The 556,296-nt window shown below is 42.0% G+C and overlaps 28 protein-coding genes and 1 non-coding gene across 53 annotated transcripts; 14 read left to right on the top strand and 15 right to left on the bottom strand.

The window, feature by feature from the left end:
• The first annotated feature begins 46,320 nt into the window (after window positions 1-46,320).
• On the top strand, window positions 46,321-53,323 carry znf710a (zinc finger protein 710a). Its single transcript, XM_030095548.1, has 5 exons — window positions 46,321-46,407; window positions 48,490-49,980; window positions 50,781-50,972; window positions 51,433-51,607; window positions 52,045-53,323. The coding sequence occupies exons 1-5, from the start codon at window positions 46,363-46,365 to the stop codon at window positions 52,212-52,214; spliced, it is 2,073 nt and encodes a 690-aa protein (XP_029951408.1). The 5' UTR covers window positions 46,321-46,362; the 3' UTR covers window positions 52,215-53,323.
• Window positions 53,324-54,224: 901 nt separating this feature from the next.
• Window positions 54,225-65,431, bottom strand: idh2 (isocitrate dehydrogenase (NADP(+)) 2). Its single transcript, XM_030095549.1, has 11 exons — window positions 65,213-65,431; window positions 60,040-60,131; window positions 59,452-59,617; window positions 58,655-58,815; window positions 58,426-58,569; window positions 57,104-57,240; window positions 56,571-56,722; window positions 56,324-56,436; window positions 55,839-55,936; window positions 55,664-55,756; window positions 54,225-54,637 (listed from the first exon to the last, which is right to left on the bottom strand). Exons 1-11 carry the CDS (start codon window positions 65,328-65,330, stop codon window positions 54,553-54,555), a joined length of 1,359 nt encoding a protein of 452 aa, XP_029951409.1. The 5' UTR covers window positions 65,331-65,431; the 3' UTR covers window positions 54,225-54,552.
• A 7,007-nt stretch (window positions 65,432-72,438) lies between these two features.
• LOC115391890 (retinol dehydrogenase 13-like) lies at window positions 72,439-78,081 on the top strand. Its single transcript, XM_030096303.1, has 7 exons — window positions 72,439-72,655; window positions 73,695-73,835; window positions 73,917-74,108; window positions 74,243-74,404; window positions 74,509-74,625; window positions 74,706-74,910; window positions 77,458-78,081. Exons 1-7 carry the CDS (start codon window positions 72,583-72,585, stop codon window positions 77,552-77,554), a joined length of 987 nt encoding a protein of 328 aa, XP_029952163.1. The 5' UTR covers window positions 72,439-72,582; the 3' UTR covers window positions 77,555-78,081.
• Window positions 78,082-78,645: 564 nt separating this feature from the next.
• On the bottom strand, window positions 78,646-81,925 carry ankrd34c (ankyrin repeat domain 34C). Its single transcript, XM_030096302.1, has 2 exons — window positions 81,333-81,925; window positions 78,646-80,409 (listed from the first exon to the last, which is right to left on the bottom strand). The coding sequence occupies exon 2, from the start codon at window positions 80,357-80,359 to the stop codon at window positions 78,779-78,781; it is 1,581 nt and encodes a 526-aa protein (XP_029952162.1). The 5' UTR covers window positions 80,360-80,409; window positions 81,333-81,925; the 3' UTR covers window positions 78,646-78,778.
• A 37,954-nt stretch (window positions 81,926-119,879) lies between these two features.
• rasgrf1 (Ras protein specific guanine nucleotide releasing factor 1) lies at window positions 119,880-143,402 on the top strand. The gene is made up of 27 exons (XM_030095325.1): window positions 119,880-120,449; window positions 124,829-124,935; window positions 125,208-125,355; window positions 127,004-127,096; window positions 127,176-127,429; window positions 128,442-128,521; window positions 128,669-128,862; window positions 129,661-129,770; window positions 129,954-130,072; window positions 131,730-131,890; window positions 132,599-132,662; window positions 132,953-133,095; window positions 133,230-133,312; window positions 133,404-133,652; window positions 135,577-135,947; window positions 136,034-136,153; window positions 137,086-137,256; window positions 137,780-137,886; window positions 138,419-138,531; window positions 138,612-138,672; window positions 138,828-138,931; window positions 139,010-139,094; window positions 139,175-139,372; window positions 139,473-139,552; window positions 139,629-139,746; window positions 139,846-139,914; window positions 140,133-143,402. Exons 1-27 carry the CDS (start codon window positions 120,174-120,176, stop codon window positions 140,223-140,225), a joined length of 3,771 nt encoding a protein of 1,256 aa, XP_029951185.1. The 5' UTR covers window positions 119,880-120,173; the 3' UTR covers window positions 140,226-143,402.
• Window positions 143,403-144,743: 1,341 nt separating this feature from the next.
• On the top strand, window positions 144,744-148,099 carry LOC115391228 (pro-cathepsin H). Its single transcript, XM_030095326.1, has 12 exons — window positions 144,744-144,914; window positions 145,089-145,111; window positions 145,432-145,537; window positions 145,639-145,709; window positions 145,802-145,906; window positions 146,564-146,650; window positions 146,743-146,798; window positions 146,888-146,969; window positions 147,067-147,135; window positions 147,212-147,318; window positions 147,515-147,640; window positions 147,728-148,099. Exons 1-12 carry the CDS (start codon window positions 144,848-144,850, stop codon window positions 147,795-147,797), a joined length of 969 nt encoding a protein of 322 aa, XP_029951186.1. The 5' UTR covers window positions 144,744-144,847; the 3' UTR covers window positions 147,798-148,099.
• Window positions 148,100-149,217: 1,118 nt separating this feature from the next.
• On the top strand, window positions 149,218-157,754 carry blm (BLM RecQ like helicase). Its single transcript, XM_030095324.1, has 21 exons — window positions 149,218-149,520; window positions 150,358-151,064; window positions 151,158-151,293; window positions 151,439-151,542; window positions 151,629-151,743; window positions 151,824-152,494; window positions 152,666-152,842; window positions 152,923-153,041; window positions 153,270-153,383; window positions 153,772-153,870; window positions 153,976-154,124; window positions 154,226-154,332; window positions 154,760-154,920; window positions 155,289-155,484; window positions 155,593-155,783; window positions 155,855-155,999; window positions 156,092-156,291; window positions 156,544-156,739; window positions 156,828-156,950; window positions 157,119-157,326; window positions 157,430-157,754. The coding sequence occupies exons 1-21, from the start codon at window positions 149,426-149,428 to the stop codon at window positions 157,611-157,613; spliced, it is 4,197 nt and encodes a 1,398-aa protein (XP_029951184.1). The 5' UTR covers window positions 149,218-149,425; the 3' UTR covers window positions 157,614-157,754.
• A 5,541-nt stretch (window positions 157,755-163,295) lies between these two features.
• Window positions 163,296-214,378, bottom strand: frmd5a (FERM domain containing 5a). 4 transcript variants are annotated; one of them, XM_030095977.1, is made up of 15 exons: window positions 214,039-214,378; window positions 176,148-176,252; window positions 175,193-175,235; window positions 174,611-174,689; window positions 172,370-172,467; window positions 171,519-171,642; window positions 170,512-170,599; window positions 170,291-170,379; window positions 169,620-169,683; window positions 169,394-169,485; window positions 168,184-168,258; window positions 167,291-167,359; window positions 166,992-167,098; window positions 163,726-164,072; window positions 163,296-163,546 (listed from the first exon to the last, which is right to left on the bottom strand). In XM_030095977.1, the coding sequence occupies exons 1-15, from the start codon at window positions 214,138-214,140 to the stop codon at window positions 163,499-163,501; spliced, it is 1,530 nt and encodes a 509-aa protein (XP_029951837.1). In that variant the 5' UTR covers window positions 214,141-214,378; the 3' UTR covers window positions 163,296-163,498. The 4 variants fall into 4 exon arrangements, with proteins under 4 accessions (XP_029951837.1, XP_029951836.1, XP_029951835.1 ...); XM_030095975.1 differs by having other exon boundaries at window positions 163,297-164,072; window positions 169,394-169,476; XM_030095974.1 differs by having other exon boundaries at window positions 163,297-164,072.
• An 883-nt stretch (window positions 214,379-215,261) lies between these two features.
• Window positions 215,262-215,333, bottom strand: trnah-gug (transfer RNA histidin (anticodon GUG)). The gene has a single exon. It is a non-coding gene; the product is annotated as a tRNA-His (tRNA).
• Window positions 215,334-217,862: 2,529 nt separating this feature from the next.
• malt3 (MALT paracaspase 3) lies at window positions 217,863-225,222 on the bottom strand. The gene is made up of 15 exons (XM_030095973.1): window positions 225,186-225,222; window positions 224,916-224,981; window positions 224,701-224,825; window positions 224,317-224,455; window positions 223,992-224,167; window positions 223,710-223,806; window positions 223,237-223,272; window positions 222,885-223,088; window positions 221,511-221,688; window positions 221,303-221,377; window positions 220,997-221,124; window positions 220,072-220,221; window positions 219,505-219,659; window positions 218,760-218,876; window positions 217,863-218,672 (listed from the first exon to the last, which is right to left on the bottom strand). The coding sequence occupies exons 2-15, from the start codon at window positions 224,923-224,925 to the stop codon at window positions 218,346-218,348; spliced, it is 1,917 nt and encodes a 638-aa protein (XP_029951833.1). The 5' UTR covers window positions 224,926-224,981; window positions 225,186-225,222; the 3' UTR covers window positions 217,863-218,345.
• A 2,354-nt stretch (window positions 225,223-227,576) lies between these two features.
• On the top strand, window positions 227,577-238,594 carry alpk3a (alpha-kinase 3a). The gene is made up of 14 exons (XM_030095892.1): window positions 227,577-227,710; window positions 228,139-228,168; window positions 228,541-228,662; window positions 229,064-229,181; window positions 229,275-230,619; window positions 234,895-235,591; window positions 235,881-236,028; window positions 236,570-236,697; window positions 236,780-236,815; window positions 236,911-237,185; window positions 237,285-237,373; window positions 237,467-237,684; window positions 237,764-237,812; window positions 238,218-238,594. The coding sequence occupies exons 1-14, from the start codon at window positions 227,577-227,579 to the stop codon at window positions 238,549-238,551; spliced, it is 3,723 nt and encodes a 1,240-aa protein (XP_029951752.1). The 3' UTR covers window positions 238,552-238,594.
• Window positions 238,595-241,377: 2,783 nt separating this feature from the next.
• Window positions 241,378-247,715, bottom strand: slc28a1 (solute carrier family 28 member 1). Its single transcript, XM_030095899.1, has 18 exons — window positions 247,685-247,715; window positions 246,523-246,602; window positions 246,361-246,437; window positions 246,004-246,095; window positions 245,713-245,902; window positions 245,487-245,628; window positions 245,153-245,266; window positions 244,044-244,121; window positions 243,856-243,936; window positions 243,668-243,748; window positions 243,429-243,554; window positions 242,818-242,948; window positions 242,557-242,725; window positions 242,196-242,393; window positions 242,027-242,108; window positions 241,848-241,946; window positions 241,645-241,750; window positions 241,378-241,507 (listed from the first exon to the last, which is right to left on the bottom strand). The coding sequence occupies exons 1-18, from the start codon at window positions 247,713-247,715 to the stop codon at window positions 241,393-241,395; spliced, it is 1,992 nt and encodes a 663-aa protein (XP_029951759.1). The 3' UTR covers window positions 241,378-241,392.
• A 2,193-nt stretch (window positions 247,716-249,908) lies between these two features.
• Window positions 249,909-260,789, top strand: znf592 (zinc finger protein 592). The gene is made up of 9 exons (XM_030096001.1): window positions 249,909-250,042; window positions 250,489-252,740; window positions 254,276-254,454; window positions 254,535-254,708; window positions 254,798-254,957; window positions 255,639-255,896; window positions 258,024-258,136; window positions 258,520-258,661; window positions 258,750-260,789. The coding sequence occupies exons 2-9, from the start codon at window positions 250,509-250,511 to the stop codon at window positions 259,230-259,232; spliced, it is 3,741 nt and encodes a 1,246-aa protein (XP_029951861.1). The 5' UTR covers window positions 249,909-250,042; window positions 250,489-250,508; the 3' UTR covers window positions 259,233-260,789.
• A 179-nt stretch (window positions 260,790-260,968) lies between these two features.
• nmba (neuromedin Ba) lies at window positions 260,969-261,687 on the top strand. The gene is made up of 3 exons (XM_030096004.1): window positions 260,969-261,197; window positions 261,289-261,469; window positions 261,555-261,687. Exons 1-3 carry the CDS (start codon window positions 261,035-261,037, stop codon window positions 261,568-261,570), a joined length of 360 nt encoding a protein of 119 aa, XP_029951864.1. The 5' UTR covers window positions 260,969-261,034; the 3' UTR covers window positions 261,571-261,687.
• Window positions 261,688-262,610: 923 nt separating this feature from the next.
• kti12 (KTI12 chromatin associated homolog) lies at window positions 262,611-266,161 on the top strand. The gene is made up of 9 exons (XM_030096003.1): window positions 262,611-262,900; window positions 263,334-263,385; window positions 263,461-263,513; window positions 263,607-263,662; window positions 263,757-263,836; window positions 263,928-264,087; window positions 264,197-264,259; window positions 265,195-265,263; window positions 265,986-266,161. Exons 1-9 carry the CDS (start codon window positions 262,750-262,752, stop codon window positions 266,127-266,129), a joined length of 828 nt encoding a protein of 275 aa, XP_029951863.1. The 5' UTR covers window positions 262,611-262,749; the 3' UTR covers window positions 266,130-266,161.
• A 1,343-nt stretch (window positions 266,162-267,504) lies between these two features.
• Window positions 267,505-268,345, bottom strand: ch25hl1.1 (cholesterol 25-hydroxylase like 1, tandem duplicate 1). Its single transcript, XM_030096002.1, has one exon. The coding sequence runs from the start codon at window positions 268,343-268,345 to the stop codon at window positions 267,509-267,511; it is 837 nt and encodes a 278-aa protein (XP_029951862.1). The 3' UTR covers window positions 267,505-267,508.
• A 2,416-nt stretch (window positions 268,346-270,761) lies between these two features.
• LOC115392560 (uncharacterized) lies at window positions 270,762-276,317 on the bottom strand. The gene is made up of 12 exons (XM_030097257.1): window positions 276,196-276,317; window positions 274,307-274,924; window positions 273,720-273,779; window positions 273,560-273,612; window positions 273,324-273,468; window positions 272,861-273,228; window positions 272,548-272,776; window positions 272,332-272,446; window positions 271,556-271,667; window positions 271,364-271,475; window positions 271,042-271,154; window positions 270,762-270,911 (listed from the first exon to the last, which is right to left on the bottom strand). Exons 2-12 carry the CDS (start codon window positions 274,910-274,912, stop codon window positions 270,842-270,844), a joined length of 1,983 nt encoding a protein of 660 aa, XP_029953117.1. The 5' UTR covers window positions 274,913-274,924; window positions 276,196-276,317; the 3' UTR covers window positions 270,762-270,841.
• A 3,869-nt stretch (window positions 276,318-280,186) lies between these two features.
• ch25hl1.2 (cholesterol 25-hydroxylase like 1, tandem duplicate 2) lies at window positions 280,187-281,062 on the top strand. Its single transcript, XM_030095900.1, has one exon. The coding sequence runs from the start codon at window positions 280,187-280,189 to the stop codon at window positions 281,060-281,062; it is 876 nt and encodes a 291-aa protein (XP_029951760.1).
• Window positions 281,063-281,966: 904 nt separating this feature from the next.
• tspan3a (tetraspanin 3a) lies at window positions 281,967-286,883 on the top strand. Its single transcript, XM_030097083.1, has 7 exons — window positions 281,967-282,139; window positions 283,979-284,170; window positions 284,331-284,405; window positions 284,552-284,653; window positions 284,768-284,920; window positions 285,029-285,112; window positions 286,090-286,883. The coding sequence occupies exons 1-7, from the start codon at window positions 282,077-282,079 to the stop codon at window positions 286,180-286,182; spliced, it is 762 nt and encodes a 253-aa protein (XP_029952943.1). The 5' UTR covers window positions 281,967-282,076; the 3' UTR covers window positions 286,183-286,883.
• Window positions 286,884-287,455: 572 nt separating this feature from the next.
• pstpip1a (proline-serine-threonine phosphatase interacting protein 1a) lies at window positions 287,456-294,006 on the bottom strand. The gene is made up of 15 exons (XM_030097005.1): window positions 293,883-294,006; window positions 292,390-292,490; window positions 292,235-292,309; window positions 292,014-292,048; window positions 291,826-291,932; window positions 291,612-291,674; window positions 291,014-291,118; window positions 290,819-290,864; window positions 289,873-289,952; window positions 289,314-289,412; window positions 289,089-289,185; window positions 288,860-288,947; window positions 288,691-288,776; window positions 288,314-288,399; window positions 287,456-288,234 (listed from the first exon to the last, which is right to left on the bottom strand). Exons 1-15 carry the CDS (start codon window positions 293,910-293,912, stop codon window positions 288,103-288,105), a joined length of 1,230 nt encoding a protein of 409 aa, XP_029952865.1. The 5' UTR covers window positions 293,913-294,006; the 3' UTR covers window positions 287,456-288,102.
• Window positions 294,007-294,482: 476 nt separating this feature from the next.
• Window positions 294,483-297,063, bottom strand: rcn2 (reticulocalbin 2). Its single transcript, XM_030097006.1, has 8 exons — window positions 297,017-297,063; window positions 296,519-296,656; window positions 296,315-296,417; window positions 296,042-296,238; window positions 295,860-295,973; window positions 295,652-295,745; window positions 295,411-295,550; window positions 294,483-294,656 (listed from the first exon to the last, which is right to left on the bottom strand). Exons 2-8 carry the CDS (start codon window positions 296,654-296,656, stop codon window positions 294,513-294,515), a joined length of 930 nt encoding a protein of 309 aa, XP_029952866.1. The 5' UTR covers window positions 297,017-297,063; the 3' UTR covers window positions 294,483-294,512.
• Window positions 297,064-298,087: 1,024 nt separating this feature from the next.
• On the top strand, window positions 298,088-353,668 carry scaper (S-phase cyclin A-associated protein in the ER). Of its 2 annotated transcripts, XM_030095685.1 has the most exons (31): window positions 298,088-298,360; window positions 302,985-303,102; window positions 303,958-304,034; window positions 304,322-304,510; window positions 307,258-307,358; window positions 307,776-307,892; window positions 308,376-308,503; window positions 308,588-308,874; window positions 309,362-309,724; window positions 310,972-311,139; window positions 311,257-311,323; window positions 311,425-311,542; window positions 312,019-312,130; window positions 312,571-312,711; window positions 312,814-312,969; window positions 313,061-313,203; window positions 313,817-313,898; window positions 314,005-314,157; window positions 315,309-315,416; window positions 318,539-318,675; window positions 321,560-321,625; window positions 322,009-322,123; window positions 329,195-329,310; window positions 336,636-336,759; window positions 338,449-338,678; window positions 340,320-340,475; window positions 342,380-342,614; window positions 344,171-344,320; window positions 351,282-351,473; window positions 352,131-352,179; window positions 352,394-353,668. In XM_030095685.1, exons 1-31 carry the CDS (start codon window positions 298,193-298,195, stop codon window positions 352,489-352,491), a joined length of 4,464 nt encoding a protein of 1,487 aa, XP_029951545.1. In that variant the 5' UTR covers window positions 298,088-298,192; the 3' UTR covers window positions 352,492-353,668. The 2 variants fall into 2 exon arrangements, with proteins under 2 accessions (XP_029951545.1, XP_029951546.1); XM_030095686.1 differs by lacking the exon at window positions 309,362-309,724 and having other exon boundaries at window positions 352,394-353,667.
• A 1,616-nt stretch (window positions 353,669-355,284) lies between these two features.
• On the bottom strand, window positions 355,285-358,555 carry isl2a (ISL LIM homeobox 2a). Its single transcript, XM_030096472.1, has 6 exons — window positions 358,420-358,555; window positions 357,854-358,043; window positions 357,447-357,706; window positions 357,026-357,312; window positions 356,271-356,438; window positions 355,285-355,703 (listed from the first exon to the last, which is right to left on the bottom strand). Exons 1-6 carry the CDS (start codon window positions 358,475-358,477, stop codon window positions 355,587-355,589), a joined length of 1,080 nt encoding a protein of 359 aa, XP_029952332.1. The 5' UTR covers window positions 358,478-358,555; the 3' UTR covers window positions 355,285-355,586.
• A 2,487-nt stretch (window positions 358,556-361,042) lies between these two features.
• Window positions 361,043-367,792, top strand: etfa (electron transfer flavoprotein subunit alpha). Of its 2 annotated transcripts, XR_003931771.1 has the most exons (13): window positions 361,043-361,138; window positions 362,309-362,458; window positions 362,562-362,643; window positions 362,894-362,976; window positions 363,121-363,220; window positions 363,418-363,528; window positions 363,922-364,023; window positions 364,139-364,207; window positions 364,284-364,366; window positions 365,047-365,112; window positions 365,435-365,515; window positions 367,234-367,387; window positions 367,420-367,792. XR_003931771.1 is itself a non-coding variant. In XM_030095659.1 (12 exons), exons 1-12 carry the CDS (start codon window positions 361,100-361,102, stop codon window positions 367,267-367,269), a joined length of 1,002 nt encoding a protein of 333 aa, XP_029951519.1. In that variant the 5' UTR covers window positions 361,043-361,099; the 3' UTR covers window positions 367,270-367,792. The 2 variants fall into 2 exon arrangements, 1 of the variants encoding a protein (XP_029951519.1); XM_030095659.1 differs by having other exon boundaries at window positions 367,234-367,792.
• Window positions 367,793-368,634: 842 nt separating this feature from the next.
• On the bottom strand, window positions 368,635-396,787 carry tmem266 (transmembrane protein 266). Of its 2 annotated transcripts, none has more exons than XM_030095657.1 (11): window positions 396,417-396,787; window positions 394,102-394,210; window positions 385,352-385,540; window positions 374,650-374,804; window positions 373,418-373,491; window positions 372,527-372,583; window positions 372,201-372,339; window positions 371,109-371,224; window positions 370,698-370,890; window positions 369,367-369,429; window positions 368,635-369,290 (listed from the first exon to the last, which is right to left on the bottom strand). In XM_030095657.1, exons 2-11 carry the CDS (start codon window positions 394,113-394,115, stop codon window positions 368,653-368,655), a joined length of 1,638 nt encoding a protein of 545 aa, XP_029951517.1. In that variant the 5' UTR covers window positions 394,116-394,210; window positions 396,417-396,787; the 3' UTR covers window positions 368,635-368,652. The 2 variants fall into 2 exon arrangements, with proteins under 2 accessions (XP_029951517.1, XP_029951518.1); XM_030095658.1 differs by lacking the exon at window positions 396,417-396,787 and adding an exon at window positions 396,246-396,364.
• Window positions 396,788-398,780: 1,993 nt separating this feature from the next.
• On the bottom strand, window positions 398,781-404,969 carry lactb (lactamase, beta). Of its 2 annotated transcripts, none has more exons than XM_030095332.1 (6): window positions 404,569-404,969; window positions 404,407-404,473; window positions 402,961-403,151; window positions 402,556-402,874; window positions 402,195-402,360; window positions 398,781-402,117 (listed from the first exon to the last, which is right to left on the bottom strand). In XM_030095332.1, exons 1-6 carry the CDS (start codon window positions 404,905-404,907, stop codon window positions 401,586-401,588), a joined length of 1,614 nt encoding a protein of 537 aa, XP_029951192.1. In that variant the 5' UTR covers window positions 404,908-404,969; the 3' UTR covers window positions 398,781-401,585. The 2 variants fall into 2 exon arrangements, with proteins under 2 accessions (XP_029951192.1, XP_029951191.1); XM_030095331.1 differs by having other exon boundaries at window positions 404,557-404,969.
• A 1,931-nt stretch (window positions 404,970-406,900) lies between these two features.
• Window positions 406,901-417,860, bottom strand: tpm1 (tropomyosin 1 (alpha)). Of its 15 annotated transcripts, none has more exons than XM_030095343.1 (10): window positions 417,522-417,846; window positions 417,059-417,184; window positions 416,710-416,835; window positions 413,321-413,454; window positions 413,032-413,149; window positions 412,509-412,579; window positions 411,703-411,778; window positions 411,460-411,522; window positions 411,310-411,379; window positions 406,901-407,759 (listed from the first exon to the last, which is right to left on the bottom strand). In XM_030095343.1, exons 1-10 carry the CDS (start codon window positions 417,633-417,635, stop codon window positions 407,677-407,679), a joined length of 981 nt encoding a protein of 326 aa, XP_029951203.1. In that variant the 5' UTR covers window positions 417,636-417,846; the 3' UTR covers window positions 406,901-407,676. The 15 variants fall into 15 exon arrangements, with proteins under 15 accessions (XP_029951203.1, XP_029951205.1, XP_029951206.1 ...); XM_030095335.1 differs by lacking the exons at window positions 406,901-407,759; window positions 416,710-416,835 and adding exons at window positions 409,505-409,796; window positions 410,651-410,729 and having other exon boundaries at window positions 417,522-417,841; XM_030095345.1 differs by lacking the exons at window positions 411,703-411,778; window positions 417,059-417,184 and adding an exon at window positions 412,230-412,305 and having other exon boundaries at window positions 417,522-417,855.
• A 13,919-nt stretch (window positions 417,861-431,779) lies between these two features.
• On the bottom strand, window positions 431,780-509,508 carry tln2b (talin 2b). 4 transcript variants are annotated; one of them, XM_030095441.1, is made up of 58 exons: window positions 509,408-509,508; window positions 480,460-480,633; window positions 480,270-480,367; window positions 479,954-480,083; window positions 479,151-479,306; window positions 478,627-478,769; window positions 473,525-473,652; window positions 473,193-473,256; window positions 472,935-473,039; window positions 471,006-471,161; window positions 469,820-469,921; window positions 469,643-469,719; window positions 467,872-468,055; window positions 466,637-466,750; window positions 466,195-466,303; window positions 465,400-465,608; window positions 465,075-465,173; window positions 464,214-464,381; window positions 463,565-463,859; window positions 462,099-462,265; window positions 461,080-461,208; window positions 459,786-459,899; window positions 459,549-459,662; window positions 459,308-459,442; window positions 459,020-459,148; window positions 458,374-458,476; window positions 456,645-456,853; window positions 456,093-456,212; window positions 455,414-455,611; window positions 454,850-454,989; window positions 454,206-454,299; window positions 453,644-453,733; window positions 453,401-453,523; window positions 452,447-452,590; window positions 452,102-452,287; window positions 451,831-451,971; window positions 450,936-451,117; window positions 449,687-449,819; window positions 449,470-449,571; window positions 449,174-449,344; window positions 448,412-448,558; window positions 447,502-447,603; window positions 447,239-447,358; window positions 446,389-446,535; window positions 444,250-444,416; window positions 443,622-443,805; window positions 443,131-443,256; window positions 439,937-440,053; window positions 439,219-439,404; window positions 438,621-438,728; window positions 437,893-437,998; window positions 436,864-436,869; window positions 436,295-436,419; window positions 433,641-433,766; window positions 433,493-433,555; window positions 433,229-433,411; window positions 433,024-433,149; window positions 432,371-432,499 (listed from the first exon to the last, which is right to left on the bottom strand). In XM_030095441.1, the coding sequence occupies exons 2-58, from the start codon at window positions 480,593-480,595 to the stop codon at window positions 432,371-432,373; spliced, it is 7,665 nt and encodes a 2,554-aa protein (XP_029951301.1). In that variant the 5' UTR covers window positions 480,596-480,633; window positions 509,408-509,508. The 4 variants fall into 4 exon arrangements, with proteins under 4 accessions (XP_029951303.1, XP_029951302.1, XP_029951300.1 ...); XM_030095443.1 differs by lacking the exon at window positions 509,408-509,508 and having other exon boundaries at window positions 431,780-432,499; window positions 452,126-452,287; window positions 480,460-480,595; XM_030095442.1 differs by lacking the exon at window positions 509,408-509,508 and having other exon boundaries at window positions 431,780-432,499; window positions 433,641-433,763; window positions 480,460-480,595.
• Window positions 509,509-512,945: 3,437 nt separating this feature from the next.
• On the top strand, window positions 512,946-514,573 carry c2cd4a (C2 calcium dependent domain containing 4A). Its single transcript, XM_030096460.1, has 2 exons — window positions 512,946-513,068; window positions 513,179-514,573. Exon 2 carries the CDS (start codon window positions 513,207-513,209, stop codon window positions 514,548-514,550), a length of 1,344 nt encoding a protein of 447 aa, XP_029952320.1. The 5' UTR covers window positions 512,946-513,068; window positions 513,179-513,206; the 3' UTR covers window positions 514,551-514,573.
• Window positions 514,574-556,296: the final 41,723 nt, after the last annotated feature.

Raw genomic sequence — 556,296 nt, forward strand, 5'->3', positions numbered from 1 at the left:
TAAAATTTTTTGAGGTTGATAAAAAAAAAAAAAGGAAAATACACTTGAAAACCTACCAATTCAATTTGGCAACCTACCAGGTCAATTTGGCCTGGAAACACATTAATCTTTCTTTCATGTGAACACATTACGAAGGTAATTTCTGACTTCTCGATTCCCGTCGACCTCTTGAAAGTCTAAGTTTGATCGTTCTCCCACCTCGGCGCGTTTCGCACACAGTTAGCAGAAGTGCTGACAGGTCACTCCATAGAAATGAATAACAGTGGAGGAATTACCGCGCTGTGATAAGCCCCCGTGTTTCACATATTAGCTTAATGGAAACACGCCAGATAGCAGCGCCACGCTACTTAAGAGTCACTGGGGCTGACAGAAGCACCCCAAGACAAGCAGAAAACGCCAGCACCTCACTTGCAACTTCACATCCGTGTGCAAATTTGCACTGTTCCGCCGTGCCGTTCGGATCTATTGCAGATAAGTGTTCTAACAGTATAACACAGAACACCCAGGATGACTTTTTCCTTTTCTCTTTCCTTACGTCTTATGGTCAAACAGCTGCACGTTTTATGAAAACGTGTTCCTACTCGGGCTGCCAGCAATTTCCCAACACGAGGGAACAACCCTGAGACCTCTGCGCGTCTTCGGCATGAAAACCGGCGGTTATCAAGAAGTGGAAAATGTTTCACCTTTTAGCAAAAATGCTGCTGTGCATCTTACAGGCTGTCAGCAGTTGCATAGTAACAGCGGAGGCATGTTCAACACCGGCGTCAAGCATCTGTTCAGCACCGGCGAGCGAAAAGGAAAAATCCTGGAGATCAAACTCACTTGGAGTTTTTAAGCCAAACAGCGACCAAAAAGCGCAACTGTAGTCGGTCAAGACCTCTTTTAGTTCTCTGACTGCTTAGCGTCCATTTTACCGCCTTTGCTTTAACACCACGGATGCTGATTTAAGAGCAATTTTAATACCATTAAAATATATTTAATTCCACAGTGTCTGGCAGTATCAGCCTCTCCCAAATCCTCATTAAACCCAGGCCCATATGATGTTTATACTGAGAGGAATAACTTCAACACGGGCTTTTATAGCGTGCCATATTTTACTCCTTTGATTTATAACTCCACGCTGTATATATAGCTCCAACTTTTACTGTCGAGACTCCACGGATTTTTGCACACCGAAAACTGAGTCTAATGAACATGAATATATTTGCGTATTTTTATGAAATTTCATGCCCTACAGTCGAATTTTAAAAGAGTATTTTGGGGAGTTTGGTGGTTTTGCTCTAAAAGCAAAACCATAACGAGCAGGTTATCAAACTTATTCCAACAAGAAGTGACACATGCCTGCTTCTCCCTTTAGACATCTGGGCAACATGAGAGCATTTTATATGACGCCATCATTTTCATGACGCACGAACAATGAGAGACAAGCAAAGGTAGCCTGAGGTTACGGTTTACATGTATCTGATTATAACTGAGGAAATGTTCAAGGAAAACAAGTGGATATTCTAGAATGAGAACTTAAACTAATTGCTTTACACCGTGAAGTTAGGGAAACACGACAGATTAAAATATTTCCTGCAAATACTCTGCAAAAAAAAGAAAAAGAAAGAGTAAAGTAGAGTAATGAAAATTGAAATAATAGTATCTCCGATTAGCAGCAGGGGTGAATGAACAGTCTGGAAAAGTACCAGCTGATGTGTTGCAGGGTGACCTATAACACACACACACAGGTCACACACACCCTGTCCTCAGGTGAAACACGTAAAAGCTGGTCGTAAAAATAAAAAAAAAACACTGTCATAAAAGAGCATTACAAAATGCATTATGATCTGCAATAAGTTGGATTATCTCTAAGAGGACTGTATAAATGATGAAAGAAACTATATTAAACACGTTGCTAACAATAATTAAACAGTTTACAAAAACTCAGCTTAAAAGTTTCACCAAACTGTGGTTTCCTCACACTTCTTAAACAAAGCTTTAGTTTCCTGAGGGGGCAGAGATTGAGCGACTGCTTCTTTGACTCAATATAAATCAAATCTGTAGGTATCACTGTAAGAGATAACTACAAGTGTTGGCTATAAGTTAAAATTTAGTGTTACAAAGGGTAAGTAAATTCACAGTATTTAACAAATTATTGATTTCACAGATGATGGTAGCAAGAAAGTCATTATAACCACCTGTAAATATGATATTTTTGGGGGAATTCTGTGTTAATCTGCTGTGAAAGGAAAATGACTTATGGGCATAATTCTCATATAACTTTCTCACAGAAGGGCTGACTCACTTATTAGCGCTCACCGTTAGATTCCAACCTTCAACAAGTTGGAATAAAATGAAAACAGGGCACAAACTAACAAATCAGCTGATGAAACTCGAAATATCATGATTGCAGTCTTTTCTCTTTTGCATGAAGGTGGATGAAAAGTGGAAAAGTACCAGAGTGAGTGTAAACCCAGGCGAGTCGCTCATTCTGGTGTTGGGTCTGACGGTACTGGTGTGTCGGACGATGTGTAATATCCCAAGCAGATGATCAATCACGCCATCCCGAGTGTGTGTGTGAGTGTGTGATGTCGCAGTTGTTCATCCTGTGAGTTGTCTGTTTGCGGGGGGGGGGGAAAGGCATTGCTCTGCAGCAGAGAGGGTTTGTGGGATGAATGCCCTCTGGCAGGGAGGTGATGCCAGGGAACAAAACCCCAGAGAGAGACGGCCTTTCGGTCTATGTGACTCACCCCCGGTCCTCTCATTAAACACTCGCATACATGCTTATTTTCTCTATGTCACCGGAGTGTGTGTGTTACTCACTGGTCTGAAACTGCTGCTGAAGTTCCCAGCATTAACAGTCACATGTTCACCACATCATCACACCGTCAATGTGCGACTTAACACACCTCTCTAACATCATGTGGCTGTTTCCCTCAATCATCTTCTAATACGTGTTGATCTTTGGGAATAGAAATATGTAAATAAGTTGATTTTTTTTAATGTGAAACTCTTCAGTAGGTTAGTAGTTTATCAAACCGATGGTGTGGCTCTGAATAAGCCTGTTTGAAATGCAGCAGAGCAAGAGGAACAGCTCGATGGCTCCTCAGGTGGCCCACCAACCTCAGGTCTCCCTCCCCCACAATCGCACGCACACACACATACGCACAAACACACAGCCGTGTCCGACAGTGAAGGGGGCTTTTTTTTTTCTTGTCTCACAGCGAGAAATTTCATTTAGCAGCCAACAACGTCTATATGAATTCTCACAGCTCGCTTCTCAAAGGGGTGGAAAATAATGTCCTCTGCTCACTGAGGGAATGTTTTATTCCAGTGTTTGGGCTGTGGTAGATTTCATTTTAATAAGAGTCAGTGTGTTGCCGGTGTACGTTGTGCCCCCGGCTTGACATCACAGTTGTGATTAAGTAGATTTACTTTAAGTGCTGTTTAATTCACTGGATAATCCTGTAGAACAGACTCGCGGCTCCCGCTATTTTATCTGTACAGTTCATTGATTAACTTTGAAGATTCAATTCCTTAAAACTACATTTATCAATTACTTGATTAGTAGGTGAATTATTAGAATTTACACAGATAAAATACTGAGTTGTGTAAGAAAGAGCTGTCAGGCTCCTCTCCCCTCGTTTATAGGGAGGAGAACACAGTCCCTACGTTTAATGTTTGGAATAAAATCTCCCTGGTTCACGAAGCTTCTGGTCAGGGTTGGTTCAGGCCACCTTGGACCATTTTCTAATTAGGCTGTGGAAGGCTCAGAGTGTCAGGAAGACCTTTATTAAGCAGATCTCCTACATCCTTTAGTCCTCTACATAAATTCATATTATATGTCACTGAAACACTCTTTCTCTCTACTCTGTTCTCTGTTTTCTCTCCCTGAAAAACTGAATTGAATATATAAATGTCCACATTTCTATTTTTTTTAATAGGACATGTATAAATGCACAACTACATTTTTGTTTCGCACATTCATTGTAACAGTATACAACAATTTCTATTCCAAAGCATTTTCCATTATGAATATCAAAACACTTTTTTTTACAAACTTCTCAAGATTTGTCAATTCATCCACATTTGTGTGTCTTTATTTGTGGATTTTAGAGAAAATTCTGGTGGCATCTGATCCCCAAATGATTTTTGTTTCACTATTCAGAATAAAGTGTAATTAACAAAGTGTGTGCATCATTTTTATGCCATTTTGTAAGTGATTAATCTTGGTGCAATATAACTGCAATGTCCTCAATCCATCCAGTGGAAGCAATTTGGGGTTCAGTGTCTTGCTCAAGGACATTTTGCATTGTGAATGTGGGAATGTGGGGAATTGAACCAGCAACCTCTCGGACTAAGACATGACCATTCTACTAATCGAGCCGACTGAGCCAAAGTTGCTCCAAACGTTTATAGCATGATGCTAACAAAGCTAACGGAGGGCGAGCAAAGCACCACAGGACTTGTAAAAGTCAAAAAGAATCAAAGTGTCACTTTAAATCTACAATTAGTGAAGTAAAAACAAACAAAAAAAGCTTTTATTTGAATACGACAGCGCATTTCATTTCTTCATTATATCCGTGGAGAGAATCTGATCACCCTGCGCTGCTGTGGCTGCTTCAGTGACGTCGCCTGTCTTTTAGGTGATACTGTTGAAGGCGACAATGACAAGTGGGACACTTGCTGTCAGTGTCGGCTGCCTGGTAATTACATATGCTGTGGCAACGTAGCCCATTTCTGAGCTCATGCAGAAGTGTAATTGCCTTATAAATAATGTGCAAGGTCGCCTATTTCCTTCAATTACTAATGACCAGCATCACACACACATAGCTGCTTTGCCATGACGAAATCATTAAAAAAACCCACTGTATATCATATATTTTTTAAATTTTTTTTTAATCTAATCCAAGCAGGAGTTCCTGTCCATGATACCTCTTTATCCCCACGGACTAATGAGATAGTGATTCAGAGACGTGTTCATTCATCAGGCCAATTACTACAAAAGATAAATGCTGTGCTCCTAATGCACTGTGTGCTCAGGGAAATGACCCAATCAGATGAGTGGATACTATGAGACAAAAGAAAGTGGAGAAGAGTGATGATTCAAACACAGGGAAAGTCCTGAGGATGAATAAGTTATAAGGCCATCTTCATGTGGGGCAGACGAGGCATGAAATATTAACTCGGCATGTGACACAGCTCCGGAGTTAAGGCGAAACAACTCCTGAAAAATCAACTACTGTACATTTACAACCACCGTGCCGCTGCTGGAACTACTCATCCTCTTCAAAGACAACAACAGTGAGGCGAAAGAGTTTGACTGGGAGTCTGTGTAACGCGCATTAAACTACCATTCATCTCAGAAATCTGCATGCAGATAACACCCACCGCTTTCTTCACCCAGGCTGCATGACTCTCAATGTACACGCCCAGTTTTTATAGAGCAGACAAATCAAAGTGAGCCATATGTTGCGAGGAAGTGGGATTAATTATCATCTGATTTTTAAGCAGCATGTCAAGTACAAGGTGAGATTTTTAAAATGCACAGTGAACCCGACTGCGAGCTCTGAAACAATGCACAAGAGATGAGGTATGATATCATGCCAAAGGTAATTGTGGCTTTCCACGACACATGCTGAATTACCCCTGAGCAAGCAGGCGGATTGGTCTCATCTTTACCATGGAAACCAACACCGCACTAGAGTACATGCACGTACACTGAGAGAGCAATTTCCATGGCATCCAGCACCGTGGCAGCGAGAAGCTTTCAGGGACCAGACCAATTTACTCAGCAGCTAACTGGACACTCAGTCAAACCCTCTGTCTATCACTCCCCCTTTTTTTTCCACTCACTCTCCTCCTCTCTCTCTGTCCTCTCCTTCTTCAAGGAATTTCTTCAGTCATGAGCCGGACGAATTTACCTTTAATCAGCAGAAGACAAGGTCTTGCCGAGCTCAGTAGGAGCGTCTCTCATTCAAGTGGTGACAGAGGAAAAGAAGCTCTGCAGGGATCCCGAGAGATGCCTGAGGATGGAGCTGAACCGGCACTGCACGCACTCATCCACCGCCACTATCAGCACCAGCAAGAGTAGCAGCAGCAGCAGCAGCGGCGGCGGCGGCGGCGGATCGGAAGGGGAGGGGAAGAATATAAAAAAAGGCAGGAGAGGGGGTTGCTCTATCAGCAGCAGAAACATTACATCATAGGCTGCCTCTGTGGAAGGGTGGGAGAGGAGTGGACGGAGAAAGGGAGGTGCTCCTTATAGCAGCACTCTGCCTGTCACTGTCGGGCTCCTCTCCTCGCAGACACAAGCCCAAATTTAATATTTATGATCTGGTAACTGTAAAATGCCCACAGTGGTTAGAGTCAGAGCCATGAAATAACTCAATCAACTGTCCCTAATTGTACACCATCACTGGGTTTTGTTGTCCGTTGTCAGAGTGGATATAATATGATGTGCGCTATAATGTGGATTATTGCTTTGGGGCAAATGTGGTGCCTGTGTGGTACGCGTGTGCCGAGTCCCATAGGAGGTAGTAATCCTATTGCGTGACCAGGGCTTGCTTCACAAGTCATGCCGATATCCAACCTCTAGAAAAAAAGGTCATCCCAGATCCCTCGCAGCAGTTCAGAGCAGATCGGTACAACTGTTGGAGTCCGACGTCTGCTCACAGTGATTACCGTTAAAGTTGGTCGTCACAATGCATTCGGACAGAAAGCGCTGCAGGAGTAAGGCAAAGCTTTTGAGGCACATTTGGGAGGCAGGCACAGCTGTAACGGGGCGGATGTGTCGGTCACCTTTTCCCCCTGCAGTCAGCTGTTAACCACCTACACATCGGTGCGCCACAAACCACCGGCCCAGGCAACAATACTCACAACAAACGTTAGTCAGAGCTACATGGTCCCACTGCTTCGCGAAAAACACACACACACACATACACACACCCACAAGTATGTAGATGCTTAAAAGAGGATACAATTCACTGAGTAACAGTATGCATGCAATCTAGCTGCACACAAACTGTTTTTTCTACAGTCAGAGGTTGTAAACAGCTCCTCAGCCATTTAGTCGGATGGGTGGTCTTCTGGTTTTGACATAAGAGCATGAATTTTTTCTATTTCAGTTTGTATTTTAGTTCTTTGATAATTATTAATGAATGTTTCCAAATAACTTTGCCACTTTCTTATGTCATGAACATTTTTCCTCGTTAATTACCATATATGCTTGCAGTTGACATGTCAGTGTATTAACCATGCAAAATGCTTTATTTATCTGATTGACAGTAAAAAAAAAATTAAACAGTCATAACCCAAATGCAAAAACAAAAAAGGGAAATAAAAATGTATTTATTTTGAATGTGGTCAAAACAATTAATAAGCCATCAAAGTTGTTTTAGATGTATTCTGTGTAGATCTTCTGCAATTGACTTTTTGCATCATTACTAATTAACATGAAATAACTGTAATTTGTGGCTCTGTGAGGGTCGGTCACTTTGCCAAAAACATGGAAAACACCCACCCATCTTTGCAGCTGTAAGACTTTGAGCTCTCTGGTTCATAATATCGCATTCACTGCATGTTCCAATTTGCAGCCACTCTTACCAACCAGTCTTTGCTATTTTCAACACAAACTGAACAGTGGAGATTCTGGACGACTGCTGGGTTTGCATGGAAAGTGTGATGAATATCATAGTCTGAACAATATTTGCAAAGAAGAAAAGTTTAATATACATGAAAATATTAGCATATGATGCTGGCAAATGTGAAGCAGATGTATCTGCATTGTAGTTCTGCTTCAGTACTAAAATGTATGTATCGTTAGAGTCAGATCATGTACAGTAAAGAGTTTCTGATAAAGTGTCATGCAGCATTTCAGTTATTAAAATTATATTGGTGCACTTGAATATATCAGTTTTCTTACAGCATTACTGTATATCTTGACCTATACAACCATTTTGTAGTTGCTTACAATACAAAGTAAACTCAGCAGGCACAGTTCGCAATAATGATTTACATGTATGTTTTTCCTCATGATGGCAAGAATTGATTAAGCAACAAATCGCAAAGCCCAAACAACAAGTCCTGCTTCCCTGCCTTTACCGTTGATAAACTTCAGACCATCTAGCAGTGTTCTGGTCTCTGTCAAGCGCAATTTAGTAAATGTTACTGATGCTGAGGAAGCTGCTTGAAAAAAAAAACATCTTTTTCATTTATCTGGTAATAATGCAAATGGATCTTGACAAAATCAAGCTAACACAAGGGAGATGTGAGTTTAAAGGCGCTGTTGTTCCAGCCTGTTTTGGCAGCCAAGTCCAAATGAAGGTTACCAGTCGACACTGCAGTCAAGATGACACAGCCTGCCCTGAAGGGCAGCAATGACAGAGCGCAGACACCTTTAATTTAAGAGCTGATGGACAGCTGGAGAGTGAAGCCTGGCTCTTACAACGCTCATGGACGTCACACATCTGACAACTGCAATCTGCACTCCCATCCACCACACGGAGGAAAACTACTGGAAAGTTGCTCTGCATGAAAACTGTGAGCCGCCGAACATACACAGTTTAGGTTAGATAAGAAAATGTTATCAGAGTTCAGGCGAAGTCAAGAGAAGGGACACAATGTTAGAAGTTGTTGATCTGTGTGGAGCTACATACATGATCTCAAATACAGCGTTTTGCAACACATGATGGAATAAAGGACGAGTTTATGTGGCTTCCTATGGATGACAGTACAAGCAGAAATATCCAAGCCCACTTCCCTTTTGTCCGTCTGTCATTTTAAAACAGAGCGCACGGCATTCCTCACATGCCGAGTGCTGTAGGCTGACTGGAATGCAGACTGTGAGATTTCCAGTGTGTGTGACAGTATTCAGAGGGTGATGTGAGAGGAAGGAGGGCACCCCGAGAACGTAAACAGCACTCCAGATGGACCTGACCTTTACTAACGCGAATTGGCCGAACGCCTCACGACCGCAGGGGGAACAACGGCCTTGAAATATTATTGCTGTGGCACACAGACGATCATTCAACTTTTCCAATGAAAAGCCTCTCTGCTGCGGAGAGGTTCTGTTTCACTGTTGCAAACAGATTCGAGCACTTCTTGGCTAAAAGAAGGGGAAGAAAAAAAAAAAAAAAACAACGACAGCACTGAGAGACGAGGGAGTGACCTTGACTTGAGACTGTCCTGTTCTCCAGGAAAACAAAGAACCGTTTCAGTGGTTTCAGATTATGTGCACAAGATACGGACGGTAACACAATCAAATGTGAAAGCTGGACAAACCCATTATAGGCATCGCACATAAAAAGTCCAGATGCGGTCACATTTTATTGTTCCCATTTCAGCGTGTTCATTTTGCCTGAACTCATCTCCCCGGCTGCTCCACAGAGTATACTTCACACTTATTTATAATTTATGCATTTAGTCTGCAGCTTCTATTAACAATGCAGGGACTGAGTGAAAATTGTCCTTTAAGTTTAACACTACTACTATCCTAAATGAATAATGAAAACTTCCTTTGCAAAGACTCTTTTGAAGATTATTTAACAAAAAAAAAAGCTACTACATCGACAAAAATGTGTTTTGTGTTTACCACTCATAAATATTAAAATATACTCAACATAATAAGGCTTGTAAAACCACTACAGAAGGAATCTAATTTCAAAATCCAAGTTCAGAGAAGGGTCCCCAAGAGGGTTCAGTGTCAATGAATAATTCAAATTTCGCACTTGCAGGAAGAGATGGTCAGTTGTGATACATGGTGTTGATTGATCGGACTAAACAGCAGCATCTGCAGTCCGCCCCTCCCTTCTCCACTTCCTCAGCCCTGGAGACTACTTCCCAATTAGAAAGATCAAAGGTGAATGGTTAATCCAATACGAAGCCACTGAGCGGGAGAGAAAAAAAAAAAAGAACGAAAATCAGCCATCGCAATCACAGAACACTCAAGTTTCAGGAACGAACAGTACCATCAGGGCAGCTTCATTCCACATACAAAAGGTTGTATTCAATAAGAAATGGCTCCAAGGGCTTATGGGTTATTGACCAAGAGCTTTTAAGCAATTGCTGTAATGACACCCAAAACTGAAAGGCACAAATTAATGCTCACATTTAAGCTCTTTTTCTGGGGACAATCTTTGAAATGCCATACCTCAGAGCGTTGGTTCAGGATATGATACTTCAAAAAACATCCATACGTGCCATTTCCACTTAATAATCAATTTCTGATATGAGAAGTTTCTAGATCGAATCTATTTCTCACTTCATCTGGATTTGGCTGCAGCTATCGAGCACCACTATCCTACTAGATAATGTATTATTTACACTAAAGTGCCCTGGATATAGTTCACTGAAAGCACTGGGCATATGTTTGAAAATGTTCTCTGCTTTTATGTGTAAAATACTTTGCTCAGACAGTTTTTCTGTGTTGATTTCCAGTTAGCTGAAGTGACAAGAAAAAAATGCTTCTCTGGAGTTGTCAAGCACATATTTTACAATTGTGATAGTAAACTAGAGCACCCAGAGAAACGCCGCTGAGGGAGAACATGCAAAAGAATAAGGCAGCAAATACTTAAAATGTTAAACGATTGGCCTCTGTGAATAAATTACGTTCTCTTATGTGAACCATTTGCCTATCCTGTGACCTTTGAGAACACCCAGCGTATCATGACATGAACCAGCTCCCAACAATCACACAGCTATCTCAAAAAGTTTTAAAACCAATCTCAAGTGTGTGAGGAAGTCGGAGCAGATGCTGCCATCAGTGAAGAGATGAAGAGCGGCAGTTGCATCTTGTTTGTGTGCCTTAGAATAGTTATATAATCCCCGCCACAAAGTGTTTACAGCTGAAAGATAACAGAGCCCTGCCCTTGGCGGGGGGGTGGGGTGGGGGGGGGTGGGGGGGGGGGGGGGGGGGGTGGTCTGGTACAGCTGCTCTGATTAAAGCTGTGGGACATTCCCAGTCCAGTCGTAGGACCTCTTGGTGCTGGGTCATGTGTTTGAATAAGGATGACTGGAGGCAGTAAACGATTTACGTGCATCTTTAACTCTTCCTGTGCTACTTTTCTTTTCCATTGGATGTTTGGAATTTAGAACTTAGAATGACTTCTTTTGGGAAAACCAGGCTGTAACATGGGGGGGGGTTCCGATATAATATCATGCTCCTCTACATCTCTACATGCCTGATAAAAATGAAAAATGTGACCCGAATCCACTTTATTCACTTACCTGCTGACCTGGGAGGCAACAGGTAAGTACTCTGAGCTCTTTTGTTACCCCGCCATCGAACCACTCACTTTGTTTACTGACTCTACCTGCGGTATCAGGTTGGACGTTACCGCGGCAACGCTGCGATTATGTTCAACGCGCCATTCACGCCCGACTCTCGTCGCCCCAAGAAACACCGTGTGTTACCACAGCAGGTCGACACACAGCAGACACACCATAATGAGCAAGGGGTCAATCAATCCATCGATCTATCTATCTAAGAGCGAGTGTGTGTGTGTGTGTGTGTGTGTGTGTGTGTGTAAAATCCATCCAGGTCTGTGGCAGACTCTCTCAATCAATCACTTTTTCAGAGCATCTGCATTTCTTCCAAATTACATGGGATGTTTTAAAAAATATCCAGGAATGCAGCCAAACACGATTTAAAATCACTTTTAATTTGCCTCCTCAAACCAGCCAGTATCACTGAAAGAAGACGGACAGTGAACAGGAGGGCAATTAGAACTTCATAAAATGAAAATGATCACATATTCAATGTATCTTCTACTTTCAATATTGTCTTTAAAACATCCGTTTTGCTTTTATGCAGAATTGTGTGAATATACAGGCACTGTGTTGCTCGTTTCGTTGTTCTGCACTGTGCTGAATAAAATATACTTCTCTATCTATAGTCTCACACCCAGAGGAACACTGCTTCAACCACACATTATTGTGTTTTTCTGCTTCCCTCCGAGCTTGGCTGTTTGAAAAATGGTAATTTAAGGGCTCTAGTTAAAAAGCAGGTATGTCAGGAACACGGTAAAACGCAGACACGTTGCTGGGCTGTTTATCTGTGGCAAGCGTCTGTCTGCCGCACTGCTAATAACAGGGTGGGCTTTCAATAAAAAAGCAAATAAGCTACCTCATTTTGGAAGGTGCAGATCATAAGGGACGTACTTCACTTCGACACACGAGAGGATTTGTCCTGGTTTACTCTCATCTGAAATTAAGAAACTGTGAGGTGCAGACCTTTGTAGAGAGTTCTCTGACATCTGAGGAGGATCTCAGGCTGCATATCTGAAGCAGTGAGGATGTAACGATAATTACAGAGTTAATGATGAGTGAGATCAGCTGTGCTCAGCAATAAGTGATGTAACAGCAAAGCAATAACGGAAAAAAAATGTAAATATCTGTTCTAATCCCCATTGGCAAAAAAATAAATAAATATCCCCTCCTGCAAAGGTCAATAACTTCAGAGACTCAGTTAGCTCTATAAATAAATATGAAACCTCTGGATATGTTTTAATGAAATGAGCGTCCGGCACTCAGACTTCAGGAAGCACTATCAGCTGACACGGCGGTGAGGGTTTCAATAAGCTCTGGAGTGGCTTTATCCTCAGTCTATCCTCAGTCGTTTCATCAAATATTTACAACACGATACATGCTAACAGCGCGCAGGTACAAGTACGCAGTATACTTCAGTCACGTTATAGGTACTTTAGCTGGAGGCTGCGTTCAAGGATGTGAAAAGCTAAAATCGAACCTGTTCAGGTACGAGGTGAAAACAAGAGTCTTTCTTCGCCCAACAGAACATCACACAAGTACACACACCCGCATGCACTGTGAAAATTATGATCTGCATTAATATAAGAACTGAAAAGAAATGAATAATCATCCACATGCATTACAGCTATTTTGTCGAAATCAATTCATATTAAAGAACAATCTCAGATTCAATTAGACTCGTACTGATGGAATAGCTGCAATTTTACTTTCATCTACTTAATCTGCCATCTGTGTATTGACGCCTATTATACAATCTATTTTGTTCTTACAACAGATCAAGAGAGACGTGAAAGAAAAACTGTTAAGCTGTTTAAAGAGTGTGGAACAAATACTGATGGAGTGATATTTCTCTCGGCTTCAGCTCGGCGCATAAGCCTGTCTGCGTTACACTGAAGGAGTTCATCAAAACGACACCAGAGAGACGACTGAGATCATTAAACGTGTTCATGTGAAGGAAATTTGCGGATTCAAATATATCCCGACATTTCATTATGACGTTATGTGGATCACAAACTCCTGCCATCAGGCGAAGATGGCTCGGCAGAAACTAGACTTCCTCAGCAAGTTGAAGCAAGCGTGTCTCCCTCATCCCCCGTGAGCGATGTTGATTCATCTCGACCAGCTGTGGAGAGTCTGGTCACCAACAGCTGTACGGCGTGGATCTCCAGCTGTAAAGAAGAGAAGAAGACCTGCAGGAAGCTGCACCTCACCTGTTCTCCCTGCTGCCTTCTGGAAGGAGATAGAACTGTTCAAAACCTCAAGAAACAGACATAAAAACAGCTTTAGCCCCCGAGTGGCCATACTCACCTCCATTAAACTGTAAAGTTGTTTTTTTTTCTTTCAATTTTCAACTTTTGTTTGCACCACAGTAGCTTAAGTTTTGCTGATGTTCAACCAGATATTTAGTTAAATTACACAACGTGTGCAAACTTAGCACCCACGCCAGGCCTAATAATATGCTTACTAGAGCGCGCAGTGCACAGACGATACAGCCACAGCAGCAGCAGCAGCAGTTGAGGCCTCTACTTCAGCGCCTCACCCAGAAATCCTCTCAGGTCACCCCTCTCTGCAGGCCTCTAAACTTAGCTCGGCCCAGAAACAGAGCAGATCAGAGGATGTTTGCCTGCTGCTGGGCCGCGTGGCAATCCCTCAAAGATATGTGACAACTGTTCACATTCTCAGGCAGCGGCACGGACCGCATGGAACCACAACAACACTTCAAATCCTAGCCAAGGCCTCCAGATGACAGAAAACAAGTTATCGCCACACTGTCGGTGCCTTGAAAGAGCTCGGGGTTATTTGTTTCAACACAGCTGCAAATGTACGAAGTCTTTAAAGATCTTCCTGAATTAAGCAGGTCTGAAATCCCAAATATCTCCATTTCTTATATTTAACTTTGTTAATGTCTAACAGTCAAAAGACACAAGAAAATTGTCAATCATCGTTTGATTAATTGCACTGGAATGTGCGTGTGTCACATGGTGATTGGTCCTCACTTACATCCTGCATTTCATCTTGAGAGCAGTGTCGAGGCGTGATCTGTCACATTCACTCATAATCACACCGACTAAAAGCTACATGCACACGAGGATCAGGACACTAAAAGACATGGACAAGATCAAACAACTCTACCATCTGGGACATAAACAACCTCAAAATAACATAACTACGTGCTTCACCCACACACGTTTTCCCATTTTCATGCTGGGGTTTCTTCAGGTACGGCGAACGAAGGTACGAAGGAGCTCAGTAGCGCATCTTGATCGCTGGCATAAATCAATCATTACCCGCAAAGTACTAACAACTCGGGTAATGTGTCACAGCAGCGATAACACAGCTGTGTGTTAATAAAAAGACAGGTGTAAATAAAACAGACAATTAAAAGACAAGTTAGTAACCAAAAGCCTCTGCCAGAACGTGATAGATCAGGGTCGTCCTTTAGTTTCTTAAAGCCACTCACATTATTATTAGGAGGTTGACCTTGTTTTGGACTCTCATCTAGCAGTATAATGCACTTGCACTATCTTTTGTTCACTCATTGATTGTACCATTTCAATTAATAAACACTCACGCGACCCACTGATGTATGTGACGGATAGAGCTGATGATCCTGTTGTAGATCAGCAGACAACTGGCACACAAGACCAGATGGGCCGACGCGCACCACATAAACATTGCTCTAGATAGGACATCGATGGCGTTAATCCCGTGATCAGTGTGCGGTGCTGCCCGGCTCCACAATCAATTTGTGCGCAGCAGCAAACAAAAGTCCCGAGGTGGCAGCGACACGGAGCAGCACTACCGTGAACCAGTGAATGGGAATAAGTCAGGATTTGTGAAGGGAGAGACGCAGTAGCTGAGTGGATTTGCAGTTTTGCAAGCTTAACTGAATCCAAAATGAAAGTAGGCAGACAAGCTGGATGTATTTATATTGTAAATATATGTATTTTTAGAGGATCACCACCATGACAAAACAAAGCAGGCCTCCACGGTTGCTGCGTAATTTTGGAAGTCTAAGTTTGAGAATATGCATCAGCTGAACATTGCATGATCTTGCCCGTGGCATCAACACTCCCATGACAACCATGAGTGTGTACGGGCCGGTTTAAGACAGTGAATGATCCCCGGATTACAATTTCAGACAGTCAATGTGAATCAAGCAGTTAGTTACAGTGAGTTAGTCTGGAGAGAGGAGACACGCCTGAATCATGGTTTACACAAAAACAATGCCAGATCAGTTCATTTATACCAAGACACACACACACACACACACACACACACACACACACACACACACACAAAGGGAGCCTGATGGACCTTTCGTTCTCTTTGCATTTATCTCGTGGGAAAGCAGCTAGAAAATCTACTGCATGCATGGCTCCAGTCTGACCCCGAGGTCATTTTCAAAATAGGAATACTCATCCTCTCAGAGACAAACGTTTGCGATAGATAGGGTTGCTAAAACTCCCGGAGAGTTAGGAGGTAACCGGGAGGAAAGCAAGCTCATTAGTATCCAGCACAACCACTAAAAGACACATTATCCTTAACATGGAAAGAGGGATTGATGGGCACTGACAGTTCAGTCCTGGGTAAAGACCCGATTGTAAACTTACATAAAGGTAAACATATAAAAGCATATGACTATCAATAAATTATTTCAAAATGGGAAGTGGGGGATGGCAGTTTACTTAGACATAAATCAGCCTTTCAACTTGTGGTTTTAGTTGTGGATTACGTAATGTTATGCATGCTAATAAGATTCAAAAGACACTTTAAATCTATTGATTGCATAACCTGCTGTTTCTTTGTTACACACTCTGTTACCTCCCTTTTTGATCTATCAATAAAAACATCTTTATTTGATATTTTTGAATACCTCTTACATTTCAGTGATATCATACAATTATTTTTCAAAAATGTCAAACATAACAACCTGAGGTGCCTTTTGTTTTTTTTCCAATCCAGTTGATTTTAATTATATCGTCACAGCCAACTGCAGCAATGTCGTACAAAGGAGTCCAGCCGAGCCTGCAGGAGATCTTGGTGGCAAGCATGTAAAAATACAAGCGCGACATAGTAAGCTGGAAATAGTCCAGTGCTTTGGAGTTTGAAAATGCCTCTTCAGATTTATGTTACCATGTTTGACACAGAGACAAAGAAAGCCCTGAGCTGGAGCATGCTGTGATCTAGCCTGGTCAGTCTCGTATCTGACCATCTGTCATCGACAGGCTCTTGTGATTTTAGCACCTCCTGTGTATATTACCTCCAGTCTTCACTAAATTCGCCGTGTGCCGCATCCTTTGAAAAGATACGCTCCGACAACACAGGACTCAACCGTCGGGGATTATTTCTGAACAGCCTTCAAATATAAATTCAGAGGGCCGATTTGTTTTTATTCATTTTAGCACCATGCTCTGTGGCCTACAGGTCCGATGACGCTGCTGAGGTAAAGCGAAATTTCAGACTGTAGCTACTGAAAGAAACCTTAAATCCTATTATGATTTCTCAATGTAATTTAGTCCCTAAAAAATATAGATATATAAAAAAATGTGAAGGAAAAAAATGCCATGGTACAAATTTCAGCCGAATAATGTCCATAAAACTGGGAGTCCGTTCCATGGTGGTGCATCTGAAATTGAATGCATTTTAAGATCTGGTTGGACAGCAGTACTCTCCAATCCCCCAGCAACTAATACAATGGCGCTGGTTAAAACCTCTGTGAATCAGAGTGGCAAGACGACCCACTTATTTTGTAACAACAGTGAGAGCAGTGCTCACAATAAGCCAACGCTAGGATAGAAAAAAGGTCTGTTTTCTTAAAAATCAAGAAAGCAGTCTAAGCATAACATCTCAGCAAGAAAGGTCAACACTGAGAGGGAAATGTTTTTCTGTGGGGAGGAATTGAGGTTTCTCAAGAGAATGGAGAGAGGAGGAGTATACATTTTAATTGTAATTACAAAAATAAAAGTTTATTCAAAGTATAAACTAATCAAAATAAGCTAAAGGGCTAGGGTTGGAGTTAGGGTGATGGTTAAGTTTGGAAATTTGTCTTCCAGATTGCTTTCAGTGCTTTCAGTATCTAAAAATCCATGTTAAAACTGCACTGCCGTCCCCAGATTGCGCAGTTGATCGGTCCAACTTGCTCTGAGGTACAGTGTGACTGCTCTTTAAGTGGGAAGAGGGTGAGGTCTGCCTCACTGCCAATGCTTTGATAGCACCACATCAATCACAGAAGCAGCAGCCATGCTGACAAACTCCCACGTTGCTTAACCGTGCATTAACTCTACAACAAAAGACGAGCGCAGATCCAGTTGCACGATCCAATAGGGGTTAAAATGACAACTCTGTTACCTTCAGAAGAAAAGCCTCAACAGCCATGAAACAAACGCCACTTTGAATGAGGGTTTCCTCCTTTATCGGTCCAGAAATGAAGAACAGGTGTCTAAATATCTTTGCTCCAGTGTGAAACAGAACCCAGAAGACTAATAACAATCAGATGAAAATCAAAGTGCTCCACTGCATTTCACATTCTTTGAATTTTTTGGGACGTGGATATGAAAATAAACCGTAGTTACAGCACAGCATAGAGATTTAATCCTCATGAAGTTCAACCACGACATTCAGCCGTTAAGATCTGCATCAACCAACTGCAATTCACGATCAGCAAGTTCTATGAGGACGTTTCTCTTTTGTCAAGGAGAAATCAAGCATGAACATCTTTCAGAGCATTCTCCTATCCGATGGATGGATGGATGGATGATAAAGGCAGCTTGCAAGCAAGAGAGAATAGGTATTTTACAGAAAACACAAAGTCATCTACATTCAAAACACAATAAATTCCAGTGATCCAGCATGTCACACGTTTGTAGGTAGACCACATGTTAAGCTGGCAAGCATCAAAATCTTAAATATCAAAGCACTGAATAAACGCGTATGTTCCACTGAAATGTATTCGACTATACGGCCCTTTATTCTTGTGTCCCGAAGCGACTCCTGAAAGTTGAACTGATATATCACAAGCAGAGCATTAGTGTTGCCCCGGAATATTAATTTCAGGAGTTTCTCTGCTGTAACAGTGACCACATTTTATCCTCCGTCACACCGGCAGAGAAACAATGACGAGAGGGAGAGAAGGGGGATTTTGCTGAAGATGTAAAAAAAACATAAAAAAAAAAATAAAAAAAAAACGGTAAGTGATATATTCTAAGCGCGCAACGGAATACTTTATCAAAGCCCAGAATTAGGCCTGCAGCAGAACATCACACATCGCACAGGGGCCTATTGACTACCAATAGCCTGGAGAGGCCTTGTGATAGAGTTTCTGTCAGGAGAGAGTACAAAGTACAACCCAAGTACAAGACACTGGGAGATATTTGCCTTCAGTCTCTGGTTGTGGATGTTGGATCAAGCGCATATCCACTTACACCGCTGTATCGAGATCAAACAAGACCGTTTGTTTGACTGGACTTAAAGTGGCCAAAGCAAAGGGAGTGGAACAATGTTCCGACACAGGTTAAATCCTTCACTTGTACAAATATGAAGGCCTGGAAATTTTTACTGTTGACTGAAGCAGACTGAAAATTCAAGGTTCTTCATCATAGTTCATCAAAAAATGATTCAAAATGCATTTAAAGTTATTTATCCAAATTCAGTCTTGTAAAACGCATGGTTCAGGCAGCATGATGACGCAGTGTTTAGCCTCAGTGACCCTAAATCAGATAAAGCAGCAACAGCATGTGAGAAGATGGACGTCTCAGTGGCTCTGAACGTGGTGAGCGGGATTTTCACGGGAGAATTAGATTTGTACATGTGAAAGAAAGCCAGAACGGGCAATTACTTCAATTTTGAAGGTTCGTGCTTTGCCTTTCATGTCTGTAAATGTGGGTGTGCCTATCAGCACTTGGCTTCACTGTAATGTTCCAGAAAATCAGACATCAGAGAAGAGTCATGCAGCCATTCTCAGATGAATTCTGGGCAATTATTAACAACTGCAAACAACAACTATTAGTTCTATTAGTGATCTTCAAGAAAGAAGAACATTCATCCCAAGTAATAATGAGTAGGCGGCAGGGTCCACCCTGTATATACTCACTACAAGAGCATACACACTCACATCGACATTCACTTTAAGAGACACAAGTTCAAGTAAAAAGCATATCTTTACATTACGAAAAGAAGCCAAAGTATAACATGCAAACGTCACATTAAAAAGGCTGTGGTCGATAAACAAAGACAGGAAGAAACAATGCTAAACACTACACCACTGTCTCTCCAGAGACAACAAAAGGTAAGAACAAAATTAGTATTCATGATCGTGTGAGTCAGAACAACCCAGACTCAACATGCTGCGACTACAACAAACCCAGCTGTATTGTGGAGGATTTTAACAAGGGTAGTCATCAACGTGGCCCAGTTTGTTAATTATATCATAAATGTAGTGTTAGGAGAGAGGATTTTTTTTTTTTTTTGTCTTTTTCTGTCAGAGACTTAATCTCAATGAGTTACTGTCAATGGCAATTTTATTTCATTCTCTTTTGACCATTTCTAAGCTCAGCTGTTGACAACACACAGCATGGCCTGTAATTTTCTGAGTGATTTCTGTGCCAAATTGCCACACAGTCTAGTCTTGGTCATGATTCAATTTGCACTGGCTGCCAACAGGCAAGGTCTGTAACACCACGGGCTCTGTGTCATCTGATAGCATTAAATAAATGAGTGAAAAAACCATGACATCTGCTTTTTTTTTTTTTTTTTACATGAATTCTATATTTCACCGGTTGAAAAATACAATAAAGCTGAATCTTCTCACAAATTCTGTTTTTCAGGAGCTGCGCTTTATTGTTTATTCTTTTCAGGTCAAGGACAGACTAAAAGAACAAAGATAATCACGAACACGCTTGAGTGATTACATTTTATTTTTATTCACATCGCTATTCTATATTATCTTTAGATAAGAAATAAACAAAATCCAAAACTCACGGCCACCCTCGGAGCTCAGATTAGTTAATGCATGCAAGCGATAGCATCACATTTCGCATCGGAGTGTTGGGAGACACACACACACACACACACACGTGCACACACACATACACGCACATCCCCATATCAAAGAGCCCTTCTTGAGGCTTTGCATAGCAAACAGGTGCGAGATTAAATCAGAAGGGCAGAGACAAAAGCTCAGTGTCTTTTACTCGCCTTGTCACCACTGAAGTCAAGTCAAAGCCTGACAGGATGAACCGAGTCTCATGTTTAAAAGCAAAGCGAGTTAAAAGCCAAACGCGAGCGCCATATAAATCAAAAATAAATCAAATTACGAGTATGCATGAGAGCCAAGTGACTAAAGGGTTGTCGCAGGGGTGATTTTCCATAGGCCGGACGGTGTAGTAAACAAAGCAAATTTAGGGTAATAGTGACTTTTAGCAGAACCTTGGATCCAAACTCAAAAAAACTACAGCGTCCTGGATTGAGGGTGACGCACAAAAGGATGGTTTGTGGCACAGAAAATAAAATATTGCACTTTCTGATCTTTTGTAAGATTTTGGAGCATTATGAAAAAATCGAGGATCTGGCCAGCCTCGTCCTTCAAAGCAGTAAAACTGTCAGTGTCTCACTGTCTCCGACAAAGTCCAACATGAACACACGTTCTCCGAGGAAATGCAAGGTTTTTTTAATTTGTCTTATTGTGGCCTTTTTGAAGCAGCCGGGGTTTGACTAGAAAAAGATGATGTCAGTAAAATAATTCGAATTCATTTCAAATACAGTAAAGGCAAACCAAACTATTAATCGAGCCACAGCCAAACAGCATCTAACGGCAGATTAGCTGAGCTTTCAAGATTTTAAAAACTAAGGGAATTTTAAAGGAATTTTCAGTTTCCAAATTGTATTATTAGACAGAAAAACAAGGCATTTAATGACTGAAAGAATGAGTCAGTCATTAATATAATAGTTATTGGTGGTTGCAGAGTGTCGATAATGTATTTTTTTTAAACTGAAATAATTTAAAACCATACAGTGTAAACATGAATGGACTGAGAAGAAACCGGTCAGTCCTGTTCTGAGGAGGTTTAATGACGATGCTGAAAACTCACTTTAATGAATCATTTGATTCCTAAATGGAATTTTGAAAAAATATTTTCTTCATAGAAGTGGCACTTGGTTCCATTTACTGAGATTAAAGTGCAAATCATAGCAGGCTTGTTATTTTTTTTTCATGCAATTTAGTTAAACATAAGAACCTTTAACTCTGTGTAGTTAGAAAAAAAAGCGAAAAGGGACAATAAGGCATTTCAAAAGTAAAAGAATTTATTCTGTGTGAGATTTAACATTTCCTGTTCGGTCTTGCCTCATTATCTTTCTTCAGCTAGAGTTTGTATCTACTGTATGTTCTTGTGTACCAGAGCCAGAAAAAAAAACCCTAAAAGATAAAACAAAGTGAACTTTTTCAGTGGCATCCCATTTCTGTGTTTGCACTCAGTGACCTGTTTTTGTTTCAGATGGACTCATCGGATCCTTTACCCCGATGTGTGTATTCCGAAGAGCGTCCCTGACTGCATGATCATAAATATTGCATTTGGCTTTAAAGCACCGACTCCTCAAGGAGCAAAAAGAGTAAATCAACAACAAAGTCATGGGCAGGACAGGTCTGCACCTGCACAGCTGGGTGCCGCAGGCCCCGACATTATGCAGAGGAACACAATCTCCAGACGGCACTGCTGCGAGCAATGCCAGCTCAAAAAGAGGCTCTGCCCGAAAAAATAAAAATCACCCTTCATTTTTCCAACAGGACAAAAAAGCTTGGTGGCTTTTGAGTTTTCATATTTTTCCACCCCAGAAATAATACTCTCTCCGTGCGTCCAGTAGTCTCCCGTCAAGGTTATTGTCACACTGCTGTGCAAAGCCGAATCTTAGAAGAAGCCAGACCAATGAATTTTCTCCTTCTGTCCTGCCTCATCTGTTTAGCGTCAGTCTCAGTACATTCTCATGTACACCAAAGCCTCCTTAAACCGATCAGGCATGAAAGCACACTTTATCTATGACTCCCTGATTTTGTAAAGGCAGCTCATGAAAATCTGACTTTTCCGGCACTGCTCTCTGGATGAAAATGATTCGGATGTTTTCACTTCACCATTAGGAGATGAGCTGAATATTCAGTCCCCAGGGGGATGAGGCAATACCTAAAATTATCACACATGTAAATTATGCTGTATCCGAAAGAGTGTCAGCAACATTTGAACAATCGAGCCGCACCGAGGCGGCATTTATTCTATAACCCTCACATCTGATCGTTTTACACTGCGCCGAGGCTTCTTCTATTACGTCCACCCCTGCAAGATACCATCTTATGCTGCACCTACATCTGAAAGTAGACTGCAGTGAATTATGTCATATGGTGATGGATTGGGTTCCCCCTAGTGGCCTCCTGAACACACCTCTGACAAGAGACTGGATTTTTTTTTTTTTTTTTTTAACTGGTTCAAAACCTGCAGAGGAGCAATACAGCAATGAAACTTTTTAGTAACCTGTGATACAATCTTTTGCACAACAGGAGGCGAATAGTTTGAACAGAGGCTCGGGGGCTACTGACTGTAAAAACACTCAGAGATAAAGCAGAAAATTCACAGCAAAGTGAGTCAAAATCAGAATGAATATCTGGTTTGTAGGTATAAACAATAAAAACAAACATCGAAACTCAACTTCATGCTGGAACAAGAAATGCTGTATGTGCACCGGATCACAAAGGATCTGTAATTTAGATTTGAGATATTTTTATGTGGCAATTTCGTGGTATTGTGAAAAAAAAGGTTTTGTTTCTTTTAATGCTTTCTATTTATTAACATTTTTGTTTTCTATGATCCAGAGGTATTCACAGAGCTTCACTTTTCAACAATTTGCTTCAGCCTTATTCCAAAATGGATTAAATTCATTTCCCCCTTCAAATTCTGCACACAACATCCCATAAAAACAAGATGAAAAAAAGTTGTTTTTTTCTTGATGTTTGCAGTTTTAACAAAAGTTAAAAAAAAAAAAAAATTACTTTTTCACAACATCCCCACAGAGCTCTAAATTAAGTTCAGGTGCATCATGTTTCCACTGATCATCCCTTCTTTCTCATCACGTCTTATCTGGAGTCCAGTTGTGCTGCATTCAGTTGACTGGACATGATTTGGAAATTCAATGATCAATATGAATTGTAAACTGCTCCGCAGGCATATATAGTGGAGTTGACCAGTAAATCATACAGCCTGGCGATCAGTTTTAAAATACCACGCTGAAGCACAAGCTGGTGTCACTCTGGTGAGCTGCTGGTAGATGATTTAGTCTTTATGAAGATGATATTAGTCCTAGGAAAGGATAAAGCAAACCACAAAAACATTCTTCCTGTTCAACACAAAAGTGCCTTCATTTGAATCTTAAATTAGCACCGTTACCATTTCCTTTTTGTGTATTTCCAAGTGCCTCAAATATCCTCATGTGTGGCCAGTGGTGTTTTCAGGAACCGGCATTACCTTTAAGACGTACTGACCACGCTGCACAGAGGCAAAATAAAGACTGGACTGTTCAATAACACAGTGTGTTAGTCAGTAAAAGTCTTCTCTTTGAATAAATTTTGAGTAAATGTTGAGTAATTAAAAAGCCTATGAAGCTGTTAAAGTTAATTACGAACCAGATCTGATGTATTAGTTTGTAGTAATAAGGCCAACTGACTGCACCACTTACCATCATTTAATTAGCCTGTTAAGATAAAAGTAAGGAGGAGGGCATGCAGCTGAACTCACTGTCACACTGCGCGCGCGCGCGTGTGTGTGCAGTCCTGAAAGCCCTCATCACAGCGTTTCAGATAAGAACAGCGCTGCCATATCACCGAAGCTCTTCCCTAATACCCAAAAATACCCAGTGATGAGTGTGGACGACTCTAAACACCCCTGCTGAATATTAGACACCATCATCTTCCTCATCTATTGTTTACATCACTGACAACAACGAAAAAACGTTCACTTATATCTTCTCAAACGAGCCTAGTTTCATATACGACCGTCTTTGCTGTTCATTGTCCTTACTTGTTTTGTAACTGGAGGCTGGGATGGTTTTAAAGCAGTTTACTCCTTTCATTGTGTTGTTATTTTTGTTGTGTAAAGCCCTCTGTATTGCAGCGTTTGTTTGACAGTGCCACACAAAAAGAGTGTGGTTGACTGATTAATTTGCATGTTGTAAACTCAATAGCTGAGTGACAGAGAATTAAAGTGGAACTCTTGTTTTCTAACAAGAGAATCTGTTTTTTTTAATCGTGTCGAGGCCTGAATAAACTTTACATGTGGAGAGCATTTTAACATCTCAGCATTACAAACACACCGACAAGTGTTTAAAAAAAAAGAGTACAAGCTGATAATGTGTCCTTAGCATCACTTGTTGATTACAGGCTTACAAGAAGCAGCGAGGGTTTCTCTGTATGTGTGTGTGTGAGTGTGTGTGAGTTAAACATGCCCCCTGCTGACCTCCCCGACGCAGGTGAAAAGCAGTGTGTGTCGTGTGTAAAGGACGGACTGTGCGGCAGGTGTTGTTGGAGTGTGACTGAACCCAAACCTAATTTTAGAGTCAGCGGCATTTGCATGTCAGGTTTGAATTGGAAGTGAAAAGACGTCCTCTTAAACTGAAAAGGTCTCTTGAGAAAAAGCGAAAAGAAAATATCTTCTTCTCTTTTTTTTCCAAGCCGTGTGACTCACATCTTGAATGAAGCGGCGCTATTAAATGTTGGTCTCCCGGTAAGTTAGTTTCACCTTTGAATGGCAAACAAGCACTCAGCAGGCGGAAAATGAAGGTCACTCCGCAGGTGCAATACTGATGATTTTAGTTTCAATATAGGCGTTATTAACAAACTTTCTTTGCTGAGATTATATGAGACATTTAGTGTTGAAACACTCGTCTATGAGTTTTTTTTTTCTTTCAATAGGCTACCTAATTCCTTAAATGTATTGAAATTTAAATTAGGCTTTGACCGTTGCATATATTATCATACTGAATCATAAATAAATTTCTATTAAGATCTATGAAGAAATGTTTGTAATCATTGGTCTGTTCTGTTGTTTCTAGCCAGTGCCGATCCTAAAGATAAAATATTCTCTTCCTAGACGGCACACCGACAGAAGACATCACCCACATTTCCATCTTCACTGGATACTGGTACACTTTAGAATTGATTTTAAGATTTTAGTTAAGACTTCAAAGGCTCGGTTAGGACCGGCTCCTGAGTACAGCACTAATGGTTTCGCTCCATATGAAGCAGAAACGTAGCCTGTGGTCCTCGTGCAGCTTCCTGCTAATGATACTCAGGACAAGATTAAAAGCCGAAAGCAAACGGGGCCTTTTATGTGGTGGCCTCGTCGCCCCGGAACGACCTGCTGGAGGAAATTCATCAAGCCTCATTCCTGTCTAACTCCTTTAAATCTTCTGTAAATAAACACCTCTGTTTAAAAAATAAACTGTAGTGTCTTGTGGGAACATTCCGTTTCCACAGTTTTGAACCGGATTGTGTTGAAACATTTTATTTTAAACTGAATTATGTGTTTCATTGATTATTCCTTTTTTTTTCCAGCCCATCCATCTTATTCTAAGGTTTGAAATAAATCAGACACTTTCACTTGATTTCTTTCTTTCATCCAGTAATGTTTCAAACAACCCACTAGCGCCATCTCCTGGAAATATTAAGAAAGCACATGGATGGAAAGCTTCCAAACTGAGACTCCAAACAGACTCGTCTGCTGCCACTCTCTATAAAACCAAGAACATTTATGACACAATTTTTAATAAAACAACATTCCAACAGAGTATTTTTGTCTTGTTGACGCTTCCACTTCAAGATTGAGTTTTTTTCAAGCATTAAAAGGCTGAAAACATGGGGATATTTCCAGAAAAATGACATGCTGCTGAATGTAAAACCAGCAGCAATCACAGCTATTGTCATTGATAATAATGAAAAGGCTTTATTAGTATACAAACAGATACATTAATACATTAAATCCTAATTGTTGATTTCTGTAGCTACGGTTTTCAATGTTGAATTCATGAATTCATGCTTTGATGCTCAGTTTGAAGAAGGAAGGCAGAATTACTCATTTGAAGAAAAAAAAACAGAATGAACAGAGAGGGTGTGTTGAATTTCAAGAAGCTACTCAAAAACTCAAAAACTGAAGCAGACAAAACAAGACAGAGAGAGAGAGAGAGAGAGAGACAGAGAGCTATTCAAGACCTACAGCAAAAAAAGCAACCGTATTCATGTAAAGTCAATTCTCGCAGTAACAGAGTACTATTTCACCGCTCCTAAAATCTGTTTCAGACCCAGCGAAGCCTCAACAAATAACGATTGAGTGCGTGTGTGTGTTTTATCTCGAGGGGGAAGTGTGTCTTGAGCCCTTCAAAGAAGTCATCTCCCACCTCCCTTCATCATTTACTTTACAGGGAATGACGACACCTACAAGGAAAATGGCTAAAGATGCACATTACCTTCTGGAAACTGGAATAATGCCCACTGTCCCATTGCTCTGGCTGCTGATTCAAAAACACCCATCATTCATTCTGCATCCTAATTTTTTTTTTTTGGATCAATGTCATATCACCATTGCTGATATCGATTAACTAATGCATTTGAAAAGAATCCTGCACATGTAATGAATTGGGTCATTTCTGTATATATTCAACAAAACCAAGCATCTTTATTTCAAGTCACTCACTATAGATTTGTTCCACACAAAACGCTGCAGCTTCCCCGTCTTATGATTCTCTGCATGAACAAGAGGCAAAGTGCAATAGTGGGGGATCTAAGCCATTTTTTTGGTGTATCTCACTCAGTGTGAGAGCTGGTAGTCGTGTCATGTTCAACCCATAGCGGGGAGGTAATCTCTGCCTTTTAAATCCTGAGGAAGCTGCCACACTAAGAGTGAGAGCCCCAGTGCAAGAGGTTATCCAAAAAAAAAAAAAAAAATACGCAATGACTGGACTGTGCGAAATGAGTAATAAAAAGAGAGAACAGAGATTTCCTGAAAAACAAGCCAAAGCCCTCATCACTACACGCTGTATTTGTTTCAGTAGAATATGGTGAATGCTATGTTTAATGTACCCCACTATTCCACCGCTGCCCTCTCTCCATTTGCTACCTGTTCAACCAAGAGCAGATATTAAGGTGCTTTTGCTCACCTACAAAAATAATAAAAAGCATTGCATCATCTTACCTGGCTGATCTTTTAACCCTTAAGTGCCTACTTATGCTTTGCACTCACAGGGTTCCGGCCTTTAAAATGACCCAAAGGCTGGAAAGAAGACAATAGGTCAGCGTTCACGTTCATTTCGAGCACCAATACTTTGAAACAGTCTGCCTGCAGAACTAAAAACAGGACATTCTGTGAAGGTTTTTAAAGACAAGCTGAAGACCCACTTGTTAATGTTTTCCTTTGACTATTAAACTGTATTAATGTGCTTGAGCTCGTAGATCACTTTATGCGCTTTATGAATAAAATTATCATTATTATTATTATTATTATTGGTGTACTAAATTTTGAAAGACATTATTACCTCAATGACAAAAGGGCTTATTTACATTTTGTTGGGATTTTTCAGGTTAATTCAGACATGTTTCTCATTCCTTAAAGAAATGATGATCAAAAACATGATGTAGTTTTTATCTTGAAATGACAGTTTTTGTAACGTTTACTATTTTGAAATTTACAATGACCGAAGTGTCTTGGAGAGCTTCACTATTGTCATATATGAAAATAAAACTGAGTGACACATTAGATCAGCCCACACAGGGCTGACAGCTCAGCTAACGTGTCTCATTGATATGACGACGTGACCATTTTAAGGACGAGAAAAACAAAAAAATAATGCTTGGCTTCCTTTTATAAGCAACTATTTATTTTTAGCTGGAGTAACGAGTAAAGTCAGGCTAATACTTCTGAATGAAATGACGAGTATCTGCAGTATCTGAAGTTCTATTTTCTTTGTCTAAAACCACTGAAAATAATTTCCAGACTCTGTGTTTGGAAATCCTTGTGTCCTTTCTTATCCTCCATTTGTATTCCCATTTGCTCTATTTTAGTGCAAAATACTACATTCGCCTGCAAATTACCCATTTTGCATTTTCTGGTATTTTTCTGATTTTGTGGTGTGAATAAGAAGAAGTCCGACGCATACACAATGATGGTAATGAATAAAAGGCTTTGGAGGAGGCTTCGGTCTGAAATGAAGCTCTACTCCAGAACATCACACTTCCAGCAGCAGCCTATGGCTCCGTCCGTCTGAAAACCAGCTGACAGCAGTCGTAGATAATCCATTGCCTGCAATTATATCCGGTCATGAGAAATATGGCTGAATGGCTTTAATTGTTTTTTGGGGGTGTTGGAGCTCCATCCCAAAAGCAGCCGATTATGAGCTGATTGATGTGTTAATAATTTAATGACTCTGACGCAGCAATTTAAAGTGTAGTCAAAACCCAGTTCTTATAGAAATTTGGTGAGACACCAAACTACTTAAAAGCTTCAGTTTATGTGTAATCCAGGCACCTTTTGTTTCCTGTTCTGTTAAAGGTTTTAGGTTATTTCCAAATGGTTTTAGACATCAAACATCAGGCGCGTTTCGTTAACCGGATTCTAATAGTTCGACGTACTTTTGGGCATGTGCACTTTTCTTATGTGTTTTTATTTATTCAGGCAGTTCAGAGGGAAGCACTCAGGGAGACAGAGTAGAGGGCGCACTGCAAAAGGCATTTCTAATAGGATTCAATCCTCTGCCAGCGAGGGGTTGTCAAACCAGAAGCGGACTGATATTCCTCCCTTTCCCCCTCTGTGTGTAATTATACAAATCATTTTCTGTTTTGTGCATGCAAACGGTTCAGCGATGCCCAAAAAGCTTTACAAAAATTACAAGAGCAGATTTCACAGTGACGACAGAGGTTTGACAGCGCCTGACCTTTGACTGTCCTTCCATCATGTTCTCCTTTGCCACTTTTGTCTTCTGTTTGAAGGCATCGTTGACAGTAAAGCGTGTCATCAGTTTCCGAGCGGTGCTGCTCTGGCCCAGCTGTTCACCGTCCTGTTGTATTTTTTTTTTTTTATTATTAAATCAGGTAAAAATGAGCAAATTGAAAGAGATGGGATGAATGTTGGGATAAACATCAGCAAAGGGCTGCATTGATTTGTAGTAATTATCAGTTTGCATCAATGTTGAGCTGAGAGTTTTGGGAGAATTTCTTGATGGAGTTTGCATGTTCTCCTCGTGCATCTCTGGGTTGTCTCTCGTTACCTCCTGCAGTCCAAATACATGTATTCCAGGTTAGCATTAGCTGCAGGTGTGAATAACCCTGCGGTTGTCTGTTTTCCTGCACTGGCGCTGTGATGGACAGGTCACGTGTCGAGGGTGCGCCCTGCTTTCACTGATAGTCAGCTAAGATTGGTTCCAGCCCCCCCCCCCACACCCCAAGTGGATAAAGCAAGACTGAAGATGGATGGATGGGCATCAGTCAAATCTCTACCTTCAGATGGGAACGCTGCATACCGGTGACCACAAATTTTATTCAATCAAACCCTGCTGAGGAACACTCACTTGCACATGTACCATTTTTTTGTATTGGCTGCAAACGGAGCTGTTTCTAATGTCATGTAATGTCTCTAAGGTTTGTCTGATTGCATAACTAATTCTGTTCCTCATATTTGTTCTGCTTTCTGTTTGCAAGACGGACCCATCCTCCACTGAGAAGTGTGAAAACCGGTCGCACACATCTCTTCCTCTTCAAAAAACACACTTGGTGTCTTCAAGAGTCCATGGTGACACATTAACAATTTGTTGGGTTCACATTCAGTATGGGAACGGTAACAAAGAAGGCTTAAGGCTGACTGCATTGACTCGTCACTTCTGAAGTTTGGGGATTTTGTCACTTCCTGTAGGGCACACAGGGCCTGAAGTGAGTGTACCTCTTGTTATGTTTCTAAAATACTGTCATCAAAACTCACCAGTTATCCCAAGGCCTGAAAGAGCACTGTCCCACAACGTCCTAATCCACCCTGATCCAGCCACCCGGTCTCGGGTCAGGCGGCTGCCTGCCTGGTTTTTCTTGCAAACCGAGACACTCCAAGAGCATCTTCATCTTCTTTTTCATCGGGAGAAATAGCACAAAACATATTCACAAATATGTCAAATACAGCGGTTGTAGTTTACAGTGCGGTTACTTTGTGCCCGATGTATAATCTCCAACTATTCATACTGTTTGGGCATCTTAACTCTCTGTTTCTACCTACCTACAAGCATGAGGGCATTTTTCTTCATTTCCTTCATCACTCTTTTCCACATCGTGACCCGAGCTTCAATTTTGACATCACTGCTTTTAGTGAAATGATCTTTCCACCTACATTTTACCAGAATAAGCCTCAACACCTTCCTCTCATTAAAATAATTGTAAAATGATCATTCTGGTTTAGAGGAATTGCATCATGTAACTACCTTTTCTTCTCAATACTATGATATTCTTCAGGATTGTGAAGGGAGTGTGTCTTTCCCCATTCGCCTTTGAGAAGAAATCTATATAAAAAGAAATAGGTTGAAGATAAAACTATAAGAGATTGCGTTAATTCACATATGGCAGTGCTGAATTAGTTTTTGGTGTCAAGGAAATTAATCAAAATCAGAAAAAAAAATGACTGGAGCAACATTTCTAAAAAATACTGCCATTAGGAGCTCATGACTAGCACAAAAACAGGGATGGAAATAATATCCAACTTTCTAAAATAGGTCACATGTAACTAATTGCAAACCACTAGTGTAACAGTTGCAGACAAAGATCCTGAATTCCTATATAAATCTCCATTTCGTGTAAAACAAAACTTGACTATTGTGGTGGTGCAATGCGGTTTAAGCTCGTTAACTCTCATTTTCGACCACTTACATAAACAAAACAATTACCCCAAATTATCTTGCCAGTGATTTCCTCAAGGCTTAACATTCAACTAGGAGATGATTTTAGCGAGTCTGAAGATCCCAAAGACGAGATTTAAAGTTGTTTTACCTTGGATGCTAACGCGAGTTGAACATGTTCCTGTTGTTTTGAAGCTTCTACTTCTGAGCAGGCGGAGGCGCTATAGCCCATTTTACACTAAAAAACATCGAAAAACTGTAAACTTCTGTCAAAGCTCAAGTGTTTGGAAGTGTCCTTTTCCAGATTGGAAGCAATAATGATCTGGCGTGAATAATAGTCCACATTTACCATTTAATAATTTTGCTTTGCATGCAGATGTCTTCACAGGCCTTGGTGGAAGATAGACGAGGTAGGTCTGCCTCCCTTTTTTACGACAGTTCTGCAAAATGCCTCATAATTGAAACAGTAAGTTATTTCAAGCTAATAAAAATCATGTTATATTATGTATGTGACCTACAATTATTGTTTTAACCATTTTCAAGACACTGTAATAACTATTACCTTATCAAGAAGACAGGGATGTACAACAACTGATCTCTTTGGTTGAACTTGTGTGTGTGTTGGACATTCAGGCAAGGGTTGTTTGTTTTTGTTTTGTTTTTTTTGTTAGTTTCTTCTTTTTTCTTTTTCTGAGAGTCATCATGCTAACCAGAATAATGTCCAACCTGAGCTTTGGGCAGCAGACAAAATCTAACATCAAGGAAAAACCAAACCAAAGGCCCATAAACAATATGATGGAGAGGCTGTCCTCTCCTGAGATACTTTCCAAGCTGCCAAGATGGGCCATGCCAAGTCTTCCTTTCGCTCTTGTTTCATTTGAACACAATATGCTTCTATATCTTATTTCAGTGTCTGGTGGATCCATTCAAGGACATCTGGTTACTCAGCACATTTGTGAGAGAAGATGCCGTGTCTTGAATGTTGCATGTCAGAAGGTATGACAAGTCTCCTGAAGCCTCCTGGTTGCTTCTATATGACCTGGCTGCGACGTATGCGACCTACAGTCTATGTGTAGTTTACCATGTATTGCAATATGTGAAGCAATTTAAGAACGGAAGCTCTAGGCTGTCGAGATCTCCTCAAAATGTTTGATAACCGTTCTGAGGATGATGTATAGACAGTGGTTGCTGAGCAGCTCGCCGGTGTCTGAAACCACCTCACTGATGTAGGAGTTAGTGTTGGCTGCATGATCCAAAACCTCAAAAAGACCAGCTGTTTAAAATTAACAGTCTTACTACAGCGCCCACTACATACAGAGCAGTGACAGTCAGGTATGAGGAAAAGGAAAAGGAGACAGGCTTTGAACTATTTTTACATCTTTTACATGTACTTCCTTCATTTTCGTGTATACAAAGCAGACGCAGCAAGTATGCTGTTGAGAAAAGAGACCTTCTCTCCGCTCCGATCTTGTATATTTCATCTCATCAAAACTAAACTGATGAGCAGAGATTTTTTTTTTTTTCGCCAGAGATCAGGGAGACACTGTAATATATCCGAAAGTATCTTAATGTTTTTCTGCATTTAAATGTAGCCACTCAAAATAAGTTGAGAGATATTTTTGACTGTTGATATTATCAGACAGCACAGTTCAAACATAATAAACCCTTACGAGCTGTTTCTCAGCTAATAATCTACTAAGTAAACATTGTCTCCTGGAGAAATTAACCAAAACATCCTCAAGTCCGGAGTTCTTCTGTCTGATAGAGGAGCCAGAATCATGATAAAAAAGCACATACTGTTCACTGATTGTGACTCAGTTAAATAAGCACAGGGTAGAAGAAATGACAGCATCAACAAAAAATGTCAACAAGGTTGGTTTGACTTGTAAAATCTGAGTAAACCAGGTCGATATGTTTCACATCATAGACAATATTACAGACACAACTAAAACAGATTTACTATTAAATAAAAAATAGTCTAATCTGGTTTTGTGACGGTTTATAAATAGTGGAATTTGTACTGTTCAATCATGTAGAAATCATTCAAACCAGTATTTTCTGCCATGCAGTCATGCTGTTATGATGGTTCAGTTTGTGGTCCGTCATCGTGTTGCTGATAAACTGTAGTGTCCTCCCCCGTCACTTGCGTTTCCATCGCAGGGTAGAGGTCAGCGCTCTTGCTCCTTGACAAGAATTTACCAGATTCAAGGCTGGGCTGGGTTTTTGTGGGGAGTTTGGGAACTCCAGCTTCCTCCTACGGTCCAGAATCTTGCATTTACAGCTAATTTGCAAGCAACTCTAAATTCCTTGTAAGTGTGACTCGGAGTGCGAAGGACTGACTAGTTGAGTTTGTGGATTTGCAGATGATTTCTGGGAGTCTTGCTGAGTCCATGCAGCGGTTTCCACTGGAGATCATGAGCAGACCTGTGAAAAGGCAAACCAGCTCTTTAAAGGTTCTCACTCGAGCCTCCTAGCAGGCTCCGGTTTGAACCAGCCTCTGCTCGTCGCAGAGGATAAGAGCTCCTTTGCTGACCATGGTATTATTGTGCTTTAATGGCCAGCCAACGGCCCTTACCTTAACCTTATGGAGGATCTACGTGCTATTGTCAAGAGGAAGATCAGAGACACCACCCACAGAAGAGCTGGAGCCCACTGTCAAAGCAGCCGTGGTTTGTACATCACGGCGGCGGTGCCACGGGCTGATCACTGCCGTGCTTCTCTGTAGTCATACAGTAATTCATGCAAAAGGAGGATCAGCTAAGCATTGAGTGCAGCCTTTTGAGAAGCCCGATTTTTTTAGAATGACATTTAATTTGTTAGCAATTCATATTTTTGTTTAAATAAAATTACTTGCAAAATTTTTTTCTTTTATCATATCGTGCAGCTGCTGAAATGCAGATTGGTCAAATGTCGCGCGTGGACAGGACTGTACATGTTAGGAGCTGTGTTCTTATTAGTTAAGAGCAACAACAATGACGATCTATCATGGCAGTACGGAGGGAATCGGGGAATCTCATGTTCCAATTACATTCAATTGTTAATGTCAAGATTTGATCAAAAACTGATTAATGGTTCAATTAACAGCAGCAGCCTCCTATTTCCAGGCCTTTATTTTGGTACAGTGTGTGCTGCTGGGTGGAGAAGTGGCGATCCAACAAAGTCCACCATGTCCACCAATTTCCCCAATGAAACAAAAGTGGAAGTTGAGAAAACCGTGCTTGATTAATATCACTGTCATCCGAAGAAAACATTAAGAGAAAAAAAACATGTTATCGGAGCTTATTTTTCTTATTAAAACGTGAGTTCAATTATTTTGAAATCATGTTAAAAAGAAATTAAAATCTAATCTTGTGGCTGAATGTCTTCAGTAAAACAATTACTACTGAGCACTACTTTTGAGCTAAGTCATAGTTTTTTTTGACGAGATAAAAGATGCATAAGTTTGAGTGAGGTGCTGTTGTGTTGCTCGACGGACTGCAGATGAAGCAGTAGAACTGAGTGAGTAATATTCAATAGGTTCAATCGTTACTATGTGTGCTATACTTAGGTATTAAATGCGATTGTTGATTAAACTGACATAATTCAATTCAATTCAGTTTAATTCAATGGAAGCAGCTTCATCGCAGAGTCCATAAACATTACACACATTTCCATTTAAATGGTATTTATTGATGAAACAAATGTAATTTTAGAGGTTCCAAAGCACTCCCTGCAGTCCTATAACACATACTCAATATTTAACCAATTTTGAGATATTCTTATAGATTGTGCAAACCAAACAATTCATTTTAATTTTATTTATGTGGTACCAAATACAACACAGAGAAAACATTCCACGTGAGCGAGGTGGACAGGAAAAACTCCCTTTCGACAGGAAGAAACCTCTGCAGAACCAACCTCAGGTGGAGGCTTTCTGCCGTTCCGCTTGGAGAAGAGAACCGGATAGGACGGAGACAGAGAGCAAGAAGTAACAGATTGTCATAACAAATAGATTGTCACAAATCCACTCACTGCAGACGAGCGAAGCAGTGTCCAAGCTGTGTCGCTCTGTAATATGAAAGATTTTGTTGAAATGAGAACATTGAATTCCTTCTACTCATAAAATGCATGAGTTATCTCAAAGCAAACGGCTCATTAAAATCATAGTTTTAACTCAGATGCATATGAGGGCCAGCATTTAAGTGAGACATCGCAACCATCAACATTTCTATAATTATCCAGCTTTACATATCCTTGTTATTTGATTATAGATGTATTAAGGTGCGTAGAGAGACTACACAGGCAGCATGTTATTTTGTTTCTTTCTTTTATAAAAAGTAAAATTATTCTCGGCATGTACATCCTCTCATCTGATTCCTCTCTTTTTGATTCTGTGCATGTGCCACAAAGGTAACAGAATAATCTGGATGCAATGTATTTTGAACAAAAGCTGCACAGATAGCAGCGGTGAGGAAGCCCTGTCATGTTGAGAAACTGCTTTTATATCACGGCTAACGTTACCCTTAGACTACTCATAAAATGAATCAATACGAAACACTTAACACTCATCAACCAGCTTCGGGAGGCTGTTTTGGCTGTGAGATTAACATTTGCTGCATGATGCCTGCAACAAAATGAAATCAGCAAAATCTGCCTTATGGTGAAAAATAATTGTGGAACAAAATGAACAATTAAGCTTGAAATGTCTGAATATTGTCTGGAGTCTAATTTGGTCCAGTAATCGCTGTAGGTCTGTCTTCGCTTTTCGTTATTGAAAGGAAATGCTGATATACTTTCTGTGTTGATGCGGCGCTGACACAGGTCTGAAAAGACACTCAGATTTTATACACATATGGAATATTTCAAATTTTAAGTGGCTCAAATAATGTGCTGCCAACAGAACAATAGCATTACTCTGTCGAGTCAATACTGTAACTTCATGTAGCAATAAATATCATGATTTAATTTCAAAATCGTCCCACATGTGCAGTCAAGTCAGTGTGCACACCCTTTTTATCACATTTTATCTCCTACAATAGGTTCAGTTGTGTTTTTGCCTCAAACATTTCCATCAAAACATCAATCTTTGTGATCTGGAAACAGATTTGCAGTTTTGATTTAATGACAAAAAAAAGGGTTTTATTGATTACACATCTGCAATCAGCCTTGACCTGTTACTTTAAGGAGAAAGAATTTGCTTTGCACTATCCTTTCCGGACTTTTTGTCCTTTCCTCTTGCCTGTATAATCAAAGCTGGACGCTTGTTTCCTCCAGACGTGATGTTTGAAGGATATTCGGACCGAAAAGTTCAAACCGGAGAATCTTGTTTGTCGTAGTTTGAGAGACAGGCGCCTTTTGTCAAGCTCGGAGCGTGCTGTGTGTTTTGTACTAAGAAATGGCTTCCATCTGGTCATTCTGCTTTAAAAGGATGACTGTTGGAGTACTGTCTGGATGGCTGACCTTCTCAAACCTTCCCCATCTCCACGGTGATACGGTCTGGGTTACACACAGGGTCCTGCTCACCTTGCTGGCCGAAGCCTGCTTTCTCCGATCGCTTTGACCACAAGATCTTTGATGGTTCCAAACATCTGACGATGACAATAGACGGCGGCCACTGAGCTGTTTGGAACCTATGAAACGGCAGCATTTCTGCCTGTACATTTCTCTGTTTGTGCCTTAACAAAATAGTATTTCTCGGATTTACTGATCTTAAAGTTGGCTTTGACATTTGCTGTCAGCTGTGGATATTACTACAAGAGGACTTCAATTAAATTGAGAAACATCAGCAGAAGTGTCAGTGGGAAAAAAAATGCTCCTCAGCTCATGTTTGAGTGTCATCTTCAAGGATGTACACACTTGTGTGCATACTGTATAATCCACACCTTTATTTTTGTAGTTATGTTGAATATTGTCTAAACTCAGCCCAAAATGTACATATAAAGTTCATTTTATTGTCTTTTATATTGTAATTTAAGCAATACAGTATTTGAAATGTATAGTTTTCATTCACTTTATTGTATTGTATTTTATTTTTGAATAACCTGTACAGCAGTTTGTTTAATAGGGGCCTTTTTTTAAGCTTTAGAAATACATATTATTGACTGAATTTGTCTAAAATTTAAATACTTACTCGCATGACAAAGCGTAATTGTATAACTATAGTCAGTCATTACGTGATCCTTCATATTTGGCTCAACACAATTATTATTGTTTGCCATGTGCATCTTTGTTGGAGAGAGAGCTGGAAGGTCAGTGTTTTCAATTACAGATTGTATTACTGATAGGCGGTATCAGATTCTTGACCATGACAGCACCAGTGAACAGAGTTAACCTCCTGCAGGCCGCAAAAGCTGAGAAGCCAGAACATTTCTCCCACTGCAGTCACACAAATGGAGTCAATTAGGGAATAAGTGAGACGTATAGCAAAGTCTTTCAACTACATTATACTCATAATCCTTTCAATTCCATTATTTTAGTTTTTCCTGTAGGCCATAAGCGTTATAAATAAACTGATTGTAGTCGTCATGGAAAATATTAAGAGAATAACATGCATCCTTTGAGCTCTGGGATATTTTTTAATATGAAATGAGTGCTGCCTTTTAATAATGGTTTACTGTAGGATTTAACAATGAAATCATTTTATTCCAGTAAAGAGAGGTGTCTGTATTCTATGACAGTGTAGTTTTACAGATTTAATTAAAGAAATATTAACAGGAGAAAATGGTGTTAGCCAACAAATAAACCAAGTTAGACCTCCTCGGCATAAGGCTCTCCACACTTTAATTTAGATTATAGATACAACATATAATGTGTTAATTAGTGAGATTTAGACACGCTAACAGGCAGATTTTGTTACTTTGGACCGTGCTGTGCAAAAAAACTGTTTCTTCCCAGTCTTTGTTCCACCCTCCGCTACGTGGCTGCTGGCTATAGCTTTTATTTACTATCTTCCTCCCAGACAAAAAAGCAAATAAAACAAATCTCTCAAAATGTCAAACTATTTATTTAAATCTTGAAGTAAACTCCCACCAGTTGTGCATTCATTTCATGCAGTATGCACATTAAAGGGATGTTTTATAAGTATTAAAGGGATAAATCTTACCCTGTTCGCCTTAAACGCTACAAGTCATTCAGTATTAACGACACATGATGTACAGATGCTGTCAGCACGGAAAAGAAAAGATGATTAACGACTGCGAGCGCGCTTCCTGCGCAAATATTTTAATCTGCAAAAATGTATTTACAACACATTGGAAAGGTTAAATGTTTTCAGTGTCGTAAACAGACACAAACATGTATCGCATCTCTGGAACAAACACACTTTGCATTAACTATGATATTAATGACAGGCGCACTGATTATGACTAATGTGAGGTAAAACACAGGAGGTCAAATTATGTATTCAATTTAAAAGGTCAAATCTGTTTGGGTCTTTAACATATTATGAAAAGCAGTTTCAAATAGTCTCTTGGAATGTGTGTGCGCATGCTTGCCTGTGTGTGTGTGTGTGTGTGTGTGTGTGTGTGTGTGTGTGTGTGTGTGTGTGTGCATGCTTGCCTGTGTGTGTGTGCGTGCTTCTTTGACACTGATAGGGACAGGACCTGATTACACATCAACTTGTGTCACAGTGGGTCCAAAAATGAAAGTTTCCATTTGGAAAATCATTCCAACATTGGTGACACTGTGTTTAAGATCAGGTTGAAGTTAGCAATATTTAAGTCTGAGTGTGTGTGTGTGCTTGTGTGATTTCTAACCTAACCTTGATTGCACACTAACACACTAACTCATGGGAAAAAAATTGAGGACTCTATTGAGAAATGAATCCATTCTTGGTTGAGGACATGTTTAGGGTTCCGGCTATGGTTTGGGGTTTGGCTCATACAGGGTAAATGTTCTGTCGATGTGTGTGTGTTCCCAATAAGACACGTGCCAAACTGAGGTGCTCATCAGGGAAATCATTACAATTCTACAATTAGGTGATGGCTTAGGTTATAAGGGAGTCTAGTAGTGATTTAAATTTGAGTAACTGTCAGAAATGAAATCAGTGTATTTTTCCTGTAAGGCATAGCTTCGTGTGTGTGTTGCTTTGTCTCTTGTTACTATGGCTAAAACAAGGGATTCACACAGTCTGATTTGTTCATTTAATGCAAATAAAAATAGCTTAATGTCTCTGGTATTTGCCTCTTCTGTATTTACCAAATTTTCAAACCCATTCTGACCGATTCCAAGTAAACCTTTCTCTCCTCAACATATTTCTCTTCTCATTTTCTTCTTAGAATTTATTTCCACTGAAATGTTGCTGTCTTTCAGGGCTTTCAGTATTTTTTTTTTTCGACGCTTTTCTCTGCCTGCTTTATGCTCCTTTTGCTCTGTATCTTTTTCTGTCTCCCCTCCCTCTCTCTGTCCTTCTTTTTCTCCTTCCTCTTTTTTTTTCTTTGGCTGCTTTTCATTCTGTTTTCTTTCATTGTTTTTCTTTTCTTTCTCGCCTAGGGACCCCATTTTTTTTTTCTCTTCCTCTATTCAGGTTTTCTTTATTCTCTTTTCTGAATAGTTGTGGTACTTTAAGGGGAAGGGGAAGGCGAGGGAGAGGAGAGGGGAGGGAGGTTAGTTTCAGTCAAAGCTGCAGAACAAAACTTCCTCCCACACCACATGCAGTGTCTCTTGGAATGAGTTTGTCACTGACTTGAAGACACACTCCCCCTCCTATGTATACCACCATGGATGACAGCCTTTTACAGTGAATTGGTTTTAGGCCAGCAGACATACACATGTCCTCTGCTGGCCATTGTCCCCTTGTGGGTATCAATGGGGCATGTTGTGAGGCGCTTCTGTGTCCCGGTCTCTGTTTGTGGTTAAGCGGCGTTGGTTCGCTGTTGCGGCGCCGCACGGTGACACTTGATGTGGCTGTGCGTTTAAGCCAACCGCGGCTCGCATGCGGAATACGATTATTCTCCAACTGAGGTGCGTGGAAGGAGGCATTTGCGCTTCACAGGAACATCTTCATTGCAGCAGAGAAATGACAGGCTACCTTACAGGAGGCAGCCCCACGTCGAGGAGCGCTGCCTCCTCGGCGGCTTCGGGTCTCAGTGGGACTCCACTCAGATAAGCTCAAACGCAGTCCACTAGTGAAGCCAAATTAATAAAATCACACGTGCCAGTTTGTGTATCTGTTACTGCTCAGTAGCTGGTCAAATCAAAACAGGAAAAGGGAAAAAAAAAAAAAAAAACGTGAGGAGGGGGAAAAAATTCATTGTGCACCTGAAAGACAAAAGCACAGCAACCAGTTAATCTTCAGATATCATGACAGAAATCATTCCCCTTTCTTTATGATTGTGATAGACTACAGCCTCCTGCACCTATGGTTACACACACACACACACACACGTACACACACACACACATTCTGCCCAAGACAATTTAATGCATGACTCAATGGCATTGAAAGTGGGTTGGATAAATTGGAAATGATTAAAAATGCAGAATTGACAGGGAAACCGATAAAACTTTCTCTCTATAAGTAAGAACCAAAAAACCAGCATGATGGAATGGCAGGCTTGAAGGGGAGAGAAAGGTGAAAGACAGATGAAAGTGAAGAGAGATAAAAGCCGGAGTGAGGAGGGTGTGGGATAAAGCAGGAGGAAGGGAGGCAGAGATGAAAGCAAAATGAGAAAGATAAGAACAGAGTGAGAGAGACAGAGAGGGAAACGGAGGAAGAGATAGATAGTGTACAGAGCAGAGAGAGAGGTAACCATGGAAACAGGAGGAAGGTACAAAAGAAGAGATAGACAAAGGGTTTGATTTAAAAGAATGAAACTTGGACGAAAGAAAAGTAATTCCGACTGAAATTTGTTACCGGGAGGTGGAGGAATAATACAAAGGAGTGACGGCCATAGAGGGACAGTGGCTGCGTCGCCACTGTCTGCTCCAGCCAGTTTGAATTTGGTCGCCTCTAACCAGCACATGAGGCACTCCAGAGACCTCTAGTGTTAATAGGCTTCTGTGGTTCATTGTGGGCCTCACCTTGAGTAAATCTGGGACCGTTTCACTATGTAGGACACTTCCGAGACAGTCAAAAAACCACGTCTCCTTTACGGACGTGGGTCTGACAGGGGGAGCGTATAGCGAGGCTGTACAGTATATTTTATAAGCAGACTTTTTTTTCATGAATCACATAGCGGGAAGAGACTTCAGAGTGACTAAAATAGGATAAAGTACCTCTAAAAAATTCCTCTCCCACCTTACTGCAATGAAAAACTGCATTCCTGATAAGAAGATATGAGTTCTTCACGGTCCGACGTTGTGTTTGCCGACTTATTGAATGAACTTGAAGTACATGTTGAATTCTGCACTGTTGACTATCCCTTCTCCCATTGAATAAATGCAATGTGCCCATATATTAGGATTCATATTTGTATATCAATATAGAGTTACAGACAGACAGAGGGTTTTTATTCTGTGGTTTTTGAGTCTCTTGTGGCTATCCCTCCTTCTCCCTTCCCCCTCTCTGTTTTTCTCTCCTCTCTGTCTTTCTCTTTCGTCCTCTGTCTCTGTTTCTCTCACTCGCTCCCCCTCCCTCCTCCCTCCCTCTCTTGATCTCTCTCTCCTCCTCTCTCTCTTGCTCTCTCATGCCCCCCTCTTTTTCTCGCTCTCTTATGCTCTCTCTCCCTTCTCTTTCTCTCTTTCCTTCCATAGCTCTCTGTCTCACTCCCTCGCCCCCCTCTCTGTTCCTTTTATATCCTCCTTGCTGAATGCTCTTCTCCTCTCCTCCCTCAACTCTGTCTTTTCTCCTTTATATTCAGTCTTTTTTTTTTTTTCAAGCTCTCCCCACACTCCTTTCTCCAATGTTGTCTCCAAGCAGAGCTATTTCATTGCTAATATTCTGTCTTTCCATTTAGTACCCCTGCTACAAAATGGGGAAAGTAATCTTTTATTTAGGGTTTTTTTTTTTTTTGCTTTTTTGCTTTGGCCATCTCTGCCTCCTGTCTTGCGGTTTGTGTAAGAATGATTTCTTGAGTGAATTTAAGACTTGATTTGCTTAAATTTCACAGGACAAAAAAAAAAAAGAGAGAGAGAAAACAAGCAAACGTGGAAAACATCAATACTGAATCACAAATGTAGAGTGTGCTGCAGATTCTTGTTTGTTTATTTGCAGGAAGTTGCAAGTGATTTACCTATAGTCTACCTTGCCTGGGTGTATATACCTCACATTTAAAGTTGCTCGCCTCCACAGCGCAGTGAGTGGGGCCACACTGATAAGCTCTGGACATTTTTTCCTCGCAGTTTTTGTTTTCTTGTCCGTGTGTCCAGTCTGTTCTTACTGACCTTAATGGAAGAAGCTGGAGGCGTGCAAGTAGGGTGTGGCTGCTTTTATACAGTTTTGCTATATTCCATCTGCATTGCTTAGATTCAAGCTGTGTGATTGTCTGTTCTGTTCTTATGAAAAAAGCCTGCTGTGCTTTTTTTTTTTTTTTTTTTCCTGTGAAAGCTTAATTACAGCAGCTAATCATGCTTGAGACTTACTATTATATCAGCACGCCGAACAGAGGTGAGACTGATCCAGCCCTGGAAATAACAGAAGGTGTGTGGGCTCGCTGCCTCAGACACAGGTCTGAGACGAATGGCCGGCGAAAGCATCAACATCAGTCCAATAACTCAAAGTTCAAAACACAGAGCAGAGCGATTCCTCTTTTCTCCTCCTTTCTGCTTTCTGATCATAAAAAAATGGTCACCTGAAGGCTGCAGCTATAACAGCGCTGTACACAAACCTACACGACTTCCAGTTTGCCTGACAGTGAGAGGAAGTTGAATTATAGCCATCACCCAGCACAGCAGCGTCTCACACACACAGCCAGAGAGAGCAAACTCGGTCTGTATGCAGGCTGTCACTGGGCTGGATGAAGCAACAGCACTGACAATGAGAGCTCACTAAGCTGAGCAGTGTGTGTGTGTGTGTGAGTGCGTGCACTCACATAGACTAACCTACAGTGTCTCCGGTATATTGCCATTTGCATTTGGGAGAATGTGTACTTGTAGGTTTGTTTTAACCAAAAAGAAAAAAAAAAAGAAGAAGAACATGACAGAAGGAAAACAGGGAGTTGTCATCAATGAGTCCTCTGCAGTTGTATGATTCATTGAGCTTTTCTCTGGGGTAAAACAGACAGCTGATATCTGAATCTCTAGCACCCCACCACCACCTTTTTTCCCTCCTCACCCCCTCTTTCACACCCTCCATCGCTCTCTCTTGTCGGGGGAAAAAAGGGAAAGTTCTAACTTTGACCTATATCACGGAGAGGATGTGATACCGCGCCGCCTGGTCGCTCTACCTATAGATAAACAACACCGAAACGGGCCGCGTTTGCAAATGGACAAGCAGACGCAGGTGGAAATATAATAATCATACCAACACCGGCGTCAGAGAGTGTGTTGTTTCAGTGCTGTGAACTGAAAGCATGTTAGTGTCAGCAATGCCTATGTGTGTATGTGTGTGTGTATGTGTGTGTTTGTGTGTGTGTGTGTGTGTGTGTGCACTAGTCCCTGATCTCAGACATCAGACAAATGCACACACGCAACCACGTACAAACACACATTTGAAATCCCAGTTGAGGGTTAGCACACTTGTGAGCAGGGCAATGGCTTACTTCCCCCCCACCCCTCTCTCTCTCTCTCTCTCTCTCTCTCTCTCTGAGTCTCATAGGATCACATAGGAACCTGTAGAAATCGAAGAACTGAATGAAATTTTATGGTTATTATCACTGAAACCTTTTTCCACTGTTAGTTTTTTGTGGCCCTACACATGTAAATGTACTCTAAGTGAACGGACGAGCGCGCAGGTTGAGCTGTTATGAAGATTTGGGCCTGGAAACGAGCCAGTATATTTCTTCCCCAAAACTTTTGTTGTCTGTGTCTTTTTCATTTTCCCCATAGGCTAGTTCTGTGTTGTTTTATGTACGTGTCCCTTGTTGTTTCTTCCTTGTGGTTTCTTTGTCTTTCAGCCTCTTATCTCTTTGTTTCTTCCCTTGCTCTCCTTCTATTTTCTCTCCCATTCTCTCCCTCGACTTCCTGCTATCTCTCCCCCTCACTCACACCCTCACTCAATCTCTTTCTCTTTCTCTCTCCCCCCCCTCCCTCGCGCTCACTCTCATTCCCTATCTCTCCCTCCTCCCCCCTCCGCTCCCCTTTCTCTCTATCTTTCTCATTCTCGCAGCACTCCCAGCTGCTGATGATTGATCAAGGTTTTCAAGGTTTGCCCTTTCCTGTTATTTAGTAGGAAATGTTTATGCACAGTGCTCAGTCTTACAGTCACAATTGGCATCTGTCCACGCGGCATTCTGTCGTGCCCGCCCGCACCTATACATGCATGTCTCAGACACACTTTTTCCTCTCTTCACACACTTCCCCTGTGTTTACGTGTGAAGGTAAGGCAGGCTGTGGTATCGTAGAATACCTGTCTAATTATCAGGATCATCTTTAGTGCCGACTACTTAAGCACACAACCTGTACTTAGCCCGCAGGTACTCTGCCGCACTGTTTCTCAACACAGCCTGAAAGAAATCTGGAAGTTCAATAGTTAATGTCTTCCCTTGCTGTTTTTCCTTTTCCTCACTCTCTCCGTCTCTCTATCTCCTTTCCTCTCTCCATTCCCTTTGCTCTCACCCCCCCTCCTTCCTCCTCCTCCTCCTCCTCCTCCTCCTCCTCCTCCACCTCTCCTTCATTCTGCGCCCCCCCCTTCTCTTTTCTCTTGCTGATGGACTCTTCTTTTTTATTTTCACACTCCACCATCCCCCTTTTTTTTCTGCTCTCTTTTTCTCTCTCCTTCTTTCCTCCAGCACACCCCCCCACACACACTCGCACACCACCACCTCCTCCACCACCACCACCACCACCCACCCCACGCTCTTCTCTTTCACTGCATTTTCTTTCAACCCTCCCTCTATCTCTCTTCCCATCCCCACCCCCCCACTCCTCCTCCTCCTCCTCCTCCTCCTCCTCCCTCTTTCTTTTTTCTCTCTCTTTTATTCTTTCTCTTTCTTTTGCCACATCCTTTCTTATGGCCCTGCCGCCTCCTCCCTCCCACCCCCCCCCCCCCCCCCTCCAGCCCCCACCTCCAGTTCTCCCTTCTTCTTCCTTTTTTGCTGCATTCTCTTCTTCCCTCCCCCACCCCAGCTCTCTTTCCTCTCTCCCTTTTTCTTTCTGTCTCTTTCACCCCCCCACAACAACCACCCCCCCTCTCTCTTTCCTCCTCTCAGAGTCACTCCCCTCCCTCTTGCTTCTTTCTTCCTTATTCTCTCTCCCCCACGTCTGTCTCCCTCCCTCCCTCTCTCCTAACTGCTTTTCTCTCCTTTCTTTCTCCTTCTCTTTTCTTTTGTCACTCTTTTTTTTTCTCCTCTTCTGAATTTCTCAGACAGTATACTTCAGGCTGTCTCAATAGTTAATTAGTTTGAATCTAGAAATAATGGCAGCAAACTCTGCGCTCACTGGAAAGTTAAAATTTTAGTATTTCGCAGACATTATCTGTCTGACTGTTTTGCTGCTGATAGACGCACCTCTACCCACTGTCTCTGAGTGTGTGTGTGTGTGTTGTGAAAAGAGTGCGCGTGCCTCCGCGCTTGTTGATACATACATATATATTTATACATCCAGATATATTGTTGTGTGTGCTGTGACATGTATCTGTCTGCACGCACAGAGAACTGCTGATTGAATTTTGTAATTGTTTGTGCGTTTGAGCACATGCTCGTAAAAAAAAAAAAAAAAAAAGGGAAATGCAAAGTATAAAGTGTGATCAAGAAAAGATAGAGCTTGTGTCTCTGTGTGCCTTAAAGAGAAATGTGTGTTGAAGGGTCATGCTGAATTGTATGTAGTGAGAAAGGCAGATAAGATGTGTGTGTGTGTGTGTGTGTATGTGTGTGTGTGTCTATGTGTGTGTGTTTGTAAGAGAAAAGAGGAGAGAAAGAGAAGTGAGATGGGAAGGAGAGGGTGGGAGGAAGAGAAAGAAATGGGGTGATGCTGTGTGTGTGTGTGTATGTGTGTGTGTGTGTGTGTGTGTGTGTGTGTGTGTGTGTGTGTGTGTGTGTGTGTGTGTGGGGTGGAGGGCTGGTGGAGGGGAGGCGGTGGGGGGGCAGGCACAGTCAGTTCTGATAACAGCAACAGTAGGAGGAGGATGAGCCGTGGGACCGCCCCACTCTCCCACAGATATAAATAGGAGGTGGATTTTTTTACTCCACTCATTTCTCCTGAAGGATGAGATCCCTGAAACACCTCAAACATCACTACAGGAACAATGTGGTGAGTTTGTAACCTACAGATGAGGAGGAAGATGTGACAGGGGGGAGGAGGGAGGGAGGGAGGGGGCAGCGACTTGTTTTCAGTTTGTTAGCGGCGTACTTACACTCATGTCCGCGTGCGCGTCTTTAAGGGTGAAGCCAGATTACTTTTCACGTTCATATATGAGTGCTGCAGTGGGAACATCTTTTCAGGGAGAACAGTTGTGTTTGTGTCTCTGCTGCACGTTTCCTGCTTCTCCTCTAATTGTTTGTCCTTAGGTGTCTTTCAGTTGCAACTTTAAATGTGAAAGTACGGACTCTCGCAATTATTACCCTACCTTCTCTGTCTACTTGTCATTTGTCTTTTTCTCTTTCATTTTGTCAGCCTTTCATTTTGCTGTGCTTTTTCTTCACTCTACAGCTCCCCCTCCTTCCCTCCCTCCTTCACCTCTTTCTCTCTCTCTCTCTCACTCACTCACTCACTCACTCCGTCTTTCTGTCTCCCTCTAGCTTCACCCCCCCCCACACCCCCTCCCTATCCTTTTCCTTTCTCTCTTCCCTCCTCTCACATGCTCACTCAATCTCTCGTTCCCCTTCCCTCCCCTCCCACTCCTCCCCTCTTTCTTTATCTTTCAGCCCCTCCATCTCATTTCTCTCTCTGTCTCCCTCCCTCCACTCCTCCCCCGCCCACAGCTCTTTCTCCTTCTCTCCATACCTCCCTCCCTCTCTTTTCTCTCACTCACACACAGACACACACTCACACGCTTTCAAATACACACCCAGTCTCTTTCCTTTTCTTTCTCACAAACACACAGTCTGTCTCTGTCTGACTACTTTAAAAGCAGTAATTATAAATGACGTGGTTATCAGGGCATCCAGGTCTACTCCCCTATCCCAACACACACACACACACACACACACACACACACACACACACACACACACACACACACACACACACACACACACACACACCTTTATTCCTGCTTTCTATCTCCTCTTCCCTTCTCCCTTTTTTTTTCCATCCACTCTTTTCTTTTCTCACAGTATTGTGTCAGGGAAGGAAGCAGGTCCTTCTTGAATGGCAGAGTGAAGGCTTGAGTGCTGTCTGAAAAGAAACCAGGGGTCACAGCATCTCTCTATACATTTTCCTACCAGTCAGATCCACGCTGAGAAATAACCTGAAACCAGTGGCGTGCAATTCTAGCTTCTCCTTTTACCACAGAGGGCCAGCTTAGTCGCACCGCAATTTCTTCTTCATAGTTTCACTGTTCCGCTTTTACAGGCGGCGGGGTAAACATGCACAAGTGGGTCTGAAATACTTCCGAACCATACAATTATTCTAGCGAGTCTTATGCATTGGCCTGGAATACAGAATGAGCTCGAAGCTCAATCGAATGTCTGTTATGGATATGAGACTGCCTGCCGGCATATATCATCTTGTTAAGGAAGCCCAGTGTGGCAGGCGTTATGAAGTTGGGTACGGAAAGAGGATCTGAGTGTCGAGCCGAGACACTTTGCTCCTCGTGAATGGGACAGATTGCCACGGTCACGAGCTGATTCTGGTCAATCAGGCCGTCCCAGGACCCCACAGGAAGTGCTGAGAACAGTCCACGGAAGTCCACTTCCTGGCTGGACCTGCATCCCATCCCCTTGTTGTGGTCATTATTTTTCTAAAGCCTGTCAAGGAAGGAAGCAGGGTGCTAACAGATCTGCCCTATCTCCTCCATCTAATGTGTTGATTCAGAGCAAAGACAGAAGGCGTAGTCCGAACACGCCGCTCACAGAGCAACCGTGAAAAACATCATCATAAGACAGCATCTCCTGAAGTCATAGGAAAAAAGGCTCTGTCTCATACGGTCGTCTGGGGCAATTTGTGATTAAAATTGGATTTCGTCATTATTTTGATATTATAGCAACATGCAATCACATTTTTGTGTTATTAGGAAAGTTATAATCTTATGAGACTGAGGTGGGGAAATTGCATGAGGAAATCTTGTGGGGCAGGTTTTGTCACAACAGGGGAACAAAATGTGCACAGAGCCGTCATCTCTCTGTTTTTTGTTTTTTTTTTTCTGATTTATATGTATGTCTTTTCTTCCAGGAGGAGGAGAGCAGTCACTTGGTGCGAATCTACCCAAAGATGACTGAGGGCCAAGTAGATGTGGGCACACAGACGGAGCCGGTGGTGGTGCTATCTCTGGCTCAGGCTGCTGTTCTGGGCCTCATCTCCCAGAATGAAATATTTGGGGCTACCATTGCTCCTAATGGCTTTTACACAGGGGAGCCCAGAGAGTGCCCCCCTCCTCCACCTGAGTCAGTGGAGTATGAATATGCTGACCAGCTGATCGGGGCCAACGGCGACTACCTGGCGGAGCCTGCCGGCGAGCCGGAGCCCCAACCGCACTGCAGCGAACGAAGACGACCCGGGCCCCGCGGGAGGACCAAAAGGCCCAGAAGCGATGTAGAATTAGAGGGGCACCCTCACAAAGTACCTGGTCCACAGGCTCAAATTAAAGGCGAAAGACTTGAACCCGATACTCCCCCCTCCTGCACTGACGTACACAGCAGGCGTAGCCCTGGCAAGCCAGAGGATTCAGTCACCCAACAAGGTCCTCTGAAAGAGGAGCAGGCCTGTGAAAACTGTCCCTCGTGTGTGAGAGACACGGCAAGGCAGCCAGCGGAGGGGCAGCCAGATCTGGAACGAGAAGAAAGCTCTTCTGGAGAAAAAGACAGGAAGGAAGAAGAGTTGGTGGTAGAAGAGGAAGAGGAAGAGGCACTGAATCTCAAGATTGGCAGAGACACTACCAGTCCTCTGGAGAACCGATATTACGACTCCAGCGAGGCGGCCTATGAGCCCACCGACATGACGCTGCCTTCAGAATATGAGGAGAATGGGCAGGTCATGCTGTGGTCGGACCCAGAGGGTCTCGCCAGACGAATGCAGATTGACCGCCTGGATATCAATGTGCAGATCGATGAGTCCTACTGCGTAGACGTGGGAGAAGGTCTGAAACGCTGGAAGTGTCGCATGTGTGAGAAGTCATACACATCTAAATATAACCTTGTCACTCATATTTTGGGCCATAATGGAATTAAGCCCCATGAATGTCTACACTGTGGGAAGCTTTTCAAGCAGCCGAGCCACCTCCAGACTCACCTGCTCACCCACCAGGGGACCCGGCCTCACAAATGCACCGTTTGTGAGAAGGCCTTCACGCAGACCAGCCACCTGAAGAGGCACATGCTGCAGCATTCAGACGTTAAACCCTACAGCTGCCGCTTCTGCGGCCGCGGCTTTGCCTACCCCAGCGAGCTGAGGACCCACGAGAACAAGCACGAGAACGGCCAGTGTCATGTGTGCACGCAGTGCGGTCTCGAGTTTCCCACCTACGCGCACCTGAAGCGCCACCTGGCCAGCCACCAGAGCCCCACGACCTACCAGTGCACGGAGTGCCACAAGTCCTTTGCCTACCGCAGCCAGCTACAGAACCACCTGATGAAGCACCAGGACGTGCGACCTTACGTCTGCCCCGAGTGCGGCATGGAGTTCGTCCAGATCCACCATCTCCGGCAGCACGCTCTCACTCACAAGGTACTGGCAAGCGCACGCCCTCTAGGTACCGAAACCCAGCGACGTGCCTTTTGTCTTCCAGTTCATACATTCAAAAGGAAAACAAAGCGCATTCAGCCCTCACGCAAATACACAACACCTCTAAACATTTACTCAAAGTAGGGAAATCTCATGATTAACAAATGCACATAGAGGGGATTTAGGAAGAAAGGAAGCATTTCATCCTCTTTCACTCAGCGCCTGCTGTACGAGACTTCATGTAGAAACCAGGGTATACGGCGCTCTGGCATCACAGCCTTTTCACCAAAACCAGTCGCTTTGTAAACATAGTCTTCAAAGACCTTGAGTTTTTTTTTTTTTTTTTTTTTTGTGGCTAACCCCCCCCCCCCCCCCCACCCCACTTGCATGTGTTTTGTGTTGTGTGTCGTTCTCAGAGCTTCTTCCCTTTGTGTTTGATGAATCACCCTGGTCTTTCTCTCCATTTCATTATATAGCCCGTTTTATTCTATAGGCGATGGCACTTCTATTCATGGCGTCTACTTTGTTCAAATTTAAAATAAAAAGAAAAGAAATGTTCAGACTGAGAAAAGAAAACTTTATTCTTTCAATTATTGAAGTTTTTCCTTTCAGCGTGTGGTGGCGGGGGAGCTAATGTAACGCGCACGAGTCGGATCAAAAACCAACATGCTAATACTCAAACACACGCGAGTTGCTTGTGTGATTCCTCCCTATGACTCATTATTTATTTTCCTCTAAAGCACACGTTTAGCCAAATTAATTAAAAGGCCCAAACTGTTTTTTTTTCTCCTTCCTTTCTTCAGGGTATGAAAGAATTCAAGTGCGATGTGTGTGCCAGAGAGTTCACTCTGTCTGCCAACCTGAAGAGACACATGTTGATTCATGCCAGTGTGAGGCCCTTCCAGTGCCATGTCTGCTTCAAAACCTTCGTCCAGAAACAGACCCTCAAGACGCACATGATTGTTCACCTGCCGGTCAAGCCTTTCAAATGCAAGGTGGGTAAATCTCATGCAATTCCGTTTGAAAATTAAAAAGGATCCCAGTTCTGATAGGAGACTGAGTGAAATGCTTTCTAATGAAAGGACGGAACAGATTGGAGTTAAACTGTGGGAGCTGCTCGTGGCAGTACTTGATGGGACTTAACTGTAAAGCTTATGAGTCCTGCTGCGATATTCTACCTTGTTCTCCTTTATGCCAACTCTGCCTCCTAACGACTCACTTGCCTTTTCTGTCAATTCACCGCCCGTTTATGGATCTTTGTTTCTTTCCCCCTTTTTGTAGTAATTGTTTTTGGTATTGATTGGTATTTTACTTTATTTTTTCCTCAATATTTTTATTGCTTCATTGTATGAATTGTTGTTTCGTCTTATGTCTCTTATTCTGTGAATGTTCTAAAAGTTCAAAGAAATCGTAAATGATAGATTTGGCTGACTGTTGGTGGCCTTTGTTCCTCAGGTTTGCGGCAAGTCTTTCAACAGAATGTACAACCTCCTCGGCCACATGCATCTCCACGCCGGCAGCAAGCCCTTCAAGTGCCCTTACTGCACCAGCAAGTTCAACCTGAAGGGCAACCTCAGCAGACACATGAAGGTGAAGCACGGCATCATGGACACCACCATAGACGGTCAAGGTGAGCGGCTGCGTCTCCCATCAGCTGCGGCTGCTTTTGCCCACAGTTGAAATGTAAATTTGTTGATGGTTATAAGTGGAAAATTTCCCCAAGTGGGATCTGTCGGAGGGCTTCACGTCGCATTATTATCACTCCGGCTGTCCCTAATGCTCTTTGACTTGGCATGTACTGTAATCTAGTGGCCGAGTATTCCGATGTTTCTGTCACTCCCTCCTCGTGTGTTTTGTAAATATAGCAGTGCCTGGATTAGACATGCCTGTCTCTATCAGTAGAGACTGATACTGAGGGGGGGGGGGGGGGGGGGGGGGGGGGGGGGGGGGGGGGGGGCAATGCTCCGGCTGTCCTCGGTGTGGCCAAGTCTTCAGGAGGAGCTCTGCCTGTTTGTGTTTTTAGGGCCAGAGCCGCGATCATATTTGTGTCTTTGTTTCCTCCTTCAGAACCTCCCCAAGAGACGGAAGGCCAGGAGGACTACGAAGAGGAGAGCTTTGAATTCAGTGAGCGAGAAAACCGGGCGAACAACAACAACACACCAGACATCGCTAAATTATCTCAAATGGAGTATTACAGCACCTATGGGAAGGGCGCAGAGCGCTTTAGCACTGCATGAATTATTAAAATGACCACAAATTGAATATAAGTGTGAATTAATAAAAACTGGATTCTTTATTTTTGGTCTTTTTTTGCTGTTAAAGGCTTAGTGCTCGGGTCCTTTGAGGACACAGAGGCCCAGCAGACTGCACATGAATATGCACTGGAATCATTCGCAAAGCTACAAAATTTGAAAATGTATACTTTTTATTGAATTGCATATTTTTAATCTCTTGAGTATTAAACAGAATATATTTGAAAAAGGGTGATGGTCTAAAATAACAGTGAGATTATAACTATATACGTTTGTATATGCTGATAGTTAATTAACAATGATCTTCATCTGAGCCCAATATTAAAAGCACACTTTAACTACGAATATAAGTACATATTTTGGTGTTACATTCTGCTTTGTTATCAAGAGAACCTCAGTCTCTGTCACTGGGGTGAACTCACCTGAAGGGTTACTGTACATGTCACTTGCCAAAGCTGCAGAGGTTAATGAGTCACTTCAAATTATACTGTGATAAATCTGAGGTCTGCAAGTAGTTTTAATTTCATTTGAAATGCAGTACTGTGTGAAAGTTTTAGGCTTTATGGGGGCGCTTTCAAAAGGGATGTGTTAATAGATTTTGTCACTTGATTGAAGTGACCGCGCTTTGCCTTCAAAGCACAAACTTGCCCTATCTGGTCCAGATCCTATCTCTTTATGTCGGCCCACACGGATTTGATCATGATGAGATCAGGGCGCTGTGGGGGCCTCATCACTTTCTTAACAGAGCTCCTAATAAACATTAACCGGGGGTTGTTTTCTCTGCTGTAGAGCACATTTCTACACACTCCTGCTGGTATTACATGATGGATAAGTAGCATTTTATTACGTTGGCCTAAAACTTGCGCACAGTACTGTACAGTGTGTGTTTATTGTAAATTATTGTACAGAATGTATCAGTCCTGCTGTACGTTGGCTGGTACTGTGATCAGTGCATTGCACTCAGAACCACTGAGTCTACTTTTTTACATTTCTGCATTAGTAAGCGTCACACTGTATTGATCTCTAGTCTATGAATGTATCTGTTTCTGTGGAATGTTTTACGACGCTAACGAAAACAAACTTTAAATTAATTTAAAAAAGAAAAAGAAAATACATCTGCAACGGTAGGACCCCTTTTACCAAAGAAATGGATCAAATCTCATCGCGACGCAGCATAACCCTTTTTTTTTTTCCCTGGGACATTGGATTTCCTGTGGTCCAATTGGAGATCTTGTGAAATTACATTCAGGTTTCCTCCCGCACCCATCTGTAGATCTCTTCAAAAGATTACCACTAAGAACAGACTGTAAGGCTGCATCTCTTTCAACAGACCTCACCGTTTCCCCCACTTCAATCCATCCAAGCCTTCATAAGACGAGACTGCAGCATTTCTCAAGAGCAATGCAAACCACAGCCATCTGTACCGCAGTGTTTTGTTTTTGTTTTGTTTTTTTAAATGGATGAATCTCAACAGGAACTGTCCCAAAAAAAACTCGGACAGAAATATTAAGTGCCCCAGTGTGTCTGCGAGAGCATGTCATCCATCATGCTGTACACGGGTCTCAAGTGATGAACGACAACCTCCCAACATGTGACAGGGCCGCGGACCTTGTGGAAAATGATTTGGAAATGCTCAATATATTCAGTTTCCCCAGTGCTTAGCTTTTCAAACTTGTAACCTGCAAACAAGGTATTTATTTGCAAATGTTGATATAGTGGATTTAAAATAATAAAAATGCTCATTTTTGAGAGTTTTTTTTTTCCAGCTTCTGCGTTCACTCCGTCACTATTTTAGTGATGATGCAAAAAAAAAGATTAAATAAAAAAAATAAAGGGAAGATGTTCAGCTTAAATGGCTTTCTGTATTAGAACGTGTAAAGAACTGTATGTACAATGTTGTGTACCAGACAATAATGTAAAGTAATAAATTTATTTACATTTAAAATGATTAAGATTTGATTTGTCCCAACAAAAAAAAAAAAAAGAAAGAAAATATAGTGGGTCAAACGAGATTTATTGGCAAGTAAGTTTGACACAAGCTTCAGTCTTGCCCGAGGCATTACACAGTATTGAATACAGTACTTCACGTTACAAAAATAAAACCTCGCGGATGATGGGACAGATAGTTAAGGTGGGCTTCAGGTGGGAGGGACGACGCTCGACCACTTAACCTAGCGGACCACTACACAATCCTAGAGAAGTACTCCATTTTTCCTTCTGGTGAAATACAAGAGGACTTATTGACCTTTTAAGTTAAAAATGAGGTACAAAAACAGACGAGTGACATTGCAATCTCCAGGCTCACTATTCGCTTTCAGGTCCTTCACTTGCCGAGGGCTTTGTCCAGATTTGTCTTGATGGCGTCGAGGAAGTCTGTAGTATTGACGTAGTGCTCGTTCAGCTTGACACTGAAAAGCCCAAAAGCAGGACGGATTAGAAAATTCAACAAGGAAGGTACAAGGAAACAAGACCAAGAAAACAAACGGTGACAATGTGCACACCAAATCCTGCTATTGGCGACTGGAATAAAAAGGGTTAAAACCTGCTTTTCTGATAGAAGTCCAAGAAGTTTTTTGGCCTTTGCAAAAGTTATGAGACAGCTGGCAGGTCGAAATCAGGGCAAATAACACCTGGTTTTATCAAAGGGAATTCCTTTTTATTGAAAGGAAATCTAAGGAAGTCACTCAAGTCATTGTTTGGGTGCAATTATTGGTGTAATGTCACAAAGCAAAAGAGGCTCCGTGGTTCATTCGGCTGCATCCTTCAAATGAGAGCTCCACCTAATGAGCCTTTGAAAGATTGATTAATATGCTAATTTTTCTTCCAAGTGGTCAGGAGAAATACTAGCAAGGTGTAAACAAATTATATCATAATTTACCGGCGCTATAGAGGACACATTTAAATGTTTTTTTCGCCTGACAAAGAGAAAAGCTGCGAAATTCAGCAGCTAGGATTTTGAAATTATGGTAAGTTTGCCAAATCACACAAATACCTAGATCTTTTTTTTTTCTGTCAGCCATTTCATTAGGTCTCAACTTTGTATTTCGTAATGAAATCGCCCCCTCCAAGCCATTTTCTGTGCAATCCAGTGCATGTGTTAATTGCAACATGCGTGCCTTTTACTCTGGGACTCTCAGCTGTAGTGTCCCAAAACCATACACAGTTTCACACCCTTCTCTTTTTTTTTTTTAGCACCGACCCTTTTCTTACACCTCCAGAAGCCTCCCAGGTAAATATGTTGATTACATAACCAAGCTGTACAACTGAGAACTCCATTCAAACGGAATATACCGAGACTCAGCATCACTGCGTGAACAGAAGGCATTGCACAGTCTCTCCTGATTCTTACTGATGTAAATAGACAAAACTGCTGCTTTTGAAAACACAGTGTGGATCGTGATCAGAGTGAGTCTGTAAGCGTGTTGTAAACGTACTTGGACAAGCCGTGGATGCAGCCTGCCAGGTCCTTGGTCATAACTCCGCTCTCAACAGTGTCGACGCACACCCTCTCCAGAGTCTGGGAGAACCTGCGGACAAACCAGAGCTCTATGAGTAACGGCCACGTGACACAACGGGCTCGCCGTTCATTTCCGTTTGAGCAGTTCTTACTTAATCAGGTCAGGATTGCCGTCGAGTTTGCCTCTGTGCTCCAGGCCTCGAGTCCAGGCGAAAATACTGGCAATGGGGTTGGTGCTGGTTGGTCTTCCCTGAAAGAAAGATACAATGTGTTGAATTGATTAAATTCAAATTGATCAAACATATAGGGGTGGATCACAATCTAATAATATATGCTGAATTATTGCAAAAGAGTAATATTCAGTGAGTTTTTTTTTTTAAGGCAAAACAATTCAAACTTATAAGACTGTATTTCACTTTTGACCAAATCAAGCAGACTTGCAGTTATCATTTTCCACCGCAGGATGGCAGTATAGCCCAACAGATTACACAGACGGTTTGCTGCTGTGAGTATGTTTGTGTGAGGCTTCACACAGCTTCTGTTCTCCATGCTTCTGAATGCAGATCCTCTGGCCTGATCCAGATTGTTTTTATTTTCTTTTCCCTTCTTCTAAAAGCACAGGCTGATGCGTACTGACCTTCTGGTGCTCGCGGTAGTGCCTGGTCACCGTGCCGTGGGCCGCCTCGGCCTCGATTGTCTTTCCATCGGGACACACCAGAACCGACGTCATCAGTCCCAGAGAGCCGAAGCCTAAAAGAGGAAACAGTCCTTCAGCGCGGCCCGAGAAGCTGGCAGGCGTTCCCTCCGCGCCGCGAGGATGCGGCGTTTCATAACAGCGGCGTTTCCCAAGCAGAAGGAGAAGAGTTGTTTTCTGATTCTCTCACCCTGGGCGAGGATGTCAGACTGCACATCTCCATCGTAGTTCTTGCAAGCCCACACAAAGGCGCCCGAGGACTTGAGCACCTGGGCGACCATATCGTCGATAAGCCTGTGCTCGTACCAGATCTTCAGCTTGTCAAACTCCGGCTTGTAATGCCTGCACGACGCAAGGACAAAACGGCATTTGATGAAAGTCTTATAGAAAACCAATGCAGAAGTTATTTCTATTTCAACATAGGAACTGAAAAGAATTTCTAAAATTTTAATTGTGATAATTATGACATCCACAAAAAAAATCTCATTATGTGAGAGATTATATTGAGATACGTTTTTATATTTATGACAAACAAAATTTTTGTCAAACTATTGTTTTTTCTGTCTTTAGTTTATAGTGTAGTACTATGTTTAAATGTTGTTTGTGTTCAAAAATAAATTAAAAGTAAATAAAATATGACATAAGCAAAAGAAATTTTTAGTTCAGGTTCAATAAGTCTAGTCTAAAAAAAATCCAAAACCAATCCAGAAGTGAAGCACTCACTTCTGGAAGATGTCCTCGAAGATGTCCTTAAATCTGCCGTCATAGGCTTTCAGAATGGTGTTCTTTGTGCTCATGTAGAGAGGCCACTTCTTGCCAATAGCGTACTGGAAGCAGCTGTGTGCAAAGCCTGTGATGGACTGATGAGGGAGAGAAGGACACGGGAAAAACAGAATGAAACAGTCCACTACTGCTGTGGGTTCTTTATCAGCCGTACAGGGGTTAACAACCTTCCCCTTGTCGAGTTGAAAGTCATCTGCTGTGACCTCTGATGTTGTTAAATCAAACAGACCTGTGCTGATGAAGGCAAACAAAACAGTAGAGGAGCGGGATGAAAGGAGGTTAGACTACTGCAGTGGCTGCCGTGTGAGATTTACAAAAGGCCCTCGGGCAAAGTGGAACAGCTCCATTTCCAGGCATGGAGCGTGAGAGTCGATCGTTTGGGTTTGTAACCTTGTAGTATTGTGGAAAATGAGCAAATTAAACCGTCCTCAAATTGGCAAACATGCGATTTCAGAACATTATTCATTTTCTAATGCAGATGCTACAATGGAGAGGTCTTGATAAATGTACTTTTAATATTTCATCATGGAGAAGACATCAATTTGGAAACTATATTCAACATTTAGGACTGACAGTTACTTCTCAGGAGGTATGAGGTAGACAAATGTGGAGAAGTGACTTTTGTTATGCACGACCATGCAGCTCCACTGTAATTTGATGGCAACCGTGATCAGAAAGGGGGTCTGCGGCCCCTATTATCAATAATTTGCTTGAGGGCCTCAAAGGAAAATTGTGGTTTGCGATATCAGGACAGTTTTCCCTCTTTTTGAGCCATTTTTCGTCTCCAACACCGAATGTAGGAGAAGCCTGCCTTTGAACTCAAGTCATGTTGTGTCTGAAGAAATGTTCAAAAATCAACCATCACTGCCATATTTCACAATAAAGATACATTTATTGTCAAATACTTTCTACCCTGGGTGTGAGCTTCGACAAGACACCGGATTTCTCCCGTTGGTTAGTATCATTCCCGTAGCGTTACATTTGAGTGATACATTCTGAAGCCGTCGTGCTCTAAAGAAGTTCAAAGACGTTTTCGTTCCTGTCGTTACTGCATTTCCGCTTTAAAAGGGCAGAAGTGCTACAAATGTTCATTTCTCCCCTGATGGCCGACACGCCAGTGTTGCACCAGGAGACACGGCCCTCATGGAAATCCTTTTATTTTGATTTCAGAGCTCCCGGAGGACGGAGGAAACCCGCAGCCTCTCTGACCCAGCTTCAGCATGTCTCACTATGATCTGCTGGGAGTGTCGCAGCAGGCTCACCTCGTCTGTGTTGTACATGCCCATTCCACAGCCACCGGCGGGGAAGTCGTAGACCTCCCACTCCTTGCCGGCGCTGCCGTCAGCGGGGGAGAAGATGATCTTGAACTTTCCTGGCTGGTCCACAACAAAGTCTGTTGCTCTGTACTGCAATGGGGGGGGGGGGATAACGGGAGGTTATCGAGGTTTAGGCTGAGAAAAGCAAGCGTGAACAGCGGACCGTGAGACCAACCTGATCACCGAAGGCGTGTCTGCCGATGGTGATGGGCTGCGTCCAGCCTGGAACAAGCCTGGGAATGTTCTTGCAGATGATTGGCTCGCGGAAGACGGTGCCGCCCAGAATGTTCCTGATGGTGCCGTTGGGGCTCTTCCACATCTTCTTCAGGCTGAACTCTGCAGAAACAGACCGGCGTTGAGACAAGACGACAACACTCCCGAAGCAGTACAAACACTCATCTTTTTCAGCACCGTGACTCAAATTGTGAACAACCACTGAAGCCGAGCATTTTTTTTTAAGAAACTAAAACAGCTTTCATATGAAAATAAAGCTGCAGTCAATTGTTTTTACAACATGTGTGCATTAATAAACCAATTAATTTGTGTTCTGACCTCCCGATGTTTAGCTGAATGCGAAAAGCAGTAAAATTAATATGCAGATAAGTGCACAAAGTGAAATAGGAGCGGTTTGACCTTTTCTTTTATTCATCTCTCTAAAGTAATCGGTTTATTATTCAACCTTTTCTAAAATCATCAATCCCTGTCGCCTCATAAACATTGGGAGTGCAGCAAATTGTCTAATCAGCCTGTCCTGCTGAGGGCCGGGCGTCTGGTTTGGCCTGTGCTCAGGTTACAACTCTTCAGTCCATCTCAGATGAACACACTGTGATTCCTACTTTCTAAAGACGTTTTAAACTGTGTTGACACCCTGGATCGTCTGAGTTTGATTCCTTTTAAGTTTTAACTCAATCTTTTAAATTGTCATGTTTAATTATCCATTAAAAAAATTGCAATTTAGGATTCGTTTCAGACCTTCCACTCTGGCTTCGTCGGGTGTGATGGTGGCACATTTAACCGCAACGTTGTACTTCTTGGTAGCCAGGGCGGAGTCGATGGTGACCTGGTCGTCGGTCTGGTCGCGGTACGGCAGACCCAGATCGTAGTACTTCAGCTCAACATCGACATTGGACAGGATCAGCTGGAGGAGCACAAAAAAAAAAAAAAACACAACTTTGATTTACAACCCAGTCTCATTGCAGGAGCACTCTGGTTTCCCAAAAGGGAATTCACTCCATCTGTCTATAAACACAGTTACAGGGATCACTGGAATGGGTAACAGGACAGTAAAACAAATCATCAGCCGTGGAGGCGGGGGGGGGGGGGACCCTCTCTGTGCTGCTTCGTTCCTGAGCCAACAACATCTGCTCCCTCCAGAGGCAACACGCCAGCTACTGAATGAAACATCAGAGAAGCTCCTCCCTCCCATCATGCATATTTAATCCTGCACATCACGTAACCCTTCCCACACATCCGCGCACGTCCGTCTGCACATGAAAATCTGACTCGTGGGCTTTCCCCAGCTCTGACGCCAACAACGTACTCATGCATTCACTTCTTCACCTTCTCTTTAATGAACTCCCAGATGATCCTGGTCATCTCGTCTCCGTCCATCTCCACCACCGGCTGGGCCACTTTGATGCGTTTGTCGGCATCTGTTGAGCATCCAGAGCAAAAATATTTATGAAGAACTTCCTATGCATGGGAAAATACGCTGATCTTATTATAATAAACACGATCTCTCTCTTTCTCCCCAATGCAAACTGAACAGCTGGTCTAGCAACCCTCTAGTTTGAATTACAAATATTCGAGTTTCCAGATGACTTTAAAATGTCAAGTTTTGAAACTGTGATTATATATTTTCCCCAAGTCTGACTCATCAATTAAAAGACAGAAAGAAAGAACGTGAAGGAAACAAACTGGGTATATTTGTTAAACATCTTGACTGAATATGAAGTGTAATGAAAGACAAAAAAAAAAAAAAAAACTGATCCAACTCTCTTACACTATAAAGACTGACTAATTATTTTAAATGAAAACATCCAACCCACATCAGAGGAGTTTTAATTGAGCTACAGATCTGAAAAAAAACACCAGGTCCAGCTTTAAACCAGGAGGTGAAAGGACTCCTCTTCCCACAAGTTCAAAACTATCATTAAAAATACGTTGACTCATACTTACAATTTCCACTAACAAGCCAAATTAAAAGAAATGAGGAAAAAATGATATAATTTTCTTTTGACCGTCTCTTAAATGTGAAGGTTTAATTCCCAGCTTGCTAAAACTAAAATGTATTTTTTGCTACATTTACTGAAAAGGTTCCTATCATTCTAAAACCGAACAGAAAGCCTCGCACGGCTGCAACTACAGTCAGACATTTATGTTTCTGAGAATGAGTTAATTATTGGTGGAGCCAATGTCACTTTCCTATGTTGCCGTTTTCATACACATGCTGGGATTTCTATACAATCTCCTTTACATAACGTCACCACTGGCTTTTTAAGACGATCACTTAACTTCTTTACTTTCCACTCAGATCAGCGTGGATTAGTATCTCTAATCATATCAGCCCAGCATGCGAGTCTTCCCAGCAGGAATACTTCAGTGAAGAGGAAAGTACAGGGGGAGGTGCAGAGGATCAAGTAACTCTCAGACTTTGCAGCTAACTTACTGCGTCCCAGCGCCTTCAGAGTAACTCCAGTAACCCTGGCATGTCTGTGGGAATGATAGCGACACCACTAAATCTTTAATGTTTAAGAAGCTATAGGGGAGTTTTCAGGAAAAACCAGCACGTTTGTGGAGCGATTCGATCTTGCTGGGATTGCAGGGCCTCGGAGACACCTGTTAAAACAGACCCCGCTCTGATCCTGCACTCCAAACACGACAAGCCCCGCTGGGTTCAGACGCATGGTGGCCGTGTGCTGAAAATAGCCACGTATGAAAGAGGGTCGTGACCTTTACGTTGCGCAAAAGCAGAATCCAGATAGTGAAAACGGCGTCTGTGACAACAGAGCTCAGCACAAACGCAGGCTTGTGAATATGTTGTGCTGGTAACCTAACAAGCCATTGCTTATGTCGTCATATAATCTGTAATTACACTCCTTAACTGAACCTGGGAGTTTGTCGTTTTGCCAATGTCCACCATGTGACAAAGGAAACTATGTGAACATGATGCAAACCGTTTTATTTTAGGGATTTGGCAACCAAGACAACCAAGTTTACAATAAGCAATAAGAGGAACAGACTGTTTCACATCTTGTGAGAAAAGTTCAGAAAAATAAAACCAATCAGCAAAAACCAGGACAAGATGAATAACTGAAATTAATTAATTTCTAGAATTATGTGAAACATACAGATCAAATACTCCTGTTCTGACTCACATGCCTGGATTTTGTCAATGTGTAAGAAGTGCATGTCAAATGCTGTGATCTGCAACAGGAAATCTGCTTTATCAGTCCTGACAAGCACAAGCTTTCAATAACTGTGAAACCATTAACCTAAAACATAATTTCTCAAAGGCTTGTGACAGACTGGTGACAGGATTTATGACCACCGGTCCAAAAGAGAAGGTGAACTTGAGTTTAATGAATCTTTTGAGCATACTTTGCCCTTTACTATCTGCTTTTGCAAGTAAAGTCTCCATCGCAGTGCATCCTGGGTAATCTACCAGCTACCGTCTGGCATTATTTCATCCTAGTCTAACATAACCGTGCAAAAAGCAGGGGTTGGCCATCGCAGAGCAGGGGGAGGAGGAGGGAAGAGCAGACGCGAGACGAGTAGATTATGTAACTTCTGAACGTAGCAACGAAGTGAATGCTGAAGGGCGAGCTGAAACAGTCATGTGATCCTTCCTGCCACATCACTCTCACAAGCAGTGCTGATAGGTCTCTGTGAGTTCAGTTCCTCAGTTCAGAGCTTTGGTCACAAGTGGGAAATACACAGTGATCGAAAACAGATTACAAACTTACATATCTGACAGCCACTCATACTGATGTCTGCCCATTCATTTGTATAGATTACTATGTCATATTAAATGTTTGAACTGTCAACTACATGCACAGAACCCAGTCTTCTGAAAGGATATACGAATAGCATTATTCTGACCTTGCTTGCGGTGCCACCTTGGAGTATACGAGCCTTTAAATACTGCCGGTGGCACATGGCACGTCCAACTAATTTTAAAACTGATGTCTGCGGTGCCACGTGCTCTACAGTATTTACATAAGGTGCACTGACGGCAAGCATTCAAAGACAAACCGAAGCAGTGCCTGCCTTCTTCAGATAACCGATTATGTGTCTTCTGTGGTTAACTTTTAACAAAGAGAGGCAAACCTTAAAGCACTGCACATTTAATGCTAGTGCAAGAGCAAATGTAGGCAAAGTAAACAAACGTAAAGGAACAAAGTTGCACATAAGACTGCACACCTTGGTTAAAAGGTCAATCAACGAACTCTTGAACCCCACAAATAAGATTAACCGGTTTGAATGCACATTGTTTGCAAATTAACAAGTCAGACACTGACAGGAGAATTATGGCTTATGTTTGGGAGATCCAACAACCCTGATGGCCAACTTTAAAAACCCTGTAAACTTCAAAAAGGGTTTTGAAGTTTATAGTCAGTAATCAGCAACTTCCGGACACAATGTGACCTCTGATTGCAATAAAAACATTCAATAAAAGCTGTTGAATTTCCACAGTGATTATAAGTCACATGGTTCTGAAACAACAGATTATGCGATCAAAGTTGTCAAACAGACGTTTGACGAGTTTAATCATTTTAACATTGTTGCAAACGTTAGCATGGAAATCTAAAAGTGGAAGTACTGAACATTTAAATTCCATTAAGGCTACTGCTATAGTTGTAACTGTAAATATTAAGAAAACCAAAAAACATGTCTTTTTCCAGCAAAAAAACAAAGTTAACAGAAGAAATCTGCAGATAAACAAGGTGAACAGGTAAACAAGGTGATAATCACTGAGATGTAATCAAACAAAAAAATGGATTTGTGCTACCAAGGTGAATATTATCAATAAAAGGCACTTCTAGGTGTACAGAATTAGTGTTGCTTTGCGTAAGTGGCAAACATGAACTCTGACTCTTTTCACCTAAACTGTGGTAAATCATCAGATTATATTCCTCAAACAAACGCACAAGTGCTGATGTATTGACAGATGTCACGGTAGTTTCTGGGATGTTCCAGAGAGTTTCCAGTATCCTAATGTATTCTTTTATTCACATGTGACATTTTCCACCTCACAGCCAGGCAGAAATGCACCAGGAATAATGACTTATGCTCAAAGTGCAGAAGCATTCAAAAACATTGCTGTATCCGTGTGATGACTTAAGTGTTGAGCATATTATCAGTCCTTCATCTGCAGATTTGGATATGTATGCTCTAAACTGAGGAATCCAACTTCCAACTTTTAATTTAGCAAGTTTCAAGCTGTTTGAATGAATTATTTAAACCCAAGTATTGACCAGCTGCTCAGAAACACTACACTTCTGTGTTCATCTCATCCACCTGAAACAGAAAGTTCCACCAAACAGCTCAAATGTCCTGGAGATCCAGTCACACCTGAGCCCGGGTGCCCTTCACTTGACCTGCTCCTTGAGGTCGTTTCTGTTTGCAAGGACACCTGAAGTTCCTGCGGAGTGTCCCTGCGTCCTGCTGCAGGACATTTAGGATGTCTGCAGTGTACCGTTGTGAATGTGGATCACAAAAAAACAGTAAACCGAGGCTGCGTTCTTCACGACAGTGAAAGTCAACTCTTGAACTCGGGGTCGTGAAAGCGAGTGGCCGCGCGGGGGCTTGTGGTCTAAACACGGACAGCTGTGTTAGAGAGAGAGAAAACAGTGCAGCTCTGCGCTGCATCGAGAATGAAAGCCAAATGGAAACCGGTAAGTAGGACAGCGGCAGCCATTGCTCTGTATGGCGGAGGCTCGTATGCTGCGGCTGACCTTGGGAAAACTTTTCCCAAGTCGTCGTCACTCCGACTTACATAAAGTCTGACAGACAGCACGCGGGTTCGAGTCCCTGCCATGACACAATGTGGTGCTTGGGGGGGAAAAAAGCAATGGCAGTTTTCTGCTCAGCTGTTAGGTAATAAAATGTCCGCGAAGGCAGCTTAAAAAAAAGGAAGATGCGTTTGATTCATTGGCTGCCAGCAGAGAACCGCTATTTTCTCATACATTCACTTCGCCTCGTTAGCGCAAGCAGCGCGCAGACATCTTCACTCATGTCGAAATGTTACTCGGATGTTATACTAATTGCAGAGACACCGCATATGTTGGCGTTTAAATAAACTATTCCTCAAAGTTTGGATTGAGGGGAAGACAAAGACAGACCCCCCTCCTCCTCCTCCACTTTCTCTGCTCGGCCCTCTTCCCACGTCGACATTTACATCCTGATAATTAACGAAAACAACCTGCACCAAAGCGGACACACTGCAGCGGTAAACCGTCGGGGGGAGGGAGGGTGGTCATGAGCATCGGTTGCCTCAGTGCAACAAAACCATTAAAGCTATTAACAGCATCCCGCGCGACGCCAGTTAGCATAGCTACTGCTGCTAGCTCCGCCGGCTTCAAGAGGGCTGATTTCATAGCACCCGATGTTTATCTGATTAACATGCACGATCCCCTTTTTAATGAACGGCGCCTTAACACAAAGCCGCGTTTAGCAGTGAGAGTGTAGTGATGCGGAGGATGAGCGGGTTTTTAAATCTGTGTGCACTCACAGTTTCTTTGTTGCAAAGTCTGGCAATTAGCAGCCGGCGCGAGCGCGGCGGGGTTTCTGGAGAAAGCAGCGCCGGCAGATCTCGACAGAGAGCTGAGGACTTTCAAATATCCAGCCATGTCTCGCCGGCCCGAATCACTTTGCGGTCAGCACACTCGACGAAACTCAGAGTAGAGAGGGGGCAATATGCTCCGAGGCTCTCCTCAATATAGTGGGCAGCAAGCAGCACCGCCCTTCTTCCCTCCCCGGCGGGACGCGCCGCGCGCTACGTCAGTCACATCGACTCAGAGGAGGGACCGAAACAAACAGATCTGGATCGAATAATGGGTTGCAAAAGACCCCACGGGGGGTCTGCATTCACCAGCACGAGACACACACATTGTGGGCATCAGGTACATGGAACAATAGACATGTTTCATTTGACTCTGTAAGCATAAACAGGCAGATGAGCGAGGCTCCCCCCTCATGCAGACACCGGAACTGAGGAGTCATCTCAGGTTACCATTCAGAGAAAGAGCACGAGACAACCTGACGGAAATTAAAACAACCCGCAAGACAGCAACGAGACATGCAAACATACAGCTCAAACAGAAGACAGAATGAGAGACGGAAGAAGAATTCCGTTCACTGAAAAAAACATGTTCAACATATTAAACTTGCACAATGTGAAATTCAAATACATGAAAATGAAAGAACTTGGAATGAATGAATGAATTATTTAAATATTTCTGGTGGTAGATCAACACATAGAAAATACAAACACTAACAAAATTCTGTTCATATTAAATGAACAAGAAAGGTAACAGACTGAAGCCAGTGGCGTATCTATGCCTTTCCTTTAAAGTCTATGGAAAGACAGAATATGTGCAGCTTACAAACAACCAAACCAACAATAGAAAATCATCTAAAGAACATAATATAATAATGCTATGATCAATGATTTCCCCTCTCCCTCATCATCCCTCATCATCTGTCTGAAGTATAATCCCTGATTATTCTGTATTTTACACCTTTTTTGAAAATTAACAGTGAGCCACTACATTTAAGTTCAACACTGAGAGCATCCAACAGTTTAACATTCTCAACAGAAACACAGTAGTTCTCACTTTACATAAAAGGAAATAAGTGATATGAGAAAAAGCTTTCCACCCAAACAAGTCAAAGTATTGCAACCAACCACAGAGACCCAGAAGGGTCAATATTTGACAATAAGTGTGAAATTTACCCTTATCACTATTATTATTATGAGTAAAGGAGGTAACCATATTAACTTTATACATGGTTAAAATGGCTACAATTGAAATAATGATATATTCCCTTCATAATAAACATTCCGGGATGGAAAATTGAGATATACGCAAAGAAACGCCAATAGAGTGAAACCAAGACTTGACCCCATCTGACACATGATGTAAGGATGTAAAAAGCATGAAATAAATATACGACTTATTTTGAGCAGAACTGTAAAACAACCAATGTTCAAACACAATTTTGTGGCTATTTAAAAGCATCTAACATACAGGCAATGTACTTTCGAAACACCATGACATTTAGTAAGGTGACATGGGGCTGAATGACCAAATCACGACAGAAAACTAATGAAAACTATCAAGTGTAGCACTGATCCCTAATGTGAAAAAAACCCACCTGAGTCAGAAAAACACCTCAAAGAGACCTGATTAAAAAAAATGTGTGAAACCAAATGACAAAAAATGTCATTTGCACAGGAGATCACCTGTATGAATCCATAGAGGCCTTCTGTGTGGCGTTTGCATGTGTGAAAGCAAAACAGCAATAAATCAAACAAACCTTTGTCTTATCCTGATGTCTTGGCTCTCAGTGTGAATGGGACACTCTGCGAAAAGAAATCATTTCTGTGTTGTTGAAAACCAGACAACAAAATCCCTCTTCAGTAATTCAGTATTCCAACTCATCCTGAAAAAAACCCCTCATATTTTGACTTTTACTGCTGGCAGATGTCGATCAAAACCTTAAAAGCACTGGCTCGTATAGTTACAGTAAATGTCCAGATTTCGACTAACTACCTGCTGTAATTAGCGAACTGCCCTCTGGAAGGGCTGCCAAGAATGCACGGCGGATGTAACTCTTCGATCAACACGTTTATTTTCACACATGCATATGGGAAATACACTCAGCCGCACCACATAGCCTGCTCCCCGTTCCTGCACCACTAAATTGTGAAATATAAACTCCGACTCTCTCCAAGAGTCTCTGATGATCTTGCAGGTTGCAAACCTGAAACAAACCCCACAATTCCACATCAGTCATGAAATATTGTGCCCTATTATGCCATGATTGTTCTTAACTTTTAACTCACCGACACCGTGTACACTCTTGAACGAAAATAACTCCAATGAACGCACCACCAAACCACGCCCCCTTACGGCAAGCTTATATACACAAATCCCTCCCACACGTGTGAGCAAATAATGAAGAATAATCAAACACAAATATGCATCTTTCTCACGAAGATAACAGAATATATTTTCATCTCTTTCCTCACTGGAAAGTTATACAGTAAATATATCCAGTCCCTGTTTTGTTATCTCTGCCTTGTGAATGGCTTCATCTTTAACTGCGTTTTTAATCCAGGTTTTTTGCCTCATCTAAAAATAAACCAGATGATGTCACCCCGGTTGCTCCTTCAGATTTGGGAAAGCTCCCTCTAGAGCCGCATTGCATCTGTTTTCCCAGCACAGTGCACTGGATTTTCTATTTATTTATTTATTTGGTATTGCGCACTCATGTGTCTACATTTTCTTGGCGGTACAAACTATTTCTAAAAATGTAAAGTACTACATCCATGTGTGCACCACCCTTATCAATACCCAATATTATGATAAGAAATTTATTATATTGCCTTCACCTGTACAGCATGTTCACTCTAAAAATGTCTCATCTAACAGTTGTAGCATGAGTAATAATAATAGATGCATATTTAAAAATGTAATAATAACCAACCATTTATAAATAATGGCATAAGATCATAACGTTGAAAAACATAGTCCAATGTATCTAAAAAGATAATTGTTTGTTATTTTGGAACGTTTTAATCATTTTTAAAAGTTTTTAATTTTGTCCACGAGTTGAAATACAATAGCAAAAGCAGCGTTTTTGGAGTTTCATGCTTCACAAGTTAACAATAAACCAGAAAAGTCGTGAAATATTCCACTTGATTTGTAAAAATTCTAGAATGTATGGACATTTCACTTCTGAGATTCAGTCTTTGGAAATCAAGATATATAGCTTTCCCTTTGCACTCTAATCTGTAACCTCTTTAAAATACACCTGTCTGGAAAATATGAAGACAGATTTGTCACCAGTATTTAAATCTGTGTGAAAACGTCCATTTTTGTTTTGCTTTTTTCCAGTGGTGGAAAATCTACTGTAAGTCTCATCTCGCCTTGTATCAGAACTGAGCTTATGTGTTTAAAAAGACACTTGAAGACTTTATTAGGATCCCAACTCATGTGCAGGATGAGTTCTGGAAAGTCACATTCCGAAATGTCTCAGTAGAGGGCCCTCTAATTTTAGCAGGGGGAAGGTTACCATACTGGGAGACAGATTGGGAAGTGTGCAGCCGTCACATGACAGGTCTGGCTGCGAGCCAGCTGAAGAGACATACGGGTCACCTCTGAAGTGCTCTTAAGCAGGAGAAAATGAGGTCTGCGAAGATAGTAACAAAAAGACACATATACTTAAGCCACAGTAATATCATGCTATCACAACAGTGTCTTAAACAGTGTGAAAAATAACATTCAGAAAATATGACATAACAATAAATACAGATGAAGGACAGCTGTTATAGTACCTGCAATGGTCTGTCAATCTGCATTGAGCCACCAAGGACACCAATAAGGAATGTGGTTATGGAGGTCAGACAGAGGTCAGTTTCGGTTACATAATCCTCCGACTCTCTAGTCACATTTGAACTCATTTAGATGTAAACATGTCTTCACGCCGGCCTCCTTCAGACACTCAGGAAGTCTCCGCTGTCAGGTGTCACCCTGTAAACTGCAAGGTCAAACCTCTCTGCCTCGCACTCCTTCAACCCCGTGTGAGGCACCGCTATTGTCAAAGTTCAGACGAGGACACAACTTATTGAAAATGTCACTCCACTCACAAAGCTGAGCACGAGATGTTTTATTTCAGTCCTCGGCTGTTAATTGAAGCTGTGATCAGGCTTTTATGGAGATTTGAGGGGGCAGGCTAATGCTATTATTGCTGTCATCTCGGTGGGCTGCTGGTGGGTTTCTCCTTTTGTCTGCCTTTCCAAAGACACAGACACATTTGAATGTGCTCGTAGGAGTTCAGGATATCATTTGGTGTGGAAGTGCTTTATATAGTATCGAAATAAGAGTTCTTGTGGTTGATTGATAACTTGTGGGTATAAAAAAAAAATTAAAAAATTAAAAAAACATTGGTTTGGATTGAAAATGATAAATGTGCCCCATCTGCTGGAGTGATTCAGAAAGCACTGAGACTGCATTGTTGAGCCAAGAGGGACCTCTGCTGGAGAGTTTTTAATATCCTCTTTCAGAAATATCGATTTGTTTATGGAGTAACATCTAAGGACAAGTGCTTGCCCTGAGATGACTTCTGCAGGTATTTCCCACAGTACTGTCTGCGATCAACTGAATGAAATTGAACTAAATGAAGTAAGAGATGGATCTCAGCTCAAAAATGTGGCTCAAAAACATGTATTGAGGCTGAAGAAACACATTTCACCATAATTACCTTTATATTCAGTGCACTGTGAGGAAAAATGCAAACCTCAAGAATCAAGGATGGTCAAAAAAGTAGAAGTTACACGTAAAGTTTCTTTGCCTTGAATGAGAAGCTAAATGTGAGGAATATAAAGAAAATAACCTCCGGCTGTCTTCCTTCCAGTTCAAAAAATCCCCAAATATACATATCTTTGGATTGTTGCATGGAAAATAAGTATACTGACAAAGTCCATTCAGGTGCGTGAAGAAGAAGCTGCAATCTGCACGCTGAAAGCCCACCACTGACAGGTTAAAACCGTGACACTAAAGCTCCAGCAGCTACCTGTTCCCAGTGACATTATCTATGCATAGGATGAGTTAAGATTATATGAAAAATGTACAACTTCATATAGAAAAAGTTTGAATGTATATTAAAAAGGGTGCTCAAAAGAGCAACACTAGATTCTGCGCCAATTATCAAACTGGTGAGTATAAATCTGATCTTACACATTTGAATTTTGTACGCCTATTCATTTTTACTGTAATGGTTTCACACATTTAATTCTGTCTGGCCTTATCAGCGGGTAAACCTTCCACAGAGGAAATCTCTAAAACTAGTTGATCACCAGAGTTTTTTACTGTCAGAACGGTGATGGCACAGTCGTGTTTTATTGCTTTATTGCCAAAACCAAGGACAGTCTATCATACGTATATCCTGAACAGACTGTCCTTAACATATTGGAGCAGTATGCATTTAGTTTACACAGATTATTTTATCTCAGGATGATGTTCATGTCAGATTGTTGTGTAAACTAGAAAAAAAAGATGCAGATTTCAAAATTGTTTAGTCTGGTGATTCACATACCAACACGTTTAAGAAAAAACAAAGAGACCTTTAAAAAAAACCCTCCAGCTATTGCTTTCCATCCTTGAGACATTCACAGATTGCTGAGGAAAAAGGAAAAGGAAAAAGGGATGCAATACTGAAAGTGGCTCCAATCCACATTTTTTTATTTTATTTAGTGCCAAAAAAAAAAACATAGTCACTTCAATCTCAAGATTTACAGAGGGGAAAAAAAAGCATAATTTTCAAACAAGCATGTATATATGATGATGGAAAGGTAAATCTCACTCTGACCAGGAAGAAATTCTGGCAGAACCAGGGTCAGAGAGGGTGACTTTCTGCAGGTTCGAAAGTCACCCTCTCTGACCCTGGTTCTGCAGTTTTTTAATCCAAAAGGAAAATTCTTTAAAGGCATTCTTCTAAAGCAACAGAGATGAAAAAAGCAACTGTTTGTGTCCACAGTTTCCTCTATGGACTCGAACCACAGTTCCACTTGACGACTGCTGCTAAATCAACAACATGTTTTGCTCCAGTTGTTTGGATGGGTACATTAAAAAAAGAGGAACTTCAAATTGTATAAAATGCGAGCTGGAGAGTGAAAAATTCCCAACTTTATTGTATAAATGACCCAAAAAGGCCCATGACGTTACCAACAATTAAAGTACAGTACAGTATATGTTTTCAAGGAAGAAAAAGATTGCAGCTTTCACCAAAATTGGGGGGGGGGGGGGCTTTTAAGAAATTTCTAGTGAATGTCTTGAATTAAGTGACAGATGTGCCATGTTTGTAGAACACACAGTTATGGTATGAGTAGCAAACCTTCTAATCCTCTACTGTAGCAAGCAGATATATCATACCATGATGCAGATGATTGTTTGGGCTCTGAAGAGGAGAGGTTAAAGGTCAGTGTCAAGTCACCTTGACTCCATGTCAATCATAGCCATAAATCTGAGTGGAACTATAGACTCAGATATGAAATTCAACAACCACATTATGAGAATAATGAATTCAGCTCACTACTAACCTGTATTTATTTTCAGTGAGCTGGATTATTGTAACAGTATTATTGTATTTTCCTGGTTGAAAAACAAACAAGGTAAAGCAGCTTTTGGTTCCTACGCTCATGACTTGTGGAAAAATGCTTTCTGAACACCTGAGGACTGCTGACACACTCACTTCTTTCAAATGAGATACTTAAACATTCCGACTTGCACAGGCCTTCCAATAAACAGCAGATTTTACTTATTTCATTGCCTTTTTTTCTTAATGCATTTTTCTCTACATTTATTCTTTTTTTTCTGTCTTTTGTAATCGCTTTTTCTTAATGCATTTCTTGATCTCCTTGTTTAATTTTTTTTGTTTTGTTTTCTTGTAAAGCACTATGAATTTCCTTGAGCCCGAATTTGCCTTGCTTGACCAATAATATATGGTTTGATTTAATTCTTGGAAAAATTAAAGTGTATTTTTATAATTGCAGTACACATTTAAAAGCACATCTCTTAAAAGTGAACTAATATGTATTTTGATAAGTTTTGTCAGTCTCCTGCAGGTATTTGACTCGCATTGATAAGAGCCAATAGGATTTCTCAGCGTGTGTCGGTGGGCGGGACTTCCGGTCACGGGCTGTGTTACGTATGTGCGCCGCACCATGAGCTATCTTGCGTGCGCCCTGCAGACAGTTGTTTACAGTGGTCGTGTAGCCCAGAAATTGCAGACATTTAGTTAATAAATAACGTCGCTTTAATCCGACTTGAACTGATAACGCGTCGTTTTATAGTCAGGAACACGTTTAGTGAGACAATGCGGATAATCACGGCGACGAGCGCCTTCGTGTCCCAGTATCCTAAAACTATTGCTGTGATCACAGTAACAGGTAATAAACCCACTAACCTGTCAGTAAGTGAAAGGATGCAGACTCACCTGTGCGCTTGTTGTTTTGGTCAATGGAAGGTGTTACTGAAAGCTCCCCGTCAGTGTCACTGTCATTGTAAACAGACTATTTACTTCCCTATTTAAACCAGCTTCAAATATCGTTTTATGAAACTCTTTGTCAGTGCAAATACAATACGGTAGCGCAAATTATCATTGTAAATGCAGCTTTTATTGTCTAGATCTTCTCTGTAATCGTATACAAACGATATGGAAAAGTTTTGTTGTTTTGTAACTGGGTGTAGCACACTGCTGCAGCTCTGTTACATCATGATCTAGATATGAATGCTGTATGAACTGCTCAGAAGGCAACGAATTTCTCTGCTGAAAGGCGATAGACTAACAGAAAGTGTGAATTCAATGTTCTGTCAAAACGTTGTGGTCTTTGGTGCAATGCAGTGAACTCTAAGCACTGCTACATCTATAATTCCAGTAATAATGGAGGTACAGTGATGTTGATTATTACCCCTTTTAAAGCTGTTGGACACACAAAAGTCTAAAGTTCTGTTTATCATAAACAGACATAGCAGTTCAATCAATCACATCTCTTGAAAATCCATTAAAAAGCCATAAACAATGAGATTTTCATGTTTATCGTCCCCCCAGTACATGTATTATGTGCAGGTTCAAGGATTCCTGGCAGTTCACCAAACTACTATCAGTAGAGGACGATATTTCCAAATGCAGGAAAAAAATCGCCTATATTACATTCTTGCCATGCCGTTTCAGTGAATGCTGCTGTATTTAGGGTCATCAATTGACCTCACATGCTAGTTGGACCTTCGAAGGGAACTGGAATAGTTGGGGAAACTCCTTTAAGCATGGGAAGAACATATTAGCAGCATGCACTTTCTGCACGAGCAAATATTTATGTTATCCACCAACATATACTTAAAACACAAAGTGACGATGAAATGTAAAGTAAAAAACAAAGCATATGACATCAATGACTGCGTGATTATTTTTTTGTTTTATTTCCGCAGGACTTGGGCTATTCGGTGTCAAGAAATGGATGGCTGGTGGTGTGTGTCGCAGCAAAGCCCGCTTAGACGGAAAGACGGTCTTGATCACAGGTGGGAACACTGGGATTGGTAAAGAAACTGCTGTGGACCTCGCTAGAAGAGGTTGGTGATTTTTTTTTGAATTTCTATAGTTTTAACACCTGATCTCTGCTGAAACGTAATAACACATCCGCTGTGTTACAGGAGCTAGAGTAATCCTGGCTTGCAGAGACATGGATCGGGCCAATAAAGCTGCAGAGGATGTGAAAAAGAGGAGTGGAAATGACAACGTGATTGTCAAAATGTTGGATTTGGCGTCTCTGCAGTCCGTGCGTGAAATGGCTAAAGACATCCTCGCCAGTGAGGAGCGGCTGGATGTCCTCATCAATAATGCAGGTGACTGTATGAATTACGTGGGACCACAGACTGTGTGATACATTATTATTCATGCAGCTTTTAGTATGTTCTTGCTGTTTGCATAAGCAGGTGGGAGATGAGCAAACAAACGTTCACTGATGCTCTTATTTTAGGTATCATGAGCTGTCCTCAGTGGAAGACTGAGGATGGCTTTGAAATGCAGTTCGGTGTGAACCACCTGGGCCACTTCCTTTTAACAAACTGCCTGTTGGATCTCCTGAAGAAGTCCGCCCCGAGCCGCATCGTCAATGTCTCCAGCTTAGCGCATGAAAGAGGTACCGTCTTTGTGTTTTCTTCTTCCATTTTGAAGTGAATTTGAGCTTTTTGCCTTTGGTCTGTATGACTCACAATTTACAGTGTCTTTGTTTCCGTTCAACAGGACAAATCTATTTTGATGACATAAATCAGGAGAAGGACTATAAGCCCAGGAAAAGCTACGCTCAGAGTAAACTAGCTAATGTCCTCTTTACAAGAGAGCTGGCCAAAAAGCTACAAGGTACTGAAACACACATTGCTCCTCACCACATGTCGTGTTTTGAATTGTGTCTGCAGTCTTTATTTGTACTCATTCTCCAGGCACTGGGGTGACGACGTATAGCCTCCATCCTGGAGTCATCAGGACGGAGCTTGGCCGACATTTCTGGCCCACAATACCCCTGTGGAGAAGAGTTGTGTTCACACCACTGATATATCTCATCAAGACTCCAACCGAGGGGGCTCAGACCACCATCTACTGCGCCGTGGAGGAAAGTCTGAAGGATGAGAGTGGACTTTACTACAGGTCAGTGAGTGCTTTTAGACCTTTTCTCATAAAAGCTTCAATGTCAGTTTTCTTTTAGAGGGTTTTACATATTCCAGCTAAAAGTTCTGTGTCAGTTCTTTTCATTCTTGTCAAGCACTTTTTTACATTGTTATGAAAAGCGCAAAATGCTTGATTGTGTGCATTTACTCTTCTTATTCATACACATATATATATATTTAAATGCATACTGTCAAAGTAGTCTGAAAGAGGCAGGCTCATTTTTTAAATATGACAATATTTTCTACTTGTCCTCATCTTCTGTCAACTCAGCTCTTGTATAAATTTTTTGAACAATAACATACACTATTTTTATTCAATTTTAAATAGCTTTTGATGGATTAAATTCATTTTTTTTAAATTGTGCTTTGGTAATAAGTTGACCACAGGGACGACTATGCTGGAAACACAGCACTGATTCTACATTATCTGGTCGGTTCAGTTCCAGTGTGTTTTGAATATTAAAAGCAGAATGGCAACAGCTCTATTGTCAGTAGAACAAAATATATCAGGTGAGTAAAGTAAGACATTTTGAGGCAGAAACATCACAAATCAGTTGGAACAACAAACGGCTGAAAAACTAATTGGTGCTAAAAAAAAAAAAAAAAAAGAGTGTCATTTTGCACCCAAATGTGAGATTTTGCAACAAACTGAGTTATGATTGGGTTGAAAACAGTAATTCAGAGTGGCAGTGTGTGTAGAAAATAAGGATGGGTGGATGTTCACCAGGCTGAGAAGAACTGTGTGGAATTGTGGGAAAGTGTTCCTCAGTGTAAAATTGTCAAGGTTTTGCACTCGAAGCCAGTCTGTGTGCCAAAAAAAAGAGAAAGAAAAAACACTTTCAGAAACCACTTTCCATGAAGCAAGACTATGCCAGATGATTATATATTGCAGTGAAATTGTCCGGATGTTGGGCTGGCTCGCTTTTCCTTGAAAACAAAGCTTCTCAGCAGCTACAAGATTCTTAGCAGCAGAAGACAAAAAGGGGACAATAAATCACCCGTAAACTGACTGCACCATTTACATTTACAAATTCAAAAATTTTGAGATAAACCCCAGCTCTCTCTCTCTTTTTATTTTACACAGGCGTCAGTTCGGTATGGTCGTGACTACTGTAATAACATGTAGATTTAAATCTGTTATGTTTTATGAGCTAGCTGCAGGACGGCAGTGGTAATAAAAAACTTGATTAAGGGAAAAGAATTTGAGGAAATGTGAAGCTGTAATGTCGAAATGTGTAATCTCCAAACATCCAAAATGACAAAATTTCCTTAATAAAAGGCAGATAAGTGTTTTCAATTGAGGCTCTTTATATCTACACAAATATACTGTGAACTGTGCTTATCATTGGTGTGTGAAAAACTATCCAATCAATAGTTTTCCATTTTCTCTGATCAATGTTTAATGGTAAAATATCTCACTCTATTGGAAATTAAGTTTTTTTTTTGTTTTGTTTTGTTGTTGTTTTTTTAAGCCAAAGCTTTACAAAATATTCCGTCCTGTTTTTGGTTGTGTCGTATGCCATTTTGTAACAATTTTGGTATCGGGGTTGCACTTGGTCACACCGGGAATCACTCCTGCATTAAAAATCCGAGTCACTGTTTTCTGTGACTAATCCCTGCGGGTGGGTTTTCTAATATCCGTGACAAAGAAACTGCATTTGATGTGGATGGGTCATGTCATGTCCGCCCAGCTTAATGAAGACAGTTTCAAACCTTATTCCCACCGAGTGAGTCGGTCTGAGTATTTAAACCACAACCACGAGACACCGAGCAGCATTAACATTCAGTCGGTTCAATATTCACTCTCTTCTAAATCTGTTTTGCTCTCCACTGATTCCTGAGGGACACATCTGTCCTTTTTAGTTGCTGAATCCTGCACTGTGATCACCAGCTCATCACTAACTTTGTCTGTCATCTGTTTCGTGCTCAGCAGGTAGTGTGGAGTGGGTTCATCGGAGTTTTTTCTTTTTTTAACAGAATAGCTGCCTGCTGCTGTAGGTGAGAAATAATTTGATGAGACCAAAGCTGTGGGCTGAAAAACCAAAGCAATTATCTAAAATAGATTTAAAGGGCTTGTAGAGGCAAGGAGAGGAATCACAGTGTTGGTTTGCAGCTGCAAGGGATCATATAGACACATGGACCAGCACAGTTTGGTGTGCTTTTCATGTGGTGAACAACATTTGAACATTTGATATCAAGTTTGAAATTTACTGGTGTGTTCATACGGCTGGGAACTGAGAACTAAAAATACATAGCTAACAAATCACTAAAGTCTGCGTATTGATATCATCCTGTTTTGTGGAAAATATAATACTGTGAAGGGGGAAGGGAGAATTCTGTAATGGGACGACTCACCTTCCCACACTTTGAAAACCTCTGATCTCTAGTAAACCGCTGCAGTTCCTCTGTTGTTCTACTGTGACCGCCATGCTTTTCCACGATCGATCATTAACTGATGGTGACCTAATCAGCACAGCAGGAGTAGGTCAGTTTGTATATTTAACACTCAATCATGCTCTGATTACAGCGACTGCGCCCCCAAAACAGCGGCCCCTCAGGCTCTGGATGATGAAGCTGCCAAGAAGCTGTGGGATCTGAGCGCCTCAATGGTCGGTCTGGCATGACCACAGTGACACTGACGACGACGACGATGATGATTGTCATCATCACACTACCAATGAACTGCCAAGTGGCCAGAGGAGGTATTGGTGTTGTTTTTAATGAGCATCTGTGAAACTGCAACCAGCTGAGCTCGATCTTAATGTGAGAGACAAGATAAGAAAGCACACACACAAAAAAAGAAAAAAAAAATCACAAGTGATAGACATTTATTCAGAATATACAACAAACTACTTGCAAAAATACTATGGGTTAAGTTTTTTTTCTCCTTTTAGTCAGAAGCAGTGCTTCACAGGTAAGTCACGTGGAAGCGGTGTGATCTTTATGTTTGATTGCCATTAGCTTGAAATGACATTTTAACTGACAAGAGTGACCATTGTCTGTGTTGACGCCGGCCTGGAATGTCTTTTAGTGTTACTTAAATTGATCACGTGAGGAGCTGATGTGCTTAGACAAGTTTTGTATCACTTGTAATAGTGACATTTTCAGGGCTTTTTCCCCCCTCCTGGGCAATAAAGTGCTGTTACATGGAGCCCATCATTTTACCTGTTCCTTAAGGCATATTTTTCATTCACATCATGTATATTCGTCATCGGTTTTCAGTGTATTCCATATGAAACCTACAATATTAAAGTAAAACACATGTTGGTGACAACAACATGAATTAAAATCTTAATACAATAACTGTATCTGCTTGTTCTTTTTTTATGTCTTTATCTCGAAGGCACTTTGTACAAAATTGCTACAAACAGTCAAATTTCATTTTTACTCAAAGCTACATGTCAGACAAGTGCATTACATGTTTTTTTGTTTTTTTTTTTACCAGAGAAAGTCCAGTACTGGTGCTAATTACATATGCACAAAGTGCACTCAAGTGGCCTGCTGGCTACAAATGAACCCTGTATATTCCCTACACGTTACATGATCCTGTAAGAGCTAGTTCAGAGATAAAGTACCATGTTTTGGCATTTACATTCAAAACTGTAATTCAAATACAGCGGATGTTGTGAAGACAAACGATAATAATCCTTCAGGTCGGGTGTAACACAGGGAGGAACTATCTATATTGCTCAGTTTTATATATATATATTTATATTTATATATTAATTATACATTATTCAACATCTAGATGGCTGTGAGTCTACACAACTGAACCTATGGATCCTGACAATTTATGGTGTTTAACATTTCCACCTTCACAATATTTGCTGCATAAACACCATCGCTAACTAATGAGCAACCTCCTCGAAATCAGAAAGCTGTTTCATCTGCTCCACTTGCATAGAGTGCCTTCTCACAAGTTTCTTTTTACACTTGAGGCCGCCTCTCTTTGGTGTGTTTGGTGCTACCGGAGCTATGGATCTAATACCTGTGGCCAGAGGCGAGGAGGGCTTGTTGCTCGCCCCAATGTCGGGGATGGGAGGGTTTGGGTTGACATTAAGAGGAGGCAGCTGTCCAGGCCTGGTGTGGGAAATGTGGTCCAGCAGCAGCGTGCCCGAGCCTCTCCTCTCCAGCAGGCCCGGGGCACGCCGGCGTGCCGTGCTCGGAGAGGATGTGCTGGCATTGCTGTCTAGAGACTCTCTGGAGCTGGTCAACAACGCAAGAGGAGAGGTGTTTAGTTTTCTCCGCTCGACTGGGACCTTGGGAGAGTCCAGCATGGCAGAGTCTGAATAGAGCTGCGAGTCTGAGTCATAGTGATCGTTCCCCAGACGTCTCCGGTGCATCGTGTCTCTCAGACTGGCTGGTCCGCTGTTGCAGCCGCTGCTCTCCTGCTCGGTGGGCACAGTGCTTCGCCGTGCCAACGGCTGGTGCTGGCTGTATGATGGTTTGGATGTTGGAGGAACTGATAACGAGGTTGTCATTTTGCAGGGCTGCTCGCCCACTAAAGGGAATAAGCTATCTTTCCCGTCTACACTGTTCTGTCTGGATAAAGCTGATCTCTTACTCAGAACGAGTCCATTTACCCCCGCAACAACGTCCTCATCAGAGCTACATTTCCTACTCTCCTCCTGAGCGGCAGCAGCAGCAGCCAGGACTGAAGGTGCAATCAGCCCCCATGGCTCTGATTGCAGCCGCTTCAGCTGAGGCAAACGTGCGCGTTTGGGGTTTGCAGGCCGACGAGTCGGAGACGTGGGTCCATTGGCAAGCTTTGCAGCCGCGTTACAGTTTTTAAGCTTTGTCTGGAAACTGAACACTGTGTTTGGCTGCTCTTGCTCAGGAGTCGGAGATGCAGTGACATCGATATCAGAGGGAGAAGCGCAGTACGTTGGTGAAGACCTCTCGTCCAACTCTGGCGACGGAGGGACATTTAGATACTGTTTGGTCGTTTTCGTGCCAGATGGAGACTTGTCTGTGGTGATAATGATTACTTCCTTCCCTTTAGCTTTGCATGCATCCAAAAGTAGTTTTAGCGTCTGCTTATCATCTGCGTTGATGGCATAAACCAGGGCTGAGGCTCCGGTCCTGTCCTCCAGACTGGGATCAGCACCATTGCTCAGCAGGTGGTCCACCACTTCATGTCCAGCCTTGTGCATGCAGGCGTGCATCAAAGCTGTCCTTCCCGCTTTGTCCTGGATGTTGGGGTCTGCCTGGTTATCCAGCAAATATTTCACCAGCTTGGACTTGCTGACGCTCTGCTGGTCAGCGTGAGTGGACATGCAGGCCACCATGAGTGGGGTCTCTCCTCGTTCGTTGCTCTCGTTGATATACGCACCTCCTTCCAAAAGGAGCCTTGTTAGTCTCAGCCGTTTGAGCCAAACGGCTTTCAGGAGGGAGTTTCCATCTGTCCGCAGCTCCAGAATATCTGCCATTTTCCAGCTGGTCACAGATCTTCACAGTATTGAACTCAAAGCTCACAGTCCTGTAAACAAATTGTGGAATTAGTTCTGCTTTCAAATCTGAATCATGTAAATTAAGACATAGTTATCTCACATTTTACTAAATTGCCATTGCCAGCAGGTGGCAGTCTGTCACAACATAAAGATTTTAAACATCATTTACCTTCAGAGGTCTTTGCTATATTGCATAGATTATTTATTTAATAACTGAAATGGGGGGTCGTTGTATACAACATGTACTTTTCCTAAGCGGATGATGCCCGAAAGTCATGTGCACACAAGACAATACTGTAGCACAACTTGTTAGATTCAAACACCTCTTACGAGGAGTTATGGGCTGATAATTAGGTTTTAAAGCCAAAGTTAGCTTCTGACCATTTTTATCCCTCGCAAAGACAGCAGCTTGTGTGTCTTTCGTACCATATTTATAGCGCAACAAGAGCCACCATCATCCTGCACGAGTGCGCAAAAAAAAAAAAAAAAACACCATCCATGTTTATATTTCATTCCGTTGGCACAGATGATGTTTTGGTAGTTTCTTTTTTTTTTTTTTTTCACTACGTGTTTCACATTTAAAGCTAAGACAAATTCATCTTCTTACTGGTGCCGTTAAATAACGACAGTGTGAGACGCGACTGTCGCTGTCCGTGGTGCTGATTTCGGAGAACTTGGCGAGAGACAGACGCGCTTCGGAACACATTATTATTATGTCCAGCGCCCTCTTCTCCATTGAAAGATGCGTTTGATATGTAAAATTAAAGTCCCTTATTAATTTAAAAAATACGAACCATGCATCTGGCGTTGTGAATAATGTGAAAGGTTTATCTAAATCTGCCTCCCCTCTGGCGTTAAAGCAAAAATAGCGACGTAAAGTTGAATCGCGCAATCATTTTTGACACTGAGACATTGAACACAATCACACTTAGAACTAGTGCGTGTCTCTTACCTGCTCAGAGGAGAGCTTTCCCATGTTCAAAGTAACCACTGCTTTGTCATCAGGGAAGATATGAGGGAAATTAATCTGAAAGTTTGCTGCTGTTTCTCCGTAAGATATCCCCCGTTTTTTTTTTTTCTTTTTTCTTTGAATCCCCCTCAGAACCGACTGCTCCCATCGATGCCTCTTATAGTTTAGGTTACAATGTGCCGTCCCTCTCTGGCACCATAGCACATGAGCTGTGTGGCTTTTGTTATGCAGGCACACTACACCAGTCCAATGGGGAGTATTCCTTTCACTGCGCACTCAAGGATCACAACCTGGAGATGCTGCGGGTTATAAATAGCTCAACTTACTTTCTTGCTTGTTGAATGAAACGTGTATTCTCTTGACGTCAGAGTCGACCAAAATAAATTGCGTCTGATGAGGAAAAAAAAAAAAAGAAAAAGAAAAAAAACCTCTGTCCTGATCTTCATATCTGCAGGACACAAACAAAACGAGTTCATCCTCCTTCAGACATGCAAATGCTCTGCGGGGGTGCGTTTGATTTTAATCACGTCTAAAGGACAATTTGTAAATGAAAGCATAGTGTCATGACGGAAATGAATGATGTAAAGAAATATATTAACAAAAAGGTGAATCCATATCTTAGATAGTATTCTGTGCTAAAAATACCAGTCATCTTTCGATTCTGTTCTGCAGTGAGGAACATCGGTATTGGAATAATGGGAGGATTTCTTAATGTCATGTTATAAAGAGCACTGTGAAGGCAATTCAGCTGTTAAATGTGGAATATGCTCAAGATAATCATATGGTTTCTCAAAGCAGTTTCTCGTGTTCTACATGAGCTTTCTTATAAACAAAGATAAAGAACAAGACATCACATTTATTACTGTTTCAACCAGCAGCTCTTTATGATGCCAATTTTTGCCTCTCCTTGTTCAGTTTCATCGCCCAACAAACCACGAAATGGAGCACAGACATTTTGCAGCTATATATATTTACAGTACAATTAAAGAGGCCAAAACTTGTAGCAGCCATCACAGCTATACAGCCTAATAGGGACATTTCTATTTTTAGGTTGCTATGAGACAGCACAGAAGCAGTTTCTAATGAGAACAGTGATGTTCTCAGCCCTGCAAGGAACAGGTAAATCAGACACATACCATTTCCCCCCAACGACAGCAAGGCTTTATGACATTTATGCAAATATATTTAGATGCAGCTGTGTGAAAAGTGGATATATAAATAAATAACCCTCATGCATAAGTCGCTGCTGCCACGATCGACCATTACTCCTTTGACCCCTGCTCTTTTCCACTGAGACAGGGACTAATCACTTTATTACCTATCCAAACACTTGATGTCTCAGGACTCTGGTTGTCAATGCTGCCAGTGATTTCTCACCTGTGATTGCCTTCTCAGTCTCAGAGGACATGTTGTTTACCAGACACATGGAGAGAGAGGTTGTTTTTTTTTTAAAAAAAAAAAAAAAAAAAGAAGAAATAAAAAACAGCACATATGTGGTATCCACCTCAGAAAAATGTGTTTCTTCACTTCAAGAGGTGTTTTGATGAAATAGACTTTGTTAAAACCTAATAAGATTTCTTTCCTTTCAATAACAAAAGCGCAACTTCAATTAAATATTGTTTATTTAATGTCCAGATGAATAAAAAAAGGGGTGTCATGTTTTTTTTCCTGTCCATCGTGATGTATTCCATCATTGATTTGTTTATTTGACAAATCATGATAACAAGAAAGGAATAAGTGGAGTACGTATAGAAAGAATGCAAACAATAGTCTCAAACTGACCTCTCTTTATCTCTCACATTACCATGCATATCTATATATTTTATTTCTTCTAAATCCTTGTCACTCTGGTTAGAAATCATATCATTTTCATTTCTGCTACATTTAGACACATTTCTACAGATCTGTGGGTGTTTAGTTGTGACAGTTCTGAAATACAAACATTTGATGTTTTTTTCACTGGTGTGCTCGTAAGGTGGTTTCAAACGCCGTCAGAGGGACACAGATTTCATCCCTTCTGTGATAAACTTCAGAGGACGGAGGAATTCGTCGACCAGAGAGGGCAGGATCCTCTTCATCTCAACCTGAGCGAGATAAAGCATGTGCTGCGCGATAAGGAAAATGTCCTCAAATCTTATGATCAAAAGCTTCCCAGAGCGCAGTATTACTGAGGCAGCATTCAAATGGAATTCTAATATTGTGATTGGAAATATCCTACTGGCTGTCCACAGAGACACGAGGAACCAGTGATCAGACCGAGGCCAAAGCTCAATGGCTGAGATGTATTCATTAGCTCTCCGAGCCGCACGAACGTCACTGGTCCTCATGCAGCGTGATCCTTGCCCCAATGATGCTGTCATCGGCGGTATATTAAAGGACGAAATAAATAATTAAAGTGGAGAGAATAAGCCCTGTCACCCCTGGGAGCACTTTCCATTTTCAGATATCTTACATCGCAGCTGCTGCTCTTCCTCCCCTCCGTGTGCTAAATATAACCTTTTCTTCTGTCTGCATTGTGAAATTTTTACTCATCAGACTACAGTAATTCTGAGACTATTTATACATCCTGATGAGGTACGTGTAAAAGTTTTGAATAGTTTTCAAATTTGGATCTTGATCACAGAATGTATTAAAAGTATGACGCCTGTATGCCAACATTTCAAGAGTACAGGAAAATGAAGTTAACTCCAAAAGAACACACACAAACTGGATTTGCTAATTTTAGTGGTATCACACTATTGTGTCTATTTTCTGAATCTTGTGTCAGTTAAACATCTGACTTCTCTGATATGGCGACAGCTGATGGGAATTCAGCAAAGATCTCAGCTAAAATGAAAAATGAAGTGATATCCCACCCTGTATTTGACAGCAGCCTCTTGCTACGCGCATGCAGCTGACTCTCAAATGTCATTTACCAACAGAAATAAAGGAATACACTATCGGCAAGGACAACAATACATTTAAAAATGTACTGTATATTAACATGCTATATAATTTTTTGATGGGATTTCTATTTCTCACTGACATGTGGTATGTGACTGTCATTATATGCACATTAGAGTACAATCACAATTCTTGGTTGTTGGATATAAATTTGTGATGAACTGTGTTTAATCATTTCAGTAAGTTAATGTAATGTTGAAATCCTTGCTGCTGTTGTAATCCTATAGTATCATCTCAGCACTATACAGCAGTCCACTAATTAATCTCTGATATTTCCTATATCTTGGATGAAGATGGTACAAATTATGGAATCCAAATAGCTTAAAATAGCAACATAAGCCAGACAAATGTTGCTATCGATCAAATTTCACTCAAGTCCACTAAATGTTTGTTATTTGAAGAAGAACTCAGCACATTAGTAATTAATATAAACATCAATAGTGAACCACCATAACAGTCACTATTGATTACCTTGTTTGGATCTCCTCAAAAAGTAAAGCATAGAATAATACCTTGATGCACAAGGATTCAAAAGTAAAAAAAAAAAAAGCAAATAGCAGTCAAACACACGATAATTTACAAAACTGTTTGTTTATTGTTTTAACACTTTGACATTCAGGCTGTTTCACCCTGTCTGCAGTCATTGCATAAATCATGTCGTTATTGTTGTTTACGTCATGCTCTGCTCATGTGAACTGCACCCCAGAGCTGATTCATGCTTTCTGCACCTGCAAGAGGTCATGTGACGCAAATGTTGTCATTTGCTCAAGTGTACAGGGATTTATTTAGACCTGACCTGCCCATCAAGGCTTCTAATCCAATTCATATACACGCATACATGTGGAAAAATAGAACAACAAAGTCAACAATTTCAAAAGTGAATCACACGGATGAAGTTCTCCACATGGAGGGGATAAAACTGGAAAATTGCATTGAATTTGAATGAATCCTTGTCACGTCTCCTTTGTCCAGATCTGTATCGTTTCGATGCAGTTTTTTTTTTCTAAATTCTAAATGACCTGCTTTTTCTGAAATAATCCATACCTTTTTATATTCTTCCCAACCTTTCCTTGACAGCGACATTTGCATCTTGACACCGGAGTTGATTTATATCGCCCTTTGTTGTGGTGCCGTTGTGATTCCTCCTCCGTGGTGGTTGCCTCTTTAAAGACCGAGTTTGACATTCTCATGGCATTTGGTGTCTCTGCGATTGTATCAAGCGAATGTGTGGGCTGTGGCAGCAATAAACTGGCACGAACCCTGCTGCAGCTTTGCACTGGACTGCTCCTTGCTTCCCTCCCACCTTGGCAGATTTCGGAAAATGCCTCCAGTGCGGCTTAAAAACCTGCCACCCCGCACATGTGCTCCAAGTGACTCTTACCCCCCCTCATCCACTCATGATTATAGTCCGTGAAGTATAACACATTTCCAGACACTTTGATCTTTTCATTTTGAAAAGTGCTACTTTTTCATACTTTAAATCTTGAAATGATCCCACTTTCTCTCTTCCTCTCCCTCCTCTTCTTCATTACTCCCTCTGTTCTTTCATGTTCTCTCACTGTAAACCAACACCTGCCCTTGTGCAGCATTATACAGATAACAAATTCACTGGGTGATCATTGTGTATGTCGTTTGTATCCAAGGAGATTGGTGCATATCTAATAAGGAGTTTGTTACTCATTTTGCAGAGTGGGCACTTTGACGCCCGCCATGGTGAATTTTCTGTTTTAGCTCAACACCCCTCCTAATGAAGCAGAGAGCTTGAGGCTTCAGAATTGGTTGCTTATCAACTCCACACCCCTCTTACTCGGGGTTGTTGCAAAGCCTTTAATTGGATACAGGAATAGGAAGTGTCTTAATGGCCTTGTCAGTAATCAAGCGGTCAAGATATCGCCACCGATGACAGTATTGTTAACATCATTGACAATTATATCAGTGAGATTCAAACTGAGCTCTCCTGCAGTACTTCACGGTCACGTTTCATCCCATCCACTGATTCCACAAGTGTTTTTCCCACAATTTAAGGCGCATTGTTTCAGGCAGAGTTTCACGTTCAGTGCAGCCACTATAGTGAAGTAATTAGTTGGAAATGGATTTTACTCAGATCTGTTCACACCATCAAATAAATATTTTGCACTGTGCCCACCAGCACGTTGAGCGGAGAGCAGAAACCCTCCCCGGTGATGAATAAATCATCCGATGGAAGACCACTAATGCAACACACCATGATCAGTGTAACACTGTGTGTGCAGTGTTTGATGTCTGTATTTGTTAAAACAAAAACATTTTTTCTGGTGGACTGTGCATTTCATGTGCCGTCACACTGATTTTGTTGTGAGCGGTGTTTTTTCACGCACTGTTTCCGAGCTGTATCTGTCAGAGGTTTGAGCCTGTCAGAGTATGTGGGTACATCAGTGTGGATGAGTGGATGTTCTGACAGTGAGTTGGAGAACTTCACTCCTTTTACGGTTCACACCCCTGAGACTGTGACGTCTTTGACACCATGAGGCACTCTGACCAAAATACACCTCCTCTGCAGCACAAGGTGAGGAAAGAGCTTTTTCTGTGTATGTTGTTGTTGGTGTGACGTCAAATCGTCCCTGTCCGTCCTTGAGGATGTCTGCAGATGAGCACAATAAGACATGACAGGATCATACAGGATATTTCTGTCCTCTGCGATATGCATCTCCTCGCGATGACAGAACCAGATCTGAAGCTTCATAAACGTGGCCGTAGGGCAGGAAACCTGCCACCTGTTAACTGAAGACTGAATCAACCTCCCATAAATAATCACATAGCAACTGAATCAATTGCATCAGCTTATGGCAGGCTGAATTTAACCCTCTCTTTTAATATATAGTCTCATAACAATGCTATTCTGTTCTGTTTGTTTGTTTTTTTCCAGGCAGCTAACAGTTCCTCAGGCTGTCGATAGGAGAATGTGGCATGTATAGGTTGGCACAAGTGTTTTGCAGCTGGGTCAGATCAGCTGTGTTAGGAGGAGGGAAGAGCTGGCAAGGTCTGAGGACAAACACAAGCCAGGAGTTATTACTGGGTGTTATATGAAAAGGACTGTGAGACAGTGGAAGCTGACAGAGTGAATGTGTTCCAGCTGTTTACAGACGAGCTGTGAATGATGGTAAAACAGACACAAAAGGCTAAAAATGAGAAATGTTTTTGTGCAACATACAGCAGCAGTTAAAAAAACCCATATATCTTCTTCAGGTTGATATTATTACTGTGGTGTTATAGGTGCTGATATTTGGTAACCTTCTACATTTAATAATTATCAGTTTGGGTTGAGGTACTTCAATATAGGAGTTTCATACAGTTACTAGTTGTTTCTTCACAAAGTAGTGGAATACTTTGACAGAAAAAAAAAATATTGGAGAAGCAACCCATGCATCATTGTTCTTTTACACACAGTTGTATTGCTGTGACACACTGGCTGAGCTGTCAGCACTGTGTGGGTTCGTTTAATGACTAACCCATTGACCACAATGACATTAAATTCAACTGAAGTTGGTTTATTTGGAGTCAAATTGTGTTGCACGTTTTATGTTGGCCTGTATGAGTTATTCAGTAAAAAGTCTGATACATTTAACAAATTTGTCCTCCAATAGGGCTGACATTTTTCTTCTGTGACGCAAAACTATGCCTAACACCTATTTCTGAAAAAAAAAAAATGTCCCAACATGTAGACAGCAGCAGAGTAAAACAGAAAGGTGGACAAGAGTTTGTTTAGAGGCTGTGGACAGTTTTGAGGCAGACCTGTTCTGCCAGTAACAGGACAAAGAGACAATAGCTTAACAGTGTCAATAATTTACAAAGATAACAAGCAGCAAGTTAATGTAAATTTCAGAAATTGCATTATTGAGTAATTTATGTAAACTTCAGTAATCCGGCGTCATTAACGCATTAGTGCAAAAGTAGTGGCATTACAGGAATGTGCTTCTTCAGGACATGTTATTCACTACATTGTCAGCAATTAATAATAATAAGCTAATGTAACAAAATGGACTGGAAAAGAAAAGTTTGCTCATTTTAAAGGTGTTTTTAAATGCAAAAGGACAGCGTGTGCAGACAAAGAAAAAGCAATAGATCAGCATCATACTGCTAAAAGCATAGTACCATCTCCCTCTCTCTCTCTCTCTTTCTCTCTCTCTCTCTCTGTCTCTCTCTTTGAGTGATTTAGCTGACACACTTGGCTGCTCTGCTGGTGTCTGTGTCCTGCTGCTTGCACACACAGGCTGGGCAGGACTTGCATTAGAGTGTCCAACAGGAGGCAGAGTGAGTGTGTGAGGCTCTCTGCTTGAATCGCAGCTCTGCCGGTTTGTAATCTCTTTTCATGTCTTATTTCAATTCAGAACAGGCAGGACAATAACGCACAACCACAGCGAGCTGGCTTCCTGGTCTGTTGGCATAAGCACTGAGAGGAGAATAATTGAAATTCACAGCGCTCAGCTCCATTGCTCAGCAACATTATGTAAGTTTTGCTGAACGTTCACACGTGCGATCACCACTTGGGCAGTCACAAGTGACGATCGCACAAATTTTTAATTTCAGCGGGAATGCTTCACACTCAGTGGACAGGACACAAAGACTGTCAACAATATCACTCTGATCAAACTGGGTTTTATTCAACGTGTTGTGGTGCAAACCTGAGCACACAATACTACAATAGTGCGTTAACAGTGCTTTGTGATGTTCCAGAGGTGCCCAGATCTCTCGTGATAAATCCCAGATGATTTGACAATACTGCTGACACAGGTGTTGCAGAGCGAGTGGGATGATTGGTCCATTTGAAACATCTCCGCAGTCAGCCGACAACCAGCCTTTCCTTCTTTCCGCACAGCACAAGCCAGTTCTGAAGGTCTGGGATTAGGTTTTTGATTGTTGTCACTAATCACACAATTTTCAACTGTTAATGAAGACGAAAATAGCTTCTTGGAGTCACAAGAAAGCTGAAGAGATATGTAATTCTGCAGAAAAGTTGACTTTTAATTTGTTACGACCCAGTGAGATAGTGGCTTCATACCCCAGTAAACCTTTCAGCCCAACAACAAGCAAGTGAAACATTAGCTATCACATAATTTACCATTTCAACAGCAAGAGGACAGGATCAGTGTTTGAACAATCTTTTCCTTCTTTGCTTTTGCCATTAAGATCCTCTTTAGCCCTGTGTCAACAACGGCATGAGCGAAGAGCAGTGTGTAACATATTGGCATGAAGCAATATTCACTTTGCATTCAATGCTTGGACAAGCACTTTGGATTGGAAATAAAAGAGGAGACCCTGTGCGCCACTGTGCCGTTCAGATTATTACGAAGCTGCACTTTCAAGATAAAAAAGTTGTGTGTTGTTGTCGGCGTGAAGGAACGAGAAATTCACCTACATTCTGGTTTTCGGTGTGCTCGTGAGGCTTGTTGCTCGTGTTCCCCTGGGGCAAAAGCTCTCATACCTGACCGAGCAGATCGAGATAAGAAGCAGTTATCTTTGCCTCACAGCACTCATCGTCCCAGAGGGAGATGACCTCTCGGAGCAGACGCAGCAGCCTGGTATTCACTGGAGCCACAGTCTTACCTTTACTTCTGACTTTTATTACAGTCTCTGCAAAATCATGAAGACTGTATGATGCAAATACTTTTTTTTATTAAAGATAGTTTTCCTTTTGAATTAGTTGGTATTTGTTGAAAATATGTCTTCACACACACGGAGCATCTTTATTTTTGTCATTTGTCAAATATGCCTGGTTATGCAGTTTAAATCATAAATAGGGGAAACACAGGGGGATGTTCCCATTGAGAAGGGGGAGTTACTTCCTCCAGCATTCCCTTTTTGTTTTTGTTTTGCTTTTTCAAGAAAAGAAATGTAAAAGGGAACAAGTGGACATTCTAAGAACAGTGAAAACGAATTAAAATGATAAATTAAGATACATATAGGTAGTACACAAACACAAGTTTTACCAGACAACAGTTGCGGCCTGTATGAGGACAGTTTTCACTTACAAAATATTGTCAATGATTAATAGCAAAATCTTTCATTTTGAAACTGCTCAGAGAGTCTGGGATGGAATCATAATTTGCTACTTAGTGTGAGAATCCAAACACCGTGACCTCAGAGTTAATAGTGCCTTCAGCTCTTGATGTGTGAGACTTGGCAGCACTGCTTTACTAGATTTTTAAAATGAAATTATTTGTTGTGTTTTGTCTGGTCTGTGGGTGAAGATTTAATCACTCTTTGAGGGAGATAGATTTTGTTCCCCTCTGACAGACATACTTCAAGAAAAGGATGTGTTTTCCAGTGAGGGGGCCACGGAGACCCATGTTCCAAAATAAGGTTTCAATCATCTGAAGTGAGCTGCTTATTTATTTACATTACCAGTTGTTATGTGATCATTGCTGTTTTCCTAAAATATTGACTTGCGCAGCTTTGTATTTTCTTCTATTTTTTCAGTCTTTGAGCAGATGGAGGATGAACCGGTGTAAGTCCTTCTCATTACACTGGGTTCTCCCAAACATTTGTGTGAAGAGCAGTCGGTTCAGTTTGGCTTCCGGCTCACAGACGCCGCTCCAGTTGGCACGTTTCAGTGACGATATCTCGTCTGCTTTGATGAAGGCACGGTGCCTCGGTTATGTGAGGTTTTCAGAGGTGTTCCACTTTGTTCAGATAAAGACTTCTTATCTGCTGAGTTTGGAGTAAAGCCAGGTCACTGCTTCATTCTGCCGCGTTAACCAGGGCGTGCTGCTTCTGCCTCAAAGCTGGCTTCAAGGGCAGATTCAGAGGTTGAGTTAAGGACCTTTCTCTTGATCATTTATTACATTTTTATTTCAAACATTGTAACATTAATGTGACTTTTTTGGTGTAATTTCTAATGGCACACATCCTGCAGAGTTGGAGACGTCCAGAATGCTGCTGGGATGTTTTCCATGGCACGACTGTGTGTCAGCATCTTACTGCGGTGACTCATGTTTATCATCTTCTTGCTGTTGTGCCTCCTCCTCACATGGGATTTAAAAATGTGTTGGAAAGAGTGCATATGAGTACATCAAATCAAACTCTATAACATACCATATGATTGATAGGTTGGTTGAGAGAAGCAAATACACCACATGCAATTACAGTGCTATATATGACTGTAACACGTGTTTCATGATATTATGAATGCTGTCCCCTGACCCAGCATACGATATTCTCCTCTATTCAAGCTGGATGAATGGTGAATGAAGAGAGACCCTGATTTCATTAGCGCTGATCAAAGGACTGGCGGTGCATTTCATTGTCCGTCTATGTCTCCACAAAATGGTCACAAAGCTTAATCTGCACCAGCTGTGATATCACAGCAGCAGCGCGCCCCAGGACAATGAATTGTGTTTCCAAGAAAATGATGCAGCAAATGAGACATTAGTGAACACATCAGATAATATCGCTCATTCATTTGGATCTTACATATCATTTCATTCTCACCCTCCAACCCAAAAAAAAAAAAAATCAAGCATATATATATATATGTGTGTGTGTGTGTGTGTGTGTGTGTGTGTGTATGTATTTATATACATATATATATATATATATATATATATATATATATATATATATATATGTGTGTGTCTGTGTGTGTATATACACAAGTAGATGAACCCCTGAACTCATGAATTTGAAAGTGTGAAAGGATGAGGTTCTTCTCAGCAGAGATTGAACCATATTGCCGCACCTTCGACTCCAGCTGGGTATACTTTGTCTCACACCGGCGGTAATGCCAGGCGGTAAGCCAGGCACTGCCGAAGTAGCGAGTTACACTTATTGCTACTGTTCGTAAAAATGTCCAAAAATCCAAAAACTAATAACTAATAACGTCCAACAAAGGGAAGAGTCCACCGTGGACTCGGGAGTTTGACCCCAGAAAGGGCAGCACTGGCGCTGCACAAGGGGTGCAGGAACGCTGCATGAAATACAGACACACAAAAAACACAGACTGAGTATCCAGGCGAGACATGGAGACAAGATGATCTGATAACTGGGACACAGACAGAGTGTCTTATAGGCCCACAACACCAGGTGACTGCAACCACACAATCAGGCACAGGTGAACGACATCAGGACGGAAAACAGCAATCAGACACGAGGAGAGGGAGCCACACAGCCTGAAACGAGAGACACAGTTAGAAAGACAGGAGAATACATGAACCATGACAAAATGTTTGACTTAATGCCAGAATTCAAAGTTTTTCATTTCTTATATTGATTAGATGCTTTTGTGTTTTAAGTCTCTATATATGGTCAGATCTTGTCATAACTGTCATTTCAACCCTTCCCTCCAAATCTTTTCTTTTTCCAAATTAAAGGAAAGAATACATACCTGTTCTTGTGCTTGTTAAACATTTTAAATAGGGAAAGTGGTCCATCTTTACTCTTTATTTATTTATTATATAAATTCTATTTGTCTCCAGCAATTTCAGTCATAAAATCATTCATCTTAAAGAAACAGATTCACATTTCTTTAATTATTTTTTTCTCAAATGTAAAAATGGTAAATGAAAGAAAGAAGTCAAGTTGGGCCGAGGCGTCCCCTTGACTCTGAGGTCTCTGCTGGCGGTGCTCCTGAAGCGAGGCCCGCCCCTCACGGCCACCGGGTTAAACTAGGATGGATGAACAGCTCCAATTCTAAAGATCACAGGCTCTGGCTGAGCGCACCACCGGCTGTGGTTGTCTTTGTACCCAAATTGGTAAATAGATATCAGGAAGGGAAGATTTGGGGTCATCACTGTGAAAACAATTACATGCTCTGCGGTCGCACTGCAACAGCACAGCCCCAAACCTGTGATTTATCAAACGCTACATGCTCGACATTAGTGTTCCTGTACAGCTGGCTGCATCGACGTTCAGCTGCTGTATGTCGGATTTGTTTTTTTTTTCTTTTAATAGGAGAAACCCATCAGAATTGGCTTGTACCAGGCTGTTCCAGCATGTGTCAGTGAAAAATCTGCATCACGTGCTGCACCTCCACAGCCATGAGATGTGGAGCCTCAGAGTTTTACATCACAGTTGATACAGACACAGATGGAGGGGATGTGCCCTAAATAAATATGTAAGTAGCCATGCTGAGTGCCTGGTCCTCCTGCTGCTTCCACTGATGCTATTGATCTAATTGCTCATTTAAAGCCCAAATGCCTCATCTGAAACGTTTCCAGAGTCGACTAGTCAGCAAAACACACTCCTGATGGGAGCCGGGAGCTGTTTGGTCTCTGATCATCACATTCACAACTCTCTCTCCTCCACACAGCGACTTTCTTGACAGCTGAAGATGATAATTATCAGATGAGTGATATGACAAGAGGAGGAGGGAGATTTCAGAGTAAAGGTGAGAGATGCAAATGTACAATATCCTTTTCATCTATTGTGAAGTGTAAAAATCGAATCTGGAGTTTTGGTGTTTTTATGTTGTTTTTTTGTTCCACAAATAGAAATAAGATGAACAAGAGTAACATCTTTGTGTATTTTTAGGGATGATGAATGTGATTCCTAATCCAGGACAGTCGGCTCGGGTGTATAATCCATAAGGGACTGAGGGGAGATACTGAAACAGGTCACCGGCACACTGCTTGTGGGGAATGTGCTGATAAAAAAACAGTGTTTATTTGCTTGTGTCTTATGAAGTTGTCCTTTAGATTCCAGATCTTTGCTGCATCTTTGATGATCATAACTTTACTTTAAAAGTGAAAAGAAAAACAACCTTTTTGCACATTTTGACTGAAATTGAAAGAAAATTTTAGTTTCTTAATTTACAAACAAAAGCATTACAAAATTAGAGTTTGTTTATTTATTTATCTATTTTGAACGTCTCTGCTTTTTCCAAATCACCCTGGAAAATAAAAGCCGTACAAAATCGGCCTCACACGGAGAAGGTCTAGAGCGGAGTTTGCGTGTTCCCCCCCTACATGAGTGGTTTTGTTTGTGGCTGAACCTGTTTACTTCCACCGTCCCAAAACAGGTGGTCTGAGACAGACGTCTGTCTCTGCTTTGCTCATATGGAAAGAATGCTTGCAGTTTTCTCTGTTTGCCCTGAGATGGACTGGAGGGAAAATTTGTTGTACCTCAGTGATATTAGCCAGACAGTTTTGCTTCAATAACACCCCAATAGCCTTCAGTTAAACATTTATTCAAATTAGACTTTCAAACACATGTTGAAGCAAAATCCACACAACAGGCTGATTTTCACAGACTCTCAGAAGTGTGTATGAAGTGGTATTGAAAACAGATGAATGTGGTAAAGAAACGGTTAACAGCTGACAACAGGAAATTGAAATTACATGAAAGAAACTGATCTTCCTGTTCTTTCAAAGATGTTCGATTTCTGCTTTTTCTGCCACGAATGTCCTTGCTGTCCTCCAAACCGAAACTACTGTTCAGTTTCCCCCACATCATGTATTGTCATGTTGCGTGTCAACTTTTGCCTCCAGAGATCAATAAGATCTTTGTCTTGATAATGTCATGGGCAAAATAAAGGATTCTCGCTGTCAATGTCTTCCACTATTCCTTTATCCCAACATCGAAGCAACGCGTCTGTGACATTTTTTGACAGCATAGATATAATTGACATTTTTTTGTGTGTGGACACATGAAGAGGAAGATAAGATGTGAGGTATTCCAGGCACGCTCCTGCTGCTGCTGCTGCTGCTGCTGTTGTTGTTGAGTGCTCATTGTTAGTATAGGTTTGGGTTGATCAATGCGATCATGCACAGCCAGGTGTGCAGAGAAGCTCAGTGAGGCACAGGGACAGGGTTTATAAATAAACCAAATAAAGGATGGTGCCGTCAGTGACCCTTGAGATGTGGCTTTGGAAAGGGGGGCTAGAAAGGCAGACGTTTATCCTGAAGAAACTAATAAAGCACTGTCTGTCAGCTGGGAGGTGAGTCAGCCCAGAGTGGCATCATTAGAGAGAAGCTGCGCTCTGATCATGTCTCCGAGGGGAGATGACCATGCAGCACCACACACACCCAGGCAGGACCACCGAGAAACACGCGGAACGAACACCCTCGTTATGCAATCTGTTCCTGCAAACGGCACCTCTGCAGCACACGCTAGATCTGAAGAAGAAGAAAAAAACAAGAAAGAAAGAAAAGAAACACTTGTGGTGTTGCAGTCAATTGTCATGGTGACAATCTCTGGATACAAGAGAGGAGAAAAAAAAATCATTCATCTTATCAAGCACCTTTTGTTGGTTAATTATGTGTTAGATCGCCACAGCTATCATTACACCTGTCTCGCACAAATAGTCATCTGGAGACCTTTCACACAAGTATATTCTTTAACTTTTCAGATGTGACAGCAGGCAAATTACGAGGAGATTGCAGCACTTAAAAAAAAAAAAAATTACTGTTTCCTGAATTAGAAAATGCGACACGTGCACTTCCATACGCTGTAAATAACCACAACGTCAGTTTCTCAATTTTAGTGACTAATAATCACCCTTGTAGGATGGAGAGAGAGAGAGAGAGAGAGAGAGAGAGAGAGAGAGAGAGAGAGAGAGACTGATCATAGAGTCACTCACTACAAACTCAAATGTGGCAACAAACGATGAAACCTTTTTTGTTGTAGATACATTTGGCTTCATTTGAGGGAGTTTTTGGGAAAAAAAAGTAGATTATGTTGCCAATATGGCAGCATATGAACAGGAACTGGCTAATATGCTGAGTTTTTTTTTTTCATGTTTCCTACAGAGGCAACCTCATTCTTTCATGCAATCACATATTTCAGAAGATCACAGCTGTCATGATCAAGACCCATTGTGTGCCTATATTTAGACAGCTGGAAGTGAACCTCGCCCATATATTTTATGTCTTTATTACCACGCAGCCATGAGCGGCTGCATTTTGAAGGGGGTGTCTGAGAATACAAATTCATGTTTCCTGTGACGAACTGCTGATCATCGCTTATTGAATGTTACAAGGCTTTCAAATCACTCATTTATTGTCATATATTAGAAGGATGAAACGTGTCTCCATAAGTGGTTCTCAGAGTGTGAGAAAGACCATCGGTTGGTCAGGAGGTAAGCAGGAGAGCTAGGTAAACCTCTACATCATGAATATTTCTTTCAATTTTTGTGAAGAAATCATTATAAAAAATGTAAGTGGAGAAAAAAAAACAATTGGTTCATCATACAACTACCACATGTTTTCATAATTTCTGTATATAATACAGAAACATTTAAATGACAAACTTGCCTCAGGACTAAAACGTCATACAGTTACAATGACTTCAGACACACAGCTGGCGCTGCCCCATCTGGTGCCCTGGTGAGATTTTATATACGTCGTGTGACTGATGTGTTTGTATTCAAGTAAATAAATCCATGAGTTCTACACAAGGCTCAGTGATCCACGGTCAGTCAGCACTATATTGCTTAATGTCTCTAGAGTTTGTAGTGCCTCCTGTGGGTCATGGCGTCTTCAGCGTTTGAAAAACATTTTGGAATTGCTAAATGATGTGATACTTCAGGGTTTATGAAGCTTCTTCTTTTGAAAATGTAAAGTGAGTAATGGCTATAAGGGCTAAAAAGACATAGCTGAGAGGAAAAAAGTTTTTTTTTCTTGGTGTGAATTTGGTTTCAGCATCATGGTAACTCTTAGCAGCGATCTTTAAAATAAAGAAGAGAATATAGTCACCTGACGTTTGTTTGTTTTTTTAAATTAATATGTTTGCCAGACCGTCTGTCAGAGCTCGACATGTCGAGGCAAGGATGTGAAGGCAGGTGGAGTCAGGTGGTCCATCTCACCTCACGAGCCATCTTGTCACATCTCGTCAGCATACTTTCTCAGATGAGGAAGAAAAAAATTGCAATCTAAGAATCACAGAGCAGCTGGGGACCACTTCGAAATCCAACATTTCAGAGGGAAACAGAAATTGATATGAAGTCACGGTGACCTCGAGTCATAAAGAGTTCAAATTCTTAGATGTGTTTCTTCTCCTTTGTGTATCTTTTTCCATTATTAACCTGACACGTGCACCAAGGAATACCGTCTGAGCCAAACCGGATTTTTCCACCTCTGAGGCCTTATCGTCGCTTTCTTAGATTCCTCTTGTGAGTAGGACTGACGTAAAGGCTCACAGCAATTACTGTCAGCGCTGGCTTCGCCACATGTCAGGCCATAGTAACTGCTGAGCGCCGTATCAAACACATGGATACAAACCAGTCCCAACATGCACAGCGTGGCTCTCCAGGACTGAATCACCGGGCTCCTCCTCTGTGTGTCCTGGACCCACGTTGTTTCAGCGGTGCCCGTCAGTCCGCCCTTCCCTCGCGGTTGGCCGACCGCTGCGCCGATGCTGCAGGTCTGTAAAATGCTGGTTTTGCAGCCGAGTGTATGAGGCGGCTGATGCCTCAGTAAACACTTAGCACATGGCAACAGATGGTGGCGGGGAGCTCCAAGGATCTGTGGGTGGTCTGCTGTGAGTTAATGGGGGTGTGTTACCAACTCAAATTAAGGTGTGCTTTATCTCTCCTTCCCTTCAGCTTCATGATATCAGGAGAAGTCCATTTTTCCTCCTCCTGACCGTCCTGGATGCAATCATATCTCATTAACTGTTTTACATTTTGACCAGTGGGGAGCTGCACCCTGTGTCACGTTGTAGTCACAGCTGATTTGAAGACCATGTCAAAATAAATTACCAGCACATAATAAAATGACGCCCAGATCTCAGCACCGAGTCATAGCCAAATGCACGGCGATACGCCGTGTGCCCTTTCTGCCTCCCGGAGAAGCACACCAACCTATCCTCCTTCGCCTCTATCTTTTTTATTGTGTCGTCATGGTGATGGATTTTCGTCTTTGTGTCTAATTAAAGAGAGCGCTTTAGGTGTATCGACTATTTCAGATCACAGAAAACCTTTTCTTCCGATACCTGCTCCCTGGGTGCTGCAATCAGGTGGGAGCTGGGGGTGGAGAAGGGGGATAGCCTTCCCTCTGATATATATATCTCTCCTCCGAAGAGTTATTTTCATCATCATAAATGCTACCTCGCCAGCAGAATGGGCAAAACACTCTTAAACTATGTTTGAATCATCTAATTAAATCTGGGCTGCTAATGCATCCACATGAGGAGGAAAACAGTAGTTTCCTAAACGACACTGCAGGATTCCAGTGCAATTTTATCAATTTTGCAAATATATTTCGCACATACAAGTACATGGGTGACAGCAGTGAATCAGTGTTCCTCAGAGTTCTTAAACAGCTTTTGGACTCAGCGAATTTTCCATCTTCTGTGTCTAAATTGAAAGCAGAAGTGGTTTTGTGCACTCACTGCAACATGGTATTACAGAATCAACAATACAGTGGCAAGCTGGTTCGCTTCAGCAGATTCCTCTGCAACATTCTGATGATTTTTTAAGTTGCTTCATATGTATATCTATATTAGAACACTCATGGATTTCCACTTCTTTATCGAAGTTTCCCATTAGAATGGACCTTTCCTGCTTTTAATTTGATTCCATTTTTAATCTTCATATGAAAAACTCCTTTTTTTTGTCCCTATTCTTGAAAATGGGATGCAGTAACACACACATGGAGTGAGGGAACCACATCTCCACCACCCCCACCTCCTCTCCTCCTCTGGTTTCTGCACGTCCACATCATCTACAAACAGTTAATCTTTAATTGGATTTGTGCACGTACAGGTGCGTGCACTCAGAGACAACAAGTACCGTCGGAAACAGACAGTTGTCACACGCTGCTTTCTGTCTGAAGTGCTCATGGTTCGCTGAAGCTTTGATAGTCGGTCCTTTATGTGACAAATGCTTTCATAAATAAACTCTGTGTGACCCTCCCTGACAGACAAAGACGTCAGTAAACAAGTTTGTTTTTAGAAAGACACTCGTCTCTGGAAGTGTGTAGAAAAAAGAAAAGAAAATCAAACCCTAATTTATCCCCTGATCGTGTCAGCAATCAAAAATCAAGCTCTTAATTAAAACACATGGTTTCCATGGTTACCAGGAGAATAGGAAGTGATGAGCTTCTCAGGTTCTACGCGGCTTTTCACGTCATGTTTTCCACGACTCCTCTCCGAAACATTATGTAACACAGGAGCGTTAATCATGCTGGTGACATTTAGGGAAGGTATCACCCTATATTTAAAGGTTCAGTCCATTTCCTAATTGTTTTCTTTTTTTAAATATCTTGAACAGTCTCTTTTACAGAGATATTTGGCAATAATTCTGTCAGCTACTCAATCTTAGGTGCTGCGAGAAGAAAAAAAGGGCTTGAAGATGACAGAAGGCTATCCGTGAGAGAAATGAACTTTCTTTTGTTATGCAAATGTAAACACACTATATAAAGGCTTAATAATGGCAGCAGGGACAGAGGAAAGACTTCAAAGCAGTCTCATTGTTTTTGTGGCAGCGCATTATCTTAAATAAAGTGAGCCATCTTTGTTTGTCCTCCTAGAACAGGTAGTACTGTTTAATCATTTACACCACATGAACTCATTTCAGCTCCACACTCACCAGTAGACAGTTTTACACTCAGAGTGTTGAAAAAAATTATTTCCCTCTTGTCTTTTCCCCACTTGCTACACATAATATGCCCTCAGCCTAACTGTAAACACAAGAGGTATTAGAGAACCCAAAAACTATGTCTTGCCCATCAAGCTTTTTCATTTGAAAAATGTATAAACAAATCAAGCACAACCCAGCTGGAGGGTCCTTTACTTGACATGTGAGGATGCTTGAAGCACAAGACGATAATCTGTGCATCTAAAGCCAGGACAGGTCCCCGGATCAGCTTCAGGTGACATTGGTTGACCTTGCATATTTGACACAGTTGATGGTCATTTTAATGGATTTGGCTAATCTGAAATGATTGCATTCACTCTTCTTATAGAGATGTTTTTTTGCAGGGAGCTTTGGGCGGATCACTGGTGTGTCCTGTGTGTAAGACAGTCCCTCCTCCTCCATCTGACCGCTGAAAAAGCGGCTCTGCAAAAATAGTGGAACAATACCCTCTTGTGTTGACTCGGGCAGATGCAGTTCTTCCTCTCTTCTCTGCACTAGTGTGGTTCCTTGTTGCTATTAGCTTGATGTGTGTTTGGAATTTCATAATTTAGATGCAGTGTTGCACTCCACAAAATGTTTGTTAGAAAATATTTGTATGCATTTTTAATGACTCAACTTAAAGAAGAAACATTAAAAAGATGAAGTACAGTAGACCAAAAAAGAGGCTGATGATGATGATGATGATGATGATGATGATGATGATGATGATGATGATGATGATAAACTCCTATCACAATAATAATTACTCAACAGTATATCAAATACTCTGATTTACGGATGTAAATGCACCAATCAAACATTTGTGTTGGAAATAAAAAAATATGATTATATTAAGTGTAACACTTGAAAAAATTTTACTGAAGACATATTTACATACAGATCTTTCTCATGAACAATGAAAACATTTGAGAGGGAAATTCAATAATATGAAAATTAGCTGAATTAAAAATGTGCAGCTTTAAAAATGCAGGCTTTGCTTGTGTAACTTTAAAGGCAAAGGAAACAAGTTTATTCATTCCAGTTTCTTGTATTTCACGTGTATCGAGGCTACTCTAATTACTTCTGCTTCCTCCATGCTCCTTTGCTCATGTACACAAGCGCCTGGGAAACTGTTTCATTTCTTACTTCTTATCATATATGTGGTTGAAAAGACAACTAAGTGAGTCTACATTTTCAGACTCTAAAGTGATTTTAAGATCACAAAATGTGAGCATGGATTAGAATAGAATAGAATAGAATAGAATAGAACAGAATAAAAAGGAAATGCAATAGAAAAATTGTGTTTTATCACAACTAAATTAGTAAAACTTATAAGCATAAAAATCTAATGTGTTTTTGTTTAATTCCTGATAGCTTCAGCTGATAAGTCATAAAAATATACTATCTCAAGATTAGATTTTTTTTACCCATTTTCTCAATGCAAGATCATAACTATTCAATTTACTTTTATATGCTTGAAACTTTAAGGTTTTTTGTGTTATTATTGCATATTTTGCTGACATCTTAACTTTAAACTCACATCCTAATTCTTCAGCTCCACATGTAGCGGTCCGTCACAGACTGCAGAAAGCTTCATGGATGAGAGAGCAGAGCCGTGTGACCCGGTCTCCTACTAATGTGGATTGAGCCCAAGAAAAAAAGCAAACATGAAGAACGTGGCCAAAAGGCACATAGAATTTCCAACGCTTTAATGTTATTAATTCATGTAACACAGAGTGTCCAGTAAGCAGTGATGGAAAGTGTCAGACACATACCCTTATCAGTTCTCCGTCCAACAAACATTTGAAAAATAGCTGGGCTGGAAAAGTGATAAGGAGATGTGCTCAACAACATTATAGTCTGAGCAGCAGTTTTTATATAAAATAGAATGAACAAGAACATAAAAACCACAACAACTTGAGACAGACCTCAGCAATGACTTACACATGTGGCAGAAGAACAAAAAACACACAAAAAAAAGTCATTTTGTCTTTGTCTTATTGAAAATGTTCCTCCAAAGCCATGAGGAAATGCATTCTATCCAGATTTTTGAGATCATTAAACACAAATGTCCTTCAGCTGATTGCTCCATCCTTTCATCATCATAGTCAAAATGCTGTCCAGCTTTGCCGTCCAGTCACTTAAGCTCCGTGTCCATGTAGCGCTCATCTGCCGCCGACAGACAAAGTAACTTTGAGGACACGTCCCATGAGCAGTTTTATGTCCCCGTGGCCCCACCTCATCCCGGGTGTCCTCCTGTCTCTAACTGGCTGAATGCCAACACCCAATACCAAATAACTCTGTTTAAAAAATCATCATCAGCCAGATTCCTCTTAGGTTTTGTCTTAACTGTCATAATAAAGTACAGTAACTAATATTTACTGTTTAATCTCAAGTTTAAGATCCACTTTGAACAAATCAGTGCTCCCTTAATCTCAACCTCTCTATCTGCACTGTATCTAATGTGGGTCCACTCTCCTGTACTCAGTAGAGAAATGACACAATATGTGGTCAAATGAGAGTGAATCTACAAAAACATATGCTGCACTTCACAGTCTTATTGAGCTTTATTCAAGAACAGGCAACATCAATTCGGTGACAACAAAGTGAATAAAAACAGGCATTGAAATCCAAGAATAATTCTGAAACTCAAACTCAAAACGTGATTTTCAGGTTAATAGTTGGAAGCTTGATTGGTGAAATTCAATTTAATTTGATTTTTGGGTTAAAATAGTCAGCACAGCCTTTAATCATTTATTAATGTTTGAATCCAATCCAAAAAAAAAAATAAAGTTCTCATCATATGGAGGCTTGATCATCCCAATGAAAAGTAAAAAAAATATACATATATTGTTTATGGTTCCACTGTGTGACACTAAAAACTGTGGCTTTTTCTCCATGAGACTTTTGAAAGTTCACCTCATGATCTCTCAATGCGACACAATCTTTTTAGATCAGGTTCAGAGAGGATGATGGAACAAATATGTGACAACGCTCTGACCCCTTCTGACTGTTATCTATAGCCTCTCCTGGGGCATGCGGTTGGCAGAGGAAGGTCAGCAGACGTCTCTGTATGCTTTGGTGCCAGTTATCTCTGCCTAGTTCCTCCCCTCGGTGTGAAAAGTCCCGCGCAAATTAGGCACGGCTGACTCGCTTTCTGATCCAGTTCCGGATTTCTTCTCCACACCAGCCGCCAGCAGCAGTCACACGGATGAGGGGAGATCTGCCGAGCATCTCCACTGCAGTGCTCTGCTCTCCTCTGGGATTAGCGGCGCTGCATTCCCACTGTCAGCAGCGCCGGGGCCGTCGCATGAACACACAGACAAACACAATGCAGCGCAGGCCGAGCGGGGGCTCTCCACGCACGCATGCACACACACACACACACGCACACACACACAGTAACAAGTAGAATGAGAATGGTGAGTTACATTAATTTCCTGATAACATACTCTAGACTCAGTTCTGATTACTGTTAACGTAATTCAAACTGTACTCTGAACTCTAAACTGTAAACAAACTAACTTAGTTATAACAAAATTGCTCCTGTAGTTTGTTCACTGGGATACATGCACTTCATGGAATTCTTGGAGGATGTTGACAAAATTTGTTTAAAGATGTAGAAATCATTGCAATGAGACAGCCACAGCGGTCACTCCCTTTTTAACGCCCGGCCTCACAAGGATCGAGCAGCTTGCAGGGGTGAGAGGTCACCATACTGATACTTGAAAATGCCCTCAATACAATGTTCACATCTAATTTAGAGCTTAGCTCATTTGCAGTTAACTGTTCAATCATTGTGATTTTGATGTATGAGAAGAACCTTCACCCGAAGCAGATTGTGATGAAAAGGTCATTAATCACGGAGGAGTTTCTTCATTTTGGTCATATTCTAACTCACTTCGAGGTTTTCGCTCATAATATTCCTTTAGAATAAAGACCAAAACCTTCTTGAGTCCTTCCACATCTGCTGAAATGAATTAAGCCTCTTTCTTTTATGCTTTCACCTCCAAAGACTCTCCTGTCACTCTTAAACTTTCACCTCCCTGCAGAGGTCACATCCCAGCGGAGGGTGCCTGGGGTGACCGTGCCCCCCTGCCGCATCCTCCTGGGTCCTGATTACCATTCGGTAAATAACAATACATGATTAACTGGAGGCAGAGGGGGATTTCCACTGCGCTGTTTTGTCAGCAAACAAAACAGGGACTCAATTTAGAGGAGGCATGATAAAGCTTTTCCTGGGGAGAACAGGTAATTCCCACTAATGACACCCTGAGAGAGAGCGCACGGGGAGCCCGGCTCGACGGGCAATGCAGGAAGAGGTGTTCTGTTCTCAGTGAAACAAGCTGGCTCTCAAAGGACAGGGCGCCACGCTGAAATTACAATCCCCACCCCTATAAACTATGTCTTGTTTGCTTGTAATTCGACGTCTCACCTGCCTGTCAGCTGCCCTGCAGCAGCGGCTGAAGCTCCAGAGCACAGTACAGTACACATCTATGGCTCAAATTAATCTCCAGCAGAGGGCACCATGCATGCTTTCTATTTATAGAAGTTGACTAAGATATCTAAAGGGGATTAGAGGCTTCCGGAGGATGCCTCGCTTTGTTTTCAGGGGGGAAAAGGCCTGTTTTCTCTGACTGTGCACTAACCAGAGATGCTGCATTGGTCTGACAGATTTTGTGTGGAGGTATTGCTGCACTGCAACAGATGCTTTAAAAAAAAAAACATCTTTATGACAGGCTGTCATTGGAATGCCTTCACATGTGTGTTGCTTTCACTGTGAATGCATTTGATTTGTTTACCGAACGCTCTTCTCATTGTGCTGTCTGATGCACATATCTCACATCTCTACAGAGACGATCGCCTAAACCGTTTTGGCAGCACTAAACTTGACTCAGTTGCTATGGACACAGATGATGTTTTTCTTTTCTTTTTCCCCACCTTTTTTTTTTTTTTTTTCTGTCTGTGTCCATGACAACAAAATGGCTTTTACAGGAAATGTTATTCGTTTTAAGATGCCAGGAAGGAGGGGTAATGTCTTCATTAGGTACTGTATGCCAGGTCACTACCATCCAGTCGCTTTCTGATCTTCATGTTACTTTGGTTTTATCTGCACTCTTGCCTGCATGCGCCACACAAAGACAATCCAATTGACATTTCTCTGTCTTAGACTATATCTGTACACATATTCATTAGGCACAGAATACGTAGTGACGTCCTGAAGTGGTTGTCGCTGTCCAAAGACATGCATTTCGTTTGAAGTGATTTCTTTTAAATGAAATTGAGCATGTGATCAGGAAAAAGCACCACAGAAGAAGGATGAATGTCTCGATACATTTGTGATTATGCTTAATGGACTTCATTCTTTTGCTTTGAAATGTCGGTCTGCGGCAATGAGGTCGACAACACAAACAACATAGCAAGGTTACATGAAAATTTTTCATTTAAAAAGCAATATTTTACTTTAAGCACCTTTCAAGTTATCAGAAGATAAATAACTGAAATAACTATTTTTCAGTAATGTGCATTAAAATGAAACATAAAAGAACAGTGACACATTTACTATAAACTATGGAGACCCTAAAGGGGTCATGTCAAGAAAAAAACACAAACATGGACTTGAATCATAATGTTTTTATCCTTGTATAATCATTCATACAAGAGCAAAAGGATAATAGGAGTAATAGGTAGTAAATTTTGACTTCACAGTGATATGAAGTGTGTTTCCATTATTATTAAGTGTAGAATATAAAATATAAGTCAACCTCTGGACTTCACAAAGAATGATTGCACTTCTTTCACATAGCAACACCTACTACTTGTATTTAACCTTTAAAAACATTTAGCATATGATGAGAAACACCCAATGAAAATCTGCCGTTCCACATTATGTCACAGTTTCATAAACGCTACTGGACACTTTTACTGATTTTGATAATTCAGTAGTTGTTTTTATACATTCAAAACAATTTACCTGAATATTTACTAAGTTGAACATCTTCAAAACAGATTATATGTTTAGCTGTGTAATGTCAGTAGGTGTTTGTGACTGTCTGTGAAGTGAAGTCACGGTTGAAGACTGAAATGTCAAACTTTTAAACATTATATAGTACCCCTACTGTTGTTGCTAATAATAATATTTTTTGTTGTTTATATCAAGCTTAAATTATACCAAGTAAACAAATGTAAGAGATTCACATAGTGTAGTTTTGGCTCGAGCTGCTAGTTTCACATGACCACTGGATGGCAGTGTCGAGTCAGCCATCAGCAGTCAGAGGCCCTGTGGCCACCAGGCGCATTATTAGCACATGATGAGGCTGCACTTCTTGTGGGGAGCAAATGCAAGTTACTGCATGAATATTTAAGAGGGATAAAGGAAACAAAATGAGAAGTGCCGTATTCAACACAAGTGGACGTCCAAGGTCATGGTGAAACAGGACGTTCAGCCCCTGCAGCTCTCAACACAGCAGCAGCAGCAGCAGCAGCAGCGGCTCCTCAAGCCATGTGGATAGTTTCAGAGGACATTTACCTGGTCCTGATAACATTTAATGTTGCAAAGGTGTCTGATATTGCTTTATCAGAGGAAATAAAAACATTAAGACAGTGCGAAATGCCTTATGATTAATGCGTTCACGTATGAATCATGTCAACACGTGGGAAAAAGAACAAGCTGGGCAAATATACCCAATTTAACAGTTGCCTTCTCAAAAAAATGTATTAATCTCTACAAAAATTAAAATAAAATAATGTGTTTTTAATTTTTTTTTTTTTTTTTTTTTTTTAAAGCAAATTATTGTTCTGCATTGTGCCTTTTCTGGTGGCAGTGTTGTTCAGTAATCAAACATTCCAGCAGGCTCTGCTGCTACATTGCATTAGCAAGAAGCATTTTTATGATATAAAGCCATGCATCAGTGTCAAACCATTGAAAACCATTCAAGCTAAATGTATTTTTATAATAGCCAACATGTTTTCAATGTTTGAGTTACACTGAAACAACATTATTACCCAAGAAGTTTGCGCAAAAAAAAAAAACATTCTGTTTTTCAGGATGCACTATTTTGTCACGAGATGCTATAGTTAGATTTTGAACTATTCCCTCCTCCTAAATGATCCTTTTCCAGGTCGTCGGTCTGGATGAAGGTGGTGGAAGGAGAAAACCTGGAGAAAGAGAAGCATTTCCACAACATACTGCAGTAAAAAGGGAGAGAAAAGGGGTATTAAAGATCACAACCTCAAATATCAACTCTGCACAGTGTTGCCAAGTCTTGTTGCTATGGAGATTGCATCCTACTGCAGGTGTGAGTAACGACAGAGGAAGTCAACTGTGCTTCCCTCTCTGCGTCTCTCTCTGCTCCTCTGTATCTTACATGGTCCTCACTGCATGTGTTGGCGCATGTGAGAACGAGTGTGTGTGTGTGTGTGTGTGTGTGTGTGCGTGTGTGTGTGCCTTTCCAACGCAGTCATGCTAATAAACAGTCTTTGAAGATTAACCCTCAACTATATGCAAATATGCAAATGCACTGTGTACTTTTTTAAACTTTCTGTGATCTGTGCATGTATTCATTTCAGAGATCGGCGGATCACAATTCAAAGCTCAGCAGCTCTCAGATCTCAACTTGTTGTCTCTGCCGCCACCGTGTCAGGGAGGTCTTTCAAAAGGCGACAATAGAGGATCTCTGGACTGTGCAAATGTAATTAGCCCCCAGGCAGGGTGTGCACAGTGTAGCCTTAAATAAATAGATGCGTGCATCCAAATACTGCTGGGAGATGTCCGGTGGACCGAGATGGCGTTGGTTTGCGACAACAGCGCTGGAAGAAATCCAGACTGAAAAGCCTAAAAAGATCTGACCCAGCAAGATACAGAAGGACTGTTTCCAGAAATGCATGTCTGTTTTTCAGGAGATGCTGTGGCACTTCTTTATAGAACATGAGTACAACAAAAATACACCGAGAGCTTCATAAATTACTGTCTACATCTGCACGCTTGTAACGATAACTACAATAGCAGCTTCATCGCCGGTCATGTTCTCAGATAATTGCCAAGGTGTTTTTAAAATACACATTGTTACTAAAACATCTAATAATTCTGTCAAGAAATACTAGAAATAAGGAAAAATAATAATAAAGCATTTTATTTGCGTGACAGTCGAAAGAGCCACCACTCAGAACTTGAACCACAATTGCACATCCTGCACATGCGTCGTGCCAGTTGAAGTCGTGTCCTCCACTTTGAAAAGCACAAAATCAAAGATTCAATAGATTCTATGCAAAGAAATAAAAGGCGCCTTATTTCATCAGTCATTTTTGCTTCGGCTTTGTGCAATCATTTCAAAGCAAACAGATTCTTTTTCACACTTTGGCTTGTCCATTTCCATCATATTTGGAGCAGTTGTTGTGCACTGCAGGCAGCTACTGTTCAGCCTCCTTGTGGCTTTGTGGCTTTGAGTCTAACCGAGGCAGACTGAGAGAGGCTTATTAATCCCAGGGCTGCTGTTTCTCTCTGAAGGCCACATTCAGGCAGGGAAGGGAAAAAAAAAGTACTCACTGTGTGACATAAATAGACTTCTAATGTTGACCATCTAAATATACAATGCGAAGTGTAGACATTAAGATCTGCGTGCTTGATCCAGCATTGTTATTAATAGGGGCTGACATTTTCATGGTTCATAGCTCAATCACCCTGTGCAAGCCTTGGTGAGCCTGAACATTCGCATTAGAACACATAAAAGCTCCCCCAAGTGTCCAAATTTGTTCATAACTGCATTCAGAACAAAGATAGAGGGAAAAAATAACCATCTGCATGATTACCAATGTTACAACCAATCATGAAGAGAAGATAAGAAGAGGAAGATGGAAAAGAAGAAAGTATTCACTGAACTCCACAGTATGACTGCGATTTATTTTTTCTAAAACTATTTTTGATAATACTCAACTGTGAGGTGTCACAAATTGGCCTTTAAGAGTACGAATAAAAGGGATGCATGCGCAGTTCACGAAAATTAACAAATGATTAAACAAACCTAAGAAAATTGGAATGAACAAATGCGTCTGTGTCATAAGAGGAGCATTTGTGGGTACTGGGAGAAAAGGTGGATGTGTGCAGCAAAACAAGGTGTCTCCACAGGAGGGAAGAGGGCAAACAAACAGACAAAAATCAGGATTTTCAAAGTAGCACTGCACTACACTCAGGTGTTGCTGGTCTTACTGAAGAGCCCGTTAGGCTTCAGGTCATCACAGAGGTCTGTCAACAAAGCTTGAAAAAAGATTCACACCAACTTACAGTCTAGACTGAGACTCAGTGGAGGGAGAACATGCAAACCAGGTATCTTAAGCTGGGCTGATCTTGAAAAACAACACAGGTCAGGGTTTATAATGAAGAAATCTCAATATAGTTTTTTTTTTCCTTCTTTTTTATAAAGTTTTTGGTCCTGAACCAAAAGCAAAGATCTTCTAAAGCAGATCATAAACATGTCTTGAAACACCGGTACACTAGTTATTTTGAACAAAAGTGATCCAAAGTCAATTAAAAAAATTTACATTTTAAAGGACTGATACAAGACCATATTTATTGAGCATTCAGTCCATCCATGAGCTCTCCTCACTTTCTGCAATTTACTGTTATAAGCATCAGTCGAAGCTGACAGTTGGTCAAAGATGGCTTTGCACTCTGGACAGGTCAACAGTCCCACTCAGGGAAAGCACATAGAATAACAAGACTGGATAAAGTTGAAGACGGTTGGTCAGATATTAGCATACATGCACTTTTTCAAAAGCACCACAGGTTACACGATCATGAACATTTTCCTGTGAGAACACTTGAGCAATCTAACCAGTCCTATACTGAAGGCAGCATATGCTGAAAACCTCTGACTCACTGATCTGAAATGAGAGAAGGAGTTTCTAAAATGAATCCAAAGATTGCAGGGGTTAGTAATTCCCATTAAAAAAAATGTTTGACCAAAATTCACACCCTTTACCCTTTGTTTTTTTTATTATGAAACATGTCAGTGAACTCAGTTTTGCTTGATGTTTGATCATCAAGCATTGCTGCATTAGAGAAAGACCTTTAATATAATTATTTTGAAAAAAGAAAAAGGAATAATGTGACTGCTGCAAAACATTTGTACATTCTTTGCAAAACACTTTCAAGCACCCACATTTTAGATTCCATTGTGCAAATTTTGTGCAAATCACAAGTGATTGTAATTCGATATACATGCAGATTTTTATTCTTGCTAGATTTGTGTGGCAAATGTAAAGTTCCAATGCAATGTGAGCCCATTTGGAAATTATATGTGATTCTTGTATCTTCTTCACATTTTTTATGCCAAGTAAGAGACGGCCTTCGATTATGTGTTTGTTTGGAATATAAATTTTGAGTACAGACAAATTGTTGTATAAAGATCATTGAATTGATTGTTTTGGCCTTTTCTTGTGCTTTACTGACAGTGATAACTAAGGATTCATTCCTTCATTTCACTGTTAATGTGAATGCAAGATAAAGGAAGTGATGCAGTGAGGAAGCTTGAAGGCATGTTTCTTTCTGGGCGGACCAGTTGTGCCGAAGGGCCTGCTGATGCACTGCAACAGCTGAGATAATAGAGTTTTTATTGAGAGCACTTGTCAACAGTCCTATAACCTTGCCCAGGCCTGGTGAGCACTGCGCTGTATAGTGTAAGTGATGGCGCTCTGCCAGCGTCAGCCCATTAAGACTCATTAGCCCCTATTGATAGCCCTGATGATCGGCACTCTGAAAGAAGGCAGCCAAGGAAAGGTCATCTGATGGATCTTAATTTGACCTCACTAACCCGCCGCTGATTGGCAGCATCTGTCATCCTTAGATTTAATTTAACAGTGATTGAGCGCTGCGGAGACTGTCCAGGCTATGACCAATGTGAGCTGTCTCGTAGCTGCTGTACTTCAAGATGAAGCCTCCATCAGTCATATTCCCCACCACACCTGTTTCCTGGGCCCAATTCCATAATGGAATGAAGAACAACCATATACCCTGAGTGTCAATTGCTAAATTAATATCTATATCAGTACTCAATCAATCAAGACAGCACAGTACAAGAAATTTGGTCTAATATTACCCAGTGTGCTATTAGGCTTAAAAAGATAATATATTTGTGTAAATGTTACTGTTTCATGTCTTTCCTTAGCTTCAGTTCATGTTAAGTCTTTTGTTTCATGTGTTTTCCCTCTTATTTCAGACCTGACTTCCTCCCCGCTGTGATTATCTACTCCGCCCCTGATTGGTTTCACCTGTTGCCCCCCCACACACACACCTCATGTATAAATAGCCCTTTTCTTCCTTTGTCTCATTGTCAGTACATCTTGCTCTGTGTCGTCATGTACCAGGTTTCTGTGTTTTTCAAGCTTGTGATGATTTTTGAACCTGTGGGCAATTCTTTTGGTTAATAGTGTTTCTGAACCTCTTTGCTGGCGCCTTTTACTATTTATATTTTTTGTACTCTGAGCAAAATGAATTCTGTTTTAGTAAAACACAACAGGTTTTAAATTGTGCATTTGAGTCCACCGGGTCTGTGTCTGAGATTCTAACATGTTGAGACAATTCACCTTATTGTTGTTGGGTCAATCAATTGCTGGCGCGTCTGTCTGGAGCTCATTTTGAAAATCTCCACTTGCCCTCAAGTGATGAGCAGCCAGTGAGGCGGATATATGTTGTGAATGCCAGAGGAAGCACAGAACTGGATAACATTAATAATCCTCAATCCATGCAGTGAGCAGAGGGAAAACATGAGGAGGAATGGGTGTGTAAAATAAGAAGATGCTTCAAGGAAGAAGGGACTGATTATGTAATGGAAGGACTTGTTTACATGTCCCCTCTGAGTTCATATTAGCTGAAGGAAGACACCCTGCCTCTGCTTCTTGGGCTTTGCCACACTGCATTAATGTCTTTATTCATAGTGACTGGTAATTGGCCTACTTTGAGGCAAGTGTTTGTGTCTTATGTAGGGTTGTACAGTAAGAAAAAGGGGATGGCAACCACTGTCCTAAGGTTTGACCGAACTGCATGAGAAAATACAAATGTAGCACTGAAATAACAAGCGAGACAAAGCTGTAATCTGAAACCCCATTTAATGTTATGTTGCTTCTGATAAAGGTTTGGAAAAACATGCCACTTCCTTGACTTCCTCTGCTGTCTTCAGCATGCGCATTTACACAACTTGTCATGCATGACTTTCATGTTAATGTTATTCCACCGGAACCAAGGTAGCTCGCTTTCACTGCTGCATTACGAGCATTACTGTCATCTGTTGTTCAGCAACGGATCTCTGTGCTGCGATGTCTCAGACCTGAGCGGACAAATTAAGAATGTTTGCAGTCACTGTTTCCTTTGTGGATTTTAACCCATGTGCATCATAATGAGAGCTGATCACACCCTCTATGCTACAAGGTCATTGAACTTTGATCAGTCTGTATCTGAATGGGTGAGTTGAACAGTTGAGAAAAATGTTGAGTAATCTCAGATGATCAGCTGGTAGATTTTAGAGGGCAAGCCCTCCCTCTCACACCGAGCTCCCATCCTGCCTCCTTCACCTGGATGGGCTCACATAAACCTCGCTGTGCCCACCTTGCTATGGAATATCCATCCGTGTATTGATTATATTGCAGATGTTAAAGGGATAAGCTCAGCAGGATGCGCTGCCTGTAAAGCTTAGAGAAAGTCATGACCTGCACATGTCCCCTTCCACCATGGCGAAATGCATCCAGAGGAGTTACACAGCACATCTGACAGGTCAAGGTCGCCCCTTTGATTTGTGTCCTGATTTATCTGGTTTCATGGCACATTTATATGAGCAGTATAGGTGAAGGAGCAGAGGTGAAGTTCACACTCCATCATAAACAGTCGGAAGCATCTGAAGATTTTTGAGGGCCTCGTTCACAAGTCTTGCAGAAAACACAGTTAAACTCACTGCGACATGTGAGAAATTCAATTACAGCCCTGCTGTGAACGCACTCCATGTAACCCAGGGAGATTGGTGGAAGCGGCAGCCAGGTGGCGACCCTGTAGGCAGCAGCGAGCACAAATCACAATGGCCTGGGCTGCTGCCAAGAGCTGGGATTTTGCCATCGCGCAGCCCACCAACACTCCAAGAGCAGCTCATGGTCACTCATCACAGACACTCTCCACACGCGTCTCTCACTCGGTGCACTCAGGTCGGCAGAAAGGGATTGCAATACACATTGTTGGCTGCTTTGCTCTATAATTCATGTCCTGCTCCTAGAATAGAGTACTCGAACAGAACGCACTGTTTCATCTGTGCCTGCAAAAATAGAAGCATGCATGTGGGGTAAAAAGCCGCATATTTGCAGATATGACTGAAATGACTGGGATTTATTGAGGTCTGAGGTACAAAAGGCGTCATACTGGCAAAACGTCTGGTGTATCTGTATAGTCATTGTTCGAGGGTTAAGAGGACATCGACGTAAAGATAAGTTGGGGGAAAAAAAATCACTTCAGCGCAGACATGAAATCTGCATGTGTGCAAGCTCAGACCTCCTGCATGTAAGACCGCTTCAGCGGCCCTGGGGGTAACCGACTGCATCCCTGTGCTGTTACGCAACTGTTGGGAGCAAACAAATATGGTAAATACCAAAGTGTTTGAGTTAAAAATGTAGTTTGTCACACAATAAATTTAACATTGGGTGCCTGACCACATGCATCACTGTACATATTATTTATTGTAGCCACCACCCTGTGGGTCCCCACTCCTCCCTCCACTCATGAGCTGTGATTGGCAGGATGGCTAAGTGGACCTGACACAAGGGAATCAGCCTGAGTTGAGAGGGAGCGGCCGTGGGAGCAATGCCTGCCTGCCTGCCACGCTGGAGACTGTCAGCAATACATGTCGGCCTCTATTCCAGTTAAAGTCCAGAACCCGGCTGGATCCCCAGTGAGGCCTGTGAACTGTGAAAGCCACCAGAAATGCATCATGGGTATTTGCATTTAACAACAGGAAACACATGCAAGGTATTCATGTTCTTTACCGGATCACTGTCACAAAAAAATGAGCGTTCATACATTTGAGAGCTCATTTCGTGGGCTACTTAAGGGTTCCTGAGAAGCTATAGTGATCCCAAAAGTGCCTGTTAGTTGTTACAAGTATCATTCCAATACACTCTGAGAAAACATGAGAACTCTGCTCCACTGTTACATTCCAGTAAGTCACTTTGTGATACTTAAAAAAGAAATAGATTTTTAATCTTCTCTGGTCAAGAGTCAGGGGGATGCAGTTTGATAACATGCTTTTCTTCAGATATAGGCTCAGTGCTTTCATTGATTAGTTGATTGATTGATTGATTGATTGATCTTTATTTATTCCAACATGTAATAAAATAAACCAAACAAACTGAATAAAAGATAAGAATAAAGAGCAAATTAAATTAAAAACTAATTAAATAAATGTAGACACAGTAATTAATTTTGATACACGCCATTCTTACAGTCACAGTTAATGACTATATATATACAGTATGTACTTAAGTATAAATCCCTTTCAGAAAATGTTATATGTGATACTGTGTAAAACATGAAGTTAAAAAATGACTACTTGGTGTTAGAGGAGTAGTACCTAATAGTACGACAGGAGAGTTAGTGGAGGGAAAAGTGTTTGAAGAGGGTCGTCCTCACACAATCTGAATTTGAATGATTTTAAATGATGTAGTCTAATTTGATCGAGATATGCTAATGAGCAGATATTCAAATTAGACAATTTCGTTATTTTGAACTTTCCTGACTGAGAAGTTGGCAACAACGTGTTGGTTTTATACTAACAATTATAGTTTTATCGTAACAAGTAACATCTATTGACATGTATGTATTCTCTCAGGGTAGCTGGCTGTTCAGAGCAAATCCCAGTGGAGTGTGGGTGAAGTCAGGGTACACCTTCGACAGGTTGCCAGCCCATCAAAAGACAAACACAGAGAGAAACACACACATTCACACAGGGAGAACTTGCAAATTCAATACAGAAATACCCCATGGGACATGTGGGTGAGGTGAGAGAGCGGACCACTGACCACTGTACAGCCCATACTGATTAAACTGATGGAGCCTTAATGAGATTTAAAACAACAGCAGGGTAGAGAAGTTAACTTCCATCAAGATAGAAGAGAACCATGCATTTTCTCTTTTTGTCATTGGAATAGACACACTTTTTTCATGTAACAACAGTGCAAGAGGAATTTTCTATATTTCACAGTATTCTTGCAGCTTTGGAAACACTTTCACACACTGTGCTGTAGAATTTGGTTCCCTTCTTTGAGAAGGCCTCTACTTCCTATCCCAACGTTACTGCATTGCAGATTTTCCCAACCCCACTTTCTGTATTTACTACCTCTGTACAGCTAATCCAAATTGTTTCACACAACATCATGCTTTAAAGGGATTTAAGATGTCTGTTTGTATGTTTGCTTACTCACTTTCAATCAAATCGGCTGTGACTGCCACAACAGCCAACTTGTTTGTTCCTACATGACAATGAGCATGGGGTGGGGGGGGCTGGATAAAATCCAGAAAGCTGTTTCTAAAAAAGGAAGGAGTAATTAGTAAATGTCATTTGAGAGGAGTATGGCGAATTAGAAGCCTGGTGGATCATGTAATTAGGACTGGCGCCTTTTCATAGGCAGCTCTGGGAAGGACGAGGACACTATGGCAGCATCCTCTGCTGAGTGGTAACAGCACTTTCAGCTGGAACAGAAAACACAGTTTGACATGCACATGCACACACATTCCTTTACAGACACACATAACCCAAACACTCACAGCTACGCACAAGCAGACCACGGTATCAAACACACTGACAGTGATGCATTGACTGTTTTATCACACATGGATGTCATGTTACATAACAATGTCAATATGTAGCTCTGGACAACATTGAGAGCTTTTTGAGAAAAATGTGGGCTCAATAAAACAAGTCTAGGCAGTTTCTATGATATTCTAAAGTATTTTAAAGGAATACTCCAAAGATTTTTGACCCACGCCCTATCCCTATTATTGACAAAGTTAGACAAGCTCGTAAATACCTTTTCTGTGTCTCTTGGTCCAGTGGCTGGTTCCCAGCTGTTAGCATCATAGTTAGCTTAGCTCAACTGCTAGAAGTCAATAGGGAACATAGCCGGACTGACGAAAGTGGACAAAATACTCCTTCCAGTGGTCCAGGGGACGGCGTATTAGCACGTGAAGTAAATCTAAATGGTTATAAAACATTTCAAAAGACGTGTTATCTTTTCAATCCATTAAAATAACGTTTTGATACACACAGATCTGCACAAGCATAGTGCTCCGCGGAAGGATATACTGGCGTACAGCAGCTGAGTCTATGGCTTCTGCTGCTGTGCTCCGGTATATCCTTCCGCGGAGCACTGGACGTGCACAGGTCTGTGCATATCAAAACGTTATTTTAACGGATTGAAAAGATAACACGTCTTTTAAAATGTTTCATAACCATTTGCTAATACGCCGTCCTCTGGACCACTGGAAGGAGTATTTTTGGAAGGAGTATTTTGTATTTTGTCCACTTTCGTCAGTCCGGCTCTGTTCCCTATTGACTTCCAGCAATTGAGCTAAGCTAACTATGATGCTAACAGCTGGGAACCAGCCACTGGATCAAGAGACACAAAAAAGGTATTTATGAGCTTGTCTAACTTTGTCAATGATATGGATAGGGAGTGGGTCAAAAATCTTTGGAGTATTCCTTTAAAGCTGTTCAGTTAGGAGGGGTGAAAGGAGCCAAAGACTGCTCAGGGTGTAGATACTGCAGTCCTACCGCCACAGCATAGTACAACAGGTCACAAGGAGATTGTATGGCTAATAAGAATGAAAATATTCTTTGATCTTGTAGCTTTCAACTCAGTCCCAAAAATATAGAATTTTAATTTAATAAAATTTAATTTAATAAATACAATACATGTTTCCATATTCTGGAAAAGCATTATGTTAAAAAGGTGTTGAATTTAATGTGACTTAAGTTTGAAAATTCTCATTTGCATAAGGATGGAAACTGTTTTCAGAGTAAGACTTGTTATTTCAAAGATATAGGATCCTTTTACACGTTCCTGATATTTTGGAATTGGAAATTCAAACACATAGAGTTCTAATTTTAAAGTTAGGGTAGACGATGTTGTCCAAAAGCACTTTTAGTCATACTGAGTGAAATGCTCCTTGCCCTCTGGGAGAAGTCAATACATTATGTGTACGGAAAAAGGTGTGGAAAAAATCTGACAACTGTAGCGGCCAAAGGACAGTAAAAACTCCGACCAATCATAAGGCGCGGACCGCTCTTCAGGAACCAATCAAATCCCTTCGCCGTTCTACCAGCCCCCTGCGCGTACATTTCAATGGCGTGCACTGGACCTGGTTCAGTGCGCGTGCGCATTGCCAAGGCGCTCTCGGCGCTCGCGGCTCACGTGAAAAATAGAAGGAAGCGGAGCGGGCGCGCTGCGCTCCTATGCACGTTGTGTGCGGGCAGTCATAAAGGTAAATAACATTGGAGGTGATCACAAACTCCGTGTGAGTGGCGCTCCCGCACGCGCGCGCGACGCTTCCACGTCCAGTGCGTTCGCTCCTAACGGGAGCTCCTCCAATGGGGTGAGAGCTGGGCGGAGCCTTGGGAGATGCTACATTCATGCTACATGCTAGTTTTCCAAGATCGTCGACCCTAGCTTTAAGAACTGTTTCATTTTGATATCGAAAACCCAACAAGTCAAAAGGAATTTTAGCCTGTGTGAAATATTTTTTTCTGTATTTTTCTTATGATTTCTTACTTAAATGTATCAACAATTTTGTAAATGCATGGATTATTTGTTTTAATTTGATAGTGGAAACGTATTTCATAATTAATTGACATGTTCTCCTTCCAGCTTCTATACTACTTTATGCAATTTAGAGCTAAAGGGGCTGAAGCCCATATTGGATTAAACTTTAGACTGATTGTTATTCCAATACAGAACAAACACAAAGATAAAGACGGCCACACACATATTCACACTTGCGGTGTATTTAGAGACATTAAGTCAACTAATAATCATCACATGAAACTCCATCGATACATCTCACAGTGACATGAGAGTGCGAAGTGACGGCTTAAGAGTCAAGAGGTTAGAGACAGGTTCAAATCCCACTGTCAACAGGTTTCTACTGTGGATCTTCAAGCAAGGTCCTGTCAGGAACTCGACAGAGCCTAACGCAGACTGATTCAGGGAACAAAGTTCAAAGGGTTTGTTTCTCACAAAGATGAGGAATCCAATAAGGGTCAAGCACAAGCAAGTCCAAAAGACACAAAGAGTCACTGGAAGACTGAGCGTGACGCAAAGTAGACGATCTGGCATCGGACACAAGAGGGAAGGCAGCGACGATACACAGGAGATGGGAGGTAGATCCAGGCGAGGGAATCAGACTGTAATGAGGGAGGGATATACACTGATGAGTAGAGAAATTTCCAAAAGATGACAAGAAAAATCTGTAATAAAGAAAAGAAGGAAGAACTCTGACAAAAACATCCTGCAGGGTGTTCTCTGAACAGGCCATAAGTTCAACATTTCATTTTACTCAGTGATCCACAGAGCAGGATGGACTTAAAAATCCCCCACATTTTAAACACAGCAACCTCTGTTATGTTGCATTTGGGTTTATACAATGCGCACCAACAATGCACACAGTGTTATCAGCTTCTCACATGCGTGTCTATGCAAATCTATTCAAAACTGGGTAGTTTCAGTTGCATGTCCCAAACACTACACTAGTTTATTCCTTCACTGATGTTCACTCTCCTTCCTCTGTATCTCAGCCATATTTTCTTCACATATGGTTAATATTTCACCAGTAAGTGTCTTAGTTGAGGAAAAAAGGGGAGGGGGCCTGCTTGTTGAGGAAGAAACCGGAAAGCCTGCAGGGATTCATTGCAGGATAGATCAGAGAGACTGCAGATAACAATGGAGATGGAGTAATAAATAAATCTCCTCTCTGAGAAGTAGCTGGAGGACTGACAGCCGCACATTAGAGCATGTGCCTTTTAGACAAATTGGTTGCTCAAAGAAGCATATTGGTTGTGTGCTTGAGCATGTTCTATCATTCAGCTCTGCAGCCAATGAGCCTCACACTCATCTGTCAATTTGCACATGATCCTACATGTTTTAGGAATGCTGTACACATTCTTAAGAGATGCTCTGCAGGTATTTTTTAGACTCGGGGGACCTAGATCACTGCAAATTTGTAGCTCCATAAAACAGACTGGCCACAACTTCATCATAACTCACAGACACAGTGTGAGACATTATTTATATTCACAAATTCAACATGGATATTGTTGTAGGGGGAAGCCAAACACTGACTTGAAATCCAATAAGGAAAACATGCAAACTGCACTTAAATGGAGTTTTCTTCTTGCGAGGCCACCCTGGTTACATACAGCATCTCTAGTAACCACCAATATGTTAATATTTTTTCTTCCCTGTCGAATGCAACCTATTTTTCTTCTTTTTCTGTTGAATAGCAGAAAAGACTGGTGCCTTTAAATTGTGCTCATAGTCAAGGTGAAATTTGAAGTACAGTAGTTTGAGGAAGAAAATATTTGACTTCCATAACGTTATGCTGATAATTCTGATTGAAATGCAAATTGGATCTTTTTGGAGGGTAATTTAATAGAATAATTGGAAAAAAAAAAAAGTGTTCATGTTAACTGGCTGTGTTCCATAAAATTTAGTCTTCCTCGGTTAATTCTCCGGTCTTCACTATTCTCTTCTTATCTTGTATCCACTTGATGTTCTTGAGGTGAAACTGAACTTCTGCTGCTCGTCGTCGAGGCGTCTCTGTCCATGGTCCTGAAATCTGCTTTCCCAAGCATGCGTCATGTGACTTCTCCAGCTCTGCCGAGCTCAGCACCAAGCCTGCTGCTTTCTGGAGATTTCACGTGAGAAAAGGACAAAACCTCGAACCTCTTTTTTTTTCCCCTCTCATCTCTCTTCCCTGTTTGTTGTTGTTTTTTGCGTTGTTGTTGGGTTTTTTTTTTTTTTTTTTTTTTTAGCCCCCTCCTCTCCCCGTTTTCCCCCCCTCACGGTCGGATAATGTGGACCTTCAAAGCGCTCGGAGTATGACAAAAGATTTTAGGATGCTGGACTTGCTGCGCTCCTCGGTTTGTTCCTCCCGCTTTACTCAAATGCCAACGCGGTGAATGCGTCGGACGGAGCTGGACAAGCCCGCTGCTCGAGGTCCGCATTCAGAAAGTCAACATCTTTCTCTTTTCTTCATTTGATTTCTCTCCGGAGCGACTTGTGAAGGATGTAACGAGCGATCCACCTTGCGCAGCCCGACTGTCCTCATCAAGATGCAGAAGGGAATACGACTTAATGATGGTCATGTCACCTACCTGGGGCTTTTGGCAAAGAAGGATGGTACAAGACGAGGGTGCTTGAGCAAGAAGAGCTCAGACAACACGAAATGGCACACAAAGTGGTTTGCTTTGTTGCAGAATATGCTCTTTTATTTCGAGAACGAGTCCAGCTCTCGGCCCTCGGGATTATACCTGTTGGAGGGATGCATATGCGACAGGGCGCCTTCGCCGAAACCTTCACTGTCAGCCAAGGAGTGTTTGGAAAAGCAGGTAGGAGCGCGTGCGCGCACGTGTGCACGGTGGTGCGCGTGCAGGCACACAGACACACAAATAGACGTTCACGCGCAAGCATGCACGCACGCGTGCACAAGCCCCACTGTTTCATTGTTTTTTTTTTTTTTTCTCACTTCCTAATAAAACGCACGGGAGCCGCAGCACTTTCATGTCGCTTTAAATCTGCAAAATGCCCCTCAAGTCTATTTAAGGTCCAGAAGGAGAGAGCGTCTCTTACGCACATATTCTTACATCTCCTCGCTCGATGACCTCAAATCTAGTGCAGCATAATAGCACAAGGTTTCCAGATTGCTGTATTGCACGTTATGTAATCCATGCATAGCATTAATGATGAGGTAACAATGTTAACACTTAATGATATCACAGCAGTCCTGGTAAAAGGCAATGCAGTGTTTTGTTTTTGTGTTGCACCAAACCTGTGCATGATCGGTTTTTTTTTTTGTTTGTTTAGATTTTTTTTTTTTTAATGGCAGGATAATTCTGAGCGATGCATGCAGTGCAAATGGATATCAGGCACTTTTGGAGGTGATGCATTCGTGTTGTGGTTGGTCTCTTTATTTATTTAGTTTTTTGCGTTTTATTTTCAGTCATTATGTTTTTGACGTTGCAGGGCGGAGAGTGTCATAGCCTGCCTAATGCTCCTTCCAATAAAACGGGGGAGAGAAAAGGGGGGGGGGGGGGGGGGGGGTGTGTTGTGGTCCCAGGGACGCCATCCTGTGGTGAAAGGACAAAATTGCAACTGATGCTTGAGGAAACAGCAGGGTGCCACTGATCAATTAGTCCTGATCCAGATGACCTGAATGGAATGATTCAGTCTGCTTCCTTTGTTGGAGAATAGATTTGCATTGTAGCCCACAAAGTTAATTTGTAATCCTGTTTGTTACCTGGCTCTGTTACTCTATTACGAGTTATTAACAGCAGTTTATGTAGATTTGCATCCAAGACTGGAGTGTGAAGTATTTACTTAATGTTGCCTGGTATCTACTGGTTCACTGTTCAATCAGGCAACACAACACTTTGGAGCACAAAGGTTAACAAGCTTGTTCGCACTGTTCTGGCTAATAAAGAGTCAGAGGAACATAATGCCGCCGGCGCTCCTCTGCTCTCTCCAGGCTCTGTGCCTGACTCTAGGTAGGGCTGCAGTCCAAAGTGAGTCCGAGCTCTTCCTGTGAACAGCTGCCCTTGTGCTGACAAAGCGGAATGCAACGCACAGGCTAATGTTGTGCTTTCACCGTTGCTTAAGACACCCCCTCCCACCTCCCCTAAAAAAGAAAAACATTTTTTAGATATGATGTCAGCATCGCTGTTGCCTACTGTTACTTTAACACATTGTTATTGTTAATGCATTAATGCGATGTGTAAGCATGATGAAAAGAACTACCCATCAACGCTGCTTTCTTGAGGTAAAGAGACAGAAGAAGGAAAAATGTTCAACATGCTCTCTTCTCTGAATCCTGTTGCAAAAGTGAACACACAAACAGTGTATGACTGACAGTATGAGCAGCTGAGGTGTCTCTTCTCTGTGTAAACAAGCATTCTTCTTATTAAGGGCAAATTAAATAACATCAACCTTTATTAATGTATATTTTTTTGCTTTGTTGTAACATTTCGGCCATCAGCACCTATCCCTACATTATATGTGTCCTCAAATGCAGTTGGTGTGAAAACAATAATGTGTTTGAGCCTGGGGTTTCTATGGAAACCCTTATTTGCATCCTAAAGAATGATGCAGTTGGAAGAGGCGGAGTGACGGAGAGAAAAAGAGCCGTGTGTCGCATCTCTTTTATTAATGCGAGCACTATCGGAGCTAAATTTGTTCCTCTGCCGTACCTTGGAGGGGTCAGAGTCCAATTATAGAAAACAGCTTGCTCACATTGGGTAACGGCAACGCTTCAACCAGCAACATGAAGAGCTCAGTGACAGCTCTGAAGGATGCCTCCAGACCATACTGTAATATGTAGCACTGAAATACAACACTATAGAGACAAGTATTGGTAAGTGTGATGGCCAAATATGAAAAGAAACTAGATGCAGGTAGAGTGATAATGTCAGATTAATTCCTCAGGAAAACACTGTTCTGGATTGTCCATTGGTATTAGATAAACTGTTTATGACTTGGAGCTGCAAATTTTCAGCAGTAGAAGCTGTTTTCATACATGTAAGAGCAAATGTTTGTATCCATTATGAGAGGGTTCATCAGCGCTACGTATGCACATAATAATTCCAATAGTAATGATCTTGGAGGATCCGTGACTCAGCCATAAACATAAAGCAGAATGCAAACAGTGTGCTTAACATGGCCTCACACCAGACACTCACCGCACTCCTACATGGATCATGAGGGAAAACTACAACAACACGCATGCCTCTCTGCCAGAAATAGATTTTCTTTGACGGTAGGATGAATACCTAATGAATGTGAAGATGGAGGAGCAGTCAGCCACAAATAATGATCTGTTGCAGGTTGATAGGTGCCTGTTGAACGTCTGCAGGCCAAATATGACTGTCTGGTCTCACTCCATATGACTAAGGGTTGTGGCTTTTTTTATTTGGAAAGCTCATATTTTGAGGTATTTTTCCATGAAAATAAGAAATGTTTGTAACAAGTGGATAAAATTAAAAAATGTTTATTTAAAATCCATGCAATGATTTAAAAAAGGTTTCACAGTAACAAATTCTCCTGCAACATCTTGCAGCTTAGCGTCCAGCCGTCTTCCATCCCACTTTATTATTGCAACATAGGGTCACAGAAGTATGCAGCTGATGCTCGCTGACAGTGAGCAAAAGCAGGTTACACCCTGGACAGGTCAGCACACACACACACACACACACACACACACACACACACACACACACACACATACACACATACGCATGCACACACGCAGAGAGAGATTCGTGTGTGCAGCCAAATAATCCAACAACTGAACAAATGTTATCAGACTGTGGGAGGAAGAGGAAGTCAGAGTACCTGAATTTATGGGGAACATGCAAATTCCAAAAACAATGTTCAGTATTCTAAGCATGCAGGGGATCAGGCAAGTGTACTGGAATTTGGAATTTAGTGTTTATTGCACAAAAAGTTTTCACAAATATAAAGCTTTTCCACAGGTTGAGCAGCTCCCGAAGCTGTTAACTGTTGACACATTCACACACTGATGGAGGCATCTGCAACGCAGTCCGCTCAGTCCATCCATTCGGAGTTCACTGTCTTGCTCAAGGAAACTTCACAGTAGGAAAAAATGCATCTAAGATATCTCAGTAAGACACTAAACCTTTACAAGACAAGTGAAACATTCACCATTCTTACTTCATATTAAAAAGGTTTTTTGAAATATCATCCATTCTTTTCATTATTACTTTGGTTTATTTTAATTGCCTTGAAAAAATTTGTGGAAAAAATAAGAATCAAATACTGTACTGTCTTATCACAAGACACTGACATGATATGATGATTCATAGTGATTGCCAAAATCACATGTTATTTTACAATGACAAGATCACATTTGATTGTCCAAGACAGTGTAACCAATAATTTAACCATTCCTTGCTTTTTTTTTTTTTTAGAAAGGCAAGAAATTACAGTGCAAAAAAGAAAAAAAATAAGTGCAAGACAGTCGAGAATGATAATAGTTACATTTTGGAATTTCACTCAATTTGATCATGATATTTCTACTCCTTGTTGAGAACTCAAGTGCTGTTTTTGTTGCTCACAAAAAACATTAAAAAATGGACAAAAAAAAATCCACTTCATGCTTTCTTTTTATAATTAAATCAAAGAGTTTAAGCTTAAAACAAATGGAGCCTACTTGCATATACATACTCTATATTCTCCACCAGTCACCATTAGTTCAGTGTGAAAGGAAGAATGTGAATCTTGAGATTGCCCAACACTGGAAAAAAGAAAGAGAAACAGCTGTGAACAACTGTTCACATTGACTGGAGTTGCTAGGAAACAGGTATCGCGCAGTTATGTAATTGGCTGCAGCTCCAGCCTCCATTTCTTATGGCATTTCCTCCTGGGAACCAGAGACATCCCAGGAACAGAGCTGGGGGAGGCTTCCCTCACCGTGCTCCATCAACTGCACTGGTGGGCGAGGAAGATGTGGCTTCCCCAGGCTCTGTGTGGTTTTAAATCACCCGCTTGATGTCTGCAGCGGCGAGGCAGTGGAACCAGCACAAAAGCAAAGGCAGTGTGAGGAAGCCTCAGTTAAGCCTCAATATAGGAGATTTATCTCAGAGGTATCCAGTAATGAATGCTTCTTTGCCTGCAGAACATATAACATGTCGGGTTAATGATAGTCCTGTTGTTTCTAACTGAAACTCCCCACCCTCTCCCTCCCTGTGTGTTTCAGTATTATTTCACAGTCAGCTTCACCCATGAAAACCAGAAGGCACTTGAGCTGCGCACAGAAGATGTAAAAGACTGCGATGAATGGGTGGCTGCAATATCACACGCCAGGTAAAAAGCACATTGTCGGTGGAATGTACAGACATGGCAATTAGAAGCTGAATTAGTCGCTGGAGGGTAAGTACGCTCTGAGTGATGTGCTCGGCGGATATTGCCATGGTTTCAAAAAGTGGGGCGAAAAAAAAAATGAGAAAGAGAAAAACACTTTGTTCACATGAAGAACCTGACTGCTTTGATGTGAAACAAACCCACATGCATGAGATAAAAATGAATTGTCAAAGCATTAAATTTTGTGTGTGTGTGTGTCTGTGTGTGTCTTACAGTTACAGAAACTTGGCTACCGAGCACGAGGGTCTCATGCAGAAGTATCTTCATCTGCTTCAAATCGTGGAGACGGAGAAAACAGTTGCTAAGCAACTTCGACAACAGATAGAAGATGGGGAAATCGAGATTGAAAGGCTTAAGTCGGAGGTAATATTCACTGTGATTTCTTTACACTCAAGAGGAAGGGTGTGAACAAATACAGAGACTTGGTGCGATGTGCAAATCCAGTCCATTGTAGAACAATGCAGTTTAACGCAGACGTCACACTAGCAGCTGAACTTACAGGTGTGCAAGAGGAAACCAGTGTACCTGACCCGGAGTAGGGACCAGATTTACATGCAGAGATAGTTCATTCTAAAGTTGGGGGGCTGATCCAGAAAAGCACATTCAGCCACACCTTCTTTTGCCTGGATTTTGGAATGACCTCCAAAAGACTTGGGGTTGTTACGGGTCAGACAGATGAGATGGAGGCAGTCCATGAAGAGATTAAAAAACAAACAATAACATTTAACAATAGTGTGAAGATGCTGTAGCACCCCCAAAAATCCTGTGCATGCAGAGAGAGAGAACATATATAAAGTCCCTTGCATTAAAATGTGCATTGTGGACTACTGACATGTATTTATTTTACCCACCTCTTACGATTTAAAATATTTTTGGAAATAGTTTCTATGCATAGACCAGAGAATAAAATATCTCCACAACCTCCTCTGGGGAATCACACATCGTATGAATGGCACTAATAACAGCATAAAACCATGCACATATTCTTGTCACATCAGATACAGGCTGTTGTTCCATTCTCGGGACGTTCTGCTTTGACTATTTTAGATACACGTCTTCTTTGGATATCCCTTCACTCTACGGCATGCCATTAAAATATCCAGGAATTTGTCATCTGTGACTGGACTGAACAGTAGCCGAGGATTACATGATTTTCCATGTATAGGCAAATGTGTGGCAGCAGCCACACACAGTATCAGTCAGACCCGCTGTAAATAGACTCGTTGGCACAATAACATTATATTACCACTGTTTCTTACGCAGCACTCTCATTCCTTTCCAAAATTTGTCGGCGTCCCATTCTCGCCTCAACCTGCCAACGCGACAAATAACAGCTGAACCAGTGGGAAAATGAGGGATTATGCTGATTATTGTTGTTTGTCTCTTATGTAGAAACTAGAGTGAGCGGACAGAAAATGGAAGAGCACAGAGAGAGTCGCGTTGAGGCCAGCCGCTCTCCACTTTGCATCTCTTCTCAGAAACAATGCTTCGTGTAGGGCCGTGTTCCCCGCTGTATTCTTCACATCAAATAGTCCTTTACTTTAATGTGCAAATGCATTGCTTGGAATTAAGCTGTGTTGTGAATATGCATGAACACCGCTTTATGTTGCACCTCTTCCATGAATTGCAATGACTGTTAACTCCCTCCCTTTTCCACAGAGTAAGTGGAGACACTTCCTGGAGCTTCACAGTTCAAGAAAACTCCAGTTTGGGTTTTTCTCCCTAAGTAGCTTGTTTATCTCCCACCAACATGCACACAGGACAGTTTGATTGTTTCAGTCAACACGTCACTGATCACTGTGTTGACGAATGCAGATAAAAACTGATAAATGTTATGCAGAGTTACCAGCCAAGTGAGCACAGCCAGTTCAGTCAGGCTAGTGTTTCGGGACTGACAGGTCCGTCCCGCTGACTCAGTCACTTTGTTAACATGATGCCACAGTTTAAGCGAGAAGAAGAGAAGGGTGTGAGTGGGAATGATTGGTCTTTCTCGCGGCTGCTTCCCCGACAGATCGCCGGGCTGCTCAAAGACAATGAGAAGATCCACGCCAGCCCCGCAGCCGCCCCTACCGACGACGACTCTGAAATCAAGAAGATCAAAAAGGTGAAGCACGCCTTCTAAAACCTGTGTGTTCGCTTGCAATGCGCATACAGATGTTGACATGCTGCACGTCCCGCCGCAGGTCCAGAGCTTCCTGCGGGGCTGGATTTGCCGGAGGAAGTGGAAGACCATCATCCAGGATTATATCCGCTCACCTCACGCGGAAAGCATGAGGAAGAGAAACCAGGTTGTGTTCAGCATGGTGGATTCGGAGGCGGAGTACGTCCAGCAGCTTCACATCCTGGTCAACAACTTCCTGAGGCCTCTGCGCATGGCCGCCAGCTCCAAAAAACCACCCATCACCCATGATGATGTTAGCAGCATATTCCTCAACAGGTCAGCTCATCTTCTACCACGAATCTGTGTTCTCACTGGAAGTCACGTTGTTGGAAAATGTTATTTTGTCCAAATCTGTTCTGAGGATAAGTCGAAGGAATCCTCGAGGATTTTACTGTGATTCTCTGCAAACAGATTAGAATTGAATATTTATGATGCACAATGAACCTTCAGAATTGATAAATTCATAAAATAAAAACTTAAACTGCAAAAAAAGCATTGCAGACTTCAGGAAAAATGAGGATGTATTTTGATGTTGATGCTGCAAAGACAAAAACTTACATTCCCACAATATTATATGACAATATTCCCAAAACGGTGGTTCAACACTAATTCAACTATTTCTATGCCTGAAAATTTTTCATACCATATTTGTTGTGGTGTACTCTTCACCTTTTCTGTAGCTTCTTGGCACTAAACACACGTTTGTGCTGATTTGATAGGAGAATATTTGGTTTAGGTGGCCTAATGCAGTTTTTGATCAATCGTTGATGAATGTACAAGTGTATTGTGTGTATCCTCAATCCCCACCATGCCCTGGTTGTACTGTATGCAGAGATGCCTCAGATCAACAGTTTCAAGCCGCTCCCAGTGGTGTGTGAGCAATGACAGCTGTCACCATTGGTGTGTAATGTTTGAGTGAATGATCACTTGAAAGTTCATTAAAATTAAATATTTAGTCCTGCTTTAGCTTGTTTGTAGCTCCGTTTTATCTACTGCATTAAACAGAGGCTTTGCAACATGCAGCATCATCCTGATGAACACAAGTCACACACTCAGAAACACCCGAGTTCTTGGTTTTTGATTTTCGGGTATCAGAATTTTCCTTTTCCTTCATTTAAGTGCAGCCATTAGGAATTATTGCATTTTTAACATGGAAACAGACTTGTTTTTATGTAATCTCTGGCCATCGATGGAGTATTATCAAGATAATTGTATGTTCGTCAAAAAAAATAAAAAATGAAAATGAGTTTTTTATTTGCTTTATTGAAAATATTTTTCTGTTCTTCAGTGAAACCATCATGTTCCTGCATCAGATATTTTACCAGGGTCTAAAAGCCAGAATAGCAAGTTGGCCAACATTAGTACTGGGTAAGAACTGTCTTTTCCACTGTCATTGTTTTATATTGTGCCCATTATGAACTCTATCCTTAAAGTTAAGAGCGATTTAAGGTGAAGACTCCTCATTTTAACACTAAAGCCCCTGTTATTGTTGTGTTGGCATTGATCTCTCTGCAGCTGACCTCTTCGATATCTTACTGCCCATGCTGAACATCTACCAGGAGTTTGTGAGGAACCACCAGTACAGTCTGCAGATCCTGGCTCACTGCAAGCAGAATCGAGACTTTGACAAGCTGCTGAAACAGTACGAGGCCAAGCCCGACTGTGAGGAGAGGACTCTGGAGACCTTCCTCACCTACCCCATGTTTCAGGTTAGTCCTTTGTTTCACTGATAGACACTAAAAATAAATGTGGACCCATTTGTCTGCTGCAGACGTGCAACCTGGATCCAGATTTGCTGTTAGGTTTGCCCTCTCTCCTTTTCTTTTTCTTTTTTTCTTTTTAAAGATAAACCGAAAAACCGAAAAACTTCGGTACTTAAATTTCGGTACTTTGCTCTGGTGTTCAAGTGATCGGATGTTTCCTGTTTCATCCATAAGTACTTAATATATGTCTCAAACCTGACTTTCACATGTGTGAACTGAATGATTGTCATTTAATTAGAAAAGAGTCTGGTAAAATAAAGTCTTTGTTACGGTGGGTCGTTTTTTTTTAATGTAATTTAACTGCAGTCAGTGATATGCTTTAATAACCTTTCCTGGCCATTGTGGATCGGTAGGAGCTTGGACTCAGTGATCTGTATTGTAGCATCTGTGATTAACAACAGAAACAGCAGGCGCTTGTTTTCTTTTGTTCAGAACACCCTTGATGTGTTTTTCATGTCTCTAAAAAGTGGCTGTTTTCAGAGCTCGGGCTTTAATAATGGATCTGTTTTTGGCAAGGTGTGCAGTTTTCCACCAGTCCACTCTGCTGGGGCCTTCTGCTGGCTGTGCTGTGTTGATAATAAATTTTGCTGATGAGTGTGGATTTTGCTCTCTGCTGATCTACTTCTCATTAGGCTGACACGTGTATATTCTTGCGTTTGTATGTTTCCTTTGTTGTCCGTAGCGGCTCGCTGGATCTTCTGCATGAGCGTGACTCAACCTGCGCTTTCTGCTCTGCCTCTCCAGATTCCTCGCTACATTCTGACTCTCCACGAGCTTCTGGCCCACACCCCCCATGAGCATATAGAGAGAAACAGTCTGGACTATGCCAAATCCAAGCTGGAGGAGCTTTCCAGGTAGAAAAATGCGCTTTCAGATCAGTAACTCAAAGCATGAGAACATTCAGGAGAGCTCTGATCATTTTCAGTTAACGTGTAACCTGAAAGGCAACAGTCAAATCGAACAATTCTTCTAAATACAATTCTTTTAATTATTTTTTTCTGTGCAGATGAGAGTGATGTAGTGTCCTTATTTTTCAGAATAATGCACGATGAAGTGAGCGAGACTGAGAACATCAGGAAGAACTTGGCTATCGAGCGCATGATCGTAGAAGGCTGCGAGATCCTGCTTGACACCAGCCAGACGTTTGTAAGACAAGGTAACCCTGACTCTCAGGCACCCTGGAGGCCAGCGTTTCTGCTGAAAATAAATTTCCTTTTTCCTCTGAAACTTCCTGATCTCGCTGCATCGAGGCTGGAGTCGATGGTTTAACCCGCTCGTTCCCAACCTCTTTTGCACAAAAGGTTTTCTCAAAGAAAGGCTGCAGACTGTTTCCCAGATCTCTGAGCCAAATGTCGGTGCCCTCAGCGTCTATTCAACATACAAATACAAAAAAAGAGAAAAACTTCATGACTGCTCTAGATAATCTTATTATAATTTCCCTTTTTTCCTACTATTTGCAAATCTGATTCTCTGAAACCCAGAGTTAGTAACAGGTTGAGAACCACTGTGTCGACCTGATTTCAGCTCAACAATTCAAGTGAAAAGCATCATCGTCACTTCACGGCACTGAACTTTCAAATGAAACCTGAAGAAAAGCAAACAACCGTACCGCTTCACCTATTGGGGAGAGAAAAGTTTCCCTTTAACCCTTGTAAACTGAGCCCAACATTTAGGTTTCTACTCAAAATGTATCAAACCAAAAGGAAAAAAATGTGTACTTCTGTGACCAAATAGAATGGCAAATTAATTCAATATAGCACTACTGCCCAAAATGTTCCAAATGACATGACTTTCCATGCGGTTGGATTTGGAGCTGTCTTCAGAGTATAGTTTCTGTTACACTCTTATTTATATATTATTTTGTTCATATAGAGCTCATTACAACAAAATCATCCCTGAATATTCAAATAAAATACTGAAGAAATAAAACAAACCAACCTACTATTAAATATCAGTGGTGATGATGATGATGATGATGATAGGATGATGATAGAGAAGAAAGTCTAACAGAACAAGACCCAGATCTGGAGAACAGTTACCTTGAGAGCAAAAGAGGGATCAAACATAAACAACAGGGACTAAAAAAAGAAGAAGAAAAGTTTAAAAAACATATAGGAACTGTACAACCAAAGATGTCTGCAGGACGATGAGGAGATCACACACTGAGCTCCCACTGCAGGAGAGACACAGACAAACTAGGGATTATTGATTAAAATAACAAAATAATAATTAGAACAAATTCTAAATAAAAAAAATGATAATTGCATACTTCTTGTTGTGTCCTTTCTTGCACAAAGCCATCATATTCAGAGACACTGGAAAACATGTCAGAAAAAGAGACGTTAGATCCAACGTGGCTCTGAAAGGGAGACACAGCTGGGAATTCACACAAACACTGCTTCATGTCTAAATGATTGGGGGGAAAAAAACATGCATTTCTTCTTCTCTCTCGCCCTCCCTCTCTCTCTCTCTCTCTCTGGGGAACTAAATCTGCCCGTCATGAGAGCCTTTAATTTCCAAGTGTAATTAGACTGTTCTGAGGCACGCTGATGATGAATCTGGAACTGTAAATGTCAAATGTCCCCACCAAGCCTTGATGGATGAGTGCAGGGAAAACAGAAACGGTAGATTGTTTAATGCTTTGTGTCTCATGTGACTAAGAGAAAAAAAACAGAGATTTGATTTATTTAGTATTAACATTTATTCCTTGTACTTGCCTTTTTTAATATATATACCGTATGTGTCTTGTCTCTCTCTTTGCCTTCCTCCCTCTTCGTTCTATTTGCACATACTCCTTTTATTCTTTCTTGCAGGGTCTCTCATCCAGGTGCCGATGAGCGAGAAGGGCAAGATCACCCGTGGGCGACTGGGCTCTCTGTCTCTGAAGAAGGAGGGGGAGAGGCAGTGCTTTCTCTTCTCCAAGCATTTAATCATCTGCACCAGGGGTTCTGGGGGGAAGCTTCATCTCACCAAGGTGGGTCTGAGCTGCTGAGCAGGCAGAGGAGCCGCTTCTAACGTCTCACAGCATGCTCTACGTCACAGCTGAATTTAACGGATTATCGGCGGAGAAATCCAGATGTCTTTTACAGCGACTTTGACACCTGCTGAAAACACATGCGCTCATACAAGCCTGCACACTCGAGCGCATACACATACAAACACACAGTACAGTTTAAGAATAAATTTGAAGAGTAAAGGAGGAAGTAAGAAAATTATTATATAGTTCAAATATGACTACAAAAACGCAAAAAATGTTTGAAGAGTTCTTGGCAGTACTTTTTGAGTGAGGTCTTTTTTTCAGTAAAAGCAAAAATCTCTCTCTTTTTTTTTGAGAACTGTTTTAGGTCATTCAGAAGCCTTAAAATCCAGCCCTGTGTAGACGACTGCACGTTTTTGTCATAGTTATCTGACATTTTCCCTCTTTGTATTATCGGAGCAGGAGACCTAAACTATCCTCAAAAGCAGCGACTCCCAACTTATTTTCTTTCTCTCCAGGAGCAGGGTTTTAAATATTTTAGAAAGTGTTTTTTGTGCTTTTGTTTGACATATCTGTCACTTTTTTCTTCGGTGGTAAGGGGTCAGCAATTGATCTGTGAACTTTGTAATGTATCTGTAGTAAGTCAAGCATCTGCATCATGTGGCGTCACATGGCGTAAAGACACATATTGTGTTGTGTTTGCAGAATGGAGTGGTCTCTCTTATCGACTGCACTCTTTTGGAGGACACTGAGGGGACGGATGACGAGTGTGAGTGTTTAAGTCATGTCCCAGCTTACAGTAGTATCCATGACACACACTGTGCATGATGTTTTCTGTAATGTATCATTACTACCGTGTGCAACGATTTAATAATTTTGCAAATTATCTCTTTAAAAACATTGTTACAAAACATACAGTGTGCGATTTTATAACATTAAAAGGCAGTGTTGGTCATTTTAAGTTAACTTTGATCAGTTTCAACCATTGAAAGCAGCATTTTTCTGTCTGTACTGTGTATTTGGTTGCACTGACCTCTTGTTTTCACTTTCACCTTCAAGCCAAATCAGACAAGAGCGGCCAGGACATGGAGCACCTGGACTTCAAGATCGTTGTGGAGCCGAAGGACAGCCAGTCATTCACAGTCATCCTGGTGGCGTCCTCCAGGCAGGAGAAGTCTGCCTGGACCAGCGACATCAGCCAGGCACGTCAGCTCGCATCGCCGTCTCGAGCAGTCCCGCAACAACCTGAACATGTCGGCCAGCGGCTCGCGGATTCCAGAGCTCACTAACATTCTGTCTGTCCTCTCTTTTCACTTCAACCGCTTCTCCCCTCCAGTGCATAGACAACATCCGCTGCAACGGCTTGATGATGAACGCTTTTGAAGATAATTCCAAAGTCACAGTGCCGCAGATGATCAAGTAAGCTATTCCTCTGTGCAGCTGCTGTTTTTCCAGCCACTTTCTTCCTGATGTTTACCTTTTTTTCTCTCTCTCTCTCGCTATTTTACAGGTCAGATTCAAGTCTGTACTGCGATGACGTGGATATTCGTTTCAGTAAGATGATGAACTCCTGCAAAGTGCTGCAGATCCGCTACGCCAGCGTCGAGCGCCTGCTGGAGAGGCTGACTGATCTGCGCTTTCTCTCAATCGACTTCCTCAACACCTTCCTGCACTCGTATCGCGTTTTCACCACCGCTGATGTGGTGCTAGATAAACTCATCACCATCTACAAGAAGCCCATCAGTGCCATCCCTGCCCGGTGAGTCACCTCACGGTCGGGCAGACTTCAGAGTTGCAAAGTTGTTGACAGCAGATCTAATGGGCTAACGAATTTTACTGGAAGTGTCGGGGATGCCTCCAGGTCACCCGGCATCAAGAGAAGACTGATTTATTAAGACGGGAAGTTTTCTCCTCCTCAAATGTATTGAAACATTGAAGCAATTTAAATGTTCTTCTGCAAACAGCATTGTACCAAAACTTTATTTTCTAATTTTGTGAGATGCACCTGTGATTACAACCACTGAAATTGGGTGTATCTTCATATTTTTAAAGTGCGTTCTTTGCAAAAAAAAAAAAAAAGCTTTCAGAAAAGTCTGGATAACTCACATCAAATAAAATGTAAAACTATGAAAATATGCTCCAACCACACTTTCTCACATGTTCGTGTTTTTATGGAATTGGCCAAATTTCCTTTTCTCTTCTTCAATTTTTTTTAATTCTAAAAGTCTATATCTTAATAAAATCATTACTTTTTCTCAAAATATGCTGAATTAAAAAAAGCATTCTGGGAAAAGCAGCCCCCAAGCCTCCCACCTATGCCTGCAAATATCATATTAAAAAGAATAATATCTTGATAAATTCGACAACAGCTGTGCAACAATAAGAAAGAATATAAAAAACAGAATCAGTTAATAAATCCATGTGTCTTCTACAAAGACAAACACAGAGAGACAAAGTCTCACACTCACATTAATGCTATGATATTGGAAATGAATCAGTAAATTCAAACACTTGTTTTTTTCATTTGCGAAGGCAAGGAAAGAGAACCTGAAGAAAAAAGCTCAAATAAACATGAATGTAAATGTACATTTTACACAAAATGTATATTTTCAAATAATTAATGAGTAATTTCAACCTATCTACCCAAACATGTTGAGTAGTTCATGAAATTTAGCCTTCACTCTTCAAATATAGAGGGAATAAATTGAAAGTGTTCTTGTTGTCTTGAGGATTAAACCTCAAATGTGATTTTTGGATTAGACGATGGACGTAAAGCAGCTGAAATATGAACCAGTGTGATCTGAGTGTTTGTTCCATGTGTCATATGTGACTGAATTAGCATCTAAACGCTGTTTGTGATGCTGGAACAGTTAAGTCCATTGATCTTCTGAGCTTTGTTTGTGTATTCGGGGAGTTTGTTTTGCAGAGAAGCTGCAGAGGAGGCAGTGCAGGACGAGACAATGATTCTGCATCAGTGTGTGTGTGTGTGTGTGTGTGTGTGTGTGTGTGTGTGTGTGTGTGTGTGTGTGTGTGTGTGTGTGTGTGTGTGTGTGTGTGTGTGTGTGTGTGTGTGTGTTGTGTGTCTGCGTTGAAGCAGTAATTGGGTCCGGTTCCTCCTGTTTGTTCGGGAATGTCACAACCGGGCTCTGCTGCTCTATGGCAACCTGCCTCAGTTGCTGCAGGACCCCACCCTCCTCTTTTGCTGTTTCCCCTCATCTGCAAAAGATCCATACTGTGAAATATTGGAAATATTAAAGCGCTGTCGCCGGGACCGACTCGCCTGGAACGAGGACCCCACGGTGGGCTCGAGAGCAGGGGGGGGGGGGAGCGCTCCACGTCCACGCCCTGCGGTCCGCTCTCCCGCGGTGCTTGTCATGTCGCTGTGAGACATCCACACTCGGCTGCTTGTGTCAGCAGTGGCCATGCGCACTATCACTTGCTGTGCTATTTATGGGAACCCGTGAGGTCGCCAGGAGGGTGGCGGGGAGTAGAGGAGGTTTTCTGAAACACTGCAGCCTTGCATCCTGCTCTAAAATGTCGAGAAATGGCTGAAAAGAAACGGCTGGTGACTGAGTTGACTATTGAATAAGGTGTTGTTTTTCTAACTGAGGTCTTAAAACATGGATCACACACGCAAAACTTCAATGTCCTGATTCCAATGCATTTATCCACTCTTAATGCAGGTCCTTGGAGTTATTCTTTGCCAGCAGTCAAAACAGTAAACTCCTCTATGGAGAGCCTCCCAGCTCCCCGAGGGCCAGCAGGAAGTTCTCCTCCCCTCCTCCTCTCGCCATTGCCAAGAACTCGTCCCCCAACCGCCGCCGCAAGCTCTCCCTCAACATCCCCATCATCACCGGGGGCAAAGCTCTTGACCTGGCTGCCCTCAGCTGCTCCTCAAACGGCTATGCAAGCATGTACTCCTCCATGTCCCCGTTCAGCAAGACCACCTTGGACATCAACAAACTCTACGTGTCCAGCCCCATCGCCAGCAAAATCCCCGACGAGGGCGAGGACAAGAAGGACAAGGCGGAGGACGCGTCGGTGTGCAAGCAAGGTCGGTCGGCTGCAGCCGATCAGAGCAAAGCTTGTCAGCCTCATTTCGAAGCTTCATTCCTAAAATTGTCTTATGTTTTAACACAGACCTCTCAGTTCGTGAGGAGAGTGACAACGATCAAAACCAGAGCGATGACGGAGACGCAGAGGCGTCTCCCACCAAGTCTCCGACTACACCAAAAAACATCAAATGCAAAAATTCTTCAGGTAAACTGTGTCCTGAATAGCTACAGTTACATAACCACCAGTCAAATGTCTGACATCCAAGCTTTTAAACTGAACACCACTTTCCACCAAATCAATTTTTTTCGTCAAAGAAGCAGAACAAACAGTGGAACGATAATAATCTTATATTTATAGATGTAAAACTGTCTTTTGTTTGAAAGACTTCCACTCAGCCAGAATGTAAAGGCTACTATGTTTTACATTTCTTATTGGAAACCAAAAACATCATGCCTGAGAGCATCGGTTGTTCGACGGCTGTGGACATGTGGGGAAAGCCAGAGCTTGTCTTCAGTGGGTGTTAGGGAAACTTGTGTCATAGCAACTACATTGAGAGCGTGTTTTCCCTGCCGCCCCCAGTAATGAGGCGGTTTCACTGCAGCCAAGATTATCCCTGTCTTCTAAATCTTGTGACAGAACTGACACAAGAGCTTATAAAAGCAAAGCCTGCGCGGGAATAGTGTGATTTAAGTGTAATTGTGGAGACGTGTTGGATTCAGAGCTGCTCACGATCCGTCTATGTTCCCCGGATTTAGGCATAGCAGAGTGCAGAGAATCTGTTGATTCCTCTGTTATGCTGATATTTGGTGGCTATATTTAGCTGCAACCATCTTGAATATCAAAGCCTCTTGTAAAAGAAAGTCTGGAGGGAAAGTGCTGTGTTGGCCTGTACTGCTCCCTAGTGGAGGCTTGTGCAAGGAGAATCCGCATCTCTGCAGTCTACTTAAGAAAAAGCACTTTTTTCAGTGATTTTAAATTCAAATTTGAATAAATCATGCCACTTTATCTGCTCCAAGGTAATTAGAATTAGCACATGTTAAAAAACACACACACATAATTAGACAACTTGAAGAGTCTTTGGACAATGAGGTTGCTTTTCGCTCCAAGCTACTAATTTGAACAAATATGATTTTCAGAGTTTTCTCTCTTTTCGTACAACAACGGCATGGTGATGTCCTCGTGCCGAGAGCTGGACAGTAACCGCAGTGCCCTGTCCGCCGCCTCCGCCTTTGCCATCGCCACAGCAGGGGCCAATGAGGGCACTCCCACCAAGGAGAAGTACCGCCGGATGTCACTTGCCAGCACAGGTATTCACACCGATCCTCCGTTCTGGACTCATCCAAAGGTTTTTACAAGGTTTACCAAAGGTTCAAGAGGGCGATTCACACAAAAGTGATCAAAATCAAAGCTGCTTTTTGAGACTACACTTTTTCAGTGATACACTTATTGCCTTTATTTCATCATCTTGCTTTTGTTGGCAAAGTTTATTGTTCCTCTTTGTGAAGAAGGTGCAAATGATTTATTCTGTCAACATTAATATTAAGCTGGAAAAGTTCCTGCAACATCTGTTTCTCCAGTGCAATTCAACATCATTCTAAAGGAGCTTCAGTGGCGCAACACAAAAATACTATTTCAGAATTACCACACTGTAGAACTTTTAGTTGGTCATCACCTCCTGTAAGAGGTGGAGGCCTTTGTGTTTAAAAGTAATGACAGTATTTTTTTTTATCATGATTCAGTGACTACAAATAACGAACTGCACTGACTCATGGTATCGATGCATTCTGCTAACTGTTTTTCTTCTCTGTGTCTCACTTGGTGTTTTTGCAGGTTTTCCAACCGATCAAAGAAATGGTGACAAAGAGTTTGTAATCAGACGGGCAGCAACCAACCGAGTCCTGAATGTGCTCCGGCACTGGGTGTCCAAACACTCTCCGGTAAAAATCTCAATACAGTTCAAATATTTACACCGCTCATGACGTCAGCGTCACTAAACAGCAAGAAAACCAGAATCTCAACCTGATCGTTGCTTTTATATACTTTGAAATCCGATTTTATGTATTTTTCTTTATTCCAGCTTTTTTATATATTATCAGCTTGTTTCTTAATTTTCTATATTAAGGCAGGATTTTTGTACAAAACTCATTTTAAGTTAAACACATTCATATATATTATACATACGGTATTATTATTATACATATTCATTACATTATACATATACACATACACATACACAAATACACATGCACATTATATTCACATTAGGTATATATATTCATATCCATATTAATATTCATATTCATTTTCATTCACATTCATTCACATTCATAGTGAAACATTGTTAAGGGCTGAATGAATATATATTTACAAACATCTTCAACATTTTTTTCCCTTCTTATTTTAGTTGTGGACCAGCAGAAAGATTTTTCAAATATGCTCACAGTGCTGACCGAGTTTGTACCTTTGCAGGACTTTGAAAGCAACAATGAACTAAAGACAAAAGTTATCGCTTTCCTGGAGGAAGTGATGCACGACCCCGAGCTGCTGACACAGGAAAGAAAAGCAGCGGCTAATATCATCAGGTGTGTTGCGACTGCTGGGCTGAAACTCATGTTATTCACTGTTTGGCCTGAGAAACTGATCTTCTGCTCTAACCTGTCAGGACTTTAACTCAGGAAGATCACGGTGACAATCAGATCACGCTGGAGGACGTGACTCAACTGGTGAGAGAAGGCTTCTGTGGATTTTCAACAGTTAACCTAGTTAAAGGCATTGTTGATATAAGAGAGCTGGTTTGCAACATTTAATGACATCTAGTGGAGAAGTCGGATATTGGCTTCGGTGTGCATCGTTAATCCTGCAGTGTTGTGTCACACAGGTAGGACAGGGGAAGGCCGAGCCCTTCGAGAGCCACTCCGCGCTGGAAATCGCCGAGCAGCTCACTCTTCTAGACCACCTGGTGTTCAAGGTCATCCCATACGAGTGAGCGCCGCCATCAGCACGGCCAAGAAGAGCGCTGACGATCAGCTCATTGTTTTCTTCCTTCTGCTCACTTCGCAGGGAATTCTTCGGCCAAGGCTGGATGAAGAATGACAAGAATGAGAAGACGCCATACATCATGAGAACAACAAAACACTTCAATGATGTATGTTACAACACAGCAATGGCCTCAACGTTTATGCAGTGTTGCTAAACACAAAGTACTTGTTTTCTGTTTTTCTTCAGGTAAGCAACCTGATTGCCACTGAGATCCTGCGCTGTGAGGACGTGGTCACTCGCGTGTCGGTCATAGAGAAGTGGGTGGCCGTGGCTGACATCTGCCGCTGTCTGCACAACTACAACGCTGTGCTGGAGATCACCTCCTCGCTGAACCGCAGCTCTGTTTTCCGTCTCAAGAAGACCTGGCTGAAGGTTTCAAAGCAGGTATCTCTCCGTCTGTGCTGCAGTTACCACTCTGAGAGCATAGTGTTGCAATGAAAGGCTTTTAAAAAAATGTTTCTATTGCCTTTTTTTTTCTTTCTAGACAAAAGCATTGATTGACAAACTGCAGAAGTTGGTGTCATCAGAAGGGAGGTTTAAAAACCTGAGGGAGGCTCTGAAGAAGTGAGTTCATTCAAGATCAATAAAACACACACACAACACAAGTGGAAGACAAGTGTTTTCTTCTTCTGTTCTCCAGCTGCGATCCTCCCTGCGTGCCCTATCTGGGGATGTACCTCACCGACCTCGCTTTCATCGAGGAGGGAACGCCAAACTACACCGAAGACAACCTGGTCAACTTCTCCAAGATGAGGATGGTGAGGTGTTGTTTAGAGGCTTTTTTTTTTTTAAACAAGAATCTTACTTTTAAAAATCACATGTATACGATAACATCATGTTGCCCCTTTTTATTTCAGATTTCTCACATCATCCGAGAAATCAGGCAGTTTCAACAAACAGCATATAAGATTGATCTGCAACCAAAGGTAACTAATCCCATGTGTTCACAGGAAAATTGCACCATTTAAAATTGAGGTTTTTTCTCAATTCATTGCAATCATAAAGATTTTTCCCCAGAGGGGAAGCATTGATCAGAGAGGGATGTACATCCTGCTAACTGCACTGAACAGCATTTTTTAAAAACAAGAATAATTTTATTTGTAGTCAGCCGTTGTAAGCTTGTCCTTCTCCCTTCATTTTTCAGTCAGCCCAGTACCTTCTGGACGTGAGCTCCATTCTGGATGAAGAAAGCATGTACGAAGCCTCGCTCAGAATTGAGCCCAAAGTGCCCAACTGAAGGGGAACGGGGGTCCTCCGCATTTATTCCTCTGTTAATATTACACACATCGGTTAGCACACGGATCATCATTTGTATAGTTGTACATGTTTTAAGATATTTGCTCTTCTGTACAGTAGGTGTTTAAAAGTTGTTTGACCACACGAAACATTTTATTGTATATTTTCCGCTGTATATTTTCTGTTGCCTCGAGGACACCTGCTTCGACTATTTTTATTTATTTATTTAAGGTGTTTCCATATTAATAATAACAATAATAATAATGATGATAATAATAATAATAGAGGTCACTTTAGTCGCATGCAGCTGTGTCTTCTTAGTGACCAATGACATTATTTTGACATCATGTCATATGTGTCGAATTTGCACTTTCTGAGCACTCGTGCTGCTGGCCGTTGTTCTCTTGGCTTGAGTTTTATTGATAACCGAGTTTTTTCTGCAAACCAATGTAGCATTGTAAAAAAAAAACAAAAAACGAACTGCATTAAATCAGGTAAAAGAGCACAGAGAACACACCTGTATGTAAAGACAGGGAACAATGATCAGTGGACATGACGGCGAGGTATCCAAAGCGTAAGAGTCTCTGTGCTTCCCACAACCAAAACAAGAGGAATTTGTCTCTTTATTTCTGCTCATGGCTCTGAAAGCAGAGCTTTTTCCAGCTGTTTGTGCACCACTTTCACTGCTTTTCTACAGGCAGTGTCAGTGTGAATAAGCCCAAAGGGAGTATAGAGAAATGGAGAGAGAGAGAGATTAAAAAAATGTGTGTGTAACTACTGCAACCATGCTGGCAGCTCCATAGTGTCGTATCGGCCTTGAATCTAATATCAGCATGTTCCAGTCACCCATTAGGAGTTTTATGCCTGCTTTATCCAACACTGGAGATGCAGAAACATCACATGTATTCACTCTTATTTGTTTTGTGGGATGAAACCAAACTGCACGCAAGTCCAGGGAGAACATGCAAACATCACTCATGGAATCGAACCGGGGTTAAATCACTCGCCTCTCAGTGTGATGAGAATGACCGAGCTCTCATAGAAAGTAATAATTCTGCTGATGATGAACATGCTGATCATTAGGAACCCCATCCTTATCCTTTGTGTTAGCATGCTCACATCTGCACCAACTGTCTCCAGGGACATTGATGGCTTTCAAACATCTGCTAAGTTTTGTTTGTGTTTAAAAAAAAAAAGAAGAAAAAGAATTGTACTGAACATTGCAAAAAAAAAAAAAAAAAAAAAAAAAAAAAGAGAAGTGCTGAGAAATTACCAAAGTTGAAATTATTCTGATTGAAACATTGAGTCTTGATATACAGGTGCCTCTGAAAAACTATCACTGAAAAGACTGATGTTTTCTCAGTTATCCTTAAATCAACTAAAAAGCTAAAGCTTAACTCATTTCTTATTGTGGTATTTAAAGCTTCCAGTTAAACAAATTTCCTGAGCTTATCAAACATTTTTTAAAGATAAGTAAAAAAAAAAAACTAGTTTGCAATTTTTTTTTTCAAGTTTTTGCTTCGAGAAACTAATAAGAGAAAATTATAACAAAAACAGTTTAACTATTTCACTTTATGTGTGCTACAGCTAAAATCACTGAACTGACTGTTTGATTCAAATGAAGGGCAAAAATAATTCTACTGTATTGTAAACTTTTGATATGCACGTGTAAAATAACTTTCTTACAGTTACTAACGTCATATGTTAAGACTAAATATGACAACGTGAAACAGTATGCGAATGAACTGGCACAAATACTTCACCTTTAGAGCTCTTCTGTTTTCTGCCCTCTATGAAAAGTCCTGAAGAGTGAGATACAGGTGCATCTAAAAAAAAACAACTGAATATCATTGGAAGGTTTGTTGTATTGTCAGGTATTTCTCCACTAAAAAAGTCTCATACATCATAAAAATTGATAATAAAGATCTGGTAGTATTTTTGATCTTTTTTTATGGCTCGAGCTATAAGATATAAAGCAAAAAAATGCAAAAATAATAAATGAAATTGGATTGTATATAATGAATCCAAACCACAGGCAGTAAACATTTCACTGTTTGAATTAAATTATGTGCTTTTTTTCCCCCTGTTGTCGTCTAATGTTTATAGATGCACCTGCACATGTTTAAATTGACCTGAAATTGGGCTGATATTGAGAGTTCAGATGCGAGCCATCTGATGCTACGGCAGAGTAAGAAGCTGTGTAACAGCATACAGTGATGAAACAAGGTAACTGATGTGAGAATGCTTTGTTCATCCGAAAAAATCTAAGAAAAAAACAAGCTCCCTGAACAGCAGGGTGAGTTTTCCTTCTCATGAAATGTTTCTTCTGTTGTAAGCTCACACTAAATGACAAAAGATCACATGCGATGGTAAGTGTTGTACCTTCAGGTCCAGGTTCTACTTCTGTAGAGTTAAAGGTTGTTGCTCTTCTGTAATTAAAAGACAATCTGTCCTTTTTGCTGTTCCAGTGATTGTGGAACGTGACTGTATATCACACTGTTATATGCATTGCTGTTTTCAAAAAAAAAAAAAAACTGGAAAAAAAAAGCTATGATAAAATGTATGTGAATGACCTCTGCCTGCAGCATTCAGACACTATTTTTGTAGTAGTATATGAGAGAGTGACGACCTGCTCTTTATATGAACATGGGGAAAAAGATATTTTGTACTTTGTTGTTAATTCACTTCACTGAGATGTGCTGTACATTTTGTACATGCAACCCGGCATATTTCTCAATGTGGAACAGTGTGATCCTTTCGACAGCGAGTTGTATCTCAAACTTTAACACGAAATGCTACAGCAGTGTGGTCTTGAAACCATGACTTAGAGGTCGGAGACAACTTCAAAGTGTTTTGCATTTATACTGTAATCCTGTCTATAACCATTTCTGTTAGCAGGAATATAGTAACGTAGTGCTTATTCTGTGAATATTTGTATGTATTTTTACTATGTATGTACAGTACACTTTTGAAGCTCATGTGTTAGGCATGCAACTCCTTCACAGACAGAATAATACTATATACTTATACTGTATACACTTATACATGCACATACTCTTATAAGGTATATAAACAAATAAACATTTTGCTGTTAGCAATACCCAGTGGTATGAAAATTATCTTTCAACCCTCATGTTTCAACAGCTTACAAGAATATTCCCAGTTTTGTAAGAAAATTTAAAAAAAAAAAGCAAAACCGAGAAAGGAAAGAAAATGATGATGATAATAACAACAAATAAACAACAACAACAGAAAAAAATGTTTCCCAGGTACCTCTTGCTAATAAATCCATTTTATCTCAGGGGCATTTTGTCTCAAGTGTTTTTGTAGATCATGTATCGGGTGACATCATGCTCGAGTATTATACAATACACTTTAAAGTAACATCATAAACTAAAGCCTTAATTCAAAAATATGCAAAAAAAAAAACTATCAAATTCTGTATTTTTGAAGATTACATAGAAAACACACTTGTGACATGGTATAACAAAATAAAGTGGAAGAGGTATGTTTCACTATAGGAAGAAAATGAGATATGACAACCTGACATCTTAACAAAGTTTGGTAATGTTTGGCTGCAAATAACCAGTAATAGTTCTTGGCCTGTGGGGAAGTAAAAGGGTTCTACGTTTTCCTAAATTTCATTTAGCACATCTCTGTTATTGATAGTTTATAAAACAGATGGATTCATCTACTCTCTCGATAAGTATCATTTTGACAATAGTGTATAAACAAACATGACACATTGCACAAGCTGTAAAATAAGGAGAAAGGTCACATGGCAGAGGCCTAGGGAGACAAAACACATGTGCAGAAGGGAGCTGCAAAATTAAAGATTAAATAAATAAAAAGTTTTCATGGCAGTTGGGGTCAACATATTTAATTCCATAAAAGGCTAAAAAATATATTTTTTTAAAATTAGGCTGCCTCGCTTTATTATTTATTAATTAAGTAATAAACTGTATGGTCATTACAGAAATATACAAAGACATTTTGTCTGACAGTGTTTCATATAGCAGTAACTAACACATTTATTGATTTATTTATGTATTACTTAAAAGTTAAATTGAAAAAAATGATCATTTTTAAATGAGTTAGTGTAGTTGTGTCATCTGTTACTGCATAGTAAATAAGGGGATGGGGCTTGACATATTTAAATAAATTAATTAATCATTTTTTTTTTTTCAGTTTGGTGGTTTCAGTTTTCCTGTCTCTTTATTTGTTAGTTTGTTTTCCAGACCTGTTTGGTGAGTTGCGAGAAGCACTTTTCATCGATTAAAATTGAAATTAATATAATTATGTAAAAATGAAAATTGCAATTTAAAAAAAAAAAAAAGTGTAGTTCCGTGGCCTGTATTTACTTACTTATATTCCAAGGTAAATAAAGGGAAAATAAGTTAATATAAACTTTTTTTTTTTAATCAATCTCTTGATATCTGTGTGTGTCAGTCTCTGATTTGACTCTTCCTTACTGACACTCGTAAAAGTGAAACCCGCTCACGGTCACCTGATCTACTGAATAAAAACACCCGTCTCTCTCCGCGTGGGTAGACAGACACTCTTGGATTGTTCTGCCTCGTCTTTCACTTTTATCCACAAGCTGAAAAACCTTCGTCGTCGGACATGAGGAGCGTTTTAATTGTCTTCACTTTGGCGGCTGTAACTTCAGCTCTGAGCTCGTCTGAAGAAGGTAAATCTGTGCGATTTTAAACAGGAAGAAGAAAGAAAAAAAAAACCGCACGGTGGTGATCAGTGTTTGTGTTTGCCAGCTTTCACTTTCTTGATCCTCCGAGGCGTCAAACACTTCTCATTAATCTGTTCGCTGCATCAAACACACTTTAATCTTATTATGCATTATTTCCAGAGTTCCAGTCATGGATGGCTCAGGTAGGTCAACCCTTTAAAAACTATAATGTGACTGAAATGCCTTCATGTGGCCAAACCTATTTGGAAATGGACTAAAGCACAACTACTTTAAAACCTAAATTTTAATCATTTACAAGAAAAAGAGTTGTTGTTAAAAAAATACAGTAAATATATAATAAAAAGTAAAAAGCAAAATATTAGTTATTTTACATCCCATAGGAGACATTCAATTAAATCACGTGTCACTCAATACTCCAAATACTATTTAATGATAGGACTTTGAGCATCCACAGTCATATTTCAAGCTGATAAAAGTTAACAGCAGTTTCCTTAATGTGCAGCACAACAAAGTGTACAGCCTGCAGGAGTATTCCCACAGGCTGAGCATATTCACAGAAAACAAGAAGACCATCGACAAACATAACGAAGGAAATCACTCTTATACAAGTAGGAACTTTTCCCATTATCATATATTCATTAAATTATCTATGCAAGTGTTTCCTGGAGTGTATTGAGCTGTGTTTTCTTTTCTTTTCTTTTATCTTCAGTGGCACTGAACCAGTTTTCAGACATGACATTTAAAGAATTTAAGAAGTTCTTCCTCTGGTCTGAGCCACAGGTAAATTCTCTCATACAGGATATCATTTCCAAAGATGTTTGAGATGACTTCTTTTAAAAGAAATGGTTTAATTTTTATTTTGTCTGTTGCAGAACTGCTCTGCTACCAGAGGAAACTACTTCAGAAGCAAAGGACCTTTTCCAGACTCTGTTGACTGGCGAAAGAAGGGAGACTATGTGACAGCAGTAAAGAATCAGGTGACCTTTCAAAACAATCACATGCACTGCTTTATTTAAAACTTTAGGGGAGGAACCAAAAGTTAAAATTAATATCTGGAACAAGAAAACAGTTAATTTGTAATCAATAAGATGGATAGTGAAGGTTATCCACCTAACATGCAGCCTAACACTTGCAGTAGATACTATGTTGAAACTGGTACCGTAATCTAAAATATAAAATCACTGCTCAGTGCTTTTTCCTGTCCGCATCAGAGGTGAGAGTACTAAAAATCTCAGCATAAAAACTTTTACGTTGTATAAATTCCACAGAGTTATAGGACTGTTGTTAAAAATTAAAAATGACAAATTGCACTGCTGAAATCTAAGAAACTTGGAAGACCAAAACATTTACAAATCAGGTGTAAAGAATAATGTTTAGTACTGAATTATGTTGCAGGATACTGTAATTATTTCTCAAACATAGCATGTCTGCTGAGACATCAGGTTCATTGTTTCAGAGAAAAGAAGGATGTGAAATGCTTCAGTTTCTAAAGGGAACCATAATGTTAGGTACTTTTTTTTTCATATTCACTTCCTGTTTGATCATGTGTTTTCATGTCTACCCCTCTTCAAATGCAAGATTACATTGCGTGTTGAATTAGAAGGTTTTTTTTGTTGTTTTCATGTTTAACAAAGGGAGCATGCGGCAGCTGCTGGACTTTTTCCACCACCGGTTGTCTGGAGTCTGTCACTGCGATCGCCACTGGGAAGCTCACACCACTGGTGACTCTCTCACTTCTCTAATCAAACTGCTACTCTTGTGTACTTTTCATCTGCATTCGTTGTTGTCTTTAAATATCTCTGTAACGATCCAGTCGGAGCAGCAGCTGGTGGACTGCGCTCAGAACTTCAACAACCATGGATGTAATGGGTGAGAGATGAGTGTGTGTTTCCTTCCCCTTTTGATTATGTCCCAGTGCTGCTGTGTGCATGTATGATAACATCTGAGTCTGCTTCCAGTGGCCTCCCCAGTCAAGCATTTGAATACATCTTGTACAACAAAGGCCTGATGACAGAAGAGGACTACCCATACACAGCTGTTGTAATTAACCAGCTACCTTTCAGCATAAATTACACAGTAAACACTTTTAGTTTAAAATTATATCTGTAATGGCGTTTTAATTTTTTTGCGTCATCAGGAGGGGCCTTGTGTGTATAAACCACAGCTGGCTGCCGCTTTTGTGAAGGACGTTGTGAACGTGACAGCGGTGAGTGACCATTAAGGTCTTCCTGAACATTTGGTTGTTAATAAAATCAGTGAGTAATGATGTTTTCCTGTCTCAGTATGATGAGATGGGGATGGTGGATGCCGTCGCCAACCGCAATCCTGTCAGCTTTGCTTTTGAGGTGACCTCTGACTTCATGCACTACCGGCAAGGCGTCTACACCAGGTGGGAGGAAGTCAGGAGATAATGTTATGTCTGTTCACACACAATTAAAAGCAAATGCACTTTGATTATGCGGTGCTGTTTGGTGTTGTCTCTGTCAGTTACACTAATAAGCTTCATCAAGATGTAGTTCCTCATTCCTTAATGAAAATATGTGTTTATAAAATCTGGTGTAACTTGTTTCTGTGCTTTACTTTAGCACTGAATGCCACAACACTCCAGACAAGGTGAACCATGCAGTGCTGGCTGTTGGGTACGGAGCGGAGAAAGGTGCTCCTTACTGGATTGTAAAGAACTCATGGGGAGCCGGCTGGGGCATTGATGGGTAAATTAATGATTTTAATCACACGCATGATAAATAGAAGATAATCACTTGAATGGATAGAATAATAAGAACGATTTTCACTTGCAGGTACTTCCTCATGGAACGTGGGAAAAACATGTGTGGACTCGCTGTCTGCGCGTCTTTTCCAGTGGTGTGATTCTTTCACATCACTGCACTAAAGGGCTGAATGGGAGAAGCAATTTTTCTACTGGCATATCAGTTGCCTTTTGTCTGTAAAGTGGGTTTTTTAGCATGATTGAAACTTTTACTTCAACACTATGACAGGACGTATCAAGTAGTCGCATCAAGATCAGTAAATAAAAAACTGGTAATCAATAAAACATAAACGATTAGGTTACTTATATTATGTATCTGTACTGTTGCCATTACATTCATAGATAAAATAAATTCTCTCTGGTGATGAATATTTTTTAAAATAAATCTTTTGTGAAGAGTGTCTTCCCGGGTTCCCAGTGTCTCTGTACACACACCTATATATCAAAATCATTCATTCCTGCTTGCCCTGAGAGATGGGGTGTTTGCTGCCTGCAGAGAGAGGGGTATTACGACATTAACGGCCAATTGGCATCATTTTCTCAGTTTGTTCTCTACCTCCAAGTCACACTCTATGTCAAGGAAAACTGGCCAGATCTCGACTCTGCCTCCACCGCCTATCCTTTTGTCGAGACTCTCCTGCTCCCTCCAGACTCCAAACAGTTAATATCAAAATTTGTGGGTTCTTTTACTAATTCAGTTTCATTAGATTCCATTGGGGAATCTTCGGCTGAAGAATTTCACTCTGAAATATCAGAAGAACTTTGAAAGAGGCCACTGTCTCCAGGCAGTTGCTCTATTTACTTATGTTACCATGCCAGTAGTGGGCCGTCAGGGCCTGCAAGGCCTTCTCTGCTGGCCTAAAAGTATCTGAATTACAGACTGATGTAAATTATATTTTGTCCATAAATAATTAATAAATGATTCCAAACGGTATGTTCCAGTTCCTTTCATAGTTTTCCCGTGGTTGCACTGCTTCCATACATGTTTTTTTCATATTAAATCATTTAACCAATCAAATTTGAGGCATCATCTGTTGCTAGGGTCGAAGAAATCTGCCTGAGGCCTTCACTGTCTGTTCTGATAGCCCAGTAAAGTAAAGTGAAGCGTCAAACAGACAGTTGCTTCAACCAATCAGAATTTGAGTTGGCGATTCAGCACCTTCTAGCTAGCGTACACTAACAACAGCATATCCAGGCCTTCTTATTTACATTCACCAAGAGATAGGTGGTGGTATGCACCTAAGTTCTAAGATAAAACTTTCAAGGCCGCAGACAGTAAGGAATATGAATAACTTCTCAACAGAAGCTTACTGATATAATAAATTTGATTTTTTTTTAGTGGATCCATGCAAGGTGCTCTAACTGCAGTTATTAAAAGTTGGCATAAAACCAGGTATAAAAGCTTTTCCGCTTTTTCCCTCCGCGTCTAACAGGACGAAAACTACATTACCCAGAATCCTCTTTCCCGCTCAGCTTTAACCAATCAGGACTCAGTGAGTGGACTGGGCGCCTAACCAGTCTTCTGTTTGTATCTTAGAACGAAGGAGCATCACTGGGAAAGACTTATGCTGTAAATTAACTTCGCGGTATAGCAGCTTTGATACGCGTTAGTCTCGGAAGACCTGTATCTTCTCACAGCCTGTGCAATGCTGAGGAAACTGGCCTCCACTTTGTAAAGTGAGCTCTGGTGCTTGCGAGCTAGCTCCTGCTAGCTTAGCTACTCCCAACAATGTCTGGACTTCCACAGAATAACTTGAAGGAGCAGCTGGAGAAACACAGCACTGCAGCTCAGAGCAGGCTGTGTCGGGATAAACCTAAAGCTGGGTAAGTGAAGTCCGAGTGCTCCAACGTTGGAACACAAACTAACAGACATCCTCACCCCTGTCAGCTGTGTTACAAGACGAAGAATCGTCTTTAATAAAGTTGTGACCTGAAGATTGTTTGGAAAATCACCCATCGTGCAAAAAAACTTGCGTTTTCAGATTTTTTGTCACATTGATTACAGCTTGCATACATGATACTGTCAAGGCGCTTACAGAGCAACATGAAACATTCAGACTACTGTGAAGAACTGAGTAATACTGTTTTGCCCAGTAAAATGTGGCTCTTCATTCATAAAATAAAATGAATAAAACCACTTAGCTCAATGATTTAGATGAGCTAGTGTCCATCAGTCTTCCTCCTCGTGTTTTGTATCATGCACACTTTCAGTTTCAGTATTATTTTGTCATTGATCATTCTGAGGACCAGTCAGGCACAGCCAAAGGGCCACATTTGGCCCCTGAGCCTTAAATTGATAGTCGAGGTCAGATGTAAATAGAAAAATAAGCTTTGCAATCAGTTCAGCCATATGTCTTTGACTTATGTTTTAATGCTGACATTGAGACATAACTAACTGCTGTAGAAAAAAAATCAATATTGAATCTCATTTAATATGACAAAATTCGGAAATGCTGTATTTGATTTTCATAATTTTGAAACTAAAATGATAGGGGAAAAAATAAACAAGAATTGAATTGATTAAAAATATAAATAATACAAAATATACATGGGAATGTCACTGTTAAAAATAAATGTTTCCATCACTATCCACCCTTACCTGTAAGTCTAAAGCTCCAGCTGATTTTCTTTAACACTTCCTTTCTTTTGAATGTTTTTCAGAGCCTTTTCTTTCAAAAAGAAGTCCCCAGCTGGGATAACCAAAGTGGAAGTTCCTGCGAAGGTAACCTCCTCATATGCTTTGGCGAGCCGAAATGTCAATGTCCCCACAAACACCTTGGTGACTAAATCTCCTTTGACATTTTCAAACAAGCCTGAGAGACTTCAAAAACCCAAACTCCACGACTTCTTCTCAGTAAAATCAAACTCCAAGTCCATCAGTCCAGCAGTTATCTCGTCTCCTGCCTCCTACATTCCTTTAGCTTTATCCAGCAAGGCCAGTGGCAGCAATGGAGTCGACTCCAGCTGTTTGGATGCATCTCCCGGGATCTCGGTGGATGACTGGGATGATCTTGATGACTTTGAAATGCCTGCAATTGCAAAACATGAATCTTTCAGTTCAGAAAATTCAGCTAAGAGTTCTAAGTCTTTGTCATCTGCTAAGAAAGAAAAGCTCGTCCAAGACGCCTCTCTGATGAGCAGCAAAGCTTTTGAAGAGTCTTGTTTGGAAACCGTTGAGCTTCAGTGTGACGCTAACAAGGCTGCAGCTTCACCGGGACCCAGTTTGACTGAGGAACCAGTGGAGTTTGCAGTAGACGATACTCCTGTCAAGAAGATCAGAAGACGTCCTCCTCCGCTTGTTACTTCTGTTTTGAGTGACAGTGAAGAGGAAAAGGATGTGGAGCTTCCACCTTTTGAAGAAAAGACAGGTAACTGTTTTCATTTTTACAGATATTGCATCTGGAATCGCTCGAACCAAAAAACAAAAAAGCTTATATGGTTCATTTTGTTATGCTTTTCAGAAAATAAGAAGGGTGTGATTGATCCGATTGTAATAAATATTGACGACGACATGGACCCTGAAGATGACCTTGATTGCATTCCACCGTCACCAGTCCCCGATGACAGTCCTCATTCAACTCCCTCATTGGAGACAAGGTGAGTTAATTGAGTTTGTCTGTTCTCTTGTGCTACTGTACATGGCTGCACATGGTGCAAACTCATATATATGTATATATATGGAGTTTCAAGTCACTCTTGTGCTGCAGTGAGCGTTATTTAACACTGACCTCTTTTCAAATAGATTTAAACTGTCTGATGCCCAGAACAGAGACAGCCCTGGAGTCTCAATGCGTCCCATCACAGCACTACAAAACACATCTGCTCAGTGCGCCTCAGTCAAAACAAGTGAGTGTTCATTTTTTCCTCCGTGTTTTATTGCTAATTACTTCATTTCTTTTTAATTACTTGTTTCTCATATGAACACCTCTCAGATGAAAAGCTCTTCAGTCTCATGGAGTCCATTTGTGCTCTTGTCGACTCCATCCCCGAGCACGAACTGATTGCTCTGTCATGTGGAGATGAACTTTTGCTGAAGAGGGCTCAAAGGTACAATCATTAAGGTCAAAACACCACATAGTGATGGTAACATTACAGCTTGACTGCAGACATTTTTGTTTCTCCTACAGGAAGAGAATTCTTGCGACTGGTGGCGTGTCCCTGTTGAGTGCACAGCAGCCAGACAGCACAGTCATTTTTGAACCCAGCTCTAGAAAACCCAGCTCTTCTTCCACCTATGGCGCTTCAGTTGTCAAACCGTTCAGCAGCAACTCAGGTTATCTGGACTCCGTGAATCCTCAGAAGAAGGGATCGTCTGTCACTTGTGCGGACTATGACGTCAATCACGCCAGCAGTTTGAGTCACTCGAAGCCCTCTTACTGTAGAGACAGCAGGACTAGTTCTGTGGAAAATTGGAGTCCCTGCGACTCTCCGTCAACCCACAACCGTTCCAAACCATCTTTTAATTTGACTGAGGAAAACGGTCGAGACTTTGGTGACTCCGATATCTTGTTCTCACCCAAGAGGCCAGAGACTATTCAGAGCAAGTCACCGATTGCGACGTTTGCAGCTGCAGAAGATTTTGAAGCGGACGACTTTGACATGGACGACTTTGACATCGATGACTTCAACGACTCTGATATCCCCAATTACTTCGATGAGCCTCCAAGCTCATCAGTTTCAGGACAAAGCAGCTTCAGTGCGACTCCAGCAGTGAAAGAGGGCGGACCAACCAAATCCTCGTGGAAAAAACCCACAACGCCCGTGTCTACACCAAAACCTTCACATATTTCTTCTCCAGGCAAGTGCTTTAAAACAATCCTAACCTCTAGTATTTTTAGTTCTGAACATTTTCTTTATCGTCATAGCAGAAACTGTCATCAACCTGACAGTTAACAGGTTCAGAGTTGAGGTTTATGATGTGATTTTATTTTATTTTTTTTAATTAATACTTGTACACCTCTCTTTGCAGAACATAACTTCAGGAACCCAGCTCACGATCGCTTCAGAGGGTTTAACTTCCCTTATTCACAAGAGATGATGAAGATCTTTCACAAGCGTTTTGGTCTCCATCAGTTCAGGTTTAATCAACTGGAGGCGATCAACGCTACGCTCCAGGGGGAGGACACCTTTGTTTTGATGCCCACAGGTTGGTAAAAGCACACTAGAGGGAGCATCGAAAAGGCTGCAGGGAGGATATCAACGTCTCTTATCTTCATGTGTTTTAAGGTGGAGGCAAAAGTTTGTGCTACCAGCTGCCTGCCTGCATCTCACCGGGAGTCACTGTGGTCGTGTCTCCGCTCAAGTCACTAATTGTTGACCAGGTCCAGAAGCTTACCACCCTTGATGTAAGTTTGTGCTTAAGTTATTTCTCATGCTTTTGAAAATCTTAAAAAAAAAATAAACTGATTGATTCCTGTTCCTAATTGTAACAGTTAAGCAACATTTCTTTGAATTATATTCCTGTCATAGTTTGAAGTTGTGAACTGATATTTATTGACTTCAACATGACTCTACTTTAGTAAGCTTGGAATTGTAGTTATGCATTGGTTTTCTGTTCATGTCGATTATAACAGATTCCTGCAACAAGTCTATCCGGTGATAAAAGTGACAGCGAAGCAGGAAGGATCTATATGCAGCTTTCCAGGAAAGACCCCATCATTAAACTGCTGTACGTCACTCCGGAAAAGGTGAGGGCTGCAGGTTTTGTTCAATTTGTTGTAAATAAGGAAATCTGTGTTTGGAGGATGTTTGTGGCACAAATGGTCAAAAAGCTTTTTAACATTTCACGAGAAAGTGTTGACAACACTTGCAAAGTGGGTATTTCATTTAAGGGAGGAAATTCTTCCAATATACTGAAACATTTGCAGACACAGCACACTAACTTTGAATGAATGTCACCTTTTTCGATCATCTCCGGACTGAATCTCAACCCAGCAGCATAGGCAAAGTTAGCACGTCCACTGCTGGTAATACTGCCAGTAACTATTTAACTAATACTGCTTATCACGTTGGCTCCATTTGCCTTATTTTATTTTAAAATTTGAAATGAATCAGAACTTTCTTTTCCCTCCCAAGGTGAGCGCGAGTAACAAGCTCATCTGCGCCCTCCAGAACCTGTATGAGCGAAGCCTCCTGGCCCGGTTTGTCATCGATGAGGCTCACTGCGTCAGTCAGGTCTGTTCTTTTGCTTCGATGAACTCGCAGTTTAGAGTTTGCTTTTGTTTGCAGCAGCAGTAATGGAAAAAAAAAAAAAATCGTCTCATGAATTCAACCTTTCAGTGGGGCCACGACTTCCGTCCGGACTACAAGAAGCTGCACGAGCTGCGTCAGAAGTTCCCCAACATACCGATGATGGCTCTGACGGCCACGGCCACCCCTCGCGTGCAGAAAGACATCCTAAACCAGCTAAATATGTCTCGGCCGCAAGTGTATGCGCTCCATTTCATGCGGCGTCTGACTTCTGTAACCGTGCATTTTCCTCCACGCAGCCGAGAGTAACCCGCGCATTCCCATTCTGGTACATCCTCAGGTTCACGATGAGCTTCAACCGAACAAACCTGAAGTACTCCGTGCTGCCAAAGAAACCCAAAAAGGTTGACGAGGACTGCGTCAGCTGGATCAAGAAGCACTACCCCCGTAAATAATTCACTACTTCTCCTGATCCGAGTGCTTGCTATTTTCGGATTGCAGCCGTAACTGCCGTGTTAAAAAATTCTGCCACGCTCGACGCGAGCACTGCCGAGTTCTGACAGGTCTGAATCACGACGAGGCAAAGTTCAGTCAGGAATCACAAACGGCAGTCAAGAAGCCTGTTGGTCAGTCAGCTCAGTGAGGCGGGCGTCACCACGGGGGGCATTTCAAACCTTTAAACTGGGCGTAGCAGGAAACATCTGTTGAACAAACTGTCTTTCAAACTTTGCTTCCATGGTGACAATAAGACATGTTATTCTATTCGATGGTGACGAATCTGTGTTTGAATCCACGGCTAACTCAAGTTTTGTCACAGTCGGGTTGTCATTCTCAGCCTTGTTTTGTCAGTAACTGCACTGACTCCGTGTTGCAGGTGACTCTGGCATCGTATACTGCCTGTCTCGTAACGACTGCGATGCCATGGCAGAGAGTCTGCAGAGAGCGGGCCTGTTGGCCTTGTCGTATCACGCGGGGCTGAGTGACGCAGACAGAGAATACGTGCAGAACAAGTGGATCAATCAGGACGGATGCCAGGTCAGCAATCAGCTCAATGATACCGAAGCATGTTTCACACATCGCTTTTGTTTTTGGGCTATTAAACCTTTATTACACCCTCATGTCTAAATAAACCGCATCGAAATGATTGCTTCTTTGTGCCCCTGAGACAGACGCACACACACAAATAATGCATTATTTCCTCTCTGCTGGCTCCTAAAAACCACAGACAGTGCCGTCTCACCACAGTTTGGATCACTAATAACCAGGAAATGAGAATGAGCTGTTGAAATATTTCAGTGTGATTACAGGAAACACTTCTTGGCGACATGTTTTCATGTATTTTGCAAAGCTATCAGGTTTTTTTTTTTTTAGTGAACTTTCTCAATCGACCTGTTCCCCGCCAGGTTATTTGTGCCACCATAGCTTTTGGAATGGGCATCGACAAGCCCGACGTGCGCTACGTGATCCACGCCAGTCTCCCCAAATCTGTGGAGGGTTACTACCAGGAGTCGGGGAGAGCAGGCAGAGATGGAGAGATCTCTCACTGCATACTCTTCTACTCGTACGCCGACGTCCACCGCATCAAGAGGATCATCAGCAGTAAGTGGAAAACTTCACGTCTCCCTCTTTAATGAGGGCGGCGAATACTGTGATTAGCTTCGTGGTTGTGTGCGTCCAAACCTCAGATGTCGTTTGATGTTGTCTCAGTGGACAGAGAAGGCAACAGACATGCCAAGACCACCCACTACGACAACCTGCACAGCATGGTGCACTTCTGTGAGAACGTGATGGAGTGCAGGAGGATCCAGCTGCTCGCGTACTTCGGAGAGCTCAAGTTCAACCAGAGCTTCTGCAAAGACCACCCGGACGTCAGCTGCGACAACTGCACCAGACCGAACGTAGGGCGCGCCTCGCCTCTCGCCTGTGCAGCGCGTCCGCACATTTTCTAACGGCGATCGTCCCTTCGCAGCAATACAAGATGAGAAACGTGACCGAAGACGTGAAGAGGATCGTGAGGTTCGTTCAGGAGAACTGCGAGAAAGTTGGAGCGAGGTTCGGCAACAGCGGAGGGAAACACCGACTGACTCTGAACATGCTGGTGGATATTTTCATCGGTAAAGTTCATGATCATACAGTTATACAGTTAGTTAATTGTTAATCTGTGTGTGTGTCAGTGTTCTCATCCTGGGAAACTTGTTTTTTTCAGGAGCTAAAGCTGCAAAGGTACAGTCGGGAATGTTTGGGGTCGGAGGAGCTTACTCCAGACACAACGCAGACCGTCTGTTCAAAAAACTGGTTCTGGACAACGTCCTGATGGAGGACCTGTACATCACCAATGCCGGCCAAGCCGTGACTTACATCTCTGCTGGAGCGAAGGCTTCAAACGTGCTGTTCGGACACATGCAGGTAACGGGGCGTTTCGTTCAAGTCGATTAAAGTGGATATGCTGATTACATGGTGTTCTCATGTTGGAAAGTGAATAAGTAATTTTTAAACGCACAACTTTGATCTCTCTGGGGAAAACTCCTCACTGGATTCCTGTAAAATCCTCCTTAATCATGCTGTCAAATTCAGTACTGCCAGTCACAGTATATATTTGTTTAAAAAAAAAAAAAAGAGTTTAATAAAGACATTAATTGTGTTTTTGTGCCTCTCCAGGTGGATTTCTATGAGACGGAGAGTGCGTCTGGTATCAGGAGACAGAAAGCTGCTGTGAACAATAAGATCTCCCAGAGAGAGGAGATGGTCCAGCAGTGTCTGAAGGAGCTGACAGATCTGTGCAAGCAGCTGGGCAAAGCGTTCGGCATTCACTACTACAACATCTTCTCCACAGCCACGCTCAAAAAGATCGCTGGTAATATTCAGATTAAATTATCGGAACACATACATTCAAGTTTTTGCCCTGAAACATTGTTGAACTTGTCGCTGTTTGTTCCACACAGAGAAGCTTTCGTCTGAGCCTGAAGTGCTGCTACAAATCGACGGAGTGACCGAAGACAAGCTGGAGAAGTACGGAGCCGAGGTCATTAAGGTCCTGCAGAAATACTCTGAGTGGCAGCTGCCAGGTGAGGAACCCAAATAACCTTACATGTGTTGCTTCTTAAATCCCTTGTGTCCATTTAGAAATACTTACATTTCAGATTTCTGTATCTGTATCAACAATTGTGTGACATGTCAAATGTCTCCAGGTCCGTGTGAAGTTTTGTTGTATTGAAGTGAAATTGTCTCTGCAGCCGAGGAGCCTGCAGAGAGTGGAGGAGACGGGTGGATTGACACCACCCGAGGCCGCTCGGGCATCGAGTATTCGGACGACGACGACGCGGGATCCTCCACGTATTTCCGGAAGCAGGGCGCGCAGGGCCAGAAAAGAAAGAAGGCTCCGTTTTTCAAGTATTCAAAGAAGAAGAAAGGATATGGCAACTCGAGCGCCTCGTCTAAAGGGTGCGTGCTGTGTTCATATCTCATTTCATCTTCTATCAATTGGCTCACATTTTTAAATCTTTCCTTCCTGTATTATTTCTCTCTTTCTGGCTCCGCTGTTCAGGCGCGGATACAGCGGCAATAAGTCGTGGTCGTCGTCCAGGGACGGATCAAAAGCTGCAGGTCGGGGCAGCGGCCGGTCAGCGGGAGACGCGTCGGCAGGCAGGAGACCGGGCATCATGACTGCCCCGATCCCTCAGAGCAACCAGCGGCCCTTTCTGAAGCCGGCGTTTTCACACATGAGCTGAGCTTGCTTTGAATCTCCACTGCCACAAGAGTTTTCCTGCAGTTTTATTCAGAGCTGACGGCGCCTCGTTCATCTGTTTATTTAAGCTCCTCGTGTGGTCTGTTTAAATTTTTGTACAGTTCTGAAACTCTAATGTACAGTTTGTGGAGAATTTTTGTCTTTTTTTTTTTTTTTTTTTTTTACATGTTTTTTCCTTAATAAAAGACAAACAAATCACTGTGTTGTAGTTTGATTTAATCGCCTTAAAAATAAAAAAGAAACAGGCTGAGCTGCAGCAGTTTTTTTTTTTTTTTCATTAAAGTTTATTTCAAGTTTGAATAGTTTTATTTAATGGCACCAGTTTACAAGGGACTATTGGAGAAGAAACAATATTTCATACTGACTTGTACAGAAGGTTACCTACAGTACAAACATGGGGTCGGAATGGATCAGACTTAACAAGAGCTGGATTTGGCACATGGATATATATTCATATATATAGTTGTATATTTAACAGAAATTTAAATGGCGATCTCCAGTCCGAGGGTAGAACGAGGCGGACTACAGAGCACGGCTGTGGTCGCGTCTTCCTGCTGGGAGCGAGCAGAGCGGGAGGGAAAAAAGGTTTTCACTTCATCATCAGTAAGTGTGACGAGCATTCAACTCCCCATTTACGATTGCCCCCGCCCCCCAAAAACAAAAATTCCTGCAAGATTCCAAATGTATTTTCCTTTTGTCTTTCTGAGAATATGTGTAAAAAGAAGAAAAAATTGCATGTGAAAGAGACACAATAAGAGGAACACCTCAATGAACTCAAGTCTGCAAACAGTTAAATATTAACATCAACCTCAAAACACCTGTAATGGATCCAAATCAGTTCTTTAATTGGTTTATCAAATATATGTTCCTTTAACGGTATTGTAACTGCTTTTTGTTGCCCATGAATCCCAGCAGCCGTTATTCATGTCTTATAAAGCGGGGACTCATTCTTCCACACTTTGAAAACCCCAGTGTTGAACTCGGCAGGTGTTTCTGTTATTGTGTCCACGTTCATCAGCAGTACATCCAGTTTTTTTACATTACTTGACCTTGCTTATAGACCAGCCAATTTCTTTTGTTCAGTTTTGATCATTAATCATCAAACCGGGACTCATCTCCCGTTAAGTAAAATATCCAGGACGTAAACGCAGCAAATGTAAAGTGAGGTTTGTCACAGGACAGACCTGCAAAGACAAACTGAGACGTGAGAGTAGCCGTTTGAGTTCAGATGAACGCTGCCTCTTCTTCCTATCCTTCGTCTTTCCTGCTTTGGTAAACTGCAGCGTTGGGGTCCAGGCACGGGGAACAGTCTGCCACTTAATGATGGGGCGGCAAATAAAACAGCAGAACAAACGTCCACACAAGAGGTCTCCAGGGAAAAATCTATCTTTCTTTATGAAATACCATCACTGAATGCAACGACGACGAGACGTCCCGGTGGTCACATCCCTGTTGGAGTCGGCTCAACAGTAATTCCATCAGCGCTTTTCCAGAAAGAACATATTTCACTCATCAAACATTATTCATCAGTGGATTTTTAAACACACATCTCTGTGCTCTTACAACTGGTTATTGCTCCTTGAATGATGCTGCCGTTTTATTATTGTTGCATGTTCAGAGAAAAAAAAAAAAAAACCACTGAAGCTACATAATGCTGATAAAATGTAGGAGAAACACCTCTGAAAACGATGTCAAACAACTCAGGCTGTCGAGACTGATGAGCTGCGGTGTAGAAGTAATAAATATTAAGTATGAACATTAAAAACACAAAAAAAAAAATTGACCCAGCCGGGGGTCAAGCCTACCTCAATGGGGTTTGACAATCTGCAAATAGTTGGAGATGGCAAAAATGTGAGACAAGACAAAAAAACTGTCCTATGACAGCTTAGCGACACAGCAGTGCATTGATGACCAACTAAATGATCTTTTCTAGTCAGAACGGCATTTGCAGTTTGTTGCAGCCCATTGAGATGGGGGTAAATATTCCACATGAGCATCCCCTAAAAAGCCCCGCCGCCCCTTCTGTTAGAAGTTATGTGCTTCAGCTTTACGTTTGCAGTTTGCCGAGTGCGTTTAGAGTTCAAACCGATTCACGCTCTGGTGGTTTGATACCTCCTCCAGCTCTGTGCTGCTGCTTCCGCCACAGATATCTACGGCTTGTGAGAGATAATGAGCTACAGGAGTGGATCCAGCCACAACGCCGAGGTGCGTGCTACTCTGCGGTCAGCTCTGCCATTACTGCGCTCACGTTCACAGACGAGCAAAGAAAACAAGTAGCACCGTCGAGTGGAGCCGCTAAAGACGGGCAGCAACGAAACAGAAAAATGAAAAGAAATACCCAAAACAGCCAGTAGATCGATGCCCTCCGTTCCCATGTTTTTCTTTTAATTCTCCCTCTCTAAGCCTTTGACTTATCGCTTCTTTTCCTGTCTAAAACTCCATTCCTGTCACTTTTGATCCCTCCCCGCCTTCATACAGTCACACTGATGCATCACTTGGTACAGGAGGTAGACACATGTCACAAAAAAACAAACAGATTTAACCCAGAATGCAGCAGACAGGACAGTTGATGCTCCCTGGAGCTGCGAGGCAGAAGAGCCCGACTGAAACATCAAGGGACAGAGATTCTTTTTAGACACTATCCTATAAAATAGATTCATCAATGTCCTCTTGTTTTGTGACAGATGTAAAAAAAAATTAACAAAGTAACTTAAATAAGGTGCATTTCAAAAAATCATGAGTACCATTGAAAAGTTTTTTTGTTTTTTTTTTTTATTTCCATGCTCAAAGTATAGGCTGAAATTTTTCTGGTGAAAAATATATCCACCTATATGAAACCTTCTAATGTTTGGGGACAATATCTTTTATTTTTGTGAACTGAAAGCCAAAATAGTGACCCATTAAGAGCAAACGAATTACTTCATTCTATCAAGTTAAAATAAATACACTTCTCAAAACAAACTTTTTCCATTGGTTTCATATTTTTTGAGATGCACGTCGGGACCACAGTCAGTAGGTACTTCAGAAAGCTCATTATTCATGTGTAAATTACAAAACGTTTTGTACACGACTTCCTGCGTTCCGTCAGCTCATATATTGATATTTCCTCCTGATCGGCCGGCCTTTACGGATGCAGTTGTAAATCGATATTGGGGGCGACACAATCTTTAAAAATAGCTGCCAATTCACTCTGATAACAATGAATGCTTTCGTTTACATTGCTTCAATTACCTCACATGAGCACAGATATTCAACACAGCAGCACAGAATCGGTTTGACTCAATGAAACCGATAACGACAAACTCTGCTCTTCAACACAAGTGACATGGCTGTGCTTTTCTTATCTCCACAAGTTATAGAAATGTAAAAGTAAATGTAAATGATGGGTGAACAGAGCACAGCATATGCAAATATAGAATAAATGAAAATACTGGAAAATATTTTTAACAGTGTTGACCCCGATCATGTTGACGGACACAGAGGGAAATAAATGAAAGGACTAAATCATAGTTATTTATTTTTATTGCTGTCAACCAATAAATAGTGTTAATGAAAGCAATGTCACACTGAACCTTTGTGCTGTAGTGCTGAATATCAGCACAGCTCGTGTTCTTACTACAACTTCTTCTTGTCGTGTATTATTGCTTGAATTAATTTAAGCAGGCGGATCGGCCCATGAGCTTCGACATTCAGGCTCACAGTCGCCTCTTCGGATTCTGTGAAGGTGCAGGATGTAAAATATATGTCATGCCACGTTTGTGCATCAGGTGGCATTTGTAGGTCACGGTAGTGTCCAGTCTGTTTTGGAATTTACAAGCCTCTATCTGCTGTTGCTTTTCTGATTTGATGTGCATGTCTCACAGGAGTGGACATACTGGCTTCAGTAGGTACATAACTGCACATCTGCACCACAACACGGACCGTTGCTTTCTCAAACTAAAAAAATAATACATACTGTACCTATGAGTAAAAATACATTTGGGATTATTTGCAATTTGTGGCAGATTTCATTTGATACAAATACATATTTAATAATGGACACTGAAACTGCTGAAGGTGGATTCACTGCTGGTGGAGCGATGAGAGGTGTGGTCAGAGTTGAGTGGATCTGGATGAAGGCCCTGTTTCTGTATTTTTTTTTTCCTTTTTTTTATTTTTTTTCCCCAACCCCTTTCCACGTTGCCATGAATGCTTCTGACCTTACTCGAAACACAGCGCTAAAAAAGGTATAATTTAATCTTCAATAACAAAATAACATTTCAGTTCTGTTAAAATATACATGGAAAACCTGTCAATATATATTAGGAAACAAACTAATTTGTACAAAAAGTACATCATTATTCTTATTCTAACAATAATAATATAGTATGATACATGAACCTAAGAGCAAGGTTGATATGAAACCAAAATGAGTCATAAACTCTTTACAGGAAGAAATCATTGAAATTCATCAAATTTCAACTTGATGATGAAAATCAGGATAATCGGAGGGGGGAAATAAAACGAGCGAACAAATGAGCACATTCAAAATACGTTGGATTATTATTACTTTTAAAACCATATCAACATTGCACATCTAGCTAGACAGTTATCTACTGGTGCCAGTGATCTTCACACATCCTGAGGATTTCTCTGATCCACCCTGTCAGGTAAAACTACTGGAACTGGATTATTTTTATTTCGACCGTAAGATGCCAGGAAAATGCATTTGAGTGTCATCAATTCGCTTTGAATTCTACACTAAAGTTTTACTGTGTTTTAACAATCCCCACAAAAATAATTGCTGACAGTCAGTCATCCATACTGTTTCAACAAAAACAGAAAGAAAGAAAAATAAAAGGCATTTGGTAATCACCCTGTCTGCTCTGGCTTTCTAAATCAAACTTTCAGACTTCTCCGGTCTTCTCTTGAGGCTGCTGTCGGTCCACACCAGTGGTTTCCAGCCAGCGGTCCAGGACCCCCCCCCTCCCCACCATGATCCACCAGAAATACACAAAATGGGTGGGGGAGGCTTCCAGAAGAATAACCAATACAATAAATCTTCGACCAAATCGGGGGAATTGCTTCATTTTGATTGCTCCCAATTCAAGGATGGTGTGTTTGACAGTGTTCATCATCACACTGATGTTTCACCAGAACAGATATTGGAGCGAGGATCTGTCAGAGGGGGGTGTGGGAGGGGGGAGCTCCAAGGCAGACAGGATGGGAACCACTGATGAAGACCACCTCTGATGGAGATGAATCCCCATCAAAAGGTCTGAAACCACAGTGACTCACATTTATTTGACAGCAAGAGGCCTCTTGACTCTTGACATGACTCACTTCCTTCTTTTAAATACAAATAAACTTTCTTGATTACCATTCGACATCTCTTCTCCTATTGCTAACACATGTTTCAAAAGCAATAAATAATCAAAGCAACGTTCATCCGCTGCTACAAAATCTTATGTTCCTGTATAAAAGGAACTGTCTAGAACTCTTCAGTTTCACTTTTTTTCCTTTGCGTTATTTGTAAAAATAAAATACTTGAAATGATATTTTTTTTTTAAAAAATGAGAAAAAAAGTATCCTGGTTTTGTAAAAAAAAAAAAAAAAAAAAAAAAAAAAAATTAAAAAAAAGAAGAAGAGGAAGAAAAAAATGAACGAAAGCGAAACGAGGAGGTGGGTGGGTGGGTCGGGGTGCAACTTAAAATAGAGAGAGAAGGGGGAGAGAGATCCTGGAGTGGTCCGAGCTGCATGTCTGCAGGAGGAGGATGAGAGAAGCGGGTTCGCGGTTGGGACCGGGCTGCCCTCCGTCACTCCGGAGTCCTAACCGTCTCCTCAGACCCCCGAGCGGCCTTACGGACGCTACGACCTCACTCTCACTTGTTAATGAGCAACCCGCCCACCCAGCGGAGCTTGCAGGCAAACCACCGCCTGAGGGGACAAAAGTATTCGTAATGGAACTGCTCAAATTCGGGGGTCTGGCGGATGTCACTTAAAAATGCAATGTCAAGGTCTGACTCGGTGAGGATGATGAGGAGGAGGAGCAAGACAAAGAGGAGTCCAATGGTCACAAGGAGCAAACGGAGGACACTTAAGACAAACTTATTCACCTGTTCCACCTCGCTGAGGGCCGAGTCCCCCCCTCCACCCTCCTGAGCGGATCTACCGTCCGCGCCAAAGTCACCCCCTTCCCCGTGCGTCGGGGTGCCCGCCTCCGACTCCTCCTCGATGCTGCAGGGCGCGCCGTTGATCTGGCGGGAGACCGCCAGCTCCATGCTGTGCTCGGCCACCGGGGTGGGCAGGACGCTGTCCGAGGGGCTGTAGGCCTCGTCCGAGATGACCGCCGCGCCCTCGCTGGCGTCTGTGGCCTGGCTCCGGGAGCGCGGGATGAAGGACTCCCCGTGGGACACGGAGCGCACCGGCGTGGAGTGGGCGCTGTCCCGCAAAGACTCCAGACCTGGCGGACGGATTCAGACAGACAGAAAAAAAACCTGAATTTCAACATGAAGCCATTTTTATTGAAGCCATCTGGTGACGCGTGTTTTCACTCTCACAGTTTGGACTGGAAAATGAAAGCAGTGAAAACATCACGACATGATCAGCAGAAGAACCATCATCTGTGCTGCTTTATCCAGGTCACAGCTGCAGGGCGCTGAAGGCGATCCCAGCTAGGCTACACGCTGCACAGGCCGCCAATCCATCACACCACAAACACAGACAGTCTCACACTCATGTTCACACCTAGAGACACTTTTAGCCTCGCAAGCATGTTTTGAGAATGCGGGAAGAAATCCATGCAAAGTCCACACAGGAAGGACGGCACCAGATTCAAATCCACACCTCTCACGAGGTGAGAGTGCTCAGCTCTACACCTCTATGCAGCATAAACAAGAAGAAAACGTTTTTTTTATGAAAGTAACATAAAGATGACATATCAGACCAGCAGTTTTCCTGTGTTTTTTTAAATCACTGGTGCACAAAGTAATCCAATACTGCCATAAGGTTTGTTAAATCAACACTAATCCACTCCACTACAGTCTGTCGACAAACATTTAGCAGCAGTTCAAAGAGGAGCTGGTTGATATGGCTGAAAATATTATTGCGGTGGACGTCAAAACTATTACCTATTTATAGTTTAGGGGTTTTTTGCTCATGTTTGGAAGGTTGATCTGTGGTTTTAAACTTTTCTCCATGGCAGAGATCTGCTATAACATGTGGCCAATTGTAAAACTATCTTATCTAATTAAATAAAGAACCTTCAGGAAAAAACAAGATCCTCACAACAGTTTGTTTCACGTGGTGATATATTGCTATACTGCTCATTATCTGTTTTCAGAAATGCCAGAAAAACTGTTATAAACATTAACAACTGTACAAAGCAGCTGTACTGTTTTATGCGTTTTATAAATATGGTGGTACAGAACACAAGAGAGCCTCCATGTCAGTGAAGACGAGGCCTCTGCTGACCATATCACATTCTGCACAGCGTCAGAGCAGCAACATTACACCTTCACTATAAAGAGACTGGATTAAAATTCCGCTTTTGATGAGGAGGCACATCATGAAAAGGAGTTTATGAAACTGTTGGAAAAGTAGGGCAGATTATGTCCAGCATCTAAGCCTCTGCTGACATGAAACTGCTGTCAAGTGGAAAGAAGGCTGGAAGAGCGTTAGGAGCCATCTTTACTTCTGAGGTCATCTGACTCATCTTATCCGGTGTTTTGCTGAAGTGCAGAATGATACGACTGCAAAGAAAAGCGCACACGCCGAATCCACACACCGCTCGACATATAATGCTTCAAAACAAACACAGTAGCTATTTAAAGACTCCACCAATCGTAATCAACAAAACTCAAGAACAAGTGCTGCAGGAAGAAGGCTGCTCCCTCCTCAAACACTCCAAAGAGACTGATTACAAATTCATAAAAACGCAGCTCCGATGGTGAGTTTACCTGGAGCATTGCCGGGTTGTTCGGAGGGCAGCGGCGTGCTGGGAAGCGGAGTGGCGCGGGCCGACTCCTGCTGTCCGGTCAGGGCCGGGTAGAGGGGCAGGACGCCCAGGGCCTTGCCCAGCATGCGAGGCCCCAGGCTCAGCACGCGGACCTTCACATCCCGGTAGCAGTGATTGATCATGCGCAGGTGGACGTTCACCCGGGTGGTGATGCGGATCAGACACTTCACCATGGCTGCGGCGTGCACGCGCTTATCCCGTCCCTATGGTCCCACTCCAGAGTCCAGGCCACAGTGTGTTTGTGGTAAGCCCGAGCTGAAACAACGGGTCTCTGGAGCGGCACGATGATCAGCAGCAGTGGTCTGGCCTGGTTTGGCCCCACCCAAAGCCAGTGACATAAATGGAGTAGAAGACCAAGGCTATTTTCAGCGGCGGTATTAATACCACTGTAAGACACCCAGTCAGCACACACTGGGGGTGGGAAACGTCGCAAACCCACAGCAAACGGCTCTCACAGTAAACCCAACAGACCTCACCTGCCGTGTCCACCACACTCACAGAAACACTAGTACCACCTGTTCTGGCAGGTGGGACTCTAACGCTGATGGGTTGGCCTACACACAAAGACACACATCTGTGACACGCTGCACTGGAGTGAGGAGGCTGTGACCGATACACACTCCTGCAGAGCGCCCCAGCAGCATGAAGCGGGCCAAACAGCTCCCATTACAGCCTGTTGGGAGCGCCGGCGAATGTGTGTCTTCTCAAGAACGGAGAACAAACATGGATTGATGGTGCGACCCAGGTAGTTTACAATGCCACAGTCATTATCCATTCAAACAAAGAACTGCAGTACATATAAATCCCGCTCCAGAGGAGAGGTCAAAGGTCACCTGGTTCATATTTTGTGACACTTGTTCAGTAAAACATTCATGATCAGAAATATAAAGAATTGTGAAAACAACTATCATAGAAAAAATACGTACTAAATTTTAACTTGTGGACAAAATAAGAGTCATTATGATCAGTTTCGTTAATATATAATTGGGGTTATGATACACACTAGAAAAAGAACCGCTGCTCGGCAGTATGAACTACGATTTGACTACTCACTTTATAACTGAATGAAATAATTTGTTAGTCCCTTTATAAAATACCATTTTGAGTCACGCTCCCTGTCAGTCTTTGTGCCTCCCCTTCAGTCTGTTTCTTTCTTTCCATACCAGTCTTATAGTCTTTTTGTTTAATTTGTTCAGTACAATCTAATTTAGGTGCACAGTTAAATAGAAAAACACTTGACTCTGCCTCTCATATATCTGAGAACAAGTAGTCAAAGGATTTTAAGGATCAGTGACTCATTAAAGACCAAGAGTACCTGTAAAAGCACCGGCTTGTTTGTTACTAAAATATCATTTCAGTTCTTACCCTCCATGATAGATATGTGCACAGCTCTCCGTCGTGTGCGTGGTACGCTGCTGAGCCGAGGCCCGTGAGTGATGGACGGACAGCTTCTGCTGGGCACGAGGCCAGCCCTGCACAGCCAAACACACACACAGATGCACCGGCATGAAACTGTGAGCCGCAAACGGAGGCAACTCCTACTGCAGCCAGTAGGCAGCGCTGATATAAAGACATCAACAGAACCTTGGTGCCTAAGAAAATGGAAGAAAATCAAACAAAAGTGTGATGAAACAGTCTGACCTCTTCTGAGTTTATAACTCTACCTGTGTATTTCTGGAGGTTCACGTTTGATTTTGGCACTCTGCTCCATCACCTCTTTTGCCACTCGCCCACTGTTATAAAGCACAAAGACGATGCTCAGGATGAGTTTCATGTGCACACGCACGCACACGTGCATGCACACACACACACACACACACGCACACGAAACCAAGCGCTCTGGTCTCACCCGATGCTATGAGAGCCATTCCTGCAGCGGATGAGAACTGTGCATGGGCTTCATGATTGAGTTAACCTGGTGAATTCAAGCTTTGTTTAGCTGAATTACCACCAGTCGAACAAATGCACACAGTGAGACCCGCAAGGTAGAATATCAAAACAATGATCATGGTTTACCCTTCAACTCTAAAACTCTGCATTGAAATGACTTGAGAGCAAAATGTTAAAGCTGTGATATGTCAATTTGCTCAGTGCAGTATTTCTATTTCAATAACTATACAAAGAGTCTTAAATTCTCAGTACAAAATGCCTTCGGCGCAAACTCCACACGTTACAAGATTCAGTTTCACATCATTTCAAATCGTATTTGTTTTTTGGGATGCATGTCTGCATTATCTGATCTGGGTATATGATGCTCAAAGAAAGATACATGAGGGTTTTATAATGGATAAAAACAAATATAAAGCAAAGCTTCATCTGCAGCTTCACAGCATGTCCAAGGTGATAACTCCTCATGTGACCAGTCTCTTTCATTTCCCCTCTCTGTCCTCCTGCCCTGCAGGCAAATGCAGGCCACCGTCGCAGCACAGAAAGCCACGAGGCCACGTCTTCAGGGAACACTTTCAGCTGGGAGACGGGACATCTGCAGGGCCCCCCTCTTCATCCTCCTCCTCCTCCTCCTCTCCATCATGTCCTGCGAACCTGAGGTGTACTGTACCTGTATCGGAACCGGCTGCCCTTGAAAAACAGGTTGCTGCTGGACACTGTCCGGACCTGGCTGGACTTCTCAAGTCTGAAGGAAGGAAAAAGAAACGACCGTGAAATCAGCGGCAGTTCAACAGAGACGCCTGGAAGGAAACCAGATAAACCTCATGTGAACAAACATCACATCAGCACACAGTTCACGTCTCAAATTTTATCACTGAACAGATAATTTGTTCGAGGCATCAATTGTGATAATTAAGGCCTTTAATTAAAAAAGCACAAAAAACATCTAATCTTACGAAATTACTGTATTTTAGATTTTTATAATATAAGTTAAAAAAATTAACAAAAAAAGGCTTGACATTTTTCTGCTTATGAGGAACTAATGTAAAATACTTTGATGTTTTTCCCATTTTATTTAAATTATGGGAAAAATTAACTTTCCCATTGTATTTTCTTTATTTGAGATGCATTTTTTATTTTCCGAGTCCAAGCAGAAACGGATCAAATGTCCTGTCATTAAATTATGCATGTTGTATCCTTGCACTATAGACACAGCATCCTTAATGCAGCTCCATACAGTATTCAATATGTTTACATTGTTATAGCAAGTGAGGCATTTATTTTTAATGTTTCATTTGCTTTCAAAGGATCATGTGCGCCTATCTGAAAGACAGCGCCTCTTCATCATACGTCCCTCTGTATCTTAATGATCCAGACTTCCGATTAGAGAAAATCCTCATAACTGGAAGGCTGATAAAATATTATCGGTCCGCCGCTGGAGAGTCATCAAAAGGTCACATCATATTTCTTCCACCCATGCACGTGCTGACCTCCGTTGCTTCTCTCCTTCGTTTTTAACCCTTCCACGTGACCCTCGTCAGCGTGACTCGCTACGCCGCCACTCTCGGTGAGCTCACACTGCTTGTTTTCACCTTCCGCGCTCTGGAGAGACCTACGCTATTACTCATGGCTGACACAGGAGAGCCGTATCTCACAGGGAGCGCTGGAGTGCTTGCGGTCTCGTGCCAACGCACACTCCTTTCCAAAAGGTCAACAGCAACCCGCACCCCATTTTCCTGCTGATAAACAGCCAGGAAGGGAAGGGCTCTTAAGGACACAAAGGTGCCCCGGCAGTAAAAACGCCCGAGGGTGTGTTGAGACGCACAGCAGGAAAGGTAAAAAAATGGAATGAAACAAAAGAAAGGATGCTTTAAACTCACTTATAGAAGGCTTGGTTCTCCACTCCACACTTCCAGAGGTGCTTGCATGCCTCCGGAGTGGGCGCAAAGTATGTCAAGATGATCTTTAGGTCCTGCACGTTGGAAATGAGAGACGGCGCAGGACAATATAACACACCGAGACAAGAAGGACCACGTTCTGCAAGACACCGTCCATACAACATGATTCCCCTCTTCTCATCCTACATCCAACAATTCATGCTCTCACCTCCTTCTGATTTGCATATATGTGGAAAGTCTTGCCTTCGAACTTGAGCTTGGTCACCTCGTTCCTGTTCGGGGGAGAGAGCAACAGTTACACTTTCCAGTGAGCGCAAACAGAAAGCCACAGCGTCTTTAAATATTCATGACAGCCACTCTGAAATCACATAAACAGTCACGGAGCCCTGCGTTTGGTTGGCAAAACAAATAAGCGATAATATTCCCCAAAGGCAGGTAATGAAGAAGAAGAGAAACCTGAGTGCTGCTGAAGGCAAACAAATCCAGCCATTATAAATACTGCAAGCACGATGCATGACAGGCCCTGCAGCACTGTGGAAACAGTAACCTCCTCAGTTAAAGAGAGAAACGAGACACCAAAAAGAACCAAAGACTTTCCCCAAACTCCATCTCTATCAATGCTGAAGCTCTTTGAATCCAACTCCGATTTCTGTAAATGCAGCTTCTGTTCAGTAATTAGCCATCTGTGCACATGGCCGCCCAGAGCACTTCTCACAGGTAGAGGCAGATGGAGAAGGTTTGTTGACTGTGACTCTACAACCAGCTGCACCACACAGTCTCTCCTTGCAGAAACATTGTTAAATCTAATTTGGCGAGCATGGATTATATGCAGGGCCGTCTGCACGAAGCACACAGGAGAGCGATGCACGCTCGGCTCACCATTTGAGAAAATGAACTCTCTTGTTCCCCTGAAGTACCACAAAGCCAAATGGCGTGAAGGCAAGAAAAGCTGGGTTCCCCGACACATCCTGAAACACGCACAAAAATTATAATTAGAATGTAATCAAAAAATTCATTATGATGAGTTTGAGCACATATTGAGCACATTTTCAGGCGTGAAGCCCTAATAATAGAGTAGGAACTGCAAAACAGCACTCAACCTTGCATGGATGGGGATCAACACCATATGTCTCCAGCATCTGGGCTTTCTGCAGGAAGTTTCGCTCTGATGTTTCAGGCGTTTGTCCTCTGAGGTTGAGTGCAGGGTTGAGTCAGATCATAAAATAATTAATAGAGGCACAAGATTATTAAAATTCAAGAAGATTTGCAAACTAAGACAATTTCTGAACTTCAGAGTGAAAACAAGATAAAGATGCAGACCGAAACAAACAAACCAAAGAAGATTTCATGAAAATCCGCTGAAGTAACTATGATTTATAGTTTAATAAAAAGCTTCCATTGTTTCTCTCAACTTTCAATATGGGTTTCAAACGATTAAAATTATTCATTAAAAGCAGAATGGTGAGGAAAGAGGCGGCCACTAGTGGGCAGCAGAGTCTCATGCTGCATGTCACTGTGTTCCCACAGCATCAAAACCAGACCTGGTTGATGCAATAGTAAGGCTTTTGTGTCTCAGTGTCATAAAACAGACATGCTTTGGTTTTTCTTTCCCCATTTCTGCTACTGAAAACAATAATAAAGCAGGAATAACAGGACTCGTGAAGTATTTCTGATAGTAATTTTAATAAAACACTTAATGAATGAAGGGAATATCTGTGAAATCACTGAAGATGAGGTTATGTGTGTAGATCTGCTTTATGAGACTATCTTTACTTTCATATGTCCTAGTTAAAGTAGTGACTAGAATTCATCACTTAAAAACAGTAGCTACATAGAGCAGGCAAGCTAAAATTTGAATGAATGACTGGAGTGGATAGTGGAGGATGGAGCGATCTTCTTGGCTATCTGCTCATACATCCAGCAGTAATCTGGCCAGTCAGACACATTAGTCCAGCGCAGATCAGTGTGCTCCTCCATCATTACTGCAGCCACTTATATGAATGTCGAGGGAGGGTCGTCTGTTTGTTCGGCCTGTGAAAGCGGTGGTGTCTGCAGCCATGTGAGACAGATCGACAGCGGAGGTACGCCGGCATGATTTGGTTCTTACATCAGCTCTGTCTTGTGTATGTCTGCAATCCGCCGCTCCAGTTTCGCCGAATGCTTCGGGAAGAACTGGAATTTGGAGCTGTAACCTTCAGGATGCTTCCCCGGGTCGTAGTCACCGATCTCAGCTAAAATAAAAGAAAAAAGTCAAATGTTAAAACAGAGGAAAATAGCATTGTGACTTCTCTGAGACTCTGTGCTGTTTGCTTTTTGCCAGTAGTGACAGTTTATACACACAGCCAGCGTTACTTATGATCCTTCATGCCACACCGCACTCCTCGCATGACCCTGATGCTGATTTCTCTCTGCAAGGAGGAGCTGACCAGGCAGCCCATCTTTAATTCATCAGCCCCTCCTCCAGAAGACCTGCCTCATCTCAAAAGTCAGTGCTGTCTGCGGCGCTGGCTCTGCCGCCAGGCACCGTGCGCGTTGTATTTTTGTTTCTGTGTTTAGGTGTGATAAGATGCCAGATAAACACTTCAAAGATTCAATAATTGAGCGTGAAATCTAGAACACGAAGGAGTGTACAAGTCATTGGGTTGATTTCATACAGGTACAAAATACTCTTTGATTTCTTTCAGGAACCTTGGAGCATGCACCAGTGCAGAAATTACAAAAAAAAAAAATAAAAAAAAAAAAAAGCACACGGCCCTGAAGTAAATGTTATATGTGATCACCTGCAGGCCCAATCCACTTCAAGTGTTTTAAACACACATTAAAATAATTTAGAGACTCTGTTTGGGTGCCTCTTGGTATTTATCAGCATGGCAAAGTACAAAGCAGAGAGAAACAGGGGTTAGAGCGCAGCGAGAAGCAGAGTGGTACAAGTCATTTCCATCTGTCACTTCCCATTACCTTGAAGGATGTGAGCAGCCAGCATGGCTGCATCCGAGGTTTTACAGAGGAGCCGGCCGTGGTAGAGGTCTCTCTTGATTTGCAGGAAGACAAGATATCTACGGAAGGTAATAGTGTTAGCTTCACTGCATATAGCAATACGGATGCTGTTCAAAATACCCATTATCTCTCATAATGCTAGATTTCCTCACGAATACATTAAGGAAAACAACAGCAGCAGGAAAACAACAAACCTGATAAGTCTCAAAGGCTGTATGTTGAGTTCACGTTCCCTATGTGTGGTTTGAATATTTCTTTTTGATTTTGCTGAAATGGAGGTTCTGTTTGGGGGAAAATGGGAGTAGGAAAGCCCTGAGGGGGAAGCTGCTCCCGATGCTGAGCTTCTCTTAAAGCCTCCAGCCGAGTTTCAGACTCACCCGACCAACCAGCCCCCGAAGCGACGACTGTAATGAGACAACATTTGCAGCAAGGATGACAATAATGACAATGGTAATGCCAATTAGTATCATCATTACTGTTCTTGTTGTCAGCGGTGAGGAAACACAGTCAATGGGACGATTCAACATTTTTTTTTTTTTTTGCAGTCAGAGCAGCTTCCCTCTATCAGGCGTGCCCGACCCTGTTCCTGGAGCGCCCCAGTCAGCTCTTACCCTGCTGCAGGACTCACGCAGTTTGCATAAAATCATACATTTAAAAGGACGCATTCTCCATGCTTATCACACTGCAGGAGGCTTCTTTAACAGCGCTATGATTAATAGGCGTATGGCTGATAACGTGATGCTGCAGTTGTGTTTGTTCTGGATATATTACACCACAAATATATTCAGATATGAGCTTAGAGACACAGTCCATCAAGAGCTCTTCTGCCACTTTTAACCAATCCTGACTAAAGCAGACAGGGAACAGCGCAAAAGAGTTTCCTTTCCCGACACATCAACTCAGAGGAAAACATGTACACTTGTTCTCTAATACTCTGCTCATCAATACCTGCTATGAGAAAACGATAATCAGTGTCACTCCTTTCATCCTTCAGTGGTTATGATGCTCACCACATGCGAGTATGATCCGTGTGAGTGATTATTTATTCTCTCTGACTAGTTGGGGCCTGCGTCACGCTCGGTCCTCTCCTCTCTCATATTCATGTATAACACTCAGATATCCTCTTTACATCTTGTAACTCCCCAACACCCCCCCACCCCCTCCCCCAACCCCCCCTCAATCTCCTCCATCCACTCTGTTCATTATGTTCACTCTACATGCTGTCCATATTTCATCCCATTACACCTCTGAGACAGAGTGGACTCCTCTGCCTCCAGTCAGTAATGAATACACGACTGAAAGGAGCACACACACACACACACACACACACACACACACACACATACGCACACACGTTCACCAGCTGGCAGCTTCCAGCATCATCTGGAGGAGGTGTGAAGTCGCTGCTGTTCAACTATTACTGCTTTTGGTACTTTCTTTGAATCCTGCAAAATTATCTTCAATAAGTGTTAATACAGGACCCTATTTAAGACAAATAACCTTGAAAAAAAAAACTCATGCATTTATGCATAAGCGTCTTTATACATAAAAGCCTCACCAAGTGTACTCTCTGCTGTGCTAAAAAATATGTTCCATGTGATACTTATCATAATGTTTTAAACAGTAAAGTACTCTGGCTTTTTAAATATGAAAGGTCATAAATTATGTGTTGGAAACAAACCATGTTTGCTCTGTCTAAAAGTATTATATCAACGGTTTTCTACAGAAGCCCCCTCCAACCCCAACGGTTGCGGCAAAGAATATCTGCAGAAGCTCATTAATAAACAAAAGCAGGAACCTTTGAAATGACAGCATTGGACAGTTCCCGTTATCTTCCCGATATACTCGGGACCCTTGTCTAGGTATTAGTTTTAATTAACACACACAAATGTCGTTTTGCCAACCTCAAGAGTTCAAAGAGAAGCCTCTTGATATGATCTGTGGAGCAGTGAACTGTATAAACCTGTCAAACACCGTCCTGCACATCAGATACCACAAACTGTGAGGATGTCTCATTGCACTACACTCCTATCAAATCTATTGAAAACCACTTTTTAATCTGAAATTTTCAATCTGTACTCAAGAAAATTATTTGAAGCAGCGAAAAAATCATGTGTCTTCAGAGTGAAACTAAAGTGGCTGCAAAGAAAAAGAAAACAGCATCGTCTCATCTAAGGTAAAAGTCACCAGAGGGGATCATACCGAGTGATTTCCTCTTTCAGAGCGGCGGGCTCAGGGGGGTAAAACTTGACTCTCAGACACATGGTGAACGGAGGCTGAGCTGGAGGAAACAAAAGGAAAACATTTAGCAGACGGTTGGAAATAATGTGATGAAAAAAAGTCAAAGAATCATCAGGAGGAAGGAAAAAAAAAGAGAAAAAAGTCTCAGACACTCAGCTGATCAGTCCTCTGACAGTAATTGCTATAATTTATGAGATGTACTTCCTTAGTTATTTAATGAGGACCGCAGCTATCTGCCCTTTGCTAACTAGGTGGGTGTACTGTGTTGTCTTTTTCTATTTGTAGGGTCATCTGACAAGTATATAATTAAAGCAAACTCGTTTATAGAAAGAGCCTCTAATGATCTGTCAACATGAAGTCAAAAATATGAATTAAATAAACTGTAGTTTTCAAAATACACGTTTCTGCTCACCACAACGTGTTTCACTACAAAGTGAGCATTTATTTGATGATTTTATTGCATCAGTTCATGTTCATGGCGACAGATTCAGTTGCTCAACAACAAATTCAGCAATGCATTGACCACAGACACACAGTACTCACCTTTCATTTGCTTTGCAATTGATTTTGTGAACTCCAGCCAGTGCTGCATTACACAAGAGAAACCAGATGAATGCAAATCACAAAACATCCTCTGTGAGTAATCCACACATCAGATCACTCTGCTCACACTCCCAGCACCAGCTGCTGCGCTCTTCAGCTGTTACTAGTGACAGTTTTCAGGGGAAACCTGTTCAGATGTTGCACGGCGTAACAACAGCAAGGTGTGAGCGGAGCAATATGTCAAAGCCGCACCGTCAGAGTTTATTCCAACATTTCTGCCTCCAAGAGAGCAGGGAGGAAGATTATTACATGGTAATACATTCAGGTGGGAGCGTATTCTATCTCCATCTTTCTCGCAGATTTCCCTCTCGCCAACCCGACCCTCCCACAGCAACAACCACCAAAATAGTCCTGAGTGACAGCATGGTAAATGCAGCATCAGCAGGACCCGGCTCCTGTCTGCAGGACGACTGCATGATCTGTTAACATGTTAATAGTTCATGAATCAAGCAGCGCAGCGACATGCCTCACAGCAGACAGCCTGACGGGACCACCTTCAGCCTGAGAGGCAGCGTGAATAAGAGATGCTGCAGAACACAGCTTTTCACTCTGGACCACAGCCTCACGTCGCTAAATCAAATGCATTCAGTTTTAAAAAGGTCAGCCATCTTTGATTTTCACAAACACACAGTAATGAGGTCAGATGGGTGTGTGTGTGTGTGTCCTCTGCTTTAAAATATGTGAATGTCTTGGATGCAACATGAAGGATTCAAACTAAATCCTGACATTTTAGTATGAGAGACTCTCACATTATTTAGGAATATAATAATATTATCCTGACAATTTACTGATTTATATCAGAAGAATAATTTCAAAAGCTCTCATGTTTCCATACAAACAAACCGAACCATGTCCACTCACACACACACACACACACACACACTCACACACCTACCCGCTGCTTGTCCGGATCCACATATCTGATGCCAAAGTAGTCTTTCTCCAGTAGGTTCAAATGGTGGCAGATGAGGTCGAACAGATACTGTCCCTTTGCATCTCGCTGCAATAAACCAGAGACACAACAGAGAGTTAAGCAATCATGTCAGCAGCAACAAATATCAGCACATGGAGGAACACGTGGCCCAAAAATCAAACAGAAAAAAGAAAAAAAAAAATCTTGCTTCCAGAAAGTGTTCCAGCTTTTCTTTTCTTTTTTTTTTTTTTAAATTCCGCCAGAGATATCCTGTATTCATCTAAAATTAATACACAACCGGAGTCATCTGAAGTGTCTGGAATAAACCCTGTCACACAGCTAAAAGAGAAGCTCAAGGACGGGGAGGATTAAAAGTACCCCGCTCTCGCAGGGATTTTGCTTCTACTTTGTGTTGTAAACCTCAAGAGGAATATTCCCACAGAGAAACACACGTGCACGGACGAACTGAGGAAAACCTGAGCCTCGTGTACGGTATCCAATGCCTCGCTCATTCCGTCCTACAGCGTAATCTGCACACCGCTCCTCGATATTTTGAATTAAAACAGGGAACACAGTCCCACAGTAAAGATACAGCTTGAGAAGTGACTTAAAAATGTTTTCGGGCTGCAGAAATTATGTAACGACTAATATCTGTAGCGACTTAAGTTTAGGTCTTTCACTAATCAAACACTGTGAGGATGTGACAAAGACACAAATATATCATCACAAAAAAATATATCATACAAGTCTCATTATGAAATAATGAGTAACAAACAACAAAATGTCATGTAGGAGGTTTCAAACCTCTGCAGTACTTCAGTTTAAGAGGTAAAACTGTGCCTCCTACAACATTTGGCATCTCGGTTGTCGTTTCATTAAGTTTATTGTTTCATTTTCTTTTTTAAGGAAGCACAGTGCATCTGATCTAACACACACACACAAAAAAAAAAAAAAAACCTCATGCGCTACAGAATTTGGGACACTTTGCACGAACACTGCGTGGTTCTTACACTCAATGAATCTCAACTTCCAGTTATGAATCAATACATCAGCAGCACACGCGTGAGCTAAATGCAGTGAGGTTAGAAGGCAAGTGATCCATCAGTGTCAGTGAAGACAAGATGTTGTTAATGATCAATGTGAACCGCCATGGTGGGGAAACCAAGCTGGGTGCTGCGCAACACGCCTGTCTCTCAAAGAGACGTTGTAGCCAAGAACCAGTCACCTGCCAGGGAGCTGCAAACAACAACTTCACATCTGTATAGATGACATTCTCTATGTACTGAATATGATCTGTCTTTGTTTTGATCAACCTCTGAGCCACAAAAGCAGGCAAAAGCAGGAACCGCTGTGATGGTTCAAGTGTTCTACCTACAAGCTTTTAGCATCTTTAGTCACTTACTTAATGCGTTTACATACTCTTATAAAACACCGTCGCTCGTTTCCATGTCTACATCGTATTAACGGCGGTCTTGAGGGCCCTCATGTCTCGGCCCTCATCATAGCTCATCAGAAGGTCAGCTGAGGTCAAGGGTGAGCGGCCACACTCATCCTCCCTCTTCCCGCTGCGTGCTCGCTCGTCCTGCGATGGCAAATGAAAGCGTCCCTGGCAGCTCCCTACTCCAAGTCATTACTCAGGCTGCAGATAACAGGCACTTCATTAGGAGAAAGGCCTGTCAATGCTGGGCTTGTCGCTTAACGGCTGTGACCGAACGTCAATTTGGAGCTCCGCTACTGGAAGTAAGCCGACCTCTCTGTCGGAAGAGGAAGGGGCTTCGCGGGTGCTTGCCGCTGTCACTTCAAGATTATCACTTATTTGTAATATTACTAACGAGTCTGACATGCCTGCTAAAAACAGAGCCTCAGAGAAACCGGAAAGGAAGGGACCTCGAGTAAAAAACAGACACTCAAACGACATCGGCTTATTAAATGTGAAGTACAACAGTGGTATTGTTTGCATTTAGTGATGAGAGAAAGACAATTTCCTAAGCTTCAATTTACCAACAACCAGCTATTTGATTTTCTTGTCGCTGGGAACATTTTTCTGTTAATCCTCTGCATAAAATCTCATTTAGATCTGAGATACACACATGTCTTGCATTCAAAGTACAACTCAAATGAAAAATATGTATGTTTTCAGAAAAAAATGAATCTGATTTGTTATTTACTTCTTTTACTGAGATGAGAAACCAGAAAAAGGGAACCACAAAGAGCCACAAAGCCAAATACATTAAAGAGGGTTGCGCAGCAGAGAGTCAGAAACGACATCTGCTCTTTTGTTAGACGGAAAGAGCAAGTTTGTTAGCATTCAACAGCACTCCCATCAACCTCCCTCCCACGCCCCCCGTTCCTTGCTCTGAAGTGCTCCCCACAAAGCACATCTGCATTATTCCCCCCGCTATTCTCTCTAATTACGAGATGGAGGTGATTGCAGGAGAGAAAGGATGTCCTGAAATTTCTAATTAATACTAATGAACAATTTCCTCGCCTGAACTGGTATCTCAATATAGCGCCGCTGGAGACCCGGAAGACTCACGTGAGGTTTCAGCAGCTCTGACCTGTGACAGAAACAGAGCCCGATGACCCTGTTTATAAGCTCCATGAGTATCGGGATAAATGCACAGACTTTATATGCCTTCAGCTTTTAATACCACTGAAACCAAATTCAAACATTCCTGCAACTGAAGAAGTGTTTTAATGCTCCTGTGACTTGGAACAAACATCCAGCTCGTACAAGAGAAGCATCTTCTTCAGACAATTTAAATAAACAGCTTAAGACTTACTTTAATGTCCCTACTTTTAATCAGGCTGCTGGTTTTAGGGCTTTTTTTCTGTTCTTGAGCCTGATTTCAATCGACTGTGTGATAATGTTGGCTTTCAAATTACTTTCTACAATTTTATGTACTTTGATCATGTTTTATCATCTGTTAATACTTTTCACTGGGTTTCCTCAATTTATGTAAAAGCAGGGCAGCACTTTGCATGTTGTCAAAAATAATAAGAAAAACAAGAAGAAAATGAAATAAGTAGTGGTAGTTTACAATTATTCTTTTGAACTCTTTATCTCACTAAAATTAATAAATGTATCAACAAATAAATAAATAGCAACAGCACTGTTATTCCTACTTGTTAACCTGCAAAAGTTTAGCCAAAGCTGGATTTTTGTGTAGAGTTTTGTGAGCACTGGGCTCCGTTTACATAAGAACCATCAGCAAGAAATCATTTCTGTGTTCATTTGAAAAGAAGAATGTAATTTGGGAGACAATCTCCTACAAAAGACCAGATATTTAGAAAAGATTTCAAGCCCTAAGATGGAGAATACATAAACACAAGAGACTTTTTTTTTTTTTTTTTTTTTTAATAAAGTCTACACACAAAAGTCATGGTGAGCCAGTTGAGGAAATGCATCTCACCATGACCATAACAGCATCTCTGCTTAACTTTTCAAATAATGTAATGCCCATTATAATATATTTGCCCAAGCTCCTCCAGACTTAATGCAAACTCTTAATAATGAAAAGTAAAGGCGAGGGAGAAGATGGATGAGTCGTCTTCACATTTTCAAGAGTAAATTTCATACGTATTTATAAGAATGTACCTCACGAAAACATCTCTCAAAGACACAAAATAATTAATAAAATCATTCTGATGTGACACCCTGACTGAAAAAAAGGCAGTAGACCTGAAGATCCTCCAGTGTACAATAGGCACTTTTATTTCAGATTAATCATTAAAATGGTCTCCATGTCAACGCAGGAGCACAGACCATTAATAAAAGATTGAATCACTTTATCGTGGGAGAGTCGAAACACGATGCCATTGGCTGTGTGTGTATGTGTGTGTGTGTGTGTGTGTTTAAAGGTACTTCAATCCCTGAGGTGATTTCTTTGGTTCCATAAGTAGATTACTTTCTTTTGTCCCAGCGGACTGAGCGATAGCGCTGGTGAACGTGTCAGACCGATTCAGTCTCCTGACCGAGCCGCTCAAGTTCAAGTCGCGACCCCGTCACTTCAGCTGTGACTGAGAGCGCACGAGAGGGGCAACTCGCAGTCACTTACATTTATTATGAAGATCTCTTACAGGCTCTCTGCAAATCATGGCACTTTCCCTAAATTCTATGTGTCATAACAAAAAGAGAACGCAAAGCAAAATAAAGTTTCAACTGCCTTCTGAGTAAAAGGTGTTTGAGAAAAAAAAACAGTGAAAATTTGTGCATTTCTATTAATTTCTCATGTAAGCAAGCAAGTGTGCTTGTTTTTCAAACCAGTCAAGAGATTGGATACAATCATGAAAGAAAGAAATGAAAAAAAAAAAAACCCAAAACCTTAATTTACCAACAACTGCAAAAGTGTGTGATGAACAAGAAGTAGCTGGGGTTATACACAAAAACAAAATGGATGAAAAATGTCATTATCACCAGGCTCAAAAGACATTAATTTCATCAATTAAAAACATTGATTTGGCATATAGCACAGATTTTATCAGCTTTGTTTTTTTTTCATGATTTTCTCAGCTGTCACACTTACTGTTCATGAGGCGAGAAGGATAAAACCAGAAGTTCGTCACTCTGTCCCCAGGCAGCAAACCAACATAAGAAGTGAAAATAACAATCATATCATAATACTGCAGGGAAGAAAACTGTTACTTTCCAAGCAGTGATGAAGCCCAGTGCTCATAAAAAGCTGAAATGAATTGATTTATCTCCTCAAGGTATGAAACCAATTGATCAGCAGATGCTTGGACATTTGCTGTCTCTGCAGTAGCTCATCTAAACTGGGGCTATTATCTACGATTATGCAGCCCTGGGCAGCTGAAGGAGACGCCAAACAAACTAATAAACAGTGACAGAATATCTCAAGATAGATTCAAATCTTTTAGCCAGACAATTTCAAAACATCGATCGACAGAAGCAGAAGCAATGTAGAGGATAAGACTGACAAAGACATCATGATGTCGGACGCCCATTCGACAGAAACACTGACCTAGAAAGGTGCACTCAAAGCACAAACAGATTTCTACTTAGCATTTGGCTCCATATGAAAAAAAAAAGGGTGGTTTTAAGAGCGAGCGCTGCTGCCGCGTGAGGCAGCTGTACAGTAATGAGTCGACGCTGTGAACCAGGGAAACGTCTTGCAGCGCAGTCTCACACAGCGAAAAGTGGGACATCAAAACACGGTGGGAATGTGTGAGGATTTGCCCCAGAAATGAGGAGAATCAGGAGAATAAGAAAAGCAGAAGAAAGCTGTGGATGGAGAGATATGGATAATTGCTTTTAAAGCTTTTCAAACAGACGATCGTTTGAACGGGTGGTGTGAGTTGGCATTTAAAGGGGGGGATTCACGAGAGGGGAATGTTCTATTCAGCAAAACGCGGCGGCGTCTCCTCACACGGCTCAAACACGATTCATAATTGATATGTTTGGTGGTGCCCTTGGATGACATTGTTGGCAGACATACTCAGCAGCTCAGCAGCCACATGACCCCCGTTATTAGACTTCATTGCACATGAAAGCAGATTTGAGCGGTGACCCACCTTCATGCCACATAAACCAAGCAAACCACATCAGAGGTGTGTTTTATGGGTCAGCTTATCCAGAATGATGGAAAGATATGCTGTTATTGTGGGGGTGGGGGGAAGACGTGTGATAACAATGCAATTAAAAATGCATTGGAGACTCTTTTTTTTTTTTAAACAGACCAAATTGTTCAGTTTAATCATTGCAGACATGAATTAGGCCTTTATCTCTAATTGATGGTTTGAAAAAATTTAAATATTTGATATCAGATTTTCAGGAAAATATTTAATCAAATTCAAACACATTCTAGCTATTAAGTTCAAGGAACAGTGGCGTACTGATGTACAGCAAATGTATTTGGGTGACTAAAGGTGAACAAGTTTTTTCTAGTCAGCTCTCAGGTTATGTCTGATCACAGCTGAAAACCTTTGAAAATGTTCATTTTCTATGTTTTTCATTGACTTTCACTGACTTATTCACTTCCATTCGATTGCATTTTGAATTGCATCGTCCAAGTTATGGTCACTGAGGTTTGGAGCCTATCCTAGCTAATAATGAGAAGAGCAGGTCACTGAACACACACACAGTTTAATGCCATTCATTAATCCAACAAACATGGGGAAGCTGTCCGCCTGCCTGGGTCTGGTAGGATGGGAACTGCACCTTTATTTGATCAGAGATCGTTAAAAAATTATTCATGTTTTATAGTTACATAATGTTGTAAATTAGTAGTAATGTAGTAAACTTAATGGTAGTAAATTGACTGATCTCTGTTTAACCTTTATTTCTTGTGCTTGTGTAAAAAAATGCACAAAGTCCCAAATTTGTATTGCGAAACACGTCACATTTGCTGATATGCAAGCAGAATATATCCTGATCACCTGAGAAGTGCTGAAGAAGAAGCTGTTATGTGTGTTTTCCAACGATTCTGCGGCTTCCTGCATGTGCGAGGAAATTAATACGGTTCTCAATGAGGATTTCTGAGTCATTAGTCTCCCAGCCCACCGCTGATGGGTTCCGTTGCCAACTTTGCTCTAATAGCCTTTTGTGCCACATCTCTCAGTTTCACATGCATCTTCACATTTTGGACAAGACTTTTTCACAGCACACCCCCTATACCCCGCTGCGCAGCGCGCGCATGTAATGACTACATATACGGATAAAACAAAGACAATTTTAACACCTCACCATGGGAGAGGCCTTTTTTTTTTTTTTACTGGGAGGAAAACATGTCTGGCTCTTCCATATATTTTTGGTGATCTTGGAGATGTTCCCTATTTCACACCAATTCACTAAAAGCTGTGACAAATGCCCCCAAAAACAGAATGAGCAGCACAATCGGTGTAATGATTGGGATTAGCATACAAACAATGCTTCATTTTCTGGCATTTGCTCTGTTCTGGGACTGATGCACTAGTTCGCACTCCTCACATGTGGTGAAAGGCTCTCGGGGACTGACTCAGTGTGGGTGATTTAAAACTGTATCAGCCCCTCAGACTTGACATTTATTCTCATGCACTGTTAACCTCCGAACAAAATGAGAACTGGGCAGTCTAACAGCACTCTGGATTATCATATCTCCCTCTAGGTTCAGCTCACAGGCATGAAGCATCATACCAGACAGGAATATTAGAGTTTGCTGGCAGGGACTCATTCACACGTGGTTTAATGTCTGCTTTTTATCTGTGAAACAGCCATAAGCACTGCACTGCAGATCTTCGAGCAACAGCAGTTGTTATAGTGACTGGAAGGCTTTAGAGTGTGTGTGAACATTTCAGCTTGAAATAAAGTACAACAAAGCATGCTCTTTGAAAGTGATTGGCGTGAACTCAGTTTACCGATGATGTGGCTGTCTTTTGGTGTCAGACATCTCTGTACATTTGAGGTTTTCTCGCCACTTTTGCATATGATAACAAACATCTTGAAAAAAAAAAATTGAAAAAAAGTCGTATTGCTGCTACTTTAAGACTTTACTGACAGCCAGCATTGTGTCTCACTCCATCAAAAGCTGTCAACTCATTGTTAATGAAAAGCTAAACAGCGCAAGTAAAAGAGCAGGAAGTAAAGAAACTCCCATGAGAGAAGATGATAGACACACTGATTTCTTTTTCTCACTCAAACCTTAATTTCCCTTGGATTCCTTGGCCTTTTATTTTTTTTAATTATAACAAAAAAAAAAAAGATAATTCACAGTGTATTCTTCCATTGTTAAATGGACTGAATAAATCTGTGTTTGAAAGTGACAGATAAGATGGGTATTTGTTGTTTTCTTCTAAGAAGACAACAAAAATTGTTAAATCATCAGATCAGAATCATTTTTACTTCTAAAAACTTGTAAAGAAGAAATTTTCAGTCTCAGTTTGTGTAGAGTGAAGATGGAGCTGCAGGGGTACCGTCGAGAGAGATTTTAGTTCCCAGAGTTCTCTCCTCCTCTGTCACTTCAGGTTAGGATAATGTGAGGCTACCTTGTCGAAAACAGTTAACTGTCTGAGAGCCTGGAATCACGGCTGATCAGAGAGGCGTTGACAGGAGTTGTCACTTCTTTTAGCATGTTTGATAAATAGTTTGAAAAGAGCATGAAGTCAAGATGAGGCCGGGTTTCAGTGCGAGTCTGGAAAAACATCAAAAGTAGTAAAACTCTAAGGTGGAAATTGTCAAGGATACCTTCTTTTTTTTTTTAAAATGCAGTTTACTGTCTAAATGTCGTCTTATGTTATTCTGTTGTTTGCTATTGAGGGATTAAGCTAAACTAAACTAAGCTAAACCTAATAGCTGAGGCTTTCACGCTTGCCTTTTTTAGGTAAACTGAGAAGAGTTTTAGTAGTTTTGCAGGATTGATATAACCATGACATTCACCCAAAGAGCTGGTTTATAACACTGGCTGCAGCCGCTCACTGATGCAGCGCGCACCAGAGTGCAGACCAGCCGCCTCATGCACTGCACACGTTTGAGGTAAAAAGGTTTATGTAGTCAAATGATCCATCCAAATATAATTTCAGAGTTGAAAAGTATTACTTTGCTTTTGCTGACTTGTGATGATATCAGCGTTTAGTGTCAGTGTAGTTTTCTGAAAATGCAGCCACTCATTTGAAAATTCCATCTTTTGCATTGAGACATAAAATATAGTTATAAGAACCACAAGAAACAATCATCCCAATCATCTCTACTGTTGATTTGTATTTGTTATGGTATCACATTGTCATGGTCATTCAAAATATTTCCTCATTCTAGTCTCGACTAGTTTTTACCACTGTACACTTAGGTGACCCCACCATCACCGCACCCTGTACAATTATTAAAAAACACAATATATGTGAAATACAGTTTCTTTGTTACTTTCTGCAATGAGTTTCTTTTCTCTTTGGATGAACTTGGGTTTAGACTCCGTCTCGGGGTGTTTGTGGTCTGGTGCCGCCTCATCTCGCACAGTTTCACACTTTCATTCGCCAGTTTTTCCACCACAAAAGATGCATTCAGCTCTAATTGTGTCCCTGGTTTCATTGAAGGCATATTCCATGTTACTCTCTTGGTGCTCTCGGCTTCTTTTTGGCAGATTCACCTCTCTCTTGAGCCTTGAACATCGTCTCGCCAGCTGCTAACTGTTATATACCTTTGTTTATATTGACACTTTTAAATGGTATTTTTAAAATACATTTTTAAATAAATGATGCACTTTTAATGTAACCACCTTAACTTAGCAGTTTTGTGACAGAAATTAAATAAATGCTGACTCAACCATTTATTTATTTATTTTTAATATGATATCCTTTAAGGTTCAAGAGGACCTTAAAACCCCACATGACCCCAGTTACAGCTGATACAAAGCTGCTCTTTAGTAGACATGGAAACATAACACTCAAGTTGCAAGTTCCAATGTCGAAATGAGTTCTTTTGTCTAGCATTTGCACCGAAGTGGTAAAAGCAGATGTAATCACAAAACTGAAAACCTCAAATGCATTAAATTCACATTTGAGTCCACTCTAAAATCACATCTTTTGACACACTGGATGTTGTAGTTGCACTGCCAATCCATTGCTCCCAGGGAACCTGGTATGCTGCTGATCACAAACAATGATATAGACTTTATATTCATTTAATAGTGATTCCTACAGTCTCGATAATGTCAGTGCAATGGATGCAAGATGAGAGGTTCTTTTTCTTGTGATATAACAGGGAGATTAAAAACATCCTTGACTAATTGCAGACATTAAAACCATATAAATGTTTCAAACTCTGTATTTAATCAATATCCTGAAAATCTTAGCAGAATCTACTGCAGGAGTTCCTAAACTTTTCTGTTTTCAATGCACAAGCGCTGCACTGACAGCACTGTAGCGTTTTGACGGGCGCCTTCAAAAAACAAAACAAAACAAAAAAATACTGATGCAGTATTCCCTGCTCCCTCAAACGCAGAGAACAAAAGAAGCTTCAATATTTGACAAGACTACACGAGCAAACATTTGACAGAGAGATGCAGTGATTGGACTGCCTCAGTAAACTCAAAGGAAATATTTAAGTGAAGGGAAAATAAGAAGCAAGGCCTCAATATCTTTTTGGGTTAGCTCAAGCTTTTGTGGAGTGAGTAGGAGGAAGCTGGATGTTTTTTTCTGCTTCGTTGATGAAGAATGTAATTTAACGAAGAAGATTAGAAGATAATTTACGTCGGAAAGGCTTGCTGTGGAGGCACGGCAAATGATCATAGCAGTTTACAGACACTCGAGATGAAATGCAGTTTGTGTAAATCATCTGTAATGTAGAAAGTTTGGCAATTGCAATTAAATACCTAATAATAATATTCCCTTATTTGGCTCTGGCTTTCTTTAACAACTATGGGCAATAAAATCAGCAACCATCACGGCAGCACAGTGCGGCCCGACAGTACCATCAAGACCGGTAAAATGATAAACTAAGTTGTATTTTAAACTGCATTCAGATGTCCTGGTTGTTGTATTTTGGTTCCACTCAGCTTTCTTTCAGTATCTGTGTGAAGACATCCCACAAACCTTTGTTGACACCAGAAACAGTCACAGCCTGTTTGACCTCTCTGCAGTCCAGTACTGTCATCTATCCACTGCAATATGCACATTTCTCAATATCTGGCTCTGCATATTATGTAAGAGTAACACTCGGCAGCGGCGAGCAGACGTTAGTTAATTGACTGGTAAAAAGATAGTGAGCTCCATTTCTCCGACTAAGCACCCTTCAGCTGTTTTAAATGTCTCGTGTTGAGTAAAGGGGCTCTTTGTGCTAACAGTTCACCCTCTCCTTTGTCTCTAGAGCCCCGGGAAAGATCACTTCCCAGCGGTGAATCCAGCCATAAAAACGCAGAGAGCTGTTTGGCCCCGGAGGCCGGCTGCCTGTGCACACAGGCGTGAACGGCTCACCAGCGCCCTGTGTGTCAGAGCTCCAATGCACGCCCAAAGGAGACACAATATTGTCACCGAATGATTCAGAGAAAGGACACTGATGAGAAGGTTACGCCCGACTGGCTGGGTCATCAAACGGTTTAGCATGGAGACTAAATATGGCCTCATATATGTAAGATTTTGATGTTTGTCATCAGGTGTATTATTCTCAAACAAATCTATAAAATACTTGAGATTGTAAAAGAACACAGTGTATACTGAGAGCAAAACTACACCAGAAGTCTTTGAATGAAAAGCATACTGGGAACAGAGGACTGCTGCGGGGCAGCTGCCGGAGAGCTGGAGGTCACGGACTTCGCTCAGGCACACACAGCGATAACGTGTCAGCAGTGGGATTTTAACCTGCAAACCTCCAAACAGATCCGCACTGCTCTCGGGCACAACCCGCCCTGCTGGTGATTGATTCAGATGCTGCAGTTTAACTGAGTCAAAACGAAGAGGAGGCGATTTTCTATTTCTAATAAGTCGAGCACAAATAGATCAACAACATGGTTCTATATGTCCAAACATCAACACTGAGCAAACTAAAATAAAATACAGCTAAGTTGTTCATTGGCTTATTTTTTTAGATTCACAAAAGCATCACTTTTACAAAAGATTTACATGGCTGCATGGGAGGGTTCGTGTGTGGCACAATACTAACAGCGTGAATTCATGGCAACATGTTGTTTTCTGTGCAATTTTCCAACAACACGAAGCACCGATGGTTAAGAAGTTCTTGAAAACAAACATCAATGGCTACAAAAAAATCAACTGCAAAAATGATCTTTTAGGAAAGGTGGGCTAATGGCTGCAAAAAGGGTGTTTTGCGTCCCTCATACACAGAGACACCTATCATTCAATCAATGTACATTTGTGCTTTGCATTGCAGCAGGTAATGACCAAGTACTCAAAGTGTTTCCACGTGGTCATGCATGACCGTGACAAACATTATTAATATGCGAGTACGTCACCTGCGCGCACAGCTCAGTAGTTTTCAATCAGCTGGCATTGCTTCATTTGCTGCAGGTTCCTGAGTGTCAGCCACAGCGAAGTCCTCCGCAGCTAACCTTGTCTGGGGTTAACCATGGGAGAAAAACGGAAGGAGCGGAGCGTAATTGGTTTGCATGCTTAATTAAAAGCTGGTATTTTGAGAGCAATCAGATTGTACAGCTAATATAAATTAAGCCTCTTAGGACGGATCTCCAGAAGGGAAGTGAAAAATAGCACTTTCAAAGACAGCTGTGAGAACTCTTTTGGCCGCCTTTCAGTTTGAGAGCTGTGCAGCTTAGCTTCCGCTCCTCCAGGGTGACATGGTGCTGTGAGACTTTCAGCTCTCGGAAACTTTAGGTTAGAAACTTTCCAGACAATTGTATGATGTCCAGAGAGAAGACGTGACGAACACAGAGCAGACACTGCAGAGAAAAGTTTCAAATGGCGAACTGTCCAGGGTGAATCCTGCCCTCGGTAGAGAAGATGGATGGATTTTTTTTTTTTTTTAACTCTTATCTTGCAGTTCAAGGTGACAAAAGCAACATTTAAACTGAAGAGGGGTTCAATAGTTTGTCAAACTATCCACAATTACAACCAGATAAAATAACTCAAATTGATCGTAACAGCCTAAATACTTTGTTGAAAGTGGCACGAACGGCTCTTTTGGGGATGCAGACCTCTGATAGATCACACTCTGCGGAGAGACAGCATTTTATCAGTTTTCACTCGGCCTGCTGTTCATGTTGTTCCTCATGAGCTGACCAGGCAGCTGCTCACAGTGTAATAAGCCATGGAAGATGAGCTGAGCAGAAACTGGGATGCATGTTGCAGTATTATGGCCCGGGATTCTGAAAAGGAGCACAGAGCTTTCATGTTCAGAGCAGAGGGCTCAGAATAATTCTGGCCCGTACCAACCGAGCATTAGGTGTTAAAAATATTTCAACTTTTATCAAAACACTGCTGTGCTTCAAACACAGTCTCATAGCAACAGCAGTGTCTATGAGCAGCACTCCTTACAAGCCTCTCTTACTCAAGGCTACACTCTTTACTGAACACCCTTTGAATGAATAGAGCCGACTATTTGCAGGACACACACGATGTAAAGATAGCGCCAGGTCCTCTGAAGTGATGGAGTCTCAGGATCATCTTCAGTTGTCTCCCACACAGCTTACGTAAGGTATCGATTCGAATGTGCCAGACTTCAAATGGAAAAACAAGTGAGCAAGACACAACTCTGTATTGTCTTTTCGAATAAGATATTATTTTCTAAAAAACAAACAAAAAATACAATTGAAGCAAGATTCATTTGACTCAATTTTCTGACTTCAGCAAGCAAAAAAATGTTTTTTTCCCCAAATGCCAAACGTTAAGAACCTCAAAGTATAAACATGAATCGAGGGGTTACATGACTTAAGCTCTTACACTGTACCTAAAAAAAGATTCTTTCCCACTCCGCTTTCCAGTTGTTGATCAATTTACAAAGATATTTCAACCTCAAACTACTCAAATCTACATACAAATTGAAGGTTATGCTTAGAAAACGGCTGAAGGACGAATGTTGCTCATCTGTGCTGCGTTTTGTGGCACTATTCATTATTGTGATACCTGGATGGACACTTTGGAAGCATGTATGTATTATAATTATATAACTGTACAAGCTGCCACCTTCTCCAGCTGTAGACTGCAAAGAGATTTCGAGCTCAGTGGAACATTCTCACCGACGATCGTAAAAGACACAGGCTTAAACATGAAGCAAACAATAATAAAAAGTCCTCAAAATATTTAAACGCTATATATGTTTTTAAAAAATGAATGTTGGCGTCTTGAATTTAAAAGGATTTTCTCACCATAAAAAGGGGTAAATAAAAAAAAAAAAGAAGAAGATCTGATCACAAAACTGAGAATAAAAGAAAGAATAGACTAGGAAGAACAATATTATTGAATGAATAACATCATATGTAAAAAACACAGTTAAAAACGATCTTATAAAAAGTTCTTTGATCACGTCTGAATGCAGTAATCTCGGCAGTCAATTGGAGCGGTATAAAAGAAAGTGACCCCAGCATGTCATCTCTTTGAGGAGTGTATATCTGTAACAATCATGTTGGCAGAGCCTGCAGACTCTCTCTCTATTCAGCTTCTGTCACACTTCAAGTTCAGTCATGCTCGTTCGGCTGAGCCCAGTCATCCTCTAAACACGCAGCACGCAGCCAAATGCTCTTTCAGGCAATTTGTGCTGCGGAGTGACACAACACAACTTTCAGTTACATTTTACGCTAAACAGGACTGCTGCTGCTTAAGCCACCCAACTTTCTCCATCTTTGGATCACTGAGTTGATGATAATTAGATGCAAATTCAGTGATGTCTGAAACTTAAACCCATCAGCCTCTGAAACTCATCAACTCAGGACCCGATCCACTAACGCTATATGCACATTTATAAAAAAACAGTTTGAAAACGTGATATTGCGTGCACTGATCTGTGGAAGCTGATATATTCACAGAAATCACCGAGGAAAGCTTCAGACAGATAACACCAACTCTATAATAGATGGAAACAAATGAACATGGAAGATATACATTTTCCAGCATTTCACTGATGCACAACCAGGGAATAAGCTTGCAAATCTCCCAGTTGAATGCTTGTCTATACGCGGGATATCATTGTGCTTTTTCTTAGTTAGTCATGTGCAAATTGTATAATGAAAGCATGAAAGCAAGAGTGTGGAATTCTGACGGTATCAGAGTCTTCATGGAGTACCAGATGGAAAACGGTGTGCATCACAGAGGTTGTTTTCCTTGAAATCACAACATTTCCATGCTGTATTCTCCACTTTTTTCCTGCAAAACAAACATCAACTTCTAATGAGGAGCTCAATTTCCTCACTTTTGAAGGAATGAGTCACTTCCACTCTACTTTCAACGCGGTGGAAAATGTAGACTTATCAAAAAGAGAGCTTCTTATATTCCATCTACAAACATCTAACCCAAGATAACATTAGTTAGAAAAAGATTCAAGAGATCACTTGACACTGGCCAAAACATTGGTAGGAAGACTTTTCTTATAATGTCTGCACAACTCAAAGTTTCCAGTCTTGCAGAGATGATCAAAAGCTCAGCACGATAGCTGTTTTCGTGCAAAGCAAAATGCAAATATATGTTGTCATATTGCTGTATAAGTCTTTTATGAAGCCCTTAAAATTCTGCAATGGGTGTATAATATTCAGCAGAATGGAGAGAAGGTCACTGCTTAATTCAGGTTTCCACTTCTGTAGTCAGAAAGTTAGGACTGTCTGCCAATAAATAACTAGAACCATATTGATTATCAAGCTAATAACTGACAATTACACTGCTGTCAATTAGTATTTTGTGAGTGACGTAGTTTTTTCTAATGAGAAGTTAACTACAAAATCCATATGGAAGGATCTATGTCTAATCTGAGGAGATTCCTGTGTTAAAATACTTTTTGGAAGTTAAAGGGTGCTTGATTTTGTAGGTCAAGGCTTCTTGGATACCTTGACTGGTGCAACATGTGACTGAAGTAGGCCAGTGGATTGATGCTGCAGGTAGAAAGATGTGGGAGTCCACAGAGTGACAGAGTTGAGATATGACAAGGACCCAGAGGGGAGACGGGAGTGCAGGTGCATGCTGGTCCACACTGCCCAGTTTGGACCTTGTCAATCTAACAAATAGCACTTTGGCCCTGAAGCACAGTAATCCATTAAAAATACATTAAGTTCAGGAAAATCACTCAATATCAGGAAAAATACCTTCGGCTGCTGTTCCACATTTCCACCAGTATAACCCGTCATCGAAGGCTAAGACTGCAGGAGATGGAGGCCACAGTTTACATGATATGGATGAGGTATTTCCTGTCTTTATGTTGTTCTCAATCTGAGGATCGCACCAGTCTACCAAACGATTGCACCGAACTTGAATTAACTGGATCTGACACCTGTTTTTTTTAAGTTAGTTTTAATTGAGGAAAAAACTAACTTGTTAGTGCATTTCTGTCAAATATCTACGGTAAACACCTCAGCTTCTCAAGTCAAAGTCCACTCGAAAAACCTCAACGTATGGCAGCAGACAACTGAAGAGGATGGTTCATCTCTGTGCCCTTTTCAAGACGGACAGGTCCAGGCAGGAAAATCAAAAAAGCAGAACCATCGGGGCTGGTTGAGCAAGAAAAAGGCCGGGTCACTTTCCAGTGAGCGGCCAAGAGGAACAGATTGCTTCTGCTCTGCATGATCACAGTAGGGACTTTCCTGAAAGGGGTCTTTGTTTGCCTGGGGGGGGGGGGGAGCTAGAATGGCATGGCTTGGCTGCACAGGGTGGCATGTGGTCTGGTGTAACGGGGACTGGGGTGGCGTGGGAGGGTGCACTTTTTGCTACCGGCCCTTTTGCCCCATGTCTTTGCAGCATCTACTCAGTCATGCAGCTCTGGGAGCCATGATGTCATGCAGTGCTGCAGGCGGTGGGCAGCCTCCCCGCTGGGTCTCATAAAACATACTGCATAAATTCAGAGGCGGAGAGAAAAGGCTCAAATATACGTTTGTTTTATGCTGAAGAAAATTCTGTCAACAAAATTCCTTTTGCTGTCTGAAATGAAAACATACATTGCCATGCAATTGCCATGTAATTCCCTATGTGAATCAGCAATGTATCTACGTTGTGCCTACATGCACATGATCATTTCCCGCAAGTCCAAGTGGATTGTTGTGTTCAGAAGACCATGGTGCAATTGCAATCAGAAAAACTGCAACACGAGTTAAGAAAACACCGTGTTTACAGTATCAACGTGGCGCTTACATCTCTTCTCAAAAGCAAAATGTGGAGATAACCTTCCACATAACTAAACAGCAGGGTTTACCAAGCTGATCATGACATTTACAGTGGTGTACCGAGCAGAGAACATCAATCACATCAATATCGCAACCCAAGCACGATGGTCCCCAAAGCACGTGTCTCAGCGATATCATCACCTTCTTCTCCCACTGTGCTGCTGCTGCTGTTCCCTTCAAGATGGATGAGCTCTTATGAAATGAAAACCACACAACCAGTAAGAGGAAATCCTCCATAGTCAGCAAAAAATAAAAAATAAAATAAACCCTGCAACTGGGATGTGTGCTAATGGGTCTGTCAGCATATCTGAATTTATTATGTAGCTGTTGGATAAGTGCACAGCATCAAAGTGACAGAAATAACACAGGAGAAGAGGGTCTGACTGTAAGTAACGGAGTAAACAGATACATAAAGTTGTCAAACATATGAAAATACCTACACGTGTTCACGGGTTGAGCAATATTTTACACAACTATACATATAAAATATACGTACAGATTGTTTTGAATCTAAAGATACTAACACCATGAAGTCCATTCAAATACACTTTAGCCAGTTCAACAATGAAAACGCTGCATGTAAAGTGCTGTGAATGAGTCAAGTGGATTGTATCTATTAATTTATTCTCTATTTTCACTGGCAGCGTTCCGGGTGTTAAAAAGATCGCACCCTTGCTGAATTAGAGGTAATCACACACAGGTCTACATCAACGAATACTGTAAGTGTATTTAAATAAAAAATTAAGTATTCAACACATAAAATAAAGGTATTCATCAAGTTTAAATGTTAAAAATGTAATGTAATTTTAAGTAGTTTTGTGATTCCAGCACTATGAAGACAGACTTGCCAAGCAGTAGTGAAAGTGAAAGCTGACCATGTACTGGTACAATTTTACACTTTAATGAATAACATTATTGCCACTGCACGTCGAAATGCAAACTATCCAACTGAGATGAAAAACATTTTAATGGAGGCATCTAATATCAAATAAACAGATACAAGCACATTTATCAGTAAAAACTGGAGTGAGCACATGGTGAACGTTTCCCCTATGTGCCCAAAGTACTATGTGCATTTAAAAAAAAACAGCAACAAAAATGGCAGAGTAGGTCAAATGATGTAATTTGCTAACAAAGCTCCAGATCATACCATCTTTCAAGACCAACCAACCTACGAGTACGCTGAAGTGAACAGCTGTTAACGAAGTGTGAGAACGTCCTGTAACCACAAAGAAAACTGTGGTGCAGATCGTGATGAGACAGGTAATCTGTCTTATGGGTTTCAGCTGAAAGCATAAAGGGTTGACTTCCAAGCGTGAACACAGCCGAGCTGTTTCTGTCCCACTAAAACAACACAGTCACTAAATAATCTGCTTAATCCGGCCAATCGGGGCTCTTGTTTCTTTTTGATATCCCCTAATTAACAAATATTTCATACTGAACTGTAATCCTTCTGGCATGAGTGTAAATGAATACCCATTCTTTGTCATTTATCTAATTTAAAAAAGAGAAACACTGAGGTGGGGACAGCACTTGTGGAACTTTTCTTTTGCAACAGGCATCTGACAAAGCAGCAAAGAATACACAACGCTAGAATGGGAAAAGACAAAGGCGACACACATGCGTAGGTTTAGCTTAGAGGAAGAAAACAGAGCAACACACACACAATTATACAGCAATCCTCTGCAGCTTGCTGTCTCATCTCGTGACAGTGATGGATGAGGCCATACTAATGAGATCTTTAGGATGATGTATCACCTATTGAAATCCCAACACACATCGGTCTTAATGTGACAAACTGACACAATAAGTAAAATTAGTCATTAAAACATAGATTATGATAATAATGGATAATACACAATACTCACTTGGAGATTAACACAGCAATTAGAATCATGAGATTTTTTTTCAACAGTCCTTTATAAAAATAACAGAAGTTGAAGCTTCCTTGCAAGATCTGGATGCCGGGTCGTTAATCATAAGGCTTCATGCTTTGACTCGTATGCTGTGATGCTCTTGAGTAAGACCAACTTGATCCCAGTGTGGTAAATTTAACACAATATCAGCAATGTGTTCATGTCAAGAGATAGCTGGGATTTTGCTCAGTGATCTTGCAGAATAAAGGCAATGTCATAACACAATGGCTGGAGGTTAGCGCAGTCCCTTGGCGCAAATGCAACCTTGACTTGAATTCACTTGAAAAACCCTTTCATGGCAAAAGTGCTCTAAACCGTGCTGTCGAAGCCCAGTGAGAACTGGATCTTCAGCAAACCACCAGCCTTGAGCTCAAATTGCTGATCTCATTACTGCCATGAAATCAGGCTTTTTAATGATTAGGGCCCCTTTTCAGCCTCCCGCGGCTCACGTCATCCATCTGCTCCACTGGGACTCGGGCCTACTCTCCTAGCCTTGAGCCTGCTGGAGCTGGATTAGCAGAATGTGCTAATTCTGTAGCCTTCAGGCACTAATTACTGTACCACAACAAGCAGATTTCTATCTGCAAGCTGTATTGGTCAGTCTGGCGGACGCTGTCTGTCGGTGTTGTTTCCAGGTTTTTACTGAAATGTTTAATTTGAATGTAGGAAGAAAAAAAAGAAAACCAGGAAAATTAAAAAAATAAAAAGACACCACCTCAGAATGTCTCAGACAGCTTGCATACCATTGATCAAGCAGGCTGAAGACAATATGAACAAAAACAAATCACAGGAACCATAATTGTCATCAAGTCTTGCTCCGTTACAATGGAATGATAATGACTGCGGAAAGAAGAAGAATGCAAGGATGAAAACGCGAGGGCAGAAATATGGAAACAGAAAGAGTTTGGAAGAACGTTACACAGCACACCTGGGGAGCAATGACGAAATAAGCAGTTGCTATGGTGATGAGGTGCTACAGCATCACAGAAACACAAGGACGGGAAAATGTCATTTTTCCTGTGCAGAAACACAAAAGCACCAAAAGAATAAAAGAGCAATTTACGCCACAAGTTAAAGCAGGTACAAAACCGTCTGGTTGTGGAGTTCTTGCGTGAATTTAAGAGAATGATTGACGGATCACCCGGCATGTCTTTCAAAACCAGTTAGTGCATGAATCATGAAACCAGGCAAGTTTCACACCACAAGGATTAATTTTCACACAGAACATATGATACAAAAGTAGCAGCATATCTTCATGCCTCATTGGACAAAATACCAAAAGTGGAATGTTTTTCTGTAATCCTCTCAGGCGAGCAGTTATATAAAACATCTTGATTGAAGGAAATAATCCACGACTGGGTTTGAGAACAGGGTCACATCACAGAGAAATAAACCTGCGGAGGGGGGCTCTGATCTAAACTGCGTGTCAAAGGAAGTGAAGATGGAGAGAGAACTGCTACCAAGCCGGGATCAAACCTGCACAGCTGCAGCTTACCTTCATCTCTCTCGCTGTCGACACTCAGAAAATCTGCTTGGTCTGTGTGAAATGATTAGAGGGGTTTCTTCAATTTCCAAAGAAGCAAAAAAATAATTGCAGGATAATAGAAGCCAGCTTTTAAACTCCCTCATATTTGACTGTAAGCCGTGCTGTGACCTTATTCTCTAGAAAGTGTGTAACGTTCATCTGTCTCTCTTTGGTGCTGACAAACTGAGGGATTTGTGGTCAAGCTTAAATAATGTTTTATTGCTGCTTTGGCAGTCAACTGTGGCCCCTCTTCCTTTCTCTCACTGCCTCCCCGCTGTGACTCATCAGGCAATAACCTTGACAAACGACCTCCAACACCCACACTCAGCATCGCAGCACTGATAAGATTTTACAAAGCACTTTGCAGTCTGTCTTGATTTTCTTCCATCTGTGATCTTTCCAATTATGTCGGCCTCCAAGCATTTATATACTAATCATTCACATGTGGGTTGTTGCAAAACCAAGCAATTTTTTTTTTTTGCCAGACTACCGGTGGCTAATTGATTCTGTATTGGGACTCCTGGTCAGACGGCACAGCCAAGCTGACCAGCGTGTCAATCTAGCATATTTGACTCTCTCACTATATTTGCCAATGGCACCTCTTTATGCACGGTAAACTGAATAAAGATTACATCAGTCGTGAGAGAGAGAGAGAGAAAAAAAAATAAAGGAAACAATGCCAACGCTATCTGTCACCAGTACACGAGGAAGAAAAGTGGGGCAGTGCAATATGCCAAGCATCGTCCTGCGGGACGAGTGCAGCTCGCAACACGCCTGCCAAATATCCTTGTGCATATTTGAACTGGGCCAAAAAAAGACTCCACCGGAAATAATAACCTGTACTGTAGGGGCGAAGCTGTGTTTGGGTAGAAATGAAACAGCTTGTAGAAACCGCAGGTTGAACGACTCTGTGTGATCGATTAGTGGCTGTTCGGTGAGAATGAAAATAAGACACAAGAGTAGCCCACACACTCTGAGAACAGTGTCACATTGCAGAGCTGCTCAATATCGGTTTACAGCAGTGTTGTGACTTCTGCGTAACAGTGACAGTAGCACCACTGCTTTTGGCAATAATGTTGGAGAAGTTTGCAAATTCATTAACGTACAACATGTAAACTTATTCACTACATCTAAAAACACTTGCATTTTTTATTATTGAATGTTTTTTTTTAATTGCATTTGGAAAAAGAGATGCAAGCTAGGTTTTCAGCAGATTTGCTGCTGTTGTTGTGATGAGAGAATCACCACAACCTGTGTGGTTTTTTTTGTTCCAAATTCAGATTCATTTGCAGTAATGCTCTGAAATACAGATGTGGACAAAGTTGTTGGTACCCTTTGTTTTAATGAAATAAAAATTCTCAGTGGTCAGAGAAATAACTTGAATCTGACTAAAGTAATAATAAAAAAAAAATTCTATGAGAGTCAGACACTGCTTTTCAAACATGCTTCAACAGAATTATTTAAAAAAATTAACTTAAGAAACAGGCCTGGACAAAAATGATGGTACCCCTAAAGACTGAAAATGATGTGACCGAAGGCAGATGTCAATCCAAGCTGTGTCCACTAATTAGCATCACAGGTGTCTGCAATCTTCTAATCAGTCATTGGGCTCATATATAAGGCGACAGGTAGTCACTGTGCTCAACATGAACCAGAGGAAGCAAAGGAAAGAGTTGTCTCAGGAGATTAGAAATAAAATCATAGACAAGCATGTTAAAGGTAAAGGCTATAAGACCGTCTCCAAGCAGTTTGATGTTGCTGTGACTACAGTTGCACGTATTATTCAGAAATTCAATGTCGTATGAACAGATCAGACAAAAATGGAAGTTTCTGCCAAGGCACATCAGCTCTATGTTCACAGAAGGAACACTGTCCCTACTGTGAAACAGGGAGGAGGCTCTGTTATGTTCTGCGGCTGCTTTGCTGCATCTGGCACAGGGCGTCTTGAATCTGTACAGGATACAATGAAATCTCAAGACTATCAAGGGATTCTAGAGTGAAATGTGCTTTATTTCTTGTGGCAACAGGGTGGAATCCAGGCAAGACCCTCATTTGAAAACCACTTTTTTTTTGCAGGCTTGGTCACGCGTGGTGTTATTTGCAGTAAATCACCCGCAGAGCGCGTGCAGCGTGAATGCATAATGTAAAGTGTAAGCATGTATGCGACCGGATCTCAGTAAATCTGGTCATTACACTGACCCACACATCACTGATGTCTCAGATAATGCGTCACAGACACACAACCACAACACAATGAGCATTAATATGACAAACCTAAATGAGAGCAGCAATTAAAAGTAAAAAGAAGCTACTTCCACAGATTACTTTTCAATTGAAGTAAGTACTAAAACTGCCACCTCTTTTTGACAATGAACTGATAGTTAATTACTTATTCTAATCAACTTGCACTTCAGTCAACTGGAACACAAATGTTGTGAATTACTGTTACATGACTGATTTGATATAATTTTTAGTGTGATCCATGAAGGCCAGCAGTCAGCAGTCAAGATAATGGACACGGAAGTGAAGTGACAGCTTTTCAGTAATGGTTTTCTGGTCTGTAAGCAGTTTTACACGCAATGGGTTGGCTGATTTCTGAAAGATTACTTCATGCTTAATGCATCTATGGTGTAAATATAAAATATGCTGTTAAGTGATGTCCTTCGGTAGCAGAGAGCCAAAGGAATTAAAAAGGATTTGTTTGAGTCTGAACTTCTCACCGCAACAGCTCTGGTGGGACTGTCTTTACGTTGTTCTCAATCTGAGGATCGCACCAGTCTACCAAACGATTGCACTCAACTTGAATCAACTGAATCTGACACCTGTCTATTTTATTGTAAGGTTTAAATATTATAACATTGCAATTTGGAGCTATGTGAATAAAACCAAAGTAAAATCTGTTGTACAGATTTCTGGGTCTTGGGTTGTCAATTTCTTTTGGGATATTTATGTAAATATTCAAGGGGCATTCAGAGATGAAAATGCTATTCTTACATTCTTTCATGACCATAAACTGTCATTATTTCTTAACATTTCAGAGAGCTCGTAAATTAAATTAAATTACAGTAAATACTTCATCATGTTATCAGGAATATCTTACCATATCAACTCATTTAAGCTGTAGATACTAACAATCAAAGTAAAATCTTGCTCAGCTGTCAGGCCTCAGCTGGTAACATCTGGCAGCAGTGTGGCTGGAATGTGCATCTGTGCATAAAACAAAAAGATCCCAAACTATCTCCACAGCCTGCGACGGCACTGCAGAGATCACCTTATAGGAATGCAAAACATCCTTCCTGCAGTGGCTCCTGGTGACGCTAAACGCAGTCAAACGTGGCAGGAAAATAACCTCAAAGTACATCTAAGGAGGAAGTGACCTCAGGGTGGCTGTTTCCATATTGGCATTCAGCACGGATGAATACAGGAGGTCTGATCAAGTATTTGTGTGGATGTAGGGCGCTTTGATTCCAAGACAACTGCTGTAGTGATGAATCAAATCGAGGTATTGTTAGGAGGGGATGAAGTGCGGAGTGTGGTATTGACTGCAAAGTCCGGCCAACAGTCACAAATTCAACAGGGCCTGACAGCTGCGGAGTCATTACTGCACCATTTGGAGAAGGGCACTGTCCTTGGCAACGTCTCAAACACATATTGTGCCTACATCGCACTTCACATGAATGAAACCTCAAAACTCTGTGAAATGTCACAGATACACTGCTAAATTTCTGCAAAAACAGCAATAATCAACCTTGATTGAAGTCATTTAACGTTGTGCCGTTCACGTGACCGACAGTGCAGTGTGACTTTTCTTGAAACAAAAAAATAAAGAAGAAGAAAAGAAAAGAAGGATAGAAATATCTTATTCAGCCTCCTCCTTATTCCAACACGAAATCCATAATTCATATGTTCCTTCATCTATTATTCAGCCACTTGCAACTTTAAGAACAGTCTGGCTGAGCCGATGATGTAATTAATGCAAAATAACAGCCAAAGTACCACATCATCCGTTTCATCTCGTCCCCGGTGGCTGTAATGGTGACTGGTACAGTGTCTTAGTGCGCAGATCAAAACTTCGCTGTCGTCTCAATAAGAATACCTCTGGCGAAGAACAGGTCAGAGGAGACTCTTTTTAATCAAACCTATGGATTACAAGATCTGTAGTCAATAATCTGAGCTGGATCATACTTCCTTCAGACCACAGCTCCCCTCTGTTACACTATCGTTACACCTCTTCTTTAGCAAGGCAGCAGCAAAAGTGTGAGAGTGCTCACACCAGCAGAGAGAGGTAATCCGACGTCCTGAAGGGTGTTCCTGGGGGTTTTCTATAAAGCCCTGCTGCCACTCCTCTGTTAGTTGCCCTCATTAATTATAGACACCAGTAAACGTCTACTGTATAAGAGGCCTTTCAGGAAAGCCCGAAGGACGAGGGAGTCATAGCAGTGGTCATTGAAGATGTGGGGAAACTCATTCAGAGGGGAAATATGACTCTCTCCTCAACACACACACACACACACAGTGGAGGGATTAATCAACTTCACTATGATCAGTATGAGCAAAGAACAACTGGATTCCCCATTAATGAAAAAGAAGTATGTTTACACCTAGTTAACAAGGATGCAAACCTTCAAATCAGCCCAGAAACACTGAGATCAGAATGTGCATAAAAATTGCTGGAGACTGATAAATGATAAGACTTTGAAATCAGTTTTTTTTTTTGTTTGTTTTAATTTGTTAAAGCACAATCTTCTGGGGAAAAAAAATCTTAAAAGCATGAATTGTTCTTAATAATACACTGAGGCTGACAAATCTCACTGTTCTGCACCCGACGGAGAAAACAAAGAGCACAAAAATCATGGCACGAGAAAGAAAAAAAAGACGTAGTACATAGAGATCACTGCATGAATACTAAACTACCAGGTGAAATTAATTTTGATGGATAAGAAAACTTTTAATGAAACAATTAATTTGTTAACATGGCAAGAGTAGCAGTGGAAATCTCCAGTGACATAATGTCAACACCACAACCAAGACCTCCAAAATCATAGAAATAAGAGGGTTTTTTTTTGTTTTTTTTGCTTTTTAAAAGAAATGCACCCTATTTTATGATATATTAATTCTTCGGTCTCACAGCAAGTCCACTTTTCGGTTTTGACAGCACATTTTCTATGTCTTGTCTATCTGGCAGCTGGTTTCTTTATTTGTTTGCGTTTCATTAATTTGCAGGTTTCCATGTTTCCTGTATCACATTTCATCCATGTTGTGGTGTCACGGTTCTGCCTGCTACATGAGCATCTGCATTGTGTCTTCTATCAGGGAAGGAGGACACGGGCTACGTATTATGTAATGTGGAGAGCATCTGAGACTCCTTTGTTTGTGTAGAGAGAACATCACTGCAGCACCGCATGAGCAACGCAATCAGCCGGTGATATATCAGCGAATCTTGGCGGAGCGTTTTTTGCGTGCGGGGCACCGGCGGATCAGATATTGATGGTCACAGATGTGCTCATGATTCATTAGCTTTGCATTGTGCTGGAGGCATCACGTGGGCAGAGGTGGCGAGGTGGAGTTCACTCTCTCTGTACCTGCACTGAAGAATCGCTGGTGGTTAAAAATAGCTGAGCTCAACACAAACCGAACCACGGCGTCATCAGTTTCCCCCCCCTGCAGTCCACGGGACGCCCATTGATCACTCTGCATTGATTAGAGAGATTTCTCAATTGTTTGTATTCCAATTAGAAAGCTGGTGTGATATATGTACTGTTAGGAGAACTGGCTCTTTTTGTGATTAGAATGTACAGCTTTGCCTCATTATGATCTTGAGTAACTAAAGAAACAAATTTGTTCCTTAAAAAAAAAATCCTGCAGACTTTATTGTCCAATCCTAATAGATTTATTTGATGTAAAACACTAAAAGCTATTGCAGAAGCCATACAGCCAGAAAGGCCTGAGGCACACATTTCTTTTCTTCTCCAGATGATTTGGGAGACGGACGCACTGAGTAGCTGTGCAAACAGCACTTTATCCCCCCTCAGCGGCACCTGCCTCACACCCTTGGGGCAGTGGGGACGTCCACAAACAGCACTTATTGAGAGGGAAGAAGCACTGTTGAAACAAACCCCTCCAGACTGCTATTCTGCTGCCATATGGCACACCTCTGTCTGCGCGTTCAGCCAAAACAAAGACAAAGCTGTCACCGAAAGCTGAAAACGACTCCCAGTGTTTTCTCCTCCGACAAATTTAGCAATTATTTTTTTCAGTCCATCACAATTCATGCTATGAGCACAATACACACAGAACAAGGAAACACTTGTCTAAAAAGCCTTTAATCAATCGTAACAAAGGGTCATTTTGCAGCCATAAATGTAGCCGTGTTCTTTAAAAAGGTTAAGATTTGGGTTCTGTTTAATATTTTCAGGTGCAAGGAGATTAAAAAAAAAATGTATGTGCATCTAATATTACTGGACTCTGGTATTACTTTGAGCCGCCCCAGCAGTGTGTCTACAGGGACATTAATGTGAGATCACTTACTTTGTCAACAGATCATCCAGTCGTACAGCTTCGATTAATAACTGATGTGTTGACAATTATTGGTCCACAGAGGATAAACCATATTGAATCCAGTGAGTCTGACCTTTATGGAGAATTTTTGTGCCTTGGAAAACTGACCACATTTCCACTAACCACGTTTGCGCCCCCAAACTGAAAGCAAAGATTTTTTTTTATTATTTTAATCATCCATTGCCCAGTTTGTGTAAACGCTCATTTTCAATGACCATAATCATGATATTATTGAAACACACAATGGAGGACAGTCCACACTGTAAATGTATTAAAATCTATTTGAGATAAATCTTTGGTTTAAACAGAAGTAAAAAAAGACATTCAAAGACATTAAAAAAAAAAACAGATTCTTTCATTAAACAGAGGAAAATTGCCTTTTCTTTAGTATATTTCAGCTATCATCATGTTGAAATCTGTTTTATCCCGCTCTAAGCTCATTCAATAGATCACATTAAAACAGAAAATCAAGTGTGCAGCATTGAAGCGTAGTCTTGCTTTCAAAATACAGAGTTTAAAAAAAACAAACTACCATTAACAAATTTCTTCTGTTCTTCCAAATATGGCTGTTATAGATCAGTGCTGAAGTCCAGGACCCTCTGGGGGGTGACAGTAGTCACGTCCAGAGACTCAGAGGATGTCAAAATTAGATTTACACGTCAAAGGAAAATACATAAGGACACTTAATAGAACACGGAGCACAAATGAGAAAGTGCTGAATGCTTTCACTTCGAAGGCCTCGGTTTGTGTATGTTGGGGAAAGAAAATTTAAGACAGTGAATAAAGACTAACCTCGAGTGTTTCTACAATCAGCAACTATAAAAACTTATTAAATGTCCATTTTTAATCTTGCAACGATGACTAAAGTACAAACTGAGAGACTCGGAGTGTAAATCATGTGTTGTGTAAGAGAATTAAGAGTTAAAAAATTTTCACCTTTCCAAGGAAAATAAAAAAGCTGAGTGAGTGAGAAGCAAATGAAGACAGGGTGAAAATTAGGACGAGAAGGAGAGGATTTCGGAGGGGAAGACACCCAAACAAACCATTTCTATTTTGGCTCACTGTCTAAAACATGCAGACACACGATTTAATAAATAATGAGAAGGATTTTCTTTAAATGGTTTCTTGCAGCCGACGCAGGGGGAAGCCTGGGAAGCTCACTGTGACATTCAGCAGCCATCCTGGTCACTGAGATCCAGGGACTGGCGTATTTCCAGAGACGACTCAGAAATACATTACAGGCAAGTAATTGAGAGAAACGATGTGCGAAAGGTGCAAATTGCCAATAATTTCTCTTTATGATGCTGTTACACGTGTAATTTCTTATCGAGCCTGGATGGTAAAGTGACTGCAGCACTAATGACTCATTGTGCTATTTTTTGCAGAAAATCACAGTTTTCTCCAAGAAAAAAAAAAATTGAAGCATACTCACTACAAAGAAAAAACCTGACGAGATTTCCAAAAGGCTTCATCTGTCTACAATCAGGAGGGAGGCAGGAGCTGAACTATGAGCAAAAAGAGGGAAACACCCCTGAAAGGTCACCAGTCAGTCACAGGGCAAACAGAGCGCGACAGACAGACCATCACACTCACACTGACACTTGCAGGCAATTTCGGAGTCGCCATTTAGCATCAAACACACGCTTCGGGAGTGTGGGAGGAAATTGGAGCAATCAGAGAAAAGTGTAAATGCACAAGGTAAGTGTGCAATTGAACTGACAATATTCTTTCTGTGAGGCCAGAGTGCCAAGCACTTCACCACGAGGCCTCCATCTGTGTCAAGCAACATTTATTTAATGGTTTCAAATAATGTTATATTATAAAAACTATATTATTTATAGCTAGATAGCTAGCTAGCTAGATAGATATATAGATAGATAGATAGATATGGTTTGTTAATATCCTTTTTAAATAGTACCACAAGCAAATTTTATTCAAATCATTTTACATGCAGATAAATACCTCAAAAAGAGGAATTAAAGTATTTATAGCTCTTATAGCTTTATAACAGAGCTGAATCTGACACCATGGACATGTCTCGCTTCTGAATGGTCACAAACTTGGCTGCAGCGGGAATGGAGGGAGCTGCAGGTGTTGTCAAATCACAATACAGATGGAGGATAAAACTCCAGGCTCAGTGGTAACAGCCGGCGAGTGAATCCCTGTCACTTAGTGAATAGATTTCACAATTTGACTGCCAGAGCTCAAAATACATCTATGATCTTCTGTTACGAAGCTTATCAACCTTTCAGCTCAACTGTGTCAAACCTGTTTTATGTTCTGATCTCGAAGCTGCTTTTAGTTTTCAGTCACCAACTCAGTAAAACGAACTCCGAGAACTACAGGATGGCTCCAAATAATTTCTTAAAATGTAATTTTATTCTCATTGATTTATTTTTTCCTTTAGCCATTTAGTTTACGGATGTTGTGGTTTTTAATTCACCAATACTTATTGCCTATATTGTGATTCAGTATTTGTTCATGCGGAGAACCTTATATAGACTTGTTGCCAAAATGTGACATAAAAATAACGTTGCTGCAGAAAATGCATTGTGCCATGAGTAAGAAAACCTGGAGTTGAGCAAACAAAGCAAGCAGAGGTCTGCTGCTTGGTAAAAATCCAAACACAATCCTGCTGAAAGCACAACAGTTTTGATACTATCTGTGTAGTACGCAATAAAAAGCCAATGAAAGACTTTAATTAAGCTGTCAAACGGAAGCGTGCTCTTTCTGAAAAATCATTACAAACCGGGAATCGAGAATTTTTAATATCAAACACCGCTCTGCTGTTACCAATTTTAATGAAAACACTTTTGGTGAAACCAGAACCTGCATCGGACAGCTGTCTTTGTGTCTGTTGTGTATTTCCACTGGCCTGCCTCTTTGTCTACTGTGTGTGTTCATCTCTCTCCTCTCCAGAGACACTCATCTCTTCTGACTGTTGCGCTGACACACACACAAAGGAAAAGGAGACCGATTGCATGCATGAATGGCCGTTAGTGTAATCTGCAGGCCCAGACACACGTGGGACAACGGGAGCCACCCATGCCTTCATTTGATGCCAAGACGGAATACAATATTGACTGATGGATGATAAGCTGCGAATATATTTATGTAAAGAAAACCTGCATTGCTTCATTTTGTGACTCTCTCACTTCTGTCTTCTACCGTCTTAAAGAAAAACAAAACACTTTGACCAAAGAAAAGTTAAATAATTTAAAGGAAAAGTCGATTCAGATGTATAAAACATTCAAAATTTTTTTTTTCAAGTCTACATGTAAAAGGAACAACCAGTCCGTCTAATTTGATTTCAGCGTCTTGGTGCATCACTGCACACAGCTGTCTCAAAGCGCCTCCGCTCGTTGTCCTTCTTAGGTTTTATTAGCGAGTTCATTCAACCGTGAGCGACGACACACCTGAGAGTGGGCGCACACCGGCACACAAAGCATGAACAGAGCTTCCGGTCTCTCTGTGCAGCTCATGTAGCTCTCTTCAGAAACTCCAGACACATCTGTGTGTGCATTAAAGGGTCTTATAAACCCCTAAGAGCTGCACACTCACTGGTGAAAGTACTGATAGCTTTTTGTAATGACCACTTTCATGATGAGGTTATCGCTCATCTATCATAACACAATTCTGATTGTGGAATCTCTGCTCTTTGCAGACGATGCTGTCATTCTGGCTCCATGGCGTGAAGGAAGTTCAAGGAACTTGACCAGCTTGCTGCTGCATATAAATTGGTCGGGATGCAAATCTGAACCCAAGAGGGATTGTTAGATCAGGCTAACATGCAGATTCAGTCCTTGTACTCGACTGTTGAGGAAAGAGGCAGCTGAGCAGTAAAGCGTAGCTCTCGGTGTGGAGAGGTCAGTCTGCTACCCCGCCCTCACCAATGTAATCCATCAAAAGAAAAAAGGTCACAGATACAAGCAGCTGAAATGACTTTTCACCACTGTGTAGCGAAAAGTCCTCTCTCTCTTTTTGACGGTCGGGAGCTCAGTCAGTCACACTTTTTTCACACTTGGGCACATTCGACTGCATGGAGAGCTCTCCCGGTTGGTTTCAGAGTGGCTACCAATAGAAGACGATCGTTGTCAATTCATGCAAACGGAGCTGATCAATAACATGTTTAAACTCGACATTACTTCAGCACCAACAATGACCCAGTTATTTTGGATATGCCATCGTATGATAAAAACAAATTAAATCCAGTTTTTGTCAGTTCTTCAAGTTCCGATGCTAGCACCAAAGCTACGCTTTGAAGCAAGAGCCAGTCAATATCAATCCATGAAGTTTCAATAAAACACTGCAGAGACAAAAGGGATCAAGTGTTATTTAGTAATCTTAATACTCAAGTACGGCTGAATCAAATAGTACTCGTTACATAACATTATAATACACTGATTTTAGCTTATGAAGCACAAACACACTTTTTCCTCTGCAGCAACAACAAAAAACGGCTATGCACACTTTTCCCATCACCACATTGTTGGCAAAATAGTGTAGTAAATCTGACAATGTCAATCATTTTTAATGTGCCTCAATCAAAACATAAAACTTAGTCATGCACCTGAACTTCTCAACCCTGCCTTCATGCTTTGTACACATGAGTGGTGACCTGATCGGAGTCACAATTACCCTCTTCAAACGCTAAATTCCAGGGGGACAGAAACCTTGATTTGAGCTGCATCAGCAAAATCAATTAAACCACAGTTCATATGAACATTGCAATTCAGGAGGCATGTGAGTAAAAAGGGATGACAAAGCGTGTTAAAGAAGCACTTGATCAAAAGTATGGCATGTGTTTTTCAGAAATTTCCATGAATAGGATTCAAATAAATGTTCATTGTATTTGATGGGTCATCCCAGGACGGTTTGAACATTGACAGAATCTAGATGTTACTGTCTCAGTATATTTTGAAAGTCTGACGAGCTGAGAATGTCATCAAACCGCCTCAACAGCAGCGCAGAGACAAGATCTAACAAGGGCACAACGAGTAGGTGTCTGCTAAGGAGGCATGCATGACACAGAGGCATGAGAGGAAACACAGGACAGATGGAAAAGAAGGGGCGGAATCGCCGTCATTAGTTCAAAAAACCCTGCAGAGAAGCTGCGTGCAGCTGAACTGCAGGCCTAATGATATAGACGTAGAGAGGGGTGACCTGTGGAGCTGCTGAGGGTCGGATGAAACAAGGTCATAGCAGGAGGACAAAAGGCTGAGAGGAGGAATACATCTCATGAATTAGAATTTGAAAAAAACTCAACAAAGCCTCATCTGAAAGCTGAAGAGCAAATAATCCAACTATAACTCAGTCATTGTCAGCGCTACTCTCATTATCTTTCACTACTTTGCGGGCTGGTTCGGATACTACAGACCGTCACGGCTGTCGGGCTGCATCACATTTCAGCTCAGCACCTGTCCTCTGAGCCGAGGACACCCGTAGTATTAATCTCCATCACAAATCAACGATTGTATTGAAGAGAGTGATCAAGGTTTAGTCAGAAGGAATAACAGTGATGGACTTACAATGATGGAATACTTTGCTTTGTGTGGGCATAAGACTCGTCGTAATCAATCATTAAACTATATTGTGAATTATGATAGATTACCACTGCAACCTACAACCAGCATGGTCTTGTCATTTTTTTTCTATGTTGAATACAGTAGTGTGAGCGTATCCCCGTGCTTTCTCTCATTAGTCTGCAGAGGCACAGAGCCTTGAAGTACAGAGCAAGACAAAGGCCGGATTCTCTCATACAGCAGAGCCCAGAGGCACAAAGACAAACAGGAGCAGGGCAATGAGGGAGAAGAAGAGAGGAAAGGACAAAAAGTGAAGTCTGGCTATGCAAATCAGCCCTGTGAAACCTGTTTCATTAAACTTTCCGAACTAACGAAGCCCATTAATACGCTCACAAATGTAGTGAAATCACATTTTTGCAAATGGTAAATAATTCACACACTCATTTTGAACTTCAATCTGTGATTCTTCTCCATTTATTTAAACAGAAAAATGAAAGCTGAATTCTAATTGAACTTTATTCGTTATGATCACTGTGACCTCTTTTAGCAGTTCACTGCAATGCTGTGATGATCGACCTTCTACTGGTCCCCAAATATAAACATGAGGGCAGTTACACAACCGAAACTGCTCTGCACAACACCAGTCTCATTATAGCGCATAATCCAATATCCAATATTAAAGCTGCTCGTTTGCCCTCTTCCAGTAAATGCGAGGCCTGACATAATACCGCAATTAAAATTCTGTTTGATACTAAATTGCGCGCACAAACTTTCTGAGGCATGGTTTTGAAACGTCTGGTATCTGATTAACTCTGAGGCTTGTTGTGACGGTGCATCAGTTTTATGCATCATGACTGCAGGTTGCAAAACATCCTTCATTATGCGCGATTGATCAAAGCTTAACGCGACACTGTTTTTGCCCGTTTTTACACGAGCAGAGCAATCCCGGCCTCTCGCATTTTCACTCCCTGCCAACAGTCGCACCGCGCCGTGCAAACTCATTTATGAGCCCACTGAAGTATGTAAATACAACCAACAAGCCGTGCAGTCTGTTGGCATTACTTTGGCTGTAGGCTGTCGCCTTTTTAACTTCAACCAGGTTCTGAGATGAGGGTGAGGCCATCAGCCCTGCTTTGTTTTTAGCCACTTCTCTCATTGGCAAAACAGTCACAACGAGGAAATGCTGCTCTGGCAGGGTGCTTAATATTCATGCTTTCAGGTGGAGAAGAACCTCAGGCCCCCTCTCGGTTTCTCTTTGTCACACAATACATCCCGGGCAGCACAATGGAGGGCTCAGCAGACTGCTCCCGACACACTGACAGACTGCCTCCATGCTCTCCATCAAGCGCGCACACACACACACACACACACACACGCACAAAGAGACACTGGGGAATATGAAAGGGCCGGTTGGTTAGTCTGGGGATCTGCAACCTTCACATGCATTATTATTATTATTATTATTATTATTATTAAGCCTTTCTGTAGTGGCTCCCTGTAGCTTTTACAAAATTGTGTTGGAATAAGAATATTAATAATGTTTTTTTAATTTTCTGGCCCCATCTTAGGAAGGGATTCTCATCTTACAGTTAGAGGTCCAATTGTTACACATAAATAAAAGAATTGTGCAGTAGTTAGTTGCTCCCTAATATCTCACTTGACTGCATCCTTGAACTGCTCGTGATAAATTCTGAATTTCTTAGTGCACCATTAACAATGAATAAATATAAATTAAAAGAACAGTTAAAGTAATCTTCCAAACTAAATCGTGTGATTCAACAAGTACTGACTATTTGTTTTCACGGCCATTGATGACAGTTTACTTGTATATTTGATATTTGGAGAGGAATACAGGTAAGCAAAAGTTTTTTTTTAAAGCTGCAGCTAATGTAAGTATCTAAAACAGCTAAAAAACAGCAATGAAACGTTCGTGGCTCTTACTTGTTCGTGGGTTTCACGGATGCAGTTCTAACGGTTTAAGACCAACAATGACAAGTTTGTAACAAAAGCAGCGAAAGACTCATTTTGCCAGCTTGTCTGTTCTTTGTTTAAGCTTTCTTTTGAAATTGGGAAAACACTTTAATTCCCGTGTATCAATGGAACACAGGGGCTAAGACTGAGCAGTGCATCCAGATGACACTCCAGCCCTTTCATCACCAACAACATCACTAGTAAGAAGCTGCTCACACATATCAAATCCGCATATCGGGGAGCGGAGAAGGCTCGATGGTCAGGGCTGCCCCGAACTGCTCTGCCGTGTAGAAAGACACTACACTGATGTAATCCTTAATCACAACCAGCCGTGCGCCACAGGTTCAGCAAAATTGTGACGCCAGAGCGCACAAGTGATGTTCTCCTGAGATTACTTCTCATGAAACATTCAGCTGCAGCACACATTTTAATCATTCATATGAATCGCAGCAACAGTACTAGCCATCGTCTGAGGACACACACCTGCACACAGATGTGCGTGCTCTTTTAACCATAAAGACTCAATGCACAGCGCGCCGTGGAAAGGACACTCCTGAGGGTGTAAAGTCAGCAAAGTGAGAGACCTTCACGTGTCACAAATCTCTGAACTGTCACTCTGCATCAGTGCCTTAAAGCTGGCCACGTTCACTGGTGATATTTTTATCTTGTTTAAGTAAATACTGTGTTTATGCAGTCATAGATAATGAAACACGATCTGTTTGATGCCAGCGAGTTTCGAATTGAAGCGTCCCTCAATACAACCTGACAAGCCTCCTTCGCCCGGCAGCCTCCTCAACAAAATGGAAGCAGATCCAATAATGAAACAAACAAACAAAAAAAAACATGCATATATTTTTCATTTCATTGAAGTGATACGTCCCAGACAAAACACTGTCTCGACAACCAAAGGAAAACAGGCAATTATCTCTGTATCTCAAATGAACTGTGTAGTTTTCTGCTTTTGTTGTGCTGCTAATTAATGGGAAGCAAGCACAACAAGAGAAACGCAAGTAACTTTCAGGATACGTGATCTACTTCCATGGCAAACAGAGAAGACATATAAATCTGTTGTTTTACAGCACAGTACCCCCCACCCCCCACCCCCCACACACACACACACTTTAAGGTGAAGTCAGGATAAACAACCTGCATTTTCAATTGTCTTGCACTTATCAATAATGCAGCTAAAAGCAAGTAAATTGGAATAATGTTTGAGTTTGCCTCAGGAGAAGAGCTACACAAATGTGAGAATAAATAGTGGGTGAAGTCTTGGTTTTTCAGAAGTGACAAAAATGTGAAGCACAGCCGATACCGAAGCTGACGTTTGGCTGCAAACTTGCATTAAAATCTCAGTGCGCAAGAGGCCTGAGGGCAAAAGAGGATTTCAGGCACTTCCATCAACCTGCGACTAGACGTGAAGTTAATCTAGGGAGCTGCGCAATGATAAGTGCTCACTTTTCCTCTTCCAAACATAGCGGGGAGATCCATAATTCATTACAGCAAAACCTAAGTTCATGCATTACCGCTGCAGATGCTTTAAAAAGACATACACACTTCTTGCCCTTCTTTCAGTACCACTGTTTTGCTTTAATGCGTATCTGTTTAGTGGGTTTAATCTTTGCTTTAAGAGACTTAAGGGATTTTGTGAACAAGCGCTACCTTATTATTGTCTGGGAATGGGAGAAAGTAAACCTGAGAAAAGAAAAATCTTTATATAAAGCCTTGAAAAAGTTGATATGAAGGATCAGAGTGTCATGAAAGCCAGTCTTTTGGGAATAAGATATGTGAAACAGGAAAGGACACGTTAAAAAGGACAGTCGGAGATGTGCAACAGACGGAGAAAAGGAGCTTGTGAAAGACTGAAAATATACGGCCTGCCTGTGACTTAGCATTCTCCTGCTCGGTTGTCCCGGTATCCGGGGTGATTGTAGTTTTTGGCAGGCCTTAAAGCCTGCAAAGGAAGGAGGGGGGCAAAGTTTGAACTAAAAGGGGAACAAGCAACAGCGATGTGGCCAGTCAGGTGGATTATTCTGCTCCCTCCCCGGGCCTGTTTAGGGCGAAAGAAAATCAGGATGCCAGACAGTCACGGCGGAGCTGGAGCGTTCTCCCGTTTCACTCCGCTCCCCTCCTTCAGCCCTCGTGACGTCAGCCACCCAAACCACACGGCTCTGCTGCAAACAGCACACCTGCTGGCTTCACAGTCCCTCTGGCCCAGCTCCATCTCCTGCTCTGCTATCCAAAGCAGAAATGCAGGTCTGTTTACAACCTGGGCACACACTCACAGTCCTCCAATAATTGCAGTATCTATTTCGCGCTTCCTCACGGGGGGAAAGAGGAGAGGCTGCTACGACGCCCGATGATGACAGAGATTAAAGTGACAAGAACTGTGTACGTCTTATTAATGTTTCATTGATCCATATCACAGGTTAAATGATTCCTGGAGAGCTTTTGGAGTGTCTACACGTTGCTGACTAGTCACCGTATTCTCCCAAGAGTTCCCCGTCTCCCTTTAGAACAATCGTTCAGTCTGATGATAAAAGTGACAGGCCCTCTCACCTGCAAAATTTGCATCTTTTTAGAAATCCAGCGTGAGTAGAAAACTACACAATCATCAAAGTGAGGCTCAAAGGAGAGACACAAAAGGGAGAATGTGTCTTATCAACAGAACGGGTTTTTTTAAGTTTCAAAAGAATGTACCAACGCTGACAATAGCAATAGAGAGTTCTTTACTTGAATGAATTTCTAATGCTAAATGAATTACCTGCAGATACAGATAAAATATGAAACTGCAATGGCATGTTTGAATAGGAGGGGCTGCATGTTGATTTAGTGATTCACACTTTCCCCTCACAGTTTGATTCTGGACTGTGACAGGTGTGTGTGAGTTTGCATGGTCTTCCTGTGCGTGCATGGCTACTCTGATTTTCTCACACAGTCCAGGAACAAGTGTATCGGGTTAATGGATGTTTGAGAATTTCCTGTAGGTGTGTATTAAGTATGGCTGTCCAGCTCTCTGTTTGCCCTGGCAGCCTGTCCAGAGAGTACCATGAAATGGATAAATCAGAAATGAAATTCCATGGATGTTTGGATATGCTTCTATCAGTGTATTACAACTTTGAGTTACTTAGAATGCATGTTTTATTGTGTATGCCCATAGCATTCAGGGGAAACTGCATGATCTCACAGCAACTGCCTAAAAGCAGTTCAGTAAGGCACAATAACAAGCTATATGACAAGAGTTATGCAAGAAAACAGACATACTGAGTGATTAACCTCAGACCGTGTGGTATTTTGGCAGCCTTCCTTTTGATTATGAGGGTATTACTATGATTGTACTAGAGTCCCAAATCTTGCCACCGAATTCATTAGTGACTGAAGCAATAATGGGTCACGAGAGGCAAGCGTATTTATAATTTGAATGGGCAAAAAAAAAAAAAAAAAAGAAAAAGAAAAAAAACGAATCAGACATTTGTGATCTGTGTCTGGGTTGTGTTTTGGTTGTCACCAGCATGCATGCAGTCACTCGCTGTCCCTGGACTCCTGCACTTCCTTTTTCTGTCTGCCAGGTCAGACACAATCGCAACACGATCCGGGGAGCCGCGCGGAGTGAATAAACAGGTGACTAACCTGAATGGTGCACGTATATTCCGTATCGTCCAGCAGCCTGACCGTGCAGTTGTATTCCCGCTCGAGATTCCTGATGCTGCCACTCATGAATCGGCTCAACATCTTCTCAGAGAATCGCCGCTCTGCGTCTACGGGACCAGAACAATAAACTCAACAGCAAGCGTGCAAGTGAATGTCACATTGACCACAATCCCCGGTCCCCGAAACGACCAGCAGCCACGGATTGAGCCACCGAGGCGTGCACCATTGTCGTCCCGGTAAGTTTCGGTGCGGCGGGCCCGTGCGAACAGCAGAATCGGAGGATGCCCGCATCCAGATCCAGATCCAGAGGCAGCTCAAGCCCTGTTGTGTGTGTCTGTGGTCGAGCGGAGGATTATCTCCCACCATTCACCGCCGCCACTTGAGCAAAGCGGGCGGGTCCCAAACAAAACTGACGTGAGAGGCAACCAACTGCAGCGCGTGGCGTTTTCTCTGGTTATTAACTTCAAAATCTTCCCCTCTCCGTGCAGCTTCTTCTCATATTTGGAATAAGATTTTATTTGTGCAGCATTCCTCAAATAATGCATTTAAAGTTTGCATTTAATTACGGAGACATCAAAGATTAATTCTCCTTAAAGTGTTAAATTCCACCCAATGTAGACACTCCTCACAAGGCTGACAGGTATAAATAAATGTATGTTTGCTATAAATATTTGAAAGCAATCTTATGGGGTTCAAAGGCAGTGTCAGGTCACAATCATCCTTTACTCTAACATAACCTGTGAGCTTTTTCCAAAGCAGCCCAACATATGATGAGATTGCCTGAAGACTCTGGCCTGAAGGTGTCAAAGTGCGTCCTCTGTCAAGCTGGACGGGTTTTATTTTTAACGTGTTATACCGCCACCTGCAGGCCGTACCTTGTTATTGCGTTTCAATTGTTGACAGACCATCAAATATTGTGCAGTTATTAGGAAGACGCCACCAAATATCTTTAAAAGCTTCTGGGAAAAAGACATTGATTACTTAGCTTAAGGTAACTCTGGTATTATTTACAGCACAAACCATAAGCAATAATTAATGATTGAAAGGCGAGTTTTGAGAGCCGGACATTTGCGCTGATGGTCATTGTGCTCTTCTTTTATTTTTTTTAGAATCGCAAAATTATAAGAACTATAACTTAGTATAAATGCAAATTTTAAATAAAGTAATGTGAAAAGAACGCCCCGCACCGAATTGCTGGCACATGCCGTGACCCGGATTCGAACCGGGGTTGCTGCGGCCACAACGCAGAGTACTAACCACTATACGATCACGGCTCGCTAACGGGGACTGGTCCTGCAAGGCGAAACCTCCGGTATATCTACACGACACACTTCAATGCTCAGCATGTTCCTGGAACGGCGTATTTCAATGTTTTTCTCCGTATTGACTGGTGAAACATTCTATTTCTTCTTTCGTGACATTACCTAAAGCGTCGGTCAACATTTTACGTGTTGTTTCATTTCAGGAGCTGGAGAATTTCACCTAACACTGTTCTACTTGTATCGTACTTAAACCTAACTCGTCACATGTTGCATTAACCTGCTTCACATTTCCCTTGCTAGTTCCATATTGCCTGTACAAAAAACATATATCTATTTATTTATTTATTTATTTATTTATTTATTTATTTCTAAGTAATTGTTCTTTCATAACTCTGGCCCACCAGTAATTCCTTTGGCACAATATGTGACAATTACACACGTGGACAAAATTGTTGGTGCCCTTTGTTTAATGCAAGAAAAAATCACAGTTGTCAGAGAAATAACTTGAATCTGACGAAAATAATCTAAAAAGAATATATGAAATTTAACTAATGAAAGTCAGATATTGCTTTCAACCATGCGTCAACAGAATTATTAAAAAAAAAAAAAAAAACTCAAGAAACAGCCTGGACAAAAATGATGATACCCCTAGAAATGACTGAAAATGATGTGACCAAAGGGACATGTCAGTCCAAGGTGTGTCCTCTCATTAGGATCACAGGTTTCTGCAATCTTGTAATCAGTCAGTGGGCTCATATATAGGGCAACAAGTAGTCACTGTGCTTTTTGGTGACATGAAGTGTACCACACTCAACATGGACCAGAGGAAGCAAAGGAAAGAGTTGTCTCAGGAGATTTGAAAGAAAATTATGGACAACCATGTTAAAGGTAAAGGCTATAAGACCGTCTCCAAGCAGTTTGATGTGGCTGTGACTACAGTTGTACATATTATTCAGAAATTCAAGATTCATGGGACTGTAGCCAACCTTCCTGGACGTGGCCGCAGGAGGAAAATTGATGAAAAATCAAAGAGACAGATAATATGAATGGTAACAAAAGGGCCCAGAAAAACTTCTAAAGAGATTAAAGGTGAACTTAAAGCTTAAGGAACATCAGTGTCAGATCGCACCTTCCGTCATCTTTTGAACCAAAGTGGACTCCATGGGAGACACCCAGGAGGACGCCATTGTTAAAAACAAATCATAAAAAAGTCAGACTGGAATTTGCCAAACTACATGTTGACAAGCCACAAAGCTTCTGGGAGAATGTTCTATAGACAGATGAACAAAAATGGAAGTTTTTGCCAAGGCACATCAAGTCAAGTCAACTCAAGTCAGCTTTATTTATAGAGCACATTTACAAACGGCTTAGCCGCATCAAAGTGCTTCACATAGTGCAAAAAAGACATTAAAAGTGCATAAAATTCATAAAAAGAATCAGAAAAGCAAACTAAGACCTAGTTGAAGGCCAGCGAAAAGAGGTGCGTCTTCAAGTGAGATTTGAAAATTCCTACGGACTCGGCTGCTCGGATGTGGGGGGGGGAGGGAGTTCCAGAGTTGAGGGGCCGCTATAGAAAAAGCTCTGTCCCCCCTAGTTTTCAACCTCGACCTGGGGATGACAAGAAGGCGGTGGTCAGCCGACCGTAGCGCTCTGGTCGGGGTGAAAGGGAGGAGAAGATCAGCCAGGTACGGTGGGGCAAGGTGGTGCAGAGATTTAAAAACTGTTAAGAGAATTTTAAAATCAATGCGGTAGCGGATGGGGAGCCAGTGGAGGGAAGCAAGAACCAGAGTAATGTGATCGTGTTTGCTAGTGCAGGTGAGGAGTCGAGCGGCCGCGTTCTGGACTAACTGCAGGCGGTGAAGTTGGGCTTTTCCTATGCCGGTGTATAGACTATTGCAGTAATCCAGGTGGGATGTGACAAAGGCGTGGAGGGCCTGCTCTAACCCTGCCTGGGGAAGGTACGCTTTAATCTTTGCCAGGGTCCTCAGGTTAAAAAAGCTTCTTTTCACAACTGCACTAATCTGGTGCATCAGCTCTATGTTCACAGAGGGAAAAATGAAGCATATCAAGAAAAGAACATTGTCCCTACTGTGAAACATGGAGGAGGCTCTGTTATGTTCTGGGGCTGCTTTGCTGTATCGAGCACAGGGTGTCTTGAATCTGTGCAGGGTGCAATGAAGTCTCAAGACTATTAAGGGATTCTAGAGAGAAATATGCTGGCCCGTGTCAGAAGGCTTGATCTCAGTCGCAGGTCATGGGTCTTGCAACAGGACAATGACCCAACAAACACAGCTAAAAACACCCAAGAATGGCTAAGAGGAAAACATTGGACTATGAATATGGATAAAAACACAAACTAAAATCAAGTATGGGATTTCTTTTTCACTCTGAGCAAGATCACTTTAAGGTATTTCCGGTATTGATGACATTTACATTTACAATACATTCCACTGAATACCTTTTTGAAGACTAATTCAGCTTCTAAAATCACTTGGGAGCATTTGTATCGTTGTAGCCTCCAGAATTCATTTGATAATATAACCCCGTGAGGGGTTAATGCAATACCAAGAAAATAACCAAGGATTTATTGGAACAATAAAAATATAAATTATTTATTCAATTCACCCACTTAATCATTCTCTCCTCACACCTTTGTCTTAAAAGTTGCACAGAATGGCATACTACAGTTTTTCCATAACTTTGAGAGACAAACAGGAATAAATGTAATCTTTATTAGATAAATTAGCAGAAAATAGTTAATTTGGCATCCAGCCTGCCACTGATTAAAAAAGTGTCATGTTTAACAAACAATACATTTATGGTGAATTAAGTTTACATTGTTAATATATTTAGAACACTGAGGTAACAAATGAAGGTTGGTTACACCAACCACAACTAAGCTATTAGACACTTACTTCTTGTCATCATCAATCACAGAAATGTAAAGTGTATGATCAGGAACTGTGCAAGCAGAAACATTTTTTCATCCAGTATTTACAAAAGCACGACCAGAAAGTTTTGAAATCAAAGATTGAGGTGTTGCAGCTCCGTCTCGTCATTCTCTTCAGGTTCATTGCTCCGTGTGATTGCAGCTTTAGTAGCACATTCTGCTTTTCTCGTGAAAGGACGACACTGGCCAGCCAGAGTCTGATGCAGCCGGCGTTTGCTGTTTGAAACGTCCATGCTTTGAGCGCACACATCTTGTGTCTTGTCCATTGCCGCTTCGTTTCTTCTGTAGAGTTTACAGGATGACACCAGAGGCATTCCTATGTCCACCTTCTGGCTTTCTGTCTGCCGTAGACGACTGTCTTTGTGAGTATAATGTAAATCCACCTTTATGATCATCGACTCCTAATAGAAGAAAACAAAATACATTTAAGATGTACAGAAGTAAACACCTCATGGAAGTGATATTGGGGAACATCACTGACTGCATACCTTGAGCTTCTGAAGACTGCAGAGTCTCAGAATGCAGTCTGGGTTATCAGTTGACTGAAGTAGTAGAGAGTCCATTTCCTCTGACCTGCCTGACCTGGAAAAGATGTCTTCCATTGCCTAAGGGAATCAAAACAGCAGCAATTTTATTATTTATATTTTGGCAGTGTTTGAGTACGATATCAAATTCTATATAAAAAAATAATAAAAAACCTCTTGCTTTTGTGTGTTTAACACTGAATCATGACAATGTTCTAACAAATGACAGATCAGCCACTAGATGTCAGTAGAGTCCAAGATTAAGCTGTCAAGCCAGTGCCGTTATTGCACAAGAGAAGTGCAGCAGTTCATTATTGCTACTTCCTGCTTTCTCTGCATTCAAAACATGTTGCAAGCCTATATTTGGGCAGAACTTCCTCAGGCGTGTGAAACGGAACTGTGAATAGTCATGATTGAGCAATCTCCGCTGGCTCATGGAAAGCGACAGTACCATGAGCACAGTGGAATTTATGATGCCGACACAAGTTGCAGTTAAAAACCCAGTGGTGACTTTCATAAAGATTGAGCGCAGGCAGACACACACACACCCACACACACACACGCAAACACACTGTATGCTCATTTTTTTCCCCCATACTACTTTTTGTCTCTCCAATAAAACTGCCTTTGCATGTAGTCACTCTTTAGTTCTCTGGGTAAAAAGTGTTGACAGTTTTACAGTAAAAGTATAAAAAGTATAAATACTTACAGGTATGCTTCTCAGGGAGACAGTGCAGTCCTCAGTTTGAGTGCCCAGAGTCTTGATGGTTGCAAAAGCTTCCATGACGTTGGAGAACAAAGCTGAAAAGCTGACCTCCACTTCCACTCCACAGAGAAACACCAGCCGTTTCTTCCGCGGTATCTCTGAAAGGATACGTGAAAATGAAGATGATAAAAGATTTGCACTGAACAATGTCAAAAAGCACATTTTTTCATTAATCAGAAAATTACACACTGTAAAATGAGTCAGTTTCCCATTTTGATTCGTCACAACCAATGACATGCTTCCTAAATGCAACTGAAAATAATACACTCAACCACAGTGTCTGTATGTGTCTACAGCTGTCACATGTTGTAGTGTCGGTGGTGTGAAGAAGCCTCAACTGAATGATCGCTCATTCATAAACCACTCAGTGGTTTATGTGACCAAAAAAAGCTGTCTACATTAGAGTGACACACTCATATTTCGAACTTTCTCCCTGTGACAGTATTTCACCCTCCCTAAAGTAAACAAACAAAACAAAAACGTGGCTATGAGAGGGTTTTCTCCACTCACCATTTGCTTGTCTCCAGCTGTAATCTCGCAAGTGCAGTTCTTTGGTGTGGCCGGCAGACTTAACTTGATCTGCCAGGGATCGAGGTTCCTTTAGTGTGTGTTTGATCTCCACCGCCTGTTTGCCTGTGACCAGAGGGTCTCTTCCTAGATCTACAATAAAGAAACGGCAAATCTCCAGGTTAATGTAGAGGCAAAGCAGGAGAACTGTAAAGATAAACTTGAATTATTTCCCATGGTTAATGAGTTAATTCACAGCTTTTATTGAATTATTTCCCAATTACACATGAATACAAGTGAAGAATTTAAATTTCCTTTATGTTATTAATTCATTTGTTCGTCTGAATATGTCAACCTGCACACAGATTGCTGTCAGCAGGGTGTCCTGTCCTGCTCACACTGATTTGTGAGTGACCCCTGGAGAGCGGTGGCACGGTGTGCCCAAACGGCAGAGCAGCTGTCTTGGACTCTGCCGCTCTCAAGTTTCTTGCTGTTCTCCAGCCAACAGTGTGAATTTCCAAAGAATGAGGTCACACGCTAATGATACCTCGAAAAATCATTCTACCAGACACCCGTCAAACAGACAAACCCAGATCTAAGACAGAACAACACGATAATTCCGAGACCTGCTATATTTACAAGTCCTAAGTGAAAAGCATTAACATGGGTTCTAGTAATTTTGCAATGTGTCTGATGTCTATCCAGCACTACAAGAACTGCTTGTTCCCTTCACTTCATCATTATTCATAAAGTGAGTAAAAATAAAAGCCAAAGAATTAATTATTTATACCTCAAATTGTAATAATGTCAAACATAAAAAGGTTCAGTTGCACTGTTCATCATTCCCAACTAAAAACCAATCCCGTCATAACAGCCGAGATTATTTCCTGACATTCTCCAAAATAAAACCAACAAAATCAGGACTCACCTTCAGACACCTTCTCCAACACATGCGTGATTTTCTCAGGTTGGAGGATGTGTCTGTTTAGGTACTTTGTGAAGATTCCAGTACTTTTCCCTCCATCCTGGACCTCAAACGCCTCTGCATCTTCACACCTGCAATGTTCATGAACACGATGTATATTCAAGCTAAGTGCTTTAAATACATAAAACTTGCTATTCACAGAAACAAAATATATGTATAATGTCACCGGGGAAATAATATTTGTATTTGTGCAGATAAGACTTGATTTCATTCATGAGTGTGTAGTTTAATGAATGACAAGCTACATACGTTGCATAACCATAAACTGTGTTTCCTCTGGGTTTCAGTGGCATGATGGCTGAAGGTATGCAGTCCTGGTTGTACCTAGAGAAATTAAAAAATACATAATATGAAGAAGGAATCCAATTATCTGCATTTCATTAAATTATTAACTGAAATACATGCTGACATTTATGGAATGAATGTATCACACTGGAGGTCATTGCTACTTTCGTACCATTTTCTGCAGGTGTCCAATAAGACAACACTCAAAGCAGTGAGCCTTTCTTGCATCCTGAGCATGATTTTCTGCACACAGACACAGTTTTCAGTCCGGTACGGCTGTGGAGCATCAACAGACACCAGGTAATTCTTCCCAGCGTGCTCATACCCATGGCCCGCATAGTAGAAAAGACCTGTCAGGAGTCACAGATCACAGTGTCTTGTTATCATTTTGTACAATTGGTGCAGTTGTGCAATGCAACAATGATGCAATTCAGTCAAACAAATTCAACAAGGACAGGTCAGGCAGAGGAGCAAATATATGTTCAGTACTGTTTGTTTCAGAACGTGTATTATCAGCCGACCAGCTTTGTTATCAACAAGCAAAAGACAGCATATCAGTCAGCGTCACAGCAGCATGACCTGTCGTTCATATAGTCACGTTCACACAATTTCATTTTACAGCTCCATAAAATCTGTGGGTGAGTTGCAGCAATTTATATATAACTGTACCCGCTTACTTCCTCACACAATACAATGAGTGGTTAAAAGAGTATGTTATGTAAATTAGTTCCTATACCATAACAATGCGTAGCTCATTGTCGTAGACAGTAAAATCAAATAAGTTTATTTTTTTGCCGACACTGGCTGCACTCTAGAAATACATTACCGAGTTGATAAAAGTGTTACAAGCACTCAGAAAGTGTCAGACAATCTGTCTTTGCACTCTATATCTGCCCACACAGTCCTTCAAGTATGAGTATGTATAAAGTAGGATGTGATTAACCACCCGTGGGCTCATGGATTCTGACAAGAATACAACAGCAGAGAACGGAACAAGCGAGGAAGTTACACTTTTTCAGATCCCGAAAAAAAAAAAAAAAAGCCATCAGCGTTTACTCTAAGGGCAAAAAACTCTTGGCAAATGGCTAACATAACCACAGAGGAAAACAGCAGTCCTTGGAAATAACATGTACAAATATCTACAGCACAGTGTTGATAGATAATAGTTGCCCTGATTCTCAAGTTACCTCAAGTTATCAAAACAATGAAAAAATGATTAGCTGACATTAAGAACTAGGCAGACAGCTACTCCAGATTTGTCTGACCATTGAAGTTGACAGATTTAAGATAACGTGGTGAGTTATATGGACTGGGTGACACTAAGAGTGAATCACACCCTCATCTTTGCTGTCAATATTAAAATGAGTTACGGGTATCTATTTTATAATCAAATATTGTGGGGGCAGAATGGTGGTTTAGTGGTTCATACCTGACTCAAAGTGAGACTCACAGCTTAATAGAGCGAGAATATCTACAGTTCAGTCTCAGGCCTGTCTGAGTGTACATGCGAGAATGTATATGTGTTTTGGCAAACAGTCTCACTCACCATAAACCCCCCTGTCGAGGAGCTGAATAAACTTGTCAATGGCAGCCAGCATCTCGCCCCTCGTGAGATCCAGCAAGGAAACCACTCTGAAGCCCAGCTGCTGCAGGAGGTTGGCCAGCTCGTGCACATCCATGATGGGGGCCATCAGTGGTGGGTGGTTGAAATAATTCAGGTTACCAATCAGCAGTGCGACTTTATCGGTTGCTAAAGTAAAAAAAAAAAAAAAAAAAAAAAAAAAAAATCAAACATATTTCTTATTATCAAAATAGAGGGAAATATCTATAATGCACATTGTGGGAGTCTTTCTCTTTTGGACACTGAAAATAGCGTGTCACAATGCATTGATTTCTACCTGTAGGTGCTGGAGGAGGAAGTTGATCACGCTGCACTAGAAAATGAAAAAGAGTTAGAAGGTCATTATGAGTTTGTCAAAAATCTGAAGGGGAAAAAAGGAGACGTCATTAAATCTTATAGTTCAATTTTTTTTTTTAAATATCCAACACAAAGCACAACATTATTACGCCTTGTAACACCTCCAAATTAGTTTCACTTTACATCATTTTCCTGTTGTGTGTCTTAGTCTGACCAAGTGCTATTTGAAGCCATACAACTTCCTTTTATAGCTTTCAGAAATGGGAAAGTACCTCCAACTTAATGGAAACGGCTCCAAGCTTCAGAGCTAACGCAGTCATGTGTGAACTAAATCAGATTGCTTTAATACTCCTTACATTTCAGGAAGTAAAGTCAGAGGAAAATACTGCGATAAAAACTGGGAAAAAACAGATTTTTACTAAGCTGATAAAGACAGTTTCAGTTCTGACTTACCGACGTCAATATCAGCTGGTTCACTCCACTTTTCTTCAAGCACGTTAGATACTGAACACAGGTATGATCCTGCATTGTCAGCTATTGCACAGTCAATCTGAAAGTACACAGGGATATGCTGTTTACCTTGGCGTATGCCTATTCCCTCACATGTTTGTTTATTCTACAGGAAACCAATGCTCTTGGCTAAATATTAACGGGGTTTTCAAAATGAATTTCATGCTCGGTGGATGATTCAAAGTGTAAACATTCACTCGCAGCAGTGGGCAGTTGTTGGCTTACCTGCAGCGTGTCGCTTTTGTGGTCCTTTATTAGAAGTCCATTTCTGTACCACTGGTACTGTGGAGCAGGAATGCCGAAGGCAGCACAGCGGAGCGTGAATTCCGCTCCACACCGAACGGTCTGTGACTTCGGGTTGATAGCAATGTGTGGCTCACCCTGCCAGTCCACCGGCAAGCCTGGTGTTTGAAAAGAAATGGACAAAAGAGATTAAATCAAACAGCAACAGAATAACAATATTTAGGAAAGACATTTCCATGAAGGTTGAGCCTCTGTCATAAGTATAGTATGGAGACTATGTAATGACCACAAAGTCATAAAGAAATACCTGATTTATCAATGTCCAACACCTTCACTTTGACCCATTCAGTGAAAACGTAGTTACAAAATGGATCATTCACTCGGCACACAAAGAGCTGGGTCTTTTTAGCTCTGAAGGTCAGCTCTGCTTGAGTACCGCCACACACCTTGGGGAGAAAAGAAAATCTCTGATTGGAAATTGCATCTGATATGTTACTCTTTATGTCACTGATGAAAGATCAAAGTAATTCCTTGAAGAGAGACCTGACTCTGAATAGCACGAACAAAAGGCTCCTCTGCAGATGTGGCAAAATGCCCATTACAAAAAAAAAAAAAAAAACTGGATGCAAGTTGTTTTGTTACAAGGAAATGCTTTGTTTCAATTCCTTGCTTTCAGGTCTAATTCACATACTTCCTTCACTCCTTCAGTGAACCACTGGTAGCTGAGGATGTTGGAGCCTTCAGCCTGGACACGCAGAGTCACCTGGTGGTTCACAGGTACGCACATGGAGACAGGGTGGCGCACTATCACAATGTCTGAAACACACGAATATTTTTTTCAAGGAAAAAAAATGACATCTATAATCACAATAAAGCTGTACTTCACTTTAAAAGCATTCCACATACCTGAAATCATTGTTTCAGCAGGGCTTGGGCCGACATCCAGTCATAAATGCATCTTCTAAAAACAGACTGGAGAAGTGGCATTCATTAAAACAGTGTCCGTATTCCAATCACGTGAAAAATGACTGAAGTTATTACATTAATGTCACTAAGAAACAAGCGTGTATTTTCTCTCCTCGTGTCACCAAAGCCCTCATTTCTGGTAAAGTCCGCATTCCGTGTAAAATGTTCTGTAATAAATGAACTCATTCACCGCCTGTCCACATGTTTTACCTGCCGTCAGCCTCGTAGCAGCCGCAGTTTGTTTTCCTGTTTCTCAGTCAGTAACTTTGGTTTTATACATACAACACTTCCCTTTCCCGGAACGTCGTGGAAACATTACCGTAAAAACTATATTGGAGGAGCAAAAACTAAAAAAAATATGTTATATACTCGATAAACACTATTGAAGGAATTACATATTTCATTCTTTTATTCATTTTTTAAATGCGATTGTGAATTATGATAAAGTCATGATGATCAACTTTTGGTTTACAGGAATAAGAATCGAAGGTGAGCAGCTTTTCGTGGCATTACAGTAATACGTGTGCGCACACTGCTCTTACACATGCTGATGAATCAAAGCTGATTTCACAGAGAGATAAAGTCCTGCCTTTAAAAATACACACTTTCACCCTGTAAGATACACAAATTCAGGGTTTCAATCAAGACTGTTTGATGTTGTTCAGCAGTGTATTGTTTATATAACCAGTAGGCTGTTAAGTTAGGTGTAATAAGACTTTCTATTTTCTTAATGCTACATAACATCTTGTCATCATATTTATTTTATTTAAAAATTTTGAGGGGAAAAAAAAATTTCACTCTTAGGTTTTATTTGATTCTTTCATTTCCATTATTTTTTGTAGTTTCTTAGTTTGTAATCATCAGGATAATGACATATGAAAAGCCAATGTGGATCACAAAACTGACAGAAATCTTATTTATTTCATCCTTTTTAGCAAAAATGCCAATATAAATTATTTTTGCAAGATTTCTATGAATTTCATACATTATGGAGGACTACAGTCCAACGTTTGAATATGCTATTTACACAAAAGTATTTTAATATCAGTTACTAGACACCTTGAATTGTTTTCATGGTCACTGTACGAGTGTCTCGTATAAATCAATCAAAATATTTTGTAAACAATATTTAAAAACATGAAGAAAATTTGCGATATAATGTCAAAGCAAGTGGTCAAAACAAACCAAAGCCTTACCCAAGCCTTTATTTACTCACTATTTTTAACTCGGGGGGTGACAAATGCAAGGAATGAGGGTATTGCCAAATACGGCCACATTCTGAATAAAGTGTTGAGACAGTGATTTTCCATGATATAAACAGAAAACAATAAATCTTTCAATCATCTCTTTAGTCGTGTTTTTTTTTTTTTTTGTATTATTTGAAAGTCTTTACTGCATATTTCCTTACAGATTATTGAAGATTTGTAAGTGTGTGTAATTTAAAGTGTCATTGTGTCACTTTATTGAAATGTGGCTACTTCAAGAGGGCACACTTGTTTGTTCAATTTATATTTCATTTGATTAAAAAAAAACACCTAAAAAGTCTTTATTCTGTAATTTTAAGAAGAAAAAAATTCCACAAATATTTCCTCTTTAAATCTCGCAGTTAAGGAAAGTTTTTGCAACTTGTTTTTGTCTGATTGAAACATGAGCAGCAAAAGGAGCTTCATGATTCAACCATGTGTTGCAATGCAAAGTGAGGGAGGGAGGGCCGTACTTTCAACACTCACGAAAAGCATAGGGCACTGGCTATTGGCTGCTAACAGCTACGTCATGAACCTTATGGATGTTTGTCACGTTCATATTTTATCCATTACAGTGTCCTGCCACGGGGAAAACAGTGTTTACAACCACTGGAGTCGGATCAGAACAAAGCAATAGGAATTTCACATCATGTCCATTCAAGACATAAGTATTCTTGAATTGTGTGTTGCGGTTTTAACTACATTTGATCCAAAGTCTCTTTGGTTTTTAGGCTACTTAACTAAGTCTAAAGTCTAGTTTTGGAAAATTGGATGTGCTCTTGCACCTATTTGTGGGCCAGCTATAAATAGGGCCCTGCTGGCAACACATGCATGTCTATGATAGGCGGCTACAGATTTTCTTCTCAGACTCTGGCTCCAAAGCAACATTTGCACCATCTTAATGGTAAGTTGGATTTTTTTTTTAACCAAGTTTTGGGGTGCTTGAAAAACTTTTCAGCTGTATTTTAAACAGGCACAGCAAATAACGTGTCTGCTTGTAATGTTTGACCACTAACTGCCTTTCCCCAACCTGATAGCCAATCCTATTTTTAACTTGCTCCAATGTAAGTGCTTTGCTTGGTCAAAAAGGACAAGCATGGACTCTATCTGTGTGCCTGGGTTTTGTATGAACAAATAACCTTCAGTGTGTGCTCAGTGAGTTTCCAGCTGACTTTCTTTGTCTTTATTTCACATTGTTTCTCTTTTCTTTCCCCTTCATCAGGAGCTTTGACATGGATACCACACTTGATTTTAAGCCTTGATCTTTACAAAGACGTGGAGGTGAACACAGTGGTGTGCTGCGGCTGACACGTTTTTTCCTGGATTTTACATTTTTGGTGAATTGCATCAGAGAACAATGACTTCCAGGAGACCAATGACCCGTTCTTTTTCTGGCAATGGGAGGACGAGCAGCTTCAGTGAAGAAGATGGCAGCAATGGCCGTTCAGAAACCCGCAACACCTACCTGTCAAATGTTAGGCCTGAAAACAGGTACATAACCTTGTGTGTCACTGATTTGTTTGAGATTGTTTTCTTCTTGGATTGTTGATTTTTTTTTTTTTTAATTTGTTTGAATAAAGGAGTTTGTAGTGCATGTTGGCCAAGAAAGAGCCAAAAGGATCTGAGAGATCATGTCATTGGAACCCCCCCAAAAAAGCTTAGAATGTTTCTTTATATTTCACTCATGAGGCTTAAAAAGTCAGCAAATAAACAGTGAAACAAACCTTTTGGCATACTTTAAACACATCACAATACATTGGTCACATGAAATGCCACATGCTCATTTTCACAGCATATACATAGTATATCTGCAGTTTCCACAATGAGGAGGGCAACGATAAAACACTTCTAGGAGGTCTACCCATATTCAAATCTCAGTCATTGACTGACATTCCTTCGTTTGCCTCCTCTCTGAATAGCTATTCAAGGTATTCTCGCAGGCCCACGAGGTAATTCCTACTTTAAAACACTCCTCCCGACTAACAAGTTAACAAAGCAAACTGGTGTACCCCGAGAATGACAACACAAATGTTAACAGTGATGTCAGTGTTTAGTTTGTCCAGTGATTTTTGCGTTGGTTTCATTGCTGGATTGATAACTGTCTCTTGCTTGACATCTCGCAAGTTTCTGTTGTCACTTTTTCACATTCTCGTCACTACCAAAAATTTCCATTAACATCTATTTTCCCTGTTTAAGTAAGTGATTGGAATGCGTTGCTCAAAGGTGAAAGAGTCACTCAAATTATTGAAGTGAACTGTTAACCTGTCTCCTGTTTTTGGAAAGAGAAAACTGCTCTTTAATGCGTTAGTGTCTCTTTCTAGGAGCACATTGTGCAGCGTCATGGCTCAGCTGACCGAGGACATACAGCCGTCTTTTGAAACCACCTTGAAATCCAAGGCAGTATCAGAAAACTGTAATGTGAAATTCACCTGTGTGGTATCAGGTAGGTCATGTTTATCATCATATCAACTCTCATTTTTATTGAAATCTTTCACAATCATGTGAGATTGATATACGGAGATCTGAGTCAGCTGAAAACAGATGAAATAATTAAATTTTAAGCCGCCTACTTAACTTCTTGAAAATCACTGAAACCCTGAAGGCAATATCTTGTTGGAGCTGGTTTTTCTAGAAGTTCTGTTCAGCCTCAGGCTAATCCAGTGGGTGGACTCATCCAACAGCAGCAGCTGTTCTCATGTGACACAACACAGCATGATGCAACAGCTAACTAACCACACATTCAGGCCCCAGCCTGTGGACTGTGTTTTCTTCTTTCTAGTTTTGAGCTACCCTTTAGTGTAAGCTTGCATTCATCATGAATTGACATTATATCCATGCTTACAGGATACCCACCTCCCGAACTAAAGTGGTATAAAGATGATATGGAAATGGACCGGTACTGTGGACTCCCAAAGTATGAAATCCGAAAGAATGGAAAAACTCATACTCTTCATATTTACAAGTAAGGTTAATACAAATATACATTTTTAGAATTTAGGAATTTTCTGAATATCTGAGGCATGTAGATGATGTTTGTTTTCTGTTTATTTTCAAGCTGCACACTGGATGATGCCGCTATCTATCAGGTCTCAGCCAGCAACAGCAAAGGCATCGTTTCCTGCTCAGGAGTTCTGGAAGTTGGCACGATGAGTGAGTTTCAGATCCACCAGCGGTTCTTTGCTAAGCTAAAGCAGAAGGCGGAGAAGAAAAAGAAAGAGCCTGAGGTACAGACCAAGAAGGAAGACAAAGAAAACATTCGGAGGGAGAAACCACAGAGCAGCCCAGAAGCCCCCCCAAGGAAGCGATTGGTCCCACCAAGAGAAGAGAGAACATTGGTCAAGGAGCCTGCTGCTGTGGAGCCACTGGGAGCTGCTGGAGAAACTAATGGGATTAGCTCAAGAGATCAGGAAATGGCCCCTGTGGCACCAAAAGACAGTTGTCTACAGGATAAGGAACCCCCATCAGAAGACACTTTGGCCAAAAAGAGAATAAAGATGTCAAACGGCATAGATAGTAGCATCAAGAATACTAGTAGCACAAGTAGTAACAGAAGCCAGGTGAACGGAAACGGAGGGGAAAACTGTTATGATGGAGGAATGAGTTTGGCACAGTTCTTGTCTGAGACCCTCCAGTCCCAGACAAGTGAGGACAAACAGACCTCACCTCAAGTGGAGAAGCCAAAGGAGATGGATACAACTACAGTAAACTGTAGTACGGAGGCAGATAATGATCAGGAGAAGATAAGAAAAAAGAAAGAACTGGAGAAGACATTGCAGGAAGAATATGAGAAAGAGAAAAGAAGAGAGCAAGAGTTGTTTATAGAGAGAGAAAGAGAACGAGAGAGGCAGGTGGTAGCATTTCATACAGCTTCTCACAGCAAACATGCTCCAGAAAGCAAACATCACAGCAAGGGCCATAAAGATCATGACCATCACAACATCCATACTTCCATCTCCTCTATGTTTCATTCAGTCAAAGACTTTCTCTTTGGCAAGAGTAAGAAGGAGTGTCACGGCTCTCAGAATTCCCTGAATGACAATGAAGACCGGTATCATGAGCACCCGCTCACCTCAGTACAAGCCCCTCAACCGGAAATGCCGCCGTCGTTTCAGCTGCAGCCCCAACATCACACGCAGGCAAGCACACCGTCCACAGAGGAAGCCGTGCCAATGGAGGTGGATCAATCTGAAGAGCCCTCACGCAGTACGGATACAGAACAACAATCAGGATCACTGGAGCCAGTGAAGTCTACACAAGAAGATGGCGTTCTGCACACAGACTCTCCACCAGTTCAGTGTGAAACTGACGGTGCTGTAGAGGCCCTGCCAGTTTCTGAGGAGCCGCAGAGCGTCTGTACAGGTGAAGAAGCCTCACCTTCTGCGACTCAGGCTCTGACTCAGGTATGTAAGGTCGGGATGGAGCAATCTTGCTACCCTTGTGCTTGTCTCAACTCTTTCAGTTTCATTTGTGTGACAAGATCAAACATAAAAGGTGCTTATTTGGGTGAAAAACATGAGATTTTCAACTGTGAAGGTGTTCTTGATAAGGATCCGATAAAAAGTGTTTGATATACATACATGATTAAATGTTACTATGTCTTGACAGTACAGAAATCTTGGTAATGCAACATCTTTAAAATTGACAGTTGGATTTGACTGGTCAGCGATGGTGGAGTGAGGCGTGTTATCTCTGTGAAGTTATTCTTTAACGGCCCTGACATCATTCAGGAGTGATTCATGAAGCAATGCATTGTGGGGGGGAAAAAAAAGAACCTAATGGCAACTTGTTCTTAATACATGATGTGGGGGTGGGGGAAGTTGCGTGTCGTGCCACACACTGTCAGATTAGGATGCAGAATATCTCACATGTCGGCTGTGATGAATGAGACCACAGAGCGCCGGCGATCACGATGAAACCTGACGATTAGGAGTGCGTCTAGCGTTACAAACACGGCTTTGTATGACGGAGAACGGTGCGGTTTGGATGAGCGGTAGTATAGTGAATCCTGTGGCAGGTCTCAGCATGGGAGAAAGGACTCGCAACAGTGGCCACATTCCCCAGTACACCCCCACTTCTGTCTCAAAATAAACCTCTTCCTGATGTAGACAAGAGAGAGGAACACACTGTCACTTCAGTGTGAACAGTTTAGAATGGCGCTGAATTTGTGTTTGAGAGTGTTGTCTCAGTTTATACAGCTGTGACGATCTTAACACATTGTGGTTTAACAGTATGAGACCTCCTGTGACTTGCACACATTTTAGACCAGAGAACCACATAACATGTAGATACGTGTGCAGCTCTTAAATATTTCAATGAAAGTTTTCAATTGTTGCTCCGTTTTTTCATTTAAACTAAGCTGTGAAATAAGGTTTGACAATATTATGATTAGCTGTGTATAAAAATTCAATTAAAGTTTTTTTTTCTTCTTTTATCAGTTCCTTCATTTACAAAGTGAAAGTATGATAGTAATACAGTATGTTGTATCATTTTAGGGTTTCTTTGAGCTTGGATTTTTTTTTTTTTTTTTAACTGGTGTATGGCAAAAATACCAGTACCAATACATGTCATGCGTTGCTGAACGACACGTGGTAAAAGATGAAGTAATTGCGTTTAAGTATCCACCTGCTTGAGTAACTGAATATCTGTAAAGTGGAACTACAACTAAGCTAGTTCTATTGTAGGTATTAAGTCTAAGGCTTTATGGATGACTGATTGGAGGAAGTCACAGCATTTTTTATGAACAATGTTTTCTCACACGAGTGCGACGGCTATTCATACATAGGTGTAGCTGTGACAAGCACTTCATTTTTAGACTGAATGTGACACCGGTTCCTTTCCATCGAAAGCAGAAACTTCTTTTTTTTTTTTTTTGAGCAGCCACCACCGGCCAAACATGCTGTCACGAGGCCTCATGTGGTCACATAACTCTTGTGTATACATTTTAACGACATGTACTGCAAAAAACAGGAACTGAAGATGCACAAATATGTGTATGGCTTCTACTACACACACAGGCACGCATACACAGATAGATAGATAGATAGATAGATAGATAGATAGATAGATAGATAGATAGATAGAGTATGAAAACATTTAAAGGTTTTGTCAATCTCAGGTTTTGTTTTTTTGTTGTGGCTTGTCTTCTGTCAAGATGTAATCCATCGTTCATTCACAGCCTGCCAGTGCATTTATGTAAACAGCACGCCTATGTCAACCATGCGGGAATTCCTGTGAGAGTGTGTGTGTGTATGTGTGTGTGTGTGTGTGTGAGTGTGTTTGCATCTTTCACCAAGGATAACTGGTTGACTTTCAATCCAGAGATGTGAAAGTTAATTTACAATACAATTTTGTCATTTATATAAATCCTGTAAGCATTTTACTTTGTAAACTCTCACAGTTTTGTCAACCTTGCATGTGGTGAGAAGAATTAAAATTTCCTGAAATATGTTGAGAGGTCACAAAACAAGGCCGTGTCAGTCTTTTGAAGTTGTTCGCTCGTTCTAGTTACCGTTTACTTTGCTAATAACCAGTCAACTTTGTCGGCTGACTTCAGGTTTCTTCCTGTCAGGTGAGGATATAAAGCTGCTGGGACATATCAAGTGCGTCAGAATCTGTCAGCGTTCATACCCTTGTTGATTTATAGCAGAGGAATTTGTCTCAGTCTAAATGTGTCACACTGTCAAAGGTCATTGCTGTAAGTTAACTCTAATGAGCTTCTTAAAAACACTTTGGGCTTCTTAACATAAAATGAATGTTTTGAGTTTTTTTTTTTTTTAATTCAGTAAAATGAAAAATTTCCTGACATATTCAGTCAAAACGAAAGTTAGTTGTGTTTTGAGGTCATTTCAAAAGACAAACTTTGCTGTAGCTGCAGATTCAATGACTTTCTAAAATACTTTCTTTGTTTTTCTTTCTATTAGACTGAAGAGAAATATCCAGAAGTTGCGTCATCTTTTAAAGATTCACCCATACACCAAGCACCACCGTCCCAAGAAGATTCACCACAGCCGAATGTTGCAAGCAATGAGTCCTCGCCATGGAAAGATAATTCTATTTTTCCAAAAACCCAAGCCCAAGATGATAAAGAAAACTACCCCACAGCCACCCTCTCTAGTTTGGAAGATTACAGCGCTCCCCCTCAGAGCATTATCTCCGTGGCAGAAAGCCTCAGCGTTGGCGAGCCAACCACAGAAACTTCGCACAAGGAGGAAATAAGTGTTGATAACAGTAACAAAAAATGCGAATCTGACACAGAGGAAGGCCTTAGTTCGAATAAGTTACATGGGGAAGAGAAAGACGAAGTGAAATTGAACAAACAGGTACGCTCAGATATATATAAATCTGAGATTACAAGATTAGTCGGATCAACATTTTCTCCAGAAGACCAAATTGAGCCGATTGAATCTAAACCATCTGATGAGATACTTCTGCCTCCGTCTGGCGTGGCAGGATGTCGGGCCGACGGAGATTATGCAGATGAAAAGACCACTGCAGTCCCGGAGAGTTTAGAATTGGGTGACCTAAAAACGCAGTGCACATGTGCCCCTGCTCCGTCAGAGGAAATCACAGAAGACCACAATGCTGATGCATTACAGAGTTCAAACCTTCACGAATTTGTGCATGAACTGGAAAAAGTGCAGAGTAGTGATTTATTAGTAAAAGAGTTAAGGAGAAATGTGTCTGACTGTGTCGAGACAGAAGAACAAGTACATGCAGGAAGTCAGAGTGTCGAGGTGGAGAGTGAATGTTTGCAGACTGAAGCAGAAAGCGGACCCGTAGTGAAGGTGGAGGATGTCTATGAATCTAAAATCTATTCAGTAACACAAAAAAATGAGAATGGTGCAAATGTTTTGGAGGATTCAAGTAATAATCCTCATGAAGAAAACGGTGAGAGATTAGAGAGTTGGCCCTCAGAGAATATTCCTTCTGTTCAAATCCCTGCTATTGATCAGAGCTCAGATATTAAATCAGTTGAGCCCAATTTCACCCCAAATGATCATTTTATAATCCCCAAAATTGAAATAATGGAGCCAGAGCTCAAAGAATGTACTTTACCTTTAACAATATTGGCCAAAAACCAGCCAGAGCTGACAGATTTGCAAAATTGTGATGCAACTCTTGTGTCAGCGGTAATGAATCAAGATCAGAGCATGGAAGATTCTCCAAGCTTGTTTCCCACACAGAAAGGTATGCAGAATAATGATCTTCCCTCACCTACGCAAAGTGTGCAGGAAGCTGCTCAGTTTTATGAGGCAGAAAAGCCAGAATGGGTGGATCCACATGGGAAAAGCAGCAAACAGCTCCCCCAGTTGGATTTTGCATCAATTCCGGTTATAAATGTTTCATGTACCGATGATAAGGAGAGTGAATCATCTGTAAGCACCAATATGCCAAATACACAACAGGATTTCGACCCTCCAAAACTGCCTTTGTTTGTGGTGCCACCCATCTCTATCACTTGTCATGAAAGCGATCCTGAACTGAAACTGCCAACTCACAGAGAGAAAACAGAAACAGAATCTTCAGATGGCATGCAGGGGACAAAGTCTGATGTTGGCAATACTATAACAGTGACGTCAGAAAAAACTGAAACTCAAAGGCAGGAGGTTGAGGAAATGTCAGAAAATGTGATAAAAGAGAACACCCCCATGACTCTGTGTGAAATTACAATACAGAAGGTTGGTGACGGTGTGCCACCGGTCTCTCAAAGGACAGAGGAAAGCTCTGTACCAGAAATCTCCAAACCAAAGCCTGTCAAGGATATTAGAGTGGAGAACTCAACTTTAATTGAAGAACTCCAGAAAAGGAGAGGGTCTGTTGAAAGGCTCACCTCCAAACCCCCAGCATATCCGTCACTCAGTCCAGCCAGTCTCCGCAAATTTATGTCCAAAGCCGCGCCAGACTCGGACAATGAGGCCGTTACCTCTGCGGGCGACAAGGCAGAGGATGATCTCAGTGGAGGCTCGACACCAACATCATCCCTCTCCTGTGAAAGCAGTCCCAGGATGAAACGCAGAGACAGTCTGACGCTCATACGGTCCGCCACGCCTGAGGAGCTGGCCTCCGGCGCGCGGCGCAAAATCTTCATGCCGAAACCTAAAGACGACGCAGAGGCGTCGGTGTTCGGTGTGCTCGATGCACAGGGCAAGAAGGAGGGTTCTTACATGTCACCCAGCCAGGCTCGCAGAGCAGCGCTGCTGCAGGCTGGTACGGGACAAAGCACCCCACCGATGGAGCGGCGCTCGCCGCTGCTGAGCCGCCGGAAGGCCACCTTGGAGGTGCCCAAAGTCATGGAGGAGCCACCTGTCGAGGAGCCAGCCAGCAACAAGCGAGAGGACAAACCAGCTGAAAAGAAGTTAGACCCACTGAAAGGTAAAAGTCAGTCTTTGTTTATGCATGCAAAACATGATGTTAAGGAAAAGGAGGAACAATTTCACTCATTTTCACACACTTTCTACATCTTTGCACAAGTGCATCTCACTCTGTCGATGTCTGTTGTCTGATGAAGAGTAAACAAAAAAATGAACCGTACTAGAGGCCTCAAACAAATTTTGAAAAACATGGCGTGTGATAAACAGTTGAAGCATCAGAATGTCTGTTCAGCACGGCCGGCTGCGTCTTGACACTGAGCATATATTTCCTCTCTCTGGTGCGCCTCCAGCTCCACAGGTAATCCGGAAGATCAGGGGTGAGCCATTCCCAGATGCCTCGGGACACCTGAAGCTGTGGTGCCAGTTTTTCAACGTGCTCAGTGACTCCACCATTAAATGGTACAAAGATGAGGAAGAAATACTTGAGGTGAAGAGAAGGTAAGGCATGAAGTCTGATTATTGCTGTTACAGTCCAGCCACCTGATACAGCAAATCACATGTTCATTTGTCTTGTTGGTTTTTTAGAAAAAATAACTCTCACCTCTTTTTTTTTTTACTATAATTCTGTGGATTTCCAGTCAGAAATGACTGGCAAACCCTGAAACTGTGCGTGAGTCAAAAAGGAAACAATAATACTTCCAAGCAGGATTCCTTTGGGCCTCAGAGTACATCGCGTGGCCCTGTGTTATGCTCATACACTCACTGCAGAGATGTCCAGCCCATGTGACTGTGAAACCCACAGCTGTGACACAGCGAGGTGCATCTCTGGCTAGACACAGAAACTGTAACCTGACACAATATTTTCCCATCTCCAGGGAGCATTAAAAGTCTATATATGTGCCGGTGGCTGCTGTGTCAGCAGACTGCTGTCACACAGTGCGATCGTCTGTCTCACAGCGACACCTTGTGGGTTGATGGTGAATCTGAACTGGGATACATTTCTTCATGATGTTTTTATTTATATTTTTTTTTCTTCAAGTGGTGGTGATGAAAGTCAAGTCGCACTGGCAATTGTTATGGCATCCAGCCAAGACTGTGGCGTGTATGGCTGTACCATCAGTAATGAATACGGGACGGACACCACCGACTTTCTGCTCAGTGTCGATGGTGAGAGACAGCAATCTACATTTAGCATCAGATAAATTGTCTACCTAATGTCTAATACTGTGTGTGATTTTTTTCCCCCTAGTTCTGTCAGATATACTACTCAAAGATGAATTGGAAGGTATTGTCTTGTCTGGCTACCTTTGTGTCACATCAGCCCTTTTAAAGACTTTCTATAAATTACAACTTGTAACTCTATTTCTGTGCTTCCCTTAGTTGGAGAGGAGATAGAAATGACCCCGATGCTGTTCACTAAAGGCCTGGGTGACTGCGGCAGCTGGGGCGAGAAGTACTTTGGCCGCATTATGACTGAAACGGTGCACATGGGCGAGGGCTACGCTCACAAAACCAGCAAAGCCAAGGTCATTTATGGTCTGGATCCTGTCTTTGAGTCAGGAACCACATGCATCATCAAAGTTCAAAACCCCATTGCTTATGGAACCAAGAATGAGAGGAACCTCTCAGAAAGAAATCAAGACATTACAAAGCAAGTGAGTATTTTAACAGTCTCAGAATCCTAAATAAATTGCTCACAATGAATTCCAGTAACTGCAGCACACACTTTTTGCTTCTTATAAATCGTTTTTCAGGAATGTAAAGTCCAAAACATGATTCGAGAATACTGTAAAATCTTTTCGGCTGAAGCAAGAGTTAATGAGAACTTTGGCTTTTCACTGGAGTAAGTACAGCATTTCAAGACAATCATTTATCCTTGTGTAAAACATGAAGCGCATCTTGTGATCACCCTGCTTATGTCTTGTGATCCCCACAGAGTGACTCCCCGGTATCTGATGTACCGCCCTGCAAACTCTGTGCCGTACGCAACAGTGGAAGCCGACCTTACGGGCGACTACCTTAAATATGCATGGATGGATCCTCAGGGCAAGCTGTTCACACAAAACGGATCAGAGGTGGAGCAGAAATGCAGCACCTTCCAGCACTGGATCCATCAGTGGACGCACGGCAATTTGCTCGTCACTCAACTGGAGGGTGAGCCATAACCAACCTATGTGTTATGTGTTTATAGACACAATAAATTAAAAAAATGCCCTGTGTTTTATGTTTGCAGGTGTTGAAACAAAGGTTACAAACATCAGAGTTGTGACAAAGTCAAAAGGGTTTGTATTGCATCAAAAGCTTATTATTTTGTTAACGCCTGCAGTAAAGCAACAATCAATCACTCGATCAAACTTTATTTATACACCATCTTTTGTGCAGTTCAAGATAATTTAAAGTGCTTACAGACAAGTGATAAAATAACAAGACAAAACAAGACAGAAAGAAAAAGGCAATAAAGATATGCTAAGAATAATTATCGAAATGGAAAAAAAACTGAATTGCAAAATATCTGCAGGAATATAAATAAATCAAACTTTAAAATAAAATCAAGGCAAGGTAAAGTTGATGCTGAAAAATAGTAATAAAACTAATTTGAAACAGATGAGAGACAAATTAAAAGCAATCAAAAAAAAAAAGGAAAACGACTGAAAAATCTTCCCAACTGGGTGTTTCCTTTATTTCAGATATCAAGGACTGACTGAGTGCGGCTCTCCTGAGGTGTTCGAACAGTTCCTGACACAACATCAGTGCAACTACTACTGCGGCCTTCTCGGCCTGCGCCCACTGAAGTCCATGGACAGTCTGCAGCAGCCCGCCAAGATCAAGGGCTCCAGAAGCCCCCTGCTCAACCGCAAGCTGGGCGGCAGCAGCCCACAGCTCCAGCGAAAGGGACAAAGCCCTCAGCTGTCTAGAAAGCCAAACTCGAGCCCAAAAGCTAGTAGAAAGGCCCAAGAGACAGATGAGAGTAAAGCCAAAGCCAAGCCTGCAGAAACTCCTGACGCTCTTGAAATGAGGTAGGAGGGGAAAAAAAAAAAGGCTGTTTGTTTAGTTTAAGTTGTTTCTTGCCACTGATGAAAGGCAACAAGGACTTGAAGAGGAAGAGTTAAGATGGGGAATAAAAGTGACTTCTTAAGCTGGAATATAGCGTTGTAAAAGAAAAAAAAAAATACTGTGAACTTCCAATAATGGCACGTCCAGCCTCTGTCTGGACAGTTAACTTCTTACAGTGACATAAAAGCTTTATGGCATTTGGAGTGGCGAGCACAGCGCTTTTTAAAACCTCACAAGCAACAGAAAGTGAAGACTTTTTCATGCTTTGTTTTTTTTTGTTTTTTTTTTTTTTTAATACCAGTGGAGAAAAGAAGCTGCGGGTCACACTAAATCTGACATGAGATTGACTCTAAACCCTTTTCTCAGAGTCTTATCAGCTCTATGAGTCGACACCTCTCCAAGCAACATCTGTAATTCAAGGCATTCAAAAACACTGAGGTTTAGTATGGAAATAACCGCGACCACAGAAGGTGTGTATGTATTGTTCATGAGCAGAATGTATTGTTGGGAAACACTGCGCGGTCACCTGTGACGTCTGGTCTGCGTGCAAGGAAGGAATTGTATTATAGAGATTATAGTTATCACATAAAAAAAGAACAAAAACAGGGCCTTTGTAGCTTTTCTTTACACAGCAAAGTTGAGCTCATGCTGTGAGTTACAACAATACAATTTTTAGATTTAAAATGTTAGTGTGCACTTTGTTTTTGCATTAATTTTTCAGGACTTTATGTCTCTATGTTTATTATGGGAGGAGCCCTCTTAACAGTAAATTGCTCACAATAAATTCCAATAATCACACTTTTTACTTGATTTAAATCTTTTTATCAGCAATGTGAAGTTCAAAATGTGATTAGAGAATCTTTGTGACTGTTGGTTTATATACTGCGTTTTTGCAACAGTTTCTTCAGTCCTCCGGAATATGGTGACAAATCAAAGAGCCACAAGAGGATTCCCAGTAAAATCTTTTACTATAGTATGCTCGTGCTTGCAAATGAGCCCGTAAAGGAGGTCCGCACAGTTTCTAGGACTTGACCTATGGAACCTAGTCTATAAACAACAGGAAACACAATAACCAAACCAAGCAGACTCCAAACTTTAAGATGACTATTGATCACTGTATGTAGTTTGTTTTTTTATTATTATTAGTAGTATTATTTCCTGCAGAGAAGAGCAATTTGTGTTAATTTTCAGACCTAAATCAGTACTTGTGTCTTTTTTTTATAGGTTTTAAAGCCATGACAGTCAGCGGGAGTGCAATAGCAGTGTCATGTTTTCAGCTTTCTCATGGGTTAACATGGGTACCGAGACAAATTCCAACAGTGGTCTGTCGTCACATAGCACATAATGATGAGCCAGCAACAACATATCTTTAGGAATTCCCGTCATGAATTCTTGGTTAATGATCAATAAGAGCCTTCAAAAAGCAACTCGCAAACTTCAACCGATGTTATTTATGAGTTCACTGATTGCATGAAGCCTTATGAATGAAAAAAAAGCACGGTTCAGGTAAATACATAACTAAATATATAACTAAATATCTGAATTAATAGCAAGACAAACGATAACACATGCGTGAGGGGGCGTATGAGTGATTGCGTGGGAGAATAAATGTGTGTTGTCACAAGTGCGCTGTCTTTGATATGTTACACCATGTCAGCGAGACCTTCTTTTTTTAAAAATAAATGTCTAAAACAAGTATGTGCATAATTTATTTTTGACTCCTTTTACGCAAAATTGCAATTGCATCAATCTCAACATTCTAGACAGTTATTTTTTCACTTTTTTTTCAGTATTTACATTCATAAAATTGTTGATGCATGTATATTCCCTGAGTTACAATTCATAAAGCTGTTCATTTTAACCTGGCTTTACACAGAAGCCTAATTTTGAAGTTTTATACAGCGTTATACATGACAGGTACATTCATCTTCAACATTCCTATTTATACTTTTGCATACTGCAAATGTCACAAGTATATACAAATATGGAGAAATGTGAATGAAAGAACAGACATCGAGACTCAAACTTTGAGGCAGAAAAGAGAATCAGAGACAAGTTTGTAAGGTAGTGCAGTATAACGTTTGTACAGCAATTCATGTATAGATATCCTGCACTCATTTGACTTGTCATTAGTGTATTAATCTACATGGAGCTTTATCCTATTTTTACACGATTCAGTAGGTCAAGTAGAGTAAAATAAAACATTTCTTTCAATGAAATATAAATGATATGTTTACTGACTGAGAGGTTGGTTTGTAATTTGAGATGTTGTGCCATGTTGCCATCTTCATGGTTTTTATTCTAAAGGCAGAATTCAGACACACCCTTTACTGTCAACTGTTATATTTTTAAGAAAAATATCATCCTCAGTGAACACTACTTATTACACATTACATTGCTTCAAGGTTTTAACAGTGTAATTTCACTGTTATTTTAATTTACCGGTTTAGATTCTTGTGTAAATGAGTGTGTATTAATGGTTGTGTGTTTCTCTGTGTTTGGCCTTAGGCCATATTCTGCTGGATGAGCACCACTTTGCCACAACCTCATTTTGAAAAAAGTGGTTTTGGATTAAAGCCCATCAAAATGGAAAAGATGGCCCCATATACCAAAAATGTGGTTCACAAATGTGCACGTGTATAGCTGCCACTCAAATTATTCAGAGTAAATTCAACCGGTTAAGAGCGTTAAGGGTGTTATACATGGAAACATGTCTGCCAGCATGTCCCGATAAAAAAAAATATTGTAATTTTTAGTGTGTGAAGTTTCTAAGTTCTTGCTCGAGGTCTCTGAGTATGTTGTTCCCCTTTAGCAGACCGCCTCAGAAAGACCACAACACTTACAACACTCTGTAAGAAATGCTGTTGCATTGACAACTGTGCTCCACGATCCTTCAAATGAGATGGTACCGTTGTTGACAGTGCTGCAAACCAATGAATTACACTCGTCAGTGCAAACAGCAACATAACTGTTTAGACACACATTAAAGAATATCAGCTAAAATGAGCTCTGTTTCCCAGCCCCCAGAATACTGTTTTCATTGGAAATGTTGGCGCATACCTTCGGAAGAGATCCTCACAACAGCTTTGGATGTTTGGAATTGTGCTGTTAAAAGCTGATTCCTGAAACAGCCTCAAACAGTCAACCGGGGGAACAAAGAGGAGTCCTGAGAAAGAGAGAGAGAGAGAGAGAGAGAGAGAGAGCAGTTCAGTTTGTCTGCGATATGAGATGCTCTTCAGTTTGACTACAGAAAGCAGATTTACCTGCGATGCAGGCGTTGACGAGCGATACGCATGTGCCGGTGAGCATGGCTCTCATAACCAAAGCTGAGACGTCGCCTCTTCTTGATGGGCAGATGGATGCTGCAAGCAAAAAATAAAACTTGAGAAGAATTTAGGGTAAAAAAAAGAAAAAAGTGACAATGACGTGACGAAATACTCACACAGGCCTCCAATCATAATCCCCAGAGAGCTGAAATTAGCAAACCCGCACAGAGCATAAGTGGTGATTATTTCTGATCGGATCTGAAACGAGAAAAACCCTGTTGAGTGGTTTTGCTTCATGTGAAAACACTGTTATTTTTGATGTTCGGCGATCAACTATTTACTCACAGAAATCCACTGTCTCTCCCCTCCGATGACTTCATCGATACCACTGAGTCTGCTCGTCTTCAGTGCAGATAATTTCTCATAAGCCACAAACTCGTTGAGGAAGAGTTTTGTGCCAATAAGTTCAGCCACGGTGAAACTCTCGTCGTATGGGATTCCCATCATGAAGGCCAGAGGCATGAACAGGTATGAGCAGATGAGCTATGAGGACAAACAGAAAACGGTGTAAGGATTATATTCAGCTGTAGATAAAAGCCAATAGGTGAAACAATGAATTATTCAATAAAAACTGATCTAACTGTTAAATATATAGGTTTGCAAAATAAACTATGCCATTGCTTGTTTGTCTTTGACTAAAGCATACCTCAAATGTGACTTCAGGATATCCCACCATGCCTCCAAACCAGCTCAAAGCCTGGTTTATAAATGCAAGAATAGCAATGAAAGCTACCAGGTTCGCTGCGATGTTTGCAACCAGACCGATTGAGGCAGACGCTCCACTGCTGGCAGCCTCCAAGATGTTCTGCTCATCACTAGAAATTGAGGGAAAAAAAAAAGTCATTCAAATCACAGAAGTAGAGCAAAAACACGTGCGCGGTAAAGGGAGAACGTAGCAGGTACAAACCCACAAGCCATTTCGATACTCTTGTTTGACGTGAAGACGCTCTTCTCTGTCTCTGGGTAGGACAGCTTCGAGATGGCCAGAGCACAGGGAGCAGCCATGACAGAGGCAGATATCAAGGAAGATGCATCAATCTGGACAGAGACAAAGCAAATTATATGAAAAAAAAAAAAAAAAGTCTAGACACGTTGGATATGAGTCTGTTTTGAAAAAATAAATTATAAACCTCAGTTTTAGTTCAAAATAAAAATATTGAATGAGGTTTTGTTGTGTTTTTTTGGCTACAGTTGAGATAGGCATGAGAATTAAAATTCATAAATAGCAAATATACTGTATATAGATAAGGGCTGTTCATAAAACACGTCTTATAAAGAGCTTAATTATGCAATAAAGTCACAACTCTCAGTTTTTAGATAAACTGTTGTCTTTACTCTGTCATTTCCAATTAAAAGAAAATGGAATCAATCAGGAACAAGCATTTCCTCCAACAATATAACTTATTTATGTTTTTCTCTTCTTAGTAAAACAGTTGTTGCATTCATTTTTGTGAAACACATTATTTGCTAGTTGGAAAGTGCTCATTAAATACTGACATGAAAAGAGTTTAATCTCACCCCAAATGAGATGAATGCCCCCATGACACTGCCTGCGATCGTGGCAAACCCGGCAGTCATAACGGCGTGGATCTCGGATTTGGTCATGTCCTTCAAATAGGGGCGGATCAGCAGTGGCGCTTCAGTCTAATGCACAAGAAATCACAATTTGGTCAGGACTTCTTCCAGTTTTCCCAAAGTGTAGCGACACTGCTGGTTAAATAAAGCACTGTAAAGACATAAAACTCTGAGCGGAGTACCTGCCCAACAAATATATTGCCTGCCACGCTCAAGGTCTCCGTTGCAGATGTTCCCAACGTTATCTGCATAACCCATGAGATCTGAAAAGACAAAAACAACATGGCTCTTGGCTACATTATAATTCTGCAGGTGTAAGCACACCCACACCAGGAAAGATACACACGATGCTGTGCGGTTAATGATTTACCTTCGTAATGACCCACTGCATTACGCCCAAAAAGTAGAGGATCGACATCACGCTACTGAAGAACACAACAATGGGCAAAGCCTGAGAGGGAAATGCAAAAAGTTCAGTTTTTTTTTTACAGCATTTCTTGTCATCTTGGTTCAGTTTTTAATTCTGAAGAGGATTTAACTCTAGACTTATGCACTTACTTGAAAGGCAAAAACACTTTGAATCAGATCGGGCCCGAAAACAAAGCTTGAGCCTGCTTTTGTATAATCCAGGAAGGTCTGTAATCACAGGATAAAAATAAAACTCTAATTACATCGATTTAATCACACATTTTTTTCCCACTTTCCATATTTACCTGGTATTTATTACACTAGTGGTTATTAGAGTTTACAGTAGGAAGCAAATTTGCCCTGTGGTGGAGATAATGAGCATAACTAAGCAAATAAAAACTGATTAGGGAAGCAAATCTCAGTCTTGACGTCGTGTTGACCCAACCCTTGCATGACTAAAGAATGAGAATGAACAGCATAATAAAGTAGCTCTAAAGATAAGAACATAGGAGACACTCAGGTAAAAACACTGTGGCCTGGGAGATAAGATACATACAAGCAAAGTCTGCTGTGCAAACTGAGAGCTGTGAATCAGCAATAAAAAAAAACTCTGAAGAAATAATGGATCACACATTCTCCACTCACACTTTCTCTTTTATCGTTTGTTGTTCATGTACGTAATAGATGAATGGCTCGAATCAAATCAGCTGGAAATTAAGAATCTCAGTTCCAGATGGTGATTAAATGACATTTTGAATCTTTGAAGTGTAATTCAAAAAAAATTCTTGAGCCGCACTGAGAAGCAAAAACCTGGCCAAAATGACACAATATTTCATTTCTAGCGAGAAATGTTTCCACATTTGAAACCACCCTTTTGTGCATTTCTGCATAAGATTGATACATATTATTCAGCAGCACTACTGATGTACTAAAAATGTATTGTTCTATCTCTGTTTCTTCTGTTCGTTGGCGCAGTGAAGAATTAAGGAATACATTTATTTATTGAATTTACTAATAGCAAAAAGAAAAGAAGAAGAAGCAAAGAACTTCTAAAGTTGTTTTGCACTTGCATGGTCATACTTGACAGGGATTGAGCATAATAATTAACTTTGAGATTAGCTCTTCGGTTTATCAGGACACAAGCGAGTTTTTGTGCTGGCGCCTCCCGGTTCCTCTTTTTATTTCTTGGATAGCGCCCAGTTATTTATGATTTATTTTTTTTACTGTTTTATTCACCTGAGTGAATCTAAACGTAATACCTGTACTTGTGTTCCAAGCCACTCGAAAGCAATAAATCCAGGTTCTGTCCGTATGACAAACAGGCCGATACAGAACTGCAGCCCCAGCCCCCAAAACACAGGCCTCCATGACACCTATAAAAATAAAACAGAAAGGAAGTATCTTGATCATCTTTTATCAGCCACTCCCGATACAGTATTGAGTTATTGCAAGGAAGCACTTCTGGTAAGTCTTGATATGATAAGACGAGGCCAAACGATGTATCCAAAGTCTCAGCTCAACGCAGAGATAGAAGCCATTACGAAACAGGCGTCGCCAGCGGTCACTCGTCCCTCAGCTCGAGGAGACACTCACCATTGTCCTGTGCGCGGAGAGGAGGAAGACCAGCACGACATACATGCACACGCCGCCAAAAGAGATAAGCTGCTCGGGACGCTGGCTTGTGTCTAAAACGAGCCACACCACAAGCAGAACCAGAACCACCAAAATGAAAACCCTGTGAAAGACAGCGAGACACTCAGTGACATGTTCCATAAGCATGTTATCACAGTGAAATTGTACAAATAATGAATCCATTCACCATTTCAGCCATCTCAAGTTGGCTTTGAAGATTTTGACGACAGGCTTGAAACACCGGCTGATGTTTTTTCCTTGGTACTTCTTCACAAGTTCATAGGATTTGGCGGCAACAGCCAAGCTGGTTAAGACGACGAGAGCGATGGCTCTCTGGAAATCCAAAACACAGGCTGCAATAAAGTACGCCACGTAACCTACAAGAGGAGGACAGTTTGTTGGGTCAGAGTTGGTAGAATGGTAGAAAAGTCCATTCTGCACAATAAACAGCGCTCAATGAAGAGACTGTCGATATTACCGGCTCCGAGGACGCCCAAGACAATGGCTTTGAATATCCTCGAGTGATCTTTGATGTAGTTTTCTGTTGCATTTATCGGCTGAGCAACTTTGCTAAAGTATAGAGCAAATCAAAAGGAGAGTGGAATCAGTTTTCTTCTTCTAAATGAATACAAATCATATATTATCCATTCTGTTATCAGTTTCACATTAAATACATTCACTCCCTACAGTCTCACAGGTTTTAAGCTGCAAATCATGAGTGTAAACATGAGCAACACTGCAGAAACACAATGCTGTAAACCTGCTGCATTACTACAGCCAGAGGTATTAAAGGCATTCATACTGTAATGTTGCAAAAAGCTGCTCGCGAACACACCTCAAGTATGATCCCAGTCCCTTTTTCTTCTTCTCCTTTATATTTTCGGTGCTGCCACTATCAGTAATATTGTCCTCCTAAGGAAATAAAAATACTTTATTTTTCAGAGGAAAGAAAATATCAGCTCATTGATATTAGAAAATAAGAAAAATGGATACGAACCTCTAATTCAAAACCCTGGTTGTCCACACCGTGTCCATTGGCACCGATGACACTTTTGAGCTGTACATTGTTTTCTTCCACTGAAAAACATAAACAAAGTTCATCTTTATCCAGCAGCCAGTGTGAAAATGCTGTTAACTTAAACCGTCAAGAATGCCAAACAAGTCTGAATGCACACTGAGATTTAAAAAAGAAAAAAAAAAAAGGCTTAAAAAGAGGTCTGGGAAGGTAAACAAAAATCCTGATCCGATACAGCAATACAAACAGCTTCATTCAAGGCAAAGCAGAGCTAATGGCTTACTTATTGCGCCTCCTCCTAAAGCCGGCCGTCGAATGCCTGCGCTGTGAAACACACAGCAGGAAAATATACTCTGCCCTCGATGGAGCTTCTTATCATTAATTAACAGACACGTTACGTACTGCTCTGATTTCAAAGGAAGAATGCAGTGGAGGCAAAAGCACCACGCAACAGAAAGGATTTGTATTACAACACCTGGTTGAACGTGAGTTTCGACATGCGCACCATTTGCCAGATTAGTGGAACAGCTGATAGAAACACTTGAACACTTGCCAGAGTGTAAAAGGTTATATTCAAAAAGACATGAGATAATGAAAGGAATGAACCAGGAGTGTCCTCAGCTGTGGCTTTGCTCAGCACATGATTCATGGAAGTTAGGAAAAAGTCTATTGTTTGCTCAGAGAGCATTCTAAAAGTAGATCTGTCACAAGCATTTGAACCGTCAACCCGATGAAGAAGTATGAGTGGCCATCACGCAGACACATTGTCGCAAGAGGGATTTTTCATCATTTGCACATTGATTTCAACTTATCTAAATAACTCAGTGTGGAGAATAAATCATTGCTCCACACTGTCATGTATGATATTACAAAACACATTTGGCAGAACAGAAGAAGAAGAACCTTAATACTCATGATTGCATGATGGATCCCATTTCAAAGCCTGTTAGAATTTGAGTTTAAAGTGATCTAAAACAGCATGCAGTTTGAATTTGAAAAGTAGAAAACATCTCCAAATGAGGATTTACACAGGGAGCCTTACAATTTCCATTGGAATAGAAACTTACGAACATACAGTAAATAGAATAGAAATAACTATATTGTGATTTCAGGGGACACCATGTTGAGGGTAAAATTAACTTACATTTGATGTCAAACTCATTTTGTTTATGCATTGTTGCGATTAATGACCACACCGATTTTTTTTGCTGGACAATCAAGGGTCCGCAAAATCCTCTGCAGCAGTTATCTGCTCGATTGATCAGATAACGGTGTAATCTGTACTTTATTTTCAGGGTGATGGTTCATGAATGGATATCAAAGCAGCTCCTTGTAAATTCTCCCTGCAGGTCAAATGTGAGCTGATCACCCACATAAAGATTTATGATTCCTTTCAATGAAAGTTTTTTTTTTCAGGGATCGTCACACTCAGACAAGGCGCAGGTTGTCGGCACAGTGTTTCAGACTCAAAGTGCAGGCTGTTGGGTTCCAGTATGCGTTTAGAAAGCCTCGCAGACACTCAAATCGACAAGTTAATGAGGTGAACAACTGATCTTGGAGCACAGCATGAAGAGAATTGGTTCAGTCACCCAAATTATTCACATTTTCAACATCTCATCGGCTTCCCAATAGGCTGAACGTAACTGCTTAGAGTGGCAGTCAGAGACATTACTGAGACACACACACACTTGTTTCACCTGCAAATACACTTAAAGGCTCTTTTTAGTTTTCCATGACAACAACACAAGTAACACAACAAATCTGAATGAACCCTCATAGGGCACATATGTAAAGTCAGATGTTTTTGTTGAAGGGTATATTCATGTTTCAAGATTTTAAAGCCAGTTTTACAATAGTGCATGCAAGTTATGCAATCAAATCTTTTGCAGAGGACTGTGTAACTGACCAAAGACACACATAGTAAAGTTGAGGTAAAAGATTTCCAAAATGCTTCAAGGCTGCCTGTAGATTTTCATGTGCAAACAATGACAAAAAAAAGTGAATTCAATGTAACTAAGGAGATTTATTGAGTGGCTGCGTAAAATACTGCAGGAGTTTGTTGTGTGTGTACCCACCATCAAGCACCATTTCCCATAATTCATCATTTTTAAAACAAATTCATCAATCATGTGCATTAGCTGAGGGGTACTTTGCTTAATCAAATGGATCAAGCTCTATGATGAGAAATACCACAAAAAAATACTCATTAGAACTATTTTAGTCCTATTTCATTCAATTCACGATTTTTTGTCCAGAAAGAAACATTATAAAGAAACGTATGTCACAGATATGGTTAATTCCTCACCATAAAAGAATAAGGAGACTAAAAAGATATACTTAATTTACTGGATTTTGGGAAATATGCTTCTTATAGCAGGAGAATAAAACAATATCATGGATCTCCTACTTATTCTAAAAGCTGAACCATCCTATCATAAACAAATAATAATTTGCGATTATATCAACCCATAAAGTGCACAAATCACAGGTAGGCACCACAGGAAAACTGTTAGGAGTACCACTTTACCGCATTAAGGGTTGTGTCAGGCCACATGCTAGACTTGAATATTGCATTGACCTTCTACTGTATAAAAGCTTTTTTTTTCATCTTTAACTGTAGAAAGTCCATTATAAATGCTGTTTGCCGGTCAATTCTCGAAGCGTTTATTGAAAACAAACAATGCCTCATGTTTGTAATGCCTTGTCATTTACGACCCATCAAACAAACAGTGAAGGTAACACACAATTACCTCTGTTTACACTTTGATAAAACGCTCTAAAGCGGGGCTGGCAAACCCATTTTCGTTCAGTGGCCACATACAGCCCCATTTCACAGTATTCCTCCTATAACCATTGCGTTTTGGCTTGCAGTGACAGCATGGCGTTTTACAGTTTGATCGTTTCCTGGGCCACAGTAGAGCCTCTTGCTGGCCAGTTTTGGCCCACGGGTCTCATGTTTGACACTCCAGCTCCAAATTGCCTGCCACAGTGGCTGTTAAAAATAACAAGTTTTAATATTAAATAAAATATATTAAAAAAAATACTTGTTTACATTTAAATGCAGTGTATGATTCTATGAATCTTTGTTTTCGCATTTTTTTTCTTTTTTTTTTTTTTTTTTTTACATATTTGAAAAACAAACCAAGAAAAGATGCAGGAGCCTCATTTAGAAACACTGAGGGCAGGAAATGCAGCTGTTAAAAACATGAAATTTAAAGCATTCGTTACTTACCAGATACATCATCAGTATTTGTGCTCCTTCACTTCAGCCATCAGAGAGGGATTTTGGCGTCTTGACTCCAAATGTTTGCCGCCACCTCGAGTCTGACAGGCAGAGCCGAGGGCTTTAACAACCCGTGTGACGAAAAGGAAAACCTAGCTAGCGTTGGTAGCTTGTAGCCTTAGCTTTGAAGCCCTGAAGCAGCTGGCTAACTCCCAGTGCACACAGTAAATGGCTCCAGAGCTCACTTATTTGAGTTGTGAAACATAATCGGGTCCAATGGTGAGTGCTCCGTGTGACTTTCCTTGCTATTCTGTGTTATTTGCGCGCTAGCATTGTGCTAACAGAGATAGCTAACCCGCTGGCTTGGCTCCGTTATGTGGCTATATTGTTTGCTAGCTAAGCTAGCAAGTTTTATCCTGTTCGTCCAGTGGTTAGGTGGAGATTTGGTGACACCAGAGTGTCTCCGTTTTGAGTGCGGATATGTTTGTCAACTGTGTAAATGCACGAAGTACAACGAAATGTCAACGATTAGCTGCAGCGACACATTTGCAGTAAACGATTAGCATGCTAGCATTAGCATTTGAGGTGTTTCTCGCCTTTCTGGCAGCTACTTGTCACTTTAGGAAAACGTGTTTTTATATGTTGAGAAGTATTTAAATTAAGCGTGCGTGAGAATCGAGCTTCAGCCGATGTTGTCATAAATTATTGTCTTGTGTTTATTATAGGTTTATGAGACTGTGCAGCCATGGGTGACATGAAAACCCCAGATTTTGATGATCTTCTGGCAGCCTTTGACATCCCAGATGCCACAGGATTAGATGCAAAAGAGCCCATCCAGGGGAGCCATGAGGAGGCGGAAAGTCAGCTGAAACACCCCGGGATGTGCCTGGGGGACAGCCTGTTGAGCAGCCAAGCTGTTACAACAGCAGACATCCCTGCAGTAAGTGTTATTGTGAAAAACACAAGTCGGCAGGAGTCTTTGGAAAGTTTCGGTGATAGACTTCACTCAGGGCCACCTTTGCAAAATGGATTCAGAGGACAAGAGACCTCTGTGGACTCTACAAATACCACAGATCCTAACTTCTCTGCATCATTTGTATCTTCCTTGAACGGGGAGAGTTCCAGAGAGCTTCCCGGAGAGGCACCTATACAACACAAGCCTGATGGAGCGCCAGTGTTTTCCCGTTCCGTTTCACACTTCAGTCCTGTGTCCAGTCCAGAATGTGAAGACACTCGGTGCGATACAGATGAAATCCAACCAATGCAAGGAAGACTCTGTTTCTCGGAAGCTTCGGGTTTTGTGGAACCTTCAGTCCCAGACAATCAGAAGAAAATGGACCTCAGTGTGTTTGATGACTCCACCAAGGACTCCTTCGTGCCCAATGATGTTCAAAAAAGTAGGGCAGAAAGTACTCGGAGTGACGTCTCTGACAGTTACAAAAGTGAAAAATCTGTTACAGTACACAGTGCTTTAACCCCTCCGGGTGAAAACCAGAGATCTGTTGACACAAACTGTAATTCAGGAACTACAGTGGATGCTTCAACCTCTGTCTCACATGCCAAATCTCACACATCTAAATTTTCATCTTGTCTCGAAGCACTGGTGGCTCTGAATGCTAGGAAGGACCCCAGCGACCCAACGAGTGTCAGAGAGTCATCAGCAGTTCAAAGTGATTGCATTAAACCGAGTCCCAAGGTGCCTCTCTCTCCACGAAGCCCAAGGAGCCCACTTGAAGTAGTGAAACGAATGATGAAGCCCCCCGATAGCCCTGTGAGCATCTACAGCGACAGCAGCGGCAAAGCCTCCCCTGCGGTGGCATCAGGATCGCCCCCTGTGATACCAAGGGTCCGGATTAAGACTATTAAAACCACATCTGGGCGCATCAAACGCATGGCCACGAGTGTGGTACCTGATTCGGAAACAGATGAAGTGCATTCAGCTTATGAATCTTCGCCTTCGCAGAGCATAATTAGTGAGGATTCCTATTGGACCGTGTCTCCTCACCACTCTCAAACTGCCGAGACCAATGTGGGGAAACAGGCTAAAGGAAACCCCAGCGGTGCGTCAGCACCCAAAGTTTTCCACAGGAAGTCAGAAGACAAGCCGAGAAGGACAGGTGGGAAACAGTCGTCGGCAGTATTGAATCGTACCGGTGCGGCCAAGCGAACTGTTTCAAATCAGGTGAAGAAACCAAAGAGAGTGTCGGCCTCAGCGGGCCAAACTACGAGCACAAACTTCCTTCCAAAAGCCATGCACCTAGCCAGTCTGAACCTGGTCCCTCACAGCGTGGCTGCTTCCGTCGCCGCACGCTCCACCTCCCATCAGCACAGCCAGCCCACGCTCTCCTCCACGGTGTACAGCACCGTACCGCTGGTGCATCAGGTGAAAACGGCCGCCGCCCATCCCCACACGCCGGTCCAAAACACGGGAGCGGGAACCTTAAACAGACTATTGCATCAAACCAACCCCGTGCCTCCGTACGTGCCCAACTTGACCCCCCCGTCCGAGAGCAACATCAGCCTCCCGCCACACGGATACCGCTGCCTCGAGTGCGGAGACTCCTTCGCCGTGGAGAGGAGTCTCTCTTTTCATTACAACAGGAGGAGCGTTCACATCGAGGTGCGGTGCGCCCACTGCGCAAAGACCATGGTGTTCTTCAACAAGTGCGCCCTGTGGGCTCACGCGCGGGAGCACAAGAACAACGGCAAAATGATGCAGTGCACACACCTGCGCATGAACCCGATATCCGAAGGACAGATGTTTGTTCCCATGAGCGCTGACCCGGTGAACGCGGGCTCTTTCACCTCACTCCCACCGTTACCACTCCCGTCCTCTCACAGCGAAGCCGTCCTGCCTTTATACCAGGATGGAGTCCACCGCCACCCGCGTGGCTGCCCGGAGTGCAACCAGCAGTTGCCAGACCTTAAAGCATTTGCAGGCCACTTCCAAAGACTGTCAGGAGATGTTGAAAAACTGGTGAGTAGAGTTTTCTATAAAACAATGGCGGATGATATTCTGTTGTTGACGTTGTGAAAGTGGCATCTTTGAGGCTTGTTTTCAGGACGTCGTCGCATTTAGTTAACAAAGGAGTGACTTCATCATGTGAAACAGGTTTGGTTACAAATCATCAGATACTGCAAACCACACAAGATTGTAACGACCAAAGGAAGCTGCTGCCTCGCTTTCATCTCAGATATTTAAATGTACTATTTGAAATTGCGGTACTTTTACATGTACTTACATTTAGGCCACACAAGCATCAAAAAAAGTTCCAAGGTGGTTTGTTTGTGATTGCATGTGATGCAGAGGCTCCACAGACAGCTGTTGGCCAGAATGCCTGAGATCATCCTCTAACTATGTCTGAAGTTTATCTGCCGCCATCTCTAAAAGCCACAGCTGCTAACAACTAGTGGAAATGCAGCATAAAGTTACACCACGATCGAAGTGACACCAGTGCCGCACCAAAACAATAGTTCTCAGATGTAGAACAATGAACAATTCTTTATCAGCATAATTTATGAATTTCCTAAATGAACTCGGGACTTACGGAGATGATAACATTCTTACTCATCGAGCAAGTAAACTTACTGTGAAACCCAAGTTTGTGAAATCTGTAATGCTCAGTGTAGCGAATAACACATTTGTTAAAAAAAAACAGCTGAAATGACACTGTCAGCACTTTGAAAGGTACACATCGTGTGTGCTTAGTATATAATGTAATAAATCAGCAATTATAAACCATTAAAAACCAGATCAAAATCTTTGAGATGGTAAATGAAAACACTGGTAGATAAAGTGGTAAACCACGTCATCAGTGGACTTGGACTACCATCAGTGGTGCAAATGTCTTGTGATATTATGATTAATGATTCAATAATGCAGAAGTTCTTGAAGTCTCTCTGAATTGCTAATGACAGCGATGGTGGTGGGGAAAATGCTGTTTTGTAATTCTTGGTTTTACAGGCTGGTAGTAAGAACTGACACAGCCTCAGCATTAACAGGCTGACAGTTTTTGTTTGAGATAGAAGCAGCGGCCCTCTTTGTTTCCTGTACAGATTGATTCAGGATTAAACTGAGACGTTCCGCTCAGCCGACTAAACCATTCCATGAGTTTGCGTTTAAAAAAAAAAAAAAAAAAAAAGTTTCCAGTTGGGTTTTATTTATACGGTGCCAGTTAGAACAAAGCCACCTCGCTGCACTTCTTCATCCCAAAAATGCAGAGAAAAACCCCAACAATTCCACACGAGCCACAGTGGAAAAGGAAAAAGCAGAGAGAAACCTCTGCAGAGCAAACTCCTGCAGATCCAGACTCAGAACTGGCTGCGCTATTTGGAGTTGTAGAGCAAACAAACAACAAAATGAAGTTCTTTTCAGACTCAAGCTAATTAACACACTTCAGATATGACTTAACCAGGAGATACTGCAGGACGGCCTATCAGAGACAAGCGCATAATGTTCATGACATGATTTCTTTTTTAATTTTTTGCACTTGTTTTCTTTTTGTACCACAGGTTTGTGAAATGTGCTCCATGCTGTTACCCAACAAGTGCAGCTTCAGAGCCCACCAGCGTCTCCATGCCCATAAGTCCCCTTACTGCTGTCCCGAGTGTGGCGCCTTGAGTCGCTCTGCAGACATACAGAAGCACGTCAAGGAGAACTGCCTCCATTACGCCCGCAAGGCCTGGTACAAGTAAGTGATCCAGAAAGCAACTCTTAATTGAATAACCTTTAACGTGAGATTAATGCGTCTGTATTTCCTTTTCCTTTCAGATGTCTACACTGTGATACGGTTTTCAAGACAATTCAGTCTCAAAAAAGTCACGCGGAGGAAAAACACTGCGAAGCCGTTCATAAGTGCACCGGCTGCACGGCGATCTTCAAGACCTTTGACGGCTGCGACGAGCACATGAAGAATCGCCACCCTGTTACAACAGTAACCTCGAAGTCAGTCAACACCTCATGACCAGATTGTTAAAAAGTTATAGATTTGCTTTTATTGGGCATGTTTAATGGTTTTCTCCCCCTTTTTGCAGGTCGGTGTTGCAGTGTTCGTGCGGGAAGGTTTTTAAGAAAAAGCAGGCGCTGCATGATCACTTCAACCAAAGTATCCATAAGCGTCTGTCCTGTGTCTTCAAATGCCCAGAATGCAACTCGGTCTTTTCACAGAAGCTGCTGTTGATGCAGCACTTCAAGGTATGTCCCCAACGGAAAGGTTTCTTTTCCTTTTCCTTCGTTTATTTCAAACAGGAAAACTTCAAGACATTTCAGATTTTTCACATTAACTGGAAGATTCAAATCTTTGAAGTTTTTGGTTGTTTCTTGCGAAGCAGTTATACCTCAATGAACAATTTATCTTTTTTTTACACAACATTTTTAAAATGACTCAATTCGCGTGGATACAAAAGGCTTTAAAAATAAAATATACAATAAATGGAATGAGGAAAATTGCTAAAATGAGTATCATTTCTAAAGAGGGGTGCTTAAAAATGAGAACACTGAGCACACAAAACTGCTTACAAAAGAGATAAAATGGCTACAATGTCCTTCCTGTGGCAATTAGATACTATAGCTTTTCTCTGTAAATAGTTTTTTACTGTGTTTTGTTAATTTCTTCTTTTCTGTGCTCGTTTCAGTCACTGTGAAGCTTTGTGCTAATAATTATTCAAAAGACTTATTTAATTTTATCCTGTTTTATTTGATATTCAACTTTATTCCCATTTATTCTACGTGGAAAGGAATTTCCCTCTAGGATTCATAAAATTTCTCTTTTCTAAAATGTCAAAACGGTCTTGAAAACACTAGAAAAGAAACGTGAAACTTATAAAATCAGGTACGAAAACAGCTGAAACTGTGATTCTAACTTTTGCCGTGCAGACTGTCCACGCTGGGATAATAACTATGGAGATGGAGAAGAACCGCGAAGTGGACGCAGCTGAGCAGGACCAGGACTCACATCCCGCTCAACAGCAGAAGAGTCACTCGCTTGCCAAGCGCACGGAGAGTCCCAGAAAGAAGCCCGAGCGGGATAAAGGGCCTCACGTGAAACTCACCTGCTGGACTTGTGGCGAGTGTTTGCAGAAGTTCCCCGACCGGGACTCCTTCGTCGCCCACATGAAGGCCAATCACAGAAAGGTAAGGCTGCGGGTTATCTGTGGGACGAAGTGAATCATTTAAAAGAAGGGTTGAACTTAGGTCTAGTTTGCGTAGCGTTTTCCTTGACTTTCCTGGAGAATGTGTTTTACAACGAGTCTGTCTGTTGTAATAATCGGAATCAGAAATACTTTATTGTACCTCAAAGGGGAATTCCTTTCCGTCACAGATGCTCCTTTTCGAAGGTCAAAGACAGTAGGAAAGCACAAAATATATCAATCAATTTAACATAAGTACACATATTAATAAATAAAACAAAGAGATAAATCCAATGAGTGTTCTTCTGTATCTAAAAAGGATAAAATACGGTGTTTTAGTACTGCGCATTATGTAGCTTTTGCATATCAAGTAGTTATTGTGAATGAGGAGTTCTACAGTCTGATGGCCACAAGTATAAATGATTTCCTGTGACGCTCTGTGGTGCGTTTTGGTGCGATCACTCTGGTACTGGATGTACCACTGCGACTAAAGGCCTCCACACACTGCAGGATAATTGGGCCGAATTTTGCCCCGATCTTCTCCTCCCGATCGAAGCCGACAGGGTCCGATTGTCGGGAGTATGCAAATGAGTTCGGGTCCGATCTTCGTGTAGTGTGCGGTGTGTTCCGAGAGATTTTTTCCGGTCGGAGCCTGTCGGGAGGCGTCGGAAGGGGCGATCGTAGATAATGAACATGTTTAATATTTCCGATCGCAAATCCCGTAGTGTGTGGTGCGCTCCGAGAGGCGCCGATCAGCTCCCAGTAGAGCTGTCCACACCCTCGAAATAAAGCTCCTTGATTGGCTGAACAGCTCCGTCTCACCAAGGTGCCGCTGCTTAAAAAAAAAAATCCCCTCTCAGCTGTCAGAGCTTGGGACATGAATATATGTCTGTGAAATATATCCACTATATATGACAGTGAAACAGAAAAGCCAGAGCTCCTAAACTCAGCCGTGCAGAAAGTGGGTCTGAATGGAGGAATCCAGGAGCGATGATAAACTCCGATTTGATGCATTCATCTTCATCTCCGCCAGTCCTGCAATAATCCCAATGTTTTAATTCATCTCAATTATTAACCATCACGGAAGAATGGGGAAAAAAAAAAAACTTGCCGCTGACTCCGTGCCTTCAGAGACAGAGTGGACTATAATGAAACTTTTCCTAATCAAAGCTCGTGTTTTTATTCTGATTTAAACTATCAAATATGTGGACAAAAAGAATGATTTAAGATATTTGGTGATTTAAAAAAGTAGCCTTTATTTGTCATGGACTGCTAATAACTTTACTGCTCCACTGGGGAGTAAAAAGTAAAAAAACAAACAAACAAAAAAAAAACACACACAGAGATTAATAAGCTGAAGTATTATCAAATGTGGAGGGTAAATTATAAGAAAATGATCTGAAACTGTTTCCCTCTCCTGTACTGGAACATTTAAATCTTCTGACAAGGCGCTAACAGTCTGTGCTCGTGCCGCGGGGGGGGCTGGGCTGACAGAGCGATACCGATGTGAATGAATGAACTGAATGAATGAATGAGTTCTCAGTCACGTTGGACTACGCAAGATTTGGAAGAGTGAGGAGCCGATTCTCGGCTGAAGAATCTGCTAGTGTGTGGTCTGCTCCAGAGCGACACCACACACTCGACGATCAGGAGAAGAAGATCGGGTGCGATCTGTCCTCTGTTGTCTTCTAGTGTGTGGTCTCTCAATCGGGGAAGATTGAAAAAAATCCTGTAGCGTGTGGCAGCCTTAACCAGCACATTGTGGAGTGGATGGGACACATTATCCAAGATGCCACAGACTCATAGAACATCCTGAGGAAAGTCCTGCAGATGTTGAAGGACCTCAGTCACCCCAGAAAATAGAGGCCAGTCTTCAGTGTTCTTAGTCCATTCCAGTTTATTGTCAATATGTAGTCCAAGGTATTTGTAATCATCAACCATGTCCACCCCGGCACATTAGTCCTCCTCATGTCCACAACCAGTTCCTTGGTCTTCGTCACATTGAGCACATTGGTGGTACACAGTGACAAGCTGCAGCTGTTTTACATTGTTCGCATTGCTTTTTGTGGATTTATTCATTCATACATCGCACCCGTACCTTCAAACCGAGTCCACTGTTCTCTGTCAACAGTCAGTCAAGAGGTTTTCGTGCCACTATTGCGAGAAGGCCTTCAAAACTGCAACCATCATGAAAAGACACATTCGCACCGAGCATAGCGGGAACAAGAGGACCTACACTTGTTGGTAAGATTTGAAAAAAGCAGTTTTATTGATTTTTCAGGTGATTTATTGTTGAGTTCTTTTTGTGTAAGAGCGATGTGTAAATTTACAAAGGGCCAAAAACTGCAGAGTTGCATGAGAGGAGACTCAAATGCCCGTCCATCATGGTCCGGTGTTCCAGATGAAAATAAGAGCCTGAGGCTGCACATACTGTGAGCATCAGCACTTTGCAAGGTCAATAAAAAGACAGAGCTGACTCTGATGACGCCTGCTGGTTCCACGTGTCCTGATAGAAGCTGCTCAGCCCGGTGAAAGACAAACAGTGGAGGAACAGAGCAGCTAAATGTGGATGAAATGGGCGTCAATGTAGTGGCTTATGGAGTGCATTTCTTTAATTTTCTACACAGGTATTGCACGGATAACAAAAAAACCTTCAGAAAGAGTGTAACGCTGAAGAACCACATCAGTCTTATGCATGGAATTAAAAATCCTGATCTGGGGCAAATGCCAAAGTCATCCATCCAGGAGTGCAAAAAGGCTTTTGGGAAGGTAGACATCTGTAAACAAAACGCATGCCTCTAAAAATACAAATGCTCTGTAGTTATGACTATTAAGTGTGTTGTTTTCTGATTTTCAGGGGTTTAAATCAGCAGGGCCCGCTGCGGGCCCGCAGACAGAGGGGCCGGAGCATGCCGGCGGTCTCGGAGCTTCTCCTTCAAAGCGCCTCAAAACTCAGTTCCGCTGTTCAAAGTGTGGTTTTGTCACAGACGACGGCGCACAGTTCCAGCAGCACATACCTCAGCATAAAACCGACGAAAACACTCCCCAGTGCCTTCACTGTGGCCTGTGTTTCACGTCCGTGCTGTCTCTCAACAGACATCTGTTCATAGTGCACAAAGTCCGAGACCCCGCGGACTCGGAGGCAGGAAAAGAGCAGCGGCAGCAGCAGCAGGTGGATGTCAGGGAGCAGGAGCAGGATAATCAGCCAGTCCGATCAGCCGAGGGCGACGCCGTGAACGACGGGCTGGCGGCAAGAAGTGAATCCGAGCCGTCGCAGGAAGAGCCGCAGAGCCCTCACTGCGCCAAGAACACAGACTGTAACTCAAAACTGAGGTGCTGACGCGCTTCAGAAACTGCTCCGTCATCTTGTTCTAGAAGTGCAACTTAACAAAGGACACACAGTGTTTTCATCCGGAGGCGGCGCAGACAGCCTGGGACGTTTCATTCTGACAATTCAATTAAGGACTTCAAAGCAGTTGCAGTATATTGATGCAGATCCTAAATAAATAACAGTATTTTCATAATAAATTTAATCTTGCATGTTGGTCACATATTAACCTTGCCTTCCAAATACACCTATGCTACAACTGAAGTTTTTTTTTTTTCTTCTTTTTTTTAAGTTTTCAGCAAATGTTCCGTCCACCCCAGCCGGAGACTCAGGAATGTCTGTTTTCAGTTGCGTCGTCGTTTAAGTGAATGGGGTCGGCTGTTCACCGTGGTAATCAAGAGCAAGTTAAATCTCCTAAATTTAGCGTGAAGTATTTAATCCAAGCTACAACATGCACATACCCGGATGTGTGTTCACATTAATTTTTCACGTCGTCATTACTTTGCATTACAAATCTTGACTTTTCGCTCACCGTATATTGCAGAAATTGGTGTAGTCTGAGCATTTTAAAAGCAGTATGTCTGTATTCATGCTAAACAGTTAGGATCTCAAGTGAGAGCACATGTTATGATGGAGTCGTCCCTCCAATCAAAGCCTGGTAAAGTTGGGCTATAAATACAAGCTAAAGCTTAATTTGACTATTTAAATACTCTTCTTTTTTTTTTATTTGTTGTCTAAATGTTTGTGAGTGCATGTATTGTTTCAGGTTGTTGGGTTTTTATAGGTTTGGAGGAAATGGAGGTATTATATTTGTGCTTCAGCAGTATTTAAAATACCTCAGCTCGCCAGAAATGTGTTTTCTTTCTTTCTTTCTATTTACTGGCAAGCGAACAGTCAATGTTATGTCAAATCAGGGTACATAGTTTTGGATAATCTAGAGCAGTTTGTGCGAGACGTTGCTTTGCAAATCGGAACCTGGCGTGACGGCGATCCAAACGAGACGTTTGGCACGCAGACTCGGCAGGTTCTGCTTTGTGAATCAGCTCCTCTTGTTTTGTATCGACTAAAGTGACAGTTCCTACCTCCGAGGAAAATGGCAGTGATTGTTAAGCATTGAACGACTTCGAGAAGTTGCATTTATTCTCAGTGCAATGTAGAGATTAGTTTCTAGAGTATGTATTATCCCCTGTTTTAAAAATTTTATAAATTGTTTTTGGGAATGATATTATGTCTTTCTGGTCATATTGACTTATATTTGCCTATGTGAACTTTCCTATGAAAGTGCTGTATGAGCTCTTAAATCCTCTGCGAGTCCTTAAATGTCCACGCTGCAGGGGCTGTGCTATCTGTCCGTCGTCGGTTCTTTTGTAACGTTTTGTCGATTGATATTTGTACTTTTGATACCGTGCTAACTGAGGACTTGTATTGGAATGTAATGTGTACATATAGTAACCAATGAAACCTGGATTCACAGCATTTCTTAAACCATTACACTTGTTCGGCATGCAGTGGCCTATGTGCCTTTGCTGTTTTGTTTACTTTGCAAATAAAATGGAGCATTTAATTGGACGCCGGCTTGTGATTTCCTGTCTCCCACTGGCTTTTTGTGTGCTTTGCAGTGAGGTCATGCACTCTTCGATCGTCACATGGCACTCTAATGTGCGCCCTGCGTCCAATAAGCAATAACTCGGGGTGCCATTAGAATATTTAGCCCGTCCTTTCTCAGTATAACTGCCTGTCCCCCCCGTAGTAAGAGAGGCGCGAAGGGGTTTTAATTAACTCGGACTGAAGCTGCGAAAGGCACGTTTTCAAAGATGAAAGGCGCTTTGACAAAGAGCTGCAGAGGAGGATGCCTGTCTTCTTTCATCCTTATCTCATACGTCGTCATGACCGCTTCAATGACTCTTGATCTGACCGAGCTGAGAAACAGAGTTTCAAAGCTGAAAGTGAATCCAAAGGGCAATCTGTGGGCAACAGGTAGGAAACCGAGCATAAATATTAAAGACCGTTTTTTTTTTAGAATGCATTCTGCAGTTTCGACTGATTTTGCATGTTTTTGCTTCAACAGGTCACTTCATGGGGAAGAAGAGTGTCGTGGACAGTTCGTTCATGGAGTCTGCTTTTCAGAACGTTAAAGCTCCCAATGAAGCTACAGCAGTTCGCCCTCTGCAAGGAGTGGAAGACCTTCAAGCACAGCTCCTCCAGATGTTGAAAACTGCTCAAGAAACAAGAGAAAAGGCACTGGACATGTGAGTTAGTATTCATGGTAATATGATCATTGCGTTTGAACAGTGTGCTGAATGTCTCATTGTGTTTTTTGCTCCATTCATTTAGAGGAGATCCTGCTTGAGGAACGCTGCTTCCAACAGATGTTACATCCTAACTGTGATCATCTGATTTCACACTGATGAAGAGGAGAAGAGTCTTAAATTTTGTTTAAAAAAATAAAAATACAAGCTCTGATATAAATGTTTCTTTAGTCTGATATAACATGTTTGATAACTGTATTCTTTTTTTAATTATTTTTGCAAGGTTTTTCTTTGTCAATCGTTTATTCTATTAAAAAGAGCAAATTATAAATTTGATGTGTTTCATTTGTGTTCTTTGCATGATGGCCAAATGACTGTCCATGAAATGAGCAAAAAAGACTTAATCTGAGTCTGTGAATTTTGATATTATAGAACATTTATAGAACAACTTTGCTATCTAATTTGCTATCTAATTTGATCTCATAAGACATGAAAATTACAAGAATTACAGAACACAAAATATTGTAAAATCAGATGTTTATTCCTATTTTTTTTTTTTATCTTGAGATATGTCTAATTAAATTTTAAACAATGCTTGAAACTCAGTTGATATTAGAAATACCTGCAATGTACATCAAATCAGATGGAAAAAGAGGAACAGAACATTTATACTGTTTGTATAAATAGTTTGAAGACTTGGAATTGCAGATGTGAACCATTCACATGTTTTCTGGACCTGAACAAAGGTGACACAAGTATGGAAAAATATAAACAATATTAGTAATTTTTCGGAATATGAAATTCCAAACGTGTTATGTACCTGGGGCAAATTAAAGACAGAGTCAAGACAGAAAGTACATACTTACAAGAAAATAATCACCAGGAATTTGCTCAGTGCAAATGCCCTAATAAATAAGAGTGGCTGGAATTGTGGTTTATTTGATAGAGAAAATTGCCTCTATATTAAGACTAAAACAGAATACAAATCATCTCATTTTTTTAAATCAATAAAAAAATCAAGTTGAAATTGTTGTTTGAAAACTATACAATTATTGAAATACAACAAAAAAAAGGCACTAGATAAAAAGCCTGTTGATGTGAGCGGAATGTAGCTGCTCTTCATACTTCCACCAGTAGGTGTCAGTGTTACACCGTCACGCTGAAGGCAAACTGTGGAGCAAAGCAAGAGGAAGAAGCCACGGCTTACAGCTTCCGGCATGTGAACCGTCGTGGGTTGTGCTTTTCTCAGAGATAAACATTTTTAAAATAGACGTTAAGTTATGCCGCTAATAGTGATGTGTGGCTACCCCTGTAGTGGTAAAACACAAAGGGCAGAAGAACTGAAGGGGTATTTTGAAAACAGCGGCCAGCGGAAGGTTCACATTGTGGGAGATGGCGGGCTGGACGTGGACAGAAACACAGTTTACTCAGGCAAGTCGATTTCTATCTCAATACAGTCTCGCCATCTGCTGTTCCTCCCTGGAAAGAGGCTGTGAAAAAATTAATAGAAGGAAGTGAAGGACAGCAGGTGATAATGTATTTCTGTCTGTCCAGGGTGTGTCACCAGAAATTCATGGTGCATTGAACTGAGTTTGAGACGTGAATTTACTTTGGCACAATCCTGACACAACTCTACACTCTATTTAGGAATGCCTCTTACTTCAGCTTTACTGTTAAATTCTCCCATATGACACAATTTTACATAAAATAATAACATCCAGCAAATGAGAGACAATATTTATTTTTTTCAACATATTGAGACGTATTAAGCCCGTATTAAGCCCGTATTAAGCCTGTATTAAGACGAATGTGAAACAGGTTTTTAGAAAGTAGTCCTGGACCTCTTGCTGTTCTTTTGTTTCAGATTCTCAAAAGGAGAAACATGTCAGAGCATCTCTGAAAGCTGAAGTCGAAAGGTGAGTGTTCATGTCTGTTTTTTACAGAGATCTAACACTCATACCCCTATCCAGTAACATTTTTTCTTCTTTTAGGAAGGTCAACAAAGACGACATTGTTATTTTGGACTCATTAAATTACATTAAAGGTAAATCTGAAAAAAAAGGTGTGATGCACTTGGTGAAATTTTGATTCTCAGTTTAATATTGGGATTTCTGTTGAAAACTGAAATATGTTACAGGTTATCGCTACGAACTGTTCTGCCTCATCAAACATGCACAGACACCACACTGCCTGGTGAGAGCAATGAAGAATTGACTTACATTTAGAGGCTTTCTGATCTTCCGTTCACAAATAAAGCTCAGATATTTCTTTGTTTATTTTGATGAAGGTGTACTGTTTGACATCACATGAACAGAGCTCGTCATGGAACACCAGCCGAGACGCCGCTGAGCAATACAGCCAGGACATGTGAGTTAAAAACCTCCACACAACTTACTGTGTGACACTGACTGGAGAAAGAAAATCAACTTTTTTTTGACTGTGTCTGGTCTTTTTAAAGCTTTGACGCGTTAGTTCAGAGATTTGAAGCACCGGACTCCAGAAACAGATGGGACAGCCCTCTCTTCACCATCCTGAAAGACGACACGCTTCCCTTTGAAGAAATTTCTGATGCACTTCTCAAAAGAAAAGCACCCCCACCAAACCAGTCGACCCAGAGTGTAAATCTCAGATGCTGTTCATTACAAGCGTGCACTATTCACTCTTTGTCATCCAAACATTGTTTTAATATGACATTAAGAATAGATTTTTTTTTTCTTTTTTTAACAGCAACCATTGTCCTCGTCAAACTTCTTGTACGAGCTGGACAAGATCACACAGGAAATGTTAATGGTATGTCTGCACTTCCTTTTTGAATTCCTTGTCATTTGTAAATCCCTCAGACAATCAATTTGACAGAATGAAAGCGCAATAATGGCACAATAGATGTGGGAACGTGCTGGAATTTTTTTTTTTTTTTTTTTATAGGGCAAGCTCTTTAATGTGTCTTTAAAAACAAACTTCATTCGGATCTATCTCTTTAGATATTCCTTTTCTAAAATCTAAATGTTAAGCAAATAAATCAAAATTAAAACATGCAGGAATCAAAATGAAATGGTCAAGATGTCAGCTGTTAAAAACCTATTGTTCAGCAGTGAAGACTGGACTCAATGCTGTTGATTTCCCTCCATCAATACAAGGCTAACAGGCTTTTATTGCCCACTGACAGTTTCTCGGTCAGTACATTCAACTAATCTGCGTGAACATGGAAATTCGTCACTATTGACCAAGGAGCTCTGACGCCTTTGATGAGTTTGAATTGGCGCTTAATGATGTGAAAACTCCTGATTATCAGTAAACAGCGGCGTCTTCCACTCAAAAGAGGCACTTGTTGAAGGCAATTTAACTCTGTCATTGACTTCTTTATTTTTGGAGCTACAATTTGGATTCAGGCGATTTAATATTGATGATAATGTTAAACCGTTATTGTGTGAGCCGCTTGTCGTTACCAAAGAGCCTCCAAAATCCACCACACACGTCGCATGAATGTGCGCAAGCAAGAAATCAATGAAGCAGAGTGATAACTTACTGGCATCTGCAACAAAAATCAATGAAGTCAATCGGCAGGCAAGTGTTTTAAATACCTAAGAAATGACCTGTGTCTTTGATTTGCCATGGAGTAGACTCATTTCTTATTGGGTCACTTGTCTATTTCTACACTAATGTTTGTTCATGTCGATTTAATGTTTTGAACTATTTGTATTATTAATATTACATTTTTTTTTCAGGCAATTTTTGATGCACAGAAGACGAGTGTCCCAGGGGATCTGATCTCATTTCCTGGCGCTACAGAGAAGATATCCTTTTTTTTTCTGCTTGATGTACGCTCCTTCACATTTACTTCAAATATAATGCTTTGATTTATCTTTTAGTAGTTGGGCTTCAATATCATATCACAATGTGTGTGTATGTGAAAGTTAATGGCTTTCTGGATATCTGTTTCACCTCCGTTAATGTCTGCTGATTCATGTTTATCTCCCGCCTCCTTTGTGGAGTCACGTTTCCTCACCCGTGTGCGGCAAAGCCCCGAGTAATAAAAGACTTGTCAGAAGGAGATGCAGGAATGGGTGTCCATCAAAAAGCTCAAATTGGAAAAAACCTCAACCAAGTAGCATGAAAGGTCTTCGCCTGTAAAAGCATGCAGGAGATGATTGAGAGAAAACTGATTATACAAATGAGTGGATGTCTCTAGGCAACAGTGTTGTGTCTTTTACTTTCATGTGTTTTTTTTTTTTTTTTCTTCTTTCTCCTTTGAACGTTTTGATGTGAGCAAAATGTTATTTAAAAGCACATTAGGTTCTGCACCGGCCAACCTTTCACGACAGGACAGTAATTGGAGTCTGAAATGATGTCAGTAACAGTCAGCACCTCGCGGCTCTTTGTTGTCCTGTCCTCACTGAAGGTTGAAACGTGATGCTGTGACCTTGAAATACTTCTGCTTGATAAATTATACTTTTGTTTAGTGAAAAAAAAAAATGAAAAAAGAGATGAGCTTAATGTCCTTAACCTGATGTTAAACATCGAGCTGACCAGAAGCATCAACATGGCGGAGCTGCGGAAACTCCGCCGTCAGTTCATCAGCTACTCGAAGATGCACCCGACGGAGAACACGGGACAGATTGCAAACATGTTTGTACAGTATTTAAATAAAAGTCTTCACTGACATTTCATTAAGATGCCTTGTTTTTTGTTTTTTTTTTTCATCTTGAACAAATAAATATGCACACAGATCTGTATTGTGATGTTTTCATACCAATGGCCAGTTTGTATGCTTCTATGGAAAACATGAAGGTGAGATCCCACATCGTTGTATATAGTTCAGGGTTGTGGGAGACTGGAGCTCCACGCAATTTCAATCTCAACTACGACCAATGTAGAGTCACCAGTTAAGAATGAGCAACTTCAGATTTCTACCTGCAGGAGTTGATGATCAACATTCTGCATGGACTATTATTCAAAAGTATAACGTTGAGAGACAAATTCCAGAACTTCTCTAAATAGGAATACTTGGTTCCAGTGCTCAGCTGCATGGCAGCGCAGTCGTTCGCACTATTACTTCATAGTGAAAAGGTCATAGGTTCAAATACTGGCTGTGCCTAGAGTTTGCATGTTCTTCCTGTGTGTGTTTTCTCCAGGTACTTTGACTTCCTCCCACAGCCCAGAAAATGTGTTTCAGGTTAATGGGTGATTCTTAATTCTTAGCATTGGAGCCAGTCCCAGTTGCATCTTGAACAGGTATAGACAGATTATTCAATGTACTGGGCCACAGAGAATTTGTTGCCAATAAAATAGAGTGAAAAGCAGCAGTCCACCCCATGAGCAATAGAAGAAACATGGGTTTGGATTGTAGGATGAAGTCAGAGAACCTGGAGAAAATCCAACTGGGTGAAAACTGAAGAAAAGCCCCGATTTGGATCTCTTCCCGGTGCCTCTGATGGCGAGGCTGGAGTGACCACTGCTTCCACTATGTAGTCCATTTGGCTGATTTTGCAAATTATGACCTAATATTGACCCTAATTCCTCCTGTGCTTTGCTTGACCTCTGAGTTTGTAAGTTTGCAAACAGTCGTTTAGTTGTTCATGAACTCTTTTCACTTTGAGGAATTTCTAAGCAAAAGTTGCTGATTAAAGTTCGTTCAATGGTTCTGTATTCATAAGAAGATTGCCAGAAAAGTAAAAGGAGGTTGTTGTTAATTACTGTTCCTACTTTAGGATAAGTTACAGAACATTCCGTTCACCCTATATGATGGCTTATGCAACACTTAAGCTGGGGAAAATCCATAAGGATCTTTCTGATCACAAGTTTGATAGAAATGAACAGTAGTCTCAGATTGTTTGCAATCATGGTGCTTTTATTGAATGACAAGACAGAAAATACAAGTCTCATTTGACATGACATATAATACATGCAATTAATACAGCAAGCACAATGTTATTAATGAGGCAACAGTTATTAGAAAAATATAGTTTGAATTTTACATAGGAAAATAATGTAACAATGTCAAGAAAACTGAACAATTTACACATTTTACAAAATAGCTTTTCATTGGTTTTTCACGGTCTTTTTCTTCAGAGGCAAGGCCGTGCCAAAGATTCTGTCCCAGTGGCTGAAGAACGGTGCGTAGTTGCTGCTCGGCTTCTGGTGGTGCATGTCGTGAGCCGGGGCGCCTCCCAGCAGGCCGAAAGGCACCAGGTGGTTCAGGGTCCAGGGCAGGTCGTAGCCGATGTGGTCCTCGACGGACATCCAGATGCTGAAGACCATGACGCACCACGTGGTCAGCGGGTGAACGTTGAGAAGGAGAGGGTCCTGGTTGCTCCAGAAGCCCACCGTCATCAGCTCGGGGATGCTGAGCTGCTCAGTGGACCAGGAGAACGGCGCGTTGTATTCGTGGTGGACTGCGTGGATCCAGCGGTACAGCTGCTGATGCTTGTGATGCACAAAGTGCCAGATGTAATACTGAGTGTCGAAGAGAAGCAGCACGGCCAGTCCGTCAATAAATACCTCCGACACAGCGGGGGCATCCTTTGGCATGACGGGCGCAGGAAGAATGAACACGCTGAGTAACACAGATGGAAGAACAAAGAAGATGTGGTTGTACAAAGCTGTCCGGAAGCTCCTGATCATCATTTCCACTGTTGGCTTCCTGTCTGGTTGGATCTTGTACTGGTGGATCCACGGAACCCTTTCTCCCAAGAGGTCCAGCACAGCGAACGGTATACTGAAGAGGAAGTAGCAGGAAAAGGCCACAAAAACGGGAAAAAACGGAGACGATATGAGAGGCCGGTGGTGAAAAAGCAGGTAATCCCACAGAGGCTGCAGGAGACGGTCCGAGGTCCTGGAGGGCAGGAACTGCAAAGGGAGCTCCGTGATGTTCAGCATCTCTGTGATGTTCAACATCTCGGCTGGAATCGTTGGGAGGCTGCTGCTGCTGCTGCTGGTTCTGCTGCTGCTGGTTCTGCTGCTGCTGCGAGTCTGATGAACCCAGCAAAACTTCTGCCTTATATAGTGGCTTTCCAAGCGAAGGCGCCTTGTGCTCGGTCACACAGCGCGCCGGCTTAGGTTTTCAGCAGCCCCGCATCTACAAACAAGCGCTTACAAGCAGATTAACGAACGCGCTGACGAACATGAGTCAGACACAACAGAACACTGAACTTTTTCCAACTGGTGAAAAGTTCGTTTTTTCAGTCTGTACAAGAAAGGAGGACGCAGACATGAAAAAATAAATAAATAATAACAATAATCTATAATGACCAAGCTCTGTTTCAGACAGCGAACTCCTTCTGTGTCACTGTCTGCACAGGGTCCTGTCCAGGGTGTCACCTCAATAAAGGTGTAGAAGATGAATACATGAATCAAATCATTAGTGCTGTCAGTTTTAATCGCATTGATCGCAATTTAATCGCATTGATCGCAATTAATCGTGATTAATTCATGGAGAACTGTCAACAATTAACTTTTTTTAAAGTTGAGATTAATTGCAATGAAGAATCTAATCCTCATAAATCAGTCCCAATGTCAGGAAAAAACACTATTATCCTCTAGTTCTTTTCTTTGACCCAATTGGCAGACCTCAATGGATTAATTGCGATTAAAATTGACAGCACTACAAATCATCATATAGCATGTAAAGGTGCATCAGTCAAACTGAGAGAAAATTGTGTGAGTGCTGTTTGCACCAATATTTTGGTACTGATGCGACACAAAGCAGTGAGATATACATTTACATGAAGGTGATGCATGCCACCCTGGGGTCAAGGTATTGCACATTGTTTGATGGGAAGTTTTCAAACTCATATTTGATCACAATAAAGAATTCTATAATGAGACATTCTGAGCTGAGAAATCTTTCATGTCTTTACTTTAAAAGCCGTTTATGTTAATTGACTTCTCTGAACGACGCAAATTATCCCATGTCGTCTTCAGTCGACAGTCAGCTGCAAGCCGCAGTGCGGGATATGTCAGCATGTTGAGAGTCAGGAATGTCCGAACATTCAAAAAGGAAGGCCAGATCTTATCATTTGAAAGTGTCTGAAGGTCAACAATCCCTGTTGGCATTATTGACATATCTAACAGCTCTTCATTTATGAACTCACCTGCTGTAGAAGTTTTCCCAGGTTCAGCAATAAACATATCCACAGCACAGCTTCCTTCAGCTTCTTCTCAAGTTGTCTTGCATTTGTTTCACTCTCTGATAACTTCTTGTATGAATTAGTTTTTATCTTGTTTCATCTCTTTCCATTGTTTCCTTAAATGAGGCAGCAATATAGTTATTTTAGCTACAGTATATATAGTTGTTTTAGATTTGTCCCCTTAAATATTGTTACCATGGATGTTATACATAGGAGGAGATAACCTTAAAAACTAATCTGAAAAAAGTTTGTACAGAATGTCAGATTTCATTGAAACATGGACTTTTCAATCATTTTAATTTGTGAAGCTTGCTTTGCACTGTTTAAGGGTCCAAAGAAATCGGCAAGAACATTTTTAACAAACTTCAGGCCTTCCTTGATGAAGCAGCCAGAGTCAGTTTTGTGGAATCCCTCTCAAAAATCAAGGTGTCCCCCTCCATGTCTCACTGAACAGGAAGAATTGAGGGCAAAATGGGAAATGTGGCAAAAGGAAGCAGACGCCATTTTTCTGCTCTAGACTAAAGCTGTGATGTCTGGGACACAACCCAGTTCCTCAGTTCTGTGCACACTGAGGAAGTATTTGGGGATTACAGAGGAGCTGAGGGCAAACGCCTGGTTGGGAAAGCTGACACAGTAAATACAACTGATGGCCGTCCAAATCTATTTACACTGAAACCTAAACAACTACTTAATTTAATGCAATTTTCAGGAAAATGATGCAAACGTGCTTCTTTTAATCAAGTTTGCTTCACATTTTTCCCACCCAGTTTCAGCCTTCGCCAGCGTAGTTGACAGAAACTAGACCGTTTGTGTTTATAATTGACCGTTATTAATGTATTGGGAAATGTTACGAACCGGATGTTGGGAGGCAGACGGAAAACTGGAAGGGTTCAAGAGGGCAACATCTACTTCCCTTCAACACTGTATATGCCGTTATTAGCGGATTACCCTAAGCTCCACAGACTAGAAAGGACTGTGCTGGGTGCCAAGTGTGTAATATGATCAAATGACCTGCATGCATTTCCTCTCTCGCTTTGCAGGGCTTCAACAGTTAAGTCCAATATGACAATGAACTAAAAAGTATTTCTTAAAAAAAAAAAATCGGGCCAAATTCTCTGACATACATCATTCATCATTTCAAAATATGACAAAGTCATCACACTGAATAATCATAAAAAGTATTTATTGTGCAAATAGAGAATTTCATTGAAATCATCGTTCATTCTTCATGTGGAAAGGCTCCAGTTTACTTCTTTTCACCGGCTGCCCTCCTGGAAATTGTTTTGTTGGTGTTGGTGTACTTCTGCCGATCATTTCTGGAGAGAAAATAAGAAAGAAAAAAAAAACAGGCTTATTAACTAAAAAAAAGTGAAATGTTTCTGCTGACTCAAGTTACAGCAGTTGAAGTGGTTAAGATGTAGATCAGATGTCATTCGAGATCTGTACCTGCTCATTTTGGCTCTGTTTCTGCAGCCCAGCCCTCCCTCCCAGTGGCTGGTGCGTGTTCCTCTCGTCATCATGCTCCCACAGCTGATGCAAGGCTTTCCGTTGCCGTATGGCTGCAACACAGAGGATGTTGAGGATTAAACCCAAAAAAAAATATTTTAAAGCCTTCCCCCTCTTGGAAAAACCATATAAAAAGGCTCAAAGAGCTCCCTGTCCAGCTACAAAAGGATCATTTTCAATACACATTAAACAAATATTTTACAATGTTATTCATGGAGACATTTTTATTGAAGAATAAGGAACGGTCACATCTCAAACTCACCTGTTCTTTGGCGCAGTAGCCACAAATCATGCGGGAGGCCAGCTCCATGGGGTGGTCCTGGTTCTCATCGTGGCACACGTCGCAGGGGTAAGCCCGGCCGCAGCACGGGAACCTGACAGCAAACGCACAAAGCCGCCATGAAATCCAAAATTTGACTTGCACATGTTCAAAGACTTACAGTGAAGCCGATACCTCAGCCAACGATGGCTCTGCTTGTAATGTTTGCACGTTCCTTTCTCTGGCAGTGGCTTTCCCTTTTGCACAGCAGGATCTCTGATGGTCCTGTAATTAAGGTTAGTTGGAACTGAAAAATAAAAAAAAAGAAGATAAAAAGCATTACGTTAAATTAACTTCACAGGTTCATTTGGATTTTTAAAAAGGCTAATTTCAGTCAGTAGAGAGCAAATCAAAGTGCTTCACAAGTGTTCCATTGCATTCATGAATGTGACGTGTGTACATCCAACCACATCTCATGAAATACAATATTATTGAGAGGTTACCTGTATTTACAGCTAAATTTACACTTAAAATATATGAACAAAATAAAAAAAAGTCAAGCATTTTTCATGTTTTCATTGAGATCACTACTAAAGCAATAACAAGAGCATCTGACCACATGAATTTTGAGATAATATATTTCCACAAGACTGTAAGGAGTTGAAAAATACAAGCCTTTAAATATTTCTCTTTCTGTCAATCACATGAAAACATACTGAGGGTTCACTGTTTGAATGAATGAAATTCGGAAGTTTTTGATGCTCCTGTATATACAGTATGCATGTAGACACACACACCAAAACAGAGGAATAACATCAAACATGAAGAATAATGCACGCCTAATGCAATTTAATAGAGAAACCCAATGAAAGGTAGCTATGATGTAAGATTACTCAACTATGTCAGCTGGCCGTGGTGGGATCTTAGACCATTACTAATCCCTTTGATAGCAAATGTAGGTGAGCCCTGACCTGTTTTGTTGCTGCGAGGCTGAATAAACTGGAATCTTGTGCTCTCAGCCAGGATGCTGAGTTTGCTGTGGCAGTGTTCGCAGTTCAGCTCCTTGGTTTTTCCATAGAAGACACTCTGGGGGAAAAAAAGAAATGTAAATGAAATCTGGTTTTAGATCACAACAGGGTGCATCACCCAGTGTTGATGCAAAGTGTAGGTTGGGGAGGTTTCTCCACCTGGAGAGGGCCATCCTGCGAGCAGCTGAGGCACCCCACGGTGAGATCACAGTCCTGAAGCACAAGGTCGGTCGGGGCCGCGTTGTGCAGGTCCAAGTAACCCAGAACATCACTGTAATGATGGAGCATGCAGGGCCTGAACGCTGCATTTATGCTGGCGTTGCAGTTCTCACACTGAGCTGCGCAGGGGGTCCTCCCATTGAGGGTCAGGTCTGCTGTCACCTTGCATCTGAAAACAAACGCACACAAAATAAGGTCACACGCCACTTTTTTTCACTCTGACAATGAATAACTTAACTTTGATTTTCCTCACCTATTGCACTGAAGACAGACGGTAATCTGATTGGCGACTAGCGTGGCTGTGTTCTCTCCCATCCTCAGACCCAGCAGCTTCATCTCGGTGCCTCGGCGAGGATCCTGAATCTTAATGTTCTCCACCAGACGACTGGCTTCCTCCTGCAGCTGCTCCTCATCGCAGTCGACACTCTCCTGCTGTTGCTCTCCTTCCACCGGCCCCTCACTCTCTGGATGTTTAATCTCTCCTGCATCACTGGCCTCTTTCTCTGTGGCCGTGGCGGCGGTGTCCGAAGCGGCCTCCGACTTTTCAGACGCCGTCGCCTGCAGCTCCTGATAGGTGATGAACTGCAGTCCGGCTTTCTCCAGATCAATGTCTTTTTTCAACTGATGGAAACAGAAACAATATTCCAACATCAGCAAGTGACAGACACACACTCCCAACTTGCTCTAATTTTCTGGCCACGTGAGTTCGGCCTCACCTGCCTGGCTCCTTCAGTGAACAGTCTCTCCAGGCTGCGATCGAGCCAGCGCAGGAAAGGTCGAAAAAGCAGCTCCACTTTTCCCATAAGCTGATTGGTTGCGTGTTTGGCCTGAAGCCACTCCTGCGACGACTGCTGCACATGTCTATCCGGTCAAAGTTTAATGGATGAGGCATATTGCTTTGATTGCCAGTGGAATGAATTAAATATTAACATCACTGAGGAAAACAGAGTACCTGGCCATGACTGGTGGTAGGTCCTGATCCAGTGGGACTTCCAGTGTAAAAATCTGTGGGAAATACATCAAAATGAAGAGATGGTTTTTTTTAAAGTCAAGTCTTTTATTTGATGTCGTTCAGCAAAACCAGAAGCATTAAAGCAAGCAGTAGTCTTTACCTCCTGGGGGTAATTGTCTGGGAAGCTCATCATGATGTCGATTTCTTTCAGGTCAAAAGGCTGAAAGTTAAAAACCAAAGTTAGAGTATTGCTGGATAAAAAGTCACTGTGTCTCTGTAACATCCTCACCAACCAAAGTATTGGGGAAAAAAAACGGTGCCTGGTCAACCTGCGGTTAAAATATTGGCTGGCCTGCTGACTGACTTCAAATTAATTCAAGGAAACTTTTGGCACTTGCTGACACTGCAAAGGATTTCAGGGATTAGAAACACCATAAAGGGGATTTAACTGAGAAAGTATAACTTTTTGACGACTTAGTTCAAATGAGTCAGACTTTAAGCACCGCTTTGTCTCGTTTCTCAGGTGAAAAAAAAAGCCTGAGTTCAGTCTTGTTTTCACTGGTTCAACTTCGCAGATTCAAATCCTGGATTATCCTGTCCTAATTACCAATCACATTATCAAACTGAAATCATCACAAGAGCTCTCATAGCGTTGTATGAATTGTTAGTATTCTCTGTCTTTAAGTGACTTAGCAGCAAAACATTACCAGATTGATGTGAATACATGTTGAAGCAGGAAGTGTTTACCCAGTCTGGATCGCTGGCCTCCACAGTCACACGGTAGTAAGTCACTTTACCATCACTGCGTTCTTGAATAATCAGCTGATCTTTGGGAAAACGTTTCTTCAGCTGTTGGATCTCTGTTTCTCGGAGCTGCTTGGCAATGTCTTCCGTCAGGTCACGAAGCTTGACGTCCTGGAACGGGCTAGGGCGAGACACCGGCGTTTTCTTTGGTGCGGACGTGGTTTGACTCGCGGCAGCAGGCTGATCCTCCACCGAGGGGAACTGCGGCGGATGAAAGAATCGACATCTGTCCTCCATGGTGCAGTGGCCCGAGATGAAATAGCGACAGGGTCGACGTGCAGCTGCTGGCACAACAACGGGTTTGTGAAGAGGAGGTAGCCCATGGCCTACATTTCCAGCAGGTGAGGTTGTGGGCGTGGCCTCTGTCCTGCCGTCTGCCCGGACAGCCTTCTTTTCATTCATCCTGCCATCATCTATAACGTGCAGGAATTTACATCTCTGCCCAAAATTGCAGTGACGTCCTTGAGAGAAGAAGCGGCACAGTGGTTGCGTACTCGGAGGAGGCTTGGATTCACCTTCTTCAGTCTTCTCTCCATCGCTATTCTCCATTTCTATGAACACCTGAAAGAAGAAATGAAAAACATCACTTACAGAGACGTATTTAATGGTGACCTCTTAAAAAAAATAAAGCAATAGGAAGCTCGTTTCCTCAGGATTTAATTTAAATGGTGAAAATTCCTGAAAAAGTTTGATTCAGTGCACAAAACCCTCAGAATTTTAAATCATATATAGTTATATAGCAACTATATAGCTATAGCTATATAGTTGCTTCAAGAAGAAAATTCATTGAACATTTTACATTAACAAAAAGAATCTTGAAACAGGACAAACAGTTACTGCTTGCAAAACAACAGTGAGTCAACCTTTATATGAAAGACCTTTGGAGTTTGCGTGTGGCCTGTAAGGAGGGACACCAGCGTAGTCAACTATAATAAAATTCATATGTGAAGGTGGATATATCACAGGGATATTTAAAATATTTATCTATTTTTATTTCACCTTTATTTATACAGGTGGGCCACATTGAGATCCAGGGTCTTATTTTCAAAATAACATTTCAGTGTCAAAAACAACACACAGAAATTGCAGTTCATTCCGCAATTTGTGTGTTTTCAGTTCCTTAATAGAGAAATCTGCTAAGTCACTGTGACTAGCACAACTTTGATTCTGGCCTCTGCCAGTAATTACATTTTGACTAGGCCAAAGAAAAGCTGGATAGAAGTTTAACAATGTTAACTAATTATTAAATTCCAAAAAATCAAAAGAGAACCGAATACAATTCATTACACTGTATCTATAATGACAGATGAATGGGAAATACTTATCTGCATGATATCTTATCAGTTAATAATACAGACACTTTTCTAAACAACAACCAAAAGAAACTAAAAACTGTCTCAGCAGTTCATCTATTTTTGTTTATAATACTGATGTACATCAATAAACTAGAAGATAATGGAAAATAAAATAGTTTTAATTAAAACTGGTAGAAGTTCACATATTTTGGACCTATTACGAAAGAGGTCAACTATTTCAAGACCTCGTTTTCCTTATTAGAACTTTTACCTTTTTGTACTAAAAAAATCCGAGTGACAAATTCAAAGTAATAACACTCATTCAAAATCAGGAACATGTACACGTTTTATTATTGCACATGACTGATGGGGGATTGAAATAAGTTTAGTCTTGATTACGGCCCGTCTAAAGATAGGTTAAATAGCACAAATAACAACAACATGGGCCTCCTGAACTAAGACGGCTAAACTTCACACGCAGTTGTGTTTCTAACACTCCTCTCGTTGTTCACAGTTGAAACAGAAACATGACATTACCTCAGTTAAACACAAATCTCCTCCGGAAGTCTTTGTCCCGCTAACTGATAAGACAGGAGCTTAATATGAAGCTATAAAGATCGTTTGGAAATGGCTTCACTTTCTGTCAGCTGGAACTGTGCCACACACAGCGCAGGAAGTTTACGTCATTACATGCGACCAAAGGGTTCTGCTGTTTGGGGATCCAAATATATCCATGACGTGACCAAAGGACATTGCATTCTGTGAGTGTTATGAAGAGATTGGTCACTAGGTATTGAAGTTGCTCAGACTATGCGAAGAGTGTTTAGCCCCCTCTAGAGCTGAGGAGGGTCAAACGCTACTCGAGTTTGACGTTTGATAAAAAAAAAAAAAAAAAGGTAATTTATTCTGGACATGTCAAAGCTATGATATAAACAAGATACAATAAGATAAAAAAAAAAATCTAGCTGCCTACATACACGTATAAATATAAGCACAACTCAATATTTTCAAAATGAAAATCTATAGCCTATTCAATGTACAGAAATCTAAATACTTACATGAAAACACATAGAAATACACATACAACACATACATTACATTTTTATATTCACACTTCTGAAAAGGGGTAGAAAGAAGTAAAACTTAACCCTATCACCCTATTAAGTGAAAAAAACAACCTTAAATTTTAAGGGATGGAACAACTGATTTGTACAAAATTTACTGTCATCAGTTATAAACTTCCTAATTCCCAATATTTTCAACAAAAAAAAAAAAGTATGAGTGAAGCGTATAATCACATTTAATTATGTTTTCAATATTTTGCCACTTGTATGAAATATGCATGGTGAAAGTAAGTTTGCTGCAGTGATAAATTATACCATATTCGAGAGAAAAATTCATAGACACACACACACACACACACACACACACACACACACACACACACACACATGACTACTGCATTGTCAGTAGTAGGTCAGTAAGTCAGGAGGTCACCAGTTCATTACGGGGCCAACACAAAACACACAACATCCCCCACAGACACTCACATCTGCAAGTCAAGTTAGAAACGCCCTGACCCAGACTCATAATGAGACCTTCCAGTCGTGAGGCCGCAGAGCTGACCGGCACATCACCCTTGGCTGATGTCATGTCTTGGCATTCAACGATCACCTCGGCGTGACTTTATTCAGACAGAACTGAGCAGTCGCAAATGCAGGTCGACCTTAATTCCCCCTGCGCTGAACATGGCCTCTGTGTGGCAAACTTGGCCAGCAGTAGTTCTGTCGGCAGAACTGGGCAAAATCTACAAAAGAAAAGTACGTCGGCCAATGGGTCTCGCCACCGTCTCGCTGTGGGCTGAGATTGCTGACCTCAGCGTGACACCATCGTGAGTTCACTGAAAAGAAAGGCGCTATATAAAACCAGTGCATTATTATTATTATTATTATTATTATTATTATTATTATTATTATTATTATTATTATTATTATTATTATTATTATTATTATTATTATTATTATTGATGATTCTTAATATCACTTCTAGTACTCTCATAGTCTACTTATTTGGTTTTCAATTAAATAAATGCCTCATCTAATGTTTCGTATAGGCTTTCTGTTTGTATATTTAATGTTAACATTTTCGAATTGAGCACAGTCTTATTTTAACAATTTAATTTGCTTTCATAATAAATATGAAAGGTTTATTGATCCCTTCTCTAATATCATAGACAACCTTAGCTGTGCATGCAGTGGGCTACTGGGTGGATTTGCTGGGGGTCAAAGGGGTTTTTGCCCAGGTACTCACAGTGGTAGCCAGTGAGCAATGGGATTTGAACTTGCAAACCGCCAATTTCAAGCCTGCTTTTCTAAACTGTAGGTCAATAACACCTTCTTACTTATTGTATTGGTCAATTGTAATAATAATAATGATAATAACAATAATAATAATAATAATAATAATAATAATAATAATAATAATAATAATAATAATAATAATAATAATAATAATAATAATAATAATTATTATTATTATTATTATTATTATTATTATTATTATTATTATTATTATTATTATAACAATAATAATACAGAAAGACTGCAAAAAAAAAATTTAACTAACAAAAAAAAACCAGATAAGAGAAAGGAGGTCTTGAATATAAGGTGGTAGACTGAGCATCAAGGTGTTAAGATTACAAAGGCAGGATATCACAGTTGGACTCAATAATCATTAAGACTGATGTATTTCACTGGCTAAATGAAAAATACATACTATTACTTGAAGCATCCGGTATAACACATTAAAAGTAGTTACAAACACTCAACAAATGAACAATGAACAAATGATCATAATGCTTTATAACCCACTATACAGCTTAGGGTTAGGATTATCGTTAGGGTTTGGGTTTGGGTTAGGGTTATAAAGCATTGTAGTCATTTATGAGCGTTTATAAATGTAGCTATACAGTTCTATAATGTACTTATAATGTGTTATACAGGGGTGCTTCAAGTAAAGTGTTACCCTGTTTTTCTCTTAGGTCTTTTTGGAGCCATACAAAGTAGGTCATTTGCTGTGGCACGTGTGGCTATTTAACAGTGTTGAGAAAGAGGGACACGGCAGGGCGACGTTTCTGAGGCCAAAGTTTTATTAAGGCTTTTTTACTCACAGCAGCAGGATGTTCAGGAGGTAAGTATAATTTGTGTTAGTGCCATCAGGAAGAATCTCTAGATAAAGAGTTGTAGACGTCACACAGCTATCTATCTATACCCAGAACCTGACGTAATTCTACTGTACTTTTGTTGGCCTCCATGTGTTTACACTTTGAAAAATATTGTTTTAGTTTTTATTTTTAAGAAGATTCCAACAAATACATTATATGTAATTTATTTAGGATTCTGGCCTGAGTGAGTTCCAGTTAATTTCTTTTTTTTTTTTTTTTTCATCTTTTCATGTTACTTCAGACAATATACGCACTATTTCTGTCTTTTTCTATTAAAAATTTGGTAACACTTTACTTGAAGCACCCCTGTATAACACATTATAAGTATATTATAGCATTGTATAACTATAGTTATAAACACTCATAAATGATCACAATGCTTTATAACTTCAGGACCTAACCCTAACCCTAACCCTAACCCTAACCTTAACCCTCATCCTATGCTGTAGAGTGAGTTATAAAGCATTGTGATCATTTATGAGTATTTATGACTACTTATAATGTGTTATACCGGGTGCTTCAAGTAAAGTGTCACCAAAAATTTCTGCTGTATTGCAAGACTAACTGTCTGGCACATCTTTGAAGTGCAAATCAGCTCATCATAGTAAAGTCAGTTCTGGTCTCATGGCCTCAGACCAAGTAATCTTCTCTGTTCATGTCCTGTTAGATTTCAGCATTCGATGCAATTGACCATAAGTTATTTCCATAATTTGGAATATAGGAACATCCCGAAAATAGTTTCAGCCATATTTATCATACAGAATCTACTTTGGCCACGTTAATGATGATTTTTCATGTCAGACTAAAGTTAACAAGGGAGTTCCTCAGGGCTCTGTGTTAGGACTTACACTTTTTACATTATGTATGCTTCCTGTAGGGAATATTATTAGGAAACACTTCATTAATTTCCATTGCTATGCAGATGATACACAAATCTATCCATAAGTGGATCAGCAGGAGTGTTTCCTGTTTACTGTCACCCGTTTGCTTGCTGGTATGGAATAGTTGCTTTGTTTTTGTTTTTGTTTTTTTGTCTGTATAGGTGCCTTAAGATGACCAAGTTGTTTTTGGAGCTTTGTAAATAATCTGAATTGAATTTCTGCAGTGTCACAGAAGAAGGGGTTGATGTAGCATGAGGCAGGCTATATGTTACCTGTTACCCCAGTGAATGAATAATTTGTTGCGCTCCACCGTCACTTGACACCACACTGACAGTGAAGCACAAGCATACACCAACAGGGTGGATGCTGTCCTTTCTGACTGAATCGCCTGCATTCCTCAGATTGTCATAGGTTTTGCGTCAGGATGGATCTTGCAGATACGAGTGCACATGCTTGGATGAACACCCTTGGAAAAGAAAACTTGCTGCAGCCAATATGGGACAACCTGAGACTCAACTACAGGGACTACTTGAGATCGCCTCTCTTCCCTGTTGTACTGACAGTTTCCTCCTACTTCATCATCTGCATCCCTTTCCTTGTGTGTGACATCATGGGAGACAGGTGGGGATGGGTGCAGCAATTCAAAATACAACCAAGCCGCCGGCCGACGGCCTCAACGCTGCTGCACTGTGCCGGCGTCACCTTGTACAACCATGTGTTTCTTGTGCTCCCAGCCTCAGTGGCCCAGTGGGCATGGAGACCCCCCGTGGACCTGCCGGACCTGGCCCCGTCCCTGCTGGAACTGATTGCCGGAGTGATAAGCAACCTGCTGCTCTTTGACTTCCAGTATTACATCTGGCACCTGCTCCACCACAGGATTCGCTGGCTGTACGTTACCTTCCACGCCATCCATCACAATTACTCGTCCCCCTTCGCCCTCGCCACTCAGTGTCTCGGCGGATGGGAGCTCGTCACAGTGGGTTTCTGGACCACCCTGAATCCTGTGATCTTAAGATGCCACCTGCTCACCACATGGGTCTTCATGGTGGTGCATGTGTACGTCTCCATAGAGGATCACTGCGGCTATGACTTTCCCTGGTCCACGTCACGTCTGATACCGTTTGGCATTTATGGAGGGCCCAGCAAGCATGATGTGCACCATCAGAAACCCAACACCAACTTTGCACCACACTTCAGTCACTGGGACAAAATATTTGGGACACATGCTGATTTTAGCTTCTCCAATGCTAAAAGCTGTGAATTAAAATCAGCAACCACCTCTCAAATGGAGAAAACATGAAGATATAAGAGTTTTAAAGAAGCTGAAAATAAATGTATACGTTTCTCACAATAGCATGCTACTATTGACATTGTGAAAGTATTTTTCTCTTGCTTTATTGACTATTAAACTCTGTATTCCTCTTTCGATCAGCTGAAGATTGGAGTTGTGGTGTTAGCTGCTCTCAGATCTGCATATATCAAAGAAATCATAAGCAGCCTTCAGGCATTTTCTTTTTTGAATTCAGTTTGGATGTTCTCCTTTGGTGTGTTTAAGATTTTGTTAGATACTCAGGTTTCCTCCCTCAATCCAAAGACATGCAGAGGTGAACTGAGCTCTATAAACTGAAAATCGGTGTAAACAAATTCACCTCTAGCATTCTTTCCAGGTCTTTATGCTTTACTTATTGATCAAAATAAAAATGAAATCTGGATTCTTATTTTGGTAACAGCATTTACTGTATTTTTTTCCAAGGTCACAGAACAAAATATTGAATCAAAGACAATTATGAAATGTTTTCCGAAATGTTCCTTTATCCTTTCTCATGAGTCATGTGTTAAAAATATCAATAATAAACCAAAAAAAACTTTAAACTACTTGTGTGATGAATCTAAAAATAGATCTTTCACAGAATGAACATTTCTTTTTTTGAGACGTGTGGACTTGGAATTTGAATATATACCACTAGATGTCAGCAAAACACTGCTGTAGCAATGCTGCAAAAGTAAACATAATGCTTTGAAAATTACCAAAAAATTATAATAATAAAAATAAAAACACTTGTTTGCGCTTTTAAGTAATATATGTAAAACTGGTCATTCACTTTCTAACCTACTGTGTTTTTAGCGCGTGCGGTCGAGTCTGTGCGTACACAGAGACACACACAGCAACCAACACATACGTATACACACACACGCACACACACACGCACACACACACGCACACACACAGAGTGAGAGCAGTTGGTGGAGTCATGTCTGAGTAGAAAGCTGCAGCGTTTCCCGGCTCAAACAGCGCAGACAGCCCGTGGCGGAGATGGGCCAGTGTGGCATCACGTCGTCGAAGACCGTCCTGGTGTTCCTCAACCTCATTTTCTGGGTAAGAGCGCAGTTTTGCGCCACTTGGAAACATGCGTCACAACGCAGCAGCTTGCTAGCTTAGCAGTGTGTTTGTGTTTGTGTGTGTTGGTCTGTGTGTGTGTGTGTGTGTGTGTGTTTGTATCCGGCTGCGGTGGCCGACCTTGTCTCTCTTCGGGAAGGGATTAATGTGAAGAAGTGATGGGAAAAAAAGGGGAATTTCGGTTGGTTTTAGCGTTCCTGGGTCTACAGTGTGCTTTGTTTTGACGCTGTGGATTGAAGCGTGTGTTTACTGTGATGTTGAAGTTAAACTTCCACTTTATGACATGATGACAGAGCATCAAAACACAGCTGAGATCTCACTTCAGCACTAAGACAGACCACTAAGCTGAATCTGTCCTCTTTTTTTTTTGTTAAAGGTCATTTTAAGTGCAATTTTACTCATGAAATATGTTACCAGATGCGCAAATAATGCAGGACAGTAACTGATTACTGCACTTTTATTGGAGTATTTTTTTCATGTATATCATTTTTGCTCATACTTAAGTATAATTTACACCATGTAAGCAACTTTTCCAGTCTTAAGTCACTACTGATCACATTTTCAATACATATTAAAATCATTATTAGGTCAGTTTTTTTTTTTTTTTTGCCAACAGCTTTATTTTGAAAGAGAACATTTGTAATGTACCTCCATTTGTTTTACTGTATCACTTGAATGAGAAAGATTAAGCATCTTTCACACAAGTGCAGATGATACAATATCATAGACATTATATTCTTGGACTATCATCCCATCCAGTCATAGTTAGAATGTAATTTACTTCAAGGTATGTAAAGGCAATAACTTTTTTTTTTCTGTCAGTGTCAACAAGCCATCTATTGATTTAGTCCTCAATGTAAAATGCTCAATTACTACAAAAAGCAAAGGGAAAACAGTCACTTTTATAGAGGTGTGATAAGAAAATCTTAATTTTTCAACTTGAAATATGAAACTGTTTAATCATAAACCATTCCTCTTAGTAATAATACATGAATCTCAGGTCAGCAAAAGGTGAAACTCTTGGCCTCAATTTCCCTACTTGGTTGCAAAAAAAAAAAAAAAAAAGCATTAATATGAATGGGCAGCCTGTCTGCTTGGTATTGCAGCTGTTCTTATGTTCTTTAGATCAGAGGTGAAGGTCCTGTAGCCATGCATGTTTTTAATATCTCCCTGTTCCTTCATACCAGTATCTATAGTATTGACTGTGCCATCACAAACCTTGCAAAAAGCCTGATTGTCAATGATTGCTTATTACAATCAGGTGTTTTGAAGCAGGAACCATTTGAAATGGTGGACCTCCAGGAATATCAACTGCTTAGTTCATACGCTTCGTCAATTAATAACATTTCAGCCTGCAGTATGTGATCTGGCCTTATAACGTTTCGAAACGGTTCAAAACTGTATCTATAAAAATAACCTGTCATTACCAAATTAATTTAGTAGAATAACAAGTACTGTTGTTTGACTGAATTAAGACAAGATTACAATTTATAGCATTCACAAGTTGACATAAGAAACTTAAAAAGACCACATAAAACAAAGATTTACTATAAGATGTTAAAGACTAGTAGTTTATAATGCGGTTAATTATAACGTTCATGCAAAACCATGTTCTCAGTTTCAGTCCACCAGATGTTTATCAGAGGTGCTGTTCAACCCAGACTTTTATTTACACATTGAAAGAAGACACAACTGAAAAAACAAGACCTGTTTTTACAAGATTACTGCACCCATGAGTGATGATCGCTCCACACTTTAGAAGCCAACTAGTGAGTGATAGAACCCTTTTCTTCTTTTTTTTTAACCCGTCACCTTTAGGCTGCTGCTGGCATCCTGTGCTATGTCGGAGCCTATGTCTTCATTACATATGATGACTACGATCATTTCTTCGAAGATGTGTACACTCTGATCCCGGCGGTGATCATCATCGCTGTGGGAGCGCTTCTCTTCATCATCGGCCTCATCGGCTGCTGTGCTACAGTGAGAGAAAGTCGCTGCGCTCTTACAACGGTCAGTACTGGCTAGCAACTGTGATTCTAAAGAGTCTGAATACATCAGAATATATATATTTAGATTTGATCGAATGCAAAAACAAAGCAATCACAATAAAAAGTGACCTAAACGTGCATCTCTGCTTTGTGTGTCCTAAATCTTGAAATTCAATCCACAGTTTGTCGTCATTCTGCTGCTGGTGTTCATGACAGAGGTCGCTGTGGTGGTTCTTGGATACATTTACAGAGCAAAGGTGAGCAGTTCAGATACAGTTATTCTCTACATTATTGCCTTTCTTGTCACTTGAAACATCAGATCTTCTGTTTTCTGCAGTGTTGACTCTTGCATAAAATGATCTGCCAACAAATGTATAGTCTTAACCCTCCTACTCATTTTCAGGTTGAAGACGAGGTTAATAGTTCCATTCTGAAAGTTTATGATGAGTACAACGGCACCAACAGCAACGCGCAGAGCCGTGCCATCGACTACGTCCAGAGACAGGTGAGGACAAATATCGTGTTTCCTCCCATTGCCTGCGTTCTGGTGTTGTTTGCCTTCTGTGTCAGTTTGCAAATAATTGATGCCGCCCTCGACTTCTCTTTGTTTCCATTTCAGCTTCAGTGCTGCGGAATCCACAATTATTCAGACTGGCAGAACACACCCTGGTATAAAGAGTCCAAAAACAACAGCGTGCCCATCAGCTGCTGCAGAGCTGATGTTGGACTCTGCACAGGGTCCCTCACTCACCCCGATGACCTCTACCAAGAAGTACCGTCTCAACTGTCATATCAATGAAAGCTGTTTTTAATTGATAGATTTATATGCCTAAGGTTGACTATTGTGTGTGTGTGTGTCTGTGTCTGTGTGTGTGTACAGGGTTGTGAAGCTCTGGTTGTAAAGAAGTTAAAGGAGATCATGATGTACGTCATCTGGACCGCACTGACATTTGCTGCCATTCAGGTAATTAAATTGTGTCGCGATATCATCTTCCATACATTAGTTGTCACACACAAGGCTCCATTAATGGGAAAATGTATTCCCCTCATTTCATTCTTGTGCCTATGGGCTGATTGATTATTTATCACTTCATCTGTAAATAATCTCCTTTTGCTGGTCAGTTCTGTTGCTCGAGGCTTGTGTCACGAGTTCTATAGCCTGAATTTCTGAGCCACTGTTGTGGAAATGTAGCTATGCTACTGTCCCCTCAGCAACAGCAGCAGGAGGAGCAGCGCTGTCCTGAAATATACTTTTAAAAAGTCAATCAGATCTGGAACACTCCCCCCCAGTTTGCAGAGCTTTTGTCAGAATTGCATACACACACTGAACAAAAATATAATTGCTTCAATTTTTCGTGAGCCGAACTCAAACACAAAGACTTTTTTTCTGTGTACACAATAGGTCTGTTTCTCACAAGTACTGTTCACAAATATTTGAACAATATTCAACCTCACAGGTGTGGCGTATCAAGACAGGTGCGCCTGAAGCTGGCCACTATAAAAGGACAGTCTAAAATATGCAGTTTTACTGTAAAGATGGGGTCAAAAAAGTCAGCCAGTGTCTGGTGTGAACATTATTTGAGAGAAATAGGCCCCTTGGGTACACAGAAAAAGCCTTGGGTGGTCTTTTTCTATGTCGCACTAACACTGATCCATTAAGCTGATGACTTAAACACACTCTGGTGACCCGTTGTTCGTGGGATTTGAACCTGCAAGCAAGCAAATATGTTTCCTGCTGCATTGGTACTTTGTGTCTTGAGCAACTTTTTGTTCGATTTCTTTTTTTTTTTTAATTTGTTGCATTAGTTGGTTCTTGGCAAACATCTCCAGGCAGATTAGTTTCTGGCATAGATTAACCTCGCTATTGTTTAGGTCATGAGCGACAGAACCGACACGTTGAGGCCTGAAAAGAGTGGTAACCGGGTTGTATCTCTCCTGCAGATGCTGGGGATGCTGTGTGCGTGCGTCGTCCTGTGCCGCAGGAGCAGGGATCCCGCCTACGAGCTCCTCATCACAGGAGGCACTGTTGCATAAAGGAGGAGGAAACATTTCTCACTTTAACACTCAAAGTAACCAAGTTTTTTTTTTTTTTTTTTTTGGTGAGGGCATGAAAATGACGTTACAACACTAATCTAAAGAGTCTAACCACTTTTTAACTTATTTTCTGAAAAAAAAAAAGCTTCCAGACAAACGTATGAGAGGCTGATGTTTTTCTTACCAAAATTCAAATCCTTGTAATCCCATGCGGAGGCAAATGTGGACAGGGTAATATTCTCAGTTTAGTCTGCACTGTGTGTACAGTTCATCCATGGTATTTTATTTTATTTTATTGAATGATTTGTATCGTTTCATCTCCACTGTTATCACCATCGCTGCTACTCCTCTAGAATGACTAGTTTTACCTCACCTTTCACCAGCATCACTCTCTGAAATAATCAACACTACAGCTCAAGTCAATAGCACGGCGTGATTTTATCTGTAACCAGTGTATCTTAGCCAGCTTTTGCCGATGACTTTATTTAAAGAATCAAACCTTTGGTATGTGAAATATTTAAAGTAGGAATTGAACACTTGACTTAGTCTCATTGCAGTTTTGTTTGTTTTTGTCTTGAGTGTTGACTTGTCGTAGTCCAAGAGTTGGATCTGTTGCTGTGAAGCGGAAGGCGAAACCTAAGAATGTCACTGAAATGTACCAAAAACTGGAAGTTTGAAATTAAATATGTTTTCTGATCAGGTTCCTGAGTGCTTTGTCATGAATTGAATTTTTGTCCTGAAAAAGACACAATTACAATGAAAGAAGATGCCGTTTCAAAAAAAATCCATCATTCCCAGTCTGGCTGTCCTTGTTTTTAATCCACTGTAATGACAAACCTCAGAAATAGTCTGTTACAGAGGAAATATAGGAGACAAACACAAGGTTAAAGCAGAATCTGTACCATTTTTAGTTTATTAAAGGAAAAGCAGAAAGTACAAGGATTCGTCTTTCACATCAAATAAATACAGTCTTCTTTGCATTCAGATTACAAACAATACACAAATAATGATATATAAACCAGCTTTTCCATTTACAAGGCATTTATATATAAATAATCTCTAAATACAAAATGTGTGGTGTGATCATGTGGAAGTTAGAAACCCTCCCAGCTGTCGGTGGTATGAGAAGCACTCAGCACCAACTGGGAAAGGATACATGGTGACTTCAGCTTTCTACCCATGCCAGTGTGTCGACAGAATTCTTTCGTCCTATTTGAAAAAAAAAAAAAAAAAAAAACCTTGTGGAAAACTCAATAAAATTTGGCACATTAGATGGAAGATATCAGGGTTTAATCCTCAGAGCAGCGATCTGTGCGCTACTGTTGCTTTTACAAAATGTCAAACAGTTATTTCAGTTTAATTTTTAAAATGGCTACAGAGCAGACGGTCTTCTGTAAGGGCTGTTACATACTGGTTATTTTACCACCGAGACAGGTAAGCCAAGAAAAGAAAGAGTCTCAAAAGGAGTAGTGCCAAACTGAAAGTGGTTGTGCTCGGTCACGCTGCGTGCTGCATGCACTTCAAAGAAGGTGTTGCTTTTTTTTAAATGTCTGTTATACAGAGGACTCAAATAAGCCGGCGTACTTGTGCAGCTGACATACTTTACAATGAAAAAGGATAGTAAGTACAACTTCATTTTCATGAGTTCACCCGCTCTAACTGATAAAATTGAATAAATTATCCACAGTTGCTAGTTGTATCCATTTTATTTCAGAAAGTTTATAAGCTGCGTCTGCTGTGTTTTTTAAGGTTAAACACAGTTTGTGAATCCAGACATATTTGATGAAGTGGAAGGTTTCAGATCCTCACACTTTAGGCTGAACCAAGTGGAACCAAGATGCAGATGTAAGAACTGGATCGAACTGAGACGGCTTGACGTGCCGGGTGTTGAACTGTGTCAGCTTCACAGTGGAGACGAGCTCAGTCTCTGGAGAGGTAGGAGCCAGGAACCAATCCAGTGAGGCCATTTCTCTTCACCGTCCACCAGCCGTCCTCACCCTGGTCGAGGACGACCACCACGTCGCCGGCAGCTATCGTGAGTTCATTTCCCCCCTGAATGATCGAGACCAGAGACCATCAGCTGACGAAGGTGAAGAGAAACAGTTGAGAGTGCCAGGGTTCATGACCTGACCTGCGCCACGTAGGGGTACAAGGCCCTGTATTCCTCATGACGGCCTGGAACGCCAGGAATGGATGCATAGACGCCGTCTGCTGTTTCTGCAGAGGAGGAATAGTAATCACTGACAGCTGTGGATATCACATCTCAACCCATATTGACCTTTCAGTCTTTGAAATGTTACTTTTCTATATTTCATCCTTCCCCGACTGTAACTTTTAATCTGTTAGCTCGTGCCACTTTTTATTTATATTTTTCTTAAAAGCAAAACTTCCCCCTAGAAGAAGAAGAAGAACAAGTGACAATCATGATGACTTATCAGAACTTCACTGGCGTCCACAAAGTGTCATCATTTAGATTACGGTGTTCTCAGAGCAGCTTTGCTCCAGTACCTTGAGGTTGTGCAACCCGTTCATTGAGGCTGAGTTTGGAGCCGCATGAAGAGTTTCCCTGCAATAGATTTGAAAACCTAGAGAAACTGCAGAAAAAAATTCTCAGTCAGAAATTGAGAGAGAAAAAGGAAGCGTTATCCTTTATTTGGTAACACAATGCAAGTCTCACCCTTTCATGACTCCCTCCACAAACCCAGCGCTGCCGTTTCTCTCCATCCTGCCATTATACTCATAGTAATTCTGAAATTCAATGGGAGCTGTGAACACACCCGTGAAATTCAGAAAATGAGCAAACGCATCATCCTGTTACATGATGTTCATTATGCAACACATGGAACACTGGCTGAGAGATAATATTGAAATTTCCGGATGAGGAAGCTCCTGGGCCGAACACACACCTGGCGGGGATGAGCCTGTGCAGTTTGTTTCCACAAAGTTGTTGTTGTCTGCGGTAATGTCACACTGTTCCAGAATTTTCCGGACGTTCTCGTAGCTCTGGAGAAGCAGTGTGTCAAAAAAAATAAAAAAAAATGACTTCCACATTTTTAGCACGTTGTACTGACGTAATTACACGTGTAAGCGTGTATTTGTGTGTGTGTGTATGTGAAACCAGCAGCACCCACCTCGTCGTCCTTCACACACTGCATAGATAAGTGGTTACAGTGAATCCACATTGCGTTTCTTATTATGCTGAGGCGGTCTTCCTCTTGCAGCTGGAACATCTGCAACATAACCGCACGTGGTCTAAAATGAACCCAGCAGTGTGTGCGCAGGTCTCACACAGCTTGTGCAACAACGGAATAATCCAACACGTCGTTTAGCCTCTCTGCAAATCTGGACTTCAAGCTTTCGTGAGATTATTTGACTCAACTCAAAATACAGATTTTAATGTCAGTTCTCATTTGCTTTTCTTCTAATGGATTTGCAAGTTTCATATTGATAATTATCACCAACAACAGACTTCAATGGGAAGTTTAAAGCTCGCCAGTATCTGAAATTTCTGATATTAGCACACAGAGGAAAATTTAGTTGCCAGGAAGTTGTATTGATGACTCACTGTATCTGCTGCTATGGGAAGTATTACACATTCTCACTGACATAACGGGCAACCGTTTTTCTGGGTTTATACTGATATGACGACTGTAGTGAGTTTGGAAGTGCAAGGTGCTGTAGTTGCCATACCTCACATGTGTTAATGTGCGTTGATTCCCACTCTTGACGGATCTTGTCAAGTTGTGCAACGTTGGACATGTACTGCTTCTCTACACACCAATGAAACAACAACCAGAGACTCGAGATCAGTGACAGCAGCACATTGAACTTTATGCTCATGCCCTAAAGCAGCAGTTTTTACATCATTTACACCATTTCTGTTGTGTTTATTTAGAATAGTTACGTTTAATATACACAGCAAATTTCCCAGTGTTGAATTAACTCTGAAAGTGTTAAGAGTGGTCTCATATATACACTGTTGTAGTGTTAAATGTAAGTGTTAAAATACACACTTTAAAGTGTTCATTTAAGAATTAACACTGTATAGAGTTAAATAGGAACACTGGTCAACAGAGAGGAATATTAATATAACTCTACAGAGTGTCAGCATTAGAAAATTAACACTGGTCAGTGTTGAGATTTTAACACTACAAAAGTGTATATATGAGACCACTCTTTAACACTTTCAGAGTTAATTCAACACTGGAAAATTTGCTGTGTAGTTTCAGTTAAACAATTCATCTGTAAAACAGTAAGTCTACAACTTCCACCCTGCATTCTCTACAACTCACAGATACAGTAAATGCACGTTTCCTCATTGGTGGATTTTGTTTGAAAGACATTTTCTTCTTCTTTTTGTATATTAAACTAATATTTCACTAGTGCTCAATTGTTTGTAATAAATCCAAAAAGTTACTGTAAGAGAAAGACTCAATTAAAGATTAAACTTATGATTAAAGCTTTTTAACTCTTCTTTTTATGGATGCTATTCAAATGTGCTCAAACACATCAGATTGAATTATTAATAGAGTCCAAGAAAAGAGAGAAGTTAATGTGGCCACAGTCAGAAAAAAAAAACCCTTCTGGTAAACCACAAATGTTGTTCAGTGAACCTAAATGTAGTTTTGCTTCTTACCAGCGTCCTGTGAAGCTTCTCTGCATTGTTTGGATTTGTTGTTCAGCTAAAGAGCAAGAGAGGGTGCAAAAAAGAAAGAGGAGCGTATTTATTTCAGCCGGCCATCTTCTGCATCACCTCGGTCATTCGTGCGAGGATCGAGGGAAGATGGAACCATGAGTCCACCACAAACAGACACATGAGGAGCAGGTTTACCTTCTCTATCTGTTTGGGCGTAGCTGTGGGAGTGTCACCCAACTTCTCAGCCATTTGCTCCGCCTCATCCGCCTCCCTGCAGCGCTGCTCGTAGGACTTTTTAGACTGGGTGGGGAAGAAAACAGAAATCATAGGAAACCATAACCACCCACAACACCCATGCTTTGTTCTTCCAAACCTTCAAAAGGAAAAGGGAGGCGGCAGAATGATGCCTGTCAGAAAACAAGCGTGTCATGCGTGTGAAACAGAACAGGAGGGGGGAAAAAAAAAGTAGTAGATCAAGTCACTTCCTTCCTCTAAGCAGAGAAAAGCATGAGCAGTTTGTCTTAACGCAGCCTTTGGAAATTGTTACTTCCAGCATGTTTAAGAGGCCTTTTCTCAGCTGATCTCATGATCTCTCTGAGCAATTTCAAAACAGAACTCATTGTAAGTGCAAGAGAAATGCATTAAAACGACAGTAGCAATCTGAAAAAACATGATGAGGATCTGGAGTGAGAGATCAAGAAAAATTGTGTAAGCAAAGCAGGAACACTCGTGGTTCAGTGTGATAGACAAAAACCACAATGTTAAGGTAAAAACAGGCATGAATTGATCTTACTTCAATTGTTTTCTTGTAAAAGGAGACTTTTGACTTTTGCACCTTCTCCATAGTGAGTTCAAACTATTGGAGAAGAGGAAGAGGGAGACACAGAAAACCAGTAAACGTCAATAACTTTGGAGAACTACACTGAAAGAGGGTTTTACTTTTAAAAGAGGAAGATTTCATTCTACAGTAATGGAACAAGATACTGTCAAAGTAAAATAATGAGTACCTTCTTTCTCTGTTCTTTCTGTCGCTCTCTGAACTCCTCCATCCTTTTCACCTCGTCCTTCAGGAGCCCAGACAGCTGGATGTGAAGGTTACCGACATTTTCAATTTCTGGAAAAACAATTGAATGACCATAATGAACTGATCTACATATGAGAGGATCACAAAATATAAAGAGTAAGGCATGCTTACGTGTTTTCATTTCATCAAGAGATGCCCTCAAAGTGCTGCAAAAACAAAATGAACAAAGGTCTTTTTTTTTTTCTCATTTAAGAAAAAAGGTTTCTTCACTGTGTCATCGTTCTGTGATCATTTTAAGTGTCTTCATTCTGCATTTGTATTTGTGAACTGCAGCACTGACAGTAAATTCTATTCTAGTTTCTTCTGAGGTGACTATAAGTGGAGGCGCCTACCAGATCTCATACAGGCCTCCTGCTTTGCGAGCGATTGCAATCATTTCCTTCCCATACTTCTCTTCAGCTGATGCCCTGTATCAGCAATTAAAGGTAATACAACAGATGCACATTTTAAAAACAGAATCTTGTGTTCTTTTTCTCACATAGCCCACCTCATTTTCAGGAGCTCTTCAAATTCTTTGCAGGTCCTCCGACCGTCGTTGAGTCTTTGAATTATAGCCTCAAAACCGGCATTGCTGGTAAAGTCCCCTCCCTAGGGCCATCAACACACCAAATAATCATGCTCACATTTAGAAATGTTGTCTTTACTATCTTTATCGAAACCATATAAACATACAATTTGAAAATTTTGAAAGTAAATTCAGAGTAATCCTGTCCATCAAAAAGAAAATGTTATATTAATGGAGGCAGAGGTAATGAATTACTATTATCCACATCACTGTAATGAAATAGCATAGGTTAATCTACATTTAGGCTTACATGAGTGATGACTATGTTATTACCGTAGTCATTTATCATTCACTTTTTATGGGCAAAACTTGTTGAATGTTTCTTGTTGAACAGACTGGTGGCGTTGCAACTTTCCAGATCCATGAATGCACCACTGAGCACAGTTGAGATCTATATTACTACTTTAAAATCACCACAGTTTCAATCCATATTTAAACCTTTTAATGTGCATTGTGAACCCAGTAGGTGCATTCTTAGAACAGTAAATGTCTGCTTATTTTCACTGCAAATTGAACTGTCTTCCTGCTACTGACAATGTGATAAAAGTTTTAAAAACAACTGTGGTGTAGTAGTGTTTCAGACGAGTTTTTTTTTTAAATAATTTTACTTGACTATTTTTTATAAACACATTTTCACCTTGTCAAGATCTCAAACATCAGAAAAAAAATAACTTTCAAAAAATAACTTTCAAACAAAAGCTCAAGATCGATTGTGGTTTCATTTTCAGCAATATGGAAACTTTGCGAAGGAAATAAACAAAAGTGAGAAAAACCGCAAACGTCCATCCTTACGTTAAATGTATGCATTTATTAGTTATTGTTGAGTGAAAACAAAGAGAGAGGGAAGCATAACTAACTAACTTCTTAATAGAAACGGACTGTGATCTGTTTAAGCTCATTTGTTTCAGGCTGCCAGTTCCTGATAGTTTTTTTTTTTTCCCAACATGGTAACACTGGCGAGTGGTTCTGCTGTGTGCTGTTGTGCACACACACACAAACACACACACACACACACACGCCTAAAGGTGTTGGAGACGTTTGACAAGGTACGCAATATGACCGTGTGGTGGAAACAAGACGAGATTGATTAACAGGAAACACTGAATTGAAAGTGTTGGCGTTCAAAGTTGGTCTTATACAGAAATAGAAGGCGTGATGAGAAACGGTACTCGTTACTCTTCTCAACATTTGAAACCTGTGAGTTTCAGAATGACAAAAAGGCAGTTAAAAAAAACATCCTCTCAGACAGAAAGGGGATATTAAAAACTCATCATACTTATCCTAAAAATGACATTATTTCAGAGTAAAACAGTAAATCTAGACAACACAAATACAAAAGATGGCAAAGAAAACTCCGCTTATTCATTGTTCATGTTGTAACTTCACTTCTAACGAATAGCTTCATGGTAACTCACCCAAAAGGCATCTTTAAATTGTAATTTCATCTCGGCGGTGGTTAAAAACCGTCCCAGACGAAGAACAGTCAGTGTGAGCGCGCTCTGCGAGTCTCTGCAGTGCAACGGGCCGCTGCTTGACGCAAGTGAAATGCACTCAGGAAACACGCCTGGCAGTGCAGCTTTCACTCACTTACTCATTTGGTTTAAATGAGGAAGGACTGCTTTTATCACGGTTGGTCGAACACTAACTTGCAACATGTGATGTATTAACTGGTTGGTTCAAACAAAGTGTCTGCTTTTATGGATTTTTTTTCAGAAATTCAACAAAAAACTACAAAACATTCATAGTTCAAAATGAACTATGTTCAAAACTACAAAACATTCATAGTTCAACCTCCCTGGTCTTCAAATGCTTGTGGGAATTAGACCAAAAAACAAAATTTCAATAATATCTTGCAGTCAAACCCTTCTAATAGATGGGATATGTAAATTTTGACAACAATCATTTTAGAGATGTTTGTTTTTTGAATACAATTCAGTTTTGGTAGAGTTTGGGACAGTTACCAGGGTTACGCTTGTTGCTGCTGCTTCACACCTTCAATCAGACAAAAAAAAAAAAAAAACTGAGCACTGTAGAAAACCAAGTAGTTATAATTCATCGTGTGATGTGTGAAGCTGCCTGCCATAATCTGTCACTTCACTGTTCATAAATGTTTCCTGATTCTTCAAAACTTCAGCCTCGGAGATCTGCCCGTCTCCATCGAGGTCCATTTCCTTGATGAGGTGAAGAGCCTGACAAGAAAAACATGGAAATCAGTAAATCAGAGGCTATGATACCACAACGCAAGAAGACAGAAACAAAGAAAGGATAAAATGACGCATAAAGACTGAATCAATATTTAACACGGACTTGTTTAAAGTTCCTTTTTTCCTATCTTCATGCTGTTTGCCAACACTGATAACAGTACATGAAACAATTTCTGTGTATTGATTTCATTCATAGCTCTGAACATATAGTCATATATATTGTGTTTTCAGAGCAAGTTTATTTGTTTTCGTTGTGCTGAAAACAAATTCCATTTTAGAAATGCATGTTTTCACAGAATAACTGATTGAGAAGGTGTCATGTTTTTTTTGCACAACTTTAAGATTTAGTCAGCGTTGACTTGTCTGGTTAGTTTTTTTTCCTGGAAAAATACCTACGTTGTATTTGTTTAAATAAGAATTAATAATGCAGGCTTATTTATTTTACCAGGTTACCTGGTAATTTTACCTGGTAAAATAAAGGTTAAATAAAATCCAGGTTATTGAACAGTTCTCAATACTATTTCTCATTTCCAATAACCCGGAAAGGAAAAGGTTGTCACTCTATTAGCAGGAAGGTTTTCAAGCTAAAACCATAATAATGTCACTGTGGCAGTAATACCACGAGATATTAAAAATGTACCCAGAACATCATACATCCTTAGTACTTTAAATAATTTCTCTCTGGAATTAATAAAGTATTTGTATTCTGTTCTAATCCCCAAATATTTACAGCACTTACTTCTTCTCTTGCTGAACCATAGCTATTCGGTGCAACCCAACGGAGCTGCTCGTCTCTGTTCAGTTTGCCATCCTTATCCTGATCGTAGAGCTCTTTGAACCGCACCGTTTCTTCAATCTCCCACTGAGAAGGGGAATCATCTGACAAAAAAAAAAAAAAAAAAAAAGAAATACACCGAGCGTTACAAACTAATGACATACAAACTGGAGTTTTAGTTTAGTAATATTCTCCGAAGCCTTACCTTCACCACGGACATCTCCAATAAATTCACTCAGAGTGATGAAACCATCTTTGTCTGAGTCATATTCACTGAGAACATCTTCAATAGCAAAATCCTATCGGACAATGAATCGAAATCAGCCTTTATTCATATGAAATACCAAATGACTCTTTCAGTGGATGGTAAAATGCATTGTAGTGTCAAGTTTGGCGAGAGAGGAGGCGCTTACAGCCATGTGATCCACTTCAGAAGGATGTGTGAAGGCAAGAAACTCAGTTACATTCAGACCCGGCTTGCCGTCCACATCAGCGTAATCGAACGGTCTTCTCTCCTTCAGGTGGAGCTAAATGGGGTACGAGTCAGTGTTAAAGTGAAGACATATGAGGAACAAAGTACGACAGAGCAGCTTACGTGTCTGAGAGACTCTTGCTCGGGATCATTCAGGACAGCATTTTCATCAAAACTGATGAGCTGGCCGTGAGCGACCGTGTTGTATTCCTCCCACGTCACCACACCGTCCCCGTTGATGTCAAACTCAGGGAACCGCTCCTCTGCATCATCCAGAGCATATTTTCTGTAGACGTGCTGAATCCAGAGAGTGAGCTCCTCTGAGGAGAAAACAAACCTGCGTAAGATCACCCATGTTGTATTTTCATTTGCTTCTTTTCAGAAACATAAAGTTACCTGCACTGAGTAGCTTGTCACCATTCGTATCAATCCTTTTTACAATTTCCATCATCTTTTTCCTCTGATCTGCGTGGCTCAGGCGCCTCACCTCTTCGGTGCTCTACATGAAGCATAAAATGAGTGGGATTAGGAGTAAACAAATGGTAAACGAAGTGCACGAACAACACTGAATGGATTACAATGCTGAAAAGACAAAACAACCTCCTCTCCTAGCAGCACACTCATGTCATGGTCAGGGTTGTGCTGCTGGCCAATATAATGATCTTCATGCAGGTGTTTAGAGCTTCGTCCAAACCCCAACTGGAGCAACAGCAGGACCCCCAAGAAAGTGGCTGCCATCTGTAATAACAGAGGTAATAGAAACGGAAAACATTACAGACTCTGCGACCTGGCGGACAGCAGGTGCAAGGTAAAATGCAGTAACTCACTAAATCTACGGATTCCATTACTGACAATGAGATTGAAATAAATGCATTGGCAACAAGGCTAATGGAGACACTAAAGTTGTTAAAATTTCATGTATATATTCAGTAAGTTGGAGAAGATAAGACATAGCGATGTAAAAGAGCTGCAGAAAGGCAACGACGTTAACTAAAACGCGTATTATCAAACATTATTATAAAGAGTCAAAATAAGTAGATAAATCACGGACTGTTTTAAAACATACATATAAAGTGGACGATGGTGTTTTGGTGTTACCTTGTAAAGTTCCCCGTGCAACTAAGTGATGTTGACGGAAGTGACGTTCCGGCGGAAGCATGCACATTTGTCCGGACACGTCAAAGTATAGGTTTTCTCATTCTGCAAAATGTGGAAATAAGATAAAATAAAAAAAAAAAGAAAAAAAAAAAAAGAAAAAAAAAACCTTGACATATGACTCAGATGAAGACTGTCTTTACCCTAACGAAAACACCCGTATGTTGTGACAGTGACAAAGACCTTTGGATGGTTGGTGAATTTCCCAAAACCGACTCACTGTTTTCCTTTATCTTATTATTAAAATTCTTCTTATGTTATTGTTTTATTTGGATTCAAGACGTCGACTGGTTTAACTGTCTAAATTGACTCAGGGTCTGAAATTCTGTGATTCAGTCAATGATTTCAGAACAATCAGTTTAACTCATGGACACCATTGCTCTCCTCCCAACAGAGGAAACTGTCAGTTAATTTTAATGCCTGAAAGTCATGAACCAGACATTTATTTTAAATTTTGATGACAATAAATCAGAAGTCCTGATGCTTGACCGCAGTGGCTCCTGTGAATTAATATCCTGTGAAGTAAATGAGACACTTTTAATTTACCTGGTTAAACCTAGTAGCTTTGTGACTCCCCTAATTATTAAGACCAAAAAAATATTAAATTATAAAAAATCAAGAGGGATTCGAGAACCCACATTAATCGTTGGCGCCCCCTCGTGGATGTTAGGTCCCCTTGGTTGGGAATCACTGAACTAGATTAAAGAAGCGTTCTTTAATCTGAAGGCCCAGTCCTGCTTCCTGTTGTTTGAAGATGACTTGACACTTAACTGTGAAATCAACCAAACACACATGAAAATCCCGCCTGATCGTCGTGGTTGCCATGGTAGACAATTCGAAGTCCCGCCCAATCAGAATGTGCTCCGCCCTTTGCCCCAAACTTTCCCGTAGGTGATTGGCTGTTCAGTACGTCAGTTGAAAGCTTCTGTAAACTTATTGGATAATCGAAACGCCAGTCATAAATGTAACCTCGCCAGGACTTCCTACCCTGTTAGGTTGAACTCGATGTCATGTATTTATCTGACATGTTTTTTCCATCAGCTCTGACAAGAATACAACTTTTTAGTTCGTAGACATTTAACAATCACCATCTTAAGCATAGGAAATTAGCAAGGATCGATGTCCAAAGACAACCGCCACGATGGGCGACGGCGTGGCGCTGGGCAGCACCGCCTCGGCCCGAGAGTTAGCCAAGGTGGGGACGGGAGAGAGAGGTCTGGCAGCAACAGCTCCGGCTCCTCTCATGGAGGGGGCAAGAGCAAGAATGCATCCATAACTGCTCTAAAGGTATGTAACTTGGACTCGGTTTGCTGTTAACGGCTACCATTTAGCTGTTCATCTAGAAATCGTTCAAATGCTGATCTCAGCCTATGTACCCTGAGCTTCACTTAGCTGTCAGTCCCCGAGGAGAGAAAATTAACGTTTTTCATTTGTCCTTTACCTGCTTGAAGGTGAGATATTGGAAGGTAAAGCGAGACTCCTCAGCCCCTTAAAGGTTTTGGGATGTATTGTCGGATCAATGGAACCAGTATATGGCACTCAAAGGGAATATAGTACAGTAACTCAGGAATGATAAAAATCAGGTTACAATAGTAATGATTGACAACACCACTGATGTAGCAATTTTCAAAACATGCTAACTAGTTGGTTCTCATAATCAAATATGAATCTATAATCTGTGAATCAGCAAGAGGACACAAAATGTAAAAGGAGCAAATTAGTCTTTTTTTTATTTAGAAGACTCACAACAAACTGAGGATGAAAAAATTGGGATAGTGTGTTTTAAAGAAAAATTTAGGTGAGAATTAAGTAAGTGGATTCTTGCATGATAACCTCTGATGGATTATTGAAGAGGATGCTGAACCCAGCACTGACTGTCAGGCGTGATTAGGATTCTTATTAGATTAAAGTTCACTATAAGGAAACTACTACTTATTGAATAAGTTTGCTGTGCTGTCTCACAAGCGTTCTAACTTTGCAGCAGTTGTACTCATTCAAACCATGTGGGTTTGTTTGCCTTGTCCCTACACAGCCTCTGAGTCACCGAGTGCAGAGTCCAATCATATCCAGAACATCACTTGGTGTGGCTAATGCGTTGTCTCCGACCCTGCAGCTATACCATCATCAGTGGCATCACAGGATGGGGGGCAGAGAGGCAGGCCTACTGTTTGCACGACTGCACAGTGTTGGAGCAGAAGGAGAGTGAGAGATGAGAAACAGAGTGAGGGAGAGAGAGAGTGAGTGGGGGCTCTGATGCAGAGCAGGGAGCGATGAGGAGAGAAGCTGTAAATATAGGAAGCCGCATGCAGTGGTGAGCAGGGGAGAGTGGCAGACAGATAGGGAGCAGCGGGCAGCCAGTCCGGGCCTAAGAAGTGGCTGCTAACTCAGCAGAGCTCCAAGGAGCTCAGGCTAGATTACAGCCAGAGCAGCTCCGGACAGAACAGACAAAGTGCTGGAGGGAGGACTGACCGGGCTATTGAACACTGTCGCCACTGGGAGAGGAGTTGACACAGCTGGACAAGTTGCCATAGCAGTGTGGACTACACAGTAGGAGTCTATTTTGGTCTCGCTGTCAGATGACGATGTCACCTTGCACAAGTGGCGGGGCTGGTGAGGGGGAACAGGTTGCCTGAAGTGGGCTACTAAGTATGTCAGGAGTGGATAAGGACGAGGAACCTGCTTACAGACTCTACTTCTATTCCGTATGTATCTGTTTATACTATGATCTTCAATGTATCTCTCTCTCTCTCTCACTTGCTTTGGTACTTATGTCTTACTGCATCTGTTTGTAGACATTGCCGATAGGGCAACCTTATACTTGCCTCTTACTCAGCATAGTCTAGAAAATAAATGGGCTCTCTATTGCATGTGTGAGTATTGCCCGGTCAAAAAAGCCAGCCAAAGTTATGCTTCAAGGTGCAACTCGGACAGCTTGTTTGCAGCTGATTAAGTGGATCAAGAGAATGTTTTGCCTGAAGGCTGCAACCGCAGATAGCCATCAGCTGCAAGTAGGTAAGGTATTCTCAAAACGCTCGTCTGTCATCTGGTGGCTGCCAATCCCAGGAAACAGAGAGTAAACATAGTCTTTCAATAGGTTACGGTGTCCTGATGCTGACCAGCCCCAGTGGCTCATTTTTGCATGCTTGTGTTGTTTGATGTTCTTTTATCTCTGCAGTCTTTTTCGACTTGGCAAAAGAAATCTCAGGCCACTTGACGTGTAAAGAATTTTGCTTACCAAAACTAGGTCAGCTGGGTATCTCCCTTGGGGACATTAAATAGTATCAGACCGATACACGCATGCTGTTACTGTATGTGTAACGCTTGGAAGAGCCATGCTCGCATTACTGCGTTCGCCTTGAAATAAAGCCTTCCTTTCTGTGTTATGTCTCAGTAGCACTTGTTTCCTCAAACACAGTCCAAGTGTGGCAGAATAAAAATGTTGCAGTAGGTTTGTTGTCTGAATAATGGTGCTAGTGAGAGACAGCCAGAAAAAGAGAGGAACGGTGTGTTCCATGACTCATTTACTATTAAGAGAAATACTGGCTCTCGGTTTTTATGTCAGCTTCAGCTAGCATTCTGGTTCAAGTGCACACCTCCAGCTTATATTGGTCTTTAAAAAAAAATTGAGTTTGGTCTGTTTTTCGTCTCCATTAGATTAAATCATTTATGAATTGTGCACAGAAGTGGTACAGGCTATTCTGCTGGGAGAAAGAGCACAGAGTGGAAGATTCAGAATGATAACACTGAAGTCGATATCTAGAGGCTTGTTTTGTAACCAGATTGCCTGGAATCATAACATTTCCTGATGGACGATTACTAAGACAAAATGTACCAGTGGATCCATCCTTCTTTGCACTTGTTATTGCTCCTTGTTTTGCATATTTCTGTTGCGCAATAATGCATGAGCCGTCCAACCAAACTGTTACTGTAAGTGAGAAATCGTTTCCCTGTGAGACGGGGAGACAAAAAGACGCTGATGCTGTGCTTCATCCCAATTTCCTGTGGAGAAAGGCAGGCAGTGAATGACATCTCACAGCATTTATTTAGTTTCACAATGCCTGCTTCACCCGGGGTTAAAATCAAGTTCACTGATGCATATTCAATGTGTAGGTCAACCATGATGCATGCTGGGCACGGAGCGGGGTTAGCGCTTCTGCCTCTAGCTGTTGCTTGTCACACAGCCTTTGCCAGTAGACGTCCGCCATGCACTCAGTGCTGCAGCATTGTAGCTTGAAAACTATCCTGCAGCCACAGTCAGGGATAATACAATAAGTTACGTAATAAGTGCAACATGCTGTTAAAGTTGATTTTTGCTTGATTCATTCATTATCCATTAGAACTACCTATGATGTTTATAAATACCTGGTGCTTAAGTTAAAAAAGATTGTTTGCCACAAAACTGAGATGTGTTGATTCAAATATTTTTTGCTCCTGTAGATTGCACCTGCTGTTTTTTTACTCTGAAAAGTCTTAAAAGGACTGTATGTTTCTTTTTTTTACATTTTTGTAAGATAGAAAACATCACAAAACACTGAATACTTTACATGATGACATTAACTATTTAAGGGACACTGAAATATGCCTTTGCAGATGGTACTTACTGTATTGTACACATAAAATCAGTAGGTTAGATGAGTGAAGGTAACCATAGCAACAGCACTTGTCCTTTTTGGCTGTGTTACTAGAACTTTATGATAACAGTTCGAGCCCATGAGTGTCAGTACTTGTAATTGTTGGGTTTGCCGATGTTATTGATGCATGTTTGTGGGGAAACTATCAAACGCAGATGTTATTGTTCTGACCATACAAACAGATTTAAGCTGTGTCATTTTTTTCTTTTTGAAGTATCAATGATTTGTCATTAAAGATTAATATCACAATGACATAATTGTAGTAATTGGTTATTGTATAAAAATATATTTAAAAAAGAAACATTTTTTTTAATCAACAACACTTGAAGTGAGCTTCAAAATTCAGGTCCTGTGAAGGGAGTTTTAGAGATGAGGTTAGGAAAGGTAAGAAATTACGGGAAAATCCAACCTAATTAAATTCTGAGTGCCTTATATAAATGGACTACAGTGGCCACGGAACATCTCATCTCATCCCATTTATATCAAGTCAGTGTGATAGCATAGCTCTTTTCTAAGAGGTAACAAAACACTTCACACACTTTTCCATCCTAGCTTTCTTTAAAATAAAAGAAAAAGAAAAAAGGTGCGACTGCTTTGCAAACGAGAAAGAATGATAGTGGAGCATTAATGCTATTCCACCAAGATCATGTCTGAAGTTTGATTTTGGTCAATCTTCACCATTCTGCCAAAATTAACCTGAAGTTAGCTAACTAGATAATTTCCTTTTTCTGACATGTTTTGTTCCTGAGCTGCTGCCCTGAGCTCCCGAGGAGGCAGCCCTTCACACTTAGAAAAAAAAAACAAGCTCATTGATGTTTAATAAATAGCTTTTGGGACTATTGTTAAGCTCTGGTATAGATTGATAAAATGCGTCAGGCTTTGGCTACATGGCTAACACGTTATAACTTTCTCAACATTCTTTAAATTTTCCACGAACAAGCTTTATATGATTAGTTCTCCAGCTGCCTCAGTTGTTGGTTTTTACGCCACCATCGAGTAAAAGACTGATGGGATTCAGGGTTTCGCAGCATGTCATGTAATGAAATTGATTTAGAAAAAAAAAAAAAGACCATTCCCTTAGACATTTTATCAATGTTGACACACTTTGAGTTTGTCATGCTGTATGGTGTCTTTCTCAGAGTTTCCTAATATGATCAGAGCCTTGTTTTGAGTGACATACATTGGCGTTGAAAATCACTTTATCCATCACAGCTCGAGTATAGCAATGAAAAGAAAATCTCGTCAGGCTTGATGTATGAAGCCTCCTGTCTTCTCCGCAGGCCTCTTTCCAGCGCTCCAACAGCCATGACAAAGTGCGAAAGATAGTTGCCGAAGAAGGCCGGGCGGCTCGTAACCTCATCGCTTGGAGCGTACCTCTCGAAAACAAAGAGGAAGAAGGTTGGTAAAACAAAGCCCTGCCATGCTAGTGTTCCTGTTCTTATACCGAAGGTACCATTCAATTCAGATGTCTAATTCATATCTCAAGGCCAGCGGAGGAAGTTTTATTTAGAGCATTTACAGTGAGCGCTTTTGGCAATGTCAGCAGGAGACTGTGATCTCACTCCTGGAGCATGCTGGGTAGTGTAATACAAGATCAGATGGGAAACAGTGAGAGGACCTATGTTTACATTTGTCTTTTCTATTTGATCATATGACATATCACCTCTAGGTCTTGTCACCTCAAGGAGGAAAGCTGATAATATTCAACTTTAAAATTTTATACGTCAAATGGAAGTCCCTCTTCACTTTATGAAGAATTTATATTAAAAGAGACTTCTTTTACTGCAGCCTAACCTACTTAAAACCCCAACCAGAACTCCTCACTTTGTCACTCCGACTCCCCTCCTCCTTTGTGGGTCAGTTTCAGGACGTATTCAAGGCCTCTTTTATACTGGGATTGAATTGCAGACTTTGTCGTCACAGCCTTCCACTTTGAGGTCTGAGTGTGGTTTGTTCTTTTAATATGATACATCGTCCAGTTCCGATCAGTCAATCATTTGTAGACACGTGGTTTTTGTTGCGTTGACTTCATGGTTACGTTACTGTAGGAACATTTTCCATTGTTTCTTCCTTATGGTCTTATCTGTCTGTTTTATGTTTAGCACTTTGGTCAGCTGTTTTCTTGAAATGTCACAGATCCTCAGGAATGAAGCCTGGTTAATCATCCAACAATCACATAGTTTTGTTGTTGAATCACCTTATTTTGTTTATTTAATCAATAATGAAGGGTAAACTTCTGTTTCTGTTGCTTAGCAAAGTCCAAAGGCAACTCCAGTGGCAGCTCCAGGTCTCAGAGGATCAACTGTGGACAACAAAGAAACAAAAAACAGGTATTTCCACCCACTAGAGGGCAGTCTTCACCAGTCAATCACATCCTGTTCTTCTCTACCTCTTTTGCTACAAATACTAAAATCAAGTGCCTCTTTTTTGAGTGTAATGCAGTTCTCAGTTTTTGCTTTATGAGAGTCAATCTGGGGGGAAAGATCATTATCAGAGGACAGAGGAGCAAGTGCTCACACTTTAGTCTTTGAAGTAACTAAATTTTTGTGCACTCCTTTCCCGCTGCATCAGTCTGTATGGGACACTATAACATTTAACTCGTTGTCTCTCTGGACAGAATGCTGGTTTGGAAACTAAAGCAGCCCTGCTGGAAAAGGGGACAGAAAAGAGTCCCACCAAGGCCAGGCAGCCCCGCAAGGTGGACCTGCGAGCTCGCTACTGGGCGTTCCTCTTCGACAACCTGCGCCGGGCTGTGGATGAGATCTACGTCACGTGTGAATCTGATCAGAGTGTCTTGGAATGCAAGGTTGGTCCGCCTGCTTTTAGATGGGGAAATAACAGAATCCTGAGGCTGAAATCTGTTTCACAGTTTCAGGATTTTCAGGTCTTTATGGGTTCAGTGTGAAGTTTTCGTTGAGGTGAATCCATGAACACTAGAGGGGGACATTGAGATCTTAATGGGATTTCTCTCACACAGTCTGCATTCCTCTTGATTCCTCTTGGCTCTCCAGTCTCCCTGTTTTGTCATGATGAGTATTTACTTTTAACAAATGACTTATGTAACTGTCAAAGCCATAAACAATTTTCTATTTGCTTCATTTAAAAAAAAAAAAGATTAACAAGTTTTATGTTGTAAAATGTGCGCATCTAAATTTTTTTAACCACACGAGTTTTGGCGCACTAGACCTTGTGCGACATTCTGATTGTTGGTCATACTTGAATGATATTGCCTGGCCCGTGTTTCATTGATCCTTCTGCCATGTTTCATGAGGCTGTTCGGGTGACGGTCTGCGGTCAGCAGCGCAGCCCCGTTCCCTCTGGTGTGGTCGGCTTGCTGACAGCGCCCCGGCGCAGCTCCCTGCGGTGCGATAAGCACGCTGTCAGTTGTCCATGTGTCACACAACAGGCTGCGAAGCATGTTTGGTTTTTTGTTTTTTTCCTCCATCCCTCTCCTCCACCTACCACCGTATCTTTTGTACACTTTAATGCTGTCTAATGGCCGTGAAGCAGGGCGCTGCTCATAATCCCCCATCTCACCCAGCCCGGGTTTAATGGACGCTGATGGATGACGGAGTCATCTGGAGGGGAAGCAGAGCACTCCGATTGCCCCCAGCCACAATCCCCCGGCGGAGCTGTGGGCAATCTGCATTATGTGCTCTCACACAGACAGCCCACATTGTTCAGGCTGCTAACTTATAAAACACAAACACGATCGTCATCGCTAGGAAGTGGTGCCGACTTCTCCGGCATGGCCTGTTACTGTAAGAGTTTATGTAATTTTGAATAAGTTTCTCAGTGCCGGGTCCGTTATGTTTACCCAGTCAGAGGGAGGTTGTTCGCACGGCAGAATTATTCAAACATGCTTATAAATGAAGCTCTGTAACCCAGCACCCGCTGGCTCACGAACCAGCAACTCTTCCTTTGTTTTTTATCGGATATGTTACACAGAGAAAGCAGTGAAAGAATCTATGAGTGCAGTGAGGTTTTTAAGTAAAAGTAAGGTGAATAAGTCCTTGTATATCTTTACATATCGTCACACCTCTTATAAATATGCTTAACTTTTTTAAAGTTTCATTAAAGTTAGAGAATTTTTTTTTTTTTTTTTGTCATGGTTTTTGTAAAAAGCAACATTCACGTGCTTCAGTGCCCACTGTGGAGTTGTTTCATTCAGTCTAGAATAACTCTAAATCAATGTATAAAGAGCTTGTAATATTTTCTAAATGTCAGCTGGTTTGAGAAGTGTGACGTAACTTAATAATCTTCTCAAATATTGAAATTCAACACTCCTTTAATCTTTGAAACTTTTGTAGTTTTTAGAAAATTAAGTCTTAATTAAAACCATGATGTTGGTTGTTCAACCTCATCAAAATTCAGGTTTTCAAATTTGGATTTTTTTTTTTTCATTCAGGGTTTATTGATTCTGTACTTGAGGTCTCTTCAGGTATATTCTTCTGAGCCTTTCATTGGTGTTTTAAGATACGGACTGCAGGTTTTTATTGGTCTTCTTACTTTATGGCAATGCCTCTTTGAAGGTTAAACATTCATCAGCCTCTTCTCGTAAAATGTTCCGTGTGGGGTATATTTTGGCGAGTGTGTCTGTTACCGTGCTGTAAGTCGCTTTATGGTGCTAATAGTCGCTGTCGGTCTGAGATCCAGAAAACCTCCCTCCATCTTGATCGTCATTACCAAATGAACGCCGAGCCGCGGCGCTGGCTCTGGCGGTTAACCAGCCCTAATCAGCAGACCTGCTGCTGGACACATCTTTCACTGGCCTGACTTGCCTATTAACTAAAAGCACTGTGGAGCTTTACTCTCAATTACCACTCCCTTCACGCTCCCCATCAATCAGCCGTGTCTTGTGCGTTTCATTAGCACTCTGGGGAAGAATAACCTCCTCACAGCCTGTCGCCTTCTGGATTACCAAAACTGTGGTCCAAGTGCAGATAACAGGCATTGTTATGAGAAATCTGCCGTTTCTGTTCTCTTTCAAAGATTTCAGTCAAGTGTTGCTGATGACTTCTGAGTGTCAGCTTGAGATCTTTGTGTGGTCTTTTTTTTTTTTTTGTCAAGTTGAAGTTCTTTGCAGGAGTACAAGAGCTGAATAGGGCTGAACTGCCTCTTCATTTGTCAGTTATATCACTTTCATAATGTTCATAATATTTTGAGAGTATTAATCTTTTTGTCTGTATGGGGTTTTTTGGCGGGGAAGTTTGGGAGAGCTGGAACCATACGGTGACACAAGCTTAATCATGATTAGTCTTGATCACACTTACCATAAATAACTGCCTGAAACAGATATATTTGTTTCACAAAACAAACAAAAAAAGTCATCAAATTTCCCAGAGTGAAGGAAAAACATTCAATTATCTGTCTCAAGTTTACCTCTGGCTTTTAGGTGTACCTGAGATTAAACAGGAACCGAGGAAAACACACTAATAACCACATTTATGAATATGTTTCTTTTAAAGACTTGTAGTGGTTTTGCGTAAGATATCTTTTTCTTGTATTCCAGTAATTTTCCTTTGTGCTTGTCCCTGTGTCTTCCATCTTTAGGAGGTGTTGATGATGCTTGACAACTACGTTCGGGATTTCAAAGCTCTGATAGACTGGATCCAGCTTCAGGAGAAGCTGGAGAAAACAGATGCCCAGAACAGGTGATTCAGTGCCTCTTTGTCTCGTTCACTGTCATGTTAAGTAGTAGAAACTGGAAGCGCCCGTGTCTGGTCCCTGGTCGCGAGTCACAAACAGATTGGATCAATAGCCTTGGCTTTAATTCAAAGAGATCCATGAGTTTATTGGCTTCTCTTTAACACACTGACCGCTGCAGCCGTAAATTGACTAAGAAATGGAAGCCGCCGTGCCGCCTCCCAATTCGTTCATTTAAAGCAAACTGTTAATCAATAAGACAGACTCAAACTTATACATGCTTCATTTATTCCTCACATTGCGACAAGTGCATCGACCTGTCGAAATGATTCGCCAAATGCGAGCCCAGTTTCTGTGTGTGTTTAGCTACGAAAAATTCAAATAGCTGCAGTGTTGATGAATGGTGCCACTTTCACCTTGTGCAGGCCGCCCTTCTTAGCCTGGGAGGTGCGCAAGATGTCACCGGGACGCCATGTGATGCCGAGCTCCACCACCGACAGGATGGTTCCCTCTTCAGGGGCACGCCGCACCCTCAACTTCAGGTGAGTTTTACTTTTCAATCCTGTTTTGTTTTGTTTTTTGTTTATCTTGAACAGGCGCAGGCAGCTCTATCTGTTGTGGAAGAGGTTAGAGAGTGCAGAAAGTGATCATATCAAGACAGCCAATGACGGCTGATGGTGAAGCATTTCTTTAATACAATTTGTTGAGTCTCTCACTTTCGGCCCTCAGAATGGGTGGAAGGTGTAGATGAAAGTGTCAGTTAAAGACTGCTGAAGCATCGGTTCAATATGTGCACCGCTTTGTAATCTGATCCAGCAGGAAATGGATATTGATCATGAATTAGGCCCGTGCTCCACCGCAGGCCTGTGCTGCCTCAGAATGGAAGCTTCTACTGTTGGGTCAGACAGACACTGTCATCAGAAGCGTTACAGAAAAGTCTACCTCCTGGCAGTAAAAGATTCACCTTTCAGGTGCAAGTTTGATTGTTTTTAAGTGCGTTCTCCATGTTTGTGTGTCTTCATCAGCGGTCCCCCATCAGCTCTGGCTGCAGCTCGACTCTCCCACACAGGTCCCAGCTGGGCCGACCGGGTGAAGTGCTCTCAGTCCGTCTCAGCCTCAAGCCAACCGACCACATTCCCCGCTGAGAAACCTGGTAGGAAATCCCCGTCAAAGCCAGACGTTCTACCTAGTGAACGGTTACGACATCTCCTGGATTTGTTGTTGTTGTTTTTCCCAGGTAAAAAAGATGCCGAGGGTTGGATGACCGTACAGCGGGGACGCACAGCCAAACCCCGCTCCGCCACCATAGCCGCCAAGGTCAATCCTGCCTCGGCTCACATGGCACCAAAGCAGGAGAGCGCCAAGTGCAGCCAGTCGCATCCGACACAGCAGGAAAAGCAGCAGCTCCCTCCCGGTAGCCCCCGGGACAAGGACGTGACTCAAACGGACAATAAACATCCAGTCCCTGCGGAACCCAAGCCCTTGGAGGAGGCTGAACGTCCAGTGAACGGGCACATAATGGAGGTACTAACATTCAGCACCGTGCGATGTCTCGTTGCCCGAGCTTGTCCCTGGATATCAATTATTTACAAGGAGCAGTGTAACACTAAACCATTTTATCAGCCGTATTTGTTTTTGTTTTGGGCTCCGCGGTATTCATAGACGGACTGTCCAGACAGGCATATCCATTTTGATGGGATTGATTGTATACTGACATTTCAGGGACAGAAAGTCCTCTCATTCATCTTATAAATACTCAGACGATTCACCAAGACACACTTGGTAAGAGTGTGATCGGTGGATTTAGAAAGCTGCAGTCCCAGTTTGCTCAGTTTAAGCATTACTTGATGTTTAGGGCATGTCAGTGGCAGCTTCCCTGCATGGTTTGTGTTTTAGCCGTGTGAGCATTGACTGGTGTGACGACTTTTTATTACTGCTCTCATGAACTGCTTGGAAAATATGCATGTGTTTAATGAAGACTGCGTGTGTTTGTGTGTGACTGTCGGTGCAGCCCCCAGCAGAGAGCGTGCGCGACTCGGGGCAGTGTGTCGACGCACCCTGTGAAGACGCGCCTCCCCATATAGCAGCGCTCACCCCACCCCAAGCCCCAGAGTGCACCCCTTTCACAACCACACTCCCATCAGCAGACATGACCTTATCAGTCCCAGTCCCAGTCCCAGTCCCCGCTCCGAACCTCGCCACGTCCCCAGATCTGCCCCAGACGGACGGGCTCACTGCACTGTTGACCTTTGGGGACAGTGCGGCTGAGGGGGGCGCGTCTCAGGGCATGGCCACATCTGCTCCAGGACAGACTGAGGCTCCCATGGCAGCGGTGAAACTGGAGAGTGTGCTGGACCCCACAGAGCTTTCTACTGTGAGTGCTGAGAGATGGAGGGCTGGGAGGGCAGGGATCCCCCCGGGTCCTCCACCGCCTAAACAAAGTCAGTCTTAGGAAGCCTCCAGACAAAAAAAAAAAAAAAAAAAATGCGCCGGCAAGACCGCATAGCTCTCTGTAGTGTTGTTATAGTACCGTTGACTGTCAAGAATAGCTGCGAGTAGATGGCTTTTGTACTCAAGCAAGTACTTCCAGGGTATTTCCCAAATGTATTTTCTCAACTTGGATTAGCTTTATTAGTGCTTTTTTTTTAGGATTTTGTACACAAAAAATGCTTTAAAAGAAACAACCTGGCGTTTAGTGAACGCTTGTTCTGCTATAAATCATTATCAAGCATCATGTAATGCAGAGTTCCTTGCACACAAACAAAATATATAAACAAAAAAAAAAAGAAAACTGCACATCTATCTGTAAGATGTTCAGTGAACAACACTTTACTCTAATTTCACATAAGATGTAAAGCATAAATTACATGTTTTCAGTAAACTTGTACTCATTTACAGTAGATTTAAATTCATTGCTGGCCCCAGGTTATCTGTGAAACGCCCTTATTGTTTACATGTCACTGAAAATCACTTAAACTCTCTGAAACAGTTAACAGCCAAATTAAATGAGCAAAATCATAGTTTACCTCCTTCCACCATCTCTTCATCCTCACTGTCATTGTGCCCTGCATGACTTTTGGATGCTTCCTCACTTGTGATAATTGTGAATATTGTGTGGTGCAAGCTGTGATTGGGTTTATAGAGTACATTCCTCAGTGCTTGATCCATGCACCCACATACAAGTCAGACCAATTGTTTTGTAAAAAAAAAAAAAAAAAAAAGAAAGAAAAAGAAAAGAAATCTTCATAGATCACATGAATTTTTTTTTCTCCTTTTTTTAGTAACACTTTGAAGATTCACACAGTTATCAGAAAATTACACATCAGAACTATCCTCTATTGATGAAGAATGCTTAACATTATAGAGTTATATTTAAGAGGTCTTTTGGAAAGAATATTGTTAAATAGCTTCTAGTAAAAAATAACTGATGAACACAATATAATGTTAATCACAACACTGCATTGGAGGAGAAAAACACAAGCTGGCCCAGGATTATTGTGGTTGCTTCATTTGAACATGAAGTGTGAAAAGTGTGTGAGGTGGAATCTGTGCCGTGTGTGTGTGTGTGTGTGTGTGTGTGTGTGTGTGTGTGTGTGTGTGTGTGTGTGGGTGTGTGTGTAGCCCCAGTCCATGGCGGAGGTGCTCGCTAAAAAGGAAGAGCTGGCCGACCGGCTGGAGAAAGCCAACGAGGAAGCCATCGCCAGCGCCATCGCTGAGGAGGAGCAGCTGACCCGAGAGATTCAGGCCGAGAACAACGAGCTGGAGACCGACAACGAGAGCGACTTCTCCGTAAGTTTTTTTTTTCTTTTTCTTTTTCTTTTTGAAAATGTAAAATTTACTTAAGCGTTTAAAAAAGACTTTTGGATTTTTACTGTACTGCGGATCAACGAAACACTTTTTCCACAGACTGGCATTGGCAATGGAGGCTGTGGAGCCAACATAGACTGGAGTGACATGCTGGCAGATTATGATGGTTGGTTTGGGGAAAAAAACCCCAATTTTTTTTGTATTTTTATTTTTTTCTAAAAGCAAACACGACACTGAAACATGTTTATTCTCTGCCCTGCCCTTTAGCTCGAGAACCGTGGCGTCAGAGTACCTCATGGGGGGACATGGTGGAAGAGGAACCTGCACGGCCTCCTGGACATGGGATCCACATGCACGAGAAGCTGTCCTCACCGTCACGCAAACGGTAGCGAGCATTTTTTATAAGCTGTAATTTTGGGTGTGAAAATATAATCAAACCTGCGGAATGAGCTTGTAGAATGTAGAAGGCTGTTAAAAAAAGAAGTAGAAGTAGCAAATACAACCTGGGTTGAGAAATAATGTGTAAAATGAGTTTGACACCCAGCAGTAGCTGATATCACATCCTCTTTCTTTAAATAGAGTTTTTTTTCTCTCTCTTTTCTTCATTTTAGGATAGCATCTACACAGTTCAGTCCGTTTTTTTCAGCTTTATCTTCAACCCTCATTTTCAAACTTCTCACCCAACTCTGACAGGGATTTAACTCAGCGTCATGAAAGTCAAAGTCTCATGTTACATTTCAGGCCCTTCTTTGTTTTCGGACTACCTCCCAGACTGTCTGTGCAGACCCCGAGTGAGTCTGTCTGCTGTGGACGTTGTTGATAAGGAAGGAGATGAAAGATTTGTTTCCATATTTTCGACAGGACCATTGCAGAGTCATGGAAGAAACATGAGGAGAAGCAGCTGAAGGCGCAGCAGCTGAGGGACAAACTCCGGGAGGAGAAGGCACTCAAAGTGCAGAAGCTCTTGGAGAGGGTGAGTAAGCCGCGCCGACGACGACGGAAAGCACCTTGAAGAAACCCCATGCAAACTCAGCTACGCCTGGCTCGCCAACGAGAGGTTCTGTCAGCGCACAGCTCGATAGAATTATCAAATATTACGGCCCCATTCAGTCACATCCCGGCCAGCTGGCCGCAGGCAGCCATGAGGCAGACCCCCAGCCAAAATCAACAGCCTTTCATGAAGTTTGTTTTTATAGTCCAGACCATAGCAAGATGAGTGAGTCCTAGAGTAAATCAGGTTAACCACATAAATACGTGAAGTGGTGCGTATTCTCATTAATCCCCACACGGACTTGCTGGAGACTGTCGAAACTCAGACATCGATTGTGTGTGTGTGTGTGTGTGTGTCGTCCTGAAGAATGTAACCTTCATTTTTGTTGTCACCACTCCTGTTTCTCACGTCTCTATTTGCAGGAGAAGGAGGTGAGGAAATGGAAGGAGCAGTTGTTGGAGCAGCGGCGGAAGATGATGGAGGAAAAGCTCCTTCATGCAGAGTTAAAGAGAGAAGTACAACTTCAGGCAATTGTAAAAAAGGCCCAAGAGGAAGAGGCCAAGGTAGAGGAGAACACCGCCTGACATGTCGCAGCTTGAAAGAAATTTCATTCATGCACTTTATATGCTAGACATCCTTCTTCACAAGTATAAATTTGTGTACAGGTGAATGAAATCGCTTTCATCAATACTCTGGAGGCTCAAAATAAGAGACACGACGCTCTGGCGAAGCTAAATGAATATGAACAACGCCTCAACGAACTGCAGGAAGACAGGCAGAGGAGGCAGGAGGAGAAACAGGCCAGAGATGAAGCTGTGCAGGTAATCCCACCATTTCATTCCAGTCATTCAAAACGAAATCACTGCATTTCACAAATGGTTACATGTCCAGCATATACATCTTTCTACATAGGAGCGTAAGCGGGCTCTGGAAGCAGAGCGGCAGGCAAGAGTGGAGGAGCTGCTGACGAAGAGGAAGGAGCAGGAGGCTCGCATCGAACAGCAGAGGCAGGAAAAAGAGAAAGCGAGAGAGGATGCAGCGCGGGAAAGAGCCAGGTTTGTATTCACTGTGGGAGTATCTGGTGGATCTAGGAAGGATTCAGACCCCGTCACTTTTTATTTGCTCTATTAAGTTACAAATTGAATTTGGAAAAATGGTTAGGAGTGTAGCTCAGTCCAATAATTTGTAGCTATGGACCATTGACAAATGTTTTTGAAATTTTGAGATTGGTTTCTGAGATAATTGTTTTCTGATCCATGATTTGTAACTTGCCTTGTCCTCATGAGTTTTCAGGGATTCTGTCCTTGCTTATAATTTGTGTTGTCGTAATATGAAAGCTATGTACAACTTCTGTCTGGAACATGATGTATCCTTTCGATTTTTACTAGAACTTCTTTTTTGTACTATTCTCAATGCTAGTTATAACAAGCAAGATAAATCTGACTCATTTCAAGCTTCACACCAGATACCTTCTTTCCAATGATTCATGATCAATCCAGAAAAATATAGTTTCATTTGTCATTATAGGTTATGTAGCATGCTTTGCGTACAACCTATTAAAGTAATTTGATTCATGAATTCACCGTACATATTTAGGTAGCCATACCAGCATGAGACTTGCATTGAATTTCACTGCCTTGACACAGTTTTCCTACGTTCCACCTGCAGGGACCGAGAGGAGCGCCTGGCTGCTCTCAGTGCTGCTCAGCAGGAGGCCATGGAGGAGCTGCAGAAGAAAATTCAGATGAAGGTCAGTTTGTCCCATGCCACCGTGTCTCTGGAGCAGACATCCTGCAGGAATTGCACCCCCTCCCCAAATTCACCGTATGACCCATGGTTTCTGGTTTCTCGGCCAGCATGACGAGAGCAGCCGCAGGCATATGGAGCAAATCGAACAGAGGAAAGAGAAGGCTGCCGAGCTCAGCAGCGGACGACATGCGAACACAGACTACGCCCCCAAACTGACGCCGTACGAGCGCAAGAAACAGTGCTCACTGTGTGGTGTTGTGGTATGTAAATCTTGATCGCATCGATCTTTGCCTGATTTTTGGTGTCTATAACTCATATGCAGCAAGTAGATTTTTTTTTCCTGTGGAACTTTCTACATGTTTTGTTGCTGTAGGGAAATGTGTTGAGCATTCTTTTTCTTTATTTACTCAGTACTTCAAATGCCTTTCAGCATTTTTCACACATTCCTGGTGATAACCTGTTTTTCATTGAGGTTTATAAGATTTATGCCTGCGTGCGATTATGCATTTTTAAACATCAGGCAACAGATTCACAAGCAGACACGTTCATCTAACTGGTTACCGTGGCAACAAGGGTGGGACACCTTGAGTCTTCGAAGCAGCTTGAGATAAAGGGGAGGGTCAAGGGTGGAAGAGCGAATCTTGTTAAGATGTTATATGACCTTGGTTGACATCTCGACACCGGAGATCACCAGCAGGTCAGCTTCAAGCACTTTATTTAATGATATTAAACACAAACCAACTATAATGGGCCTTATTTCCAGAGAGAGGACAAATACAGTCCCTGATCTATTTGGTCTATTGTAGTGGCTATTTATTAGAGCTGCTCTACATTTATTTAGAAAACTATTATGAGTTCAGAGTCGTCCTAAAGCAGCCATTTCAATATTAATCACATATATCATGGCTTTTTGTTTCAGGGGGTTATACTGTTTGCCTTCACAGCTTCATCAATTCGTCTCATCACACCTAAGAGTTTAAAGAAACTTGCACAGAGGTTATTTGAAGATATCTTGGAGAGCTAAACAAAGATTGTCTGCCCATCTAGTCTGGTTCAGGTCCCCCCGGGCTCTGTGGGGGCCACATCATCACTTTCAGGACCCCACATTCCTCTCTTCTTCTGAAGGCAGGTCCTAATAAACAACGGCCGTATGTTTGGGGTTGTTTTCATTTGAGGCCAATCAGAGAAATCCCTGCTGATATTACAGGATGGATTAGTAGTGTAATATTACATCAACTTTAAGCTTTTTGCACAGTGCTCCAATTGTCATGTGTTAAGATGATACAAAAAGTATGAGTGAAATCTGACTTAGGATATGTATTTTTTTTAAGCCATTCGTCAGGAATAGAAGTTCAAGTTCCCTTCTACGTAGCCCGATTCACCCTTTCCTGACCTCTGTTTGTGTTTGTAGATCACCTCAGAGGTGCACCTGTTCAGCCACACCAAGGGCAAGAGGCACCAGCAGGCGGTTCGAGACAGCAGTAGCATCCAGGGACGGGAGCTGTCCGACGAGGAAGTGGTGCGTATCGCCCACACAGGGAACAAACAGCCACTCGTTCTGCCACAGCGGGCGGCCCCCCCGTCCTGCTGCTCCAGTCTTGTACAGAGACAAAGAGATGCAACAGCAGTTGCCTTTTTACGATATGGTCATTATTATTGTTTATGCATCCTCTCCTATACAGCCACGGCTTTGTGACGTTACAAATGAGCCTTGAAATGTACACAGTTAGGGTTCAGTGCTTCAGTGGAAGGCTGACATCACCCTCTTGTCTCCAGGTTTTTCTTTTTTTTGTCATTCAGTTTTTTTTTTTTTTTCCATGGGGAGGCAGCTCGTTAATGCAAGGTAACCTCTCGAGCTGCAATATGAGATTGGCTTTTCAGCAGAGCTCATTGTGGAGCTGACATCTGTTGGTGCTATACGCGGCACCTTTGGCCCCGGCAGCTCCTTCATTCAAGGCTCTCTTCAGTGAGGAATAATTGATACCCTTGTCTTCCTTTCCTCTAAATCATTTCCATTTCAAACGTAGGTCATTTTTTTTCCCCCCTGCTTGACAGTATGATAAACAAGGCAATGGAGAGGAGCACTTTACCGATATAACACTGTAAATTGTACATCTGTGGACCATACGTCATTTATATTTGCCGTGTTTTACATTATGTCAAATTTGGAGTGGCCATAATAGTTGGATTAGTTGCATGGTGTCATTGCTGCCAGCAGCTTTTCCTCAAAAAACTCCCAGAAATAATAAAAAAAAAGGATCATTATGGTTAAGTTTATCACTGCATTGGGCCATTTTAAGATTCAAATGTCTGCAACTGCTTTTTCTCATCACAGGTGAAAATGAAGAAACCATCCAATAGGTACACATTCAGAGACGTTGTTTGCATAGAAATTTGTACCATTTTGTTATTTATATCAAAGCTCATTTTCCTCTTCACGGATTCATTCGAACCCCTGCCAACTATTTTCCAGACTGTGGCTCTATAACTCTTCCTGCAATGAAAGGTTTTTAATTAAAGTGAAGATGGTTGGTTCAGCTGTGAAGGGGTCACTTCATAGTTTTTTCAGTGGGAGCCGGCGGAAAGTGCCCTGTGCCTTCCTGTTTTGTCGTTTTCTCTCATTCTTCCAGACTTGTGATTTAAATTGGAAATACTATTATCCTCAAGGCCATATCGTTGTGTGTGCACAGAGCTGGAGATGTAATTCTTTTCATTCATCTTGTCTTTTGATGTAAAGCGATGCAGGTTGTGTCTTATACTCATGATTTCCTATGAAACGCCAAAATTTGTGTTTTTACATCTCTGAGGAATGCAAACACCATAAAGGGCTCGTCACTGAAGCCACATCAATTTTGAGAACCTTGATAAAATGTCTAAAATGCTGCTGTAGCTTGGGCGCCATTCAGAGTTTAGAGCTCATCTATCATCTCGGCATAGTGACAAGACTATAGAGCATTATATTGAAGTATTCTTTGAAAGCATTTGAATGCTTTTCAAACAAAAACACCTTGGTTTTAAAAGCAATTAAGAGTTCAAGTCAAAAGCCTCTTATCCAGGTATAAGTTTTGATTAAGTAGACTGAGTACGACTTGTGCAATTTTAAACTGTCGCTGGGTGCAGTTCAAATCACCAATGACAGTTCAAGCTTGGGTGATTTGATGATTTAATTTTGTTGTATTGTCATAAATGGCTCTCTCCTTTATGCCAAATGTAAGCCTGCCGTAGAAGTATTTGTATTTGACAAAAGAAGCAGTGCCTCTTTTGTGAAAAGTTAAATTGTGTCATCACTTGAAAATGTTGACAGTGAGATTGTGTTACTGACACCAAAGGTCATTTCTGGCAGTAGGTAGCTGCACCCTTGGGAAAGCATCCTCGTCGTTATGCGTCAACTGACAAACACTTGTTTGTCGTAAATGCTGAAAAACTAAAATTTATACTCATAAAATGAACCCTGATTTAATTTGCAGGGGATTATCATCTCAGAATCAGCCTGTCGCTCTCGATAATTCAGATGTCCTCTGTGTAACCGGCGTGGTCTGGTTTTTAAGGTCATTTTTGGTCGATATGATAAACTCCTTAGATTCACTCGGTAGTTCTACTGCACCAGTTTACCTCGGCTCACTGCAGTCGGCTTCATGACGCCTGCTTTTAGTTTTTCGTTTAATACCTCTCAGTGACAAACCTCCATTCACACAGCAGGTGCAGGGAGACTCACTAAACTGTCTTCCTTCCCACACACAGGTTAGCTCGACTGCTGAATGGAAGCCCTTTATCTAGGGCCATTCTTTCCTTTTGGGGCTGCTGGGTGACAGGATAATTGACTAATTAGTTTTGTGCACATGCATCATGCGGTTGAAATTGAGTTACCCTCTCCTCACCCCCCCACACCCACCCCCCCAAATATCAGAATCATCTGACAGGGCCAGACAGGAAACGACACCTCCGGGCCTTTCACATGTCCGTGTGTGGGCAGGTGTCCTCTAAAGAGCAATAGAGTCTTGGGGGTAATTACAGGATCTAGTGGCGTAATTGAGACATGTGGAGCTATTTGTTGGACCTTGAATTCTCTGGCACTTCCTAAGTATGCAGTCTCCTCTGACGCTGATATTTGCTGGAGTTTCATTTTAATTTTGACAAAAATGTCATCATGTCTCATAACGTAAAGCACAGGTTAAAAGTAACAAAGCTTTATTACAATATGATGCCATATTTTAATCTAACCGATTGAATGATGTTGATTTGTAGTTTGAAAGTGTTCAGAATAAATGAAAAAAGTTCGACATAGTTCAGATTTTGTGTAATGTCTAAGTAATTTGATGTTTGAGTTGGTTTATGGGAGAAATTAACTTTGTGTGCAAGTTATCTGTGAAGCACCTGTGTTTATAGTCAGATCAACTGGTTTAAAAGTCAGAAGTCAGTCTGAAGGTCGTCATTTAATAACTAGATACTTTGTGTGATCGGTTTGTGGAATTTAATGAAAAAGAAGCACAAACTTATAAAATATATAAGGCACAATAAAATTGTCATTTAGTTTTATATTTGAAGTAAAAGCCTATTTACTTTGGATTATCTGTCTGTGTTTTGATTATAGGGGTCACTAATGTTTTTTTTTTTTGTTTTTGTTTTTGTTTTGTCCTCCAGGAGCACCTTTCCTTGAAAAAATACATCGTGGATATTTTGACAGACAGTTCCGTTTCTTCTGAGAGCATGAAAGACGTAGAGGAGCGGCAGAAGGCGCGAAAGAAGGCGAAAAAGCTCCGTGCCAGAATGAACTCCAGGTAATACGTCTGTTTTCTCCTCATCTCTTTTTCTTAACCATCCTCTTACAGATCCTGGAGGACAAAACTGTGCCGGGATATGTTCTTTTTTTTCTTTTTTTTTTTTTTTTTATGAGTGACAAGGAGATGGAAATAAGATGTTATGCGCATCCTGGCTGTCAAGGTAACGCTGATGATCCTAATTTATGACCACTCTCTGTGATTGGGGAGCAAAGCTGGGAATCGATCCGTGTCGTCCCCCCCCCCCCCGCCGGCTTTCACCTGTAAAGAGCTTTCCTTCAAATTGCTGCCAGGACATTGCCAAATCTGAAGTCCCGCTTGGTGTACAGGATGCAGGTTAAAGTCTGCGTGAGCCATGACTATTTTTCTTCTCCCGAGTTATTGATTTTTAAATGAAGTATCAAAGAAAATCAATAGTAATCAACAAATAGGAGGTGACGCCGCCGTGTGTCAGAACCTGGACCTGAGCTCAATCAATTTAACTGGCTGTCGTGGAAGGCTGGGAGGGGAGTGGAAAGAGGAGCTGTTGACAGTACTTACTGTACGATGCTATTCATAGATATTATTGGAAGGATTCCTCTTCAGACAGGTTGACATGGATCTGTGGAATGTAAGTTGCTCGCAGCAGCATTAAACTCAAGCAAATATTGAAGTGGAAGAAAGATATTTTCGCAGTGTATAAACACAGTTCAATGTGTGGGGAGCATAATGATGATAACTTATGAGTTTCCACTACAGCTTACTTTTATTTTAATCTGTTTCCATTTAAATGAGTTAAAAATGGTTTTTGCACATTTCTTTTTCTTGGCAGTGCTTCTCTCTCTCGCTGTGGTGTCCCTCAGAGGGAGGCCCGCTTTACACTTGAACATATACAAATGTAAATGTGCTCTTTTTTTACCCTAAACAAAACACTAGATAAGACAGGTGTGACTGAAATAACTCTTTCTCTCTGTTCCTGCTCTACTGAACCATGTCATGAAGTCAAAAGCAGGAAATTTAAACAGTAACTTCTTTTGTCTGTGGTTGTTTGACAGATTTATTAGTGAAATTATCTATAAAGTTAATGGGGTACAGGTTTTGGTTTAGATTTCTCATAGAAAAAAATAAATCTCTGCGATATTATCTCACATGACAGCCATGAAACACTTATGAATTTCAGCAGGTCCTACAGTTTTTCATGTTGTCACATGTCCTATAGTGAGCGATCCTCTAGCCTCTATTCATAATCGATTTGTAGAATAAGATCATTTATATGTGCACGTTGTTCATAAAATGTATTTATTCCATAGAGGCGACGGCAAGCTGAACAGCCATTCTGCCGTATAGCCTCGTTCTCCATGCAGCTGGGTTTTGGCTTTGTGAGGCTCAGCGGTACTGAGAAAGTGACAACATGATCTGCCTCTGTTCACCATCACTCGCGCACCAGCATAGCCGAGACTCGCACTCAAAGCAGCAGGCCTTCAGAGGTCATAAATAACACAGAGCCCCAGTAAACATAAAGGTGAGCTGCTTCACCACTGGGTGGAAATGAACCGTTTTATTGGATCGCCGTATGGTGTCCGTAAAACCCCAGTGGTTCTCACAGGATTTTCCGCAGCGCAGTTGTGTCATAAAGCAGTGTATACAGGTTTTATCCTTGTTTTTTTTTTTTGTTTTTTTTTATCCTTCCTCTGAAGTTTGGCTCGCCTTCCGTAATAATAAATTGTGCAGAAAAGAAAACAAGTTTTTGAATGTTAATGTAAGAGAGCTGTCGGTTAATGTCAGGGTGAGTCTGAAACCTTCGAGCTAATGCCGCCACTTTGAGGCAGGCTCAGTTCCTCTCGCTGGTGGCTCGTGGTTTGTTTGGCGGAGAACAGAGTGGCCTGTGTGCGTGTAATTGCAGTTTTCATTTGCTGGTCTGTCTGTTTCAATGCATTTCTGCAGCAATAGGAAATAGGTGTATTTGGGGGAAAAAAAAAAAAAAGATCTATTGTGCTTATCAACTTAAACTTCAGATTTTTGCTCTCTCCCTTATTGCCGATCATAGAGATTTATTACCCATTTAACGTGGCCATAATGAATTGCTCAGCGGTTGCTCCCTGTTTAACCTGATTCGGTATAAAGCTGCCAGAGATTAATATTGGAATATCAAGAATGACAAACAGGGCAGACATAGTTCAGGCCCTTGTTAAAGCCAGCCTCTGTTAACTATTGATTCTGCTCACATGATGCATAAAGGGACTTTGCTGGGAATGACAACTGAATAGTCTGAACACTTGTAGATATTTTCCCTTGGTCTATTTCTTTCTCTTTTTCTTTCTCAATGTCTTCCCTTCAATATAAACTGACAAATCCACCTGTCGTCTTCCAGGCAGTTGATTGTATCGGTGTAGACACAACTACCCGGAAAGTGCTGTCAAACTCTGATCAATAGTTACTTATCATGTCTGGGAACGCTTGATTGACAGAGAGAGATACACACGCATAGAGTTAGTTTTTCTATGAATCTGGCTGTTGGCCTTATTCCAGAGAGATATCGGTGCCCTAATGACCACTCAGGAGGTGACATTGAAAGTCCTGGCTGTGTTTTGCTTTTAACCTTCATGAACTGTTTGAGTGCAATGAAAAAATGAAACTGAAAAAGGCTGAAAAATTAAGGTAGATTCAAATCTTGGTGATGCAAAGGCTGCAGAGCGCCGTCTGTCCCTCCAGGGTCTGTGTCTGATTATTTTTAGACAAGTTATTTGGTGATGAGTTGACAGGCTAAATAAACAGACTCTGTTTGAACTGTTTACTCTTTCTGGTTTCACTGTTTGATCCTCTGTGTTTCTTACTGACTGCTCACTTTCACAACACTTTTTTTTTTCTTTCTTTTTTGCCTTTTCTGACTTCTCTCTCTCCGTAGGGCCAAGGAATATGAGATGTCAATGGAGGCAAAGACTCAGGTCCTCGACTCTCCATACAAAGCCAAGTGAGTATTTCCTTTTTGTTTTTTTGTTTTTTTATAATTTCAACTATAATTTATTTTCATGTTTAAGTGTCCAACTAATGATATGCAAGTTTAAAACAATTTTTAAGTAATTGAACCATTTTCTTTTTCTTTTTTCTTTCCTTCTTCTGGAGATTATGCAATAAAAAAGTGCCTCTTTTTGTTCCCCTAAATATCACTTTACCATCATTATATATAAAAAAAAAAATCCTTCTGTTGAAAACAGATATTCTGTTTAATATTTAACAAAAAGCCTGAAGATTGAAAAGAGACAGGCCTGCATTATCTGATGACTGACGGCATCTTGTTGTGGTGGTTTCAGCTGTTCCAGACTAGGTTAGTGGTGACTTCTCGTGTGTGTTCAGGTTGCAGCGCCTGGTGAAGCAGCTGCAGGGCCAAGACAGCGGACAGTTGGCCAACAACAAAGCGTCTGGTCTGGACAGAACTCTGGGAGAGATTTCCCGCATCTTGGAGAAACAGGTAAAAAAAAAAAAAAAAGAAGAAGATTCATGATCCTGTCAAGAATATTTGAGTCATTTGAATGAAAGTTGCTTTGGTGGGTCATGCCAGCCCCCTTTGGCGTGTCTCGCCAGCGATGAGTTAAGTTTTCGTCGCCGCTCCCTTTGTCTAACCCTCCCAGTGTGGAGTATCGCTTACCCCAGACCGGGCTTTTGCCTTTGGTTATTGGCTAATGGAGACCAGATCAACAGTGTTTTCTCTGTGCACATGGTACCAATAGAGGAGCTTCCTCGCACGAGAGCAAGCATTGTCTCCTGTCTGCGCAGCTTTACACGAGTCAGATGTCGCCAGTTTAGACAATGGTAAATTGGATTTCTAGATAAAATGTCATTCAGAAGCACAACTTCATCCACCTTTTTAGATTTTGATTCAAAATGTTTAAATCCGCAAACTATAATAATGAACATTTATAGCTGCAACACCTGCCTCTGAAATGTTGTTTTAATTAATTAATTTTTTTACAGTAAAATGTCAGTAGCATCAATTTGAGTCAAGCGAAGGGATTAAAACACCTGCCACCATGTTTATGATGAGGGAAATATACAGCCCACTTCCTGAAACGAGGCATAAATTTCCCGCTCCGTCGAGGTCTGCGCCATCATAACATCCAACTGTGCGCGCTCCCGGGTGTGAGGATAGAGAGATGACGGTGTCCCGTCGGTGATAAGAGGGGCGGCCGGAGAGGCTATTACCAAATTTCCCCAGAGAGGCAGAGAAAGCGGAGGCGGAGGTGGGTGGCACGGTGTCCTGTAAGGAGAGAGGAGGAACCAGTGTGATGCGAGTAGCTCACAAGCTGTTACTACACGAGGACTCCTCCCCTCAGCTCCGCACGCTCCCACAGGGAGGTCAGAGGTCAGTGGGCCACAGGAGATGTGCTCCATTCAGCAGCGGAGCCGCTACTAAGAGCCAGATCAAGACTGTCTGAGACATTTCGGCTGTGTTTTTTTTTTTTTTTTTTTTTTGCCTCAGTTTGAATGCTCGTATTTAAACTTGCCTTTTGTGCGTAGATATACACACACCCAAAGTTTTGTTGGCCGTAAACGGCCAATCAGGCAGCCAGGGGAGCACCTCCCTCTCTAATCCTGCGACAAAATCAAATAAATAGTGTCTCCATCAGCATGGCTGTCTGGCCCCTGAGTCACTTCAAGCCCAAGCCGTTTAGATTATTTGACCTAACAAGCATCTCTCATGTCATTGACTCACCTAGAGATTTGTTTTTCTCCCTCGTATCTGATTCAGTCTCCACTTTCTCTGCTAATTCCTTGGACAACACCCGACATCCCGCTCCCCCCCTCCTCCAGCACAACTGTTCTGGCCCCCCCCCCCCCCCCCCCCCACACACACACACACACACACACACACACACACACACACACACACACACACACACACACACACTTCTCACATCTCCTTTGCTTTCTAGGCCACGTCTCGTCTCTGACCCCAACGTGTTTCTCCCTCAGTGGCCTCTAATGGTTTATTTTGTGTCATACCTGAATTTTTCTCTTACTTTAAGTGATTGAGAAGAGCAATTTTCCCAATGTGCTGCTTTTTTTTTTTTTCTCTTGCTGCACACTTGCCTTATTATAATCCGCCACTGCCCAGAGTGTTACTGCTTTCACTTGAAAAGTATAACATATATGACAGGTAAGAAGTGCAGGAACACATTGCCTATGGAGCCAATGACTGCAGACTGTATTTACATTTTCATTAGGTAGCTGTCAGAGCTTCGTCGGGCCGGCTGGAGGAGTATCTGGGGACATGGGGGGGGGGCCAGATGAAGGGTAGAGTGGCAGGATAACAGTGTTTATTGGTTGGGCCTCCTGCAGACTTGACAGATAGAGCCCAGATCTGCAGCATCAGGACTCAAAAACAGCTTAAGTGAGCAGCTTTAGTTATCAGAAATTCCTTTTTGAGCCAGATATTTCTCTCTAAGTGTTGCTCTGCCGTTGCAGTACAACTCAAACACTTAAATACAGATAGGCATCAACTTGAAGTTGATGTACTGTAAGGATTTCAGTTTGATCAGGAACATATTGTGACGACTAAATGCCTGCGTCATATTATCCCCATATGGGGTGATGATGATATGCAGTGGTTGATCACTATCAGAAGTGGCCCAGTGATGGAAAAGGAATGAACCAGCCCACAGGATCATGCATAACCGAGCTCTTTGGCAGCTCAAACTGCTGCGGAGGTTCATTCATGCTGGATCCAACAGGAAGTTTTAGAAACACTCAGTGCATTAATATGATTTGCATACGGGGCTGCAAACGGGGAATCCTCACAATATGTAGACAGGTAGTTGTAATATTTTAATCTCATTTGTTTATTTATTTGTACATCTGTATTTATAGTTTGTCTTGGGTGTATTTCTTTCCAGTTTCAAGCCCAAAAAAGTACATCGGACTCTGTTGTATCATGTGATCAATGAAGGGATGGATGCAGAGTTTAGTTATGTCTCATCGTGGTATAACTAATTTAAATCGATGAGGAATTGTTTTATTTTAGAAATGATTGATTTCAAGCAGAGATGTGATTTTGCTCTACTCTGTTCTGGTGTCGCTGTGTATTTAATTGCTGGCTGATATTTGTTTCTTTAAAGCCTCATTTTGTTACTTTACTACAGCAGTACGGCGCATGGGGGGAGCGAAGCGTTTCAAAGCTTCTTAGTTACAACTGAAATCTTTCTGTGGTTTCTGTGGCGAGTTTGATTTTTCGCCACAATGAGCTTTGATTAATCTTGGATCATTTTATAGAGTAAACACAGATTGTGCATGTAAGGCCAATGTGGAAATGGATCATTTTGCACAGACTATTGAATCATCTTGTCATTATGTCCTGTAAACACACAAGTTTATACTTACAAGTTTAGACTCGAAAATGTTTATTCCAGCAGCCTTGTTGTGGTTTACAGTTGACTTGGCTCTCTTGTCTCATACTGCCGGTCATGTCAGTCGCCCTCGCCTCTTGTCATTTAGTTGCGAAGGAGGAAACCTGCGACTTAAAGGGGCGGATCAAAGTTAAAGTCCGTCCCTAATGAACTTTACCATTTGTTGTCCATCTGTTTGTGGGCAAAACGACGGCGACCCGCTCTCCGCTTTAATTAAAGTGTCTGTCGCGAGGAGACAACAAAGGGCAATTTAGCAGGTCTGCTGGTTTGTGGACACTGTCACAGGGATGACCAGCTGCCTCAGTTGCCCCATCAGCTGGAGGAACAATGGTCGCCCTGGACGATAATTGAATAAAATCTCCCCTGTTGTATTATTCAGAGGGTTTCTCTCTCACTTTGTCTTAACGCTCAGACTTCGTTGGTGTCTCCTCCTTTGTTTTCTTGGGGGTTTTTGTGTGTCTGTTTCATCTGATTAATACCAAGCAAAGTTGGAAGGTTCTAAGAGAATTTTGGGGGTTTGGAAAACATGATAGTATTTGGCATTGTCTCGTCAAGTGCAAACATAAGTATAAATGTTTGTCTTGAATAAAGGGTTTGCCAACATGTTTTTTCAATATTTGTAGCTAAACTGAGACCAGGAACGTTGTCTGTTGAGCAGTTATTTCGTGATTATTCATTGATCTATGCAAATGAAGATGTTGACTGATAGTGTTGCAAAGTAAAGTTTTGAAAACTTAAGGTCAAACGGTTTTTCCAAGGTTGAACTTTCCATCTGAAATGTGTGACAGGCTCTCTCTGCATTGTGCTTGATGTCTTCAGGGGCGATGCAGAGAAGAAAAAAAATCAGTGGGTCAGAGGAATGACTTAGACTGGAGAATCCCACATGGCCATTTCTAGATAAACACTTTAAGACCTCCAAACTTTCAGTAAGTTACATATAATGCTGTCAGGAAGCTGGCCAACCACCTATGATAACTTTATCTGCATTTTACGAAGACTACAAATACATTTATTTCCTTCAAGTGTTGGGAGTGTCCTTCTCAAAAACTCTAAGCTGAGGATCTTTATTGTAGCTGTCTCTCGGGAATGTTCCTCAATCCATGCTGATCGTAAATGAAAAGAAAATACTGCGTATTATGTTGGGTTTGTTGGCCAATATGTCTTACTGTGCTCATACAAGGTCACTGTAAATTAATATAAACATACTTTCGGTTGCCTTCACTGCTTGTTGCCTGTGTTTGTGATGCAGCACAGCAGCACAATTATTACATTTTTACAAAATGTTATTGTTTGTTTTTGAATGCTTGCCCTCATGCTAACACTCTGCTCCAGTGCTGTTGTCTGTGGCCCGGTTCAAGCACAGACCACCTCAAGACGGCGTGTCAGGTCTTTTGAACTTAATCTCTCCGCCCGCATTGTTCCATCATCACAACAGATAAATCTGTCAGCGGAGCAGGAAAGGAACTACCTGTTGTCTGGTTTTGGCAGGAGGCTGCCGGGACGGGGCAGGCCCCAGTTCACCCCCCCCTTTAATACACTTTGATAAGCTACTATGAAAGAGTTGCCTTTTTTCTCATTTAGCCTGGAAGCTTTTAGGAAGGTGTGTTGATAGGAGGGTTAAGAGAGCGGTTAAGCAAGCGCAGTGATTGATACCTAATTGATTAGACATGGAAACTACTGGAAACAGAGTGAGAAAGTTGCTCGGGGGCCTTTAACAAACACTGCTGCGACTCTTCAGACTGTCTTTGAAACATTTCTCATTATGTTAAAGTCTTTGGAGTATTTAATGTTTTTGTGTCAAACGGCTAAAAGATTGTTTTGGTGCGTCATCCTGTGGAATCGGGGCGCGAGTTACCTCAGCAGCGGCCATGACTGACAGATGAAGAGCTTATCTGTAATTTGGTAAAGCGCTCCTCTCTCTATGTGTTCAGGCTTGTTAGCGACTTCCCATCTGTGGGACAAAAGCTGCTGTGAAGTGGCTGGATTTTCTGGCTGTCACAGCACCGATGAGACGGTAACCTCATTAGGAGGAGGAGGAGGAGGAGGAGGAGTGACCTGCAGTGGAACTGCTCCGTGGAGACGGCCCTCCGTCAGCAGCTCCCCTCCGGTTCCTTCCCTCCCCGCCGCTCCAGGCACAAACATGCCCGCAAGTCAGCGCTCGCGTCTGGCTTTGGACTTGTTGACTTTGGAGCAGCAGCATCCGACCTGCTGCTGTGTTCTCTGTCATCACGGGGGGAGTTGGGGGGCAGGATCTCATCGTTTACATGTATTCATAAATCCTCCCTATTAGGCCTGCACAATATATCGTTTGAACATCGCCATCACAATGTGCACATGTGCAATAGTCACATCGCAGGATGTGCAATATTTTATTATTATTATTATTATTATTATTATTATTATTAACTTTTGTTTTGCTTCGTAAAAGCAGCAAGGTGCTCCATGCTCTGCACAGCTGCACTCTCTTCCTCCCTCCTGCTCGGCACTCACCGCCCCCCTCCCTCCTCCACAGCAGAGAGGAGAGGGGAGGGGCCGCTCTCAGGTCCACTCTGAACACAGGCGACATGCAGGAGGAAGCGACGAAGAATTTAGTCCTCAAAAGAAGGTCAACATCCCAAATTTGGATGTATTTCGACTGTAAAAAAAGATGATACAGAACAAAAAAACGTTCTCTGCCGACAGTGCCTCGTCGTGGTTGCCTCAACACGAGGTAATACGTCAAACCTGTTGGACCATTTGAAACGCCATCACAAGCTCCTGTATTTCCAGGACCATTACAGAAGCCTTTGCCAGCATAACACCGTATGATAGGAACTCCAAACAGCATCGACAAATCACGAATGCAATAACTTTTTACCTAGCAAAAGACATGGTGTCATTGAACACAGTGGATCGTTAAAGAGGGATTTAAAAAAATGATCCGCACGCTCGACAAGCGGTATGAAGCACCACGTATTTCTCTCAAGTGGCCATCTCCCCAAATACAGCTATTCAGGTCATCTGGTGAAAATTCTTCTATTTTTAATATTGCAATATATATTGCAATATATTGCAAGCCCCCAAAAAATCGCAATGTCAGTTTTTTCCAATATCGTGCAGCCCTACTCCCTATATTACATTCATTCCAGAGGTTTCTTTATTTCTTTCTTTGTGAGAATGTAAGATTTAGCTTAAATCTTGAAACTGGATTTGCTTGTCTGCTTAGTGGATGGTGGTTTTTTTTTTGCCATTTTTCGATTTTTTTTAAGAGATACTTGTGTGTGAAGAAATAACATGCAACCTCTGATTATATGTTTAAAAGAAAAAAGATAAAGATGAGCTCTTTACCAATATCAGTCAACTCTCTCATCATTTTGCCTTGTTGCTTTGGAAATGTTCTCTGCCTTCTTGGTAGCAAATGAGGCATTCAGTGAGGTTACAGCAGCTGCGATGTGCTTTATTGCTCTTAAGAAAACTATGATCTGTGAGCCATGAAATATGAAACAGGATCTGAACAGTGTGACAGGTGAAACATCTCCTTAGATCTGAAGCAACCCGATTTTACAAAATGATCTAATCTCAGTCAGTGAAAGTGTGAAGCAAGCTTTTCTGCAACTGTGAGTAGTTGGAAAAAGTTTCCATGTCTGAGTTAAATTCTCTGTCAGACCTTGAAATAAAACAAATGCAAGTTCTTATTCATGCTTTTTAACAATCGTGATAAAGAAAAACATCAAAAAAGTATTTGATGTTTGTCTGTATTTTATCAGAACGGCTGTCTTAATCTCCCGGTTCACTAATTGGCCCGGTCGCGGATCACCCAAGTGGCATTTTCTCTGTTTCACTCAGCCTGTGGTCATCCGTCGAGACCACCCTGGTGTTAACAGGAGCCTGCAGAGCCTTCGCCTTCCTCTGAAACCTGACTGTCGGGGGGGCAGAGTCGGGTTGTGCACTTTTGAGATTAAACAGGAATACTTTGGGGATCACTTTGTTTCAGATTTCAATCCCTCGCTCCTGTTAGAGAAAGAGAGGGCCCTCTCTGCCGAGAGCCATGTAATCCCCCTGTCCAGCCAGCGGCTCCTCGTCCTCTGACTGTACTCCTGTTTCCCTTCTGGTTCACACTCTGGTTCTCTCTCTCTCTCTCTCTGCCCATGTCTGAACAGAACAATGCCGACCAAGTCGCCTTCCAAGTGGGCGGCGGCCTGTCGGCTCTGGAGCAGATTCTGCAGGTCATCACCGCTGCTTCCACACCCACTGCAGCAACCCGTATACCTCTCAAGTGAGTACAAGCACACATCCTCACTCAACATTTATGCTTAAATCCCAAACAACAAGCCTCAACTTTTAAAATTACACTTCGGTTTTTCTCAAATCTCCAAATTGAGTCATTTGCCATTTGAAACACATTTACCGGTCTTGACTTGTTTCTGTTTCAAGCCAGCAGGGTGAGCTGTCTGTTTAGGAGAATTTGGTTTTAGAAATGCTGATCAAACATTATATTTGGAGAGCTTTGCTGTGTTGAGTTTTTATGTAGTTTTAAGCGAAGTTAGGTTTATTATTAGAAGAGGTGTGATTTGGTTTTCTGAAACATTGAACAGCCTGTAATATGGATTTCCTGCTTGATGACCCAGGTAGGAAGGCTTTTTTTTTTCATTTTGGTTTTAAATATGAAAAGAAATTTTAATTAATCCTGTTGTGTAACACTTATTTTGATTTGTATCAGTGCTACATGTTTATTGGTAACGGCTCCACTGGCAACCAAAGTGTTATTGGAGACGTGTTGAATGGAGGATTTAAGTTAAGCTGGCCTTATTTGTAGTACATTTTTTGTACTGTTTATCCTGTTATACATTTGTTTCTACACTATATAATTTAATAATTCAGTTACAAAAATTGATGATTTGATTTAATATTGTCTTTAAACTTTACTTTCTTCCTTTAACCTACATGAAATCAGGCATGCAGAGAAAACAAAGATAACTCAGGCTATTTATTTTCCTCATTTAGATAGTATAGATTGCCGTTATATTTCCTGCTGTAAGTTAAATTAAATCTTGTTTTTTGACAGTTGGTCCCTCTACTGTACGCCTACAGTTACAGTTGTCGTTCTGAATGGAATCTCCATGATGGTATCCTTCCGCTGACCCCATCGGCAGCGCCGCTCTATTTTCGCTTTTCGTGATTGTTTGGCATAAATGGAGTGAGCTAATCCGAAGTAACCTACTTCATCACTGTTTATAGTTGCTTCATCTCAATAAATTCTCCTAAAAAGTACAAATGAATAGCAGCGCCGTCCTTCAAGAAACGGGCGACATTTCCATCCCTGTAATCAATTTGTGTTCATTCTTTTCTCTTGGAAACACAAAAAGCACATGTGCCTCATCTATCATTTAGAGTGCAGAGTATTTTTGAGTTGTGGGTCTGGCGTTTGCATGGCCCGCCAGTAGATAACCTCGGAGAGGCTCGCTGTACTCGCAAGTGGGACTCCGTAATGGACTCGAATGGCCTCGCTCTCCCATTCATTAGCATTTACTGGTCCCCGAGTCTCTGCTAATGGACAAATGCTTTTTATATTTAAAAGGCTTTTAAAGGGCATAGCTTGTATATTGATTTTTTTTTTTTTTAAGTCTCTCTTTCTCAATCATTGTAATCTCAGGGAATTTCAAGCAGACTTTTCAATCCTGAGAAATAATATCAAGACTGAACACAAACGATTTGCAAGCTGAGTTTGTGAGCGCGTCTGTGCAAAGCAGGCCGTTTGTTGACGCACACGCACACAAAAGTTACTTCATCTTAGACATGCAGCAGTAGAGAGAAGCATGAGGAAAATTAAGCGTTTATTGAAATAATTTTTTTTCCCCTTCAATCAAACTATTTGACTGTTTTCATTTATTCATTATTGAAATGAATCATAAATAAATAATAGTTTTAGACTAACTTTTATTGAATAATCAGCCATTTCCCAGGACTGAAAAAGAGCCGTTGTGGAAGAGTTTGAATCACCAGAAGTCAGTCAGACAAATTTACAGCACGTACATGTGCTGTTGTGGTTCTCCTACTTGTTAGGAATTGTTCTCACTTGTGGGCGGAGATTTGGGTTCCCCGATGGACAGCACAATCTGGGGGGGAAATAAATGAGACAGAATTATTGGCACTCTAGATTCTTACTTTTCCTCCACTTGAATAAAAGATGTAAAAAAAAACAACCTATGTACATCTATTATCTAGAATTTCAGCTATGTTTTGTGAATATTACATTGCGTTTTGGATTATATTGGTCTTGTTTTTACCGGCTAAACTCACGCCGCAGTTTCACTCTTGAGCTGCTCTGTGCTCTGCTCCTGTATTCAGAGATATTCCCTTTCACTTGTTAGTCGGAATCAGATGAAAAAAGAGTTAATGGAGATGTTAAAATCTGTTTTAGAGTCAACATTCAGAGTTGTAAAAATGTGATTTTGTTAGTCAAATTGGGGAAACTTCCTGCTCTGTAAAATGCAGTCGAGGTCTCACTCCTCTGGCGTCCGTCAGGTCAGCGCAGCCGGTAGCTCCCGGACGAGATGCAACACAAGGACGCAGCCCAGCTGTCAGCTTATCGCCATCCGTCATCTGAATTGCTGGGTGGCCTAATGGGCCGCTATACAGACGCTAGCCCCAGAGTGCGCTACATTATCTGTTTACAGTGATGCCGGCGTATTGATCACCTCCTCCCACCAGATAAGCAGAGTGATTTACAAAAAAACGGCAGCTGCCGAGATGCTCCCGCTGTATCTCTCCCCGAGGAGGCCGATTCCATCTTGTTACCATTACATTAATGAGCTAATTCCTCTGCGAGGCTCCGCTAATGTTCTGGTGTAACCCTGTGGTCGCTGGAGTGACTACATCCAGGTTTATGCAGCCACTGTCATTAACTCCAGCTGCTCAGATAGAATCTCGGGGAAAACGCACAATAAAGCCTCAAATATCGGCATAGAGAGTGTTCGTTTTGGTCATTTTCTCAGACGCTTTGTTTGCATCAGGGTATTCATTTTTTTTCCTATTTTTATTAAAAAGTAGGATGATCGCTAAAAAAAAAAAAAAAAAAGTATCTTGTTCTTTTCTTCGACAGTCAAAACACTTCCATCCACTTCCACTAATATTTAGTATAATAATTCAGTCGTACCAATATTGAAAAGTTGATTCGTCAATATTCTGCCTTTGTTATTTTTTGATATTTTTGATTGAAGGGCCACTTTAATCAGGGTCACTGACTAATTAAATACTCTTTTTTTTGTTTTTTTTTGCACACTTGTGGGGTATTACAAATTGCTGGTATTTCCTTTGCAGATGCTTTTTCCTTCTGTGTTCAATAGGGGTCAGTGGAGAGAGGAGGAGCAGAAAGACTTGTACACTGGTTGCACAATGCTTCACCTGTTATTTAAAAGCCAGACAATGAGAATAAACAACGACTGGTAAATTTTAGCAGTTGTGGGTGACAGGTGAGCTCCACGGAAAGGTTTCCGAGTCCTCGGACATGCGTGTTAACCCAATTTGTCTTCCCACCTCTGTCTCACATGACCTGGTGTATCCTGTGAAATCAGATCTGCTCCCTCTGGTTTTATTTCAGGATGTTTTCCAGCTTTCGTGTGTGTATGTGTGTGCGTGCACACACTATTGTGCGTAGTGCAGTGTGACGGCTCATCAGATTTCTCCTCCTTCATACCTGGCCAGTGTGGCACGACAGCCAGAGTGGATGTCTTGGAAGCACTCAGGGTATCGGAGAGATCAACAGCAGAATCAAATTAAATGTCATTTAGATAGCAGTGAATGAAGGGATTGTTTGACAGCACAAGGAAATGGACTTGCTCCTCACCTTTTATTTTGGCTTAGGATTCTTTTTCCTCCCCTGTTTAAGAGGCAGGGGCTCAACCCGATCTGGAAGTTAGTCAGATTTCTGCGACGCTGCTCCCGTCAGGCTCGACTGCACACATAGGAAACGCACAGAAAGGGCGAGGAATGTGAGACTCGGGTTGAGGAGCACAGATCTCAGGGTTGATAACTTCAGGCAGTGACAAAAAGCATAAAGAGCCTTTTACATGCTTGTTGTCCTGTTGTCAAGGCGAACGGAGAGTAGGTCATTTACCTTGATTAATGGTCCTGGGTGAAAGATGGACACAATCCATAACTGCCTATCTCTGTGCCGGGAAAGCAGTGTTTATGGTTGTTACTCTGATTTATTCCAGAGAGGAGACATGCTGGAGAAGTCAGCTTCGGGAGCTGCTGCTTCATTTTATTCTAATATCGTTTCATCATCTATTACCCTAAAAGAATAAGACATTTTATGATAATATATTAAGTTTTAGATTTAGTTGCCCCTTTTACACATTTAATTTCCCAAAACATCCTTTTATAGAGTACAGGCCTGTTGGCTTTCAGCCTCTGCGGACTCATTACTTTTACCACTTGGCTTCATTTCTTTATGGATCTGCGAAACTTCACAGATAACGGTCAATCCTGGATGTATCAGGTGAACTGTTTAGCGAAGGTGAACAGATGACCTTGCTCACTCTTGTTTTGTTTTTTGTTTTTTTTGTTTTTTTTTATCGGCATCAGATCCCTCTCCCGTGTCCCCCCCATTGAAACCTTGTGACAAAAGCTCATTGCTTCTTCTGAAACGGCGATGCCTGTGGCGAGGTGAGCTAGATAACAGTTATGGTAATTTCAGGAACAAGTCAGGCATAATCTCTCGGGTGAAACGGGAAACCCGCGGTGATGCGGGAGGAGGAATGCGTCCCGCTTTGACAGACTGGCACACATCAGTCCCCGCAAAGTTTTTTTTTTTTTTTTGGTGCAACATGAGAACGAGCGGCGTGGCACTTTACCAAATTGTTCTTCAAAATCTTTGACTGGAGCTGTCATTGTGGGGTATTTAGACAGTGAGATTCCCACAGAGGTTGGACTATCAGGTGTCATGCTCATCAAGCTCAATTAGTGGGGAGGAAACCAAAGACAGATCACCGCGGTGCTTCATTGTGCGAGCCGGTGTAAGGGCATAATTCAAACATGCCTCTGACAGCCTCCCCATTTGTTCCGAGATGACCAAAGACAAGCTTGATTAGCTGCGCCACAAAGCAATTGCATGCTCATTACATGAGCAGCTGAGTGAATACAGGGCCCGATGGGTCTTGCCAGAAGTCAAGTGATTTAATTACAATATACACGTCGGGCCAGGGGGCGAAAAAATACAGTCCTGCCGTGAAATAAATCTAATGTTGATTTGAAGTTTTATCGAATGTTTGAAATATTTTTGATGTAGGTTAAAACCTCACGATGTAGTTTAAAAAAATCTCAAAAATCCCACCATTTTCCAAGGATCATGAAGGAAATTGTTGCTCATGATGAAAATAAAGACGAGATGGGTGATATCCTGGTCAGTCACAGATTTGGAACTCCACAAAAGCTAAATAGGGATCGCTGCTGTGCGACATAAACAAAAGCTAAACCTCCACTTGAAGGCGTCAGAAGAAATAACTGACAAAAGGCACATGTTTGAAAATCATTGCCATGAGTTACTAGGCCAGCAGCGTTGTTTTTAGTGTCGCTTTAGCGGACACCTGTTGAAGCATTCAGAAACAGTCATTCACTTTTATCATGTGGTGCAGAGTTTAAACTGTCTGTGTCCAAGTACACCAACACAAAGTATAGCTTTGCCCATATGTGGGCCATGTGTGACTTTTTCTTTTAATGGCCATGAACAACAGAGAGTAGATTGTCTTCAGATAAAACCCACTTTGCACCTAAATTTAGTGTGAGCAGTTTTATCTGACTTTTATGTCACAACAAAGAAGATATTGTAACATATTTTCCAAGTGGAGTGAAGTTTTATTATTCACTGGAGGCTATCGAGATATTTTTGACAAAATGTCAGTTATATTTGTTTGTTAACCAGTTTTATTTTGTTCATACAGTGCCAGTTTTTGTTCATTTTTCTGTCACAAAAGAAATCTCAAAAACACAAGAGTAAGTTTTTGATATCTGCTGTTTTCTAACACAAGTGTTCTGTAAATTATAATGAAACGTTCCTTGTGTTTTGTATTCAGTATGTCATTTTACATACACTGAGTGAATCTGTGTTGCCTGAATGGCATTGGCCAACCTGAACTCTGTCTGACTCTTCTGAAGCGGCTCTTTGACAGTAATCAAGTTCGTCCTGCATCGCCATTTAATCTCTGGTAGATCATCTGATAACCCTACCATTGTGCGCGACTTTACTCAACGACGACATGTTCTCAAATACCACAACACTCATTTCAGGAACAAAAAAGCAACTCCTGTCCTCTCCAAGAACGCACGTGGCAGTTACCACAGTTTTGATAGGCTGGAGAAAGCATATAATCATTTGTGAAAGAGTTGAGAGTTGTCGTTTTGGTATTTGCCTAGCGCTGATCTGTTTCCCCCGTGCGGAGTCGGTGTGAATGCCACGCTGCACACAAAGTGGAGTTTGTTTGAGTTCTCCTGTTACCTCATGTCGTGCTGCTCGCCGTTCACCGTAAATACACTCCACCATTAATTAACTTTTCCGCTGTTTTAATGACAGAATGACAGCATCACAAATACAGCTGCCACATACAGCTTCAACTTAATGTCTTTTTTTATCGTTTTTTTTTTTTTTTTTTCTTTTGTTCCAGGTGAACAAAGGTTTGATAGCTGTCTGAATATACAGCTTCTCACATTAACACCTTATTGTGTTGGGGTAGTTTTTCGCAGCAGTGTTTGTAATGATCCTGCAGAGCTCCAGATCTGCCCACGAAGTAAACGCAAACCAGAAAATAGAGGAAGTTATTGACAAACTTTGGTGAACCTCCACCTAATCTGTTTTCCCCGACTGTGCCAGCGTGGTTTCACTGAAAACGCGCAGCAGATGTGAAGGTTCGGCGGATATCAAAATGTTTACCAGTTGAAATAAACATGGCCTACTTTAGGCACTGGAGAGACGGATTCCTTTCTTCCAGCGAGCAGATAGGACACGCTATTCCTCCATTGGCTAAAATATACAGTTGTCAGAAAATATTAACTGATGAAACGGGGCGAGGGGGAGTAGCCGTCACAGCAGAGTGATTGGTCAGCTATCTGAAGCATTAATCTTCTCCGGGCTTGTTTTAAAGCAGACATAATACAGAGGCACGCCGACTGGCTCGGCGCGGGCCGCTGCCTGGCGGCTGCGAGAAGCCGCTAGAAGAAATACTTTTATCTCTGCAGCGGAAATGCTGCGCCGTCCTCGCCACGGACGGGACCGAGATTGCACTCGGCACCTCTAAAGGTGGCCCTAGTGAGGGGAGTTTCCACACAAGTAGCTGATATGAGTGTTTTATTCTCCAAATTAACTTTCCCGCTCGGGCTGTCAGTGAGATATGCTTTGACTGGTGAAGACAAACGGCACCCTTAAGGTACCACAAATAGACAGGAGTGTGTTTGGTTTCCCTTATGCCTGGAGATAGTCTTGTCACTGCCTGGGTCACTTTTACATCCCGGCACTTGTTTCTGTAACAGATTGCGAGAGAGGGGAATCGGCGTGCCCCGGGGTGTGTTTAGCTTTTGACCGGAGATTTGTCATCTTTTCCGTGTTAGGTCCCTCTGCGCTGCTGTAAACGTCTACTACCTGGCCTGCTCCTGCTGCACCCTCAACTGCTCCTACGTGCTCTTTAGCAACAAGATAGTCCTCCTCATGGATCTGCTGCTGCATCAGTTAACGGTGAGTCTGCGCACCCCAGTACAACGCAGTGTTTATGTTAATGTACATTTTGACAAACCTCTAAATATGTCACCTAAATAGATAGATGACATGCTTTAATTATTTAAGATCTAAATTTAACCCATTTTTTCATATTTTATCAATGAAATTAGAAGCAATCGTAACGCATTGAGTTTTCTCCACTACATACTCTGACTACATAAACTTTTTGGATGAATTGTACTTATGAGAGTAATTTAAAAGCAACAGATTTTTTTTCTTGTACTTTTGTACAATTTCGGAGGAAATACAACTGTTATTCCTATTATTTTGGACTTAATGCTACGCATCACCTTAATTTTTGATGACAATTTATTAAAAATAATGTTATTATCTGGTGTAGAGACTTCCCCCAATGTCACCTGACTCTGTGACCAATCAAACCAACCAGGCAGTCACGTGACTGCAAATAATTCAATATCACGTAGCCAACTTTGATATACTCAAATCAAACATGAAGTTTACTCAAAGATGGTTTATAACTTTATTCCTCCATATGGATATCAACATATTTCATCTTGGAACAAAATAGAAGAATTAAAACAACACAAATTCACGTTACATTCTTTACTTAATAGTTTCTTGTTTTCATTAGATGTTTCTGGTCGCACACACTGTCCAAATATCTCAGCTGCTTTCTGTAACTACAACAGTGTTAATGACAGTCGGAGAAAGACGCAAACAAACGAGCAACACGCCCACTGTCCAGCCTCCACACACCGCTGAGGGAATGTGAGAGCGCAGTCGGTCAGCGAGACGGGCCGCGCCGCGGCGACATGTCAGCCCAGATCCTTCAGCACTCCGCATGAAGGACTGTAAACATCGGCTCACTCCAAACATCCAACGGTGGCGGCTCGCCGGGGTCGCCTGCGCTCTCCACACAGACGGGACGAGGCACAGGCGCAGGGCTGTGCCGCATGCATGAACTCCGCTGGGGCTTCCTTCTCCAGTCGAGTTCCAATCCGAAGCAGTCATATTTCCTTAGGGCACGCAGGGAGAGGTTCGTCTGTACTCCAGTTTATATAAAACATATCCCAGCAGTTGCTCTGCTGACTGACATGTCCAACAGCACCGCAGGAGATGAACTTACTTTTGTCCTCGCGTTCAGCACAGATTAAAAGTTGAGCTCAACAATCACACTCCTGCTCCGGAGTCTCACCATGTCTGCCTTTTAGTTTACAACTCTTAAAACTCTGACGCATGTTTTGCCCCTAAGTATTTTATTTATAGGCGTGCATGGATTCGTGTGCATGTCCGTGTTTTGGTATGCGTGTGTGCGAGCAACGGAGAGAAGCAGTGGGGGTTGCACGGCCATATGAGCACGCTCCACTTTTAATTAGATTTGTGGAGAATGTCGGTGGATTTACCTACGCTGTCAGCATTCACCCCGAACCTTAGACCGGGTTCCACATTTACAATGGTCGGCCCGATTCTGGGCTTATTTGCTGCCAAATATTATGACAGAAAACAAGAAAGCTTGTCAAATTCTTCCTATGCTTTTCGACTTTTCACACATTGACTTGTTGCTATATTGTTGTTTATCTGATGACATTCACATCTAGTCAAATCTTATCCTTGTGATGCTTTTTCTCATGCTTGAGAGGGATGATAGTCCTCTTAATAGCTCTCCTTTTGTCCTTCTCTGAACAGCTGTACGTCCCAGACGAGGACAAGTCCATTTTTGAGCGCAGCGTGAACAAACAAGTCTTTGAGGGCTTCACTTCGGGCCTCCTTCAGACTATCGCGGCCATCCTGGAGTCCCTGTGGCCGCCCATCTCCGAGTCTGGCCAAGGTGAAAACGCAAGGATTTCCTCCCCAGATGCCAGGGTCAAGAGCTCTGCCGCAGAATCCTTCATCACCCGTACACAAGACTTAATCAGGTATTTTCCCTCCAGAGTTCAGCGCAGCGCTCGGCTCTGCCATTCGTCCTCCTCCATGGCACCTCTTTTTCTCATCTCACAACCTTTTTACCCCCTTTTAGTGCGTCCTTCCTCCACTCCTACTCTCCGGGGTGAGAGTTGGTCAACTTCTGATTTCCTGAGCTGCGTGCCTCGTGTAAAGAATAGGCTGACAAAATGTCAGATGGCTTGGAAAAGCTCCAAGCGGTGTCTTGTTAGAATGGGAGTAGTGTGAGAATGAGGTGTATACTGGCATCTCTCCAACTTTTTTTTTTTCCACACATTCAACACCACATTTTCAGTTTAAAAAAAAAAAAAAAAAAAAAGAAATCTTTTTCTCAGGGAGGGGGTCACAATCTAGCATAAACACCGAGCGTTTGCAAAGCTTTGAAAGGTCCCCTTGAACCTGGCGTTGGAGCTCGCCGTGTGCGTTTGGCTGTAGGAGTCGGGGCTCTGATGGAGAAATGTGGACTGTGAGGAAAGGCAGGCCCGGCCTCGCGAAGCCTTGTGGACTTGTGCAGCCTTTCCACCGGCCCTCCCACAAGCCATGATTCATCTGGACAGAGCAGCTGCACAGGCCCACCAATCTCATCCACTGACCCAGTCGTAACCCTCAGAGACAAGGGAGGGCCTGAGAAAAATCGTGTCGTCAGAGTGGTAATCCCAAGTACGAGCGCAAGATTTACCTCAACTGTCTCAAAATGTATATGCGAGGAGGGACAAAAGATCAAAACATTTTTAGCTTTTCGCTACACCCTCCATTATACCGTCCCATATTTCACCGGAAAAGGAGATGGCCGTTTCCTTTCTGCTCATTACCAGCTTCTCACCAGGTCTTTCTCTGCCTCTTGTTCCTAACTGCCGTTATGTTTTCAATCCACGATCATGAGGAAACTCAAAGTGGCAAATTCTGACCACCTAGCAGGTTGTCAAACAGAGAGCAGGTTTCTGGGCAAAGTCGTAAGAGTGAGGAAAGATCCTTTCAACCCGAGTTAAGCTGTGGAAGAGGATGAAGTCAAAACAATAGGATTTAGTTCAAGTGTCAGATGACCTGCAGTTTAGGTCGAAAACGGTCAGAATCGCCTCTCCTTTAGGGGACATGAGTGAGTGACCGTCGGAGTCGCGATGAGATGAGGAACAGTGACTCAAACGGCGACCATAACACGGACTTGAAAGTCTTGACTGGCCGCTGTAATGCTCTCTAAATTTCCGTAAGCTGTCGGTACCCAAAGGGCCCCGGCATACCAGAGCTTTTAGAAGACTATCCACAGGTCAGCAGACTGTCAAGGGCCCATGGCTGTGCTGGCACAGGGGCCACAGCAGCCCTCTAATGACACTATTAGCAGTGATTTGTGGCTGAAAGAGTACAGGGAACATGATCATGAGACCTGTCATTGGCAAAGACAAATTGAAGATATCACAGTAATAGTAGGGGGTGGCAGGCTTAGGTGAGGTATTGGCTTTCAGCCGCAGCGCTGTGTAAGCTCGCACAGTAACAGCCTTTGTTTGCCTCTTGGAGATGAGTTCCTAACTGAGAAATCCCCATGTGCAACTTGTTTTGACAATTTAAGCGCAGTTGCGATAAAAATGTTTTTCTCTTCTTCTTTTTTTTAATTTTTTTAGCTATGTGGTAAACATGGGACTGATCGACAAGCTGTACGGATGTTTCTTATCGGTCCAAGCTCCTGTCGACGACCACCCCAAGATGTCTTCCTTCCTGCAGCAAGCCTCGGCCCTGCTGCACAGCATGTGCAAGCTGTGCTTCGTTGTGACCGGACGGTGAGTGCGTTGGTCTTTAAGCGACAAACTCACACCCCTCTTTCCATTCCTCGGTTCTTTACTCTCTGAAAGATCCTTTACAAAAAAAAAAAAAAAAAAAAAAAAACCAGGCTCACGGTTCCTCTTGTTCCTCTGCGGTCATCCAGCTCGCTGGCGAAGCTGTCGTTACTACTACAGATAGCGATAGGCATCTACTTGACCTGGCGCTCCGTCGCTCACAATAAACCTTAGCCCGCGGTGCGGGGGGAGCCCACCCACATGCGCCGCGGTGACCTCCACTCAGAGAGGTTCAGCGGCACCGCTGACAGAGGCTAAGCACACAGTCACACCGGGGGACATCAGCAGCACAACGCCGACTTCAAAGGAAAACGACTGCTCATCACGGCCGTGGGGTCGCTTATTACACGGTTTTCTGTATGATAATATTAGAAAGGCACAAACAAAATCCTTGACTTTTTTTTTTTTTTTAATCGAATCTAATGTTACAACCTGTTGGTCAGTGTGCAGCTACACCTTACCATTTGTGTTTCAGGTAACACTGACTTTCAGGACATGATGATCAGACCATCAGCCTGTGAACTGTCTACTACTTAGACTCTGTGCATGTCATATATAAGCGCTCAATGGGCCAGTCGAACTTTCGGGCTCTGCCAGTTGCTGTGTCAGAGGATTATAATGGAATTAGAAGGCTGTGTTCTTGCCTAGCAGCATATTTCACGTAAAGCCCGTTGGCTAACATCAAGTACCGGCATGCACGGTAGGTTCCATTCAGAGGTCACACGCCCTCCATTCTACACGCCTGCAAATCACAGCCGGTGCCGCAGCGCTAGTCTTAAATTGTCTGTAGGTATCAGCCAAGGGTTTAACCTAGAGTTCCCTGCATCGCATCTGAGCATCCTAAATAACAATTTTCTATTAATTATTTCCATTTTTTTCCTTTGTGTGTGTAAATCTTGATAGAAGCTCTTCGGCTCTGCCCGTATTTCTTCATTCGCCAAAGCCGTTTTTTTGCTGTTTAGATCATAAAAGTGAAATTGACATAAGTTTAAAATGTGGCCAATTCCTACGAATTTTGTTAAAGTGTTTACTTAAAGAAAAACTTAAAAGACCGAGCATGGTTAAGTTGATTTAAAATCTCAGGCTCGTTGGTTCCCTATAAATGACCTTATAAACCAAGCCTTGTTCTCTTCTTTCCACAAGTATTATCCCCTGGCTTTGTTTTTAAATGTGATGTGCAGTTAAAGAATGATGTTGCCAATCTTTTTAACCAACAGGGTGGCTTCTCGCTGGGGCCAAACAAACATATCACCTTGAATCCTCTCAAGCAGGCTTTGATTAAAATGTACTGGAGCTCTCAGCACCTTGTCAGGCAGCTCAAAGCAATCTACCAGCCTGAAATCACTGCCATGAGATTCACGTCATGGGATTACTATGTTTACCGAAGCAGGAGTGGGAGCGGAAAAGCCGATCTTGAAACTTTAAGGTCCCGCTCTCCGGCTGGCAGTTAATTGTGCCTGCTAAGGCCAACAGCGAGACGGCTTGGAAGCTTTTCACATGCGAAGAATGAAAAAGCGATACACCGTGAATAAACCAGAAGCATGCACAGAGCAGAGGATGGACTTCGGCGCAGCGGACGTCCAACATGTTAACACGCAACACATTTAGGACTTGGTGCTCGTCCACGCTGAAGGAGTGACTCAGGTCAGGTAACAGCTGCGCTAACAGGGTCGTATCTCCCACCTCCAGGAAAGTCAGCGCTAAGCTGTTATTTGTGGTCTCGTTCTTTGGATTTTTCCGATCTGAGAGAAAGAGATACCTGGATGGTATTTCTGTCTCTGTTCATTGATGAACCCGTCATTCTTTCATTGAGCTCCGCCTGCCCTCTCTCCCCCTTTCTTTTTTAGTTCTCCCGGTAGTTTTGACAATAAACGCCAGGACCCGACAGGCCTGACGGCCCTGCTGCAGTCCACTGACCTGGTGGGAGTGGTGCACACCCTGTACTGCATCCTGCTGCACAGCTTCGTTCCCGAGTCGGCCTTGCAGAGCCAGGAGCCCTACGCGCCCAGCGTCATCCAAGTAGCTTTACAAGGCATCCGCTTCCTCAACAGCTTTGCCCTCCTCGACCTGTCTGCCTTTCAGGTATTAAACACTATCTCGAATAAACCCATAAAAACGCATTGTTTTAACCCTCCCAACATAAACCATCCTGAAAATTACACACGCTAGATGTAGAGGGGTCTATTGTGCATATTTATATTGAATGTATTTTGTGAGCAATAAGAAAACGATCAACTTTTTAGAAAGTGCTGGATAAAAAAAGTTCAGTTATATCTTAATATCACAACGTAAAGTTTTAAGTTGCTTGTCGTTTTATCACAAACAGCAGGGCGCCGTAGTGCCCATAAACGTTTAATCATCTTCACCAAATTCAATAAGCCTGTATACATTTATCTGATCAATGCTGGTTATATTGTTAGGAGCTATTAGAAGAGCAGTTGATCTCTTCAGGACAAAGTTTACCCGTGGACATAAACACCAGTGACCTTTAACCCCGGGTCACTTTTTTTTTTTTTTTTGGGAGCTGCGCAGCGCCCGGTGGGTCAGCGGTTAGAAACGAGCAGGAGTGATTATCACTGTATGCGGGGCCATACATTACCCAGGCCGAGGAGGAGAGGCCGACAGCTTCACTGTGCTCAGTCACGGCGCAGGCGGAAAGCCACGAGCGCCGCGGAGGATGCTGTTAATTATTTTAATGCCTCGGGGTAATTACTTTGAAGTAGCCTCCTCTTACCGACCCGCCGCGATCCGGCAACTCAAAACAGCTGGAAATTAAAGCTTTTCGCCGCTGAAGTTTTATGAACATTTTAAATAACTTTTTTTTTTTTTTTCTTGGCTGGGGGTTGTAATCACCTTGTGCCTCGCATTACCTCATCGCAACGGCAAATACGTGTTTGCAGCCGACGGCTGATCAAAATTCAGGTCGTTACCTTTCCCCGCTGCTGCATCAGCTCCCAGTAATGCATTCAGAAGGGAATTTCTAAAGGCTCCAACGCAGTATAAATAACCCATTTTCGCAGTGGTTGCATTTTGGCAGGAGATGCTTCTACAAATCAGCGAAAATTGAAAATCATTGTTTGGAAAAAAAACAAAAAAAGGGAAAAAAAATAGTGTAAAAGAAGCACATATTCAAACCAGATCGACTCATGTGTTCAGTGGTTTTCCCATTTTCCAACCTAAGATTATTTTTCTTTCGTAACATTTATTGTTGAATAATATTTGTTATTCTTGCAGCATTTTTTTTTTCTCTTTAAGTCAATTTACCTTCTAAATTGAAGTTATTGCCCTCAAAACCAGCTTAAACTTTGGTAGGTATTGTGTTTGTGGACGTGAAAATGCAAACACACCCAAACCTCCAGTGCAAACCGTGATGATCTTATGGTGCTCTGTCACACTGACATGTTTAATAAATACTGTCTCTGAGCTGCTCCTAGCGTCTCATTTCCGAGTAGGATTGGGGTATTTTATGGTCGGACCCCCGTTTAATTTGCTTACACAGTTGCGCCACGTACGGCACACCCCGCCAACCAGCAGAAACACACCGCCTTTATATTTTTACACTGTTCGGTTGTGACAAGTTTGACATATTATGGACAATCCGATGCGTTCCACTCACACGTTGTCTGTTGGCCTGCCAGTCTGTCCTAGGAGCCGAGGGTCTCTCCCTGGCTTTCCGGCACATCGTCAGCTCCCTGCTGTGGTATTGCACTCAGCACCCCGCTGAGGAGCTGCTGCACGAAGTCATCATCTGCGTGGGATATTTCACTGTGAACCACCCCGATAATCAGGTAATCCAGCCGCAGCCTTCACCAGCACGAGGGTTTAATACTCAATAAAGCTCCTATAAACAGCAGAAATATGCAGCATGTTGCTTCAAAGGGTATAAGTAGCTGCTGCAGCTTTAATTCAGAGGTTATATTGAAGCATGTACTGTATAAAAAATTCAGTTTATGAACTGAAACTGCTTTTTTAGTCAAAGAAAAAAAATGAACATAAAAAGACACAATGAAAAAGTTATCTAAACAGTGTGACTTCTACATGTATTTCAACACAATCTGAACGATTTCATTTTATTTATATTTTAAGTGTTGACAATCAGGAAGGCAATCCTGATTTTTGAGTAGTTCAAAAATATTGGATGTTTTCCATTTTTTCTTAATTTTTTGAAGTGCTTGAAACATGTGAGTGGAGAAATAGCTGACAAATCAAGAAACCGTTCACTTATTTTATTTTAGATGTTCCTGTTTCGTTCTAAGCTCAAGGAATGGATCAGTGAATTAGGTTTGCTAAGTCAGTCTGAAAATGATTCTTTTCCTGCAAATATTTTTTCCTCAATAAAATGTCATACATACTGTTAAAAATGTGTTATGCAATTTGTAGTCTGAAAACAATATGTGATCAGTGTAAGTACATTATTTTGACAGGACATTTCTAAGTCCTTAACTCTGAAAGGTACAGCAGCCTCTCCGCTCATTGGTTTTACTCAAAGCACTTTAATTTAAATTTGTGATCGATTTTCTGTCGTCTCTATAGAAATGGCCTGAGCACAGGTTTCATTTCATCCGCTCCGTTGTTGTAAAGTGTCCGTTGAGTTGGAGGAGCCCGGTAATATCATCTTATTATTGTTTTCCTCATCTATTATTGATCGCAAGAGGGGTGTAGTTTGGTAATTGTAACAAAAAGCACCGGTTTAAAGATTAATGCCTTGGCACCTTCCTGCTCTCGGCCTGCGTGTCTTCTGTTGTCCTGCGGAGTGACCCATTGTTCACTCCCGGTAAAGCGAGGCGGCGCGCAGGCACTGTTGTTACAACTACTTAGAGTTGGGGGGGGGGGGTCTCCTCTCCGTGGAAGTGAGCAGGACGTGACGGAGCAGGCAGACGGGGCTTCTGTGCAGCCGGCCGTCATGCATGGCCCATCGTCAGACTGCTGGGCCCCTGATTAGCCGCGCCACAGTCGGCTGGGCTCTGATTAAGCTGAGCCGGACCCACACGGGCAGCAGCCGCCACTCCGGCCTCCGATATGTCATTTATATTCCCACGCTCACAATAAACCTCCGTCACAACACTCGACATGCCAGATTTTTTTTTTCTTGTTTTGTTTGTAATTAAACATTTCTTCTCCTGCTGTGCTACATTACCCCCCCCCCCCCCCCCCCCCCCCCCCCCAATCCCCAACCTAATTATTCTGATGTACAGGATTAGCATTTGGCGGTCACTGCAGGTCTCATTTGCATATTATATTGAATAATTGGATGAGGACGGATGATGAAATTAGCCATGCCACAGTACAACCACAGCAATGCAAACAGGCGGCTCCGTTAACAGCATTTCAGGAAAATAAGGTCTGCTTGTATTTAATTAGATGCAAAATATGTCGATTCTTTGCAAGTGTGGTTGGAAGAAAGCCACAAAAATCTTGTAACCTTTTGGGACAAGGTTGGAAATCTGGAAGTATATTTGAGTGTAGATTGTCATGAAAAAAAAAAAAAAAAAAAAAAAAGATCCCACTCCTCACAGAGTTGATCTTTGCCAGTGGTCCAGTTCCTGGAATGCATCCATTCAGCTCAGCACCAAGATGGATGGCGCTAAGGAGAATATTTAGAGCAGCTTGAGCTTTTCTCAAGCTAATGTAAGCATTGGCAGGACACAAAAGCGGCCCGACCCGAGGCCTGTGCGGTCGCCGAGGCTGCTGATTCACTGTCGGCGCACACCGGCTTTTGTTTATATACATGCTCGAGAAATAAGGCTGCTCATAAAAAGCAGAACTTTGAAGACGCACTACACACGGTGATGTATTCCCTCTGGTCTCAGGGGCATGAATAATTCACCTTGTCACACAGAAAGCCATTGGGAGAGTGACATATGTAGGCCCGTGTGTTTTTATAAGTGTGTCTGTGCTTGTGGGGGCCGCTGAGCCGTGCAGCCATATGTTTCACTGTCTGGGAAGAAAAGCAGAGCAAACTATTTTGTAACTGACATGTAACAGTTTGTCCGTTTTTGTTTTTTTGTTGTTGTTTTTTTTTTTTTTTTTTTTTTTTTTCCCCCAAAGAGAAAGGCGGCGGTAATCTCCTTGTCTCCAAATCCAGTGATTCATTTGTGATTCACGCAGAGTGATGATGGTTGGAATCTTCAGGCTGACGAGGATTGCAATTGTGAGCTGGTGACACGTTAACCCGCCTGATTCCTGTCTGGGACGACTCTTCTCTTAAGAAAACTTTTTTTTTTTTTTTTCTTTTCAAGAGCTGGAGAGTGGCCACACACACGCAAGCAGAGTGAGCTGCAAACAAATGTTTTAATAACAGACACGTGCATGCATACGCACACACACACAGGTCTAATTGGAAGTAGCACAATCGCAGAAGTGCAGATACTTTACTACTGGATTTAGAGAAATAATACTCAAGTGCAGATCGTTTGCTCCGTCAAAATGAATGACAGTGTCTGTGCTTTCTGCTCTTTACGTCTTTAAATCATTGCATCTCTGCATTTAAAACACAGAGAGGAAATGTGAACCAGGGTGTCTACAGTTTAGAATTAAGAGAAAAGTATCAGCAGCAATTTCACCAAAAAATCAATTGAAATGTATTTAAATGACGCAATCAGGGAAACTGTATGAAGGTTGAGAAGAAAGCTTTTTTAAAAAAGTATAATAAACTCTGTATTGTTTTTCTGACTGTATTATAACAATATTTATAATACTTTTAACTTTATTAAATCAGGTCTCCCTTGGCTTTGCAAACAATAGATATTATAGATATAACATTATATTTTTTTGAATTGTGTCTTTCGGGTCTTCTCCTGAAACGGCCTGTGTTCGGTTTCCAGCCTCAGCATCCCACACACCTTATCCACGAGGGCCACTCATCTTCCACCTATTCTCACGGAGGGCGTTTCCTCCGCCCCGCGGCGCCCCGAGCCCGGCTCTCGGCCTGTAATTCCTGTTAACCTGATGTTGAAACTCTTCCTTCAGCAGTCCATTACTGCCAAGACAACCAAGCCCTCAGTGCCTGCAGGGTGAGTGCAGCTCGCGCAGACCATGGGGAGCCAGCAGCAGAGAATACACACTCAGTATCACCCAGCAGAGTAAACAGAGGGCAGGGAAGCACACACACACACACACACACAAACACACTCCACTCACCAGCAGGAGAGAACTTGATTGTTAGCTCAGTAGATGATTTACACTCCGCTTCAAGGGTGAACGCAGGTCCAACTGACTTTAAGTGAAGCTGAGGACATTTTTATCCCTGCGAGCCTTTCAGTGAGGAGTTTCCATCCGTCTGCCGCGCTGTCGTCACGTCGGCCTCCGAGCTCGACTATCAGCGGTCGGATCTGGGACGGAATGACAGCGTCGGCTCATAGAGATAAATAAGGAGTTATTCAGCTTTATTGTGTAAACAGGAGGTTTTATTGGATTTTAAAACGACTGACAGTTTCCCCCCCAAACATCAAGTTGGAGTGTCTTTGTCAATGTCTGCGTCGATGGCAACTGATTGTCCAAGGGCAATATACACAGCGTCCTGTGCACGTCTCAGTAAGCCGTCGCAAAAAGTACTAAACATTTAATTGACTTGGTCCGCTTTGTGTTGGTTCCTTATCACTTCCCCTGGATCTGGTTTGTTTTGCGAGTTCAAGTGTCAGATATACGGCTCTGTTCTGACTCTGGTTCCTCCTCAGGTGGTCGGGCAAATGGAAATACAAAAACCACATAAAAAGACATGATTCCGGAGGCTGCTTGACCTCTCTGTGGCTTCCATAACTGGACTCATGTTGCATTTTTTTATATCTAAATATGTACATTTTAGTGTGTGGAGCAGGTTGGAAGATGAGTGTAAAAAATATATATACTGTATATATATATTTTTTTTCAACTGAAAAGAAAAAAAACCCTTTATAGATACCAGAAAGAGTAAAAAAAATTGTATAATGACATTTGTTAATCGGCATAAAGTTCATGATCATTGGGAATAAATTAGGAATGTAGTAAATTTTACTTAAAAATGAGGAAAATCACCTCTAAATATATGTAGAAATCTGAGAAACGGTTTAAATGAATAGCTTGATTTGGATCCGCTCACTCTTTGAACAGTTCTGTTTTTAAGTTTTTTGATTATATAATTGAAATTGATTTGAAATTCAGCTGTCCACTGAAAGGTGATAATCAGGTTTTTAAAGGGGAGATACTGAATCCTGCTCTTGGTAAGCTGAAATGAAAAAAAAAGTAATCAATAATTGCAAATAGTCCTGGATCTTCTGTTTTGGAGAGAAACTGATGAACATAAAAAGTACTAAACGCGCCTAAAATCCTGAAAATCGGCGGTTCTTCGTTCCTCATTTCATTCATGCCAGAATAAACTCCAGTTTTGCAATACGCCACAAAATTGTACATAAACATCTGAAAGCTGTGTTGTTATTTTAAGGTTAAAATGTGTTTTGTGGCTTCAGACAAAATGCATTTTGCAGCCAGAGGAGCTCTCCGGTTGAGGAGGTTACAGAAGCCTGCGCTAGTTGAAATTTCCTCGAGTCGCAATCGGAATTGAAACATCTTTCATGCTGCAGAATCTTGTTTACATGCACGTTATGTCATTTCAGATTTATCCTTTCTTGCCAGGCCGAACAATGTCGGCCTCCTTTTTCTGCTCTGGCTCCTTAAATTGTGCTTTAACTTGCGTTTCCGCCTCGTCGGCGGGGTTTTCCTGGAGTCTGTTTGCTTCAGAACATTAACTTCTCCCTCTCTTTGTTGTCTTTGTGGACAGTGAGGAAGTTATGTAATGGAAGTGTCATAAAGCCGTTTGAAAGCGCCAGGACTCGGAGCTTAAGGAGGACCAGAGCGGCCGGGACACACCGAGTCTGTTTCTTGCTCCAGACGCGTGGATTCAGATGCTTGTTGTTAGTTTTTACGACGTCGGGCCTTTGAGCCGCAGATGCCTCAGCTGAGCTGGGAGAAGTAACGCCGCGGCTTAATCTGGAGCTGGAAACCTCTGCAAGTCCCCCCACCCCCACCCCCACCCCCACCCTCCTCCCGGTGTTGCTTTTCACCTGGCGGAGGCGTGGAAAGTTGGCAGGCGATTGGGTTTCTACCTCCAGACTCTCGCTGCCACCAGGCTTTGTTTTATGTCTCCCTGCGTCAGGCACTTGAGGCTGGACAATTTGTTTAGGCAGCCGAAGATGGAATCGCGCATAGTGGAGGGATTATGAGATCGCCGGGTGATTTGTGAGCGGGATCTGCTCGGAGCTCCAACTCAAACATCCAGGACCGGCTTGCGGTGTTAAATTATGATACCCCAGCATAAACGCTCCGGATTAAAAGAGAAGAACGGGGGAGACTCTTTCACTTTTGCAGACTGAAAAAAAAAAAAAACCAAGTCTTGGCCTTTCCAGTCAATTCAGCCGCAGAAATTTATGAGCCCTCAAATGTCCATTTGGTCAGCGTTGCAACACAGAGATAAAATATGGAGATGTCAGATTTAGTTGGGGGGGGGAAGTAGCACAAAATTGCTTAAATTACACAGTGTGAAAATAACCTAAACAGCCCGGGGCCCGCCTTTGTCCAACAAGTAAAGAGTTCCTCTCCTTCTTTTCTTTCTTTTTTTTTTTTTTTTTTTAATTCTTCTATTTTTAATGTCTTCTTCTCTGAGCCTCATGAAGTTTCAGTGGATGAATGCAGTGCTCTTTCAGTGTCCAAGTATTTGCGATTCATAAAAGCCCAGGCTGTTTGTCTCCAGTGGATGGATCCTCCAGATGAATGATGACAGGAAGTGACACTGTTTTCTGTCCCTTTGAACCGGGCAGCGCAGAGCCACTCCGAGAGGCTTCACCTTGAACTGATAAAAGCGGTGAATTATCGCTTTGTTTATCCCGCTGCGCGGACGTGGGAGTGCATTATCAAAGGGGAAGAGTATTAGTGAGTGTATTTTTAAAATCTTGTAAATCTCGTGAATTTATGTGGCGGCGACTTGGGGACCTCACCTCGCCCTTCTGGTTTCCATTTCACGCTGAGCCCCCCCAGGCCTGCGCTCTGTACCTGCAAAAGCAGGACAGGGTTTTGTTTTTTCTTCTTCTTCTTCTTCTTTCTTCGGCCAGGATTTAACGTGTTGACCCTCCAGCTCTCAGATGAGTGCTGACGGTGGCCTGAAGCTGGAGTGGGGGGGGGCGGGGGATGACCAGAGCTTCTAATCAAACGGGGCTGCGAGTGATTTGGTTTTAATGCCGGCGGTGATTGACGGGCTCTGACGGAGAGCAGGATGTCAGCGGGGTGAAAATACCCTTAATGGTATTGCTCATTTTTGAGAGTGGGGGGGGGTGGCCGCACCGCTCCCTCCTCAGCCACCCCCCACCCCCACCTTCGTACCCTTTTTGCCCCCAGAATGCCCTCTCAACCCCAGCTTCACTCCCGCTTCCACGCCAAACTTGAAAGTGAAGTTTTAACCACTAACGATGACATCGGTTCACGTCGCTCTTTTTTATGTTGCAACAGCAGCAGCAGCTCCGCCGTCGCCGTTTCACGGCGAAACATCCCATCATTGTGTTTTACAGCCTGTAATTGTGCGGTGGGAGGCTGAGCCTCCCCTCCGGTCTCCTCCTAATGGCTGTTTGTGTGTTGTTTTAGTGGCAGATTTACATGTGGGAGGGGCTCGGGGCGGCGATTTACAGCCAGCGGTGCCACCGGCTGGCTCGAGCGGAGTGACTGGCAACTGCTCTGAGTGTGTGTTTCTTTGTTTGTGTGTGTGTGTGTGTGTGTGTGTTCCAGGTGATAGTGCAGTCTGGCCGCCAGCCCAGCGTGTTGCAGAAACTGTGTCAGCTGCCCTTCCGGTACTTCAGCCACGCACGGCTCATCCGAGTGCTCTTCCCCACCCTCATCTCCGCCTGCTACAACAACCCGCACAACAAGGTCATCCTGCAGCAGGAGATGAGCTGTCTGCTGCTCGCCACCTTCATCCAGGTAAACGCGGGGACGCCGCCAGGCACCCACAGGTGCAGAGTAAAATGTATTCGGACAGCACATTTTAAAAGAATAAAACCTCTTTCCTTGCTTTAATTTTGAGGGGGGGTTTTTTTTGGACTCAGATTCTCTATGTGAGGTCAGTTTCTTTAACATTCCAGAAAAGAAGCCCTTCAGGTCTCTGTAGCAGACAGGCCGAGCTCCTCACTAAGACGGATGGCTTCCTTCACAGTGGATTTACCTGCCACTGGTTCAGCTCCCAGTAAACAGCCCCGTCTCCTTCATCTCCCTCTGACAACAAGCGCCGCTCCACTCTGCCACCACCACTGTTTAGACACTGATTAACTCCCATTCAAAGGGAGACAAGCCATTGTCAATTTCTTTCAAACAAAGCAATAATGCATGGCGCGACTTAACCTCAGGAGCATTCCTCCTCCTCCGAGCGGGACGGCTCAGTCCGCGACGGCTTAGTTTGGCAAATGAATCACAATGAGATGGAAATGTTTCTGCCGCTTTAACTCCTCCTGAACCTCTCTGTGTTTTTGTTTACTGGAAGCTCTTATTGAATCAGGTTGGGACGACACAAATAATTTCATCGTTACATAACCTTGCAGTGTCTACTCTTTGATGCTTGCTGACATGTGATATTTCTTCCAGGACTGTGCTGCAAATGAGAAGGAGTCAGAGAGCAAAACTAACAAAACGGGTGAGTTATTCTAAGTGCATCAAACAAATAACAACATTGAGTTTCATCGAGTTTAGATAAAGAGTTGGTTATTGATCACCTTAATGTCAGATTTTGGATTGTGGCCGTTGAGACGTATCTTTTAATCTCAGGACAGCCATGTTTTAAACTTTCCACTTGCTTATTAAAGCATCTGTGATACTTGTTGAACGCAGTTGTTGTTTTCTGTCTGCAGTTTCCCAGCCTCTGGATTACTGTGAACTGTCCAACCGCTTTCCCAGAGATCAGTGGGACTCGGCGCTCAAGTTTTTCCTCAATAAGCACGAGGAGTGAATAATAACCCATCACAAAGACTCTGACACGCTGGAGGTTTCCTTGATTTTGTCGGTTTCTTTCTCCACGACTTAAAGTCTGCACAACAGTTCCATGTTTTCTTCGGCCTTATTTGTATGTTGGCGCCTCTGTTTTGATTTCATGGAAATCAGATTGATGGTTGAATTTTGCACAAAATGTCTTATTTGTGTTGCAGTTGAAACAGATTCACATCAAGTCCATGTCGACCCTGAAAAAGCCATGTTTTTCTTTTTTTTCTTTTTCCTGCTGTAGATAGAAATGGTTCCACTTTCCGAGCAGTTCCAGTCTAAACCTGAAACATTTACTCTTCCTGTCATTTTTAAGTTTGCCAAACATTTTCATCTGTGCATTTTTTGTTAATTTATTATAAAATAACTAATTTCTGAATGTGAAAGACCAGAATGTTGTTTTCTAGTCTGCATAAGGCCAGTTCTGTGTTAAATGACCTGCCTTGATTGCGAATATGTTTCAAGATTCACTCCTTGTTTGAAGGCACTTTGTTACTGTAGGAAGGATTTGTCAGGAATTATTTACCTTCATTGTCAAGAATAAAAGTTATATGGTTGTTTTTTTGTTTTATAAATTTTGTTCTGTGCACAATAAAAACATTTTAATATAACTGTCACTTCTAAACAGTCGTTTCCATTATTGTTTGATTTTTTGGAGTCCTATGCTGACTGATATGTTTACAGGATTTCTGGTTTCATGGGTGATTTGGGGAAAAAAGTAATAAACATGTATACATATATGTATTGACATTAAATCCTTTTTGTGTTCTGGTTTCTTGGTCCAATTGCATCTCAAAAAATTAAACTCGATTGGAATTTTATTTCTAATTTGATTCAAAAAGTGAACCTTTCACAATTTTTTTTTTTAGCACGCCTGAAATATGTTAATATGAGATGAGCTAAGAATATTTCACATGAGTCAAAAACTGAAAATAGTGTTTGAAAGTATTGCTATATTTTATAGTTTTGTACATTACATATTTTATATTTAAAAAAACTTGAACTTGTCTTAACAACTGGACAAACCTTCAAATTTTTACTGCAGCTCAAAATGAGAAGAATGTCGAAAAATGAAATGAAAACTTTCACTGAGGCAAACTGCTGAACTGTCCTTCAGCTTGTCTGTTCATTTGGAAACATCTGGAAAAATGTGTGAGCTCTGCACTGTTTAATGTCCTGTCAGCCAAATCTAATAAAGCTGTTTATATCATTCTTATGATCCTGACTTAAGGTATTTATTTTAAGATTTATAATAAGCATATAAGATTTCATGTTTATCATTTCATAGCCTTGTGTATATTTCTTGATAATATTTCTACTATAAATAGACACAATTATCTCCTTGGCTTGAATTTTAGATCTTTTATCAGTTTTTTTTTTTTTTTTAGTGTTTGTGAGTCTCCCCTTTCGCTTGCTGATAAAAGCTGATCCTCCCCAACAAATTGTTGAGGTGTAGTGTGTCAGTCTCTGTTTGACCTGCCTGCTCTCTTTGTCCAGCGGCTATTTGCCGCTCAGGATTCCTGCAGGAATGAAAATAAACTGAGGACACGCCAGGATGCGTCCGCGGGCGCGCGGCGGTGCCCTCCGCGTGCAGGTGATGCCAGATGGAGATAAGGAGGCGGCCGGGCCTCCGCCTCTCCTCTGTCTAGACTTGCAGCTCAGCGTGGGCCTCAGGTAGGAGACACTGTTCAAATAGGACCGTTTGATCCGGATGACTGGAGCAAAACTACATTTTACTATTATTACATTGGGCACAAAAAAAAATGGCTCCGGGCTGTATTTAAATATCCAAATCAATAGATTGCAACTTTTCTTTGTCCCGTTCACTGATCCATCACTCAAGGGACAAATGTTTAATGATACCTTGTCAGTAATTAGTCAGCGAGCCTTCCAGCTCAAAGACAGATCAGCTCTAATTATCCTGAGTAAAGTTACTAACTCGTGGACTACAGGGGAATTTTCAGCTTATAATCAATACAACTTTCTTTTTTTTTGGGAGGCTATAGGTTTTTTAACCAATAGATCACTATAAAGGCTGCAGGACTGATCCATAACTTTATGTGCATCACTTTGGAGATGTTTTTAATAAAATGCTGTTGAGTTTGTCTTTGCAACTCTATCTATCTATCTATCTATCTATCTATCTATCTATCTATATTTTGCATCTATCTATATTTTGCTCGTTACTCAAACAAAAAAAAATGTAAATGACTTGTTAATTCTAAAATAAATTTCTTCTAATTTTTCAGTCCAATAGATTCTCTAATCGTCTTGATGAATTAATGAGTGTGCACATTAACCCAGAACGCCTCCTTAAAAGTCACATTTTGGATATTTCTAACAGTAAATTTCCCAGCTGGCGTTAATTTGGGTTTTTTTTTTTTTTTTTTTTTTTGTCTAATTTTCAGTCATAAATTTAAAAAAAAATTAAAAACCTCGAATTTTCAAGAAGTGTCGTTGCTTTACAGGCAGCAGGTATGCGCGTCTAGATATTTCCATTTATTTTCCCAACCTTATAAGTTCTCCTCTGGTATATTTAGGAAACACTTGGACTTTGCATGCAATAGTCATTTGTTTTATTTATTGATAAGATCATGTACGCGTCCTCAGAATAAATAATAATAACTTATTTTCTGGAGAAAACGCCAACACTGCGCGCCTCTCTGTTTCTCTTCTGTTTCAATAATTTACAAGAGTCAATAACAAAAACTTACAAATCATGCACATCTCTACACGCGCTGTGAGAGTCCAGGCGTCCGGAAAAGACTCACGTATGTTTGAATCCGATCACATATTTCCATTATGTCCAGTTCAGGTATTGGCATCGTGGTAAAGGAGGTAAGGCGTCCCGCTGCCACAGGCCCATGAGCAGTGCGCGCTCCCGGATCCACAGCTGTCACATCCCCACTCGGACCCTGAGCGTATCCGATGATATAATCCGTCTAGAAATCCTTTCATTTTTTTATTTTTTGTATTTTTTTTTTTTCTTGAGCGTCATTGAGGGGTCTTTGCGCACTTTCTTGCGGGTGAGAGTTTGGCGCCCCCCGGATGACCCCGGAGGCCTCCTCACGTGTCCACGGGGCTCGGCACCATGCTGTTCGGTGTGTCCGGTAACTGCGAGGACAGGGAGGTCACGTCGCTGCCCGAGGAGTTTCCCAGAGAGCCGGATTCAGAGAAAGACACCTGCCGGGGCCAAAGCGCGAGACAGGTCAGCGAGAGATGGCGACGATGGCAAAGATCTCCATAAGAAAAAAAAGCAAATTTAATAAAAATGCATGAAGTTATTTAGAAAAAAAATACGATAACATCAGATTGTTCCTTAAAGTAACATGTGAATAAAGATTTTTCAAATTCTCCCCCAAACTGCGACTTAAAACACGTTTGCTTATCAACCTCATGAGACCCAGCCATGATCAGGAGGTTCCACGTGGTTTGCACGTGTGTGATTTACACAACCAGTTTGATACACAACACTTCGTTTTGGGGTGTTTGATGGCAGCCTGGTGCGGAAAAGTGTGTCAGTAGCTGAATTTGGAAATGCAAATTGGTCCGTCACTCCAATCTGTGTCATGAAAACAGTTCAAACGTTTAATTTGCCTCTTATTTACTTTCTTTTGTTCCTCCCCTCTCTATCCGTGTCACTGCACACCTGCAGACTTAAAATGTTTCAGCATGCACTGGGATTTAAACTGTTTCGGCATGCACTGGGATTTAAAGTGTTTATGCATGCTGAGAAGCCTCCACTCCCACCAGTTGTTGGAAGGCGGGCTGGTCCAGGTCGGTCTGCAGGGCGAAGTCGCTGAGAGTTTTCCAGGGAGGCTGGTAGGTCTGCACCTCCACCGGGTTCCCCTGCACGCTGCTCTCGTGCCGGATCGGACTGCCTGCCACCAGGGGAGTGCCTGTCAGGCCCTGCAGGTTCTGCAAGAGCAATAAAAACACGACTTTCTCTCAGTTTTGGGTCAGAGATCTGGTAAAACGTCACATCATTGTGCTTTAAGCCAAATTATTTAACAGTGAGGCATTTAAGAAACACACTTCCAGGATATCAGATAACAAGAACATTACGTTCAACTTTGTGATTATTAAATAACCATTCACCTTTTGTAAATACATATTTTATATGAGCAGCTTCATTGAGAACTGGAAATAAAATTGCTACGATAAAGCCTCAACATTGAATTAAAATTATGATAAGAGAAATTAAAAAAAAAGTGAAAACGCTTGTAACGAATAATTTAATCTTTTTATCTAAATTTCACTAATATTATTTTCAGGTTCAGTTTTTTCATTAGGCATAAACTTTTATTTATTTCCCTTCATTTTGTGGATTTAAATGATCACATCATGTTTAATCTATACATTATGTGTGTTGCAGTTTTATGCATCTTATCTTAACTGATGCATGAAAAGCGCAGAGTCCCTGTCTTTTGCCTTGATACTGAGAAACAAAATAATGCAATGTAAAAAAAAAAAAAAAAGAAAATTAAACAAAGGCGATCGCTCACGGTTTTGTCGCTGTGCTGCTGCTGCTGCAGCTGCTTCATCAGGATGGACTTCTTCTTGTCTTTGCAGCGCTTGTTCTGGAACCAGACCCGGATGACCCGCGGGCTGAGGCCGGTCATCTCCACCAGCTGCTCCTTCATCAGGGCGTCCGGCCGCGGGTTGGCGTTGTAGCAGGTCCGCAGGGTGTGGAGCTGCTTCTCGTTCAGCACCGTCCGGACCCGGGTGGTCTTCTCGGACTGCTTGTGGACGTGGTTCCGGTGGTGCGGGGGGTGCCGGACCGACACCGGCTCTGATTGAGAAATAAAGAAAAAAATAATTAAAAAAATCAAAAAAAAAATCAGAGGCTTGAAATTAACTAATATTTATGGAACTATAAAAAAAAAAAAATCTTTTTAAAATAAAAAATAAAAAGAAAAATGGTACCGGAGATGTGCAGCGGTCTGCCGTGGACGCTCCCCGGGCTCAGCGGGCTCCCCGCGGCGGCCCGCTCCGCCAGCAGGCCGTGGTCTGCCCGGCACAGCAGCTCGTCGTCCCGCAGGGAGAACTCGTCCCCCGGCAGGAGGTGTCTGCTGCACATAGAGCACCGGAAACACTCCATGTGGTAGACGCGGTCCCGGGCCCGCATCACCAGGTCGCTGCTGCAGAAGCCCATGTTACACTTTGCACATTTGATGCCAAACAACCTGAAAAGGAGCACGGAGATGTCTCGGTCCCATGCATGCCCAAGCATATATCTGCCTGTTTTTATCTCAAATAACGTATGCATTTTTATTATTTAGTTAAATAACATTATTAAAATAAAAAAAAAAAAAAGTATTTGAAGTCCACACCTTGCATAATCTGTTTTACAGTAAGTTTTCCCGTCGCGCACGAAACAAGTGCAGTTCTCGTCCAGGTACTGGTTGCACTCTGCGCACTTGAGGCAGGCAGCGTGCCACTCCAGGTCCGGGGAAACTCTCAGGATGTACTGGTCCTGGATCTGACTTCCACAGCCCACACACATAGCGAATCCCGACTTCTCTGTGAGGTGAGGGAAGCATGAACTGAATAAATCCCCCTGACAGTCCCTTCACCTGAGGGAGACGCTGGCTATTGTGCAGGGATCACAACAAAAAGCACTTTTATAAAGTGGATGAATTATTACGAGGCCACTGGAGCTAAAAATACACCCCGGTGGATTGAGTTACTTTGGATGCATGCGCCACACATCACATAAGGAGTTAAGTATAGCTGGAAGAATATTTGTAGTTTTTCGCTTTGACAAGTTGCAGATTTTTAGTAGTTTTCTGCAAAAAAACAAAGAATTTTTAGAAGATCATCTGAAACATTCGGGTGTAAAAGTCGAAATTTTCAAAACAAAACAAACAAAAAAAAAAAAACTAATGATCGGGCTTACTTTTGGAATGATCCCCCATATCATCCAAGAAAGAAGTGTTGAGCAGGATATCCACCATACAGGAGCAGGAGGCGGCGGGGAGCCGGCGCGCGGAGGAGAGGAGCGGCAGAGGAGACCGTCCCGTCCCGGGGCTGGACTGGAGGAGAAACTCTTATTCCTCCTCCGAGAGGTGGAGAGAAACAAAGATCATCGACCGGTGACGTCTGCAGACCTGGACCTCTGCAGGTCCGAGGAGAGAGAGCCATGCAAATCCTCCAGTCCTCTCCTCCAGGACCCCAGCGCCGGCTCTCCCCCCACATCCTCTGGGCTGGCTGACTACAGTCTGTGTGTGTGTGTGTGTGTGTGTGTGTGTGTGTGTGTGTGTGTGTGTGTGTGTGTGTGTGTGTGTGTGTGCGCGCGCGCGTGGCACAGTAGTGACCATTTTTACTCTCACCTCTCTGTTACTTTTACTATACTCTTTTCAGTACTTTTTATTTACATTATATTTTCCTACTTATCTATTATTATGATCTATACCCTTCATCTATTTCTTCACTTAGTGATCAAATCCTCACTTGTAGTCATATTCTCAGTGTTGTTTATTCGTTACCCAGCGCTACTCCCATATAGTTTTACGCTTATTTTTACTCCTATCTTTCCTTTCACCCATAGCCTTCTGTTTCTGTCATTCGTGTTGTCCAATTTCTTTTTTTAGTATTTTTTTCTGAGTTTGTAAGAATTTGGATTTATAAAGACATGATACACTGTCACCTCCTGCATTTACCACGCTCCTCTAGTGCGTCCTCTAGTGGACAATACAATCACATGAGAGTAGACTGGGTTAGAATTACACTTGGATTTTTTTTTTCACATTTGTGGTCTTCATTGTTGTTCATATTTCCTTTATGTACAATATTTTATCAGGTCAACGATTAGGCAAAATTTATTGTATAAAGGACCTACATAATTGTGATTTAGTGGATTGACCATTCACAAAATTATGATAAGAAGTGGACATTTAGTTTTCTGTCCTTTGTTTCAAATTGTCAGGGGAAACTTGTGCATATCGTTTGTAGTTGTATTTCTTTTGAAAAGGACAAACAAAAAACGATGGAATAAGCAGGTAATATTTCTCTAATAAACACAGCATGATTTTTTTAGGTGTTTTGTTCCCTGTTGTTATAGCATGAAAGACTTTAAACCCAGCAGAAAGTTATGTTTTGATCTCCTAAGCTGTTTGACAATATTTGTAACCTGGTGTGGCTTTATTTGCTTTCAGACAAAATTATCCAGCCTCTGAAGATATGTGCTATATTGACATAAAATGTAGCTAAAAATATAAAAACAATGGCTTTGTCTTAATTTTAAAGAAACACATGTGTTTTAACTACCGTTTGTTCTAATCTGTGTGTTTATGGCATTAGACATACAGTGTTAAAACCTGCTTTTAGACACCAGATGCATGTCAAAAACTAATTATTCACAGAGAGAACTGGGGCATGTTGAAGAGAGTACCAATATGTTTGTAAACTGTTTTAAGCAAGTTTTGTACTTTGGAGTTGAGGTTACAGATAAACCTTTCTCTGTCTCTCCTGTAGCTCCCCCCCTCCCACCCCTTTTTCCTTTTTTAATTTAGTTATGTTAATTTAAAAAGGGACTTTTTCTATTCCACAGTCGCTAATGCTTGCTCATGTGGAACTGTACGGTGCTTAGAAATGACTGTTGTTCGCTATATAAAGCTGAATTAAATTGAATGTTGAGTTGCGGTATTCAAATTACAATTTCATAATAATTCAAATTAAAGTGCATAATGTGAAATAATGATATTTTCATTAAATGCTCATTTATTGTGTTTTGTTACAAAATGTTGCTTTAAAATGATACAATGTTGCCAATTCCACAGTCAGGAACGTTCTAAATGACGTCATCATCTAATTAGCATAGCCATTTGAACACCTGCCAAATTGAGCTGTGTTATCAAGATCAGTGGTTGGCTTTAAAAAAAGAAGGTGTTGTTATTTTGATTAACGAATAATCTAGTCATTACAGTCCCTGGCAATATGCAGAATGCTATATACAACTACAAATTACATTTGATTGGTGTCTTGTCTCATATCATCACTCAGCAACATTTGCATATTTAAGGTTCATGCAGTATTTCCTGTTTGCAATTTAATCTGTAAAGCGTATTTTATTAATCATATGTTCAGTTTTAAAATAAATAATTGAGCATGCATCTTCCATTATAGGAAAAAAAAGAAGAAAAAAGTTCTATTAAGAAAAAAAAAATATTTACACTTTTTTTAAGTAACACATTGCTTAATTCGCCTAGTAATTGGTTACTTTTAAAATATTATTACTCAGCTACTAACTCAGTTACTTTTTTGAGGTAAGTAATTACTTTTTAGAAGTAACTTGCCCAACACTGCTGAAAAGAAGCAATCTGAAAACATCCACAGTGCACTAATATTTCCAAAATGACATGTTTATTTATTTATTTTTTTTAAAGATGTACTAGCTTGAAGGCAAACATATTTCAACTGACTGGAAAATGTTAAAATTGGAAATGATTATAAGAACTCAAGCGATTGTTTATCTCTGGGAGGCGTGTCTCTTTGAAATATCGCGAGAGTTGCTCTCAGCCGGCTGTTGACCTTTGGCACAGTTTATTCTGCAGTGTTGAACCAGCAGCAGATCCAAGATGAACCGAGCATTCAACAAATCCAGCCTCAAGCAGCTGGTAAGAGCATGTCTCGTCTTTTTATCCGTCTTTCTCTCTCAGACACACACACCTTGTTCACTGAATTCAGTTTGTCAGAGTTTAAGGTTTCCCTCGGAGTGTGCAGCAGCAGCAGCTGCTAGCTGGTTAGCTCTCAGCTCTCAGCTCTCAGTTCTCAGCCTCCTGCTCGACGTGCGGTGACACCAGCTTACAAACACACGTGGATTTATTTATTGATTTGATCCGACTTAACCTCAATTTAAATTTCACGCGGTGAAACGGCTCGATCGAGAGGGTTATTTTTGCTTTGTTTTGACCTGAGTGCTAACTGGAGTTAGCACAGGTAGCTTGTTATGAAACCTTCACCACAACAGTTATGAAAGTGCCACTCTGTCAATGTCAGCTGTTACTAAAGTGTCATCCAAAACAAAAACATGTGTCCCCATGATTAAAGTTGTCAGATTAAGTGTCAATCAGAAAAGTGTCAGAATTTATCTACCGACTCCGCTCTGTTTGAATGACCTCTAAACACTGATAAGTTTTGTCCAGATGAGGCTGGTGGGATCCTGCTTTACTCTGACTGATCTGGACTGTTTGTCCTCATGTTTTCTGCACATTTCGAAATTCAAAAGACGGATCCCACTAAAATCTCGTTTGACATGTTGACATGAAATGCATACACAATTCCAGACAAAATAAAAGTGGTGCTGTTCTGATTGTGAGGTCAGTTTTGGGGTCAGAATTGTTCTGAATGAGCAAACCAGAAGTTGAATCTTTTTTTAAATTGGTCGATATTGATATCTGTCCTAATAGAGAAGAAACCTCACAATGTTACGTGCGTTCATGTTCCCACTCAGTATTAGTCAATGTGTATCTTTACCTGTTTAGCTGATAATGGTGACAGATTGTAAACCTTGAACATGGCAATCGTCTCCCCGCATTCATGCACAACTTTGCATTAAACTTTAAGTAACAACTGAGTGTCTGTATCTTGTTAAAAAACTCAATGCTCTGTATTAATCTTGGTAAGGTCTTATTGATCATATATCGATTGGTCAGGGTTACATACTGTGTAGGTCTGCCTGAGACAGTGCCGAATTTTCAAAGGATGTGAATATTACAAAGCAGTATCACTGAAACACCTTCACATTTGATTTTTGTTACCCAAGTTGTTTTTTTCCCCCCAAACAGACCGGCCTCCTCCAAAGGTTTCAGAGCACCTTGGTGGTTGCAGAGCACAATAATGACAAGTTGACACCCATCACACTCAATGCCATCACTGCTGCCAGCAAACTCGGAGGAGAGGTGTCCTGTCTGGTTGCTGGGACCAACTGTGCAAAGGTATGCAACACAGTATGGCTGCACTTGTTGTGATGTGTTGCCTTGTAATTATTTTATTATGTTGTGTTTTCCAGTGAAGTCAAGTGGCTTTCTGTCTTCTCAGGTTGTCGAGCAAATCAGCAAAGTACAAGGAGTGAAGAAGGTTTTGGTGGCCCAGCATGATTCATACAAAGGTGCCCTGCCCGGTGAGTGAGACACGATGGCTTCTTGGTTGGCTTTCTCGATTGTTTATTTATTTATTTTTTTATATATTCCTACGTATTTGCAGCTTTTGACTAAACAAAGGCATTAAGGTTCAGGCTCCAGGGACTAAAGGAAGACATAAGACTAGTCGTCAATTATTTTCTCCGCTCCTGTTTAGAACTAAAATTCTTCTAGCTGAAATTTAACCCACAGGCTGTCTGATTTTTGTTTCTGTTTCTTCTAATCTTATAGAGGAGTTGACTCCATTAATCTTGGAGACACAAAAACAGTTCAACTTTACTCACATCTGTGCTGGCGCATCTGCTTTTGGAAAGGTAGGCTACTGTCACTTCCTTCTATTTGAAAATATATTTGTTTTTAAAAACAGAATTTTCTCTTGTATTGATATCTGATCAGAAGCTCTGACCTTCAGATGTTCTTGCTGATGTGATCTTGTTCTCTTTCTCTCTCCACTGCAGAACCTTCTTCCCCGAGTGGCGGCGAAACTGGATGTTGCCCCAGTTTCTGATATTATTGAAATCAAATCTCCAGACACTTTTGTCAGGACGATTTATGCAGGTAAACATTCAGCATGTTCTTATATCGTCCACATTTAACTTTGTTATCCTCATTTATTATAGTATCAGTCAAACAACATTGAATGATCGTGGTAAATGAGCCAGTTTGAGTTTAGTTTTAATGAATCTCCTTCAGTTATATGTTGAGTTTATGTTCTGCTGACCAGTTTTAAAGCTGATAATGTTTGTATCCAACAGGAAATGCCCTCAGCACAGTGAAATGTAACGAGCCGATCAAGGTGTTCACTGTCAGAGGGACGTCTTTTGAAGCAGCTGCCATTGAGGGTGGAAGCGCCGCATCGGAAGAAGGTAATATAAATCACCAATTCTTCTTCATTTGGAAGTTGTTTAACAATATGAATAACCAGGTCAATGGTCAGACAACTGATCCACTTCTCTACCACACACTAACCATGATACAGGTGCATTGCGAAAATTGGAATATAGTGGAAATTTGGAAGTTTAACCATTCAGATTTATTGAAAGGAGGATTATCTGTTTTAGTTATTTTACATACACTCAGTTTTGAACATGAAGTATCTCAAAATATAAAATATTTCACAAAATCAGTGTTTTTCCCAGTTTTGTATGTATATGCACTGGCTTGTGTTGTCGGTCAACGCGCAGTGAAAACATAAAAACTTCCCGGATTGTGATAACAGGCGTAGCTCTTCAGGAGTTTTTGTTTCTCGTTGTATTCAGTGTCCTCCACCTCTCCCTGCGGGGTCTCCGAGTGGCTGGAGCAGAGTCTGACCAAGAGCGACCGTCCAGAACTGACCAGCGCGAAGGTCGTGGTGTCAGGAGGTACGTGGTCGTACATCTGAAGCAGAGACACCAGTTTTCTCTGTCATTTTTGACTGGATCGATCACTTTGTCGCTGCATTTAAAAAGACGAATCTTTGATTTTATTCGTTTCAAGGAAGGGGCTTGAAGAGTGGAGACAACTTCAAGCTGCTGTACGACCTCGCCGATAAGCTGAATGCTGCAGGTATTCACTTGTCATTCGTTACTTTGTGGCCGTTTTTGCTCAGTGGTTAATATTATCGTGTGTGTTATTTTGTCAGTCGGTGCATCCAGAGCTGCCGTAGACGCCGGATATGTCCCCAACGACATGCAGGTTGGACAGACTGGAAAGATTGTTGCACCCGTAAGTTCCTTCCTCTTCTTTTTTCAGTTAAAAAAAACCTAAATTTCATTCTCTTGATAGAGAGTTCAAAGGTAGGTAACTCTCCAGCCATCCTGCATGTGGAGTGTGTGTAGACTTGTCCAGTTTGATGTTGGTAGCTGCACTTCCCCAGTAAAAAGGTTAAGTTCCCATTATGTGGTCCAGACGGGTTTCCCCAGCTGTGATTATCCACACATTAGGCCCTGCAGAATGTACATGATGGCACATTTAGCTGTGTAAATGAATTAGCCGATCCACTAAAGCAGAGTGCAGTGGATATCTGCTCTGAGCCTCAGACGGGGCCCGACCCTCCAAATCGCATTTTGTAAATGTTAGGACAAGCTTGTGAAATTTGGTTAATTGGATATAAATTAAATCTGGTTTAATGTTTTAAGAAACTTGAAACTTTCACAAACTTTATTCATGCTGAGTTTTGTTGTTTTTTAGTAGCATTTAGTGTAGGCATGTGTTAAATACCATTAAGTGGTCGAGTTTGTATTTCTCTGTGTATAATCCTCATGTCACAAGACAATTTAACTCTCACAACAGAGATAATCAATATGGTGTCTTGTAGATAAAGTAATGGTTGCCCCAGCATGCTCTGATCGTTCATATTACAGCTGGTTTTATTTTGCCTCACTGTCTTCTGCTCTTGTCTGCAGGAGTTGTACATTGCTGTCGGGATCTCTGGAGCCATCCAACACTTGGCTGGAATGAAAGACAGCAAGGTAAAAGTTCCAATTACAATGTTCTGCATAAAAAGCAGGAAGTTGAATTGCTGCATTGATGCAGACTCTTGATATCTGGATGAAGACGTTTTGGTAAAACTGCAAGGCTGCTGGACAGTGGCGACATGTCTGCACCGAAGGAAATGGATAGAATGTGGTTATGTTGATGGCAGCTCTGTCAACTGTTTTTACACAACTCCATGAACATTTTCTATTTTTTTGTGACAGTTAAGCCTAATAATATGTTCTTTTTTCAGCTTCTTTAATAAAACAGAAATCCTTCAAAATAGTCAAATGTGCCTTTTTTTTTTTTCTTTCTCAGACTATTGTTGCCATCAACAAGGACCCCGAGGCTCCCATTTTCCAGGTGGCTGACTACGGCTTAGTGGCTGATCTCTTCAAGGTAACCATCTGGGATTGATATCCCTCCAATAGAGTTCCCGTAATCTCACATTGGGGAAACAACCGCGCTGCAGGTGGACTCGCTCTGCCTGCGCCGCGATCGTCACGTCCTGAGTGACAGTCAGACTATAACTTTCTCATTGATAAATTTTGCACGATGTCTGCACGGCGCTGAATTATTGAGTCCCCGACTGAATGTTCGGAGCGCGTCGGCATCTCCGAGCGCACAGAAAATGCCTCAGCCCCTTCTTGCCAGGTCATTTATGCGCTCGGTTGCCTTCTTGTGTCGAGCTGGCACCCGGGGACGGCGAGCCAAGCGCGCTGGCACGAGCCGCGCCGGGTCCGGCGCGACCCGTGAAAGCCTAGAGGGTTATATTTTCCTCGTGCGTCCTGTCGGTCATGTTTTATTTAGCCCGCCTCTGTAGCGCCTCGGCGGCCCAGGTGTCCCGACAAACTCCACAGAAGTGATCAGTAATAATAGCTGACGGCAGCGGAGTTGCGACCCGCCGGGGGGAATCGTCTTACAGGTGATCACTCCTCAGATAACTGATTAAAATGGATGGGCTTTCTACTTTTCCCCCCAAATGGACAGTTGATACCCTGTACCAGCCGAGGCAGAGACGGGTGATTCTGCTCCGTTGCTCACCTCACTATGCGAGCTATTTGAATCATTTTGTGCTCATATATTTACCTCTGAGGTCTTTCGGAGTCTGTCGTTGTGGAGGGGAAGAAAAAAGAGGACTCTTGTGTTTATTTATGAGCCAGATGTCTCCCTCGTTGAGTTTCACCCTTGCATTTATCAACCTTTAAACACTGATAAATGTTTGTATACCTGCTGCTTGGGGATAAATCTCCGCAGCATGTTTTACGGTTTGTGTAATAAACACACAAATGTCATATTATGGAATGTGCTGGTCAGTATTTCTCTTCCAAACTTATAGCATGCATGTTTTTAAACCTTAAACATTTCTGTTCTTTATTTATTCGCTTATTTCTTAAGTTGCTATGTTAAAGGTATGACTACTGTAGTCATAGCAAGATAAGCAGCTAGACGGTGTAATCTTTTAAATCTGGCATCATGTCTGTCCTCAATCCAATCAGAAGAGAGGGAGGCGGAATAGTAAATACATTGTAAATTTAACTGCAACACAAAGTGTCGAACTGAAGACAAAGTTGATACGACTCGCTGACGCCTAATAATCAAAACGAACAGAGTCAATAAACCTTCCAAAGCGGGTCAAGTGGTCCCAGCAGTTGTTGGTGTAGATTAAAAATCAGTTGAGTTCATTACAAAACTTAAGCGACTCTGTCCTCTTTCCACTGCAGGTGGGGGGGAAACGCCTCCCTGTGGTAGCCTCACGACTTGAGTGCGCAGTTATCTCTGGGCTGATAGTCTGGACCCTCATTTCAATTAAAGTTTGGAGTAGAATGAATAGTGTGGTTCTGCATAGTTTGGTCTGTAGGAGGCGCCACAGTCTCCATTCTGATGAAACAATGACCAGCATCAGCAGTGGGTGATTAGAAGTCGCTGGAATTGAGATCAGAGCACTTGGAAATAAAACTGATATGAAAGCACAGGATTTAATCAGCCAGGATAACACATGATAAACACTGTGGAAATTGATTTAAAGTAATGAAAACTTTGTATAAAAGTGCCCTACTGTCCCTGTACAAAGCTGATGAATTATCACAAGTTCCTCCCGTGTTGTCTCTCCTCAGGCTGTTCCTGAGATGACCGACGCTCTCAACAAGTAAGGAAGCAACACCAGCTGAAACCTGCAGCCGGAGCAGATCCGCAGGGGACTCCCGACAACCGTCCCGGCCTTAAAACACTTCTGAAGCTGTTCCTCAACATCTTCTCTGTAACCTGCATCAGATAAAATCTCAACCGAGGGGAAAAGCGTACATACCAGTTTTTATAAATACTGTATGTGTTCAATATCAGTGGGTGATACGTTGTACTTACCTTGGCAGGGCGGTGTTGTTTTGCTTTTGGTAGTACAGCTGTTGTAATTTGTATTTAATTTTTGTAGAGCACGGTAAGACCTCTTTGGGAATGCTTGATCCTTCATCCTAACATAAAGCTGTGCTTGCATGAGCGATGCCTTTTGGAGAATAATCCTAATAAACGGTGTAACTGCATACCACAGACCTGTCATTATTTGCCATGTTTTCATTTTATTGGGTTTATTTTATGTTGCAGTGCTGCCTCCATAAACGTAGAAAGGGTCTGTTGACAGTACAATAAACAGTTTGCAATATGGTGGCAAATCTGAAAGATTCATGCTTTGATTTACTTTTCAGTGTTTCGTTGTAACTTTCGAGTCCCTCGCTCAGTTTTTCTTTCTCCCACTGTGATACGATGGTCAAATCCATCCTTGTTTATTTACAGCTTCCAAACAATATATAGATTTTAAATGTCATTGCAGACCTGAATGATATGAAATCTATCATGTGCAGGTAGATTCTTGATGTCGGTCGTGCCGCTGTCAGCAGAACGCGGGTAAACACCGACTCGGCTGGGTCCGGTCAGCTTCCAGTCATGGCACCGGGATAAAAACTCGCATGACTCACCCGCCAGTCAAAAGTCTGCACTCTTTTCCACTCACAGAATCAAGATACAAAGTCGTCAATAATATAGAAAGACAAAGGTTAGAAAGAGTGATCCGATGTACCCTGCAGCAGTCCTTCAAAGAGGACGATACGTTGTGAGTTGGGAGACATTAGACTGACAAGCGAAGCGGCTCACATCCCTGCACTTGAAATCCACAGCTTGTTTCTCGGCTAAACAGATATAGATATCTGCGTCTCACCCCAGAAAGCATCAAGTTTCACTTCCTACAAATGAAGTTATATCAAAAGCCACATTTTCTTGTCCGGAAACTCTGGGCTTGAGCCCAATTGCTGGTTTCTTTTGGTAAAAGTAAGTAAAAGTGTATTTTTGTGTGTGTATGTGTCAATTCCTGATATTTGTTGCCTGATATTGTCTGCCTTCCTCTGCTGTCCATGCTGCAGGAAACTCTCCGCTGCAGCGCTCCAGAGCTCCAGAGGACGACAGACTTGTAGTTTGTGTGCCACTGTCTCCCAACAACACGGGAGTTTAATTTTTGCGGCTGAAACCAGAAGTGTTTCGGAGTCCTATGTCTCTGAAAGGCGGTTGACTGCGGAGTCCACCGGCGCCATCATCCGGTACTTCTCCTCCAGGAGAGGCTCGTTGGTCTGTAGGTGGATGACGGCCTTGGAGTGGAGCCCCAGCCGGCTCTCCTGGTTCCTCTTGTTGTAGATGTTGACCCTGTGCTCCAGCTCGGGGCTGTTCTTGGTGGAGCCCGTGGGGCTGGGCGGTTTGAGGTTGACGGGGTCCAGGCCCTTCTGCGTCAGGCACGAGTCCTCGGTGAGGGAGGAGAGCAGCTCCTGCACCACGGCGCTGGGGCTGCCCCTCGGCTGGGTGCCCAGCGCCAGCGGGCTGCTGTAGGGCGGAGGGTAGCAGCGCTGGTCGCTGTAGTCCGTGGAGGTGGAGGCCTCGCGCACCGTGGAGCTGCAGTCCATGGAGGAGCCCAGCGTGTGGCTGCTGATGCTGTGCTGGCGGGCGCTGAAGCTGGTGCGGGACACCGTGGTGGAGGAGGCCTCGCTGACCGAGCTGCCCGTGCGCTGCAGGCGACTGGACGGCGCCGCGTCCGCGCTCACCAGGGAGGACGGGAGCTGGCTGGGGTTGTTGGGTAGGTGCACGTCTATGGCAGCTGTGGTGATGACGCGGGCCGGGTCCGGGATCCCCGTGTCTGCAAACACAACACATCAAGTTTCAGGACTCCAAAGGGCTTTCCTCCAGGGCATGAACCTGAAGCAGGAACTCACCGCTGCTCGGCTCGCTGTAGTACTGACTGATGTAGTTGTTCATGTCGTCTTGACCGTGGTGATCTGGGAGGAAAGCACCAGTCAGGAAAGTTACCAGCTCTCCCATTAGAGAGGGTTTTAACATAGATAAACACATGAAATGATTTGCAGTGGTAATAATGAGTCTCGTACTAAATACTACATTGATAAATCTCTTTTTGATTTTGTATTATGGCATTATAGTGTGTTATATACCCTTAATTACATATATGAATATTTTTAGGAATCATTCAAATGAAGGTTTAATTCAAGGTTTGATCTGCTCATTCATCTGTTCTCAAAGTCTTGTGCTGGTTAGATGTTTTTAATTGAGAATATTTGTCTTTATATTTAGCCTCTGGCTGGTGTAACTTCCACAATAATGGTTTTACTATAAAGCTGATTTTCCTTATTTTGATTAATCCCTGTTACACTGACAATAAATTCAAATTTAAAACTGTGTGAAGAAAATAGTTCATAACTTTATCCTTCACCTATTTAGAATCAGAAGAAGACATATTTTTTTTCGCTCTCTCATCACCTGCAGCTCTCCGTAGGGGAGGTCTGACCCACACTTTGGGAACTGCTGTGCTGGGAGATTAATTCACGTATTGTTTTTGCTCTGTTTGACTGATCTCTTATGGACTAAACCAGTCAGAGTTTCTACTCAGAGCCATCTAAAGTACCTCAGAACAACAATTTATGTTTGTGTTTCTACAGGGGCCGGCCATTGTTCTCAGTTAGACGTGACAAGGACCATCCCGAGATGATCACTACCACATGATCTGGTTCAGGTCCGGTTAAGAGGCTGTCTGACAGGAAAGCAGCGTGGTGCGGACGTATGGAAGGTCGCACTGTGATTTATAGCTTTGATAAAGGAAAAGCCTCGGCGTTTTGAGCCCTGACATCACCTGTGCTGAGAGCGCTTTGTTGCTTTAAATCCTCTAAGTTATGACCTGTCAGTGTGCGGGAGGTTTATAGTCCATCTGGGCATGGCACCAGAATTCTGATGTGCAGTTGAGGACGAATACTTTGAGAAGAGGACACCAACACAGTGTCTGGTAGCTACTGTTAATAAGTAGTCACACCCTCTTCTCAGTATATTCTGTCCATGAATGCTGCTCCTTTGCATCAGAAATCAAAGTTCTAATGAGCTTTAAAACTTCTCAGACACGAGTTAACTGGGCTTGCTTCCAATATATATTCAACTATTCGTGTGTGATTTACTGCAGGAAGTAGGGCCTAAACTCTCTCATGCACAGAGGCCTCTGAGAGCCTGTAGTACAAAGACGGCGGGTGTTCCAGACGGTTACCTGCGGCCCCCCCAGGCTCTCTGGCTTTGACCGGCCTGAGATGCTCGGAGGCCCCGGGGGCCAGCCCGTCCACCTCCTGGAAGCTGCTGCTCTGTTTACCCCACATGTGGTGGATCTGCATGGCCGCTTCACGCTCCGCCACCAGATCCAGGTCCTGCTGGGCCAGGTGGGCCCTCAGCTGCCGGATTTCAAACTGATAGAGAAGCAGAAGGAGAGAGAAAACTTTTATTTTGACACACACGCACACAGGATATTCTGCCTTAACATATTCAATCATAACCATCACATTATGTCTCCTGAGTTTAGAGTGAGTATTTGCTTTGTTGTGTGGCTCTTTGCTGCTCTCTACTGGCTTCATGCAGCTATGAGTTGGTTTAAAACAGGAAGGATGAAGCAGATAGGGGGACTTACGGCCTGTTCCTGGCAGATCTGAGTGAGGCGATCAAGCTGTTCCTCCCTCACTGCCTTGGCCTTCTCGTACTGCTGGATCTCCAGCTCCATTTCCACCTTCACCTGTAGCACATAAGCTACAGCAAAAGAAAACAGCACAATCAGTTTGATTACAACTGTATCTGTAATTGTAAGAAATGAGCATCTGAAAGTGTTTTAAAATGTGTACTCTATATTATTCAGTTTATGAAAAGGGTGTGTATGACTTGTTTATTTTCCGCTGTAAATATAAAGATTAAGTTGGAGATTTCGCCTTATTTCTGTTTATTCGGTGCAATTAGTAAGAAATTCAACAGGTTCCTGAGCAACTTCAGTGGTGTAAAGGAAATAATGTCCAATATTTCATTTTTAGTGTGGAAAACATACCGAAACATATATTCAAATATATCGACTATTAAGTAAAATTTTGCACTTCCTGGCCACTTTGCACAATCACTGACATTACTTCCAGCCAGAGACATTTGGGAGGGACGCGGGGAGAACAGTCATATCCCAGGATGCTCCGTGGGGCCATCACGAAAAACATTTGTGCTTTTTAACTAAGTTGAAATTCAGTTGAATAATAACCACGTAGTTTTTAAATGTGGAAATAACTTTACAAGTGAGATGAAAGCTTGCACATTTTTTCAGGAACATGCATCAAAGAGTGTTCATGTTTGGAAAGCTCTTTCACACCAAAATGCTGTGTTCATGAAATATTTGTGTCGAGGTGATGCTTCACAGTTACTGATTATCCTCATGACATGACCTGTACTTTAGTCTAAAACCACATGGGGGAGCAACATGATTACAAACAGAATTATGCTCATTACATAAAATGCCCTTCATGCACCTACGTGAGACAATAATTTGCATGAAGAATCTGTTATTTGAGAGCTGAAAGCACAGCTTCAAAAAAGGAGATTATGCTCAGCTGATAAAAACAGAAGCAAAAGTAACAGAGCAAACAACCTGAACGGAGCAGATCGTGAAGAGAGCACATTGCGGTATCTGTATCTGTGACCTGACAGTAAAGGACGGGACTCGGGGGACGGCCGCCCCTCCCAGCCTCACCGTCAATGATCCTCTTGACCCTCCAGATGCGCAGTGTGATGATGAGGCCGATAGCGTCCCAGGGGCTGCTGGGCCCGTTGGCCACTGTGGAGGCCACCATGGGGGCCAGAGAGAGTACGATGACAGCTCCATCAAACACCTGAGAAACACACACACACACACACACACACACACACACACACACACACACACACACACACACTCAGCAGGTTACAGTTACGCATCTGAAGCTGGAGTAGTCGTCACACCGCGCCGTGACATTGAGGGAATGACACTGCAGTGAAAGGGGCCCCGAGTCAGGACTAATGGGACTCCTGGGAGCTTACCTCGACTTTGTTCTCTATGTAATCCCATATCCCCAACACCACGATCCTGAACACCGTCTGAGACAGACAGAGGGACGGGGACGGAGACAGAGAGCAGGGTAAGACAGAGGGCAGCATGGGCAAGAGAGTGAACGATAGAGGCAGGCTGCAATGTGTAGGAAGTATCAATAATGAACCTGATTACAACAGTAACCTCTCAGTAACTCCCCCCCCTCCTCAACATCATTCAGGGAGAGCAATAAGGAGACGGTGCATTCAGTTCCCTGTGCAAACAAACAATCCTCTTCATCCTCATTTGAGATCTTCAAGGTTACACCAGAGCAGAGAGCATTCAGCGTGCTGATGCCACGGCTTCACAGGGGCTTGCCTTCATCGCTCAGTGAATCTCCAGCTAAGCAAAAGTTAGCAGCGACGTGGTCAAGTCAAAAAAAAAAAAAAAAAAGAAAAAAAATCAAGAGGAATTTGGCAAGCTGTAACACAAATGGTAATCAATACAGCACACCTGAGGCCTCGAAATAATTTGAAACCAGCATTACAGAAAAGCCCCATCTGCATTTTAAAATGTTTGTGCTGTGAATCAATGGACGAACCTGAGAGGGGCGGACCGTGCCAGCTCCAAGACCAGCAGAAATACAAGGATTTTCACAATATTGATCCTCCATGCATGAGTTCTAATCTGTGATTTAGGTGCACTGTTGGTGGGACTGCATGCAAGCTCATGTATACTAAGCACACACTAATCATGCTGTGAGGGCCTTTTTGATTAGTATTATGAAAATAATGTGGGCACACCTCACTGACCCCGCATCCTGCACAGCGGAGCATTAATGGATGGGCCGCTGCATCAGCTGGAAGTGAGACCGGTTTTGTGTTGCGAGGCTGAGAACTCACCTCGGTGAAGAACACGGAGAGGATGGCCAGGCTGATCCAGTGGATGATGCTGGCAAACTGGAATGCATTATTGACTGAGGAAATAAAGCAAAATAAATGACACCGATATGTTTCCAAAAAACTGTTTATGAGCCCTGAAGAGGTGAATAAACACTGTTGCTGCTGACAGGGTGTAGTAATGTACTAAAAATGAACACATTCATGCACACACTCATCCATAAATGCACAGACACCAGCCTGCAACAACCTCATAAATACAAATTTGCCACTTGCCGTACATGCATGTGTCTGTGTCCTGTTTATTCATCAGGCTAATTGTGGACAGACTCAAACAGCGCTCAGCGATCAGCGGGGGCATTTCTCTTCACGCGCCACAACTCCCCCCATCTGTCTTTGTTTGCTGTGCTCAGTGATCTGTCTATCAGTCCATTCGTCTTCCCTCAGTCATCCCCATAATCTTCCACCGGCCAACTCTTGCATAGCTAGATTTCTTTGTCTGCCAGCTAGCCCTCGCACATTCGTCTTCCAGCTCCTTTGGCGTGGTCCATCAGTTTGTCTCAGGAGAGCAGTGAAGACTCCAAATGGATTTGGATACTACTGAAGCAGCACCCTGTGCACGGGCCTGTGACATCAAATAGACCATCACCCCTGACCTTCTGCTTATGATGGATGAGGATGTTTCCACTGTGCCAGATGATACAGATAAAGGTGATACCGGGGTGACGTGGGTCAGACGGGAATTTCGACCACCTGACACCCTGCATTAATGGTGGAATACTAATGGGAGGATTTTTTTTCCCCCCAAGACTGTGATTGATCACAGCGCCCGGTCTCTGAATAGATCATCAGTGACACCGACTCATTAGACGTACGGCAGGAGAAGAGCAGACTGTTGGTTCACCTTTCTGCTGCATATGATCATATACATTTGCATTGATTAATCTTTTTTGATGCACAAAACCAGACTTCAATAGTGCAATATTACTCCCCACCCTTTTCAACACTTTTTTCCTGGCATTGCAGTGTGTCCACGGTGAGCCCATTAATGGAGAAATATTTCAGTTTAATCAAGTGATAGCACATAATTTATAGAGATGTTTTATGTAAATTGGATTTATTCTCAATAATTTGATGGGAAAAACAAAAAAAATCCCAGCGATGCTCAGATTTTTTTCCCGCAGTTGTGCCACCAGTGTCCAGTGCTCTCAGCATGTCGGCCGGCCGTCACTCACACTGCAGCAGCTTGGTGTCGATGAGCAGCTCCAGCATCAGCAGCACCACCACCAGGATGACACAGGCCACCAGGAAACAGTTGAAGCCCGCGGACAGCAGACACACCTGCCACAGCGCTGCCCTCCGGCCGCAGCACGGCTTCAGCCAGTTTGACCTGCGATGGATTCAGACACACACATACACACACAGAGGAAGAGAAGAAGATCCGATGAGGAGCTGTGGTTACAGAGATAGACGGAGGGCCTCACTCTGGTGCTATTTTGAATATAACACTGAATGCAGATTGGACAAAGCCACATGCAAGGTCGGATCGATAAAACACCAGAAACGTCAAGCTCAAAGTGTGAGGCGTGTTCAACCTTGACTTAACTCAGCTTCCTGTCAGCCAACGCGACTCTAAATACTTTCAGCAGAGGGCACAATTCTGCATACTAATCACACACACTAGGATGATGCATACCTTAAGTTATTTACACCTTTGCACTTAATGTGAAAAACAGATAGCAATTCTATTACCTCTGGGATGATACACTATGAAGTAATGTTCTGCATTCATGGGCTCCTTGTATGATCAAGATATTTGTTTTCAGTACAACAATACCTTCATTTCACACTAATGTCCTTTCAGGAACTGCAAGTTAGATTTAACATAGTGCATATTTTCAACCTCGAATGCCAATTCAGATTCATATGGTAGACTCAAAGCTTGGACTAAAGACTTTTATTTAGAACTATCTTGATTGGAGAAATGCATGTAACTTGACATGACAACTGTGTGACCCATGAGCAAAACTACTTAATTAGAGTAATGCATTTGGAATTTATCGTTTCCACCCTATGAAATAAATTACAGTAACCACAGTTTGTGTCTGTTTCTGAAGGCAGATTGGATATTTGTCTTCTTCCCATCAGACAATCTATCAATCTATCTTCCAAACACACTTCATCCAAAAGCTGGGTACACAGTAAGACAAGTCACCTCTCCATCACCACCAACTTTAGAGTCACAAAGCAGCAAACTACCATTGAGATGAAAACAGAGTCCCCAGAAAAAAACCCATGCATGCACAGGGAGAACATGCAAACAAAACACCATAAAAAAGTTTTCTGTACTTCACACCGTCCTGCTGCTTCACTGGGTGAAAAGAAAGGCCTCTATGTGAAACTGGCACGCTGGCTTCTAGCCATCTGGACGGCTGTTTTCTAACAGCCTGGCAGGTAGTTAGCTGACTGGCTCTCCCTGTCGCTCTGGATGACTGAATAGCATCGGCTGGCTGGCAGGACTGACCACATCATGCAACTCCTCTGTGTGTGTGTGTGTGTGTGTGTGTGTGTGTGTGTGTGTGTGGGGTGGGGGGGCTGCATGTGCACCACGTGGAGAGAGAAGCCAAGGATTTGTTTGCTTGACTGAAAGACGATGGGAAATATTTTGACGATCTTGTGTGAGATCAACAGAGTCAATGCTTTATTTTCCCATTGAACTGGAGTGTGTTGGTGTCCCTGGTGTGTCTATCCCATGTCCAGGCATGCCGCATTTGAATACGTGAAGTGTCGGACCTGCTTTAAATCCATCGTTACTCTCCCCTTCACGCTCCTCCAATCAGAGCCAGACCGGCCGAGACTCCCGAGGATTTATAATCAATAAATAATGACAAATCTCCAAGAGTCACACGGGGCTTTCCCTTCCTTTTGCAACGCTGCATTCCACACACACACATATTAATCAGACGTACCAGAGAAAGAAAGGCGTGTGTGTGTGTGTTTGCGTTGGATTTCTGTCCATTCTCAGAGGCAGCAGCGCCGTCCTTTGAAAATAGCTGCTATCTGTTGTCACCTGTCCCCCACAGAGGAAAGGCTGCGGGCAATGTCCGTCAGAGGACGAGAGAGAATGCAATTTATTCTACTCTCATCTCGCTCGAGCTGAGAATGAAGGAGGCAAACACTGAGGGAGGAAGTGGGGTCCAGCCAGTTCAAAGGCATTGGGATTCATCCAAAAGAGAAGTGGAGAGAGCGCCAGGGAGGAGGGAGGGGGAGAGCTGGAGAAGGAAGAACGACAAAGAGAGAACAGAGGGAAACGCACACTGAGTTAAAGGGCAAGTTCAGATTATCATTTACTGAGTTCTTTCTTTATTTATTTAGTGGTGTCCATATTGAAATGACACACTTAAGTTTAATTTGGTTCAACTTGCATTTAAATATTTTATCTTAGGTTTTGTCATGTTGTGTCAAAAAGTAACTGGAAACATACGTTCTTAAAGTAGCCTTAGCTATTATTTCTTAAATTTGGGGAGTATTCATGAAATATTTTGAATTTTTAAAATTCAATTTTAGTAATGTACCATTTCTGTTGACTTGCATCTAGCTTAGAAAGATTATATTAACGATATTGTAATGTACGTATTTGTTGGAAGTGTTATTATTTGTTGTTTTGCACTTTGGGATTAGAGTATGTTAAATATTGCCCCCAAAAAGTAATTTTCCAACTTCCAAAATATTTTTTTTTTGTAATGTCACTAATATTATGATTTAATTCCAGGTTGTGTGATTATTCTTTTCTTCACTCCATCTCTCAAAAAATGGCAAAATGTTATGGCCCTGAATATAAGGATCAGACTATCTAGTTACATGTTAGAGTTGCACCAGAACCTCCAGTGGACCACGGCCACATAAACTTCTCCATCCTTCACCAAGGTCAGCTCTGGGCCTGGAGCTTGGTCACGCTGTTGCCAAAGCTCTCCCAGAGGCGAGCCGGAGCGCTCCGCTTCCTGCTCCAACCCAGTGTGCCAGCCAGCGCCCACAGATTAGGAGCTCAACACCTCGGATGACAAAGAGGCCGTGGAGGGTAATGGTGTCATTAGCAAATACCAACGCGACTTTTCTTAGCACCGATCTGCTCCCAGGGAACAATGTCGAAACCCATCTGCCGGTGGAAAGGTGCCAAGAAAAAGAAACATTCACCCAACGATGCGGTGCGCACGCACAGTCGCAGGACATTTGTGGACCATTACTTAAAATACAGAATGAGTGGCGCACTCTCCGGGAGGGACAGCTCACTTAACTCCAGGTTTGAAAAGCATGATTTAACTCATACTGTGTGGAATCATAATTCATTCAGACCTCTCCCACAAGCCAGACAGAAAAGGTATTAATTTAATAAACCTGTAAAGAAAAACCCTGTCTGGAAGCAGAGTAAATGGCAGTGATGGATTACTCCGAGCTCAGAAACTTAATTTTAGGAAAATCACTTTAAACCTTGAACGCTGAGGACCTGAAGTATTTATGAGGAAGTCGGGCTGCTTCCGTGGTGATGTGGTGCAAGCCGGGGAAGAAAATCACCTCACTCTCCATCGGGGTCAAGGCACGTTTCAATGAGCAAGCGCCTCAAGTGCTGGTCACGCGCGCAAATAAATGTATGTGCACAGGCAAACAAGGACGCTGCGAGTGGAGGAAATGAAAGCGGCAGGGCGGCGTACACAAGTGGACAGGTTCATGAAGACATCAACACGTGAGCGGCTGCGGCGCTAACACACCGGGGGGAGATCGAAGCGAGCTTGGCAGCGGTGCAGAGAGGGGATTAGATCATGAGGCCGATCGATGGCGGCCTGTGATGGAAGTGATGGCATGCTGTACATGACGCCGGCTGCTGAACGGCCGCCGCAGCCGGACAGAGACATTAAGCAGAATGACTGGCAGGAACGAAAAGTGTCTGGTTGCTCTGCTGGGGCCCATTCACACCGACGGGATGAGCTTTTGGCTCCGTCCCCGGCTAAGTAACTCTCAGTGAGATCCGATCGCAGGGAGCATCTCTTTCATTATACGATCTGCTGTAATGGAGAGAGGATAAAATACAATGTAAACTCATTAGACGCAAGTTAAATGGAAATTAATTCAGAGAGGTGGGGCTCTGTTTGTGTGTGTGATTGTGGGTTTACAGATGGAGCAAGAAGGAAGGGGAAAGGCAATCAACTCCTCTGAGGTATTGATTATAGCAAATAAACACGCACACACGCTCACACCTTCAAAGACAGGCTATCACTTCTGACACTGTTCTGTTCTCTAAATAATTGTTGGCAAATCTTCATCGAATTCTTTATCTCATATTCACTATGATAACTGCTCAGTGAAAAAAATGCAAGTCTTTATCTAAATATGGCCTGTGCCTGCTGCAACACAACCTCAATTAATCATATTGGAAGTCTAAAATGCTGATACGATCAATCGATTGATGGCAAAAAAAATACTGAAATACCAGTGAGTAATTCATTGTAAAACAGCATTTTAAAATAAGGTAGAAAAAAAAATCAACAACTGATAAATACACAGAATGTGAAATCTATACATTACTGAATAGAAATATTACAAAGACGCTACATAGAAATATTTGGAAAAACTTTTATTTCCATGTATTTAGAGGGGACATGTTCTAATCTAGACATAAAAGACACAAAGTAGCTGATTGTGCTAAACGTATGTTGCACTTCAAGGTGATTTGAAGGAGTCACCAGAAAATCTGTTTATTGTGTTCCTATTAGATGAAGAATTAATAAAAGCTCCTGAATGGAGTGTGTGTCATTTGATATTTGGCACCACTTTACAGAAAAAAACTGGAGAATGTGAATGATGTGTGTGTGTGGGCCTCTATGCACCAAAACTAAACACTGACAAAACTGACTTGACTTTGTGAGGTCCTGAACTCGTGAAGGTCAGTGTTAAATAAACACATCGGGGGTATTCCAACTTGATTCGGGTTTGTACTGTAGGTCTGTTCCCAATTTCCTCCCTCTGCTCAGATAACAGCGTAGCTCTGTGATTCACCCAGTATAAACTTCAACCAATTCACACCAACCTGCTGAACTCAGCAGGCTTGGGCAGAGGAAAATGGACCACAACTGTGAGCCTGCAGGCTATGGAATAGCAGAGGTTGGAACGTTTCATTTCATTCAGGCTGTTAAAATAACTCCCTTGACTTTACACAGTCGAGGAGGCTTTTAATCGCCTGCATATGCATTTATTTACTTACAAGTTCAATTTCAAAAATGTTTCCATGGCGTGTGGAAAACGTCAATAAAAATGCAGTTTATTGAGTTTCTCAGGAAGCCATATTTTATTTACTGTAGGCTACGGTTGATCAATCCAGTGATGAATGAAAGACAGTGCACTATTTCATTATAAAAACAACAACAACAAAAAACTTTAGTTAATTGAGAGTTTGGTGGTAGCATTAAGTCTTAAAGAACTGGGACGGTGCCAAACCCACCATTGTGCAGCGTTCTCTCTTCTTTTCACTACGGTCAGTAAAAATTAAGGAAGGGAGGGAATCAGCTGCACAACAGATTTGGGTCTTTTTCACTGGAGATTTATTTTATAATGTGCCGAACAATTTCCGCGTTGCACCTTCACCTAATTTGATCAAATATGCCTCAGCCAAATGGCATTTTCTGATTTTTTTTCCCACTTCTTTTGATGCTACAACCTCAACTTGAAATTTTAGAACTGCACTATGAACTGTCCTCACAGTCAATGAACACCTTGAACAGGTCGTCTATCTGTCACAGGGCTTCTCTGCCTGTTATGACTTTATGAAACACTCTGCACATTCACAGTTTGGTGATTTGAGAGGAAATATTGGGGTCGTGAGAATTAAATCTTGTTGTTGTTGTTGTTGTTTTTGTAATTACATTTGTCATGCCTCTCTAACATTTATGGAAAAAAAGTGTTTCCTTCAACTGAGAGCCTTCATTTCCTGAAAATGAACTGACGGGGCCACTGCGTAGGTTACATTAAAAAAAGGAACAATAACTTATTGAGAAATTACATTGTTTCATTTGTACCTACTGTTGATTCAACTGTACAATCACAGCTAAAAGACGCCCAGGCCAGCAATAAATATGCTGAATGACAAAGTTCTTGGCAAAGTCATTGGCAATAAATATTTTAGGGATTTCGTATGCAATTAAATTTCATGGTTACTGCTTGTGGAATTACTAACATTTGAATTAAAACGACTTGGATCTTGCTTGGAAAGTGCTAACACATTACAAAAAAACCCCAAACAACTACATGGGAAAACGTGTGCTGCCGGTACAACAACTGATGAATAATAATAGTAATCAGCTATCACCTCTTCACTCCTTACATCCTACATTGTGATAAATCCAAACAACAGCAGCTCGGTGCTGGTCTTCGCAGGAGAAATGGGCCACAGATACTAAGCAAATGGAGATGGATGGGGCTCCATGTGCAGAGCAGCAGACAAGCTGTCCCTGATAAATGGGTTTTCACCAGGACACTTGATCTCTCTCGCTCTCAGCCTAAAAAGCAATCTCACACTTTGCATGTCTGTGAATATTAACAAACCCTCAAACCCTGCACTCAAATGTCATCTATTGTGTCGCACATGGTGCCAGGCAAGAGAGCCAATTTGATGGAGAGGACTGTTACTCTGTGTGTTTGAAATAGAGTCAGAGGAACGAAAGAAGAAAAGGAGGAATCCTGGTCTCCTTTCACACAACGAGCAACAGAGAACAAGTACAGTATGGCTTTGGCTCCAAACCGCCATGAAATATTACTGCTGCCAAGATTCATATTAGACTCCAGCATTGTCCTTCACAGCCATATTCTGCACTCCGGATCTTAATAATTATTACATCTTCCAGCAACCTTGAGCGATACCAACCTCTGCTTGATTATGTGCATGTTAACATCCTGCTATAATAATGCACTGTACTGTAAGGGAAGAGGATCGACAACTTCATTTACTGGGAAAATATTAAAGCAATACTGAATGCAATTCACTTGGTAATTAAAAAAAAAAAACCAAACAAAAATAAACTACAAGGCATTAAACTGCCCGTTCCTTGTGAATTCAAATGACATTTAGGTACATAAGGGGTTAAAAGACCAGCTATAACAATGAATTGACTCATCTGTCAACCTGACAAGAGGATGATACCGGAGTCATTGTGAGATGTGATAAAAAGCATGAAAATGGACACATCTTGTCAAAGTTTCTGAGAAGAAAGAAGGCCACTTCATATGGAGTACCTCGAAAATTAACATCCAAAGACAAAATCGCATTGAAATGCATGCCAAAATTCTGCAGCTCACCTCACCAGTAAATCACAACATCTTTCAGGGGAACAACATGAATCAGGTCCAATTGTTGGTAAGATAAGAGGACATTTGTTTACAGCTAACACGATTTCTGATTGTTTTTAAACAGCTATACAATATGTAGCATCAGCATAACAGTGGAAGACAATTCCAAAATAATGCCACATCTGGCCCAATGTTTCCAAGCACAAAACAAAGGACTGTGGTCTGGAAACACATCCTTGAGGAACTCCATGCTTAACAATGTAGAGCACTGAGAGGTTCTTGCTGAATAAGATATTCTGAAATATTCTAACAGGTAAGATTTGAACAACTGAACTACCTGATCTGAGGCTGATTAAAGAACAGTTAGAACAGCCTCAGACACACTTTATCTGATTTTGTGCTGGAAATTTCCCTCAACTCTTCAGTTACAACAGGCGGCGTCGCCATTCAACACTGCACAGGCTTAATCCTACACCACTCTCAAACTAGCATAGAAACGAGATTCCTCAAATGGATTCATTTCCATATGATCTATCTGGAAGCTTTGTGAATGAAAGCGAGGACGAAGGTCATCTGCTCCATTCCTCTCTTCTCTTTATCCCCTCCGCCGCCTCTCTTCTCCAGTCAAAGCGGCAGGTTGACCCACATGAACCATCTGTCATTGCCGCAGCGCCTCACACCTCTCAGTCTGGCCTGTGGAGATCAGCGGCATATGCTGCTGCTGCTGCTGCTGTGGTGAGCGGGATGATCGTAGGACGATAACCCAGGACAAGCTCAGTATATGGATCCAAAGTCCAGAGGCAAAGGCCATGTAGGGAGCTATGGCCCCACCTGCCTTTTAAAAATCCCTGTGACTGTATGAAACAAAAAATCACAACAGATTTCACTTATGCCTCATTTTGTAAAACATCGTCTGTAACATACAGTGTTTTCACAGATGGATGGTGACAGTGACACACATTCAAAACAGATTTTTATGCTGCAATTAAAATGCAAATGAAAATAACCCTCCACACCAGATGCACGCTCCACAGAGATGCCGCAGTTTATTACAGCTTCCAAAATATGATTCAGCTAAAGACCCAAAATATCCACCAACACAAGGAGCTGGCAAGTCAATTGAATACCTGCTTTCCTGTATTAATTTATCATCTTTGTGACATTTAGCTGGGCTGGATGTTACAGTCACAATACAAATATAAGACACAAAGGAAAAATTCTACTTTATAGGAAAAAGGAATGTTAGAAATGAGTTATTAATTAAGTCACCAGGCACATGTTAAATTACGCTGTCACCACACTGGACTTTCCAGCAAGTTCTGGAGAAGACCGCGCAGCCAAAATCTATTAATAATTACATCCAGCTTACCATTGCACATAATCTGCAAGCGCTGTGTGTGCCCTGTGTAGTCCGCAAGAACATCCACCTCCTACATAATCACCCACGCCTCCTGATAAAAAGCCACGAGAAGCTGCTATGCAAGACTAAATGTGAATCTCTTCTGTGCATCCCTTTGCATATGGAACAAAACAAAGCCAGACCTTAATAGTCAAAGATTTTCCTCTCACTTTAAAATATGGAATATTTTCCTCATGTCTGATTACTCACACAAGTCTATTTATTTAACATTCATGCCAAAAATCAATGTGACCTTTACAATCCAAATGAGAAAACACTGATGAAAACATAAACACAGGATACAGTCAGCTCCAGAAAATTAGTAAGTAAGATGAATGGACATGTAAGTCATAATTCTACAGTTACTAATACGAAAAACAAAGCGCTATGGCCGTATTAGCAATGAACCAGAAAAAATACATTTTTGAATAATAACCAAACACGCTAATTTACAAAGAGTTTGAAGCATTCGGCGCAAAAGAATCTGCAGTAGGTTACACCAAGCAAGAGAAAATTTGTTTACAAAGCTGGTGAAGTAATACAGATAGGTCAATACATTAGTGCCTCATTAGGGCCTTTGGTCGTCTTGATTAACTTTGAGTCATGCGGCATTCAACACATCCCACCACTGTGTCATTCCTCGGATGTCACACACATTGAGTCACAGAGGCAGCTGTAACCTGTGGCTCTGCGGCTGCTGAATGACAAATGGAGGTAGGAAACAGTGAGGACGGACATGTTGTGGCAACCCGGAATTATTATCTGAAAACCTCTTTGCATACCGCAGCCCTCACGCACTGATGAAGTACTGCACTGAGGTAAAAAAAAAAAAAAACGCGTTGTTGACTTGGTAGATTTTCCAAAAACATGTCTTTGCTCTGCATGACTTTTCCAAAGCACAATGCCAAATCCCAGGGGGCCGAGGTGTCATATGCTGCCATATGAGAGCGCTTATTGTGATGATAATTTTGCCAGGCGGTCAGATCCTGCCCTTTGCGGTGGCATTGCTGGCGTGTGTGCTTTCCTGTTCTTTTTGTGAGCAAAAGAGTGAGAAAGACACAAGGTAGGATGAGCGAGTGGGTGTTTGGGACAAGACCCATCTGTCCCTGCCCTCTGTCCCGCAGAGCCACGGGCCCGGACAAGGGCCAAACCGAGCGAAGTCTAGGCGGACGTGGTCAGCTGACACATGGGGCTCGGATGGCAAAACGCCGGACGCTCTAATTAAGCTTATGCTGTTTGTCGACTTTTTCTGCATGGATGCCAGCATCGCAGCACGCCAAAAGGGCTGTGAGTCACGCTTCCCGAGTCGAGAGCCACGAACACTCGCTTACAGGGGTGCTCTGGGAGGGGTGTGTCCTGTCCTGAGAACGCTGGGCCTGCAGCACGGCGAGATGGTGATAAGAAAACAACACGGCCCCCTTGACAAGCCGGCCTCGTGGACTGAAGCAGTGCCGCCACGAGGCACTGACATTTCAGGAAAGCTATGGTGCTAACAACACTCTTTGTTTTCTGCCAGAAATTGACATTGTGAACAGAAGCCTGTCTGGTAGAGAGAAATCGCTGCGTCATTGAGCTGAAATGAACACATCAGTGGAGACATTGTCCATTTAACATGGTGACACTAATAAATTGGTTGCCAAATATCCTCGACTCCCGGACTCTAATATAAAATGAGGAATGATTCAATATGCCAGGTGTAATTACCATGTGCAATAACGAGCAATGGAGAGAGTGACGGCGGAGCTTTTCTCTGACCGGGTAGATTATAGATTGCAGTAATTGCAATTCTGCCTTAATTATGAATGTAGCACTTTCATGCAAAAAAAAAAAAAAGCAGACACAATGTCTCAGAAACCGTATCTCTCGCATCTTCCAAACTGCGGAGGCAAATATCCAGAACATCAATCAATGCTTAATTCCATTTCGGGATTTTTAGTAAGCAAATTAATTATAGAACGAGTTCATTGATAATCACGCTGCTAATTTGCTTCAGGCTTCCTCGAATTGTAAAATCTTTGATAACATTGAAGTGATAAATGATAATAATGATAATTAAGGAGTTCAGTTTAGCATAGTTTCAGAAACAAACAATAAGCTTCCCGTCGTATGCTGCCGCTCTGAAATTCATCTCAAGAACCATGAACAGAGCAGCACGGAAAGATAGGAAATGGTCTGAGACGATGATTTGGATTTATTGCACCTACCCATCCCTATTGTCCTCTTCATCAGGGTTGGAGATGAGCTGAGATCCAGCGAGAGATATGTCCAGAGCCGCCAGAGGCAAGTCCCTGTAAGCGAAGCTGACCAGCTGGACGGGGGCCACGCACTGGTTGTCCTCCTCGACCTGTTGGGATATCACCTCCAGCTCCGAGGCTCCAGCCTGAGGAGGAGCCCTGAGAAACAAAACACACCACAAACACAACGGCTTTACAATCAGAGAGCTGATCTTAGCTCTAGGGGTCATTCATGGCATGCTCCCATGCTTTAGGTAATCATGCTCCAGATAGTGTTAAGATGATTAGTGGGACAGCGTTTATTTGAGTGACAGAGACACGAAATACGGTGTGACAAATCCTCGTTTTGCAGCATTTGTCGACAGCTTTAAGAAGAACAATGTTTACTTGACAAGCGCTGACAGGATGATGCACACTTGCTGCAGAGTGCAGTGAAAGATGGTTCAAACCACTCTAAAGAGGCTCATTCATCAATTTTATAAAACCACATAGATTGAAAACAGCACAGATACATCCATCTCCCCGCTCAGCCATCCATATTCCAGATCCGAGCTATTCAGATTACAGTTCCATGGCGCTGGCGCCAAACACAGCTATCCACAAGAACACATTAAAAGTAGTTTATATTCTTGTTTGCATGATTTAAAGGCAGTTTTCATGTTGTCCCTGTGTGTGCATTGTTTTTTCTTTTGTGTTGTCAGCTCTCTGTCTTTGCCAAAAATAATGTGTAAATCATGAACTTGATTGAACTTTATTATACAGTCTCAACACACTTCACATGATCAGCCAGGTTTAGTTTACTGCACACACACACACATACAGTATCAGTGGCGATGGCTGCCCTGCAAGGTGCTTCAGTTTTACACAAACAACACTTCAACAGGTTGAGATAGGCGGTCAAATCAACAACCTTGTGACCGAAAGACAATCCACTACATCAACTGAGCCACAGATGCACCTTTAATTAACCCCATAGTTCTATACACCCATGAAGGTCTGAAATAAAAAGGAGGAGGGGGCTTCTTTCACCAAATATGTGCAAATTTACAGCAATTTATAATAAAACATTGTTGCTCCAAAACATTCACAACCACTGACACTGAAAAAACGTGGACTTCAGATGACAGTAGATTGTCTGTTTTCCAAGTAAGACTTCTCTCTTTCTCTTTATCCACCTCACATTCTCTGTGAAGATGGCTATATTTAGCAGAACCAGACAAGGTGTCATTTTATCTGCCAATGAGGTCTTAAAACTTAAATGTGTGGGGAGGGCTGTGATCCTTCCAGCTCAGCCAATGGCGGCCAAGGAGAAGTCACCCTGGAACGGGAGATTCACATTGCTTGGCTGCAGTCCCAGTGCAGCCAGTGTGGAGACATCAATAACTGGAGTACTTAACAGTGGAGGAAGGCATTGATTACAAGACAGTGGGAACAAAAGCCACTGGGCTGGTGAATCCTACAACCTCTGTGCTGGAGGTGAAACAGAGAGGGACGACCGGTTAGTGGAAGATCACTGAGCAAACTCAGCTTCATGTTAAATGTTAATGTACGCAGGCCTTGAGAGGAAACAAGGTCTATAGTATTTCTGATTTACTTATGGAATAATGGACAGATAGTTCACTTCCTTGTTTGATATTTGTTATTATCACAGGAAAACAACAATTGTAATAATTACATTTTTTTTAACATGTCAGATTAAGTCTGCAGAACACAAACCCTGCAAGCTCTCATGTCCTAAGCACATTTATAATGTCATGCCCTTCCTCTGACCTTTTCATGATGTGAGTCCAGCTATAGATATGTTGCTTTGCTCGAGGGCCAAATACCCATATATTAACTTTCCCGCCACAAATTCTGACCGTGCATCCTGATGTTATCTGTTACAGCTGGCACCTCTGACCAGCCGCAACAAGGACATTAGTCATTCTTGATAGACACAAACTGTTTTGTGCATCAAAATCACATTTCCAGACAATCACAGAGCGGGCCAGGAGCCATTATATGCAGAGCCTGGTGGAGTGGATGGTTGCAATCCTGGGGAGGGAGTGGAGGCGTCACATCAGAACACTCCACTCCCTTCAACAATGCAGGCAAGGACAGCCGGCAGCACGCTGAAGGCTAGGCTGTTTTCAGAGGAATGTAATATTAGTAAATGCCACAAGGAAGCAAAAAGGTTAACATGAAGCATGCATGGCTGCCGAGGAAAAACGGGGAACCATACAGGGTAAGAGCTCAGCGGTACACTGAAACCTATAGATTCTACATTAGCTGACGTTCCCAAATACTGATGAGATTTGAAATATAAAATATTGTTTTCACTATATGTCTGCAGGCTGTGGTTAAATTGCACTGCCACATGCACCTTCATCTCACATATTGTTGGTAAAGCAGGTATAAAAGAGAGATGGAAGCATAGAAGCACAGAGTGGCTTGCAGCTCATGTTTCGCTTCATTTTGTGGTAATCAAAGTACCTGTTTTAGGTTCTCCCAATAAGAGATTTTCGGTTTAGTTGTGCTTGTGTTTCACAGTAAATATAGTCTTTTTGGAAATGTATATTTCCTCTTCTTGTGTAACAAATGCCAGTTCTGAAGACGTGTACTCCTTATACATTGTATTTCACATCTTAAATTTGACATGCAGTGAATAAGAAAAAGGAAAATATCTTCTCTCCAGTTCTGATTGGACAGTTTAGAGGAGTTTGTCATCATGTTGCAGGCTGCATAACCATTTACCTCAAACGCTCCAAAAATATGTGAGGAGGGTGAGATTATTTCACTTTATATCAATAATATACCGGCAACATAAAGATACTCCCCAGTAACACATTCCTCAGAGTGTATACTGCACTGAATAGTTTTCCTTAAAACCCCCTTCTCGGCAAGACTCAGCAGTTTTATAGATCTTAAGCTCTGAAGGAAACTCATATGTTATCCATTTCAACCTCATTTTTCTGCATTTTATGGATAAAGTTGGGAAAGTCACTGGAAATGTCCAATAGAAATGCATCAAAAAATATATATACATTTTTTTTTCCACTTGTGAACACTTATACTAGCGCAAAGAAGGAAAGCAGTATAGAGGACATAAGATCCCATGGGGGGGGGGGGGGCATTTATCAGGGGGTCTATTTTCATGCAAATAAATGAATTTATTTTAAAGAAATAACTCGTAATTAATCACTCAACATGTAAACTTGAGCCATTCATTTGATATATTTCAAAATGTTTAAGTGATCTCACATGGAGGTTTTTGGCACTTCCATCTATCCATTCGTCTTCTACCACTTATCCGGGACTGGGTCGCAGGGGCAGCAGTCTAAGTAGGGATGCCCAGACTTCCCTGTCACCAGACACTTCCTTCAGTTCTCCCAGGAGGATCCCGAGGCGTTCCCAGGCCAGCCGAGAGACATAGTCTCTCCAGCGTGTCCTGGGTCTTCCCCGAGGTCTCCTCCTGGTGGGACATGCCCGGAAACCCTCCCCAGGGAGGCGTCCAAGAGGCATCCTGAAGAGGTGCCCGAACCTCCTCAGCTGGCTCTTCTCGATGTGGAGGAGCAGTGGCACCACTCCAACCTTCTCCCTGGTGACTGAACTTCTCACCCTATCTCCAAGTGCCCAGCCACCCTACGGAGGAAACTCAATTCAGCTGCTTGTATCTGGAATCTTGTCCTTTCGGTCATGACCCAAATCTCATGACCATAGGTGAGGGTGAGGACACTGATTGACAGCTAAATCGAGAGCTTCGCCTTTCAGCTCAGCTCCTTCTTCACCACAATGGACCGATACGACGACTGCATCACTGCAGATGCAGCACTGATCCACCTGTCAATCTCATGCTCATCCTTCCCTCATTTGTGAAAAAAACCCTAAGATACTTAAACTCCTCCACTTGGGCCAGGGTCTGTCCACCGACCTGGAGAGGGCAGACCACCTTCTTCCGGTCAAGGGCCATGGCCTCAGATTTCGAGGTGCTGATCCTCATCCCTGTCAGGTCACACTCGGCTGCAAACCGCCCCAGTGCATGCTGTAGGTTCAGGTTTGATGAAGCGAACAGGACAACATCATCTGCAAAAAGCAAAGATGAAATCCTGTGGTCCCCAAACCGGACCCCCTCCAGCCATTGGCTGCACCTAGAAATTCTGTCCATAAATATTATGAACAGAACCAGTGACAAAGGGCGGCCTGCTGTAATCTAACATGCACCGGGAACAGGTCCAACTTACTGCCAGCAATGCGGACCAGACTCCTACTCCGGTCATACAGAGACCGGACGGCCCTTAACAAGGGACCCCGGACTCCGTATTCTCGAAGCACCCCCCACAAGACACCACGAGGGATGCTGTCGAATGCCTTCCTCAAGTCCAGAAAACACATGTGAACTGGTCGGGCGAACTCCCACGACCCCTCGAGCACCCTATGGAGGGTATAGTGTTCCACGACCAGGATGCAACCGCATTGTTCCCCCTGGATCTGAGGTTCAACTAATAGACTGCCCCTGTTTTCACCAGAGTGTCCGAAACATGTGGTTGGAGGTCAGATGACAAGGCGACAAAGTCGATCATCAACCTCCAACCTTGGGTGTTCTAGTGCCAAGTGCACTTATGGACACCCCTGTGGTGGAGCATGGTGTTCGTTATGGACAAACTGCAGCTAGCACAGAAGTCCAATAACATAACACCACTCAGGTTCAGATCAGGAAGGTTGTGCATCCCAATCACCCACCTCCCGGTCTCAATGTGTCTGCCCACGTGGGCGTTGAAGTCCCCCAGTAGAACAATAGTTGGAGCACTGTCCAGCACTCCTCCTCGGGACTCCAAGAAGGCCGGGTACTCTGTACTGCTGTTTGGCCCATAAGCCGAGACAACAGTGAGGCACCTGTCCTCAACCCGAAGGTGCAGGGATATGACCCTCTCGTTCACTGGGGTGAACTCCAACACATAGCAGCTGAGTTGTGGAGCTATAAGCAAGCCCACACTAGCCCACCGCCTCTCACCAGGGTCAACGCCGGGGAAGTTGAGAGTCCAGCTCTTCTTGAGAGATTGGGTTCTAGAGCCCAGGCTGTGTGTGGAGGTGAACCTGGCTATATCTAGTCGGTACCCCTCAACCTCCCTCACAAGCTCAGGCTCCTTTCCCCTCAACAAGGTGACATTCCATGTCCCTAGAGCTAGTCTCTGTGTCCAGGGATCGGGTCGCCGGGCACCCTGCCTACGGCTGCAACCCAATCCACAATGCACCCGGCCCCTACGGTTCCCTTGGTAGGTGGTGGGTCCGCTGAAGGGTAGGCCCACGTCGCCCCTTCGTGCTGAAACCGGCTGGGCCACCAAACCCCAGGCCTGGCTCCAGGGTGGGGACCCAGCTGCACCATCTCGGACAACTTCATGGCCCTTGATTTAATCTGTCTCATAGGGGTTATGTACCTTTAATTCATTTAGTAGTGCTCAAGTTTGTTTTTCGTTAAATATAAAGAGAATGAGGAATAAGACTAGGGATATCTGCATCCATATTTTCTGTCTTACCAGCACATAAATACATCATCTCATTGCTTAAAATACAATAATGTCTGAGAAAAACATGAAAATGTGTACATTGAACTGCCAATGGTGAGTTTCTGTGCAAATGTCTATCGAAAATAACTGCTAGTTTAAGGTAAAGTACAATGAACAGTACAGACAATAAAAGAAATTTCCGTGTGATTATTGTAGTTTTTAGATAAAACACAATATACTGTGATCTGTCTTGGTGACATTGGGTGACTTCATATTTCAAATCACCTTTTCTGAGCAATACATTGTCTGCTTCTGTCACTTCAATGGATTTTGAAGTGCCGCCTCAGCACAAAGTGTGACTTCGCAGAGGGCATCGATATCATTATCATTCAGAGAGCTCAGTGTTTCTGGCCAGCTGTCTGTAACCCAGCTGCTACGTTTCACCATAAATGTTTATATGCAGACTCTGTGGTGACACAACAACCTGACATCCTGATACCGTCACAAGCTGCTGACATAATGGTGCTATTGTAACATGGTTTGGACTTGCAGAGGGAAACTGACAGATAATGTAGCACTGTGGACAATAACAGCTATGGTGTGGTCAATGACAATTATTACTTCAAGCTGTTACAACATGAAATAATGTTCTGGGTAATTATTCAGCTTTAGCCCATTTTTTCAGTTTCTCTGACTGAGTTCACAGCAATGACAATAAAGCAATGAAAATTCGTGGACATTATTACAGTCAAAGCTGCTCCAATGCATATTTCTTGGCTGTTACATTCAAACTATTTGTCAGCAATTGAGTGTCTTCGGGGCGTATCACTGTCTTTTATACAAAATAGAGTTACAGTAAATGGCAAATGGACTGCACTTATATAGCGCTTTTCCTCTACATTAACTCCACCATAACACCATTGCTTCTGATGGTCGCTGCCTACTGTAATGAAATTAACAACACAGTAACAAATTACTGAACGATGGTTTTGAACCAGACAAAACCAGTGAAGAGCTGCTGTCTTGCTCTGTGCCGCTCACCAAGGCGGTTGAAGAGTTAACATTAGTCAATATTAGAAAGCCTCATGGCCCCTAAATGATAATTAGCTTTGTTGGTAGTTTATCTCGGCTGTTTCACTGCTTCATTATATTGCTATTTGTTCAATAATTTATCATTTTTAGAAGAGGCGAACAGGTTCTGCAGAGCAGGTGAAAACAATTTCCACACTTGCACAGGCAGTTGCAGCGAGGCACTTGCTATTAAAAATGCCAAACATCAATAAAAAGCAGATCGACTCAGACGAAGACAACACGCACCACTATTTGACTTCCAGCTTAAAGACGTAACTTTAGCATGAGTGAGTCAGTCATTATACAACCCGGCTAATGTGTTGCTACAATACAATTACATGCACACTATTAGGACTTCCTGCATATGAGAGAAAATTAAAATGAGCCGCAGAAGTTACTTTTAGATTTACTAATTTTTTTTAGTAGCAACTAAGTAGCTATTAAAGAAACTCCATGACCTTTTGGAAGAGTAAAAATTCACTGTATGTAAGTGTCAAATTTATAGAAACCCACATTATTTTTTAAATATTTGCAATATTTGTTTTACTTAAAAAAATAATAATAAAAAAAAAACGACACGATATCAGGATACTAAAGGATGAAGGGAGAAATGTCTCAATTAAAGCTAGAAATATTAATATTCTTATTTCCATTAGAAACTGTTGTATAGTCAAGGAACACCGCTGCCCTAAGTTTAACACTATATCATTCAGAAGTTTGAATGGCAAGATTAACGCGGCCATTAGCTGCTTAAACTGTGAATTGCCTATCAGCAAATTTCTGCTAATAGCTTCATTATGATGACAAATGAAGAGTGGCGCAGTCCTCAATCATGTAACACTGAGGCTAGTGACAGTAAATATTAGATGTTCTGTTTTAAGTGTGCTCCTCTAAGTTTTTACTGTTCACAGCACAGCTCCATGGTGTGGATGGTCATACATGGTGATGTTCGATCAGTCAACAGAACCTGTTGAACATGGTGAATGGGGCCGAGGCAAACACCTGTTTCTAGTTTTCCCATTTGCGTACTCACATGATGATTTTACTGAAGGAGTTAGCAATTACAATGCAGGGTTTAAAAAAATCAGAGAGAAATAAACATCTATTTCCATTTTGTGATTCTCACAAAGCAAGACTCAGTGCAACATGAAATCAAACAGGATTTTTTTTTTTTTTTAATTTGAAAGGAAACTCATGTTTTAACACAAGTTAAAACTTTTCTTTTGTTCATTTTGAAAAACCTTGTCTGTTACAGACCCAGGGACGGTATAACATTTGACATGCGTTCAAATTAATGCATTAACTATATATGCCACATCCTCTCTATGTATTTTCTGATTGTATTTCCTGCTGCCTTCAGATCAGAGGCGGCTGGGAGGGATAGAGAGAGGGAGGCGGAGAGAGAAAGATAGAGCTGGAGGGGAAGGAGGAGAATTTACAGCAGCATCAAGTGTAAGAGAGCAGGGAGAGGTGAAAACAACTCTAAAGACTTTTCTCTGCATGAGTTTCCCATCTGTCACTTCACTGAGAGTCACTGGCATTCGGTCGCAATAAATATTGCCTTTGTATCACTAACCAGCTGACACAATCTTCATCGTATCTGTTTACTGATGTTTCGTGCCTGTGTTCTCCTTATCAACCATCGACTCCATTAATCTGTCTCTCTGAGGTCCGGACAGAGATCCCCGCTGGTTGGACTACAGCTGACCAAACCCACTCTGCATTCATCTCTCACTCCACTCCTACGACTCCACGCCACTTTCTCTCACCAGGCTCCATTCCCCACACTCCACGCCATTTCCCTTCTCTTAGCCCCAACCCTGACTGTCATCAGAATGCAGGGTCTGTCTGAAGGACCACACACAGAGTAATTATTAATAAGAGAAGATGACAAGTGAACATCCCTCATGAATGCTAAGGGATGCCAGCGGAGACCGGAGAAGGCCGGCCATTCTCTCAGAGTCACAAACGCTGGACGAGACCAAGCTCTGCATTCAAACCGTCACTCACAGGAGGCAGAATGCGAATATGCAGGTCGCATCCTGCTAGTCGTACGCTACGGTGATGACTGTCTCCTCGCAGAGCATTGCGTGCTCATAAATAGAGATTTAAGATTTCACACTCTCACACGTGGATTCAAACAAGACTGGTTGGTGTTATACTTACTGGGTCTTGCTCATGTTGAGATCTTGTTTCTGCAAATAGACGTCCGCGCTAAATGATCCCAAGTGTGAAAAGTGATTTCACCACTGAAGAGATCTGGCTCCTACCACACCTGCAGTGAATGAATAAAGCATAAGGCAATATAAGCAGAAAAGAAATAACACATCATGAAGTCAAGCTCAAACTCTTGTCTGTACTGAGGAAGACTGTGGGAAATGATTGTGAGTTCCAGAAAAGCATCATCATTGATGTTGTGGTATTTCCAAAGCAAGAAACAAACATTTATTGTGAAAACTATCAATGCGCAGTTGAAAATGACACCTGGAGCCTGATTTATCAGTGAAGCCTCAGCTTTTCCTAAAGTCACCCCGTCATAAGTCAAGCTTCAGCTATGCCTGGTTCGACCATTTTGCTGGGGAGAACTAAACTGTAATGGGTTTTAAATCTCATCCAATGTATGCTCCGCTGTGTGAATCTGGGGCCGGGGAACATCACACCTCTTGCATAGCAAGTGCAGCAGGATGCTAGCTCTTTGTGAAACAGGATAGAGAGCCATTGAGGTCCAGGTCTGTTTAATGAAAGCCCATCCCAACTGCTTAACAGACATGGCAAGGCTGGGCAGGAAAGTCCACTAACAGCCACTGCTGCAATATGAAATGTCCATTGTAATAAGAGAACTATCAGTACAACAAAAAGAGAAGGACTATTACTGGAAATGTTACATTTTATTTGACTTTATAGTTAGACCAGGGTTCGCACAAAGACTGAATCATGCTCCAAACTCAGTTTCAGTTCCTCGTGTTTCAACACTATAACATCATGTTGTTAATGATTTTTGGGCTCTGTAGTAAAACATTACACCTACTTGTGCTGCATGCTTTTAATCTTAATGATTTGGGAAGTCACTGACTGGTCTGCAAATGTTTTTGCAACTGAATTGTTGCACATATTGTACACATTTGTGTTGAAGCTTATTTACAAATTTGATGTCTAAGATGAAAACATATGGTACAAAAATGTACATCTGTCAACTGAGTTTTAACCATTAATCTTCTTGCCCACTTCATTAACATGAAACTGTCCTGACAATATATGGAGAGCAAAGCAGCTCAGGCATCCCTGTACCCCAAAACATCCTCTTGCTCCCCTGAGGGACCCCTGGTTTGTTCCCAGAATGACCTGAGAGACAAGGTCTCTCAAGTGGGTCCTGAGCTGACCCAGAAGCCTGCTTCCAGTTAGTCATGACTGGTACATTTTCAAACTGAGGTGATCATAGTTTTATACCCAACTTACAGCTGTTTATCAGAAATTTTCAAAAATCCAAAGGGGGAGGAAACCAACTTGACCCTCACACTTTTCTGCTGCTGCACTTTCCTAAAACTCTGTGGCACTCCCCCAGGAGAGATCCAGCCCACACGCTGGAAAGCACTGAGTGAGAAGATATTTTATTATCAGGGTGGCTTGTGACACTCAAGCAGAGTTAAAAAACTTCAGAGGTGAGGAGTCAGCATTCACAGGGAGTGATATATTGAAGCACAGCAGATAGGATGCTACTCAGGACAACTCAGCCCAGGTCACTGAAGGGCTGAGGGTGAGACTGTTCCACTGCAGCACATCAACATGCAATGTTTAACTTTTTATTCAGAAACCATGAGAGACTAACGCAGAGCCACAACACTGTAAAGACCAGCAAGTGAAATCAAATATAGATGTTAATTCACCAATCAGGATTTTCTCCACTGTTGTAAATGAGAAAGATCAGATTTCACAATCAGCATCTTGAGTTTGTCTTATTACTATAAGTACAGCCCACAGTGAGTGTTTCATCAGCGGGGGAGGCTTTCCACAAAGGCTGCACATTTTTGGTCTTTTTCTTTTCTTACCTCCTCTTTCATTTTCATAGCAATTTGTACACAACTCCTCTGCCTTTCAGTGTGTATATATTTTTTTAACACTGATTCTCCACCATGTCAAAAACAAACAGTCGTGGTGCTGTGAACATTTTTCGCACTGTGCTGCTCAGAGGCCATGCAGCCTCAGTCCTGTTCCCGTTCGGAGCCAGCGCCGACACACACCAACTACACCCGCTGCGCTCTCTATGAACAACACACACCGCCTGGAAGAGAGAAACACAAAGACACACTAACCTCTCGCGCTTTCTTGCTCTACATTGTGTAAAGTGTGGTCGTGACTCCTTTGCCCTCGCAGTGATGATGGTAATATCTCCCTCCTCGTCGATGATGATGATGGTGATGATGATGGTGATGATGATCAGTGTGAGGGGAGCTCGGATCCTGCTGTGTGTGGGTTGCGATTACCCTTAGATTGGCGTCGGCCGAGCCCCCGTGTCGCCCCTCGGAAGACAGCGCACGTCGAAAACACCTACTCCGGACCGAGAGCAGCATCCTCCGGCGGAGGAGACGAGCCTGTCACCGGATCAGGCTGATAACGACATCTTCGGAGGGGAGGCGTCATGTGCTCGCAGGGCTTCCCCCACAATCACATCAGGGACTCCATGTGCCCGATAATAATAAGGAGGAGAGGAGGTCCGCGGCCGGGGGGGAGCTGTCCAGGTGCTGAAGACGGGATCCCAGCTGCTCCAGATGCGCGTCCAGCGGTGCCGCCGTCACCGCGGGAGACAGCCGGTCACTCTCAACATACGGTACAGGAAAGAAAAAAAAAAAAAAAAAAAAAAAAAAAAGACACCCCCCCCTCCTCCAAAACCGCATTAATATCAAATAAAGCACATCGCATGTAGTCCGCGTTCCCGTTAAAGCGTCGCAGCCTGCAGTGGATCGTCCTTCCTCCCGCGCCTCCCTCTCAGCGTCGACGCTTCGCTTCACCTCTGGAGCTTCGGAGCTTCCTCGCGATAACAAAACCCTCCCGCCCCAAGAAAAACACAGTCACTTCACACTCGCAGCGACTTCAAGTGTTTCCGTGGCCCTCAGTGGAGAGTGAAACGCAGCTCGCCCAGTCTGCAGCCCTCCCTTCTCTGGACTTCACCACAGCACAGCCGTTTTCAGTTGTGCGAAAAATGCAGCAGAGGAATTAAGAGGGGTAGATCCACAGACTTTGGGGGGATTGGGGGGGGGGGGGGGGGGGGGGGGGGGGGATTGGGGGGGGGGGGGGGGGGGTGGAGCACAAGTTAAACTTCAGGTCGACTGAAAATAATAAAAATCAAAGCCGCCAGCTCTATAATATTTCAAAATGAACTTTATGATTGTTCACTCCAGGTGGTGTGGTTAACTTGTCCTGCACCTGAATCCAGGGATCAGTGCTGCATTCTCACACATCACTGGAACTTAGTGCATTTTAACTACTTTAACTAAGATTTGAATTTAATTCCACCCTCACTTCTCTCAACCTGCTGACATCCCATTTTAAAAATAAGATAAATTACAAATATCAACATATATGAATTCATCAAACGAAACATCCATAGCAGGCCTATTGTTAAATTTACAAGGGTTCCTCTGTTGCGGATTAAAGGGACAGGTATGGATCCAAATCAAAGAAAAGAAATGACAGAATAATTGAAAGATAAAATGAGTCACCAGCCATATTATCAAAAATATAACACATTTAATTAAACTACTAGTTTTTACTTCCTCATCTGTTAATAATCGCACATTATTAGAGCGGTTGTGATGAAATAAACGGCGAAAACTTAGCTTAGAACACAGTATCAGCATAAAGAAGCAGTGAAAATGAACAAAATGTGTCTAAATATAGAATGCAGCCTGGCCACGTCTGAAATGCTGGAGGGTTTGTAATTTGAAACTGATACTGCGAGTCATTGATGTCAGGAGTCTGTCACTCCGTCAGTGACATTTCTGTGTCGAAGGGTTGGCCCCACTTCTTGAGCTAAAAATGGCATTATGATGAGTCAGCTAACGGTTTGGAGCGTGGAAGAGTAATTATTTGTCTGACGGAAATGAAGTGGTGCGTTCACAGACAACAAAAGTTCCCACGATTCCATTCATGCCTTCTTGCATACCAGCCATTCACTTGTTTCCTACCAAACCCAAACACACTGACTTCACAGGAACTAGTTATTTCCTCAGTCCGGTGACGTGACGCAACGAAACAGCCGAGTGTCAAAAACAAAAGACAGCTGAAGACGATCGAAATGACCTCTCTGGCGACTTACAAGACCTCCGAAAACCCTTTAGGAATTACTCATAACGTCACCAAATGGCACAATTAATGACAAGAACAAATGACCTGCCACCAGTGGACAAGTATCCTGACGTTTAACTCTCTATTCACAATGTGGCCAAACTGCAATCACAACATTTTTCTAGGCTGAGGGAGGAACACGCCCACATAAGAATGCCTTCAAAAATCTAACCGTCACTACGACTTTCCTTGAGGACCTGAGCTAAGCACCAAAAAGTCAAGATTTCACTTGCAGGTAAAGGCATATTTCCAATTTGTTTTGGGGGTAAATGTAAGGATTTATGAATCTTCACAGCTTATTAGTGATTTTTTAATGCTAGTCACATGTAGGAAACTGTTTATATATGTAGTATTGTTTTTATTACTCTGGTCACAAGACACTTTCCTTGACGTTGAGCGATTACTCAACACATATGTTTTCTTTGCTCTTAGGACGGAGTAAGAAGACTCACCGCAGATGATGGCAGGTAGTTATGAAGATATAATCATAAAAATGATAAATAGTATGGGTGTTTTCAATCTTAAATGTTGCATTCGAATCTCTGTAGATCATGGAGACCCCTGTGAGGAGCAGGAAGTCAGCTACTGCATGAATGGAGCGACATGCTATAAGATATCTTCCATGAATTCACTCTCTTGTGTGTAAGTTCAGAAATGTTTGGCTGTCTTTGACCAGTATTCAGAAGGCCTACATTTACATTTCAGTACATGTAGACACATGTAATGACATTACTAATGTATTTCCTGTCACTGTCTCTTATTAGGTGTACTGAAAACTACAGAGGCAGCAGATGTGAACACTTCTGGCTCTCCTCTCTTTCCCCGAGTGCAGAGCACGCAGGGTTAATTGCAGCCGTGGTCATTGTTGCCCTCCTCATCTTCGTGGTGCTGGCAGTTGTTATCTACTGCATACACAAGTAAGTACACGGTGGATTAAGGGCTACCAATGTTCTCCAGACAGCTAAAAATAGCCCTTCATTCAATATGTGGTACAGTTTTAGATCGACTGTGCTGCAAAAGTAAACATATTTCTTTCAGAACAAATAACCACCACTTATGTCTACCAACAGGACGATGAAAGACAAGAAACGGAGACAAAAGAACATCCAGCACCAGTACTGGAGAATACAGCCAAGAGTGTGATTTCTCTCTGCAATGTACATTTGTTTGCTCTTTCCTGTTTATGCAGTGTGTCGGATGGGATGATAACATAACTCTTATATAGTCTCAGCTGTCTAGTTGGACACGGTGCAGTTTGGAATATGACTATGAATTAGACAGAAGAAAACTACCGCAGTGACCTTTAAAGTCACAGTGAAAGAGCCGATCGCTGATTAGTGCTCTCATGAGATCCCTGCTCTCCGTGCAGAGAGCTAAAGAAAGATGTAATTCAGTAACACACGAACTGGGTGTGAAGCAAGTGTGAGTGGGTGTGAACTGAATCACACTTGGTACGGAGCCTTTTTTTTTTTCAAATCTTGGCTATGAAGTTGTGGTTGTTCCTGGTGTTAGAATTACGTTTCAATCTGTGCGCATTGTCTGAAAACAAAATGAAGACCTTTGTGTATGGTAGAATATTAGAGTTTGTGTATGATTTTTTTCACAAAAAAACCCTGCACTTTTTGAAACAATATTTATTTATTTTCCAAATTAAATGATGCCACCTTTGTTCAAACATGCTTTTGTGGGATGTGCAGCAGAGCAGGTTTGGTTTCCCAATAGGCGCGACCCACATACTCGGCTCCGCTGCACATCACACACGTCAATAATATTGACGGCTTTTCAGGAATATATATGTTGTTTAAAAGTATGAACTCTATTGCCAAGAAGCCTCTTAAAAACATGAAAATAATTCACCAAACACAATTTTAGCTCATGTGGTGTTCCTCTATCTTAACTGTGATAAATATGGCCTCTGGTTAAAAAACAAACAAACAATAGTTTAATGTAAAGTATAATATTATAAGAGTATTTTTCTGAGTTTTATTATGTAAAAGCTTAAATATTAAATAATAAATGATTTGAAATGATTCAGTCTGTGTGTAATCAATCCAAAATATATAGGTTTTGTTGGAATTAATTTACTTGAACATTCGTTTGTTCCATGATGCACTAGAGTTGTGTAAATGAAAGTAATGTTTCCTTCAGAGTAAAGCGACTGATTTCTGATGAGAGAAGTCATATATATCCACTACCACATTTGTTTACTTGCCAGCTCTGGACTGACCACTCATTCCCTAAACTCAGCTAAATTCAGCCATCAGACCTCCGTTCTTAACCTCACTTTTCTTTCTATTCTCAACCCTAAACCATAATTACCCATTTAAACCATCTGGAGTGAACTCGCTTTTTGGAAATGCCTTCAATCTACAGTTTCAAAACTCATATTGGCTCCCAAAAAGCTGGATATGCAAGAAGACATATGAAATGGTTGCGTAGGAGTCTGTATAATTAGCTTATCCCAAGCCATTTATCAGTTCCTTTAAATCTGAAAACAGGGGCACAGGAGATCCCAGGGGTTTCACAATGAGACGGTGCCATTAAATCTGCCTCAATTAAATTAGCAAAGGAGAAAAATAAAATCGTCTGACTTTATTTCCAGATGTTTCGTTCATCTTTCAGTCTTATGTAACACATTCAATGACAGCTGAGCATCTTAGTTATATTTGTTAAAACACTTTTCATCAGTAATTCACTTCACTGGGGCATGGTGATAGAGTGTTGAACTCATAATAGAAGTCAAGAAGTTTCCTCTAATGAACTGTATTGTGCATTGAGAAGGTGACATTCTATAATCCACTGAAATTATGGCTTTTTAGGTCAAAATGCAGCAGGGTCACATGATGCTATGAGGAAATATCACGAGATGTGATCGATGACAAAAAATCTGACACTGAAGAAATTTGAAGTAACAGGAGCTAAATTTAAATGGAATCTGATTATTGAGCACCAATTGCCTTCATTTCTCACAATATTAGAAATTTCTTCATTAAGTGCGCCTTTAATTTGCTTTATTTAGAAAATTAGAATAACTTCTGTGTTGCTCCAACAAGCTGACGTCCTAAAACAGGGGCTTTTTCTTAAAACTACAAAAGCAGTGAAGCGCTTCCATCTAGTGGCAGTATGGCTTCCCTACATCATGTTGCAATACAAAACAAACTGTGCATAAAATGTATGTAAAATTCACGTTAAAGATATGCTGCATTTTTTTGAGATATTCAAACACACATATTGAAAATCTGAATCACAACACACACGTTTTTTTTTCTTTTTGGAGGGATGGTACAATCACATTTGTCGTAAACGACTTACTCTTTCACACTTTTGGCTTTGTCAAACTCGTGTGCAATTTTCAGTGCAGTAAGATTGAGTCCCACGGACTGCATGTTGGTGATGATGGTGACGACCACTCCCTGAGGAAGGACGGGGGTCTCTCCTTGGCACTCGCGTATTTCCTCGCTGGGCAGCACCAGCAGGACGCTGCTCGCCCCCACGGCGCCCCCCGTGTGGGACACGTAATGCCTTCGCTTCCTGCACTGCCCGTATTTCTGCAGCTTCTCCACCACCAGCCAGCCCTGGGCGTAGAGCCCATCCCTGTCCCAGCTGGCCTCCGTCCTGTCGACCGGCGCCCACAGTTCGGCGGCCGTTCCGGGCTTGAGGAAGCCGGGGAGCAGGCCGCGAGCGTCCTTGAGGTTTCCCACCTGGAAGCTGTAGAGGAGGGCGTTGCCAAACAGCAGCAGGTCGCCCGCGGTGGAGAGGAAGCCGCCTCCCGCCCACTTGTAGGAGTTGTCCACATACGGGCAGTTAACGACACGTCCTTTCTTGTTGTAATGATAAAATCTGAGGAGGAGAACATAATAACGTAAGACCAACGCGGCAGATCGCACGCCGTTGGATGAACTGTGGTCTTTCTTTACCTGGACCGGTGGTAAATAATAGGGTCGTTCTCATCAGGCACTGTGTTGAGCATCCCCAGCTCACGGAACATGTGGGTCATGAGATCCAGGAAGCGCTGACCTGCGGCTCGCTCCATGACGGCACTCAGCAGGGTGAAGGCGTGAGTGGAGTACAAAAAAGTGGTGCCTGCATGAGTCAGACAAAACAAATTCTATCATTTCAAAATGAATTTCAAGGCAACGGCATAGTTAATTTACAAAAATCTAATGTTTGGAGTTGAATATTCAGCTCCTGGTTTTTTGCCGAGTTCTCTGATAATCAGGTTTGGCTTTGGAACAAAGTAGTATTTGGTTTTGTCAGTAAATACAGAATGTGCTTTACCAGGTTTGAAAATAAGCGGATCGTCTTTAAAAAGGTCCAAGGCCTGTGTGACGCCCTCAAAATTGTCCTTCAAGTAATACTCCTCATGCTCAAACTCCTTTTTCTTCGGACTCTGACCAGCTCCTTTGCCTTTGCTCATCTGATTTTCAGATGATTTACTCTCCTTTTCATTTGAGCTTTTCTCCTCCTCTTTCTCTTTAACTGGTGGCTTTATAAGTCGCTTGGCTTTCTCCTTGTCCTCCTTCACTTTTTTTGCATCTTTCTCATAATGCCGGATGCCGCTCAGGTGGGACAGAATCATGCGAGGAGTTATCACCACCTGAAACACATGAACACATCCCTCACATCTGAAATGAACATGTGAGGAACACAAAGTTAAAAAAAAAAAACAATGACTCCACTTACATCTTGTCCATCGAATTGTTTGTGGGGAAACTCTGGGATGTAGTGTTGGACGGGGAGGTCCAGGTCCAGCTTTCCCGCCTCACACAGTCGCGCAGCTGCAGCAGATGTGAGCGGCTTGCTGATGCTGGCGATACGCATCACGGTTTCTGGGGTGCACGGGACGCGATTCTCCAAATCAGCATAACCAATACCTGCACGACATTAAAAAACTATATATCAATGATTCACGCACAAATGACGTTTTTCGGATGAGCTTTCAAGACTATGGAATGTTACATTTACTGAAGTCGTCTAAAAACAAGTATCACTGGTCAAACTAGCTTCTGAGTTTCAGCAAGGCGCTTCAGTCATTGTTGTAATTCTTTCAGCTGCTTCTTTGAGTGACTCTGTAAACCACATTTTTGTGCAAGACTGAACAGACTAGGACAAGACGGTAACATCTCTGGCTTTGGTAGGTACACAACTCAACAGAGTTTCAGATTAATTTATTCTACATGTATTGACAGTAAAAATAAATGGTTCAGGTTCCTTGAGTTTGTGGTTGAAATGAGTCTTGGCCATGGCAGCAAAGGCATCCAGCTTAAAAACAAATAAGCAAGATAAGTATATTGACTTACTGTAACCACCTCTATTAGGTGGTTCCTAAATTAATGAATCTTAGGAGTATTTGAGATTTGTTATGAGAAAGAAATATGAATTAAACAGCAAATTGCTCTTTCTGACTGTTCCTTTTGACCACTCGGACACTGAAACATCACCACCGATATACATGCCGAAAAATAAATCAGAGGAGACACTTCTGGTTTGATTTGACACATTAAGGTCAAATACTCATGTTACTTGACTGTGCTGTTGTTACTTGTATGTACGATCATCAAATTTCAAGGTCAGTTGGTAACTTCATGTAAAAACATGCAAAAATCTTCCAACCCACCCACTTCTTATTCTTCCTTTGCATCTTTGTCTTACTGCACATTACTGAAACAGACTTCAGCTTGCTGTTGTTAGTTTGCTACTGCTGGCCACAATGGACACAATGTGGCTTCAGAGCAATCCTGATTTGCATTTTCTCACACTGAATGTTAAAGTTGTTTCAAGTTGACTTCATGTCTGTGTGATTCTGTGTCTCATTTTGTGGCTGCATAGATCATTTGTATCTTTGAAAGGTAGAATTTATTTAACTTTTTTGGCCTATTTCTACAGCATTTTCATATCCGAATGGTGACTTATATGAAAGTTCGTGTCCCTTTGCTGTAGACTTGTAGACTGAAAGAGTATATTTGAGACTGTTTTGCATCTCTGCGTCAAAGATTCAAATATCTGAAAGGTGGTTTCTGGCTACATTTAACGTTGTGATTCCTCATGTTCCATCTTTATGTGATCACTGCTGTTCCTCAGACGTTTGGCGACATTTGTTGAATTAAATGAAACTCCACAGCCACCAACCTTCACACCACACCTGAGCACCGTCCACAGAGACCCCCACCACCATCCCAGGAGCTCCGACCTCAGCCTGACAACAGACACGTGGAGAGAGCTGATCCCGGTCTCTAAAAGTTATGGATGAGACATGAGAGATCAGCTGCTGTGGCCTACCTCTGTGCCTACCTTTATCCGCTCCAGGAGCTCCCTGCTGGCTTTGACGGCGCGGCCGTATCGATCCCTCCTTCCTGCTCCATTAACCTGATCATCACAGGAGCTGCGGCCGGAGTCGTAGCTGTATTTCACACCGACGGCTAAGGCGAAGCCCAAACCGACGCCATACACCCAAATCCTGGACTTATACCGAGCTTTACGGAAGGCAGAACTCACGAAAGTTCGACTTTGTTTCGCAGTAAAAACAGCGCGGCTCGGCGGCAGCGGCGTTAAGGACGCCGGAGACTCGCGCAGGGCCGATAATAGAGCGCATTTACAGCAGAAACGATTTGACAAAAGCAGCCGAGACATCTTTTGAAAATCATATGTGAGTGTGTAAACAAAGATCAAGCGGCTCTGATCAGACCCGACAAACAGAACCTTCCGGCATTGCGTCCTCGAACGAGACAGAACCAATCAAACCACGATTTAGAGAAAACATCGAACGAGCAGAAGGTCAGGACCCCCCTCATAGCTATATACCGCCCTCATGATTGATAAAGATTTATACATGTATTTACAAATAAGGGAATATAGAGGAAAATATATTAGAAAAAGGACCAAAATACACCTCGAATTATATGACATATGAATCATGGCCGGTAACATCCCCAAGAAGAGGTTCTCAGAGTTAAAAGAAACAAAAAGTGAAGCAGCTTTTAGATCACCTGTGGAACAAACGTTACACTTGAGGACCGCTCAGGTGTTCTCTCTCACACACACTTTTAAAACAGGTTTAAAAACACAATTATTCACCCACGCCTCATATTAAACAATGTATTTTATTATTTCTATCTTAATAAAATGTATTCTCCTTTCTATGCTTTTCTTAATTATTTTGTTTTAGACTTTGCCTTGTTTTAATGGAATACCTTTATTTCCTTGCAAAGCACTGCAGATTGCCTTGTGTCTGAAAGGTACAACAGGACGAACTTTGCCCTGTCATAAAATTCTAATTGCATGCCTCATCTGAATGGCTGTAAAATTCAGTGGTATGACAAAATAGTATTTCTAACACCATCAGCAGTCTTTTCAGAAGTTACTCACCATGCTTGATTGTGCCTAAAATACACCACAAACAGCTGAAAACTTACAGATAAAATAAAAGAAAAAAAAAATGAAACCAATTTTGAGCAAATTCTTTAAAAGAAAATCTAAGTTTCCCAAAGTATTTGTTTTATTTTAGGTTTAACAGACCAAAACTATTCATGCTTCATCAGAGAATGTGGAATTCCTTTGGTTTTTTTTTAAGTTTAACAGACCAAAACTATTCATACTTCATCAGAGAATGTGGAATTCCTTTAAGTTCCTCTGAGAAAATTTTTTAATTTTTTTTTGGCAGATGAGAAGCTGCTCCAGTGTCTATTTGTTAGATATTAGATTATCTCTATGAGCACAAGGCAGGCAGCCAAAGCACCACAATATTCTGCCAAGTGCCAGTCAATTTAAACAGGATTAATGTTTATTAGTGGGAAAGAAAACAACAATAAACAGCAGATATTTCAGTGACTTTATGAAAACTTCCGGACAGGATGCGAAGGGTGATCATCTCCGGGCAAAAGAGGACATTTGGTCACACTAGACTGCGTAGTGTTGCAGTGGTTTGTTCCCTGGTCCCTCGTCTGAGTCGATGTCAGGCTTGGGGGCATTTCTGTTTTCCTGTGCATTTGTAGCATTTCTCTGTGGACGTTGGCTTTTTCCCACAGATTTGAAGCCAACTGGTGACTTGAAAGTTTCCCCGAAGCATAAATCATTGCCACAAGTATTGGTATTCTAAATATGCCTTAAAAAAACTACCACTTTTCATACCCCACACAGAAAAGTTCTTTATTTGGCTGCAGTTTTAGAACATCTGTGTGTTTTTAGTGAAGAATATATCAGCAAAACTATGATTATATGATGGAATCACACCAGTGCAACATTCAATGCTGATTCAATGCTCTATAGGTCATGGCCATTCACCACATTTGTCACTTGGATTCATTGTTCAGAAACATTAAAATGCGAACTCAGTTTAACATAGTTTGTTACAAAGATGAACACACTGTCCAGTAGCGCTGGGTGAGCAGCAGTGAGCATGTGACAATGATGAAAAAACTACTGATGCAAAAACTACCATAAAGTTACAAAATGAACAGATCCTCCAATTGTTCTGGATATGTTACATGCTCTGTATCTGTGGGAAAATAATATTTTCTCCGCACAGCATTAGGTTCAAGTCACTTACTCCCATATCTGTTCAGACTTTTGTGACTTGAAAGTAAAAGGGGGGAAAAAAGCTGGAAAAACCACAAATTAAATTAGAAAACTTTCAAAACGTGCTTTTATTTATATTGATAAGTTTTTTTGTTTTTTATTACAGATATGATAAAGACATCTACATTAAAACAATGCTAAAAACAATGCACAACCAGTTGACTCAAATCCTACCATCTGGACAAGATGAAAAAATTTTGAAGCACAATTTCAGGGAAAAATTTAGAAAGAAACCTAAGTACACTGACATCTCCTCTTAATGCCTTATGATACATCACAGTAGCACCAGTATACAGTTTGACAGCCATTATCATTGTATACTTATACTTTCGGGGATGGATAAACGGTAATAAACCTTTCGAAAAATTACAGTATGAACAATGTTGAGGTCTTACTGCGTGCAAAATTTCTCCACTTTGTCCTTTGGTGTGTGCACGAATGAGGTGGAATGAAATGTCCCAGATCGGCTTTAATGCAAGTATGGAAAGCAATCTTTGTAATCAGTGGTATAAGTCACCTCACCAGATGAAAAAAAAAAAAAAAAAAACTGAAGAGAGAGGGGAAAAAAAACACTGGCATGTGAAACAGTGGTGTTTCTCAGTTGAGGCTTCGTCAAAGGGAATGGTCAAGCTTCACTTCCTTTTAGCTTTTGCTCCTTGGTTGAGGTCTGCAGAAGGCAGGACGGTGCAATAAGAATAGCATCTGGCTGTTTGTTCTCCACCGCTGGCACGGCGTGAGAAGGAGGGTTTTAAGGTAAGCAAGGTGCAAGTACAAAAAAGCCAAAACCACAGTGTGTGTGTGTGTGGGGGGGGTCAGAATGTGCTTTCACAAATTATTCAGTTCCATTAGAGTCTGGTCCAGCATCTGGTGCATATCGAGGTTCTCTTCTTTAGCGTGTGACAGTTTCTCTGTTAGAACATCAAATGAAGACAAGTTTAATATCACACAAGCGGGCAGAAGTGAGTCAGGTGGTTACAGCTTGCATTAATGATCAAGCCGGCTACATCATTAAGGCCAGTTGTTGTTTAACCTGACCTACACAGCACTAAAAATAAAAGATAAAACACACAAACACACCGAATGAGCGAGCTCACATGATCTGCAAGCAACCATGCAAACGTTTCCACTGATACACAGACAACACTGCAACCATGTATATTAATGATTAAGCTAATCCAAGAAAGTACCAATTTATATTTAAGGTGGTCCCTGATTTCACTGTTACACTTTCACCAACAGCAACACCACTTTCAAGCACTGCAGGCATTGTGAGAGAGAACAATGCGGACGGAAGAATTTTGGATTCCACACTGTTTTCAGATTGTCATCCAACCAATATTAACAAAGCCACAGCAAACACACGGAAGCATTCGCACGAGTTAGTCTTCATTTAAGACAATACGCAGTTCGTTATTGAGAAGACGGCTTTTCTCAAGTTGATGGTAGAGGCGGTCTTTGCAGTCAGAAAGCAAGTTAAAAAAAAAGCAGAGAAAGGAAAGGAAATCAGAGGAAAACAGGAAGAGCCTGTTCGACACCTACCTTCTCTAGAAAAGACAGCTGAAGACCTCTGAACACAAGTATCTGAACAGCTAATAAATAACTCAGGCTTACTTTGAGAAGGGAGGGAGTTAAGATTTATGTTGTTACAGATGAAAGAAGCTCAGGACAAATATTGAGTTGGCTCAACTCAGAAAAAGGCCTGAAAGGACTCACAAGAATACCTATTAATCTTCTATGAGACACTAGTTTTGTTTCAATCTATGAAGCCATATTGAAATCTGATTTACTTCACGATGGTTGCCAACATTTTTGGGCCCCACAGATTTCATCCAAGAAAGGATTTTCCTTTACAGTAACGGATGTTAGAATCTGTTCTCTTACAAATACAAAAAAAAATCAGGGGACTTCAAAATAATACAGTTACAATTTCTCTGATTGTGTGTTTTTAGTTATTGTTAGTATAGTATTCAATCTCCAAAGAGACTCCCAGACCTCAGCCTGGAACCAAAGCTGTAGCAAAACATTTTTATCCATTATTTCAAAGAGTTTAACGTTGCAAACGTAGATTTACAGTCAACTTTGGACGGAGAAGTTTCAAAAACCACCGTTTACATCTCATATTTCTACATTCACGTATCTTTCCGGTTTTGAATTTATGGCAGCAGCTTTAATAAAAACACTCAGAATGCTCTTTGTATATTTATTTAAATATGACAGGATACCGTGTATTATACAAAGCCCATTTGTCATAAGAACCAACGTCAGTTTCATCCCATTTCTCCAGCAGCAGATGAGGCTCAGAAGCTCTCACATCCCGTTTATTACTCCACCCATCACTCAACTTTGCCACACACCTCCTGATAAAAATCCTGCACAGCTAATTCCCACAACCTTCCTGTGAGCTACTTTTAATCACAGTACTTAATACTGACAAGTGCTTCCATGCATCAGTCTCAAATACTTCCAATCAAGTACCAATAGTTTGCTCTAGATCTCTGCGCTCACAGCACTACTGTATATCGCAGCTTTACAACGACTTCAGGAGAAAATAAGAGAACGTCCACTCCTCAAATCTACACCTGGCCATCAAAGGGCCGGAAGGAGTGGACGTCTTGTAGAGATGCAGAAACAAAATTAGTAACATCGCATCAAATCAAGGCTTTCTGGTTTTATTAGAGCCACTCAAAAATAAATAGAAACTAAAAGAGGAAAAAGTAAAGAGATACAGGATACAGAGAAGGAAGGACGTTTATTTTTTACACAACGCAGAAAGTTTCTAGGATTCTGTACAAGTGATGGGATGCAGTTGACGATGACATGAGAACACGAGGAGGGAAGGAAAGCAAAGACAGAGAGGGAAGGGAAAATGGAGAGAAGGCTGGAGAGAGCAGACAGACGCTGCTCATCCGGCGGGAGGCGTCTTTGATGAGGTGTAAACAATTTATCTGTGTGGAAGAGAAGAGGTACAGTGAACCGGGGGGGCCGAGTGGCGGGGGGCCGATGCCAATTTGAGATGTGCGCCACAGCAGAGTCGCAGGAGTCACAGCACGGCACCACAAAACAACAACAACGCACGATAGAAATGCACCGACTCCATCAAACAGGATCAATCCAGAGGTGCCAAACTGACCCGGTATCAAATTTAAGGGACGTTTAGCAAACTGGGGGTCAACTGCACACATGCTGAACTCTGACTGCGAATCGTCGGGTGGTAGAACTGAACAACGAGACGTCAAAACAAACATGGGGCCTTTTCTTCTGAACGGAAGAAGGCCATATTAGTAAACCATGTCAAGAGAAATGCTGCACGACAGATTCATGGAAGTGCTTCTCTTATCACAGTCTAACTTTTCAATGAAAATAAATGCATGCATCACTTCAAATGTTAAACTACGATTTAACATTTTCATTGATATTTTAGGCAGATTTTTCTTTAAAAAAAAATCCACAATCAAGTATCAATTACTTTGAAAAGTAAAGTTTGAACAAAATCTCATGCTGTGTTGCATTCATGCACGTTACAGTCCTGTGTAAAGTGTTCACCAACACAATGATACCGACACTAAGGCACACAGTATCATCTGTGACATTAACAGCTGTGTTTCAGTTACCCTGACAAGGAGAAAACTAGATATCCGTTTCAAAGCAGTTAACTTACAAAAATAGAACAAAGGTGCCAATAATTCAGGAGTAAGAGATTTGAGTTGGGCGTAAAAAAAGTGAGATCGAGGAGGTTAACAAGGTGCAAACGGGGGCTGGACGGTCATGGCAGTGCAAGCAGCGAGTTGAAAAAAATTACATGGAAGTCATGTCGTTGAGGGCGTGGTCCAGCTCCTCGCTGATGGCCTTGTACTTCAGTTTCTGGGAATACAACTCATCTATTGGTGGGCCGGGGTCGGGGTCGCAGTTGGTGGGGGGAGGGAGGCGTGGCGAATGAAGTGACAGAGAGTGAAGCGAATGACAAGGAAGGGGGTTGAAGGTGAAGCATCCAGACAGACAGCAGTGACAAGACACACAGGAGGAAGTGTGGCCAAAAAAAAAAAAAAAGTTGAAAGAAGGAAAAGAGAGGAAAACAAAGTTACACCAGAAAACGATAGAGTGGAAGTGAAAAGAAATGGATGAATAAACCCCCGGGGACGACCATGAAATGGACCGTACATCCCTTCCACCTGGCTGTCAGCTAACACATGAGCCAGATTACCTCGCTAAACATCTCACTCTTTTCTACCCTGGAACTACAAGAGATTAAATGGAAATCTTCACAAACACAGGAGAATGAAAGAAGATCTGAGTAAAAAGGCTCTTTAGAGCGAAGTAGAAAAGAGTAAACGTAAAAAGCAAAGTGTGATTTGTTTTGGATAATTTACTAAGCACTTACCAAAACACCATAACTGAAATCATGAATGTTCAAAAACCAACCAGAGTGGCATTTTGGTTCAATAGATGAAAAAAACATACCTTCCAAGTCATCAATGGTCTTCTCAAGCTTGGCTACTGATCTCTCAGCGAACTCAGCACGAGTCTCGGCCTGTGTTACAAAGACAGATTTATAACTCAGTCAACTCTCCATCTTCTGGACTCAGGCCGCGGCTGAGGGTGAAACTCTACCTCCTTCAGCTTGTCGGTGAGGACCTTGATCTCCTCCTCATACTTGTCCTCCTTCTGTGAGTACTGTGGCACAGAAACAATGACAGGGAGTCAGAATCACCGATGTGATCACTCTGTATTGAAACCGACGCCAGGCATATTGTGCAACTGCTGTGAAGAGATTCGACTCTGTTCTGTTCCCCGTCAGTCAGGCGTACTGCGACGATGACGAGTTTGACGGCTCTCCAGGACGGTCCGGCTTACCTTCTCAGCCTGGGCCTCCAGTGACTTCAGGTTGTTGGTCACAGTTTTCAACTCTTCCTCAAGCTCAGAGCATTTGCTGGTGTTTTAGACGAGGGGATACAGTCGACAAGGGAGGGGTGGAGGAAACCAGGGACAGGTGGAACCAGAGGACACGAAACGGGTGGAGGTAGAGTCGGACAGAAGGGAGAGAGGAAACAAAACAAATAAGAACTACAGGGTTTGAACACGGAGGGAACCCAAGTGCCTTCAGAGTGCAGTAACAGAGCAGGAATGTGAGAACCGCAGCATGGCACTGAAATCACTAAAGTGACTAATTGCATTTTCATGATTAAAGTTTGATGCTTCATTCTCGCACAGCCCCTGCCGTGTTAGGCATGAACCCAACCACCAAACCCAGAATAATACCACTCTAAAGGGAACGCAGCACACACAGCAAGCAAAGCAGGGGCGGCGGGAAAGGCAGAGCCACTCAGGCGTGCACATGGGTGTGTGAGTGTCTGTGTGTGTTAGTTTATTGCTGGCAGTACCTGTGCGGATGAGGAGTTCAGTGATTTCATGCTTTGCTCCGAGACCCTTAGTTCATCCTCCAGTCTCCGAGCGCGTCTGTTAGTGGGTGTGGCGCGCGCGCGCAAGCCAAAGCCATTCAAACGTGGCCGACATGCAAATGATCAGCAAACACAGTGAGAACACAGGGGGCCACTGTTCAGAACACGTGTCCACGCTCAAAGCCTTCGCAAAGTTTAAGCTGCGGCGGACGTGCGGGTGGGTGTAGAGCCTCCGCGGAGGGCAAAGGGGAGACGGCTTACCCTTCTGACAGCTCAGCGCGCTCCTCTGTACGCTCCAGGTCACCCTCAATGATGACCAGTTTACGAGCCACCTTTAGGTGCAGCACAAGCAAAGTGTTAAGCCACAAAAGGTACTTAATGACTGAGGCACAGGATTAGAATGAAGGACTTGTTGAAGTCAAAGTGTCTCTCTTTGACGTGACTAAACACGGCATGTTAGGCCATTTCTGTTTTCAAGTTTATGAAAGCTATAAAAGCAAACTTCAAATTCAAACTGAAAGGTTTTACAGCTATAGTTAAGAGGTCAATGTGACAGGTGCTACCGTTTCAGGCCTACATAATTCTCAAAGTATATCCCTGAACATTTCAAAAGTGTATAATCCCTACTGTAAATACATCAAGGTGCGTTTATTTTGCAGACTAGGACACTGCTAAACAAGAATCGCATTTTAGATTGACGTTAGTGTAAAAGCTTATCACAGAAGTATGGTATCAGCTTCAGTCTGTAAGTGTGGCTTTGACTGGCAGCTGCTGGGGAACTCGCCTCCTCATATTTGCGGTCAGCCTCCTCAGCGATGTGTTTGGCCTCTTTGAGCTGGATCTCCTGGATCTCCATCTTCTCCTCATCCTTCATGGCCCTGTTCTCAATGACCTTCATGCCTCTGTGCGGGTAAAGGAAACAATCGAAGGATGTTAGGACTGAATAGTGTCAAATAGCATGGCATTCTTTAATATAATGCTACAAAAGGGATGGAAATTCATCCACAAACCCGGACTATCTGAACAAGGGAATAAGAGATCAGTACTGACTCGGAGGGGGGACAAAGACCCACCTCTCACTCTCATCAGCAGCCTTCTCAGCCTCCTCCAGCTTGGTCAGGGCAGTAGCCAGACGCTCCTGAGCACGATCCAACTCCTCCTCAACCAGCTGGATACGTCTGTTAAGGGAGGCGACATCTCCCTCAGCCTGAGGAAGGAAGACCAGCACGTCAGGGGAATCTTGAACACACAGACCTGGATTTCACACAGCAGCATGCAAGACAAAAACTCAGCCCAAAGAACACATGTGGTGAATTTATTTAATTTACTACCAGTCTTAGTGGGGCACTCCGTAATTGCCCTTCAGCTGGTGGGAGAGTGTAATTATGATTGTTTTGAAGCGTTTCCTGTGTGGCACCTGTTGGGGAGAAGTCCTCCCAGCAGGCCTCTCTGGGCTTCCCCGTCTCCTTTGTATCATGATAATGATCATATCCCCGACTGATGGGAGGTTTAATACCCTGACTCATTACAGTGCCACAGGGAGAACATTAACAAGGCTCAAGTCAAAGAGCCGGGCACAATTACACCGAAAATGACATCTCATGCTGCACACTATCAACCTCAGAGAAGACTCCCTGAGTGGCTCACAGCGGTCTCGAGTATTTAGGTTCAAATGAAAAGCTCAAATATGAGGAAAATGTTTTCTGAACTTTAGAGCAAACAAAAATCTTTAGAGATCTTAATAAAATCTCAATTTCACATGCTTCGGTGACAAGCGTACAGCCACACACCTCAAAGGCATGTTTTAAAAGCTGTGCTGGGGGAACCCACACACAGGGAGAACATGCAAACATCCTTTTGGAGGGGGGGGGAAATGTCCTTTTTTTGGCTATTTAATGTGTACCCGACAGGAATTTGTTTTACAATGACCTGAAAATGCAAAGTGAAAAGAGGACACATCTACCTACAGTTTTTCTTTTCAGTCTTTGTTCCTCTGCAGCTTCAGCTAAAGTTCATCTTAACTTAATAGGCGTGATAAGGAAACACCTAATATTACCTACAAACTGAAACACTTGGATGTATGGCTGTTCAACAAACGGCAAACTGTCAGACTGAGCCCTGAATGACAGCTTTAAGCCTCTGCACAGACTTTTATTTCCCCTTCAAGATAACAGTCACTCCTCGAGGCTGCGAGAGGCAGTTGTCCTTATAAGGGCAAGTCAAAGAGCGCACGCGGAGAGCGCGGAGAGCGGGGCTTCAATGTTTCAACACTTTGCCCGTAACTTCCTGGTTTTTGAAAAAAAAAAATAATTAACACGTTTTGCACAGTGGTTGCACTGGCTGCACAGCACCGACTCGGGCCTCTGAGGGGGGGAAACAGGTGGCACCGTTATGATAAAGGGGGCGCGAGAGAAACGCAGATGAGGGCAACACAATGATGCCACAGTTGCCCCGGCGCTGCACGGGCATCAACGGCCTGAATGAACGCTGTGCCGCACGGATCATTAAGACTCGCGGCACCGCCGTGCGTTAACTGAGAAATCTCGATCTTTACCGCGTCCACATCAATTCTACACGCCCGGACGGTCGCGAGGAGTGCGAGGTGTAGTTTGCGCGCTCTGATGCTGCGGATGCCTACTACCTTGCTTTGCAAGCGCGACCCGAGAATGGCTTACTTGTTCCCTGGCTTTCTTCTGCTCAAGCAACTCCTTCTGTAATCTCTCGGCTCTGTCTTCAGCACCGTCTGCCTGCTCTTGCAAGGATTTGATCTTTCGTTTCACTGCCTCCAGCGACGAAGCTCCGGCCATTGCTTATTCTACTACTATGTATGGATGGGGGAGAGAGAGAAAATAACCCAAACACTACACTACTGAGCGGCGGCACAATTTCCCCCTAAACAGCCAAGAAACGAGATGACGTCCTGAATTGTGCTGCGCGGAGAATGCGCGGCGCGCAGGCTTTCTGGAGGCGCACAGAGCCCGTCTGTCTTCATCCAGGAAGTACCGCTGATTAAAAAAAATAAATAAAATAAAAGACTGAAAAATTATTAACCGCGTGCGGTATTTTGCATTTTAATTTTAAATCCCCCCATTTAAAATTATTTTATTTCAACCACAGTTAATTGATGTGAAGACATAATGTTTTAATGGCAGGAACACACCCAATCAGTCACCATGCTGATCAGGCTTGTTCCGACTCGCAGGAGCGACAGCGCCCCCTGCGGGACAATTGCGAGCGGTACACCGGAGAATTTCAGTGAATTTCACTATAATTACAGACCGCGTTTAAAACTTTGCAACTATAGCAGAACAACCGTCCAAAACAAATGACAAGGAGAAAAAGGCTCATAAAACACTAAGTGCTACTTAAAGTTCTTTGATCGCTCCGGTTGTTATAAAATTCCCCTTGCAAGAGTATTATATAGAGGGGGAAAAAAAGGAAGCAGCCGCAACTGTAAGTTATTTATAGCAAATAAAATACACCATCAGGTGCAGGAGAGCAAAAAGTCACCGGACTCGCACAGGCTTTTTCCTAAACCCCTCCTGTGAAATCCAATTAAAGGATTGTTTTCCTCAGAGGACACTTATAAGCCTCAGTGCAACCTGATTCCTTTGACTTATTGTGAACAAACATCTCTCTCCACTGCACTTGAACGTGACTGTCACTGTCAGTCTGCCATATACTGAAAAAAAAAAAGTTTGAGGACACGGTGTATTTTGTCTTCACGGGTCGTGACCTTTAAATGCCCAAACCTGAATTCTTTACATAGTTTGTCAGACGTGTGTTAATTAAAAAAAGAGAGATAACACAACAGTTTCACAAAAAAAAAAAGTTTAAAGAAAAAGAAAATGAAGTTTCCTTATTTTCTGTGAATTAAACTAAATGTGTTTTTAAGTGGTAGGCAGTCTGGGACGTTTTCATGGGAAACTATGCTTTCCCCTCTGTAAGCAAAGAGCTGTGCTCACAGATGTGAGCTCTATCTTGACCATATAAAGCAGTGGGCTATATTTATCCAGGCGCTCGCTCGCTGTGCTCTTTGGAAGACTGCACATTACACTGCTTAACTTACCACCGAGAGAAAAAAAAAAAAAAACGGCCTCGGGGTGGGCAGATATACATCTCCAGTTCACACAATGCCAGCTATTAATGTTCGGGATGGGCGAAACGCTGAAAGAGGGACGCGTTACTCTAAAAATAATGATTTAATTAAAGACAGAGTTAAGACAGTGTTTCTTTGGGCTGACGTGTGAGTGATTGTGCAAAGTGAAGCGACAGTTCAACAGATCCAAACTCATTTGTAGTCAATTTTGGATGGTGAATACTGAGGTAACACAAGGGGGCAGAATGGATGATCCCAGACAGGGGAGTCTGTCTCTCTGGTGAACTGTCGTTTAGGTGATAGAGGTGTGAAGAGCCGTGGTGCAGGAAAGGTGCCAGGGTGCGTCCCTTCCTCCGTACTTACATCGGTGGCTTTCTTCTCAGCCAGCTCAAGTTTCTCCTGGGCATCTTTAAGAGCCTCGGAGTACTTGTCCAACTCATCCTCAGTTCCCTTCAGCTTCTTCTGCAGAGCTACCAAATCGTCCTCAAGCTTGAGTTTGAGTTTTTTTTTTTTTTTTTTTTTTTTTTTTTTGACAGTTTCAGAGGTGATCAGCGGCGGAGACGGGAGGGAGCGTGAGCGCGCACAGGCGCGAGAGCGCGTACAGGGGACAGACACAGAGAGAGACACACACACGGGACGGGAGAGGACAGGACAGGACGGGAGAGAGAGAGCAGAAAAGTTAGGGGAGCTCATGCACTTCAGGTTCAGATACCTTGGTCGCGGTTTCATCTGCAGCCAACAGCTTTTCCTCAGCAGTTTGGAACTCCTCAAACACTTTATCTCTCTCGTCTTCTGAAACACGCAATTTCTTTTCCATCTCTCTTATTTCGTCCTCTAACTACACATGCATGTAAAGAAATTATACAGTTAGGCAGATTAAAGAGTAGACATTAACTTTTCAGCGCATCATCAAGTTACATTTATCTTTAAATAATCTGTTTATTTATTCACTTGTTGACACACGATTTAAAGCATCTTTACATGGATAATAAAAAAAAGCAACAGCACGATGGTAACTTTTAATTCAATCCTGAAACGGGAATATCCATGGAAAAACTTAATCCATATTCAGAAGGCGATCCCTTTAAACCACAGCAGCTTTATCCCTGCTTTTCTTTGGAGATTCCCCACAAAAGAAAGAAGAGAAGAAGAAGAAAAAAAAACCCCCAGCCGACCTGTTTGCTTCTGTCCTCTGCTGCTTTCTTGTCTGACTCGGCCTGCTCAGCTCTGTCCAAGGCATTCTCCTTGTCGAGCTTGAGCATCTGCATCTTCTTCTTGATGGCATCCATGGCTGCTTAGTTTGCTCGGCTGCACCGACACAAAGTTCCAAACGAAAACCGAGGAGAGGGTGGGAGAGGGGGCTCTGGCGTCTGTGCCTCTCTGAGCGCTAAGCTGGAGTACAGGCTCTGCCTGACTCTGCCCTGTCAAATATGTACTTTCAAGGGGGGGAGACTGGATTCTTTTGGACATCCAATACTTTTTTGGGAGGAGGCGTGTGTGGGCATTCGGGCGTGCGCCTGGCGATTCGTCGCTCCCAAACATTTGACTTTTGATACGCCTTTATATGGGGTGTGACTTGTAGGCAGGGTCCCAGGGAGATGCTTCCAGGGAGAATGTAACAGAATCCATTTAATACGTGGAGGAGATGCAGGTGAAGAGCTTGTGGCATTGAATGAGAGGACCACGAACCTTCCTCTGATTGACTGCAGGCTTCTGCATTCAATCAAACTCTTCATGGCTCTTTATCTGTCTGAGTGTGCTTTGGTGCTTGGAAAAGTGTAATTTCATTTTGGAATGAGTTGCTGTGGCTTGGGGAAAGTTTGGTGAGTTAGAAAAGATTTTTTTTTTTTTTTTTTTTTGGGAAAGCCAAGCAAATCATGGAGGCGCTGGGAGGGGCTTGTTAGTGTTTACCTGATAATGTATTGGATATCCACCCAGCAAACTGTTGATGTGTCATTAGACTGTACACCAGCTCAGCTGACATTTGAGAAACCTTAACAGAATCAATTATTGTAAAGATTTTTTTTTTTCTGAGCAGGATTTTCAGTCTTGATTCCTATGAAATGTTAGGAATGTATTAGAGTTCATACTATAAAAGCAGTTTTGGTCTATAAAATATAAATCACAAGTCAGTTCTTTAAAGGAGCACTCCGTCTGCAGAGACCTCAAGAAAAGTTCCGTCACACAGCTGCAGTGACTGCGAGGACACCCCAAGCATCTTTCAGACTTCTCAAGACTATTTTTAGGATCGCCTTCTCTTTCATGCACCTGCCTTGGTCTGTAATATGGATCCGGGAGCCTGTGCCAAGAGTCCCAGGCCTGATGCTATTAGATATGTCTCCTAAAATAATCACTGTCCCTCACAGGCTTTCGTCTGTTTTGCAGATTATTGTTGCCACGCCAAGTAGACCCGAAGGTTCAAATATTCGATAAGACATGAAGTAAACCAACAGCCCAAGAAGGAAGAAATCAATAATGTTGTTACAAACTTCAGTGTTTATTGCTGGTAATCTCCTGCTAACCCAGACTTTGGTCTTATTTTAGATCTTGACTGGCAGGCACAGTAATAGAAAAACAAATTTAGATAATCTCGAGCCAGCCCACGTTTTAATAGATTCTCATTTGCATAATTGTGATTGGCAGTGAAAGACAGACTGTCTTATCAACATCCTTTATTGTGTCACTCTGAGTCAGAATCCGTTTGAGGTGATGTGTGGTTTTACAGTCACATGTGTGCAAAAAGCAGACTGAACATCAGTGAATAAACACAACTTGAGAAATGCATAATGAATTCGTCTTATTACTTGATGGTTCCAATATATTGTATTTGTTACAAGCATATTGAATTAAAGTCAGATTGCATATATTCTTTATGATTTCTGACATGATATCACCTTCCTAAAATGTCATTTTCATTATACCTATGAGGTTATTTCTTTGCAAAATACAATTAAATCCTAATTACCATGAGCCACATCCTCATTTAAATGCCATGTTGGGAGTCTTGTACTACTCAGGGAATGAAAAGAAGCTCAATTATGTTTTCTTCCATTAACATTCTGGCAAAGTAAGAATAGCCCAGAGCCCAAATGCTCGCTTTAATTAAAGCCAAGAAATTATTGAGAAGTGTTTTAAGTAGAAAATTATACAGATACTCTTCAACAAAGACAGAGCAAAAAGATATGAAGAGTGTTTTCTCCTCATGCAGCGTGTCTCCAGAAGAGTTTAAAACTCTTTCATTATTTAAGACCAAAGTGTTTGAGGAAGCCACAACAGCTTCAGAAAGAGTTTCTTTTTCATCGTTGTTGAAGTAAAGAAGAAAAAGAAGATCTAGACATATAATTTGGTAGTCGTTGGGGAGGGGGGGGGGAAAGCCTTCTTTTCAAGGCTTTTAAAGTTTTGAGCGAACGCAGCTTTTTAAAATGTTCGCAAAAATGTGGGACTTTGCCTAATCATGTACGTTTATTAGCATCTGAATCATGGCTGAAATATGTTAATTTATGGTCTCTCAGTATCACCGCTCGGTTCTCTATATGAGGAGACAGCCGAGTGAGACAGGCGCTGCAATGTGCAGCATTCACGTTCACATTTACTACGATATCATTATCTTTGCTTCCCAAACGCTTGAGATTGAAATGACAGATACATTATAAACAAGCCTGTAAAAATAAATATGGCATACCATCTCATGTTAAAGGTTGAGGCAACTCTGAGGCCATTAAAGTATTTATACTGACAGTAGATATAGATGTAAAAAAAAAAAGGCATAAATGCTGGCAGAAAAGTTAATGATAATAACAGTGGAGAAACAAAACACAGATCAGCTTTGTAATGGTCTGGTCATACGGCAGGATTACAGTTTGTCCTCATGTCCCATCTAAGTGACACGGAGTGGCCTTTCAAAGTGCTTTAATGCTAATGCTCTAACAGTGCGCTAGTTAATCTGTTAGGTCTACAGTGACAAACCACTATGTATTTGGAATGTCCGGTTCTCCTCAATCGTCGCTCGGGGAGGAGCCGAGCTCGACTTGGCTGTTGTCCCTGAAATCATGTTTGCTTGTGTAAACACGAGGACCCTCTGGGAGAGAAGTTTAAGCGTCAGTCGTGGCTTTAATGTCGCCGTGTCGGAGGAAGAATGCGTCTGACTCTCTTGTGGCTCGGTCACAACTCCAAAAGATTGGGATTGTTCAAGAAAACACACTGAATTGTCAACCACAGTTATGATGTAATTCTTATTTTCCAATACAGAGTTACCGATCACAGTATACAGTGAGGACAAGTGGAGTGCAGCTCTCTCTCTCTCTCTCTACAGTGACTGAAACTCTTTGGGATACAGTATTGGCGGGCCCTCTGTCGAATGCCATCTTAAGATTTCTGCAGACACACTCCAGATATATATATAGAAAAAACTTCTTGGCCCATTGCGACAGTATCCCTGTGATTAGATAGCTCCATGCAGGGGCATGGTCATTTACCACGGCAAGACAGGGAGAAGGGGCACCGCGAGGGTGCAACCCAAGCCGTAACCCAAACCCGGGCCATGCCCTACTGACGATGGCTTTATACACAGCAATGTTCCACTGACATATACTGGTAGTCGTAAGACTCAAACTAGTATATTAGTAGTGAGCACAGGTGGACATTTAACCACAACCACGATACAGAGACGACAACAGCACTTTACTTGATGGATTGTTGTAATAAGGTTGTGACACTTTGACTGAAGTCGTTCTCTGTGGCAGTAACTCTGTCATTAGGAATGTAAATCACGCCGTGGTATCGCTTCATCAGCTGTAATTTTATCAAACTTTAAGTTTAGACTGTAAAACCGCGGTTTGAAGTTGATCAACAAAATCACAGTTTTAACCACTCCCATGGTTAATAATACCAAGGGTCGAATTCCTATGGTATGAGGGTCAACTATTTCAGCTGCAGGTGCTCCATTGAAGATGAGTACCTTTCTTCCAGTGCCAAGATTTTAACTCTGCGCGAGTAACTGCCGTTAAATGAAAGAATCTGTCATCTCTTTGAATGAAGACCGCCAATAAAATTCTTCTTATGGATGGACTGAACCACAGTTCTCCTGCTTTTATAGAAATATTGTACACATGGCTCCTTCTGTAACTGACTCAAAAGAGAAGGAAAAGATATTTATGTCTCTGAGCAGTAACTAAAAAAAAAATCACTTTTTGAAGTGAAGTTTTAGAGAGAAGAGTTCGATAAGTAGTTTGGTAACTTTCACTTTCCGAGGCCCAACAGGCTGAGCTTGGGAGAGAGAAAAAATACCAAGAGTTTGAGCTTTCTGCACTGCAGACACAAAAGTGGGTAGAAGTCATAATGGAGGAATATTTGTGGCCTCGGCAGGGCTCCTCCCTGTTGGTTTGTTTGTGTTCTTCCTCCGCCGGAGACACACAGAGAGGCAGGATCTGCAGCCGTATCTGATGCCGCTCAGTCAGCTCAGACTAAAAGTGGGGGGGGGGGGGGGGGGGGGGGGGGGGGGGGGGGCGCGACATTTAGGGGGGAACTGTCACGATTCATTTCACACTCATGTGGGATGCCATGCTTCAGCCCCTGTGTAAAATTTAATTCGCAAAAGGCCAGACATGTCAGAGCTTGAACACTGGAACCAAGAAGTCAATCTGGCTGACATTGGGCTCGGAGAGTCTCCCTTCGGTGGAAACGCTTTTACGCTTTGTGTTTACATGTATACAGAGGAGCAAGTCGAGAGGGAAGTGCAGTAAATGATTGTTTACACGCAGCTCCAACTTCTCCCTGTTTCAGATACGGAATCCAGAAGCCCTTCCTCAGGGATCGAGGAGAAGTTTTTCAGTTGCACACTCACCACCCTATTAGCGTTTGACGATAGTCACAGTTTAGGCTTTTAGATTTTATTCCTCAGTCCACAGCTGACCGGCATCTTCAGGATGGCTCTTCTTAAATATTTGCCTTCAATCTTTTGCCCCTGGTGTCACAGGGTAGAAGTTTCCGTGTTTGCACACGCAGAGAAAAATCTTTCATACATGTGTCCATATATGGGCTCTCTGGTGTAAGCGAGGTAGAGTAGACAGGCGAGAGGGCTAACTTGCAGGGGCTTTTTGTGAGGTCCAAAGGCATTCTCGATATTTCTTTCCATTCCTCAGGGCTATAAAACTTCTTGGTATGCACTTCCACCTCAGCCACTGTTCTTCCTGCTGGAGCTGGGCTGTCAGGGCTATTTGGCACAGAGAGGCGAAACAAGAAGAGGAAGATGTTGGCTCCTGTTTTGATCACTACAAAATCCTTTCTTTTTTTTTCGCATTCAACATTTCCTTAGATAATAACAAAATCTATTTCATGCTAACGTAGTTGGCAGGCTAATATCCCAGCAAACAAAAACACTTATTTTGTCAATTAAAAAAAACGAAAACAGGGACTCTTACTGTTTTTATGCACATGGGTTCCAGACCTCAAATTGACCGTAGTTAGGGTGTAATGTGTGAGATGAGACATTCCTCTGTGGTTCCGAGTGGCTCTTTGATGGCTGCTCACCAGGCCCGGGTCACAGTGGTCTCTTTGCAGCGAGGAATGCCGGAGGAACCCACAGCTCTGCGGCACCTGCATTCTTGCGTCGAAGCCCGCCCGGAGCCTCGTGTTTGATCAGATGTCGTGGCAATTTTCCGACAAGGTCGAGACAAACCGCACGGCCTGGGATCTACGTGAAACATGTGTGAAAGGTTGGTCATGAAAAAAAAAAAAACTGATTGGACATGGGAATAAATAGACATCAATCTGATGGGATCGGGGCAGCTCCTGCCCAGAGGCCTCAGAGATCTGAGATAACTGCTTACAGTGAGATAAAAACGTAATTGCTTCCAGGCAGCCTGAAGACATCTTCAACCCCATCAAAAGAATGAGAAATGCCAGGAAAGATAGAAGGCATTAGGATGATTCAGATAAGTAAAATCACCAGCGCATACACCAGCATAAGAAATTCAGATAATGGTAAGTCACTCAATTCAGAATGACTTTCCAGAGGAACTGAGCAAGATATATTTAACCGTTGCAGCAAATATCTTTATTTATATCGCTGCTGAAAAGAAGTGTTGCACTGATGAAGTTGTTGGTGAAAAGATGTTGGTTCTTTGTGATTTTGAGTTCGATATTATCCATTTCGTCACACAGTGGCGTAGTGAAGGGTACTCCCACCTCGTCACAAGAACCTCCTGGGTTCAAATACGCCTTTCGTCATTCTCCCAATTCTAGTATTTCACAGCAAAATTGTTTCAGGATCCAGGTGAAATGACAGGTTCACCACAAAGAAGGGGCTTTGGTCAAATATTGATGTGTTTGAATCAATCACTTTGAAACAAAGAGTTCAGTTTCTGCATAAACTACTTTCAAAGCATCATTTATCTTTTGAAGATGTGCTCTTTCTCATTCCGGACTTGGCTTCTGCAGCTGAATGACAGAAACACAAAAACACGAGAATGAGAAGTTGTGGCTTCTCAAGTAGGAAGTAGGAAACTGCGGAAAACTGCTTGTATATTTAGAAGAGTGCGGTCAAATTCAGTAAAATAAGTTCATGAGACTCCGCGTATCTTTAGCTATGTGCTAATAATAGATTTGTCATTTTTTGTGACCCTGCTGTGCTTTAAAACGTATTGATCTTTAACTGCACAAGAGTTGATTTCAAACAAGTGTCTGTTCCATCTTCATTATAGTATCAGTGTCATCAAGACTCCTCCCCTGAACTGACTGTCTGACCAGCTGCAGCGGATTTTCTGTCAGCTGCAACTCTTCAATTTTCTCTGATACCAATTCAAGAGGTAGAATTTAAGTGAAACAAATTTTCTGCAGTGAGGTTAGGGTTTGGCAGTCTGCTCTAAAATGAATAGTTTGCAGTAGCTTCAGTTTTTAATGGCATCGGCAGCTGCCACTTCTTTTCCTGCTGCACAGTGAACAGACTCTCAACAGCGTCTGGAGAGACACAGTGGTATAAATGGATGGACTCAAATTTAGTTAATTATCTAAATTTGCATTGCAATTTTTAAACTATAACTTAATCCATTTACAATGTGACATGCTGGTTAGTACTGGCTGTCCATTGAAAATCTGGACATTTCTATGCAGAGTTTGCATGTTTTCCCTGCATCTCTTCTTCCAATCTTGTCCCACAGTCCACAGACAAGTTAGTTGGGTTAACGGTTGACTGTAAAATCTCTCATAGGTGTAAATTGCGCTTGTGTGATCATCTGTTTATCAGTGTTAGCCGTGCGATTAACTGTGACTGCTTCAGGGCGACCCCGCCATTCACTCATTGACAGCTGCAACAGGCCCCAGCCTCGGCCACCCCAGCATGGCTACAGTTGGTTTTAAAGATAAATGGATATATTGTGTTAATAAACCTACAAAGTCAGCACAGAATCTCTAGAAGGACAATATTCTGTCTGCACATAACATTCATTAAATGTTAAATTGCGATCCAAACAATTTGGAGCAGAACATTTCAACAAATGTCAAACAGCAGTGTAACGTCAGAAAAGGAAGTTTCTGACTTTGTCGGTGAAATGTGGATTTAAAAATAAAATCTTATAGTGAGTTAGGTGAAAGAGAAGAATGGGCTAAAGAATGAACTGTATATAAGAAAAAGCAGCATGAATAAAATTATGCATGTCTGTCTTTTTGGCTGTCCCAACACCAAATTATTTTGTGGCATGAGTTTTGAGGAAAATGTAATGGGCACTGCGAATGTTTATTCAGCTTTAAGTCTGGGAGGGAAGGCCGCAAGGCTGAAAGAAGAAAGAGTGCCGAGGACCTCAGCACCAGCGTGGCCTGTCATCCACCAGGTGTTAAGTAAAGTTTCCTTATTAAGAGAGAGGGGCTTGGATGGGCGCGTATTGCATTTCATTCTAGACAGCTTAAATCCCAGGAGGCACCACAGATCAGTTCCATTCGGCGGCACAGCCCGAGACAGTCGGTTCCTCGTTTCCACCGCTCGCTCTTCAGACTGTCTGCACAAAACCAAAGAAAAATCAAGGAAGGAGGAAAGGAAAAAAAAAAACCTGACTTCGGAAGAGCTTTTTCACAGTCAGACCATATCATTTAATAGGTATTCCCGGTGTTACATGTGGAGTAGTCCAAATTTAGCGCCCAAGTTTTAAGTCTCAGCTCGGTCCCAATATAGCTGTGCTGTCAGTGCTGACTGAGAAATACTGTGCCTTCCTTACATGATGACTAAAGGAGCTGCTGTGCCGTCATGGGAGAAATAGACAGCGAATACTGTCACTCAGCACAGGATGAGCGCTGTGAAGGTGACTGCAACAACTCATTTGTCAAAAACAACCACCGCCCTATTGTTGTCTTTTGAAAATAGGCTCTCTGCCGTGTCATATGTGAGCTTGAATTTCACACATTGCCTGACATGAGACATGTTTAACTTCATCTCAAACCCCCTGTAAGACTTAAGCAACATAAATAAGGACATAAAAAAGCATATAAATGTTACTTTATTCCAGAAATAAACAAAATGTTAAACAAATAAAAAATATTAATGTTTAAGCTTTTAGATTTGATCAAATTTTAACCATTTCAGTGCGATTTATTGACCAGACGATGACAGAATAATGAAAATTTGTACAACTACAGTTACATTTTATACACTGTACTCAATCACAAATGTAAGTACTGCTGTGGAAAAAGTAGAAGAACAAAGTACTTTTCTAAAAAACTGCTCAAAGCTATTTTTTTTTAACCCACATTTAATTACATTGAGCAGACATTCGATTTGACATACCTGGGTAAAGATATCTACATCAGAGCACATATTTATCTAAATCAACCGTTCATTTTTCACCTGCCAAATTCAGTCAAGTAAATCAATGAATTTTCAATTAATAACTTAAATCAGTTGCTAGCTTTCAGTGCACAGCACTGTGGGTAATTACCGCCGTGACTCAGAGAACGCCGTCACCGTCAACCCGCTCTGTTCACTTTCCTCATTAAACCGCAGGTAGTACTGCGGATGCGTTATGGAGCCGGCACGTTGGGAGAATCCCCCCTCGATGACCTAAAATAGTCATGTGCTCAAAGGCTCGAGTAAAACGCTCCCCAAGATCCATTAGCTGCCGTCTGCCAGGTTTACGTTAGGGAGCGCTTCTTCTCGGAGCCGGCCGGGTGATGGTACACGAGTGTGCTTACACAACAGGCCTCTTCCAACACAATGACCTCACTCGCCGTGGTGGAGCTACGCTATAATTCAAAACCCTTCGCATTTTCAGGGGCGATTAATTGGCCACACTGGACAAGTGTATTTGGATGAAGCCGACCTGCTGCGCGAACACGTCACGGGAGCAATGCTGTTTTCTGTCATGGGAATGTTCACGTTTAAAGAATGGGGCTAGAGAGTACATTTGTAAAATGAGAATATAAATTACAACTGAAAAAATGAGAGACAAAAAAAAAAACTAATTGCACAAAGGAATTCTGGTAGGAACATTTTGTTGTGAACTTTCTGTGATAACATCTTTGGTTCTGGACCATTAAAAACTTCCGGACAAAATGGATCAAAGCCAAACAGACATTCAGCCTCTGAACAGTTGTGTTTTGTCCCACTCTGGTTTATCAGCTTGGGAATTTCTGGAAGTGACTTGCCCGACAAGGCAACAGGACGGCAACTTGACAAGTGATTATAAACACAAAGGAGTATTCAGAACAGGTGTGTCGTCGTATATAAAGAACTGTCTGTAGTTCTTCATCGACACTCTTCTCTCTCTTTTTTGCGGCAGCAGCTTAAGAAAGACAGGAGGTCGAAATATCCGTGTGAACCGAAGAAAAAAAGTAAATAGAAATAAGAAAAAAGTAGTGGTATGCTCTGGACAAATGGCCCAGCCCAAAACCAAAAGCCTTTCCTGATGTGCATTTTTTCCAAGCCTCGCTTCCTCCTTCATCACTTCTCTCTATAAGCAGGGAAAAAAGGGCTCATTGCAAAGACTGTTTCCACTCTGTGTGTTTCAACCCTGCAACAGACAAATTGCCTGCGGGCCAAAAGCGGTTCGCTGGAGGGTCTAATCCAACACCTGAGACGACAAATAAGATGTTACCTGCAGGTTTTCAGTAGAAATACAATAACTAAAAACAATAAAAACAAAAGGGTTAAAAACAAGCTTCTAAGGTAATTAACCTAATGGTAAATTGAATGTTGATAATAGTGTCAATAAGTATCATTAACAAGTGGATAAGAATATTTCAAATGTGAAAACTCATCCTTTCATTCATAATGTCACTTGAAACATACAATCCCAGGTGTTTTCCTGAAAATGAAAAATGCATTAGCGAATATGAGCTATGTAGCTGCAGATTAGCTCTGAAATTGATGAAAGTGGAACGTTGACCCCGTGTTATTTGGCTTCATTTTGGAGAACTTGAGTGCAGAACAAAGTCTGAATGAAATGGCTGCCAGGCTGTGGAGATTAGACATGGCGCAAGTCGCTCCACTGCAAAACAAACTCAGCACATATTAAACATTCAGGATGCCAGAAATTGCTCACGGCGGGTGCGAGGGATTACCATTTGTATCGTGATGTGTTTAGATACCCCCCAAACTGTCATCAGGTTCTTACACTTCATTAAACACATTAGTGATGATCATATTGATTTCACTGTTTTCTTTTCTGGAAATATGAAAGTTACTGTCTGGAGCATAATCCCATAGACTTTTTCCACAGAATTTAATTCAACATTTTTTGCAGTTTTGATTGATTTGTGCTCCACGAGACGCTGCGAGGATAAACGTGGTCAAAGACTACTTGAGGTCAAGGAGGTTAGAGACACACACTGTAACGGATCAGGCATCAAACCCGATGCCAACAAGGTGCTTCTGGAATACATGTGAAATATCTTTAATGCCAAACTAAGATGACATGAAAGTTTTTATCACACTGAGCACGGTGCTTTGTGTTTTCAAAATGAGGATTTGCAGCAACAAAGCTATGAAGACATGATCTTTTCTGGAATCTTGACTGGAGCTCTAAAGGAGGGTTTTACTCATAAGTCTAACATCACAGTGAGAGAAAAGACTCAGTGAGAATATGCTTCTGTTTCACCTCATGAATCTACAGGGGCTCCTCTGCGCAAATGCCAAAGTTAACCAGACAAACATCCTGTAGATCCTCACGGCTGAGGGGAGAGAGAGAGGGAGGGAGCAGGGAGAGTGTGAGTATGGGCACTCGCTCGTTTTTAAACACATGGCTTCAGTTTCCCCTCTCCTCTGTGTGGCCTGGCCTTGCACGAGACCAAAACTCTCGAACAACCAAATATGGTGTTCATTAGAACGTCGGGGTATTGTGCCGGCCACCTTCCAGCCATCCTTTACTCTCTTTGACCTTAAACGCAGCTCCGGCTGAAAAATAAGATTTGGCATGAAACAGGTCACGTTTCACTCCAGAGAAAATATTCTAAGTTCAAACTGGAGAGATTATAAGTGTGGAGTCTGTAGACATATGGAGACTTCTCAGTGGTCTTGTGAATATTTTAGCTCTGTAGCCGAAAGCACAACAATGCTGTGAAACTTCTCTCTTGACCAAAACATCTAAATGGGGATCTCTGCATACTTGAAGGTCTGGACTGTGAGGCAAAGACGTGCATCCACAATGCCCATATTTGGTCTCGATTACTTTGCCAATCCTTTCACTTACTAGAACACACTGTATTTCTCTAAAGCCCCCACTGCATGGGGTGTGAAGGGAAATGCTGGCATCTGCTGGTAGAAATGCAGGGTGTCGTTTTGCTCCAGTGAGATCTTCAGAAAAAAAAAAACTTTTTTCAGTTTTTATGTTGATTAAATAACAGAACTGTGCAAAGGTTTTGGGTTACTGAAAGAAAAGAGGGAAATCCAGGTCCAGGTTCACTGGGCAGTGGGGTGCCATAATCCCAATGTCTCAGAGTTTTTAAATATCTTGGTGTATAAAGACAAATCAGGAATCGTTGTCATACAAAACAATGAGCCCAAATTAATCATAAATCCAATGATCCAATCCAGTGATTACAGAAATTAAATACACAGAAATAGGACTTTAAATCCAAAAAAGCAACTCAATTCAGAAATATCTAACAGGACAAGCAATCTGATTTAAACTTAAATTTGTTTGCTTTTGATGCTCTACTTTGACTTCAACCTTCAACCCTGATTCCTATTTTACCCATTAAAGAAACATGAAACTGAAAAGGCTCCATAGTTCCACAGAAAAATAACACAATCATCCTTAGAAAATAAAAGTTAAAAACCTCTAGATAACAAAACTCATGAAATGACTATACATCAAGGAAAACAGTTGACTGGTTCTGGACTGATTCTGCTGCATTATCATGAAGCATTTTCTCAGGGTCTGAAGCTAAATTAGCTCTAACGGCATGTCCCCCATAAAGTCCTGATAACAACATCATGAAGAAAATGAGGCGGTCTATATCACTTCCAAGAAGTGTTTCAATCTTCCTGCAGAGTTCCTTTAGAAACTAAGTTTATCTAAAACATTTGTTTTGGATGAAAAATGGTGCCACGCTACATACGAGTTGTTCATCACAGGACAAACAGAAAGAGATAACTGACAGCTTCAGATTTATGTTTTTGGACTGTGGGAGAAAAGAAACGGGAATAGTCAGAGAAAACTCACATACACTCAGGAGGAACATGCAAACTCCACTTAAAGCGCTGGACTCAAACCAGGGAACATCTCAGAGGCATGAGTGCTAACCACTACACCACCCTAAAGCAATGCTGTATTTGCAATAAATGCTACTAGTCTACCTCCTTTCATGGGATCGCTCTATAATAAATATTACTACTGGGTTTGCTAAAAATGATGGAAAACAAGAATATCAAATTCAACAAAACTGTGTGTGGACTAAAAAAGCAAAGAATCTTCTATTGTGTGCTTTTTTTATTCTAATGATATCAAATAATAACAACAAAACAATCCGAGTGGCAGTGGTTGTTTGAAAGTCTTTATTTTTGGTGAATACAAAAAATACTTTTGTGACCAGATAAATATCATACATACAGCATTTAAACATAAGTCTGTTAAAGAAAGCACAACACCTATAACAGAGCTATTAATGGTTTCTATTTCTTGTAATACTCAGACAAATCAGTTAGACAATATACTTCAGGGTAATCCGTACACTTACTGATAAAAACGCGTTTTTTTTAATAGTGGTTAGACAACGAAACAAGGAAGTTACACAGTTCAACGTTAAAGAGGGACTTGGCATAATAAACTTCAACACATTTCCTCACCGTCAGAGACAAATTGTCACATGCTCACTGAATGCAGTCTGGTGTTAGTCTCTAAATCCTAAGGTATCCACAGGCGCCCTTTTTATATCAGCATTATAACATTGTCGGCAGGCAGGCCACCAGCCAAGGCATTGTGTTATATGGCAAAGGACTTGTTTATTAAGACCCCGATGGGGATTAGACTGGCATAATGTTCTGATCCAGAGTGGACAAGGCTCAGGCTCCCACCAGCCTGATCTTCAGCTGCTCCCAGGGCAGGCTCCAGTAAGGCACTAGTACACAATGCAGACCGCACACTGGCATGGACACACTAAGGAGATGGACTACCGCAAATGGAGAATACATTAAACTTCATTATCCCAAAAGAAAAAAAAAAGAAAAAAGAAAAAATCAGTTTCCTCAATCAGAGTGTGAAGCTGCTCCTCTCTGAATTATTAGTAAAATGTCCCATATTTAATATTATGGAAGCTTTAAATTGTCTTTTTCAGTGCATAACAGTGCATAAAGTTATGAGCAGACCCAGAGCATAATATATGCTCATTTCATTCACAAGCTCAAAGCCCAATATCATTGCACACAACTAATCTTTCAACCAACAACAGCGCAGTCTCATTTTCTTCTGAGAATATTCAGTGTAATATATTGCTAAAGGCAGTCGAAAATGAAGTGGCTTTACCAGGACTTGTGGGGAACAACTGCACGTGTGTGTTTCCGCACAGCACAACAGGTACCTGAACAAAATCTGGCCAGTGTAAATGTTTGGGGTATTAAAAAAAAAATACAAGAATTAACAAATAAAGTAAACACGTATTCCTTAAACAGCTCTGTGTATGTGAGGGAAGAACTGGTGGGGTTACACTGAGAGACATGATGTACAAGCAGCAACACGTAGTGGTATTTGGTCACATTTGGTCACATATATTCCAGATTATCTGAATTACACAAACTACACCTGTCTTCTCACTAGTTACTTTCAAAATCATAGCTACTCTTGGTCAGTGATGTGTTATTTTCTTTTTTTTTTGTCCAATCAGAGCCCCTCATAGTCTGACTTTACACTGAACTGCTGGGTCTAATAAGGGCCCTTGATTTTTTAGGTACGCTGGTTTAACAGCAATCCCCAATTTCACATTTGTTTTTATATAAAACACAAGTGCCTTTCCATGTTGTACTACTCTATTGGTTAGTAGCTTCATTGATATGTATAGACATTATGATGCATGCAAGCCAGTGATAACATGAGGCATCACTCTGCTGCCTTTTATTCATCCTTCAGTTTTTTTTTTTTTTTTTTTTTTTACATTAGGAATACAAGCAATGGACCTTTAGATTTATTCTTCCAACTGCAAAGATACTATCTGTTCATTTCTATTTGCGCTGGGCTTTCAGCAATTACAGAACATTCAGCGATTATAGAGGATTTCTGCATTTGTAACGTCGTGTGGTCATGATTGTAACAGTCAGAAATGCAGTCAAATCCACAGAGCAGTGATAAATTCATCACACCGTTCCTCCAAACTGTTTCAACTTGCCTTCATATTAAAGTCTGAATGTCAATGTCATCCACTGACAAATACATACACACACACACACACACGCCACTCATCACACACACACATTCGTACAAATAAACTACAGGGCGCAGGCACTTGTTTTGCTCAGCAAACAGGCCTGTTTCAAGTGCTGTTTCATCCTCGGTTATATGGGAGTTAAGCAGCCAATAGTATATCGGCAACATGTCTTCCGCTCAGCCGGTCAGCCCTCGTCCTCCCTCAGCTCGCTGGGCAGGAACTTGTACTGCTGCTGTCGGATCTGAGCCAGTTTCTTCCGAGCTTCTTCCAGCTCCCGCTCCTTCCTCAGCATCTCCTCCTGAGCCGCGATGATCTGAGGAAATGAGAACAGCTGACAGAAACGGCCCCTTCCACTCTTCACCGTCCTGTTCCTGTAGGACGGCTCGACATGCACCCTGTGAAGCTCACGTGTGTGACGCTTGTTAACTCCAGGCAGAATATAAGGAAGAGTATATAAACACAAGTTATACCTTAAGTTATGACTGCTATAGAGAATGGGAGACTCCTGCACAACACTCATTCGTTACTGCTGATTTTTTTCAGATGAAAAAGAAGAGAATTCTTCTCTGTGACAGAAGAGTCTTCAAAAGATGAGATTTTTTCACAGCTTTGAAATCATAGTCAACCGCGTTTGCCGCTTTGAAACAAAATGATTGGATGTTTATCTACAACAGCTCGTGACAGCTTCAGAAAAACAACCGTGACATTTCAGACTATCAGCAACGGGTGCAAACATCCACTAACAGTCAGTGAAAAGGGCAGATCACATAACGGGAAGAGCCTTTTTTCCCCCCTTCAAAGCTTCACATACATCTTGAAACCAGGATTTTGTCTCACCTGAGCGATCCCTCCAACGAATTTGGTCTTCACCACAACGCTGTCGTCCTCACTCTTGTCGAACGCAGCTTTCTGAGCGGCTTTGACCAGGTTGTCTGACGCCCGCTTCACTGCATTCCCAGCAGCCTTTGGAGGAAATATTCTTGAATTCAGTATCCACTACTTGAAACGTGTCATGGAGAAACTGAAAGCAGCGAAGCGTTACCTGCAGTCTCCTCATGGCTTCAGAGTCCTGGTCTGCCTTCACCTTGCAGGCCACCAGCAGCTGAGCGGTGGAGGCTGCGACCTGCTTGGCTGAGGAGATGAGCTTCTCCTCACTGGCGTGGCCCTGCACTGACGCATTGGCCGCCTCGCACAGGTTACTCGTGGCTGCTGCAACCATGCGCGCCTGCGGCAAGCAACACATTCAGATTATTTTTCATGATCAGTTTTAACAAATATAAAATGTCATTTTTGCATTGCGACTTACAGCTGATATGAGGCCTTGTGACCACTGACCATCATCCACTGCATTTGCCAGATTTGATCCCACCTATGATAGAGAAGCCAACATTGTATTTCAATGTGCCTACTGTTACCTGCAGAGAGCACTGATATGTCTTAGGAGTGTCACTAACCTTTCCTTGAGCCACCAGTTCTCTCTGAGCTGCAGATGCAGATTTAACAAGCGCACTAGTCGCTGCAGCAATGGACTTTGCTGCTTCTAAGATCTGCTCCTCAAAGTCCAGCGTCTCATCTGCCTGCTGGAAGGGAAGCAACATGTTAACTTAGTAGTAAACAGCGATGAACTGCATTCCAACTTTAGTCGAAAACACTCGGAAAAGTCAGGAAGGTCAAACACTAGATTATGTCTTTATTTATTTATTAATAGCTCTAAAACTAATAGAATGTATGCCCGTCTTTAGAAATACAGAGTATCCACCGTGTGCATGATGTAATCTCTGGCACAGCTGCATAAAACATGCAAAGTCCCAGATAAACACATAGAGAAGATGACCTTAGTGTCTTTGATGGCATCAAAATGTGGCACAACCTACAAAGCTGAGCTTTATTTGCACGCAAAGCAAAAAGGCACGTGGAAATGATGAATATTTAACGGCAGCACAGCGGCGGCTAGATATGTAGGCTCGCTCCCCCACACCCAATCGACAAAAAGCAGCATGAAAAAATAAGAGGGCATCAGTTCAGGGACATTTAACAAATGGCCATCTCTGCATCTGCAGTCAACAGGATGTGATTGACCACAGGCCTTCATAAACACATAAGGTACACGTGGCTGGAGACAGGGCGGGACACTGTAGGAATATGTTTGATATATAGTTGGACTAAATAACAACCTAATATATCAAACATATCAGACAGAGCCCTGCAGAGAAGGCTTCCAGGTCTACAATGGCTTGGGGGGGGTGTGGGGGTGGGGGGGGGGGGGGGGACGGAGGAACATGCTGGGAGCAGGAGGGCCCTCACTCCTTATAGGGTGGGAGAGATGAAGGAGCAGAGGGGAGAAAGAGGAGGTGGGCAAAGGAAAATCCAGGCTCTTTTACACAGAAACATACTGAACTTTAATATCTATTTAAAGACGTGTGATATATCTAAAGATCTCACAGTTGGTTTTATGCCGTTATGAATCAATCCGGTGCTTTCTCTGGTCTGTTTTTGGTCTCAGCAAACCATAAAACACTGTAATTCTAAATATCTATTCTGTCAGTTCAGTTCCATCTTTGGGGACTTTACAGAGAACAGAAATAGTCGCTCTGTGCAGAAATAACATGACTAAGATGTGTTTATGAGACACTGGGAAGTGTGACAGGTCTCGTCTCCCAGTAGGAAAAAATCCATCTGAATGCTGGAAACTGCAGATTTCAACGTGTCTGAGAGCTCCTACCATGTAATGTGATGTTGCTCAACAGGATTTCTGCTTCGACATGGAAAACAGCATTTCCTAATAGTGCACTGTGTAATAAAGATGCAATATCATTGTTAAAGTGAAAACATCCAGATTATATTATTCTATCTATGCCCAAATTTAACTATTTCCATGTACATTCCTAAATAGATGATGGGAGATTCATTCATCTGTAATTTTCTTGAGGTAACTTTAACTTGTGAGCTGTTTTATTAATACTCATATGAAGGGTAGTGAACTTTCCAAACTAAATTCAACCAGTTCCTTCTGGTTTTAGGGCACCATTACAATCCAGATTATAAATACAGTCTGGATTTTTTTTTTTCAGAGCTGTAGTCTTAAATAAAAAATGAATTACTTAAGTACTGAGGTATTTCTCGTTTAAAGGGCCGGGGTTGCTTCCGTGCAGATCACTAGAGGGAGACACTGACATCTAAAAGAGGAAAAAGCCTTTCACCCTCTGCTAATCCCCTTTCATAAACACAAAGATCCTCATAAATGCAGTCTGGAATTATAGTATGAGACAGGGCATTATATGATCTTTCTCAAAACAGGGGTAACCTGAATATATGCTCTTTGACGTCAAACAGACAGAGAAAGGAGGAGGAGGGGGGGGGGGCTGAAATTCACGTGTACATAGAACGAGGAACGCACTAAACAAACAGAAAGAAGAGCACCAAGATCCAACTATCCAGTCTCCAGAGACAGATACACAAACAAGACGGTCATGCAGAGAACACCACAAACACAATTCTGTATTGCACACAGAACAACGTGAAGTCACGTCATCATGTAACACGTATTTACGCTGTGTTTTCTCATCAGATATGCATTAAAGTTGTTCTGTTTTCTTAGGCAATACCGCAGCATGTGTGTGGTGGTGGTAAAGGAGAGCAACAGGCTGAAACAGCCTCCTCAGTTTAGTTTGGAATAGAGGAGCGCTGCAATAAACAAAGGAAATCAGTTCAACAAGACAAAGAACCTCTCTTTCACAAAGGGTCACAACAGTTCCTCAAACATTTGAAGTGATTCCAACATAAGCTTGACGTCCCAGCAGTGTAAATGCATCTCCTGGCAGTGTAACTCATGACAGAGAGCAACCTTTGAAGAAAGTTTTGCAAGTTAGCTCACTGGACCAGCTGTCTGAGTCAACATTGTGTGTGTGTGTGAGTGCATGCATGCGTGTGTGTGTTATTTTCTCCTTTGATGAGATCATGATCGCAGCCCAGTTACTGGAAAAAGTCAGTTACTTCAAAGCCAGTGTCGCCCTTTCCTACCTACACCCCACATCTCCCTGCTGATTAATGGCCGAAAGCCGTGCGTGGGCTGTGCGTGGGCGTGAAGGGTTGCACCGGGCACTTCTACCTTGGGTTTGGCCCTGGGTTTCAGCTGCTCTAGTTTCTTGGCTGCGGCTTCAATGGACGCCGCCGCTCCGAGAAGCTCGGTCTCGGCGATGACTGTGGGGTCTTCGGGGTCCACGCAATCCGAACCTGGAGACGGAGAGCAAAACGTCCAGAAACGGATTATCACACGATGAGCGCCGCTGATCTGGTGATAGTGTAGTTATGCCTCAAACACGTGTTTATTTTCATGCACTCCTCATCACTCGTGCGCAACAAATCTTCGCTTTATTTACAATCGAATTGTTTACAGGATGACAGCAATGTCTCAAAGGTAAGTAAGACAAAACTAACGTTGGACAAAATGCGCGTTTGATGGATCATTGTGTGTTTTTTTTATCGGTTTTTAAGTGCCAGTAAAACGAAGCTGTTTGGGAACAGCTTGGTAAAGCAGATGGAACCATGTTTTCATAGATTATGTTGAGCTCTGGGGAAATCTGTTCTGCTCCCCCACCTCCGAGCCGTTTACTCTCTACCCCTTCTGACTCTGTGAAAGGTGATCTGCAGAGACAAAGCACACCAAAGCTCACTTACCTCCATCTGAGCCAGCAAAGGAAAACGAGCAAAGTAGAGAGAGGGAGAAAGCACACGGGACATTAGAGAGTTGAAGTGGATAGCCCCGCTGTGTCCCAGACCATACACTGAAATTTAATTCTCATCCAAACACAATCTATTATCGCTGTCAGCTGCAGCAGTGCAGCGTCTCGAGGAATCACCATAGTGCGTTTGTGTCATAACCAAACTACACGGCTTAATCTTAGAGCACTTTGCACTGCAATCTCTCTCTCTGCTGTTATTTCATATTCCAAAGTGATTTTCGTGACCCGTCTTTATTAGAGACGCAGGCAGGTTCGGTGACCTGACTCAATGCCACGATGATATTTTTCATGCTAAGAGGATTAAGGCTCCTTTGACTAATCTCTAACATCTCCACAATCCAGTCATGGTTTTTTACATTTTATCAAATTGGGTTGGGTCCTCGTGGGGCTCCCTGTGCTTTTTCAGCTGTGCCACTCTCACACTGCCGAGCCGAGAACGTCTCACTGTGGTTTTCACATCAAACTTTGTTGAATCTAGGAAAGCCTGACCCCAAAAAAACCAACATGCGTGGAATTTATCACACACAAAAGTAAAGGCATCTTATGAATTGCTTATTAGCAGCACCAAACTGTATATTGTGTGCAAATTACGCCAAAGTATACTTATAGTGTGTATATTCATGAGGCTGTGAAGCTCTTTTATGGTGAATTAGAGCTGTAATACCATACTCTTCCTCTGTGCTACTTTTAAATTAGGTCTAAACCAGAGCAAGGAATAAGTACTTTCTCAACTGCTGCAACAACACTGGATGATAACTGGTGATATTACAAATGAAAATCTATAATAGCATATTCTTTCACAAAGCTCCATTAATACTTATACACTAATACACGTTCATGTGTTATGTGGTCTGTGAATTCTTGTAATGAGTCTGAAATTAGGACATGTGTGATGAAGGCTTTTCAATGTAGCCTGTGCATGTTGTGCGATCGACAGTGTGTGTGTGTGTGTGTGTGGACTCGCCTTTCATGGCCTCAGCTGTCTGGACGAGCTCCGTCACACACGCGGCCACATGCTTGGAGTGTACGGCCAGCTGCTGCTTCTGCTCCAGTGTGGGTTTCTGCAGCACCTGAAAACACAAGAGCACGGACATGCATACGCTCAAATACAGGCGGAAAACAAACAAACACGAAGTAGTAAATTAGTCAGAAAAGCAAAGTCAAACAGAAAGAAATATGTGTTTATGCATGTTTCACATTAAAGGAAACACTGATAATCATTATGCTGGGGGAGTTTGTGCTCATTCGCAGACAGTAGATGAACAACACTGTAATAGCAACAAATATAAGTCAATGTGTTCTCATTCTATGACATACTGTATCCTCCGATCTCTCAGAAGTTTTAGGAAACTAATGATAATGATTGAATTTGCATACGAACTAGCAAAACACTGTCACAGTTTCTAGAGGGAAAAACAAAAATACACAAATACAGTATGATATTCATGGACTGAGATGACTTTTGTTTTCTGTTGTGGTGATGCAGAAGATAGTGTGGAGATGGGATATGTGGCGAGACGCTCTGGACGATTAGTCATGCTTAAGAAGATTTACTCTTGTATATAAGACTTGATAAACCACACTTGGCAAATATGAAGATCACAACCCAGTCATCCATAGCGCAAAACACACAGACACATACACACACACATCCATCCTTTATTTATGAGACGTGACTGCTTCTTTACAAACCTGCAGCACTTGCTCCAGGAGGTTGATGTATCCGGTGGTGCACTCGGAGCCGTACTGCAGAGCTCTGTTCCTCAGTTCTTCACCCACTTCAGGGTGGTGTGCTGCTTGCTGCGAGTGTGACAAAAGAATAAGTGTATGTGAAACTTAACAGAGGGCATAAAACGATTCCCACGAGAATAAGGACTTTTCTCACAAGGCTTTGACCTCCAAGTAAAAAGTTTAAGTCAGTGTTTCAATGTTATTTTACTTGTAGACACACATTTAAAGTCATGAATCGAAAGAACTCAGGCTAATTATTTGATGTTTGAGATGTCGTGATTTGAAAAAAAAAAAAAAAAAAAGAAAAAAAAGACAGCTTACAATTCTCTGGTGACTGACTGTCTTGTTACGAGTGCTCAGCAGCTGCTGAAGGACATCCTGACTAATGCTTCACTGCACAACTTCGAAAAGTGACTGAGCCACTAGCGGTGCGGGAGCAGCCATGAAGTCGACTAGACTCTCCATTATCTGCTCCCAGCAGGCTGAAATCACACGTTTCCTGGCAGCCTGGTGCTGTTTTGTGTGAGGCCCGGTTTGGCAGAGCGGTGTGGATTAGCACCTTGCAGGTAGTGAGCATGTCGGAGATGGCTTTGCGGCTCAGGTTGGCAGTGGCGATCACGTCCTCCTGCTGAGCCGAGTTTCCGGCGGCCACTGCCTTGGCCGTTGCCAGGGTGATGCCCTTTGTCATGCGGGTGAACTCCTCAGGTGAGGTGGACTTGTCTGGGACGTCTTTGGACTGGAACACCTGACGCACAAACACAGGTTGTTGAGTGGGGCTAAGAGAGGAGAATAAGAGGAGTGCGTTAACAACGTACAGCTGGACAAACAGGTGAGGCGGACAGGAAGTGTTGACTTAGATTGTTGCATAATTGTGAGCAAAGTGGACTCTGTTGAATCTGGCTGGGGCTGCAACTTTCAGTTTAGTCTCTGTACAGATTGGGAGTTTTTTTTCTGAAAAAAATATAGCAGTAAATGACCAGAAAAGGGGAAAAAAACAAGCTCTTGAATTCCTGTTCCTTTCTCCATTTGGCTGTGTCTGCAACCCAGACCCTGATAAGAGCTGTGGGAAACCTGCAGGGGCTGAGAGGAAGGGAGGAGGAATGGAGCTGGACAGATAATAAAGGGAAAAAGAACAAAAAGCTGCCCTGTTTTGTTCTGAATAATAGACACAGATATCCCTGACCCTTTTTTGAATCAGCTTTGCAGAGAAGCTGCGATTTATCACTGGATTCCCCACAAAGCACAAAGACAAGACTTGGCCTGTCCGGTGTTCTTACTGTGAGCTCCTGCTTGATGCACTCGATGGTGGCCTCCAGAGCCCTCGTCCCTCGAGTGGCCTCATCCTCGACCGCCTTCACTGTTTTTAGAAGCGACGTGACGTTGGTCACCATGACCTGTCAGAAAGGGAACAATGATGAGGCTCCGGTAGACCAGGAGGTGGCACTCTTCCTCCTCAGCAGGAAACATTCAAACTATTCCGAGTCCTTCCCCATTACTGCTTTCCTTACAGTGAATGGAGAAGTTTACAGGCTCACCATGGAGGAAAGAAACGATGAAGTGAGGCTTATAAACACCGGTTTGTTAGTGGTAACTAATGGCTGTCAATTGGGATGAAAAGGAATCTCTTCATATTTCTCTAAGTGGTTGTGACACATCCTGTTCTGTCCACGCTGCTCTCAACAAAGTGCACATTATTGGGCTTGGAATTTGAGAAATATGATCACCAAGGGTTTGAGCGGGTCCCATTCGGGGGTCACCATATGTTGGAAGAACAGAAACAATCTGTCAACATAACGGTCCATGGGTGGGCCTAATTCCCATTGGATGAAAAAAAAAAAAAAAAAAACACAAGAAAACTCTTTACAGCAGTTAGACAAGCCATCTGTAGTATGTGAGATAGTGTCCATATATTTATTTACCTGACCAGTCATAAAATTAAGCACGCCCATTCAAACTGATTGCTTAAACAAATCTGTAAATCAATGCATCTATCTTCCACACGATTTTAGCCAACATAGGAGCTGAGGCGGGCTGGCGCGAATCCCACCTAGACATGGGAGTACTGTGCAGCCTGGACGGGTTGTTTAAACAAATATCAGATATAAATCGTGCTAAACCTGGGTTGACTCGAAGCTTTGGGGTCTTTCCATGTTGATATTTCATGTTATTCCTGGGAGTCGAAAAATGCGTTAGCGGTCAATTGCTCAAAATTGACTTGAGGGCTTTGTGTGTGATTGCCTGTCACTCTGTGTTTGTAGAGTGATAGACTAGCAACCTGTTCAGGATGTACCCTGCCTTCACTCACAGTGAGGTGGAACCGGCTCCAGCGACCCACGACCACAAGTTTGATAAAGGCAAACAGAAGACGGATGGATGAAGGGCTTACAAGGATTTTAGCACGTAACCTTGTCATTGGTTTGAAGATAATACTAGCAAAGAAAGGCCTGAGAGTTTAAAAAAAAAAAAAAAAAGACATGATAGCAACAGTAGCTCAAACACTCACTGGCTACAACTGGGAGGTCATCACAGGGAAAACACAGACAGACAAGCTTACACACCAGTAATTAAACCAATTCAGGCAGTTTTTTCTATGTAATGTGCAAGGAAACCAGGGAGAAAACCCATGGGGAAAACATGCAAACTCCACAAAAGCCTGTCCAATACTCAAGCCCACAACACTGCTCCCACCATGCAACTCCCTTCTTAGGTCCAGTAACTGCTATTGTTCTCCTTACTGTTCATGTAGCATTAAACCTGCAGTGAAACAGACTGTCGAACCAAAACGATGCAATCCTCTGCCCGATTCAGCAAAGTTATTTAAAGCAGCAGCTAAAAACTCAATTCTGCAGACACGAACTGTATCCAAGAAGTCTGTATTTTTTTGAATGTGCAGTCAATCTCATTTTTAGTGACGTAAATGCCTCTACTAGATTTTGCTTTGCATGGAGTGCAAAACTCTTTCCGATGCTTCTCTGTAAAAAGCGCCGCACAAATACATTTCTCTAATACAGATGTAAATCTCTCAGAAACGCTTCCAGCATCTTAAGTGATCAAAGGCGATAAGAACAAAGGCAGTTCTGAAAGAAAAGGGTATCGTCCAGCACCATCAAGGTGTACAAGGTGTTGTGGCTTGTGAGCAAAAAGGTCAGGACATTAGCTCAAGCTTTTTAAGACTAAATCAGAGATGTGAACATCTGTTACTGATCAACTACTCTGATCTTGGGGGATTGACTGCAAATGTCCACAGCAGTGATCGCAAGCAGAAGCAGCACCGACGGTATGCTTTACTTTGTTTTACTTTCACTGCTTTACTAGCTCATGCAAGGAAATGAACCGAAGCATAACGAGTGGGCAAAGCGAACAAAAAATAGATACGGCGGCAAGATCAACAGGTGACAGGTTAAAGCGCTTTGAGTGCAATAAAAGGACTGGAGGTCATTCATTAGATTAAAATAATTGTGCAATTTTCGAAAGGCTGAGGAGGTGGACAGCCACTGAATATGTGCTCTTATAACGCCTGTTTTAGCATCCATGGCATTGGCTGCCTCTCTCATAAAATCACTTTACGATTTGAAACTGCTGCTTTATTGTAGAATATCACATTGAAATACAAGTTGATGTTCACTGGGCACCATCTGCCAGTTTTAAAAAGCAATTTAAAGCCTCTTTGGTAAAGAATACTCTTACTTATTCACTGTTTTTGTGATGTTTGTTCAGTATGTTTATGTTTAAAATTTGATTCTCATTTTCAGTTGTGAAGCATTTTCATCTCCAGTCAGTAAATGTGATGCTTCGGGATCAAAAATACTGAAATGTAACAACCACTTCCTTTGTGTAGTCGGCACAGGCAACTGAAACAGGAAAAACCTCTTTATTTGATTTCGTCTTTGGGGCAAACGTTATGAGTTTCCCTTGAAATGTTTGACTTAATAGTTACAATATGAATTTTTAATGCACATATTATTACACTTTTTAAATGTTTTATTTTGCATCTTCTTTTCATTGTAGTTTCTTACTTACCCTGTACAAATGCTAATAATTTGCACGTCTTTGGATACGCTTTGGAAAGCGTCAATTATTCCCACCTATTGTCTTTTTATCCTGGAGTTACACGGCTGAGCTTCACTTCAGAAATTCACGATAATGATAAGACACTCTGCTGCACTACCTGTATGACTATGCAGTTATACAGATACAGCCAGGACTCAGTAAAGCACACAACTCCTTTATCTCACTCACACAAATATTTGGACATGTTATATCTCAGCGATAAGGGCAAACCCAATCCTTGCACACAGAAGAAAAAAGCTTTGCGCTGTATTATTGGATGCATCAAAGCAAACACAGCAAAAGCAGCCGAGTCCATATCTCCACGAAGTATCCTGTCAGTGAGGGACCATGTGCTGAATGATGAATTGAAATGACATGTAGGGTGAAAATCAATAACTTTTCTTTTTTTTTTTTTTTTTACCTTGGCGGCACCCTTCAGCTGGTACATGGACGGGTCGTCAGCCGGTTTGCCGGCGGCGCATTTGGTGGCGCCGATGAGTTCGGCCAGAGCCTTGGCCACGTCCCGCACCGCGTTTATCAGAACCACCTGAGGAGATAAAGTTAGAATCAATATAGCACAATGCTCGGAGTCTAGGTTTATCAGCGGTTCCCCGGGGAGAGGATTTAACACTGCAGTCCTTATCGCTCCCACCTAGTCATGATACCTCAGAGTTATTGGAGGGCAGAGATAGAGGCACACACACTGGAGGGGGGGGGGGGCATAATGTGTATCAGGTGTATCAGATGGAGCTTCAATTATATAGAGAATCTAACATGTGGTGTTACTGAAAGATAGGAGAGAGTAAGTAGCATTAAGATAGCAGGAAATAGAACACAAAAGGAGCACAGCTGAACATCTGAACCTGGAAAAGGATCGTCTTTGGCGTACGAGCGCCTTGAGGTTTTCATCACCTGTGTCTCGGGGTCCTCGGAGCCCATGCTGGTCGCTCCCAGCTTGACCACCTCCGTGAGCTGAGTGATCGTCTTGGCTGAGGACTGAGCAGCCTGGGCCAGTTTCTCCTGGCTGGATGCGGCTCCGGCGACGAGCAGCTTGGTGTCCTCCACCAGTGTCTTGGCCGTCTTCAAGATGCTTTCCCTGAGGAGCGAGACACACACGCGGGTCACAATCTGCTCAGCTCTCTCATTCAAGCACCAGCGATATGAGAGGAGAGCAGGCTGGCTCGGCGCTTTCTGAGGAAAATGTTTGCTTTGTAGGAGCGATATTCAATTTTAAGTCATTACGCGAATTGCGTCTCAGTATTCAGCTTTATTGCCAAAATGCACTTCCCCTGAGTGAATCATCAAAAGGAAAAGGGAGCTCTGGGGTACATGAAGCAGAGTAACATTCTAGCAACTAAAATGTTAATACAGAATGAATAATATGACATTTTTCCTCCAATTGTGCTTCATAAACTTATTATATTACCACCTATTTTTTAAGCTCATGACATACTGCTCTTTGTGTAATATTTCTGACGAGAGTTCTTTTTATTTAACACCATATCTCTGCGCATCTCGCCAAAGGTGGTGTCACTGTCACCTGTGATCAGCGAAAGACTCTTCATTCTCAGGGTTCAGTGTTCCCGCAGAGGCGAACATGATGGTGGTGTCCAGGTCAGCGATAATTCCTGACACGGCGCTGGCTGCCGTGATGCAGGCCTGGGTACCTTTGTTCCCCGCTTGCAGTGCAGACAGTACCAAGGACACCTGGAACATGTGAATCAGTGAGAGAGAGAGAGAGAGAGGGAGAGTGAACAAATACTGGTGGTCTCTGCACAGCTCTTTTTCCCTCCATTTAATTTGTTATGGAGATTGACTGTACCCCACATTTCCGAGACATTTGAATATATAAATCCCACATACAGTACGTAAGTATTTATTCAAAATGTAGTCAAAAACAGCTATTCAACCTTAAATTTTTGTTTTAGTTCCATTATAATCCCAGAAATAATAGTTATTTTGTACAAGTACTCCACATAACCTCAAACGACTCACGCCAACACCGTGATATCTCTCCTCTGCAGAGTTAATGAAAACTCTCAGGACAGTTTTCTCATTAGACAGGTGCAGCGATAAAACAATTGTTCCTGTGTAGACATGGATTTGCAGAGCTGTCGATAAAGCAGGTGAGTAAATGAAATATCTGGAGGATCCGGCTGAAAGGAGGAAGCTGGACGTGGGGCAAGCGAGGACAAGGGAGACAAACGTACGACCTGTTGGCCAAAAACCAACCAGCCAGAGGGACCAAGAGGGATTTGAAATCTACAGATGGATTTTACACCACGAGACACTGCTAAAGATGTTGCAATGTTGAAACTGCTCTTATAGTACCCTGTAACTTTAAACTTTTTAAAAAACTTTGAACTCAATGTAAAGTTTATGTCTTGAAATTGTATTTTTTTTGTCATAAAACAAATGGGAACTTTTAGAGTTCACCAAAAAAATTGTATCTGAAGGTTTATACACTTTCATTTTGCTGATTCTGACTCTTTGAGATTGAATGGTGCTGTCTGAAGACAGAAATGAAACTAAGAACTGCTCTGTTGGACAATGGACCATATTTGGCAGCTTCAACTTTGCCTCTACATTAACAGAGATGTAAAAACAAGAATTCACAGTCACAGAATCCAGTCCAATATATGCTAATGAGACCAGTGGCAGTTTATATTGTGTTATACAGATTCATAGATTGGAATATTATGGTGTTAAAACCTTCTCAAACATTTTAGCTTAAAAGTGAAAAATGAGTGACATTGGTTGACATGTTCTTTCCATCTGATCTGACTGGATTAAAAAAGCACAGTGGTGCAAATATACACTAATATTCATAATTGTTTGTATCTTATTATATCTTTTTTTTTTTGGTAAGTTTGTCACTTTATATACTTTAAAGGGCAAAAGAAACAAACTAGAGTCTGCTGAACAATCACAATACACCAGTGAGTCAGACGCTGTAAATCTCATCCCACCATTCCACACGTCTGCGCACTCATTCCTCATGAGCCAAACACAGGCACTGGCTTCGCATTTCAGAGATAGTGAGAATACAAATTATTCAAGTATGATATGAGCCCTGAATCAAATCATCGCCCCCGGGTGGGGAGAGAATATGTGAGCAGCATGGCTGCAAGCTGCCGGGGTCACAACATCAGAGTCATTAGTATTATTGCTAAGTGCACAGTGTGAGGGGTGACCAGGGGAGCGTGCTCTCATGAGTGGGACACTAATACAGCACAGCACAAATAATTACCACCTAAAACAAAGACACACTAAGACTATCCCCTTGAAACTATGTCCTTATTCAACAATGAGGCTCAACCTGAAGCTGAAAACAACAAATAATTACTAAGAATTTATCTATAAAGTTCACTTGTCACCTATAATACACCAAATCATTCCTCACGCTTCAAGTAGTTCACTCTTAATCCTTTTCAAAAACAGCCATACACACACACACACACACACACATACACACACACACAGCACTAGTTTTTCAGTTGCAGGAAATCTATTTTCATATAAATGCAAATGATGAGTTGAGGTTGTCCTCAATCTCCAAATATTAAATAGAGCAAAATATGACAGTGTGCCTCCCTGAGAAAGTGAGGAAATCTATTCAAAATAAACCTCGCCGTGTGAGCTGAAAGCCGCTGTAGCGGCGTGCGTCCACACGGCTTACCTTCTCGGTGACTGCGCGGGCGCACTCGATGAGCTCCCTCTTGGAGAAGCTGTCGGTGGGGCTGAGCTGCAGGGCTCCAGCCTTCTGGACCAGGTAGATACAGCCATGGCCCAGTTCTTGAACCCGTGTCTTTATCTGGAAACCAACCTGAAAGCAAAAAAAAACAAAAAAAACAGGTATCAGCTCACACATCATCCCCCTCATTTGTGTCTCTACACTCCAGCATCACGGTCGTCTCCTAAACTGGCACATCTCTCATCCAGCGGGTGGATGAAAAATCATTTCAAGCACCCTCAGAGAGGAAACGCTGGCACTACACCTTTAATTTCCAGACTGCAATTCACGGGTGGGTGGTACTTCATTACAAGCATCACCATAGGCTTATAGACTTGTAGAGGCAAAATGTCGCCATGGTAACCAGCAGGGTTTCCAACAGACAGTTATACACAAGATATTGATAAGAGCCATGTACTTACTAGAGCAATAGTTCCACACATTTCTGAACTGTGGACAACTCAAAAAAAGGGCTTTAGGTAAAAGAGCATGCGGGCGCCCAGACAGGCGGCGTGCTGGAGGGGTATACATTTCTGTTTGATCTCACGGAACTGGCACAGCCTTGAGGAAGAGGCATCGCATCAAAAGAAGAGCAAACATCTGCTCTGATCGGTGTGTGAATGAATGCATCAACGAGCATTTTGATGTAAATGCAGACCTAAGCTGATACTGCAATCTGACGATTTCACAGGCACAAAGGCCCAAAAAATATTGCATATGATGGATTTAATCTTAGATGCGATTCCCCCCCCCCCCCCCGACAACCTCTGCGAAGAGAGAAACTGTGGCTTCTCACCTCCTCTGGCTCTGCAGTGGCTGCAGCGAGGCGTCCTTGGTGAGAGAGCTGTCCATAGTCCACCGTCACCTGAGAGGCAAGGCCACCCAGCTCTTCAGGGCAGGTCACCGACTTCGTCATCTGGATGCAGAATATATCATCAGCAGAGGGAAAGACGAATCTTTCTCCATCGCCACTGTCAAATACTGTCTTTGAAAATTGGAGCCGTAATGGAAAACACAGGCAGGAGTGAAGCACAGTGTGAATGGCATATGAAGGCTCACCATCTCCTGAGCAGTGATGGCAATGGCCTTGGAGAACTTCACCATGGTGGTCTGGTAGTCCACAAAGGAGCCCTCAGGTTCAGGAGGTGTTCCTTCATCCAGCTGGAAAGATTTGAGAAGCAGTGCAGTTTTATTTGTAATACTGCCTTTTTTTTTTTTCAAAAGAGTGACCTAACACCATGAACACTTAATGAGACACTTGAAGAAATATTTTGATTTATTTAAGTACATACCTTAGTTACAGTTTTCTTGATCAGCAAAGTAAAGAAATATTCATGCTAAATTTTTAATGTATCTGTAGCAGTCAGGTTATTTGCAATCCGCACCAAACATAAGGCCTGTGGGCAGAAACTGGTCAACTTGGTGACAAACCATGAAAACTACAAAGACATAGGTGAGCCTTTTCAGTAACAGTAACTTTTTTAAGCCAGGTTATCATAGAGAAGTAAAATTATTCAAAAATCAACTGAATTTCACTATATATAAAATAAAATGACATTCTAATTTTCACAACACAACATGTACATCACGGATTTAAAACAAAAAATAAAAAAAAAAACAGAGAAACAAAATGGAAGATCTCTATCTAAGTCAAATGTATGATGTCCAAGTAGATCATTGTCAATTATTATCTACACTTTCAACACAGTGACGTGTCTCCTGGCAGGATGAGAGACAGCAAACATCGCCAGTGTGTTGTGGGTTTGCAGCTTGTTAAGCCAGTGGACTAATGAGAGTCACTGGCAAGGACACACACGGCCAACACCCACAGTGAAATGACTCCTTCCTCATCTCGCATTCAAGCATAAACAAGATCATGAAATGTTTCAACTTGAATTTCAATCAAACTGCCTGACAAGACTTGTTGGGACATCGTCTCTTTTGTTTCTTTTTCTTTAAACACACCCACCCTGCCCATGGACTCTGCGATGGACTCCACCATGCCTCCGACCATGCCGCCCTCGCTCGCCGCCTCGTTCAAGGTGACCATGATGTCATCCACAGCTTCCCTCATCAGCTGGGCTGCTTCGGAGATGGCGTCGTGTGTGTGGGACGCCTGGGGACACAGTCAGCTGATTAACGTCGTTTCCGTGACAAAGTCTCGGTTCCGCCACAAGGAAATTCATCAGCTTGACAAGTTCTGCAGAGTGTCCCTGCAGTGTGAGAGAACTCATAAAGAGATACTTCATCAGGCTGGGATTTTAAAGACTTGTATCCCCCTCTATTTTGATTCAGTAGATTCAAATTTAAGAAAGGTTACATGCTGTAAAACAGCGATGTGTAATAAATCACAATGTTGTAAAAAGAGGAGAATTACACACAGTAGTGGCAGCGGGGAATTCTGATGAGATGAAGTACATTTCTCACAAGGTCGTTTCAGTGTTTCTTGTCTGTAATGATTAACAGTATTATACCCTGCAATGAAGAAAGAGCACTCAAACTGAACATTAAGAGAGAACCAGAAATTCAAGTATAAATTCCGGGGATTAGGTCAACGTACTTGAACTCACAAGCAAAAGAATACACCTGATAGAGGAATATTGATTGAGAAATGAAAAAGATCAATTAATTAAAAGCTTGCTTGAAAAAAAAAGAAGTAGTTATCATTACAGTCACATCCTGGTACTCTACAAGTACTGCGGTTATGCGAACATCACAAATCACTTTCTACCTTTGGGTTTCCTCCACCTTCCTTGGCGGCATAGAGCATCTGCAGGGCGGACTCGGACAGGGTCTTGGTCTGGTCCAAGATGGTCATCTGCTGCTGGTGGTCATGCAGCTTGGAGGCCAGGCCCACCGACGCCACGATGAGAGGATCAAAGTAACTGGCCAGCTGGGTCACCTGCAACAACATGAGGAGAAACATCAATGCAGCAAGGGGGTCGAACTACAGAAAGAGGTTTTCTTTTCTTTCTTCTTTTTGCACTCTCGGGGGCGGGATGGAGAAATATACGGTCAGTCCGGTACCTTGTGTCCCAGCTGTGCAGCTTCTCCTCGGGCCACGGTGGAGACGGGATCAATCAGATGCCCGATCTCTTGTACAGACGATGTCAACTGCTCCTGGAGTGCCTTGGTTGAGTTACAGCGGCAGGGAATTGCAGTATAAGTCACAGCAGCAAGACTGTAGATTCTATTAAGTTGCTTCGCTCGCAAAAGATAGAGCCGACAGGACACTTGAACTCACTTCCATGGAGATATCATCTCTGCAGGGCAGGGTCTGTCCAACCGCTGCTAGGGAAGCTTGCTCAATGTCCCGGATACACTTATTGATGCTATCAATGGAGTAGTCGCACTCCCTTTGCCCTGGTGCCTTGTCCCTGTTTCCAGAAATGTTGAAAAAACATAAATATAATCCCACCACCCTGTACAAATGGAGATAGATATGTCCTAAAACAGACGTGTGTCATTTAGGAGGAAGATAACTCCCTACACCGTTTCTTTTAGTGCAAGTAGAAATCATGTTTTTTTTTTTTAAGCATTAAGAGTACACGTGGACGTTCAATACATATGAAGATATAAAATAATTTCGGATTACATTTAAGATTCAACGACTAAGAAGTGAAATTTAGTACACGAAACTGACAGACACCAACAATTTACTCCAAAGAGGTTCTATCGTGTTAAAAAAGAAAGAAAAAACAGTAGTACAGAACAAAAACGAAGCATGTTTTACCACAATCTGTTGGGCATTTGATGAAATCTATTCATTATGGCATTAATAGGTCAAAAAACCAATACCACGGTCGTGTCTATTGGCAGACAACTAATTAGTTTATAGCTTGAGACAAAGCCTAGAGACAAGAGTGAGCAGCATCGTTTTTCAGCTGAGACAGTCCACCTCACATTTCAGCGCTTCCGACGCAACAGATCAACATGCAGCTAATCGATGTGTCTAAAATTCATAGCCGGGAGCGGTGACTTCCTGAAACCTTGTCTATATCGTATTTTCCAGGTGGGCACTGTTGATGTTCAGCTGATCGGCTGCAGGCTTGAGATTTAGATTTTGCATCAGTTATTCCCTCACTGACGCTCAACATAAACGCCGAGAGCCACGGTCAGATAAAATATCCACTGAAAGGATTAGTGACGACGAGGTATGTGTAGTATATACGTGAGTTAATAGGAGATGATGATGAAGAGGGAATAGGTAGAGCACCACACGGTGAAATGTGTTTCGGATTCACTGTGTCATCCTCTCATGGCTGTTCTGCAGCGTCCGCTAATCTATTACAAAGCAGCAGGGATCTCAGCAGCTGTAAGCTAATGTGGCAATTTACTGCTTAGTTGAACAGAAATCACAGAATAAGCCCTCAGGTTTCAGGAACGCTTTTTTTTTTTTTTTCCCCCCTCCAACTGTGAGCAAACCTTGATAAACTTCAATTCAGGATAATCCTGCAGAGACAGATGTGGACGTGGGTGGGATTAATACCAACCTAATGGAGGTGATGAGACTCTTGATGGAGTCGGAAACCGTCCTGGAGTGGCCCGCGAGGATGGACCAGGTGGGGGGATCTTTGGGGTTAAGGACCAGCGAGCGGGCCGTTTCGATCAGGTAAGTCGAGCTATCCAGCATGGAGCGGGCCGAGCGCACAATGGGCTCCTGTGCTGCTGAGCCCTGCGGAAACAAAAGGATTAGCACACATGAAGCAACGGCACAGGTAAGACCTCAGCAGCGAGGAGCCAGCCACATTGGTCAGGGAGTTTTTAATATTCCTGGACCACCCTGGAGAGATCAAATGAGCAATACATGGGAGAGATGAGATTATAAAGGCGGCTTTAGAAAAGACGCACGAAGAAACACCTTCGGTCTTTATGATAGGAGCCAAAACCTCCCTCGACAATTAGATTAACAAGCTGAAGATTAGTGCAGCTGTGCTGAAAGTGCCGTTAAACACTGCCCTCCAACAGATTACAGCCATAAAGCTTTTAGAGGACTGCGAGGAAACTGTTCCGCCCAGATTGTAGGCTAAAAATCCATATTTCTCCTTGAGCCGCTTCTTGTCAATAACTGAGGAGGGGATTGGACCCCGATCCAACCCTCACCCCATGATTTGCTGCAGCGTCAGTTTTGACTTATTCAAGAAGATGTATCAAATCAAATCAGCTTAAAAAATAGAAACCCTGTCATTTAATCTCCATGAAGAGTATCTTGAAGATCCTTTCCAGGAGGAGCAGATAAACATTTGCAAATTGGATATTTCAAGAAACAAGAGGACCTCATGAGAGACTTTTATTGATTCTCCTTTTTTAATCATAAGAAGTTGGAAAAAATATGAAAAATTACATTTCAAACGATCATTGCAAAGAAGGATGGAAATAGATGAATACCTCGCTGCTGATCTGAGCTGGGATGCTCGCAAACTCGGGGTTGCTGGCAAAGGTTGACAGGTTTTCTACCGCCTCAAGGAGTGGGGTGGTAGCAACACGACACCTGTTTCTGTTCTCCTCAGAGAAGTCTCCGTCTAAGGCCTGAAAGAAGACAGCATCTTATGGCATTTTTCCATTTTGGCCAAACCTTTGCGTATGAATGGGAGTATACACACATCTGCCGCTTCTCACTGGACGAAAAAAAAATTTCTGAAACAAGTTTACACTCAACGTTTTGATCGGTTGGGGAGTTGACCTTGATGGTCTTGACGAGGTTGGCTGTCGTGTTGGCCACCTCTTTGGCCGACTGGACAAACTGTCTCCTGGCCACTGGGTTAGAGGTTTTAGAGGAGGCCAGGCGACAGGCGTTACAGAGAGCAGAGGTATGCTTGGCTACGATTGTTGCTGCTGACAAAACCTAAAGAGAAAAACAAAGAAGCCGACAGAAATCAACAAGGACAAACAGGCGTAAATGTGCAACATAAATACTTTACAACAACGAAGTAAGTTTTACTCATTTCAGACTTACACGAGAGCCGTTGTCTAATATTTTGCAGCACGTGTTGAACAGTCTTACCTGTGAGGGGCTGCTTGCTGGGTCCACTAAATTCTGGCAAGCCATCTGGATAGCCTGGTGGGCTTTTGCAAACTGAATGGGATCCACAAGCCCCTCATGGCCTGACTGACTATTGGGATCAGAAACACCTACAAGATAAGAGGCCTAAAGAGAGACACAGACACAGAGTAATAATAATGCATCATTTCCACATTACCTTGTACAGAAACCGAGAACTGCCACAGCAAAGAAATATCTTTGTTGTTTGTCATTACGACAACACAGTTTCTCATTACGACTCACAGATTTGAACTTCCGACGTGATTAACTCTTTAACGAAATGTCATCAACGCACAAACAACACCTCTTTCCCATCAGTGTGAGATCGATGCTACAAGCTCATGGCTGGGTGTTGTTTTCATAAAAGATTATATCCGTCAGATAAGGCGATTTAAGATGGGAGTTGTCAAACATCTAGATTGTAGGATTAAAACATGAAATGCCAAAAAGAGTAACTGTTGTTCCTACTTTTTCCACTAGGGGTTCACTGTGTCAGTAAACGTAGAGGAGATAACTGAGGTCCAGAACTGAACACCAGATGGCTACGATGCTCAGACATTTGAGAGGACAAAAAATATCTCTCCAAACTTTTTTCCAACATTTTGAAAAACATTCTTATTCATGTATTGCAACAAAGACTTTATTTTATAGATTGACAGACCTGGTCCTGATGTTTAGGTTTGAAGGATGTCCACCTTTTCATGATAATGACTGCTTTTGTACGTAATATTTAGCAGCCTATACTCACCAGGAACAAAAAATAAGAAACTTGTTTTTGTGAGTAACATTTTTCACGATAAACTCTGAGCATGTGATATAAACTCCAATAAGCCGATAAGGAGAAGTGCAGCAGAGCAGAACCTGCGGTGAGGCGGGGAGACGTCAGAGAGAGTTAGCGGGACGCTGTGATCTCACCTGTCCTGCAGCTTCCGTCAGCCCACACAGAGCTTTGGATGCCAAACCCACACTCTCCCCAAAGGCCACCACATCGCCTGTCTTACAGTGTTGAGAAATGCCTGCCATCGACTCTCCCAGGACCTGAGGCACGTGGAAATGGAGAAAATGTGTGCGAATTAGATGTTTAACCTGTCTGCTGTGTAAATCCTCTTTCACAGTCGAGACAGATGGCGCGGCCGATGGTTTTGAATGCCTGTTTACCTTCGAGTTCTCCATGACGCTCTCGATGCAGTCGAAGTAGGAGAGTTCGCTGACAGGCTCGTTGGGGTTATCTAAGAGACCTCGAACAGCCTGTACACAGACATGCATGGTAATAACTTCAGCCACAGTGGACCCATTAACTCCCATTTGTGTTACGATACTCTTGCAAATTTATTAGTTGGCTAATTTAAATCGAAAAAAGGAAAACACAATGAACGTAAATCAAGGTTATTGGAAAATACTGCCATGATAAATTATCATAATGGACTTAAAACAAAACACAATGTTGTCATTTTCAATTGTGTATAATATAACAATGCAGTCCAAGTCAACGTGGGCTTAAAAATGTAAAATGTCCTTCACTGTGTGTTGTGACTGAAGCTTTTTATTTCCTTCACTTATGTCTGTCTTCATAAAACGGCTCTATGGGAGTCATTACACAAAAAATAGATGAAAGGCAAGAGAAAATTCAATGAGCTTTTCCAGATGATAAATATACAGAGCTGGCGAGTGCGGGAAAAAGAAGAGATCCGTGTGCGGTGCATTATGTGAAGGAGGCTACCTCCAGCTCCCTCAAGGCGTTGTCACACTCCCTCTGTCCGGCTGCTTGCTGAGTGCAGAGCGTTATCAGCTGGTTAATGCTCTCGGTCACTGCCCTGAAACACACACGCAGCCACACGGCCTCTTAAGCTTGTCCATGTATCCCCTGCATGCGCAAACAGACCGGCTTCGCTCACACATGCTGCCAGTTCCCCCCACCCCCGTTCCAAGCAAGCGTGGCACTGCCGGGCACTCTCACCGCGATTGGACGACGCAGAGCGCAGGAGTGCCGACATTGTCTAAAGTTTGTGTTCAGCTTTGCTGAGCACAGACAGGCTCTAGCGAAGACTTCCATCTTCCTAATTAGACAGAGCGAAGTCAGCCAGGCCGAAAGCCCCGTGAGACCAGCAGCTTGGCTCCTCTCCACTAAGGAGAGGATACGGACTCTCTCTCTCTCTCTCTCTCTCTCTCTCCAGCAATGCCGAGCAGACACATCTCCGGAGTGGCGTACAGTTCCAGCAGAGAGAGATTTCTTTTATGCATCCAAGTCTTCAACAGGTCCAGATTTGAACCAAGCTTTATATTGTGCACAGGATGACTTTGACAAACCCAGTATAGCATTCCCGGAGAAAAGCAGCCGAGGAGAGTAACAGAAAATGATCACACCTTGCGGCCACAGCCAGAAGATTCTTCGCATTGGCTGCACCTGGATCCACAGACAGGGACTTGGCAGCAAGCAGAAGCTTACTGGATGCCATCGAGATGTTCTTCAGATTACCAATGACTTGGATCTGGTCCTCTTGGCTCTGTTATAAGCATAAAAAAAAGAGACTGAGTCGATGATAAAGAGCCAGTGTGATTACTATGAAAGATACAATTGAGTAAAAAAATCTATTTAACGTGGCTCTGCCAGCTGACATGGGCTTTTCAGGTCTCTGAGTCAGGCTGATAAAAAGCTCGGGCGTCTTGCTATATCAACTTTAATTCCTGACTTTTTCTTCAAATTAATTAGCAAAAACTGCTCCAACAAGAAAATCACATGACTGAGTTCGTGCATGTAATGAATGGGCTCAATCATGGAATGATATAAACAGCTTGACTATTGAAATGACGTGAGCATGTGGTCTATATCCGAGGCTCCGCCTCCTACATAAAAGCACTGATGGCAGTGGATTATCACTCAAGTCTTTCCAGTGAAGTGTGAAGGAGCTGTATGACTGAGAAACCTACTTGGGTGTGTCCTGCCATCTCAATGCCAGCATCCAGGAACTCATCAAAGTCCTGGCTGAACTTTCCCGAGGCTGCAGCCAGCTGGCTGCTCGTTCCACGAGAGGAGTGGACGACCTCGCCTGCAGAGTGGTTGAGCTCAGCTGCTGTGTGGTTCAGATCAGTCTGGGCCTCTTGGAATGTCTTACTGCAGGGAGGGAGCTTCAAAAGCAAAACAGCACACAATCAGACCAGATACAGGAAAATCAAAGCAGAGCTCATATAGAAACACTCTGATCTGCAGGGGTTTCATAAGTTACTGCTGTTTTATAGGTCACAGCTTTAGGGGTGATTTATCTTAAAATGTTCATGTCATAAGTTAACTAAAATACAAGCTTTGTACTTGAACGATTTAAACGATGATAATAGCTACCAGAACATATATAAGCCTATTCATCACTGATGCATGGCTGTTACACTAAAATATACTGCCATACAAATGCATGATGGCTGTAAGTTCAATAGCAAAGTTAGAGCCCGGTCCCCAGGCCTGCAGGCCTGGGCCTCCTGCAGGGTGGGGGGGGGGAGACGGCTGTCCCCCAGCAGCCTCACAAGCGCCGCCCCCTGTGACACAGATGTTCTGTGTCACTCAGTACATATGAGAGATCAGGAAATCCCCTCAAAAGGCCCAAGCAGGACTCACAAAGTCCACTAGCAGCTTCTTGCTGGCCTCTCCAATGCTCCTCAGGGCCATGTCAACATCCTTCTGGCCTGGCAGGCAGTTCACACAGTTATTTAGGGAATGTGAAACAGCTTTGGCCACCTGAAACACAGCACAACATCTGTCAATGGACCGCCATTAGTCATTCTAACAATGTGCTACACAACAAAGCCCCAGAGCAAGGCTATATAGGGAAAAAACATCTCAAATGCAAATTGAGCTCACAGTGGTGCACAATAATCCGTGTCACTAATTTATGCTGCTGTCACAGATATATGCCAAACAATATGTTTATCCCCCGAGAGGCTGCGGGAGAATGAGCAGTTTTACTCGGGTACTCCTGAGAGAGGGATACCGGGCAAAGAAGCCACAGCAGAGAAGAAAATAGCAGTGCTTAGAAGGAATGATTGGGATGGAAGAAAGAAATGTTTACAAATCCGTAGAGGAGGGAGAGAGAGGGGCCTGACAGGAACAATGAGATCTCTACATGAGCACAACTGCCTCAAGGGGATATATTAGCAAGCCCCATGCTACCTGCGCCAGTCTCTGCTGACTCTCAGCGTCTCCAGGATGAACCAGGGCCTGATGCGCTTCGTGGATCAGCATGGCTGAACCCTCCATCACACACTGAGCAGAGTCCAGCATCGCCGCTGACGCCTGAGGCTCCTTGGTGCTGGCTGCTACACCTCTGGCTGCTTGAGCCAACGTCCTCAGAGCCTGTGCTGTTTCTCTGGCAGCGACACCTGAAAACGATAAGGACAGTTCAGCACATGCACAAAAATGCCTTTTGTAACAAACTAAAATGTGAGAAAATTGATTGAAAATTCTGTGACTTTTAACCTTTTTTTTAAGCTTCTAAAGTTCTCATTACGGCTTATCTGTTTGCTTTCTGATGTGTTTTCTGCATTGATGTGATTAATATTTCAGAAAATGGAAACAAACTTTATCAGGTGTATTGAAGAACAGACTGTAAAATGACATCTGATTAAAGATGCATTAAAATTAATTAACAACCTTTGAACACATTGCTAACGCATTATTTTCCCTGTAATTAATGTACTGAACCTAATGCAATAAAGTCCCAGCGATGTGTATGTAGCTTCACTTTGCTTGAAGCTGCTGATGACTGCGGCTCACTGGCTGACAGAGAGGATTTCATGCTGGCTCTCCATGCTCAAAAGGTTGACGACTGTTAACACCTTCGTCGCAGTGTTGTCTGGGCGAAGGCACATACACGCTGGACACCATCAGAGGCCAACACAGAGAGATAGTTACACCCACATTCAAAACATACGGGCCATAGGCTTGTAAAGAATGTCTTTGGATGTTTGGAAAACATACGATTTCCACACATACCGATCAGACATTCTTGTCATGACGCAAGAGTGCTGACCACTACGTCCCTGAGCAGCCTCAGATAAAACAGATAGCAGCAAGGATAATAAATAAAAGGATTAAGATACAGCTCTGCTACTTTATGTGCGTCACAATACACTGTCACGTTACACAGGTATAATAATTCACAGATGACTCCATTTGCTGAAATGCTTTATGCTTACCACAGGCCGAACAAAATGACACTGAAAATGCCCTCATTGTTTAAATAAATGAGTTAATATATTAAATATGGTCACATATGGGAGCTGTCCCTAACTTATTACAAACGGAGCAAGAAAAAAAAAAAAGCAGCAAATTGCATCAAATTGCATTAACCAGCGAGGTGAAGCGTTCGCTGATAGAAAGCTAAATCCAATGAAAAAAGATTAATGAGTAGTGAGCAGCACCCTGGGCCACAGCATGAAGCAGAGCCTGGGAGCACTCGCCGTTTGAAATGCATTCTCTTTCTGTCTTCATCTCCTCTCCACCGAGATCCTCATTTGAGCCAGAACTGACTGCCAAACAGACAAACCACGCTGGCATCCAAGGGCTTTAAGGCAATACAGATAGCACCAGTACAGTATCAGATCTGCTTTGCTTTTATCTTCACACTCTCCCACACACAATTTAGAGGAGGGACTTTTCAAAACGGAACCAAAAAAAACAAAAAACAAACCCAACAGTGATTTTTTTTTAAAAAACAAATCTCAGCAAAATCGACCAGCCAGGAAGAGAAGACTCTCCAAATATACATTTCATTTTTAACATTTCATGTGCATGTTTAAATTTATCTCCCTGTATATATGTATTCATGCATCTTGAAATACTGAAATACCTCAGTCAACTAAACCGTTCTGAGATCTGTGCACTATAAAGGACACAGTACCTGTATAGTGTTCATTTCCCTGTGCGGCACAGGTCAGCAGCTGGGCCATGGAGGAACCGACAGCCTTGGACGTACTTCCTAAATCCTGAGCACACTTTTCCAGCTGAGAGCACATCACACAATTAAAAATCATTTAATACTTGACATTCACTTAATATGCTGTTGTATCATTAGCATATTAGTATATATATATCAACAGTATAACATTTAAAACAGCTTCCAGACACTTAAATGACCTTATAAACTGTAGAGATTACAAAGGAAACTTGATTCTCCAATAGATTAAGTACTGATGGTAATTTATTAGATGTAGAAATACTTTTTTCAGTATAGTTCTAGTTTCAGTGGAGAGCACACCACTGAGACTGAGATGATGATATAACCTTTTTAGTAGCTAAATAGTAATAAAATCAAACCCATGTGGGGACGGTGATTTTGTGAAGATATGCTGAAGAGCTGCGGAGCACAGGTGCTCTGAGAAGCAAGAAGCTTTTTTCTAGGAAAAGTCTAGGTTTAAAGGATCACTTCTTTCAGCAGATGTGGAGAGTCAAAAAAAAGCACAAAAACAACACATTTGTTGCTATTTCAGATTTGAACAAAACTGTATGAAATTGCAAATTGCAAAAAGACTTGATTATATACTGACGGTTTCCCCAGGAAGAGGTTTGAGCTGGCCATCGATGACGGACATCTTGGCATCCTGAAGCTCACTCTTGAGCGTCTGCACGGTTTTAAGGGCTGAGTCGATCTCCAGAGGGCCGCAGGCTTCATGGGCCTTTGATGAAAACGAATGAATGAAAATGAAAATGAATCCATCTAAATTATGCAAAGCAGGCAGGGAGGGATGCTTTCTGTGATTTGTATCTCAAATGCAAGCCATCAATAACTCCCCTTTAAATTCAGCAATCTTTTTTAAAGTGTAATGTATAGTTACCTTCTGTGTGGCAGTCCTGAGCTCTGCCAGGCAGGTCGCTAAATTCTTGGCACACTGGCCGAGTTGCATCGCGGCAGCCTGATCAGCCACCGTCGGTACGGCTGACTTTGCAGACGCCACCATTTTACTCCCAGGCTGGAGGACGGGAACAGCAATACAGAGGGAAATGAATGAGCACCGAAGGAGCGGCGTTTTTGCTGTGATTAGACATTCAATGAGGACGTCAAGGTGAAATACAAACCTGTAAGAAGCTTTGGCTCGCCATGATCAGAGCAAGCTGAGGACCCAGCTCCTCAGGCTGAGCCTGGCTGCTCCTCATGCCCTGGACCAGCAGGGGAATGCTGTCTGCAACAGCCTGAAAGAAAACACACGTACAATAGGGGATTCATATTCAACACCTGGTTGAAAGTTGTTCTTAAATACATCAGCACAAATGAAGAACAGAAGAGTGCAGGAGAGGAAAGTGCGATCATCCTACCTTGCAGCTGTGGACTAACTGCTGGTGTGAGACAGTATTTTTGTTGGACGCAGCGGCGTTCTGGGCGGCTGCGATGGTCTGAGTGGCAGCCGCCGCTGCCTGCTTAGCAGCTATCTGTTCACAGGAGACAAATGGGGGGAAAAAAACAATTTCAGCTTAAAGCTGGAGAGCCGTGCTAGGCTGAGAGGAACGCTCGCTTTTATTTCGTGCTGTAATATGCTGTCATGTTCTGTAGTAAGACAGAGTCCACAGCACACTGGGATCACTAACAACCAGATGGTTTTGTAAGGAGAGGGAGATGGCTGGGATAGCGTTCCTCAATCTTTATTTAATGAGTCGGTCAACACTGCTTTTCCCCTCACTACGCTTCCGGAGCTAAAAGCTAAAAATATTCTGCTTAGCTCACATTAATTCAGACACACAAGACAGGCTTTGAAGTGATGACAAGACTGAAAACGAGAGAAGTTATCCTTTGTTGAGTGCACGAGGAGGCGAGGGAGAAACGAGAAGCAAGAAATACATGATATCATTATACTGAGAATAAAGACTGAGAATTTATAACAGAGGTAGGAGTACTTCAGGTGTATTTTTGACTATAGTGTTTCTTTAATGTGCTGCAAAGGGATATTATATTTCAAATGATTTAAATTAACATGTAAATGAAAAGATATATAGAGCAACTGAAATATTTTGTCTGAATGCAACAAGTAAGACTAAAGGATCCTAAGAGAATGAAATACGTCTTTGAAAGCAGTCCTGGAGACTCGGAGCACTCTAGTTCTCACTGCTACCGTGATGGAGGTGACCATTAGTGCCATTACTGTGAGCATCTGATGCAAAGAGGCAAACTGAGATGCATGTCTGATAGCAGTACTTGGTAATGCATAGTTTATGTGTCTGGGAAATTGAACATTGGGTGCAAGAGAGTAGAGGAGGTGTAGTCATTAGGGGCAAACTGATACCAAAGGCTACACAAAGATCTTTATCCTCAGATCGCTCATTCACTGCACTAATGGGATCTATAGCTCATTGTAATGAAAAAACAAATGTGCGAACATGATAGATTGACTGTATTTGTACAAATCAACATCTGTATTTTGCTATGATTCCTTCAGCTCAGTGTCTAAGATCTAAATACAATTTTTCTCCTTCTGTATCTTTTTTTTTTTATACTACCAGGATGAAAAGATGTTGGCATGGCATCTTTCCAAGCAAGCGATGCAAAGTGTAGGTTTGTGCTTTGCTCGAGGTTGAACAACACACATATGAGAACAAGTCGACTGCAGTGACTCACCTCCAGCCTATTGACTAGTTTTTTCTTGATTGCGTTCTGAGCTGCGGCGTTCGTGGCAACACGGAGTCCCTCCGCCGCCTCCCTGAGCCGCTGCTGCTGGTCCTCATTCTCCGGGTAAGCGGCCGCTCCCTGAGAACACACACACAGACACACACATGTTCGCATGACGCACATTGTACGTGTGAAGCATAACAATAGCTATCAGATCTCTACAAAAAAAAAAAGTTCTAAAAATTCTGGTTATCCACAATGTACAGTAGATGCAAAGATGTATTTAGCTCTGCCAGTTTTCTGTTTCCAAGGAAACCATCAGTGCCAGATTTCCACTTCCTCTTTGATAATGGCAGTGATGTGGTGATTAATGCGTCGCAGATCAAAAACATCTAACGAGCCATAAGCTCTGCCTTCGTCTGCGTGGATATTTCACACTGATAATATCCTGCCCCACATTGCCGGGGGCTCATTAAGAGCCAGTGATGCTGCAGCCTTTTATGTTGAATGTGAGATGAATGTGGTAGCTCGTGCAAACAGCAACGCCGAGGCTGGTTTTCCCATCAAAGGAAAGTAATTCAGTTCAGCCCTTTCTACGGCGCATTTAACGTAACGCTACGCACACGGGAGTGAGATAGCGGTGACGCCGCTCGGAGAACATCTAAATAAAATGCAAAACATTCACTGTTGGGATTAAACTGACTGTGAAGTATTGAAGTATTGATAAATGCTTTTGTTGCATCAACTTGGAAAAGACAAACTAATTAAACTACAATAAAATAAGAATGCAATTACACTTACCTTTAAGCAGAGAGAAAAGAACTAAGAAAGGTTTTTATTTACAGAATACCTTCTTTACAAGGTCTTTTTACAAGTAATCATGGTGAAAAAATTAATATGTGTAATTTAAAAATAATGTGTATCTTATTAAAAGTCACTTTTTGCAATTAACTCCAACATAAATATAATAAAAACTCTCACACGAGATGAGAGTAGCAGGTACAGCTGTTACAGTGAACACCTCCCACCTTTGCGGCCTCCACCATCCGAGCGGTTGCGTCGGCCAGCAGTTTGGCTGCGGCCAGCAGCTTTTTGGAGTTGTCAACGTCAACTTCTGCCTCCGCGTCTGATCTCATCGCGTTGACTAGGTCCGAGGTGGCCTGGGCTAACACCCGGGCCTGACGCACCATCTCACCTGTTCAGACAGGCGAACCTCACATCAGCACATCTACAAGACCCCACGGCCCTGATAACACGACCGCACGAGGCCAGGCCGTGTTCCAGCTGAAATTAAACTCATGGTGCAAAACTGATTAGGAGTTGTGTCAATTTATATTTCATCTTATTTTTCCAGTGAGGACTGAGCTCGATCTGTATCCGCTTTGACAGGCAGAACCTGGAACTGACATTGGCGTCTCAGAGTTGCCATCATCTGTTGCATTAGTGGAATCAAGAAAGCGTTTCTCGTGATGAAGGTAATCTCAAGGAAAACAAGCAGCGAGGCCGTGCTGTACACACATGATTTACACCGACACACAAGTGAAATGCATGTGCAGCCAAGCTAAAAATTTGCAATATTAGGTTGCAATCCCAGTGTAAATATATTACACATGTTGTTTACACTGCAAAGTCTATACATTCTATTGCTTTTCTCTGATTTTCATAAAAATCTGTATAACAAGGAGCTTTAAACTGAAAAAAATCCAATGAGAATTTTCAGTTCTTTCTCCATCTTCTGATTTTTAGTTGCAGGCAATAAGGCACAACAATTTATCCTAACATCCAACCTGAGTGGCTCTGCAAAAACTTTCTGTAAATGCCCTTGCCTTTTGGATTCGCAGTATTGTATTCATTGTGGTGCACTCTTCCAGCTGAAGGTGTCTGGTGAGTCATCCTCTTTCACATAAAAGAAAATCTTTGGGATATAAGAAACATCTCCCCCACACAGCTGCTATAAATGGCTGTGTTTCCCAAACACCCACCAGCAGCTCGAAATAACTCACCAAGAGAAGTCCACGAAAGACATGAAGGTGCTTTACAACCTACATCCTCTACACTTGGGTTTGAACCAATAGTCTATCCACAAAACAAACTCCGACCACCGAACGCTGATCTGTTGTGGTTTTTCATTTGTCATGTTGATTTATAGTAAGAAAGTCTTTGTCCCTGAAGGAAAAAAAAAATGCACAGGTCATGTGTTTCCTGTTAGAGTTCAAAGCTTTCCTGATGCTAATTGAGACCAGACTGAGAACGAGGTATTGGTTTTGGATGACATGTTTTCTGTGACCCCATGAGAATTGAGAACCGGGTTTGAAAATGTTTCAGCCTCATGTCTGCAACCATAACAAATAATCTGAGCCTTGAACTTGGTTAGAGGTTTCCAGAGATCACGTCTGCGATTTTATTTTAAGGCTCCGCAATGCAGTCAAAACACAGTGCGAGTCCAGCGAAAGCAGAAACAGACTCGAGCTTTATTTCTCTCTGTTGTACTCACCAGCGTCTCCCATGGAGGTGAAAATATTTTCCGTCACATTCATGATCGTGTCTGTGGCCTGGTCGTAGCGTCCGATGGGCTCGCCGCAGCTCGCGTAGTGTCGTACGTGTTGCAGGAGGTCGCTGAGGGCCTGGCTCACCACGCCGGCTGCCGTCCCGACTTGCTTCAGCAGCTCGCCGTCGTCGCTGGCCGAGCGGCAAGCCTTGACACAGGTTTCCACGGAACGGTCCACCAGCTTCCCGGCCTCGACAAGCTGCTCCTGACACACCGGGGAGCTGATGGTTGGGCTCACCACCTGTACCCCAAACACACACACACACACACACACACACACACGATCAGAAACTCACATAAATGACAGAGGAAGTTTGAACACTGTATTAAGAGTCAGAATTTCTGATTCCTGCTTCATGTAGAATAAAATGGAATAAAACAGGATAGCATAGAAAAGAAAACTCGTGCCTTTCGTGCCATTGCATACAACATAATAGGACTGCAATGCTATCTGATGCTTCAAAATATATATTCAAAAAATGTAATATTTTTCACAGAAATGATACAGTCATCCATGAAGTGTGGACTGTTTCTCGTCTGCTGCGACGTCCTCTATCGACCTGCCCGTTGAGATGAATGAGTTTGAGTGGCGTACCTTGGTGCAGGCGACCAGCTGTGAGGTGGACAGGGCACACTGAGTGGCAGCTGCGATCACCCGGTTCTGCAATATGGTGTCCTCGGCCACCTGGGCCACGTTCTTGGCCTTCAGGACTAACATGGCAGCTGCATTGGCGACCGCTTTGGCCAGATTCATCAGGGTGTCCTGCAACATATTAATCAATGTCCTTCACCGCAACATACAACAGCTGTGCACCAGTGACTGAAGGGACGAGGAAAAGTAAATGTCTTGACTCTTTTAGCACAGGTTATAAAGCACAATGGCCACACCGCTGCAAAACAATGAACAATGGAAGCACAAAAAGCAACAAGAGAGAGGAAGCTATTGATGATGGATTATAGGACGTGTGCTTTTTCTCTCTCTCTCTCTCTCTCTAGAGCAGTTGGATTACAAACTGCAGTGTCCTAATGTGGTAGAAGAGCAGGAGCTCAAGGTCAATGAGACCAAGAATGCGGATGATTTATTTTTCCAGGCGTTGCCGCTGTGAAGCGCGGTAACTGTGAGTGGAGATCTCAACTGGAGTGTGTGAGGCAGGTAAATTAATTTCGGTGTAAATGAATAAATGAGGCGGAAAGTGACAGGCGCTGATAGGTTCGTATTAATGGAGGTCTGAGACACTCAATTGTCCTTTTGACGACTAAAAGCTCTGCTCCCGACGGCTTGTTTCTGAGCCACATGAACTGTCAGTCCAACAGCAAAACCTGAGGTCATTGCATAAGTGCATACTGACATTCTTTTTTAAAGGGAGCCCGTGTGTGTGTGTGTGTGTGCGTGTGCGTGTGTGTCTTCCTGTTTGGCCGGCAGTGTCATAGGAACAGCGAGTGGGCGGTTTCCAACCTGGAACTTCTCATCAGTCTCGCCCTCCCCCATGTGACGAAGCAGGTCCCCGCTGGCTTGTCCAATGCTTCCTGCTGCAGTCAGCACCGTCTGTCTGGGCTGTGTGAGGATGACATCATTACATTCAGTACACAGGCCTGTCTGGCCGCGTGCCTCCATGAATTATGGGAAACAGACCTCTGGATCAAAAATCATCCCAGATAAAGCTCCTGAAATACATCTTATGCTAGGACGGTGAAAAAAAAAAAAAAAAAATTCTGTGCATTTGTCTAATATCAAAAGGACTGTTGGGACAAATCTCTGCAATAATCAGGAGGGGGCTCACCTCGGCGGCTGCAGGCTCAACAGATCTGAGCAGATCTGACACGGCCCCTGCCAGCATCCTGGCGGCACCCATGAGCTTGTGTCCACTGCCCACCTCATCGTCCATTAATGCCGCCAGCAGCTTGACACCCTTTGACATTTCCGTGAGGTTGGAGGAAATGGTGGTGATGGCACACCCCACTGCTGTGTAGTCGGTTTCTGTGGGCTCGCCTGAAGGGGACGGATTTGCCGTTATTGCAAAGCGCGTCTAACTGCATCTCAGCTGTGCGCCCTTAATTTGTGCCGCGCCGCCACGTCGGTTTGAGCCAAATCACCGGGAAACGTGCGTGTCATACGCCGTAAACACAAAATATCAATGTCATCTGAGACGGCGCCATCAAGACGAGCACATCAAAGGAGCAAGCGGCGGTGAAGGAGACAAACGCTGGATTAGTCAGCGAGGGGAGTACAAGTGCAATCGGACAGATGGCAAGGTAAGATTAAAACCCAGCAAAAAGCTGACTGGAACCGGATTGGCATCGTTCCAGCTGACATGGGGAGCTGAGAGAGACATGACTGAGCTAATTCTAGCAACCATTCTGAATCTATTAGTGCAAATACCTAAATACTGGAATATTTAGAACATATTTATTGATTCAGACATTGGAGTCGAAAAAAATATAATGAGGGATTTATACAGATTAATTTAATTTGCAAGAGTAGACTTCTCAAATCAGAAGTTGGCTGCAAATATAAATGAGAACTACAAACAATAGTGTGTGTCACTCGTGGTCTTTCGCGTTCCTCGGAGGCTCACCTGCAGTGAGATTGACCACAGATGCTGTTCCAGCAGTGATGGCGTCAACCTGAGAGTGGATTTCATGTTTGGATTCATCCACTTTGTTCTGAACCCAAACCCTGGATGCCTTTGATTGGAGGAACATATGAGTCATTAGTACTCAGTACAGATGGCGACTTTACGTTTAAATCAAATTTATAGTGCAGGGATCAAGGACTGGGGCTGCTTCAGAAACATTAAAGAAGCATAAAATACAGTCTCTACATTTACTGTAACATGTTGATTACATTTGAGAAATATGAAGTATTTTAATGTGATGACAATGCTCGATAATGTTTGCGTTATGTCTTTGTAATCTGTTGTGTCAGAAAGGTAAAACCGTATTCTACTGCGTTACTCAAATAATTTTTGCAGCATCCGTCCTCGGATATGGCGCAGCAAGTCGTGCAGCATGACTCACCAAATCATGGCCGAGCGGTGGCAAATTATCTACATGTCCCAAGTCGGCCTGGGCCTGCTGCACAGCCTGCATGCTGCTGTTGATGGTCCCCATCAGAGCCTGCTGGGCGAGACTCTGACGACAGCAAGGAACACAAACACACACACACACACACACGTGCAGAGGGCTCAACAAAAGAAAACTAAACACAAATTTGAAACCCAGTCTGGCAATTAAATATTGATAAACCACAGAGCACAGATGGACTCGTAGCGTGAGGATGACGAACCTCCCCTGTCTCAGTATAGCACATGTTGCTATGCTTCATTTTTGAAGGAAAAAAAACCCCTCCAATATCTCAAGCTGAATAATCAAATTTGGAAAAAAATATGAAAGAATATTGAGCCTCGTGGCTGTTTTGAGGCAATGCATAAGCACACGTCATTTCTAAACAACAGAGATTACTCAAATGTTGGATGCTACAGTTTCAATTACAACCGAAATGGGTGGCAGTAACAAAGGCATCCTGCTAACAACTGAAGAATATGACAAGGATTAAAGGACTGATGTCCCAGCAGGATTTAGAAAGTAATTCATGCATTTATCTTCATACGACTGGACTACTGTGGCGCAGTCTTCATGGTCTTAAACTAAAAGAATTGTCAGAGGGCTGGAGCTAATTCCAAACACCTCTCAAAGACTGAAATGCACCAGGTCAGTACAGGCCTCAGGTCTTGACCCTCGACGCCTGTCACTCAGAGAATTACCTCCAAAATGCCCCCCCCACAAAGCTCCAAATGGTTTAGGTCAAGTATTTATTTGTGATCTTGTGGTACGTCGTGAAACCTTCATCATCTCTGAGGTTGTCCGGATCAAACCTGCTTCCTGTTCTCAGACCCAGAACCAAACATATTTTTATGCACCAAATATTTGGAGCAAACTCCCAGAAACACACAGAACTGCTCCAACCCTGAGATTTAAAACCAGGCTGAAGACCTTTCTGCTTTCTGCTGCCTTTCAGTAAAACAACCACTCATTCTGTGCTGCAATACTCTTGAATTATATTTCTTTTTTGAGTTTTATTCTTCATATTTGTCATATTATTAATAATTTGAACTTTCATTGTTCTCATGCGAACATTTGTTGTTGTTCATATCTGTTGATGTAAAGCACTACGAATTGCCGTGTTGCTGTAATTGAGCAATACAAACAAAGTTGCTTTGCTTTACAGTGTAAGAGAAGACACTCGGACTCACCAGCGGGGGCATGTGTCCTCTGTGCATCTGCCCCGTGGTGATCTGCTGCTGGGCAGACGGCATGGTACCCATATTGAAAGTGTCGGGGCCACCAATAGACCCAGATCGAATAATGCCAGGAAGTGCCACTGAGCCGTGCTCCACCCGTCCCACCCGATTGAACTGCTGCTGCAAAATTGTGGACCTAGAACAGAAGGAAACGAAACAGAAGTCAGTGAATTAACGGGCTTTCTACAACAGTAAGACCCTGATTGGATGAGAGACATTCTTGTCTTCGTGACGCGAAACCAATTTTTAAAGAAATAAATCATTGCATTGGAAATCTATTGATTTAAACCAATCAGCAGCACGAGGGTAATTGTTGTAAGTTACTCTCAAGGTCAAGGCTGTAACTGACGTCTATTCTCTGATATTCAGCTAATCTCTCATGCGACCTTGCTTAAAAATGAACGTAGCCTCTGAGTGGTTTAAATGCGTACATATGTTCGACTCAACATATTTGCATGTACAAAATATATGAAGAAGGCTTCAGATCGATTATCTTGTGGATACATGGATCACACATTTATGTAACGATGTGCAATTTGCAACGACCCATAGTGAAATGCAATTCAATAAATCTTCATTAGGGATGGAGAATGTGCCATTAAGAGGCGAAACAGAAGATCCGCTACAACTACAACTTATTTCTGCTTGATTACTTGATCCATTATTTTTTGAAAGGAGTTATAAATAAAACAGAAAATAAATGTTGGAAAACAAAATGCTTTGTTTAAAAAAACACTGGATATCGATAGGTTGTAGAACTAAAGGAAGATAATGAAGATGTGACTGATTTTCATATGATCGAAATTACTTGCCTGACATTTTAACTTTAAATCATTTCTGTTAGGGTGCCAGTGTGAAGGGCTTTTGTACGAGTTTAAATCAATAAATTATGATGATTGCTTCAGATGAGAATGAAGCCGTTATTAATGAATCCAGCAAAAGTGACAAAATTATAATTAAAGCAATTACCGCAGACAAACAAATGCTCCAGCAGTGAGCAGGCATTGTGAGAAGAGATATTGTACAGAAAAAAAAAAAGAAAAAAAGAAAAAGCATTTTCATTCCAAACTCAACAGATGCTCCTGACTCCATTGGTTAATTATGGCTTGTTTTGAGAGGCAGCAATTATGTTTTTTTGCACTGAGAAACACCACATGAGTCAATTGGCACACAAGCAATGAGGATACTGATGCCACATTTTGCCAAATAGGGGCTTCGCTGGATTTGCATAGATAAAAATCATGCAAACTGTATAATAGAGTGTTAAACGTTTGACTTTTACCTAATTTCTATCTACATTACAAGAAAACAAAGAGGGAAAACAACCGAAAGGAAAAAATAAACTCAATGAAAGAGCTTCCAATTAATTCATGTTTAACATTCAAAACAGTTTAATTTGAAAATAATGCTCGTTTTCCTTGATAGAATAAGGTGATACAAAAAACTAAAAAGACTTGCCCTCAGGCAAAACTCGTGCAAGAAGGCAACTGAACAAATTGTAATCTGAAAAAACCGTGCACATCATCAGTGATATTTTAAGATTCATAGTGCTGTTTTTGTATTTAATGCTAACATTACCTCTCTTGGGGAGCAACCATGCTGGGCAGGCAGAAATGTAATTACATGCACAATTAAACAGTGAGGTTTGAATTCATGAAGAGTAACTAGACGGCGTTCACTGAATCAGAAGGGTCAGCAATTTCTCACAGCAGAGACAACTCACTTCTTAGGTGAAACCGACTCCTCCAGCATGGTAGCTTCTTCATCTCCCTCAAGACCAAAGCGATCCTTGCTCTGCTTCTGCAGAGAGAAGAGCAGCAGAAATCAGAGTGGAAGGCTCAAGTGTGAGGAACTGGGTGAATTTTAGATTAGGAAGCAAGATGCTTTCTTTTTCACTTGCCTTTTTGAGAATGATGTCAATATACCCGGCAATGAGTTGGGATATCTGCTCTCCCTCCGTAGTCTGGACAGAGTAGTAACTTTCCTGATATTCTCCAAAATCCTACAGTGCGATGAAGAGAACCCTGATGAGTGTGAGGCAGTGGTTTTCAATGTGTGGAAGGATAATCTTTATACACAGTCTGCCAGCTGTAAAACCTATGATTTCGCACTAAAGCTTATTTTATATTATTATATTTAATCGCTATTGCACTAGCTATAATTTGAGTTCTAAAAATGTGTGATTCAGAAAAGTCGCATTAGTTGCACATTGAAATCTCTGTCAGTCAAATACAGTCGTATTGATGGTTTTCGCAGTGCTACTATAGCAGCATTCTGTGATCATATCACTTCTGAACATAAGTGGCATGACCAGTAAAACTGAGGAAAAGTGCAATTTATAGCCCGGAAAATACGGTAACAGCTAAATCAATGTAATATCAAAAAAAATCTAAAGGATCTGACCCCCTGATTTGTTCTGCTGCTGCACCAGCCGTTGAATATCCTACACATCATTAACGCTTTGTGACGTGTGAAAAGAAACAGAAAATATTTGGCTGTAGATAGTCTGCGTAAACTCTTCGATGCCTTCCTGATTCCCGGGTTTAATAAAAGGAAGAATCGACGAGCTAAGAGCTGATTAAAAAAGAGCTGTCATGAATGTGAAAACAGCTCATTTCACAGCTCTGCACAACAACACATTCCTGAGTATTTTTAGTCTAAATCAATGTTGGCAAATATACCTCGGAGTTTGTTTTTTTTCCTTTATAAATTTGCATAATCTATTAATCTTTAAATGGAGTGCCCCTTTTGCAGCACAGGAAGAAAAAAAGCCAACAGCTGGTAAAGAAAATTGAAAAAGCTTTCAGATAAATAATACATCCAAATACTGCACATTCTCCCGCAGGAATCTATTGTTAACTCAGATGAAATAGCGTGCCTGCACCATGAAAATATTCAATACCGCAGTCCGAAAGCTGCGCAATTTCAAGGATACTATTTCTATTGAGAAATACAAATTGGTCAGGAGTGCGAATGTATGATGCAGAGCTGCTGAAATCCGTGCACACAAACACGCCGTTCTCCTCAGCGCCTCTTTAAATAGCACTGAGGACTTGAAGCGGTGGGGGGGGGTAGTCACACGGTACCAAGGTGAAGCTCTTGGGGGAGGCCGCCCATCTCTTGACCGTCGTCAGAGGCCATTCCTGCACCACGTCCTTCGTCTTCTCATCCACTCGCATGACTGACTCCTTGGTTATCCCCAGCAGGCGTGGGACCAGCTTATTTTTACCCTTCATCTTTTCCTGTCGGATAGGAAAAACATCAGACAGCGTTTATGGCGCCTCTAAACACCTACACGGATGATTCATTCAAGGCGCGAACGCAAAAAAGAAAAAAAAAAAAAACCCCATAGTGGCATTCTGCTGTAATACGCATGCTGTGTCTGTGGCTTGAAGCCCTGAATGGAGGAGGAGGAAGGGCAGCTGTGAACTGACCCAGCAGAGTTCAGGCTTGTTTAACTGCTGCTTTATTGAATAGGGTCTCCACAGGTTTTAGTCACTGTCAGCACAGCGGCATGGCACTTCCACCACCTCTCTGCCTGACCGGCTCCACTGCCCTCCGACTCTCTCCCCACTGAAAATCTATTACAGCTCACTCCAGACGCAGAGCCCACACTTGGCTCTCCTCCAGGAGTGCAAAGGATGAAACCAAAATTAGCAGCGTGTGCAGAGATGGGAAGTTCAAATATGTGTATTTGAGGCTTTTGTTCCATTATAATTCTTTTTAATCACTTGGTTCAACTCTTGGAGCTCTGAGAATTGCACAAAGGGCAATAAGTCAGCTTTAAGGGTCGGTGCTCTTACACACAAGGACAGATAACATTGTCTCAGTGTTCTTAATATCCTTGCACACAGGTTTATTAAAAACATGTATTGTTTTAGGTCACTTCACTTAAACGCCATGATTGCCAAGGTTGAACGCAAACGGGAAGTTTGATTTTCTAATCTGAAGTGGTACATTGAATTATTACATTATTTGAAATAGTCTAACCTTGATCATTGTTGGGTAAAAAAGAAAAAAATCGGGTCAGGCAAGGTCTCCACTTTGTCCAAACCTGAATGCACTCTGACTACAGCCAGTATCACAGGCATACAGGCTTATTTATCCCCCCCACCTCCTCCTGTTGTGTTTACAGCAAATTCAGGACTTCCCAGCCTGAACCTACAGTGATTAAAGACTGACAGATGAGAAATGAAAGGTTACAATAAACGCCCTGACAAAGCCAAGTCTGTGCTTCTGAGAGCATCAAGAGCAGAGTGCAGCCGGAGTGAATTATTTAACAGTCTTGAAAACTCCATCACTGTATCTTCTCATTGAACAGACAGTGCTGGTCCACGTAGGTGTGTACACACACGCACACACACACACACACACTCCTTCATGCCCACATTTTCACGGAGATAATTTGAACCCTGCAGTGTGCCTTAACTACGGAGCCAAACATCCCATTTATCGTCCATTAAGACTGCAGCAGACGCTTTTCCGCCTTTTTTTTCCCCAGTCTTACTTACAAGTCCATAGCCAAATTGGCTCATGTTGGAAAGCTTTTATAATACCTGCCTTTCCAACATCGTCCCATTCACACGCTGTACTTCTACTTCTCTCCAGTGTTTGTCATACCAGAAGAGAACAGAATTGTTATTTTCACAGGTTTTTCACAGCACTCGGTGTGCTGCTGAGCGGCAGGTGAAAACACGCTCACTCCGAATCTCCTGATTTGTTGCAAGAACGGTCTTTTTAAATGCTTTCAACAAATGCACATTTTCGTATGGCATGTCTGACTTATCGTTGCAATTACGGCTCCCACGCATTATAATATAATGACATATATTTGACAGGTAATCATACGTGCATGTTTATTGTAGTCAGAAAATCTGAGACAGAGAATAATGTGAGGAAAAATAGGGAAAGTTACGTCAACATTGTACTTTTTTTCTTCTGTGCTTGCTTTGTCCAAGTTTTCAGTTTCCCATAAATGTAGTTCATTGGAGTAAAATTACAGTTTCAGGTCTTACCTTCACCAGGAAGAAGGATACGCCGTACGTCTGCAGGGACCTGGCAAGCTTCACATACTTCACTTTTCCTTCAATCTCTGTCATCTCTCCGCAGTTTTTATGATCCTGGAACAAGAGTTAAATCTCCATTTACATGTTGTTCGCAATTTGCCAATTTAAAACTGTCGACAGCCTCTTGAAATTATAGCATTTCACCTTCAAACTGAAGCCCAGACTCATCTTTTTAAGTGCAACATGTGATCGGTGTAACATACGTACTTGGAATATTTTCTTTTCGGCCCCTCTCTGCTTGATGTACTCCTTCGGTAGGAACTCCTTCAGGCTACGGAGATAAATGACATTTTTCCGTGGTTACCCGATTGAGCTACAGGCATTTCCTTTTCTGTTAACATACCTCAACATATGAGGTCAGATGAGAAAACAGTTGTAACAGCTGACATCACCCCTGAGCTTTCCACAGGAGGAAATCCCTGAAGTCGCAGCCTGTGTTGAAGCAGGCGATAACTACTGTATGGCGAGGCGAGCGTGTAAAAGCACGGCACTCCTCTGAATGCAGGATTTAAAGGATCTTTTTGATAAGAGAAGCTTACTCCAGAAATCCAGGCTTGTGCTTGTGCTCCACGTGGGGTCCGAACTGGATCTGAGCCTGGATCCCTGCAAACTCGCAGGCTTTATCAAAGGAGACAGGGTGGGATCCATTCAATATATCATCCCTCGCCTGCAGGAGACATGAGGAGAGGGATTGAAGAGTGAGTAAGAGGCAGTAACACACAGGAAAAGGGATAGGACTACAAAGGCAGGAGAATTATCCAAAATTCACCCAACAGAGCTCTGTAATGAGCACTTCGTTGTGTGCTTTGGATAAACTCTGGCTTCAGAAGAGAGGATACATAAGTGAGTGACTAAGAGTGTTTCAAGAGGACATACATCATAACAGAGACTCGTACACACAGCGGAGCCAAATAAGATTTGTTTATGACGATGAAAGTCACTCCGCCTGCTTTCAAATACAACCACTTCGACAATTTGTCATCACAGGCCCATTAAGTGTTATTAAAAAAGGAAAACACTTTACAGAAAGGCATCCATTTCCTTCACCATAATCCATTTGCATTACATTATAATCAGTATATCAAGAAATCTAATGACTTTTATCAAGAAAAAAAAAAATCTTTGTGCATCTTCTGTGTTGATCATACATGTTTCCATATATACAGCCTGGAGGTTTACAGTATTCTCATCATTTAAGTAGATGGAAAGGGAGAAGCCTCTGTTGACATCTTTCAAATGCTTATCCCTATGAAGAGTTTTCTCCACGGGGCAGTCAGCTCTGCCTCTCCCTCTATCTCAGTCTACTCTCACTCCCTCTTTCTAGTTCACTGCTGCAAATTTAATGGCTCCAAAAGCTGAGAGTCCTCGCTGACAGTGAGAGAGGCTCCATCCGTGCTTTTAGTATTAGCATATCAGTGCACGGCGCGGACTCGACTCATTCTTACATCCCATTACATCAATGAAAAACTAAGCAGCAGCTTACTGCTGTAATGAGGACAACAATCTCCTCTACTCACAATCAAGTCCCCTTTCCAAGTGCAATTCACTGTGGAGTGCATGAGCCCCGACTGAACGCAAGGAGACACTCTATAATTAGCTCTTACACATGCCATTCACTCTGACAGACACTGTTCACCAGAAGTTTTCATTTGCGAAAAGACACTAAGAGTAAGGGGGAAGCAGATGAAATAAATTTAGACCTGTCGTTGCTCAGTGCATGAAGATTGGGGGGGAAAAAAAGGATCCACTGAAGGGCCATAAGCATTAGAGAAATATGTTGCAGAAGTCTTTGTTATGATTAGAGAAATACTGTGAGTGTGCAGCAGTGTATAAATAACACTGCACAGTAAATACTGTGGCATCTTGAAATGTCCCAATTATTTCAGAGGCACACCTTATTTTTTTTTATAGTATAACTGTTTCTAACAAAAGAAATCCTAAAGCCTCGTTATATGTCGAAGTAAAACTAACATTGTCAATCTAGAACCCTGGATGTGAACCACTTATCTATACGTTGCAGACGCATACTGCAGTTTGCTCTGCTTTGTGAGTACAGCAATGTAATCAACGTAACGGTGACTTCCACCCTAAAAAGAGAGTGATAGAACAACACCGGTAATGCAAAGGACACATTATATCAGCCGTTCCTCTCATCTCCCATTACTGGTGATATTATCAGGGAGTCGTTATCCGGCAGAGTGGTGAACGTAGCGGTGGTCAGGTAGCCAGGAACCAGAGTGGGTTCACACTCACAAGCTAAATTGGCTCAGAAATGACAGCTTAGCACTTAGATGATCAGCGCCTTGGATTGAAGTCTGTGAGAATCGTCCACGCGAGGAAATATATCACAGCTTTCTCTGCATTTCATCTAAATATATAGCGTCCCTTTTACCCGGGAGGTGGTAAAAAAAAAAAAAAAAAAAGAAAAAAAAAGAAAAAAGGCTGTGTACTTTGATGAGGGTGGGATGGTGAGGGGCGCTGCACAGCAGGTGGTGATGGTAGGTGCTATCATCAGAGTAAAGTGAGTCGTGTCATGAAGTCAAGCCGTGCACCTGCGTGAATATGACTGGAAGCTGGGAGACAGCTGAAAGCTGCACAGCTGTGAGTGAGCCAGTGCCTGTGAAGCATGAATGAGTCCGCTGATGCTTGTTGGTGGCATTTTATCATATGGTATAGCTATTTTGTTTTCTTTATTAAGATGTATTCGAGTTACCAACACAGAGAAACACCCATTCATTTTAGAGTCATCAGTTAACCTCACACGCATGTTTTAGGACTGTGTGAGGAAACGTCCATGACCTTGCTCCTACGAGGTGAGAGGGTTAAAGACTGAGGCACCGTGTGACCCCATGTGATATTTTCAGCTGAAAACGCTCTGCTACATGAACTCCTGCCACGGGGGACACGACTTCCAGCAGTCATGTGAAACTCATGATACCAGTAGTGCTTGAAAGAAAGTAATCTGTGAATTATTACCTTTTTTTTATTAGTATTATTACTGTGAAAATGTATAATTATTGAAAAACTATATTTTGCAACAGGGATACAAAACATACTTTTTTTTTTTTAAATAATGGAAGGAGAAGGAATGAGATTTAATGTTTGTAACCTATGTAACCTTTTTGTTAAATGTCTGAAATGAATAAAGACAATTTATCAATTCATTCATGACAAGAAGAAGAAGAAGCAACACACCAGCTGAGAAAAACCACCAGCACACAGACTGAAATTATTAAAGGTAAGCGCAAGGTTATTTATCCATTTTTAGCACTGGGGAGGCAACATAACATCAGCTCACAACGAAAATATTTAACGAAAATATTTCCGTGTTGTTTCACGGAGCAGGACAGAGAGAAACAGCAGCTCTCTGACTGTTTTCATGAACAACTAACAAAAACCTCAGTAAATGTCACTCTGGTGATAGTCCTATGATAGTAATGAGTTAAGAGCGTCTTGCTTCCATAAGTAGTGCCACGACAGTGATGAGTTACTTCATAACGTGTTAGCGATAACTCTGATGATCACAAATAACGATGATGACTGAGCCCATCGTCACATTAACAAAAAGGTATGTGTCCGTCTGTCTGTCTGTGACAAATGGCCGCTCCTCCCAGATCTGCGCCACGTCTGTCAAGAGTCTCTACAGACAGACCCTCAATTACCCGAAGCAGATAGGCCAGGCGTTTACAGGGACTGGTCCTGGGACTCCATAATAGAGCTGCATGAGTGGAAGTGAAGCACAAGACATCAGAAGCCATGACACATACAGCCTGAGGCCACAACACTGAGGTCAGCCAGTCCGCCATGGTCCAGCAGAGCACACAGCATCACAGAAAGCCATAAAAATAAATGCTGACATAAGGGAGCACTAAAGCACCTGAAAGTGCACAGCCTTTAAACTGACATGTTTGCAAACGGTTCAGCGAGGAAAAGAACATTATTCAATGACCAACTGAAGATTAGACATATACAGCCTCTTTCTGTGTTTTTGGAATTTTCATTCCCCAAAAAAACCTTCAGTTTGTTAAAATGCTGTCAGCGTGAAATGATGTGCCATGCAGGATGTCAGGTACATCAGCCAGAAAAGCTTCACCAAAGACTGGATTATTCGGAAGACAAACTATCACTCTGCTTTGGTTTGTGCCGTCTCCTGATCCAAATGATGCATTTTCATAAGTGATGAAGAATGACAGCGAGAGAGTGAGCAGCACTGGGTTATGTTACTGCTGGAGAGGTTTGTCTGGGTCTTAGGACAAACATAAAGGGAGTGGCAGAGTAGTAAAGGAGATTAGTCGGTTACTGGCAGAGTCTCCACTATGTGTGTGTGAGCGTGTGTGGTTGAAATCATGGAAGCTTCAAGTCATGAATAACTATTTGAGGTCACTGTATATTTGCAGGCGTGCTCTGTCAAAGAGTTTCCGGCAACAATGTCATCATCTGAACGATCTGAATTCAATTATGCAATACTGGCGAGTTTCAGAGTATAACTGAAAATGTGAATTAATGGAAAATGGAGGCTCAATAAAGCTGCATAAAGAGAGAGAGAGGAAGAGAAGCCTGGGGTATGTTCCACTAAAGATCTCTCTTCTGGCGCTGTTTGGCCTTTTTTTTTTTTTTTTTAACAGAGAAACAAATTAGAGCCACTGCTATGTGAGGAGTCTCTGTGATCTCAGTCACAATCTGTGTGTATGAGAGAGAGAGAGAGAGAGAATGAGGGGGAGATGGAAGGGGAAGGGCAAGGGCAGGGGGCGGAGTTGTTATTGTGAAAAGAAATATGAGTCTGTGTTGAGGGGAGACCATGATGTGCACGCCGCTGTAATGTGTGCCAGGGTAAAAAGGGTGGGGAAGTGTGTGACTATGTCAGAATGTGTAAGAGATGGAGAGTGAGTGCAGACAGGCAAGACTGTGAGGGGATGAAAAGGAGGGAAAGAGAGAGAAAAAAAAGAGGTAAAACACCAACAGACAGATAGAAGGGAGGAGAGCATCTGGAGCCGATAGAGAGGGCGGGAGTCTGCGTCTCTTTCATGAGCCGTATTCAAAAACTCCCAAAGCAGCAGGGATTGAAACACTGAAGAGAGGTAAATATGAACAACTGTGAGTACTTCAGATAATATGTATACCTCCAAGTGGGCTGCTGTTTCTCACAGATTACGTATTTTTGTGGGAGAGGAATAAATGATCTATGTACAATTCACCTCCAAGTAATGTTTTACAGCAATTTCTGCGAGCGCAAAGCCTCCTCCCACTATCCATCGATCGCCCTGCATCTCAAGGGGGACATCTGTGTGTGTGCATACATGCAAGCATGTAGTTGATTTGGATTCTGCATACGAGATGCGCACATATACGTGCATCGTTTAAAATACGTGCTTGTCGTTAGGCAAAATGTAAATTCAGAGATAAGGGCTGTGCTGCAGTGTTGCTTCAGTTGTCAGCTCTCTAATTTTAGCTGCTCTTAGTGGCTGATTTGGCTGAGCTGCCCGCAGAATCCAGATTAAATGATGCTAGTTAAATAAAGTCAAATGGCAGAGGTTTGAGTTGATCGTTCATTATTAAAGTTATTTTAGCAAAGGGTTAAAATTTTATCATTCGCTCGCTCGTTCTGCTGCGTCAGCGCTAAAGGCTGACGTAACAAGCTCACCTGGACGTAGAGCAGATTCAGCTGAACCGGATCCCTGGAGTCCACGTTCTGGTCCGAGTAGAAGAACTTGCGCCTGAGCAGCAGAGTCTCGCTCTCCTCCACTCCCTGCTCTCTGAATGTCCTGCTGTGGTCCAGCCAGTTCACTTCACAGTCAATACACATACTCCGTTACCACAGGCACCGTAATGAATAGGCATTCAGTTTTCACAGATGTTGCTCAAGGAGGGTAATAATGGTGAAATTAGCCAGGCAGACATACAGGCTTTGACAGAAAATTTAACAAATTTATCACACACAAAGTAAAAATCCTAACTTGTTTGCAGCCTAAGGTGGAACGTACTGTAATTTATTTATTTGCATGTTTCAAATTTTAATTGCTGTCCTCTGGGCAAACGATAACTATATTATTTCATCATGCATTCAGATGTGAATGGAATACAGAAGACATGAGTCCAAATGTCAGGTTCAATGATGTACAAATTAAAATTGGGCTAAAACCATTAAGGCGTCAGGTACTGACTCACAGTCATCATCTGTGTGCAGCTTGGCTTTAAGCTTTTCCATCTTCCTCTCGTCTCTCAGAAGCAGGGTCCGGTCTTTCTTCAGCGTCCCCATCCCGTCCTCCTTCCTGTCCTCCGGCACCTCTTGAATGAGTGAGTACTCCTCATAGTTGGTGATTCCTGAAAAGGTTAGCCAGGGAATTCTCAGGAGGAGGAAAACTGTTTCAAAACCAGGACGACGACTTTCTACCATGATAGAGAAAGCAAATCGACAATTCTCCTGCACTCTGGTTTTATCTCTTTCTCTCGACTTCGAAACAGAAGTGAAGGGAAGCTGGTACGGAGCCAGCAAACTAAAATAGGAGCCGAGGAGAAGAAGCCAAGCAGAAAGCCCTACTCCAAATAAACATTTTCCAATAAAGCTATCTGCCAGACACACATCCCTCTCCTCCTCACTCAATTAGGCTTGGTAGCAGCCCATTATAATTGAAATATACAGCTTAGGGAACACCTCTGTGACAGGCAGGGACGCCGTGGTCTGGGTCTTAGGCACAACACTTCAGCATTTATTAGAACAAGCTTGTTTGAGCTTGATAAATCATGTCTATCTTCCTCTCAACAAAAGGTGATTAGGGCTACACCGTGCATGCCTAAATGCTCTGGAGTGCTCAACAAATGCGGCTGTTCCAATATGAACGGTGGAGCACATAATGACACAGCATAATGCGACTCAGCGTGAGTCCAATGGTATGCCTGGGACTAAAAATAAAAGTTCAGCTGAATAATTCACGGTTTGGATGGTGCCTTACCGATTAACACTTACGTACCTATTCTACTGCATATGGTGACGAGCAGCTCGCCGACTGTTTTGGAGTCATCCACCATGATGGTTTTAATTGCGCCGTCCAACATCTTGATCTTCTGCGGCCGCTGTTTCTTCTTATATTCCAAGACGTCCTGAGAAAACGGGAAGGAGAAGCATAGTGACATGCATAGCCCCATACACTCGTTTATACAGCAGACACAAGAGGCTCCCAGCAAGCGGGGAAGCATAAATATCTTAGGTTCAGCTAGAAAATGGAAAACACTTTCACAAACAATAATTGACACTGACAGCTCTCCACAGTCGGCTGTATGACTTACTCCATTTCGCAGCATGTAGTAGTCCAGGGTCCTTCCAGACTCCAGCCAGATGCCTTTCCTGGGGTCATCGTCAGACAGAAAGAGGCCGTAATCCGAGGCTGAAAGACCAAGTGAGAAACATGACATGCAGATGTAAACAGCTATGGATTTCTGTGAATTTAAAAATCGCTTGCACGAGTCAACCTCCGACCTTGCCCAGTCTGGGCCTCTGGGACTCTCTCTCTGATGATTCTGCAGGCGTCGTACACAGGCGTGGACGGCTCGAACTGCATGGTCTTCACCACATTGCACTGGCGCACACAAATCTTCAATGACAAGGCCACCATCTTGGCAGGTTGTTTAATGGCCTCACCGACCTGTGCACACGAAAATCACAAATGTAGACACATAATGTAAGGTTTAGAGTGCATAAAGTCATAACACTGCCCATTATTCCAAACTAATGGTCTGTGTCATGGCCATTATCAACAAGCCAGCATTAAAATGTCCTTCCATAAAACAATCAGGGCTGAAAAGTGTGAAGCGGAAGTCTCCGAGGCAGAATAACACACCACAAGGCACAGAACAAATCATCTCAATTATCTCCTCGGGGACATCTTTACCTGTGAAATTGAATGTGCGTTATGCCATAGCCCTACATCAGCAGCTCATTCCTCTTCAGCTGTTCTGATATGAAAGGGATATCGCACGAGGAGCTTCTGCCCAACTGTGACTGCGTGAAGCGTTAGCCGAGCAGTGACAAGAAACAACATTTCAGCAGAAAAAAGGAGGCAAATCTCTCTAATCGGCAAGAACAACAGGCGGTGGGTCAGAATAATTCCTCGCTGCATCATTATTCATTCTTTCATGGGTTTGAATTCTCTGCCAGAAGCAAATGTCACTGTGAAACTGATCAGTGGGTGTTTTTTTTTTTATGAACCACAATTAGGGTGAATCAATTCTGCTCTTCGAACACTCGTGCACACCACAAAAGAAAAAATGCTGACAATGCAGTTTTTTCTCTCCCTTCCTTCTTGACCTTGCCTTCATGACAGAGTGGGATGAAAGCAATAAATAAGTTCACCTTTACCAATAAGACTTTCAGTAGTCTTAATTGTGTGGAAGAGACTTGAAAGGTGTTTGAATAAAGATTTGTCTGTGAAACAAAAGCAATCCAATCTTTCCCCAGCGCCTGCTCTCATGTACAAACACTAATCAACAACGGCCCGGCGCTGTGATTCTGTTGATTATCAATGAAACTCTGAATGTGTTTCTTCAACAGTGCTTTCATTATTTCATTTCAAACCCTATACATTCAAGTTCTAATATTCCAAATGTGAACATTTATACACTCACAGCATCAGACTTGAGGCATTTTTGAGAAAAGTACATCAAAAGTAGAGAATATACTTCAGCTGGAAATATACTTTGGAATTGCAAATTTTTTCACCCTTATATTTCAAATTCTACTCTTACAAAAATAGACCTTTTTGCCGTGCATCAGTCTAAGAGCTGTTTCCTCTTTGAGGCTGGCAGGTCTGCAGGGTGAAGCTGATGAAAGGATGCCAGAGTTGTCACCCAACACGTCGATCTGCAATGAATTTACGGCATTATGATGAACTCGGAATGATGGGAGAAGTTCAACTATTCATTTCCAATTTGTTTTATGTGCATTTTGATTCCAATATTGGGAATATGGAGACTTCAAAGCATTTTTTTTTCTTTTGTGGATTACATTGATTCATGTATGATGTGCAGAACCAAATGCCAGGTTGGGCTTTAGACATGACAGTGAGAAATTTTACACATTTTTTTGCAGAAAACACCTGTTTGTATCCTGCACTGTCCTGGAAATAGAGACTAAATTTGGGAGCTGCATTTGTAGTTGAGCTGTTGTATCGGGAATGCTTTGTTGCTCTTCAAAAAAAGTCACTGATCTTCAAATGCAGCCTAAAGGATGCAGCTTCTGGATTGAGACACGGTTTATCTTCCACATTCCACTGTAACACGAAGAAAAAAAAAAGTCAGTGTTTCCCTCTGTGGTCTGAATAAAGGCAAAAGTTCATATCGTCACACTGACACGATTCATATCTCAGCCACATGAGGAAACAGGGAGGTTTTTGTTCTTAAAACTCAGCGCTCATCCACAGCCCTCTTTTGAGTCAAACTAGAGAAAGTCCGAGAGGTAAATTTCCTATAATGATGGAGCTGTGAATGAGGCCGCCTGTAATATACCACTGGTGTCTTCAAAATAACCCTTCTCCTTGTGTGATTTTTTTTTTCTTCATACAGAGTTGGAGAGACACGGACAAAGAAAAAGGGGTAATGGCGCCACATGAGCTCTCCTCTATACAGACGGGCAGAGAAGCCCTACAGAGTTTTTGTCATCTACCTCCTCCACAGATATTCTTTGCAAGACAAGCAGCTACAGACCTCAGACTGACAATACGGCAAGCCACACAGGCAAAAACGTCCTCACCCACACTGAAAATATACACCGCAGAAGACATTTGTCTGGCCTTTAAGTTCCTCTCATACTAATCTTGTCCAAAAATCCTGAAATATCTGAGATGACAAGCACTTCATGAAGATTATTGAAAGTCTAAAGCAACAACTACTCCAGTATCTGTTGTCAATAGCATCAGTCACTTCAGAGAGTGAGTATTGCAGAAACCACATGATGAAACCCGGGGGGATAATCATAATCCCCGAGCTTACACTAGTGTGAGAGAACTTTTTTTTTTCCACCAGGATCCTCGTGCAAACACTCCAACGCAGTCAACTCGTTGTTAGCCCTGCTTCCAAAGATGGATGAGACATATTTCATTTGTATGTCTTTCTGTGAAATTTTATATCCCTGTATTTTATTAAATGAGATCACTAAGGTGAACTCAAAATGTGATTTCTTCTCCCACGGGTATCACTAGTCCATCAGAAAAGCATCCTACATTGAATTAGGTTTGTTTACTACTCCAAATATAAAGACGTGGATCTAGCCAAAGAGCTGCTTACTGTGGAGTCTAAACATGCACAATTCAATAGAAAGCAGTGGAGGCAGGAGCCATCTGGAGAGGATGCAGCTGTAATGATTGCCTGTAATACCAGCAGCAGAGCAGAGCCTGAGAGCCTCAACTGCTGTGATTAATGCACTAGAACGTCACACAACAATGAAGACGGGAGACCGGCTTTCCAAAATCTGACAAGGAGGACCCCGAAGAGAGATTTGAATGGCATTTCTTGAAATGACAATGGTATGCACGGGTGCTGTTCATTTAATCAATGTGCATTTCATGTGAAATGTGCAGCTGAAAGCCACAAGACGTGCAGAAGTAAGGCTCGGTTGCAGCCTTATTATTAGTACACTGTAAGCTTGACAGTGTAATTACTCTTTAATTACCATGACAAAACCTTCCTGATCACCCGAAGGAAAATCTAAAATAAATACATGCATAGTGCATATTACTTTTGAATATATTTTACAAGATGAAATCCAAACCATCCTCTCTTTCAACGTCAGCCCATTATAACATCAGCAAGAAGCAGTAGTGACTGATAAACAGCACTCTACTCTCAAATTGCTGTACTGCTAAGCAGTCGCAAACCTAATGATGAAGGCACAAGTATCTCTTATCATATCTAACGTTTACTGTGAGTATAAAATCAGCCTCTCAGGGACAAAGGGGAGATTATTTTGGCAACTCCAAAGCAAGCGCAACCGTTAAAACACGACAATTAGATTTTTAACAAGCTGTGATGCAAAATAAATTCAACTGGAAATGGTGAGTGAGGCAGCGGGGAAATACTCTGTATGCTGCGTGGCGTTATCCCCTGACTGCTGGACTACTATCAGTGTGTAATTCAAGCATGTAGTAAGAATGGAGGGCTGGGAGTAAATCCAACCTCAGCACTTCTCAGGACTGATGAGAACAGCATTAAAGCATACTTGTACTGACAATATGTTAACCAGCTAAACGGCTCCACGCCACACCTCCTCCATCTCCTCTTCGCACCCTGCATCAAGGATCCCAGGAAAGCATTAGCCTTTCATCCCCCTTCCGACTGAGAGCAAGGTCACTTCCTGGAAGGTCCGCCATGTGTAATACGGACAAGCTAACAGCAGCTCATGTAGCAACAAACAAGGTTTCGTTGTTTTGATCAGCTCTCTGTCTGAAATTAAATAATCCTGCGGAGCAGGGACTAAATTTATGTGCAGCTGCAGGAAGACATGTCAAGGTCAGGTGTGTTATTCCTACCAGATGTCAGTGTTGCTTGTCGGAGTGATAATTGCTGCGCCGTCATTGGAGGCATTTCACATCCTAATTTAAATTGAGTAAACAGTCTATTAGTGCACAAGGTAGCAAACATTAATCAGCCACCACAAAGACGCCTTTTATTGTGAATAATAGCCTTATTTGATTTACAACACGCGCATATCAAATGATTTAATAGCCGTCGGCGATAATCTCAGTCATCACAGGAGACCACTGGGGCATCATTGAGTCTGACTGTCTTTACCACATCAGAATAAACCGAAAATCATGGTACTGTCTTACAAAAACTATATAAAGCTGTTAAATTAATGATGGGTGCAGCAAAGCCATTCATTTAGAAACAATACAGTCATTACATTATATTTAATCCTCACGTCTCCTTCTCTGTTAGCTGTGCACATGTGCCATTTATAAATGTTTGCTATTTTTATCCCTTGCACGGATCATTTTGTCAAACCGAGATGTACTCTTGCTAATTTCCTTGCAGAGAACACCCACTGAATCCGCAGCCTACCTGAATGAAATTCACATAATTAATAAGTCAAAGACTTTCACCTCCACTCTTATCACTTCCTCCATATGTTTCACAAATGAATTAATCATCGCTCCTCCAGGACATAGAAATTACTGGACAGCGTGATGAAACGGAGCTGACCCTCGCTTTTTCAAGTTCACCAGGATTACTATGAACGAGCTGTTACATTATAAGAGGTTTGCATCGCATTATTTGACTTAATGGAGTGTTAGTAAGGCAGAGCTTGTTGATGCAGACAAAAAAAAAAAAAAAAAAAAGCAATTGCACCCACACTCTGAATGCATAAACCGAGCATGAGCCTCGCTGCTTTGACCCATCTTTTGGGTTACAGGGTCTGCTCCCGGGCCACGCACTCCACTCTGATGTAGTTCACGGGTATGGATACAGACAGAAATTATGAATCTTGCCCTTGTTGCGAGGAGGGAGAGAGCAGCTCCTCTTACACTAAAAATATCCACTGAAGTAGAGCGTCCTCCAGCAGCCCTGCTTCAAAAGCATCAATTGCTGAGGCAATGCAATAAATGGAATTGTTTCCTTCGTTTTCTGCAAAGCAGCCACCATTTACTAATACGCACACCTTTAACAGGATTAACGTAGAAATTAATCCTTCCTCCGTTTCTGACCGTTCCATATTTGCTGAAGGTTAGACAGAAGACAGTAAATTAGCCGTTAAATTAAAAAAAAAAAAAAAAAAAAAAAAAAAAAATAACCATAACACAGAAGTGGCTGAACACTGTTGGGTAGCCTGGCAGTGTGAAGTCAATACGCTAAGTATTATAACACACAAAATGATCCTGAATGCACCATCCTTCATTACGAGACGTGAAGAATCGACTTCCTAATACACGGAGACGGAGAGAGCGACCGGAGGAGGAGCGCTGCTCCACCCAGCAGCTGCAGCCAGTCAACCAACAAGCGTGCTGTTCACCCACTCCTCCGACTGAGAGCCGAGTCGAGCTCCTCACCGAGTCCTCGGAGGGAGTGGCACACACACACACGTTGCCACAACATTTCATTTTTCATTTCACTACATACACTAATGGATGAAGATCAGTCCAAAACAGCAACAACTCAAATAACACTGCATTTCTTTCTGTATTTGCCTCAATCCTCAAATTAGTGTATAACATCAAGTGATGAAATAAAAAACAGGCGTCTATCAAGAGGTTTTAACCACTAAGTCCACACAGGTTTCCCGATTATGTACTGCTCACTGAGTACCATATGGAGGGTGTGAAGCTTTCCAGATTGAACATACTGAAGTATGTTCAGCCTTGAGTGCATTAATTCTCCATAATTAGACCCAGTTTAGTTTCGTGCCAGCACCAACGTAGCAGATTATTATTAGTTTTAATTAATTCCCATGTTAAACATTTAAAAGCATGCAAGGTCACATTTGATATCTGAGGTCATATGGCAACACAAAACAAAAGAAAATATGTTCTTAAAGCATGGCAACATATATTACTTGTTTCATAAATCCATGTTGAGTGGTTTACAAAGAAAACATTATATCCTTCCCTCTCAGCTCTTACACTTGACATCAGCGGTGTCAATATGAACGCTTTTTTAAAATATATATCTTGATGGCATTGGCAACCAATATTATACAGTGTTTCCCAGTAATTAAAATAACTGTGCCCCCCTAGCTTAGATTAATTTGAACCGCCACAGTGATTCAATGAGCGTACCTGTTTCCTTGTCATTACAGTTTTGCCTTTTGCTCCTTTGCTTTAGCAGAGCGTCTCAGACTTCTGGTCAGCACACCGCTGCACTATATCGATGCATTCAACTGGAAAATGTACAGCATTGACTTTTGGGCGACTGTGTTTAGAGTCCAAAACAACATTAACACAAACAAAATCCCGTGAAAAACAATGCGGGGGGGGGGGGGGGGGGGCAGAATCACCACAGCGGGTGCATGAATGACACGGGAAAAATAGACTGTCATTCTCTGTCAAACAAAAAAGGACATTTTAAATTGAAAAAATCTGAGGTAATAGGGGTTGTCACACATAATAGGTATTCTCTACTTCCTTTCAGACGCATTCTGCACTTACTTTATGTATCAAACAACACACCGCCCTCGAAGCACAGTCTGCCTGTCATTTGAGGTGCGACTTGAGAGAAACCGTGCACTCAGCTTCTCTGTGCATACCGCGACTCCCATGCATACAAATTATGGAAGAGAGAGATCAGATGCAGCGTGGGGATGGTACGCTGGTCTGTATTTACAAAGGTTTACACAGCTTCGAAAGGTCAGCCCAACATGGAAATACAGCTACCTCTGTAAAACAACAGGAGCAGGTCTGTGCAAGATTCGAATCTTTGAAAATAAACGCCTCCACAATTGTGTTTAACAGGATTAATACACTGATTTGCACCAATAAAAATTTGACAAGCATAAAGCAGCAATAATAATATGTTTTGACTTTTAGAAAACAACAGCACCAAATGAATATCATGTTTCATGATATTCATTTTTCACCCCCCACAGGAAAAAGCATGTCTCTGAGGTTAACTGCTTTCTCTGAAATTGCCAGAGAGTGAATGAGAGCGTTTGATTGTCCTGTGACGGACTGGTGACCCTGTTGAGCCAACAAGTTGCATAAAGCAGTCGAGGAGATGGATGAATGTATTTTTTCAGCTAAGGATTTGTATTTTTTTCCCATATCGCTACATTTCTCGGCGTGGGTGATTGATCGTCCGCAAATCATATTTCCACTGTAATTTGTGGCCTTCAGCAGTTCCTGAACCTGTCAGCAGATGACACCTTTAGTAAATCACACATTATATATAACTCCGGTGCAAAATGTGGGTGAACAAGGAAGCAGAGCTGACTTATGCCAACATTCTTATGGTGGAAACAAGAAATTTACCGTCTTCATTACAAAGCCTACTCAAATCACGGCACTTCAGTAGGCAGTAGGATCGCGCCGGCTCCAAGATGCTGTCCTCCTCCAGATTCTTTCAGCCGTATTGTTCAAGCCTGTAGGGACACATAATTTTTCTGTTTCCATCCTTCTCTACTCTACACAATATGCTAATGCACTGTGCCAGTGGTTCACTGTGACATGACAGAATCTCGATTTTATCAAATGTAGACAGAATCTTGGAGATTAAGGAGCAGCAAGAGACGACTTCATGGATGTGACAGTAATTAGAGGAAGAATATGTAAGTACAAGGCAGACCGGGCTCATGAAATCATTGCATCACAACTACAAAGGTCACAATTAAGATGCCAACCCCACTCTCAGCGTCTCGGTGTCAGTCCTCCACCACCCCTCTGCAACATCAGACTGATGGAGCCTTTACACCAGAGCCGTCTGCCAAAGATTACTTCATTATACAACCGAATCTGACAAAACATGTGAAAAATGAACCAGCGCACTCTGAAATTAACTGCTAAACAAATTATGATGGAGACTGCGGAACAAGAAGCACTGAACGATGCGAAGCACGCCAGATGTAAACCCAACAAACTCCAGTGAATTAAACATTAAGAATAACCTCTTTCCATGAGTTTAAGACAATCCTTTCACACCTCGGGCAACTTTGACCAGGATGTTCTTCCCGGAGAGCCACATCCTCCAAATCAGGTGGCTCCAGTCAGTGTGCCGTCTGCGCTCGCTCTGTTCCTCACACTCAAGGAGCCGGCTGCCTACTACCACTTGCATGCTGATTACAGTATCAAGAGCAGTGGAACGGAACATATGCTGGCGTCACGCCAAACTGCGACGCACAGAGGGACTCTATCAGCATTTATATCCTCTGGCACACTGTAAGGAACAATCCTGACGCACAATGGCGGAGATTCACAGGCCTGACCCTTTCAGCAAAAAACATTTAACTAAGAGCACCACAGGCGCGCATCAATTTAGTCATGAAGTGTCCCATTTTCTTGAACAGTGTTCGGGGTTATTATCTATGCTCTCACTGAGCTTAGTGGAGCGTTACCAAAGACAACCCCCTTACCAACATGCTAATCTATAACTGCATTAAAGCGATCCATGTAAGAATGAAACGAGCTGTTGATAGTGAGGGAAACCTTGTTGTTTTATGAGAGGAGGTTCAGGGAGAGGCCATGTTGTTGGCTCATTGTTTCCACATCAGCAGCTCAGCCCACAGTTGCCAGGGCTGCTGCTGCCGAACCCACCTTTTCCTGGACTTATAAGGCTGGACAGCAGCAGCGGCCACCTCCACTCTGCCTTCAGGTCCGGGGCTGCAGCGTCTCTCCTGGTCATTTGAATGTGAGACGCAATCTGCAGCGGTTTAAGGATTTAGGCTCGTGTTAGCTTTGAAATTAATGTCAAGTATTCAAGGTCTAGAAGTGAGCATGGGCTTTGACAATATTAAGGAGTACTTTTATCTGTGTACATGACTATACGATCCCAGTTTGATCCACAAGGCCTCACAGCTATCCTGTCAAAAGCGCATGGGGTATTTGGCAGCATAAGAGATTGAGGGAGGTGACTTTGATTCACTTCGATGGAGCATGTCTGAAAAATGAAAATATCTCTCTGTGAAAGTGTCACTTCGCTGTGACTGCTTTGTCGAAGGTTGTACAGAGAAGCATAATATAAAATTTTTTTTCTGTGGAGCGTTACACTGTCACAATATCACCTACCGGTCTACCGATCCCTGCAGTACACTGAAGAAGATGTACGTGCAGGCAGAGCACTTAGGAACCTTTTTCCTCCAGTCAATTAACGGAAAAGCCTCGTGGAGTGCATTCCCTTCCAAAGTAATGAGTGATAGGTCAACATCGAGAGTGAAAAATAACAGTTGAAAGCAAACCGTGCAAAAGGAAAACCTCGTTATTCAGTAAACTTGGGAGTACATTCCAAGTGTGGTATCATTGTGAGACTCCTTGCAGCTTTGTTTTTCTCTCAGCGTGGACTAAAAGCATTGGAGATTCAAATGTTTAAACTGGCTCGAGGAGGTGTATACAACGACTCGCTCTCAGGAAAATACTGTACACTTCAGAAAGCTATGCAAGCACTGGCTGTGTGCAGGAGACTTGCTGGAAAATAGGAAGTTTTTGTTTGAAGCACACAGAAAAGCATAAATGTGTCCAAATATCTGCTGACACAGGGCAACGTTCAATATTTCTCATTAGAAAAACATCTGAAAAGCCATAATACTCTCAAAAGTGTCCTTTTTTTTTTCTTTCTATGAAATAATTCTCAAACATTGATATAATTTAAATTCAACATTATTTGTCATAGAAGGTTGTAAGTTTAGACTATTCAGTTCAATGGAATTGAATTTCAAAAGCATCAATAACAATATAGGGACTTTCACAGTGAAAAACCAAATTATTCCACATGCGCAAACTGAGGCGGCTCCCTGTGCTTCCCAACATTTCTTATACAATCATTGAGGAAAGAAGACTTTTCCTGCTCTGGGGGTGTCAAAAGGACATTTTCAAACTCGGACATTGTAAATCCCAGAGTCCACATGAGGCCACATTGGCCGAGATGTCAAAAAATTAACATTCAGAATAAAAATATTTTTACCTGATGCATGGAAATCTACCAACATTACGGTGACATTATTATTCAAGTGAACATTGCGGATGCAGCTTTATTTATCTACTTTGTGTTTAAAGACCAAAATATTCGGTCATCAATCAGTAAGAATCACCACTATATCATGAAGCATGCAAAGACACATGCACATCAGAAATGGTAGAATGTAGGCATTTTAAATCATTTTAAATCAGCCGCAGGTGAGTTTAACTAAAACCTCTAATCTCCACAAGCAGTCTTGGCTTTCCATGCGACCCCCATCGGCAAAATTAAACAACCACCTGTATTTTGGCATCTACAGCAGTCTTCGACTTTTCCCACCAGCATCAGGGTTCATTGCAATGTTCCGGCAAATCAGAGAGCAAAGAGCAGCTCCGCAGCGTTTTTGAGGGGCAATCTGGGAAGGGAGGACCACTAACATAGAAACATAGACGGCAGTTTAACATCCCATTCGAGTGGATTTTAAACACAGACTGTGGCTCCAATCTGCCTCAGAAACATCTGGTCATTGCAACACCCACCCTCCCACACACACACACACATGCACGCACGCACGCACGCACAGGCACACAGCGTGGAAATCCTTACCATGTTGTGTAACAGGGTCAACTGGGAAGAAACATGCTGACTACTTGAAAGTGTTTTTCGTGCACGCTTTCGCCTCGGCCGCACGCGGACGGAGGACGCTCGCAGACCAACACCTCTGGGGCTCAGGCTCGCACCTGGTTCTATACTGAGCTCGGGAGGCCGGATGAGCACACAGCGGAGCATGTAAAGGATGCTGCCATGCTTAGTTAGGGACTCGCAGGCGCACTATTTCATGCTCCACATCTGCCGGTTGCCATGGCAACCCTGGTTTTGGGCAATTCTCGGGTCAGGTGGCTTCTGTCAGCTCCAAAACGAAAGAAGCAGGGCTCTTTTTTTTTTTTCCTTTCTTTTTTCTTACCAGTGCTCATTTAAAGAAGGCAGGGGAGGTCTGATGAGAAGGGCTCTGATTTTCATTAGTGCTTCGCAGGCTTGTGAATGGACTTTTGGTGAATAGCCACATGCACACAATATTTAAGCAGGCAAGCTGTCACTTCGACAAATCAACTGCCTGAATCGCTTTTATCGAGCTCGTCTGTCATTTCTCATAAGGCTACACGAAACGCTTCAGTAATCGGCGCTGAAGGGCTTAAGTATATTTTACAACTGAAGACACGTAATGAGACAAAGACAGAAACAAAAGGGACAGTGTACAGCACAAATACTATTATTACTGAGTCTGAGTGTCAGTGATTCAGCACGAGCTCCAAAGGCAACAGAAGCGAACAAAGACCCCTCCCATATACAGCTATGCTAAAATTGTAAATACAGTCACCATTTCACAGCTCCACTCTGCTATTTTTGTAGATTTGTGAAAACAAAACAAAGTAAAGACTCATCTGTTTTCCATCATGCGCGCTTTTGGTGTTGATGCTTCAGCTGTCCACGGACAGCAGGGCTTTCTATTTACTAAACGTGTTAGCGCGCACCATAAATGGATCAGAACTCTGGAGAGAATGGGTGTATATCAGAAGGGCTTTGCAATTACAAGCTGGTCATTATGACAGCATGGGTGCAGTTGAATACCCCAGTGTGGGTTTCATACAAACAGAAGCAGCGGGAGCCGATCATTAGGAGCGGGCGTCTGCAGGGCTGGGTCCCACCAACTCAGCCAGAGCCTGTGTGAGAGGTTCACCGTCTCGCTGGGGAAGTCCAGAGGAAACATGCCGTAGGCCAAGCACTCCCCAGTTCCCCTCTCTTTAACCTGATTACTGTAATGAGCTTAGAGACTGTTGGAGGCACAACATCTAATGTGGATGCAGACAAACACACTGCACTCGCTCACTGACTGAGCCTCGCTGGCAGCTGTATGCAAAACGCATCATGGGGCTCTAAAAGCACTGGAGCTAGAAGGCTGATTTGCAAGAAAGTAACACACTAATGAATGAAAACAGGAAACTGTTCAAAGGTAAAAAGGTAAAGTACCTAAATTCCCTCCAAAAGATGAAAATTTTGCGGCTTCTAATTTCTGACTTCAGGACTTTATTGAAACTAGTACATTCATTTTTGGTCTCTATTTGAAACACATACTGAATTTGAGAATTTGACCGATGATGAATGTGAAGTTTGTACGGTTTATATGAACTTGAAAATATAATCCTTCCGGCAAACTGACCCTTTAGTCCCGGGTTAATAATTCCAACAGACTGACGAAGCACTTCAGCTAAAGATATTAAGATATCCAGCCAGTCACGCGCTCACATAATGAAGTGAGCATCTACAGAGACCGCATTACGATCACACATGGGGAAGATCAATGGAGTTTGAACACGCAGCACATTGTCTGAAGATGAACGCGCTCATTAAAAAGAGTAGGCTACCAGAGTGGAGACAGCAGGTTCCTATTGACATCTGAAAATGACCGTTTTCTTCATCAGTGTCAATATTCAAGAACAAAGTTTGCACATATCAAAGAATAATGTCCAAGCAACACGTCGCTTGACGCGATACTCATGCAATTGCAAACTTGACCCAAAAAAAACAAATATATATGATTCAGAACAGAGCCAAGAATGTTAGATAATAGGATTTTCAGACCTAATGTAGGCTAAATAACTTAAAAAGTAACTTCACTCCTATAACATTCATCATATCAAAGACTTCCAAAAGCAGAGAGATTCTTCTCTAGTATTGAAGTTACCCAAAGCTCAAAGGTCCTTAATTTGTTTAAAGTAAACCACATCAAGGTCTGAGGGGACAGACCGACAGACAGACTGACTGACCTCGCACAAATATTCAGGTAAATCAAAATAAACTCTATTTCACAGAGGTCAGTATTTTTGAGATAATTAAGTCTTTAGCCTGACATTTGAAAAAAGAAGAATTTGATCAAAGATAGCACTTCTATGAAAAGAGTTTAGAAGAAGAGATCTTTCAAGAGAGGTCAGGCTTTTCTAAACAAACAAACAAAAAAAAAAAAACTTCAAAAGGTGAGACTTTAGTGATGGAAAAAGATTAGACCCAGTCAGTCTTTCTATTGAACATAATCGGGTGAAGGTTCTGTCAGGACTTTGACTGATACTAAAGATCACAAAGTTAAGTTTGGTGAGTGACTCCCATTGGAAAGAATCTGCACATCTCTAGGAACCTTTGTACACTATGTCGAGTAAATTACACCGTCTTCTCCCTGTTCTACTGGGATGTTATGCGCCAGAAAGAGAAGCATGAATCCTCAGAGTAACACAAAAAAAAAAAACAAAAAAAAAACAGGTTTGAATGTGTTTTTATGTGTCAGTGTGCTTCACATATAAACTGTGATGCAGAACAAAGTCCACAGCCAGCATGTGACATGGGAGGGTAGTGAAACTTAAGCTTATTAGGGGGGGAAAGGGCTTTTCTCTGTGTTGGTTTACCTCCACTCAGTGATCAGTAAACGACTCATCCTGAGGGAATAAAAAAAGGATTCCTATTGCATGGGGGAGACTCCACAAAGCTCTGCGATGTTGGAGGAGAAAGAAAGACATGATAGCACTGAGACCTGGTAACAAAAGGTACACATCATGTTGTCCCGTTTACAGGGAAATTACACTCCGCAATCCATTTAGATCCTCCATTTTTTTCTGAAGAAGAGGAAAGACTACCAGCATCACCAACACCAACACTACTATTATAGCCACAACTGTTTCAATGTCATGTTGAGCTATTTTCAGTCACGCCATAAACTGAATCAGTCAATTCTTTAAAAGTGCACTAATGTCAACTGGAAATATGTGGTTTCTAATTGAGTTGATACCAACAACTCTGGAAAATATTAAATTCTTTCTGTATTCAAACCTTGCAAATGCTAATGCTTCCAAGCTGGTTTTGAAAGTGCCAGGGTGAAGTGCAGCTGCAGGAAGAATGCGAGGGTTAGGGAGATCATGTTTTACAGCTAGACGGAAACCATAATTAAAATAAAATAAATGCCGGGTAAAAGGATGATTAAATAATTTGTCAAGAAAAACATTTTGAGAGATGAACTCACTGAAAATGCAGAACCATAAATGTCACCGTTATGACAGCGCTATAAAGCAGATGCAGTGAGGGCTCTGAAAGTGTCCCGTGCTTCTTCCCATGCTTTGAAAACCTCTGCTCTATAATCATAGTCACCATGGTAAAGATAAACTTTGGGTTAAACTGTCAATGCGATGACAATGTATCTGAGAAAAGTGTTTTGTTTCACAAAATTAATTATTACAGTAAACATCTGTCAGATGTTGATTTTTCTGCACACGTTGGATTGAAAAACTCTCAGGAAATAAAAAAAAAAAGAAGAGCGTGAATTATTACAAATAGCTCAAACTGAAAGTGTCATTGACGCTGATGGTTGCATAAGTCTCTTTTATTCTATTCTCATCATTTGGTCCTGATCTCTGTCCATAAACACTTCATCGCTCTCTCAGCTGAATCGAGTTTCCCCACACAAAACACACTCGGACTCATCGAACCGTTTCATCCAACACGAGACTGTTTGTCAGCACAGTGGTGAATTTAACATTCCCATACGGCAGATTGTTGCAGTCTGGACACCAAACGTCAGTCTCACTGCTGTCAGTTATGAGTGACCCAACCAGCTCAGCAAAATTTGCCACAGAGACTCGTACTTTCTGAGATGCACTAATTAACTGAATGAATTCTGCCACCATAGCACACAACTCATTAATGCTGACACACACTTCTAATTGGTTAAGTGGGGGCACTGAGCCAGCTGATAACTTGGATACTTATTGCTCCGGCTTTTCTGAGTAACTGGAACGACGTTTTATCATCTGCACCAAACACAAGATTTACATAAACTCTATGTTCTCAGCAACAGTGCTCATGATCCCGGTTATTATTCAGTGACAGCTTCTGGCAGTTTGTCATCAAAGAGATCTGAGAATTGTAGAAATGGCGCCGATCAAATGACAATCATCTGTTACAGAGAGACACTGAATTATTCCCAACTACAAAACGTGCACAAGGTACAAGCAGCGAGTCGGTACATAGACTTAATTAAAAGAGATCTCTTCAAATGCAGCACATCAATAAAGCTACATTGGATTTTTAATCATGTACATACCATTGGAGTTGACGTCAGGTAAAGTCCTCATTAAACGGCCGATGCTGCCGCGTCTAATAATCTATTCTCATGAACAACTAGGAATTATCGTCCTATCATTTCATGCAGTGAAGCTCTTCCTCCTGGGGATCAGCAGCGTTAGTAATTAAAAAAGTGAACTAAGCTGTGTGAGGATTTAATTGGCTCCTTTGTTGAATATATTATTTCGACAAACTTAAGTTCATTTACTTGCAGGGAAATGTGCTCAGCATTGTCAGACAATAGAAGGAGGCTTGGTAAGAAGGCTGACAATTTTCTTTTTCAAACACAGAAAGGATTCACAATGCAAACGCATTTCTTTGTATTTTGTGCTAATTTCCCTTTGTTCGACTTATTCTTTTGAAATGTGTTTTGGAAACACATGATCTGAGCTCCACTGAAAGTGTCAATTGTACTCTCCTTTATTCTCCGTCACTTTTGACTAACAGGGTCTTAAATGCCAAACCTGAATATTTGCTGTTATTTTAATTCGTTTAGACGATAATGCTCCTTGTGTTATCCCTGTCCAAGGTGAAACTTTCTTCTTCTATCGTCAGCTTGGATCAGCACTGCGCAACTCCAAACACAACAGGACTGAATGTTTCCTGTGAGATTTATTGAGAGTAAACGTGAAAACGTCAGAGCATTTCCATTGACTAAGACTGAAACCCGACAAGTGAGTACAGCACAAATCCCCAACTGAGAACATCACTGCAAATCAAACTAATTACAATAACTAGACATGAAGATGACAGTGAGACATAGCAGTTAAAAAAAATAAAAAATAACACTGCGTGCTAGAGGGTAAAGGTTTTTTTTTTTAATAACCAAACAGTTTTCAGCGCCTTACTCAAACACTTTTAATTTGATTGCATGAATGATTTATATCTCCAAAACCCTGCCTCTACTAAACAGCATTATGTCATTGTGTCATGTTAAAATTTAAGGAATGAAATTAAGTATCTAGTTAGAAATTGCTCACATCCTTCATTAACCGCAGTTTTTACATCCTGTCAAGCAGACGGATCGCAGGCTGTGGGCGAGCACATCGGTCTGGAGGCAGGCGAGCATCCAGGCATGCAGTGAATTGTGGCCTCCTCTGTTCTATAATAACTGGACAACCCATCCATTTCATTGTTGCCTCGCCGCGGATCTCTGACAGCGCTAGTATCATCCGATTCATTGGCACGGATGTGTGAGAAAGGAAAAAAAATAAGAAGAAAAACCTGTCAACCTCCACATCAAGCTTGGGTTAACAAGACGAAAAGTTACGCTGGAAGCATCTGTTGGAGCAGAGAGGAAGTCTATGGCGCCGAGCCTCGTCTCTGCTGCTCTCTTAAAACTTGGGCATCTAATTGTGAGGCTGAGCACACAGCTGTGACACTGCAGTTGGATACAGATTCTTTAATCTCCCCTTTTTATATGACATCGTCATGTAATCTCCATCTCGCTGCCCAGGGAGCAGACAGAGAGGCAGGAAATGAAATCAATGCTGTGTCCCTGCACTGGGTGTTACTTCATTAGCATGGGCGCTACAGATGTAGCAGTAAATCAGATTTATGAAAGGGTGACAACAAAAGGGCCTCAGACAAAGAGATCCATAGTAGGTGATAGGTACACCCCCATACTCTGTATTTTACCACAGCGTGACCAGCATTTAACAAAGAGCAAAGAAAAAGTATCAATTTTATCTTTACATACTTTTTTTTTTTTTTTTGCAGGAGAGACTTCTTGTTAAACCGTATGTCACGTTTTCTGTCTATCCATCTTCTTTAGTTCGCATGTTGGAGTGCAAAGATGCCTTGATATCTCTCAATTCTTCCCCAGAGAGTTGGTTCAAAGTTCATGAGCATAGGTAAGGGTTGAGATGTTGACCGACAGACCGCAGTGTGGGACAGTGAATCTGTTCGAATCTGGGGTCGCTCACAATCCCTTTTTTCATCGCTCATGAATATGCCGGTGTTCTGATCACCTGTTTGGTTTAAAGAGTGCCGTAATGATCTCAGAAATTGTGGCTTTCAATCACTCATACATTCACTCAAAATATATGATTTCAGCACATTGAGTTTAATTCGACTGCATGTGCTGCAGTGTTAATTTTTCTCCTCAAACCTCATTTCGGTTTTACCTAAATTAAAGCAACAATTTTTTATAAGGCGTCTAGCAGAGCAGTCAAGGAAACTGGGTTTAATTGGGTTCACCGTTGATCTTGGAGACATCCTTAACGACACTTAATGGTGTTGGACATTAGCATGCACCCTTTCTTCACACCATGGGGCAGAAAAGGTCTGGCAGCACAATTTGTTTTGCAAAGAATATTATCCTCCGAGAGTAAGAGCTTTTCAAAATACAGAAATCCAAGAAACCCAAACAAACCATTAAACCGAACAAATAAAAAAAAAAAACTAGTGTGGAGAGTGATCACAAGCAAAAATTTTACCAAATAAAATATTCTGGACATAAATAAAACGTGCAACATAAAGAATAGTGTACAGAGGTCAGAAGGTCAAGCATGATGAGCAGTGACATTAAGAAATTGCCAGTAGCTTCGGAGATATGGAAAAAGACACAGTGGTTGCAAAGAGGAGCTGACTGGTTCATTTGTGGGGAAGAAGGAAAAAAAAAAAAAAAAAAGATTCCAAATGATTAGTTGTGCACTCCCATGAGACAGGAAAGCTGAGGAGGGGGCTGTGTAATTCAATTAGTCCCACGGTTCTGCACCAAAGGGGGGTAGACAGATCCATCTCATCGAGACGTCCAGGATGTGCGGGCCTGGTGTATACACACAAAATATCAGCAACAAATCATGCAGTCGGTCTGAATTAGACAGTTTCGCTTGCTGGGAGAAAATAAACTCAAGGATCTTCTTTTACAAACAACAGCGAGCAGTTGCTTCTCAAACACTCCGAGTGATCAGGGACGCCCTTATCTACACAGAGAGGCGGAATGAGGAGGCTTTCCAGACCGAGGCGAGCAGAAAGCAGAGCAAGCCGCTTCACATGACAAGCCATCCACATTCGGAGCAATGCCTCTGAGCTTGTGCCATGAGTTGAGGATGCTGTCTCCAACTGAAGTTGCATACAGATCACCCTTTCAGAGCACAGCCTCCTCCTCCTCCTCTGCCTCTTTGTCCCTCCTCCTAGAGGAGAATTTATAAAGCTTCAGAGCGCCCCACTCCATGAAATTCCCATAATTTATGACAGCCTTTGCCCAGGCACAGAGAAATCAAATCAAACTGTAAATATAGTGCATGTTTCCCAGTATGAGCTCTTCACATGCGCCATAGATCACAAATAAATGCTAGAGATCCTGACAGTCATTAAATAACAGCATCAATAATCCCACATGTGGCAGCACTACATTTGATTTTGGATTATGAAAAGGGCAGCGAGCATGGATAATGAATGAGACACACCACAAACAAATCGGAGGAAATGAAGAATTACCAGAGGCAACAAACAGCTTATCGGACCAATTCATATCGTTCTCCAAAGGAGAACCGTCACTGTGGTCATTAGCACGAGCGCGACTCTTGACCCGAGGCTGCCACACACACCTGGCTCTGTTACATGAGAGCACCGCAGCCAGACTAAAGAGAGAGGGAGTCATCTCGTGGGTATAGCCACACAGGTGTAGCATGTCCAGTGCGGGTGGGCAGCCGCCCTCCATTAGCTGGTGGTCCATCAATCTCTGTGTCTGCGGAAACTGAGGACTCATCAGAGAGAGGAACGCACACAGCTGTCACATAGTGGACCGAACAGATGGCAACAGCGCCATGAAATCAACACCGTATCACTTTAAACTTCTGCATCACCTCCCAGTTTGTGCAAGAAAAACTATAGTAGCTTTTAACATCAGTGCAATGCAAATGGATCTCATAGGCAATCACAATTACAATTCTTGAAATTATTTAGGGTAGTAAATTGCACATTGCTGACTTGTTCATGAGTGTTTAACAGCAAATGGATGAGAAGGCAAGTGTAACTGAGAAAGACCTGCAGCACTTTCCATGTCTGAAGCTCTAATGTTTTTTGCACAGCCTTTAATAGATTTGCGCAATCAGTGTGTTTGCACATACAACAGAAAGAAAGATGAAAAAAAATTCTGAGCAAAGGGTGCACATCTTCAGATGAAAGGGAATTAGGCTCAGGGTGTCCTTGGTAATTCAGATCAACAGCGTCATTTTCACGTTTGCCAACTGCTTTGACAGAATAATGAAAAAATTATGTAGTATTTCATGAATATGCTAACAAATCTACTGACATGCAGGCAGCACTTTGGTCCAAACAGAAGATGTTTGTCTATGAAAGATGCGACACGGCTTTTAGGTATGAGCTATTCTTCAAAATATTCTGTGGACGCAACAATAAACGTTGTGATAAATTTTACTTGGATTCTCAGATGAAATTTATCTTCAGAATTACGATCTATCCGTCAACTTCTGGGTCTTTTAAATCCCTTAAAGATTGAACCACAACTACACTGGAGGTACAGAGAGCTATCATCTTTCTTAATACAAAGCGGGACAAAGCAATTAGATTCAGAGAACAATTACCTGGTGAAAATACCTACATTTATTTGTTATGGTTTTTAAATGGAAATAAATTATGCTTTTCCCAAATCATTAGCAAGTCTTTTAGCTGAAGTACTTTAAATATGAAAGTGTCACAAACTGTTGCATTATGTAGGCAAATAATAATTGCCTTATTTGTGTCCGTTGCAAAAACAATGACCTATCCAGCATGAAAAAGTGAGCTGTTCTGACCACTGATCTGATCACTGTGGCAGCATTTTTCTGAGCTATGGATTACATTCGACAATGTCGCTCATCAAGAACATGAATATTCTGCTGAGTCACTGTTGCTGTGCTGCATCCATTCACCAGGAGACTGAATCACTGTCAACGTGAATCACAACTAATACAACAGTCTTGGCAAAATAGTAAGAAACAATCAGAAAGCCTTCAAACTAACGTCTCTTTTTCGTTGAACGGCTTAATCACCACTGCAGATGTCAAATGTTGTGAGGTCCCATATGAGACCAGAGGATGCTAGTTTATCAATATAAAAACTGCACTGATTCAGTGCTGCCTTGAAATTTACACAAGATTAAAGCATAGCAAACTGACTGATAAATAATGCAACACAGTGTATGCACAGAACCAAGATGCATAGACGAAACAGGGTTAAAACAAAACAGAAAACAGCAGTGATCACAAGAGTTTGCTGTGAGAGGTTGTCGATTTCTTTCGGCGTCTCTTCCGCAGTTAAATGAAAGCGAACACACTCTCCGTAGTTTCAAATCAATCAATCATTGGTCCACATTTTTTCAGACAATGTTCTGGAGAAAGTCGTCATTTATATTCTGATCTCGTTCAGGTCAAGAAACGACAGGATCCAAACAAACAAGGTTACGTTATGAAACATCAGGACTTTGTATAATTACCACCTGACTTGAATTGAAATCTCCTCATTTGCTGGAGGCGTAGCGTCGGCCGGGGTCTACTTATCCCCACGGCGATCATCTGTCTAATGCTGCTCTCGACCCAGAGGATCAGTGTATCAAATAAGGCTGTGAAAGACATTCATGAGGTCAGACGAACGGAGCCGTTGATGTTCGTTCCTGCACATATGAGAGCAAGATGATTGTTGTCGTGTGAATTTGGTTCTAGCAGTGTAATTTTCTGGTGTAATTTCGACGTTTTGCTGTTTAGTTTAGGCACTTGAAGCAGGGCTTGATGAACTCAGACAAACGTGATGATGAAGAAACGACAGTTCATCATCCCTACTGTCTCTATAGGGCTTCCTTTAGAAGATCAGAAGATTCACAACACAACCTGAAAACAATTAGCACTGACATTGCAGATATATTGAGAAAATAATTCTCTCTACTGAATGAAGGAGGACGAGCAACGACTTGTGGACGTCACAATAAGTGTAATTAGTAATAATAGCAGCGGTGGAGATGGATGGTGAGAAGCCTGAGTGGTAGTTTGGAGTTTTTCATGAGAGGTACCAGCTGCGCTTTATTTAGATTTCAAAATGCATTTGTTTGATGTGTTTTGTCCGAGCTGCCGGTGACGGAGTTTGAATCAATACACATCTATCAAAACTCAATACCGCATCCAGCTCAGGGTCACAGAGTCACCGAAACCCAGTGAGAGAAGCCGGAGAAATACTCACAGGTGGGACTAGAAAAGATTCTGCAACACCCTGGAACAAATTCTGAAAACAAAACTGCCCTTGCCTTTCTCTGATGTGATCAAAGTACAGAATGAATCACGCATGAAATAAGAACATATGGAAAGTTGGCAGCAAGAAACAGCTTGACCATTTCATCTCTAAAAACCCGGGAATGACTGCAATCTGAGACGGTGCCTTCTACTGACAGCAACCAAAGAATCCCTCTGCCACAAGGTCGTCAAACTGCTGATGATCCGAATATACAGGGCTAAAGTAACACAATCACTTATGCTGTAAAGCTTCCGGATGCCAAGTGCACTTCCGCCGGGCTAATATGAAAGAATCTTGACAAGAGGATGTCAAAGTGGTCTACAGCTCTTAAAAAAAATAAATAAATAAAAAAGAAAGAAAAAAAAACTGAGGTGCTGACACTACATAACCCTGAGTTGAGAGTGAGAGAGAGAGAGACTAAGAGGAAGGGAGAGAGAGTTCGCTTGGTCAGCAGCCCTCACAGCCTGCAGAGGATCAGAGCAGAGGATGGCAGTAATTTCAGCGCTGCTCGGCGGACAGGGGTGTCCTCTCCCCCAGGCAGTGACAAAAACAGCTTGATAGCTGCTGAACACACAAAGGACTGGTCAGCCCACAATTAACCTTGATGTGAAATCACTGCCTCGTCAATTCTCCACAAAACAAGCTCGACAATTCGGCACTGTCACCGTATTTACTTCATCCCTCTGTTTCTCCATCCTGCTCACTTCCTGTGTATTTCCTGAGTAAACTCGAGGACATGTTTGAGGGAGGTTATTTACTTTTTTCTTTCCAAGTGCTCTACGAAATAAAACATTTTTTTTGGTTGTATCACATCCATTTTTAATCATTCTACTCAGATACATCCAAGTATTTTATTCACCTTTGGTCAAAATGCACCGGTCAGCAGGCAAACAGAAAGCTTTTTTATTCCTATAAAGGTATGAAAAAAATGCCATATTTGTGTACCATATGATTAATGTCTGAACTCAACTGTGTTCCAATCCTTTATATCTCAGGATTCGACTGGGATGTATCTGTCATGAAGATCAATGATGGCAACTGGCTTGATCAATAGGATGTCGGCCCCGCTGTCACTTGACCTCTGGCTCCTGTGGCAATCTCCTGAGACCCTCCATGCCAGAGAGACACACTCACAACGAGCTCGTAAAGAAGGCGACTCACCAGAGCCGAATGTGCCTTCTTTAAAATGCTCAACAGGGAAAACATCTGTACAGAAATAACAGCTGCACGATTTAAAACTCCTGAGATAGAGGAATGATCGCAGTGATTGTATAAGCAAAATGAAGTAATACAGAAGATTTTGTGAATTCAAGGAACTTTCAGTCCTTGATCTTCTCATGAGTGTGGTTCAATTGTTGGTCTCAACAAATAGTTTCTGGCAGAGGACGCTCGGAGCTCGAGCAACGCGGCTGAAATAGAATCAGAAAAAGCAACAAGGTGAACGGTGGCATTCACTGCGCCCATGCAGACATTATCACCATTCAACCAGAGGTTAAACCACCTGAAGCAGCAGGCCGCACAGTAAAAAACACACATCTTTGACTTTATCTGAATAATATACAGCTGCTTCAGTTAACCATTCATCTTCTACAACACTTTATCCAACTCAGGGTCTCACGCCGATGGAGCCAATCCCGGCGGACAGGGGGCGAAGACAGGATCCACCCTGGACAGGCTGATCACAGAGCAAATACAGAGAAACAGACAACCACACACACACCTACAGGGAAATCTAGAGTCACTAATTATCAAGAGTGCAGGGATGGTTTTGGATTGTAGGAGAAAAACTGGACTACTTTGAGGAGAAAAGAAAAAAAAACATGCAGACATGGAGAGGCGCACATGTAAACTATGCAGAGAAAATTCCCCCAAACCCAGACTCAAGACAATCTCACTGTGAGGTCTCACTTCTAACCACTATGCCACCATGCACCCTGCGGAAGTAACGTCTATAAATAACACTGGCCTTTCTGTGTTGTATCATATAGATAATGACAACAGTGTCACTTATTTTCGAGGCGCTGATTTGACGTCGTGTGAACTCACCTACCATAACTTGAATTTCCTAACTGGTAACTTTCCAAGTTCCCAGCTCCACAAACACACTGTTAGTATTCAAAACCAATTCTGGTATCATGAGAACCCACAAGGGTTCAGCACTGCAACATCGCCCTGCTGTTCCCATTTCAGAGGCGACTGTACAGTAAATCACATGATCTTTTTCACGGATAACACATGATCTTGACCCCTGGAAATCAGTTTGTCTCAATCAGTGCAGGTCTTGTTCTTAAACATTCCTCTGTGAAACCAAAGAGAATATGGTGGAATATGATGTCCCTTAAAAGAATGACCATTCTGCTGTTTTATTTCCCTCACAGAGTACTAACATTTTACATTTATTGGTGCAGTTTACACCAGTTCAAACTGAAACCTAAGTTAACATACATGACAACCTGAAAATTTGCATCCAACCTCAAAGCACACACCTTCGGGTATGAGGAGTATCAATCACAGCTTGATTTGAAAATATTTATGTATCAAACCAATCAACCAGCCAAACAGACATGCGCAGCTTGACAGCTAGTGTACTGGAAACCCTCAGATCGCATGTTTTGTTCTCTTAACTCACTAACCCATTTCTGACTCGCACAACGTGCGCATTACAGTGAAGCCAAACCTGTTTTCTACTGCTTCAAACTGGCATCCCGTTTGACCTGCTGATGAGCAGTGCCACAGGCTGCCACTGACCTAAACTGCACCATGCCAGCATCTACTGACCTACTTTTTGAGTGTGTGCTTACACATCACTGCCACAGTCTCAGCAGTTTAACCCACATCTACAGTAATCGATTGGTTTGCACTGTATCAGGGACCCGGTGCTGGCCTTGTGTGCATCATGATGTCTTGTCACTTATTGGTTGTCCAAACTTGTACTGGCTACACTGTGACACCAACAGAGAGCCACTTTGCTTTAAATATTTGCTGTGGTGTATTTCTGTTAGTTGAAATCCTCTCTGAAAAATTTCCTTTGAACCATTATAAGGTTCAATGACAGTCACAACCTTTCTGATGAAGACCTCAGAGATCTCAGTAGATCCAGGCATGATGATGCATCACACTTCATTATCAGAGAGAGCAGCAGAGTCTAAATGTCAAAGGCTTTTAGATGAAATTTCCACTTATCACACTCTCAGCTCGGTTTTAATCATTAGGTCTCAGATTGAGTACTGTGAGTACTGTAGCTTCATGCACATTTTTAATGAGACCATTACATTTCAGCCATATCCAATTTCCTAAAAAAAAAACAACAAAGCTGTGTGACAAAGCCCCCCTTTATCAATCAGTGCCGTTTAATGTTGATTGAGTGAGTTATGGGCCATCCTGTGGGCTCACCTTTTCTTCTTATATAAGTGCTGTTTCCAAACGATCATGACTGAAGTGTGCGGTGAGGAAGAGTCTGAAGGGTCGTCAACAAAACAACAGTAAATATCATACAAATACAAAAGCCACAACACACACTGACACAAACAGAAGTGTCTTACTGAGGTTTTCTTCGCCATGTGAAAATGTCATTTGGACAAGCTAACACTGCAGGATGGGGACCATTGTTTCAGTGGAGGGCTTTTCCATTGGTCTGTTTAGGTGGACAGACTGACGAAACGATTTGATTGGAATATCCGTGAGGGAAGTGGAACTATGTGCCGATCACAAACAAATGACATCCAGCTTCTTTTTACTTTTTTCAATCGTGCGTTGGCATTCGTGACATAATATGTTGCAACATACTAATCACAACAGACGCTAATAATAATTTACTGCTCTGTTAAGCCTTTGTCTAAATTTGATTCTAATACAATGTGTTTTAAAATATATAGACTTAAATCCGAGAACGCGGTGGGACAGTGGTTGAGTTTTTGCCGACGTCCCGTTTGCAGTATTGCTTTCACGCAGGTCTGAGAATGGCATACATCCACCACGTGTTCTTTAGAAACGGCTCTGGACATAAGCCAGGCACTAAAGAGGCTGTAATCACAGAGACAGCAGCGAGAGAGAAAACATAGGAGCGATCCGTTTCCCTGGTAAACAGAAAACACAAAGGCTGGGTCACAGTGACAGCATGGGGTGTGTTTTACTTTCCACCTCCTACACACTCATGCATTAAATATGGTTCAACAATCACGCTCTCCAGCGGCTCTGAAAAACCACCTCCCAGCCTCCAAGTGAACACTTCCTGGGGAATTCCGACCAGGAATGTGTTCTTCTGGATGACAGACAAACTGGAACAGCTGAGAGTTAAAATCACCTACTGAAAAAACAAATGCAGTTGAAGCCTTGTCTTTACTGATTTTAGATACATTGTGAATCAGAATACATGGAAATGCATGACCCCGTTGATAGAATTTATGGGACTAGCTTCCTTCCTAGATTTCAGATTTTGATTAAATAGTAACTAAAATCACTTCATAAGAACATGCAGTAAAAATTCAAGGCCACGTTTGAAACGTGTGAGACCAATTAAATCAGGAACACATCTGAACTTGGAATAGCTTTACAAAATACAGAATCACTACAAGACAAACAGCAGGAAAAGACACAAAGGCTTAGATTAAAAAACGGTGGACTATTGACAGCATCTTTAAAGCTGTCCTGCTTTTTCTTGGTTTAAGTTGATCTTCTCATGCCAACATCGCAGCAAACACTGCTTTCATAACCTCGGTGTTTTTCAATAGGCGCTTCTGTTTTGTTTGATGGAGCAGTCAATCGCCGCTGGCAGATGCATGCTGCATGTGAGCTTGTGACATTGGTGGTGCTGTGATCTAATTATATCTGTGTACCTCATTGTGGGAAAGTATACAGAACTTATTGTCGGCCGTCAGACGGGGCAAGTCTATTTTCTGTATGAACCAAGGATAGGCTGAGGCTCGGTATTGTTTTGTGACCCAGCAGGTGCAGCCTGTCACTGTCGAGATTTACAATTCAGCATTTTCACAAAATGAAATATCTAAAAGCGCGATGTTATTTGCTCCCGCCGCTGTAAACATTGCGTCCATCTATAGACACAACAAACAGAGACATACACACAGGGGCTAAATCTGTCATGGCTAGTCTACACATAAATACATTAATCCCGCAGACAATCCAGCTCAGTCACATTATAAGAAAAAGGTATTTGAAAAGCCTTTCTGGCACTACGTAATCTGGAGATTACTCTCATTTGGCACATTCTCCCAATCTGCCATTCAACGACCCCCGTTTCTTTCCAATGTAAGGGTGTTTACCTCATGTTTATTCAATTGAGAGTCTATACTCTAAATATACAACAAAATAAAGCAACTTAACCAGGGATGCTGTCATATTTGTCGATAATGCACACAGGATTGTTATAAAAATAGAATGGCTTTAAGGTAACCGTTGAGTGTCAAATTGTTTAACTTTAGTGTTTCTTTGAGGGTGAAAACTGTCATTGTTTAACCTTTTGAATGATCAAGGATGCATGTTTTGTTGATGTCACGTGACCATGTGAAGGGAGTCACATGACTGTTTGTTTGTGCATCAATTACATAACCGCTATTGTTCCCTTTTAAGAGCTACGTAGAATATAAATACTAGTGTTTGGACACTGCTGGCACCAAAAAAAAAAAAAAAAGTCAGACCACAAAGCAAACGTATCCCTCCTGGCTTGATAAAGTTCAAAGTAACAGCAGAGAGAAGATACAGTGCCAGCCAGGAACACACTCCCATCCATCTTTATCCCACTTTATCCAACTGAGAGTTGCGTGGGGCTACAACCCATCCCAAATGAAACTGGGTGAAGGGAGGATTTCTAACGGAATACAAAAATGTTCACAGGTTTTGCAGCAGTTATGTCTCAAAACAACACACAAGAAACCATCCAGAATGTTTCTCTTTGAAGGTATGTCACTGGAGAACACTTTAATCCCACGCACCCCTGCTGTTGATGTGAAGTAGCACCGTGAGGGTGTATCTCTATGGCGGGCTCTCCCCGACAGAGTCGAGCACCTCACACGTCAATGACGCCTTAAATGACGCCCACATTCACGGACGTCCACATCACCCCGACACAGCTTGACCTTTCTCGTTACATCGCTCAGGTGAAACACGCCATCCTCCCCGCCTGAACACCCCCCCCCCCCCCCCCCCCCCCTCGCCACAGCACGAGTATCCTTGAACTGACCCTTGTTACCAAAGATGCCTCTCAGAGTAAATGCTCAGCTGCTTCAGACTGTAAAGGGGTGGGGTGGAATTCTTTCAAGAGTTTCTCGTAGGAGCAGAAAGCTTCTTCAGTCGATGAGCTGCTGGTGTGGCTTGCTGAGCGAATCTGTTTTTTATGTAAAAACCCGGTCATGAAGACGTATGCATAGGTTGAATGTCATCCTGGACTGACCGTGTTTGTGGAGCTATACTGCTGTGAACAAGCACATGCCACACGCACAGAAATATCCACTGGCAGCACATCAGCATCTGTATGAGGCAGCTGTGCTTTCCCCTGACACGTCCTTCAATCAGAGGATACACAGTGTCCCTGCTGGGATCTTGGAGGAAATTATGTCAATGTGCACTCTGACCTCAGCAAGCAGACAAGTGTCAAGTAAAATAAACGGGAGAGAAAGAAAGGACAGAGATTTCACCTCTTTCTGTGAATTAAAAAAATCAGGTTCTGCATCACATGACTGGTCTTGCAAGCGGTTAACAGTCTTAGCACACAAACCATCCCAGCTTAATCTGAACATTTTCATCGCATAATTGTATGAGGCTACACAGTAAATGATCAGTGGCTTCTTCCCTGCCATGCACACACACTCACACACAGCCTCGCACCATCAGTGTCAGCTTTGATGTTGAGCCGATCCAGATAACATTCAGGTCAAGTCCAAGTTACAGTACAGCACATTTCTTTGCAGAGCAGAGGATGCTGGAGCCCAGCAGCATGAGTTGTCTATTTAAACCCACTTCTGAGCGTCGAATTCGACAAGCCCAAATATCTCACATGCAGCAACAAACGCAAAAAGAGAGAGAGAGAGAGAAACAAGTAGGTCAATCAAATATTCATCCGGTTCCCCCTGATCTGTCAATGTCAAAAGCAGTCAGTCACATATGGAAGACGGAGGAGCAGATCTGGCTGAGTAAAGATGATAATAACGCACCGGATGAGGCAAATCGACAGATGTCAGATCCAGAAGAGTGAGGAGGAGGAGGCGGAGTGGAAAACATCACACTGAATCATGTGAAAGGGTCGTCCGCAGACACTTCGTGTGAAATGTTGTCAGCGCTTCTTCGCCGTGAGCCAACATCGAGCGGTCCGCCTCCCCGCAAGTGAGACCTTCCATGGAGGAACAGCCCCCCTTCCTCCCCCTCCTCCCCCTCCTCCTCCAGCGTCCAGCGACACGGGGCGAATAAGAAGAAAACCGAGGTGAAACCCTTACCTGATGTGTCTCCCTCGTCAATGCATGCGCGCGGACTTGGATGTAGGCGAGGCGACGCGGAGCGCGAGCGGGTCAGCAGCAGCAGCAGCAGCAGCAGCAGCACAGCCCGCCTGCCAGCCTGCCTCCTCCACGGCTTCAAGCCCCTCCTCGTTTATCGTACAGTGGGAGAGAGATGAGGAGGGGGGAGAAAAAAAAACCCTATATCTGCAAAAAAAAAAAAAAAAAAAAAAAAAAAAAGAAAAAAGGAAGCGGCGTCACTCTCTCCAGCAGCGTCTGATAATCAGGTATAGATTTAAACGCTCCCCGGATGGTTGGAAAGAAATATATTCAGTGCGCGCACGCGGCGAGGAGAGCGCACGAGAGAATTGAATGAGTGACTCCTCTCATTTAGAGAATGCTTTGAATTTGTGCAGTGGAGTGCACCTGCCAGGAGCGTGCCAGGGGAGCAGCTATCAGTGTAACACTGTCCGTACACACATCCGCGCACGCGCCCACGAACACACGCTGGGCTTTAATCGACACATCAGAGTACAACACTGTGCTTCCCACTATGGAACATCACTGTATTTTTAGTTTTCATCCCACATATTTATTTATTTAATTTTTTTTAAAGCTGTGTGGTTTTAATGTGAACTGAATTATGATCCAAAATACAATTGTACTAAAGAGACAGATGATGGTAGGATTTACGGCTTTTAAAATGTTTGTGTTATTAATTCAATATATTTAATGCCTCAGTCAGACTAACACCTCCAGTCCAGGGTGTGCTGATGTTTTCTGGACATACACTGCCTCCTAGCGGGAGGAATAATATTGTCACACTTAAAAAAAAAGATTCAATAGAGTTTAACATTATTTATTAGAAATAATGAATAGATTGATTTACCCATATAATGAATTGATTGATTTACCCATGTTAAATTTCCTGATTTGTACTCAATTATAAGGCAACGCTAATTTGTTGATATAGCACCAGTCAGACACAAGGCAATCTGCAGGGATCTACAACTAATTAAAAGAAAATCCATTCAAAGAAGACAAGAACATTAATCTTCAATGTTTAGCATTGTACATTAAATTAAAAACATTGAAACAAAACTTTATCAGCAAGCAAACAAGCAAGAACTTTAGGCGCATGTTAAGCCTGAGTGAATAATAAAACCTGATCTGAAAGAAGTGAGTGTGTCAGCAGTCCTCATGTGTTGAGGAAATTTGATCCACAGATGAGGAGAGTAGGAACTAAAAGTTGCTTCATCTATTTTCTTCAAACTCTTGGAACACGTAAACCTCTTCAGGGGTCTGGGTGTTTCATACTCTACTAGTAAATGAGAGATGTGTTGTGGCTCAAGATCATTCGAAGCTTTAAGACACGTGAAAGTGCTCCTTTCAAAAACTACTCAGTTATTGTTACTGTTATTGTTAGAGTTGTTCAAATGAAATTACTTGTTGGGAATACCTACTTTAAAAGCACATCTCAGATGAAAATCAAGTGTAAAATGTATGGTTAAGAAATGTAGACATGAACAAGAACTTGTATGCAAACATAACATAAGTTTTACAGCCAATGAATACATGCGATTGATTAATTTCACTCCTGTGGGCAACAACTCTGAATCTTCCAATGTAACATTCTGTTGCTGTAAAGCCTTGTTTTTGTGGCAAACACACTAGAAACTACACTAAATATTAACATTGTCCTGTTGTTGATCCCTGTTGGATGCCTGGGTTGCTATTTTTCTTTCAGCGACTTCCTCTGTCAATATGATTTTCATCCTTCATTAAGTGCATCACTTTTTTTGGGACGGCCACGGATTTCTAATATTTCTAGAACCCTCTAGTTCAGAAGGTACGAGGCGCTTGTCAGGTATGCCTGACTTCCTGATGTGAGCTGAACATTTTGTAAAACATTTCCAAGAACAGGTCCATTAGGAAGCCCGTCCTGGTATAATGTTAGCTCTGACACCACTCTGTCCGTCACTGCCCGGTAACCAAGTCACTCCACTTGAACCTTGTCCTGAGCAGAGTGGAGCTTTTATCCTCTTCAGCTTGAAAAGTGGTGAGAGCTGAACAGACAGAGAGTCAATTACAAAAAAGAATATAGAATTAGAATTAACAACTGCTTTTAAAGCAACAACACAGTATTTATGAATGAATTAACAATTTAAAAATCAATCAGAACATCTACAAGTGACATGTCACTGTGTCTTGATGTTTTTGTTAGTTTAGCTTTTTGAATTTAGAATACATTTTTATGTAAATGGAGGCGTGTTTGGGGGTTTTAAAATAGAATTTTTTGTAGCTTTTCTCAAGCATCTCTCAAGATTTAATACAAGCCAAATTTACTTTGTGCACCACCACAAGAGGGTAGCACAGACAAAATATTTTTTCAGTAAAGGCTGACCTTTAAGAAGTGATGTTCAGTTCCAGATATCAGTCTTACTGTTAATAGAGTTATTAAGATTCCTGAAATCAGACAGGCAATTACACACTACCTGTCTTCAAAAAAGGAAAAATAATTAAGATTTGATTTTTTTTTTTTTGTCTATTTATCTTACATTACTTCTGTATAGTTAGAAACATTAAAAACAATTTAAAAATTGGCAGCAAAGACAGCTCAGGTTTAATGCAAGTTTGTTTTTCTACCAAATGTCAGACTCTTTGTCGTATGCAACAGGTTTATCCTCAAAACAGAGTCAGTTATTTCTTCACGTTTCTACATATTACATGCATTTTACCAGTAGGATAGAAAAATCTTATTAAATTTTGAGATACTGCATTTTTTAATTTCATCCCTTAACAGAATAGAGCAATAGAACATTTTTTTGGTTCCAACAAAGAAGCACATATATTTATATATTAAAATCGCATAACATCATCACTATATTCACGTTTTAATCAATACATTTTTTATTTATGTAGGTTCTGTAGAGTTATTTATTTATTTGTTTGTTTGGGTCCTTTGGGTCAAGAATACTTTGAGCACATCATGTATCACTGGAATGCCCTGAATCCTACAAAACAGTACAATTTTAACACTTGTAAGACTTCAGCAACAGTTTAAAGTAATTGATTTCACTGAAACTCTTTTACTAGTTAAACTCTTTACCACAGAATGTGGCACACTAAATCCAACGATCTGCTTTTTTTGTCCTTAACTTTCTAGTAACTTCTTTACCAATTAGTGTTTTCAGTTATTTTAACAGATAATCTTATGTTCACCCAACAAGATGATTCACACCGTCTGATTAAATAAATGGAAAAGCAAACACAAAGTGAGCAGCTGGCAGAAGTTCTTAAATTGTTCATTTCCAGAACACCAGGCTTATCTTGCTAAACAGGACCAGAGCGATAACAGGGGCACTGAGCTCTGTTGTGCTTTTGATATTTCCATGGGAACCAGTGGCGGGGGGGGGCGGGGGGGGGGGGGGGGGGGGGGGAGGAGGGTCCACAGGAGGCGTGCATTACATTTATTGGTGAGCTGCTTCATTAAAACAGGCTGCGTCTGTCAGAGAGCTGCAGATTTGCTGAACCTCCATCTGCTGTCAGGTGAGCTTTATGCTTGTTTTTGACAACACCTTAACTGGAGATATCCATCCGTCCAGTTTGGAAACGCCTTCTGGATTATTGCTATCTTCTGAAAAGAAGAAGGAAAAGAAAAAAGGTGAGAAAACAAATTTTTGATGCAGATTTCGTGAGATGATTGTCTTTTTTGTTGGGTCTTTATGTGAGATTGCGCCATACAGAGCTTAATGAATTCCTTTTACTTTACAGAGTTTTACTCATTTCTTCTGGAAGACCCATGTGGGTGGTGGAGAAGATCCGCGTGTCAATGGAGAGATCGAACCTGCCCTTTCCATCAGCGGACCTCAGCTTTAAAATCAGTGACCTCATGTTGGGAGAAAAAGCCAAAAGGATTTCCCTCTGCCCTAACATCATCACCCCTGACAACATCCCCGAGTTCTGCATCCCGCCAACGATCCTGTCCCTTCAGGAGCTGAAGAACGTGGAGCTGAGCCGAACGACTCACAGTAACAGGACGCCTCCCTTTGGGAGGGCCAGTCCTGAGACAGAGGCAACGTTTCACGAGCCCCTCAAGCCACACATCATCCAAGTGGAAAGTGTGGATGAGAGTCCATATGATTGCTGCAGTGACGAAGAGACGACGAATGCAGATCCCCAGAGCCAGGCTGCTTTGTCCCTTCCTCACCTGGCTAAAGCCCAGACCAGTTATGGGTTTTGCACTTTACTGGAAAGCCCTCACACCAGGAGGAAGGAGTCAATTTTCCACTCTGATCCAGGCTCCTCTCCGCTGCTGCTGCCCAGGAGTCGATCCAGCATGTGCACCAAAATCCCCTCCTCCACCTCCCCCTCCTCATCGCCTTCCTCGTTCAGCCTCAACAGCCTGACCTCCAGGCTTTCCCCGAGAGGCTACACCCTGAACTGGCAGGCCACGCTGGACAGCGATACAACCTCCTCCACCGAGTCCTCTCCTTTCAGCTCGCCGCTGCTGAACAGGTGCCCTGCCAAGTCTTCCCTCTTCAAAGCGCTGAGCCATGAACTCCTTTTATCAAGGAACATGAGGAAGGCAATGGTGTCCAGGAACAATTCCCTGTCCACGGACGAAGGCAGCTCCACCGACAACAGTCCTAATGTCATGAGAAGGGCATCGGAGGGTTTAGCCGAAGGCCTGCCGAGCAGCTACAGCCTGGCACCACCCACCATCTTCCCCGTGGACCTGACTCTGCACAGAGAGAGGGCAATGAAGGAGAGAATGGTGCCCATAGGAAAAGACGGCAGCTTGAGACTGTCGGCGGAGTACTGTCTGGATAACCAGAGACTGCGGGTTCGGCTGATCAGCGCAGAGGGCCTCTATCCTCTTTCTGTAGACCCCAAGATTATCAACTGCAGTATCAGCCTCTCTCTCGTGCCTGGAAAACTGCAGAAGCAACGCAGCACAGTCATCAGAAAGAGCCGCAATCCCATCTTCAATGAGGATTTCTTCTTTGATGGGATCTCCGAGGAAGACCTCGGCCAGCGGTCCCTGCGATTTAAAGTGGTGAATAAGATGTCCACCCTGAAAAGAGACTATCTCCTCGGGGACTGTGATCTGCCTCTTTCCAGCATTGTGACGTCACAAACTTAAAAAAAACCTGCTTTGACTCTTTATTTATGTGCTGAATTATTTATTTCATTTTTTGTATTGTAAATCAACCTTTTGTATTGATTAAATTAAGTAAAAAAAAAAACAACTTTTTTTTTTGTTTTTGGGAATACATCTTATTTCTAAAAGCTCAATCAATTCAGTCCACCAGTTGAATTGAGTCGTTTAAATGAAAATAAAGAGATTTAATGATAAACTGCTGATGAACAAAAGCACAAATGTCAAACTGACCATGACAGCCGTCTATTTCCCGATCATTTGATTTAACTGCATCCTCCGCCGGTGTGAGGCTGACTGCCACCATCTCATATTTCCTGTCTGTCTGTTGTTTTCTTCCTGACCTTTTGCAATGATTAAATATATCACTGGAAACCAGAAACCCTAGAGGGGCGTTTTCATTTGTTGAGTATGCATAATTTTAGTGGGTGCACAAAAGAAGCTCTGTTTTTGTTGTTACCATGATACAAAACCCTTACTGCTATGTTTCATGAATATCAACCGAAGCTTAAAGAGCAAACCCTGCGCTGAATAGTCATGTTTTCCCTCTCGGTCTCCTGCACCTTTCGCTTTTTAATGAATAACACACATTTAGAGATAATGTTCTAAAATAGAATTTTGACATTCAGTCTTGCGGAATAGCGATGAGACTATTTCTCTTGAAGAAAAATATTTATTCAACCCATGTTCTGACTAGGTAAAAATAAAGAAGTAATTTGTCTGTAGAATGAACGCATTTTACCATAGTATTCTTTACACAAGTATCTGTATTTCTACTTCTTTAAAGAATCCAAGTACATTTGAGTACCTTTTCTACACCCTGCTGCTTTCAGCAATAAAGATCAACCTTAAAAGCTCCAGCTGCCAGTATAGCTTCTAGTTAAAGATTAATAGGCTTCTAGTGGCTCAGAAACACACAAACAGGGGGGTCTGACAAATGCTGCTAATTTGCTATACAGGAGTCATGGGATATACTGGGAAATGTGTACAAGTGGATAACTGACCACGGTTATATAACTTGAATGGATCGGTCACAGTCCGCAGTGCTCAGTGACGCACACTTTTAAATGCAAAGACTAGCAATCCTCTCCACGGTGTCTGGGTGCAAATAACTATGTTGTGTCCGATAAACAGGCTGTGCGACACTTCAGACATGAGAGCGTTTAATTTCTGTTAAATAAGTCTTGCACAGCACAAAAAAAAAAAAGTGATAGCGTATGGTTAGATCCTGCGGAAGTTCATTCTAATGGACACTTTCATGTTGAGTGTTGACTCAGCTGTGAAAAACCCCGTCATAAAACAAAGCTGTTGGTCAGGCATCAATAAGAATTGGGAGGATTTCCACTGATCCCCCTCGCCTAACGTTCAATCTGGGATCCATGTTTCTGTCACCGACATACAAAACACTGAACACTGTCTCCGGTTTCAACGTCGAAATCAGTTATGTCTGTTATTTTTTTGTTACTAACAAGAAATTTAAGGATATTCCAACATACGTAGCTCATTTGCATCAACAGTAACTGGTCACTATGAACATCATTTCTGCATATGATAAGATGCTGACCTTTCCAGGGTGTACCAAAGCAACATGAAGGGCAAGTCTGTGGGTTAAAAGCGGCTGACAAGTTTAGATTCCCTGAATATCCAAAAGTTACAATATTTTCAAATGTTGACATTCAAATATTTAAAAAATCAGCATTTTAATATTCTAACAATTGTAAATTTGGCCCATTCCACCATAGCTTATTGGCATTTTAAAATCAGAACACCTCATTCTAACAGTCAAGATTAAAAAAAATAAAACATCATTTTAACATTCTAGCAGTTAGGGATAACCCTATAAAATATTAAGCTACAAAGGAATTATGTATCTGAATCTGAATTTTCTGAAGAGCCTCAGTGGCTAAAAGGTTCATAATGTCATTGTACTGTGGTCTTTAATTAATACAGAGAAATAAACAGAAGTAAAATATACATTTTTCAAATATATTCTCCTATCTGAAGATTCCAAATAGTTTTTTTTCCGAATGTCATGGAGTGTTTGATGACTAATGATGAGAGTTAACAGGCGTCCACAACACTGAATTGATCTGGGGTGCTTCTGCTGAATCACAGTGTTTTATGCTTCTATCCGACCACCAGAAGTCATTTCATCCTGTCTAATTTGTGTGAAACGTCACTCTCCCTCCGATGTTGTGCGCCACGAACGTAAACGCTCAAGGGGGGAAGTACGGTGGCTTGATCTCAAGTGTCTGAATACGGTTGCCTGGTTACCTTCATTCACCAGAATGTCTTTGCCAGGCTAAAGCGCATTCACAGTGTACATGAGATGAAGCAGATGGAGGCAATAACAGCCACATTCAGACGCAATAAAAAAAAGAAATAGTTTTATATTCAGACTGTATTATTTCAATAATTTCTTATACTTCCAGAAAGCCAAATATTCCCATAATATATGCCAACTACCCCTTTCCCCCCATATATCTCACATGTCCGTTGTGCAGCTTCCTACATAGAGGAGTTGACTCATAGCAGTTTCCTTATCTTGTTCTCTGTTTAACCAGGCTCCTATTTTAGTACAAAACATTCAACAAACACATCAACATGTCAATGCGAATGTGCTCGGCGAATCCAGTCACCGTTATTTTCTTTTTGACTCCACCCTCATCGTACCAATGTACATAGCAACTCTGTCGTAATCTGTTGTTGTTTTTCCAGTCCACCACTCAAAGGCCTTGTAAGGCGATCCATATGAGTCACGGAAATGATGTCGACTCCATGGATGAAAGTGAGCAAAGTTGTCTTCCTATATGTTCATTCGATGGCACATATGCTCACAATTCACAAAGAAGACACATATTCTTTGAAAAGCTAAATATGATGTTGAGTTTAAATACAAGAAAAAGCTCAGATTTTCCATTATGATGCAGTCAGCGGTTGTTGTTAAGGGGATATGATATCAGTGTTTGTGGCCCACTTACACACAGCCCTGGTTTGACTGATAAGCTTTACACCAGATTGTTATAAAGTAATGAACAGAGGAACGCTGTGATATGTTTGACAATTATCATTCTGAGGCCCAAACAGGTAGAGAATACTGGATCAAGCAAACTAACACACACTCAAACATGAACAGGTACACACACACACACACACACACACACACACACACACACACACACACACACACACACACACAGAAAAAAAACACACACATATGTACAGTACAGTTTGTATTCACAGCCTCCAAGACCTTTGCTTCAACTTACATTCATTTCTTGTTGACTGACTCCAGTGTGCCCGTCATTTAGCTAATTCATACCTTAAAATGGAAAATTTAACCCAGACCTTTTTCTTACTGTAAACAAGAGCCAGACTCAATATCTACATTCTTCTCCTAATAGGGGCTTGCTTTTATCCATCATGATTATTGACCTTGTGTCATCCAGACCATTCATCCTGCCTCTGTTGTGCCAGTAACAGCCTCTGTAGCTATAGCAATTGCACTAAATTGAACTCATGCAAGCGCCTCGCATATATTTTCCGCATAGACATTCGGTTTAAGATAAGGCCTAAAACAAATCATGCTGTATCTGCACGTAGAAGACTCATCACTTAGCCTGTGCACCTGCCCCGTATCACACCACCCACTCAATCACCCCCCGACGCTGCATGGAGCTCAGTCCAAGCATGACCAGTTTAGTACATAACAACCAAACATACTGTCGGTTGGACTTCCTCACGTCTGATCTGCTTATATAAACAAAATCAAGTCGGTTTTGCAGCCCTGAGGTGGTCCGAATGTATGTCAGCTGTTCTTGTTGTTAGAAATTCATTAACTAGGATAAACCTCTTGAGATGCATCGCTTGTTTCAAGTCAGTAAAACAAACCGAAGTGTTAATTCAGAGTCTTTTGAGATAACCGCAAGAGGTTAATACGAAGCAGTTATGAGGCTTTCTGCAGTGCACGGCTGCGTATGTTAATCTCTCAGTGCACCCCGTGATGCTACATGTGTGATCACACTCGGGAACAGGCACACGCTGGGTGATGTTTTATTGCATTAGGTCAGGGATCAGAACAGTGCTTGCGCAGTATTGTCCAAATAACCATTACACAGTTAAACAAACAGTGCATCAGACACAGGTCATGTGAAGGGTGTGTGTGTGTGTGTGTGGGAGAGAGAAAGGGGAAATTGATTTTTCTAAATTTAGATCTTCTGGAAGAGTTAGAACTGCATATTGAATGACGTAAATATTTAACAGCAGCAGTAAAATTTAAATGACAAACAAGTGATTGAATGAAATGTGCATGAGGAGGTATATGGAAAGATGACACCGTCTTTCAGTGTTTTTCCTCGTCCAATAGCGCCTACCACTCCCATGGCAACGAGGCCCCGCTCCAGGGGAAACCATGGAGATCCTGCCTTTCAAGTGCGAGGCGCTTTTATTTGGACACATAAGTTGACAGAGGCTGTCCCTGTCTGTTTGAATCGGATGCACCTCAGTCTCGGCTGCGCTGCTCTGTTCAAGCAAAGCCTGCTATCATTAGACACTTCCGGCTTTTAAAGTGAAGAGATGGGGGGGTGAGTGTGGGATGATGTGCTTTCATATCTCAAACAGTTCCAGAACAACAACATGGGAAGACTTTTTAAACATGGGAAGATGTTTTGTTGTTGTTGTTGTTGTTGTTGTTGTTGTTGTTGTTGTTGGCATGCATGGATTCTTAAAGACTCATTTGGGTAATTGTGAACTTAAAATATCGGTGAAATCTTTCCGATCACAGTGAGACAGATTGTTACCTCGGTTCAAGCATGATCCCATCAAGTCTGTTGGAAAAATGTGGGGCTGTAGTTTTGCTTTCGTGTTCTCTCCTCTGCCTGGGTTTGTTTGATACTTCTGCTTTCTTCCCACAGTTCAAAAACACTCATGTGAGCTTGATTTGTGACCCAAAAATACCTGCAGTCGTGAATGTGACCTGACCGGTCAGTCACCTGTCCTGGGTCGAGTCTGTCTGTTATCTGGGATGGGATTCATTACTGCTGCACAGCTGTTCTATATCTCCCAACCTAAATTCACAGCAACAGACGTGAACTTGAAGTGTAAAGAAATGAATGGATCAAATTTTATTTCCAACCAAAGCTTTCCATGCCTAGCGTCCTACTCTTTCATGTTAAAGTGAAGTTCCTTCACCAGTACTCTTTTTTTTTAATCAGCATTCCACATCGTCTGGTGCTTGATCAGGTTCCCAGAGAGTTGGAGGGACTGAGACACATCTAGGTCTGTCTGTGTCATTTTTACTGTCCTACTTACCGTGATCCACTTTCGCCACCAGCATCCAAACCACAGAGGGGCACCGCAGTCCCAGAGCCCTCGGCTCAGCTCGTCCTTGACTTTCACACATTCGAAAAGTTACTAAAGGAGCTAATTGTTTATTTGTGGAGTGTCATTTCATAGTCGTGGCATTTATTGTTTTGTCAGTGATTCACTGCAAGGACAAAGTTATTTAACAAATAGCATATTCTGATTTCTTTACGTCAGAATTTCCCATGATACAAATAAAGGTCTGATTTAAAGAATGGCCGATAGATCCAGTAAATATTTAAATTTTAGAGCACAGCCAATTCTTCATTATAAAATATAAACATAGCAGCCATTCTCCAAACACATCCAAGGCCATGGCCCTCACTTGTGTTTTTACTCAGAGACCATCATGACTGCAATTCATTGGAAATAGAAATAACTCAGTTCTGCTTACACAGTCTGTAATTTCGTCACTCTGTAGCATTACCAACACATGGAGACAGATAACCATGCCGTCTCTCACCGAGGGGCAGTTTAGAGTCACCAGTTAACCTGCCATATGTGTTTTTGGACCGTGGCTGGAAGCTGGAGTACATGGCAAGAACCCACACACTCGCGGGGAGAACACACAAACTCCACAAAGAAAGGCCCCAGGCCCTGGCTGGTATTTGGAACCAAGGACTTTCTTACTGTTAGTTAAGAGTGTTAACCACTGCTCCACTGTGTGAAATTTAGCAGCATCAATGTGTTTTTTTTATAGATATCAAGCTCTGTTTTTTCATTTTTTTTCTAAAAGTTACTCTACTCATGTTTCAACCAGTAATAATTGAAATCATTTTCATTGGCTTGAAAAACCAGGAATCATTTTCTAATTTATTGGTTCATCATTTTAAATTGATTTTATTGATTATGGATCCACAGGAAATAACTTGTGGGCTTGAGATGAATCATGTGAGGGAGAGCAATGTGGTTCAAGCTCTGTGAGGAAGTCTCCCTCCCACTTCCAAAGCAGTTTGAAATGATTTTTAGGTTCTTTTTGCATGATGTCAGTTAACAGATGAACGTTGAAGCTGCTGTAGACACATCAGAGGAATTTCTCAGTTTGGGTTTTATCTGTTCTAGTGTCTATGGCAACAAAAGTGAGAGACTGCCAAGGTCATCATTGCTCAGTTTACAAATATAAAACACATGCTTTACTGTTGCTCTCGTGGACTACACATTCTAGATTCCTCATGGCAGCAGCTGTTGCCAGCCACAGTGTTTAATGTTTCTGCTGAATATGCTGCATATGGCAAGCGATGAGGCCAGAGCAAAGACGACAAACATAAACTCTATACGTCGTGTGTATTTAACCAATTAGTGATCTCTCCCATGTAAGCTTGCTGACGGACTGTGACCCCCCCCCCCCTCCATACGTTATGAAACCCTTTGAACAAGTTTTATAAAGGCCTGGCGATCCATCCGTGTGTTGCTGCTGTGGTCTTCAGGATGGATGTCACAGCTGGTGGAGAATATCCCAGATAAACTTGGGGGAAAGGCAGGGTAGCTCCTGAAACGGCAGTGGATCCATCACATGGTTAACACGAGGGCAAATTATAGATAATAAGAAACACAATCACACATTTTGTAGTCTGGAACTACCTGAACATACTTGCCTCCTGAGTATTGGGAGGAATTTGAGCTTTTTCTTACCACCAGCTGTGAAACTAAACCAGAAATTGACTGTTGGGAAATTGGCTTGTGGGCTACAAAGAACAGAAAAGAGGAGATGTGGCCATAATGAAATACCTGCTCAGGTGAGCTCCTGCTGGAACAAACCCAAGTCATTTTAGTGGAGTGAACTCCGCCCCCTTTCCCTATCAACCAATCATGACAAAGTTCCAAATTGGTGAGAAGAAAAAAGAAAAAAAATGAGACTTGCTCTGTTTTAGGGAAAATCAACAAGTAGGTCTTTGCTGATGTGCAGTAATTTGAAGGTCAGTATGAGTTTCTATTATTTGTTCTGTTACATTTTTGATGTATTATTTAATAGTTTTGGGTTTGCATTAATTTAAAAAAATCAAATCCTTCAAGAAATATGTCTTAATGCATTTAGTTTGTACTTATGTTGGTTTTCTGGAGGTACTCTCATTTCCTCCCCACAAAGCATGTGGAGCAGTTGGTGCCTCTAGATTGCCATTAGGTTTAAATATGAATGTGTGATTGTCTCTTGTGCTCTGTGACCATATCTTATATGAAGAACATGGACTGATATATTCAGCTAAGTGAATTGACAAAACATATTGTTATCCATATTGTCTTTTCCAAAGTTGTCAGAACAGAGGGGTGGCTTTTTGAATATATGAACTCAGACTTACATTCATCAATATCTGGAATATATGGGGGCTTTGTGGTGGGGCCCCATCACTGGGGTCCATGAGAAGAGTCACTCTGCTGATATGAATGCAGACTGAGTCAGAACAACAAAGCCTGCATACCACATCGTCTCTCACACCACTGTATCTGTGAAGCATTGGGTAATTATTCGCTTCATTTGCTGTTCTGCCCCACTGTCACATGCACAATAGAGAAAACAGGGTTTTGATTAGCAGTGTGGGCAATCCTAATCTACTGAAGGCTTAGTGAATCACTAATGCGCTTCTCTGATCTAAGCTTTAATTGATTCAATTGGTGAATTATTGCCTCTGGTTTGATGAGTGATACAGTGTTGCACGATATTCAAAGATGGGGCATGGTTGACTTCATGCTGTGAATTGAAAGCGAGAGTTTCAAAGGCCAGCAGGCTCAGATCTCAGCAGGGCACATGTTTCTCACCATGTGCGGCTACATGTGTTGGTACACATGTCTGGGCCTCTAGCAGACAGGCGGCCAATGTTGAGTGTGGTGGAAACAGAGACTGTCTGTTTAACAATGATGCAGCCGAAGTTTGACATCACATTAAGAAAAGCAATGAACTGCAAAATAAATACATACATAAATAAATAAATAAAATGTAAAAAATGATTGTGCAAATCTATTCAGGTGATTCATGTTCAGGTTATTGCTTTTGCATGAGCATTCATTTGTTGTTAATGTGGACAGTCACACCCATGTTTTTACTTGTTTCACAAAATGTCCATTACTCAGCCCAAGTACAAGTTTGGTGCCTGAAGTGATTATAGATGCAACAGTTCATCAGCGTAAACTCCAGCCTGCCAAGCTGAGATTAATGTCTCCTTAAATGACCACAATGTAGAATTCCAGTATAGTTATGCTGATAGAACTGACATGTTCTTACACCACCGATGTAAAGGAAAAGAAAACATAGTAAAGTAAATGCTCTGTAATGACAATAACCTTTTTCATATGATTCATTGACACATCCATGACTTCTGTTTGGAGCATATTGAGTTAGTGATCACTAAAAAGAGTAATTATCAATCATCTGGACACATGCATTTATTAAGTCTGCAACTAACTCAGTCATTCTAATTTTTATTAAGAGTCTGTAATGCCTCCTTTTTTAATGAAGTACTTCTCCTGTAGGCTCTTGTTGACTTCCTCTGCTTTCAAGCTCCTGTGTTACTCCTGGCCACAGGCTACATCCATTGAGCCATTTAATTATACTCTGATAAATCTGAGTTAAGTGAACCACACACAGGTTGACATTTGTTCACATACATTTTCTCATCTTGTAGCCATACATGCCAAATGCCTTTGTCCCAGAAGAGCTCACTGGCCTCATTGTATCGCACAGGTTTTATGGGTAAGTGATGTGAGAAGTGCCCAAAGGGAGCTGTAAATTCTAATTTCGACAAACGTCTTGCGTTGCTTTGTGTTCGAACACGTGCAACTTCTTAACTGCAGAACTGGACATGGGTCCCAGATGCAATCACGATCATCTCAAAATGGCTTTAAGGTGAGGATAAATCAAGTTATCACAAATGCTTTGAAACATGTGTGTTTTTAATGTTTGGAAGTTTGACAAGTGGTGTTAGTGGTTTCTGTTTCTAAAGATAAATTGAATTAGATAGACTTGTGGATCAATTTATATCATTATTCTAAGCAATAAGTCTAAAATCTGCCTCAAGTCTGATTGACTGAAATAAAGATCAGATGTTAAATATGGACCACTGCATTTAAAACTGCATAGCTTCATGAACTGGAGAGAATAATCACTTATAGCATCCCTGGGGCCCTCTTCTGAAACAATCTCTACTGCTTTCAGCACAGAACTTGAACGAATTCAGTCCTGATGAATATATTTCGTCTTTGTCGGGCCTGATTGGTCCGACTCAGCTGATACACTCACACCACTCCTCTCTCAGGCTTACAGTCACATTGTCACAGTTTCCATGTCCGGTTGTAGTTAATTCAAAGTGCACCCTCAGGCACAACAGCCTTTTATTTCTTAGAAAAGGAAATGACCTGCATCTTAGCCAGATTAGTACAGCCCCGATGCATTTCCTTTGAGTCCAGGAAAATCTGTGTGTGAAGGATTTTGCTGAGAATAGAAAATTTCCTCGATCAAGGCTGTGAATATTCCATTACTTAGTTCTGCTAACCGGTAATTAACCATGTTGTTAGTTACATCTGAGTAGCTCTGACAGATTAAGAGCTATGTTAAAATGAGGCTGTGGTGCAGATTGATCGCTCTACAAACCGTTGTGCGGGTTTATATGTCAGTGAATCTGCAAGCGGCGTAAATTTGCAAAATTAAAGTGAACGCCGTAACTCCCTTAGCCGCATGTCAAACTAATTACCCATTTATGATAATAAATCAATCAAAATTTATTTATCTTGCAAGTTTCTTGCAGTGTTGTGCAATTCAAAGCATTTCATAATACTGATAGAAGGATGAAAGTTAAAAGTAAATACAGGACTGGAATGGAGGGTTGAAAATGTAAAACTGGAGTCATTATTATGTCCAAGGAAAGATTTCAATGATAGAGAGAGACAGAAAAATTGAAAAGTAGCCATGAAGAAAAGAAAGCAACAGTGAGCTTGCAAAAATGACATAGGGTAAATAGATATGAACTGATTCTTTATGTGTCACTGTAATCGTCCCTTTGAAAAACCTGTAAAAGTGATGAGAAGCAGCTGGTTTTGGACTCATACAGCAGCTTGACTGATGCTGCCATCTGCTGGTGTCTCTGTCTCATTCCACTGTCACTGTCTCTTAACCATGAGGCAGATCTGATGTGCTCTCACAGCCCTCATGACTTATTTTCAAATCAAATGAATATTATCAGTTTCTTTTAGCTACATTTGTTAATGTTACATCGAAAACCAACCATCTGTATATGCTTATCTGCTCCTATATGTATACACACACACACACACACTAATGGACATGGCTACGGCTGAACCCTCTGGGTACATTTATGTCAACCACCCACAGACATCTCCACTGAGCTGTACAAATAAATAAAAGGAAAAAATGAAAATGCTTAACTACGATTTATAGCGCACACATTCAGCGTCTCTCTCTCTCTGCTGGCCTACAGCAATTATTTACAGGTGTTTATTCAACCACATGAGGAATTGTTCCTCGCAAAGAGACTCTTGTTTACAACCAATCACAGACACCGGGCTCATGAATGTTAGGAAACACAGTGTGAGCCCCCCTTTCTCTCACCGAGCTATTTTTAGTAGAATCCAAAGCCTTCCGGCAAAAATCACATGAATATGGATAGTGTGCTTGGCTGTACAGAGAGGTTTACAGCAAGAGAGCAATGATTCAGACAGACAGCCTACATGTACACTCTGTGTGTGTGTGCAGAAAAAAACACTGGACCACTGCTGGAGTACTATTAGGTTTTCAAGTAATGAAATATCGAGCGATTTCTGAACACTAACAGGTGCTTTTTGTTTTGACAAGGACACACAATGTAGAAATTGGCTTTGTGTCATACTTTGACACCACTTTAAAATAATAAAATGCTGGGTTTTTTTTAGATCCTTTATCTTTTATTGTTGTTGAAAGAATGGTATTAAATGTATAGTTTTGTTGCATTAATGCCCAAAAGCGACGGATTCTTGGTTATTACAGAAAATGTGAAGTCCAAAACTCTGAAGATCATTTTCAGTGCCACAAAATTATTTTTCAGGCTGTTTCTGTAGTTATGTATTGTTTTATCTAATGCACATCATGATCATGAGCTGAAGTTATAGGGTCATAATGCAGGAAATTCTGGACAAAACCCCAACAATTGAATTAAAAATTGTAATTGAGTCTTAAGCATGGGAAGGCAGAGTTAAAATACGATATACTTTACTGTGAAAGACCAGCACAGATTCTCACGTTATGGTTTGCATGTTTTCTATGAGCTTATTTTCTTTGTACCCGAAGTTCAATCATTGTAAAAAATAGCAGAGTGTTTGACTTTTTACTTTCCACCAGTCCTAAATGTATCTGGTTTACTTCCCATCACTCATGTGCCAACGAGCATCGTCTCGCGCTCCGTCCTTGACCTTAACATACTTTGCAAGTCAATATTATTCAAAGGCTGTCTATGGTTATGCCTTTAAATAGGCCAATTTAGGCTTCCAGCACATGCATCTTGGAAGACAGGTTTATTTTGGTGGAACTCAATTTTTCTCAAGTCTCCTTGGCCGTCGGGGTATATCCTTGAGAAAGAGGCCGCCAGAAATCCCCTACTTCTCTAAACATCGAAAATCAACTAGTAGCGTCTGTAGAAGGAAGGAAAGGCCACCATACCTCCAGCATTAAAAGATCACAGGTCCTGCAAGTGTAACAGTGTCCAGCAGAGAGTGCTCTCACTCTGTTCATCAACCATCAGACAGAGCACGTCAGGGGGGAAATGACACAGGTTTTTTGTGAAATTTTTATTGTTGTTTATATTTGTAGCATGTATTAAGTCTTTGAAAATAAATGAGAATGACACACAGGTTGCTCTCGATGTTTATCACACCTTTAGAGAACGTGTGCTCACTTAAATTAGTATTTACTTCGCAAGTCAGAGTGATTCGCTTGTCATGCAACTTAAAGCCCGTGGCTTTGCAAATTTAGAGAAACACTTGACAGAAATCAGCATCGCTGTTTTGTTGGATGATATTTCACTCAGATTTAACTTCACCTACAGAGAACCGGCGAGTCTCTCCTCCTCCTGCCTCTCCTTCTCCACTGTTCCCGCTCCTTATCTCCTTTCTTCTTCTCCGCCTTGTTCTCTTCAGCTGTCCTCTCCCCGTGGAGTGGTCTTGTTCTCCTCACTTGCAGATGATGTGGTTTGGAAGGCTGGAGTTGATGCAAAGTGACGTGTCTCCCCATCACAGGAGTGGAGCTGAGGCTGGGCCTCACTTCCCCCGCACTGGGCTGTTTTTGTTCGCCGCAGCTCATGCGGATAATTTGCCGGGATGCAGTGGAGGGCTGTCACAAGGACTTGGCTCAAGGGGTGTGGGAAAATAGCAGAAGCGTCTTCAATGCTCAAACCCTGCCTTAATGATGAGCATTAAATATGAACATCTTCTTTGTGTAAGCGATGCATTAGGCGCTCTACATGTCCCCCTCTCTCTTTGGTTTTGCGTTTTCTCTCTTTTGGTCCTTTTTCTTTCCCTCCGTGATTCTCCGCAGCCTTGTCTGGAGTCTTGCTTGAGAATCAGTTGAATAATCCGACTGACATGCAGCCTTTAGGTCATGGCATCTCTGTTCAGAAAATATTCTCAATTCTTTGTGAAAGCCCACCGCAAACACGGCTCTGTGCAGCCGAGCTAATGTTCGTCCACGAATGCAACCGATTCTTTGCCGTCGCCGTTCCGAACGTTTCCTTTATCTCCTCAAAGGCTCTGAATGCGATTGTCTGATGCATTGTGCTGTTACTCTGTTGAGTTTTAGAGCTCGTGCACACCTTTCTTTGTTGTGGAACAACCATGTTGAGAGCGGAGCAGATGACGAATGAAGAGGCAGAAAGCTCCTTCATACCTTACTGATCAGACGCAGCGGTCCCAGTTCAGTCTGTGTGGAACGGCTACATTGACAGTTGCAGATAAAGCAATCTCATGAAACTAAGAAAGAAAAACACACTACCCTCCCTTAAAATAGACCTCCCCTGGTACCGAAGCAAAGGACAGGGTGACATTGTGAATGCTAACATCTGTGCAGAACCTTGCAGTACCAAATGCCCCAACCCCAAGTTTGAGCAGACTCTACCGTCATCCTCCAAGGAGCAGCCATTTTGGAAGGCTCTCCCGGCACAGATGTTGCATATTAAAATGTAGGGCTGTTTTAGTGGAGGAAATGCTATGGAGAGAGGGGGCTGCTCCTCTGTGGGCCTCACCTGTGCCTTCATCCGAGAAGCCAATCCAAGAGAGGGTATACTGTCTAACCAACCAAAAACAAAGTGACATTCAAGATAAAGTCACCCTGCCGCCTCTTTGACCCTGGAAGTCTGTGGATGTGGACAAATTATTACACACATGAACACAACTTGTTTACAACTGAGCCAATTGGCTCACAGGCAAATTATGGGGAAATTAATGCTGTGGCCACAATCCCGATGTGCTCTGGTTTATCTCCTCGCCACTGCTTTCCGCCAAAAGACAGAAAAAAGGGTTTCGTCAAAAATATTAGTGAAATGAATTTAGAAAATCAGGTGTCCCACTGTCACAGACCGGCACCGACAAAGACTGTCAACATTTGGCCCACAGAGGCTGTGATAATGAAATGCACATTGTCCACAAGATGGAGATATTCACTAGTTTAATGCTCAGCGCCTGCCTGACTCTGACTGGGAGCCAGAGAGTGAGAAAGACACAGAGGGAGAGGAGCCGCTACATGGCTGTGTGGGACAGATTGTGTTTGTACGAGGCAGTATGTGATGCCTGTATTATGTTTGAACATGTCTCTTTGTTATGTGAACTCTGTACGGCGTGCATGCCTGAGTGGATGTGTGTTTCTGAACTGCGCGAAACACGCCGACCGAGGTGCCGAGAGGTTGCGAGCGCTCCCCGAGCTTATTGGCGAGCGTCCCCGGAGGCCCCGAGCAGAGGCGAGGTCAAAGCAGGTCAGCTGTCCTGTGTGTTGCCGGGCCCCGTAGCCCACTGCGCGCTGGGTAGGGTTCAGGTGTGCGTCGACCTCTTGCTCCAGCGGGCTGTAAGTAAAGAGACTGAGGTCTGAAGGCAAGCTGCTGCTGCAGGAGGCCTGACCTGGACCTACAGAGGCCTTCATCCTCTCCATTCCACCTTTAGCTTCGCTCTTAAATCCTTTGAGAAGTTTGGCAAAACCCACAATTGTCATAATGCACCTACATCCGTGGACTCAGGGAATATATTCACAGATGTTAGAGAGGAAAATTATAAAATGTTCAATGGTTGAACAAGGCTGTGGTTTTATATGCATCTTCAATGATTCGTTTCAGATTCATGTTAGAGATGCTGCAATTACAACAGGTCAAAAAAGAGGAAAACTAGTGCCAGTCTTGTAATTGAACATTAAAAAAATAATGTAGATTCAGTTAAATTCACAATTCCAATTGTGAGTCATTTAACTGCAAAAATCTGCAAATAAAATGAAAATAAAAACAACACTAAACATCGTCTTAATATGTTCAAAAATAAAGGACTCATTTAAAAGTGGAAGACTTCATGCCAGAAATAGCAATCAAATTCATTCTTTTCACTGAACACTGAACTCCAAAACATCATTAAATAGCCCAACTAGATAGCCAAGAATTTTTATTTTTTTTATTTTTTTTTTTTTTGCAAAAAAAGGCCACTTCTCTCATGCAGCATAATGATGAAAAGCCACCATAATGATGCTGCAGCCATGCTTCTGCCCACTTTTTCCGTCTGGGGTGCAGTCGTATTTTTCCTGTCTCTCTTTGTGTCTTAACACGAGTCTTTCAAGGAAATCAACTGGCTAATCCCAGCAACTGACATAATGGCTTCTGTGGACAGTTCAGTGCACACACCTTATTCCTGGGTGCATTAATTAAGACGGTTGCTTCAAACCACTTGCAATTAATGTACGGTACCAACAAGCATAGTGCACCACAATAGTGAACGGTAGCCAAATGGTATTGCTGCAGCGGCACCTGGTCCTCAATAGGCATTGTTTGGCTACCTTTTGTGCCCATGTAGTGTGACATATTGCCCTCAAGCATTGACCATCTGACCAGGAGAGAGGGCTTAAACGCTAGGCTAATAATAGGAAACCAAAGCCAGGCAAAGGACTCTAGTAATTATACCCCACTGCGGGACATGATGGGTGAAAAGAGGAGTAAGGGGGGGGGGGGGGGGGGGGGAAATGGCGTGTGTGTTAGACTATCAGACGAGTTGGTGTTGTGTCCCACAAGGCAAGAACGCACCACTTTTTAAGGATGGCGGTCCAGACAATTAGTGGTTGGTTGGACTTTGAGGTTAAGATGGCAAGGACAGTGCAGGTACCTGAACCGTATCGGCACAGCTACAGCCCGATATGGGGGAGTTGGGTCTTTTGGTCAGTGCGAGGGTTACTTGTTCAGAAAAGGCATAAAACATGCTCCATCGTTTCCAGGATCCGAAGCCAAGGTCTTGGCAAGAGTCTGTCTCTGGGTTACACAGACCTGCCCTTGAACCCAGTTTCCAGGGAATTGTCTCATTCTCTGTTGAAAAGTGGAGAAAGGAAGCTATTATCTGACACGGGGTGTGGAGGAGACACTTGGAGACGATCTAGAACTCGGCTAAGAAAATGAGGCCGAATCGGACCGCCAGACCAAAGTTTGTTTGCACAGTGACTTTCATATTGTTTGTGTTTGTGTGTGCGTGCGTGTGCGTGTGTGTGTGTGTATGTGCGAGTGAGTGTGCCTCACAGTGCATGTAAATGTGCGCGTGTGCTTAATTTGCAGTATCACAGTGTATGCGAGCCCCTGACTGTGAGCAAGGGAAGGATGCAATTTACATTTTTGTGCACATGTACAGGAGCAGCAACAAATAAAAACCCATGCCTAAAAATAAAATGACTTGAGAATTAATTAAAGTCTGAGAGTGTGCAGCAACAAACAGATGTGTCCTATTTAGGGCTAATATCAACTTTAGCTAACTAGTGTGGGGAACTTGTGATTGATGGCGTCTGTCACTGTTACAGCTCCAACATGCCTTAATCCCATCCAGCGGTTGCACAGCACCCAGATACACAATGCCTGATCTTTTATTCCTTTATTCAAATCCCATCGATTGAATAGAGTGATCAGAGGCGTTGCCCTCTCTGGAAGAGCTTAATCTCTATCTGACACATGGAAGACTTGCTGGACTTTGATGATGCAGCCGCATATCCTTTTGGGCTTTCAAACAACTCTGCGTGCGCTGCTACCTCCGTCAGCTGTCTGGAGAACAATCATTCAGTACAAAGCACTGTCAAGGCTTCAGCAAGCAGAAGCTTCACCCCGCCAGCCTCTTATTCACCCCCCTGCTCCTCGCCCGGCTGCAATGCACTGTGGGATTGGATAACCAAATCCCAGATGCAATTAGTGTGCTTTCAGAGGCCATGGCTTAAGCAATATGCCGGAATACTCCATTGTGCCCCTGTGCACTGGTTACTGGCAAATTGGAGTTGCATCAGATCCACTGTGCTAAAGACGTTTACAAAAAGCTAAAATCATGGCGGACAATTCACTTTGTTACACTCATGGCACCAAACAAGTGCAGTCTGGAGGATCTTTAATTGATGGGTCTATTGTATCTTTGTACTGACTAAGGATAACATAATTACCCCGTTCATTATCCCTCTGTGAATATGTTAAAGAGCCTCTTATCAGAGCCTATACAAATGCTTGTGCATTTTGCTCCTCTTGCTCACTTGTCGTTATTATAGGATGGGGCCTGCTGCATCTGTGTCTCATGGTACCTTTAAGGCTTTCTTCGTGAAGCGGTTGGGGCACGACGACGTTCGGTCGATACGGAATGAACAGGGGATGATATATTTATACCTCAAATAATCCTCAGGTTTGACTACTTCTCCATTAAAATGATAGATTTGACTTGAATAACACCCACACAGCAACGGATGTCAGCGCAGAAAAATGAGCCCGTGTTGTCACAGCAGGAATAGAATGTCATCTGTGTATCAAATGTGATCATCTTCATGGGCTTGGTGGTGTGTGTGTGGAGCAGTATGTGCCGTCTGGTAATGTCTTGTGACAGCCACACAGAACCCATCCCTCACGGTGTGCCCACATCTACCTGGGAAATGACCATCCTCATCATCCGGGGCCTGTCATCTGCAGCGTTTCAATAGACGGAGCCTCACACGATCGGATGGGCTGTGTGTGTGTGTGTGTGTGTGTGTGTGTGTGTGTGTGTGTGTGTGTGTGTGTGTGTGTGTGTGTGTGTAAGCACAGACAAACGTTACCGGGCATGAATGCCTCCGAGCGCTGTGTTCATATCTTATAGGTTCCTATTTTGGAATAAATCCAAATTGGGAATGTAAAAAACAAACAAACAAACAAAAAATAAAAACAGCCTTTTCTTAAAAAACAAAAAAAACAAACAAAAAAACACACCTTATAAAACTACAGGAAAGAAAAGTGTTGATTTATATTTGAATTGAACCCTTGCCATAGTTGTGTACAGGAGCAGCCAAATGGGCTCTTTTTCTTTTCTGTTGTCATATTTCGGTAATATCTCTGTAGCTTGTTGATCATTATGACTGATATATAAATTTTGATGGTGGTAAAAAGACAAGCAAATTCATAAAAATGCAATGATACAGTCTGAAGAAGCTTAAATATTCCTATCTTCTGATGTTACCATGAGAAACACTCCGAGCGGACTCGGGCCTGAGCCGTTCAACAACCACCGAGGTCCAGAGGATTCACGGGACAGACCGTTGGAACAGCACAATGCTAATTTAATAACATGAACAGTTTTTGTCATCACCAACAAAATATGCATTAAATGGAAAATCTTAAAATGATGAAGTATTTAGAAACATCTGAGCCACACTTTAATGTGAAAGAGAATATTTATAGTTTATACTGTCAAACAGCTGGTAAATGTTTTACAACAGAAAATTTGAAATATTTTTGTGTAAATCCAAAATATTCAACTAAAAATTCTAGGATTATCTGTTTGCTTTTTTTGATAAAAGTTGCGTCTTTGGATTCCTCTAATTCATTCCATTATAAAATGTTGATTAGGCGCTATTAAAAGAGCAAGAAAGGCCACTTTGCTTCTTCCCGTCTGACGAATGACATAAAGTTGCAGGTGGAAAAATTCCCATTTATCTCGGTGTTTGCATTCTGCAGCCGCGGATCGTATTTATGAAAGCTTTGAACAATCTGCACTTCTTTCCTGTCAAATAACTTTTGTGCATTGTGTTGGATCATGCGAAACTAAAACCCCGTCCTATGATTGTGTGCTGTCTACTTGGGTTTGAAGGGCTTTGCAGAATAAACTCGCTCCTTTTGGCTGCATTAGGAGACAGAAACTGTGCTGACGCGCACACTTTCCAAGAGAATTCTACATTTGTATGGCTGAATCGATACAATTAAAATTGCCTTTTTGCGTTAAGCAGTTCGCCCTTCAAGCTCAAAGTGGGGACCTCAGCAAAGTCGTTGTTTTCTCAGTCTACACCATTTACCTCAATTCTATCATCACTGACAACCTGCTTGCAAACTTCAAGGCCAAGCGTGCATAAAACAAATCATTTCAGGGTGTCAGCAGATAATGTGCGGCAGTGATGCAAATCTGTTTACCACTTTTCTTCCAATACATTAAAGGTGCTTTTGTGTTGCGCGCTTTGACGGCATGTCATAGAGCAAAGGATATGCGTGTGTGATGTGTGTGTGTGTGTGTGTGTGCCTGCGCGAGAGAGACGGGGAGGCGCGCAGACTGATTAAGTGGGAGCTTGTTTATATGTGTTTGCTTAAAGCAGGTGGACTTTGAGGAAGCATCTGCTTCCTTTAGGTGTTTTTAAAGATTATAAGAATCTCATTTGAGACCGGGGAGTGAATGCAGGGGCTAATTATGATTAGTCTTAATATTGTGGGGGGGGGGGGAATAAAAAAAGACTGTCTTCACTCATTACAAATTCTCACCAATCATTAGCTGAGGCACTGACACTAACTGGGAAATAAATTACTTTTTTTTTTCTCCTTCTTTTAAAAATGCCAGGGTGGGTGATTGGAGTCTGGATGTTTTTAATTTGGTCTCTGATGTAAGTTCAGACAACACAGGAAAGTTGTAATGAAGCCTGACTGGTGGTGCAGTATCTCATGCTGACACTGTTTATCTTTCACAGCCTCAGTTCACCCTCATGTTTAGCAGCCTACTCTTTAATTATGATTAGGCTGTTCACACTTCTCACCCTCCTCATCGCTCAATTACAGCACAATATTGATTTGTTCCTGTAGAACCTATCAAGGATGCACAGCCAGGAAGTCGCTGATGTGCTCGCTAATATGATAAATGTGTTTTAATCCAACATTACATTAAAACGCCATCTTACACTGCTATTAGTCACTAAATTAATGATGAAAATTAACTAGTTTGGCAGTTGGAACGAGACTGTCCCTTCGTTCCCTGTGTTGGTCATTTCACTCCCAAACTTTTTCTCCCTCATATATAATGAACCCACTTCTTTATAAAATGGAACTTACAATAAAGCAACAATTTATCACAGCAGAGGTTTGTTTGAGCTCTTTTGTTCCTTGAAGTTTAAACTTCCTCCCTCAGGACACGGCGTATAAATAGTCGGCATGGGTACAGTGCTTTGATAGCAGCGGGTTGGTTATAGATAGTATCTGCAGTGGCACCTAAACTTGAGAGCATCATACAGAGGGAGCACTGCGGGCTCGCCCGGCCGCGGAAAGCGAGCATGTGGCAGTGTCAGCAGCCTAGTGCGGCGTGGCCAGGTTTCCCGGGGCGAGGGCTGCGCCGCGCTCCATACGGAGGGCCTGTGCCGGGAGCCCGGGGGCCATGCAGTCCCAGGTCAGCAGATGGGCCTGTGATTATTATTTCCAGGCCTGTCTTACCTGACCACTTCCTCACTCCGTGAACAGCTGTTTCGCTCGCTTCACTGAGACGCTCCGTGAACGGCCATTTTTCTTCTGTTCTTTACTTTGTACATAGTATAAATCTTGACTGTGACCCTGCTCCGGGCTCCATCCACCTGTGTCTTACCTCGGGCAAACACTCCCCTGGAGGATTGTTTAGCTTTTTTCTTTACCGGAGCAGAAAAAAAAAAAGAAAAAAGAAAAGAACAGTGATCAGGATTGTTTGGTAGACAATGCTTGGAACACAAGCATTATCTTAACTTAATATTACATTTGTCAGTTTGTAGCTTTGGCACATTGCTTTACAAAGAAAAAGGAGACGTTATATTGACTATTATACTGATTTGATACAGAACTTTCGCAATTTTTAAATCTATTTAGGCATGAAATGCAAAAAAACTTTATTTAATCTGCACTCAATTACATGAAAATTCAATGACAGTCTTTCAGATACAGTTTGATGCTCTGTGAATTGTAGGAACACGCCTTTTCTCTTTGAGTTTGTCAGGTTTAGCAATCACGTACTGCAGACTATGGTGCTTTTGGATGAATACCCTCTTTAGTCAACCAATTCATCACACTGCAGGGAATATTGTTCTACAGCACCTGGTGTTCAGACTATTTCTGTGTTCTAAACACTGTTGGTACAAACCATTTGTTCTCCATCCAACAATGCTTGCGAAGCCTAATTACAGCTTCATTATTTTAGGAGGATTTTACTCCCACCGTAAATGTTATTAATATGAAACAAATTATTAAGTATTTTTAGTTTGCTTTTTTTTTTTTTTTTTGTTTGGACGTGTAGAAGGATCTCTCTCATGATTCCTCTGATGAGTTTTGGATGGCAAAAAATGTCACTTTACAAAATTAGGGACATCTACTATTTAAGCAAAGTCAGACTGTGAAAGTTTTCGAGCTGTGCGTTATTGACAATCTCACGCTTTATTTCAACACACCAGCAGACACAAACAGCCTTTGTTTTGAGAGAACAACAGCAAAAAGTAATATCTTTATTGCACTGCAGTCCAAAAGAGCATTACTTTTCCAGAGAACAAATGGTTGGACTAAGTAGTTTAAGCAACTGAGCAACAAACTGGAGGGGAACGTTTAACCAGGAGCACAAAGAGAGCTGCTGAAGCAGTTTTAAGCTCCTCAAATCATTCAACATAGATTGAAGCGCTGAATAAAAGAGCAGAATCTGGCTTATTTATTGATGAAAAATGAAACGGCTGAGAAAGGGGATTTCTTTGAAATGTGCAACATAAAATAATAGATTTTTCTCAACTGTATAAACTCCAAATCCAAAGAGGTTGAGGGAGGAGGATGAGTACGTTTTGACTTCACAACGTCTGGGAGGGGGGGAAAAAAAATGAAAGAAAAGAAAAAAACCTTTTGGAAAGATAGGGAATACACCTGTAGGGTCACGTGGACAGCTTTCAAAAATTCACATAAGGTTTCAGCCACTGAGCTGTTGATCAGACACCTCTTTTCACACAGCTGGTACATTTAGATTCCCGGCCCCTCCCTCAAATCCCACAGTGTGCTCTCAAGGAAATGTGTGGAAATGAATTATGGAAATTTCTGATGGGAAACTTGGTGCATTAGTGTTTCATTTAGCTTTCTCGTATCCTCAAGCGCTGCTCCAACCTACAAGGGACAGAGCTGGAAATATAACACTCTCAGCGGCGGGGAAGCCCACAGGGGTGCGTCTCCCAGTCAGGGCACGGGCCAGTCGATTTATCTGCCAGTGGCCTGGGCCTGTCTGATACAAGCTCTCTCACAGGTGGATTTATCACCGTTGCCTGGAGCTGCGGGCCTACAAACTCAATACAGGCCTTCATTTTTTATACTGGCTAAGCACAGCTACCTCTGCTGCCTCCCTTCAACCTCTGAAACTCAGGGTGCGCTCCTCCCGACAGCTTTATTTGTGTCAGCATTCCGCTTTAAAGAGAGCGAAAAGGTTTTTTTTTTTTTTGTTTTTTTTTTAAAAGGATGTTGAAAGGATTGATTTGTTTTTGCATGATGTGGAGGTTTGATTGCTGCTGACATATTTTTAAACACCACACAGAGGATATAAAGCTCTTAACAAGCTGTGTTTAAAAGCACTTCATAATTATTATTAGTCTCGTATAAGATCATTTAATTGCAGTTGCCAAAATTTCCTGACCAACATCAGAACTTATAAAAACCATAAAAATGGAAATGTGGCATTTTTAAGTGTTTTTACTGGATCTCTTTAGATCTGTGGTGTTTTCCAACATGCAGCCCGCAGGTCAAACCCGGCTTGCAAAGTATGAAACTTACAGTTTTTTTTTAATTTACACTAATTGCAGTTTTTTTTTCTATTTTCATAAAAGTCAAATTCATTACAAAATGATAATGCGCAGCCATGATCATCACCCAGAGATCAGGGATGCAGCAGAGAAAGCAACCTGTCACATGTCGGCAAACCAACAATAGCACCAAAGCTACGAGTGAGTTTTTAGTAAACACTTACGGTTAAATACAATGCAAAGAACTATGTGCATGTACGAGATGAGCCTATTGTCCTACGGTGAAGTTGGATTGAATTCAATTTAGCATTAATATCAGTATTAATAAACTGACACACAGAAATGATTCCTCGTCTCCTAAAGGGTTAAATAAATGTTTCATATTGAATCTGGTAATTTTTTTTCAGTGAGTACTTTTACTTAATGTGTGAAGGATACCAGCCAAATGTGTGTGTGTTATGTGGGTCCTACTACTTTTGGCAAGCAGGTGACCCGAGGCTGAGCTGTAATTGATTGCTGCAGATTTTCCACAGAGAAGCTCTCTGAGCTTCAGGTTGGCACAGCCGCTGAAATGAAAGAGGGGGAGAAAAAGTGGTTAAATCTTTACAAATAAATATTTTTGATAATAAACCCATATAAATTGACTGATTGGTGTTAACTTATGCACTGGTTTAACGGTAATGAATTAAACTAAGCGGTGTGGTTTTATGACCCTTCAAATGGCTTGTTGCAGCTTGATTCAGTGTTTCTGCTTCAGTGATGATATACGTAAATTTCAGTCAAATTTGAGGTGAAATCCTGACAGAAAAAAAATACATGAAGGGTAAGACTGATGGGAATAACACTTTTTATTTTATTCTTGATTTTTTTTGGCCACATCATTCTCATATCTGCCATCTCTTGCAATCGGTATGACAAATTTATGCATGATCATTTACCGTCAAACACCAGTTTTAAGTTTTAGTGGAAAACACAGTCATTGTACCACAATATGTAGTTAAACCTCAACTTTATCATGACTTACCACTGAACTTTCATTATAAATAAACATTATTTTTCACATCCAATAGCTCACCATTGCCAATGTCCAACCTGGAGCTCAGACCCGGCGCTCAGCGACTGTGGAAAATGTGCAGGTTTGAAGTAAAGATGTCTCACTGCATTTCCAGCGAGCCTCGCCATATACCACTGAGGGCCCTGTTGTGCCCCTTATATAAGTGGAATAGAGGAGAGAAGAGAATGAATTCACCACAGGTGTGAGTTTTCCCGGAGAGGTTTGAAAATGTAAGGTTGCATGGAGTGTGTGTGTGTGTGTGTGTGCACACGCAGTGACCGTGTGCACAGGCCACACTGAGGCATCGCTAATGCAGCTCTTTCAAAGGTTCTGATTGAAGACAATAAGAAATTGGCAGAGGTTATTTCATTGAACTTTCTTTTAGAATGTTCTCCAATAAAAAATAAAGCAAAAAATACTCAGCTGTGTCTTTTTTTGTCCATTCTTTCAATGACTGTTCCTCCACCATGTGTGGTTTTGTGGTTAAAGAGGCAAATCGGTCTGAAGAGTCATCTGGAGACGTCATGAGCAAGAACACAAAGGACAATTCTCAGGATTGCTGTTTTGGTGGTGGGGGGTGGATCACTATGAAGATCACGAAGGCTGTGAGGGAAACTTGATCCATTCAGTCTTAAGACATAAAAGACCTCATTTCGATGATTTTTTTTTTTCACACAAACTCAGTTTTTTTAAGACTATAGTTAAAAAAATGATACAGTTTGGTTCTTTGTGTAATTTTTCAAAGCTAATGTCATTGAGATGTTGATCCATTCAGCAATTTCAGGAGTCTTGGAAACCTGACTCTTATGGTTTTTTAACTTTTGGCACATATGCTTTCAGTTTTTATAAGTTTTGAAAATCAGAGGTTGTAGTGATCAGCATTCTCGCATCACAACAAGAAATTCCCCAGTTGGAGTCCAGACTTTGGCCTCGATCTGTAGGATTCTTATCTTTCCCCTGTGCATGCACGCTTCCACAGTCCAAAAACCGTTTGTTTGGTGAGTCTGAATGTGTGCTTTTCAGTGGAACCATTTGGAGCTTTTCACCACTCCAAGATTGACTAAGGGTTTAGATTGCCCTGAACCCTTTATTATTGTGTGTTTTCCACCTGTATTTTTATTATTATTATTATTATTATTATTATTATTATTATTATTATTTGTGCTGAATCTATATCGGATTGGCTTTTAGCTAACTAAATTAACTGGTTGAGTCAATCAAACGCTGTGTAGAATAAAAGTTAGTCAAAAACTTTGTGAGGAAAAGCCTTGATCAGTTCAACATTCCTTTCTGTCTTTAGTTTTTTCTTTGAGAAAAGATTTTTAAAAGGCTCCAGTTGCTTCTTCTGAGCATTTACATTCTGTCCTGCAGCGCTGCCCATTACAATTCTTTTATGGACTCCTCATTTCGGTATTATAAATTGGAGAGGGCAGGACCTTTCTGTCTGCAGGAAAACTTCAAAGGTCAAAATCATTTGCTGTGGTGTTAAATCGGACTGAGTAACTAGTGAAAGAAAAAAAGAAAGAAACTTGTCGGATATTATTCCTTCATGTATATCTGGGACCTCTTGTGAGATGCAACAGAGTCGTAACCTTGACCTCACTTTGGCCAGCGTTGATGAAAAATGCAAATATTTAAAGACTTAAAAAGTCACCTGAAACTTCAGATTTTCTTTGCCCTCTGGATGAATCACAGCCCAGCGTTTCCTGCACCGTCAGCTCAATTCTGATAACAAAATATCTGTTTTCACAAACACATTGTCGCAGCCAAATGGTCCCTACGTAGGAGGCAAACCCTTTGGCCAGCGGCGAGCTGATCCCAGCCTGCTGGCAGCGGCGCCAGCATGGCCGCTTCACGCTTCAGCCACACCTCCGCTCGCAGTCCGTCACGCCAGCCCGCAGTGCGTACCTGGCAAACGCCGCAGCGGCTTGCCAAGGAAGATTTATACCTGGTGTTTGACCTACTTGAGTTTGCATCTATATTAGTGAAGGAAGGGGCTTGGTTGTGAGGGAGAGAAAGGTCACCGAGATCCCAGGTACTCCTCTGATGCATCAGGATGATGGAACTGGCTAATTTAATGAGCAACAGTTGTCCCCTCGGCTGCTACAGATGGTACAGCGCGGCTCAGCTCGAAGCCGTCTGGAAACACAGCCTTCACAGCACACACATCATCTCCTAACAGGCGGACCGTGCAGGTGGAGAGCGAGTTGACTCCAGGCTGCTTTCACCTCCAAGATGAAATAGTTGAACATGACATGGATGGTTTTAAAATTCACTTCTACTACTTGACAGATGTTTTCACTGAAATGCTGAATTTCCCTCGATTGACCTGCAGTTACTCTTCTTAATCTCTTCTTATTGTCTTTTTATTTCTCTGCTGTTGCTGCGTTTGCTTTTCAAATGCACTGTAGCATTTATTGTCTCTATTTTAATCATCTCTGGAAGAATTAATGTTTCTTTCAATGTTATATTTCAATGCTCATTCCAGATCACACACATGTTAAATTGCCTTGTTTATAAATAGTCCATATAAAAAAACTTGCCTTGCTTTCTACTTTAAAAAAAGATTTTAAACTATATTATTTGAAATAAGCATTTTTTTTTTTTTTTTTGGCTAAGTCATCCTGACTCAATATGCACATCTGCTAACTTGTAATCTCAAATTTAAAATGAATTCCTGTGGATTTTTAAAATGCTGCTCCTGTTAGCAGCTGGTGTTTTCAATTTGAAAAGGACCTGGTTTTTTCCCCCAAAGACGTTTTTATCTAGTCCTCGCTGTTTGAGTATCAAATATCACCTCAACTCTCATCTCAATGCAGAGTAGGTGCGTAAAATTGCATAACTGTATATTGTCCTGAGCGGGAAACATGAAAAAAATGGTTTGCTCTGATTTCATCGCTGCAGTAACGTCAGGCTTTAAATCAATCTTTCTCTGTTCCAGAAAATCTCTTTTATTGAAATGATTCACCACTGTTTTGAGTTCTGACTTTCAGTAAACGTATGTCTATCCTTTGAGGCGAGGATTTCTCATTGGATGTGCAGCAGTCACACCAGAAAACGTCTCCTAACAGTGAAATCCAGCATGCAGAGCAGCTGCTGCTGCTGCTTGAGAGCAGAGACACACTCCTGTTTCAAGCTGAAATTCTTCCTAAAGTGCTTCTGAATCATAGTGTTCGGGTCCAGTGGCGTGCATTTGTGTGACGGGAAAAAAACAAATTGTGCTGACAGTAAAGTGGGTATTGTACGTGCACTTAGTGATTCTGAATGATTCATAATGCGGGCCATGTCGTTCAGGACTTTTGGAGTGTGTTGCCGTTGCATTTTTGGAAATCTATCTGATAAACAAAAGAAGAAAAAAAAACAAATGGAGATTTAGACCAAATGGCATTTTTGGGCAGGTGCTTTAAATGCAGTCATGAAACTGAGTTTTATGTGAATTAGATATGTGTATTTTGTTCAGTTAGAAAGTAAATATTATTTAAAATATCATCTAAAACTAAAAAAGTATTGACTTTTTTAATTTAAAATGCTGACTGTCTTTCCTTTTTTATTGTGGCAATTGTCACAGAAAAGTTTTTTTTCCCCCAAGTAGTTTTCACCGTTACAGAATTTTTTTTTTTTTTTTTTTGTGGCAACCTTAAAACACTACAGCTAAGTCACCTGGCACGAAACCTAAAATCATTTGATGTCTGTGGAACAAGACACAGGAGGAATGTGTTGGTGCACTGGGTAATTTGCATGATAGAATAACCTTCCTTGTGTTTGCAACAAAAAAACTAATGTATTCAGTGTATTTGTGGTCATGCTCTTCAGTTTTTTTTTTTTTTTATCACCTAGAGACGAGCATTAAATCACCTCACTGGGGGAATGAGTCGCAGGAATGGAAAAAAAAACAAAAAAAACTGAAGCAGCTTCTGGATCTAATGAATTCCTGGGAGAATAAACACGCCTTTGAATAAAGCCCTAATCACGAATTAAGTGGTTGTTGCCATCATACCTTTGTAGAAAGTACCCACAGACACGGACCTGTGAGTGTGTGTGTTCAAATCCTCCGCTCTGGCAACAATAAAGAAAAAAAAAAAAAACATAAGCTACACGGGGCCTCAGCCAGTCGCTGTTTAAAGATAGGGCAGGGCTCATTTCCAAACTAATCCCCTGTTTCAATCCCCCACTTCATTTTGCTGTGTGCAGCTTCGAGGGTCAAGATGGAATAAGAAGGAAGCTGTCCGTTCTGTACGAAGGTCACCTCTGGCTTCTCCCACTTCACTTCTTACAAGGAAGCTTTGTGATGTAACATTATGATGAATTGCCTGATATACAGTATGAAAATATAACAGTCACAAAGGAAAGGGGGGGGGGGGGGGGGGTTCACAACAAACTGCGTGCTCATAACCAAGTTTTCTTTGTACCAATATTGGCCCACTGACTTTCCTCTTTGAACAAGGTGGAGCGACCGGCAGAACAAAGACTGGGCTAAGTTTTTCTCAGTGAATAATCCCACTGAGCCTTCTTTGAAGGAGTTCTTACACCAGGAAGGTGGATAGGGCAGATTTTAATCAATACAGGAAAACAAGGAGCTCAGGGGACGTGAGGAGCCTACCAGTCAGGATGAAGATTAAACACCTCTGTCTAAAACACACTCAGCTCATGTCAGAAAGCCCGGGTAACTTCAAATCCATCTATCAAAGTGGTATCAAACTGTGTTTTTCTAACAAAGCAATGTTATATGACATGTATTCTCCCCTACAGCTGTAGGTGAGCATGTGGATCATAAATCACCGCAGACAAAGCTCAGCTTGACCTCTAAACGGTTGTATATCAGGCTATTCTGATTCGACGAGGATGTCTGCTGGCCTCAATTGGTGCACTTACTTTTTCCTGAGATTTGAACAATGCGGAGCGAATCCCGGAGGGCTGATTCTGCATAACAAACATTCTGGCTTGGTCCAGCGAGCGGCTCTCGTCGTGCTTTTTGAGACAGAGATGTGAGAGAAGACTGCACCACAGCTGATTGTTCTATTCAAACCAGCTCAGGAAGCTTTTTTTTTTTGTTTTTTTTTTGCTGTATGCATAGAAAGCTATACGTTATCCTCAATGCACTCTAGTATGGGGGGAAAAAAAAGTGAACGTCGTCTTTCCTGGATGTTGTGAGGCTATCTCAGACACATTGATGGAGGTTGCCGTTTCCGAGGGCCTTTGCACAAGCAGTGTTTTTCTTTTGTGTTAATTAGGCTTTTCCAGTCATGTTGGCTGGAAGGCTGGTTTTACTGTGAAATAATCTCTTTGATTAAAAGATCCAGCACTCATGAGAAGGACTCTGTGATAAAGCCACACTCAATCGGGAGACCCCCCCCCCCCCCCCACCCCCCCTCCACTCCCCGTCCTTCCCCTCCGTCTTCCCCCAAGCTCTCTAACAGCAAACCCCTTTCTCTCATTTTCACCTCTTTCCCCAGACTGGCTGAGAACAAGGAAGGGAGCGGAGTTGCCTCAAGTGGCCGCGCTGCTCATTTCACAAGCGGCCTCGCCGCTTTGACTCATTTACCAAGATGAAAGACGGTTACTGTAATGTTTGAGAGGCTGGCCACCGCAGCTGAACAACATGGGAGCGTTTCAGAGAGAAGCCCGCGTGTGCTTTATACTCTCTGTGAGCGCACGCTGGCTGAAGCATGAAATAAAGCACAATAAGAGAAACGCTGTCACCGACCCGTCTTAGGCTGGGAGGATTCAGGCCCTTTTCTCAGAGCTGTAGGTCACAGTCAGAGGGCCCGGCTGAATAATTGATCAATGAATGTGCAGTGAAAACAGAAACACAGCTTAGCACTATATTTCCCCTCTCCCCCTGTAATGTGTATTGAATCCCACAGATCCATCAGCTACATGCAAAGCTCTGCTGCGCTGAAAGGCCTCCAAGTTCACTTCAATTATTCAGCATCCCTCCAAGATTATGAATTATTGAGCTAAAAGTATGTTCCATATACGGCCATGTGCTGTAGCTTGCTGTAGACGGTGCCCACACTGTATATGTGTGGGAGATCTTTATTTATGTGAAACGGGAATTATTAGAGCCGCGAACAGTCACATCTGCGGATAAAAGCCCGAACCTGTATTGTAATTCCGAGTGGCTAAAAGAATGATGAAATCCACACGCCTGCTTGCAGCGTCAGCAAACTGCAATCGAAAACGAGAAAGTCCTGCACCGTCCAAGTGATTTAATTAGGTAAACAGCATAAAGAGCGGTGTATTCATAAGTACACTATTAATTGTTTTTTCACTGCGTCTTGGCAAAGTTGCGCGCTCGCGAGTCTGTGTTCTCTCCGGAGCTGGGAGTGAAAGGTGTTTAGTTTCAGCCGCCATCTGCTGACAGCTTGCACAGCCAGCTTCAGTCCAATCGCCCTCTCTGATGGTATGAATTGTGCCCAGCCCTCTGATGAAGAGTTGGGGTTCGCTTTTCTTGGCGTGCGCGGAGGAGGAAACAGATGATACAATTAATTATCAATAGGTCCCTCAGTAAATCAAAGCCATTTTGGCAGCCCATGACAAAAAAACCCACTGAAGTGCCTGCGAGTCTTCGCCATCTCTTCATTGCCCATTCTCAACAACTGCTCTCTGGCCGCCTGCCTTCTGTACAATCCACAAGGTGTTTGAATAGATTGTTCAAATATTTTCACTGTTGATTCTTTCCCCTCTCGTTTTGAATATGAAGACAGGTTTCTCTGTGGAAGAGTGGAGAACCACTTGACTGAGCGCATTCAACTCTCCCGCACATCGCCGGGCCTCTAATGAGCATTGGCTGCGGCCGAGGCAGAGAAGCAAGGAGGCTGATAGTCGCTCATTATTTCCCTGCCCATGCCGGCCTCTGTATTCCTGTTTGTGGCGAGCGTCTCCTCTCCTCATTGTAGGGTAAACATTTACCCACTGGAGACGGGGCTTGACCATTAGGCACCGGGGAGCTGTGGTAATGGAAAAAGGACCCACTGGAGTTCTGCCCGCCGTCCTCCTTAACAGAATAACTCACTCACGCTCACTTTGGTGTGAACCTTTTATTGGGATCTACAACTGTCAGGGGAGTATGCACAGGTTAAACTATTGCTTTGACCTTACAAAGGAAAAGCCATTAAGCAGGGTTTTTTTACAAGCATAAAGAAGCGGGACAAACCTCATTGACAAGCCATGAATTTTAAACCTGCCAAAGAGAGCGTGTTTATGGTGCCTGTTAAAGACAAACCGGCGTCAAACTTCACCACCGCTGTGCTGACGGTGCTTTTAATGCGAAAGGGATCCACTGTATCTTTCATGAAATTAACCACTGAAAACAACACGCTGATGTATTTATATTTATATTGGGCATCAGTGTCACTCCTGTGGATTAAGGCAGTGTAAGTGTGTTGCTGACTCGGGAGGAAGTGACCATATTACAGGCAGAGATTGTGTTTTCAGCAGCTTCCCTGCTGCTCGTTGGAAAATGCAACACATGTGATAGTGATGGAGTGTGTGCAGTCCTTTATCCTTATATTACGGGGCTCTGGGGAGAGGAGAGGGGTGAGCTCTCTGGGGTAAGAGAGGCTCATTAGGCAGCCACTGCCTCCCTGTAACCCAGCTGGGTCTGAGTGCCAGCAGACTGGGCAGCTATCTCTCCCTCTTCATCTCTCTCCTCTCTGCCTATTTATCCGTCCGCATTAAGCACGCTGAACGGCTGTTTTTCAAATTCATAACTGACGGAGCAATCGTGAGGCCGTATCGACTCCGATAATTACGTGTGAATGTATGAGTATGATGAATAGCATGAGTCATTTTAAAATGATAATTCAGCGAGGGAGAAAACGGATAACAAGCAATGGGTAATTTTTTTCCTCACCTGGAAATACAATCCATCAGGCACTCGGTAAACCAATATCTTTTCATGACACTGTCTTTAAGCTTTCACACAAACCCATAATTTCTAAACCTCATCCTACATTTACCCATCAGGAGGCGATCACCTCCATTGCCAGCAGTGATTTTCTTTTTAAGGGTTTCTCAAGGAGCCACCAGTCACATGGTTGTTAGCGCTTTGATGAGCCACTTTACCTCCCTTCATGGTCTTGTAATTATACACTCAATTAGCAGCCTCTTTGTGTCTGTTGCCTTAAAGCTAATAATTTATTGATGCCCGTGCTATTACAGCTGAGGTGTGCAATCTTATTGTACGTCATTGTGCAGAGGGAATCGGTAAATTGCAACACCCCGAAGTTAGACGTTTCATCCAGACTGTCCTTCATCCGGGAGGTCTGAGTTCAGGCTCCCATGACAGGATACATCCATCCTTTTGAAGTGTCCTTGAGCAAAAATGTGTGAATTTCTACCAACCCCGGCCCTTTATTTCTCTTGGTGACCCTGTACCTTGACCACTCAGTCGGGGGGTAGGCAGGCAAACAGGTGAACTGTATCACAAGACAATGGAGCGTGATCTCACAGAACAATGTAAAAACATTTAAAAAAATACTGTTATTTCATTTGTCGCCTTCAAAGAGGAAAAAAAAAAATTAGCAAGGAATTATGCTTTATGCGGTAGTGGTAATGCTGGGGGGGGTCTGCTCAAATTACTGACTTCCATGTTCCAAGGCTGTGGACAGGCTGTCTTCAAATTAAGGCTGCTAAGCGGGAGAGTCAAATTGGAATTCCGATTCTATTAAGAAGTCATGCCCAGCAGCAAAAAATGCCAAATGGGCCTAGTGCAAAGGGAAAAAAGACCATTATAGAGCAAAAATATTAAAGCACTGCTGATCTATTTGCTGAAGATAAACTTAGCATATGTCTCCCAGTGCTGCCTACCCACGGCTCGCAACAATGAAGACGTCTTTTTTGGAAGTTGATTAAAAAGACACGTTGAGATCAAAGCCGTACAGCTACCGAGCGCTACAGATGTGATGAAATCTTTTACTGAGCAAAAGAATAATACATTTCTTTGATAATAGATGTGCAACATGAAACAATGTGCGCAGTCTGTTTCAGCACTTTTATAATTACGGCGGCGCTGCGATGGAAATGTGTCCGGTTGTTGTATTTTTAGGGCTGAGATGTGAATATATAGTCGGCGTCGTAAAGCGTTCCGGCGTGTTTTCAAAGGAGACACAGATAAGCAATCACCCAGCATTGCCACCTGTGTGGAGACGTATGAGCGCCCCACTGTGTCTATCGTGTTCCTTATATGCTGTTTTGTATGTCGATTTCTCATTTAAAGCCATTTGGTTGCTGACAGTTCATCAAGTTCTCATCTGTGGGCAGGGGATGAGCCATCATCAGACCACATCAGGCATGGAGAGGCAATCACACCGGGGCCTTTTTTAGTCATGGTGTGCTCTCCCCAATGACAAGCTCGCTGGCTGTGTGTGCGGCCGCGGGTGCGCTTGTCTGTCTGCCTTTTCAGTGGAACCTCTCCCAGGTACACAGATAGAGACAGAGGTGGAGACAGACCCGGAGTCACATCGGGGTCATCCATCTGTAACAGTAACCAAGCAGTGTATCACACCGGCCCACTACACTATCAGCCCGCGCCACGCTGAGAGATATACCTGAGGACTGTCATGCTGTCCACAAAGCAGCTCTGTACCGGGAATGGCTCATTCTGAGGAGACATAAACTGATCTTTCATTGGCCCGTCAGAGAGATATGCGACTCCGCAGCTCCAGTTTATTCTACCGCAGAGCCGTTCAATCATGTAGAGAGCTGAAAAATGCAAAGAGGAGCTAATCATATGGCCTGTGATCGTGTGGGATTTACTGTGAGTGACATACAGCTTCTGTTGGCGTTTTCCTCTCCAAGAGTATTTTCTATTTAAAGATAAATATTATCACGCCAAGCCCTTCTATTTGTTTTATCACCTGGGGTGATAGTTGGAAAAACACACTAATAGAGCTGTTTGGAGGTTTCCTGGCATTTCAATGTATTTGACGGTTAGTTTCCATGTTGAGCTGTCCAGTCTAGCTGAGACCTGATGAAGCGTTTGTGAGCAGATGTCTGGATGCTCAGGGATGAAAACTCTGATGGACCTCGGCTCATGTCAGGCGACACTTTGAGAAGCTCAGAAATGACGTTTATGAGAAATCACCCACAATGCAGGTTAAATATTTCTGAACCGTAAGCCATTAAAAGTAAAGTTCTGAAAAGTAATTTATCAACTCAGCTGCATTGTGCGTATTAGTACATTCTGTGTCGAGCAGTTGCTCCTGTCAATATTTCCTTTACCACAAGGATTATCTTTTCTTTTTTGCTGTAGTCGAAGAAATCTACCGTAGCTGGTGGCGATGTTTTTGTTGCTGGCAGACCTTTCTATCTGGGGCACCACAGGTGCGAAGGATTTATATTATTTTAACTGGCTTATTCATGGAAACATGGGTATACGTTTGCAGGCTATCATAGATTTGTGTAAACAGCTACGGCCAATTAGGATTTCTGGCAGAGTCAGGCCAATAGTCAGGTAACTGTGTGCCTGTAAACTGTTCTTATGCATTGGCTCGTTTGTGTGTTTACTGTGCAAGGCAGGTGTGCTTTTTACGCCTGGCGCTGTGAGGAGATGATGATGTACCTGGCCAAGCACGAGGAAAGTGCAAAGGAGCAGAGCTGAGGGAGGAAAAAAGAAAAAAAAAAACTGTTTGCTGGCCCACAGCAGAAGTGTAAACTACTAAGTAGAGAGATATTACCGGGGATTATTAGATTGGAAATGCGCTGTCGACACATTCACAGCAATCACATCAAAAATTAGCTGTGGGAAAAATAAGTGTTAGTATAATTAATTGAGTTTAAGTATACTTCTGTTATTTATTTATTCTTTTTTACAGTTTGAGCGTCAGAAAAAACTTTGTAAAAACAGATATGATGTCAGTTTATTGATCTGCTTTGGCAACATGTGAAAAGTTGTTCTCCAGCCACTTTGTGTTGATCAACAAAAGTCTGCTTGTGATTTGCAATCAGCAATTCAGGAAAAAAAAAGCATAATACAGGTCTTTTCAAGCAGTGATTGTATTCTGAAATTGCAGCGTAGCAGAGCTGCCACCTCTCGAGCATCGAGAATGAAATTCATGCAATAAATTTAGAATTTACACTCATGCTGCATGTTTTGCATATATTTTGGTTGGATACCAAGCTACTGACTGATCCTCAGAAAGATATGGCATTTTATTTCATCTGCTACACGTCATCACATTTTCTGTTTGAATTTACACAAAAACTCTGATTTCTGAAGCATTGTTGATCTACCATGTTCCTAAAAATCGGATTTCTTCTCATTTTTATCACCCCCCTGTTGTCAAAACATCCACCCTGCCTAGGACCATTCCTCTTGCTGTGTCAGTGTAATAAAATGTTTAATAAAATGGATTTAAGAACATGAAGACTGTCTTTCCACAAAGCAAGAAACACCAAAGTGTTACAGAGTTGAAATTAATGTCAGTCCATCTGACATGATATGGCTGTCTGTGTGTAATGCGGTTTAAATATACTGTATTTTCTGTCCCTAAACAGAACATCAAGTGGCTTAATTTATAAAGCTCAACTGTGTTATCCACCGATGGTGCATTTCTTTCAGATGATTAATTAGACAGTGGGTTTCCCTGCGGCAGCCCTTTAATATGACACACATGGTAGCAGGTTTATATAAGCTCCTACCGGCGTCGTATTTGCACAGGCTTTTCAGATGGACCTCACCAAAAACGGCCTTTCAATTAGTCAAATAACCACCCAGGTAACGGTTCCAACACACATGCACATTCTCATTATTGAAAGAAATCCCATAAATGTCTGCAAAGGTAAATTAATACACTTGAACGACAAATAGTATGATCTCCAAGTGGAAAGACAGTTCCAAACACAGTTCCACTTTCAGAAGCCACCCATTACTTGTAGAATGACTTCTTTGTGTAGCTACCTGTGCTCCCGGTTTATTTTTACCCTCCCTATGTCCCTCCTCATTCTTTAGCAGCTTCAGGAGATGGCGTTAGTTTGGCTTCATCTCTGACAAAAGATAAATGAGCTCTGGGTCTGTGGTGATCCACTATGGCTGCCAGGGGGTTCCAAAATAGCAAACTATTTTTCATATGGAGCGAAGTGATATGGAGTGCGATGCAGCAGGCACTAACATTTACCATATCATAGTATGCAGGAATAAATTTCATTCTTACTTTTTTTCTTTCTTTAACTTTCAACGGTTTTTGTTGGAGAGGTGAGAATTGTGGCAATTAAGTGGAGATCAAATCCACACTGGTTATTCGCAGTTTGTGTTCTTAAGGAAGAAAACTGATCAAAATGATGACAAATATGACGTTATGATTGCGATAGAAATGTTCTGCCCTATCTGAGTATTTGAAATTGCAACAGTTTAACAACAAAAGCAAATCATTCTTTCCCCTGGTCTCCGCATTGACATGATATTCTTGTTCTGCCACAGTTGGAACAATGTGTAGTAATTAGGGTGGATTTGCAGAACGGCACAGTTTGCTTTGATAGAATCTCAAAATTGGTCATTAATCACCTTCTAACCACGAGGCAGAAAAACAACACTGATGGGGGAAAAAAAAAAAAAAAAAGATGTCCCGTGTCAACAGGAGATTCACCAGCGCCGCTCGCTATCAGCTGAAAGAAACTTTCCCATTTAAATGAGGAGCTACAGAGCTTCCGAGGCGCTTTGAAGAGATGCGCTTGGCACAAACAAGAGCGGCAGCCTCTCCTGTGTTTTTAACAGCCGAAACATCGCTGACACCTGATGGGTGATCAAACACCAGCCATCTCTCCCCGAATCCTCACGGGGGCTCATCTTTGTACTCCTCTCGGCAGATGAATCTGCAGACCACTCTACCAGGACACCCCACCACTCAGTATTTACTAATGGCTCAGTCACCCGACTGCACCGTCTTTGTTGATTTTTGCTGCATTCGCACTCACAATAAGCCTGTCCTGCGTTTTGGATGCAAAAGCCACCCACGGCGTTTGAAGTGCCGCTATGGATTTCACCCGATATTCTGAAGGGAGAAGTTGCTGGCTAAATTACCTCTGGATAGAAACAAGTGCGCCCGCCTCTTGGGAGCAGAGAGGGGTTTGTGAGATGAACTCTGTAACAAAAGGTGCGCGCAGAGAGGTCAAAGATATTCCTCCGACTGTGTTACATCATTCTCTCGGTCCTTCTCCTTAATGATCCGTCCTCGGCGGTGGCTCGTGCAGACTCGTTAGAGCCGTATTAGCATGAGCCATGCAGGAGCAGGCGATCACATGAAGTCAGTCCGGCCACACAGGAGACGCTCTCTGCGAGGGCCTTTCCTTGTCACTAAGGTGAGATGATTTATGATTTATTTTCCAATAACTCCCAGCCTGCTCAGTGCACTGGGCCCTCCTGTCAACAATCGCCAGGTATGACTCTCCCGCTGCACCTTCCTCTTCCATAGCAACTGCACAAGCTTCCGTGGTCTCCCCTCGCCTCCGCTCGGATAAATTGGAAAGGGGCTTCCACAGTTATTAATACGGCTTATTTGTACACGTGCGCGTCTGGTAATTGGAACAAGAGAGGGGATGGCGGCAAGATTAAAAAGCCATGAATGACAGAGCTCCAGTGGTGTTTGGATCCAGTCGGAGGCTGGCAGGCTCTGCACACCTGGGCCTCCGGGCAGATGGCGAGGGTTGAGGGTTACGTAACACCAGCCTAAGCCATATGCCTCGCAACCGCACAGAATCTTTAGGAAGCCCGTAGTTTGAGTCTGAACGCCGTCCACGTGAGACCAAAGGGCAAATGTGCTGCGCTCCCTGATCCCAGACCAGGTGTTCGGTGCGATGCTTCTCTGTGCTTCTGTTGTGGCCACTGGCAGCAGAACGGCTTATTACTGGATGGTGGCGTAAAGTTAGTGAACATGAGGGGGGCATGTTTGTCTGGCCTGATGTGCAGAGGACCTGTGCATTGTAAATCGTGGCCTACGATACAATCTGATTGCACATTCCTGGGGATATACCGTAGTTCAGGTCTGGTACTGTAATTGTTTGCAGATGAAACACAAATTCATGGAAATTTATCTGAGCAATAGTTCTGCTGTGGGCTAATTTCAGTTAATGTAAGTGTCTCCTGAATGCTCCGTGTTGTTTACAAAACACACAAAAGGCTTAAGAGGTCTGTTTGGAAGAAAAATAAAACCTTAAGCAATCTTCTGGCTTCTCCACACCTTATTCTCAACTAATTATCCATGGTAGATTTCCTCTTTGTGATACACCCCGCTTGACAATGCGAGGCTTAAAAACACAAACGCACAGGCAAGCATGATATCTCACACAGAAGCACTTCCACTGTGACATTTGAGACATTTTGGGATAGTTATAATGCAGAGATGAGGCATCCAAAGGAGATTAGTGAGCTAAATGGGAAACAATAGGCGCTGCAGTGGGACAGAAGGATATGATTCTTGGTTGTGTTAATCATAGTGGAACAGCCTTGTCGTCTTCACCAAACAATGCCATGGTGATGCTAATGGCACTGCCAGCCATGACTAAGAGTGCACTCCAGATGATTGATAGCCAGAATTATATCAAGGTGACTTTCAGTCAGTTCCATCAGGTTGTTTAGTTTGATCGATAATAACCAATGCATCTTAACATAGACATGCCTGCCACACAAACTCATTCATCAGGTTGTAGTCATTATCTTACTGTTTAATTTTAGTTCACTGCAGAGGAATATTTCATCCTTGTCTGTCAAATACATAAGATTTACAGCCGTGAAGACTTTTTCCCCATTTGTTATGATATTCTCTCGTTTATGACTGGATCAACAATGCAGCCGCGTGTCGGGGCGGGGGGGGAGTATTTCCCAGACCGACGTCTAAAAGAGCAACCCTGAAAGCGCTCGCATCCACTCAGGCCAGCGGCAGAGACTGGAGCGGCGTCTCCGTCCAGTTGGCCCACCGCCGCTGCCCGCGCACGGCGCACCGCTGTGCCCACGGGCTACTACAACAACAACAACACAAAGAGTGCCCCATGTGCTACATCACAAATGAAAGATCAAACATCGATGTTCACCATAGGCTCTCCGCACAAGCTGTTCATCACAGTGAGTTTAATGTGTTCCAGTTGAGAGATCATCCAGAGAGCTCTCCAGCGCTTTGAGAGGAGAGTAAATGTTTCCGCCTATCGGCGTACACGACGGTGTCACAGCGTAGTAAATTCTACTTAAGCCATTTTATTTACTCTTCCATGTGTTTTATGGAAGTTGTGCAATTCAGATTTTCCTCAAGAAAAGTCCCAGCGCTCCAATATATCGCTGAAGTCATTCAAATATTAGGTCACGTTTTACTGGAACTGCCTGACGCTTTTCATCACCCTGGGTCAAGCCGGAGCCTTCGCCATGGTGCCCACTGTGGAGCGTTCAGATATCAAATTTGAAAAGACAGGGCAAATCCCAGAACGTGGCAACAAATAGCCCAGTGGCAGTGACTCACCTCTTTGAGAGGCTTATGCAAACCCAGGGGGAAGGTGATGGATTTTTTCCCTTACCTACAGTGAGCGGAGCAGATGCGGGAGAAAGATTCTGGACGTCACAAGAAGTAAAATATGATTGTGCGTGAGTGTGTGCGTGTGTGTGTGTGTGTGTGTGTGTGTGTGTGTGTGTGTGTGTGTGTGTGCTCTCTCACAAGAAACTTTAGTCCTCTGAGTTTTAAGAGTCTCAATAACTTCTGAAACACTTAGAGGGTAAAAAAAAAAGGGGACGACGGGAGAGGTTACACACTCTGACATGAACTACTGACACTTCAGAGGAAAAAAATACAGGTGCATGCAAATGAAATTTACAGCACATGATGTTGAAATGAGTGTTGACTCTGACAGTTTACAGTGCATCTAAAAAAATTGATATCTTTGAAAGTTTAGTTTTCTAGATTTAGTTGACCAATATATGGCCCAATCTTAACAACGTTATATTAAATCTAATAGTAAGAGGTCGATGTGTCATTTATAAAGATTAAAACAAAAACATCCTTGAAGAAGATCAGTTTGTGTAATAAAATTTAAAAATCTATTAGAATTTTAAATTAACTTCATTATTAGAACATAATCTCAGTTTCAGTTTTGGAGGAGTTTCTCTTACCAAACAATAAAATCTCTACAAAGACTAAGCAACGGCTTGCGGAGCCTTATAATCTGTTGAATTAGTTCTTGTTGTTAAGTACCAAATTGAGTATTTTACCTGAGCCCATTAGCAGCTTAAATGCATCGTGGGGTCACGATTTACTCATTAATTCATCACAAACACGCTTTGTGTCTTGGCACACTGGTTGAAAGAGCCTGATTAGTTCGCTCCTTCCTGCGCACGCTCCTCCTGTAAAAACACTTAACTTTTCTATTCATATCTACCAATTTTTCAACCGCGTTAATGCGGGCATTGTTTATTTCTGAAAAGGTCATTACAGTTGCGAGGAGAGGCGCGTTGCGTAGGAGTGATTTGATTGAGGTGCTGAAGGTAGCTCCGGCACGGTGAGTTATGGACGTCCAGCAGAGAGGAGCCTCTTCATTAGCGGGGTGATTAAAATTGATGGGAACCTATGGAGCCGCGGCTCCCCTGAAATCCCTGGAGCATAGCTCTCATTCTGCACTCATTTATTCGGGACTTTGTGTTGATCAATAAAAGGTGCCTGCTGCTCACTATGGGGTCTGGTTTGGGGGGGAAAAAAAAAGAAAAAAAAAAAAGAAACCCACTTAGGAAAAAGAGAGGAGACTTGTTTTGTTGTTGAAGACGAACATTACTGTCAACAATGCAGGCTTTGGAAAACCTTAGGGGAAAGCGACAGCTCTCACTGTTGTCTCTGTGTAATTTTCTTTACAGGCTGTCTATTTTAGTCTTGGTGAGTTGTTGTCTGTTGTTTTGCAACTCACACTTTCTTTCTTTTTTTTTTTTTTAATATACTTTTAAAAAACTCCAAGTTTGCTTACACTTCTACCAAAGGCAGGGTTTGTGGAGTCCCGGGGGGCGCTCCGGTGGGGCGCCAGAGAGCTTCAGGTAGAACCTGGGCGTTAGGGAATGACGTCTCCCTGCAGAATGTTTTACTTTTAACATTTTCTAAAGAAAATCTGGTATAAAGAAATCTGTGAAAAGGAAAGTATTTTTGTTAAAGACATTCTTTATTACTGATTCCTTAAACATATATTTTGGCTGTTAATTAGAATTTTAAAATAAACTTTATTGTTAATGTCTTTTATTCATTTACAGAAGCTTCTGAATTTATTATTTCTCTTTAAGCTGCTTAGACTTCCTTGTTTTCCAAGACATTTTCCATTTGGTACATTATTCTCCTCAACATATTTAATGCAGTAAATAACTTGTTTAAAATAAATCTATAGCTTCCGCAATAATGCAATTTTTACAATCTCAAAATATCCTCAAATTTAATCCATACCAAAAAATAATAATGAGGGCTAAATGTTATTTGCCCTTTTTAATATAAAGATGTTGTTGTTGCCTTTGTACAAGAGCTGATATAACGTCAAACCGTTGACAAGTGAATTTAATCAGATTACAGTCAAACCCCTACTGAAGCAACACCTCAGAAGTAGCTTGTTTTAAGAAAAACAATTGTGTTTTTGATTGTGATTGTTGTGATGGTGCTCCTAAATGATGCAGACTAAATTTTGCTATTTTATTTGTCTTTCTTTCTTTTTTTTTTTTATTAAATTCAACATCCTTGCTGATTGTCTTCTCGTTCTGTAACTCAACTTACTCTCTTTGTCTGTCGAATAAACCTGAAACACAATATGAGCATTTATCAAAACTGAACGTTTTATCTCTAACTGTTAATCTTTAGAGTTTTAAACACAATACGTCGTCTTTGCTTACAGCATAATGACCAAACTTAGTGCAGCCTTTGTCGGCAGCGGTAATGCACAGGAAAACATTGTCCCTGAAAAGAAGAGGAATTAATTTCTGTGTACTGGACCAGAGCCAGATAATGGGCAGAGATGCTGAACACAGTCCAGACTCTCTTTGTCTGTGTCCAGCTCTGCTCATTAGAGTGGTGCTGTGCAGCTCATGGCCCATCGCTCCCCGCTGCCATGCCGGGTCCTGCCTAAACAAACAGAGATGATGTGCATCACATGTCAGATGATTGCAGGGAGGGTTTAAGAGTTTTCACCATGTT

The sequence above is a fragment of the Salarias fasciatus genome, chromosome 7, assembly GCF_902148845.1.
Source record: "Salarias fasciatus chromosome 7, fSalaFa1.1, whole genome shotgun sequence".
Lineage (NCBI taxonomy): Eukaryota > Metazoa > Chordata > Actinopteri > Blenniiformes > Blenniidae > Salarias > Salarias fasciatus.

Bases quoted from the DNA above. Each gene is read 5' to 3' on its own strand.
- ankrd34c (XM_030096302.1), bottom strand. From the start codon at position 80,359: ATGGCAGATATTCTGGAGCTGCGGACAGATGGAAACTCCCTCCTGAAA.
- LOC115392560 (XM_030097257.1), bottom strand. From the start codon at position 274,912: ATGGAGAATAGCGATGGAGAGAAGACTGAAGAAGGTGAATCCAAGCCT. The intron at 273,229-273,323 runs GTGAGGCCGAAC...TGTTTCCATCAG, and splicing joins TCACTGAAGGAGCCAGGCAG to TTGAAAAAAGACATTGATCT. The intron at 270,912-271,041 runs GTACAGATCTCG...TTTTCTCTCCAG, and splicing joins AACAGAGCCAAAATGAGCAG to AAATGATCGGCAGAAGTACA.
- znf710a (XM_030095548.1), top strand. From the start codon at position 46,363: ATGAGATCCCTGAAACACCTCAAACATCACTACAGGAACAATGTG. The intron at 49,981-50,780 runs GTACTGGCAAGC...TCCTTTCTTCAG, and splicing joins AGCACGCTCTCACTCACAAG to GGTATGAAAGAATTCAAGTG. The intron at 50,973-51,432 runs GTGGGTAAATCT...TTTGTTCCTCAG, and splicing joins TCAAGCCTTTCAAATGCAAG to GTTTGCGGCAAGTCTTTCAA.
- scaper (XM_030095685.1), top strand. From the start codon at position 298,193: ATGTCCAAAGACAACCGCCACGATGGGCGACGGCGTGGCGCTGGGCAG. The intron at 312,970-313,060 runs GTAATCCCACCA...CTTTCTACATAG, and splicing joins CCAGAGATGAAGCTGTGCAG to GAGCGTAAGCGGGCTCTGGA. The intron at 315,417-318,538 runs GTGCGTATCGCC...TTTGTCCTCCAG, and splicing joins AGCTGTCCGACGAGGAAGTG to GAGCACCTTTCCTTGAAAAA.
- LOC115391890 (XM_030096303.1), top strand. From the start codon at position 72,583: ATGCGGATAATCACGGCGACGAGCGCCTTCGTGTCCCAGTATCCTAAA. The intron at 72,656-73,694 runs GTAATAAACCCA...TTATTTCCGCAG, and splicing joins TGCTGTGATCACAGTAACAG to GACTTGGGCTATTCGGTGTC. The intron at 73,836-73,916 runs GTTGGTGATTTT...GCTGTGTTACAG, and splicing joins TGTGGACCTCGCTAGAAGAG to GAGCTAGAGTAATCCTGGCT.
- tln2b (XM_030095440.1), bottom strand. From the start codon at position 480,595: ATGGTGGCCTTGTCATTGAAGATTTGTGTGCGCCAGTGCAATGTGGTG. The intron at 471,162-472,934 runs GTAAGACCTGAA...CCTATCCGACAG, and splicing joins TATCCTTCTTCCTGGTGAAG to GAAAAGATGAAGGGTAAAAA. The intron at 444,417-446,388 runs GTAAGCCGTGTG...CACATGTTCCAG, and splicing joins CCCGCGCAGTCACCGAGAAG to GTGTCCTTGGTACTGTCTGC.
- alpk3a (XM_030095892.1), top strand. From the start codon at position 227,577: ATGACTTCCAGGAGACCAATGACCCGTTCTTTTTCTGGCAATGGGAGG. The intron at 227,711-228,138 runs GTACATAACCTT...CTCTCTGAATAG, and splicing joins AATGTTAGGCCTGAAAACAG to CTATTCAAGGTATTCTCGCA. The intron at 237,186-237,284 runs GTGAGTATTTTA...ATCGTTTTTCAG, and splicing joins ATCAAGACATTACAAAGCAA to GAATGTAAAGTCCAAAACAT.
- kti12 (XM_030096003.1), top strand. From the start codon at position 262,750: ATGCCGCTAATAGTGATGTGTGGCTACCCCTGTAGTGGTAAAACACAA. The intron at 263,386-263,460 runs GTGAGTGTTCAT...TTCTTCTTTTAG, and splicing joins CTGAAAGCTGAAGTCGAAAG to GAAGGTCAACAAAGACGACA. The intron at 265,264-265,985 runs ATATCCTTTTTT...CTGATGTTAAAC, and splicing joins TTCCTGGCGCTACAGAGAAG to ATCGAGCTGACCAGAAGCAT.
- lactb (XM_030095331.1), bottom strand. From the start codon at position 404,907: ATGTCTCGGCTGCTTTTGTCAAATCGTTTCTGCTGTAAATGCGCTCTA. The intron at 403,152-404,406 runs GTTGGTGGCTGT...AATGTCGTGCAG, and splicing joins TGCTCAGGTGTGGTGTGAAG to GTATTGGTTATGCTGATTTG. The intron at 402,875-402,960 runs GTAAGTGGAGTC...CATGTGTTTCAG, and splicing joins AACAATTCGATGGACAAGAT to GTGGTGATAACTCCTCGCAT.
- frmd5a (XM_030095974.1), bottom strand. From the start codon at position 214,140: ATGTTGAGCCGATTCATGAGTGGCAGCATCAGGAATCTCGAGCGGGAA. The intron at 169,684-170,290 runs GTGAGCCGAGCG...TCCCCCGAACAG, and splicing joins AGAGTTCATTTTCTCAAATG to GAACGAGGTGACCAAGCTCA. The intron at 164,073-166,991 runs GTAAGAACTGAA...TCCGTCCGCCAG, and splicing joins GCACATATCTATCATGGAGG to GTCTGGAGTCTTTGCGGGAC.
- blm (XM_030095324.1), top strand. From the start codon at position 149,426: ATGTCTGGACTTCCACAGAATAACTTGAAGGAGCAGCTGGAGAAACAC. The intron at 151,294-151,438 runs GTGAGTTAATTG...CTTTTCAAATAG, and splicing joins ACTCCCTCATTGGAGACAAG to ATTTAAACTGTCTGATGCCC. The intron at 156,000-156,091 runs GTAAAGTTCATG...TGTTTTTTTCAG, and splicing joins GCTGGTGGATATTTTCATCG to GAGCTAAAGCTGCAAAGGTA.
- ch25hl1.1 (XM_030096002.1), bottom strand. From the start codon at position 268,345: ATGCTGAACATCACGGAGCTCCCTTTGCAGTTCCTGCCCTCCAGGACC.
- tspan3a (XM_030097083.1), top strand. From the start codon at position 282,077: ATGGGCCAGTGTGGCATCACGTCGTCGAAGACCGTCCTGGTGTTCCTC. The intron at 284,171-284,330 runs GTCAGTACTGGC...TTCAATCCACAG, and splicing joins GTCGCTGCGCTCTTACAACG to TTTGTCGTCATTCTGCTGCT. The intron at 284,654-284,767 runs GTGAGGACAAAT...TTTCCATTTCAG, and splicing joins TCGACTACGTCCAGAGACAG to CTTCAGTGCTGCGGAATCCA.
- nmba (XM_030096004.1), top strand. From the start codon at position 261,035: ATGAAAGGCGCTTTGACAAAGAGCTGCAGAGGAGGATGCCTGTCTTCT. The intron at 261,198-261,288 runs GTAGGAAACCGA...TTGCTTCAACAG, and splicing joins GGGCAATCTGTGGGCAACAG to GTCACTTCATGGGGAAGAAG.
- znf592 (XM_030096001.1), top strand. From the start codon at position 250,509: ATGGGTGACATGAAAACCCCAGATTTTGATGATCTTCTGGCAGCCTTT. The intron at 254,709-254,797 runs GTCAGTCAACAC...CCCTTTTTGCAG, and splicing joins GTTACAACAGTAACCTCGAA to GTCGGTGTTGCAGTGTTCGT. The intron at 258,137-258,519 runs GTAAGATTTGAA...TTTTCTACACAG, and splicing joins AAGAGGACCTACACTTGTTG to GTATTGCACGGATAACAAAA.
- idh2 (XM_030095549.1), bottom strand. From the start codon at position 65,330: ATGGCTGGATATTTGAAAGTCCTCAGCTCTCTGTCGAGATCTGCCGGC. The intron at 58,570-58,654 runs GTTGGTCTCACG...CCCCCATTGCAG, and splicing joins GACACGCCTTCGGTGATCAG to TACAGAGCAACAGACTTTGT. The intron at 54,638-55,663 runs GTACGTTTACAA...TGGGCTTTTCAG, and splicing joins TGCATCCACGGCTTGTCCAA to TGTCAAGCTGAACGAGCACT.
- ch25hl1.2 (XM_030095900.1), top strand. From the start codon at position 280,187: ATGGATCTTGCAGATACGAGTGCACATGCTTGGATGAACACCCTTGGA.
- tmem266 (XM_030095657.1), bottom strand. The intron at 371,225-372,200 runs GTGAGGCTGGGA...CTTTTGCTGTAG, and splicing joins GGTCAAGAGGATCATTGACG to CTTATGTGCTACAGGTGAAG. The intron at 370,891-371,108 runs GTAAGTCCCCCT...CTTCTCTATCAG, and splicing joins AGATCTGCCAGGAACAGGCC to TTTGAAATCCGGCAGCTGAG.
- slc28a1 (XM_030095899.1), bottom strand. From the start codon at position 247,715: ATGCATAAACAAAATGAGTTTGACATCAAAT. The intron at 246,096-246,360 runs GTGTGTTCGCGA...TCTATACTTTAG, and splicing joins GGACTGGGATCATACTTGAG to CAAAGTTGCTCAGCCGATAA. The intron at 241,508-241,644 runs GTATGCGCCAAC...ATTGGTTTGCAG, and splicing joins TGTGAGGATCTCTTCCGAAG to CACTGTCAACAACGGTACCA.
- malt3 (XM_030095973.1), bottom strand. The intron at 223,807-223,991 runs GTAAGCCAACAA...GTGTACTTTCAG, and splicing joins ACAAAAGCGACACGCTGCAG to ATTGACTGTGCAATAGCTGA. The intron at 221,125-221,302 runs GTATGTAGCTTG...TGAACATTGCAG, and splicing joins ACAGTTTATGGTTATGCAAC to GTGTGAAGATGCAGAGGCGT.
- c2cd4a (XM_030096460.1), top strand. From the start codon at position 513,207: ATGTGGGTGGTGGAGAAGATCCGCGTGTCAATGGAGAGATCGAACCTG.
- pstpip1a (XM_030097005.1), bottom strand. From the start codon at position 293,912: ATGAAATTACAATTTAAAGATGCCTTTTGG. The intron at 292,310-292,389 runs GTGGGCTATGTG...TTGCTGATACAG, and splicing joins GAAGAGCTCCTGAAAATGAG to GGCATCAGCTGAAGAGAAGT. The intron at 289,186-289,313 runs GTGGGTGCTGCT...CTGCTTCTCCAG, and splicing joins AGTGTGTGAAGGACGACGAG to AGCTACGAGAACGTCCGGAA.
- etfa (XM_030095659.1), top strand. From the start codon at position 361,100: ATGAACCGAGCATTCAACAAATCCAGCCTCAAGCAGCTG. The intron at 364,024-364,138 runs GTACGTGGTCGT...ATTCGTTTCAAG, and splicing joins GAAGGTCGTGGTGTCAGGAG to GAAGGGGCTTGAAGAGTGGA. The intron at 364,208-364,283 runs GTATTCACTTGT...TTATTTTGTCAG, and splicing joins CGATAAGCTGAATGCTGCAG to TCGGTGCATCCAGAGCTGCC.
- rasgrf1 (XM_030095325.1), top strand. From the start codon at position 120,174: ATGCAGAAGGGAATACGACTTAATGATGGTCATGTCACCTACCTGGGG. The intron at 125,356-127,003 runs GTAATATTCACT...CTTCCCCGACAG, and splicing joins TTGAAAGGCTTAAGTCGGAG to ATCGCCGGGCTGCTCAAAGA. The intron at 132,663-132,952 runs GTGAGTGTTTAA...TTCACCTTCAAG, and splicing joins TGAGGGGACGGATGACGAGT to CCAAATCAGACAAGAGCGGC.
- isl2a (XM_030096472.1), bottom strand. From the start codon at position 358,477: ATGGTGGATATCCTGCTCAACACTTCTTTCTTGGATGATATGGGGGAT. The intron at 358,044-358,419 runs GTAAGCCCGATC...CTCACCTCACAG, and splicing joins TATGGGGGATCATTCCAAAA to AGAAGTCGGGATTCGCTATG. The intron at 356,439-357,025 runs GTGAGCGATCGC...TTGCTCTTGCAG, and splicing joins AGCAGCACAGCGACAAAACC to AACCTGCAGGGCCTGACAGG.
- tpm1 (XM_030095343.1), bottom strand. From the start codon at position 417,635: ATGGATGCCATCAAGAAGAAGATGCAGATGCTCAAGCTCGACAAGGAG. The intron at 411,523-411,702 runs GTAAGCCGGACC...TCTGTGCCACAG, and splicing joins TGGAGGCCCAGGCTGAGAAG to TACTCACAGAAGGAGGACAA. The intron at 407,760-411,309 runs GTATGTTTTTTT...ATGTTCTAACAG, and splicing joins GACCATTGATGACTTGGAAG to AGAAACTGTCACACGCTAAA.
- rcn2 (XM_030097006.1), bottom strand. From the start codon at position 296,656: ATGGCAGCCACTTTCTTGGGGGTCCTGCTGTTGCTCCAGTTGGGGTTT. The intron at 295,551-295,651 runs GTAAGGCTTCGG...TTTTTTTGTCAG, and splicing joins TGGAGATGTCCGTGGTGAAG to ATGATTCCCCTTCTCAGTGG. The intron at 294,657-295,410 runs GTAAGTGCTGTA...TTTTCTTGTCAG, and splicing joins ATGGTTCAGCAAGAGAAGAA to GCTCTTCACCTCATCAAGGA.
- LOC115391228 (XM_030095326.1), top strand. From the start codon at position 144,848: ATGAGGAGCGTTTTAATTGTCTTCACTTTGGCGGCTGTAACTTCAGCT. The intron at 145,112-145,431 runs GTAGGTCAACCC...CTTAATGTGCAG, and splicing joins TCCAGTCATGGATGGCTCAG to CACAACAAAGTGTACAGCCT. The intron at 145,538-145,638 runs GTAGGAACTTTT...TTTTATCTTCAG, and splicing joins AGGAAATCACTCTTATACAA to TGGCACTGAACCAGTTTTCA.